The 497,858-nt window shown below is 38.3% G+C and overlaps 22 protein-coding genes across 70 annotated transcripts in view; 13 read left to right on the top strand and 9 right to left on the bottom strand.

Moving 5' to 3' along the window:
* Positions 1 to 11,973: 11,973 nt before the first annotated feature.
* On the bottom strand, positions 11,974 to 45,563 carry smad3a (SMAD family member 3a). The gene is made up of 9 exons (XM_084109294.1): positions 45,109 to 45,563; positions 25,228 to 25,421; positions 22,241 to 22,375; positions 20,784 to 20,858; positions 20,378 to 20,428; positions 18,897 to 19,109; positions 18,639 to 18,776; positions 18,346 to 18,490; positions 11,974 to 14,378 (listed from the first exon to the last, which is right to left on the bottom strand). The coding sequence occupies exons 1-9, from the start codon at positions 45,309 to 45,311 to the stop codon at positions 14,255 to 14,257; spliced, it is 1,278 nt and encodes a 425-aa protein (XP_083965420.1). The 5' UTR covers positions 45,312 to 45,563; the 3' UTR covers positions 11,974 to 14,254.
* A 13,374-nt stretch (positions 45,564 to 58,937) lies between these two features.
* smad6a (SMAD family member 6a) lies at positions 58,938 to 67,104 on the bottom strand. The gene is made up of 4 exons (XM_084110388.1): positions 65,681 to 67,104; positions 64,521 to 64,577; positions 64,305 to 64,382; positions 58,938 to 59,722 (listed from the first exon to the last, which is right to left on the bottom strand). The coding sequence occupies exons 1-4, from the start codon at positions 66,372 to 66,374 to the stop codon at positions 59,181 to 59,183; spliced, it is 1,371 nt and encodes a 456-aa protein (XP_083966514.1). The 5' UTR covers positions 66,375 to 67,104; the 3' UTR covers positions 58,938 to 59,180.
* Positions 67,105 to 86,960: 19,856 nt separating this feature from the next.
* Positions 86,961 to 89,305, bottom strand: crybgx (crystallin beta gamma X). Its single transcript, XM_084109687.1, has 6 exons — positions 89,199 to 89,305; positions 88,751 to 88,799; positions 87,934 to 88,055; positions 87,609 to 87,744; positions 87,333 to 87,472; positions 86,961 to 87,212 (listed from the first exon to the last, which is right to left on the bottom strand). Exons 1-6 carry the CDS (start codon positions 89,240 to 89,242, stop codon positions 87,080 to 87,082), a joined length of 624 nt encoding a protein of 207 aa, XP_083965813.1. The 5' UTR covers positions 89,243 to 89,305; the 3' UTR covers positions 86,961 to 87,079.
* Positions 89,306 to 90,273: 968 nt separating this feature from the next.
* lctla (lactase-like a) lies at positions 90,274 to 97,523 on the top strand. 4 transcript variants are annotated; one of them, XM_084110404.1, is made up of 15 exons: positions 90,275 to 90,440; positions 90,700 to 90,857; positions 90,995 to 91,161; positions 92,451 to 92,611; positions 92,699 to 92,786; positions 92,884 to 92,993; positions 93,475 to 93,603; positions 93,835 to 93,930; positions 94,498 to 94,552; positions 94,639 to 94,800; positions 94,917 to 95,191; positions 95,298 to 95,424; positions 96,167 to 96,366; positions 96,534 to 96,597; positions 96,962 to 97,523. In XM_084110404.1, the coding sequence occupies exons 3-15, from the start codon at positions 91,035 to 91,037 to the stop codon at positions 97,081 to 97,083; spliced, it is 1,716 nt and encodes a 571-aa protein (XP_083966530.1). In that variant the 5' UTR covers positions 90,275 to 90,440; positions 90,700 to 90,857; positions 90,995 to 91,034; the 3' UTR covers positions 97,084 to 97,523. The 4 variants fall into 4 exon arrangements, with proteins under 4 accessions (XP_083966531.1, XP_083966530.1, XP_083966532.1 ...); XM_084110406.1 differs by lacking the exon at positions 90,275 to 90,440 and adding an exon at positions 96,784 to 96,857 and having other exon boundaries at positions 90,463 to 90,857; XM_084110405.1 differs by lacking the exon at positions 90,700 to 90,857 and having other exon boundaries at positions 90,274 to 90,440.
* A 249-nt stretch (positions 97,524 to 97,772) lies between these two features.
* tipin (timeless interacting protein) lies at positions 97,773 to 102,233 on the top strand. The gene is made up of 8 exons (XM_084110483.1): positions 97,773 to 97,915; positions 98,839 to 98,975; positions 99,670 to 99,763; positions 99,889 to 99,964; positions 100,092 to 100,214; positions 100,857 to 100,911; positions 101,004 to 101,183; positions 101,392 to 102,233. Exons 2-8 carry the CDS (start codon positions 98,852 to 98,854, stop codon positions 101,610 to 101,612), a joined length of 873 nt encoding a protein of 290 aa, XP_083966609.1. The 5' UTR covers positions 97,773 to 97,915; positions 98,839 to 98,851; the 3' UTR covers positions 101,613 to 102,233.
* A 228-nt stretch (positions 102,234 to 102,461) lies between these two features.
* On the bottom strand, positions 102,462 to 113,719 carry dis3l (DIS3 like exosome 3'-5' exoribonuclease). Its single transcript, XM_084110482.1, has 17 exons — positions 113,489 to 113,719; positions 112,809 to 112,962; positions 112,494 to 112,622; positions 112,034 to 112,169; positions 111,446 to 111,613; positions 111,285 to 111,363; positions 110,985 to 111,164; positions 109,882 to 110,051; positions 109,121 to 109,282; positions 108,717 to 108,967; positions 106,849 to 106,941; positions 106,195 to 106,719; positions 105,525 to 105,679; positions 105,127 to 105,305; positions 104,876 to 105,021; positions 103,393 to 103,564; positions 102,462 to 103,269 (listed from the first exon to the last, which is right to left on the bottom strand). Exons 1-17 carry the CDS (start codon positions 113,631 to 113,633, stop codon positions 102,925 to 102,927), a joined length of 3,189 nt encoding a protein of 1,062 aa, XP_083966608.1. The 5' UTR covers positions 113,634 to 113,719; the 3' UTR covers positions 102,462 to 102,924.
* Positions 113,720 to 115,006: 1,287 nt separating this feature from the next.
* Positions 115,007 to 121,739, bottom strand: LOC311079965 (uncharacterized protein). Its single transcript, XM_084109691.1, has 5 exons — positions 121,569 to 121,739; positions 121,303 to 121,471; positions 118,595 to 119,405; positions 116,374 to 116,553; positions 115,007 to 116,230 (listed from the first exon to the last, which is right to left on the bottom strand). Exons 1-5 carry the CDS (start codon positions 121,682 to 121,684, stop codon positions 116,109 to 116,111), a joined length of 1,398 nt encoding a protein of 465 aa, XP_083965817.1. The 5' UTR covers positions 121,685 to 121,739; the 3' UTR covers positions 115,007 to 116,108.
* Positions 121,740 to 131,822: 10,083 nt separating this feature from the next.
* On the bottom strand, positions 131,823 to 135,753 carry LOC311080126 (uncharacterized protein). The gene is made up of 2 exons (XM_084109900.1): positions 135,317 to 135,753; positions 131,823 to 134,157 (listed from the first exon to the last, which is right to left on the bottom strand). The coding sequence occupies exons 1-2, from the start codon at positions 135,738 to 135,740 to the stop codon at positions 132,809 to 132,811; spliced, it is 1,773 nt and encodes a 590-aa protein (XP_083966026.1). The 5' UTR covers positions 135,741 to 135,753; the 3' UTR covers positions 131,823 to 132,808.
* Positions 135,754 to 145,785: 10,032 nt separating this feature from the next.
* On the top strand, positions 145,786 to 148,300 carry fibinb (fin bud initiation factor b). Its single transcript, XM_084108634.1, has one exon. It carries the CDS (start codon positions 146,082 to 146,084, stop codon positions 146,706 to 146,708), a length of 627 nt encoding a protein of 208 aa, XP_083964760.1. The 5' UTR covers positions 145,786 to 146,081; the 3' UTR covers positions 146,709 to 148,300.
* A 1,763-nt stretch (positions 148,301 to 150,063) lies between these two features.
* On the top strand, positions 150,064 to 171,653 carry bbox1 (butyrobetaine (gamma), 2-oxoglutarate dioxygenase (gamma-butyrobetaine hydroxylase) 1). Of its 4 annotated transcripts, none has more exons than XM_084107527.1 (9): positions 150,064 to 150,277; positions 150,705 to 150,753; positions 152,025 to 152,408; positions 154,013 to 154,127; positions 163,021 to 163,219; positions 167,811 to 167,916; positions 169,323 to 169,519; positions 169,907 to 170,073; positions 170,391 to 171,653. In XM_084107527.1, exons 3-9 carry the CDS (start codon positions 152,052 to 152,054, stop codon positions 170,549 to 170,551), a joined length of 1,302 nt encoding a protein of 433 aa, XP_083963653.1. In that variant the 5' UTR covers positions 150,064 to 150,277; positions 150,705 to 150,753; positions 152,025 to 152,051; the 3' UTR covers positions 170,552 to 171,653. The 4 variants fall into 4 exon arrangements, with proteins under 4 accessions (XP_083963653.1, XP_083963654.1, XP_083963652.1 ...); XM_084107528.1 differs by having other exon boundaries at positions 150,108 to 150,277; positions 150,705 to 150,804; XM_084107526.1 differs by having other exon boundaries at positions 150,108 to 150,277; positions 150,705 to 150,772.
* Positions 171,654 to 173,036: 1,383 nt separating this feature from the next.
* On the bottom strand, positions 173,037 to 229,721 carry madd (MAP-kinase activating death domain). Of its 24 annotated transcripts, none has more exons than XM_084107502.1 (38): positions 229,411 to 229,721; positions 218,245 to 218,457; positions 215,451 to 215,728; positions 214,978 to 215,302; positions 208,982 to 209,291; positions 206,968 to 207,099; positions 206,770 to 206,883; positions 206,573 to 206,653; positions 205,122 to 205,178; positions 203,535 to 203,707; positions 202,542 to 202,777; positions 201,971 to 202,130; positions 201,231 to 201,334; positions 200,894 to 201,090; positions 200,552 to 200,805; positions 200,234 to 200,373; positions 199,474 to 199,572; positions 197,311 to 197,340; positions 192,885 to 192,993; positions 190,400 to 190,586; positions 190,150 to 190,300; positions 189,607 to 189,810; positions 188,047 to 188,103; positions 186,458 to 186,558; positions 186,254 to 186,334; positions 185,575 to 185,733; positions 184,432 to 184,549; positions 183,856 to 183,918; positions 183,091 to 183,211; positions 182,598 to 182,703; positions 181,818 to 181,928; positions 181,604 to 181,711; positions 181,327 to 181,491; positions 181,102 to 181,174; positions 180,341 to 180,447; positions 177,600 to 177,669; positions 175,626 to 175,672; positions 173,037 to 174,728 (listed from the first exon to the last, which is right to left on the bottom strand). In XM_084107502.1, the coding sequence occupies exons 2-38, from the start codon at positions 218,301 to 218,303 to the stop codon at positions 174,615 to 174,617; spliced, it is 5,001 nt and encodes a 1,666-aa protein (XP_083963628.1). In that variant the 5' UTR covers positions 218,304 to 218,457; positions 229,411 to 229,721; the 3' UTR covers positions 173,037 to 174,614. The 24 variants fall into 24 exon arrangements, with proteins under 24 accessions (XP_083963628.1, XP_083963617.1, XP_083963635.1 ...); XM_084107491.1 differs by having other exon boundaries at positions 186,251 to 186,334; XM_084107509.1 differs by lacking the exon at positions 205,122 to 205,178 and having other exon boundaries at positions 186,251 to 186,334.
* A 1,431-nt stretch (positions 229,722 to 231,152) lies between these two features.
* nr1h3 (nuclear receptor subfamily 1, group H, member 3) lies at positions 231,153 to 256,372 on the bottom strand. 2 transcript variants are annotated; one of them, XM_084107524.1, is made up of 11 exons: positions 256,250 to 256,372; positions 252,903 to 253,052; positions 250,689 to 250,771; positions 248,522 to 248,683; positions 247,982 to 248,248; positions 247,036 to 247,238; positions 243,543 to 243,722; positions 243,211 to 243,310; positions 235,026 to 235,139; positions 234,789 to 234,883; positions 231,153 to 233,941 (listed from the first exon to the last, which is right to left on the bottom strand). In XM_084107524.1, the coding sequence occupies exons 3-11, from the start codon at positions 250,729 to 250,731 to the stop codon at positions 233,795 to 233,797; spliced, it is 1,311 nt and encodes a 436-aa protein (XP_083963650.1). In that variant the 5' UTR covers positions 250,732 to 250,771; positions 252,903 to 253,052; positions 256,250 to 256,372; the 3' UTR covers positions 231,153 to 233,794. The 2 variants fall into 2 exon arrangements, with proteins under 2 accessions (XP_083963650.1, XP_083963651.1); XM_084107525.1 differs by lacking the exons at positions 252,903 to 253,052; positions 256,250 to 256,372 and adding an exon at positions 250,909 to 251,063.
* Position 256,373: 1 nt separating this feature from the next.
* cln6a (CLN6 transmembrane ER protein a) lies at positions 256,374 to 260,195 on the top strand. 2 transcript variants are annotated; one of them, XM_084107532.1, is made up of 7 exons: positions 256,374 to 257,090; positions 257,293 to 257,407; positions 257,503 to 257,601; positions 257,745 to 257,933; positions 258,049 to 258,104; positions 258,206 to 258,325; positions 258,471 to 260,195. In XM_084107532.1, the coding sequence occupies exons 1-7, from the start codon at positions 257,044 to 257,046 to the stop codon at positions 258,736 to 258,738; spliced, it is 894 nt and encodes a 297-aa protein (XP_083963658.1). In that variant the 5' UTR covers positions 256,374 to 257,043; the 3' UTR covers positions 258,739 to 260,195. The 2 variants fall into 2 exon arrangements, with proteins under 2 accessions (XP_083963658.1, XP_083963657.1); XM_084107531.1 differs by having other exon boundaries at positions 256,903 to 257,090; positions 257,290 to 257,407.
* Positions 260,191 to 261,836, top strand: calml4a (calmodulin-like 4a). Its single transcript, XM_084107533.1, has 5 exons — positions 260,191 to 260,457; positions 260,542 to 260,572; positions 260,740 to 260,880; positions 261,205 to 261,393; positions 261,699 to 261,836. The coding sequence occupies exons 1-5, from the start codon at positions 260,296 to 260,298 to the stop codon at positions 261,794 to 261,796; spliced, it is 621 nt and encodes a 206-aa protein (XP_083963659.1). The 5' UTR covers positions 260,191 to 260,295; the 3' UTR covers positions 261,797 to 261,836.
* A 94-nt stretch (positions 261,837 to 261,930) lies between these two features.
* On the bottom strand, positions 261,931 to 265,485 carry tex9 (testis expressed 9). Its single transcript, XM_084107530.1, has 12 exons — positions 265,455 to 265,485; positions 265,114 to 265,238; positions 264,895 to 264,958; positions 264,652 to 264,731; positions 264,531 to 264,570; positions 264,362 to 264,438; positions 264,081 to 264,256; positions 263,912 to 263,994; positions 263,654 to 263,827; positions 262,607 to 262,741; positions 262,361 to 262,495; positions 261,931 to 262,232 (listed from the first exon to the last, which is right to left on the bottom strand). The coding sequence occupies exons 2-12, from the start codon at positions 265,143 to 265,145 to the stop codon at positions 262,146 to 262,148; spliced, it is 1,083 nt and encodes a 360-aa protein (XP_083963656.1). The 5' UTR covers positions 265,146 to 265,238; positions 265,455 to 265,485; the 3' UTR covers positions 261,931 to 262,145.
* An 821-nt stretch (positions 265,486 to 266,306) lies between these two features.
* Positions 266,307 to 297,123, top strand: rfx7a (regulatory factor X7a). Its single transcript, XM_084107518.1, has 9 exons — positions 266,307 to 266,702; positions 278,499 to 278,532; positions 287,206 to 287,291; positions 287,478 to 287,600; positions 287,789 to 287,905; positions 289,303 to 289,387; positions 289,573 to 289,780; positions 289,967 to 290,268; positions 290,429 to 297,123. Exons 1-9 carry the CDS (start codon positions 266,587 to 266,589, stop codon positions 293,855 to 293,857), a joined length of 4,500 nt encoding a protein of 1,499 aa, XP_083963644.1. The 5' UTR covers positions 266,307 to 266,586; the 3' UTR covers positions 293,858 to 297,123.
* Positions 297,124 to 297,946: 823 nt separating this feature from the next.
* fhod1 (formin homology 2 domain containing 1) lies at positions 297,947 to 346,690 on the top strand. Of its 12 annotated transcripts, XM_084107361.1 has the most exons (30): positions 297,947 to 298,238; positions 300,436 to 300,542; positions 308,710 to 308,774; positions 323,099 to 323,166; positions 324,055 to 324,160; positions 324,551 to 324,645; positions 325,499 to 325,610; positions 326,256 to 326,350; positions 326,451 to 326,594; positions 327,786 to 327,975; positions 328,141 to 328,312; positions 330,543 to 330,647; positions 330,789 to 330,815; positions 332,068 to 332,163; positions 332,871 to 332,894; positions 333,656 to 333,700; positions 334,717 to 334,874; positions 335,953 to 336,045; positions 337,130 to 338,025; positions 338,504 to 338,659; positions 338,778 to 338,960; positions 340,114 to 340,233; positions 341,023 to 341,184; positions 341,470 to 341,660; positions 341,858 to 342,050; positions 343,059 to 343,227; positions 343,619 to 343,681; positions 343,798 to 343,878; positions 344,206 to 344,379; positions 345,187 to 346,690. In XM_084107361.1, the coding sequence occupies exons 1-30, from the start codon at positions 298,074 to 298,076 to the stop codon at positions 345,264 to 345,266; spliced, it is 4,335 nt and encodes a 1,444-aa protein (XP_083963487.1). In that variant the 5' UTR covers positions 297,947 to 298,073; the 3' UTR covers positions 345,267 to 346,690. The 12 variants fall into 12 exon arrangements, with proteins under 12 accessions (XP_083963487.1, XP_083963491.1, XP_083963495.1 ...); XM_084107365.1 differs by lacking the exon at positions 330,789 to 330,815; XM_084107369.1 differs by lacking the exons at positions 343,619 to 343,681; positions 343,798 to 343,878.
* Positions 346,691 to 347,054: 364 nt separating this feature from the next.
* On the top strand, positions 347,055 to 370,009 carry slc9a5 (solute carrier family 9 member A5). Its single transcript, XM_084107373.1, has 16 exons — positions 347,055 to 347,521; positions 352,695 to 352,997; positions 354,123 to 354,286; positions 357,473 to 357,551; positions 357,666 to 357,843; positions 359,360 to 359,580; positions 359,903 to 360,105; positions 361,694 to 361,783; positions 362,584 to 362,654; positions 362,760 to 362,886; positions 364,675 to 364,766; positions 365,581 to 365,707; positions 365,838 to 365,987; positions 366,524 to 366,596; positions 366,705 to 366,836; positions 366,936 to 370,009. The coding sequence occupies exons 1-16, from the start codon at positions 347,179 to 347,181 to the stop codon at positions 367,490 to 367,492; spliced, it is 2,910 nt and encodes a 969-aa protein (XP_083963499.1). The 5' UTR covers positions 347,055 to 347,178; the 3' UTR covers positions 367,493 to 370,009.
* A 7,362-nt stretch (positions 370,010 to 377,371) lies between these two features.
* plekhg4 (pleckstrin homology domain containing, family G (with RhoGef domain) member 4) lies at positions 377,372 to 466,544 on the top strand. Of its 5 annotated transcripts, none has more exons than XM_084107376.1 (24): positions 377,372 to 377,688; positions 412,016 to 412,213; positions 416,083 to 419,062; positions 423,503 to 423,679; positions 423,761 to 423,884; positions 424,112 to 424,205; positions 426,469 to 426,555; positions 427,216 to 427,332; positions 428,511 to 428,609; positions 431,418 to 431,566; positions 434,444 to 434,582; positions 437,733 to 437,855; positions 438,177 to 438,368; positions 457,005 to 457,921; positions 460,344 to 460,593; positions 461,355 to 461,444; positions 461,573 to 461,797; positions 461,911 to 462,081; positions 462,673 to 462,853; positions 464,325 to 464,441; positions 464,571 to 464,819; positions 464,901 to 465,097; positions 465,314 to 465,372; positions 465,538 to 466,544. In XM_084107376.1, the coding sequence occupies exons 3-23, from the start codon at positions 416,320 to 416,322 to the stop codon at positions 465,350 to 465,352; spliced, it is 6,480 nt and encodes a 2,159-aa protein (XP_083963502.1). In that variant the 5' UTR covers positions 377,372 to 377,688; positions 412,016 to 412,213; positions 416,083 to 416,319; the 3' UTR covers positions 465,353 to 465,372; positions 465,538 to 466,544. The 5 variants fall into 5 exon arrangements, with proteins under 5 accessions (XP_083963502.1, XP_083963504.1, XP_083963500.1 ...); XM_084107374.1 differs by lacking the exon at positions 377,372 to 377,688 and adding an exon at positions 398,252 to 398,412; XM_084107377.1 differs by lacking the exon at positions 377,372 to 377,688 and adding an exon at positions 398,278 to 398,412 and having other exon boundaries at positions 416,083 to 417,025.
* Positions 466,545 to 481,293: 14,749 nt separating this feature from the next.
* Positions 481,294 to 482,687, top strand: LOC311079736 (leukotriene B4 receptor 1). The gene has a single exon (XM_084109394.1). It carries the CDS (start codon positions 481,391 to 481,393, stop codon positions 482,381 to 482,383), a length of 993 nt encoding a protein of 330 aa, XP_083965520.1. The 5' UTR covers positions 481,294 to 481,390; the 3' UTR covers positions 482,384 to 482,687.
* A 2,030-nt stretch (positions 482,688 to 484,717) lies between these two features.
* On the top strand, positions 484,718 to 486,192 carry LOC311078843 (leukotriene B4 receptor 1). The gene is made up of 2 exons (XM_084107861.1): positions 484,718 to 485,885; positions 486,059 to 486,192. The coding sequence occupies exon 1, from the start codon at positions 484,814 to 484,816 to the stop codon at positions 485,879 to 485,881; it is 1,068 nt and encodes a 355-aa protein (XP_083963987.1). The 5' UTR covers positions 484,718 to 484,813; the 3' UTR covers positions 485,882 to 485,885; positions 486,059 to 486,192.
* A 5,898-nt stretch (positions 486,193 to 492,090) lies between these two features.
* The window catches only part of esrp2 (epithelial splicing regulatory protein 2), a 24,154-nt gene continuing 18,386 nt past the window's right edge, over positions 492,091 to 497,858 (top strand). The window contains exons 1-3 of one of the 3 annotated variants that reach the window (XM_084107858.1): positions 492,091 to 492,257; positions 492,420 to 492,572; positions 493,093 to 493,221. In XM_084107858.1, coding sequence (XP_083963984.1) covers positions 492,441 to 492,572; positions 493,093 to 493,221 — 261 coding nt within the window. In that variant the 5' untranslated portion in view covers positions 492,091 to 492,257; positions 492,420 to 492,440. Of the gene's footprint in view, positions 492,573 to 493,092; positions 493,222 to 497,858 lie in introns of all 3 variants that reach the window. The other 2 variants (XM_084107860.1, XM_084107859.1) reach the window with 2 other exon arrangements.

Raw genomic sequence — 497,858 nt, forward strand, 5'->3', positions numbered from 1 at the left:
TATCTCCAGAGGTGAGGAGGAATTGTACGATCTGCAAATGATCGTACAAGATGATCTCCTGCATGAATAATAAAAAATAATTGCATTTAGAGGAGAGAGAGAGGAAGCTACTGCTGCTACTGAAATACAAATATACCATTTTTGTTATGCCAATAAAGCACATTGAGCAACAATCGAGAATGCTTGGATTTAAAGGAATAAATGTAATCAAATTATCAAATTAGCACTAATTAACATTAGGGTGCTGAGTCTAACTATTAAAGCTCACAAAAGACCAGAAAAAAACAGCTCAAGTCAACTTCTTAATTATTCTTGTGCATGCAGCATTTCCAAGACTCGTGCGCCCTAAGTGCAGATAAAGACACCATCTGCTGGTAATTAGAGCTAAATAATATCAGACATTATAGCTAATCATTTTGACTGCAAATTTGATTAAAACCTGTTTATAAATCTGGATGGTTTTTGTTTTTCTACACAAAGAGTCCATGTGCTGTGAAACCGTAGTCGGGGAAAAAGCAACACATTAAAACAGACTGATTATTCTTTTCCATAAACCTTGGGAAACATATAAACATAAAAGGAATAACACGCCCAGTCCTAATCTTTTATAGCTCATTTGCGTTAAATGAGAAGGAATTACTGTGTATCACTACGGCCTGCTACAACAGCAAGGCATTGGCCTTAATGGCTTTTTATTAGCTTAATCTCCAAATTAAATGGTGTTTGAAGCTGAAGACGCTCTCTTTTCCACACTGTTATTACCCCCATCATCATGAACCCATTTTCCTGCCGAGACCAATTTGAATAAGACGAGAAGGCTGCCTCAAATCTGTGATGGCTGTGTGTGTGCGTGTTTGTGTGATGGACCTGCAGGCGAGAGAGAGAAAAAGAGAGAGATCCATAATGAGGGATGCTGGGGAATTGCCCTCCTGGAAGACCTGATGTGTTTCCAGTTGGATGCCAGCTGCCAGAAATCAAGACAAACACTGATCATTGACAGGAGGATTAACACAGCTACGCACAGACATACACACCTCAACACGCCGGCGCACAGAGATCTTATAACGGGCAATGCTTAAAGCAAAATCTGCATTAATTAAATCAGTTACAGGCTTTCAAACATCTTCAACTCATATATTCAATTAGTCAGCAACATGGTGTAGCTAGCAGGGAAACATTATGGGAGTAATTAACAACGTATTAATGTGTAAATGAGACAAAGCTCTAGCACTCCCCCTTTTTTTGTAAGAAATTCACTTATATAAGAGTAAATAAATACATATTTGACTACACAAACATGTTTGCACCATATATTTGTATTATAGTGGGTGTTTCCTCAACTATGGGCACTTTTTGCTCTGTGAACTTAAATTCTCTTAAAACAAACTCTCTCTATGGTTTATTTAGTTTGTCTATTAACAGAAGAATTCTGTAATTGTTGTCATTCTGCCAGAGTGTCATTCCCAACTCATCTCAAATTATTTATATAGTTTGATAACAATTTGTGATGGAAAATGACATTTTAAATATATATGTATAGCTCAACAGAACCAGCTTGACACACGAGAACAAATCTCATTGGTTCTTGCGGAAACTCAGACTTGCTGCGTAACATACAAGAATGAACCTCATTGTTTCTCTCGTCAAGCAAACTTCCATTTACCACAACTGATGTGTGAGTTGATGAATGTTTATATGTAAATAAAAGCCTAAATTAAATCTATTCATCATATAAAGCGATGATGTCTCTTCAGAAATTTTGGACTAAACCACTCAATTCATAGATTAGTTTTACAATCTCTTTATGAAATTTCGAAGTGTCAAAGTGTCAATTGCGTAACTGAAATGGAGGGGCAGAAAGGTCTCAGATATCATCAAAAAGATCTTCATTTGTGTTTTGAAGATGAACGAAAGACTTGCGTGTTTGGAACGACATGAGGGCGAGTAATTATTGAAAGAATTTTCATTTTTGGTGAACTAACCCTTTAAGTTGACAGATAACGTTTATACCGAACGTTGTGAGCCCGCTGAAACTGATCTAAACCAGGTTGGATGGTTTTGTCAACCTATTTTGAAAGTTTGTTCAATAGCTTTATGCAACAGGCCTCAGATCTGAGAACCACAATGAAACATCCAACAAAGGACCACACCAGGGGCCTGTTTCAGAGTAGGTTTAGAGTTGACAAATCCATATAAAAATATAAATATTTGTCTTTACGGCCTTCCATACTAATGTGTCATGTGCAGCGAGCAGCCAATCACACAGAACAAAGATGGAGAGCGTTAGTTTGATTAACTTCTCGCAAGAGAGACAGCACAATTCACTTCTTTATTGGAGATAAAGAGATCATTTGAAAAATGTCATGAATTTAAATGCATTTTCCAAGGCAGAGATTAACACTGCTGCTGCAGCGAAAGTTTGGGAAGGCAGCTGAAATAACATATCTGCCTATATCAATGCATGTGAATCAACTGAATTTAAATCATTTATATGTGACCTTGGACCACAAAATCAGTCACATGGGTCAATTTTTTGAAATTGAGATTTATACATCAGCTGAACGTTGAATAAATAAGCTTTGTTAGGATAGGACAATATTTGGCTGAGATACAGTACAACAATTTGATAATCTGGAATCTGAGCGTGCAAAAAAATCGAAACATTGAGAAAATCCCCTTTAAAGTTGTCCATTTATGTTCGCGATTTTGCTGCATTCACTCACAAAAATATTTGTTTTATATATTTACAGTCGGAAATGTACAAAATATCTTCATGGAACATGATCTTTAGGCTAATTAATATCCTAATGATTTTTGGCATAGAAGAAAAATTTATCATTTTGACCCATACAATGTATTGTTGGCTATTGTTGCGACTTGTTATTGGTTTTGTGATCCAGGGTCACATATAGGTCCACAAAGAGTTCAAAAGAACACAAGTAAGCTTGGTCAGTTTAAATGCTTTATATTGGTCCAGTTTTGGTTTGCAAATCTCTAACCCTGAATAAAACCTGCTCCGGAGCATGTTCTTCGTGAAATGTAAATTACTGTGGCGAATGGCGATGACCACCACTAAAAACATCTCTGGTTACTCAACGTAACCTTGGTTCTCTGAGAGTAGGGAACGAGACATTGCATCATTGCTGATGCTATGGGAAACTCCCTTTCTTCTAGAATACTGAAGCCCTATTGAATGGCACCGTGCGCATTGAGCCGGCCAATGACGTTCAAGCGTAATAAAACAAAGGGCGGACGCTCCCGCTATATAAACGAGCTGGTCCTCACTGCAGAACACGAAATCCAGGGGGAGGAGTTGGATCCAGATCCAACTCCTCCCACCTTACATATACCTAAACCTACCCATCTCCACCCCCTGATCCCTAAACCCACCCCTAAACCTACCAATCTCCACCCCTTAGATCTGGATCCAACTCCGCCCCCTGGATCTTGTGTACTGCAGTGAGGTGCTACTGATATAAACCGCCACTGACGTCACTGCATTAGAATCTTTCTCCTTCATGACACCTGTCTACTTGAGCCTGTATTCACGTTAATCAACACCTCATCAAAGTAGATTATTTCCCTTTTGCGTTCTGGTGAACTTCAAGATGACATGAATCGGGTCATGCCCATGCAGAAACAGCGATGGAAGGGTCTGATTGCACCTACTGTGATAAGATATGAGACATTAGGACCCTTCACCTCTGTATTGCCATCATAAAATGCCAGTGAATATGCTTCCCCCCTCCGCCGATGTCAAGCCGTGGAGAAAGAAGCAGCGCCAGCTGGAGGGCGCTTACTCAGGAGACAAGCTCACAGCGGCCCAGCTCCCGCGTGCATCGCGCTCACCTGAGCCCGCTGTCACTTATGCCAAAGACTCCCTCCGCCCCTCTAAAGGAGCACGCGGATTGGTGTCTTTTGGCGCGTCGAAGGACGACGCCGACGCCATGTTGACTACAGCTTTAAAGAGAGAGGATTGGTCACAGAGTCCAGTCCCAGAACCGATGGCGTCCCATATCAAGGTGAGCAAGTGCCAGCCGCCAGGGACAACGAACTGCTGCACATTCTCACTAAAGCTTTGAAGCGGCAATGAAGCGGCACTCCTTCTTAAACCTAAACCTTCGTCTTGTTGTATTGTGTTAGTTTAGAAAAATCATCTGATGAACTCTATTTCATATAGATATTCATACATGCATCTAACTACGGTTACAGACACTCAGTCAACTTGCTCTCGAATGTTCACAGACCGGCTTTGACCATTTCAGTATGGCGGACGGCTTATGTATAGCGGCCCATTGAAATGGCTGCTAATGATGAATCTATGTATATATATCTATGGGTGTATGCAATGAGTAGTCATGGTAACAAATGAGGGTAACTGTGGAAACTAAAAAGGGACAAAGCAAACAGGAACTAAATACAGGAAGTGAACACAGACACAGTGGGAACAGAAAAACACTTTCATAAAACATAAAACACAAGACAGGGAAACACACAACCATAAATCATGGCACTGGTCTGGGATGGGGTAAAAATATAAAATATACACATAAAAGGCATTTGACAAATAGAAAATAAATAAATAAAAAATAAAATGTTTAAGCCAGTTATAATGTTTTAATAATAATAAAATAAAATAGTAAAAGTTTGAGACAGTTTTACTGTTTTTTTTTATGTTAATGGTTTTTGACGTTTTAATACAAATAACAGTCTGATATATTAAATATGAAAATGTGAGGAGAGAGTGAGAGGAAAAGAGAACGTCAGAGAGAGAGAATGAGATAAAAGCAGAGTTGCAATTAAATTTATTTCTCATCAATAGCACTCCATCCAAAACCCAAGAAACTGTTTTACTTCACGTTAAAAGGTTTCTCTAAAATCCAGAGATCCACCTGTTATGAGATTTGAGTTATTAAAAATCTTTTGTTATTGCACAACATAACCGATCAAAATTGTAAAAATTATCCGATCAATAATATTAATCATATTAAATGACACCAAATGGTCTGTTTTACTTCTTTTTGAACACTAGAACATAAAAACGTCTGTGATGCTGACAAGAGGACAACATGACATGACAGCACAACTAGAACAGCACAAGCTCCATTAGTATCCAGATGCTGCTCCTCTCCTCCCTGCAGCTAAACTGCTTTGACAGAGAGATACCACACAAATTTGGAATGAACAAATTGGCTTGAGACTTCGCTGTCAACATTTGGTAAGTTAATAACAGTGAAGAAATTATTTTGTGTTTCTCTCCACATCAACAACTGTTGCTTTGATTGAAATCCATCTGTCTACTCTACATTAAGTCTGCACATTACCATGACCCAAACAAAGACCTTCAAAACCGAAACCAGCCCTGAGATCAGACCCTACAGTATCCCTGACTGGATCTACCATTGATCTATTGATCCAATGCCAACAATCTTAAAGGGATTCTCCACCCAAAAATGAAACTTGTCTCATCATTTACTCACCCTCATGCCGTCCCAGATATGACTTTCTTTCTTCAGATGAACACAAAGAAAGATTTTTCGAAAAAAAAAAAAATTTCTTGAGGCATGAGGATGAGTAAATTATGAGAAAACTATAATTTTGGGGTGGAATATCAGTTTAAGCTGAAAAACTAAAACAATACTTTTAAACATGTTTAAAAAAAATATTGAATCCAGCACTGGAAATTTGTTTCTGTATATTTTAGCTACTAAGGTAATAATATCCAGCAGTACATAATAGTGTCAGCTCAGCTGGTATAAGAACTAAGGTCTGTTCAGTACTTCACATAGCTTAGTGTGCAGGCATTTGTGCAGTATTTATAGAATGATAGCAATTATGCATTTAAATATAATGGCAATGATTGGCCAAAACGATCAAGAAACATTTAAGATGTCTATTGTTGTATACATGTAGCCTAATGAGCAATCAAGTTTTTTTCTAGTATGTAAGGTATTGGATAACCTAACGCATTCTTAAATAATAAAAAGCCATGAGAATCTAAAGAGTCAAAGACCACAGGTCACTGCAAGACCTTATGAGAGCATTGATAGTGATATCTCTGGTCTTGAGACAAGACGTAAACAAGATCAAGACTTCAGTTCTACTACCATCAAACAGGGTATTGCAGTAAATGACCAAGGTAAGTGTACACAGTGCACATGAATGGTCAGACTGAAAGGTTAGATTATTAACATGATGCCCTGCCTCACATTTGGTTCTCACAGCCATCAACCAGTACAATAACCAGTGGTCTGAGCGCTCAATAGATTGCTGGAGTAGAATGTTATTAGTAATGGGTCGCCGTCTTGATTTCTGTCCCACTCAAATGGCTACTCTTCATTGGGCAGGGATTGAGCGGTCATTAATCAGGAGCTTGGCAACTGCTGGACTAAAACTAAAACTGTTAGATTTGCAGTCTGTGCAACAGGGAGGGGATTGCTTTCACAAGCATAGTCAATAGGCCTTTTCCACAGTCCATGTGACATCACATGGCATACTTGTCAATGGACCGTTAGTAGGTTTGATAAAACAATCAAACTTAGTTTAACTTTACAATAAACACATTTTAAACTGTTTTATAGCTCGTATAACAGTATCTGAAGGGGTAAACATTAGGTAATTATAAGGGCAAGTGTGCGTAAAGAAAGATGAGACATGCACATGTTCAGGTTATTGAAGTTCAAGCCCATGTATAACATTAGTGTTTTCTTTGCTTTCTTTCTGCAATCTCCAATTTATATTTCAATACATTTTCAGACACAGTGACATTTCAGTCTTAAATATTTTATAGTAATTATTTACACTGCATACAAATCAGTTGACCAAAACTAGCATGATATAACTCCACATTTAAGATATTTAAGCCAGTGGTTTCTGACTATTCAAACTCTGGACTGGAAAGATTTCTTCACTCAATTCATTTAAAATATGTACTGAATATGAACATGTAAGCAAAGCATAATGTAAGCTTCTGGGTAACTTTTCCTTGGTCTGAATCAATTTAAGATACTAAATACTGCTGACTATATATTGAATTTATACAATAGTAAGGCAGTGTGAATGGCTTATAGGTATACGCCAATAAAATGCCATAAAATGTCTCCTTACATTAATTTAATTAGTTAGTTTAATGTTTAGATAACATAAAATAATCTTTCATTTGTTGTCCCTGAAATGGTTGGACACTGGTGTTTAAATGAGCTGTTGGTGATGAACATCAAAACAATGCATGAAAATCATCATTCCACCCAATGTCATAACACTCCAATTGAAACTTCCCTACATGAACACTGAGGTGTGAAAAAGGCCTGTGTTGTGCTGTGAACTGTAACCACCAATTCGCAAAAATGCACTAATGCACTCAAAAGAGAACCCTGAAATTTTTTTCAGAGAATATGGACAAACTCAAAGCACTAATTCTGTGGATTTCGTGTGTTTATTGTCTGTGCGATCACAATCACATACTCGATTTAAAACAGCCATTCATTCACTTCGTATACCTGAAGCAGCAGATCAATTTAGCACCAGTCCTGTGAATTCCAATCAATTTTGGTGTGCGAAGCTCTTTTCTCTTAACAGTAAATATGCCATCTAACACGCGCTGATAGTCCTACAATCCTGATCATTTTGCTTTACGCTGAGTCTCATTTCTCTGGAGAACGAGCCGAGGTCTTAAACAGAACAGGTGTTCACGATTTTAAAGAGAAACAGCGAGTAGGCTATATCTTTGTCGCCGACAGAAGGCTTGAAGGGAGAACTGCTGGCCAGTAACACAGATACGCATCGCCCGTTGGGCAGAGTTCCAGCGCGCAGCAGTTGGAGACGAGCGGCCCTGTCTTCTCTTCTGTCCGGAGACAGCTGTGACGCAGCAGTGCGTAGCGCCGCAATCAGGTGTGTGTGAGTCACCTGAGAGGAATGCTGGTGGAGGGACAATCTGACGGAGAGAGAGATACAGACACACTACAGCAAACTGTGACCTTTAAGAAGATTAATTTGTTTACCAACAAAGGTAGTGGCTGTCACCGACGATCATGATGCTGTCAGCCTGATGAGAGAGAGGATGGTGTTCTTATCAACTGTCAGTCTTTATCAAAATCTGTAAGGACATCTTTCACAGTTCAGCAGGCCTAACGCTAAAGCACTATTAGCCTATACAGTAATAATAATAAAGACTTCCAGTCTGTATTATGCCTAGCCTACTTATGATTATAATAGGGTCCTTCTTCCTTTTAGTCTTTTTAATTGGGCTATTCATCTTATTTTAGTGCTATTAGATGCTATATGCAATTAGTTTACCCTCCACTTTTAACTGTTTTTGTTTTATTTATTTTGCACTAATGTTTATGTTTAATATTAGGCCTACTTCATTTGTTGTTAGTTGTTTTGTCATCTGATTTTAGCTTTATCATCACCTTTCTCAAACTAAATATTGTTTTTAGGTAGCCTATTGTTGGAAACAAATGTCTCATTTCCCCTATATTTAGTATGCAGGCCTATAGCCTACTTACCTTAGCCTATATAGTAGCAGATGATTAATTAATGTCCCATAAGACATGTCATAAAGTGAAAAATAATGTATTTGATAAAATAATGTATTTGTATTGTTAAATAAAATGTAGGGGGAGAACCGGGACGAAAGTAACAAAGCAATTTTCTCAGAGCCCTGACTATATTAGCATTTCAAGCTATGACAGCACGTTTAGTACGCAACCCTTGACAGAGCTGCCAAATATCACGCGATTTCGTCATCGTTTCCCGCGGTTAGGTCCGGTAAGCAGTTTTCGAGTGCGATAAGTAAATTACTGAAGCGGTACTTTTTTTCTAATTACAAGTTGTGTTTTTAGTTTCATGTCACACAGTAATGATCAATCTACAGGTTATTAAGTGCTGTAACACATCCTGAAGTTTGCCTTGTCAGAGTTTTTCAGTATAAAAGTAAATCGGGTTTAAATGTCCGGAGTTCCTGTCGGGACGAAAGTAACACTTGTTACTTTGGTCCCTCTATAGTGAAAACAAGTGTTTCTTTTGTCGCGCTGCTAATGTGGTGACTTTTTCTGTGTTGCAGCATTTATTAAAACATGTTTATGTCATATTATACTAACAGAATATGGCAAAAGTGAGGGTCAGTAAGACAGATAGAGGTCTGATTCAGCCAGATGTTTATGAGAGGGCGTTCACATTTAAATCAGCTGATTTCTGTGTCACCATTTTTTTTACACTCAATCTGTTTCCATTTACCCTAGTCACATTTAGGTTTTAGCCATACCTTATAGCTTTTCCACCTCCACCTATGGATTTGCAGGGTTTCCATCCTGATGTTTTTATGCAGATTTTAAATCTATGCATAAAAACAGCTTGATGGAAACATGCCTATTGTTACATTATGTTGAGAATTTATATTATGGTAATTTAATTTAATTGTCATATTGTTCATGTTGAAAACACATTTTATAAAATAGATTGACATTGCCAATAAAAAAAAGATTTTAAACAATTCAAGTTTGTACTGTTGGGTTATTTGAAACATTGATGAAACTGAAATTTAAAATGAAAATTTCAATTAACAATTTTTTGCTTATATAAAGGCCAAAATATGTTTGCAGTTACATGTTAACAAGGTCATATACTCAGGTATATTTAGGATAATAAAAAAAAAACAAAAAAAAAAAAACAAGAGTAACACAAAATCTAGCTTGTATATTGTTGTGTTACTTTTGACCCACCTGTGTGTTACTTTCGTCCCAACTGACGGGGTCGAAAGTAACATAAGCAGTCTTAAGTTCAAAGTGAAATTATACTGAAGTCCTTCTACATTTTTTCAAAATACCACCTGCTATTGATAGACCACACTTGTAAGTGCCTGACCACAGCAAAAATATATCTCTGTCTAAAATATCATCTTTTCAAATTAAGTTTTTCTGAAAAAATGGTACTTTCGCCCCTGCTCTCCCCCTAACAAATAACAAACCTCCTTATCTGCCTATAGATGAAGCCCAGAAACTCTATACGGTTTATTCCGCAATAGACCAGGTATGAAGTGTTTTGGTTGAATGAAAAAAATCAGAGGCATTTAAACGATGAGTGATGGTGATTCAACAGCGCAAACAACCTTTCCCCGTGTGACTGCTTCAGTCAACATACACTTGTGATTGCGAAATGTGGGGATGCGTTTCTCTCGTTTGCCAACAGAGAGCGCTAGCGCGAAGGAAATAATCCACCGGACTACTGTATGCATCTAACCTGAAATTTGGAATGGGAAAAAAAACCTAAGGGAACAAACACAGATGCCTCATGAACCTGAAACAAACCTTGACACAGTACCCTACACATTCGAGAAGCTGTGAATCATTCATGAGTGTTATAGGTTTTGACCCTCAAACCTGTTAATTTTTCAGCAGCAGAGCTGGGTTGAGAGTTTAAGCAGCTAAACTCCTTGTCTGGTGTCTGTCTGATCCATCAGTAAGGTATAGGTGTTTTTTGTGTGTGTGTGTTTTACCTTTAACCAGGATAATCTCTATTTAATTAAAAATCTCTTTCACAGGAGTGTCCTGGCCAAGAATGGGCAGCAGTTACAATCACAAACTTACAGATCAAAATAACAAATACAAAATGAAAACACTTAAAAACAATTGCACATCGAGTCTTCTTCAAGTGACCAAATAATAGATTTAAAATGTTCCATAGACACCAGAGTTTGTGATTTCAATTACATTTTTTGAGTAGATTCCATTCAAACGGAGCTGCATACATAAAAGCCCTTTTTCCCAGTTCAGTTCTTACAAATGGAACAGAAAGAGTATAACAATTTTGAGACCGGAGGGAATATTTCCCAACACTTTTCTGTTAAATAAGACAATACGAAGGCAACAACCCCAGAATAGTTTTATAAATAATTAGGTAACATTGCATTTTCCTTCTAATGGACAGAGAGGGCCAGGCTATTCAGTTATACAGTGCAATGATGAGTTAAAGGTTTACAATCTGATATAAATCTTAAAGCGCTATGATAAACGGCATCCAAAGAAGAGAGAAGATGAGAAGGAGCAAATTGATACACCACATCACCGTAATCAAGTACAGGCAAAAAAGTAACCTCTTTCTTACATTAAATGAAAAACAAAACTTGTTTCTAAAATAAAACCCAAGCTTTATTTAAAAAAAAATTCTTTAATTGAGTTATGTGAGAGCCAAAAGATAATGTCTCATCAACAATGATGCCAAGATATTTATACTCTTTTACTAACTCAATAACATAAGCTTGGTTTTACCAGCATTCAAAACAAGTTTTAGTGTATGAGCCGTGACTGAATGACATCAAAAGCCATTTGATTGCTGTTTAGAAGGTGCACCACAATACATGACAGTGTCATCTGCAAAAAAAGTGAAAATTTAATTTTGAAACCAGAAAATAACATGATTTGATAAACCAACACTCTCTAGTCTATGCAACAATATTTCATGATCCACTGTGTCGAAAGCCTTTGATAAATCAATAAAAAGTGAAGCGCAATAATCACCTTTATCCACTGATTCCACAATATCATTTAAAACTTCCAGAACGGCTGTTGTGGTACTGAAACCCTGATTGATTATTAGATAGAACTTTGTTTACATTCAAAAAACAGGTCAACTGGTCACTAATAAAACTTTCTAAAATTTTTGATAGGACACAAAGCTTTGAGATTGGCATAGCAGCATTTGCCTAAAATGATTTATGTAATCGCAGTTCAGAAGAATTCTAGCACCTCCCTGCCCTTAGGGTCCTTTGAACAAAGAGAGCTTTCATATTTCAGCAAGGAGAAGAAAAAAGTGCATTAGGTAACAGGCCAGGGTTGCCTCACCTGTCTCCGTATGCCAATGCACATTTTACAGCATTGTCATGATCAAATAATAAGCAGAACTTGACTGGAATGTAGAGAATGTTTGTAAAGACATTTTTGATCTAACAAATCAGATGAGACTTTTTTTTTTTTTTCATTTAAACATTTATTAAAAGTACAACAATAACAAACAATTATTTTTTTCTCCTGAAAAACTTTTAAAATGGAGAGAAATAATAAAGATTATATACTTATACAGAGAAAAAATCTAACATGTCAAGCACAACAATCACCACTAAGTCACAACGTCACTGAATGTGAAAGTTTAACACAAGCACAATAAATGCACATTACTTAAAATATGTTCAACAATTTGTTGAGAAAATGAGATTTGATTTTCTTCCTATCAAAGAAAACAATTAATGTTTGCTTAGATGGACAACAAATCATTTCCTGAATAATACAAGTACCTTCTATTTTGTCTTGCCGGATGACATCAAGAGATTTTAAATCCATTTCAAGGAATCCAAGTCATACAACACACTGACTTTATCAAAGTAAAGTCTTAGCGCATTTAAATCACACAACAGTCCTTATAAACATTTAAGCAAACAGATGTTACACATCTTTTCTCCTATTTATCTGTGAAGTACATGATGCACCTAAATGCCAACTTTCCTCCGTGATTCCTTTATAACACATTGGGAGACCAGAGATTTCAAAAAGCCTGCAAAGAGCTCGTCATTGCAAGCGCATCACACTGACCTGATGCTTGGCTTTCACAAAGCCCATTGTGACATTTCCCTTCTTCAAGCCCTTCTCCATATCCTATGAGTATCTGACGTATATAAAAATACAACCTTACAAAAACCTGTCAGCAGTACAGCCCCCTCCCCTTTCGACGGTTACAAACACAGAGGTAAGAGCATTTACTTTCCCGTCCCACTTCTGAAAAAATATTTGGTAGCAAAATAGAGTCTACAGTACAAATGGCATGATTTTCAGAAAATAGGCATGCATAATCAATTTATTAGACATATTTACAAGCTCAGCTGAGAACAGATCCCAACCCTGAGTGGTCCAACACTGGACAACCCACTTACTCAAAATGGATGAATGCCTGTGAAGAAGTCTCCAATTTACTATTTACAAACTCTGTTGTGAAAGTTGATGCGAAGGCACACTCACTCAGTTTCATTTCTAGAGGATGTGAGAACACAAGGTCTCACAGGTAAGTGTGCATATCCACAGATGTATACAGACACAACCAACGCTGTGAGATATGAAGCATGAAATACATAGTGCTCAAAAAATATGTAATGCCCAGTTTTCAAAATTTACCACAACATGAAGAGGAAATTTCTTTTCCTCACCAGACCTCACCAAACCTTGAACGGCTCCTCACCCACTCACTAAAGAATAACAAATAAAAGCGGGCACAACACATGCAGTTGTGAGTGGTGAATCCTATAAAACTCAATAATAATTCACATTCATTCCCACAGAACAGACAGCCGGCTCGCTGCAGACAAAGCTGAACTCAACTCCAGACCAGACACTATACAAAACACTCCCAGAGGATGCTGGAACAGGTAAAACACCCTCATGTAACCTCCACACACACACACACGCTTAGCATGGGTCCGTGATAAGAGATGAAAAACACTTCGATATTGTGAAGCATTGATAACACTTTCATAAGTGTTACATAAACTGTTATGTACACATATGAAGTTTGTTATATAGTATTCTGTTTAGTGAATTTTAAAAAGGTGAAGAGCTAATGTATGTTTCTTTTTAAAGTGCTGTCCAGCACATTTCACTGGCTAGGACAAAACAGGATATGGAAATGTAATGTTTTGGGGAAACCTGAAAAACAATATTAATTTGAGTTTTCAATGTCTGAACACACCGCTTAGTCAAAGACATCCTGTTTCTTTCTCACGAGGAAGGTCAAACCCTCTTGATACGTACTACAATCGCATTATGACACGGGCCAAGTTTCAGTTTGATCAAACCAAAAATAGATCAAAAATACAGTTTAACTGATATTTGAAAAACTTGATATTTTCACTTTACAAAAAAGCACTTTTTTCATGTCTCATAAAAAAAAACAAGCCTCTGTTATGGTAAAAATGTACCTAATATAACAGCATCATAACGGACACAACAGAGGAGAGATCTTACATACACATGCAACAGTATATAACAAAATATGTCATAAATGGCAATATTTGATATCAATAATGGCAATAAAAATGGCTACCAATAACATAAAAACGAGTATATACACATACTGTAATACACTCCTCCAACATGAAAGTGCTACCGAGTCTGTGGAACCCATTTAGTTGGCAGGTATGAAGGTCTTCAGCCTTCGACTCCTGAAGGAACTTTTTTCCCAGATCTGGTGGTTTGTATATGGAGCGTTTTTCCTATGACACACTCGAGCAGCGGATGGAGGGGGAGCCCATCTGAGTGAGCACTTTGTCCAGCCACTGCAGAGGACCGTTCAGGTGCAGTTCTATCCAGCAGGGGGTGCTAGTCACTGTCTGCCGCCTGACAGCGTTAAAGAGTGAGAAATAAAGAGAGAGGTCAGAAACCAGAAACACACAGTGGCCAGAAGTATTCACACACAATTTAGCTGCATCGGATCAGTGATTGCAACAAGCGATTTCAGTGATTAGCATATGAATATCATTGCACATTTTCATATTTGTTACATTCCTTTGTTTTGATCACAACCATTTTTTAGAAAGAAAAAAAAAACTCTTTTTGAAATATTTTGCTTATCTTTTTTGTAATAAATGCCACTTGGTTTGATATTTTATTATATTCTAATGCAATGAAATCGGAACATTAAGTGTGGCTTAAAGGCACACTTCACCCAAAAATGAAAATTATGTCATCGTTTACTCATTTAGTTCAAAAACCTGTATGAATTTTGTTCTTCCGTACAACACAAAAGAAAGATATTCTGAGAAATGTCTCATACAATGGAAGTCAGTGGTCACCAAAACCTTTTGTTCTGCAGAAGAAAGAAAGTTATACAGCTTTGAAATGACCTCAGGGTGGGTAAATCATGACAGAATTTTGATTTGATTTTTTTTATATACATGAATGTTCTTTTCAAACTAATAATATACAGATTTTATTCCAAGCATGAACGGATTGTTAATAAATCATCCACTAACATCATTTACTGTGAATGTGAATGACTGTCAAGAGATAATTCAGAGTTTGTCGGTTTGTCTGGATATAAACGGCGTGTAAACTCTGCTCTGCTGTTCTTTGCTTTGGTCCCTCATAGGGACGCACTTACTGCCAAACACACTTCTTTTACATTCCACAATGCTTACACAACACTCGTCTCCATTTCCAACGCTTGGGCTCACACACACACACACAAACACTCACACTGTTAATAACACCTCACACTGCTCACGTTCCATTCCTCACTGGGACTTCCTCTAATCCTTCCACTCACACTCACACACACACACACACGTGTCTCTCCTGAATCTCTGTCCCTCTCCTACTACATGACTTACAGTCACTTCAGCACTCAGAGAATGATTCAGAAAAGAATTATAGACAAGTGGATTTCATTTTAAAATGTAATCATTCTATACTAATCAATAATGAAAACAACCAGCAATAAATTTTATTATTGATTAGTCAAATCTTCACACTGTGCACAGAAAACTTAAGTGAGTAGTGAAAAATATTTTTATGGAAATTTGTTTTTTAAAATTGTACTGTTATACTCTATTATATGTTTATATTTTGAAAAATAAACCAGGTGTCCTGACATCAAGTAAACGTGCTATTAAACAGAGCTCAACAGAAAAGTTTTAAATAAATCCTAATTGAAAGTTACAAATCCTTCACTACCGTTCAAACGTTTTTGGTCGGTAAGATTATTTATCGTTTTTGAAAGAAGTCTCTTATGCTTAGCAGGTTGCATTTATTTGATTTATTTTCTCCAGTGTCACATGCTCCTTCAGAAACCAGTCTAATATGAAGATTTGGAGCTCAGGTAACATTTCTTATTATCAATGTTGAAAACAGAACGCTAAAATTAACCATCATTTTTGCGCAACATTTTATCAGGATTCTATGATGAATAGAAAGTTGTTTGACAGAGTAAAGACATTTATAATGTTACAAAAGATTGCTGTCACTTTTGATCAATATAAATCATCCTTTCTGAATAAAAGTATTCATTTCTTTAAAAAAAAAAATCTTACTTTTGAACAGTAGTGTATATATAACTCATGCAATGATATTTTTAAATAAAAGTAATACAAATAATTAAAAAGTAGCATGCTGAATGTGCGTTCCTGGAGAATGTGCGTTCTGCCTCTTAACAATTAACAGTTTTTAATTACTTTGGTTATTAAAATGGTTCTGTTGCTTTCACATTATGTAACCATTACATTTTAGACATATTCATTAGTTTCATCCAACAATGTGTCTACTGTCTACCCACTGTTTTTGTCTCCTAGCAGCTTCTTTTATTGATCGTTTGACTGTTTCTTGTTCTCAGTAAATCTATCAGCCATCTATGAACAAACCCCTGACTTTTTTTATAAGGCCAGTGCTGAAATACAGCATAAGCGGAGGTCGCAGCCTCCATTATTCTACAAAGTCAACTAAGAGTTAAAAAGAGATGGAGTAGTGGAAAGAAAGTAGGAGAGCAGGAGAAATGAAAGAGGAAAGCTCTTCCTAAATTCAGGAGTTTCGTCTTCCATGTAGATACTGCAAAATTATTACCACTTTTAATGTCAAGTTTTAGAAAAGATATTGGTAAATAAAAGCAAAAATGAGGAGAGGTGATATCTACTGTAGTCATCGACCAAGTAATCTGGGGCAGCTCAGGTGACAAACTGAGAGAATATGAAGGTGAATTCAGACAATGGCACTGTGCTGTTCTACGTCATGATATTCGCTGACGTGATGGTAAATACATGGTCCAACCATAAAGTGCTCAAATGGCATTTTTAAACTGCAACAGTGAGAGTTTGTCCGCACTTAAAGAGGTGGTACTGAAGGTGGGGAGAAGTGGAGGGGCGTGAGAGAGAGTGGGTGTCTGCTGAAACCTGACACAGCTCAGATTGTGTCTCCACACGCCAAGCTGTCTGGAAACCACAGTCTCACTCTTTCTCACACCAGTCTTACTCTTTCCCACTCTCTTCTCAAGCTTTCTCTACAGATGTCCATGGTCAAAACCCACAACTGCTTCTAATTAAGGTCTTGGTTCCATGGGCTCAAACAATGAAGTTACTCACAAGAGCAAGAGCAAGATGGGAAGAGAACAAAGAGAAACCAGGAAACTCTGAGACATTTTGAAGCACACCATATGTGAGTTTGTTTGGTGTGGAATGATTTGCAAGCGCAGACCTAACAGTTTATATGACGGACACGCTAGGCTGGTGGACACTGGGTTGCCTTACTACGTCAGAGCTCTTCACCAGAGCGAGCCAGACCGAGAAAAACAGTTACCGCAGCCTGTCAGACCCTGTCATGACCCCGCAGGACTGTCCATGCTAAAATAGCTGTAAAGCAACATTCCCTCCCATTGTCTTACGGAACAGTAAAATGGTTTGGGCTTCCTTTACAAACTTCTGTCATTACTAGTTATATCTGCTGATATAAGAGATTTCTTACTTTATCATTATCAATTGATGCTGGATATTAGGGATGAAAAATATTAAAGTGCCCCTATTATGGATTTTTGAAAATGACCTTTCATGTAGTGTGTAACATAGCTCTAAGTGAATGAAAACATCCTGCAAAGTTTTAAATCTGAAAGTGTACCGTATATAAAGTTATTGTCTTTCAAAAGTAACCAAGTTATTCGTTGTGACATCAAGACGAAACATATTGCCCGCTCACTTATTGCGCGCGCAGACACCAGGGAAAACATGGTGCATGCTCACCTCACCTATTTTTACATTTAGACACCTTTGCCATCATCTAACATTTACTTATTTTATCACTCATTTCAAATTTATTTTAATAACACTGTTAAATGTTCTTTAGCATCTGAATATTTAAATGAATATATATTTTTGAAACTGTACATTTTAAATTTGTGACACCTAAAGTTTTTTTTATTTTTTTATTTAGACAAAATAGAAAAGAATAATAATATCAGGATTTTATCAGTTATCAGCCATAACATGAGAGTTTTTGTTATTGGCCAGAATTTTTATATTTAACATCTCTATTCTTACGGTCCATTTAATTTAATTTAAATCAAGACAATGAATGTAAATGTAAAAGAAAATAAGCAGTAGTAGGTTACTAAGTCATTCAATATTCATAATACCGTTTCTATAAAAAACTGATTACGACAATCAAATTCAAAGAATTTAACAGGAAGCATGGGTGGCTTCTGTGGTTTAGGTAACACCACTTCACAAGTGATGCAAAAGACTTAGAGCAAGATAAATCAAAGCCACATTCCAGGAGTGGCAAGCATGTGGACAGATATAGAGTGAAGTGATGGCAGTAATCGTACCTGTACTCGGCTCCCCAGCCCTTCACGAAGCTCATGCGAATGGTGCACATGCGGGTGAGCTGGTACACGGCCTCAAAGCCCTGATTCACAGACTGGGCCAACAGAGCTGCAAACTCCTGGTTATTAAAGATCTTCAGATTACAGCCTGGATGGAAACAAAGCGGTTTGAAACAAGCTTTCAACTGTCAAAAAGGAAGCTTTGTTTCATCCTTTTCAGAACCGCAATTCAGTAACTTAACAGTTGAACTCTGTTGATGAGGGCTATTTGTTGAAGGTCTCTCGCTTTATCTTACCAGGTGGGATCTTGCAAACAGTGGCGGGGTGCCAGCCGTAACGTTGGTTACAGTTGGGACTCTGAACAAAGATGGCGCTGTCACTTAGACACTCTGCAAACACTTCACCACCAATGTAGTACAAACGCACACCTCGGCCTGCAAAAATAGAAGGTTGCCACATAAATAAAAAATACAATTATTTTATTCTAAAATAATAAAATAAAACAAAAATAATGTTGTCTTATGAATGAGTGATTGAAACAGATGTGTGCGTACCAATGTGCCTGCGCGTGAGCTCCACAGCTGCGTTGCGGTTCACATTGGACAGCAGGCCCAGGCAGAAGCGCTCAGAGTTGGACGGGTCTGTGAAGCCGTCTACCGTTAAAGAGGGCTGGGAGGCATGGAAAGTTTCACCGACTCTCTGGTTCAGCTCATAGTAGGAGATAGAGCACCAGAACGCTGGTTCACAGTATGTCACTGGCTGTAGATCTGAGAGAGAAAGAGAGAGAAAAAAACAATAAAAGGAGCGAATCCGACAGGCACAGACATACACAGAAAATGAAAAGAAATAGAAAAAAGAAAAAAAAGAGACAGGAAAAAGAAAACAAACAAATGGGTGGGGACACAGAATATCCGAAGAGAAAAAACACGGGGGCTGGGAACTGACGGCACTGTGATGTCAAGAGCAAATGTTACTTCCCAGAAATAAAGGCTGAATCGGGAAATACCATCATCACTTGGACACAAATCTATAGAAAATTACAGGCTCATGGCACTGGCCGTTCTCTCTGACACACACTCATACGCCACTGCTGTGGAGAGGAGAAATCGCTGTGGGATCTGAGCAGTGTCTGCAAAAGCACAATCTGATTCAAAAGGAATTGTGGGCACTCCCTTGCTAAGATAGTCACGGACAGGATGTTTAGAGTGGGAGGTTTTCTTCCAAGTTGTTTTGGGGACATCCAAATAATCCATTTCGCAATCCTTTTCCTCTAAAAGACTGAAAACACATTTCTACAAACACTCAGTTTGTGGAAATGTTCTAAATGTGTATTTTTAATTACAAACTGTCATTTAAACAATCAGTCAGTATTTGCACTGATTTAGATCTCACAAGCCCTTAAGCACATAACACAGTAACAGTTCGTGGTTCATTTAGAGCTGGATATGAGGAAGATAATGACTTGAATGAGTAAGAACTGCTTCGACTGACTCATTTAGCGAGTGAGTCATTAGACGGATTCAAACCGTGAGTTCATGCAGAAGAACTGTTAATGCAACTGGATGTCAGGAAGACTCTGAATCAAGACTAAGGGTGTCGCAATATGCCGGTACTGATGATAACTGTGATATTTAACAAGTGTGATTCATTAGCCAAAACAAGAGAAAACACAAAACAAAGTTAAAGATGAGTGAGGTTTGGAGACGCTATGAAGGGAGGCTGGGATCTTAAGCTTTCAAAGCTAGCTTGCTATTGCTAGCCTTTACGAAATTACCCACTTTAACTTTAATATCGAATTCTTTTGGCCACGATAATCTATAGTGAAAATCTGATATCGAGACAACCCTAATCAAAACCATTTGATTAAAAATTACTGCAAAAATGGCAAAGAAAAGTGAAGTTAGTTGTGTGAAAAGATTTAGCATCATATATTTTCAAATAACACTTAGTTTTGTAAATTGGTTTTTGCAATGCAATTCAATCATTTTGTGTCCAAAATGGTCCAAAATCTACACACACATGCAATCAGAGTTACCTAAGTTGTTGTGGGCAGGAGACACAGGGTTCGGTGACAGGTTTGGAGACCCTGAAAAGAAAAGGACAAATTAATAACTAATGGTATAAGAATGTACAGTAAACAGGACAAACACATTTTGATTAAAAAACTATTACATTTCCAATAATTCAAGAGTGCAAAGTCAATTATCATGTGTTTGTCTTCAGACATTTTTCAGGTTTTCGTCCCAAAATATTGGTGTGTGTAGACCTACTTTCATACACCACTGATTAAGTGTCAGAAAGAAACTTGGAAAAGTGATATGCAACTGAAATGTCACCAAAAAAACAAACCTGGAACTACTTCATAGCTGTGCAGTTATAGAAAATTCAATGTGTCAACCAATCAAAGAATGCAACAAATGCGGTGGCATAACTGGCGTCACCTGTGTCCATGCTGCGGTTCATCTGATGATCACTGGTCTCTCCATCCTCACTGATGTAGCCTGGAGGGGGCGTCTCTGTAACACACACAAACACACAAGGTTAGCCTGCATGAACACAAATTGTACACACCCGTAACACAGTGAGCCAGCTGATGGATGAAGGATTAGGCACATCAGCAAACACATCCGGCAAAATCTAGCAGGTGCAGCAGAGACAATGTCTCACAAGGGTTTTATTTTTCCCCTTCACATTAAGACACCCGATTTAGAAAGCTGGGGTCAGCTCAGTTTCAGCAGCAGGATATGAAACAACACACACCGCCCTATTACAGTAAAAGACTGCCTCTCTAAAGCAAATACCATTCAGATGAAACTAATCCCAGCTAAAGCCACTCCATACAGACTTCATGGGATAATCTTCCCCTTATGTAGACAAAAGCAGTCTTAAAATCACTTCAGCGTAAATTGTTCAATTGTAAAATGGTTAAACATATTTTATTATGTTTAACCATGTAGTCCTACAAATATAGGCTAATAAGTAACAGGAGGACTTTTGAATGGTAGTGTATATACAGGAGGTCAGAAACACATGTGACCACATTATCTGTATAGTGTAAATGCTGATGTATCCAGGTCAACAATGGCCACCTACTACTCACCTGTCAATCAACAACTCTGCTAAAACAAGGGATTTAAACTATGAAGTTTCAGAGCAGCTTAAATCAAAATAACCATCCGATCATAAAATTTGAAAGAGCACAAAGACAAAAATGCTAAACTTCTTCACTATGACTGATCTGTGGCACATCTGAAGTTCAGTTATAAATAAATACAGGCATAAATATCTAAAATAACTAAAGAATTCTGCTTGAAATATCATGTTTGTATTTAGATTAAAATTCAGATTTATTCTGGATGAACATGTTTTTTTTTCATGCATTTACTGTTCATTCTTTGTGCTTCATCAACACACTGTAACACGATGTAGTGATTGGACAGTACTGTTGCTTTATCTGTGTGTTTGGTTTCTTCTGCTCATCCTACACCTACACCCACTGCCCACTAGTTCCTGAACGATACTTTTTTCGATACTAATTTTATGAAATCATTTTAACAAGATTACATTACATATTACCTAAAAAAAGTTTAAAAAAAGAAAAAAAAGACTGTTGACTGTTTTTACAGACTCAAAGACATACAGTATAGGCCACTGGGGGGGCGGAAGCATCGAACTCGATACCCAGCCCTAGTGGGACTACAGCTACAGACTAAATTTACTCTAGTACACCTGGAAAACAATTGAGATTGTGCTGCTTTGTGGCAGCTGATGGAGATATATTCATTTAAAAGCCACTTGACATTTTTTGGTTTGGCTTTTCTGTTTTTATAACACTATGAAACTAATTAATAAGAGTCTTCTCCATTACTTCCTGTGCTAGAGTGTATTTGTCTTTTACCTGGTATGTAGTTGCTCTGGGGTTCGATGCCTGCAGGAAAAATTGTGTTTTCTGGGATGGAGTGACTGTAGTCATCTAGAGGAGGAAACTCACTGGGGATTTCAGTGTGACGAGGCACCAACACTGGAGGAAGAACTTCAGAGAGAGAGAGAGAGAAAGTTAACAAGAATGAAAAAAAAGAGAAAAAAACATGATACCTGAATAACCAAACAAAAAACATGTTTTGATTCACAACTTGCACAACAAATACTTGTGCATATACTACATATATTACTAATTACTAAGTATCATTTACTAATACTAATGTCAGGTAGAGCTGCATGATTAATCGTTAAAAGATCGCAAACACTCACGCAATCTCATTCCTAAATGATGATTTGCCTGTCAAAATCACACCGTTACATTCAAATCTGCGTTGGCGCTGCCGCTGAGCCAGAGAGAGCAGTATTCATGTTTAGGTATGAAACAGCTTCATAAACAGTCTTTTTAACCACACAGTGTTATTTCTGTGTTACAAATATTCATATTAATCACAAAAGAACTGGGATAAAAGTTTATAATTTGGATATAAACACTGACGTCTACGGAAGCAATTAAAATCACCTTTTGAAAGTAACATTGCGCTTCAAAAAACGATTGTATCATTACACCAAGTGGCGACAAGTGACTATTAAAAAATGTATTTGTCATTTATTTGTCACTGAATCATTCATTCAAGAGATTTCGTGCAAACGCGCGGTTTCATTTAACACACACGCAACGTTTGCAGTGTTTTCAGCCTCTACAGTCTCACTATATGAGGACATGAAAACATGAACTTCAACTCCAGAGCCGCTCTGAGTCATATCATCGCTTTGAGATCGTCAAATCATAAACACATAGAAACTTAAAGGTCTCCACGGCAACCCGTCAAAATAAAAATCACATCATATCCTGTCTGTTGCAGTGTAATTCATATTGAAATATTTTCATGAAAACCAATCAACCAATAATCAGCAGACCCCCTGCAGTACTATGACCGACCTCTTGATGAAGACCCCATGTCTAAACAAATGATACTGGCAGATATTGTGCTTGATGATTGTCTAATGGCTCGTTTCCACCGAGCGGTACAGTACAGTACAGTACGATTCTGGACGGTAAACCCTGATCCTGCTTGCGTTTCCACCGTCAACAGTACCCTTACTTGATAGGCGTGGTGTAGCCTATGCCGGAAAGAAGCGATTGACGTCATTTTCGCAAGAAGAAAGCGACATAGTAAACAACAATGGATGCCATACAGCAGATCTTGTTCTTGCCTCTCAGCATGTGGCTGTTTGTCACAAGAAGACAAGCGCTGACATTAGGCGTTTCTCAATGCCAAGTACGCAAAGTTCAGACTTCCCAAGTCCGACTCAGGAGAATGACTCAAGGACGCGAATCCGGTAATTCTGCAAATGGAACGCTAGCGTTCTTGAAAGCGTCACTCAGCGCGCTCTGCTACTCTGGTTATCTCTGTACGTACATTTTAGGCAACAAATAAAACTAAATATGTAATAAAACACCACTCTGCCTCTTTTCGTTTTCATTTAAAGAAATCTTAAACATTAGCCACACAAATGTGGTTCAGGCAACGCGTAGGCTATTGATTATATTCACTGCATGTATAACGTTAGCCTAGGGGTGTGCCATATCATACCGTCTGCGATAATACCGGTATAAATTTTTACATGATAAAAAAAGTGTCATATCGCGATATCAATGATATAGCGAAGCAATGACATATGGCGCATTTACGTTCCCTAGCGTGCACAACAACAACACCTGTCAGAGTAAGAGCATCATGTCAGCCTCCGATGACAATTTAGTACCTAAAAAGGGAGCTACTTCAATAGAATGGAAATGGTTTTGTTACAAGAGGTCAGACCAACACAATATTTTGCTAAATATGCAAGAAAACTGTTACCGCTAAAGGTGGAAACACAACAAACTTGTTTCACCACTTGAAGCAAAAACACACCTTCGAGTACAACCAGGCTATGAAGGTACGCGAGGAAGAGATACTAGCACAGGACTCGAATTTTGGCACGGGTTTAAATATTCAAGCGATTTTAAACTATCCAGTACTTGCGTGCTCTCTGAGAGATGTTTTTCTCTGCGTGCATACACACACTAAAGCCACCTCACAAACAGCTCACGAGTAACAAAAGTTATTTTATGCGCATTATATAGCTTTAATGGGGAAAAAAACATTCAAAATTGTGTCAAAATTCCGGTCTTGGTTAGTATACTCGTAAACACAGTCGGTTATGTGTAAAACGAATGTGACTGTGACAGACAGTATAATGAAAACAGTAATGGATCCGTGCACTAGCTCTAAAAGTGACAGCAGCCATGTGTCTGTCATTAATGTTGTCGTCAAAACAACAAAAGATAGCTTTAATTGTAAGGAATCAGAATTAATAGCATATGTATTTAATTTAGTCAGGACTAAAAGACTATCAGTGTTATTTTACATTTGATTACTTTATTCAGTTTCTGTAGTATTTCTGAATACTAGTGTTAGACCTACCCAAAAACTTTTCTCTTTAATCTTTATTATTTTGTATACATTTTTGCTACTTTTTTCAATTTAATTCAAAGATTGAAATCAAGCTTCCTTGTGTTGTGTAAACTCTTAAATCTACTCGTATTATATCTCATGTTTAACCACTACAGAGACGTCAGAGTCAGCGGCAAACGTCAGAACGACTAGCCGAGGAAAGGCTGTACCAGGCGGGGTACATGAGCGCCGAGCGCCCGGTGATCGCCTGGAATGGATCTCACAACCTGGATAAAAATTTTCATAAATCTTTATAAATAAACCACAGATTTGAGCTTTAAACATCTACATTCTCGCCTGAAAAACTCTTAAAACTTTTGACAGTGGAAGCGGAAATAATTGCGTACCGTACTGTACCGTACCGTCCCGTCCCGCTAAACGAGCCATAAATATCAGTGTGCATTACCTGGTGTCTCGACCCGCTGGTAGTGGTAGGGATTGACGCAGACCTCGTCCTTTTTCGTGTGAAAGGCAAACTCGCAGAGTTCAACGGCTCTGAGCTCATGATGTGACTGCAGGTCAGGCCAGCGCCACAGACGACAGTAGATCACATGAGGGAGTCCTTTTCTATGAGATACTTGTAACCGACCATCTAGTGATCTGAGAGAAAAAGAGAGAAAAAGGCAATGATGATGCTCACTGTAGCAGAAACAATTCCAGCAGCTCATTCTCTAAAATCCAAAGCAGAAATACAGCTGAAGTGTTATTATGGCTTAAGTCAGAAACATTGTGTAAAATCCTAAATTACCACAATATAAACACTCACTGCTCTAAGGCTTGCAGGGACAACGCCAAGGTATTATGTGAGACCGCAGATGAAGTAAAAGTGGCCCAATTTCCTGTTAATGTGGTGCTTTCGGTTACACATCACACGTGATGTGAATGAGGTGAAAAAAGAGGAAGAGGAAGTCCAAAAAAAAAAAAATTGTTTCAGAACAATGTGTGTGTGTTTAGGAGGTTGATTGTGCTCTAGTTTAACAACAGCTTCATCTCATAAAGCTATATGAAAGCAACAGTAGACTCCTCACACACATATGTAGTGCGGGCCAAATAATGCAAATCCCAAAAGCTCTTTAAAGCATGTCTGTCAGACCCCCCCTCCTCCCACTTTTACACCCACCAAGCCTGGCCCAGACAATGGCACGGGCCTGCCTGGCCAGCCCGAGGCTTCTGTGGCTCTCCCAGCACCTAAATATGCTTTAAATTTTTCATAGCAGAGCTTTCGCTCCACAGGCAGATTGCGTGAGGAAAAAAATAATGATGTGAAAACCAGACACCCCATGGAGAGAATGAAAAGAGAATCTATTAAGCAATAAAACCTAAAGAATAAACAAGAATATTTAGGCATAAACAATCCACTTTATGGTTGCAACACAGGCTCACACGGGCAGAGTACAGCAATAGAGTTGTAAACACAGAGTCACTTCCTTCAGTTCACAGTTCACACATGCACGCACGCCCAACCAGTCAAAGACACATTAAGGCTAATGGAGGCGAGAGAGGGAAGGAAGAGGAGAGATGAACTCGGACAGAACAACAACAAAAATATGTATTCCAGAGCACACTGTATTTTTTCCTGCTTCACTTTTTAACTGCAGGCAAATACAACTCAGACTTTTCTTTGGATGGCCCCATGTGGAAAAGGAAAAAGGCATAATCATTTCAGAATAATGCAGGGAAGGCCTTGAGCAATGTTGAAAAACCACACAGTGAACTTTTCATGTCTGAGGAGAGTTATTCACTGGTCCGGTCTCAGACAAAGATGACTTTTGCAGACACAATCGAGCACACCATCATATCAAAACACACAACCCCGCTTACAGTTCTTATCTTTACAGTCAAGGGCTGCGACCAAAACGTATTTTTATAATGCTTATCTGTGTAGCGGCCTCCTATAACGGCACACTCGCTGTCGAGATCAGATTAAATACGCCAACGTAATGCACGCACTAGGGGTGTAACGGTACGTGTATTCGTACCGGACCGTTTCGGTACAGGGCTTTCGATTCGGTGCACGTGTGTACCGAATGACCGAATGCAATATTTTGTGTGCGGAACATAGGTACATTTTCGTGTTTCCACACGAACATATTAAGTGGCGGAAGTCTCCGCGTTCAGCGCAAATCCCGCCCTGCAGCTGATTCTAAAGTTTTACCCGTCGTCACTGTAACCTAAACCAATTAAATCGACTGCAGGGCGAAAAAAAGCTTTTCCGCTCCGTGTGCGCCGCCGCACTCTCCGTTCTGCGTGTGTGTGTGTATGTGTGCGCACGCGCGCGCTGCGCTCTCTGCTCAATGTTCAATGTTCGACTCTGTGTTTGCGCTGCGCTTTCTGCTGATCTCTAATCGATTCCCAGCCTTAATTTTTAAATATGAGCAGGCCTACAAGCTGGGATTGGTAATGCTGCACTGTAATCATAGTTATTTATTTATATTTTTCATTAAATTTATTATGTGATATTGGTTTGAGACAGAGTATTTTATTTAGTGGAGAACTTTGCAGCAGTATTTTATTTCTTATTCTTTTTTTTATTTTATATATACAGTGAGGAAAATAAGTATTTGAACACCCTGCTATTTTGCAAGTTCTCCCACTTAGAAATCATGGAGGGGTCTGAAATTGTCATCGTAGGTGCATGTCCACTGTGAGAGACATAATCTAAAAAAAAAAATCCAGAAATCACAATGTATGATTTTTTAACTATTTATTTGTATGATACAGCTGCAAATAAGTATTTGAACACCTGAGAAAATCAATGTTAATATTTGGTACAGTAGCCTTTGTTTGCAATTACAGAGGTCAAACGTTTCCTGTAGTTTTTCACCAGGTTTGCACACACTGCAGGAGGGATTTTGGCCCACTCCTCCACACAGATCTTCTCTAGATCAGTCAGGTTTCTGGGCTGTCGCTGAGAAACACGGAGTTTGAGCTCCCTCCAAACATTCTCTATTGGGTTTAGGTCTGGAGACTGGCTAGGCCACGCCAGAACCTTGATATGCTTCTTACAGAGCCACTCCTTGGTTATCCTGGCTGTGTGCTTCGGGTCATTGTCATGTTGGAAGAAACAGCCTCAACCCATCTTCAATGCTCTAACTGAGGGAAGGAGGTTGTTCCCCAAAATCTCGCAATACATGGCCCCGGTCATCCTCTCCTTAATACAGTGTAGTCGCCCTGTCCCATGTGCAGAAAAACACCCCCATGCTTCACAGTAGGGATGGTGTTCTTGGGATGGTACTCATCATTCTTCTTCCTCCAAACATGTTTAGTGGAATTATGACCAAAAAGTTCTATTTTGGTCTCATCTGACCACATGACTTTCTCCCATGACTCCTCTGGATCATCCAAATGGTCATTGGCAAACTTAAGACGGGCCTTGACATGTGCTGGTTTAAGCAGGGGAACCTTCCTTGCCATGCATGATTTCAGACCATGACGTCTTAGTGTATTACCAACAGTAACCTTGGAAACGGTGGTCCCAGCTCTTTTCAGGTCATTGACCAGCTCCTCCCGTGTAGTTCTGGGCTGATTACTCACCTTTCTTAGGATCATTGAGACCCCACGAGGTGAGATCTTGCATGGAGCCCCAGTCCGAGGGAGACTGACAGTCATGTTTAGCTTCTTCCATTTTCTAATGATTGCTCCAACAGTGGACCTTTTTTCACCAAGCTGCTTGGCAATTTCCCCGTAGCCCTTTCCAGCCTTGTGGAGGTGTACAATTTTGTCTCTAGTGTCTTTGGACAGCTCTTTGGTCTTGGCCATGTTAGTAGTTGGATTCTTACTGATTGTATGGGGTGGACAGGTGTCTTTATGCAGCTAACGACCTCAAACAGGTGCATCTAATTTAGGATAATAAATGGAGTGGAGGTGGACATTTTAAAGGCAGACTAACAGGTCTTTGAGGGTCAGAATTCTAGCTGATAGACAGGTGTTCAAATACTTATTTGCAGCTGTATCATACAAATAAATAGTTAAAAAATCATACATTGTGATTTCTGGATTTTTTTTTTTAGATTATGTCTTTCACAGTGGACATGCACCTACGATGACAATTTCAGACCCCTCCATGATTTCCAAGTGGGAGAACTTGCAAAATAGCAGGGTGTTCAAATACTTATTTTCCTCACTATATTTTTTTTATTTTATTTTTTTAAAGTGTTTAAAAAAGTGTAAACAAATTGTTAAAAAAAAAGTTTATAGTAATAAACAACCTGCAGTTTAATGTTTGCATTTCTTTCCCTTACTGTACCGAAAATAAACCGAACCGTGACTTTAAAACCGAGGTACGTACCGAACCGTGATTTTTGCGTACCGTTACACCCCTAGCACACACTGCTATGGTGTGCTGAAACGGGGCCGTGCGGTGTGGCCCAAACCTCTCAGAGAACTCTATTATACATGACTGCTACATTGTGTGCTTGAAATATGCAACAGCAGCCAAAGTGCTGAGAGAGAGAGGAGGGCTGTGCACTAAATCAGCAACTCTTTGAGGAATCCAGGGCACAGATACCATTCATGACACTCTATTCATCCTTTATGCATACTACATAAAAGCAGAGACATGACAAGAAAGGAGGAAAGAGGTGTGAACTTTCCTTACCGGAGCCCTTTAAAATGGGTCATGTAATACATTTCACATCATTTTCTTTTTGTTCCTATCCTGCACTTGTGTTTTTGCCCAAATCAGGTCATTACACTGTTTTTTCATGATCATTCCCTCTCTCAACTTTTGAATTAAACTGGCCTTTTTTTTACTTGTGTCTTGAAGACTTCACTCTTCACAGGCTGCGTTCACTCAGTCAGTGTTAGACAGTAATAATAACAGGTTTGACTCTTCTTTTCAGCTTGTATAAAATATTTGAGCAGCTACTGTATGAATCAATAACCAAGGTCAAGCCCCTTTTTTTATTCTTGTGATAGTTGTGAAAAACACTCAGTGGTGTTTAGGAATAATATATGATATTGTCTATCATACTTCCTCCTTATGACCGCAATGTGACAATGTGGGCCATGGTGCGGTTACCAAATAGGTGTCATTGTGACAATGGCCATGTGTTATTGCATTCAGTTTTCTGAAGTCAGGAATGTAACTATTTTGAGAAACATTTTACAGTTCGGAATCTTTCGGTCCGTATTCATAGAACATTGAACCCTTTTATTTCAATCAAGGAAATTTTGCATTTTTACACTACCATTCAAAAGTTTAGGGTTGGTAATATTTTTCTGCATTTGTTTATGCAAAGAAATAAAGTAATATTGTCAAATATTATTACAATTAAAATAAATGTTTTCGATTTTAATATATTTGAAATTGTATTTATTCCTGTGATGTCAAAGCTGAATTTTCAGCATCATTACTGCAGTCTTCTGTGTCACATGATCCTACAGAAATCATTCTAATATGCAGATTTGGTGCTCAAGAAACATTTTAATGTTGAAAACAGTTGTGCTGCTTAATATTTGCAATATTTTTTTCTGGATTCTTTAATGAATAAAAAGTTTAAAAGAACAGCATTTATTGAAGTCTCATCAAACGGTCACTTTTGATCAATTTAATGCATCTTGCTGAATTAACTTATTCATATCTTTCATCAACAACAACAACAAAAAATTACTGACCTAAAGTCTAATTGAGACAAAAAGAAATACAACAGATAACAACAATTAGGATCATTTAAGAAATGGCAAAGTTTGCGATAAGATCATTCCGTGGGGTCTGGCATTCATGAACTGCATCAGTCTGATAATATTGTATCCACCATCAGTCCTTCACATTTCCATTACATTCCAGTGCTCAGCGGAGAGAGAGCCTGTGTTTGCTGCCGTGTGGGCAGACCTCATGTGAAAAGGAAGCACTGAATGACTATTGATTGAGCTTCAGAGGGCAAATTGGGTCAGCAGTAAGGCACATTCAACCAACATAAATGTAGACACACACACACACACACACACACACACAGCCTGGAGGGCGGGTCTAGCCTGCTCTCCCCCCCACCCGCATGCCGGCTGTCACTTGAGTAGAGAGCGGGGTGAGATTTGAACAGGGAGGGGGTGAGGAAGAGAAAGAGAGTTGAGGGGGTGAGCTGGAGGGATGGAGGGGTCTGACACAGGCTGAACCACGCTGGGCAGATTTAATCTAGAGGGTAAAAACACAGACGCCGTGGGCTGTAGTGGACAATTTCTGTATCAGCCCAGGCATCCTTGACTTGACCATGACACTTCCATTGAGAGCATTATCATACTCAACTCAATCAGGATCAGGTCGATTTCTTTAGATGTTTACATGCAACTCGACATGAACTTATACAAAGTTTTGCTTAACACAAATTTAGACAGAGCAACAAAAATATGCAAAGGCAAACTACAGCTGATGTGTAGTTTATTTGCACTAATACACTAAATTTAACATGATGCATTTTGTTTGACAGACAACAAGACAAACATCTTTCCTAAGTCATTTTCAACTTTTTTGTTTCACTTTTTCAAGCTGTGTTTAGCCTTCAATGTGTATGTTTTTAGAGCTGAACTTGCACGTCTCCGTTTGAAATCAGAGAGTCTGACAAAACACAAACTCTGTGAACTCTGATACATGCAAATTTAATGCAGAGGGAGAGAAGGACAAAAGCAACTTCGACGTCAGACCAGACCGTCTGCGGGACCATTTCACCCTGTGGAACATACCCCGACCCAGCCCCCCCCTAAAAAACACTTTTAAGACCATTGCTATTCCCCCATCCCCCCAGCCTAAACCCAGACAGCATGCAGCAGTACAACAGACCTAACACACGACACAGTGCAGTGATGATGGACACATACCTGATCGTACAGTTACTACTGATGATAATGTCTACTTTTATGTCTGAAGACACATTTACTCAACTTCGGATTGACTGGTCAAAATATTTGTATTGGAATAATAGCTGGAAGCTGATAAAATGTAAAATTCGACTAAAAGATACGGCATAAATATCTGGAAACCCAACTCATATGGAAACTCTTACAGTCTAATATTTTTTTCTAATTCAAGGCTTATATACCTGCTTATCCTTTATTTCATAATGTGAGAGTGGGGAAAATATCATGTTTAACTTGTATTATTTTTTGAAAGGTTTTGGTTTTCCTCCCTCTGCTAAAGTCATTAAGGCCTTCCTTAAGTAAACAGAGCCCTGCAGGGGTCTCATGTGCAGGTGGTTGGATGTGGTTACGGGGGCCCGTTCTCAGCAGGAGAGCAGGACTATAGCAGAAACACTACAACTATCATACAAATGCAGCAGGGGCCAAAAGTAACACTCTATTTAGCCACTTTTTTTAGTGCGAAATACTGCACGGGTCAAATCGCAATGTAAAAGAATGTAAAATGGGCTAATCAAATTACACAGATCGCTTCCTGAGAAAATGGTCAGTGACTGCCATGCATTGTATATTTTATAAGTATTATTTCAATAGACTGGCCTGTATATGATGCTGCTGCAAGTGACAATGTACCTGCTAAAAAAAGTATTTGGAAATGTATCTAATTTTTTTTAGCATTCAAAATCTTGTTTTATACCTTGTATAAACCTAAAACACGCTGTGTGATGAACACCACAATGTCAAACATACACATCACTGAACCTCAGGTTTCATAGCATAGCATTCTTCGGAGTAGATTTCATGCAATATTCTAAAGTTGGCATGAAATCAAAATTCATTCTATGCATTTTCTAAAAGCATGTTATTGATCTTATTGTGAACAATTGATCCATGCATATGTTTCCTTTTCAAAATTGTAATGAGAGCAGACTCATGCTGAAAACACATAGCTAAAGCAGGTTAGATACATCATGAGTTGTGTCATAGAAAACTAGGGCTGGACCCGAATATTTGAATATTAATTCGGTGGGTTGATATTCGATTTGAAAATTTGACATTTGAATATTCGGGGGGGGGGGGTGCACACCTGGCATCCCCCCCAAAACGGTTCTCATTCGCACTTGAATATGTTCAACACTATAAAATCTGACGAAATACAATACTCTTTTTTTACAATTATCTTATATAGCCTAGCCATTTTTAATAGGATGGACAGTTGAAGGAACCCAACCTTGTTATACTTAATAAATATATTTGCTTCTTCTTGGCCTACTAAAGTGTTCCTGCAACGGGAGTGTTCTCTGGCTAGAGCAGAACAGCGGAGTTTGTATGGACCGAAGTGCATGCCTGAGCTTGTATTTTGGGTTAAGCTGCGTTGCTTTGACATTGTGGAAAATAGAATAATAGAAACAAAATGTATTAAGCTTTTTACCCATTATTATCAATCTAAATTAATCTTGTTTTAAATTTAACTTAATTTCATTTTTCTTTATTTAAATTTCAATTTTTTCTTTATTTAAATTTCGTTTTTCTTTATTTAAATTTCATTTTTTTCTTTATTTAAATTTCGTTTTTTTCTTTATTTAAATTTCGTTTTTCTTTATTTAAATCTACCCTTTACTGTGTCAGTAATTTGTTAGTCAGAAAAATATTAGACTACCTTATTAAAAGTATTGCTTATGTTAACAGACCTGTGTGTGTGTGTTGCGTGCGAGTGTATTTACTTTGTGTTGTTCATGGGGAAGATGTGTTTAATATCACTAGTGCAGTGTTCATTCTCAGAGCAAAAGCCCTGCCTGTGTGAGGCGCGCCGCTTCCCACCCGCGTTGTTCTGTAGTTTATTAAAAGTGTATTAATTCTGAACGCGTCACGTCTCGCGTGTCTATCTACATTGCACCAAATGCGACACTGCACTCCCTTGTGAAGTCGATTGGATGAACGGTTCTCGGAATAATCAAAATGCAAACGGACATACAGACACATAGAGATTCCTGCCTTTATTAGAGAGAAGAATATGTTCAGCCCCCTCTCTCTGAAGCTTCGCATATTCGATGTTCATTACTACCGAAGCTTCGAAGCTCAAAAAATGGTATTCGGACCAGCCCTATAGAAAACAGGGAAGATGACTTTGAAAAAAGATCCAACAAAACATTGTTCACATTGTCATGAGCGGCACTGCATTTCAGGCACTTGGGCACAGTAATCTGAGATGCAGAATAAAACTAGCTTTGTAAAGTCCAATGTACACTTCAGTTTTACACACGCTAGGTTATGCATACAGTGCACAATGTAAATAGTATGCACATACTTTATGCACACAGCCAGAGTACTGAATATACTCTGTACCCCGCAACATGATGCGACAAAAGACAATAAAACCGATTATAATCAGTGATACTGTCTACACTGGATGCAGAAGTGCAATGCGACATGACAAATCCCCGACAGTAAACTGATGCCCCGTTCTATTTTTGATGTCTGACACGAAGGACAAATGGATTTGCAACAATCGCTTTGCTGTTTCCAGTGTGGACGGTGTGAGAAATAGTGCAGACAAGGATAAGATTTTATAGTATTTTGGTGCATGTGTCGACCATCTGTGTTCACGCACATCAAATATTGTATTGTAAACTTTGAAAGGCTATGCATTAGGGCTGAGGGATATGCACTCTAAAAAATAATTATCACAGGGGGTGTGACGAGATACTTATCTCACGAGACGAGACGCGAGATTGGGTTCAGGAGAACGAGACGAGATTTTTGCACAATATTTTATAGAAATCCTCAATGACAAAGTTCATGCATTTTGAAATGTTTTAACTAATAATCTTCTAATGAATGTCAATTCAACCCAAAATAACTGTATTTGAGGACAATCCCAGAAGATATGAAGAGCAATTTCATCAGGGGCACCAACCACAATATTCTTTTACCATTAAGGAAGGATATGCTTTACACATAGGCCTATTTGTTAGATCTTGAGAATGAATGTACTCATGAAAACTTGCTTGTTCACAATTAAAATCCACAGAGTAGCTACCTTTTAATTTAGGGAATGAAATCCTTTTTTTTCTTTTTTTTTCCCCGTGTTTTATGATTTAATAAAATTGATATAAACAAACAATTTAATCAAATGAAAATATGAAACACTGAAACAATTTTTCAAATGAAAATATAACAATTAATTTACAACAAAACTGCATTTTTATTTTTTTGTCAAACAAGATGCTGCACAACAGAACTGTACACATTTAAAACATGGATGAAAAAACATCTTGGTTGAATGATATTCCTGACATTATTATTACTTCGAGAAGTACATTTTAGTATACAGTAGTGATGTATTTCTGTCATAATTTCTTGATGTTAAACCAAACTTTTATTTTGACGGATTGTCATAAAGATCTTTCAGTTTTAGTTTCAAGTGTGTATTTGACGGTAGTTTTTTTCAAATGAAACTGTGAAAAGCTTGTGAAGTGACTCTCAAAGCAGCTCTAGAGCAGTGTGTGAGTTTATGTATCCGACAAAACAGCACCATTCTTTCACACAGAGACATGCAGAAGTCACTTATTAGCGACATGCATTGACTGGCTGTTGTCGTGTTTATTTCTGCTGTGTGATAGGCTGTTAGATTAATCTATTTCGAGTAAGAATGTCTAGAGCTTATCATCGTTATCGGCATAAATTTTAATCACAATCTCGATATGATATTGTTTAATCGCCCAGCCCTACTATGCATTCAGCTCTATGCGTTTGTGTCAAAACCGAAGTATTCTTTTTAAGCTTTAGTAGTCGTATACAGGAGGACACTTACCCCTGAACCTAGGGGGTTTTTACAACAGATTTTTCAGTGTACCTGGCTGCAATACTACTGAGCCACCTCAGATAAAACAGTCTTAAAATTAAAGACTACAGCGATTAACTTGGATCAGTGTCAGTGTACATTCATAGCAGACTTTAAAGCAAGTCTCTCAAAACTCTCAGACAAACTTCAAAACATCCTGCGCAAAGTCTACACTGGCACTCTTCTAAGGAACACACAAACACACACGGAGAGTTCGCGACTGAAGGACGGTTATTTTCTCAGGATGGTCAGAAGCAGTCTGAGGGTCAGCGGTAGGGTTAGTGATGACAGAGTGGCACAAAGCAGTCTTGTTGTCTGCTGTACAGAGTGTCTATTATTCCAGCAGATATGGAGGCGGCACAGAGCTTTTCTAAACCTTCAACCCCGGCAGGAGCCACAAACCCAGAAGCGGCCCACGCCCTCCCCTGGGCAGACAGAGCATTCCTGAAGCCTGACTAACCCCGCCTCGAAAACCCCCACACAGGAGAAGACGCACACGACACTAACGCTCAAATACCTGCTCTCAATGCACAGACTTTCTTAGACACAACATCAGTGTGTGTGTGTACACATACAATACACAATGAATGCACACACTTCCAGAACACAGGGACACCCAAACGCTTACTGTACACAAACTCACAGACAACAAACTGTGTCGCTAATCTCCACCACAACCACAGTCAGACTTGGCACACTTGGCCTTCTCCGTCACTTGGGTGTTACAACCCTTATAACACCCTCAGGAAATCCACAAACACCTACAGACACACTATCAGTCAAACAGGACACAAGTATGAACACAACTTTCATGCACACAGACAGGGATATGTTTTACACAGAAAAGGTAACAGCATTCAGTAGTTCTAAACCGCTCAAAGTTAGAGGTGCTGCATTAAACATCTGGTCTGGAAACTGAAAGGTTCTTGGGAGATTCAGGAACTGGGGTGGCGAGGGGGGTCATGCTAGTCAATTAGTCTTCCAACAATTAGCGAGGTTAAATAGTAGGGATGTGACGGTGAGGAAATTTTCCCACCGGTCAATCGACGTGTGACAACACAATACTGGAATGAACTGAAAACGCTCGCTCTGTGCCAGTGGACATGCACTGTTATAAACGCCTGTGCAGTCAAATTAGCGCCAATTCGGGGATAGCAACTGCTTGACTGGTGGGTTCATTATTATTCATAATGAAAAGATAAGCACAACTAATCCTTTGCTAAACACTAAAGGTACTCATTAAGTTTATTCATAAGTGAAAATTAGTTATTTTTGCATTTTTTAGAGCAATCTTCCGGTTTGAAAAGCAAAGTCGGAGCAACGTCACGGATTCTGACGTCAATGCGTAATACCGGCAAGATCCGGAGTGGTGATTGGCTGCCGGGGCTCCAGTAGGGGCTGGACGAACGAGCTGACGTCAGCCGGTTCTGAATGCTTTTGTGAGAAAGTGCTCGTTTCAATCCAATCACTGCGCCGTATTAATATGCATGAGAAGGAGATCTCATTACAGCGGAGAACTCAAATGTCAAGAAAGACCGGTTCAGCGCTGTTCATTCTCCTCTCTGCCTGTTCTGCTGTGGTGTTGTCCTTCAGCCATGTGTCATAATTTTATATTTCCTCAGTAACACAAAAGTGCAGTTAGCATTTCCCCCGCGATGCATTTAGAGCTGGAGTTTGACTGCAAATACATGGGAAATGTGATTAACAACAAGCGGCGCGTGCATGAGAGTGGTTTCTGCATGGAATGCCGCGATGAGTTTAACAATACTCGCAACGTGGATCATAGATCATATACGGACTGCAGCGAGCCTGTTTCAAGTTTTTATGGACATATTTCATATACTCATGAACCAGCACCGTGTATGCACACATATTTAATCATGTCTTCTTCAAATGAAATATATTGTGCAAATAAGTACAATGATACAGCCATACATCTGATCATGAATACGATAAATTATTATGATACATCCACAGAAGACAATTCAATAGACTAAGAATTCAAAGAAGAATGAACAAAAAGTTACTATGCCTTTATTCTTTTTGTGTTAAACTGACGTGTGTCGTTTGTTCAGAGACTGTAGTGCTCGTAAATGTAATGAAAATATTATTAGACCTTTTAAATGTTCTTCCGCGTTTCTCCCTCATTCTTGGGAGTTTGATGTCATATAAGGATTATATTTTTAAAATACATCAAGGTGCCCTCAACTCTGTTTTTTGAGTTTTTTCCCCCTCTGTGGTTATATATTAATATTCATGTCTCTGTATAATGCAGTGGTTCTCAATCCTGGTCCTGGGGAAACCACAGCTCTGCACATTTTATATGTCTCCTTTATCTGACACACCCAGTTCAGTTCAGAGCTCTTTCCTAACGAGCTGATGATCTGAATCAGGTGTGTTAAATGAGGGAGACATACAAACTGTGCAGAGCTGTGGGTCCCCAGGACCAGGATTGAGAACCACTGGTATAATGAGTGTGTTGCAGGTCTGTGTTTTATTGGTTGTTGTCTCCCCTCTTCCCACCCTCTACACTCCCACTTTTCCACAGCTTTACACTCCCACTTTTTGAGACTTTTTCAGCTCTGAGGTGTGAACGACCGGGTTAAAACAGGGACAACGAACTAAAACAGTTCATGACACTTTAAATCCCAAGAATCGATTGGTCTATCCTGTTTTCAGTTGATGAATGAACAGGAACATTGTAGCGTTCCTCCCATCCAATAAATCACAATAAGCTCTGTGCATTGTTACTTTTGATATGAAACAAAGTCTCAGATTTCAAATTCTGTCCATTAAAAAAAAAATACTGTTTTGCCGCTGTTTAATGTGGCGTGACAGACAGCTGAGCAGCACGTGAACTGATCATCTCCTCCGCTTTAATACCAGACCAGTTACAGTGCGAAATAAACATGAATTAACATTTGAAGGTAAGTTAAAAGGTACAACTTACCGAAATCCATATGTCTTATGTAACAGCTCAATCAGTGTTTCAACCGTGGAAATACGTCAATGAAACAGCTTGTAAACAAGTAACATCACATCACACAACATCACAAAACCATATTCAGTGACCATAACTCATTAGTCAGCTAGAAAAATAAATTCGAGGAGCATTTTGCTAAATATATGCACCACATTACATATTCATTATAATATTTTATATTCTTCAATATTTAATGCATGTTTGAATAAATCCGTCAAGTTTTTATGACAGCCTTCATTTATATGTTTTATATTTTATATAACTAATTGGAGTAGAAATATAACTATGTAATTGTAAAGTTAGTATTATAACTTTATTATTATAAAACATCCTTGAGTGTATTAAGTGTTTGTATACAAATCAGTTAATTTTAACCTTCAATATTAGTAATATAGTACCAACTGACTCTCATGTATAGTTTACAGCATTAGTTGAGAGATTATTTTCCCTTGAGAAAATTTGTCAGCCACAGTCTAATAGATTCCTCTTTAAGATTTAATATGAAACTGTTACTAAAGCAAAACAGTGAACATAATCATGCTGAGGGTGTGTAGTTTGAAAAGTTAATGTAATATTGTTGTAATATACAGTGTGTTGGTGCATGTCACCGATGTTATCTCTACTCGTCAGTGCTGTTTCTAATGCCGAGTCTGTTTAACTGTTTCTCCTTCTGATCTCCTCCATCGCTTTAAAATATAGCATTCTGTTTAGATTTTGAATGGGCCCGATACGTTTTCTGGTATGCGTCGACTCGCGTTGCGTTGACTCCACTCTGTGCTATCGTGTCTCTGGGACGGAGCAGACTGTGTGCACGCTGTGGCGGTTACGCAAAACCAGACTTCATTCGCCCCAATGGAAAGCACTGTCTGAATTGTTCCCTGTCCTTTAGTGCACTATGTACCATTCACCATATAGAAAATAGGAAATGTGTGAACAAGTGACTGATTTCCGCTGCAGCTTCAGCGTCTATTTATACACTTCAAATTCTAGAAATTCTAAATTCTTTTGATTTATGTCATCAAAATCGTTGATCCATATTAGCAGAAGGGAGAGACTGTGCGTTTTGAATGCTAATATCTTTTAAATGCGATTTTTGACGTTGTTTTGGAGCACACTAGCTTATAGATAATCTTAGGGCTAACATATTCACACTAAAAGCCAAAAAACATCAATTTTGATTTCATGGGGACTTTAAGGTGAGCATTTAAGGTATACATTTTATCAGTTCATGCATGCCCTGGGAGACAAAACCATGACCGTGGCATTGCTAGCACCACGTTTTACTGTTTGAGCTGCATGAATGCTATTTGAGCACTGTCGCTACAGCCATACACATTCAGACAGACATCTTTGGCCATTGCATTTTGCGTCTCAGAGAACCACCACGAGCGTTGCGTTTTTAAGACACAGTGAAGGTAAAAATTGTCCACATTTTTAAAAAGTGTGTCCGGTCTTCTGTTACATTCAGTTGCACTCTGCACCCTATGAAACATTCGACCGTGATCAGGTGAACCCAAAACCAGCCTAATGGGCCTCAGGTTTTCCTTGAGGCACATTAGACTACTATTTGTTCAGTCAACCCAAAACTAAACAACACAAAAAAACAAACAAAAAAAAATGTAGTTTTACATCCCCCTATGAATCATCACTATTACACCTAACTGCAGGACCGGACAGTCACAGTAATAAGTGCACAGTAAGGTGCTTTAGACAAAACTGTTAAAGGACTATGACAAGTCTGTGGCCAGCGGTGTCACATAGTGTTTTACTGTTCGTTTCAGCCATCACTTCAAAGGCTTGTGAAATTCTGTCATGCTGTCTTTCACTCTCTTTCCCTATCAGCTGCCACACAATTACTCTGAATCATCAGACAGATTCACTTCCCTCAGACGAGCGGCGCTTTGAAGGCATTACACTGGCTGAAACAAAACAACCCTCGACACATCAATTACAAGCCAATGACATCCAATCTCCACGTTTTATCAAAAGCACCTTTGAATCACTGTACACTGTATAGAATTTCAGGATGTCAGACTTAAAGCCAGACATCTCTTCAAGGCACAGACATTTTCAGTTTTAAATGCCAACAATAAACTCTATCGGCGTGGCATGGCACATACAATTTCTTAGCTGATAGACGACTTGTTTGAGAATTCAGTTGAATACGCCCACACAATGGACCACAGATATAATTCACAGTTCAGATGCCTTTGAAGTCATTGTGCAAAAAGTGCAAAAGCAAACAAAGACTGCGGGGTTGAGATATAGCAGGAATCTCAGACCACAGACAAGCTGTGGAACAGACATCCTCTCAGGAAGTCTATGTGGAGACTCCGATAGGGCTTCGACAGGTGTATGGCAGGCGAAGGAAGTGCGACTATGGTATAATTATGTTTTTCGTATCCTGTCTTGGACAATTTCAATCTGTCTTCCATCTCCTCTTTCTGCTGCTTCTTTTGAACTCGATGTCCTATTCCACTCAATTCTCAAATCTCTTTATCAGTCTTTCTCTGGATCTCCAGCAGGCCGGGACAGGTTTCCAGCATGAGCTGCGTGTGAGGGCAAGACAGGATTGTGTGGCCTGAGGTGAGTGGAGTGTGTCTGAGGAATCTGGATCCTCCAGCAGGGTGAGGCAGAGTGTTGTATCTCAGATGTGAAGGCTACCGTCTACAGATCTAGCCAAGAATAGAGCCTTGGACTGGATACTGTGCTGATTCAGGTTACACTTCTCTAACAACAAGGAAAAAAACTAACTGAAGTCTAAGCTAAAACTGTTTTTATGCAGTTAACTGACACAAACCAGAGTCAATCTGAGTTACACAAGAACCGGTACTCACATCCCAATAGTTGCAGTCCCCCCTTGTTATGGTTTCTGTCACCACCAAGCTCTACCAGAGAAGCACCAGTGGGTCACACCACAAAGCCACATGCAGGCTCAAACTCACTCTCCCTCTGGGGTGACTCAGCCTGATCTCTGGCTGGGAGCCCTGCTTTCACTGAGTGATCTGTTGTTTGGAAACAACAAGCAATACAACAGCGCTGCAGGCTTGGACCGCAGTTGCTCGGCACCACAAAATTATGCAAACTTCAAATTTGGAAAGAAATTCTCTAAGGGACTATAAATGTAAATGTTGTGACTATAAGGTTACAAAATCCTTCAAAGTGTCTTCTTTAATTCAATTCCGTAGGCCAACCCAATTTAGCAAATATATTAAATTTAGTCAAGCAACCCAAATGTGTCAAGACAATGACTTTGCATATAGCTCATGAATAAACTCTCTTATGAGGTTCTACAGCATAGCAATTCTGTAGAAACTCGTCCGGCTACGGGCAGCAACAGCTATAAGACTGAGGATTACAGAGAGGTGAGATTTTGTAGTCTTTACCTTTACAGTACTTTAGTGTGTGTAAATTGATTTAACTAGGTTATAGGTTACTCTCAGTAACCTTGTCGAATTAAAATCCAAACTAATTTACAAAATGTTCACTGGTAATACGATCAGAATACAATACAAATAATCATTATCTGTCAATTTGACTGACTAGGTTGTAGCCTAAATTTCCATCATGCAGATGAAAAATAATTATGTGACATTGGCACATCACAAGAACTTTTCTGTCAAGAGTTTGTTTAGTCTTACCTACTCTCTCTATGTGAAAAAGACAACAGACGCTGCGGTCCGGCATTTAATAAGCAAATAATCACTTTCTCAGACTCATATTATGCATCTTTCTCTTAGTTAACTTTTTGGTTCAACTTTTTTGATTGTTTGATTAATCTTATTACCTTTTCATCACTTCTTATTCCTATTAGCAAACCTTTACTCTGGGAATTCTTTAAAGTAGGGAAGTAGTACTTTATTTTTACTTCATCAGGATGGATACAATATGTACAGAGCATGATAACCACTGGCCAATATAATGTTGTTGATATAGACTAATGTTGATATACAATTTTTTATGTTTTTGAAACATGTCTCTTATGCTCAGCAATAATCATTTATTTGATCAAAAACACAATAAAACTTGTATTCCAAAACATTTATTCCTGTGATGGCAAAGCTGAATTTTCAGCATCATTACACCAGTCTTCAGTGTCACACAGTGGTGTAGTCTAGTTTTTTGTAGTGAGTATACTGTAATATTCTACTTCTGTAACATTTCTGTGTGTTTTAATAAACTATTATTATTATTATTATTATTATTATTATTAGGCCTACTTGAAGTATACTCTACTGTGCAATAGTAATATATTTCTGTTATAATTTCTTCAAGTTAACAGAACTTTTATTTTGACAGGTTGTCGTAAAGACATTACAGTTTCTATGTATATGAAACGAATGAATGACGATAGTTTTATCAAATGAAATGGTGAAATTCTCGTGGAGTGACTCTCATAGCAGCTCTGCGATGAAAGTGCACGTGTAGTAGCCTACATCATGTCTCAATACAGTGAAACGCTGAAAACACCACGAGCATGATCACGCGTGCTTCTGTGTGTGTGTGTGTGTGTGTGTGTGTGTGTGTGTGTGTGTAGTGGAGCACACATTGAGCGCTCATTCCCAGAGACGCGTAGAACAATTGCAGTCTCTTTTAACTTTAATATTCAAAGACACTAGTCCATATCGAGATTTGATTCATTGTACAGCCCTAATTTTGATTTATTTATTCAAAAATAGCCAAATTCAGTGACGTTCTGCTTAGCAAGCTCCATTTGTGACTGGATTCCGCGATTCGGTGTAGCTTCACAAACACAGACGGGGTGAATTTATGAATGAAACTGAAAGTTCTGACACAAAACGAAGTTGTTACGTATCCTCACGATTTTTTAAGTGGCTATACGGAAATCCTTGGCCTTTTCTAGTGGGTATACGGCGTATACCTGCGTATCACGTAGACTACACCACTGGTGTCACATGATCCTTCAGAAATCATTCTAATAGGCTATGCTGATTTGATGCTCAAGAAACATTTCTTATTATTATCAGTTGAAAACAGTTGTGCCGCATAGCCTAACCTTTTTGTGGAAACTTTTTTTTAGGATTCTTTGATGAATAGAATGTTCAAAAGAACCACATTTATTTGAAACAGACCAAATTAAATAGTTTGACATTATAAGTGTCACTATTGATCAATTTAATGCATCCTTTCTGAATTAAAGTATTAATCTTTCTAACGGTCGTGAATTTACATCATTTAATATAAAAGACAAGCAAATTAGCCTAGATGGACACAGCATTATTTAAATTACATAAATTATTATTTTATACAAGATTTACTTTCCCAAGGACAAGGCTGTCAGCAGATTTGGCAAAAAAACAAGGGAAGACGACACTACTGTAAATTGGCCAAGCAAGCATATACAGTGAGGAAAATAAGTATTTGAACACCCTGCTATTTTGCAAGTTCTCCCACTTAGAAATCATGGAGGGGTCTGAAATTGTCATCGTAGGTGCATCTCCACTGTGAGAGACATAATCTAAAATAAAAAAAAATCCAGAAATCACAATGTATGATTTTTTAACTATTTATTTGTATGATACAGCTGCAAATAAGTATTTTATAAGTAACACCTCAAATCTACCATCTGATCGTGGTCTGACCTGTAGCCTAGGCTATATATTAGTCTATATCAAAAAATTCAAGTGAACTTCTAGCTGACCTTCTGATCAATCTGTATAAACACAATACTTGAAAACAAATATACCTGTTTAAAGAACTTATCATATGGATATTACATAAACAAATAACCTTTATGTACTGTCCAAACCAAGTTCATCAATAAGAAAATGTCTTACAGCAACAACAAAAAAAGCATAATTTACAAAAACCTCTCTAAATAGGTCATTAATTCGCACAATGTTTGTATACATCAACAAAACAAGATAACAGAAGCAGTGCAAATGCCATGATTCTCTATATGTACTGAAGTGCAGAGACTGAAGATCTGCTGAGTGTAGGGGCTTGTAGGCAACCCTCAAGTTCTGTGAGCAGTTGGCCAGCATCGGACTGTGACATAACAAGATTAACCAGTCGTTGCAAAACTAAGAAAAAACAACTTCAGACCGCAACATCCTAAATCCATCGATGCACACACACTTATGAAGAATAAAAGAGCTGAACGTCCTGCGCCAAATATATCCGCCATCCAAAATATAAGCACGGGATTCCATACACGCCGTTTAGCCAGACACAGCAGTCACAGTCAGCCAGCGCTCCCCAGATTAAGGTCGGGTTATATAACCTCATCAGAGAGTAAATGACAACCCCAGGCAAGGCAAACGTGGGTTTATGAAAACCAAGAAGAGTATGAAGTCATAATAAATCAACAGGAGTGTCGGAATTTGATAATATATAAACAGATACGAGCTGCTGCACTCACTCATAGTATGAGATGCTGTTTGCTAAGTAGGAAACACACAGTCGATTCCTAAACAGAAGGGGTTCTGCTGCTTTCTTTAAACTTTACTGTGCTGTTTGAATGTGTTATAGCTTCAGTTTGAGACTATCTGGGCTGGCTCGGCAAAAATCACGACAGTAAAACAGCCCCACTTCACCACAATCCGATGTTTCCCCTCAGTAAAGTCGAGGATGTTTTTAACAGCACTCACCGTGGTATGGTGATGCACTTGGTGTTGACATTCTGAGTTGTGATGGCTTTCTCCAGCTCGTCCAGCTGTCCCGTCTTCTTCAGCTTCTTCACCAGACTCTTGACGGCCTTTTCGCACCATTTCTCCTCCTGTCCGTTCTGCTCTCCCTTCTTCCAGCCCAGCAACCTCTTCACGATCGGCGGAGTAAACGGTAAAATTGACATGTTGAATTGAATTCAACGTTCCTCTATTGCGCAGTCTCTCACGCAACTCGGGAGAGAAATTCTGGATACTTTTTAATCTTCAGTATAATCCGAAGGCGGTAAATCAAAATAAACAGCTTATAGCTTGATAATAGTATGGAGAAAAGTGAGAGGGACTTGAGGCGTGACTGAGACACGGTCTCAAGTTCAGCGCTCAGCTCAGCTCCGTCTATCCGTCTCTCTCGAGATCATCAGGCATAGCGCGCTGAGTCCACACACACCAATAACTGCGATTCATATCACTCCGCGCAGGAAAATAGTCCCCTCCATCCCGTCTGGACAGGTTGGAACTTGGAAGAGAAATAAAACAGATATATTTAATGAAATAATTCATTACCTCGTCTGTTTGTAATATAGCCTACGTTTTTGTGCACCGTTCAAAAAAATGAGGTTTACTCAAGTTTAAAGTCATCCGCTGTGCTGTGTATCCGCTGTGCTCTCTGTAATCTATTCATTGCGTCTGCATTTAAAGGTGCACTCAGTGATGTTTTCCTCATTAAAAAGTTTTACCCCTAAAGCAATTAGTACGTTTGGAAATATGTTTAAAATGATGTAGAATCACATGAGAGGAGGAGTTCAGTCATATCAGTATCTTAATAAAGCGTATCTTAATAAAGTTTCTTTATTTTTTTCTGGTATAGTCCATGAGGGCAGCATGTTGACATCACATGGTCAAAATACTCCCTTACAAACATAAAGACAATATGCCATAGACTTAGGCGCAATGTCATACATTTGGAGCAGTCCTACTGAGCAGTTTTATTGCTCCCTTCCTCTTGTGCTATTGTAAACGCTCATAAAACCCGCCCAATAACCACTATTAGACAGTGACACACAGGAAACAATTTATACAAGACCTTACTTATCATTCACAGTAAAAGCACAGTTTAATTCTCAAGAGAGAAAAGAGTGACATTCCCTTTTCCTTTACCTCTCCCACCCCCACTCTTTCTCTCACCATAGGACTGTCTGTGAGTGGGTTGTCCCACCAAACTGAGTAGGTCTATACAGGGTTTAATTCATCCGATACTGGGCATTGGCTGCTTTTTTTAGTGAGGGAGTGAATATTGCTGAGTATGCAGATGTCTTGCCTCAGCATGACAACAAAATGCAATCATACACACCCCTAATGCAGCCTATTAGTAAACTCGTATACACACTAACATTGTACAAGACTCATTAGGAGCACATAAACAAGTCTTAACAAACTGTTTATTTTGGGGGGATAGAAGATTGATGAGATTGTACTGCACTTTATTGTGTAAATGGTTAGCTAATTTATAGAGGAGATAAAAATTTACATGATCCACTTTTTAGTTCTTCTGTGGACTTGTGATGATATTTTATCATGATTATTTATGTTGTCTTGATTTTTGTTTTTACACTAACTTTTTAACCTGAATGGTTTTTGTTTGTGTTTGTTTTTATGTCATCATCACTGTCTTGGAACACACACACATACACACACATGAACATATGCCAGTGGGAGTTTAGGTCATAAGTGTCGAAAAGAAGTGTGTGCAACCAAGGGCCAGCTGTTACATTCAAAATGCAAACACAAGGGACTGTTCTAGTCAGATTTGATTTATCCTTATCAGATTGAGCCCTAGTTTTTTGTCCCTCTACACAAGACATTACACACGAAAGAAGCAATAAGTAAGACGTGTGCAGTTTTATGCCAATTTTCTTGATTTTCTCAGATGTAATGATAAAACATCAAGGCAATTTTCATGAATGTTTTAAAACAGAGTTTTACATTGGAGGTAATTAAACCCTGGCCACACACATTTAGTTCAATTTGTGTATGGCAACCTTTGGTACACGTTTAAAACAGTTCACTAGCTGTGCTAAAAATACCCAGCCTGAACCTCAGCTCAGCGTGGCACTGCTTCTTCCTTTTATCTATTTTAAAGAACGTCTGATGTATATTTTTTCATAGCAATTGCTTTCTTCTTGTCCTCCCACACGGTTATGGTCAATATATACTCAAAAATGTATAACAAGATTCTGTGCACAGCATGACACACCTCAGGAATACAGAAGATAAAAAACTGCACAGTGTAGTTTCTGCATCTTTCATATAAATTCACTATGATGAACAGAGATGTGCTCTAATTGGTTGAAATGTCATTTTCAGGTTTTCAAAAATTAATATTTCCTCAGAGGAAACTTTAACATGTTTGTGTATGAGTTTACGTAGTAGGGCCTACTTTAGGGATGCATTGTCAAAAGCTGCCTAAATATGAAAAAATGTACATCTAAACACTGCCATTCAACATTTTTATTCAGCAAAGGACTCATTAAATTGATTAAAAGTGACAATAAAGTAAAAAATAAATGCTGTTGTTTTGAACTTTTGTATTCATCAAATAATCCTGAAGAATCCACAATTTCCACAAAAATATTAATCAGCACTTTTTTCAACATTGATAATATAATAATAATAAATGTTTTTTGAGCACCAAATTAGCATATTAGAATGATTTCAGAAGGATCATGAAAATAATTACAGCAAAAATTACATTTAAAAAATAATTTAAACTTTAATAATATTTCACAACATTACTTTTATCAAATAACTGCAGCTTTGGTGAGCAGAGACTACTTTCAAAAATCTAAAAAATTCTTACTGACCCTAAACTTTTGAATGGTTACAAAGGTCTGTATAGTATATCCTCAGTTAGATAGCTAAACGTGTGTGTGTTTGTCATATGTGTGAAAGCGTGTGGCAGGATGGAGGCTGCGAGTGTTAAAATGTGCAGCTTGACTGACTGCAGTGGCCAGCACAAGCTCAGCACCTGTTTATTCCCTCAGGGGATTCAGCTCCCGGACAGCTGGTTTAGGAGTATAGGAAGGGATGAAGTCCAGGGCCTAGGGGGCTTGTAGTTTAGGATATGTGGGGGCAGGGGGCAGATGGGATCTAGAAGAGCGAAGTGGGGGGATTTGGGGATATATGTGTCTGTGTGTGTGCGTGCATGTGTTTGTCTGAAGAATTGCCTCACACAAAAGGCAAGGCAGCGTGAATGAGTAATGGCCTTATACAATCTGATGGCTGATGAGGGTATTGTGCATACTTTGACTCAAGAGACCCTGGGGAGCTACAAGGTGGTAAAGAGGGTCTGAGGGGGGCTGAACTATGTCCCAGTGGAGGACATGTGTTAGAGTGATAAGATGAAGCTTATGGCTAATCAACAGTGTTTAACACAATACTGGAACCAATGATAAAGGACAGGTGGGAGAATGATTTCAGCTTCATCTGTACACTCAGCAGAACTGAAAACAGCAGTAGAGCATCTCAGTAGGACGACAGCATCATTCTCAGACTATCTGATGAAGTTTAGTATGCAGAATTATATTACTGTATGTGACTATTTCTTTAGTTTAACATGTTTTGCTGTGTTGTATTTACTCAGTGTTCTCACGAGATAATTTTATGAGTAAGTCTACTGCTGAAGGAGATTTCTGGAAAGAAATGTTACTGAATCATTTTGGTAAACAGTTCTGACGTGATGACTTTGCGCCAGTATGTTCAAGTTGTGAGTGGCAGGTGCGGAGAGATAAACAAACATTTCTGCCAAGATCTCTGAGTAGCAGTGTTTGTGTGTGGCAGTATCTGTGTTTACATGCATCCATCCGTGTTTCGATTTTTGTGCTTTTATTCCAACGCATGTGTCTGGATATATGCATGTTTGTTTGAAGGGTAAGCATGCACACATTCATGTTTATGATAGCATCCCTGCTGAAAAAAATCCAGCATGAATTCCATGTTGGTCCAGGCTGGTTCAATTTAATGTGTCATGGCTAAATCAAGTATTACTGTAATTTCCTTCACACACACACAAAAAACTTACCCCAAACCTTAAAATAACAGTGTATTCATTTTTGTTTTGTTTTAATTAAGGGTTTCTGTTAAGTTTAGCATGTGGGGTTTGGGTTATTTATATAAAGAAAAGCTGTATACTGTATAAAGACCATAGAAATCTATTGTATGTCCCCATTTGTATTGCTTTTAGTTAAGTAAATGTGCGTGCGTGTGTGTGTGTGTGTGTGTGTGTGTGTGTGTGTGTGTACGTGTGTGTGCGTGTGTGTACGTGTGTGTGCGTGTGTGTGCGTGTGTGTGTGCGTGTGTGTGTGTGTGTACGTGTGTGTGCGTGTTTATGAGTGTACCTGATTAAGGCAAGCAGACTTAAATATGTTATGTTGAGAGCAGTCACACCACGACAGCATAAAGATTCCAGGCAGCAGAGCACAATAAAAAAAGTTTTTGCCCATCAAAATCCATCAATCTGTCCACATTCAAAACAGAACAACAGGCATGTGCAAACACACACATACACCTCCTCAGGCAGAAGTCACTTTCCAGTTACTGCCATAAACGCCCCATTCTCCGTAGACACATATTTTGAAGTCCCTGTGCACTGCACAAGAATGAAGGTCACTTTTTTATTTAAAAATGTCTACATTAATTGTAATGTCTACATCCAAAGCACAAATACAGCTATTTAAAGTCATAAATACCCAAACTATATATAATTATGTTACCTGATTGTCTGCAACAGCCTATCAACACCTCTTGCATATTAAAATAAAGCTTTTCCATCCTATTTCATGTAAACAATGAGGAAATGCTGTTCTGAAGCATTCTTCGTGAGTAAAATTCATCACTGGAATAAAAAGATAAACAAGAAAACCCAAAACATATGATCAGCTGAATTATTTTGCATGCTGTAGTCACTCATCATGTCGCTGATAAGCTCAGAGGGCTGTGATAAATCTGTTCACCACCACTCAGTCAACACCAGCCCACACTCCGGCGTTACATAATCTTACGCTCTGGATTTTTTTATTATTGAAGGAGTGTGCTGTGTTGCAAAACCAACAGTGACTCACCGTGTGTATGTTTCTGTTTTATTGTGAGTAACAGGGACTAAAAGAGTGCAGACCCAGCATGGAGGGCATATATTTTGTGGATGATATGGGCCCAAAGTACTACACACCCATGTGAGGATTACCATGATTCACGTGCTGATGCGTGTACAAGGCTGGAGATCTGACTCTATTGTGCTGAGTGTGATGCATACTGGTCTTAGCACCCATGAGTCAGAGCGAATAACCAACTGTGTGTTGGAAACACTGAGGGTAGAATGATATGGATCAGCAAGCGATGACTAAAATATCCAGTGTCATCTTGGCCTTTCATTTGAAGATCATCTAATTTGTTTATCTTGGGGGACGTTACCATACAATTAAAAGTCTTTATTTTTAGCTTGTCCCCCAATTGTTTTTTTCAACAACTCAGCTGGTCCTACAAAATGTATACTTAATTGGACAGATGGTATAGCGCCAGCTGTTCTTTTAGGATTCATACAAGCATGTCAGCGCCACCTGGTGGCGAAGATGTTCTATTGAAGTTGCTACTCAGAATGTATTTTTGGTTCAAACTGGAAAATCCAGCTTAAAGTTGTTAACTTGTGAAACATGGTACCTGCTTTCTTGCTGGTTGACAACAAACTTCAACAAACTGATATATGTATATCAGTAGCATGCAGAGGTGTTCTGAAATGAGGATGAAATAAATCAAATGTATCTTCATGTCCCAGTTACACTTAACATTGTCACATTTTCCTGGCTAAATAAGCATTACTTTACGTTACATCAAAAAAAGAAATTATATTTTGTATTTTTACATTAAAGCTGCAGTCCGTTTTTCCTCTTTGTCGCCATCTCTGTTCGAAATCTGCAATTGCAGTTATTCGCGGAATTATAAACTTTACGTGGGTTGTGCCTCGGCATGGCACAGCGCGGATGAATCCAATGTTTTGAGGAGAATGTGCGGCTGTCAGTCACCGTGCCGGTCTTTTGCGTTTTACAACGGGTGAATCTCCAGTTGTCACTGGTGATTGTCGTTTGAACCTTTCTGGATCCACCATCAAATTGATATGTTTAATTATATCAAGTGCTGTGAGAAAAGGCTATAAATCTCCACCACCAACATCCTCACACGCAATATAGCCTACTAGCCGGGACATCTTCTTTATGTGTACACATGTGACATAATGACGCAAAGACATGCTCGAATTTCCCGCGGAAATCCACCAGTACCACTGGAATTAAAAACATTATTACAAGATTAGAATCGAGCTAAGGCAAGCAAATAGTTTTGAACACTGGCTGGTTATGTACTTGTTAAAAAAATTATTTTGGATAATTTTTAACCCAAAAGAGTTGCGGACTGATTAATGTTCTACTTCTATTTAATAAAACCAAGTAGCCTATCAATCCCATCAAGTTACTGTTTTAAGCATTTTACATGTATTCCAAAATAATAAGTAAAGGCAGTAACAATTTAAACATTATATTTTATTTGTGAACTGATATTCAGCTGTTTTTTGTTTTTTAATAGTCAACATATTTTTGGCGGCATTAACCATCATACTGCGTTCACGCCATGTTGTAATTACCGTAGGCTCGAGATGTCAACACGTGACGTTCTATTCTGAACATAGACTGTGATTCTGAGCTGTTCACATCCTCAGACTTGGAATTATGCGTTTCTAGCACCACTATCAAGCCTAAATCAATCTGCAGCGGTCACGTGGAAAAAGTATGAGCTCTCAGAAGAGTCCCATTTTACAAGCTGTAATTATGAGCTCTATGAGGACGTGACAGTTTTTTACAAGTTGAAACCTCGAAATTACTGTAATTTCAACATGGGCATGGCGAATGCACCTTCAGTCATCATGCTCGGTAAACACTGGTCACAGACACAGAGATGCATCTTTAAATGGGTCCTTGATTATGATTTCACTTTTTAAACTTTAGTTAGTGTGTAATGTTGCTGTTCAGCATTAACAACATCTGCAAAGTTACGACGTTAAAAGTTCAATGCAAAGGGATATATTTTCTTTTACAGAAATCACTTTTTAATGACTACAACAAATGGCTGGGAGGGACTACAATGAGCCTCTTCCCAGGTTGGTGACATCACAAACCCTAATATGTACATAAATCCTGCCCCCTGGAAAGGTGCTCTAAGCGATGTTGGGTGATGTGACTTCTTGTTGACGTTCGAAGTATTGTCAAACAAAACGGAGGCTAGCTCGACTTCCTCATCCCGTCCCCTCCCCACCCCCAAATCAGTCTTATCAGTTATTGGCTGGAACACTGTTTGTTATGTTTCGTGGTCCAGGTTGGGCCAGTTTGTTTTTGTTGCCATTTGTGGAGCCTGGGCTGTCTACAGAGACCGTGTTTTTTTACAGTGTGTTCAGGGGACAGGCAGCTAGTGGATAGTGAGGAGATGTCTGCTGTATGTGACAAAAAATGTTTCGGCCTAACAAACACATGACATCGCTTAGAGCACCTTTAATTGTGTTAAATATTTTTAACACATTAAACTGAAAAAAATGTACATGTTAATTTTGACAGCCCCTATATATATATACAGTATATATATATATTTGAGACATTCCCTTTGCTGTCTACTTTTATCATCTAATAGTTCAGAGTGATGAACCAGCACATTAAACTGTCAGCAGTGTTGTGGGCTGGGCTGTCGGAGTGAGTTTAGTGTGAGTGGATGCAGGGCTTGGCTCAGGTCTGCTGTTGTTGGGTGAGTCTGAGAAGCAGGGGCTCCGAAGGGGCTTGAAGCAGCTTTACAAGTGCCCTTTAATCCATACTTAAATACTGTTGTGTGCACTGCAAATATTCTTAAGAGGAAATAACAGACTTTAAAAATATAACTTGAGCAAACATGGGGTCTGAACAGTCTAGTCTCTTTAGCTGTTGCCTCACACATGGAGAGGGATAAACACAACCCATTATACAACCCAGAGCTTGATCATGGGATACTCTTTAATTAAACACCAGCCTTTATTTAGAGTAGCAAAAGCCAGCATGCAATTAGCTCCTAAAACTTTCCACTTATTAGAATAATAATGTAGCCTACATTCACTTTAATTTAAGAAATGCACTCCATAACTCATAACAATTTGTAAGTTTATTACATACAGTGGACAAAATTATTGAATTTTCATTTAATTTAATTTGTTATATTTTGTTGTCTGTAGCCTATTATTGTGAAGAACAGACATCAAACTGTGACAAAACAAACACAAAACTGACCACCTTAAGCTGGTTTAATCAGCTGGTTGCAGTTTTGTTGGTGGTCCAAGATGGTCTACTAGGTTGGATCAGCTAATGACCAGTTCAGACCAGCTAGAAACCAGCACCTTGTCTAAAATACAGATACCATTTTTAAGCTGGATTTTCCCGCAAGCAAGGTAGACAAGAAAATTGCTGACAGACCATTTGATTAGACTATTATGAAAAGTTTAACATATCTCTCACATGTCTTAGGCAAAAGACTCCAGGCATGTGGGTTGAAAAAATTCATCATGGTTAGGCAGCATTTAGAAAACCATAGAAACATTTCCAGTGTCTGCTAGTATAATTTAGGAGATTAAACAATACAGAACAGTTATAAATCACTAACGGATCACACAGCTATTTGGGCTGAGCTCCAACTCCTCATGAATGGAAGCAGAACCGGCAAAGGAAAACATCTGAGGTTGCTTGGCTCCAGTGAGCATTCACATCTAATGTGTCTTCCAGGAAAATATTGACTAGCTGCATGGCCAGTAGCCAAAACATGATGCCAGAGGATTGTCTTGCTCCTTCCTTCCAAAAGGTTGTTACTGACATGTAGTTAGTTCAGGCGCCGCTAGGTGGCAGCAAGTGCAGACAATTGATGACAGAATGAATTTTTACACCCACCCCCATCCCCCCATCCCCTTTCCACAAATGGTGGGCTATATAGGCTACCTGAAAAAAAGAAAATAATCATTTAGGCTGAATCTATATGTTTTGTTATGTAATGCAGTATGAAAAATTTAATTAAAGACCTTATATTATTGTAATATTGAGATGTAAAAACCTCAATCATCTGTAGACACTTATTTAGGTAGTTAGGATACTTTATCCTTGAGAGACTTTATGACAGGCCTGAAATACTGCTTCAATAACACCACAGGATGAGACAGAGGAAGAGGGGGCCATTTTAAGAAGGAATGTCCCCCGCTCTGGTTTCACTGAGCGAGAGAGTGTGAGATGATTACGTAGCAATAAAAAAATTAAAAAAACCTTTTTATCAGGATTTGACAAAATAACACAGACAAACATATGCATTGTCTGTTACAGTGAATCTCATCCATAAGTCATAAAACCGGAGGACATTAATTCACAAGGAACAAAATAATTTTGTTTTATTAATGTTTATTAATTGTTTGTAGGCTATTTATTATTTATATAGAGTTTATGGGTGGTGGTAGCATGTGCCGGTCTGATACTCAATCATATCATCATAAATAGGAATTATGTGCATGGATAGATGCTTGTGTGTCTGCTTAAAAACATTTCTGTCATTATATTCTTGAATATCATCTTCGTATATATGCTGTATTTATAGGCCTATCCAATATATGTTCTAGATTACTTATAAGCTTGAGGAGAAACCCATATATAGATTAAGATAATGACACATGTGGTTTCTCATGTATGTGTGTGTATATGTGTGTCTACTCTATATGTGTGAGAATGTTTGCTAGCAACAAGCATGTTTAGCTGAGGCTAGGGAAAGTAAAACTGATGGGAAAATGTATGACTGTGTGTACGGATGCCCAGTCTAGTGTGGAGCCAGTCCGTCTGCCGGCCGACTGCCCTCCTGGAGACTTGAGAACATCCGATCCTCCTGTGGAGAGAGAGAGAGAGAGAGAGAGAGAGAGAGAGAGAGAGAGAGAGAGAGAGAGAGAGAGAGCAAAGGTGAGAAAATAGAGAGAGAAAAAGAGTGAGGGGAGTGGGAGAGAAGGCTGGCTAGGGTGGAGAACATCCTAACACTTTTTTGCAATGTCAAATTTGTCACATTATGTAAAAATTACATTAATATTTGCCCCCCTTCAGACATTCTGTTGACTAAAAGTTACATTGCACCTACATGTCAACTATTAGTGGACTGTTAGGGGTAGGGTTAGGGTTAGTAGAATAAGGGGTTAGGGTTAGTAAACTGTGTTGAGTAACTAAATGCGAGTTACGAAATCAGATTACTTTTTTCAAGCAACAAGTAATGCATTACTTTTAAATTTACAACAAAAATATCTGAGTTACTTTTTCAAATAAGTAGGCATAACACAAGTTCCCATTTACTGACTGACAGCTCTCCTGTCCCCATGTTGAGAGAAATCCAGAGTAAAGGTGCAGAGGCGTTGTGTGTGCTGTGTAAATATGATGATTATTGTAGTTCTAGACTAAACGTGAGCAGGCATTTATTCATCTCACTTGCACAAAAACAGATTCAGTACTCCTTAAAATCAATAAAAACAGTAAAAAGCAAACTCAGAATATGACGCAAATTCTGCAAACCTGCAATAATTAAATATGTAAAATAACAGAAATATAAGGGCCTGTCTTTTACCTGGAAAATATTTCCAATAAGACAAAGGTCAATGACAATAAGACAAAATTTTACTTAAAATACCTGTCAATTCTAAAAAATTTAAATATTTGGACATTGACATCTTTTGTTCTTTTTTGTAAACAAGCAGAGGAGACATTTGCACATTTGTTTTTTGGTTGCCCTATTTCCAAACAACTTTTTGTCTGTCACATATGATTCTGCCATTTCAGTTTTAAAAAAGACATGTATATGCATGACAGAAACTGATATTTAGTCAGACACCTTCTAACCCAACAATCCAGAATAGAATAGAAATAGCCTAAGTTTAACACTGAATTTTCATATATAACTATATATTAAAAAGTTCAGTTAGTTAATCAAATGAGAAAGTGTTAGCGATGAACGAAAAACTACAAAAATAGTTCTAAAAGATAATAGTCATCCACTGAGACACACACCAGTATGAGCCCATCAGGAATAAAATGAAGAATGGATTGTCTTCTTTATATATCACTGTGTGTCTGATAAACACTGGAGTTGAACAGCAGAACTGTGTCTGGCTCCATGGGGACCATATTGATTTCTCTGCTGCAGAGCTATTGACAGGAAATGCTGGACGGTCTACAGTAGCTCAGTCTTTCGTAAAGTACACAGTTTATGCTGGAAAAAAAAAATACCATGCAAGCCTATGAAAATATAATAATTCAAAATTATATGATAAAGCAAAGGCAAATATTTTTCCTCTGCAAGTAAAACCACCTCCATAATCAGATACTCATCCAACGGTTTGGGGGTAACCTAATTCAACCTGCGTTTGAGATTTAAAAGAGAGGGGGACATTTTCAAAACGAGGTGAAAGGGTAGGGAAATGGTTTTGGCTGCGTTTTGGGATCTGGGTCTAGCAGTGTTGTGTCTGAGGGATGTTTAAGGAGCGGGCCGTCCCGAGCCAGGCTTCCAGTCTCACTATAATTACTACAGTGGCTGACAGACATAGTGCTTAAAGAAACAAAACAGAGACAGGATTAGGAATAAACACCACGCCTACACGCAAATAAACTCTACACACATCACACACACAATACATACATACATGGACTTTAAATAATCTAAGAGTTATATGGACTGCTGAATGATTTAAATGAAGGGAAAAGGGTGAAAGAAAATAAAGGCTAAATATTATATTTAGATAATTACCTGATGACAGAATGATTTATGGAGCTGTCTACTCTAATTTCTATTCTTATTTATCCGTTTTGTTTTTGAGACTGTATGGGAATAAAGAGAAAGAAAGGGGGACATGTGGGAAATAAATTCAAATCAGCTAATATGTAATTAAATGTCTTATGTGACGTCATCATGGCGCCTCTCTGCATCTGCTTCTCTTCCTAAGGGCCTCGCAGCTCTATTGTGCTATTGAGATCCTTTCAAGCCTTAAAGGCTTATTCCACGAATTCAACAAGCAGTAACTTTACAGTGGTGATTTAACAAAAATGTATCATATGAAAAATTTGTGTTGTAATTAATTTATCTTCTTCAGCAATCTGCCTTGATATCCGAATGTATCTTCAGCTCAGAGCATAATATTGCCAATGCAAGATACACAATTTAATTACATGAGGCATCTAAAAAAAGGCAACAATGTACAGCATGTTGTAGTCAAACTGGGTGTATAGAACATTCTCTAGGAAAATCAACTCTGTTTATACAAAGGGCAAATATTTGAGTCGATTCTTTGCAAGTTGCACAAATAAATCCCAAACTGGTAAGATCTGGTGCAGTTGAAACCGAATTAGAGCAGCACTGGCTGAGCCAAAATCACCACGTTCACTCAGAAATCCAGTTCACTGTGAGGTCAGCCCACCGTGGAGTTAAAAACACCACGGCTAGAAACCAGAGCCATTCCGACAGAGATCCTGCTTCCAGAATATGACAAATGAGATCAATTAGAGATATAAAACTAAAAACACTGTGAGAAGAGAACAGACCATATTATCTGAGATGATTATGCTGTTTTATGCAGAAACACGTTAACCACTGAACCATGAGAAATGTGTGAGAAAGCAACAATGATTTAAAAAATCAAAATCCTCCATGAAAAGCAGCATAAACTCTTGAGAGGGCACACAAGCTGAATGCAAATGCCTTCATTCACATGCAGGGGCTGTTTCCAGAATGATTTTTTTTCTGTTTCCCTTCACAGATATAAATGTTCAAAGGTGCTAGTTTTTCTCTTCTGTCTCCACAGTCATAATATGGTGTTCACAGAGCTGAAGAATGCGTCTGGAACTGGGCGGCTGGGGCTTCATGGCGCAGGGATAATGTCTATGTTGCTTTCTGGGAGTCCTGTTTTAAAAGGGATGAGGTGGGGCCAGGCAGACTGCTGAGTAAGCTAGCCGCTACGCGGTCGCCCTCTAGAACAAACAACGGCACTAAAAGAAAGCTTCCCTGGACCCTGATGTATTGCAACATTGGAAATGGAAAGCTGTGACACTTATGTGATGTGTGAGCATAGTAAAGTTCACTTTGTACTTACATTTTTTTTTTAATGGAATTGCTTCATTCTCCAGAAACTATCAGCAATTTTTGAGCTCGTATGAAGAACACTATGCCCTGTTCTACTGAAAAATTAAGCACTTGAGCTTATTGGACATTTTCAAATTATCTCTAGACAGCAACCTTGACACATATTTTTGATATGCAATAACATTTATAGAGTTTTATTCATGAAAATTAAACCAAACATCAAATCTTTGTCAGCAAAGACTAAAGACCCAGTGATAAATTCATGAATGTAAGCTCAGCATTGATTATAAGGGTGAAATTAAATTAGAGGTTTAATAAAGCAGCCAGCAAAAACAGACAAAACACCTACACTGATATTAATCCTAGTAATAAAATATAATGAAAGTGCTACAAGTCTTTTTGTTTTTTTTGCCATCTATTGGTTTTTTAAATAAATATCATTTAAAGTTTTCATTAATAGTCCTATGTGTTTGTTTAAATCTGCAGCTACGTATTGCATCAACTGTGTGTACTGCCCTGGCTGGATCATGCTGAAAATCTGCATATAATTTATAGTATACAACAAGACTCAATGTAAATTCCAAAAATGGCACATTTCAACACACAGAAATCCAAAGTGCATTTCTTTTGTTTTTATTTTCTCTGTCCATCCATAAAGACATTGCACCATACATAAATAATTGTTGTAAAAATGACTCCGTATTTACAAGTATTCCATATAATACGTTTATATAAAACTTTATATTAAATTTAGATAGATTACATTTGGGATTGTGGCTGTGGGTGTCTGAGCATTTGCAGTGAGTGTGTGCAAGTATGTGGTAAGAATGTATATGTCTGCATTTGTTTGTGTGTATACATTATCTGTGGTTGTTGAGTAAAATCTCCAACCAACATGGACATGATGTAATGAACTGTCTGGAGTAGCATGGTCCCCAGCCCTTGGCAAAACTGATCCTCACACTGTTTGGGTCGTACGGCCCTTCCAGGTGCACCAAATCGCTGGGGGGTTGAATTTGGCACGACTTCTCATAGTCAAAAACCTTTATGGAGTAGCCTGGCATGACTCTCCTCACAGTCAAACTCAAGTAGGGGTGATGCTCCAGAGTTGGGGAATTCACAAAAATAGGGTGCTGACTGCGGTTGTAGGCCCAAACTCCATCTGGCTCTTTGCTGAGGAGGATGCCGTGTCCGATCTTGCCACGGGTGCGCTGGACGGAAGTGGAACGTGGAGAGAGGGGGAGCAGGCCCAAGCACAAGCCTGTACCCTGAGGTAGGTCATAGAAGATGCTAAGAGAGGCGTCGTGAACTGGGTACAGACGGCCCACGCGTGTGCGAAGCTCCCAGTATGCCACGTTACACCAGTGATTCTGTGCCAAGGTGGATGGAGACATACTGGCATCTGAGGGGTGAGAAAACAAATGTATGAAACACACAAAAATACACTAACCAAAGTACATAAAGCACAATATAAAACAGAATACAAACATTTTTTCACAGTTTTTTTAGAAAAGTGCTGTCTGCGGTAGCACAAAAAAAATTGTTTATGCTGATTAGGGAAAAAAAAGTATTATTTAATTGATTATTATTATTGTTGTTGTTGTTATTATTATTATATTATATATCTTCATACAATACTGGATATACCAACGATTATAGCAATATAATATATAGCTATATTGTGTATTTTTGTAGTTCTGAAAGCCACTAGTGTGCCAGCGGAGTGTTCCTTAGCATTACCACACTTATTTCTACTGTAATGTGCTGTCATGACAAGCAATGTCAATGTTTTGACCACTCTCATATCAGCTCCCTTATTCTTTTTGATGTTACACAGAGCATATTCATTCACTAAATCTCCAATCCTATCAGGAGAGCATTCGAAACTGAAGAAGCAACGACCCCCACTAACAGGCCCAAATCTGTCATCTCTGACTCTAACACCCCCCGCTTCTGCCTCAGCATTCCTCTCTCCCCGCGCGGGGCCGACTGGGGCCCCCTCTCCCCCTCCGAGGACCAGCATTCAGCTCTCTGACCACTCAGTGAAGGCTCGCGACCCCCTGACCCCCCAGCCGCCAGCCTATCCAGTCTGATTAAGTCAAACACAGACTGATGGCATTATTTTGCTTCACAGGCTCTATTGAGGGAGAAGATCTAAAGCCCTGGGCCTGTGCCCCCATTCTGCTCAGTCTCAACCCTCTCTGGCCCAAACAGACATCAGAGGACACACTGTTAATGAAGTAAGTTTTGTACGGAAGGGTACGGAAATGCACTGTCATTATCTTGGATTCTCTGGCCGCTGACTTAGTAGGCTATGTGCTTCCAAGTACATAAAAAACAGATATGCATGGAAAAGACCAAGAGAATTATGACAAAGAGAAATCAGAATTTCCATAGAGATTTGCATAAAATTACATTTCTTTCTTTTCTGGGTTTAAAATGGATACAAAGGGAAAACCAGGCAAAATACCTATCAGAAGTCACTGGAAAAGAATACAAACAATCTGCTTTTCAAAGAGTGCCTCATTAATGTTGAAGTTTAACTTTCTTAAATCTTACGCAAAGACATGGAAATTGAAATAAGGAAGAAACACATTTGCTGCCTAGTTTAATTCTGTAAGCAATGCTATTGTGTATGACAATGAGGTTTCAGGATCTCCTTTAAGTTTAAGTAAGATACTCATATGCACTGTTTTGCATGCACAGTTGTTAGTGCCTGCAAAAGCATTCTTGTGTGCCTAGCCTAAACCAACACCACAAAATGAGAGGGGGGAGGAGAGGATGGAGTCTTGTCTGTCCTGCTATGCCAAATATTAGATCACCCTCCACACATTAGACCCTTCCACCGAGCCAGTAAGTGGTGGGGGAGCTTAGAGGGGTGATAATGAAAATGCCACGACAAGAACCACCAGAGAACTCTATAACACTTCCAGTATTTTCACAGCTCTAGAATAATAGCCGCGGTCCAAATCGTTTGGCTCCAAAAGCAAGCTAACATCTTTCTTTCTGTGCATCTAAATCTATACTCTGAAATAACTCTTAAAGGGACAGTTCACCTGTACCTGCCCTCATTCCATTTCAAACCTGTATGACTTCCTTTCTTCTGTGGACCACAAACAAAGATATTCTGACTTTTTTTTTATCCATTAAATAAAAGTCAATGGGATCCAGTGTTATTTTGGAGCCCATATACTTCAGAATTTCATAAAAATATCACTCATTTGTGTTGTAAAGAAGAAAGTATGTCAAACTGGTTTGGAATAAGGGTGAGTAAATGATAACAGAATTCGTTTTTGGTCATTTTGCCTGTCAGTCTGGCATACATGCACAAATCCTTAAATTGGGGGACATATTTGTAGAATGTCTCTCTTTTGCAAGTCATTTTGCTGTTCATTCCTCTGGATGATGAATTTGTGGTAAGAGAATTGACTGCATATTGATCCCTATTTAAGATGAAACTAATAGCTTTTGTCAGGCTGAGAAAGCAAAATGATTTCTCCCTGTCACAATACTGAGGAGACACTGAGAGAAATATGCAGACAGACACACACAATCATGCATAAACATGATTACAATAAATCAGGCAAAAAACAAAACAAAACAAAAAAAGACTAGATCTAAAAAGCCTAAACATGTGTCCCTTAAAAAGCGGGGGCAAATCATTTTCCAACAATTGATAGAGTCATTCTTTGTCAACATCTGCAAAGAATCTCTGCAGAGACAGGCAGGATTTCATTAGTTAAATTGCGTGTTGGCCTGCGCTCTGTCAGGAAGAGGGGAAGCCACAGCGAGGCCTGTAATTTAAACCTTATTTTAAAATGCGACTGGCTGGCTATGCCAGGGCTTGCATTGCAAAACTCAGCAGGAAGCATCAACATGAAAATAATGTAGGAAAGAACGTATGCGACACACCAAAAGGATCTTGTTCCTTGTCTTCAGAGCTTTATATGCAGGGTAATAATCAGCGCAGGACTGTAAGACTCACAGCAGATAAGAGCTCAGGAGGCCCTGAGTCCCCCAGTCAGCATCCTGACAAGACTGCCCATTGTTGCTCATAATCTAATTTTGACTCAGTGCTGAAAAGCTGCTGGATGACGTCTTTTAGCTGTTTGCATAAAGCTCATCTAGATATCATATTCAAACTGGAGACAGTCAATATTGATGAATGAATATTCAGAGGAAGGTGTAACATGTTTTCATCATATTAAAAATATCTTTAAACACAGAAGCGATTAAATGGAGAGAACCACAAACCACATGGGTACATAATTGGACTGTAGGAAAAAGATAAAGAAGGAAAATGTCTGCACATAGACAACATGCTTCTCCTTCAAGAACCATATATATAAGAACCATAAGAACCTCCCCACGTAAAGTTTCTGTGCTTGTTATATATAACAAGCACAGAAACTTTACGTGGGGAGGTTATTATATGCACGATAGAGAGAGGAATGCTTAGCTGACCAGTGCTAACAAAAATAGCATGGATAAGCAAAGCCATTTGACATGTTATCCTAATTAGCAGCTCTGAAAACAGCAAGGGCCAAACCAAAGCATCACATTCAGCATACACTAACGTTCAAAAGTTTGTGCTTCTTCTCTTATCTCTTAAAACAGGAATAGTTTGAAATAATATTACAATATAAAATAACTTTCTTTATGTAATTGTGATGGCAAATCTGAATTTTCAGTCTACATACTACCAAATAATCCTTTAGTAATTGGATTGACGGCTCAATCGGACTGAAAAGCCTTCATGTAAACACCTTAATCGATCGGATTGAGCTCGATCCGAATGAAATTTCGATCGGATTTGAAGGGATGGTTTATTCCTTTTCTAATCTGATCGAGAGGACATGTAAACACTTAATCGGATTGAAAAACGAAACTGGAAACTGGCAAGTGAAATGACGCAGAAATGCCGTAATGACGTATGACGCGCGGAACGAGCTGCAGTTGTTGTTAAATAAAGTATTATAAATGACTTTTGTGTTATTCTAAAATTATCCTACCACTCATCGTCTGTGAAGTGGAGCAGAACTAAGTCCCATCAGTCCTTACTTCAAACTCTCATCCGCAGACACTTTATTTTGGGCATGGGAAGGGGTGTTTTTACTGATTGATAAATATAAGCAGTGGTCGACCGATATATCGCCAAGGCATTTTTGAAATATTGGCATCGATAAGTTTTTCTGATTGGCCGATGTGTTGGAAGCGGGACTTTTATTTTGACGGGCGGCGCTGAGAACACCAGCGCCAGAACAGAACGGCAACTCACATTCTCCGTCTTCATTAATTTATCTCTGTCAGTCATATCTAATACTTTGTTAGACAGAACTGGTAAACAAAGAAAGTAAATGGTATGCAAAGTAAGTAAAGTAAAGCGTTTGCTTTTATATTATTTGTAACAGAAAAGGCAAACAATCAGGCTAAAATACTTTCTCATTTACTGTCAACATTCAGCAAATGCGCATCTACGTCATTTAAACAAATCTCTGAATATCTAATAAACATTTAATTTCACAAACCTTGCAGATTTAATCGAATCCAGCTGTGATATCTTGTGAAGTGTGCATTACTGTCTGCAAGTGACGGTCGGTCCGTGCGAAGTGAGTGAATGCGAACAGAAGAAACACATTTGCTGCCTACTTTAATTCTGTAAGCAATGCTATTGTGTATGACAATGAGGTTTCAGGATCTACTTTGACAAACCAATTTGACATGTTGAAAACTTAACCATGTTAAATTCTCTTCATGTTTATTTGATGAATATAAAGTTCAAAAGAACAGCATTGATTCAAAATAAAAAAATATTTTGCAACATTTTAAATGTATTTTGAACTTTTGAATGGCAACCCAAACTTTTGAACAGTAGTGTAAATACACATCACTTGATTTTCAGGATCAACCAGAAAGTCTCAGTAATTATTGAATACTTTTCCCCCATTTAAATGCATTAATTTACTGAAGACTTGAACACCAACCTGAATAGTCCTGCGACATGCCACAGTGTGAACGCGTGGCTTCGGTTTCAATGTAAGGCAGCATTGGGAGGGAAGAATCTGCAAAATGACAAGACATAAAATTCAATCTTTTCTCCATTTGACTGCAGTTAAAAAACATAACAAACAGAGTTAAACATCATACTTTATTTCAAGGAATCTTTGCTTACTCGAACTGAAGAAAACTAAATTACTTACTCAGTGGCTTGTGTTCTGGTAAGGGGGAGAGATGGGAGTATGGAGGAGGTGGTGTGTCTGAAAATAGGGAGAACTGAGTTAAGAGTTTTCTTTTGATTGAGAATACCTCCAAAACTGAACACATCTCTGATGCCTATTTGACCAGACCTAGATCTAAAGATTTAACACTGCGAAAGTGTTTGGCACAGATTCTCCAGCACTTTTACAGCCAATGAGAATGTTACCAGCTGGTATGGAAATTACAGGTGAAGAAGAGCCATCCATCAAAAAGACAACGAATGTGTCACCATGAGCCAAGAATGCATGGAATCCAATTAAAAGTGATCAGTTCTGAATCTCATTAGTACAGAGGGTGGAAACACTTTTGCTGACACAGTGAATAAAAACTTCAGATGAAAAAATATGGAAAACACTTAATGCATCAGACTTTGCTTTAAAACTATTAATCACTTACATGACATCAGTGTTGGACTGTAGTGACCATTCGTATGCATGACTAGTTCTCATGTAGGACTAAAGCGCAAGTCATACTACTTTTATTTTTGATGTATGGTTTAGTTATTAAACCAGCATGCTACATTTTTACTCTATATTCTTTCTTGACCCTCCTCTAAGATTATTGTTCAATCAGTTCTGTTCTCAATCTGCAACTGTTCATACACAATGTTAGGGCAGTGTTTTTGTGAATAGGGAGGGAGCAGAGAAATTGAGAATCCCAGAGGGACTCTAGTTGGGAATTCCACTTCCTGAACAGGAGTATCACTGTCCAACTCCCCTCCCAATCATTCACCCAGGCTTCACAAAAAAAAAAAAAAAAAAAAAAGTGTTATATTAGTACAAAGGACTTCATTTTGTGTTTTGCCTCATTTGATACTAAAGAAACAATTAAACCAGTCTAAGATGATTTGCTGGTCTCAGCTAGCTTAAACTGGTCTTTAAGATGGTCTCCTGGCTTAAGTCAATTTTTACTTCCAAAAAGTGCCCATAACTCATCTAAAAGCATCAAACAGACCAGCCTGGATCAGTGGGAAGAAACAGCAAAGAAGTTCAGTTTTGTCAGCAGGGCTGAAATGAAATTGTTATTACAATTCAAAAGCATAGCAGTTTGAACAAGAAAGTCAATATTGCCTTGACTAAAAACATTCACAGGGTTTCCTTACCATCTTTGACTGGTCCACAGAGGCGGCTGTAGTGATGGGGGTTGCAGCAGAGGGTCTGGCTCTCCTCTGCCCTGAAGCTTTGACAGTGACAGAGCGGTTTGAGGAGAGAGGAGAGCCGCAGGTCTGGCCAGCGGAAAAGTCGACACAACAGGTACTGTGGAGACACCAGTTGACCTCCAATGCGCACTTCAGTCTGTGAAACCAGGACACAACTACTCGGCATCCCGCCTTGAGATTCCACAGCTTCCAATAAAACATCCAGAGACTTCTCTTTCAACTTTTTGAGAAACGCATAAGTGCACTTCTTGAGTTCTTGTTCGGTCACGGCACCATTTTTCAGTTCCCTGCCACTCAAACTGCTGTAGTTGTTGTGGTTCCTATGATCCACGCGACAAGCAAGTCGGTTTTTGCCTCTGGGGAGGTCTTTAAACAAACAGCATGTCACCGTCCTGTCCTCGCTCCCCTCGTCGAGGGGTCCATCCTGTTCAATAAGTACCCCCGGTTCCCCGCGTTCCTCTACGCGTTTGCTGCAAGAGCCCGCATTGTTTCCCAGTGCGTATTCCGTTCTGGGGACCTTCTCTGGGTTGCTGTCACTCCAGTCATCCGGACCTCCATCGCCCCCCTCTTTACCTGCAGTGACCAAACGGCTTCTCCAGAGTCGCCGAACCAGACCCGAGCGTCTCGTCCTGAACATACGACAATTTAAACAGTTTGCATCCGTTTTTTCTATGTTTGGTCAGAACCGCGGAGACTCCAAACGGTCGTGCGCTCGCTGTCCGACATCAATGATCTGTGCTCACATGCACAGCCGAGCAGAGCCTGAGCAAAGCCCAACATTAGACTCCACTGCTACAATATATCAACACTGTAGCAACGGGATGGCTGTAATCATAGTGCACTACGCGAGGAGCGGTGCATCCACTTTCTAAACATTCCCCGTCAACATGATAAACTTTATTATTGATAAACAACGCGAAATGCACGATATGCAGGAAAATAATTTCCGAAACAAACCTCCTTTTTCAAGAAAACCTCCTGCAGCAGTTTAATGACGCCGCGCACATGAATGGATCTCACTATAATCCTTATTGACGTTTAACGCGCTCCTCGCGGAAGAAAATGATCGTGTTGCGACGGCAAAGTGGTCGTTCCGGGTGGAAATGGACATGTAATGTCTTGAGGTTTCGTTCCGTGTTTCGTGCGAGATTAATGGGATTCTTCGATGGTTTCTTTCACCGTTTCACTCTCTTTCTTCTTCAGATACACACACACACGGGGCCCCTGAGGAGAGCAGTGGAGCCATTGGTTGATTCCCATCATGTGCTCGTCTAGACACTTTGGCGGCTGCGAGCCGCGCTGATTGTTGCGCAAACACAGTATCAAGTTTCCGAACTCTTAAAGGAGCAACATGTACCTCTGTGTGTGCGCGCGCTGTGCCTGCGACAGGAAACCAAAATGTTATGGCTGCAGTGATTGTGATTGTGCACGAAAAAACGTTATTGCAAGACACCAAAATGTTACTGCTGTAATGACTGTGATTGTGTAAGAAAAAGAAAACGTAGGCTATCACAAACTGCTAACTCTCAAAGTGGATTTATCGCTAGTAAGACAAGTAGTAGGCTACGACCCTCATATTTCAAAATAAATTATAAATAAAGTATTTTTGGGGAACAATAAAAATCTTTGCATCATTAGCCTAATTTTTATTTAGTTCATTTTTATAATATAAATTATATGTTTTATATAAATACTACTAGTAGGCTACTAATTATTCTTATAATAATTATTAATATAGAGACATTAACTTTTGAAATAACTGCAAGAATTCACTTCATTTAACTTTAATAGTTTATTCTACATCTTTTGTTTCACACACACACACACACACACGCACACACACACACACACACACATCATGTGGTTCACTGAAACAAACAATAAGTAAAATGTTCTTATTTTTTCTTTTGCACATTTTTTTGCACGCATATTTTTTCATAATTTTCATTTCACATATGTAATTAAGTAAACTATACTTAACTAAGTTAGGTATAATTAGCAAAGAAAATAAGTAATTTTAACTTGGCCATACAGTAAAAGGTTGAGTAATTTCTACTTAGTTGAAGTTTCCTAAATAATACTTTTTACTCAAACAATATAACACTGAATCAATGATAAAACAATGAAAATACAGCTGGAAAACAGCAAAAAATAACCTTATTAATTATTTAAGCCCCAGTGCATGCTGGGAGCACCAGTATCAGAAAAGCTGAATAGTTTCACTTAAATTTATAACGTTGATATTTACACTTTAAATCCTACAAGCTTAAATTGACTGCTAATATAGAATTTACTTTTGTCTTTTTATGTTATCCAAAATCCCTGTCCTTGTGGGGTCATTTTTTGGTCCCCATGAGAAAAACAATTTAAATCATGCTAAGTGATGTGTTTTTGAAAGTCTAAAAATGCAGAAAGTTTTATGTGATGGGTAGTTTTAGGGTTAGGGGGATAGAATACCGATCAGTATAAAAATCATTATGTCTATGGAAAGTCCCCATTCATGAAAACCCAACATATGTGTGTGTGTAGTCAGAAGTCTGGATAAACCTATATGATATTCTTTATTACTTTGAAAATTTGCAATTTGTATTAAGCATTATTTTTTTCTGCACTAGTGAATAATATTTAGCATAGATAACAGACATTCAGAATGATGAAGATTTTGCTCATTATGTAAATATTGCAAACTTTTGCAAATTGTCAACATCAAGAGCAAACTGCATTTGCTCTTACACTCCTACTTCAGTGGCAGAATCCTTAGGCTTTCTCCCTTCACTTATCTGAGGGAGTGATAACTGTTGTAGCCTGCATGGCGTCAGGCTAATAATTGCAGCTACTCCCATGAAGTCTCTTAGATAATCTATCAGCAGAGGTCTGGAGCAGAGACGGAGAGACCAGCACCAAACTACCACCCAAAATAACCCCAGTCCTTCCAGTCCAGACAGACATGGTCCTGTTGATGGGTTCTAGCAAGACCCAACAGGAATAGCATGTCAACAAGCCCCTTACTCCTAATGGACTTTAGGGAGAAAGGCAAGACAGTGGGAGACAGAAAGGACAGCACTCACATCCCCTCAAGGCCTTTCCTTGGGCCCATACTCCATACTAGATGGCACTGTTTGGATACTGCTCAAATTCTCCAGACTAGAGAGACAAAAACAATGTATATAAAAAAAAAACATTCAAAAGGGTGAGTATGGCTAATAAGTAAGTTGAGCTTAGATGGAATGAGTTTAAGAAAAAATCCTTACATTACACAATGTAAAGATGTTTTAGCAGTATTGTAAGTTGCTGATTTGTGACTGCTGGTGTGGTCTATGGTAGCATGAAAGTTGTAGCCACAGACAGACATTAGCAGTGCAATCTGTCTCCTGTGGAAGATTCTGGAAGTCAAAACAGAGTTTCGGCAAGGAAAACCTCATTTATGGTGAAGACAAGGAGACAGCCAGAGACTTAAATGAATGTCTGCTGTGTAGATGTGACAGATGTTTCTACGTGGCAGGAGTATGCGCATTAAAAAAAACCCAACTATGGAATATCCTTAACAAAAGCAGACTGTGAAGTTTTCTTCTGAAAATTGTAATATAATGGCAACTTGTACTGTTTGGAAACTTTTTATGTGTAGTTGCTGGTTGTTTTGATGAATATATTATTGTGTGCATTATAGCATCAAGGCATCAGTGTGTGGAGGTTGTGTGAGTTGCTGTGTCATTCATCTCACATCCACTGTGGCTGCTTCTCACTAAAACCAATGAAAAATTGATGGACAGTTTATGGTCACTTTGAAGACATAAAATCATATTAATAATATGTAATTTATTAACATTAATGTTCATAAAACATCAACATTAGAATTTGTAGCTCTGTATTTTAGATTTAAAAATGCTTGCACAAAATTTCAGAACCTGGCACACAACTAATTCAATGAGGTTCCTGCTGATATCTTGTAACACTGATGTCCATTTTGAGTTCTGAAACTCTGAAAGATCTTCAAAATAACTTTGAATATTTTCACTTATTAAGTTTATATTAGGTGAAAGTTGACGAGGCTACCATGAACATAAATCTGCATATAAAAGATTAAAAAGGGGCTTCCTCCTCCTCCTGTCTAGTTGGTTAGCTTGTCTTTTGAGATGCCTGAAGTTTTTTAATCAGATTAAGTTAGGGGTCATATCTTCATTGTGATTGGTTTATCAGAAACCAATCAGTGACCAGGCATCACTCATATTTTAAAAACATAAAATATTATTGGTTTAAATAAAAAAAACATGTGACGTCCATCCCAATGACTGCAGGGTCTGAAGGGGTTAAAGGAGGCACGCACATTTATGTGATGTTGCTTTTATATGACAATTGAAAAAACTAAAGTTATTATTGATTAACTTACCTTTTTTAATTCAATATTTTGTATGCTTTTGCTGCAAAAACTGTATCAAAGAAAGAAACCACAGAACCTTTGTTGCAACACACTGTTGTGGCATTTGATTCCTGAATTATTCAGTGTTTTTGAACAAATCAGTAGAGTTAATGATTCAATGACACATTGTGTTGTTCCAGAATTATTCCCTTTTTTTAAATGACTCTCTCATACAGTCACTTGCTTTGCTCCTCAATGAATTAGAGTTCCCATTCAGTCTGTTCACTCGGAACAACTCATGACTATGGGATATCGCTCTCTTGCGGCATCTTCTGAAGACACCTTTATTCACGCCTGAAAGGCCAATGGCGCATTACGACGTGGGTGAGGCCACCTGCCCACAGCATATAAATACAGTTGTATGCCGTGCTGTTAGAACACCATCACGCCACATTTTCGCAAAAAGAAAAGCCCACAGTGGTGATTTCTTGTAGAAACTAATGCAGAAAGAGCAAGCTTTTAGCAACAAGTTTAGCTTTGTTAACGAAGGGCTAATAAGTTTTTCTCAAGCAAAATGTTCAAACATGCCACATTCACTAGAAAACCCATGGTGGTGACACTTGTTTAAGGAAAAGGCATAAAAGAGAAGTTTTTAGCTCTAGTTTAACACAGCTAACAAATGGCTAATAAACCTTTTCACGAGACATATCGTCCCCTTGGAATTATAAGGTTCTATCTGCGTTCTGAGCAGTTTTGAGATATTGAGCTTTAAAGTTTTTGCATTCCATTCGACTGTGTAGAAAGAACCTTTTTATTTTCTAAATAAAAAGTTCCAAAATGTACACAACTTAAAAAACATCACATAATGTAAAGAAGTGGTCACAGAATAAGAATATGTGAATAACTAAATTTTGACAAAAATGTCAGATAGAACCTTATAATTCCAAGGGGATGATATCTAAACATAAGTTCTGTCCTATGGCATGTGGGTGTTTATGGTATACTCACAAGCACTGTCAGTGTCCAGTGTGTTTGGAATTGTCCGCGCTAGGCTGGATCTCTCCAACCCCCATGCATGTGTGCTGTGCACTGCCGGCAGCTCTATCGTTCCGCTCGAGCGGCGTGTAGCACGTGCTTAGCAGGGCAGTGGCTGAACACGGTCCGCTCCTGTTTTCGGGTGCTAATCCAAATGCAGTGATCGGCATTTTTGGAGGCCACGGAGAGTTGGGATGATCATGTGGAGGTCGAGAAGTGTTGGTGTAGTGTTCACAACATGTTTCCTCTAGCTACCCTGAGTCTGAGCGGAACAAAGACATGGTACGCCAGCATCATGATGTTGCTGTTAAGGACACTGTGGTGTTTTTCCCTATGCAGAGACCTGCTGTCCCAGGCAGGAGGCAGATTCTGCACCCTCGGCCGGAACGGTGGTCTCTAGGGGCCTATCTGTTGAGAAAGGGAGAATCTGATTGTAGCTACAATACATAGCGCTTGCATTCTGAAGTGTGTTGCGTTGTGTTAAAGCAGTGTTTATTTGAAGCTTGGTGCGGGCAAAAATCTGTATCGCTGTATCAGTACCCGATTGAGGGGATACTGTTATCTTTTCTGAAGGAAAGTCAGTCCCATTCCACGCTGGAAGGTTATTGGACAGCCATTTTGGCTTTTCATGAGGGTATTAATGGTGCCGCGCCAAAGCGCGCACCTGCTTGCCTTTCGGTTCCTTAAAGGCCCAGGTAAACTTAATTTTTCTATCCGTCTCGCACATAGTCGAGAGTGCAAGCCTTTCAAAGTATACTCATTTGGCCGCGTGGGTGTAAAGACGCTTTCGGCGCATGGGCACTTTGTGGATGTTGTTTTCAAGTGCTTTGGTTTTCAAGTGGTCTCTCTCCTCTCCACCTATAGCTGGTGTGTGTTGAGCTATATAAATAACTCTTCATTATCACTCGCACATGCACTGTTGTACCAGATATCCGCGGACTCTCCTGATGGTGATGATTACGTCACATGGACAGTGCGTGGGCCGTCGTGGAACTTCCGCGTTTTGCGCACAGTTGAGTTTGTGAGCATTTCAAAGTATACTACTTTGGCCATGAGCGTGAAAAGACACGTTTGCCGCGCAAGCACTTGCTAGTGGACTTTGTTCCAAAGCGATCAAGTCACTCATACATGCGCTGTTGTACACACACCGTGGACCCTCCTGTTGATCTAAATTACGTCACGTGGACGGTGTATACAGCTAAAGTATACTTTGGGCTTTAAGGGGCTCGGCGTATTTAGGCTCATTACAAGATTTAATAGTGCTGTCCTGACCTGATGGTAGGTCTGAAGGCTATGTGTGAACCTCCATTTGAGCCTTTATAATCCTTGAATAGAAGGACGCTGGCCTGTCGTTGGTACTGGCATCAGCAAAGCAAGATGGCGTTCTTCACGCGCTATCGGTGCATCCATTTTTCATCCAATTTGCAAATACACCTAAAGTCATGTCAAGAGTGTGCTCTTGTGTGAACTGCCCACCCTGTAAAATCTCTGACTCAGAGGAAGACAGGAGAATTGCTTCATGCCCTGTACAAGTTGTATGCAGGTACACTGGGCAGATGCAGGCTATCCGCTCGTCTGACCAGCCTTTTTGTCACGTTTTCCAACTCGGCCAGTGGAAAGCTGCTATCTTAAGCAACATATTTCGCATAGGATTGTAAAAAGCTATGTCTATATTTAAGGAGTTGGTTCTGCCTGGAGGGGTGTGTGCACTCTATGAGGGCATAGAAATGTCATGGGCAAGATTTTCGTGCGGATGCCAGCTGGTCGTCACTGCGTACGTTTGTCCGGTTAGATGTTACTGCAGCAACGGTAGCTCAGTCCGTGCTCACTGCAGGGTATTTTTAACCAGGGGCCGTCTTTCTCTTGAAAAAGGGATAAATGGCGGTGCAGGTCCCTTCCGTCTAGTTCAGTGACATGGCGGGGTGTGAATATATTTCCCATAGTCATGTGTTGTACCGAGTGAACCGACTGAATGGGAACGTTGAGTTATGCATTTAAGTATAACTACTGTTCCAAGAAGGAGGGAAACGAGGTACAACACCACTGAGCCCCACGCAGTCGGAGGCTCGGTGAAGAGCTGGCCTGAACAAAGGTAATGACGCATACTACTGAAATGGTGTGGGCAGGTGGCCCCGCCCACGTCGTCATGCGTCATTGGACTTTCAGGTGTTGATATTGGCAGTGGATTGCAACCATCAGTTTGAAGCTCAAAAAAGTGCATTCATCCATCATAAAAGAACTCCACACGGCTCCGGGGGGGTAATAAAGGCCTTCTGAAGCAAAGCAATGAGTTTGTATATGAAAAATATTCATATTTAAAACTTTATAAAGTACAATAACTAGCTTCCGGCCAAACGGCCATACGCAGTCTACTTGCGCAACTTACGCAACTTGTGAGGTCGGAATGGCGTAGTGTAAAAATCAGCAGTACGTCGCATGACTCGCATTAGTTGCGCTTTAGGCGCAAGTAGACTGCGTATGGCCGTTTGGCCAATGGCAAGAGCGTTAAGATTGTTTGCCCGTTAAGCAGATGGCACAAAAGCGCGATATCCCATAGCCATGTGTTGTACCTCGTTTCCCTCCTTCTGGGAACAGTAGTTATATTTATAACTCAACGTTTTTAAATGAATCAGTTTTGTGAATGATTTAAATGACACACTCCTAAAGACAGTCACTTGCTGCCACTTATTGGCATTACAATATAACCTGCAAGAAGAGTAACTGAAAAGCTAGACCAGGACGTGCTAGACCAGAAAGTGGCCATGAAAGAAAACTTGTCACTGCAGGTTGTCACTTTTATTTTACATAAGCCAGTGATTGAATTAAATGTATTTATGTATGTTTGTATGAAAACTTCTTTATTTCTAAAAAACCCTCAAAATCTAAATTCTTGTATAACTAAACAGCCTATCTGAGGAGCACGCAATTCAAAGATTTCCTCTTTGAATATACAACAGTCTCTGCATTGCAAAGCTGACTCCTTCCATTCATTTAGTGTGCTTTTAAAGCCTGTTGTTGCCTCTGTGAGGAAAAGAGAATATCTGAGAACCCGAGGAAGGAAGTAGGCTGAAAACAGAGGAAAGGGAGAGAAACTCAGCGAGATCAGGCCACTCTGTTGCTATAGCTGATTGTACTCTAGTCTAGTCTCAGAGCGCCTGGCGCCGACGGAGCAGGCCATAAACTTCTAGACGATAGAGAAAGATAGAGCTCATACTCTTACTTGTGCGAGTAAACAAAGAGTTTACTTCACTTAGCGTGCAATTCACTTCGCATTTGTGCAGCACAGTCGATGCAAATGAAGTTATCTTATGCCAAGTCATTTCAGAACTATTACAGTGGCACACAAGACTACATGATTACAATAACACCGGTAAAAACATGAACAACGATAGACCGCTGCTGAGATTGAAGTACGCTTCAGGGAAAAAAAAGAAAGAAAAACAGAGACAGAGATGTACAAACACAGACAGGCAGATATGAAGATTACAAGTTCATCAGTTTGCGTTCATCAGTAAACCTGCATAACAAGAGACAGGCGTGTCCCATCAGAAGTAATAGACTTTGGGTGCATCTGTGCCAATCAGTATTTACGTCAGTGGGTACAAAGACTACATCTAATCTACAGGAGAGAGAAAGAGAGAGAGAAAGAGGACAGAAAGGGAGAAGTCTAGTCCAGGGGCCAGCAGGACTCCTCGGGGTGAGCTGAATTAAGAGAGAGATCGAGAAAGAGAAATAGAGAAAGAGCAAGGGGTGGAGAGGCAGAGTGGAGAGACTAAATCAATGGAGGAGATTTGAGACAGGAAGAGTATGGCGTCAGTACAGGCTGGAGATAAGGGCTTCAGTTCCATACACAAACACACTTGTTCTCCCGGGCCGAGCAGCTTTGTCTCACTGTCAACTGACCAGACACCCACAGGGCCTCTCTGCTGGTGCTTTTCAACAGCACTCGTGCACTGCTATAGGGACCGTGTGACTGAGTTAATGCTCCCGGCGCTCATTGACTTCCCATGTAGAGATACCCCAGTGATTATGATTATGTTTAATTAAGATTCTTTTTTTTTTTCCTTTACTGAGAGGCTTTTTTTTTTTACATTGCTCAAAACAAAATGGATTCTGATGTCTTATTTTGCTCCTTTCATTTCTCTCATCTTAATGTAAAGTTGAACTTGGGTCAAAATGGTAACAATAGATTGGCTGAACTCGTCCTTGAATAAGCAAGATCCACAACACTAAGGTGAGGAAACACGGACCTGACTGAGAAACGTGTGAGTCTGTCCGGGGTCAGAAAAACTTTTCCTTAAAGATAAGCAAGAAAGACAGAGTAGAAAGAAGAGTAAGGGAAAAGCTACTTCTTTCAGGAAGAACCCTCTGCTTGTTGAGTATAAGTTTACCAAGAATCCATGTGTTTTCGTGTGTTTTTGGCTCTGATTTAGACTGACACAGGAGCAGGAAAAAAATTAGGAACTGAGCTCCTCAAAAGAAGAAAAAGAAAGAAAGATGACTTTTATTTCACTGCTCTCTTTCAGTTCTTTCTGTATTTTGTTCCTACTGTGACTTAAATGTTATTCAGTGATCTCTGTCAACTTCATTATGTTAGCTAAATTACTCAAAAATGACTTTCGAGGCTGCATTTTGAGGCATTGAGGTACTAAATGTTGCAGTGTCTTTGGACTGAACATTCATTGATCTGTGAGTAAACTGATCCCGTGTGGCTCTCTTTTTGTGCACTGTATCACAGCACACAACATGCTGAATGCTTCACAGAACAACACTGTCCTTACTTAGTTTAAATCATAGTGATACGATTATTACTGTGTATACCAAAAAAAAAACATTTTATTAATCATATTTTTGTCTTGTTTTCCAGTCAGACTTTCTAAACATCCTTAAAAACCAATTGTTTTCAAGTGTTCTCATTAGAAAAATGCTTTAAAGTTTTTATATAAAATGCTATAAAATAAATAAAAATATATAAAATATTTATATATAAAATATATAAAATGCTTTATATATATATATAATTTATTTATTTGCAGTGCAAAACAGTATTTTATTGATCAAAGGAAAACCAACAGGAATAAAATGCTAAACCCCTGACGTTCCTCAAAATTATACTGTACATATAATCTTTGAATGAAATAAACCCATTTGGCTTGATGTCCTTAGAGGTGGAACTTATAATGAAGTAATAAAAAGTGTAATATTTAATATCTGTAGAAGAAATGAAGGTGGATTTGGGGTTGTGAACTTGCCAAAGGAGTGATTGTCAGGATTAAATAAACATGGTCCGTCCTGGTGAATGTTCTTTGAGCGACACACATCACAATCATGTCAAAGTTACTATTTAGTAGAACACACATAAAACAACATTAAGCAAATCATCTTTATAAGGGTGGGCATGGAAAGAGGGAGAGAGAGAGAGAGAGAGACTTATTCTTCCTCTTCTCTGATTGTGTACTATAGTCATCTGGGGAATTCTTTGCATTCTTTCTCTCCTGAGGAAGTTTAGTTCTCCACTCCTTTACTTACCGGAATCAGACACTTTCTGGTTTTCAGAGAGACAAGAATGTTGGGCACAAAGGTGTGACAGTTTCATATTTCTAAAGAAGGCTAAAAGTAAAGACAAAGAGAAAGGTACTGAATGCATGTAGGAAATAACTATTATGGGTAATGAATTCATCAAATTTGTGTTTGTGTTTTTTCTGCATGTTTCTGGAGGGAATGGGTGGGATGTTTTTATAGTGCGATTCATTCAACTGTTTAAAAACCTCTCTCCCTGATTACTGTATATTGAATTCCCAGCATTTGGCGAGTCAACAACTCCCACTAGTTCCTAAAAAATATAAGCCCTCAGAGAAGGAGAGAGAGGGGATCTGTTTTTTGGAGAACGTGGTTTATATCGCAAGTAATTGCATGTGATTCTTCTCGCAACTTCAAAGGCGAGCGGTTCTGCAGTTTAGGGTTGGGAGGCCAGACCACTACCAGGTCGGCTCTCAATTTCCTGTCCCTGCCTGGCTCTGAGCAGAGAGAGAGGATCTGAGGCAGAAACGTGTGAAATACAGAAGAGAGATCTACAGGCAAAGGTTTTTTTTGTGTGTGTGTGTATCAAGTTTCAAAATCAAAAAGTTCAACATTTAACAAAGATGCACCTCATGTTCATTACATCTAAATGAATTATTTTTATTCAGGTCAAAGAGTGATTTATATTTCTGAATAGCCTTGGCCTGACACCAATGCAATACTTTTTAAAGGTCAAATCAGGCAGAAGTAGTTGGTTAGGGTAACAACTGCACGTTCATTATTTACAGTTCATTCTTTATCTTTGTATGAATAAAAATAACAAGCAAAATCCAATTATTTTTCAAGTTGCTGGATTTAAAACCTCACAAATCAACTAATAACAACAGAGAGACTGTCTTTTCTGTTTTCTGAAAAAAAGATAACTTTATTAATTTATGAATGAACAAACAAACAAATAAATAAAACGTTATTAATATTGGTGGGATGCCAATTAGTTATATTTCGTGGTCCCTCTCTAAAAAAGAAGACAAACTGAGGGTTTCTGTTCTGCTACATCCCACACAACTAATCAAATCTTCTCTATGAACACTTTTTTTCCTTTTCAAGCTTTTTATTTTTATTTTTTATTATAATTTTCCTTTGCCTGCATCCGTGACATAGAGCAGTAAGCCTATCATATAATTATTATCCATATGAGATAAGAAAAAGCATACATTGAGTGGCCCAGGGCGAAAGGCCAAAGCTTTTTCAGTAGGTTCTAGACCAGTTTTCATTTGAAATCCAAATATGAGCTATCTAAAAGAAATGACTCCAGACTGTCCGCTCTATTATGATAGTCTACAGTGCATGGTTTGGACCTTCACACATCCAGGGCAAAATATACAGACTTCAATTATGAAAGAACAATGTTCACATACATGAACTATGTTTCACTGTGTATTTTCCTCTCTCCTTCTCTTCTCAAATATGCACATATGCTTCTAAGCATCCTACATATGTTTGTACAAAAATTTTCTCTATGTTTCACTACAATGTTTTTATTTTTTATAAAGTTATGAAACACAAAATGTTTCATAAGATTGTGGCAGTGCCAAGTTAAGTCACTCCAAGTGCCTGAGATGAACTGCACTCGGTTTTACTCCCTGGGCCCGTGGCTGGAACACCACACACACACACACACACACACACACACACACACACACACACACACACACACACACACAAAGATTACTCTAGATTACAGCTTCATGGTCCCTCTCACAGTCCATAGCTGGGATTGGCAATGACATGTGAATGCAGACCAGCTCTAATTTAAGCATCCACGTTTATACGCCCATAATGGGGTCAGTATAAGCACTTTTGGAGCAGGCCAGAGATTGTCCAGAGCTCTCTTTCCAGAAGGCAACACGTGATTCCCAAAACCGCCCAAAGCACTCTTTCCAGAAGGAAGGCTATACGTTATTGCTAAATTTTATATAGGAAAATGAAGCATGGCTGCTAGAACTGTTGGTTTTTAAAATTAATTCATAACAAATAATCCAAAAACAAATGAATTAATTCAATAGATTTCATGCATGAATCAAATGAAATCTGAAACCATAATCTGTTTATTATCTTGGGGTTTTGTAACTGTGCATTGGAAAAATATTAAGCGCCATCTAAAAATGCAACTAATGCCAAACTTTGCTTTTGCAATTACACACACACACACACACACACACACAGTATGAAATCAGTATGGAGGGTTGAAAATGACCTGGTCATGCATATCTCTGCAGCCAGGCGGCTATGGCATGCCTGTGTTATTGAGTAAACCACTTTGGCCTGTGTTTGTGTTTGATAGGATCAGGGGCTCAGTGGGTGGCGCAGGACTCTGGTAACTGAGTACTGAGACTTTAAAAACTCCTTGCTGTTTTTTTGGCTGTTTCTTCGGCCCAGCCTCCAAGCAGCCTCCACACTGAAGGGAAGGACTGAAATGTAAACATCCAAACATGATCAGGCCCTTTTAAAAGGCTGTTTTCCAGCCTTCACTCTTAATTGGAAACAGACATTGGCCTTGTATGCAGAGGTGGGGTTAAAGCTCAGACACTACCCTGACAGGCTGCAAATCCCACTCAAAATCTTTGATGTGATGTCTCATTCGCTTTGAAACATTTTCAAGCAAATTAAATGTTATGCAGCTCATTATATGTATCAATGATACAATGAGTAGCCTATATGTTTCATAAGGGTGACATAGGTGTGGATATGAAAACTGAATTTTATGAAGCAATGCAAGTGCTTTGTTTGCGCAAAAAAATCATAATTTACCACTATATTTACAAAATAATATTATTCAAAGTGTTCATGGAACAATTTCCGGTCTTGAGTCAACACAACACGCATGCATAGTGGTGCTCCCCCTATTGGATTGCAGATCAATGTTTTTGTAAATACACTGAAAAAAATAACTTGTAGGATTTAAAAATCCTCATAACAATTTGCACTAACACATTTTAAGTAAATTTTACTGCAACTGCTCTGCACTTACCTGTTATTATCAAGTAAAGTCTACTTACTATTGAACTTAACATTCATTTGACATTTAATTGACACTTAACAATTATGCTAATTCAGTTAGTTAAGTAAATATTGCTTAATTATATTTAATTTAACATATAGAATTAAGTAACATCTACTTAACTAGGTAAAATAAATGTAACAAAACTAAGTTTTTATTCAAACAATGTAACACTGAATCAATCCACACTTTTAAAGCGTATGCTTAGAAACATCTAAGTAAATAATACATTAGACATTGTGTAGATTCCATCCTGTATATACATAAAAGATATAAGTAGTCACCTGAACACAGAGACCTCAATACTTGATGTTACACAATGACGGTAACAATCGATAGATCGTTTTTGAGTATGAATGTGTCATTTTGAGTAGAAAATGAATCCAGATGTCACAAAATTGCAAGTTACCAAACCTAACAACAAAAGCAACAGTGAAAAATCAACCTTATTAATTATTCATGCCCCAGTGCATGATGGGAGCACCCATATAAGAAACGTTGAGTAGATTTTACTTAATTGTATATTGTTGATATTTACACTTTAATTTCTACAAGCTTGAATTGAGTAGCCTACTAATTTGGGATTTATTTGCACTAACTTTTTCATGTAGAAATTACATTTGTTTTTCTGTAGCATTTACTTCACCACAGAATAATTTGTATCAGTGTAAAGTGGTAAATTATGTTTTTGTGTGTGTGTGTGTGTGTGTGTACAAAGCACTCGCGTCGCTTCATTAAATTGAGGTAATTACACTGGAGTCACATACTAGTATTTCCTATCCTTCTGGACCTTGAATGTGTAAATTGCGTTGCTCCCAATGGAGGGGCTGAAAGCTCTTGGATTTCATCCAAAAAATATCTTCATTGTGTTCCGAAGATGAACGAAAGTCTTACGGGTGTGGTGTGGTACGACATGAGGGTGAGTAATTAATGACAGAATTTTCATTTTTGGGTGAACTAACCCTTTAAGTCCTCTGTGGTCATTTTCACAACAATCGATAACTTGAGACACAAAGTGCCGCCAGTTGCATTATCATTTGTGAATCATTCAAGAAAGCACGAATCCGCAGTGGTATGACACATGGGCTGTGTCCGCAAGCTGAAAAAAATACTGAGGGAGATAGAGTTCACGTCCGAATCCAATGAACATGTCACATCTTGTATGTCTACTGAGATAGCCTACCTTCATCTGATGGATTTTTGAAGGCAGCATAAATGTTTCCTTCGCTATCCACCGATCCTGTGCGTTCCATTCCGTGACAGTTGAGCTAAAAAACATAAAATAGGCCTAAATATGGCGTCTTACAATTGTGGTTGGTGGTCAGTTTGTGTGCATTTTTGACCTACCTACTTTTCCCAACTTTTATGCCATTTTCTAGCGAGAAATTTACTATTGTAGTAATTAAATATTCACTTAGGCTTAGTTGTCACCAAAGCTCTCTCTATTTCTGTCTGAAATCAGTTTCGTGAGGTTGGCCTAACTCGGGGGTCGGCAACCCGCGGCTCTTAAGCGCCGCCCTAGTGGCTCCCTGGAGCTTTTTCAAAAATATGAAAATAGAAAAAATATTTTTTGTTTTAATATAATTTCTGTAGGAGGAAAAACATGACAAACATTCTAATCCTTTCGCACGTACGATCACACCGGTGTGATTAGAACGGTCAGTGCATGACCTGATCAACTGCTAAATTCAAATGTGCTCTCGCGCGTTGGCTGGCGCTGAGCCAGAGACAGGCGCGCTCAGAGCTGTCATATAGCACAACTTTTCAGTGTTTTCAACCACATAATGTTTATTTTAGGTTTCAGACATATAAGTACTAAAAAAACAATACATTTAGAGTTTGTAAAATACACACTGATGTTAAAGGAAGAGGCAATAATAATCCTTTACATTATAATTAGACACGTTTTATTCATATCAGATACACATTGTGTAAGTAACTTTAAAGTTTACTCTATTCTTCTCCCAGTTCACCAGCCACTTACTTTTATGTATTTTGGGAGAAGTGGATGAATTCACGTGTTGTAAATCCAACAGATCCGATTCTCTGAACTGCGTCTGCGGCACAAACTAAGATGGCGGCGCCCATCGCGCATACAGCTCAACTAATGCGATCGTTATAAAGGTGTTTAAACAACAAAACACTTCCACTTGCATATATTTGACAATCGGAATATCAGATATATCATGCCATATCTAACAAATTTGTGAATATTTTGAATACAAAAGGAAAAATGACATAAAAGCAGATCATCATTCATTCAGCTCTGTTGTTGCTGCGACGTGTCACGTGACACGCAATGACGCGTCACCATGGAAACCATAAAGTGACACATTGGGGTCAGTCAGAATATTTTAAACTTACGTGTGAAAGGGTTAAGTTTTTCAACGTTGTAAAAATAATACACGAATAAATAAAACGAAACATAATACATTAAAATTATAATGGAAGTTACGATCGTACAGCAGAGTAGTCACGTGGTGCGTCATTCTCTCCAGGATGCGCTGCAGGGAAAATAAACATTTAATCATGAATGCTCATTATGTATTTGTAGCCTACTTATCATTTTGATACTAGGGGGCTAATAAAGCTAATTATAAGCTAATAACAGCATGTGTTGCATTCATTATAAGGCTTATATAAGGCTTTTAATTTTTTGCGGCTCCAGACAGATGTTTTTTTTTTTTTTTTTTTTGTCCAATATGGCTCTTTCAACATTTTGGGTTGCCGACCCCTGGCCTAACTTCATGCGCAAACGCTTACGCTACCTGTGCAGTCTAAGCTTTTGGGTTCAGCCGGTGTTCTTTATCCGGGACCGTGTGGATTGATAAAGCAGTGCCTCTTCACATCTGGTTTAGAACGAGTAGGGTAAACTACTATAGAGATACTTTTTCAATTGAAAAATTAGAATAACCCATTAATGATGAAAGTATTATGCAATCATTTAAGACATTTCTTCTTATATAGACCCTTTTTAGCATAAAGGCTTCTTTAAAATTGAGTCAAGAACCCTATAGGGTTCAGTATTGAACCCCCACTGAATGTTTTTTCCCCCGAAGAGTGTACCTTACCAGCTGTGTTTACTAGTTTTTTGCAATTTAATGGCAGGATATACAACACAAACTAGAGTGTTAGAAATGTAAAAATATGAAAACATTAAAAAAAACTTTATGTGAGATTTAAAGGCACATTATGCAGTTTCTGTTTTTCTCAAACAGCGACCCCTAGAGTCGCTGTGGAGTACTTGTATTTAACGTTACTGTCATAAATACCTCTCACGCAGAGCCGTCTCTGCACTCTTCCGACCGCGCTTTCTTTGCTTTCTTCGTCGACTCTGTCATGATTCACGTCTGAAATGCGTGCTAGTGTCTTCCATAAAGGCTGTTTCATATGTTGTTGATGTATGTGACATCGTGCCGTAAAGCAAGTCATGGTTCTCGTGAGATTTGTCAGGGCGCCACCTCTCAAACTTTCATTGTTGGTTTTGCCAGCGGCGTGCCTGTGCTTTTTTTGCATAGTGTGCCTTTAACTACTGCTGAAATATAGCCTATCACTTTCTAAAATATCTGACCATTGAGTGCCACGATTGACCACTCAGAATCTAGTATTCCTGAAAGTAGTCTAATAAATCTTGACACGATTTTGAAGTACTGTCAATGTTTTTTTAAATCTGTATAGCAGGAAATGTGTTGTTTAGGTAATTACTTGGCAACCCTTTAAATACCTTTCAGCTCATACTCACACACACATTGCTCAAAGAGTCATTATTGATGAGTGAGAGGGAAGTGAGGGAGTCAGTCCTGGCATCACTGCAAAGCTGTTAGTGCTGGCTGAATGGAGGTGGGTGCACGGGATGCATAATTGGTCCAGTGTGCATGTGTGCGAGCATTGGTGATAATTGTGGTTCACAGGTGGCCACAGTGGTGGCCTGTCCAAGCTTTGAGTTCATACCAGGGCCTGGGACAAAAGACAAAAGATTCCAGGGCTCTTTGTTATTGACTGTGGTCAAAGCCTCTGGCCATTCCCGTGTCCACCTAAACATGAGTTCATGAGTCTCCTGAGAATTCAAACAAGAGTCTTGAAAAGAACCACTGCAAAGAACGCAGTATTGATGTTAAGATCTCATGGCAATATTTACATGCAGAATAGTAACAGTATCTGAAAATGATTTTTCTGAAACTACTAAGAGGTTTTCTACTTTTAAACAATTAAACAATAAACCATATATTTAATATAAAAATTATAAAGTGCATGAAAATAATGATAACTGCTGAGCAAAACTAGTTCTTGTAATTGTTCCAACCATCCAGTACAGCCACATACTGGTGTATGTAAGACTAGAATGTATTCACTGATTTGACATCACAGTGATCTAGGAAATTTTAGTGGCATTATAGCAAAAGTGCCCCAGTAAAACCTCTTTTGGCGCCTCCTATCAGATATTGTCATCAGATAATGCAGAAATTCCTTAGATATGCCATTAGCATTGAGCATGCAGTCTCCCCAGGCATTTCCCTTCTTTGTTGACTAAAAGTCCAAAAACAAGTTGAAACAAGACGCCACGCTGCCAAGTGGCATGTACCATCAAGATTTCCCTGATAATCATACTGAAATAGCTTGTCAGACATGAAAGAGTTTGCGTTTAAGCCTTGCAGGGTATTTTCTGGTGAGATCATCTTTCTGCAACATAGACCAAGCAAAAAGGCTGAGAGCGCAAGGAAGAACATTGTACATTGACAAAGTGATATCTATACATTGCAAATGAGTCAAAACAGACAGAATATATTAGGATACCTACAACATTGCATTATCTTCAATTAAGTAGTGCTTACCAAAAAAAGTATTTACCAAAATAGCTGCTACAGAAGATGGGGGAGAACACAGATTTTTTATTTTTTTATTTTAACAGACTATCCTGTTGTAGCCTACATTCTGTCTAATTCTCTTTAGTGTCTATACACTTTCTCTCTTGGGCCAAAATCAAGTAGGTGGAGTTTCCAAGATTCGATTGACAAAAACAATGTGACATTCATGTCTGTTACTGCCTCGCTTGAGAGAGTGGGAGTGAATGTAAGTTTTTACTGTGACATTCTGATGAAGATGCGTGTCAGAATTAGATAGAAGCCGTTTCATAGGGAAGTTCCCAAGTGTTTGTGTGTGAACGAAACCAAACCAGACTGAGATAATAACTGCCATTAAGGTGTGCTGTACTGTGAGGTGTGTGCTTGTTTGGGGACTCTGTCACGTAGTACTGTAATTATGTAACATGAGGACTGGTAATCTATGACGTTTGGCTTATGGATCACAGTAAAAGTCGACGCACAGAGAAAAAGAGCAAATAGAGAAGAGGTCAAACAGCTTATACAGAACAACCAATGTGTGGTATGTTTGTAAGTGCAAATTTGCATACATAAACACACTCAGAGACAGAGGGATTCAAAGTAGAATTGTTCAAACTTGACTGGCGGTTTGCTGTGTGGATGTAAATGGCCTAAATGTTTTTGTGTGTGTGGGACTGAAGCAAGAGGAATGTTGTGTATGGGTGGTCAATTAGTTTACCATTTCAGCTGTGACCAACTGGCTTACTGGAAAGTAACATAGGATCCTTCCCATTCAGCAGGCCTTACCACCTCCAAGGTCAGACTCTGACTGTTTGTTTGTGTGTGTGGTACAGAGGGAAGGAGTTTTGAGTTTTGTGATGGACTTCCTGCCCTGACCTCCAAAAAAAAAAAAAAAAAAAAAAAAAAAAAGGTACTGTTTAGGCATTAGTTTAAATCATGGGCATAAAACATAAGAGCAACACAGCTGTATTTGCCTATTATTTTCTATAGCGTGCACATACGCTTCTGTAAAAGTTTGGGGTCAGTAAGATTTTTAAAGAAGTCTCTTATGCTCACCAAGGCTGCGTTTATTTGATAAAAAATACAGTGGAAACTAATATTGTGAAATATTATTACATTTTCAATTTGGATACAATTATGCTGTTTATTTGCTTTATTGCAATTATGCTTGCTACAGTTATTTGGCGCTCAAGAAACATTTCTTATTATTATCAATGTTGAAAACAGTTATGCTGCTTAATATTTTTATGAAAACTGTGGGGGGGGGGGGGGATTCGTGGATGAATAAAAAGTTTATTTGAAATAGAAATCTTTTGTAACACCTAACATTTGAACAGTTGTTTGTATGGTTTGGCATTATGTTTCAAATCAGCAGATTCTCTGTGAAACATCAGATTGTTTTATGAATTGTAAATATTCACTATTCACTTATACAATAAATTAATTCATATTATAAACTTAATAATCTATATTATAGTATATTATCCACTAAACTCCTGTTTTACTCTAATTATTGGATTTTTGGATAGCTATTTAACCCTGTGGAATCATTTAGTCATACTACTAGTATAAGAGCAACAGTCTCTGCAGCAACAGCAGTGGTAACAGTAACATCTGCTCTAGTATTATATTGTAAATAAAGTGCCAGAACATTATAACATAATGGTTGTGCTAAACATTTGTTTATAATCAAATAACCTCTTTTCACTCTTGCCTCTCTCTCATTCCCTGTACATCCTTCTCTTTGAGACATAATCCTTAACCAATTTGCATTCTTTCTACCCCTCCGCTGTTTCTGCATGTAAAGGAGGCACTGGTGGGATACCTCCAGGCTGCTGTGGTGACCGTGAGAGATATGTAGCAGCACAATGTCATCGGCACAACCGGGCCACAGCAACTGCTATTCCCACGACCCACAGAAATACCTCACCGGCCTTTAGAGAGCACGGCAGCATGTGTCTGTCAGTCCAACACAGAGCTAAAGCCCGTGTGAATTCCTTAACGTATGCTCAAATATACACAGATGAGCTTCACAGCTGCTCTTTAAAGGATTCGGATCATAGAAGAGAGGGCAAAGTCGTGAGCTCACTGTTCCTATTAGCATCCCACGTCTAATGATGCGTCCCATCAGGGCAGTAGGACGAAACGGAGTACTGTAGCACCCTGGGAACAATCCTGGATCTGTGCTGTCTAAAGATGGTGGTGGCTCTGACATGCCAGGTAACAGTGTATAACAGACAGGCTGATATTGCAGAAACTCAAATGCGCATGATGTGCTTCACCAGCAGAGGGCGACACAACACGTTCTTGCACCCTAAAAGCTCTTGAGCTGTTGAAGAACTTTTCATCTTTATCATACCAGATGAATTATGTAATTACTGTTAGATAATGGAAGCACAAACAATAATATTTGTCTTTTTCATCAGTTTATTACTAAAATAGGTCTTCTGTAGGGTTTGTTTCACTTAGAGCTGGCATATTTTTGTATAAAGAGCTGACGGGTGTGGGTGTTTTTCATGGGATTTTGTTTAGCTGAAGCGGACGCGGCGAATTGAGCCAACGGTGCTGTTTTGAGCACCCCAGTCAGAGAAGTTATTGTAGTCCTTCTTTTCCAGGATGTAATGGGCTCCTCTGTAGTTTGGCTCCTGGTACGCCACCCAGCTGTGGTCAGGAAAGAGAGATTGGAAATATATATTTAAAAAAAGATGCACACAATACTGAATATATGAACAGAATAAATATCCAAGTAGGCTACTTTAACATCAGTGAACTTGTACTCACGTTCCACCCATTACTCTGATGGAGGACACCCTGTTAAGGCTGTAACGGCTCATCAGGTTGGGGATGTCATCATGGAGCTCTGTCTTCTTGCCTGAGTAACCTGCCCTCTCAAACAGCTGTGCACGGGCAGTGTTTGTGTCCTAGCCCACCAAATACACACAAACAAAAGGAAAACTCCAGGTTTATGTTTTTTTTTTGTTTTTTTTTTACATTGGCATTTGTGAGAATATTGTTTTTTAATTATTTTTGTACTATTGAATAAAATGTGTGTCTCACCTGTTTCACAGCACGAACCGAGGAGATGTGGTCACCCAGAGCACACCACTTATCAGTGCAATTGTACTCCCCCCGGTCAGACATGTCCCACAGGTACTGACGCCCTCGGAAGTTCTCATGTTCGTATCCCACCCATCTACACATGAACACATGTCACAAGTAAAATGCAAAAATAGCTGAGTGGGCTTGAATTGGCAAAATGTAATTACATTTAGATTAGAATCTTTTCAAAATATCGACTGAATCAAGATGTGAAGTAATCATTAATGTCAGATTTATAAAAGGTCAAACAAGGTCTTGTGATATAAAACTGCCATGTACTCACGCTCCACTCTCCACCTGGACAGAGTTGCATCTGTCGGGAAAGTTTTTTTCACTCAATTTCTGACAGTCAGAGGTCAGGTCCAGTCGCCGACCTGCAAAGTTCCTCTGCTCGAAAAGGGTCACCTGAAAAACACAACTAATGTTAAAAAACCCCACTTGAATATATACACATTCATTTAAGTATTTAAAAAGCACAACAGGATTTAAAAGAATTTTTGTAGCATATGTGACCCTGGACCACAAAACCAGTCACATGTCGCACACGTACAGTATGTGGCAATAGCCAACAATACATTGCATGGGTCAAAATGATCGATTTTTCTATTATGCCAAAAATCATTAGGATATTAAGTAAAGATCATGTTCCATGAAGATATTTTGTAAATTTCCTACCGTAAATATATAAAAAATATATTTTTGTGAGTGGATGCAGCAAAATCACGAACATAAATGGACAACTTTAAAGGCGATTTTCTCAATGATTACATTTTTTGCACCCTCAGATTCCAGATTTTCAAACAGTTGTATCTCAGCCAAAATATTGTCCTATCCTAACAAACCATACATCATCTGAAAGCTGAATAAATAACCATAGATGTATAAATCCCAATTTAAAAAAAAAAAGACCCTTGTGACTGGTTTTGTGGTTCAGGGTCACATATATGAAACTAGCAACTTTTTCAGCTAATTTTCCAAATGACTTTTCCTAAAAACACCACTAAAGCTGTATGAGAAGCGATAAAAAGAGTAAGACTGATATATTATTCATCAGCACCAAACTCAGTGCTGAGTCACTATGCAGGAAAGTAAACTCTTACCCTCCCACTGGACCCGTAGAAGGCACGTTGGAGCACAGACCCCAGCTTGCTAGGGGGAAAAAGTCCAGTACTCTTAGCATATTTTCCAACAGAGAACACATATACAACAACAATCAATAAAAATATGCCATGAAAGAAGCCAGTAGAAAATATAGCTTTTTGAACTGTTAACATGTAAATTAAAGTTACATTTGATTTGTTCCATGACAATGTATGCATGAAACAAATCAGTATGTTGTTTCAGGGCTTTCCTAACCGTATGGATGTGATCTGAACTACATATGTATTCTCTTCCACAAAACAGCAATGAGTCATGGATGTTGGTCTGACTTTTATATGCCTTTTTCTGCATTGATTAATACAGCCCTCTTGAGAGGTGCAGATCTGGTTGAAACTCAGTCCACAAAATTTGGTGTTGCTCTTGTTTCCAAATGCACCGCAAACATACCTGGTTTGTTGGGCTAGTCCGGGGACCTTAGTGAAGATGTTCATGTCAGCTCGTGGTGGCCACTAAGATGGTCCTTAAATACAGCAGGTACATAGGAACAGGGAGTGCTAGAATGCTCATACTCTTTCTGCTGCTCTCTCTGTAGTCGGTCTGTGTATTGATATGCTAAACACACAGTTTGCTATGTTTTGTCAAAGCCTTCAGCTATATGTGCATACAGAAACTCAAATGCACACATAGCTTAGACATGCAAATCAGTAGCCCATGCAAGACAACATGCATGTTCACATGATAAACCAACATACATTGAACACATTCTGCTTCATACACACTTAAACACACATACACAAACATACACATACAGTTAAAGAGTGCAGTGCCAACACTTTCTAAAACAATTCAGCATTCTTTTCACAGTTCATTTACATTGCATTTCGTGTTGAAACTGGAGCAGCTATATGCTGAAAAAAATCGAAACAACAAAAATAATGACATTTTCAAGTAGAAAGACTGAAATCGTATTTTCATATAAAATGTCCTCTAATAATCTTTGTCAGATGTTGTAAAAAATATTTTAATGCATAAAGCAATGACACAATGACAGCCACACATATGTATAGATCTGTTCAGTGGTAACCAACCATGATTTTATATAATATTGGTCTATATTGATTATCCTAGTTCAGTCAGAATTGGATTCGGGAAAATATTTTATATATTGAAATATTATTTTATATCATTTGTATATTATATTTTGCATTATAAAAGAACATTATACATTATTACTAAAGTATATGTAGTGCTCATTTACTCAATAGAAAATGATTCAGACATTGCTTATTTTTTTTATAGTCGCATTGGTTCAGAATTTGATTCAGAAATGCTGCTGATTAAAGTCAACCTTTTTTCATAGCATAAACTTGTATTTCTCCTTTGGGGGCCAAAATGCAAATGTATCACCAACATCAACTTGCTTACAGAGTCAAATGTTCAATTCTATAAAACATGTTAGGAGCAGCACTTTTCCCCTCTCAGCCCATTGAATTTGAACAGTGGGTATTTGGGCCTGTGTGTGGCTCCTGAATGGAGCTTGGATCTACTAGATGCTTCGCTACTGTTTTGTGCGTGCGGGCGCACAGGCACTGGGCAGCTTTGTGAGGGTGAATGAAGTTCAGAAGCTTAGGTAACCTTCTGGCACTTTGGAGTGGATTCCAGTCGGGACAAATGTGAGGCCTGGAGCAGGTAAACGTGTATATGTGCTTGAGTGTGAATCTAGATGGAGGGAGAGGGTGAGAGGAGGGAGAGAGAGAGACAAGAGACAGGGCAAAGCTGCTGGTTCCTGTGAAGAGAAGGGAGCGTTTTAATCATCTTCTCATCCTCTCTCCTTCAGATAGAAACTCACATCTCCTCTTTTCAGGATAAATACTTTTGAGATGTCTTTCATATTGGCAGCTCTTGACAAACTGACTTATTTTTTGTCTCTGATAGCCTTTTGTATCAGTTTGTCTTATAGCTGGCTGAAATGAGAGTTAATTCATCTGATCTGATCTGGGTTTGGAATTCTTTTTGACGTTTTGGGCGATTGCACGTGGATTGTGACAGCTTTTTAGTTTGGGATGCATCATTGATATGCCTCAGCTCCAGAACTGACCACTCTGAGTATGTTTTCTTATTTTTGAAATGAGGATAACTGATGTGAAGTTTCTCCATGTATACCTAATTTAAGAACAACTGCAAGAATAAAACATTTTCGAAGATGTGCCTGTAAGTAAAAGGAGTCTGTTTTATCTGTGCAGGTGTTACTAGTAAAAAACTAACTCCTATGAGAATAAGAGGATGCCACAACACAGTGTGCTGAGGATATGCCACATTCTGCTACTGGCACCCTGCATTTTTTCCAGCGAAGACTTTGACTGGACCAAGAACGAAAAGGGATCATTTCAGTATGGCACATTTCCTTCAGGTAAAGCATTACTCATAAAAGCAATTAAAACTTACAAATAACAGCAAATAGATGTATTTTCTCTTTAAGCTCAAATATTAAAATACATTTAAGTATGCAACTGGGTGAAAAAAATGTCTTTTACATTGTTTGCAGCACAGTAAAAATAAAGTGATAAAAGCAGGTAAATAAGATTAAAAACTATAATCATGTCTTGAAATAATAAAAAAATTCATAAAAATAAAAATGTTTTATATAAAATAACATTTTTATAAGATTAATTAATAGCAATTTAATCGCACATCAATTTCGGCTGAGAAATTACCCCCAAAAGATTATTTAAAGTCATTATTGTGTTAAATGAGAAAAGCATCAAATAGACATTACAAAAAGTAGTTTTAGAAATAAATATTTTATTTAATACACATAAACTTTAGGCTACAACGGCCATGACTTTTTTTTTTCAGAAGCTGCATCTGAATTGGTATTTAGATATATTTACAGACCAAAACAGTTTGGTTACCAACATTCTTCAAAATATCTTCTTTTATGTTCCACAAAAGAAAGTAAGTCATACATGTTTGAAACTACATGAGGGTGAGTAAATGGAAATAAACAGAATGTCTAAATGAGGATGTTATTGAGTCGTTCATTCATCTGATTCGTTCAAACGGCTGATTCATTCAGGGATGAAGTAAATGTCTCTCTTTATGAATGGGCCATGTGAGACTGCCGGCCTGGCGCTGCTGTCCTCAGGCTGCTGTGACGTATGGCTCTGCGGTTCTGCAGTTGGTTATTATTGGAGAGATTCGCTCAAAATGCGGACGCTTTAGAAATAAAACACCGCTGTGTTGCTCGGAGACGCACAGCACAGTTCTGGTTGTACAGGTAATATTTTCATTGGAAAAATTTGAGCAAAAACTGACAATATCGTGTCTGAAATAACACAATATTAACCTCCTACTTACTGTTTAAACAGCACTTGTGTGATATTTTGCACGTGTTACTTACTATAGCCTATCATATGATATAAATCAAAAACTTATAAACGGGCATCTCAAATTTTAGGGGTATTCTAACTGCATTCTATAGGCTCCATCACACAGTGAGTTGTCCAATCACCAATCAATCAACTATGAAATAAATGTAAAATGACATATGTAGGTCTGGGGCAGGTGCATTAAATAATTTTAATGAATTATTTCCCCATAACTAATTAATTAAATGAACGCATTAAATCGACAGCCCTAATATACAGTATATCCTTTTTTTATATATAAATGAGTATGTGTGTATGCATACATTTTCAGGATTCTCTTGGGGTGCTGGCAGTTCAGCATACCAAACAGAGGGAGCATGGGATAAAGATGGAAAAGGAAAGAGCATCTGGGATGTGTTCTCCCACAAGAGAGGGAAAACCCACCGGAATGACACCGGTGACTCATCCTGTGATGGCTATAATAAAATCAAGGTGCTATGATTAACTTTATCAGAAATGCACAATGACGTACAGTATGTAGACACTTTGGTTCTAAGAGTTTTTTAATGTATGTTTTAGGATGATATCTCACTGATGAAAGACTTGAAGCTGAACCACTATCTCTTTTCCATCTCCTGGCCAAGGATTCTGCCCAGTGGCATTAAGAGTAATTCAAATTAATGTTAAAATGAAGGGGAAAAAAAGTTTTCTTTTACACTATTTTACAAGAGTCATAACCAAACTTTTTTCTGATTGTCTTTTAGCTGACTACATCAATGAGAAAGGGATAGAGCACTATGATAACATGATTAATATGCTTCTGGAAAACAGAATCACACCGATTGTGACGCTCTACCACTGGGACTTACCTCAGGTAAATCAAAATCCTCACTGAGGAAGACAATAGCTGAAATCGCAAATTGTCTAGTAGGTACTACATTCAGTTTGAAACGTACTTTACAACCATTAAAAAGTATCTTCTATATAGTATGAATATGGGTAATATGAATGAAACTTTGGATGTCCTACATCTGCCATGTTGTCAGTTGCATCACTTCTCTGCCATTCACAAATCCTCTCCCGTGGCCTCATGGGATAGTAAAGGTATATCTGGGTACTTTTTGCTGTACTGTTTTATCCTGTGAATTCATATATACTACTCGTCTCCCAAATACTACTCTACTCGTTATCCACCTACAGCTCATAATACATGTAAAATTCGGACACAGGGAATGACCCTGAATTATCTTTCTAAAAAATATTTACAATTAGTATATCAGAGTACACATCTAAAGAGTATATATCAGAGTATACTTCAATTTGATTTAATTTTCAAAATACCTGTGCCTTTACAGGTTCTGGAGGAGAAATATGGAGGTTGGCAAAATGCAAGTATGATCAACTTCTTCAACGATTTTGCCAACCTGTGCTTTGAGAGATTTGGCAATCGAGTCAAATACTGGATCACCTTCAACAATCCTTGGGTAAGAACTGTAAAAATAGTGTCCACAATTATAATTCCAACTCATTACAAATTTAATAATCATAATTAATTTTTCATGCAAATTTCAAGTAACTTGGCCTTTCTCTAAAATTCCACAATATTAGTAAGTAATATCAAGTTGTTGTTTTTTAAATTAAATAAAAGCTAGCAACAATTCCTGTCAAGGATACTTTGACTTATATGAGAAAAAAGATTCCTCCCATGTTTCTAGTCTGTTGCAGTAGAGGGGTATGAGACTGGAGAACATGCTCCTGGTCTGAAGATGAGGGGTACTGGTGCCTATAATGCTGCCCACAACATCATTAAGGTGATCAAAATCCACCGCAGTTCACTGTAGTTTAATAACCCTAACAAGTGAGCAACATAATTCAGACGCCAAGTTATCAATGCAATCCACTTTGCTGTAGTATCCACCTTGTTTCAACATAAAAGTGGGTGCGGCTATTTGTAACTTCCGGTATTGGTATCGGTTCCAGTAATTTTAGCTGTACAAAAGCAGCTATTATGCTGCTTGATATTGCAATTTGGTTATCATAATCATAAACATAAAGTTTTACCGTTTACTACGCTTTGTTAATCTTCTAGTTATCTACCTATAGTGGCTATTGAATCTGAAGTCTTACGCATTTACAGAAAATAGCTTACTTAACTGCAAAATAAGGTGGATACTCTTAAACCAGAAATTGCGTATGGACAGCAGAGACAAAAATGCTAAATATAAATGATAAAACACAAATGATCATATAAGCATGCGTTTAGGGATAGCAAGCTATTCCAAAAAGACTTATCGACAACTATTAAAACCACTGTTCTTTTGAAACAAATTCAAATGTAGTGAACTAAAGCTCACTTTTACCATTTGCTGCACTGACAGGCTCATGCTAAGGTCTGGCACACATACGACGCCCAATGGCGAAACAAGCAGAAAGGTAGACAAATTTCAGATACTGAATTCAACTAATAACCTGTCAAGGCACAAAGGTCCAAACTAGTATAAGTGTTTCTGCCATTTCAGGTATGGTGGGCATCTCCCTGTCAGCAAACTGGGGAGAACCAGTGGATGTCACCAATCAGCGAGATATAGAAGCCGCTGAAAGATATGTTCAGTTCTACTTGGGATGGTTTGCCACGCCACTCTTTCATGGAGACTATCCTCAAATTATGAAAGACTATATTGGTAAGTGGCAAACCGCAAATAAATAGACAAACAAAAATGTATCTGCTTTTTTAGTAGGGGCTGGTGATAATTTACATATACGTATTTCATCAGCGTTTTCTGTTTTATTTCTGCAGTTAGGAAGAGTGCCCAGCAGGGCCTGAGTAGCTCTCGCCTGCCTACTTTCAGCCCTCACGAGAAAAGTTACATCAGAGGCACTTGTGACTTCCTGGGCATCAGCCACTTCACCACACGCTACATCACACAAAAGAACTTTCCCTCCAACCGTGGAAACAGCTACTTCACTGACCGTGACCTGGCTGAGCTGGTGGACCCACAGTGGCCTGACCCTGGATCAGAGTGGCTCTATGCTGTGCCATGGGGCTTCCGCCGTCTGCTCAGCTTTGTAAAGGTACATTTACACATCTCTGTAAACATCTTTGCAACAACTACTTCCAGACGGTAGGCAGTAGTCTGACTAGCACATTGGTGGCTCATATATCTTTTTGTATTCTTAGACACAGTATGGAGACCCCATGATTTACGTGACAGGAAATGGAGTATCAGAGAAGATGATGTGCACAGAACTGTGTGATGACTGGAGAATGCAGTACTTCACGGATTACATAAATGAAATGCTTAAAGGTCAGAATCAATAAATCTATGCCTTCTATAGTTAAATACTCTTAGACCAGTGGAGCTCAACAAAGGGGCCAGGGCCACAGTATGACTTTGTATTAAAAATTATTTAATTATTCTTTCCCCTCCCATTGTTCTCTACTGTTCTATCAAGATAAAGCCAAAATAATCCCATACATCCATCCATATATATATGTGTGTGTGTGTGTGTGTGTGTGTGTAATTATATTAACAAATAATTCAAACTAAAATAAAAAAACAAATGTAAACTGAAATCATATTTCTTTTTTCCTATTTGTAACTATATTTAAAAATTAGTTACCAAATTAGTTGAATCCTATAGAATTACAAAATTAATTATGTTAACTTAATTTAATATATCAGTGCTCCCAGTTTTTGTTAATAAAAGAGTTTTAAAACAAGCAGCATTGTCATAATTAAAGAGAAGAGAAAATCTCTTAACCATTAATGGGGCTTATGAATATTGTAAAATGGGGGACCTTCGAGTCAAAAAGGGTGAGAACCATCGTCTTAGACTAGATTTAATAAAATGACCCATTCAGAACATGCAAATCTAAATGTACAGAAACTTGATTACTGATTGACCATGTCACTGCTTTAGGTCTCTAAAAATTCGAAATGCTTTCAAACGTTTCTACAGATCTTCAAATCTCTTCATACACTGATAAATAAAACCCATTCAACCAGTGAAAGGAACCTTTTTGTTTTTTACTTCTATTTCATTCAGCGGTTAAAGATGGAGTTAATGTGAAAGGCTACACAGCTTGGTCACTGCTTGACAAGTTTGAGTGGGATGAGGGCTACTCTGAAAGATTTGGCCTGTACTATGTGGATTTTGGGAGCAAAAATAAGCCACGCTACCCAAAAGCATCAGTTCAGTACTACAAGCGCATCATCAGCTCGAATGGCTTCCCCAATCAGAGAGAGGTATGACGTCATCGGCAATTGACTTTAGCAATATAATATAATGCTAATTTAATGTTAGTTCGTCTTTTGAGTCAATGAGAGCTTTTTTTGTGCAATCTGTGTGATGAACTTATTATGTCTCAGTTCACATCTTATGCAGTTTTTAAGTTGGATCATGTTTACCACAGATTGAAAGCTGGAAAAGAAAGGCACTGGAAACATGCACCTCAAGTAACCAGCTCCTTGCGGCAGGTTAGTGTAACTGTTGCTGACTTCACTCCCCACTGGGCAGCACAACCGGCAGTGATCTAGCTGGGGCAAATAAAAGAAAATTCTGTCTCAAATTACATTTTCTATTTGTAACCAAGCACATTATACAGAGAAAGAAAAGTATAGTGTAATTTTCTAACAGGAATTTTCTTTTGTTTGCCCTTCCAGCTAGAAGAAAATCCAAGGAAAATAAGGAACATGCAGATATGCCAAAGGTTTGGCCTGTGCATGATGAAGTTTAGGTACAGGGCTGAAATATTGCTATTTTTGGAGGTTGGCCTGTTTCACGTGTTCTCTGGGCAGTGCTAGTGCTATTTATGACTTACCTGTGTGTGTTTTTTCCCAGATCCACTGATCAGACACATGGAGATGGTCACGGAGATTGTCGTCCCCACTGTGTGCACTCTCTGCATTCTCCTCAGTGCAGTTTTTCTCATGTTTCTGCTGAGAACACGGATATTAAACTGACTGCTTCACATTTACACAACTATATTTTTTTAACATTGCATGTGTCCCTGCAGCATTTCTCTTTTTGTATTGATTATTATGAATAATTATGAAATGCAGAGACTCGTTTACATGTACCTTGAAATAAAATGGTACACAAATGTACTTCTGTGTTCATGAATTGTTGGACCATCCGAACATCTCTCAACAAATTACCCAGAGGATAAGTTGAGGTTTGAGTGTTGAGTATGAGGTGATAAAGAGTTTCTGAAACTTTTTGAAAGCAATTTTGTATCTCTTTTGTGTGTGAAAAACAATCATACGATTAGCACTATGATAAAATGTGTCTGTAAAACTTTAAAATACTAAAATTCAGTGATTCAACCACCTATTGAAGCATACATTGCAGTGTAAGATCCACATGTAGCCTATAAGATTTGTGCTTTCAATAAAGTTTGAAACCCTGCATTATTATAGCTATATCTTTTTTAATATTACGATGTGTCTGTGTCTACATCGGTAATCTCTCGCAAAAACAACTACTAAGCGAATTCTTTAAACAAAAACAAGCCCAAAGTGGCGTATAATACGAGGATTTGTTTCAGTTTGACTTGTGAACGTCAGACTCGTCAGCGCTCCGAGCCGGTAGACGTCGCAGTTCTCATCAGTTACACGAGAAACGACGTAACAAAACCTTTGACGGTCGCCGTGTCAGAAATTTGATTGGCTGAGAGGGAAGGCGCCGGCAGAAACTTTGGTTCAGCAGCACTCAGACAGTGCACTGACTGTATCAATATCCTCGTGCTGCGGTCGGTGTTGAAGTTTCCTCCTTTGACAGGACAGCACATATTCAGTAAGTTCGACGGACCGCACTGATATTCAACTATGAAATTACAGTGACATCGGTTTGGCTTGATATCCAGTCATGGGCGAAACTAAGGGCGTCGTGCGTGTTGTTGAATCTTTATGGTGTCTGGCGCCAAATTGCCGGGACAGTAACAAAACAACTCTCTTCTACAACTTTTACATTTGTTCAATTCTACAGCTAAACTGTAATTGTGTCATGAGAACAACTCCCAATTACAGAATCGTGTGATATTGTTTTGTATTGTATGCTTCTTGCAGACGTTTAAACCTTTTTACAGTCTATGGTTTAAACCCAGGATGTTTCTTATTTCATAATGTATGAGCTATTGACAAAAAAACAAACAAAAAAAAAAACATTTGTTGCTGTCGGTCTTCTCAAACATACTGCAAAAATAAGGGTCTTTTCATCACTCCAATCATTGTTCAACATTTTTAAGTTTCATTCAGATAGCTACATGATTTTAACTACTGAGGAAGTTTATGATTGACTTTCTGTTTGTAAACAACTCGCTGCAACATTCTAGCATGGCTTACTGATACAATATTGTGGTGACGTGAGAGGTTGTTTCTAACAACTAGATTAAAATATTAACAAAGCTAAATAATAGACATTCAGAATTAGTTTGACATTTTAGCAATACATTTACATTTTTTAATTTATAAATTAATAGCATTTTAATTGGAATGTAATATGAAATTTGATATAAAATTAATATCTGACCATATTACCCCAGAAAACCCAGACTTTAGACAGTGATACTTACTGTTTGTTTATTGTTCATAAACACAAAAAAGATAAATAAAAAAAACCAGCTGATGTATCTGAACTTAATTTATGTGAACACTACTGAAGGTAAAATGAAGTTGTATTTATGTTCTAGAATTGATCATTCTCCTATTTCTCTACAGGATCTTGTGCACCATGATTGATCCGTTTGACATACCAGATTATGAGCACACAGAGGACGAGACTTTCCCTCCTTTTCCTCCTCCGTCATCGCCTGGTCGGCGGGACCTTGGGGAGGATGCTTTTGGCAATGGAGAGGGTCTGTTAGACTGTTTCTCATTCTTAACCATTTTAAAATGAACATTTCAGTGGGATTTCTTTTCCACTTGCTGCTTTGGTGATGTGAGCTGGTCAAATTCCCCATCCTGCCTTCCCATGCTACATAATTCCTGACAGTAGTTGTTCAATCCCTAAATACCTGTCAGCACCTGTCAACTGACCTCTCAGTGGCAGCTGGCAGTCTGGTTCTGGCAGGTCACGTGACCTGCCAGTGGCTGGCAGTCTGCCTCGGCAAGTTTCAGCAACATGATTTTTGGCAGATTTTGTGTGTCCTTCCTCTCTTGCTCCAGCGAATTATTACATTCATTTATTATTGTACATCTGTTCATATGATTCTGTTCTTTTAGAGGTTTTAAAATGTTTTATCACAATTAAAGCAGTCAAATATCTGTGATCCTGACTGGTTGGTTAAATATGGTTATTCATTTATTCAAAGTATATATTTTTAAACAATATACAGAAAATGGAACATTTTGAAAGTTTTGAAATTGAAAGTTTTATAATTAATCTGTTTTCATTCAGTAGTTGTCTTAAGTGAGGAGGCACGTCACGTGATCTGTCGGACCTCTTGCCAGCCAGCTGAATATTGAACCCCAACTTGATATTCATACTCTACATGGTAAAAATGTTTTGAGTTTAATCTGTAAATAAAACCCATTTTGTTGTGTGTTCAGGTGAGGAGGAAGGAGAAGTGTCAAAACTAGCAGAAGTGCCAGTGGCAAAAAGACGAACGGTGAAGAGGCCTCGGCCGAAACTGGATGCTAACAGGTACTGCACCAGATGGCAATTAATTGGTAATTAATGATAATTATTTGTTTATTTTAGCAGACAGAGTATGACTGACTTTCTCCACTGTTTACAGTTCTTCTCTTTCCCTCTCTTCTTTCTTTTAGGTTGATTTCTGAAAAGGGTCTTCCAGCTCTGCGTACTTTATATGATGATGTAAAGTTCAAAGGCAAAGGACATGAGGTAATGGCTTATCTTTCACTTAGACTTATAAATTCTGCTTATTCTTTGTCATATGATTACAGATGCTGTTGTTCTAGGATGTGTGAATACAGTTATCACTGCTCACTTTCATTCATTTCTGATTCAGGCAGAGAATCTGAAACTCCTCATGCAGAAAATGGAGAACTGGGCCCATCGCCTATATCCTAAAATGCAGTTTGAAGAGTTCATTGATAAAGTAGAGAGTCTGGGAGGCAAAAAAGAAGTTCAGGTAGGACTTCTGGCTTTACTATGCAAATGAAAAGAAAATAATTTTATCTGAAGGAAAAATCAAGATCACCTAGGAACTGTTCACACAGGATGTGTTCTTTCCATCTGTGCTTTTATTTTTTTATTATCTGTGTTTTTAAAAGTTTAAAAGCACAGATAAAAGTTTATTATCCATTTAAAAGCTATATTGTTGGCATTATGCCTTTATGACAAGACAGTAGAAGCTGTAACAGGAAGTGATAGGGTAGGAGAGAGGGAAGTGGAATTGGGAAAAGACCATGAGCCGGGACTTAAACTCGGCTGCCTGAAGCACTATTGTGCAAATCTATACTATCCGACCAATCTATGCACTTTTAACTGTTACTCTATGCACACATGCACTAAACAAGTGTCTTAGGTTGTTGAGCCACGTCTTCTGTCACACCATGACTGGCACATTTTTAATATCGAATGTGTGATTTAGCACACATTCAAGTTACAAGCAATTTCTGTTCAGTTAGCGTAAGAACATCCTGTTGTGAACACCTCCTCAGACAATAATTAATCCAGGAAGAGTTAAAAAAAAACATTAACGTGATATTTTACATCCTTAATAGATGTTGATTGCATCCTTTGTTAATGCTATACTTTGTTTCTACATTAGACATGTCTTAAACGAATTCGATTGGACATGCCAATAACACATGAGGACTTCGTTGGTAATGATACTTTTCAAATCTTGGCTGTCTTGCGCTACTATTGAAAGCAGTAGGTAAAACTGAAGTTTCACTGACTTCCTACTCTTCTCCAGAGGAGGCAGAGGTTCCAGTCCCAGAAGAGTCTGATCCAGCTGGAGAAGGAGTTTTCCCTGAAGATCCGTTCATCCATTCTACTCCTGCTCCGGCCTCTCTCACCGAGGAACAGCAGCGGCGCATAGAGCTCAACAAACGGCTCGCTCTGGAGAGGAGACTTGCGAAGCAGAAAGAGTTAGGTGTGTGGAGCCATTTGATATGATATGGCTTGATGTCAAGTTATGATCAGAATGCAAGCTCTCTCATTCGCCTCTAGTCCTGGGAAAAACCTGGGTCCACTGTGATTGCAATTATTAATTTTAAGATTCAGCTGCTTAAGTCCATGCTTTTGTTTCGCATTTTTTGACAATTTATTTTAAAAAAATATTTTTTTTATGATTTCCACAGAATCCTCTCAGAATTCCGTCCAGGGAGATGCAGATGAACCGTCCACCAGTTCTTCAGGACAGAACCCCATTCAAGAGAATCAGGACATTTTCGATCAGAGCATCTCAAACCAAACTCCACTCAAAGAAAAGCCAGCTGTACTTCAGAATTCCCCTTTAAATGATAATGAGGGTGCCAGCCCTGTTCCAAATGGCATAGTTGATGACGACGATAGCAATTGAACCAATCCTCCCTGTTTGTACAAAGAGGACTACAAATAAATTGAGGGTGTTTTGGGGAGTAGCAGCTAAATCAGTCGAGCTTTTTTTACATTTTAACCTTATAAAATCTTCCCAGTCATATGCCAGACATTTTCTGCACCTCATTTGCATGTTTTGTAATGTCAATCCAGGGATTGATCATCTCTAATGGTCTTTCACACACATTGATGTAGTTCAGCTTGCATTTTGTCATATTATCTTTTATCCTCTGTGAGGATTTTGAAATATTTTGCCTGTATTCAAAACTTTTTCCATAATCTCTTCCTCAGGTTCTTTGGGAATCACATTCCTTTTTTGCAGATAATCTTAATTATCACCATTTCATTTATTGTTAGCCAAAATTAATTTAAAAGTCCTAATATGCAAGCATGCAATAATGCAGGACTTAAGGGGGGGGGGGATCAAGTCAGTTTGTCATCACAAAACTGTTATTTTCAGTAATGCTGGTCAATTTTCAGTGTTTCAGTGTCGATTGTTTTGATTTTCGGAATAAATATGTTGATGTAGCACACCCTTTATGTATGATGTAATTAATGCAGTTCTATATTTTGAAGTGAGATTAAAGGCTGGAAAACATTACACAAATTTTAAAATCCAAAAAAATCACTATAAATAGTTAAAAGTGAAAAACTGACCACAGCGAACTCGTGCAGAAATGTCCATCTTGTTGGCATGACTAATGAAAACAATGTTTTCGAAAAGTCTGCGCACATCATACACTACATGATTTTCTGTGAGCTCTGTCAACTCTTGACTGACCAAAATCTGCAGACGGGCTCTGACTTTCGATTACTGGTGTCAACTCAAAAATACAAATACAAAAATACATTTTATTTCTAAAAATATTTAACATTTTTACATGATCAAAATAGAAAGCATTAATGAAAACATCTTGGAAGTCTATAAGCCTACTTCAAAAATATTGTAGGTTATTATTCTAATTTGCCTTAAACTGGTTTACAGAAAAAAGAGCCCATGTAAATCGCATGCTATCTGGGATCTTATTCTAGATGAATCATTTTGAGAAATCATCTCCAATCAAATTGTATTGGGAAACCCAATGTGTCCCCTTGTGAAATCAAGTATTGTACAATGCAAAGGAGCCAGGGTTCATAAATCCTGAGTAGGTATAACTCTTGTTTGTTAGTTCACATCTGGACACTTCAATGGAACTTCATGGCAGGCATAAATCTAGCAATTATTACAAAACCATCACTAAAGCTTTCTGTGTAGAGTGTTGTGTCTAGTCAATTTCAGTAACAGCAGTATAAAGCTAAGAAGATGCAGTACAAGTCTGTTCCTCTGTATTTCTGATTTGGCATAAAGACAGATCCAGCAGGGCAAGTTCACTGATCTCCTGTAACAGGACATAGAGGTTTGGTGTTCTGCTCTGTCTGAACTTCCTCTCCTCCCTGCTCAGTTTGGACTTCCTCCCCTGCTCTTCCTCTGCCTGGAGTGAGGCCTCTTCTGCCCAGCGCACCACTTCCTGAACCAGCTCAGACCGACCTCGACCAGCTGGCTGGGACTCGGGTTGCACGGCGCAATGAGGCTTGTTCCTGATAAGCTGCAGACACAAGCTGTCGGCATGGCAACGAGATGGTTCTACAGAGATACGAACCTGTGGAGGAAGACGGACACAAGAGGATGAAGAATAAAATGCATCAAGCAAGTATCTATGACAGTCCAAATAAAGGTACCACAAACAATGTGATTTTTTGTTGTTTGCTGGGAGTTTACTTACTGTAATGTGGTCGAAGAGGTAAAAGGTATGAGTTCCAGTGCTGGTGAAGGTGCTGATCCTGTCAGGGTATCTCTGCAATGTCCCAGCCTTCCACTCGCATCTTCCATCTTCATCGACACTGACCACCTGACCCTCTCGATCCTTAAGGTACACAGCTCCCTTCAAACCATACCTGTGTGAACAGGTTACATGATAAGTGTTACAGCAGCTTGACATCAAACATCATGTCCAACATACATTTCAGAGCTATTTTTGGTGTACACTGCCATTCAAAAGTTGGGGTCAGTAAGATTTTTGAATACATTTGTTCAGGATGCATTAAATTAATAACTTTTAAAAATGAACACTTTTACATTGTTACAAAAGATTTCTATTTCAAATAAATGCTGTTCTTTTAAACCTTCTATTCATCAAAGAATCCTGAAAAAAATGTATCACAGTTTCCACCAAAAAATATTAAGCAGCACAACTGTTTTAAACATTGATAATAAAAGGAAATGTGTCTCGAGCATCAAATCATCATATTAGAATGATTTCTGAAGGATCATGTGACGCTGAAGACTGGAGTAATGATGCTAAAATTTAGCTTTGCATCACAGTAATAAATTACATTTTAAAATATATTAAAATAGAAAACATTTACTTGAAATTGTAACAATACCATTGTGCTATTTTTGATCAAATGAATGTAGAAAGATTTGTGGACGCTCTGACATCGATCGAATACTTGGTCTTTTTTTAAACTTTATTTAAAGGGGCCGCAAAGCAAACGCGCATGTTGGTCGTTATTTGTGCAGACTGACCACAAGTAGGGTAGAAGTTAACCTCATGGAATCTTTTAAATGTGAAAGTAAGAAATTGATCGATGGAAAGAACTTAACAATTATAGTGACATGTTTTCTAATGAAATAAACCAATTAAAAGCCATTTGTGTGGTGTGGCTTTTGTGTTCATGGTAAAGTGCTAATTTGCATTCCCGCTGAAACAAGCGTTCTAGCATGAAAATGTTGCCTATAAATAGTGTTGCCCGCCATCTTATCAAATTCACATGATCAACCTCTCCTCCATTTTGCTTGGGAACTCATGTGGTCGGAACCAAAGTTTACAGGACTGCGTTCTCTGGAATCCTCTCAAGGTTAGGACTTCTACATTCCAATTGGTTGCCGCCGAACCGTGCCATAGCTCATTACCATAAAGTTGACCTGACTTCAACTCTCCTCGCCGCCCACACCGTACAAGACGCACCGCGCCGCCCCCTCGCCGGAGCTCGCCACAGGCTCACATTGAAAATCAATGACTTCCGGCCACTTTGATGCTCTCGCCGGCGGCGATGTGAACGCAGTTAGAGACTTATTTAAAAAATTAAAATAAAATAAAAATCTATCCATTCCAAACTTTAAATGGTAGTGTATCATTTTTTTTGTTTAAAATTTTGTTTACACCATGTTCAAAACAAAGAAATATTCCATAAGTGGGTCATTACTGTGGTACGAAGGCAAGAAAACCATTAGCTCGGACACCATAGATCACAGCATCAGCCACACAGCGCTCATCTGTGTTGGAGTCTTTATCTCTAAAGTAGAGGCACTGGAAGAGCTCTGTGGACTGCTTCTGTGCGTGCTGCGCTGCCTGTCACACAAACAGAGAGTTCGAGAAGTGTTGCTGTAATTTCCCAGAAAATCATTACTATTTTACTGTTAAAATATTGACACAAAAGCTAATGGCCCCACTTACTCTGTTTTTATTGTTGATTTGTTGAGCCAGCTCCTCAAGTTCTTTGTTACTGGCCAAAGCCTTGCTTAGTGATCCTTCCTTCTCCAGCTGAACGGCAGCCATGAGCAGCCGGTGAACTAACACATCAGCATAGCGTCTGATTGGAGAGGTAAAGTGAGTGTATCGATCCAGTGCAAGACCTGAAAACAACATGAACAGCAAAACATGATTTATAACGGTTTCAACCTTTTAGTTCTAGCAAGCAAACATACCAAAATTGTCACTGTGTCCATGCAGGTTTTAAATCACGGTAGAATTTTTATTCATACCATTTATTGCTATAAAAATGAAAACTCTGTTTAACATCTGTAATTTGTAATATTTATATCATAAATAATGAGAGAATGAAAAGCATTTACCATAGTGATAGTACTGTTCCTCTGGACAGGCTCCTGTAGAGAAGTAAAGGGCATTAGACATCGCCTGTGTGGCCATCATTTTCAGTAACCTGTTCACCAGGGGGTCCTGAGGATCCACAGCTCGCTCCAGAGAATCAGCCAGAGCCCTGTTTGACCTAGTTTAAACAATGCAGACAGACACATGAATATACATGCATGTATTGATTTATTTATACTTATTTCTATTTGTTCTATTTTTATTTATATATACACTACTGTTTAAAAGTTTGGGGTCAGTATTATTGAAAGAAATCATTTTCTTTTATTCATCAAGGATGCATTAAATCGATGAAAAGTGACAGTAAAGATCCATAATGTTACAAAAGATTTCTATTTTAAATAAATGCTGTTCTTTTGAACTTTCTATTCACCAATATTCATTGAGCAGCAAATCAACATATTAGAATGATTTCTGAAGGATCATGTGACGCTGTAGACTGAAAATTTAGGAATAAATTACATTTTAAAATATACTAAAATAGGAAACAGGTGTTTGGGTGATAATATTTTACAATATTACTGCTTTACTGTATTTTTCATCAAATAAATGTAGCCTTCATGAGCATAAGAGACTTCTTTCAAAAACTTTTGAAAGAAAAAACTTTACATTAACGTTTTTCATTAACTTTACCTTGTATCAATACTGAAGCCACGGGCTTTGGCACTGTCGATTAGCTGATTGAAGAACTCCTGTTTGGGTGGTGGGTGATGACGCAGAAGAGCTTGATGTGGAAAGCTCTCCTGTATCTTGCGTGCCACCCAGTGGTTGGCATAGATCATGCACTCTGCCACAGTCTCATGAACCTCCAGAGGCTGTTTGGGCACAAGGGCTGTAATGTTCTTCTCCTCATCCAGCTGAGCCCTAACCTCCACCCCCTCCAACTCCAGGGCACCACCCTTATCTCTCTGTGCTCGGAGGTGCCTGGCTACCCTCGTCAGAGTCTCCAGGGCCAGCAAGAGCTCAGCCAGTTTCTGGTCCCGCTGCAAACTCTTGAGCTGGCTTAGCTCAGGCACCTCGACCTCCTCGCCGTTCAGCAGGCTCTGGGCCAGCTCATAGTAAAGCTGATAGGAGGAGCGAATAAGAGTGCGACCGTACCAAACCGTACACAGATTCAGAGACTCCGCATCCAGCTCCCACAGCACACTCATGGCATATCTGGAACAAATTACAGAGCGATTCCTTTGTTATTTCTCATTAAAGTCACAGAATACAGACAGAAAATCCACAGATTCCAGCTGCATATTAGGGTGTCAAATAGCAGGGAAAGGTTTGTGTGTTACTCACCGGTCCACTCCTCCAAGGAGGGAGCACAGGTCAGCACTCAACACCGCTGGCAGCATGTCATACCTCCGGTCAGCAAGGTAGTAAGTGGTTGCCCTGTGTTTAGAAAAGAGAGCTGAATTCATTTCATTCAAGGCTGCATTTATTTGATCAAAAATACAGTAAGTTTGTGAAATTATATTTCAATTTAAAATAGCTGTTTTCTATTTTAGTGTATTTTGAAATGTAATTTATTGCTGTGAAGGCAAAGCTGAATTTTCAGCATCATTACTCCAGTCTTATAACATTTCTTATAATTATTTCTTATTATGCTGCTCATTTTTTTATGGAAACCGTGATCAATATTTTTAAGGATTCTTCAATGAATAGAGAGATCAAAATGTATTTGCATTAGAATAAAAAAAAATTACATTATTGTCTTTACAGTCAATTTAATGCATCCCTGCTGATTTATAAAAATAAAATAAAAATCATACTGACCCCAGTGTACAGTGTGGTAGTGTATGCAACTTATTTAATTGTTTGGACTAGTTACCATTATATTATATGCTATAAAAACATTTCAATATTTATAAATGTACATTCACCATAGACATTTGATAAACATATGAATCATTATTCCTCTTACAGTGTTTCTCAGTCGCTTTGGTGCATTTCTCACATCACTATTTACATTTGCACAACAGTTAGTTCAACCTCCACAACATTTAGTCATTTGTGCACATCATAGTAGCAGTTTCTCATTCCTTCCAACAAATTGCAAATGCTTTTGGACATCCATCAATTGCTTTCATACAACTCTCTGCTGTTTTATAACATTATCATTTGCTTATGTCATGTCAGTCAAAATGAACTATACTTGTGAATGCTGAATAGTCATTCCATATAAAACTAATAGTCCTCATTTCATTGCTTGAGTCATTACATACAAAAATGTTGAACTAGTTGTCAAAATCTGTCAAGCAAATTTTACACATTTTTTAAAATCTTTTTTTTTCCTTAAAATGTCTCCTAAATTGAACAATTTCTCTCAGGTGAATCTCAGCTTTCACTGATGAGGAATGTCTGGATGTGCATGAATGATTACAGTACTATGTATGCTGTATGTTCAGTTCCAATATGTACTGCAATATTGTTTACAGTTGTGCACAGCTCTACCCAAAGGGAGTTTATGTTTGTTGTAAATAAGGGTGTATTTTTTCTTTTGCACAATGCTGTGAACAAATTAGAATTGCAAAGAGCATATGCAGTAAAAATGTGAAACATACATATTCAGTGTCTTGTACTCAGTTACCTCAATAAATACAGTAATGTGTAACTTTACTGTATTTTTCAAATGGCTGTGCAAATACTGTAGTATATAGTGCTGTCTTGAGCATTATCAGGTAGTGTCACCAAGATCTGACTTTTTTGCATTGGAAAACATTTACAGAGTAAACTGTCATAATGAAAACATGACAAAGCCACTTGACTATCTTGTTCATAAACAATGGTGTCAGGACTTTTCATCTTGATGACACTGACACTTTCATTGACATGAATACTTGCTTTTGAGGAATGAGCTATCCATTTTGAGCAAGTGACACGCTTTTGCAGGTTATCAACTAGGTTTTGCAGTTTGTACTAATTGTTTTGAGAACTGCATTAACTGTTGTGCAAATGTAAATAGTGATGTGAGAAATGCACCAAAGCGACTGAGAAAAACTGTAATTAGTAAGTGTGACAAAAAACATTACATTATAAACAATTATATCAATGTGTCATATTAATTATATTAAACAATAATATACTCTCAAATATATATCAATAATATACTCTCAAATATATATCAATCCACCGCTAAATATTAAATAACTGGCAAATCTCCATACCTGGACCGTGCCTCTAGGTCTGTAAGAGAGCCCTCCTTGACAAAGTGAGTGACATCAGCAATGTGAACACCCAGCTCTAACCGTTTCCCTCCAGGCAAAGTCCGTACAGACAAGGTGTCATCCACGTCCTCACAGCCCTTAGGATCGATACTGAACACTAGATGTGTCTCTCTCAGGTCCCGTCGAGAGGACACCTCACTGCTGTCCATCTGCCACGGGTTCTCCTCTGTGTTAACTGGCATCTCTCGCAACTAAAGAGACATTCAAAAACAAAGATTTTATGGGAATACACCTTGTACCTTTCTGGAAGGTCTACTATTGGGGATTTACATTTTTAGTAGGTCAAAAATCACAGTTTATACATTTGAAATGACTCAACCCAGATGCTGACATTATGACCTCACCTGTGCCTCTGAGAATGGTGGCACATGGATGCAGTTCTCCACCAGAATGGTCTGAATCTCAGTCTCCAGCTCACCTGCTTTCCCCAGGACCCTCACACAATGACCATTTGGGTAGACAGAAGTACTCTCCCACGAATCCAGACGCACAATTACTCTTTGGTCCTACACAGAGAAGCGTGCCAGATGAACAAGACGCATACTACCATTCAAAAGTTTGGGTGAAGATTTTTAAAAAAGGCTGCATTTAAATGATAAAAAAATAAAATTAAAATAAAACAGTAATATTGTGAAATAATATTACAATTTAAAATAACTGTTTAATATTTTAGTATTTTTTAAATGCAATTTATTCCTGTGATGGCAACGCTGAATTTCCAGAATCATTACTCCAGTCTTCAGTGTCACAAAAACCAGTTATGCTGCTTAATATTTTTGTGGAAACCGTGATACATTTTTTCAGGATTCTTCAATGAAAAAGAGTTCAAAAGTACAGCATTTTTTTAGGAAAAAATCTTTTGTAGCATTATAATTATCTTTACTGTCACTTTCTTTGATCAATTTAATCCTTGCTAAATAAAAGTATTAATTTGTAGTTCTTCAGTCATTCATTTCTAATTTCAGGGGTGTACTAAGTAAGTCTACTAAAGGTTTGAGTGTTAACAAAGGGTGTAAACAACAATATAAACATTACTTTACACTTGCTGCAAAAACATCTGCTAATCTAGCCTTAATGCGCTTAAAATACTGAATTATATCTCCACCTGCAGTGCCTCAGCCTGCTGTGTGCTGATACGGATTTTAGGTATGCGGTAGTCCCATGGAATGACCAGAATCTTCTGTGAATTTCGGCTCTGGGACTGCACCTCCTCGAGAGGAGGAAATGTCACGACGTAGTCTCTCCAGTTCCTCTGCAGAATACCCACCACCCTGCCTACAGAAAATAGAGGACAGAGTTAAAAACAGCCACAACTTATACAGCTGTCAATCTGCAGTGAGGTTCAAAAATCTACTGAAACTTTGGGAATGTTCTCATTTGAACAAGACATTTTCTTCAATAAAAATGTTACTCAAACATACTAGAATTAGTGATTAAAAAATATATATTGATAGATTGTTATGATCTCTACATGTGTGTAGTTCTTTGTCATAAATGCAGTTTACATAATATGATGCAGGAGCACTTCATCACGGTTTCCCATCCACTGTAAAATTTGGGCTTATTTATTTATTTATTTTATGAAATTCCTTTTACCTAAATGGCATGAGACTGTGTGACTTTTCATACTCTTGTTATACTTCATACTTCAGTGCAGTAACATTACTGAAATTTGTTATAATATTCATTTTATAATAAATCCAAAATCAAAACACGCAAAACGAACTATAAAAGGGAGTGATGAATGGTCCTCTGCTTCTATCTACTGGTTATATTGGTAATTTCATGTCATTTTCAAGTGTGTTTGTTTTCCATCAGGTGACAGAAATCCTGGCATATTTTCCATGTTATCTCCATGAATGAAAATGAGAAATGTAGATCTTCTTTAAAGTGAATTTTTCTGCACAAATTGAAGAGTTTAAAAAAAATAAGTGTTGAAAAACGTGCGTTTTTGTTTTATTTTAATATTTTACATATTGCTAATCTAGACAATTACAGTAATATAAAGTTTGTCTATATTAATGAATATTAGCTGGTAATTTAAAATGATTAGAAATGAATTCAATATTCAGGGATTGACTTGATAGGTGTATAAATGTACTCCTTGTACAACTTTCACTTGTAATGGAGTAATATTTGACCACTAGTATCTGTACTTTCACTCAAGTGATAAAGTTGTTTACTTTGTCCACTTCTGCTTATGGTTACCTGTGGGCAAGGGCTGACTCTGGGTGTCCTCCTGTGCCCGCTCCTCCCCCTGACCTTCTGTAAGCGCCATAGTCCTGCCCTTCCACTCATTACGGGGCAACAGCTCTATGACAACCACATCTCCATGCACCGCCCGGTTACGATGCTTCGCTCCACTGATCAGCACATCACTGTTTAGCTCTAACAACACAGAATCACACAGGCAGGGTCAAAGGTAAAAGACCATAAAACCATCAATATCAATAAGTGTCAGTAATCAGAAAAATCTGAACGACTGATTAAAGTATGTTGATAACAAACCTGTATTTTTGCTGGCTGAACCCTCATAACGGACAAAGGCTTCATGCTGTGCTCGATGTTTGTTCACACTGAGGTTGCCCTTAAGGGGGAGAGAGCTGGTTGGAATGTATCCACCAAAAAAAGAGATCTGAAAAACAGGAGTATCTCTGAGAGGCACTTACCTGGATGTACCTTCCAGATTTTATACCAGCCTCCAGCACCTCCGCAGGCAGGTGTTCAGAGTACACCTTCTCTGCTCCCTCACTCTCTCGCTCTTGAAGGGTCTGAGCAATGGAGTTGTACAGATCATGGGCGGCCTGCAGGTCCGGACAGAAACTTAACAGGTACTCCTACAGAAGAGTTCACTGGTGTTACTAATGGACAAGTATGTTGATCTCATTTAATGCACTTAAAATCTGGATTACTTTGTGAAATGCAGAACAGTCGAAACCCAGCTCTTCACAATTTGTTACAAATTAAAAATATGTATGGTAAATGTATGATGATAAGCCAGTCATTATCATACATATATCACCATACATAATCCTAGATAAATAAATGGACATTATTTTTTATTATGTAAAAAAAAAAAAGAGAGATTGCAGTCACATGACAAACGTGAAACTAGCACAATGATTTAGGGAATTGGTTTCCTGGCTGAGACAAAAGTCAGTTATAAAATTTAGTGGTCATTAAACATATCTGACTCCAGAAAGATACTGAAAATCCAACACTACAGATTTGACAGAAAATAAAATAAAAGAACATACCCGAGTTGAGATGACATACACTCCGCTGTTTAAGGCACTATATTCTGAAATAGCGTCACTATCTTCTGTAATCATGACCACTGGCCGGAGTCCAGCCAGATGATTATAGTACCAAACTGCTGCATTGTACACTTTTCTGGAAGAATCAACATAATGTTCACAGATAAAAATGACTCTCCCATGAGTGATCAAATATTTTTCGGAAATATGCTTTCCTCTAATCCTGTGAAGTGCCTCGTGGAAGCAGCTTCACTTCTCAATAAGGTTTCATATAAAAATTGCACTGCATGCTTCCATTGTTTATTGAAAATCGAAGTGCATGACACATCAGAGGAGAGGAGGTTGACACAAATTAATACTCTATTTCTCTATAGTCTATTAATACTCTCAATACTCTTTTCTCAAAGTACACAATGCATAAAAGAAAGTGTAATACTGGATAGATCTAGTCAGGACTCACCTCGTTTGCCATTTGTCCTGAGACTCACCCTTGTCTCTGGGGCAGTAGGAATATTGCTGAAACTCATTTGCAAACATCACACAATCGTGGCGAGGGTCCTTCAGTAAAGCACGCAGTCTGTTATAGTGCCTGTACAAGACAAAACAAAATGCATCTATAAAAGCAACCTTTAAAAGCAACCCTTCTCATTTTTCTGAAGGAATTTTCCTTTTTTTATTCACAAACAACAACACTAGAAGTGTGTGAAAAATGCACAGTGTGTGACAGTAAAATAAAGTAAAACCGATGACAAAAAATAATATTTGAGAGGTCGACCTGCGTCCACGAGTGTGCTGAATAGTCTGGTAGGCTGTCTGGGTCAAAACGATCCCCTGCATCTCCCTGAACTCCAATATCTCCAGGAAATCCCGAACCACTCCCACATCCGGAACCACATAGTGGGTCACATCACTAGACAGCACCTTCCCAACTGTTGGACCACAAAATGGTCGATATCATATTGTAAACCATTACCGTCTTATCTAAATTGTAAATATGAAAATTCACACATAAAACAAATTAATTGCAGCATGAATTCCCGAACAAAAATATTTCTCACCAAAACATCAGAAAGTAAATCACTGCTCATTATCAGTGTAGAAGGGAGAAGAAGTGTTGCAAGGTTGCAACTTTCACAAACAAGATTTGTGACGTTTGCTTAATTACTACAAATCAACTTTAGTTTCGTGCTAAACTAGTAAAGATCTGACATTATTCCAGGGGGCGTGACGTACCGCATTTAGTCAATGAGAATTACTGTACAAAGTAAGATTTTCTGAATCAATGTAAGTTAACATTTCCTTTAGCTATAGTTCAGTGTAGAAGGTAGAAATGTCTTATTTTAAGATGACCTCTTGTTAGTATACTGATGCGTTCACTATAAAAAAAAAAAAACTACACATTTCATGTAGTTTTTATTGTTTGGCTGTCTCATCATGTCAAGCTCCTCTTCTTACCGTTGTGACAGTTCGCTTGACAGAAGGAGCTTCCACACGGCACCTGCTCCCTCACATAATGCTCCCGAACCACACGGACCTTTCTACCCTTTGAGCTGTTCAAATGTAAAACCTTCTCGGTTTTAATCATGGCCGGATTATGCATAATAATCTACAGTTAGAGGTAACAGTAGCATTCAAAAACATCAGTCAGGAGCCTTCTTCTTCTTCTTCTTCTTATTCTAATGGAGGCTTATGGCGGTTGGCAAACCAACTTTCGGTGCATTACCGCCACCAACTGGACTGGAGTGTGAAGCACTAATAAGCGTTTAGAAATTAACAATTTAAACGGAGTGGAGGAGAATAGAAAAAAAAAAAAAAAAAAAAAATCCCAAACCCAAGGAAAGGATATATATATTTAAATGTTATATTATTTTAAACCAATTACTTTAAATTCTCCAGTATACTCCTATTGCTTTAATATATTTCATAATAACACTATATATTTTATCTTGTTCTGCATGCATTTTCAATAGGCTTTCCATATTAAATGATACAACCCCCAATTTTCTTCCTTCCTTCATAAGTTCTAACCTTTCTTTTACATATTTTATACATTTTATTAAAACATGTTCAATTGTTTCTGCCTGATCACAATAATTACATTTACCCGTTTTATGTTTTCCTATTTTGAACAACGAATGATTTAGTCTAGTGTGCCCTATTCGAATGCGAGAAATAATTGTATCTTCTTTTCTATTCCTAAAAACACTTCTTCCATTTCCTACTTGTTTCTGTATACTATAACATATGTCTAGCCTTGTTATCACTATTCCATTCTTCTTGCCATTTATTGTTTATGAATTCTTTAATTTTACTTTCAACCTCTTTTTTGCTCAGAGTCACTTGAATATTTATCTCGTTATGTTTTACAGCTTGCTTAGCTAGTTTATCAACCACTTCATTGGCCTCCACTCCCACATGAGCAGGAACCCACAAGAACACTATTAAGCTTACACTACTTATTCTTAACAAACCTGCAAGAATCTCATATATAATGTCTTGTCTTGATGCTTTATTTCCACTTACGAGGCTTGTGATTGCTGCATAAGAATCAGAACATATTACTACTAATCTTCATGGCAACTAATTCTGCTGCAAACACAGATATATGATCAGTTATTCTTTTCTTAATACTTGTTTGAAACTTAGGAATATATACAGCAGCTGCTGTTCTTCCAGAGATCCTTAGAACCATCAATATATATATGCAACCATGATGAATAAATCTGATCTAAATACTGCTGTGCAATAATGTTCTTTGGGGTATCTCTCTCATTCTTAATTTTCATTTGAATTTGTAAGTCAATTATTGGCATTGGAAATATCCACTGTGGTATACTGGATAATATCAGTCAGGAGCCTCAATTCTTCTTTGCCGTTTATCATCAAGATGAGTTTCTCATTTTCGAAATGAATCTGCGCCATCTACAGGACTGGAAGACGAGTGATCAATCAGTCACGGAGACACATTTATTTGAAATCATTTTTATTATTTATAATAAACTGAGAACCTACTGTCATGTTAATCCTCTATTAAATTTTTGTAAACTATAAAAATCCTTTATAGGCTCAGAAGAAAGGTATCAGAAAATTCTTCCCCCAGTTAACTGACATAATCTTGATCATCTAGACAAAAACATAGTGTGCATAAAGAAGTTGTGTCGTAATGCTGGTCACTTCACACCATCTTGCATTTAGCAACATGAACATTCAGAAATGAAGTTTGGTTTTGATATGATACAATAACTATTAGTCAAGTAAACAATCTTGTTGACTATTAGAAAAAAGCAGACATACAATCCAATACTTTCCAATTTCAACAAAACTGCCCAGTATATACATTTTCTTCAGAGGGCGTATTACAGAAACCTTCTATCTTAAGTTTTAAGATAAGATCTGTCAAGACAAGTTAATTTAGAATTTTCCCAAATTCGTATTACAGAAGCAAATCTTAACTTGATTTAGGATTCTTATCCTATCTTACAAACTCTCATCTTATCTGTAGTTAAGAAATCTTTGTCATCAAAGTGCAGCACATCATTTGGGTGTTCAACAAGTCTTTCCACCATCAAACATCGCTGTTCTTCTTCTTGTATCATTAATAAATGTGACACCATTCTCAGACAGGACTATTGTAATGGGATTGGCTTTCAAATGAGTTGGCTTTCAAATAATTCTGAAGTTAGGACATCAGTGGGGTTATTCTGAAGTGAAGACAGTTTTTAGGGTTTTTTGTCGAGTTAGAATGCTTCTGTAATACCCTTTTCCTAACCGTAGTTAAGATAAGATTATGCACAAGAAATATAATTCTGCAGCTTTTATCCTAAATGGGGTTCTAACTGATTTGTTACCAAACAGAGATCTTTCTGTAATATGCCCCCACATTTTGGTTCCTTAAAACATCCAAACAAAAGACACTACTTAAAATTAAAAACGTTTTTGATTGTTCGGTTATGTAAAATTGCCTTGAGATTGATTTGGCAAATCACTTTAAAATGACAATTATTTCTTAATTATCCTTTTGTCTTCACATGCGTGCAACATTAAATAAAGAGTCTTTGGCATCAGAGATTTGTTCTTATTGTGACCGTCCCTGTGGAAAGTTGGTCATCTGGATGCTGTCTCCTTGTAGTCCTGGATTGTAGTAGCCAAGTCCATCAAACCTCAGGTCTAGTGGCTCACTGTTATCCAGTCGGAGAACTTTGAAAGGATGAGACAAAACAATTTAAATAACATCATGGAGGAAAAACGATTCTGTATTATGTTCATAGAAGCCCTCACAGGTATTCGAATGGATCTCGGTTCAAAGTGATGCAAATACTGACAGGAGAGTTTTATATTACCTGGATCAGGTGACGTCTCATCCACCAGTTTTCTGTGTGAAAAGTCTCTTCTATTCCTTCGATTCAGGATGATAAATGCTGCCAAGGCAATGATCCCCACTACAATCCCAACGGCTAGGACGATAGCCCATGCCTGCCCTTTCTTGTTTTCAGTAGCATCTGTAATATCTGAGGATAAACCTGTAAAGACATATTGCATGTTTATTGTAACAAAGACACTAACTTCTTCATCCAAAGATGTTCTCATAAAAGACCAAATTATTGACCAAATTAGAGAACAGAATGGTTTGTGGTTGCCTCTAATATGGAGTTCCTTGTTTAAAAAATGTGAATGGAATCAAAACCATTAGACGGGTTAAAATGGTTGCTTTCTAAAAGCTTTTTATAAGCTAATTATTCTTCAACAGGCCAAACACACAAAATCTAAATATATATAATTATTCTGTATATGTAAATAGCCTATAACCTGTTCTTTTAAAGGTGCTCTAAGCGATGTCACGCGTTTTTTAGGCCAAAACATTTTTTGTCACATCCAGCAAACATCTCCTCACTATCCGCTAGCTGCCTGTCCCCTGAACACACTGTAAAAAAACGCGGTCTCCGTAGACAGCCCAGGCTCCACAAACGGCAAGAAAAACAAACTGGCCCAGCCTGGACCACGAAACATAACATACAGTGTTCCAGCCAATAACCGACAAGAATGATTTGGGGGTGGGGGTTGGGGGGTTAGTGCGCGTGCACATGAAGGGGGGTGTGAGGAGTGGAGGAGAGAGAAGCATGAAGATGGAAGTTAGCTAGAGGAGAGATGTCCTAGACAACAACAACGACTAACGTTAAAATTGTATATTCTTGAGAATATTGATATGGCCGACACACGACCAAAGAGATGACGTTCCGATGAACAAATAACAAAGAATAGGGAATGCGCGAAGTCCCGAATTTACATCAGAAAAGCGTTCAAAAGGTGGCGAGAACTCCGCCGGCAGAAGGGCTTCCAATCCGACATTCAGGTGGCTCTGTTTTTGCTGGACAGGTGGGTAAATCCAGTGTGGTTTTCTAAATGGTTCATGACTGTTTCAGGAAGCACGGAAGGGAGGGGGAGGGGACGGGATGAGGAGGAGGGATGGTTGAGCTAGCCGCCGTTTTGTTTGACAATACTTCGAACGTCAACAAGAAGTGACGTCACCCAACATCGCTTAGAGCACCTGTAAGTTTAGGATGCAGTTTGGACACAAATTGGTCAGAGTTACACAAAGAGATAATGGGATTTGTTCTTCAATGTCAGGTATTCTGTCACATTGGTCCACACCTGACCTCGAAAGGAGCCTCTCCCAATATCTGTGGGGTGAACACCACTCTTATTGTGAGGGAAGGTGAGGTGTCAGTAACTAGACACTCTGGCCCAGAGCAGAGGACAAACAAAGCCCGAAACCCAATCCAACACAGAAGAACAGCAAATATGGCTTTTATGACTGAATTGAGAATCTGAGAATAAAGGTTAGCTTGAGGGATGAAATTAAAAGATTTGTGATCTTTGTGAACTATGGAAACGAAGAGAGAAATAATGCTTATAAAAGGTCAAAACACTATCAGTGTCCCAGATTTGTAGTGTGCTTTGTATTTACGGTTTAACTCAAATATTTTTGCCATATACACTACTGTTCAAAGGGATTGGGTCAGTAAGATGTTGTTGAATGAAGTCTCCTAAGGCTGCATTTATTTGATCCAAAATAAAAACAGTAAAGTATAAAAAGAAATATTGTAAAATATTATTAGAATTTAAAATATTTGAATATATTTTAAAAAGTAATTTATGATGCAAAGCTGAATTTTCAGCATCATTACTCCAGTCTTCAGCGTCACATGATCCTCCAGAAATCATTCTAATATGCTGATTTGCTGCTCAAGAAACATTTCTTATTATCAGTGTTGAAAAGTTTTTTTGGGGGGGGTTGTTTTTTTCGGATTAGACTTTTTTTTTTAACATTATAAAGGACATTACTGTCACTTCTGATCAATTTAAATTGTCCTTAATGAATAAAGGTATTAATTTCTTTTAAAAAAAAGAAAAAAAGATCTTACTGACCCCAAACTTTTTAAATGGTAGTGCAATTACAAATATCTCATGACAAAACTCTTCGGTCGGCCATCAAATGAAGCTTGCTCTTTGGTATAAACACTGATTATTAATGCTTGATTGATGCTGATTTGTGAGTCTAACCTCTTTCAGAATTATCTTTGTTTTCAAAAGGTCCGGTCAGGTTTGCTCCTGTGCCCTCACTGTATGAGGCATGTGTTGTGATGTCCTCAGGGATGGCAGGTGGAATCACTGGTGTTGTTGTTCCGTTTACTGGTGGTTCAGTTGGACTCACTGTAGTTTCGTACTGGACGCTCCCATCTTTTGTTGTGGTGGCCGGACTCTTAGTAGTGCTGTTGGTGGGTGCATCGTCTGAGGGCGAATATCCAGAACCCGTTTCGTCAAGGCTGCTCTCTGTTGTGGTAGTCTCGGGTTTTGGACTGGTATATGTGTCATTAAGAGCAGATTGATTTGTGTGCCCCGGCTCTGGTGTGGAGGTATTTGTGGCTGTCTCCTGGGTCTGTGTTTCATTGGATTCCGCTGAAGAGTCCGCTGAAGTATCTGAGAGATCAGAACTTGAATTAAGTGTAATCATAGGAGGTGGTGTTGTAGAAATGGGTCCGCCAGAACTGGCTTCCTCTGTGTCATTGTCCCTGTGATCAGGGATTTGATACAGTTCTGTGGAATTCTGCTTTTGTTCGTCTCCTCCAGTAATAAAAAATGAGCCAACTGATTGTGCTTCATCATCTGAACTGCTCTCCATACTATCCTCCATTGGAACAGATGGTTGAACAGGTGGTTTCTCACTAGATGACTGTGTTTCGTTGTTGTCCACTGCCCCATTATCTCGTTTCCAATCATCAGGTATCTCAGTGGATACGTGTTGGAATGTCTGAAGTATCAAGAGGAGTGTAAGTATGATGCCCAGTGACAATTTCATGTTGGGTTCTTCTACCTGCCAAAATGAGACACATTACTTGTGTGTAGAGTGAATGGCATATGACAGAAAACACTTTGGTCTCACTTAGGATAAATTCTCAAGACCAACAGCGGAAAAAAGAGCAACAATGTTTCACTTTTTTAAACGTGACAAAAGTTTTATTAAATATACATTGCCACTATAAATGCTGGCATCAATCAAAAGGCGAATTCTCATAAAATAATCAACATTTGGGGAAAAAAGCAAATCCTAAGATGTCTCTCCTCTACAAAATGAAAGTGCTCTTCAGTCTTTATTTCTCAGAACCCTCTGTTTAGCTGCCCTTTGTTCCTCTCCCATGAGTCATTTTCACTGAAGTGTATCTAAGCCCTCTTGATGCAAGTGTAATGTACACCATTCAACCATTTCACTGCATTGTAATAACAGGAGGTGAGCACACAATATTCTGTGTCTGGTATACAAATCACACACCCAAACTATATTTAGATACACATTTTGAGTGAGATTATAACAAAACAAAAAAGGACAAAGTGACTCTCACACAAATACTTGTATAAATGATACTTTTTTTGTATATTGATGAGATATAGAAGTGGCATAATGTCGATAATTGATATCTATATTTAATTTTAATGTGTGGTTGAACAGACACACCCACACTTAGCATATGACTAACTGGGTAACTATTTCCATCACGTTGTGACATCATAGCTATTCCTGTTTGGCCAGTTTATGCCAACCACCAACAAAACGCAATTAGCAGTGATACTATTACAGAAATGAAATGGAAAGAGTATTTGGGGTTCACATTAGTGACCTTTTTGTGTGTATTTATTATATAGAAGGTAACACTTTATTTTACAGTGTCCTTGTTACATATGTTACATGTACTAAATTATGCATAATTACATGCAATTAACCCTCAACCAAAACCTAATCCTACCCTAACCCTATAGTAAGTACATGTTGTTAATTATTATTACTCAGTACTTAAATATATAATTACACTGTAACAATGACACCTTAAAATAAAGTGTAACCAAACATTTAATCTGCCATGTCATATCTGAACCAGATGCTGATTGCTAGTGGCATAATTATTTTTCTTATTTACAAATATAATAAAGTTGTTGTAACAATTATTTATAACATTTCTTTGTTCTTACTTTTATGGGCAATATATGAGGTTTTCTACATTGTCAGTTATTCTTTTATTTTATGTTTGCTTGGCAATATATCGGAGGCAATATGAAGTCAATATGAATAATTTTGTATTTTAAATATAAATATCTGTCAATTCTGCCCTCCCACTCCCCTCCCAAAATAATAATAAAAATTAAAGTACATGTCCATTAAATTAGAAATGTAAAATAACACAATTTTAGACTTCTCTTTCCCTCCTTAAAACATCCTGGAGAAAATTTTTTATTTATAATAATATTTTTGGAATGTGCCAAAACAGGTTTGCCAGTACTGAGTATGTGGCATCTCTTATGTTGAAGTTTGATGCAGATTATAGAATAGTCAATAACGCAATGTACCGAGAAGAAATGTATTAGGCAAATGTGTTAATCTATAATATGATATATATTCCATAGGTTTGTTCAAAGAATACATTTTTGGTTCATTTATTATTAGAGGTTCATCAGCGCATTCAGAAAAACTCATACTAATATGTCTAATTTTACTAATGGTTTTCAGGTGTTATATGTCAAACCTCCCAATGGTAATTTATTATTAGTTACTTAATCCTAATGATTTCCTTTGATGGATCAGAATTTCAATAGCCTTCATACCACTGACATCTAATACCTATTCTCCATTTTACACCAAACTAGCCCAGTCGAATGTGAAAGCAGCACAATTCCTCAATAGATTTATATGTTTTTAAAATTAAAACTGTGTACCTTACCTGAGTGCTGCCTGCTGGGCTCGGGTGAGATGATCGAGGTTGAAATAGAATCGTTTGAGAGTTCAGAGACTGTGCATCCAGAGACAAATGGCAAGGGGAGGGATCTGTCTCACTTGTGGCTATCAGGAAACTGGCCTTTCCTGAATTTTCACCTGTAAACCACACCTTCCTGCATGCAAACAGACAAATAAAGCATTGATGTGCGTCAGCTGTAACAACGATTTAAGCTGAACGTCAGTTTCCATTCATACGTCAGGTATACATACCTCATCACTATGCACACTATATCCTGGAGGTGAGTTTTGAAGACATTGAGCAAGTGAAATTCCCTGGAGGGAGGAGCACCTGACACGCTGGCTGGGCCTCTGAGCATTCCTCCCATGCCCTGTGTCCATGGCAACCCATAGGTTGCTCAGATCTGCTTTCATCTGCCCCATACCTTTACAACATTAAACATTTTGTCCATGACAAAAGACACATGCTATTTTTACATGACCGATGACCTTGTCATACATAAGGGTGGTAGTAGTGGGGTCAAATTCTGCATTTTTACAATGTCATACTGATGGTGAAACCTTTAGGCATGTCTTTATGTGGGATAGTAGGGGGATGTTTCCAGTGCTTAATCATGGGCCTGTGAACAACCTGTGAAATATCATTGGCTGGAATGAAAGTGAACAAACTGGCCAGATGATTTGTACTTCCCATATTTGCCCAGCAGAGGGTGTATTATAACTTCTTTTCAGCCCATTACATGATTTTTCTTGCATTAAATGTGGTCATTTCAGTTGCTACTTATTGTAGTAAGTCACTACAGTTATAAGGCCAGCAAAATAGCAGATGACCTTACTTTAATAAAGCATATTATGTGTTTTTTTATATATAATATTTGTTGACTAGGCTACTTTTTGTTATGTTTAATAATGAGTTGTCTGTCAAACTATGATCCTTCACTTGCTCCCGTTTAAGCAGCTGCTGCAAATGTTACAAGGCTAAATAATAAGCTTTAGTTTGTCATAAACTTCAGTAAAATGGTTAAATAGAGACGAGTATGTGTGACATACTCTGATTCATATTATGAATCAAAAATGCTTCTCAAACTCTCTTACTCTCTTTGTATTTTGTACTACAAGTCCAGTTTTAATTCAACAAAGCAGCCTAGGCCTCTCCGTACATCACTCGAGTCACACAAGCTGTGTCCCGCTTCATCCTCCGAAGGCCGTATTTGAAGGCTGATTGATGCGTCACAGCGGCGCGACGAAGGCTGTCCCAATACGAAGGATCCTTCTAGTTGTTTCCGCAGTAAACATTTTTTCCGCGGGTTGATTTCCACCCCTGCAAGTACGATTTCGGCACTCCAACACCGCCAAAACATCCCTAAGTCGCACAAATCTAGTGAAGAATTCGGCCTTGTGCTACTTCTGTTACACAGACCTGGCAACCCTGCCTACCGTTCTTCTTTCCCCGGGCCGCAAAGGATAGAACAAGGAACCAGCAGCAGCCAAGAGAAACGAGACCGAGAGGATGAGCTGATCGAGCCTGTTCGGGAGGACATGAAGTTTCAGAGAGAGACAGGAGAGGAGATCACAGGAGATGAGGTGGAGAATGAACAGATTGTTTTCTGTTCTTGACAGATTAAATAAACTTTTGCTTATGTGAATTAAAATTTGTAAATTAAACAGTCGTATACATTATTTTTATGTGAGTTATAGTTTGTAAATGAAACAAAAAATAATTTCTGTGCATTGTTTAATGCAAGTTAAGAAATCATTCTGTAATTTTCTTGTCAGTGCATTTGTACATTTGATACAAAATAAATTGTTCTATACATTTTTACTTACAGTACATTTTACAACTATTTGCAAGTTACGTTTAAAATACGAAAAACAAAATAAAAGTTTAAATTAACACTAACAGATTGTAAGAAAATTTTTCTGTAGACTTTTATTTGAGCTGAACAGGAGATCCTGGATGGGCTGCACAATAGAGACGCTGGTAAAGCCTCAGCCGGAGGGACATCATCTGGGATCAGTGCATATTTCCACTGTCCACCAACAGGTTTGCAGGGCTGACTCAGTCGACGGCTGCCAGTCACTGAGACGTTCTTAGAAAGAATAGACGTTCTTAGAAAGAGGAGGAATAAATGAAATTAACTCACATACTCAAAAATCAAACCATAAAATATTTCAACATGCAAAACTGTCTTATGAGCTAAACTCTGCAGGACAGCGGCCCTCCAGGACCGATCCCTGATCTATATGACATATTTTTAGTGTTGCTATTAAATACTGTTCATATTTTTTAAACAATATCTAATATCATACCTAATATCATAATCTAATATCCATGTGTAAAAAGTCAGTTTTTCATAAAAAGTACAATATTTGCCTCTGAGATGAAGTGGAGTTGAATGACAATCTAAAGTACTTCAAAATTATACTTTAATCCAGAGTAAATGCATGTCGTTACATTCCACCACTGGTTATTTGGAAAATTAAACTAACAAAATGAGACACCAGACACCAACGTCTCCGGAACGTACACCAACGACTCTGGCACGGACACCACCGTCTCCGGCACGGACACCAATGTCTCCGGAACAGACACCACCGTCTCCGGCAAGGACACCATCTTCTCCGGCATGGACACCAACGTCTCCAGCATGGACACCAACACTTCCGGCACAGACACCACCGTCTCAGGAAAGGACACTACTGTCTCCGGCACGGACACCAACATCTCCGGAACGGACACCACCGTCTCCGGCACGGACACCAACGTCTCCGGAATGGACACCACCGTCTCCGGCACGGACACCAATGTCTCCGGAACGGACACCACCGGCACGGACACCAATGTCTCTGGAACGGACACCACCGTCTCCGGCACGGACACCATCTTCTCCGGCACGGAAACCAACGTCTCCGGAACGGACACCACCGTCTCCGGCACGGACACCAATGTCTCTGTAACGGACACCACCGTCTCCGGCACGGACACCATCTTCTCCGGCACGGAAACCAACGTCTCCGGCACGGACACCACCGTCTCAGGAAAGGACGCCAACGTCTCCGGCACAGACACCACCGTCTCAGGAACAGACACCACCGTCTCCGGCAAGGACACCACCATCTCCGGAACAGACACCACCGTCTCCGGCAAGGACACCACCTTCTCCGGCACGGACACCAATGTCTCCGGAACAGACACCACCGTCTCCGGCAAGGACACCATCTTCTCCGGCATGGACACCAACGTCTCCAGCATGGACACCAACACTTCCGGCACAGACACCACCGTCTCAGGAAAGGACACTACTGTCTCCGGCACGGACACCAACATCTCCGGAACGGACACCACCGTCTCCGGCACGGACACCAACGTCTCCGGAATGGACACCACCGTCTCCGGCACGGACACCAATGTCTCCGGAACGGACACCACCGGCACGGACACCAATGTCTCTGGAACGGACACCACCGTCTCCGGCACGGACACCATCTTCTCCGGCACGGAAACCAACGTCTCCGGAACGGACACCACCGTCTCCGGCACGGACACCAATGTCTCTGTAACGGACACCACCGTCTCCGGCACGGACACCATCTTCTCCGGCACGGAAACCAACGTCTCCGGCACGGACACCACCGTCTCAGGAAAGGACGCCAACGTCTCCGGCACAGACACCACCGTCTCAGGAACAGACACCACCGTCTCCGGCAAGGACACCACCATCTCCGGAACAGACACCACCGTCTCCGGCAAGGACACCACCTTCTCCGGAACGGACACCACCTTCTCTGGAATGGACACCAAAGTCTCCAACACAGACACCAACGTCTCCGGCACGGACACCAACGTCTCCGGAACGGACACCAACTCCAACACCGCCAAAACATCCCTAAGTCGCACAAATCTAGTGAAGAATTCGGCCTTGTGCTACTTCTGTTACACAGACCTGGCAACCCTGCCTACCGTTCTTCTTTCCCCGGGCCGCAAAGGATAGAACAAGGAACCAGCAGCAGCCAAGAGAAACGAGACCGAGAGGATGAGCTGATCGAGCCTGTTCGGGAGGACATGAAGTTTCAGAGAGAGACAGGAGAGGAGATCACAGGAGATGAGGTGGAGAATGAACAGATTGTTTTCTGTTCTTGACAGATTAAATAAACTTTTGCTTATGTGAATTAAAATTTGTAAATTAAACAGTCGTATACATTATTTTTATGTGAGTTATAGTTTGTAAATGAAACAAAAAATAATTTCTGTGCATTGTTTAATGCAAGTTAAGAAATCATTCTGTAATTTTCTTGTCAGTGCATTTGTACATTTGATACAAAATAAATTGTTCTATACATTTTTACTTACAGTACATTTTACAACTATTTGCAAGTTACGTTTAAAATACGAAAAACAAAATAAAAGTTTAAATTAACACTAACAGATTGTAAGAAAATTTTTCTGTAGACTTTTATTTGAGCTGAACAGGAGATCCTGGATGGGCTGCACAATAGAGACGCTGGTAAAGCCTCAGCCGGAGGGACATCATCTGGGATCAGTGCATATTTCCACTGTCCACCAACAGGTTTGCAGGGCTGACTCAGTCGACGGCTGCCAGTCACTGAGACGTTCTTAGAAAGAATAGACGTTCTTAGAAAGAGGAGGAATAAATGAAATTAACTCACATACTCAAAAATCAAACCATAAAATATTTCAACATGCAAAACTGTCTTATGAGCTAAACTCTGCAGGACAGCGGCCCTCCAGGACCGATCCCTGATCTATATGACATATTTTTAGTGTTGCTATTAAATACTGTTCATATTTTTTAAACAATATCTAATATCATACCTAATATCATAATCTAATATCCATGTGTAAAAAGTCAGTTTTTCATAAAAAGTACAATATTTGCCTCTGAGATGAAGTGGAGTTGAATGACAATCTAAAGTACTTCAAAATTATACTTTAATCCAGAGTAAATGCATGTCGTTACATTCCACCACTGGTTATTTGGAAAATTAAACTAACAAAATGAGACACCAGACACCAACGTCTCCGGAACGTACACCAACGACTCTGGCACGGACACCACCGTCTCCGGCACGGACACCAATGTCTCCGGAACAGACACCACCGTCTCCGGCAAGGACACCATCTTCTCCGGCATGGACACCAACGTCTCCAGCATGGACACCAACACTTCCGGCACAGACACCACCGTCTCAGGAAAGGACACTACTGTCTCCGGCACGGACACCAACATCTCCGGAACGGACACCACCGTCTCCGGCACGGACACCAACGTCTCCGGAATGGACACCACCGTCTCCGGCACGGACACCAATGTCTCCGGAACGGACACCACCGGCACGGACACCAATGTCTCTGGAACGGACACCACCGTCTCCGGCACGGACACCATCTTCTCCGGCACGGAAACCAACGTCTCCGGAACGGACACCACCGTCTCCGGCACGGACACCAATGTCTCTGTAACGGACACCACCGTCTCCGGCACGGACACCATCTTCTCCGGCACGGAAACCAACGTCTCCGGCACGGACACCACCGTCTCAGGAAAGGACGCCAACGTCTCCGGCACGGACACCACCGTCTCAGGAACAGACACCACCGTCTCCGGCAAGGACACCACCATCTCCGGAACAGACACCACCGTCTCCGGCAAGGACACCACCTTCTCCGGCACGGACACCAATGTCTCCGGAACAGACACCACCGTCTCCGGCAAGGACACCATCTTCTCCGGCATGGACACCAACGTCTCCAGCATGGACACCAACACTTCCGGCACAGACACCACCGTCTCAGGAAAGGACACTACTGTCTCCGGCACGGACACCAACATCTCTGGCACGGACACCGGCACGGACACCAGTGTCTCCAGCACGGACGCCACCGTCAAAGCCTTTTCAATTTAACATTTTGGGCACTGGAAAATGTTTTTTGCCGAAGGTTCCTATTCAAATGAATTAAATGAAATTGAGCCATAAACTGCCCCTGGAGAACAAAAGCCTGATGCCCACAGGCCAGACTATTAAACATGGCTTCATATCATAAAGCTACAGCACACTAGTTGTCAAGCTCTGACTTCACAGAAAGCACTGTATTTATGGAAAACTGAATAAAACTAAATAAAATATAAATTGATCATTGCCATGACAACATGGTCAAATGCTTATCCAAGGAAACTTTTAGATCAGCAAAAGCTTAGAAGTTTTATTTTTTACAATTTATTTGGGGCCTCCTGAAATGTAAGACCTCATGGAGGAGCGGTGAACTGTATTTGACTGGAGGAACCTAATGGATGGTGAGGTAACAGACTTATGCAGTGACAGTGTTAAATGTGAATAATTACAATACTACATGAAATATGATTAGCAGCTGGACACTGAGAAAGCATGAACATCATGTCCTTGCAACCTGAGTAATGTTTCATTATACTGGAAGAACCAAGCCAAATAATAAAGCCATCATTCCCTTAAGGTTTTTAATGGTTTACCAGAAGTTTTACTCAAACATTTTTTATATTAATGGAAGCCAAAAGAAGATGTTAGGCAATATTTCTTGAGCATTGGTAGAATGTTTTGTTCTATTAGATTTTTCTGAGTTAACAAGCCTCTGGGATATCTTGCAGTTTTCAGAATTGATGAGATTAGATAAGAGTGAATTTTGATGTTGCCGAACCAACCAGTCTCGTTAATTTGTAACTTTTTTTGTGACACTGTCTTAGATTCAGACAGTGAAGGGAATGTTTAATGTTAGTATAATTTCTTATACCAGCCAAACGGTTATGAAATGAGCAATTATATTAATAAACCTCTGCAGGCAAGTTAATGCAACCCTATATGACTTTTTCTTTACAACCCAAAATAGCCTATAAGTTTTAACTCTAGTATGTTCCATATATTGAAAGCAGATGTACACCAACGCTCATTTAAAATAAAATAAAAACACACACATGACAAATACAATTTTAAAAATATAAATGAAAATCAGGTGATTATTCCCTGAAAATCCATGTAACAGTCATGGTCACCAATCACGTGCATGTTTGATATTTCAAACAACAGCATAATTGCAACTGTGATTTATACAACAGTTCAAAAAACAAGATGGTAATATTGAGTAACTTACATTTTTGACACAATGTTGCCAGTTATTTTGTCTGTTTTTGCACCAACAATAAAAGCAGTTATAGCCAATGCCGCGTCTCTGAGTAGGCTACACACAACCGGTGATTCCTTCCCAAATGAATCAGCATATTTTGAACAAATCGGTTTAGTGAATGATTAAATGACTTACTTACCTGTTTCGTTCCTGAATGAATTCGTACAATTGTTGAACGAATCGGTTTAGTGAATGATTCACTCATGAACACAGTCACCTACTGCTGTAACATGTTTAATGACTTCTTTTGTGTTTCTTGGTCATAAATCTTTGAAAGGCATGTTACATAAGGGTGAATACATTATGTCAGATTTTTTTTTTGGGGGGGTGCTCTTTAATATGTAAATGTTTACTGTTACGTCCCGTAGATCTTAGGAATTTTTGATTAGGGGTGTGTGGGGATATAACATTAAAATAAATGTGTGTGGGTCTCAAAATGGAAGTGTGGCTGTGAAAGAGGAGGATATAGACAGTTCAATTCAGTTCAATTTTTTTTTCAAGTGCATAGTGCCAAATGAAAAGAGTGAGAACAAAGAAAGAAGAACAATACAATGACAAGGCAAGGAGGGAAGGAGAAAGCTTCGGTGAACCTATGTTTTAAACAGTATTTATGAATCCATGCACTACAATACGTGGAGATATTATAAAGCTACAAACTGGCTAACATATTTGTAGGGTTGAGACAAAATACACTCTCTGCTGCCCAACATGTGATTAAAGGAGAACAGACATACATTGATATATAAAGGTGTGTTACAGCTGGAATCTTCTTGGCCAACCATAAAGCTTGGCGAACCCAAACTCAATGACCACAAATATTTCCTTTTTTCCTCCTCTTCTCTACAGGTTTTTTTTTCTCCCCACTTTTTTCAACATTTTCAGCAGCTGCTTTTCCGTTTATCACACTATTACATAAACCCTGGAAAAATGTGGGAGTGGAGCTTAACTTCCCAGTCAAAGATCATCTTAGATAAAGAATTATAATGATTAATATCCACATAGTGGTTCAAAGTAAGAGGTTTTTATCTTCCTGTAGACATTTTGTGCATCAAAGAACATCACAGATGTTTAGAAATCAGATAATTTATTCTGATATTAATGCTTGTACTGAAGGCTCTTTTTTTAACAGTTAAATTGAATAGATAAAGCACTGACCTACATAACATAACCACCTGGTACAAATAATTCAACAGCAATTTTTGATTTGCAGTTCTGGCAGCGATATTAACCTTAGATATGGTGAACACATGGAGATGGTTTCAAAACAGTCTCTGCTAGAACAAAACAAACTGTGCAAACACTTAAGGGCATCTGGTGTGTGACTCAGAATAAGATCAGAGTTTAGAGCTACTCTTTTCCTGCTGACAATTGAGGATCGTTCACCTCCTGGGCACTGGGCACATGTGACTTGGCCAGCACACAGAGAGACAGCGAGAGCAGAAATGGACGAAGAAAAGAGAGGGAGAGAGAGAATCCAGACCTAAAATGCTTCCAGATTTGGAGGAAAGACAGATAGAGATAATAAGAGAGAGTCTTTCCTCAGACATGAGCTCAGCATCCTGCTTCACTGATGATTCACTGCTGATTGATGCCCCGAGGAGGCCAGAAACTGTTATGTTGAGGACTTGAAAGAGTAAACTTGGAGAACCACTGCAGCTTAGATGTAGGGAATGTGAGATAAAACATTCCTTTGTGGAGATTTTTTGTGGAGATCTAACCCTTTATCCATAAAAACACATCTCAAAAAACTAGGTCACTTGGACACATTTTTTTTTCCCCAGCTGGATTCTGTCAGTTACAGAATACACCACCCAAACCATACAGTGACATAAAACTTCATATTACACTAATCATTGACAATTATTTAAAATGATTGATTATTTAAATTGTTTAAAATGATGGTGATATATCAGTGCTCACAGCCACACAAACACACACAGATGTATATGAGCATATGCATGAAAAGATGCATCTGGAGAATTGAAGTACTTGCAGATTTTCTAATTCACAATGGGTTTTATATGCTGGGCCAGAAAATCTTGGTGTCTTTTCCATCTTTATTTCATTCAACCCCTCATCCATCATTCTGTCTCATGGTCCTAAATCACATACTTTTAGTGCAGAATGTATATGATGATTATGCAAATGTAATTAGTAAGATGTGATTCTTAGACTATAGTATATAGCCTACTACTGATTTTCCTCCACTACAGCAGATTCATATTTGGAACTTATTATCTGTAGATCTGTCAGCTCCTTTCAGTTGTAAGGGGATTTACAGTCAAAGACCCAGAACCAGATATGAGGAATGAAGACCCGGAGTCAAGAGTGCAGTCAATTGAAGTGCTTTCAATACTGATGATAGTTTGCCGTTTCATCAGCAGAAGTCAGCTTCAAGACTCACAAGGAGTTCGTAGGTCGCCCCACTTACAGTTACAAAGACCACTGTACACCAAGGTCTAAGCTACGTCCTTGCTTCAGGTTAAATGATTCTCATTGGCTAAGAAATAGATAAACATAGTAATTTTTCCGCACATGGACAGATAGACTAAGGCATATCTCCATCAATTATGCAGCTGACACTCGGACCATGAAGTTAATCTCCAATAATGCCAGTTGTTCCTTAACCACCAAGAATACTAACACACACACCGACACACAGCTTCTTCAAGGTTGGATTTGGCCGGGCTCTAACTATAAACAGGAGAGTCTTCTCAAAACATCAAGATAATACGTTCTTTCTCTCAAGGAGAGGACACTTTTAATGTAACAGTAAAGTAAAGACTTTAAAGGGGCTATATGCTTTTTTCTGAAATTTAAACTCGCGACTGACACCTGTGGCCAAAAAACGGAACTGCTCTTACTTTCTGCTCGCTCTCGTACGTGCACACTTCACAAGTCATCCGCTGCAAAGAAGTCAACATTATGTTTACAGAGGTAAGAACAGTCAAATACATATATTGTTTGAGAAACTAAGTTTGTTTGCTGACTAGCGGTGGTGGCAGAGTGATCTGAAACGTTTAACATGAACGCGCTTGACGTCACATCCGCAGACAATGCGCGAAAAATCCGACCCGACAGAAAATAGGAAAAATAGGATACAGGCTTATAGGTGCACCCACTGTGAGCTGACAAGGTGTCAGTATGCTCATCAGGAGATGTTTGAGTCATACATGGTCAAATAAAAAGGCTATTGTTACGTTTATTTTGGGGAAACAGTTGCATATAGCCCCTTTAATGAAGAAATGGTCACTTAAACTGTTGGTTCCAATGACCCTTGTGACCTATAGTCGTCATGGTGAGCTAGAAGAACACACATATACTGTATATATATGAAGAGTTTGGTTCCAAAACGCAATAAATCCATTTTGATTAATTTGAGTAAAACTGTGATTTCTTTACCAAGAAAATGGCAAGATGAAAACCACTATTTTCTATTTCAAACTTTCACATAGCATCTTTAAGTTATAAATACATAAAAAATTAAAATCCTGATTTTAATTTTCAAAGATTTATTATAAAAAATAAAAAAAAAATCCCCCAAAAAAGCAATAAATCCATGAAACTTTTTTTTTTTTTTCAAAATGTAATTCATTGAATCATTGAAAAAAAGTATTAACAAAAACATTAATGGCATTAATAAAAACTCATACTTTGTCATGTTAGGAACACTGTAAAGAAGAAAGATTCACATCAATTTTATATCACTTGTAGGTCTAAAAGATTTTTTTAAAGATTTTATTCAACCCATAGCCCTGTTGAGCAAGGTCACCATGAGCTATTGATAGGTAAAGGAATAGCTATAAATAGCTCACAGTGACCTTGCTCAACAGGGCTATGGGTTGAATAATGCCTGAGTTTTGCTTCCAGATGTAAACTATAAATAAAAATCACATTCATTTTTAACACACTGTCCTATGCATACTATAAATCCATAACATTAATATAATATCTGTGTAGAACTGAAATAGAATAAAATAATAGAACTGTAAAGAAGATTAAAAACTGATTTGCACATAACAATTGAAATTACATTCATATTTAATTAATATATATAATTATAATAATTATATTGCATTAATATAACAATTGTGGCGAGCAGGACGAGGCTGAGGGCCGTGAGAGAACGGCGCGAGGCCGGTGGCGTGATTGATGATGAGCGACACCAGTGTGACACACCGGTCTCGTATCTCTCACGGAGGAGCGGAAGCATAAAGGATGAGCGACGACGGTGCAGGACGAAAGAGGACAGACCTGTGTTTGTGTTTGTTTGTGTATCAGTGAATGGTCACTCTCAAAAGGCTGACACAATGGGCAGCTACTCTTCATGACTGTCACAGTCAACATCGTTCGTCTGTGACTGAGTGAGTGCATTATCATAGAAGGCACGCACATTGGCACTCACACCAATTTCAGAGAGCAAGTTCAGCACATCCTTCCTTTTTTCTTCTTTCACTGTGCTTTCATTGGGAAGCTGATTTGGCTTGAAGTTTGCCCACTTCTTTCCTCTCTTCAGTAATGAGTGATAGCAGTATTCACTGCTATACACAGCCTTAAATCCCAGTTTGTCATTCCTCAATTCCAGCATTCTTGCATCACTTAGCTTAAATGACCTCTGTGCCTTTACAAAAACTTGTGTTTCCGCCTTGAAATCATAAGCCTTCCAGTGTTGCCCGTAGATGTGAACATTTCCATGGTTGCGCAAAATTTCGTAATATTCCTCCGGCATAAGAATGGTATCCTTCTTTCGAACCTGTTGCTCAATCCTTCCAAATACACGGTCCACAGGAAGAAAACTGTGCCCCCTTATAGGGAACACATACTCCACACTAATCATAGGAAATGCCTCCTTCATCCAGGCAAACAGCATGGACAGAAGATTTATATTTTTGTTTTGACCGAAACAAGAATCACTGAACAATCGCAGCCTTTGAGCGCGGTGAACATCACCACTCAACTGTTGACGTAAACAGTGGTCCAGAGCTGAAGCAGTCATGTTACTACCTTTTCTATTCTCGTGCTCCATCCATGTGTACAGATGAACATCGTCCACTGTTTGTTTACTGCCCTTCCCATGGTGAATAACAACACCAAAGACATACATGTGCAGCTGTCTGGAATAGTATGCCTGACCAATGGGGGTTCTAGGGAGTATTAAATTCTGCATCATGTCAAAGCAAAGAGTCACTGCATCATGATCTACCTTCCCCAGCAAATCATAGAACGCCCGTGCTCGTCTCCTGTGTAAATTGTAGGATGTGGACTCACTGCGTTTCTCTTCTTCAGTTAAGCTGGGGTCCTTAACTCTCAGTTGAAACTTGGCACATGAAGAACAGGCATCTGTGGCAGGATGCCCAAATCCAAGGTTGAAGTGCTGTCGAAAAACAGTGTAATACAGGGAGTAGATGACTAAATCATGATTTTGCTGGTCGAATAGCTTGTGCATTCTCATCACGCTGAGGTCACTGGGTAGGTATTTCCGGCCAGGTGCTCCCCTTCTTCCATAATGGCTAGCCCTACACGTAAATGTTTGGATGTGATCCATCACAAGCTGCTTCTTGGCCTCATTTTCAGCCACCTTACGAGCACCACCCCTGCGTTCTGGTCTGGCTGTAGCGTTGAGTGCATAATACTTTGCCACTCGAGACACACGTTCCTTGCCGATACCTACAATAAAAAAATAAAAAAATACATTTATTTGTTTATGCATGTATGTATGTATGTATGTATGTATGTATTTATTTATTTAACTTGTAGTAGGGCTATTTATCAGATGCTTTTTGACCAACCAGGACATTTTTGCCCAAGTGGCAAGCAAACAAACAACGCTTTTAAAACATTAAAGATTCAATAGAAAAGTGTATCATCATGCAGGGCTGATGGCCAGCATAGGCGCTACATTTTCACAATATAATGTTACTAAGATGACAACTAAGAGCAGGATGGGATAGTAGGCTATGTTTCTATTTATAGTTTTCAGTGAGGGGCACGTGAGGGAACACCCCCTTTCGCTGATCCTCAAAAGTAATAATAAGCCAGAGGCTCCGTGCCAGTTCACGGCACAATCATAATTGTGATTTGATTTAATTTAATATTGACTCATTTGGATAAATATAAGGTAGGCTACACAAGATAGGCATTTATTTTTCTCAAATAAAAAACAACTCACCTAATGATGTAAACATACAGAGAGCCCTATCAGCTGGCAGTATTATTTAAGGTTAAAAATAACTCAAATTAAGTAACTTATGCGTATAATGCGTTTTTTTTTAATTATAATAACTTTATTTAATGATATGAGTAAAAATATAATAAATATGTAATATAGTAGGCTACACATATTTAGCTCTTTTTTTCTAGCCAACTAATGTGCTATAGCCTATGTTCATTAAATGGCTTTCCTGAGGTAAATATGTGAATCATTTTCTCCAGCTGTTTTATTGACCCCTTTGATTGATTGATTGGTCGATATTAAGTATGAGGAATATACATTTCGGTAAGTTGTACTGTATCTTTCAACTGTGTTCATTCGTGTTTATTTATTAGCAGAGATGATCGTTCACGTGCCGCTAGGGATCTGTCGCGTCACATTTACAAGCGCCAAAACGGTATTTATTGTTTGAATTTCGTAATAAAAGTGACAGAATCTGAGAGCTGAGATTTTTTTATATCATAAGTAACCTGCTCTGATTTTTCTGTGCTGGATGTGTGGCGTGAGAGCGTGTGAAAAGTGTTAATTGCGTGTGTCTCACGGTGAATGCGTGAGAGTTGGCAGCTATGCAGTCCTCTATGAATAGTATAATTAATAAATCAAAAATAACCTTACCCAATACGCTGCAAAAGGTGGTCTTGCAGACAGGCATCTTTGTCGGATGATCTTCAGTCAGCAAATGGTATTCGTTTGTGACCTCCCTATTCTTCTGTATCTCGCTGTTGTCAACCTTGGGACGTCGCCGCTGAACTTTTTTGACGGCGATAAGCTGTAAAATGGCTTGGTCCTGCTCGTTTTTCGTTGTCTTCGAGTAAAATAATTGAAAATTTTTCAAGAGATCCCCTGGGGTCAATGTGTCAGCGTGACAGAAATGTGATGTTGTCGCCGTGTGTTTACAGGCAATAGCCGGCATTTTTCCTCCTCCCGAGTGCCTCATCTTTTTAATCTTCTCGCGTAGATGATTCGATTTAGATGGCTTACGTTTCTTCCCCACCACAGAAACCACCACAGGTTCATCAATGCCGTCAAAATTATTCATTTTTGTTTTTGTTTCTTAAACACAAAATACTTATATATAAGAAAAACTAGAATGCCGGATGTATTTAAAGCGCCGCCTTTACTGTTTACAGTGCGTGGAATGGTGCGCTGTGATTGGTTGAGCGGATGTATTGCGTTCTGCAGATAAAGTAGACTGGCGTTTGACGCGGTTTGGAAACAAAGGGAGTAAACATGACAGAATAACACGCCGGATATAGCATTTTACGTAAAATTAAATATTGATTTATCAATATCGACCAGATACAATACTGATTTTTGCAGAAACTCATTTTTTTTAAAAATGGCGTTTATTGCGTTTTGGAACCAAACTCTTCATATTAATGCGTTGAAGACCTTTCTCAAACAAAACGAGTCCATATTTCATTTCTGGAAGCCGGGCTAAATGAGCAAGCACTGTTACTGTATTCCTGGCATTTGAGCCAGACCCTTCAGTCACCTCTCAAATATAAAATACAGACATTAGAGAATACATGAAAAGAACATTTTCGATAATCACACTGGTAACTTCTATAACTAAGTAAGATCTCATAAGCCCAGAGAAGTCATTCACTCATGTGATATTTAGAAGGAAAAATATTGATTAATACCTTGATTATAATCACTCATTAGATTGAAGCAGCATGTGGATTCCAGAATCCACCCCTTCACAGTCAACACTTTTGCACTGTTTGAACAAATGGTTTGGAAGTGCAAAAAAATTGTTGGCTTTTTGTAGCAACGTACTAACAAAAACACTTCTTCTGCTCCAACAATCATGGATTGTTCCTAGAAACTATAAAATAGAGACAAGTCTGATCCCTGAGAGAATTTTAGTTTTAGTTTATAGCAATAGGCACAAGACTCACAGCCATCTGTTTATATATACTATTATAATATTTCCATCTGAGCATACTAAATATTTCTGTTAAGTATGTTATTGACCAAAGAGTACAGCTGTGATAGATATGTGTCATTTTTGGTACTATATATCAGCATGTGCAAAGCACCTTGAAGTAAAATAAAAGTCAAATACAGTGGCAAAAACACAGGGCTACAAATTGACTTTACTTACAAAGTATTTTATTAAATGTGACAGATATTTTTAAAAGCCCAGAATGACCTTGGCACTTTCCCTCTCAAGCCTTTTGGGAGGAATGTGGAGTTTAATTAGAAAGAACTCAGCTTGGTTGAGTTCAGCGCAATCGTCCACATCTATCTATCTATCTATCTATCTATCTATCTATCTATCTATCTATCTATCTATCTATCTATCTATCTATCTATCTATCTATCTATCTATCTATCTATCTATCTATCTATCTATCTATCTATCTATCTATATTTAACTTAAAATGACTTCTTTTTTTCAATCTTATGATACATTTTTTTCTGCAACAATCTTACATTGACATCTCAAACTGTTCATTCCACTTGACACCAGACCTAATTTTCCCTGCAACTTAATTGACTAGCCCTAGACTAACATTGTGCAAACATTTGCCTTTTTTCATCAGCTTCCTATTCTGGGAATATGGCTATTTTCTGTCGCAGTGTGGTAGGACATGGTATGGCGTGATTTGCCTGACTCTGTCAGTGTCTTGGGCACAATGAGGGCATTTATAGACCTCAGACGTAGTGAGACAGAACTGCTTCAGCGGCAGCGTTCCTGGCAGATGCACGGAGGTTTAACACCACCGCAGCTATTCCTGTTGAGCACGCTCCAACCATTACTGCACCAGAGAAAGACCAGTGTAGGTCCACTGTTGGCCTAGCGTGGGTCTCTTCCAACTGCTTCAGTGCTCCCAACACTTACTGCATATGGAAAGCATGTGTGATCCTCCTCCCTGCGTTAAATAAGGACCTAGATGCTCTAGTCTAAACATTTCCACTGTTTGAATATTTTGCACACCTTAGGAGTGTGCCGCAACACTCAGTTATAATGAAAATTGAAGCGTGTTTATGTATGTGTTCTCTGACTCTCCTTATAGCCTTTATCCTACTTTTATGTATGATGGTGTTTAACAGCCATTGGAAAGACCAACGGCTCTCTGTGCCCAAGCCAGTTAAAATGGACTTGCCTCTTTTAAACACTTTGTAATTCTGACATCACTGTTCTAGTCAGCAGGAGATCCTTGACTGGATCAAGAGTGACTCAATACTTATAAGCCTCTTAAAAATGTGATACATTAAATGGCCTTTCACCAAAATTCTGCTTACTGTAAAGCATAAACTCTGATATATGCTGTGTGAAGTAACACGTTTTTATGTGACACATTAATGGTAAACTCATATTGTCAGTTAGAGCAAACTTCTAACTTCTAAAAGTGATATATACTGTTACAACACTTTTCAGAATTAGCCCGCGCATTTCACCACAGACCATACTTCAAAGCTCCTGCTACATAATATTTACACAATGTTTATCTTTTAGGAATCTTTTCAGTATAACACATGATTTTTCCCGGCAAAACCAATGAATACTGATAAACATTTAATTAAATCGAACCAGGTTTTTTTTTTTTTTTATTAAATATTTTTTTGGTAAATTTAGTGTTTTGTAATGTTCTGTTTAATTTATCTTACTCCCTGTGTTTTTATTTCAAAGCTTTTTTTTCCACTTCCTTATCCTTTCTCTCACATCTCTCTCTCTCTCTCTCTCTCTCTCTCTCTGTGTGTGTGTGTATGTGTGTTTGAAGCTCATAGAGAAATTTATGAATTGTATTAAAGTTATTAAATGATGGATTTGATCCATCTAAATAGCAATAAATAAATAAATAAATAAATAAATACAATTGATTTGTCTCTCTTTTATACAGACACAGAAACACAGAAACATGATCATATTGGTGAAATGTGAAATATACATCAGTACCAGTTGTTGAACATCACAATTTTACTGAAATTTGTATTTATTTGTTTGTTTTATTTATTTGTTTGCTGTTTAAAAACACTTTAAAAGAACACACTATAGTAAAAGAAGCACAAATGCTATTAAATGTATAATAACTGAATAAAAAGGCTTTTGTTATGAATTGCTCCATTTTTTGATGTGTCCCCTTTTTTATAGTCCAGGGTGATGAATTGAGCACAGAGGGCCCTCTTGTGTGCAAAAAACATGGAAAATGTCCTTCCTGCCAGACAGATCATCATTTATAGTCTTATCCATATTTGTGTTGGTAGCTGTTGCTCTGTCTCTCTCATTTTTCTCTCTCTGTCAGATTTACCCTTATTGCTTGTTATTTTCTAATTTCTTTGAGATGTCACGCTATAGACTGGCCAACAGGGAACAGGGAGAATCTCTCTCTCTCCAGACTGTCCTTGAGCACTCATTTTTTCCACTCATTGACAGAGCAGTATACATACTAAATCCTCCAGTGCCTGCCTGCAGAGTCAGTGTACAGATGACTGCAGTCTTTGGCTGCTACTCCTGCTGTGCTCCTCAATGATTAATAACTTAAAAACCTGCACAACCACTTAGTTTAATCCTACACAAACACCAAAGTATTTACAGGGAAGCTTTAAAACTAAATTTAAGCCAGCATAACCCATTTAATACTTAGGTTTATTTAACATAAGGTGCAATATTAGTAATGCATCACCTGAGTGGGGAAGAACTCTTACGCTGATATAAAAAAACACCCTCATCATGAAGAGAACAGACATCATTTTGAGGGGGAGGGGACCCAGCAAGCAATTTTGCGTTTAAAGACGTCTAATAGCCGTCCGAACACAGCCCTGACATCTTGGCTAAAACAAGGCAAAATTTGGGCTGTCAGTGAAAATTGTAAAAGGCTAACCATAGCCCAAGAATAGACGCACAGGCTACGCATATGTGGTAGATTTTTTCTTGTGCACCTGACTCCTAATTACCTGGGGCATCTCCAATCGACACCCAAGCGTCTACAGTCAACCCTTAATAACCTTTATACTCTAACACTGCGTCTACAATCGACAAATGACTTTGAGTTGGACGACATCTCGTCCCTTTTACTATAACACTATCAAAGTGTCTAGTAAGCTTCCCTAACTAACTTGCTGCGCAGCATTAAATAGACAGACTCCAGACAATGCCTTCGAATATGCTTTAATCACGGCCGGAGGATCTCAGACAAATTTCAGAGAGAATCCCACCGGCAAAAACAATACAACAGTTTTTATAGAATAGGAGCATGGCAAAAATGACATGAAACATTACATAATTTCCCTACAATTTGATTGGTTCTTCATATGCAAACCCTTCTGTTACTAGGTAGAAGCAACTTAGATCTCAAATCATTCAAAAAATGGAAAAGGTTAGAAGTTCAGTTGATTCAGTTGAATGTGTCATGAGACTATTCTAGACTGTTATATTTTTGATATTGTCTTGCCAGCATCTCAGAATTTTCCACTGGTTTCGACACAATCTTCAGAGTACATTTTGTTCAAGTGGTAGTGTTAGGCCTAAAGGAGAAGTAAGGTTAGACGTTAGAATTATGATTAGTTTGATATACAAACTATCACACATACAACATGTCAAAGACATCAAACCAAACATCTTGTAATCACTGTTGACTTTGCTTACATGATGTAACATCTTGCAAGGTTATTTTGGCTAGAAGTGGGTTACTCATAGCCGGACTATGTCGGGTCTAGTAAAACTAGACGGTGCAATGACAGCTATTGCTTGCTGGGGAGGTTCAAGTTTTTGATTAAAGATTTTGAACAAAGACGCTTTAAGCCAAGGTTAGCAAAAAAGCGTAATGCTGTGGTGAGCAAGGAAGGAGACAGGAGGGCGTTTTTATCTTTTTTTATTATTTTTTTAATGGATGTCAATGGAGGAGAGGCTTCACTATGCTGAATAAACTTCTTTTGTGTGAAAACAGCTTATCTTTTAATGAAGCGACAACCTATCGGCTAATCTTCAACATGATTGCCATTAAATATTTGTTTTGGATTGATCTATTTTTAGAGTTTACCCTGAAAAAAATGCTCTTTTATAAGAGAAGTCACTGACAATTTTGCGGCAGGTGTGATTCAGTTTACGGCACTTCTCATAAATTTCTATGGTATCCGCCAACAGCGATTGACTGTCGTACAACTCTGAAAGAAATACAATGACGTCAAGGCCATTATGTGATGTGTTATCAAGGCAGATGTGATCCAAGTTAGCCATTATGCTTTCTCCAATGGTAGAGCAGCCTCGACTATGTCCAGATACCTTCAGATGAACAAATCATGCTGCAGTACCACAACCATAAAATACTGTTCAAAGTTCAGGGTTTAAAGCAGGCCTACTTGTGTTTCAAATGCTCTGCATGACATTTCAAGCAGAGAGGAGCAAACAAAGGGAGCTATATACATGTGTTTTGGAAGTTTCGATGACTTCTTACAAGCAACCCAATAAATCATCATGGATTAATGAATGGGGGGAAAAAGGACCAGCATAGAGCCTTTCCACATGTGTAGCTCATTAGAGTCCGTGGTTCTTTCTAAACATAAACATCCTCTGATCTCACTAATATGTACTAGCACTTTGGGAATTTACCAAATTACACAACAGGGAAAAGGGGGCAATTGTTTATTTCTTTATTTTATTGTTTATGCATTTCTTGTTTGGCCCTTCTTGCTCACTGCAGAGGTTTGTTTCTATTTGTGATCAGTGAGTAATAATCATAGCATAATCATTTTGGCATAGCTTAAATGGAGACTGATGCACTCAGACTCTGGAAGATAATAATGGAAGAAAAAATGCCCCCCACTGTTGCTTTGTGCTATGTGGATACCCTGAGTAGACAACAGAAGAAGAGTGTCATTCTGAAGTTATGCCAGGAAAGACTGACGAGTGGAAGATGAGGCATCCCTACGCATAAAGAGGTGCCTATAGTACAACTGGCACTGATTATAGGACTGATTTAAATTCTGATCTGACCTTTCACATACTTTTGCATACACTGAGCACATTTAACACCTAACCTAGATTACCATACCTGGTAAATATTGGGCCAATTAGAGTTCAGATTCTGTCTTTCTTGAGGAATGAGGCTAAATGCAGGACTGTAATATGCATGTATGTACATTCATCTCAGAATATTTCCATATGGAAAATGTATAAATGAATAAAGGGGTTTTTAGGGGAGCAGTTGACCACAAAACAGCTGGAAAAATCTCTTCAGCACTTCTTCAACAAACAACTCCAATTCCTTCGATTCTCCCTGTGGAGATTTACCCCAAGTTCCATCCCTCCCTCTGCTTCTGCAGTCTGGTTGCTGTGGACCTTTATGTATGGTGAGGCAGATCTGTATCTATAATGGCAGGTTTATATATTAAATATATTATTAAATATATCATTTCTGCTGAGTATGATTCAGTAGTTATACAGCGACGGGCCTGCTTTCGGTCTCTTTCAGCTCATTTTATGCATTTATTCTTTAACTCACGTTTAAAACTTTCTTGTAGTTGTCCCTGGGTTGTTGTTTAGTTACATCATTTTTTAATGGATCTGGTTTGTTTTTAGTCTCTGAGTGTATTATTTAGTTTGCACTGATTCATTTGAATGCGGAGCTATGTAATTATGCTTTCTTCCAGGGATCATCACGGCTCCTAGAATTGCGTCATGAAGCTTTTTAAACTTAATGGACTTGTAAATCCAGAGGTTTACAGAACTGGGCAGCAGAGCAGCTATCAGAGAGGCTGTTGTTAGGTCACCATTGGACTGATTTCCTGGAACATGTGTGTGTGATAAAGGAAAAACTCAAAGGGACCAAATCTTCATTAGCCATCTGACGCATCAGGGAGCTTGTAACCAAAAGGGATTTGTAAGTCTTCATGCTTGTCGTATTCCATGTGTTTGAGTGTATTCCATGTCATTAATGGGTTCCACCCAATTCCCCCCCCCCCCCCCCCACACACACACACCCCCCATGAGCATCAAAATAGTATTATAAAAGTTGTCCATGTTCCAAGTCTTCTAAAGCAACAAGACTGTATTGTTTGAGAAACAGACCCAAATTCAAGCTGTATAAATGAACAAAAAAAATGTACAAAATTTTTTTTGTTAGATCTTTTCAATTAATCACGTGATACAGTTCACAAAACAGGTCTGTTAGATTCATTCATGAGTTCAACTCACTGACTCATTCAACCAGTCACAGCAATTCACAGCTGACTGAAAGGAAATTAAGTTGCAGTCTGTTCTACTCACATAGATACTGTATGATTTCAGAGCACTTAAATTAGCTACTTTTATGACATATTTATGGTACTTTTGTGTCTTTTTTTAAGCTTAAAATATTCGGTCCTCATTCATCATAATTATAGCACAATGTCTTTAGAATTTCACCATTTGAGGATGAAAGTCAAGTTTGGAATGTCATGAGGGTGAGTAAATGACATGAATTTTTGCTTTAAGTTGATTTTTTGTATGAAGTACGTGTACAAAAAGTAGTGCATGCGTGCCTGTCCTCTCTGAGGTCTTCAAATAGGTTCTGTAGAACATGATGCCGGTGTATTCTGTTTCATGGCCCCACTGGCCGTGTTCCTCCAGCATCTGTATCTTTTATGAGCGTCTTGCTCAAAAGCTTCAGTAATTGAGTTTTATTGCCAAGCGGAAAATAGCATGGATTAATGATGAAACAACTGGTCTCTCATAATTCTTCCCTAAAAAGATTAGAACTGGCCCAGAGTTCTAGTTCATGCAAGGTTCATGGCATTTAAGTTGGTGCCCATTTTATCCTTGCCAATCTGATGGCATGAATTCAGTCTAACCACAAAGAAACCGTGTGCATTTACTTAAGAGGCCCGCCCAAGGGCGACGTGATGACTTCAGAAGTATTTATGATGCACCCTCTCAGTGAAAAGTCTGGTGGAGGTGTGCAACTCATAGCATAATTCTAAGACACAGTCTGGGAAGTAGCATATGATCATTTAATGTGAGCTTAACCTGAACATTTGAAAACTATGAAAAATCTAGAAAGCTAACAATACAATACAGCGACCCCTGTTATTAAGATCATTAGCAGGGAAACAGTGGGGGAAGTTCTCCAGGAGCTGGCATTGTTCCATCCTCTGGGGTTTAAGAGACCGGCTGAGTGTGGAGAGAGAGAGAGTGTGTGTGTGTGTGTGTGTGAGAGAGAGAGAGAGAGAGAGAGAGAGAGAGAGAGAGAGAGAGAGAGAGAGAGAAAGAGAGAGAGAGAGAGAGAGAGAGACGGCCCCCTTGTAGTGGATATCTGTAGGAGGAACATTGGGGGAACCAGGTTCAAAGGGGTACAGGGAGTCTGAGAAGAAGTACTGAAGACCATAAAATTAGAGCACTCTATAAAGAGTGGAACAACTTCCAGTGTAGTGGGAAACAAGACTCTTTTTCTTTCTCTCACTTACACATACTCTGATTTTCTTCCTACTTTTCTCCACCCCAGCTCATGTTCTGTTCTGGTCTGGATCTGTGGTGAATTCTTTTTTTCTTTTTTTTACACTGGGGTTTGAGGGAGAGCTAATATTCTACAGGAACTTTGCTTCTTGGCATCAATGAGATGGTAGGGCACACATCCGTGCCCTAATGAAGATACATCAGTGCGGTATTCCCTTATTACCTCATGTTCACAGACAAATACCAGACTGAGAGACTATTTGCCAGGGATTTAATGTTGTCAATAACACATGTGAGCATCTTGAAAGCTTTGTGTTGTGTGGGGTGGAGTGCTCGTCTGTCTGTATTTTGTGGGTATATGTGTTTGCTTAAGAGCCATATGGTGAAATTAAAGCGTGCTGGCAGTGTCTGTACAATGTCTGTAAAAATGATGAAAGAAGGTTGTAAATCCAACAAGGCCAAGCAAACAAGGCTTTCCGAGGCTTTGAGAATCCATCTTCATTCATCAGATATGACATCACCAGTTTTCCACAAAATGTTTGCCGTTTGTTTTTCATGGAATGTATGGTTCATTAATGCCTTGGGCTTTATGAAAGTGGACAGAGTATGTAAGTGTGAGCTCACTGCTGTTCACCCACTGTCTCTCTACAGGGGCCTTCACAGGAAAGAGAACGAGTAGCACATCCTGATGCCGAAGCAGAACAGCTCCCGCTCTGCCTCACGCTCTGTCACAACCTTTCGGCATCACTCAGACATCCTCTTTAGGTAATCGGCATATGGAGCTGAGACCTGTCTCTGAGAATTAAGACCTCCAAAGCACCCTCTTTCCAGACACACCTCCAAGACAAATTGAAGAGAGAAGAGTGCAGGGTGGCCATCTGCAGTGTCTGCTTTTGTCTAAAGTGAGGACGGCCCCATTTTGGTTTTTGCACTCTGGCATAACATGTATTTTGAACATTAAACTGACACAAGTGTGCCATTGCAAAAGAGAGAAAAATATAAGCATTTCTATACAAGTGACCAATAAAAGCACACTGAAAATTATACAAATAAATAAATATATATATATACAAAAAATCTTTGTTTCCATCCATTTCATTTGTCACAATAATAATGGTATTTATTCTACATTCTAGATTTAATGGGATTCCATAGTTTCAACTCTGCAAATAAACTTAAGTTTTTAATATTTTATTGGCTTGAATGATTTTGTTTTTACAGTGCAAAGGATCAGATTTCCATTTATTCTATTTTCAGCATCTTTGTGGCAGTGTTTAAATGTTGCACTTGATTTTTCTCTTGTTTTGAACACACACAACTGGATAAACTATTCCATTACTGTGCAATGATTATAGCCAGTTGTTTTTTAATAAAAAGAGAGTAGCCTACATACATAATGTTATAATAAAATTATCCATAATTTAGAAGTTTTCATTGTTGTTTTTAATACCATAATGTTTGTCTTCATCTACTTGATATGTTTAATACATGTAATAAATTGTCTTGTGTCATTCTGTCATTTTTATTAGATTTATATGAGTTTGGCCTGGTCCAGTCTAATTCTAATGTGTGTTTTGTAGCTTTCAGGGGCTTTTAAAACTAATGCAAACTCGAGTCCTTTTAATGACAGCCCCTGTAATGTGTGCTGCCTTTTAAGTGCAGGAGTGACGGGCTTGTAATTTGAGAGTCTGACCGGGGGTATTATTACCTAAACCAGCACAGAGTCTGAACGGTCCAGATGTTGAAACAGACACAAGGAAGGACACGGCGAGGGTTTATGTGGCTCACGCCAGTTGATTTCGCCAAAGACCACAGAAAGGGCACTGGAAAGTTGCATTCCCAAAGTGTGATTTGTGTGATTGGGCTGTTTTCGTGTCGGGATTACTCGGCATTTCACGCTCTGGACATGCGTGGGGCTGGAGCAGGGGGGCTTGTGTGAAGTTTGAAGAGCTGAGCTGAAGGTAGGCTACTATTGACTGTGATAAGGCAGAGGTGGGTATGATGGCTTCCCCTCTGTTCATACTGATAGCTTGCCTGGTCTCATTGCGTCTCGGAGGAGCTTTCTTTGCGGGACCCCTCCACCCGGAGATGTCCAACGGCACTTTTCATCATTATTTCGTGCCGGACGGTTTTTATGAAGATAACGACGATCCCGAGAAATGCCAGATGCTGTTCAAAATGACCGACAATCGCAAATGCACCCTGGACGGGGACCAGGACTCAGTGATCCGGGACGATTTCACCATCATCAAGCGTCACATCGAGGACGCGGCGCGTGTGCTCGAGGGCATCGGGAAGAGCATCTCCTTCGACCTGGATGGAGAAGACAGCTATGGGAAATATCTGAGACGGGAGACGACACAGATCACCGAGGCGTTTTCCAACTCCGAGAAGTCTCTGCTGGAGCTGGAGGTGAAATTCAAACAGAGTCAGGAAAGCGAATTGAAAGAGGAGCACAAGATCAGCGACGACTTCCTCAACATGATCGTGCACACGCGCGACGTGTTGAAGGAGACACTGGACATCTCGCTGGGACTGAAGGACAAGCACGAGCTGTTGTCACTCATCATCCGGAGTCACGGGACCCGGTTAAGCCGCCTGAAGAACGACTATATGAAGGTGTAGAGGACTGTTTGTCTGCCTTCAGTAAGCAGGCAAATATCAAATCTCAGTCTCTATGGCAAGGAGTTTTAACATTCATTTCTTAAAATTAACTAGTACTGTATGTTACTTGTACTTATTTTTAGTTGGCTAAATTACTAATCCCACCAACTGTTATCTTTTTAGTTTGCATAGAAACCATTCATTATAGGTATATAGGTTATTAAAAAGTCTCATACTGTAACTATCGAAATAGTCCTGCTTTATTGTAGCCTACTGTATTTATTCACGGCAAATAGCCTACCTATTTACACTATCTCAGTTGTTAACAAGTAATATTTACAATCTCACAAGTTACAGAGCATACACTGGTCTAATAAATAGGTCACCGTTTGTATTTAATTATTAGCATATGAAACTAGAATATAGGCTATATTTCAGTAGTTACAAGAACAAAAGGAATAGTTACTATTAAAACTATAGGTAGTACAGCAAAAAAAAAAAAAAAAAGGAACACATAGGCTACTAGTCAGAAGTGAAAAGTTGATGTCCACAGAACCACAGATCCCTGGAGAATTCACTGCAGGAAAAATAGGAAAATATTCAGAATAGTCACTATCACGATAGTGAGTAGCAGAAAATAATTAATAGATGTACAATTTATTAGTAACTAAAAATAAGTACTAGTAACAAAAATATAGGCTACTACTCATTTTTAAGGAATACATTTTTTTTTTTTCTGTTGCTACTTGGCAAAAATGATGCAGCTATTTTGTGCAATAAATGAAAGCCAGTATTCACTTAATAGCAGCAATCAAACATGATGGACAGGCATTAAATGCTTTAAACTTGGCAATATTACTGCCATTGAGTCTTTAATGACATTTGCAGCTCATTGTAATACGACTGGAATCTCAGTCTAACCAATATGGAGGTTTTACCTCTAAGAGGAGACATACAAAACACTGAGTTAGATTCAGTGTTAGGTTTCTCATTATTTTCTCTGATAATTATGGCTGTGTTTGTTGAAACATTTGCTCATTTGCATTGGCATTACTTGAATGTTTCAGAGAAAATTCATGTTGGCTAAACAGAAGGAATATAGTTTTCATTGTACAAATGTTAGCTGTCATAATCATATTTACATTCTTATAAGAGCATGTACATGGAATAGTTTTTTAAACATTCAGTCTGACAATCCTCCAAAAGATATATGGCATGAACATATTAAAAACATAAATTTTATTATTATTGCTTTCTATGATATATTAGGAGGAACACATTTGCTCTTCCTTGTAGGCCTACATGTTATGTTTTGTGTGCCCTAAGAAATCTCTATATTTTATAACAAGCTTTTATAATATTAAACTGTGAGTGTTTATATTTATGAAAAAAGCTTAACAGTATTCATTTTATGAAACTGTGCGCATTGCATCAAGTATTCTTGTAATCCTCTGAGAAGTAATGGGAAAAGAACCATCTGGGATGACATATTCCAGACAAACCAAGATGACTGCGGGCAGGAATATTGGACATAAAGCGTTCTACCATGTGTAGTTCCATTCCTGAGATATATGTTGTGTATATTCCTTTTTGTAATAAAAATCTTCAAGGTAGTTTGTGTGTGTGTGTGTTGGGAAACACATCATTTTAAAAAACATAACAGGTCAAAAAAGATTTGAAGAAATTGTTCACAGAAAATAGAAAATTCAGTTACTCACCTTTATGTTGTTCCAAATCTGTGACTTCTTTCATATTATTTATGAACGGATCTTTCTTTCTGATTCACAAAAATGATTCATTCTCAAATTGGACTGATCTGGTTTTCAAGACTGACATGATCCAGTTAAAGGCTTACTGGAGAGGGAGATTGTCAGTAAATTATGAATTTTGGTCTGTTTTGCAAATCTATATTTGTGTGTACCATATTAATGATACATTTATGGTGCTTTTGAGTTTAATTTAAATCTTTGAAGCTTTCCAAATTAATTCCAACATTTATGTCAACACTATTCAGAGTCCTTAAAACTATGAATTTGCAATTTGTCAATTAACAATAATATTATTATATTGAGATGAATTAGACAATATTCATAAATACAACTCTTTTTTTTTGCCATAAACTACTTTGTGATAGGCTAAATGAATTTGAATGCACCGTTTAATGCAGAACTGTTAAGGAATTAGCAGTAGGCATGCAGGTCTCACTTTGCCATATGTTAAAACAGCTGTTGCAGGACACCAACCTTCCAGATACAATGGGAGTTCTCCTCATAAACATGCATTACAAGACAGCCAGAGATTGGAAACTGTTGCTGTAGTGGGTGATCTCTCTCTCTCTCTCTCTGTGTGTGTGTGTGTGTGTGTGTGTGTGTGTGTGTGTGTGTGTGTGCTTGTACAACTGTCTTTGTGAGGACCATGCAATTTGAGTTTTAGACCAGTGGAGTGAGGACAAAGAGAGCAAAGTGAGGACATTTTGGCCAGTCCTCACTTTCTGAGACCCCTTTAAAGGCCTGTTTGAGGGTCAAGACTTGGTTTTAGGGATAAGGCTATAGGTTAAGGGTAGGTTTAGGGTAAGGGTTCGGGTTAGGCACTTAGTTGTGATGGGTAAGGTTAGGGTAAGCGGCTAGAGATTGCATTGTGTCATTGAATGTCCTCATAAAGACAGATATACAAGAATATGTGTGTGTGTGTGTGTGTGTGTGTGTGTGTGTGTGTGTGTGTGTGTGTGTGTGTGTGTGTGTAAATTTGTGAGTGAATGAAAGTGAATGAATTCGGAAATAGCCTACTGAGACCTATCTGTAGACCTTCTAAATTGTTAATTGGTACGTTGTGTACTAACCTTAACTGGAAATCAATCATTAAAGCTATAAAGATGTGCTAATCCAATAATCTTCAAAAAAGAGACCTGGGCTAAAATCCAGTATTCAGGCATCACAGCCGCACAGCATGTCTGTTTGTGACTTGTTTAGTGGATATAAAAATGTTATGCTGTTAGTTTTTTCTCTGAATATCAGTTTGGTTTTCAGAGGTATTGCAGAGGTTGTAAAAGGTGCAAAAGTTCTGATATGATTTATATTTGTTAATTTTTTTTTACATAAAAAAAGTTGATTCAACATTATTGTGTAATCAAAAACGAAATCATTACTGCTGGTCTTCAAATAACCTTAGGCTACTTACTGTAGCCTAGTATAGCCTAGCCTAATGCAGTTTAATATATTTATGTTTACAAATGTGTGGGTAGGCCTAGCCTACATATTCCTTTAAATATGTATAATAGCCAAACCCACATGCCAGCTCCAATAAAATGCAGTTACAAAAACAAGCATTGAAAAGAACAGTTGTCGAGCAAAGCCGCGCGTAATTTTGGCCAAGAGTCAGATCCAGTGCAGCACACACACACACACACACACACACACACACACACACACACATTATGATGATCCAGTGAGTGTGTGTGCAGCAGCAGCAACAGCAGCAGCAGCGCTATAGTGCATGTGAACCTTCACCTACTTCCAGCACATTGAGTTCTCACGCTTCTCAGCACTATATAAGGCTGAAATAACCGCGGCTACATTACCCACGTCTTCACGGTAAGTGCCTGCTTGTATTTCTCTCTCATTTCTCATCAAATTTAAATAACGAAAATGAAATATGGTAGCTGAATTCTATGTAATAAATGGAAGTTCGCGTGTATCATGTTTGACTAATGAAAGAAAGATCGATATCGTTGTTGTGTTTATTAGGTTACGCTTCAAATTGCCCGTGTAATATTTGATGCCCTGTGGGTAGACCTTCTGTCAGTTGCTTCACTGTTTATTTACTAAAGAGCGCTAGAAAGAGTGCTAAAATACCCGGAAATAACAAAGGCAGATACATATTTAGCTATCAAGTCCAAATAAAGACAATACATTTTGAAGTTGGTTTGATTTCTGTTCCATGACAACTATAATGTGTGTGTGTGTGTGTGTGTGTGTGTACGTGCTGTCGTAACGCTGGAGGCAATGTGTTTGTTTGCAGGGGGAATGGAGTGGTGATCTTTCACCTACTTCCGTGTTCCCTGAGACATGTAGGTCACATGAGCTAAGGTGCTTGCACATTACATAACCAATGCTCAAAGGTCTGTTTACGATACACTGAACATATTGTTTATTATATTTATTTTATCATGGACCCACAAATGTGATTATTGCATTGCTGCCTGATAGACAAGCTAGGTCTATGTATTTTCATGTATAAAAACCCATTCGTAGCCTAATCTGTGTGAGGAAAATGGTAAGCGTTATAAAGATAACATGGTATCTGTAAAGCCAAAAATACTTACTTTGTATTGAAATGACTGTGTATTTTTATACATTATTAGAATAATGGAATGTTAGGTGTATAAATCTCACAAGAAACCACAGCTATCAACAGAATAAAATAATTTGGGATTAATGGATTAACAACACTCATAATTTGACATTCTAAAATTTACATAAAACAATTTATTGTTTTTATTATTGTTTGGGTTATGAAACGCAGAACAAAGGTATAGCCTTGAGTGTTTCTTTGAAGTGTTCCACATGAAAGAGTCAAATTCTTCTTACTAGTGCAAGTAAAGGTGAAGTGCAGAGTTCAGTAAGTCATAGTTTGATTAGTGTGGCAGTGCTAAAGTCATCAAGTCACCTTAGCTCGCTTTAATCTTGGTTTCTTTGATGTAAGACTGTGTATTTATATTGTATTTAGTGTTGTCAAAGATAAGCGCCCTGACAGTCATTCAGATAAATCAGATCTGGATGATGTAATTGCAGTAATCATTCATCAAGAGCTGGCTCAGCTTTTGGACGGTCAGACCAACAGCACAATAAACTGCCAGTCACTTGCATTCTGTTTACATTTATTTTTCTATTTAATTACTGTTCATATGTTTTGGGCCAGTAAGATGTTTACTTTAAAGAAATTAATACTTTTATTTAACAAGGATGCATTAAAATGATCAAAAGTGACAGTAAATACATTTATAATGTTACAACAAAATACATTTTTACATAATTGCTGTTGTTTTACTTTCTATTAATGAAAAAAAACCTGAAAAAAGTAATAATAATAATAATAATAAAAGTAATATGTCACAAAAATACTGTATATTTGATCAAATAAATGTAGCCTTGATGAACTTCAGAGACTGCTTTCAAAATATGATTCTTAAGACACACCTTTGACACACCTGTGCATCAGTCATATTTATTGTTTACAACAGTACATTCTGCTGTGGTGAATCATTATTGGGTACAAGAGGATGTGAAGGGGAGTGGATGTTATATGAACACAATAACCTCATACTTTCTGTGTCCTCAGACTAGCAGCAGCAACTCACGGATCAGGATGTTGTCCTCTCTTACTCGCTGGGTGTCCAGAGGTGCTTTCCAGGCTCTTAAAGGGACACGCAGTCGTCCTCAACTGATCAAGACGCCTCATACTGGGAATCAGACACTGGCAGCGGCTCCTCTGCCCTTCACTGGGGGGAGTCTCGGAGTGAGGCAGGCCCGGGCACTGGATCAGGAGAGACTACTGCAGATCGATTGGGATGATGGGAGTTGTAGTTTGTATCCGTTCACCTGGCTGAGGGATAACTGCCAGTGTCCTCTCTGCACGCTGCAGTCAGCGCAAGCACGCAGGCTGCTGATGTCAGATCTGGACGTGCACACCGGAATGGACCAAGTCCAGCTGATGGACAATAAGGTTGGTCTTCTTGGTGAGCAAAGCTTAAAGGGATAGTTCATCCTAAATAGAAATTTGTTATCATTTAGTAATCATGTAATTTCAAATGGGAATAAAGATGTTCTGCTGAATGTTCTGTAAAAAGATGATGTGCAGAATGTCCACACTGCTCTTTTGAATATAATGAAAGTAGATGGGGACTAAAGCGGCTGCATTCCATAAGCATAAAATAAAGGTAGTCCTTATTTGTGCTGTTTTTCAGGTTTATTCACTGCTAATCTTCCCATCAACTGAAGTTTTTATGTCATTTTTGAAGCTTGATATTCATTTAAGTATGAAACGAAATGAGCGTGAGTAAATGAGAACATTGCCCAAATAGAAAAAATTTGTGTAAAAATTTTACACAAGAAAAAATGGTTATTTTAAGAACTGATCACTGAAAGATTCTTTCAGGAACCCAAAATGGTTCTTCTGTGGCATACCTGCGAAAGCCCCCTTATGGAACCTTTATTTTTGCGAATGCTTTTCAGTCAAGTTTAAAGGGGTCATATAATGTCATTTTTGTACAAGCTAATATGATTCTTTAGGGTCTAAATTAAAAGTTTGTAATATACTTTAATTAAAAATTCTCATTAGTATTGTAAGAAAACACTCATTTTACCTGGTCAAAAACAGCTCTGTTTTCAGCACGCCGTTTCAGTGCATGTGTCTTTAAATGATAATGAGCTTTGCTCACCCCGCCCCTCTGTTCTGTGCGTACACCGTTTAAAATAATAATACAAAAACCATTACGCGTTGTTCATTATAAACGTGGGATTATGAATTATATTGAGAACGTCGTACATAGAAAACATGCCATAATGTACCCTGAATGTAAAAATAGCCACATTCATCGTGAAGCGTGCAAGCTATTTGCAAAGATTAATATAAAGATTAATATAAAGGTCAATAAAACGTTACACCCACTTGTTCTTCTGGAGGTGCAGCAGGAACACGAATAGTTGGTACTGATCCTTTTTTCTGGAGCAGCTTCTTAGCAAAACCAGCTTTATACTGACCCTCGTTTGTAAAGCAGTCTGGTGAAATGATTCGCGCAAACATGACAGCATTGACGTTGATCGTGGGGAATATTCCCTTCGAAAACAAACTCAGCCACTGCGTCTTCAGCTGTACGGATTTAGAAACATCATCAATATGACTGCTGTGTTCGTTATTACACCCAAGAACAGAACACCACAATCGTTAGACGCCATTCTACTCAGCACTCCAGCTATCAACAATGAACGCTATGATTGACATGCTATGATTGACAGCTCGCTCACGAGGGCGCGAGGGCAGGTCTGTGTTTGAAACGCTGCTGTCAATCAACCATCGTGGGAGGGGCGTCGATATTGTGACGTCACAATATCGAACAGCTTGATTTGAGACAGGAGGAAACATATAAGAAGATTAAAAAAAAAACACTGGATGGATTTTTATCATTTTATGATGGTTGTGTACAGGCACTGCCAACACACATTTCAGTACAATCAACTTGTAAAAGTGCATGTACCATTATATGACCCCTTTAAATATAAGTCATAGTCCAATAATCCTTAAACCTGTTTTCATAAAACTCATTATAGGTGTCCATAACTTGGCCTGATCAGCACAGTAGTGAGTTTGATCCTGACTGGCTGAAGAAACGGTGTTTTTCCTCTGAGGCAAGACAGGCTCTGCAAGAGGAGCTCTTCCTTAATGGTGAGTTCACCATGATCTATTTGTCTTTGTTGCCTTAATCTTTGTATTAGCCATCTCTATTCACCTACAGTACAGTATATACATCTCTAATATTTCTATGGTTTATAATGTATGGCCATTCAATTTTTTTCATATACCATATTGAAGTTTATTTATATAAAATAATAAACTTATAAAATAATAACTGTATACTTTTCTGATTAACAATACTAGCATTTAATTAATTCATTTATATTAATGAATTAATATAAAGTTGAAATGCACTCATGTAGGCTAATATTTGTGCATTATTTGAATTAATCTGTTGCATGTGTGGTCTGGACCACAGTTACTTTTGTAGTGTGCAGGCATGTCTCCCCAGAATCACCCCTGAGTGGAAAGACTTTTTCCACTTCCTGCCACATGGAATAGAGATTTAAGGCCATTTGAGAAGAGTGAGCTGTTGTGCTTATACACCGCTCTTGAGGGATGCTGTGGTTGAAGCAGCCTGAGCAATGTGTCTGCCAGAACAAGCATCCTGCACATATTTGCGTGTCTTGAGATTTTAAGATTAGATTTTCTAAATGAATGCATGTCATCGGGGCTTTGAAACAGATTCTGCTCACCACAAATGTTCTTTAGTTTTACAGATCTTACTGTTGTTTTCAACCTTGTGATTTTCTCTCTAAAGTTTAGGAAATGATGCTGCTGTTTAGTTTAAAGGCACAAAAGGCATCCCCTCGTGCCCCCTAAAACAGTGAAAGACAACCAATAAATGTCCACGGTTTAAAGCATAGACTACACATCGCAAGTGTCTGCTTCCAGCTGAGGTGTAAAACACACAAGGTTTGCATGTGTTTAACAAAGCTCCTTAACTGGCACATAATATGACGGTTCTGCCACTTGTTTTAAGACCTCCCATATAAACTTGCTTCAGTCTGCCTGAAAGAGGTCTGTAAAGCACACACCTTGCAATAATATGTCTGTCTTGGGCAGTAATCTGGCATTAGCCATTTCCTGACTGGTTAGCACCAGTTGTAGACAACTAATGTGTCCTCCATGGTGTTTCTTGAGCATGAAATCAGCACATTAGAATGATTTCTGAAGTATCATGTGACACTGAAGACTGATGATGCTGAAAATTCAGCTTTGCCATCACAGGAAAATTACACTTTAAAATCTTCAAATGGAAAACAGCTATTTTAAATGATAATAATGTATATATTTGGTAACACTTTACTTGAAGGGGTGTGCATAAGACTGACATGACAGCTTCATAATCATGACAAGACACGTCATGAATATGAAGGAGGTTTTATGCATGTTAATGACAACTGTCATTAAGTGTCATTCGCTCAATAATGTCATTTTTAATGCAAAGATGACATTGTTTGAGATGTCTTTATGACAACTTGACATAAACCAACACATCATAACCTGTCAGTGTCTTTTTCATGACAACTTGACATTACCAAGACAACATAACCTGTCATAAATATGTCATAAACATGACATAGAAGATTAATCATCAAACTTAAGAAACTACTTAGCTTTATGGGTTAACATTACATTATATTACTGACCACTTTTTTTCCAGTGGTACAAGTTGAATGTGTCATTAAAGTGTCATTAAGTGTTAATACTCTGTCAAATAATTTTATAACAGTGTCATGAATATTTGTCTTGACCTCAACTACAGTGATATGAATTTAATTTGTCATTAAAATGTCATTAAGTGTTAATACTGTCAAATTATTTTATAACTAATACTGGAATACTGGAAAAAAAGTGGTCAGAAATATATTCATGACACAGTTATAATGGCCTCATGACAGCCAATGTCAAAACCAACCACATGACAGTTGAATGTAATGTTAACCCATAAAGCTAAGTAGTTTTTTAAGTTTGATAATTAATCTGCTATGTCATGTTTATGACACATTTATGACAGGTTATGATGTATTGGTTTATGTCAAGTTGTCATAAAGACATCTCAAACAATGTCATCTTTGCATAAAAAATGTCATAATTGAGAAAATGACACTTAATGACAGTTGTCATAAACATGCATACAACCTCCTTCATATTCATGACATGTGTCATGCCATGATTATGAAGCTGTCATGTCAGTCTTATGCACACCCCTTCAAGTAAAGTGTTACCGTTGTATATACAGTATATAAGAGGTTGAGGGAAGATATATATATATGAGAGAATAGGTAATTAGGCTCATTAATTATGTCATTATGATAAAGCCTTTTGATTATTGTTTCTAGCTTTTATACATTTTTTTTTTTTTTTCTTGAAAGTATACAGCTCACAGTAGGATTTTTATGCCTCAGTGAACTGAATTACTTAAAGGAGTTTTCTAGTGTTGATGTTTAGTGTCCCATTTACAAGAAGGCACAGTGTGCTTTACTGCGGTTACAATATGTCCTGGTTCAGATGACATCATGTATGCCATGACATCATGATCCTTCAGAGCACCAAGACCACATTGTTCTCATCTAAATTCAAAATAGCCAAACAGTCACATTGCTGCATTAGATGAAAAACAGTTCACCCTTCCCACACAGAAAAAGACCACACTGACACAGACCGAAGATTAAGATGACTTAAATAACAGTTGAAGTAGTTTAAAACCTTATTTTTCCAAATGTTTTATGGAAAACTAATCGCTTGACTCAAATGGGGTGTCTTACTTAATTTATTTGAGAAGCGCATAGGAACTGAAGCGCATAGGATGCTGCGCATATGTAATTTGAGCTATTCAAATCATTTAAATCCATTTTCCAAACCCCGAAAATGATTGCTGTAAGTGGTTGAGAGCTTCTGTCTGTCCTGTTCCTAGTGAACTCTGCTCTGTGCTGAGCTCTCAGTAGGGACTCTGTTGACAGAGTTTGACTGGACATAACGGTCTGCCAACAGCAGCCACAGCTTCACATTACCATAGCTGGAAAACTCACAGAGGCAATGCTGATGGAAACTGTTCAGACACACATAAGCTGACACCTTTCTTTTCCTGCTTGCCTTTGTGTGCATAAATGTGTTTCCGTCTGTTTTAGAGATTGAAAGGGTCATTGAAAAATAATGTCAATTTTTATTAAAGTGTCTCAGAGGCACCAGCTGGATAGAATGATAACATGATATTAATCTCGGCTGGCTCTGAAGTCGACATCAGCCCTGCCAGGAAATCATAGTATGTCAGTGAGACAGAGATTATTGAGCATTACACGCTTATAAGAGCTGAACATTACTGACCTGGACCGACTGAACCACTTCACCCTGGGCCCAGTGCCCAGCTCTCTCGCACTCTCTCTCTCTCTCTCTCTCTCTCTCTCTCTCTCTCTCTCTCTCTCTCTCTCTCTCTCTCTCTCTCTCTCTCTCTCTCTCAGATCATTTTGGTTTTGTTTGCATTAGCTTGATTGCATGTTTATATGATTGCATATTCTATTCATACTTCTGTCAGTGTATACCATGACGTTTTTAGCATTTTCCTCTCTCTGCATTTTGTCATTTTAAAACTACACATTTTATTATAACTATGGGGTTGTATTAACAGAATAGTATTTTAGTTAGTCAGCTGGGTGGCCAAGCTTCTTAAGCTGAACTCATAAAAAAAAAAACTCAACAAAAAAAAAGTTGAGGACATTTTTCAGGCTAGTCCAGCTAATGTGTATTCGATAGTAAACAAATGGCCGATGCCTCTATGAAAAAGGAAATTTGTAACAACAAGGTAGAACAATAGCTGCCAGATTGAGAAGGGCAGCATTTATCTGATCAAAAATGTATATCAAACTGTAAAATTGTAAAATATATTTTAATTCATTCCAGTAATGGCAACTATTACTCCATTCTTCAGTGTCACATGATCCTTCAGAAATCAATCTAATATGCTGCTTTGGTGCTCAATAAACATTCTTTTTATTATCAATGTTGAAAACAGTTTTGATGCTTAATGTTTTTGTGGAAACATTTATCAATTTATCAATGTTACTATATGTATGATAAGTTTATGAATAGAAAGTTCAAATTAACAGTATTTCTCATGTAACATTGTAAATGTTGTCACTGATCAATTTAATGCATTTTTGCTGAACAAAAGTATTTCTTTCTTTTTTTTTAACTTGTACTATCCCCAAACTTGTGAATGTGAGTTCTTTAATTGGGGAAAATTACTTAATTGGTGGGGAGTACTTTTCTTTTAGTTGTTGGTCCTAAACTATATTGTCTCTGAAGTCTCTACTGTGACCATGTATCCAGTGGAATAGTTTTCTAAATTGAGAGAATCTGAAAAGGAGGTTGTTGTAAAGTTTTCTTTCATCGAAGCAGAGACCAGGAGACAGTTGGGATCGCGTTCAACGGAAGTTATTCTTTATTGAGAACTCCGCTGTACGTTGCTGTAGTACTTCCAACATGATCTGACTGAGGGAACTTTAAATGGTATCTTATAGGCAATTCAGTGGGCTGTCCTTAAAGGTGTTGAACTTACACACAGCCTTAGAGATGACTACTGAATCTAATCATCTAAAGACAATAGAGGCAATTACCCCCAACTGAGATAATGGTACCCCCCAAATTGTATAAACAACACATGGTCACGAGAACTAAGACTAGGTAAACATTCACACATAGTTCAACTCTTAGTAGAAAGATCAAAGACTAACAAAACCCCTTTGTTTAGATTTAACAGGAAACTGTTAAATCTAATCAGTAAATGGATGCCCTTCACATTGTTCACCTTGAATGCCCAATACAGTATAGTTCACCTTAGTTTTTTATGTGATGTTATGTAAGGAAATAGGATAAGCAGATCTAAAACATATTTGAAAAAGATTCTTAAATTTGTAACCCTTCAGTCCCCCGTTTGAGAGTTCTTAAAAACTCTCACAAAAAATACAAATTTAGACACTTAAAAGTTCATTCTTGTAACTTGAAAAAGTTATAGGCACAAGCATGATCTGTGTTGTTCATCTGTAATTGCATGCTGACACAGAAACAAAACATGCAATTTAGGGTCCGTGGATTTTCTGCGTTGTGTATTTTTCATTTTCTTTTGTGATAGTTTGTTCAGCAGTGGGTCTGGTTGTCTTCTTGAGGTTGGGGCTTCATACGCAGATGAGACGGTCGTTGCATATGGATCTCGGAAAAGCCATCAAGTTTTATCTGCACACTGTAAGACAGAAAACAGAAAAACAGAGAGCAGTATTTCTTCAAACACTAGAGTTGTATGTTTTTTTTTTTGTTTTTTTTTAGAGTCTGCTGTTGTTGTTTCATTCTTTCCCTATTTCTTAATTGATTTGACACCTATGGACCAGTGAGGTGAGGATAAGAGGGGGATGAGGAAATCTTCACCACATGGCTGACCCCCGAGGCCTGTTGCACTTCGGTTCTTCCATGGGCTCCGCACTGGTCTATGTGTCCTATTCTGTCCCTGTTGTGTGCACACTGTAGAGTGTGTGAGAAAATTGGCACATTTCCATTCTCCAGTGAAACATCAGTCCTAATAAACATCATTAACAGAGGATGGTGTCTGATTGCAATATTCTGTGGTATAACATTTAAGGCTGTGAGTATACTGAATGTCCCCCAAACAAAGGCTGTGACAATCAATAAGTCTTTCATCTTTGTTGTAAGTTACTGGGGAGATTAAGCAATCACAGCCCAAATGGTTAACACCTCAAAAAGCTTACCCACGAGTCCAATGACGAGGGGAGGGGTTGCTTCAAAGTAGCAAACAAATGTAGTAAAAGCTGCATAACATTGTTAACTTGTCTTAAGTTATTTTTGTTTTTTCTACATTCTTTTCCAAAATGTCCGTGCTTGCCACAGTAAGAACAACTGGCTTCTCTAGGACATTTGCGTTTCTTTTTCTTCTCTGAGTTGACCATAACAGAAACTGCTGCAATTCTTACTCTCTCTTTGACATCAGAATCTCTTTCCCAAATAGCTAAACTGTCCAAGTTGTCTTGCAGGGTTCTCGTACACCATGTGATGTTTAAGTAAGGCAACGCCTTTCTGTGTTCTGGCAAAAGACAATGAAACCATGTGCGAACCAAAGGGCCATTATCACCTAACACCTTCTCTGGCGTGTCTGCAATTCCACTGTACACTGCAGCTGACTGACAGAATCGTTCTGTGTACTCACAAACAGTTTCACCCTTCTTTTGTACACAATTAGTAATTTTCGACCAATTGATTTTGGGTCCTAAGATATTCTTTAGGATTTTCAAAACACCTTCTCTCAAATCGCCTTTACTGACATGTTGCAGTTCGGAAGTAACAGCAGACTCAAAACTGTTAAATTCAGATTCAGTTAGAATTTGTGATATCAGCTGTGTAACTTCTGCCAACGACATGTCATAAAGACGCATTTTACTGATCAATGCTTTCCTAAATTCAGAAAAATTTGTGCGTGCTGAGGGTAAGCTCTGGGATAGTCTCTCTACATCTTTAGGACCTAAAGATGTTTTGGCAACAGTTTGTATTTGGACAACAGAAGAGTTGGGAGTAACACTTTCAGTTCCCTGAGATCTTCTCCTAGCCCCACAAACCTGCACTGAATCTACAGGCTCATCAGTTACTGATTGGACGGCTACATCTGTTTCAAAGAAAGCTTTTAAGTCAGGATAATTGTTATCAGGCTGACTAACTTCTTCCACATCAGTTTTTTCTGCATCTTTGTTGCGGTTTACTTTCTTAGTCACAGAAGATAATCTAGTACGGAGCTTGATCTGTTTCTCTAGCTCTGAGTTGCGCTTAGACTGTTCTGTAGCTAGTGTTAAACCAAATTCTCTGTGACAACAGATAATGGCTTTCACATTGTTCTTGCGAATACTTTCTCCTAGTACCTTCTTACAATCTTCAATTGACCATACTTTGTCTGGATCAATGCCAAATTTCTTTGTTAAATTCAATCTGACTGGCTCAGTCACGATGGAGTCCATGTGCTCTGATAACAAAGACTTGAATTCACTATCTGTCCAAAAAGGTGTAATCTGTCTAGTACTTTTCCTAAACATTTTGTGAATTTCTGTTACCACAAACAAACACTAAAAAAACCCTTCTCTCTACTGTCTTACAAACAGAGGGTACAATCTTATTAGCACATGACGCTAAATTTCTCTAGCTTACAGATAGGTCTTCTCTAGCAAGAGCATACACACAATATTAACATGTAACTGTTAATCTTCCCTGGCAGCAACAGAGGATAAATTTCATCTCTAAAAGAAAAACTTTTTTAGAGGCTTATCTTTAGTTAACCAAACTCTACAGCTGTTTGTTAACTTCTTCTCTGAACGGCGCAGAGGAAAAACAAATTTGTACTGGTCTGCATTGGTTCTTTGAATGGAGTGAAACTCACCGAATCGTTGGTTGTACAGAAAAATTTCATCTGGAAAAAGTTCTTTGAGTTTCCTTTTTCTCCATCTGGGTCACGGCACCATATGTTGTAAAGTTTTCTTTCATCGACGCAAAACCAGGAGACAGTTGGGATCGCGTTCAACAGAAGTTATTCTTTATTGAGAACTCCGCTGTACGTTGCTGTAGTACTTCCAACATGATCTGACTGAAGGAACTTTAAATGGTATCTTATAGGCAATTCAGTGGGCTGTCCTTAAAGGTGTTGAACTTACACACAGCCTTAGAGATGACTACTGAATCTAATCATCTTAAGACAATAGAGGCAATTACCCCCAACTGAGATAATGGTACCCCCCAAATTGTATAAACAACACATGGTCACGAGAACTAAGACTAGGTAAACATTCACACATAGTTCAACTCTTAGTAGAAAGATCAAAGACTAACAAAACCCCTTCAAAGGAAACTGTTAAATCTAATCAGTAAATGGATGCCCTCATGTTCACCTTGAATGCCCAATACAGTATAGTTCACCTTAGTTTTTTATGTGATGTTATGTAAGGAAATAGGATAAGCAGATCTAAAACATATTTGAAATAGATTCTTAAATTTGTAACCCTTCAAAGTGCAGGGCTGAAAGATGCTTCCACTGCATAAAGGTCCAAGCAGTGAATTACAGGCATAATGTGCTTGCAATGCTCACACATGCACACTTATCTAGAGGTCGTCTGTGGAAGTAGACATAAGAACCAGAGTTTTCCAGCAGTATTCCTTCACAGTCAAACATGCAGGCCCTCACACAGTGTTCTGACCAATGTGTTCTGGCCTCAACCCTGACATGCACACACACTCACAATCCTTCATTATGTGAAGAAAGGCATTAGTGATGGTTATACAGTAAGTGAGAAGTTTCTATCATGTGTTTATTTGCATTGTAAATCAGGGTGCTAGGAGAACGAGTAACAGAGATAAGAAAGATAGAGAGAAACATGTTTAGCTTGGAAAAGATTTTAGCTACTTTTTGAGTAATGATGACATCATTCCCACATACTAATGTAGACTTTAGTCATTGTTGACTGCTTTGTAATTTGCCACTGGACCTTCCAATGCAGAATTTCCCAAATGGAGGTTCGTGGGGGAACTGTAGGAGGTTTGTGAGTTGATGAAAAGCAAATAATTAATCAAATCATAAAAATATAAAATTACGAAAATAAAAAATAATTTTATGTTTATATTTATTTACCTGCATGTCATGTGACTATTAACCGACTTTGAGCATGCAATTGTGTTTTTACATTATTGAAATTTATCTTACCCGTTTTAAACATTTTAGTTAATGGGCTTGGCTAACAAAACACGTTTGGGAATTCTTGTTATGGTGTAATGATTGTAGTTCAGGACCTCGGTTTTCCAGGAGTGGAAAACTTTCAGCTAGTTCAGTCTAAGAGGCTGGTTTCCATGAAAGAACGTTGAATTAAACGAAAGTAAATTAAAGGGTCATTCTAGACGCTAAGTTATGTAATTGCTTTGTGATGTTGTATCTGTGTTTCAGAGCGTGAGTATTGGGATTCTGGTCTGCAGATCCCCACAGCCGACTTCCAGGAGGTTCTACATGATGACAAGGCTGCTCTGGCCTGGCTGGAGGCTCTGCGGCGCATTGGCATCGTCTACCTGAGGGGGGCTCCAGCGGAGAAGGGCCAGGTGGCCAGGCTGAGCCAGAGAATCGGCTATCTACGCCTCACCTTTTACGGGTATGGTCTGTAGCTTCGACTGTTCTCTAAGGAAAGCAGTGCAATGTCTATATTTAGATTGATTTAACAATTGGATTATTGAGCAAAGACACAAACAGAAGTTGCAAATAAAGTAATTTTAATAATGCAGACATTTTAGAGAAATATTATAGTAATAGGAGTCATTCTTATACTGCTGACATTAGTACTTACCTCATGATCAAGAACAAAATCTTCTTGGTGGTTCTTTGACTGCCTATTTGTATAGTGCAAATGTATGTAATCTGTCACTGGAAACTATATGAAAAATAATTATGCCATTCCAAACAGTGGTCGCAGGCAGTACAGTTAGTTTCTCAAAAATACCATTTCAGAAATTGCTAAACTGATTTTGAACATCTGCGACTCTGTGTTTACATCAAAAACTAGGCAAAACTGCCAATTATGCCAGAACTGTCATTCTCACTCCAAGATCTACAAAGACAAATAACCTGCTGCAAAGGGCACAAACCCATCAGTCATGGAAAACGGAATATGGTGTGATTAGTAATGTGGTCTGATCTTTCACCTTAATGCTTTACATCTGGACAGGTTTATAATTGAAGGAAATGAAAAAGTCCCTCAACCCACAATGTCTGTTGAAAACATGGTAGGGGGTCTGTAGTGGTATGGGCACCCGTCTCATTAGGTCTGAGGATTCTTTCCAACGGCCAAGGAATACAAGGCCATTTAAAGGACCTGGGCTGCGTCCCAAATCCCATACTCTCTTGAGTAGGTACTTATTTTGAATAAGTAATTATTTCACGACAGCTAAAAAAAGTATGTTCTGTATAGTTTGAATGTGTGTAGTATGAATGTAATCTGGACGTGTTACATTCGCCAGGTTCGCCATTCACAAATCCTCTCCCGTAGCCTCATGGGATAGTAAAGTGTCCATCAAATGCACACTTCAGAATCTCGCCAAAAGTAGCAGGTCATCCGGGTACTTTTTGCCTACTCTTTTACTGTATAAGTATTGTGAATTCGGACAAATTACTACTTTTGTCACATACTGTTTTTTCGCCTACTATATAGTACGGAAGTATGCGATTTCGGATGCAGCCCTGGTGTTTTGGGGGTTGGTAGTTTGTGGAAATTAAATAATAATTAAAATATAATTACAATGTAAAATAATAATTTTCTATTTTAATATAATGTATATTAAAATGTAATTTAATCCTGTGATTGCAAAGCTGTCACATGACCCTTCAAAAATCATTCTAGTATGCTGATTTGGTGCTCAAGAAATATTTATTATTATCAATGTTGAAAACGTTTGTGCTGATAAATATTTTTGTGGTAACCATGATGCATTCCATTCATAATTCTTGATGAACAGAAAGTTCAAAAGAACATCATTTATTTGAAAAAGTATCTTTTCTAATATTAAATGTCTTTACTGTCACTTTTGATTAACTTAATGCATCCCCTTGTTGAATAAAAATCTTACTGCGTCTAAGCTATACATACGGGTATATACAGTATAAGCTAGCTTTCTTGAACACCAAAACTTTTACAGCATTTTAAGAAAGACTAAAAGCTATTTTAAAGGCAAGGCTAAAAACTATTTTTTCAGTTAGACACCAATAAATAAATGGTTGATATGACTTAAACTAGACTACAGATAAAGGTAAAATATGTCTGTTTCTGCCACACACATCTTGGCTTTTGACCTGGGAGTGAAGTAGTGTGTCAAATTGGTAACGCAACCATAGAGCCGGTCCGTAAGGCTGTTCCGTAAAAGATTACCATGGATATCACGGAATGAGTCATCTGTCTACCATCATTTGAAAGCTTTTGGCCAACAATCAGAACAATATTCCGTTTTCAGAAAACTGCCTCTGAGAGCATGTAAATGAGAGATGATGTGAAAGAGCCTTGCTTTACAGTCAATTAAACTTGTTCCATTTGCTCTAGATTTACTGGAAGATTATTAGTGAGCCCAAAGTCAAACCATTTTAAACCAATACAATTCTGATTTATTTTTCTTGCCAGACAACAAAGCCTTTCATTAGAACATACAGAGAAAAATAAAAAATTCAGGGAAGGATGAGTGTATTGAAATCACAGCCTGGGACTGACAGATAGAGGATCTGGAGAGAAGAGAGAACAGAAACAGGCACAACGTGAGCTTCTGGCTGTAAGCACAAAGTCCTGCATGTGAGCTCCCTCTCAGCTGACACCTGTTAAGTGACAGGCTAAGTGATTTAACACCATGCTAGTCCCAGGAGCTCAGTCAAACTGGCCAAAAATTAGCTTCACCTGACCCAGACTGGAACAAAAAGCATTGCATCTGCCAAATCAAGACTTCATTGGCTAGGGATCTTCTGGTTGAAAGAGGAGACCGTGGTGTGTCTCTCATGGAGGATTCTGGTCTAATACTGTCTTAACTATCTTACTGAGACCACTAATCTGCCTCATTTCAGTTTAAAAAAGCCACATTTACTGTACCCCTCTTCCATGATTCCCGTTCCTTTCTGTTGTTTTCAGTTTGATAACAGGAGGAAATTGGTCTTTTATGTAGGTCCTATATTTCTCTATAGGTTTGTGCTAACACGCCTGCCTTTTTTGGGCACAGAGTCAAACAGTCAAATTTCAAATAGTGTCTCATTAGGAACTGAATCATTATGTTAGTTCATCTAGCTCTGGATAAGCAAACCTGATACAATAACTACTGTAACATCATTTCATAATCTAAATTTGCTTTATATTATTAAACAGATACTTTAACAAACTGCAGTAAAATACTGTTTTCCAGTAAAAAGAGGAGAAGCAAAATTGTGTAAGACTTGTGTTATGTCTCATATGGCGCATTATTTATTTATTTTTATTTGTTTATTTAATCAGGGACAACACACATTAATAATACATGACAATATGTAAAATGTGACAGAGTTAGCCATATGTAGCCAAAAACGATATACTATGCACTTACATTATACTGCAGTATACTGCACTTCTAAGGTTGTTTTGTCATCCAGCTTCACAGTCTGATAACCCCTCCCTTTCTGCTACATAATTAAAGCTGAAACAGTTGAGTCAATGAAGTGTCCAACATTCCACACTTCATTTTTTTATTAAACTTTTCAGTTAAAGGCACACTGTGGAGAAATTTTAAATTAAATTTAAATTTAAATCCGATCTTCAATTCTCGCGCTATATGCAGATTTAATGGAGTGCACGTCACCGAAAGCAACAGATATGAACTGCATTTTATTGATCATCAGCATTTTATTGATCATCAGCTAAAATTCAAATTCAAAGACTGCAATAAGAGAGAGCAGTAACAGCCCTGGTAAGATCACTTCATTTCTTTACTTTTAATGATGATGATTGTGTGATAAGCGTCTGCGACTTAATTTCACTTTGATTTGCGATAGTTTGCACGTTGTCTTGATGAATATGCTCAGTTGCTCATCTGTGGTGATGCGTGTTCCAGTAGCGTCGTCATATCTGGCAATAACATATAGCCTATAACACGCTCTCACACGGTTTTCTTTTTTTTTTTTTGGGAGGAGTACAATTCACATATGTGGTTTCAACAACCAGATGCATTTACACTTGTCCAGTTTCGTCTGGAATGCGGCACAGACCTCCTCCTGAAGTGGTTTGAGCGATCGGATTCAAATCCGTCTCGAATGCGTTTCGGAGGGCATTTACACCTGGTCTTTTCACGATCGGATAGCTATTCCATCTGAGAAAACGCATGAAGTGGCCAGGTGTAAACAGCCCCATGACAAAAACATACGCACGAAAGCCGAAAACAAACGCTGGTTGGCCTCTCACGTCCAAATTTGAGGAAGTGGTGGGGGAAGTGACGTATGCCGTAAAGCAGTCGAATTTTGTAGTTCTTTTTGTGCTTGGGTTACTACCCGAACTCCGAAGTTACGCAGTGCCAGTAAAAGCGATACAGACCCCGTCAGGCTATGGCAGACATGTCATTCAACCTATTGTAAGTCGATGTACCATCACAAGGGTCTTGGAAATATATCATGAAGGTTGAAAAGATACATAGTGTTCCTTTAAATGAGTGCATCATCCGGGTATAGAATATAAAAAAAATATTCTTCATACCTCATTGAACTTTTTTAAAGCATAAATCCAACAATTTAGGCTTAGAACAAGAAAAAAACTTGTCATTGGGGAAATAGGAGAAATAATTATGATATATATAAATATTAGATTTATTTTATGAAAACAAGTTTTATTATCTTACACAGTTTTGCTTCTGTAAGTAAATGTTTTTATTAAAAAACAGATGCTGATTTAATACAATTGTTACATTTATTTTACTTATTTATTATTTTTTTTTTTTTTGCAGTGAGCAGGTTCATCAAGAATTCACCACCAAAAAATCACTTCGTTCTCGCAGTGTTGCCATAACAAAAGTGTCTGCTTTGTACATTGCAGTGATTCCTTAGTCTTTAAATTTACTCTCAAGATGGTACTAAATCAAGAAAGCATTTTACAGCTGTGGTTTCCTACAATAAATACATGGAGAGAAGCAGTAAAACTTTACAAAGCCATGGTCACCTGTTCTGATCCACTGTCCCCGCACCCTGTGCTTTCACAGACACACGTGGCAAGTGCAGGACAAGCCCAAGGCTAACAATGTTGCGTACACTTCTGGAGAGCTGAGCCTGCACACAGATTACCCTGCTCTGCACCATCCACCTGGGGTGAGTGTACATGCGCGCACACACACTAACACGCAGACACACGCTCACACACGCTCACACACACACACACACACACACGCACACACACACACACACACACACACACACACACACACACACACACAAAATATATATATATATATATATATAAAAAATTGGGACACTTTTTGGTAAACTGTGTTTTAAATACAAATAAATTATTCTACCTACACTATTAATGTTTTAAACAAATGCTCAATGTCTCTTGTATCTCCAACTGTTTTTTTGAAGGAATATGGGTGTTTTTTTGTTTTGTTTTTTTTAATATACAGAGATTCAAACATGATAAGAACCCATTTTTATTCTACAGCCGTTTTCATGTAAATTGGGACAATGCAATCGATGATGATGTTTCATGCACAACTAGTAAAAACAGTAATAACCTGCTTTGTTGTTTTGTTCAGAAAACCATTTAATTCCATTAGCTTTTGCATATTTAAAAGCTTTTTTTTTTTTTTTTGCACATCTTTGCAAAAGAAGCTTTAACATGTTTGCTATAGTTCCTTCTCAGACGACTATGACACAATTGTTTTTCTGCCAGTGGCATGACTACATCCACTCACAACACCTTTCACTCTTTTCTCAAGGGTGGATTTTTTGGGTGGACACACCATGCCCTGGCCAAATAAAAAGACATTTAGTTTCCTGGCCTGCCTCCAGTCTTACCATGTACTCATTGTTCGTCCCTTTCATTCTTTCTTCACTCCACTGATACCTCTCCTGTTTAGCTGACATGTTTTTCCCCCCATTTTTTTCCTTTCTGCCTATAGCTTTGTTACATTTTCTGTAAAAAAATAAATACAACTTTTCACATTAAGCAATTTATTATCTTTTATTTTATAGGATGTCCCACTTTAGCTGAATGCTACTGTTCCATTTTATCTAACACATTAAGGTAAATTGGGACGGTAACAAAAAAATAATAATAGAACGAAGAAACTTGCACATCATTGCATAAAATGTAATTATCATATGAACAAATGTAATAAAAATGTATATAGTATATTTAAATACTGTTTGCATTAGAAATTAAACCTTAACAATTTTATTAGACTTAAACAATTTGATTAGACTTAAACTATGTATGGGTACCTAACATGTGCTTTCTCAGACATTCCAGCACTTGAGTAGGAACACCCGCATGCTGTATGGCTTATATTTGACCAATCAAATGTAGATTTTTAAATGAAGTACTGTTATGACATTTCAAGACCACCCACCATTATCACACTTTTTTTTTTTTTTAAGAACTACACCAAAGAGCTTATTTGTCCCAATTTAGCTGATGTCCCACTTTGGCTGACTTCACCCTGCATGAGTGTGTCTGTTTATATATACATATATGTATATGTATATGTATATTGTAGGTGCAGTTCCTGCATTGCGTCTGTCAGGCTGAACAGGGTGGTGAGAGTGAAGTGGTTGATGGGTTTCACATGGCGGAGCAGCTCCGGAGAGAAGATCCTGAAGCGTTTAACATCCTCTCCTCTCTCAGGGTCGATTTCACAGACAGCGGATCTGACTACTGTGACTTCAGCGTGCAGTCCAAAAACCACATTATAGAGTAAGACAGACTGTGACGCATACACACTCACTCATCCCTCATCCACTCACATAATCATGCATAGCTAATGCAATGGATTAGCTTTGTCACTTGTAATCATCATCATCATTGACTATACGTCATTAATGTACTAAACGGCACCATCTCATGGCCAGTTGTGCAACTGAGCCTCGCAAGTGCAAAATATTTACAAATGAACGTTTAAAGGGATAGTCCATTACAAAAATCATCCTATTTTCCATCCTAATGTTGATCCACACCTGTATGAGTTGCTTTCTACAGTGCAACACAGAATTGTACAGGTTGCTTTTATAAACGACAACAAGACACTGTAAAGTTCTCATAAATCCTGATAGTTTTTAATACAAAAATGTCTGTAATGTGCAGTGTGGACTCTGATGGTCGGGTTGTGAGGATCAACTATAACAACGCCACACGAGACTCTGTGCTGGATCTGCCTCTGCATCAGGTTCAGCTTTTCTACTCGTCTCTAAAGGCCTTTGTGGAGCTGCTCAGCAGGCCTGAGAATGTGTTCACATACAGAATGGAACCAGGTCAGTACATCCGTTTACCTATTTCAGATTAAGATTGTTTTAACTCACATTTGTACTATAGTTGACAGTAGACAAAGATTAAGGTTTTCTCTACATTAGAAGGCTTTTGTATTTGGGACTAGGCTCAGTCTTTCAAAAACATTTACTAGAATTATTCCAAATTCGAATCCTTAAAGCTTCCCCATTGCCGCTATACTTGTTACTAAACCAAATATGACAACATTAGAATTTAGAAACTTTTTTTGCACATCTATTTAGATTAAGGGACTTTATCCATTAAGGGACTGACGCTGGTTGTTCATTTGATCTCTGCGCAGGTGACTTGGTGACCTTTGATAACTGGCGTCTGCTGCATGGCCGAAAGAGCTACCTGTCGCGAGGTCAGAACGCAAGACATCTAGAAGGAGCATATCTGGACTGGGATGAGGTCATGTCCCGTCTCAGGATCCTCCGGAAGACTGTCCGTGGAGACAGCTAGACATCTGTTCATCCTCCACACTACAGTCATTAGTGTTGGGTCATCAGTAACTTTAAAAACAACTCAAGAAAGCCTTAAAAAGGTTTGGATCCTATGCGTATTTTCTGTTGGGCATTTCAATTTTGCCAAGTAGATATTTGGGCTTCTGTAGTTAATATATTCTATTATTGTGGCCTTTTACTGAGAGGCTCTTTGAGTCTCCAGCAATTTCTTGCACTTACAGTACTTGGAAAGCGCAGTAATTATTTATTCTTTTGGCTTGACTTGAAATTTTGTTAAGAACTAAATATTTCGCTTCTGTGTGGACAACTGCCTGAAGTATCGTACTAGATTAAACCAATAGTGTGTTTATTGGTCTAATCCACCAAAGTTTTTGTCATTCATATGGTCCATGCTATAAAAAGTGACAACTCTAAGTCCAAGATGGCACACTTTGTGTCAACAGAGCTAAAAAAAGAAAGTTTTATCCAACCTCTGATGTCTTACATTTTGCCTTATTGCTCTAACGGTCAGTACTTTTCCCTTTTCTCCACATAAATATTGTTCTAAGACTATGATACCATCATGATTTATGGTACTGTTTAAATGCAGTCATTTTAATATACATCGATTTTTACCAATATTGTTTATATTCTTCCTGTTTTGCACTTAATTTTACTGTAGATTAACGAACCATTTAATTTTTATTTTCTTGTATTGTATTGTATTGTAAATAGTAGTTTGGACAATGATGGGCCATTGACCTTTGCAGAGAAAAACATGTTTTCAATTGGCACAAAAACATTTATAAGCTGATGTCTAAAACAAAGTATCTCTGTTTTGATATATGGAGATTGGATAGTTCATTAAATTATGATCAGTACTTGTGTATACTGATTGCCATGTGCAGTAGACATTAAGCTATACTTGAAAAGCCTCAAATATGACGTTTTTAAAGAAAATGGCCAATTTGTATAAATGCAGCAACAATGCAAATATAGCTCATGCAGCTATTAGTTTATAACAATGTTGGAGCTGAAGTGTTACTTGTAATGTTTTGGCAACTCTGACAGATTTATTTTTGTTCTTTTTCAAAATGACAATAAAACGCATTTATAATATACCCAGACATATTTCTGTCATTCATGTACTTATACAAACACTCAAATACTATGGCTATAAATCTTCTGATTATACCAGAGGTCAGTTTTTGAATGTTGCTAATGAAGAGGTTTTTGATGATGTAAGCCCGACTCAATCGGCCCAATGGAGGCATCCGGTCAGCGGGGAAGGTTTCTGCGCGTTACCGTCTTTCCTCGTGGCAAAGCCATTTGATTAAATGAAATACATTTTTTTCATATGTATTACCTCGTTATTTCATCTGACTCCATAAATGAAAAGGTTTTATTGATATCTGTGCATCACTAAATGTGAGCGAATGTTTGACTATTCTTTTTAACTCTATACTGAAAATAATGTCAGTCAGTTAGAATAAAATCAAATGTTTACAATTTATTTTGTCAGGGAAATGTATCATGCCAATTACATAATCAGTTCAAAAGATAATAAATACAAAACATCAAATGCTCTGGAATAAAGAGAAAAGATGCGAACCTGACACATTAGAAAGTACATGATGCTGAGCCTCGGCCACACTCCGTATCACAGGCTGATCTGAGTTACAGAATTGCCCTGAGCCTCTTGTTGCATTTCATTATATAGACAGAAACTTCTTTCACATGGAAACACTTGCTAACAATGGGAATTCGCATTGAGTTTACACCTTTAGGAGCAGGATGCCATTTGCCTGGAAGACACCCTCCTCTGAGTGCGAGATATCTCTAAACTCTTAAATACCTTATTACCTTTTGGTTTACTTCTTTGGGAATGAGACCTTTGTACCAGTCGCACTGAGACATTTCAAATGATACCAAACATGTATAATACTGTATGATGATTGTTCACATTAAACCACTAGATTATTGGATGAATTTCAGGTGATCTCAGCATGAGAGAGAGAGAGGGAACAGGGGAATGGGGGGGGTCAAGGGAAAAAGATGTAGATTAGGATTGCTTAGGTGAGACTTGCGTCTCGAATGGTGGTGCTAGTTTCACAAGAGAGAGTTCAAATGTTAATTTCTAGAAATGTCCTGCAGTCTTCTCAGGGAGTGATCGTTCCTCAACTAGACTGCCCGGCATTTTCTAATTTCTCAAGACTTACAATGAAAAAAAAATTAATAAATTGAAACTGAACTCCAAAATCTAAAACAGTGATTCAATTATGATTCTATAAGTATTTATTTTATAACATTACATTTGTGTTGTGATGTTGATTTTCTAGTTAGTCAATTGAAGTATTTGACATGAATAGAAATTTAAATGCTCCTGAAAATCAATTCTAGGAGGCAAATAGCCATTAATATAAAAAAATAAATAAGTATGTGATGCTGTTGATAGCTTGTATAATAACTATAATTCACATAGTAAAATTACTTTCAGTCACAGATTTGGGTTGGACATCTTTTATTTTCATATTGCGAAAGCTGTACAGGTTCTATAAATATTTTTAAATGCTGAAATATTTACATCCATGTATCTATTCTTTCCTGACCCTCTGGTTCTAAACGATACAGACTGAAATGAAAGCCCAAATAATGTGCAACTGTATCTCTCACTCACACTTTCAAACAACAGACCTGATACACCGTCCACCTCAAAACATCCGTTTTGGGAGACTTGGACTCTGGGAAATCAGTTTTGTGCTATTTACATCTCTAAATCATTAGTGAGTGGACTTTTCAATGCCATTTACAGTCTGCATACAACAACGGAACTGATTGGAGTCGCAAAAGAACAGCTTTTTTTGTGTGCACATTCATACATGTAAATTATTAAAAATGTGAGCAAAACATAAAATAATATTAAAATATGTGAAAGTGACAGCTGTACTGCCCAATCTAGTAGTCAAGAAGAGATGATCAGAGAAAATTTGCACCTCTAAGAACACACACACTCTCTTTGTCATCTGTGTTTCTAACACAAACACACACACACAAGCAGAAAGAGGACACTTCAAACAAGACATTTTGGACAAGACTTTTTCAAACAATCTCCAAATGTCTTCTAGATCAATAATGCCATTTTCATTGCTGTGTCAAAAAACGGCAACAAACAAACAGAAAACAGAAGCGATGCCTGTCACCTCATTATGGACACTAAAGGACAGTGGATGAACTCTATAAGGACGTGACTGGACTTGTTCTTGGTACGCACTAGTGATAGTATTGCACATCTAGAAAACAAACTACAGTTTTTCATAAACATTTCCATTGCTTTTTCAGCATTGCTTCAGGGATGTACAGATTTCTTCCTCTTTTAAATATTCATTATTTTCAAATGACATGCATTTTAACACAGCAGTTCACAGACAGGGAACTTTACAGCAGAAATAGCACAGTAGTTTGAGCCTCACGTGGCAAGAGCTAAAGAGATACACTTACAGCAGGTAAAGGAGGGCGAAACGAACATTTAGGAAAGGGACGGAGGGTTAAGGCAAACCCCTCATACGTGGCAGCGCAAGATTGCAAAGACTTGAACATTTCACCCACAACAGACAGAACAGACTGGAATTTACAGTACAACTTTGCACATAAATATTAAATACACAGCCTGTTGACTGATATCAGAGGAGGTTGAAGAGCCTGATCTCGGCATGCCAGTGCGCATGGGACGTGCATTCAACCAAATGCCTCCGATTGCAATAAATAAAAGTGTATAAATGGGAGGGCGCCAACCAATAGTATTCATAGTCTATTCTTGTTCTGGTTGGTACATACTATGAGAATGAAACACCAGCATTTTAGTGTCGGACTGGAATACTATATCGGGTAGGTGATAATATCTATTAAATGAATGGGTCGTTTCTTTTAGGACAAATGTGTTGAATATGTGAATACATCTAGATGTGAATTGGTACAGGAGCAGAGGTCCTTAAAAGGAGCTTGGCAAGAGTGTCAGCTTGTATTGAACAGGAGTATTGCAGGAGTTCAGGAGCGGGCTGAAGTAAACGTAGGAGAGAAATGTGCTAGCTCGGTAGTGGACGAGGGGACAGCATCTTGGGCTTGCCCTCTGACTCTTTCCCTTTGACCGCCGCCATGTAGGAGAAGAGGCAGAGCACCGAGTAACAGATCTGATTTGCCTGTTTGAGACAGAAGAGTTAACACAGAGTTATTTACGTGAAAAAGGGGGAAAAAGTATATCACTCTATACCGTACTGTAGGGCTAGGCAAAAACACGGATTTCCCTGTTCTTTTTAGTGAACCTTGAGGGAAACCAGTCACCTGATGGAGTTTGGGTTCCTTGTCACTGTCGCTTTTGGCTTGCATAGTTGGGGTTTAAAAGACACTTAATAATCAGTAATATTATCAATTTGACTGCACTGACTAACTTGAACTGAATTGAGCTGGATGATGACAACAGAGCTGCTTTATAGCGGATTCGACTTTGTTTCATAATTCACGAATTTTGCAACATTATTGAATTGAGCTGAATAACAAGATCATTGTCTTCTGTAGAACTGCTTATAGCTGAATTAAACTCGTTTCATAATTGATGAACTTTACAGTTATTGAACTGAACTGAATCAACACTGAAGTAACTTGAGCTGGATAATGATGACACGGTTGTCTTCTGTAGAGCTGCTTTACAGTAGAATTTGAATTTGTCTCATACTGTATTTGATATATCATCACAGTGAAGATGCTTTGAAACAATCTGTACTGTATAATGTGCTATACAAATGAAGGTGACTTGACTACTCATGAAAAATGACTCTTAAGAGCTTGCCCTATTAACGAATCATTCAAAAATATAAAAGTTTTTTTTTTATTTGAATGATAAAAAAAAAAAAAAAAAGTATCCGTTTGAATCAGTACCAAGGTAGAAGGTCTAGTTTGCTATGCAACCAAAATAGGCCAAAATATACATAAAATGATTCGGAATTGAATTAAGAGCTTGTGAATCGGATTGAATCTGAAAATCTGTATCGATACCCAGCCCTACTGTGTATAGTATTGTATGAATACTGAAATCTTACCATAGGAGTCTTGTATTTATGGATCACCACTTCTTTAGTTTCAGGAACTGCAAATCCCGTGCAAGACACAAAATAAAAAGTTCAACAGCAGTGGAATAACAAATTTTAATTATTCAAGGGCAAGGGGCGGAAACAGAGAGAAAGAAAGAGTGATAGAGAGAGAGAGAGAGAGAGAGAGAGAGAGAGAGAGAGAGAGAGAGAGAGAGAGAGAGAAGAGGGGAGGCATACATACGGCCCATGACAAATGATTATTAATAATCTATATCTGGCCCTGCCATATTTCAGACAGAGCAAGAGAGCTCTGAATCTTGCAGCAGAAGAGCAGCACTCATAAAGTTCATATGACTGAACAGGATTTATCATCAGCTGAGAAACTCTTATGCAATGGGGAACTGAATCAAGGCACAGGAGGAGGAGAAAGTAAGAGTAAGAGAGGTGGAGGATAGATGGAGAAATCCGAGAGAGAGAGAGAGAGAGAGAGAGAGAGAGAGAGAGAGAGAGAGAGAGAGAGAGAGAGAGAGAGAGAGAGAGAGAGAGAGAGAGAAAGAGAGGGAATTTCATTGCAAGTTGAAGTTGGAAGGAAATCCGAGGTCTGCTGGGTTTTTCCATCACTGGCATGACTTTTACTACAGGCATGAGTGTATGAACTCGAGTTTAGGAGAAGCGACATCTGACATGAAGGCAGTGCAGTGCAGATGAGGGTTCGACAGCCATTAGTGGTGAAAGAGGGTGTATGAGAGATGATGACAGATGGAGAGTTAAATGAGGAGGACAGGTGAGGGAAGAGAAGAAGAAAAGATAAAGGTGACAGCACTTTACCTGCTGGAGAATGAAGGTTTTCATAGCAGCAAAGATGAGGGGCGGATTACAAAAAGGAAGCACAAAGACACAGCACTAACCCAGTCTAGAGCCGACCCTACGACTACAGAAGAGATTTCATACACTGCAACTCCCTTCATACAGATCTCCAAAAGAACCAGTTGAATGATCTTTGCACGGTTTAGTTATTATCTAAACTCTATGACAAACGTTAAAGCCATATTCTTGATTTAAACTGTGACTCCTTCCAAAAGATGCATCTGAGGAAACAGCTGCAATCTAAATCTAAGCAGCTCAATGAATTATTCACAGAACAACTTGAACGGTGGCTTATTTCTCAAAGCTGCTGCTGCTGTCGTTCAAGATCTTTGCAGAATCCTTTACCCCTTCCTCCAGGCCTGATAAAATCAGTGTGTTGATATCTTGTTTTAGCTAATAAATAGAGCATTAGTTAACAGGTTAGCGCTAGGCTAAATAAAGGGAAATGTTTTTAGCTTTGGTAACAGTGTTGTATGTGAATAATACATAGGGATTTTGACAGATAGTAATACTTGTTTTCTTGTTAAAACCGATAACTAGATGTTATTAAAATGATATAGTATTTGTTCAAATAAATGAAAATTTACACTACATGATAATGTAGTAATCCCGAAAATTATTGATTTTAGTTTTTAGAGTATGAAAAAGAGGAAATGAACAACAACAATTAAACTGACAAATAAATAATGATAATAAAAAAACTAATATTGGCTAATAACAGATATGGTACTGGTATGTTGTGCATCGCTATAAGTAGTTAAAAAACAGAAATGAACATATTTTCATGATTGATAATTAATGGCCTGAATAGAGCGCCCATAAAAAAAAAAATGGTTTTGGGTCCAAGGGGGACAGGATTATGCGGGCTGATAGGATCTTGCTCCTTTTAGGTATCACATTTTATGTAACATTTCATCCCCAGAAGGTGCATTAATGAAGCAACAGCTAAAACTATGGTCCTACTTCTGTCTTCTATAAGCTCTGCTCCTGAAGCTCATACATGTCGTTCTGACCGCAACATCTAACAGTACTGAACGTGATAACTTCTCTGCTCTGCATGTGACTGAGTTACTGCTGTGTCGCGTACAGGCCTAGAATCAAAATGGGGGTAATTACCAAACTCCTCCAGGACAAAGACTCCTTTCACTGTATTGCACTTTTTAATGTGACTCAGCTCTATGAAAACCTAAAAACAAACAAAAAACAAACAAAAAAACAACAGGACACACTGTTACCAACTCAATCACACACTTGTGAGAAAACAAAACAAAAAGTATTTTTTGAAGAGATGACAATCTGGACAGTTAGTAACTGTAAAATAGGGAGAAACGGAGAAAGAACATGATAAGCAAGCTGTTAAAAAAACTATCAAAACTAAAATATGACTGCACAGAAAGAGAAATTTCCATGTTGACAGGATTACATGGGCCAGTGACGCAAATGGAGAGAGCTGTGAAAGTTTCAACGCCTGAGCAGCATTTATGGGTCTCTATATGCTAGATTTATATAAGCCCAGATGCATTTTTTTTTTTTTTTTTTTTTAAATTGTATTAATCAAGTCAACAGCCTAAGTATTCAGAGTCTCGCTTTAAAGAGAATCACTTCGTATTTACAATCCTTGTCTACAATATTTAGTTTAACGTGTTCTTGAGGCACTGGAGACTTGTATAACAAATGTATTTTTGAAGCACTAAAGAGCTAATATGAACCTGCAGCTGTGAACATTCGCAGCAAAAGTGGGAACGAAATCATGGCACTGATCCCCTACGTGCTGAAAGGGCCCATGCAAAGACATCCATGGAAAATTCCATCATCAGAAAAAAAAAAAAAAAAGGACATGACAGACCAAAAAGGAACCAAAAAGAGAGAGAAAATAATACAAAAGACATAAAAAAAAGCTGCCAGAAAAGCTACAGAACAAGGAAAAGAATGAAAAAGTAAATGACAATGTTACGCTAAAAAGCAGACTGCAGAGGTTGTGTACCTTCCGCTCCTTGCAGGGGGAGAGAGCATGGGAGAGAAACGGTTTGGATTATTATTGGACAAAAAGAGCAGAAAACACCCTCTGGTGCTACGAGCCCACTCTTACAGGATTAAACTACAACCACTGATTCCATCCAGAAAGAACAGTCATATTGCATTAACTGTTAATATCTGCCATTATGTTTACGTTAGTTTTGAAGCCCTGATGTGTTCCCACCCCATTACCCTCCATGCCTCCTCCACCAGCAACGAAGACCCGCTCCCTCACACATGCCTACAGCCAAAACAGAATAGTGCCAAAACCATTACAACACACAACTACACTACATAGAGGATTCTTAAAGTTTTCAACAATGCTGGACTCTTGTTAGCACTCTGTAATCAAGTAACTGACTAGTGACCATAGAGAGGCACCAATGTATCATAACGATATATTAAAGGGATAGTTCAGCCAACAATTACAATTCTGTCATCATTTACTCACCCTCATATCATTCCAAATCTGTATGCATTCCTTTTTCTGAAGAACATACAAAAAACTGTTTGGGTTTTCATCGACCTCCATTGTACGGTCAATGGGAACCGAAACTTAGGTTACAAACATTCATCAAAATATCTTCTTTCATGTAGCACAGAAGAAAGCAAGTCATAAAGGTTTGGAATGACATGAGGGTGAGAAAATGATGTCAGAATTTTCATTTTTTTGGAGAACTATACCTTTAGGTAATTACAGCAACTGAAGACTATGACCTAGGAAAACAGTTTAAAAAAAAGTTAGTATGTTAGATAGAACAAAAGGTTTAAGGTTTACATAGTTTGCTAATCATTCCAGTCTTTTCTAGAGTATCAGCGTTATGTAACTACTGCTTTTCGCCTTAAGGGAGCTCACTATTGGTATATCCGTTTTTTCTAATCAAAAAAAAACTTTTGTTTTTTAGAAATACATTCAGTGCATGTCAGTTTCCCTCCTCTTTGAAATGTCTTTACATATGTGCTTTATGAAAAGCAGCGTATCAAGTGTCAAATTAACCGGGTTAAATGGTCCCAGAACAGTGGTATTAGGTCACAGAAGGAGGCCATATGGTCTTAATCACAAGTGGCATCTATAAAATCAGGTTTATTAAGAACTATTACATGATTGTCTCCCATTAGAACCAATTTAAAGCTTTTTAAAAAAATACTTGGTCAAGTATACAACTAAACCTCCCTAAAGTGGTTTTAAATAAGAAATGTATTTTTTAAACCTCCCCAGCAATGTATTTTGTACATGACCACTTTGAATATGTTTTGCACAAGGTTCTACGTCTTACCTCTGGCACACCACAACAAACCGACATCACACCAAAACTCACAAACCGTAAGGACCAGAGCCGGGCGCTGTGACCATTAACACGTCATACTCACACACACAGCGGGTGGAATGTTCTGACATTTGAAAAAGTAAATCTCTGCTTGTGATTAAGCAACCCAAAAACAAACATCCAGCAAATAAAGCCAAAAAACAACGACGACAACAACAACAGCTATTCCTCTAAAGAGATTCTTCAGGAACAAAGCTTCCAGACATTTTTAAAAAGCTTCCAGCTTTTCATTTATTTTAGAGTTTAGATTTGACTGTGTATTTAATTATTCAGCCCATTTTTTTTGTTACTTTGTGAGTTGTTCCAAAAAAACTTCTCAGAGGAAGGAAGGCACAAATAGAAAGAAAGAGTGAGAGGAAGGAGAAGAGCTATGGAGAGGTGATGAGATGAGTTTAGACAAGGTGTGGCAGAAAAGAGAAACAGGGGAATGAATGGATTGAGAATGAGAGGAAGGGTTGGTGCTGAATTTGGCAAGCACTTTGTCGTGATTACGATAAAGGCGACACCTCTTACCTGGCTGTGCATAAATTTGAGGTTGATGCCTTCCAGCGTGACCTGAAGGAGACCACCCTCCCCTGTCTTCATGTCCTGAACCGGAAACTCGCCTCCCAGCTCTGGACCTACACACAGACACACACACAAAAAACAGAGAGACTAATTTCAGGAAAAAAAAATTCGAACAAGATTTTATATTTTAAAAAAACAAAAGGGTGAATTCAGGTAAATTAGGCCACTTTTATTGAGATGATTGTCAAAAAGTGGCCCATTTTACCTAAATTTACCCTACAGGGTAAATATATCTACACTACCAGTGCAAAAAAATTTGGGGTCAGTAAGATTTGTTTAAATAAAATTAATACTTTTTATTCAGCAAAGACATTAAATTGATCAAAAATAACAGTAAAGGCATGTATAATGTTACAAAAGATTTATAGTTTAAAGAAATGCTTTTCTTTTGAACTTTACATTCATCAAAGAATCGTGAAAACAATGTATTACGGTTTCCACAAAGAAATATTAAGCAGCACAAATTACATCATATTATCATATTATATTTCTTAAGGATCATGTGACACTGAAGACTGAAGTAATGGCTCCTGAATATTCAGTTTTGCCATTACAGAAAACAGTTTTTATGTAACAAATCGCAGTATTTCACAATATACAGTATACTGTTTTTACTGTACTTTTTATTTTTATGAAACCGAAAAGACTTTTTATATCTTACCAAGCCCAAACCTTTTGAAGTGTAGTGTACAAAAAACACAATGTACCTGGTTTGATGCTTTGTTGTCGTGCAGCAGCACGCTCCATGCTGTCTTTAACACAGTAGTACAGTTCCCGACACTTAACACAAAAAACACAGAAAGAGAGGTGAAGTGCAGTAATTGAGACTTAATTACACTAGAAACAATACTGAAACGATGCATAATCTGTGAATTGAGAGTGAGAGGGGATGTGCGTACTACAGTATGCCTTTGCATTGATGTTCGTCTCACCTTCTTGGTGTAGAACTTGTTAAGCTGTGTCTCTTGGCCGTTCCTCCTCCACAGACACAAAACTTTGGTCTTGGGACAGTAGGTCATATTAATGAGCTTCTCATACCACCAGCGCTCATAGACTGTGCCAATGTTACTGCGCAAGACGATGCAGTCGTCACACACCTAAACACACACGAGGAAGAGGAAAGGACTGAATGCTCATTTACAATATATTTTCATGCAGACAAGTTAAATAGAATAAAAAAGGAGGCATGCAGACACACAAAACTCCTACCTCCATGAAAAATATGTCACCAGTTGTATCAGTCCCAGCATGCACAACAAATGTCTGCTTCTTAATGTGCCGGCTTCCACTTGGCCTGAGGGAAAGCTCTCGGCCACTCTGCAGCAAAACACACAATCTGTCAATCACTCATAACCTGATCATAATATGTTCGGCTACCGGCTTACATGCAACAGCTGCAACTTTTCATCTGACCGGCTCTTACCAAATTTGCAAGGCGGTCCAGGACTTCATTGACCTCCTGACTGTGTGTGAGGCCGATGTGAGATTTGCCCATAAGACGCCGTACCTTCTTCCTGATGTCATTTTTACTGACCTAGATAAATGGAGCAGAAAAAGTTCGAGTACATGACCGAACAAAAGTTTGGGGTCAGCAAGCTATTTCATGGTTTTGAAACATGTCTCTTATGCCCACCAAGGCTGCATTTATTTGATCAAAAATACAGTAAAAACAGTAATATTGTGAAATACTATTACAATTCAAAATGCATTTTATTCCTATGATGGCAAAGCAGAATTTTCAGCAGCCATTACTCCAGTCTTCAATGTCACACGATTATACATTTATATTAAACGATTACACGATTATACGATTATAAATCATTGCTGATTTGAAACTTATTTTTTATTAATGTTGAAAACAATTATGCTGCTTGATATTTTAGTAGAAATCATGTACTCTTTGTTCAGGATTCTTTGATGAAAAGAAAGAAGAAAAAAAAAACGAAAAAAATGTATTTACATTTCTTTACAGGGACTTTTGATCAAATTAATGCGTCCTTGGTGAATACAAGTTTTTATTTCTTTACAACAAAAAAAATCTATTAACCTCTACATACATTGTTAAAACGGTATCAAAACTACAATAAAAATTTGATTCAAATTCGGTTGGATAAAAGCATTGATTTCTTACCCCAAACTGTTCACTAATATCCGTATTGATTCAAGTATAATCGAAGGAATGAGAGTGAGTGTTTGTGTATACCTTCATCATAAGCATGTAGGCGATCATGTTGTGCAGGAGAGTGGACAGTAATCTGTCCTCATCGTCTTCCAGTCTCTTGCGGTCATGATCTCCCAGAGACAGATATCTGATAGACCACAGCACAGTCATGTTTGGACAGCGCAATCAAAATACAACAGCACAGTTTACATCTGAATCCTAGCATGACCAAAAAGCTTATAGCTTAAAGCTAATTCAAACCATTGCAAAATGTTGTCATTTTATAGAGTGGAAAAAATGAAAAACATTCAAGCAGTGTCAGATGGGTGTAATTAGCTTGAAAGCATGTGAACAACCAGCATGCATTGTGCTTTCATTGAGATACTGTATGTATACTTTTCAAATCAGACAATTCTGAATGCTGAAATTCATGTTGGGCTAGCTTTTATACCTATTAAATACCTATTTTGTGTTGTTTTTATTGCTTTCGAATCAGTGTGAACACTTACAGTAACTTGTAACTTAGTACACTAACCTGTCAATCATTTCTTGTGGTCCCTGATCCATCCCCATTCCTTCTCGTTCCAACATTACGGCATCCAAGTAGGCATCCTCCCAGAACTGCACCTGATCCCACAGAGTAGAGCGCTCCTTACCTACACATACACACACATTTTAACTCTTAACTTGAATAAAACAATATTTCAACTTAATTCAACATGCCAGCATGAACATTTATTAAGGTGAACGTCAGATGTTCAAAACCATAAAGTCATAAAACTAAAATGATTTGGATATTACACTAAAAACCCTACAAAAATGAACACGCAGATAGTTCAAGCAAAGCCAAAGCAACTACACAGCATGCTGTAATAAATAGAGCTTGCTATCAAACCTTATCAAATTAATTTTAACACAGAGTTAACACACGCCTCCATACATCTGCTTATTGTTTCAGCCTTCACATACTCTCAAGCAGCTTTTATCACCCCTCAATTTCACACAAACACATTCAATTACAAAATAAATTTGGCTTATCTGATCTGTCTGGTTTTAATTATCTTATCAAATTTCAGGTACAAGCTCCATAAATGGACCATACATTCATGCAAAATTGCAAATAATACCATGCACACACCAATACATTCAAATATTTATAATAAAACAAACACCCTACATGCTCCATACAAGGCTTAAACACACAGTCATAGTATGGATGTGAGGGAAGGCACGTAGTGTCTAATACTACAATCCCAAAATACACACATCCAAAATGTCAAAGGTCACATTTTATCCATACTCAGAGAAAAGGTTTCCATGGCAGCATCCTCCAGTTGGTCCCAAACTGAGCTTTTATCTCGCCCTTCGTGGCATTAAATGGAGGAGAAAAAAGAAAAAGAGGAGAGAGAGGGAAAAAGAGGAGGCCGCAGTACAGGAGGCAAAGAAAGTGTTAGAGTATTAGAAGCAAAGCTGTGTGCTGTAAGGGATATTCAAACCAATAATACATCACATGCTGGTTAATACGAGGACTTATTAGGACTTATTAACAAATTAACAGAGAAGCTGTAGTGGTCAGTATAGCATGGTTTACAGAATTAACTGTTGCAAACAGAATCTAGACAGAAATAAAGGATTGTTCTGTGCAGCGGACATGTTTTTACAATTTTTAAACATTAAGATTATGGAAAGCAAACAGACACATTTTGGAAATACCTCATAATTCTGAATTAACATGGACATTGGAAAATACACCAGAGCTGATTACTAAAGCAGTGAGTAAGGACATGGAAGAAGAAAAGAAAAAAGTGCGAGAACAAACAAAATGAATGAAAGGAAATGAATGCTGAATGGATTAAGGAGGAAGATTAACTCTTACCCAGCAGCCCCTCACACAGGTAGATCCTCATGCTAACATCCTCAAGAGGCGGTGCTGGTGCTCCCTTATTGACACTAACAGGTCCCTTCACTCCTGGCTTCAGCATATGGGTCTTGCCCTATATGAGAAACAACCGTTTAAATGTTTGGGTAAGAAATTCATGCTTTTATTCAGCAAAGACACATTTATTTGATCAGCCATTGGACAGCAGTTTTTTTTAACAAATATTCAAATATGAATTTCACATATTCATTATTTTATTTGTTGCCACATGGTCAGTCGAAATTTTTTGGTCTTTAAAGGTACACAATGTTAGACCCACATCTAGATGTTGGGTCTGGGAACACACCATTGGCAGGGCTCAATCCGAGGGGCGGGATAAACGGTTGTCTTTCAAATTCCCTCTGCACGCAATAGGATAGCGCTACAACCAACCAGAGCGTTTTCCCACCAGCGGAGCTAGCTGATAGATTAAATTTTTGCCGTATCCGGTCAGCAAAACTCCGAACACATCTTCCTTTTTTAAGAATGACTTCAGTGCCGTTCTTTGTTCTTTTCTCAAAGAAAAGCTTAAGTTTTCCAGAGTCGTGGCCAAAGCCGATTCGAAAGACCGCTGTTCGCCAGCAGCAGCAGCCATCTTCTTTGTTTTCAAGTAGCAGGGAATTCACGCTGAACCGTCACAACTCTGTCGTCATTATGTTAAGCCCGCCCACTGGCTATGACTGGCCTGACTAGAGTTTGGTTTTTCCAGCTCGCAAGCCAACGGAGAGTTGCTAGACGACACTGGCTGTAAAATAAAATTTGCTGCCGCTAGGGTGCGTCTAGATTTCTAGGCTAACACAATGTACCGGTAACTTGTTTTGGGCAAAATATAAAAAATGTATATAATAACCGAGTACATCATGAATCCATCTTCCAAACCGTGTTTTTGCCTTATCATAAATGACTACAGTATGCCTATATTTTACACCAGCAGGACGACAACCGCAGCGGAGTAACCCAGTACCTGTGTGACTCGTCATATCCATAAACAGAGAGAAGTAGTTCCGGCTACAACGTTCTTCCACAAGACTCATGCAGTTTTGACATAGTGAGGATGACTGCAACTAAGCCTGTGGATATGGATTTGAAAGAGATGCTCACAAACACAGAGCTGGTCGCAGGGTTGGTCTCAATCTCGCTGTCGGACAGTGTGCCACGGGACAGGTTGAGATGTTGAGCATGTCTTCCCGTCTGGCCGTCTCCAGCTGTGCTGCTAAGGTCGCTGTCCGCACCCAGTGTTTCACCAGAGCTGTTACTCACCTACAGATCCAAAGTCAGAGATCAGCAATAGTACAGCAAACAAGAGAGATTTTATGACCTCTTAAAGGGGGAAAAAACTACTATATGTACAGTATATATATATATATATATATATATATATATATATATATATATATATATATATATATATATATATATATATATATAAATAAAATCTGTATGATTTTTTTTCTGTGAAACAAAATAAATTAAAATTTCTTTTTTTACACTACTGTTCCAATGTTTTGGGTTTGTATGATTTTTTTTTTTTTTAAATAAGTCTCTTGCGCTCACCAGGGCTGCATTTATTTGAGTAAATGATGACACATTTTTAAGTGAACTATCCATGAGCACAAAGAGAAAGTAACAAACTTGTCTAGAACGCAAGAAAGAAAGAAAGAAAGAAAGAAAGAAAGAACAAGACTGTAAAAGCTGTAAGAGAACTGTCAGTGGGAACTACATATAATTTGGATATACAGATTGAGTTTTGGCCGTCTCAGTATTGGCCGTGCCCTACCACTGTGCTAGCCTCTGAGTCCTGACTGTTGCTTCTCGTCAGAGCAGGAGGCTCGGAGCTCGCCAGGGACTCTGTATCACTCTTCTGGAGAAGGGATAAGCATGAAGAACATACATGAAATAGTATGCACAGGTATATTTCCATGCATTCAACTTCAAAATAAAATAAAACAGTCGATTTATATTGTGATATTAGGCTAACACCAACCTGTGAACCAGACGTCACACTGAGGCCACTGTCAGCACTGATCTGTGATTTCTTTTCATCAGTGTCTCCACCTTCTAGACGCTGTTTTGCTCCATCGGCCCCTGTAGGAAACATACAATCAGCTTTTCCATCCATTAACTCTCTGCTCTGCATTCTGGGACATCACATGACTAACAGTGAGCTGAAGCCATCTCTGTTCTACAGAGCGACATGAAAGTTATAGGTTTCATCATGGGGAATAATGCCATTTCAGCCAGCTGCCACTCATTAGACTATGCTGAGCAGACAGACAGACACAAATAATGCTCGGGGTCATATTGGGGAAACTCACAGAAGCACATCAGCTGACAGTGGGCCAGATCAGTTCACACACAGTAATGCTAGACAAAAGCAGTCACACATGCAGGCAAACACAGTCAACTAATCGAACAGGAGGAAGCTTCAGATGCTACTAGCGCACTCACTGCTTCTTAAATGAAGAAACCTATATTGTGCTTGCAAACCCCAACTTGGTTACAACTGATTACGCTGTACGAGGCATCAAGACCAAAACAATAATACTTGAGCTGTACTCCAAATCTTCCACTGTAAAATTAGCCAAGTGAAACAGAATGCATGTGATCTTTGAAACTCTTTTAATACTCAACTGAAACAAGTAACTGAAATCTGACATGATTGTAGTTTATCTCACATCTCATACTTGCATCAAAATATAGTAAGTATAAGTAAAATTAGGTGGAAAACCAAAGAGAATTTATGCCTGTGTTCAGTGTCAAACATTGAGAAGTAACTGTAAAAAAAAAAAAAACTAATCTCCTCGAAAATAACCTGATTATCATTTATTTATACCACCTGATAAGAATTAAAAATAAACAAGTACATGTGAGATAAATCTACTCAATCATAGTTGAAAAATATGAATGCTTTAAAGAAATGACAAGTTGCCAAGTAAAACACAGAGCAAACCAGTCAAGAGTAGGAATGGGCATGAGTACCTGAGTACTGGGAAGTGATAGCATTGATTAATAATTATTTTGTGATTGGTTAAAACAGAATATCAGGTGGTACTTTGCAGTGTGATTGCTTTGATTGGAAGGCACCTATACACAGAGTCTTGACTTTCAGTCCGCGTGAGCAACGGCGCTTAGAACACTGTATTCACAGGAACGCATTCTAGCCCAGGGGTCAAGAACTATTTTAAACGAGTAAAAATAATAAAAAATTACTCAAATCATAAAAACACTGAGTGAGACGTTAAAAAAATTTTGCACACTTAGAAATATTGGCCCAAATACTGATTCCATTTCAATATGTACAGGGCTTATTTTATACCTCAAAATTGACTTTGGATGGATCGTCATTTTAACTATATACCTATGTACCGTATATATACCTTCCTTGACAAAATGTTTGGGCTACATGTCTAAATGGGCTTGAGAAGTAGTTGAGTATTTGGGGGCAGATTCTGTTTCTACCCACAATAGAAAGTGGTTTAAGGGAAGAGGACTGGTGCAGGTAGAAGGACAGATTCCCTGTTTTGCAGTTCTGCAAAGGAAAGTCTAATTGGGTGCTTAGGGAAGTGATCTTACTCTGTTCTTTTTCCAAAGCTTTTTGCTTTCTGTTATCCTGGTGCTTGCTCCACAATTCTACCCAAGATGCATTGCAAGCAAGGAGAGAAAGACAGAGAGAGAATCAGAGAGCCGGTTGAATTGTCAGATATGGAGGATGAGCTGTTTTTAAGAGAAAAATAATAATAATAAAAAAAACAATAAATAAAACTGATCAAGTGCAAAGTCTCATTTTCAAAATGTAAGGATGTTTTGCAATGTCCGCATAGCAATATGCAATCTAAATGAAGGATCTGATGTCTTGTAAATCCATCCAATCATTTAAATCTAGTGGGGTCCCATTACGGGTCCCATTACAAAACATCCTAAGCTATGCAACCCTGTTCCTGAAGAGCCAAAATGATGGATTTCACAAAAAATCAGCCTCATGTCTTGGTTTTCTTTCCCCATTCTTGTCATCCATAATGGGCAATGGCTCTCCAAGGTGAGGGTGGATGGTCTGGGAGGTGCAAAAAGCGTGAGATGAGAACGACAAATCAGCCTCACAGCTGGTGAGTGAAATGAGGTGTAGCAAAAGCAGGGCGTGCAGTCTCAAAGACATTCCGTAGAATTGCAGGTGCATTATTACCGAAGGACAGACAAGGCAAGGTAATGAGGGTTGGGGTTTGGAGAGGGGGTGGTGGACGATCCCCTGTACACAGACCCAGATATGACCGCCAATCAGAGGCCTGGGCCTAAAAATCCACAAGCCACTCCAGGTGTTTCAAATGGAAGCAGGTGTCTGCGGTTAGCTTTAGGGATCATCATAGGACTGTTAACAGGGGAAACAACAGCTCAGGACCCTTTTATAGAGAGTAGTGGTACAGTCCAAGACCCACTATTTCACTCTCGGCTACATAGAGTCTTTCACTAACATGCATCTAATGGATTTAAGGTGAGTCAGGACTGGCAAACAGGATTTGAAAAAACACACGCTGAACATTCCGGAAGTTGTCTACGTAAATTAGGTTCGTATGCATCACAATATTCCAGTAATGTGTCTACACCAACCAGTGCCCCCTTAAAATATTTGCTGGCTCCAAAAGCTACAGAACTGCAGAAGTTGTCAATGTTTTTGGAAGGATCACTCATACTATAATGTATGAGTTCATTCATAAATGAAATTCTGTCATTATTTACTTACCCTCAAGTCGTTGCAAATCTGTGTGACTTTATTTCTTCTGTGGAACAGAAAAGTCGATTTTTTTTTTTTTGTCTATACATTAAAAGGTCAGTTGGGTCAATGTTTTGGACACCACTGACTTTTAAAACATCTTTTTTTTTTGTTCTGCAGAAGAAAGTCAGTCATACAGGTTTGGATTGGCATGAGGATGAGTAACTGATGACAGAATTAACATTTTCAGGTGAGGGAACACTTGAGCCATTGTAGTTCTTAAGTTTTGGCACAAAGTCAGTGTAGACAGTTAATGAAATAGAGGAAGCGGCCCTAAGGGACACGTGGCCCCCAGAGAGCTCAGGGAACATAACAAGCAGCGAGAAGGGGGGGGGGGGGACATGCAATGAGGACTGCTGTTTACACACCAATAGAGGCAATAAAATTCTCTTCGTTCAGACTCCGTGTATCAAACTGCCGTGGCGATTTCCCAGAGGAGGGTGGTGGCAATTGTATACGGGGTACCAGGAGTACGCCTGCCGCCCTGGCGCTCTCCATTCGGCCTGATGGGCTCTCCTTACTGCCTGGGCTGTTAATCCCCTCTGTGGGGCTCCGTTTCCGCTTGTCTAGGTCTGTGAGCCACAAGCGGGCACAGAGGAAATAGAGCATGGAAATAGAAAGAAGAGGAAATAGCAAAGACACATGGAGACAAAGGGATAGAAGTAAAATTTAAATGTAGGTTACAGGTGATTTCTCTAAACAAATATGGAAAAAAGGCTGAAACCCAAGATTATGTAAACAGTTTGTAGAGTGACTGCCACCAAGCTGCACAAGACAAGAACCAAGAACCTTCTAGAAAGTGGAAACTCTTTGTGTTGTTATATATCTATTGGTCTGACTGCAGGCAGAAACCACATTTAATGCTAAACATTAAGATTTTTTCTTAATTTTGACATTCAAATGAAGGTTACCTTTGGTTTGGTAGTGGGTGCGCGCTATCTCTAGCAGACTGAAAACGCTGGCCATGCCTCCTAGGCCAGCATTAGTGTAAGAGTGCTCCAAACTGGACACTGTGCACTTTAATAGGTCCAACATGCCTTTGTACACTTTCCTGCTTATCTCCTATACGTATAGGTACACAAAAATATATAATAAACAAAACATGCTTTAGTTTTGCTTTAGCTCAGCATCAACTTGTTTGACTCGTCATTTCTAACTCACCACATCTCTTATAACTTCCTGCTGAGCATCTTCCTCTGATTGGACAGCACGGTTGAGTTTACTCAGCACAAAGACACGCAGCTGTTCGTTCTCTAGCAGGCGGCGTACCTTCTTCATGTTGAGCCAGCCCACACCCTGCCCGTCGAGCACGCTCTGGACCACTTCCTTAAGAAACTGCTGGTTCTCACTGCACAGCATAAAAGACCAGGTTTAATGGAGCAAGAGCCACATATTCACTTCATAGGCACTCAAAAGAAACTGCTCATATCCTGGGATTTTCACGCACAACCATTTCTAGGGTTGGTCCAAAAATAGAGAAAATATCCAGTGAGTGGCAAGTATGGTTGATCTCAATCCAATAGAGCAACTCTGGGATGGGGTGGATTGGGAGATTCGCATCATGGATGTGCAGCCGATAAATCTGCAGCAACTGCGTGATGCTATCATGTCAATATGGACCAAAATCTCTGAGTAATGTTTCCAGCACCTGGTTGAATCTATGCCACGAAGATTTAAAGGTATAGTGGAGGATTTTCCTGAATTTTAGAAAAGAACCGCCCTCTCCACTTTTTGAAAAAATGCACATGCGCAACACTCTACCTGCTCCCGAGAGGGAACGTCTATTAAACGTGTGCACGAGAGAGCATGCAGAGCTCTGTTTACAAGTTGCTGTCGGCATGGCTCATACAAGCCTACTTTCCAAAAGAAGATTTGCACTTTTTCCACTATGTCAGACTCGCCACCGGTAAGTGAAAATCTAGAAAGCAGAAAGCGAAAACTACCTAGGGATGAGCACGTACGACGGCCTTACGTAAACACATCACCAGAATGATTGACAACTAGGAGGACCAATAGTCTTGATGATCCACCCGGAAAAAGAAAATCCTCCAATATACCTTTAAGAAAGTTCTGAAGGTATACCTAATAAAGTGGCATGTGAGTGTACATACACTACTTGATCAAAAGTGTCAATGATGTTTATGATGTAAAAAATATTTCTATTTCAAATAAATTATGTTCTTTTGAACTTACGGTCACACTTTAGATTAGGGTCCAGTTCTCACTATGACCTTCCCTTCAATAAACTCCTAATTACTAGAGATGCACCGATTGATCGGCTGGTGACCGGAATTGGCCGATTTTCACGTGATCGGCCGTGACCGGCGACCGGCCGGTCAGTCTGACGAATGCCGATTTTATGCCGATCAAATGCACTCGGGCGCCGCATGATTAACATCGCGCAAGATCAGAATCACACGTGCACACGGAACACACATGTAGGAAACCTCGTGAATTACATCCGTTCAGACCAGCGTGCATGTTAATCGATGAGTGCTTTCACAACGGGAGCGGGAGCAGCGCGTGAGCGTCAAGCAGGAGCGTTGCGAGCAGTGAAGCGCGTGTTTCGGCGCCGAGTCCATTTGCTGCACTGCTCACGCTCAATTAAAGGGAAAGCACACTTTTGATGGACAAAATAGCCTAAATAGGGTTTCGCAAAAAAGTGGCCAAAATGCACTGAATTTGCGTGTTTTAACAAGAACTGGAGTAGGCTATGTCAGAAAAGAAAACGAAGACTAATATGTATAGAAAATGTACCCATTTAAACTTGTTTTATTATTCAGTTTGTACAAGTGATTGCAATAGGCCTGTGTGTGAGTGCTTTGAGAAATATCTTTATACTGCAAGGCTATTTATTTTTTATTTATATATTATTTTATTGCCATTCCCTGTTTTCATACAGACGTTTAGTTTGCTAAATACATATATAAAAAATTATTGGATATTGAATGTGAAAAGGAAATGGTTCTTCCATAACACTGCACTTTAGATGTTTGAATTACCCACACCTGGAGTAATTTATATAAGTCTATTTTATAGCGTTTATCTGTTCAAAAAAATATGTACTATGCAAATTGTAAAATGTTCTATTACAGAAAAGATATAAAATAAATATTTGTGTGTGCTGTAAAGTGGTTAGAAAAAGTGAAATCGGAATCGGCTAAAATCGGTATCGGCAGGTCAAACTTAATGAAAAATCGGAAATCGGAATCGGCCCAGAAAATTGTAATCGGTGCATCTCTACTAATTACTGCTTATTAATACTTAGTAAGGTAGTTGTCAAGTTTTTATGTATTGGGTAGGATTAAGGGATGTAGAATAAGGTCATGCAGAATAAGGTCATGCAGAATAAGGCATTAATAAGTGCTTTATGTACTAATATACAGCCAATATCCTAGTTATATGAATGCTAATAAGCAACTAGTTAAGAGTGTTGAATTGTAAAAACTAAACTAAACTAAAGTGTTAACGAACTTTCTATTCATCAAAGAATCCTGAAAAAACGTTTATCATAATTACCCCTACCATAAGTATGGTAGCACTACTCTTACAACTTTTTTCATTTGGATTAATCACATCTGCTTGCATTTGTCTAATTTGCAAGATGTTTTGGATAATAGCGCATAAATGAAGAAATATGCAGTACCTGGTGTTGTTGGCTCTGCCCTGAGGAGATGGAGACTCTCTCTTGACGGTGGGGCTGTGCTTAATAACAGAGGATTTCTGATCTACCAGCGCTCTGGGAGCTCGTGCCCCTATAACAGAACATTCACTTTGTCAGACTGGATATAGACCTTACATGTATGTATGTATGCCTGTCACATGGAACCTGCTACCATGTGTCAATACCAACCCATCCACCAACCCACCCCCCTACACACACACACACACACACACACACACACACACACACACACACAAAAGAGTGAATTCATTTGAAATCTTTAGTTACAAATTCACATTTCACTTGAAAACACACATCTAATCACCACAGCAGAAACACAGTGACTACAGCATTAAGACACACAATGCAGTCTAAGGCCCCCACACAGATGTTTTAATCTTGTGTCTGGTAATAGTATAGAATCAATATAAGTAAATGACAACACACACACAGCTTTTAACTTGAAACTTGCAGATATTCCTTTGCACCTCAGTATTTTGGACACTGCAGTATGGGGGGTATTACATGACTAGTAATGACGCTAACGTTGACAGCGGGCGACTCAAGGACTGGAGCAGTAAGGAGAGCTACAGTACAGGAGCAATGACGCTGGTTGGTGCAAACACACACATACAGGCAAAGAACAGAGTGAGAAAAATGAGTGGAAGAATGTGTGAGTGAGAAACAGACTGGATGGCAACAAGAAACAACAACAAAAATAATGAAATAAGCCCTCTCAGTTTAGATGATCATACAACACACACTTCCTATAGCTGTGAGTGTACGGCAACAGCACATACAGTAACACACACAAAGCAATTCAGTGTGTGTGTCTATCCAGCCTCTGTGCATAGATCTAAAGATTCACATGCATAAAGCACAGCCAGTGCATTGATGGCTTGTGCTATAAGGGCATTAAAAGACGGCCATGTTCACACACATTTCACACTGCGTGGCAGATTACATGTTAGATTGGGCCAGGAAATATTTTTAGACAAGACTTACATGCCACACAATGAAGTATGAATAACTATATGCTATTACAAACTTGCCAAAGATGCATTTTGAAACAATTTATAGGAGTAAAACCAAATGCATGAATTATGTATTGAAGCCTGCTAGGAGGATCAGTCATTTAAAACAGAGAATACCATTGTTATTAAATGAGATAAAGTATCTATGCTGAATATCCAGTAGACAGCTAATCATTCACGTGGCTCAGTGCACTGCGGCTCTACTGTGATAAGCTGCATTACACCTCATAATATACCATATAACTAGTATATGTCCTTTATATATATTCTACGGTTCAAAAGTTTGAGGCCAGCAAGGATGCATTAAATTAATCAAATGTAACCGTAAACCACATTTATAATGTTATAAAATAAATGTCTTTCTTTCTTCCTTTCTTCTCATCAAAATATCCTGAAAATGCCGAACAGTTTCCACAAAAATATTAATCAGCGTTTTCAAAGTGTTTTCAACAATGACAATAAAAAATATTTGAGTTTCCTGAATGATTTCTGAAAGATCTAAAATGAAGATTTCTGAAGGAATTTCTGAAAATTCATCTTTGCCATCACAGGAATTAATTACATAAAAAAAAAAAAACAGTAACTCTAAATTGTAATAAGTTTTGGGTAACACTTTATTTTAGTGTCCTTGTTACATTTTACATGTAGTTTCTATAGTAATTACTACACATTATGCATAATTACATGCAACTAACCCTAAACCAAACCTTATCCAAACCCTAGTAATTACATGTAGTTAATTAATATTACGCAGTATTTAAATGTATAATTACACTGTAACAAGGACACCTTAAGATAAACTAACCATTTTTGTAATAAGCTGTAATATTAAATTGTAATCTTATAGTAATTATTACTAACTTGCAATAAGTTACTCTAAATTGAAATATTTCACAATATTACTATATTTACTGTATTTAAATATACTGTATTTATTGTATTTTTGATTAAATAAATACAGCCTTGGTAAGCATAAGAGACTTACAAACCCCAAACTATAATGTACAGTCAATAGGTTATTATCGTGCGATAAAGACCAGTTTTTCATCAAATCAGCACATTCATTTTCAAATAAATAAAATACGGTCAAAGTAGCCATTTTCTGCTTATTCTGCATAGATTACAGATCTGCACATTCTGGACATTCCCTCAACAAACATCATGAGATACTTTTTAAGCAGTATCACAGCAGTATCGTGAATACTTTTTGGCTTTTCCTTCACTATCTGGTCATATACTGTATATATGATCCTATAGTCTGATCCTAAGTATCACAGACATCATCAGTCTCTCTATATGACATAACAGCAGTCCTATTCTACAGGCCCAGTCCATCAACAGAAGACATGATGCATGTGAACAAAAGAGTCAAACGGTTACAATCACAGTGACTGACAAAAGGTGACAGTCGTAGGTGAGGAATGAGGAAGCAATGGTGGAACAGGATGCTGGGAGATGTAGCTGACTGGCTTTGGAGAAGCATGCAGCTCACGCAGCAAAGGGCGGAACCCACCTTCTCCGCTCCCCGGGCCGATCTCTGTTACAATCTCCATAAGAGAATTTAGCCCAAATACTGGACACAGAAGCCAGAATTAGTGCAGGGGGTCAAAGAGGGGACAGAGAACAAAACCGGCCCAGACAGAACCAGTCCAAACATCAACCCACAACCACAAGCGTCGAACACATGTACATATAACAACAGAGAAAACCAGCAGAGAGCATGGAATATGAAAGAGAGAGAGATAAATAAGAGAAAGGCAGAATTCAGAAAAAGATAAGTATTTTAGTTGAGCATTCCAGACTTACATTTAGTCAGAATATCTTGTGATTTGGAAGGTCTTGTTTAACTATGATTACATGTGATTAATGAAAGAATGAAGCAGTTCTACAAAACTCCATTCATAAAACGAGCAAAAACTATTGGATATAAAAAATAGAATTATTAACATTAGATATTAATATTAGAATTTAATAATATGATGTTTCAGCCATAAATAACTGCTTAGTGCTTTTAAAAACAGGTAAATTTAATAAATAATTATAATTATGCATGTTCTACATATTACAATGAATAAATAATTTATGCCTATGTTTCTTTTTTTCCCTTTTTTGACCTCATCATGTTTAATCAAAAATGTCATAACCTGATCTTTCTGTGTAAACAACATCTCTCTAATCATTTAGTCCACTTAAACCGCTCCCCTCCACAATAAACTGCAAGCTTGCATTCATCAAGTGCAATGTCCATACCTCCAAAAAGTTGAAGGAAAAAAAGGCCAAGAGCACATTCTTCAAATTGGCACGATGTAAATAATAGAGGGATTGTTTGTTCAATAGAGACACTAGAGATGGCCATTTGTTGTTCCTCTGTTTTGACAGTGAAAAGGGGTATGTGTGTGTTCACTGAACATAAAAAAATAAATAAAAAATCATTACCAGTCGACATGCTAGCTGGAATGCAGTGTGGTTTAGTCTCCTGCAGGGCTCTATTGGTTTTCTCCTGTACCCGGCTCTAAAAGCAGCATTACTATTCTCTGCTGTAAGCTGCACACTTTCTGTGCATACAAGCTACACTCCTTGACATACCATCGATTTATTTTAAAACACCACAACCACCAGACTTCAAAGTCTCCTTTACCGAGACTTTGGTGGAAATTCACCATCCAAGTTTAGTGGAAACTACATTTCAGTTCTGTACCTGACCAGAGCTTGAAATGTACTGAGTGACTGCACTTCTCCCATTGTGGTTTTGTTATCTTCAATTCACCCAGGGAGCTCAGGTGGAATTGAAATGGAACAGACCTCAACTCTGTCTCCAATTGAGGTGACACACATATAAAGGAAAGATCACTTCAAAAACACACCACACACAACACAAGGAGCAGTCAAAAATCGTATAATTGCGATGCTACAGAAAAATCTTTTCTGTATAGAAAGAAAAATGTTTTGAAATGCAACCATGAGCTGGCTGTTGTCTACTAAAAAGTGTGCCACCATTAAAATGTTCATTACTAACAATCACAGAGTAGGAACGGAGGAAAGGAGGAAAGGAATAGCGGATATATGTGAGCACATATATATCCCCCATCTTAGAGGTTCCAAACTCCTGTCCCATGAGATTTTATTTTCCAACCCTGAAATAGCAGACATTATCAGTTCATGACAAGTGCTGTTTGGTGTTTAGTTCAGATTCAAGGGTGTAAAAGGAAGCATCAAGGACAGGAGTTAGAAACCAATGCAAGTCTGTCAGTCAGGTTCAGAGTGAGAAAAGTGGGCAGAGTTTCTCATTCTCTCAGGACTCTATATTAGGGTCTATATTACTATAAACAGCAATTTGTTTTCTCATTAGGGCAAACTACAGATATGAAACATACCAGGACTTTCAGGACTGTCATCACCATCGTCTGAGCAACACAAACATCATCCAAAATAATAAACAAACAGAAAATAAAGTCAACAATAACAACAAGATCAATAAAAAAGAATCTTGGTTGCTAGCTTAGAAAGTGACTTTATGTCTACGCTAGCTATGGCTGGAACAATGCGTCAACGTAATTAACGTTGATTAATTTACGTTGATTACGTAAATTAGTCGATTTGCGTGGAATGCGACGATTTGTTGCGCTGTTTATGTTCCTCAATGATAGCAGCTGCTAGTCTGGACATGCTGAAAATCAGCCGTTATTACTAAAATATCGAAAGTGAAGGATTTTTTAAAACAGAGACCAAATAAATTCTGTAAAATTGAAATGGCCAACCACAGCAGCACAACTTTTATGCAGGAGCATCTGAAAAGAAAACATCCCGGGGCTCTCCTACCTGCTGCCAGTTCCATTTTTTGTGCTTTATACGGCTGCGTTTACACAGCATTCAGTTTTATACAAATAGTGTGAGACGTGCGGCTCAAACGTAGCCTACTCTCTGCAACCGGTTACAAAGCATTTAACGCTATTATTGTTTATTTAAAGCTACACTGTGTACTTTTTTAAGCTGATTCTTAGCAAAAAACACTTTGTTCTTTCAAAATGATATGTGCTCATTAATGTGTAATTACTTCTACCAACTAATCAAGTATTCTCGTAAGCGTAGAATCTGCCATTCAGAATACATACGAGCGAGTCGCTCGAATGGCGGCAGCCATGTTGCGCCTCCATCTTGAAAATACATTAGCCAAAGAGGGACATACCTGGAAATTCAAGCTTCGCCTTTCGCGTTTTTACACTCAGTGGCACCGTGACGAATGCGAGGGGGAGATTACTCGCGACTGCCGGCAGATTTGAAATAATACGGCCACCGAAGGAGTTAAACGCGGAATGAGAGGGGCTAGAAAGTAATATTCAGTTGGTAGTCATAAACAATTTCACCGCTAGATGGGAGAAAATCCTACACAGTGTAGCTTTAAAATATGTAATGGATGAACTCGCGCCTCGATTGGACTCGTTTAATTTATTAACGTGCTGTCAATCGTTGTAAAACTTGGCGGTTTTATGGACACCGCCATGCTTGATACTGGTGCTATGGTTACCGCTATGGTACTCTGGATGCGACAAAGCAGCCATTGCAAATCCATTTGTCCTTCCTATGAGAAGAAGTATCACAAGTGCTTGAAGTACGTCATAAATAGAACGATCAGTTTACTGTTGTGTCGCGTTGCGTCGCCAACATCACTGATTATAATCTACTATCTTTTGTCGCGGCGCATCGCACCCGGTGTAGAATGCGGTTGTGACTTCAGCTGTTTGATCATACAGCTAAATGAACATTTTCAAGCAGCTAAGTTACTTTTATCTCCTGAATGAAACACCTTTCCTAATTAGGCCTAAACCTTTTTTAATAAATAGTACCATTAAGTAAATCAATAGATTGATCGACTGAAAAATAATCGCTAGTTCCAGCCCTAGTCTACTCCACCATTTTCCACTTATTCAGTTTCTTTTCGGAGGAAAGAGGCGGCAAGATACTCGTCACTTTCAGGGCAGCAACACTGGATAACACTTGGGTTGGGGAAAATAAATCAGGTAACATTCCCACAAACCTTCATCTGTGTCCTCTGTTAAATCTAAATTAAAATATTCTTTAAATGAAATACATAAAACAAATTATAAAGGAAGAAGAGAACAAAAGTGGAAAAATGAAAACTAGTCAACTTAAGTAAATAAGTATTTCCTTACTTTTTAACACCTGAGGTTGGAGTCTTTCTATACCTAATGTCTGTACTAAACACTTATCTTGTTCACAAAAAACTCTTTAAAGTACAGATTTTTTAAATGAATTATTATTGTATAATTCTACAACTACTTTGACGTACTTATTTGACCCTTATTTGACTCATAAATAACTTCAGTGGAGTTAATATACAAGTTCAGACTAATTGGAGTGATTCAAGCATTAGTTACACTGCCTTAGAAAAGACAAAAGCGTTTGGAGAGAAAAAGAGGAAGAAGATAACTGGACTAGACTGGAGGAATGAGACAGGGCGAGCATATGGGTGGATGAACGGGAAGGTCACATGGAGAGATCCGAGGGGATGTGTGTACCTTTGAGGCTGGGGAACGGTGTGTTCTTCTCTCGAGCTTTATTAGGCAGAGCCAGACTGGAGAGACTGAAACTGGTGCCGTGGTTTTTATACAGGTTACCTGCACATACGCGATTCAGGAGAAATGTACAACAGGGAATCACACGTTTGTGTGTAATCGAGTTGTAAAAATAGCAGAAATTTAGTCCAGTATCCTAGTTAGTCTTCAGTAAAAGCCAATATGCTACTGAAGATACTCTTTATTATAAATATAAATTTTCATTACTGTTCAAAGGTTTGGGATTGGTAAGATGTTTTCATGTTTATGAAAGAAGGCTCATAAACTAATCAAATCTGCATTTATTTGTATACAGTATATTAATACAACGTAAAATACCTGTTTTCTATTTGAATATTTTTAAATGTAATTTAGTCCTATGATGACAAAGCTGAATTTTCAGCAACCATTACTCCAGTTTTCAGTGTCACATGATCCTTCAGTAATCACGTCATAAAATACTGAATAAAAGTATACATTTCTTTTATATGAAAGAAATCGTACAGATACCACACTTTTGAACAGTAGGATGCCATGTAACCTTCACATATATCTCAATAATTTTAACGTTTGTTTAAGTTCTTCTTTTAAGACAAAAGTCAAGCAAATATCTTCAAAAAACATTTATGTTCATTTGCGTTTTAAGTATTTTTATGTCCAATTTTGCAACGGGAGCATGAGCTACTAAGGAATGAATAGAGGTGATGTTAAGCTGGCCACTCACTGGCGAAGGACATGAGTCCCCCGAAGCCATCATTACTATTGTTGGAGATGGTGGAGTTCGGAGAGCTATTTCTGGAGTCTCCCTCCCCGTCAGATTCACCCGGAAGCTTCAGGCTGCTGGGTCTCAATGGACGTGATGGCCTAACACACACACACACACACACACACACACACACACACACACACACACACACACACACACACACACACACACACACACACACACACACACACACACAATTTAGGATTTTGAGTGCTGGTCTGTGCAACTGAGATATCAATTCTGTGTGTTTGTGTAGGACTATTAACAAATACATACTTGTTGCCATTAAGATTCTGATTGAATCGTGGTGTGTAACTCTCCTCCTGCTCATCTGCTTCTGCATCTTCTTCTGTAGGGAAGCCGTACTGGGGTTCAAAATAGGGATTATCATACTCGCGCTTCTTATTGCCTGGGTCAACAGGTACCGGATCAAGGGTGGGTCTTGTAAAAGGTGGAGCACCCAATCCTGGGACAGAGTTCTGGATGGGCACACTTGTTGCCACCTCTACATCAACAGGTTCCTTCTGCTCCTGCACAAAGAAACACACACATTTTAGGTATCACACCATATGAGGCTTTGCGCTAGATTCAGATAACACATGTAGTTTAAGCACTGACATGGTTGACTCCCTGTATGACTGTACTGGGGCTGGAACTGGCCGTGGTGCTGGAGCTGGACCGCAGCGGCTGGCTGTCCGCTGCCTCTAGGGGACCCTCTGGCTCTGGGTCACCGCTCTCCCCCTTAAACTCCTGGACGTCATGGATCTCTACCTCATTTGCATCTCCCAGTGCAGCATGGGTCAGGGGGTCAACATCTAAAGAGCAAATAGAACAATTATGAGGAAGAACTTCTCAACAGTTCTGAGTTTAATCAAGATTTAGCTCTATAAAGTGATAAAAAAGGTAAGATAAAGAGTCTATGGTTAGGAAAGAGACTAATAATGGAGAAGCTAACTTGGTGTGTCCCCCTGTATGTCCCCTTTGATCATCTCGTTCACAAAATCTCCAAGAGATGAGTAGGAAGAGCTGGAGTCATCATATGCTTCACTGTCACTACCACTGAAATAAATAGTAAACAATAACAAATAAATCAAATTTTAAAAAGTCAAAAACATTTTGAACACAAAAATCTATTTATGTAAATATACATTACCGTAAAGTTTGGGTTTGGTACGATTTTTTTATGTTTTGATAGAGGTCTCTTATGATCAGCAAAGCTGCATTTATTTGATCAAAAATATAGTAAAAACAGTAATATTGTGTATTATTATTATAAATTAAAATAACAATTTTCCATTTTAAAATGTAATTCCTGTGATGGCAGAGATGAATTTTCAGTCTTCAGCTTCACATCTCTCAAAAATCATTCCAATACGCTGATTTGCTGCTCAAGTAGGAACTCTTATTATTATTATTAATGTTGAAAAAAGTTGTGCTGCTTAATTTTTTTTGGCAAAATTGTTTACGAATTTGATGAATAAAAAGTTTAAAAGAACTTAAGAAAAACTTTTTGTAACACTTCATTACTATAGTCTGTACTTTTATTTTTGATCAATTTAAATACACCCTTGCTGAATAAAAGTATTCATTTCTACAAATTCAAACATTCTAACCTCAAACTTTCGAATGGTGTATAAAGCTGCACGTTCACAAAAACTAATAGACAAGTATAAGTGTGTATTTGGTGTTTTCAACCTGTCATCTGTTGGGTCTGAATCATTGGTCTCATCCTGCAGGGGTCCACTCAATGCCTCTGCCAGACGAGAGTTTCCATCGTACACACGGTAGAATACTGGCTGTAACTGATGGGCGTACCACTTAGGCTTATCGCCTATTAGAGAAGGGTCGTACACATCTGAAATACACACAGTAATACTGACTACACACATAGTGGGAAACACATAATGGACAGTCTTTACAGTGAAACTGTACATGCGGTTAAGTTTAAAGCTGCCTTTACACTGCTTAGGAGAAGTTACAACTGAAGATGGGGCTGCGTGGAGTTGTCACCCTCTGCAGATGTAAGATTGGATTTGATTTTTTGCAAAGATGAGAATCATCAATCATTTCTAACTTTATGATAAAGACCCGTTACATCTAGAATGGGCAGATATGAATAAAGTCAGTTATAATTATTTACATTATTTAACATTTACACTGTTTAACATTTGCCACAAGGGGGCAAAGTGTGACAGTCAAATCTGGAGGTCAAAGAAAAGGCAGCTTAAGGATGAAGGATCAGGTCTATATCATCTATGTCTCTTACTGTTATGAATCCTTTGGAAAGCCAGGTTGGTGGGGTTGAGAGCCCACTCTCCATAGTACTCCACCGCTTGGGTGTGGGAGAGCTTTTCGGTGAATCCACTCCGCCGCGGGCGAGAGGCTAGGAAAGACGTGGCCTGGAACGCCACCACAGGACGGGGGAAAAGGCGCAGAGTGCGTGTGTGCATCTGGAACCCTTGTAGAACATTTGGAGAGTTGAAGAATCTCACCATCGCCACCCTAATGGCAAGATCAAAATAATGTACATTATGGGGCAGAACAGAACAAATATTTTATGAGAATTTTTTTTTGGCTTGTTTTAAATGTATTTTTATGCAACAAAAACAATGGGTTTTATTCACTAATAACTGCATTGATTATCTGTATAATACACACAGGAGATATTCTCTACAAAAAAATCTGATTCACAACGCATGTAAGTGCACATCAATTTTTTCAAAGCATCATTGTAATGTTAATGAATTTGGAGTACTCTAAATGAGGGACAGCATGCCTACGTTTAGTCATTAACATAAAATGCGGCTAAATCACTTCCATTTAAGGAGTTTCCGCACAAACACGCTCTCGCCTGACAGGACACGTAGCAAGATCCTCAAGCAATGCCAAGTGTGCTGTCCTCAAAGAATTCCATCTTAACATGTTTATAAGGCCACCAAGGGTATATGATTTTGCGCATGTGTGCTTTCAGTTGTTTGAACATTTTACATAAATTCAGGATACATTTTAGCACGAAAGCTATTGATAAATCATAATTTAAATTCAAGCATACAAACAGTTAGTGAATGAGACTGACTGTATACGAATATTTGAAATTCTAAATACATGTTATGGCTTTTGGACCTTTATATGTTAGGAAACAACTCATTTTCTAGATCCATTTGGTACCTCAAATGGCACTAAAATTACACAGTATTAACATAAAAATGCCAGTCAATCTCATCCCGTTAGATAGAGTAGGCTATACAATAATTCATACCTTGTGGCAACATCAACTGAGTCTACATCATTGCCGTAGATGAGCGGGTTGAACTCAGTGGAGGAGGGGGAGGCTTTGTCACGACCAGGGGGCAACAAAGACATCTCCTGTCCATCCTGAAACTTCTCCAGATTCAGTATAGGCTGTGTGTTCAGACTCATGCTAGCCAGAGCCTGTATGGAGGAATTGATGACAGAGCAAGAGAGAGAGGGGGAGGAGGAATATGGATACAGGAGAGATCAATTTAACAATGAATCCTAACAGGGAAGATTGAAGTAAGAGCACTATCGCCTCAGGCAATCATGCCTAACATTGCAGGCCTACATTTATTATCTCCTGAATGGCAAAGGTGAAACCAAAGTCAATGTTTTTATTTAAATAAGATTATACAAAATTAGATTAAAGGGATAGTTCACCCAAAAATTTAAATTCTGTCATCATTTACACACTTCCAAACCCAGTATCTTCTAATATATATTTAATTTAGGCTGTTATTTACATATATACACTGATAAACGCACATACATAGAGCACATCATATGGTGCTTGAAACATAAAAACAAACCTCACTGGTTCTTACAGAAGCTCAAATGTGCTTGCATGACACACAAGAAAAAACCTCATTGGTTCTCACGTCAAACAAGCACATTTGAGCTTAGGTTTACCATATTTGGTGTGCTGTATGTATGTGCATTGATCAATGTTTATATGTGAGTAAAAGCCTAAATGAAATCTTTTCATTATATAAAAATCGATCGTGTCTCTTCTGAATATTCATATGGATTACTTTTCCAACGTCTTTATGAAACTGAAGCATCAATGTTTTGGTGGAATTAATGCAGGGGCAGAATTCTCTCATATTTCATTGAAAATTTCTTTATTTGTGTTTTGAATATGGATGAAAGTCTTTTATGTTTGCAATGACATGAGAGTAACTGATGACAGAACTTTCATTTTTGGGTGAACTTATCCTTTAAAGTTCTGAAAATGTTACAGAGGGATGAGAGAGAAAGCAATTGCCTGAAACGACTGTGCTGCATAAAAAATGTAATCAAATAGTCAAAATGTTAGAGGGAAGGGTGCGGTCATCACATAGAGCCATTAACAAAGCACTCTGGGAATTCTGCCATTGCTCACTCAATGCCTCTCAGCTGGCATTCCATCAGACCCTGCGTTTGCCACGCCATTTGACCAAACCAATCGCATCAACTGCTCCTGCTACTTACAAAGATTTTTTGCTTTGGGTTAATGAGCATAATGTAAGTGAGAAGTTGCATTGGAACATGCTCAAGCCAAACATAGTGCTATGAGAAACGGGGGCTTCTGTATCAGACCTTCATCACACAGAGAGAAGTGGAGGAAGAGTGCAGAGAGTTAGAGGCTATGGAGGCAAACACAGTCACGCAAAAGTGTGTGAGTTTCTGAGTGTGTTTATTCAAAGGGTGTGGAATAAAGAAGTATCTGTATGGCTTCAATATTTGTTAAGGTTACTGAGAGTGTATGCGTATAGGTCTACGACTGTTGATGACAGGGGGAGACACAGGAGTTATTTTTCCGTGCACATTCAAAATGCAAAGATTTGTGAACCTTGGAATCGGAGGCGAAGATCTGCTTTTGGGTGATCACAGTCAACCTTACCAGACACTGAAGGACACAAGAAAACATGGAGGCAATGTCACATGACTACCTGTCACTGAGAAAGTTTAGGAAATCATGTGACCAAAGGTGAGCGGAGACAATTCAAGGAAGGAGATAAAACACAGAGACAAATAGAGAAAAATTGAAGACAAAACACACCATTAACTGGACAGTATGAGTGTACACAGAAAACCAGTGGGTTATGAAGTGGAATGGGAAGCAGATCTCAAACAAACTTGTCAATGGAGAATGTGTACAAAACTTAAATCATATTTGGTAGGTGCTAGTCAAGATAAAATGGTATTCTCAACCTATTTTACTTTTACTTCATTAATGTGATGAAGGTTTTTTTTTTTTAGGAGTGAAACAGGATTTTCAATGAACAAAAAGCAAAACAGGATACTCTTTTTGGTGATGTCACCCCAACCCCAAGTGAACAGAGTGAATTTTGAAATAGAAATAGAACCGAATGACAGTGACAAGAAAAATATAAATTTCCATATTGGCTCATGGAGTTCTTGAACCACTGTGTGTCTCCATTTTTTTTTTTCTCCATGACAGGGCACTACTGTACGTCTCTTAAAAAAAGGTTTTAAAACCATCATGATCTGAAAATGAGGATCTGATTAATGGTGATTCATAATGGCGAATGAAGAGTCATGACTCACGATCTGTGAGACGCAACTGATGATTCAGTGTATTGACTATTTTGGCTTGAGATATTACAATGACAGCATGATAATTATGTTTGATGCAAGATGAAACAAAATGGTAAATCAATTTGGCTGAGAAATTCTGCTGCAGACTAACAAACACAAAGACAACAGATTGTGGTCAAATTAAATGCGTCTCTATTAAAGAGACATGAGGAAGGACAGAGTTTGTCAGTGTATCACAATGATCGATGACAAAACAGTGAAATGTTAATGGGGTTTGATTAAGCTCAGAGGTGCCCAGAATCAGGTCAGAAGCTCTAGATAAGGGTCTATGTGGGATTGTAAAGGGTTAAGCGAGAGAACTAGAACCATTATCGAGTCTATAGATGGGGAAACTCAAAACTTATTACCTCCAAGAGCTGGAACAAAAAAAGGGGGAGAATATACAGTCATTAAAATACATAAGTGATCAACTAAAAGATGAACTGGTAAACAAACTTTAGGAACATCAGAAAATGTCTAATTATGTCTGCATTTGGCTTCAAATGATAGTTTAAAAATATCTGTGCATTGTCAGCCTTCTCTTTGGTTTAATTGCACTATTATAATTAGTCATGTTTACAGCAGCTGCTAGATGACAGTATAATTACTATGCATTGCTTCTAGAATCTAGTTAGTGTTCACTTCAGATTCACAGTTAATGGTAGGGCTCCTTAGAGAGATGAGAACATCTGGTTCATTTACCTGCTTCAAGTGTTTCTTCAGCTCAGAGGCCTCGGGTTCAGGAAGGGGAGGGAGCAATTCAGCATTGCTTGGAGCAATGACCTGCAGGGATAAAGATATACAACCCACATAAGACCGTTATATACACAATTTACAACATGTTAGAATCCACAAACCCCTGTCTGGGTAGTTCCAGATCGTGTAAATAGTCAATATACCTTGTTGCAGTCCAGATCCACTAACCAAACGTCATCAGGCATCTTAAAATCAGTCTTGTACAGGAAGAAACTGGCAGGCACACCAATGACATATGGAGTGGGTGCTAGCAGGAGCTAGAAAAAAAGAGATGCGTTTGACATATATAAAGAGAGCTTCATTGTTTATACACCAACTGCACAAAAAAGATGTCATGTTACCTGTTCTGCGGAGGCCATGCAGGTGGGTAACAGTGGAATGACAGGAAACATGTACTCAAGGGGGTAAATCATTGCAACAAACGCCATGACGCTCATTGAGAGGGCGTTATAATCTCGGGACTGCAGTACCACCTACAGACAGCAGAGGGTGAGAGGAAGTCCCCTTGTCACTATCAGGTGACCCACATAGACAAAATGAAGACTAGCTCCGCATGAAACAGCAGATCTACAGACAACCATTAACCTAATCAATGACACAGCAATAGTGTATATTTCTGTATATTTCTGTAAAAGCTGTATTTTATAAATGGTGTTGCTCTTAAGTGTCAGCCTGTCCAGAAAATTCAGAATTACACTACTCCTATACGAGTTTAAAATAGCAATGCACTGTGAAAATTCAGTTCAATACCGTGATCAAAGTCGGTAATCATACTAATTTTGTATTAAAATAAAATTAATGAAAATACATTTCAACTGCTACAAATGAATTTATATTAATTATATATATGCCAGTATTGTATAGATCAGTGGTTCCCAAACTTGCATGTACCCCCTGAGGCATTTAACATCCTTCTGCGTACCCCCATCCAAGTGTGTTGAGGTGCTCGGTCCAATCCACTTTCAACAGTGTTTTTCAAAATGCGCATACTGCACCTTTAAATTAATTTTCCAGTGCATTGCTACCTTTACAAATACCCTTATAAAATAAAGAATGTTTTATATAAAAAAAATGTTTAATAGAGAGATATGCAATGATGGTAAAAACAAAGCGATACATTTAAATATTAAACTTAAACCACCAGTAGGTGGCATAAGTCACTGTCTTGATGAGTGAGTCATCATGGAGTCATTCATTCATTCAGTAAGGAAGCAAGTGGCTGTATTTATAAATGGGTCACTGAACCATTGACTCTCACGATTCGTTCAAAGCCACTGATTCTTTCATGAAACACCGCTGTTCGCTTCAATTCTGCTGTGGCTTTCGTTGGAACTACTATTTTGTTGCAAAATAGAGCAAACAATACTGACTGTTTAAAATGTACATAACTTAATATTACCCTTCTGTTTGTTGAACTGCTGTATAAAATCAATGTCACATTTGCAATCGTGTGGATATTCAGAAAAAAAAATTTGCATTCTGCTCATATAATATACTATCAACATTAAAAACAAGAACTCACACAAGGTATGTTTTTACATCGAAGAGAGTTTGAGTCTTAAATTTATCTCTATGCACAGCCTGTGTCTATATTTGTTTCTTATGCTAGTAAGTGCTAAAACCCCACTTATACAAAGGTGCTTTGTCGAGAATGGCAGTAATGCAGTGCGATTTGCTAAGGCAGCATTCTCTGCATCATATGCGCACTGCTTGTGTGGATGCAGTCAGTTTTGACAGCAAAAGATGAGGTAATTTGATTGGATGTCATGTATTTGACCTTTTACGGCATTTTGCCTGTTAGAAATACATGCTTGGTTTTAATGTTATTTTAAGGTGGGGGTAGAATTATACCGCTAGGGATACACATACCCCAGTTTGGGAACCACTGGAATATATTAGGATCTGGCTAATAATCATTTTCATGCTATGATAAGATATAATATAAATGGTCAATATTTAAATCAGTAGAATTTTATGTAAAAATGTTATAAAATAAAATATTATTATGTCTAGATAAACTGAAAATTCATTTTGAGTAGTATAATAATATTACATAATAATATGAATATAAATGTCTTATATTTAAGTGTTATTCAATTACTAGTGCAAAGGTAATCTAAATGTAAAAATAGGGGAATGAGCATAAACAATTAAATATCCAACATTGACTGATGCTGATATATTAAATAAAACTAATATCGGCCAATAACTGATAAGGTACTGCTATATGGTAAATGCGTTAAGTACCATGGTATTTCTGGACATTTACCATGGTGGTACCATGTTCTTTGATGTATCTTAGAGTACCATGAAAATAGTACACAAATATGGTAATCTTCCTCTGGCCATCCATACCTTGTGTTCCAGCAGAATGCAGGCCAAGACCAGCAGACAAGCATCGACTCCCAGCAGCTCCAGGGGCAGATGGAGAGGGAAGTCTACAATGCTGAAGCGGGATGGGTCTGGAAGGGCAAAGGTCAGTCCAGGCTGCAGCTCGTGGGGAAGCACTTCCACGTCAACACGTCGCTGACCGGCGACAGGCACTGGGGAATGCAGGAGCCGATATACCCATGACTCGATCTCCCTCAGGTCCTGTAGCACCTGACTGCCCTTCTCCTTTTCCTCAACGGACAGAGCGCCTGTGAACACACGCCACATTGTGTCCCTGGAAGAAAGAAATACACACATATTTACATTTTTCTATAAGGATCAGGGCTTGGGTTCAAAAGTACAATTAAGAATAAGTATGACAAGCTCTCTTCCCCTTTCATTTATCTTTGTTCATACTGCTGCACGTTTCTATTTCATTCCTTGAATTTTTTTACTTTTAATTGTTGTTCATTAATTGGTTTTCAAACTGTCCAGTACATTAAGGTATTGTCTTGATTCAGTGGTCTATTCTAGAGTCTGGAGGACAGAAATAGCACAAAAACAGTGGCAGCTGGCATCTACGGTTCAGGATTAAACTACTAGCCTAATCACTTTAAGTAAAATGATGATACCACAGTGATCAGGCACAAAGTTCAAAAGCTCTACAAGCACTAGATAACACCATAACATACAAAGTGTATGTTAACTACACAAACCATGATGCCCAGAAAAACTAAAAAAAAGTATGCTTTCTTCTCTGAGGTGAATACCTACAGACTAGAACTCCGGTTTCCAGATGACAGTCAGATGAAAAAGTTGATGACGTGAATGCACAAACTCGCTTGCTGTTGTTACAAACGGAACACAAGAGATACATTCACCACAGAGAAGAAAGTATATGGATAATTACTTGGGTTTTTTGTTTTGTGTCAAGATTGTTTATTCAAAATGGTGCACTTATGGGTTTTCCTGGGTAAGTCAAAGTAAACTGCAGCACAAATACTGTATAGTCTCGTGTCCAGCAAACCAACAACCAAGGTCAAATTTTTCAATAAATAACTAATAAAATTCCAAACCCTATGCATGTTTCTGCATGTCTGAAAAGAATGACTTCATTTTTTATTTGTGGGTGAACTATTTCTTTAATACCAACTGAGCATCATTGGAATGGCACCCAAGAATTATTGCTGACCATGTCCAATCCAGATTTATTAAAATGCGTACAGTGCCCTCCAAAAGTTAAGAAACGCCCCCAGGCAAAGAGGGGTTTGAATAATGTCAGCATGTATCCTTACGTTTTCTTGCAGAGCCGGGGCCCACTAGAGGGCCTCATCAAACTTCCAAGGGGGCCACATGATGACTTAAAAGTATTTAAATGTATAATTATTACTATATTAAAATAATCTAAATGCTAAAACAAACATAAAAGCAAGATGTAAACAAGTCATATTTTACATCTTGAATATTGCGTTGGAAAACGGAGAGCCTTCAAGTCAAAAAGGTTGAGAACAACTGCATCAAGAGTAACTTGCAATTATCATTGGAGACCAGCAAATATGATTTTCTTTTTGCCTGTAATACTGGTTTTAGTTTGCCAAGGCTTTTCTGGTCCATCATGTATCTCTACAGTGTCTTCTTTTAAAGATCCAGACAGGCCAGACTATGGTTGTGTGGGCTGAGTGGAGGTACTGCAGTAAGTCATAATTGGTTCATCTGAGAACTCCCACTTCTCACAGCTGCTCTCTGAGAACAGTCAGTGGCCTCAATCTGTCACACAGCCTGTCTCCACCAGCTCCACACACTCTCTAGCTCTTAACATGTTCTGTTCTCTCACTCTACCCGTCGTTATCTTTCCCCTCCACTGTCAATTTGCGGTGTCAAAACCACTGAGACGACATTATTAATCTGTGGTGTAGCTGCATATAGTTAAACTGTTGCAAATTAAGACAGGCCTGTTTAGGGACTGAATGCTAATAAATACTGACTCTCTAGCCAACCACAGTTCTGCAATGAAATATGATGCTAATATAATATGCAAAATACTTATTGCACCTGCACCTTTTGACTAATGAAGTTACATACTTTTACTGTCATTTAACTAAAAAACAACAACCATTTTCTACAGATTCCACTCAAAAAAAGAGCAACAATCTACCCAATTAAGTATTTTAGAGCTGGCCATAAATAAAAACATACACTACCATCCAAGTTTGCGGGCCAGTAAGATTTTTTTTAAATGTTTTTGAAAGAAGTCTCTTATGCTTAACAAGGCTGCATTTGTTTGATTAAAAATATGTACAGTAAAACAATAATATTAGACAGTTACCTCTGTTAACAGATCACTCTAAATTGTAATGTGGACAACGTATATTCTGTAAAGCTGCTATTTTCTGTAAAGCTGCTTTGAAACGATGTGTATTGTGAAAAGCACTATACAAATAAATATGAATTGAATTGAATATTGTGTAATTTATTCCTGTGATGGCAAATTGTGAATTTTCTTATTTTTTTAGAATGATCCTTCAAAAATCATTCTAATATGCTGATTTGTTGCTCAAGTAACATTTCGTATTATTCTTAATGCTGAAAACCATTGTGCTGCTTAATATTTTTGTAGAAACCGAGATGCATCTTTTCAGGATTCTTTGATGAATAGTTCAAAAGATAAGCATTTAGTATTTACTGGCTCTTTTGATCAATCTAATGTGTCCTTGCTAAATAAAAGTTAAAAAAATTTTTTTTTTTTATTCTTACTGACTCAAATTTTGAACAGTTGTGTATTTTCAGATTATTCGTATATGAAATGTGGACTTTTCCAGGCCTGGACATTACAATTTTAAAATTCCCCTTATACTTCCTGGATTTCCATAACCGCAGATTCCCTGTGTTTCATTAATAGAGAACAACAATAGTGAAACTGAGTTGTTTTAGTGGTTTAAGTCTGCTGATAAAGTGAAAACTGATTTCTGGTTTGTTGATTAGGCAACTGGACTGGCATATGGCTATTCTCACACAGAGTAGCCCAGTGGAGAACAGTATGACGCATGGTGTGTTTTGTCATTACAAGGTTGAGTCGTGCATACTGAAAGGCTACAAATGTGGGTAAAGCCAAGGTCACTGCAGTACTGAGAGAACATAACACACTCACTGCAAAGTCACTATAGTGGCACATATACACACAGTAAACTCTTGATGGTGTCTGAGTCATTTCTATTTGAAATTTTCACTGCAATGTGATATAAGGCCATGTTTGAGACTGCCAAGTAGGTAGGCACTCTGATTAAAACAATAAATGAGGGTGCAGGCCTACTTAGGCACAACGCAAGAATAAACTAAGCTTTCACCAAGTAATATAGTCCATTCGCCAAACTGTCGGCTGTTTACGATTGTCAAGAATACGATTATGCGCTAACATTTCCAACAGCTTTAAGTTTGATTAATTTTTCTAAACAAACAGATTCATGCTTTACATCTGTTTTCATGACTGAGATGAGTCTAAGGGCTGTGACACACAAAGCCGACAGCAAAGAACTAGCGGCGACGAAGCCTGTGTTGTCGCCTCGCGTCTGCTGTGTCTGGGACAAAAAGCTGTAGGCTACTTGAGCACACCGCAAAGACTCCTGCCAACCAGCACGTACGTTCTGCCTGTAAGTAATAACTGTATTATCAGCAGCTCTCTATATTTGTCATTTAAAAACTGAAACTTAAACTAGGACTGCAGTTAGGCCTATACAAACCGTAAACAAAGCAGCGCTTGCTTAGCATTTTGAACATAAATCATGTTGAACACTTTCTTCATTCCAGGCAGCTAATGTATGAAAGTATTCGCATATTGGAATGCTCAGGTAAGATGACGTAAGATGACTTCTTTGCTTGCTTTCATTACTTTCATTTTTATTCTCACGCATTGACTCTCTCGCTATGCTGAATCGGCCGAACTGTCATCGACGGGGGCCTGACAAAAAAAAAAACTAGCCCAGACAGACGCTCATCGACGGCCCTACATTGGCCGACCGTCAGCTTGGTGTGTCACAACTTTAAACACAGGAGGAATCTGATTCTGTATCATTACTTTTAAGCCTCCATCAAAGGAAAACCACAAAAAACAACAACTGTGAAGATGGTTATTGGTGCACCTATTCATTTTATGGCCCATTCACACTAGGCCACAACTATAATGATAATGTCCAATAATGTTGGATGTCAATATTGTTACAACTGTGGACTTCCCGATTCTGATATAATTAGAACGATTATTAAAACTTTATAGTTATTGTCCTGTGTGTGAACGAGTCTTTATAGTATGATTACTGACAAACACAAACTACCACTAACTATGTACAAACACTTAGCAATGTAAATGTAGCATCAGGCAAAAGCTAAAGTCACAGATGCCATTGTAGAAATACTCCATTTCCAGTCAGCCATGAATAATTCATTCCGCAAGCAAAAGTGTCCTATAACTGAGGGTTTCTGAAAAAGTGAGTCACGTGATCTTGACATATTCAAGATTACGTGACTCTACCCACTGTATAATAAAACAACTTCTCATATGACTGGAGTCTTCATCTCATCTCAGATGTTTTTCCATTCATACCTTTATTTGCACAAAAAAAAAAAAAAACATAAAACCCTAAATGCTTAATAAACATTTCAATTTGAAGTGCAGATGATCAAAATTCAACTGAATGAGCAAGAAAAAGATAAAAATGGAATATACGAACTACTTCACTACAGCTGAACACTCAACACAGGCTGCTGTACTGGTGAAATTATTCTCCACACTTGCAAGCTAATAAAAGGGGGTTTGGCAGGACAATTCAACTGCAAACAAATTGAGGCCTGCGAGCGTGACTGTGGCTCATGGTGGATGTGGTTGCTAGGTTACGCAAGAATAGACTTTGCTGAGGAAATCACAGAGATAAAAATCCTTCCACTCGATGCTTATTGATCTGCAGCAGAGTGCTATCGTGCAGATTGTTTACCAATAGACGCTCAAGGATTTAGTTACCGTTACCACTGTGATATGTGAATGAGATCTTGTTAAAACCACTCCTGTGTGGAGAATAACGCTGCAAAGCTGCTTGCACATTGCACAACCCTTCAGGAGGAAAAAAGCAGCCCCTCTCTCCCTCACATGATCCCAGCCCGTCACACCAACACTCATCTTCATACTCGTTTCCTCTCACTCGTCCCTCTCTCTGAGTCATAAGGGCTGTCATACATCCTTCCGCTTGTGATTTCCTTTTATAAAATCATCGGCAACTTGTTACTCATCATTCTAATCAGTCACAACACTATACAGGATCTAACAACGTAGAGCCCTTATGGCATTCCCAGCATAATGTATTTTGTAATGCAACCCAAAAAACGTTATTCTTTCATCGTCAACTCATATTCATGAGACAAGTTCTTTGTTGGTTAAAGTGCAATACCAAGATATAAGGACAAGAAGAAACCTTAATGGGTTCTCTCATGTATCACGATTAGACAGATTTGAAAAAGTGCCAAAGATGAGTGAGTTTTGAGAGAATTTTTTTTTTAAGCATATATGATACTGTAAAATCAAATGAGGTAAGTTAGTGTAATCATGTAATTTACTAATATTAAAACAGTAACAAAACTGATAAAGTGTTTCAGATTTCAACCTAGATTTCAGATTTCGATTTCATTTCATCACTAGAATTAAAGTGATTTTTTGTGTGAACTCAAAAAGAGTAAATCAAAATGGAATGCATGCAGATAGTAACAGGATTTGTAGACAGAGAGGCAGAATGTTGCCAGTTGTTATGTTGTGAGGCAGAGATAGCATCTTCTGGCAGAACCACAGTATTTGCCACTCACACATCTACAGTAAGATATTGCAAAACATTGCGGTTATTAGGCGTCGTTTCTGTGCTTAAGTATTATCTTGCTGAATCTCAGGGTGAAGTTACATAACTACATAATCCACAGAAAAGAACAAAGAAGGCTGTTCTTACCGCTGTGTGGACTTGGCAGCACCGGGTCTCTGGTTGAGCCGCTGGCTACAGCAGTCCACCATGCGTTTGAGGATGTACAGACACTCTCTGAACGTAGAAAAGAAAGGGTAGTGGCTAATAATACACAGAGACATTAACGTGCTGTTCCGGTTCTGTGGTGCCAGTCGGCCACTGCGTTTGGCTCGTGGAGACTTTCCGGCGCTGCCCGGCTCAAAAGCCCCATCTCCTGCAGGGGGCACTGTAGATTCCCCTGGAAGTGTCAATGAAGAGGGGTCAGACTTCTCTGTGGCCTCCACTGCAGAGTCTATATGAGGGGCCCTTTCTCCTGTACAAAGTAAAATATTAAGGACAAATTATGTAGTGACTGCACCCTTACAGCCATATGTGATGTTCAAGATGGGTTACAAATGGTTAGTTTCCAAAACCAGGATGATAAAATGGTTACGCCTCATAGAACTGCTATAACCTCTGACCTTTTCCTTCAGCTCGTGGGCGGTGGTGGCCCTTCTGGAAAGAGCGGTAAAAGTTGAGGCAGATTCCATAGCGGGTGATGCCCGAGTCTTTGTCGGTGAGAGCGAAGACAAAAGAAGTGTCGTCGCGGAGGCTGACCCGGCGCTGACGGATGCTCAGGCAGCCCTCAGGCTGGCAGAAGAAGACGACGTCAGGGGGCAGAGGAAAGTCATTGTGGTCCTCCAGCGGATAGCGCCTCAGCAGCTGAGGTGTTTGTGCCACACTATCGCTGCTGGGTTGCCTGATTAGGAAAAGGTAAAAAAACTGAAGTGAGAGACAGGAAGACAGATCTCTGGCTTTTCTCAGCCCCAGTGCTTGTTCTTTTATGCACTTTGTACAATTGCTATACACTGCCATCTAAATGTTTGGGGTCAGTAAGATTTGTTTTGTTTTGTTTTTTGGAAATAAATTTATTTATTTAGCAAGGATGCATTAAAGGCACACTATGCAAGATTTGTACCTTAATATAACAGCTTGGAAATCATTTCAATGGTAAAAAAACTTGTAGTAGGGCGAATCAGCAATGCAAGTTTGAGAGGTGGTGCCCCGACAAATCTTACGAGAATCACAACTTGCTTTACGGCACAACGTCACATACATCAACAACATGAAGCAGCCTCTATGGAAGACACTAGCACGCATTTCAGACGTGAATCATGGCAGAGTTGACGAAGAAAATGAAGAAAGCGCGGACGTAAAAAGTGCAGAGACGGCTCTGCATGAGTGGTATTTAAAGACAGTAACGTTAAAAACAAGTACTCCACAGCGACTCTAGGGGTCGCTGTTTGAGAAAAACAGAAACTGCATAGTGTGCCTTTAAATTGATCAAAAGTGACAGTAAAGACTTTTAAATTATTACAAAAGATTTCCATTTAAAAACTGTGTTCTTTTGAACTAATTATCAAAGAATCCTGAAAAAACAAATGTATCATGGTTTCCACAAACATATTAAGCAGTACAAATGTTTTCAACATTGATAATAATAAGAAATGTTTCTTAAACATCAAATCCGCAGAATGATTTCTGAAGGATCATGTGACACTGAAGACATAAGTAATGATGCTGAAAATTCAGCTGTGACATCACAGGAATAAATTACATTTTCGAAAAGATTTTTTAAAAAAAAACCTTATAGACCCCAAACATTTAAACGGCAGTGGTACATCTATACACAGTATATGCATACATAATAAAAATACTTTTACAACAGGCTGGAATAAAGGCTGGAAGTTTGAGAAGGACAGGAGCTGCTCCACAAACCTCAAGGCTCCTGATCCATCATATTGTGACCAGCTGTCAAAACTACAGCTGATCACAATAACAAACAACCACATTTAAAGGTTTTAATTTTAAGTGATTTGTTCCAGAATTTATTTGTTGTTATGCTGGTTGAAAGTCTCTTCACATCCTGATAGCAATCACTAAGTTAAGTGGTCTAAATGTATTTATATGTATATATATATATATATATATATATATATATATATATATATATATATATATATATATATATATATATATATATCGTCTGTGGAAGGCGTAGGACCATAACGATTATGTCCTACCAGCACTGCTCAACCAGATCACAAGTCATCAGCACGTTTCATGCTACAGTCGTGCTCAAAAGTTTACATACACCTTGCAGAATCTGCAGAATTTTTCTGAATCATACAGTCACTGCTGGAAAGGGTTCAATTATGCAAAAGAAGGTGGAAAACTGAAGAATTTGCAGGACCTGAAGGATTTTTCTGAAGAACATTAGGCAGTTTGACTGCTCAGGACAAACAAGGGACTCAAGAACAACCATCACACACACACAAAAAACAGTCATGGATCATCCAGGTATCAACACAGTATTAAGAATCAAGGGTATGCATTTTTTGTCTTGTAGACTATATGTAGACATCTTTTATGTAAAATACAGTACTAGATAAAAAATAACATGCATTTTGTATGATCTCTCTTATTTTGTTAAAACAATTAACATTTAGCAGATTCTGCAAGGTGTATGTTAACATTTGAGCATGACAGTATGCAGAGTTAGACAGTCACCGAGCACGCAAACTAAAACGGCAGCCATGTTTTACAGTTGCTCCAGAACCAAAACAACAAGCTTATGCTGCGTTCATGCCATAACTACTGTAATCCGTAGGAGATGGAAACCCGTGATGTTATGCTCGGAGCAGTTCGTGACTTGAATTTATGCTTTCAATGGCAACAAATATCAATGCCAAAATGAATCTGCAGCAGTCAGGTAGTACAGGTCAGTGCTCTTTAAGCGGTTTATGTTCATTATTATTGTAATGATATGTGCTTTAAGACATGAGGTAGTTTTAGCACCATCTCTCGTGATGCTTTTGTTTGCTTCCTACTGTTCATGTGCTTTGGGTGAGGCGTGGCTTTGGAGACGCTCTGAAGGGAGGGTGGGATCTTATGCTTTCAAATCTAGTTGCCTCTTTGAAAATTGCCTAGCCTACCTTTAACATTAAGCTATTAAATAGCACTAAGTAATAGTGTTTTTGTATTGTGTTATTTTGTCATTTTACTATTTGTTTAATGTGATGCAGTGGCTGAACAAATTTCCCTCTGGGACAATAAAGTGTACCTTAACCTGTCACCTGGAACACACCTGCACAGGCCATGTACTAACAAAACACACAATCAGTTCACCTGTGATTCATCTCTTTTGTAATTTACTTGAGCACCTATAGAAGCACACACAAACACACCCACACACCACTGAACAATCTTCCTTACCTGGCTCCAACTACCACCAGGTAGTCCAGGAGGCGGGGACACGGTTTCTTTTTCTCCATCTCTGTATCAGGAATGTTTCTAAGTCATGGCAACTGTAGCAACGATCAGCTCTCAGGCAGGCAGTCGTTCAACCAGGTGCAGCAGAACTAGGAGTTGGACGATCGAGGAAGGCAGTGGCCAATCATTGCGGTCTGTGGTGTGCACGAATGGGGTCTGGAGAAGAGTAAGAGCGAACATTATAGAAGTAATCCATCACACAACAACTGCTCTGCAGTGACACTAAAGCCTTTAGCACTACTGCAAGCTTCCTCACGATATTTTAGCCGAACATAATTTTACAAATTGCTACTCGAGCATAATTCTGGGCAATGGCTTAAGTGCGCCCACACTGCTGACATATTTATCTGTTGTAGCTTATTACGGTGAGCTCTCTCGGCATCCATGTTGTGTGCACAAAATATTCACTGTTTTGTCAGATAAGTGCTAATTAAACATCACTGTTTCAGTCAATGACTGCAGCCCAACAAAACTATTTTGCTCAAAAGTTTTTTTTTTTGTTTTTTTTTTGCTGTTTCAGACAAATATTTGCCAAAATTTTGGTGCATAATTTCACTGATCTATATAAAATGTCATTATATAGATCAGTGCATAATTCCCTTAAAATATCATTTTTATTCCAAAACTGTTTTGTGTCTGGCAGTACCATTCATATATTTCTAACAGCAAACTATACGGTCAAAACAAAGCACACTGCCAAGCCTGCAGTCTTCTCTAACACATCTTGACAGAAGGCTCAGCAGCAAATGTAAACACACACACAATGATAAGCTAAAGGGATTGGAGCCCAGCTGTGTCCTCACCACATGGATTTGCCATTTGTGTTCCTCATGTGTTAATGCCCATGCATTAGCACCTGCCTCAATGTAAATACAAACGAAAGCAAGCTCAGTCAGAGAAACACACTTTGCTCAATATCCGGTTTGAATGATATCATTTCAACATTTCAACCTGTTAAAAGTCAATAAAATAGCTGTATTGTCTATGTCAACATGCAATTTACTCAAGCAGGACATGCTTCTGGTTCAATGTACTTTGTTAACTAAAGCAAACATTAAGACACTCATCATGTGAAAGGTTGTAAACAGAACAATAATTATGAAATGAGAGCCAGATGCCGTTTCAGAAGCAGATTCTTCTGCCTTACTGCAGTCTCAGTTTTTTCAGTATTGACCCAGAAGTGGGCCAGTGCTTATCTGAAGTTCTGGCTACTCTGCTCTGCAGAGAGTTCTCCATCACGCTCTCACACACAGAAAGACACCTATAATGGTTGGAAGTAATTTCTTGACATCACAGCTCAGAATTAAAGAGCCTATATTACGCTTATTTACAAGTTCATAATTTTATTTTTGGGGTGTGCTAGAATATATTTGCATGATTCAAAGTTAAAAAAACACATTATTTTTCACATACTGTACACTGATGCAGCACCTCTTTTCACCCTCTGCCTGAAACACTCTGTTTTAGTTCATGTCAGCCCGGCTTTCCAAAATGCCCAGTCTCTACTGATTGGTAAGCTGGCCCAGTCAGTCTGTTGTGACTGGTCAACTGCTTTGAACACATTTTTGACATGCAACGCCTATTACCATAACCATGTTTCAGCTTCCGAGGCTTCATGAGCAGCCGTAACAGTCTTATATCTATCGTAACTATGGCGTCGGTATTGGAAGTCCATACAAGTGAGAAAAAAAAAAAAACAGCATCACCTCAGCATAGTGAAACCACTTAGTCAACTGTTCTTCCAGGGCCGAAGTGTGAAACATGGTGACGTAGCTAAGTCACGGCAGGATAGCAGGACTACAAAGCGTGAATTTTATGCTTTGTAGCTTTGCAGATCGTTTACATGCACAAACAGCTATATTACACACTAAAGGAAAGGTAAAATAAAAAAGCATAATAGGTGCTCTTTAAAGCTGCAGTCCGTAGTTTTTCCTCTTTGTCGCCATCTCTGTTCGAAATCTGCAATTGCAATTATTCGCAGAATTATCAACTTTACGTGGGTTGTGCCTCGGCACAGCACAGTGCGGATTAATTAATGTTTTGAGGAGAATGTGCGTCTGTCAGACACCGCGCCGGTGTGGATAGTGTCATTCGGAATCATAGATTCTACTTTTTGGAAGTATGACCAACATTAGAATTTTCACCGGAAAATGTCATCTGAACAAGTGAGTAACATCCACTTTTGTTCTGACCAACTAAGGGGAAAAAAGCATTGCAGTAAATCGCGCTGATTAAATCTAATCTGTGCAAATTATACTTTGTTCTCAAATTGTTAAAGGAGAACTCCGGTCAATTTTAACATTGAGCTCATTTTTTTGTAAATTTGGAGTGCTGTCAATACAGAGAACAACGACAAAAATCGGTGTTGCCTACACCGTGTTATCCTCTTTTAAAAAAATTTGCACCCTGTTGACTTCAATGGGTGAATAAAAAGTGATGAATAAAAGTGATGTTATTTCAGCCAGCGCTCATACCTGTATTTACATCCTGTTTTCGGTCGAAGTACATAGTAATCGATTGTCGAGTTCACGCGCATAGGTTTAGTTACCTATGATCACGCGCGTGAACTCGACAATCGATTACTATGGACTTCGACCGAAAACAGGAAAGAAATACAGGTATGAGCGCTGGCCGAATTAACTTCATTTTTATTCATATCTTTCACATCTACTGCAGTCAGATTCACCCGTGTTCACTCTGAAGGAATCACTCACATGGCTGTGCACTTGTAATGACACATCAAGGATGTTAAGAGGCTAAAAGCAGGTTTAAAACTTGCCCCATTGAAGTCAACAGGGTGCAAATTTTAAAAAGAGGATAACACGGTGTAGGCAACACCGATTTTTGTCGTTGTTCTCTGTATTGACAGCACTCCGAATTTACAAAAAAATTAGCTCAATGTTAAAATTGATCGGAGTTCTCCTTTAATGTTAACAACATCAGCATTGCATGACTACATTTAATGCCCTTCCGATATTATCCTTGTTTTCGCATGGGCCCGTTGCAGTCTCTTTTTTTCTGTAGCCACTCCGAAGTCTTTTACATTTTTCAACGGGTGAATCTCCAGTTGTCACTGGTGATTGTCGTTTGAACCTTTCTGGATCCGCCATCAAATTGATAAGTTTAATCATATCAATTGCTGTGAGAAAAGGCTATAAATCTCCACCTCCAACATCCTCACGTGCAATATAGCCTACTAGCCGAGACACCTTCTTTATGTGTACAGATGTGACGTAATGATGCGAAGACATGCTTGAATTTCCTGCGGAAATCCACCAGTACCACTGGAATTAAAAACATTATTACAAGCTTACCGTTTAGAATAGAGCTAAGGAAAGCAGATAGTTTTGAACACTGGCTGGTTATGTACTTGCTCAAAAAATTATTCTGGATAATTTTGAACGCAAAAAAGTTACAGACTGCAGCTTTAAATAAAACTCATGTGGCCCCAAAAGCAGAACCCTTCATAGCAATGATGGTATTATGCAATATTATGTAACTACATATGGCTCACGAAACAAGGACTTCTGCATTCAGCAGCATATCCTCAGGGTCAACACTGAGCAGGTACTCACTCTATAGTAGACATTCAAGTTCATTTGTCAAGATTTGTGCACCACAGCTAAATATATTTTGTGTTTATTGAAGTCCTCGTGAACTAGAAGTTGCAAACGACTTCAGTTCAGTGTTGTGATTTATCTCAAAGTGAAACAGAATATTGAATAGTGGGCGGGGTTTTATTTTAGCGCACCTCCTCTCCATCCCTCGCTCATAGCAGACTGACGGTTGGAGGAGTGGTTAAGGATATTCAACCCAAGCTGTCAAACTGACGTCATCAGAGAGGAAACGCCTTTCCAGCATGGAAGCAGATTTTCAGATTTTTTTCTGTGTATTAACTTGCACGGGTTAATTGTTCAATTGTAATATGCGTTAAAGTAAATAGTGTCAATTTTGATTTCATGGCGACTTTAAAAGAAACAGAGAGAGAGAGAGAGAGAGAGAGAGAGGTGCTCTGCAATGTGGCTCTGTAAATGTGCAAAGAAACTAACATTACTTAACTAACTAACTAACTAACTAACTAACTATTCTCTGTTGTGGCTGGTCACAGTTAATGCAGGTTATGTATCTTGTTCAAGGGTGAACAATTGAAGGCATAATATTTATAAGCATATAATAACTTTTTAAAAAATGAAAATGAGCGGTCTTTTCTTTTTACTTGATTGTTACTTAATAGTTTCTGATTGCAGTATACATAATCATGTCAAACCTAATTTATACGATTTATTTAAATATCTTTTTCTCAAAACATGAAGGAAAATACTATCCTCTGCAAGACTCCCTCAAAACATATTACACTTAGCCACGTCCACTGGAAGACTGGACCTATTTTATTTTAGATAGAACTGAAATCAATCTATCTTGAAACTTGACTCAAACTGCTTTTGAATGACTAGCCCAGTTAGCAAGTTTGACATTGTCCAATAGGATGTATTAATGTGAGAGGAGCCAATGGGTTCACACTGTGATTAGTAGCCTCTTCTTTCTGCTGGAGTGGCACTTTCTGCTCATCCTCCGTCACTCTCAACAGCTCAGATGGGAAGAGGTGGTGGAAGGGAGGAGAGAAGATAGATGGTTTGTGACTAACAGATCAATAACGCCTCTATTTCTTCCTCTAAGCATCACCCAGCTCATTTGACACCAGGACCTCTGTGTTGTTCTTTTCTTAAATCACAGCTCTCACAACTGACTCGACATGAATCACTTGCACTTGCAGCGGAGGCTTCTAGGAGCTTTGGGATGCCTAAAAACAGACATTTAAAGTAGGGCAGGGGTGTAAAGTATATGAGTAATTATACTTCATTTATTTAGAGTCATTTGTACTTTACCAGAGGAATACTTAAATGGAATACTTATACTCTTACTAAGTTACATTTCCAAAGGTAAAGATTATGCGTTTTACTCCTCGTAAATTTACGTAATATTTTTGCAGAAAATCGTAACTTAAATCTTCTTACTAATCTTACAAGACAATCAAATTACAATCCTGGCTGAATTTTAAAAGCCAATGACATACACTTCGCTGTAAACTGTATTGGGCCACAACTGCAGGGTTTTTTTCTCTCGATAAGAGACGTTTCTGAAGATGCATGATCTTGACTTAAAGGATTATTCACTTTCAAAAAAAATTTTGCTGATAATTTACTCACCCCGATGTCATCCAAGATATCCATGTCTTTCTTTCTTCAGTCAAAAATAAATGAATTTTTTTGAGGAAAACATTCCAGGATTTTTCTACACAGAATGGACTTCAATGGCAACCAACTATTCCAATGTTCAAAGAAGGTTCAAATGTCCGTCTCAATGCAGTTTCAAAGTCTCTACACGATCCCAGTCGAGAAATAAGGGTCTTATCTAGCGAAACGATTGGTCATTTTCTAAAAAAAACAACAAAAAACAACAAAAAAATATATATATTATATATATATATATATATATATATATATATATATATATATATACTTTAACCACAAATGCTCGTCGTGTACCATCTGCAAGCAAGCTCATAAAAATGTAAAAAAATTATGATTTTTTTTTACAAATTAATTAGCAACATTATAATATAGACCTTTGTGTTTCTTTTTTTTTTTTTTTATCTCCCAAAGCTGCACACACAACAGAAACACTTTTACTTTAGCTTTTGTTATAACTTTCCTGAAGCATAGAACATATTTAATCCAAAGCCAATAACGGGCAGCTGTAAAGTAATGACGCACTCAATGTGCCCTCTATTTTACTAAACTACCCGGTTAATTAGGTAGCGTAAAACAAATCCCAGACCTTATCACCTCCAGGAAACATATATATGTGCATGAGTCTATTGGAAACGTGACATGATCTCGTCCTCTGTCAATCATAGTGTGGCTGCCTCATGGCTACAATACGCCTTGGGTAATGAGATTCCACACGGTCGCCGTGGAAACCAATATGGTCTCTTTTCATGAGCACAGCTGTGCCAGCTATTTTAAACAGACAATACACTGTCCCAATCACCATACACATAAAGACAATGAACAGCCTTTGGCCAATAAAACGAGCATGAGCAAAACGAAAATGAGCAAGGCTAATTGCTTCTTTCCATTCAGAGAAATTAACAAACAAATGCCTTAGCAAATCATAAATCAGCTATTGCATTCAGTTCTCCACAGTAAAGCCTTTCATCATCTGTAATGGATCTGACTGAAGTTTAGGGCTTTTCATGTGTTTCCGAAAGTCGAAAAAATGTCTTAAATGATCAGAACTCAACTGGTCTGTTAGTATGACTGCAAATAAAGAACAAAGAGAAAGATGTTACATTAGAGTGAACCATAGCTGAACAACCAGGAAATTGCTGAAAATTATCACACTTGGTCACTACGAGGAGAATCAATGCGCACCTCAAGAGGACGTCAAACACTGAGCATGTTTTTCCTCTTGGATGAGTAAGTGAAGACACTACTTTTAAAGGGACGTGCCTCTAAAAGCTTTCTCTGAAGCCTGAGGCTGTATGCTGCTTCTGTCAAAATGGCCATCTTTGTGAGTAAGTGAATGTAAACAGTTGGGAGAAAATGTGTCAATACATTGGATCTGTGCATTAGGTCTTAAAGTGCCAGCAATATAATAATACCTGCTGCTGTGAATTCTCTTCACAGATAACAAACAGTGTAACCAGCTTCATCCTGAGATGTCTATCGCTCTTCATGCTTGGTTATGGTATACCTTTCATCATGCTGGTATGTGTAATTGGAAAAGTATTTGTCTTCTAGGCGGGGGAATACTCTCTTTAATGTGTATTCATTAAACAATGAATACTATGAAACTCTGGAAAGTCTAAATCTAAACATGACATTTTACTTTGACCTATGAGCATGTTCTTTTTCTTAGCATCAAATGCTTCCACGTCTCAACAATTCACATAAAGACTGCAGATTATATCGCATGGTTCAGTAGGGTTAACATCACCCTGAGGCTTTTTCAAAAAATCCTAAGACTAAGGTTTTGTACCTCCACTTTTCACAGCTGGTTTGCAAAAGGCCTTTTTTCGAAGTAGCAAAGAACTATGATCTTAATCCTTAAGGAGCCACTTAAAATGGATTAGCACTGACAAAACATTTGATGTGATGTGGTCAATAGTCAACTTACTGGCTACAAAGGCAACAAAAGATGCACAAAGGCGAATATGGTCCACAGTCCACACACACTAGAGCTGCACGTAAAAAAAAAAAACAAACAAAAAAAAACACCCTTGATTCAAAAACCCACACGATCTCATTCCTAAATGACCACAATTCAAAATCACACTCAAACTATGAACAACATTTTAAATAGACTGCAGCAATTAAACATTTTGTCAGGACCTCTGGTAAATCACATTATTTTGTTGTCTGTTCAGAATCGTGGGAGAATCATGATCTCTGTTTGAAACAAAAAAAATCGTGATTCTCAATTTATCCAGAGTCATGCAGCAACACAACAAACAATATAAAACAAGTTTTTTCACACATCCATCTGTGACGCATAAGAGGCATGTATTTATTTTGCAGCCCATATTCATTCTACCTAGATGAGCATCATCACTGAGATTAACTTTTAAGCCTATTTCTCACTAGCACCCCCACACACCACATTGAGAATGCACAATAAACCTACTTATAAACACAAGCTTTTGCAATACAGGCAAATATGAAGCAGAATAAAAGAGTGACCTACTACATTGTTCAAAATTGTTACAAAATATGCCCATTGGGCTTGATTCAATTTAAACATGCTACAGTATGACAGAAAACAAACCTGAAAAAAAAAAAACTATTTAAAATTTGTTTTTGTTAAATGAAATAAATCTGAAATTAAATACAATATAAATATCAGATGAAAACTCAAATTCCAAAATGTTTAAAATTGAAATATATAAAAAAACTAATAAATATGAGAAAGAAAGAAAAAACACCTAAATGTAGCACATAATATATAATGGTATATAAATAATAACATGCGATGGTCACAATCCTCAAACTATTTTAGAATTTATTGCTGTTACTAGAAGAAATACTCGCTACATAAATCACTTTCAGTTATTTTCTGAAATTAGTCTAATTTTTGACGGGTTTAGTGTTACACTGAAATTAAAGAAACCCCCTCAACTGTTAAAAAAGCTTTAATTTCTGTTTGTGTCAGAATACAGTTAAAGTAAAAAAAAAAAAAAAAAAGCACTCAGCTCACTCAGTCCAGCTGTTTCATGAAACACAAGCAGCCTAAAAGTATAGTTTTGTATCCCTAATATTCTTATGCATTTATTCTAACAAGGCGCTACACAAATCCATGGTCATGCCTATTAATGAGTTTGCACAATTTGCCATGAGATGTAATATTTGACTGTAATTTCCCCAAAACCCCAGTTTTGGAGAAATACAGTGTAAACTGTTAAAGCCAGTAGCGATGCATTACTCAGACTTTTTGATGTGGAGGAAGAGAGGCTGATCGCCAAAAGCCATCCCACCCGTTGGCAGCACACATGCTCACAGCACACCCCTTAAGCTACTGCTGTGCTCAAGATAAAATAAGCATTTTGACTGGCCAATCAATAACAGAGAAACTAATTATATGGTAATCTCACTGGTTTTCTCATAAATCTATAACTAAAACAACCTCTGAGTCTTGGAGTTGAATTTCTCACAGGCAGTTGCTACTGAATATTTATGAGACTAGTGAAATATCCCTATAATGTTGAGTCATATGCGACAACTTGCTTAGGGGGACCTGATAAAGATCTCCATCTTTTATGTTTGAGGATAGACAGCAACCACACCCAAGAAGGAGAAATGACTGTGCAATTGCATTCAAACCTCTAAAATTAGCTTCACGGCAAATGATCTGTAATTGTGGATCATGTACATTTAATCTGAACTCTGTCAGGGAGGGAAAACTAACAGTGACAGATGAAATGTTTAAGATAGGACATAAACATCAAAACATCAGTCATTCATTCAGTTTTGCATTTTAACTAATTCTTCACTAGCCTATATATTTATTTGTTTAAATACTGAAATCACGATTATTTAACACGATTATTGGTGGGTGATATGATCAAAGTCTTATTTCATGATACGAGTACTTTTAAATGTCAGTGAAACTTCACAATTATCACTTCAGCAAAAACTAATATGTTAATTATCGTAACTAAAAGTCACTTTAAGAGCTGCACGGATCCAATAAAATTTCACTTTTCTAACTTTAGTTAGTGTGCAATGTTGGGTTTGAGCATAAACAACGTCTGCAAAGTTACAACGCTCAAAGTTCAAAGCAAAGTAAGATATTTGCTTTTAAAGAAATCGTTTTTAAGGACAACAGATTATTATAAGCAGCAGCTTATTTGCATTTAAAGTGATACACACGTGTTTTACTGACCCTCAAAAAGGGACAATTTTAACATGCTGTAAAAAATGATGAGCTAAAACTTCACATACACACTCTGGGGACAACAGAGACTTATTTTACACATTGTAAAAAGGGGCATTATACCACCCCTTTCATATAAAGCACGTCCTGCTTTATCAACAGTAGATTGCATTTTACATCACTCAGTTATTCGGCTCAATAATTGTTTTACCTTGATTATCTTGTTTTCATAATCGTTGGAAGCAAAAATCGAAATATGATTAATCGCACAGCCCAAACCTTACCACACCGCCACCTACTTAATCTCTGTGTCTCTGTGGGGTAGCTGACAAAACTAACATTTTAACCCTTCCAGTCTAATTTAGCACTGCAAACATAAATGATACTAGCTTTAACATGTCAATGCTGGCAAATGACCATGGTATAAGCGGGATAATCCACGGCTAGCGGTGCATTAAGCGATTTGAATACACTCCGTTCATTTCTGACATTTATCCCATATTCCTCATTCAAAATACAGCATGAACTATTCACTTACAGCATGGACTGAGAATCACTCATTCACACAGATTTCATCTGTCATTATAAAAATGAAACTTTTCAAAGGGAGAGACACAGAGTGGGAGACAAATTCCAGAATTAACGTATACTGACACATCTACTTACCCTCATCTGACCCATTAATATACGAGAGATGAAAGTCTATTGCTGTGAATATAATTATGCCTTTCATCCAGAATTAATCCTGTACAGGGATTTTAACATATTATTTGATTTTAACACACTTCGCCTTTTGACACAGAGTGATGAACTATATCAAAGACAGCATCAAGTAGTAAACTGATTTGTACTTCTACACCCAAATTAGTGCTCATAATATATTTGTGATTTTATAAGCTCAATCGAATGGATTCTTCCACTGAATAAAAAGAATACTTTGCAAACGGAGACAGGAAACAGGCTGAACTGACAAAGGCAAAAAGCTGTCTCACATTTCACCCAAGAGAGTAACACCACCACCCAATTCATCTTATACACGGCCTGATGTCGCAGCTATTTCAAAACAAAAAAGGTTTACAAAGTCAGAGAGGTGACACTGCATGATACAGCCAAGCTTTTCCTGTCACTTCATCATCATCATCATCATCATCATCATGACAACATGATGACATGACTACAGCACTACATCCTAACCCCCTCTGGAGAGGAAACCTGTGTCCTTATGACCTCTGGTCCGGAGGACAAAAAGGCGGAGGATTTTGCAAGAATCAAAAGAATGGGTGCAGATCTGGAAACGGGTGTGATGTTAAACTACTGTTTATAACATTCAGCCTCATCAAATGCACTGAGTACGAGGGCATCGATTAATGATGAGAGTTCTGCCTATCGACAGCCTTGTTATTAGGCTCTCCTAACATTTAAGAGTCTTCGGTCATATATTATGAGCAGAGATACTGCGTAACACACGTTTATACAGTGAAAAACAACGATCAGCTGCTAGCAGCAGCTAACAGGATCAAATAGCTAGCTGTCAAAGCTGCTTACACAAGCAGCTGCGTACATTTCTACACCGTTATAACGAAGCCACCTTCTATATAAACACTGCACCACTGATCCAGAGCAAACCATCATATATCGGTTACAATAAGTGAGAATGGGAACGAAAGAGATACTGACCTCCAGGAGCTAACGTTAACGCCACTGCCACTCGCTTCAGCGGTGTATCTCTGGCCCTGCTGCGGCGAAACAGCGTCTCAACACACATTCATCGTTACAGACGATGACGAACGCATGATGTGACAGTGGCACGACGCGACGATTGCACATCCGTGTCTTGCGGTAGCGGGTCAGTCAGTGATGCGCTGATGATTGCGCCTGTAGATAAGCGTCGGTCGTCGTCGTCGTCCTCCTCCTCCTCTCTCTCTCTCTGCTTGCAAACTGACTGTATGATGATAGCGACGTCCGATTCGTGATGGAATCGTTCGTTTGAGTCGGTTCTTTTCAATGAATCAGTTTTATTTGGTTCTCAACGATTTGTTCACAGATCAGTCTGAATCGGTTTTGTTTGGATTGTTTGAATACTCAAAAAAGAATACATTACAAATATTACATAATTAATTTATGTTTCCTTCTAGCTAAATTTCACATGCATGCATCTGTTTTAATGTGTTGTCTTGTTATTTATGTAAAAAAAGAAAAAAGAAAAAAAAAAGATCAGTCTGTGAATCGGTCGAGCGGTTCTTGAGTCACCAACTCACAGAACAGAGAACTGCCTCTTTCGGACAAGTATTAGTAATGATTTGGGTTAGTAATGATTTGGGAATCGATGTTTTAATTGATAGGAAGAGAATTTGGAGGGAAGGGAACTGATAGGGCGAAAAAGAAGTTATTTATTATTATTATTATTATTATAAGAATAATAAACGTAAATGATCACTAGATTCCTTATGACTTTACACTGAATTATAAATTAAATGAGAAATTGAGTGCTTCTACGTCATCACGCGGTACACAACAAACCAGTTTATAAAAAAAAAAAAAAAAAAAAATATATATATATATATATATATATATATATATATATATATATATATATATTGATATATATATCAATTTATTGGTAAGTGTCCTTGGTGTAATTCTTTATTTTTTCGGTTTGTTGTGTAGGCCTACCACATGTTGACATAGAACCACTCCAGTGGATTTCTGAGCCTGTTCTTTCTTAAAGAAAGATATTGATGTATATTTGAATTGATTTAAGAACTTTAATAATTAATTAGACTCTTCTATGGTGTATGATTTAGTTCATTTCAGAATTTCCGTTTTTTTATTTCGCTTTTTGCTAGTAAATGTTATATTATTTGTTGCAATAAAATCACTGCACTGATAGATTGCATTGTCGGAGAAAAACATAATAAATAAAGAAGAAAATTAAAAAGAACCGGTTTATTAAAAGGATGTGTTCAAAAGTACCGATTCTCTGAAAAGAATCACTCCCATCACTACTGTACTACAAACCGAGCGTGAGTTCCGCATACAGCCGGAGGCTGGGCCGTACCATTCATGCATCTAGAGGGGACATGCCTTCTTCACGTTTACGCTTATGCTTACACGTGAACTAGCGGGTTTTGTGGCGTTTATTCGTTTAATTAACAATGACAAGTTGGCACGAGGTTAAAAATGAAAACGTTCCTTGTGTGCTACAGACTGGATATCTTCCAATGATAAGTCTATTTTCTGAAGCGCTGATGTCTAATGACGTAGGCGTCTCGTTATTTGCATATCGCTCAGAGTGGGTGGGTTTGATAAAGTACACAAACACAATCCTGCTTCCGTCGGAAGCTCATATTACTTACTTTAGGATGCAGAGAGATGCTTACATAACACAAGTGCTAATAGACAGATCACTGACACCAATGTTGTAAGCTCAGATTCAGTATTTATTTACAGGTTCAACCCCTGATCTATTAAAAAACAGCATAATAATAAGACAGAAACAATACGGAGGTTCCCTGTTTTAGGTAAATGTATTTCTGTATAAAGAATAGGCTGAGTCATCTATTTTTTTTTCAGCATTTTCATCAGATAAATATATACTCTCACAAAACAATAAATTTAGTCTACTTTTAATTTATACATATAAAGCAGTATACCAAGGACTTAAGGCGTTAAAACGTAAGGTTGCATTTCTATTTCATTCTTCCATGACTCTCTGTTGAAGACTACGTTAATTCGAATAATGAGGTCCACTGAGCTGAGAGGGTACAAATAAATTAGAACTAAAATCAACTTTGCATTACACTCTGCCTCATGTAGTAACATTCTGTTAGATCATTTTATCATTTCAGTTTGGAGAAAAAGCTAATTACGCTCATTACAGTAATGACTAGAATTCATCTAAGCCTTCACAACTCCCATGTGCACAAACAGATGATAAGCAATGACAGATAAACAGGAAGATCATAGATCAACAATACATGTCTTTCAGTAGATTTTAGACCACGTTTCAGTCAGTGAACTGTGAGTTTGGCTGCTCAGCCAACTGTGATGTTCCTGAAATCTGAACGGATAGAAGGTAAAACACCTGCATCAATTCACCTGTGTTATCAAGCCATTGTGAAAGATTAGAATCTATTGTTATGATAAAACGAGCTTGGAAATAAAATCAGAAAGCAAAAAGAGCTTGAGGAAAACGATGTGCATTAGCAATTTATCTAGCTGACAGAAAAAAGAAAAAAAAGAAAAAAAAACATACACATGGATTATGAATTAAGTCAGCAAACAAATCTCAATATGCACAGTCAGGGCAAATAATGCCACAGCAAACCAACTGTTTTAGTCAATCGTAGAAATGTAGCTTTCTGTTCATTTTTTTGCATGTTAGTTTCCATGTTAAATTGATTCACAACAACCCATCAATTCATAAAAGTGGTTTTTAAAATCAGTAAAACCTGAATCGTACATGGTCACACTAGATTTTTGTATTGTCACGGAGCATAGTAGACATTACAAAGTGCTCTCACTCGCCAAGTCCCTTATTTCAGAGCTACTGCTGTGATATGGTTGTTTCACATACATTGCCAATCTCTCTTGATGAGGACGGGACAGGTTTTACTCTAAGTGCATTCAGACTGTCTGAATATTATCCTAATGTATAAGTGAGGTACAACAATAGTGTGTTAAAACAGACTATGCTAGATAATTGCAAATCACATAAAAATGAATATTAAAGATTGAAATAATTTAGTATGTGAAAATAAAAGTTGACAAAACTATCTTTATAGATGACTGGGTGTATATAAAGCTAAATATAACAATGTTATTATGAAAAAAAATCTCAACCACTGATTTTGGAGGATATATATTACTGTACTGTTAATTTGTTACTTGAGTTCGATTCTGGGGGCAAAAACAAAAACACAGTAATCAAGACATCTTAGGCAACAAACTGAGATATATTTTGTGCATTTATGTTAATGTTTTAAGAACGAACTGTCAAACAATATCAGCCCTCCACCAAGAAGAACTGATGAGTAAAAAAAAAGAAAGAAAAAAAAGAAAAACGACATCAGAGGTATATGTATCTCAGTAGTCGCTGTGAGTTGAGCAGCACACTGATTCTGATCCAGTGACTCTTAGCGATCCCCGTCAACCATATTCTACACTGATAAGCACTTTCAACCACTCCGAAACATCGGGCAGTACATTCGACCTCATAAAATCAGGCCATTTGGCTTTTTTTTTTCTTTTTCTTTTCTGAATATTCCAACCAGCAGAAAACAGAATTCCTTGTGAACGTTGTGATGTGCTGGATCAGTGTAACATGGGGTCTGAATCAATGTGGCCGGCACTGGTAAAGCACTGATTGATTTTTGTTATAAAAACCTTTGGGTGTTAACAAAAGATTGCATTTTAACATGAATCACAAGACTAAAAGCATGTCAAACATCATAATAAAAATGAGCGAATTAGCCTGTACTACTACTAACAGAAGACTTCCTCAATTCTGTGCGTGATCTATGCAAATTCAAAATAGCAGAATGCTGTCAGCCAAACAATCAGCCAGAGTGGAACCACAAAACACTGAATAAACATTTCTGTAATGAACAACCTCAGAGACAACCTCTTCTGTGAATTAGAGAGTAGAAACCATTGCCAAAAACCTGCTCAAAGCTTTTGGTACTGGAAACATTTAGTACAACATGAAAATAAAAAAAACAAAAACATGACCACATTGTTTGTGGTCACTCACTCTAGCAAGCAAGTCTCTGAATCCAAACCCATCCGGAACCCCAAGCTCAAAAGATCCACTACCTGTTTTGATCAGTCCCTGAGCTACTTCTGGCCATACAGTCTATCAAAAGCACATTCGAAGGAAGCAGCTCACTGACCACTGGGTCCAAAATATAGAAGTCAAGGAAGAGAATGATAAAACCAGGCTCCTTGTTACTCCGGGAGACATTTCAGCCCTTAAGGACCATGTGTTCGGTCTGTAGACGACTCTTGCCCACCCAGGTTTCCCTGACAATGGCTCATTCTGTCCTGAAGGCGGAGGTCTGGCTCACTCATGCACGTCCCAAATTTCAGAAAGTAGAGGCGGGAGTTTCTTGTCTTGGAGGCGCAGAGCAAAGACTTGCTCTGAGTGGACGCTGCTCAGTGTGCGGAGACTGACCAGCTTCATCAGCATTCGGGGAAACATCAGATGATCCTTTGATGGAAATTAAAGAGTAGTGGATGATTAGGAATACATAGTAATAGCAAAACCTCATCCGTTACACAGTGTTTTTATTGGTAAAAATATTACAAATATTTACGTTAATTCAAATAAAGCTAAAATAAAATATAACTCATATTAGATGAAAAACTAAATAAAACAAGTTTAAGTTGAAGCATTAAAATTACTAAAACTGAAATAAAAATAAATTAAAGCTAAATAGCAATATTTAAAAAGGAATAAAAATTACAAGAACAGTGCAAAATAAATTAAAATCTGAAAACATAAAATAAAGCTAATTGAAAATATCAACAAATACTATAATAGTATTTTAATAATACTAAAATAACACTGGTTATAGACGATTGTTATTGTATGTTATTGTTGCAAGTGTGGAATCACCAGTGCCACCTACTGGACGTAAAAGGACACAACAGACAAACTATATAGTGGTCCTCTGACAAACTAATCTCGATACATTACTGTTCTGTTGGGGTCAGTAAAAAATTTCTGTTTTAAAGAAATCATTAATTTTATTCAGGGAGGATGCATTACATTGATCAAAAGTGACAGTAAAAACATTTAGAATGTTACAAAATATTTCTATTTCAAATACATGCTGTTCTTTTGAACATTTTATTCGTTAAATAATCTTGAAAAAACGTATTACGGGTTTCCAAAATATTTCTTGAGCAGCAAATCAGCATTTTACAATGATTTCTGAAGGATCACGTGACACTGAAGACTGGAGTAACGACTGCTAAAAAAATCAGCTTTGCATTACAGGAATAAATTACATTTTAAAATAATGGGTATTTTAAAAGAGGTAAATCATACTCACGTTGGGTCGTTTTATTCTGATGTAGGAGTGCAGGGCGTCCACATATGGCTGCTGTAGTCTTTCCACTAACTCATGATCCTGCACGTTCGGTCGGTCTGACCCCCCACACACACACACAAACACAGTGTGATTGACGCAAATGAATAATGCTGCATTTCATTAGTTTTGTGAGAAATTGCCTGATAAGACTCACCAGAAGACAAACAACATAATGTTGGTTTTGTGTGTCAAACTGACCTGCTGAGAAAATGTTGATCGCGATGAGCAAAGCGTACTCTGCCTCGTCCAGGTTGAGGTCGTTCATGCCTTTCGAAAACTCAAAGATGGGGTTGATGAACTCAACCTGCAGCCCTACAGGTGAGTCAGAGAGGACAGAGATCATATCAGGGCATGAACAACAAAAATAGGTCTCAAATTAAGCCACACTAGAAAAAAACTTGTGAAGTTTAGGTTCGGGTGGGTTAAACAGCTTGCAGCTTTGTCCGGTTAGAACAGTGATGTCTCAAACTAAGAATCGTTAAAATGATCCTTTATTGAGCAGTGTAGTCTTACAAGGTCAGATTCCCAGGAAGATTAAAACAAACAAATTAAACAGAGCTATAAAGTATCCAAACAGCGGATCCATGCATTCAGTCTCACAGCACGTAGCAATCCGGTAGAAGAGTTCTCTTGTGAATGACGTCTGATGGAACAACAATGGAACAGGCTGGAAACACTACACAATGTGGTTTAATTCAGCCTTATTACACGGCTCTGTGGAATACTTGATTCTGATTGGTCAATAGCGCCATCCAGCGGTATGTTATTCCCAGATAACAACCGCTCAAAACAGTTAACGCAGGCTCATCCGGGTCACAGAAGTCAGAAGCGCTAGGAACGGTTTTTCTTTGTGGAAGTTTTGCATTTGGTGAGCTAATAAAGTACTAAAACTCAGTCGAATCAATATTTTGTGTACAGATATTTAACTATCATTTTAACTATTTAACAAGTATCGTGGACTCACTCTCTCTTGTTTCATACAAACGCAGCTGCTGCCATTTTCTGACGATTGTTTTGCCCACTGTTGGATTATAAAATACAAACAGGTACGATTTTAAGATTTTCAATATCTCTTATCTCCATAATTATTTATGAGGTGAAATGCTGTGTAATAAGTGGTATGACCTAGTAACTGCTATCTCCGCGGAAGCTTTGCGTTTAAACACCTAATAAAATATTTAAACTCCGATCAATATTGCGTGTCTAATTATTTACTTATGTGGCAAGTAGCCGTGTTATTACATGGCTACCTACCAAATAAATCAATAATTTGACACAAAATATTGATTTAAAAAGGAGTTTATTGGTTTAAAAACGATTGTATTGCTTCCGCTAAAGAAAATAGTCCGTTCCGTCTCTACGGTTAGAATCCTGCGTCCATAGCAACGCTCTGTTTTTCATGGCAACGGGGTGTGTTATACCAAAGTCCTTTTCTGGTTATACTTAGCAGCGGTCTGTTATCAAGAAATAACAGACCGCATTCTACGTTAGAATTCAACCAAGTCTCTCAACCATGAGAGAACCGGCTGGATGTATATTATCCCTTACATATATGTTTGAACCAGAAACTGATTCAGAAGAAGAAAAGGAAGCACGATTTGACCCTTCGCTAAGCCCCGCCCTCCTTAGTTACTGTTGCTATGCCTGTCAAGCTTTTGCGCCTGGCACGTCTATTACAGTATGTATGCACCGGTGTCAGACATTCCCAAGGAGATAATTAGTCATTTTTGGCGAACAGGTGAAAATCTGAGAAAACAAGACAAAAGGGACTGCAGTCGAGGGATATATCCACGACATAATATGCAACCGATTACAGAATAATTTAATCAAAATTGAAGCTAAAGGCTATACTGTAGGTCCCAGCGCAAGCAGCAGCCGCCTCATACGCTGACCATTCAAATGGGAAACACACGAATTGAGGAACAGCTATGGTAAGTGAAATTTGAAAATAATCTAATGATTATAAATCAAACAGCTTATCCATAAATCTTGTGGAATAAACACAAGACATTAGCCTGACTAGACCACTTTGCAATGATAACATTCTCCCGCTTATATTTTTAGCGCGCCAGGCTAACGTTACTGCTCACACGTCGTGGGTCACATTAGTATGAAGGTAAATCAGTAGCAAAACTCGAGAGCACGTAAATGTGAATTTGAGAACTTGTACAATAAATATTCGTACTTGTACATGAACATTTACACTCACAGCTCCAATGTGAAAACCTGTCAAATAAAAATCTGAAGTTGAATGTTGAAATTTGCACTCGCATACAATAGTCACAAACCTGTATTCTGAATCTGAAGCTGCAGACAAGTAGACACAAATGTGTAAAATGCCATTCACAGAAATACAACGACAGACACAAACTTGTAATATATATTTTGCGTTTAATCTTACGTTCACATTCGCAGTACTACCTCAAATAGGCACTTGCAACTTCTTAAAGGCAGGGTAGGTAGGACTATATAAAAATAAAAGATCCAAATTTGTTAAAACTTTCTATATATATCAATACATAATTAAAATGTAAGTACTCTGAAAAAAAGAGTATAAAAATCAAGTGACTCTAGACCGTTTAATCTGTATTAAACACAGCTCATTATTTCGATTCGGGACGAATCAAAGGATTGGCTTAGGCGACTGTCACTCTCTCTCGCAACCATGGCAACCACCCTTTTGCCACGGGATCTGCCCTCTTGCGCGCGCACGTTTGATTTGAGGAATTCGAGAGGCACGGAACCTAGGAATAGCAAAACAATGGCAGACAAAGAGCAATCAAAATTCACATTACCGGCATGCAGTTAGTGAAGGCAAACAAGGCAAAAAAAGAAGACAGTTCTAGAAAAGGCAATGAACAAAAAGTCTTTGGATAAACAAAGAAATAAAACGCGTGTCAATATCATCGTGGCTTTCCAGCGACCACCCCGTCCTCAGCCTCTACTTCCTCGGACCCTAGTTGCACGCCACGGCCTCTTGCACGACCTCCTCTGCTTCGCCCTAAAATTATTTTTATTTTACAAAAGGACATTTTACAAACCTACATTTTGCGCATGTGCTCCTGCATGCACTTTTCCAGTCACAACACAGCAATCAAAGGAGGACGCGCTGAAAACTGTAATGCTGTTCTCTTCCATCATAACTCGTACTGAGAAGGTTTGAGTTGCAAAGGAATTTGTGACTGTTTCAGCTGTTCAACCACATCAAAGTTTCGTAATTAGTAAGTCCGTGCTTTTTCTCTTTTTGTTCTTATGTGCTGAAGGGCTGCTGTGCCTTGGTGAAACGGTGTTTGTACGTACGTGAAGAGCTCTTTTCCAAAACGCCATAAACCTAAAAAGCTGCCTCAAAGAACCAGCAAAAGTAATGATTATGAATGTGTAAAATATTGCAATAAGACATTTTAATTGTTTATTAATTTCTGTGTCGGCTGCAAAGATGAAGTTGACGATATTTGACTCGCGATCTTCGCAGTAGGCTAGTGAACGCATGCACCGGAGAAATGCACATTTAGGCTACATAGTTTTATTTTGTTTTGGATGGTTTTGTTTAGAACCAGATTTCTGTAAATATATTCCACATTTTTTAGGCCTGTGAGGCGAGGCTACGGTTCGGTTCACGATGATATAATCTCCAGTTCAAGCACCTTATGTTGTGATTGATAGCCTATATTTACTTTATGTATTTAATCCAGGAATGAAAATATTAATGAATTAATGAAAAAAAAAAATATTAAAATTAAGATACAATTAATACAAAACGAAATTCGTTTTAAAGAAAGGCTTTGTGCTTTCTGTTTTGAGGTCTCTGTTAAAGTTTGAAAGTCTTAGTGCAGCTTTCAGAGCGCTCGCGTCCATAATGGAGAACTGTCAAGTAATATTGTTTTTTCCTCATAAATGCAAACACGAAAAATAAAAGACAAAAACTTTTTTTAAAAGACAAACCATAAATTTAGAAGAAAAAAAAAAAGATGGATTTATAGCGTTTTGGGGGAAAAATGAATGGATTTATACTGTTTTGAAAATGTTATTTTTTTTTTACTTTGAATTGATCATCAACAATATTGTTGTTTGATTTAATAATCACTGTTGCAAGAAGTGCCTAGTTAAGTTTTTTTTTTTTTTTTTTTTTTTTTGTAAGTGGAAAAAGTAGGGGCTGCCACAGATTCTGTTTAGTTAGCTCCTTTATTGTTTTTTTCTATAGCCTAGAATAATATAGGTCAAATGCAGCAAGTCAAAAGACCAACTGGACCTTTTTTGCCAGTTTGCTCACATTTCTTTGAAGGATGGCAAAAATATCGCCTGAATATCGATATCTAGATATTGGAAAAAAATATCGAGATATTCATTTTTGTCAATATCTCCCACCCCTACATGCAGAACACCATATATGTTATGAATCTTACACGAAATTCATCTTCAGCACAATATAACTGATGGTAATGTAAAAAAGTGTATCAATGCAACCTGTTTTTAGCTTATATAACTAGCTCGTTAACGAATCAAAAAATATATATATTTTAAATTTACCAATATCAATATGCTAGCTTGATAGTGAGTACTAAAATACATCTTATTTGTTTATATTCATAAGCAATTAGCGTTAGATTTTTTTATTACATGTGATTCTGACATGATGTCACTACATGCACTGTGCTCCTTCCTCTCTGCTTCTCTCAGGTAAATAATGCGTCTTCAGCTCAGCGGTTGGAGTCGCGCGTTCATGTGTTTTGGGGGCGTGGCTTTGGAAGGAGCCCAGAAGGGAGGGGGTGGAGTGAATGGAAATAATGAACTGTCTTTAAAACAGTCCTGAGAGGTCTACAGACACTCGATTTTTATACTTTCTTTTTCAGAGTACTTACATTTTAATTATGTATTGATATGTACATAAAGTTTAAACAAATTTGAAAAAGAAGTTTTTTAGACCATTCCTACCTACCCTGCCTTTAAATCTGTCACTGCAATTTCAAATTTCGCGCCTTGACTTTTGCTACTCTTTTCGCGATATATCAGGTGCAAAACTAACTTGTGCACTTGAAACTGAGAGGCGGCGAGAGAGAAAGGGGGGCGGGAGCTGGGGTGTTCAAAGGAGCCGTTTTATTGGTTGGCAGCTAGCCAATGAAATGGGACTTCGATGATATCACGAAACCCGTGTGCACTGAAATGCATTAGACTGATATTAAAAGAAATAAACGATATTATCAAACTCAGTAAACACAATGCTTATAATGCATACTACAGAAAAGCAGATGAGCACAGAATATGAACACAACGCGTTTAATTGAGACAGTGGTATTAAAAGACCAAACTCAGGAAACACCATACAAATAAAGCAAAGCAATTGAGCTCTGAATATGGATGCAACGGGTTTAATTGTACGTTTTCCTCCCATAGAAAACCAAGAAAACGCTTAATAAGACTTAATGGACCAACAGTTATAAAATAAATAAATAAAAAAAACAAAAAAAACACATAATTTGTTAAATTATTAATAAAACACAGGCAGCAAGTTTATTTGCACTGAACACACATTTGCTTTCTTTCGTCATATTCTGTGCTCATCTGCTTTTCTGTAGTATGCATTATAAGCATTGTGTTTACTGAGTTTGATAATATCGTTTATTTCTTTTAATATCAGTCTAATGCATTTCAGTGCACACGGGTTTCGTGACATCATCGAAGTCCCATTTCATTGGCTAGCTGCCAACCAATAAAACGGCTCCTTTGAACACCCCAGCTCCCGCCCCCCTTTCTCTCTCGCCGCCTCTCAGTTTCAAGTGCACAAGTTAGTTTTGCACCTGATATATCGCGAAAAGAGTAGCAAAAGTCAAGGCGCGAAATTTGAAATTGCAGTGACAGATTTGAGAAGTTGCAAGTGCCTATTTGAGGTAGTACTGCGAATGTGAACGTAAGATTAAACGCAAAATATATATTACAAGTTTGTGTCTGTCGTTGTATTTCTGTGAATGGCATTTTACACATTTGTGTCTACTTGTCTGCAGCTTCAGATTCAGAATACAGGTTTGTGACTATTGTATGCGAGTGCAAATTTCAACATTCAACTTCAGATTTTTATTTGACAGGTTTTCACATTGGAGCTGTGAGTGTAAATGTTCATGTACAAGTACGAATATTTATTGTACAAGTTCTCAAATTCACATTTACGTGCTCTCGAGTTTTGCTACTGATTTACCTTCATACATTAGTGACTACTGTTATGAACTGATTAAGTTTGCATAACAACCTTTTCCTTAGAGATCTCCGGCAAGCCCCCTGATGTTCCCTCCTTTTACTAACTACCGTTTTTTTTTTACTAGAACTAACACCGGGAGAGTCGCGATCGGATTGGGGTAAGTTACTAGTTAGGCCGTCGATTAACAAAATGCTGAAATATATAAGTAAGTTATGTCAGTGAGCCTCCGACTTGCCTTTAATCACACTGCTTGATCCACGAGCTGGACAATAACTTTATTCTAGAGCTGCTATAAAGCCAAAACACTTTACTTTTAATTTCCTATTATCAATGTAAAGCTGCTTTGGAACAATCTACATTGTTAAAAGCGCTATATAAATGACGATGACGCCCGGCATTTCTTCCCTTGGGTTTTAGGTTTCGGGAAGGGAAAAAAATCCACCACCCCGTCCAAACTTTTAGGATACCGGGTATTAGATTTGCACAATCCATACGCACAACGCTTCGGCATGTTTCCCTCGCTCGAAAGCTTGCCAGACCTCCCGCGCCTAGTTACGGTTGCTAAGCCACGATTGGCCTGTGGCGGTTTTCGGGCGTGGCTTAGCGAAGGGTCAAACTGATATGATCAGCCATTGGCTTGACTACGTTATCAAACAGCTAATAATGTGTTGCCAATGTTGTACAAACCATGTTCCTGTTCGCCATCTCAGAGACAAACAGCTGCCTTCTAACAATCAGTATCCTTACAAACGCTTTGAACATCATAGAACGTCAGTGGAGAAAGGCATAGTTCATCATAACATCGTAATATACATCACAATTCACTCGCTACATTGCTAAAATGTACCCGATTTTTCCTGTCCCTTCTTTAAAGGTGTTCTTGTGCTCACTGCAGAAAAGCCCCGCCCCACACTTTGACAGGATTGGTTACACTAGTGCAAAATGCCCGTGCAAAATAAGTTTTTAAGTGTGTTTTTAGTAATTGTTGGTTTGGTGTGTTTGAGTGCACATTGTTACAATTGCACAGCAAAAGTTCAGTGACAATTTTATTTGTGCATGGTAGAAAGCACACAGTGAACTCTGAGAAAACGCTATGCTTGAGCAAACAGTTTGTGAATAGGCAACTACAAATGATGCCCGTGAAAGAGACTGTGAACGCATTGAAAAGGATATGTTTAGTTGGTGAATAGCATTTACACAGTAGCGATAACGTTAAGCACACCAGAATGAAATATAATATTCAGAAGTAAACAGCATAGCTGACTTATAGATTCAGTTTACATCCACAAATGAATAAGCGCGTCGATTCAGGGAGCAGTGCAAAGTGCCCGTGCAAAATCAGTTTTTGTGAGCTGATCGCTGAACAAAAAAGTTCAGGAGATATTTCTTAGCGATGGCTGATTTCAACAGTTTCAATATGATAAAAAATAACTTTTATATTGATTCAATGGATTAATTGCATTTTGGAAAAAAAAAGTGTCATGAATTTATTGCATTTTTGGGGAAAAATAATCCGTTTTTATAATAAATCTTTGAAAATCAAAATCTGGATTTGCATTTTTTATGTTATTATAACCTAAAGATGCTATGTGAAAGTTTGAAACAGAAAATAGTGGTTTTCATCTTGCCACTTTCTTGGTAAAGAAAACACATTTTTACTCAAATTAATCAAAATGGATTTATCACGTTCTGGAACCAAACTATAATATTCAGAAGTAAACAGTGTAGCTGACTGAGTGTTTATGTCAGAATGTTTATTTTTAAACCACAACCTTCTTGGGGCTTCTTTGACCGATACAACCCTCTAATGTCAGAAAAGCCCCACCCCACACTTTGACAGGATTGGTTACATGTAAGTGACGGTAGGAAACAGGGGTGATTTCAAACCGCGTTTTTGAGACTGTCTTTGGTTCACTGCAGTTTTAAGGAGAAAATACTCAGCAATGGTGTTGACTAATGAATTTGCACATGGTTCGACAACATATAAACACGAACAATTTTAAAACTTGACTTAATTTTCACTTTCACATGAATTTAGGTGAAATTAACATTAAACTAAAAGTATTAAATGCTTTAGGAGTAGTTTTCATCATTAGTTGTAGTTGCCTAATGTTAACAAATAATATTCTTCTTTATTTTATCCATCAGGCAAGTTTAAATCGAGCACCCATACAACAACATTTCAAACAGTACCTGCTTTGGCGAAATCCTCCTTATTGTAGCTGAAGTCTTTGAGGAAGGTGATGCTGTCTATTGCTGGGTTATAACGTCTGGAAGTCTCTAGCAGCATGATCTACAGGGGAAAAGAAAGTTTAGCAGGTATGTAAAACAAGCGGTATCGGCTGCGCTTGGTTTTTCACGAGAAACAAAATTTGACACCGGGTGGCATTTTTTTCTAAAGCACTTCCAGTTACAAAACAACAGCAGAGACAAGTCTGCCAAACAAGAGTGTTCCATCTGTGCACACAAAAACAGTAACAGAGCATGACTGAAAACAATGTGTGTTAAGGGTCAGTCAGGCTGACCTCAATAGTTGAGGTCTTCAGCAAGGCGATCTGGTCCTCACGGGTGAGCTCCAGGAAGCCAGGCAGCTGTTTAGCAAAGTCTACAATCTCCTGCACAGACATGATGGCCAGCTCAGTGAAATGAGCAAACCGCTGTTGTCGAACCTCTCGGTTTAATGGGTCCTGATTCTGTGGCCATGGCTGAAAAACAACAAATCTTGATGTAAACATTTAGGATCAATGCATCAGAGATTCAGAAAGATGGCACAATGCGTAACTGGATATTTGAAGGATTAAACACACGTCTTTCGAAGCAAGGGCACAATGGAGACGCCAATTCATAGTTTTCAGTCACATGACTGGTACGGAGGAGACCTGGAAGGCAAAACACTGATAGAACTGAAGCACAGGCAGTACTCTAATGTATCAAGACACTGATATTAAAAGATCAAAATCAATATACACCTTATTGATGATGCATACTATATACACGCAAGCAGATGTGAAAATGAATGCAACACCCTAAATTGCACGTTAAGCCTTTAAAAAAAGAAGTTATTTTTCACTTTTTTCTGGCTTCATCTGCTTGCCTATAGATAATATTTAATTAATAGGGGGTATGGTGAATTTGGTCTTAATGCATTAAGCCACATTAAGCATTTTCTTTATAGTGGTTAGAGTCAGATTTACTAAACAGGGCAAATTAGCATGCGAGCGCAATTCCAAAATAGCGCCGATGGGAGTGGAAAGTTCTAGCCTGGATGCCAGCCGAACTTAGCCCCGCCCACGACATTTTTAGGTCGGGAGGTTCGGTCTGGACTTGATCCGTTGTGGAGCTATTATGCCAGAAGCTGTTCGGACCAATCAAATTGTCAGGGCGGGCTTTATACGATGATGGACAAGATGATCAACAGTAACGTAATCATCCACGTCACCAACAAGCGCTTGGGTTGAATTCGTTTACAACAAAGATGACTGCCGCTGGAGAATTGAGATTTCACACTTACAAACAAGTCAGATAGAATAAATGCATATTTGGCGTACTGTCTGAGGAGAGGCTCCGGGCTCGAACCCAAAGTACTCCCCCCGTATTCCAGGCTGTGGAAGAACAAGCCGAGAGTGAGTGGAGGGATGCTGAAAACTGTCAAGGAATGTTAGGTGAGTTGACAGAGTGAATAAATATATGCCTATTATGCTGATAGGGTAGACATGGTAATCGTTTGATGACAAGTTGATTGGATTGATTATTTGAACGTGCTCCTCCTGAACTTTGTTTATGAAACATCATGTGTAGATTCCGCCATCGCGTCTGTTATAGAAGATATCGACAGCGCATTCATTTTAAAAGAGGAACAGAGAACCGCGATCAAGGCATTTGTCGATCGGAAAGATGAATGAAGAACATACATCACTTACTCCGTTGCTCTGATTGGTTGTAGGTCTATCCAATAGAGACAGAGCGCAACGCGTCATAATCTGAAGACCACGCCCACCGGGGGGGAAAACAATCCAACCGACTCCATTGACTTTGCATTGCGAGAGGCTGCCTCCTTGTCATTTCTGACTTATAACAAAAGACAGAAAAATGCCTAAAAGCTGCTGTGTGACAAGGTGTACAGCAAACAAGCTAAAAAAAAGAGAAATAAGTTTTTATAATCTGTCGACCCCAAAAAAACTAGCGTTTAAGGACACAAAAGTGGGTACAGGCTGGAACGAATGGGTAAATTGTGGGATCCTGACACTCAGTATGCACAAAAAAATGCAGTAAACATTTTGTCACTGGTAAGTCAAATATCCAAATGTCAGTTTTATATATTAGCCTATATTTCTGTAAGCTAAGCTATACTGTCGCCGATTACGTTCCCTGCTCCAGTGGACGTAGCCTTGTTCTCAGTGTAATATGACACCTTGCGCTCTGTTTCAATTGCCTGTATCCACTTTTGTGTCCTTAAATGCTCGTTTTTTGGGGTCGACAGATTATAAAAAGTTATTTCTGTGTTATTTAGCTTGTTTGCTGTACACTTTTGTCACATAGCAGCTTTTAGACATTGTTTTGTTTTTTGTTATAAGTCAGAAATGACAAGGAGGCAGCCTCTCGCAATGCAAAGTCAATGGAGACGGTTGGATTGTTTTCCCCCCCGGTGTGGGCGTGGCCTAAATACGCTCTGTCTCTATTGAGTGCAGAGGCATTTTCCTTCCTGGTTCGGTTGAAACACGCCCCATAATCACAGCCCAATGGAGCAGTATCAGACTCACATTCTGACTAGAATCTGAGTATGACGACGTCAGGCTAGGAAAGTTCTAGATCACACGCAAATTAAAGAACACAGACGCAGCCGAATCATTTCCGTAATGACCAACGCAATCTACCGAGAGCAGTGCAAATTAGCATCAGGTTTAAGACATCCTTTTTTGGGGGGTAAATAATAGAGCAAATACCAGTAAATTGATGAGAGCAAACCTTAGTATTTAAAGGCCCCCTGAAATGGATCACAGATTTTTATGACATCACCGCAGACTTTAGCTTCTCATCACATCTTCTGTCCAATCAAATGCTCTCTAGAATCTAAAGCGTCCCGCGACTTCCGCCCCCTATACCACCTGGCCAAAGCGACCGTTGACACGTCACGTAGCAATATGGGTTGGAAATGTGTGTTCGGTTGCTCAGACGCTCTAGTTTTATTCTATTTTCCAACTGTACGTTGGTTAAGAATGAAATGGCTAGAATTTATTCACACCTCTACTATTGAATCCAACTTATCATCAGCGCTCGGATTCACTTCCATGGTGCTGTCAAGTACGACTTGCAGTCTGTGAGGTAAACTAAACGCTATTGGCTATTTGAAAACGGGGACATGCGTCAACGCATCATACAAAGCTGAGCGTTCGAAGTCACTTCAGTGGGCCTTTAAATACTCTCCCCTCCCATAAATTTTGCCTCTGAAAGGGAAACTCCCACAAATGCATATGCAATATGCTCAGCCGCAAAATAACCCTGTCCACACCTTTTCAGTGCTAATTTTTCACTTTCACTCAGGATTTTAAATCCTGATAGTAGTTTTTTAACACCAAAAGAGGGTTTGTGCTGCTGCAAGCTGTTAGTAAATCTGGCCCTAAACATGCAATTTAGCATGTTGCGTTCATATTCTGGGCACTTGTGTTCACCTGTATATAGAATGCATCATCAGTAAGTTGTATACTGAATTTGATGTTTTAATATCACTGTCTTTGTACATTAGTACTTAGTACAAACCTGGTAAAAAATAACTGGCTTAGACTTGTTTTGCCCTCCAGGTGGGCGTTTCTATAAGGGTGTGACATCATGTGAAAACTATGAATTGTAGTTTGATAAACATGTGACAAAGCAAAGCTACAGTCGTATTATCTAGGTCTGTTAGTCCGATTTCACAAAAAACAGATGGTACGATTTCAGTAATACAATTACATTTTAAAATGATGAATTACTGTTTTAGTCTGCTTGAAAAACTCTTACAGTGCACATAAATGCACTTACAGTGACTTTGGGCCGATCAAGAAAAGAGCGTTTGTTGCACTGCTTCTGCATGGACACCAGCTTTTCGATCATCTCCTGCTGTTCAGGAGCCAGAGGTGGCATCTCAGGGGCAGGGCTGGGTGTTGCCACTGTAGAGGTTCGTGCCGTCTCTTCTTCCTGTTTTTTCATCTTCTTCAGTCGGATCTGCTCTTCTGACAGCACACCTATAAGAGATATACAGATAAAGCTGCTAACAGAATGATAAGCACACGATCACAATGTCATATGGACATATCATAATAGATAAGATAAGAGTTTTGACGACAGCTGCATGGACTACCTGAGACATCCATGCTTAATGAAAAAAGCCAGACATGGGTGAAAAAGAAAGATACGCTGCCATTCAAAAATTTTATCGTTGGTTTAATAAATATAAATTAATATTTTTATTCAGTAAGGATGCATTAAATTGATCAAAAGTGACAGTAAAGACATTTATAAAGTTACAAAACATTTCTATTTCAAACAAATGCTGTTCTTTGAACTTTCTATTCATCAAAGAATCCTGAAAATCAGCTTCCACAAAAATATTAAGCAGCACAACTGTTTTTAACATTGATACAAATAAGAAATGTTTCTTAAGCATCAAATCAGCATAAAGCCTATTATAATGATTTCTGAAGGATCATGTGACACTGAAGACTGGAGTAATGATGCTGAAAATTCATCTTTGCCATCACAGGAATAAAAAAACTTTAAAAAATATCTCTATTCACATAGAAATAGTTATTTTAAACTGTAATAATATTTCACAATATTAGTGTTTTTACAGTATGTTTGATCAAATAAATGAAGCCTTGATGAGCATGAGAGACTTCTTTTTCTTTTCAAAAACATTTGAAAATCAGACCAACCCCAAACCTTTGAATGGCAGTGTAGATGTTGATGGTTAAAGAGCGTCACTCACATTGCTCTAGCATGCCCGCCTCCCTGCACTTGCGCAGACGGCACTGCTGACACTTGCGGCGCATGTACATGTCCATCTCGCAACGGCCGGAGTTCTTGCAGTTGTACTGAGCTCCTTTGATCACGCTGCGTCTGAAGAAACCTTTACAGCCCTCACAGCTCAGCACATTATAATGAAAGCCAGATGCTTTGTCTCCACATACGCTACACACCTCATTCCCCATCATCTTGGGAGCAGGGCCCTTCTTTCTCTTCGCTGGCTGACCCCCTGCACAAACACACACAGGACAGAGACACTAACGTATGAGCTTTGCAAATCCAAAGCAACATACACAAATAAATTAACTAACTAATGCATTATTATTTACTTAAATTAAGGCAGTTCATCCACACATATTGTATACACATACTGACATGCATGTCCCACATTATGTAACAGGTAAAGTTCAACTCTGCATTATCATTTTAAGCACTATAACCAATGTGAAGTATATGATCTATGACATGAGTCCAGATGTATCCTCCAGATGTTCAAGCTCACCTGGTGCAGGGGTGTCGTCTGAGGGGTACATCTTGATGTCGCTGGGCTCCATGAGCTCATTGTGCGAGGTGCTGTATGGGGCCGTTTGACTGAGAGTCTCCTGTTTCACTTCTGCTGTCAGTGCTGAAGGGCCCTCTTCACTGGCACAGCACAGTGAGTCCCCTGTACATAACGACAACACATTCCTTTCTTTTAGGGCTGGGTCTGATGATCAACCAGGTGTCCAATTAGTGAGAACAACTTGATTTTCTTTCTTTAGATATTTTTTAATATGGCGCTGCATACACATGCATACGGATGACGTTTGGTCATGTAACATGCTGTGTTTTTCACACTGATTTTATTTTACAGGGAGTTCTTAAGACTAGTCATTGAAGCAAGAATCCAACTAGATTTGAAAATGTATTGTTTTATACTTCTCTAGTTCTAATGGATGACAAATCACTGTGACTATAACACACCACACAACCAACAACATGCATTAAGGGGTTAGTTCACCCAAACATTTTTATTCTGTCATCATTTACTCACCCTTAATTTGTTACAAACCTGCATAAATGTCTTTGTTCTGCTGAACACAAAGGAAGATATTTTGGAAAAATGTTGGTAACCAGACAGTTGACGGTAGCCATTGACTTCCATAGTATTTTTTATTTTTTTTTCATTACTATGGAAGTCAATGGTGCCCCACAACTATTTGGTTATCCATATTCCTCAAAATATCTTCTTTTGTGTTCAACAGAAGAAAGAAACTCATACAGGTTTGGAACAACTTGAGAATTTTCTTTTTCGTGTGAATATCCCTTTAATATAACACACTGATATAACCTATTTTTATGTATTACAAACATTAACACACCTAGGTCAAGAATGCATAAATTTATGGAAAATTCCATCACATTAAAGCTTATGGTAGATGGTTAGCACTCTACCCATATGTTAATTTTTGGAAAGTATGGACAGTGCCCAACATTTTTAAATAATAAAATGATCATCATTATTAGCCGTGCATTAAAGATTTAGGTAAATTTATCTTAAGCGTTTTACCACTGGGCTCCTTCTGCCAAAAGGAGGAAGAATATCTCTCTTTTTTTCTGTTCTTACACCAAACATTTTTGGCTGCAAACTTTAGCATTCTTATTTCTTGTGTTTTTACATATGTGTAATATTTCTGTCATTAAGGTTATTGTTCACTGTGATGTTTATGGCAACGAGGAGCTAGATGATGTCTTAAACTTCATTTGCATGATGGGTAAATACCACTTTCACAAGGCAAGATACCTTAAATTTAAATCCAAAAAGTATTTGTTTCAGATTTACATTTACTATTATCATCACCTAAAAAAGTTCCACCAATAAAAAAAACATTTCGCATTATAGAAAAATTATCAAATAAATTGTATTTTTCCCTCTGCATTCCCCCACTTATTCTTTTTCTAATGTTGTATTTTTTGTTGAAATTTAAGTTTTGCAAATAATGAAAAATTTTAAAAAAAGTTTTATATTAGTTACCCACACCTCTATATAAAAACATATTAACACAAATAAATCACACGTTAGCATATTAATCATGCAAAACACCTTGAAATGTAACTACATAAATTCAACTGTACACTGCCAGTTTGGGCAAACAGTTTTGGTTACCACTGACTTCCGCTGTACTGACGATGAAAAAATTATTTACTATTAATTTTTAATTAATTACTATTAATTTACCCAGATATTTACTAAAATATCTCTTCTTTTAGTTTCTACAGAATAAAGTCATAGTTTTGGAATAAGATAAGTGAGTAAATGATGGCACTAACACAATATCTAGCATCACTTGGTTTGATATTTTGTTATTAACACAATAAAAAAACATGCATTACTCATAACACAATTACTTTTAAATAACTGGTGTCAAGGTGATTTTAGTGGATATATGGAGTCACTTTTTCAGTTCACAAAACCTTTGGTAAAATGTTTTGCTTAAAATAAACTTGTGTTATTTTTCTTAGAAATAAACGCCACTTGGTTTGATATTTTATTATCAAACGCAATGACATTCATACATTTATAGGTGTGACTAAAGTGTTCAACTATGTTCTGGCAGCTTCTGATTTGTATCTACCCTTTGTATGTGAACATTTTCACATTCTAGTGAAAGAAAAACAAAGAGTCTTACCATGACCAACATCAGTGATATCAGTCGTAGAAAGGGTGGACATCTTCCACACAGCCACTTGTCATAACGAACCAGCACTGCACCTGCAGAGCACAATGAAAGGCAAAGTTGAAGTCTTGAAAAACTGCCTGTTTCTGTTTTTAATATTCAGTCACAAGAACTGCCTCAAACTAACACTGACTTTGAATATACAGTTCGATACTAAATCAAAACCACCTACAGAGTAGAACAGCAAGCAGCAGAGTGTGTTCAAATCAAAAGGAGAATCAAAGCAACAATGACACACACACACACACACAAGCCAGTCACATATTATGGGCAGTAGAGGTCTGCCACTCTCACTGACAATAAGTGCACGCAAAGCTGATCTATACTAATGACTCTCAGTACAGTTCCTTAAGTAGTCACACTTCTGTATGGAAAGCTCACAAAAACTACACAGTCACCCTTTCACATCATGGGAATTTTTTCTTAAGCTAAACTGTGCAAAGCAAAAAAAGAAAAATTGAGAAATATTCATTGAATTGAGTGCATGTTTTCGCCAACTAAGCATGCTGTTTGAACAGCCTACTTGAGAATAGGAATTGAAAGTGCAAAAAAATCATGGGTGTTGTTTTGAGAGTTTTAGGAAATGAGATGGACATCCGATTTGGGGACGAATGCTTTGGGTAAAGGCTTGATCACATTAACCCTGACATGACATACAATTTACCTAAAGGAATTTTCCTGATGGACTTCCAATGGTGGATACATTTCACAAAGCAAATTTCACATCAGTTAAAGTTTGGTGATGCAAAAACCGCAGCACTAACCAAATAGCAAGTTACTTGTTCTGGCAGTGACCTCTGTATGGGCAGTTCACAACCACACGCGGGTCCTGCCTACTTTGCCAGTGAAACTTTGTTGTGCAAGAGTAAATGTGACCATGCAAAAAAATGCTGATACAATTCTACAAAATGACCTTATCAGCTAAAAAAAAAAGAACCATGACTCACAAAAATAAAATACTACTAGAAAAAAAGGAGGGGAAAAAAAACAAGGCATTCTAAGGGGAACTTCTTTAAATGACAATGTTGTTAACTGACAGGCCAAATGTATTCCAGGCCTTCCTAAAATTATATTGAAAAAGATATGCAGTAAACAGCGTTTCGGACCAAACACAAACAACTTGTCATAAAATACCCTACTATTCATTAAAATCCATTAGTTATAACTGTCTGACTAGAGTCTAGGGTATCATTTTGACATGCTTTCTTGTGATTAGAACTGTGATTTATTGCATTTATCATCTAAAGTGGATGCGCCGGAGCCCATATAGGTCACTATATCACATTTAGTTTTAGTAGTACGATTATTCAATGCATTTTAGATGGTTTATTCTTATATAGTGCATTAATAGAGGGAGAGGCGGGACATAGCGAGTGCCGAAAGAGTCTGTGTCTGTGCGTGCAGCTTGTCTGTGTAGGAGATCCAACGAATTCCTGCACTGAAAGCACGAGTGCTGCATGAGAAAAATGAAAGCTTAGGGAGTTTCAGTGACATTACTACATTAAACTACTATATATAATGTTGAATATAATGTATAATAAATGCAATGTGGGGATATTTGTGGGTTCTGATAATAATATTATTATTCTTTTGATAATAATAAAGTAATATTAATAATAAAAACCTCTCTTCTTTATTTTGGCTTAAAATATCAAGATAGTATCGTATTGTGAGTTCCGTATTGCGATTTGTATCGAATCATGACATGAGGGTCTATTATTATGATCACTTTTTCTCTAAATCAAACGGTATTCCTAAATTCAGTTGTAGCATACAAACTATTTATTTTAGTTTTTAGTATGTTTTAATTTATCTTAAATTTTAATAGATTTATAATACTGGCCATAACATGAAAATCACCAAGAATTTTATTCTGGTGAATTTTTACGCCGATATACCAATAAGATTAGTTAAATAATTCATGAATTAGACTGTTACACAAAAAGTTTACACACGCAAACATCTGGACCATTAGCATGACACAATTAAAACACATATAACTATGAATACAGAGTTGTAGATTTGAACATTAAGGTGAAATGAACAAAAAAAAAAGGTCAAATCTTTTCAGCATCCAATAAAACACTCCAAATGTATTGATATATTATGTAAAGTGTGTGTATATGGGCACTGAAGCATGTTAATGTGAGTGAGAGCCCCACTTACCCCTAGAATGATGATTTGTTATTGTCCATCCATGTTGTTCTCTGCGTCACTAACAGCACATCACATTTTTTCTCTCCAATAGTAAGGATGCCATCAGAGGAAACTTCTCTCCTATAATAGACTCTTCACTTCAGTGTCACAGTTTTCTGACTGACAGAAAAACAAAGAGAGGAAAAACTAGAGTGACTTCTGTTTTGGAGGTCGTATAGCTCCAAAGCTGAGCTGTTCGGAAGGATTATATAAAAACAAGAAAGCAAGAGAGAAAACAAGTCAATGGATAGAATGACAGAAGAGAAGGTAAATGAGTGAGTAAAAGAGAGAAGAGAGAAGGAAAAAGGAGGGAGAAAAAGAGAGCAAGAGGGCACATGAGAGGTTACTAGCGGTCATTCACATGGCTGTGAAATCCCCACAGAGGCCTGAGCTCAAACCTCCACCTTTTGTAAGTGTCTCCCAAAGCACATCTTGGAATTTAATGCAGAAAGATATGGAGTCGCTGAACAGATGCACAAAGAACATCTCAGAACATCTCCTGGATATGAGTTATGGGTTTATTGAATTGAAATGTCATAAAATGTTTGTGCTTTAACAGTCAGAATAATTTCAACCAGGATACGACCCTTATGTCGTGTCATTCCACTGTTACACTTAAACCAGGAACAGACCAAAGTCCAGGTTATGTCACCAGTCGTACAAAACTTAGAATTTAAAACAAATAAAATGGCAACTGCAAAACCATAACAGGTTAGAAACTCTTAGCAGCCCCAAATAATGAACAATAATACACTTTCTGCACAACCATTTCTTATATACAAGCTGGAAAGTAAGATGTACTTCTAAAGAAACTCATTTTGTTCATAAATTGCATGATAATCAGCACACATTATATCAGCTGTAAGAAAAGACAATGGATCCGTTGTAAAATGGAGAAAGAATCCTGTCATTGTCTTAAATCCCCTTTGTTCAAGGGCTCGATGAATTGTGTAGCTCTAATTTGAATTAAACATTAAAATGACATTGACCATGAGTCATGACCTGATGTAAACCAATGGAAGGCTTCTTTCAATGTCCAATGTTCTGTACTTATCAGTGTGCCGTAACCTTTGTCCTGTAAACCAGTGTGCTCTACATCTGCCAGATCAAGAGTCAGATCATCTGCTGGCAGACATGATAGCTGGATAATAGTGACAATGAACAACTGAAACAAGAATAACAGGCCATCATTCCGACCACTTCATTTCAGTAGAAATATTTAATTTGCTCTTGCCTGTACAAGTTGTGTTTTTCGCAAAATTCTGCCTAAAAGTTTCAAGCCCGAAAATATGTTGAAGTTTGGATTTAGCTTATTTCAGGAAGTGGTGTTTTCCAATTCTGTACAAGCTTCCTCTAATTTTTCATGAGAATTAAGAGGAAGAAACCCCTACTATTCATAGGATGCAGATTCATAATGCGAAATGGTAGCATTCGATTTAGTCTAAAAGTACTGTTGGGTTAGACTCTCAACACAGAACTACTTCTTAAATTCTAAAATTAACCAAATTGCTGAAAAAACAGATACTAAAACGGAGAAGATGCGTAGGCTGGTTTCCACCCTGAAACAGACTACGCCTATTGCCACATATTGGTCTTTCATAGAAAATGCCCACAAAACTATGTAGCCTACCACTTCACCCACCTTTTTTCATGCAGAGTACTCAATTGTGGGAGCGAGGTAAATTAAGCATGAACTGTGTATCATACTACGACAGCTAAAAACTGCTCTTTTACAAGCATACAGATGGCATTGACTGTACACCAACTTTTAATGTCTCAACATATTTGAAAAATAAAAAAGAACGACTGCTAAAATTTCACTGAATTGACTAAATATACAGCACTCGTCGCTGGTAAGTGTGCTCATTTACAGTGAGTGACATGTTGAAGGTAGGGTACATTAGGTTGCATATAATCATACACATGCTGATTTTAATAACACAACAGAAGTAACAGATATTTTCCTCTGTATTGTGATGTACATTTGAGTGTAATGGATTTTCGAAAAGAAAAAAAATGTAAGATGGGGACTTGCTTCTATGCATTAATTGTTAATTAGATTTTGAGATGTGAATGTTGCTCTCAAAAGTGGGAAAAACTGAACAAGCTTGCAGGGCCGGCGGGGTTTAAGCGGACTAAATGATTGGAGAAATCCGGCATACATCACCAGCGAGAAGTCTGTCATTTCCACCAGAAGGTCCAGTTACGACATTTTGAATAATTAAAAATTACGAGGTGAAAAAAAGAAAAGAGACATCGACATGGATGAATCGTTCGCAATAAGATCTATAACATGCACTTAGAAAATAGATGTGATGAATTTTCATTTCATGCCGATTTTAAGAATACCAACACAACTGCAAACGTGATTATTGATTTTATAACAGTTATGTTGCAACAAGGAAAATTGTTCTAAAAGAATCAATCATCGAGCTAATTGGAATAACTAACAAAAACCAAAAGCCTGTCTGGAGCTGAAGCCACTCCTCGTCTCAAACCTTCTGCAATCCCATTCCGAGACGCCACTCCGTGTTTTCCATTTCTCGCTCCCTGCTCCTCAACTAAAGAGAGAAAACCGATGAGAGCGATCGTGGAAACACACACAGACCTTCTTCTGAATTTCATAACTTAACCTCTCATCGCTGCAGCGATTCGCGAGTGAGAACAAATTAAAAACATTAAAAAAAAACAATAATAATAAAAACAGTCACATGGCTGTCATACTAATAATTATCAGCACAACTGTTAGCTCACTCGACCTGTCAAATTGGAATTGTATAAACAGCTCAAGATAACTTCATAGCTGCTCTTTCACACACATTTCTGTGAAGGATTCAATTCGGAGTACTCTAACGGCTTTAGTCTGTACTTCACCCCAAATACTGTAACTCTGAGGATTAGCCTCTAATTAACTCAGGACATGATCAACAGGACAGATCACGGATTATAAAACTAGCTATACTGAACAGCAGTGTTAGTGGTAGCACTCATCAGCTAGCCAAAACACCCTGTTAGCCTTTGCACCTTAAAACAACCACGGTGTAATAAATTCAACAATCCCAGCAACTAACCCACCATCTAATCACTGACAGATTAAAACTGACAACCTTACGGTAAGCGAGTTAGACAACTGTCGTTTGATCCGGGGTGTTTACAAGCGTTATATGAAGCACTGACAGACATGTCTCCCATCATGACAGCTACAGGAGCTAACATTTATACCTCATTACACAGCCCTTGTACCGCGTAAACACTCATGTAACTCCCTCAAGAGATGGCGTGGTCATATGAGAATAACGCTCATTTTCTAGTAATACCTCGCTTTGCTGCTGATGACGAGATCTTTAATCCTACACGGTGAACTTTACACTGGCGATGTGAAGAGAGAAACGCCTAGGTAGGCCGTGGAGAGAGAGAGAGATCTCTAAGATGGCTACATACAATCACAGGACTGTTTTTTTATTGTGCCTTCAAAATAAAAGTGCCTTAGTGACAACGGCATCTCTCCAATAGTTGAGGAAGTGGTGTTATAAACATCTCTATTTATCCGTTTTTTAAATAAATAATTGTTGAAAATTGATAATTAAAAAAAAATAACCAGTCAAAAACATTGTAAACATGAATGTACTGAGAAGACAGCCTTGAACGGCGCCTTACTTACTTTCTTTCAATACTCGTTACTTTAATTAAATGATTATTGTCAATGCTGAGGGCCGAATTCGCAATATTGTACTACTGCCATATTAAGATATAAAAAGCCGGAGGATCTTGTAGGCTGGATAGACAATATTAATAAAGTCCGGCAGATGGCAGTAAGTGTGCTATTATGTTGTTTTGAAGCCGTAACTGAAGAAGAACCTGTCTAAACCTCACGTGATTCAAACAAACACAAATATCAGCATCTTAAGAAATAAGTATATATTTGACTGTATCAGTGAACTGAAACTGCGTTAGATATAAGTTGTAGAAATTACGTAAGTAATGATGGATTCAGACTTTTACAGTTTCGATGTATGACCTGGAATGTGATTGATGAATGAATTAACACCTGGCGTAGAGTTGCAAAGAATACAAAGTAACCTGATAACGTAACAAAACAAATCGATTAACCATGCGGAGAAGACCACAGTCTGCAGCTTTGGCTCCGGCATATTTGAGGTCAGATTTTAATGCTAAAATGTTATCTAATATCACCGTTTAATTGTGCACATTTTTAACTGTTTAACCGTTTAATTTTCAAAATTGTATTTTGTCTGGCAGCTCAAAAGCATGCCATGCGATTAAAATGACCTTTTTTCCTAATGTACAGACTATTCGATTAGCATTTATAATGACAATGCTGTACTTTGTTTAAAAGCAGGGCTAGGACTGAGAAAACTGTTTCTGCAGCAGCACAGTCCCAGTTTCACACAGATCTCTGGCTCTGTTTCACTGTGCAGAACTGGATACTAGACTTTGGGAGGCCAATTGCTATGGTAAGTTACAAGTTAAAACAAGGTGTGATCTGTGCATTGAGATGTCCTTTTCTCCTCTTCAATATCAATAACAATTTTGTATGTTCTTCATCTAGATCGTAATGCCTCTAGAATGGTTTCCTCTAAATAAGCCAAGTGTTGGAGATTATTTTCACATGGCATATAATGTCATTACACCATTCTTATTACTGAAGGTACACAATTTCTTCTACGACTTAAAGTAAAAGCAAAAGGATGGTGTTCCCCATTTCTAACCCTTATGTTTTGAACATGCTTTTGTTTGAGAAGCATCAGTAAAAGTAAAGTGTTGGTTTGGTCTGTCTGTAACCTTTTTCAGCTGATTGAGCGGAGTCCCACGGCCCTTCCTCGCTCAGCTGTTTATCTCAGCATCATCACCTTTGTCATGGGAGCCAGCATACACCTAGTGGGAGACTCCATCAACCATCGTCTCATCCTCAGTGGATACCAGCTTCATCTTTCTGTCAGAGAAAACCCCATTATCAAGGATCTGAAGCCTACCTCACTGGTACAGTAGTTCGATTTACAGACCAAACAAATGATGTGCTCTGAAGAAACTTTTTCGGAATAAGTTGGGTTTGTTTTCGATGGTAATGGTAATAAATGCTTTATGTGGTTTTCAGATTGATTCCTTTGAGCTTTTGTATTACTATGATGAGCACTTAGGGCATTGCATGTGGTAAGTATATTTTCCATTCTCACATTTAATCTGTAATTTGTAATCCGCAAAGTTTACATATAGAGTTTAAAACGTCCCCTCCTCCACCGTTATCATCATAGGTATGTCCCGTTCTTCCTCATCCTCTTCTTGTATTTCACTGGCTGCTTTACACAAGTTAAAGATGAGAAGATGCCTTACTCAGGTTGGCTGCTACTTGGCCCTAGTGCAGTGTACTATTGGTAAGTAAATGATTCAAGTCAATTTTCAAGCATTTTCCGAGATGTAGAATCAAGTTGAAGCAACACTCTCAAAGAGAAAAAAATTATTTAACAGTACATCAGCATGTTAATGTTGTTCAAACGTTAATGAGGTCTATTTCTTCAGGTATCTGATTACTGAGGGCCAGATCTTTGTTCTCTATGTCTTCACCTTTTTTGCCATGGTTGCCACTGTCATGCGCCAGAGGCGGATGGGCTTCATGCTTGACAGCAATGGCCGTTTCCTCTTCTACAACTTCATCATTACTCTGGGATTAGTTCTGGTTTGGGTCGCATATCTGTGGAATGACAAAGTTTTGCGCAAAAAGTATCCCGGTATCATCTATGTCCCCGAGCCTTGGTCCTTTTATACCTTACACATCAAAGGCAGTTAAATACTAACAGCAAATCCGAACTGCATTTCACTGATATTTCTTCAATAAAAAGACTTTAAATACGAGTTTAACCAAGTTTAATGACACTTTGAGTGAAACTGAAAATAGTTGCTCTTGAATACTGGTTAGGGATGTATTTAAAGGGGTCATGAATTGAGAAATCAATATTTTGACATACAAGAGGTCATTGTACTATAAAAATATCCTGTAAGTTTCAGAACTCAAAACTTCCTCTTTAGTTCAAAAACCGTTTTTATTGAAACCAAGTTGCCAAAACGACTTTTGGCACAGTAATTAGGTCATAATGCGATGAAAGACTGCCTCTGCAGAAGAAGATCAACGTAAATATGAGAGAGAAGCAAACACTGGGTTACTCCAGCAACAAAACGATAGCGATGCCTCTGAGGATTAATGTGGGAGATTCCTGGAAATGGAAGAGAGAACGTAGAGAAACTGATTTTGTTGTTGTTTTGATCTAAGCCATTCACTGTAATCCTGAATAAAAGCTTCAGTGAGCGACATCATCTGTTTTATCATCAGAAAGACATAACACGTTTCATATTAGTATACATTTTTCACTTTATTGAAAAGGATGAATGATGAATAGCCTATAAGAACAACAGTGCAACAAGCGATGGTACATTCATTCATAATTCTGTTTACACGATACACACAAAAGGTTATCATTTGTCAACTATGACTGTGGTAACTCCAAGTACATCTCAAACACTTCAAACAAATGTTGCCATCGGGAAGGAGATTAAGAATGCCAAGGTGTAGATTTAACCGGTTTAAAAATTTGTTTATTACTTCTGCAACTAAGTTATAAAATAACACCTCTCTCTCTTTAATGTGTGCTATTGTGTTATTTTTTATTTTATTTTTCTGTTTTATGTGATGCAGTGGCTGTACTTTTGAGGCCAATACAAATTTCCCTCTGGGACAATAAAGTATCTTACCTTACCTACCTACCTTACTTAAACTTTAACTTGATACAACCAAGTCTTATAAAGCATATGTAATACGCATAAATGTTCAACATTGTTGGCAAATGTTTCAACTATGTAACAAGATATTTTTCAGCATCAGAAGTCTTCAAAACAATTCCACATGTGTAATGGCGGGGACGTTGAAAATTATTTTAATATGTAAAACTGTTACCCAATCATAGCAGTGGGCCTTTGCTACCAAGTCTTGAATGCGGCACGCCCATCAAAACTGTGTGATCGAAAGAGAGGGTCAAAAACATAAGGAAAAATTGCCTATTACTTCTAAATTAGGATGTCTTTTGATGTAAAAATCTTGATATCATTATAAGTGGACCTCAGAGAACATTATACAATTTTTTTTTTTTTTTTAAATGCAGTTCATGACCCCTTTAAGTTCCAGTGTTTTTCCTTGTGCCTGCCCAAGGCAAACTATACAATGTATATTGAATAATAAAGACATTTCATCATTGTGGCTTACTGTAATTTTTTTTTACTTTATGTCCTTGTTTTATAAAAATAAAGGTTGTTCTCCCTAAATATACCTTTTTATGAGTCAGTGAGTGAGATCATGAGCTGCACCTACTGTAATAGACAGTATAACATGATAGTTGGATCCTATATCAATGTTCCTATGACAACGAGGCTATCAGTTACGTCAAAACTGCAGTGGACTTTAGTTCCTACAGGTAATCCAGAGGGAGTGACTCTTTCCCTGAACAGACGAAACATGGTGAGTTTGATGCTGTTTTTCTCTTTAATGTTATTTTCATTCAATTACTGTTGATTTTTCAACATCTTTTTTAAACCTTTACAGGCAAAATTCTTAACACAAACTCAGATTGATGGTAAGCTGTGTTACACAGAAAGAAATTGTGCGATGTAAATTCATGAATATAGTAAAATAAACTAGTTATTTTTTTTAAATGACAAGTAGCCTACAGTACATTTATGAGTAATGAGAATTTTTTTAGTGGAATTGTTTTTCACTGTGGTTTTGCATGTTCTCATGTAGAGTTCAAAGAATGTTTCTCGCTTTATGACAAGAAGCGAAAGGGGAAGATTGAAGCCAAAGACCTTATTACTGTCATGCGCTGTTTGGGTACAAGTCCCACATTTAATGAAGTGGATAGACATCTGCAAGTCCACAAAATAGGTAACATTTTGTTAGACCTCATGATTAACATTCCATTGAATTGTGAATGTCTTCCTTGTCGACTCTTTCAGCTTCCTTATGCTACCTGTGGCTAATGTCAAATATAGTGCTAATGACAACACACACACACACACAACTTTAATTAACATCAGATATTTAGTTATGCCATATTTGATTTTATAGCCAGTGTAAGAGCATGTTGAGGCACTGGAATCAAACTAAAGCTAAAGTAAAACATCCATTATTTAATTGTGTTTGAATGAATTCTTTGCTTTGTTTAATGTTAGTAGTTCATAAATCTTTTCTGCTGTATCCCCACCACAGATAAGACAGGGGAGCTGGACTTTTCTACATTTCTAACCATGATGCACAGACAGATGCAACAGGAGGATCCTAAGAATGAAATTCTGGAGGCTATGCGTATGACAGACAAACACAAGAAGGGCTACATTCTGGCTTCTGAGTTAAGGGCTAAACTCACTGGCTTGGGAGAAAAGCTCACTGAAAAAGAAGGTATAAATCATCTCAGATCCTTCTGGTTTTATGTTGATTTATTCAAAGATCAGAGCTAATCAAAACAAGTTTTTTTTATTTATTTATAAATGTCAGGGTCTGGACTGATTTAAATATTAACCCCATTAAATTATATTATAATATGAAACCCCATTTTTTTAGAGATGTATCTTGTTTGAGGAATTTAGAAAAACATTTTATTTTTTGATTTTCTAAAACAATTTGCCCAGTCAGATCCCAGTATGTTAGCACTATTAGAGAGAATGAATGTGTTGTTTAACTGTTAACTGTGCATTGTTTTTCAGTGGATGAGCTTTTTAAAGAGGCTAATGTTGGACGTGATGGACTCGTTCATTATGAGGAGTTCACCAGAATGGTCACACTTCCTTCAGTGGACTACTAATGAAGAAGAGTGTGTTTGGCTGATACCCTGAATAAAGCAGTTATTTACTAGCAGGAATACAATATTTTTGTTCTGTGTATACATTGTATATAATAATAACAACAACAACAAATGATTAAAAGTTCAAATGAAAAGCCAAATTTGCATAGATGTTGTGATTTCAGTATTTACCACTAGATGGCAATGATGTAATTAATTAAATTATTGTGGCAGGGTTGATAAACACTGACTGTCATGATATTCAGCATATTATTATTTATTGAAGTTTGAAGATTGTTAAACAGTGAATGAGATCTTGAAATGCAAACTGTTTGCAGTCATCTATATTTACAAAGTACAAAATAGAAACCTATGAGACTCCATCCTTTCCCCAATCCAAAGCTTTCATGAACTCCTCTTCAGTGAAGGACAACAGCTTGGCCGCTTCAAAATGCATCTTTCAAAAATACAGCATAAATATAAAATGCTTGTTATGTTTTCTAGTGAGGTTAGTTAGTGTGATATGATAAGACTGTATTTTGGAAATGACAGTTTCAAGTAATTGCAAAGATACTGATGTCTTACCTTCTGTCTTTTTAAAATATCTATTAGCTTAAGTTGCTTTTTAAAACCCATGATAAGCTCAGCATTTTGTCTTTCCAGCTTTCTGTTCTCAGCTTGTAAGGTTTCAACCTTCTGGTGCTCCTGACTGGTTGAATCCTTCGGTAGGGTAAAAAAAAAAAAAAACATAAGAGAAGAAGTTAAATTAACAAAAATGCCATCTAAATTTGAAATGCTTATTTCATGCTGGTTTACCTGAGTTCACATTACCTTACTGCTCTGTTTGAGTTTGTTGAGCTGAGTTTTAGTCTTCTCAACCTCCTCTAGAGCTCTATTCAACCGCACCTCTGTTGCACTGTGTGTATTGGCTGCCTGTTTATGGGTTCTCTTCATGCTTTCCAACTCCTAGATTGTACAGACACAGGCATTTACATATAACCGAAGAAAGCATACTGTGCAGATTGTGTTTGCAGATGCAGATGTCCCAATGATATGCATATTAAAGGGTTAATTCACCCAAAAATTCTGTGTCTCTTCAGAAAATTTGGACTACACCGCTAATTTCGTATGGAATAGTTTTACAATCTCTCTATGAACTTTTTGAAGCATCAAAGTGGTAGTTGCGTAGCTGTCAACACAGTGACAGAAAGCTCTCAGATTTCATTAAAAATATCTTCATTTGGGTTTCGATGAACGAAAGTCTTACGGATTTTTTGGAAGTAATGAAAGTCTTTTGGAATGACATGAAGGCGAGTAAATGATGGAATTTTCTTTTTTGGGCTTTGGATCTTTGTAAGGGCTAAGGAAAGCTTTTAACCCCAACCTACCCAAACATCATGCACATGCGATAAGTCTAAAGTAAGATGACAGTGAATGGATGTTTTTTTAAGCAATATGGCCCATTCTGATAGGAATTTCTATCTGGTTATACAGTTATTCTCTATCATCATTAAGTTTCCATGACCCTATCATAAGGGAAAGGGTGAGTTCCAAAGATATCTGTCCCAGAAGCCCAAGTGCAGTGTGCTCTGCACTCTGAGCAGCTGTGGCACAGTCTCACTTTACACACAGAGGACTAATCAGGTTAAAGGGTCCATGCCAAGGATTCCACGGCTCTGGATCCTGGCACATCTTTGATTTACAGGAATTATGACAGATATGTTATACTTTCCTTTAGGAATTGAGTTGCAGTGAGGTTAAATTATTATTATTTGTCAGAAACCTTTGTTCTGTCAGAAAGTATCTTCAATAAGTTTCAGTAGATTGTGGATTGTTTCAGTAGAATTGTGAATAATATTTTGCCAACAATTCAAGTACCTTTTGCAGTGCAGCCACTTGCTGTTGCAGACCTTCACACTTCCGACTGGATTCTTCAGCTAAAGCTCTTTGCTTCTCAACCTGAGTCTGTTGGACATTTGTAGTCCTCTGCAATCTTGCCCTTTCCTCCTCCACATCCTTCAGTTTGCTGCACAAAGTGCTGTTTTCATCATCCTTCGCAAAAGGGATTTTGAGCAAGAGTAAGTTGACCTGACTGAATAGATTAACCAACCTTGAACACATCTCAAAACTGCTTACCTTCTTGTTGCATTCATATGAGAGCCTGTTTAATTCTTCCTGCATTACTCGAAGTTTAGCCTTCAAAAATCTGATCTGAGCTTCTGTAAAAATGAAATTAATGTATAAGTCAAAATGCAAATAGCACAACAAATTCAATATTTGAACATATTTGGTCTTTTTAACCAACCTGCGCCCATCTCATCTCCAGCACTGGGCATGATGTCATCCTGCAAGTGTTCCTCAGTGAGGTCATCACTAACCCTGTTCTCGATAATGCTGATTGTCTTAGCAAGTGAGAATTCCCCAAAGTCTTCAGGAATAGCAACATCATCAACTACAGTGTGTGGTGCTTTTCTGTTGACACTACCACAAAGACCCAAAATCATTCGGATTCATAGCATTTCATGATATACAATAAAAGTTTTTATTATTATTTTATAATAATAAAAACTTTGAGAAAACACTTACTGAGGATTCTTTCTATTTCCTGAACCTGGCTTGTTTGGCTTTGAAGATTTTACAGAGAAGTTCTTGTTTTTCATGATCTACATAACACAACAGAAATGGGTTCTTGTCAGTAATGGGGTCTTGTATGTAATCCACATTTGCACTGATTCATTTGATATGTGTGTTGTACCGTAGTGGGCTGCTTAGATGTTGTTTCTTTTGTTATAGTCCTAATAAGACAAACAAAATGTTATGCTCGCAAACAGCTAATGATGTTGCTTATGAGCATGTCAAATTGTGAGAGCCATTACCCAGAAACCTCAAAATGACAGTCAGTATCAATGGAGAGGTGGGAGGAGATTGGTTTAGAGAGTACTTCATTTTGATCCCTCTGTAAACCACAATCACAAACATACAGTGTCAATGTCTGGGTTTGTTGCAACATCATACATATGACATAGGCTACTATAAGCTATAGCCTACACATTAAAAGTACAGACCATATTCTCTCAGATCTTTCAAAATCATTTGCTATTTTTCACATTCACACTTACCATAACTTTCTCTGCTTCCCGAACAAGTTCTGCTGTTTTTGCCTCTAGTTCTGCATTGAGACGCCTGAAGAGTATGAGTTGCAAGCAGTTAGATATTAACGATACTATGTTCTCATCTCTTTTTTATGGCACGGGTTATGCAGTCACTGGGTATAAAATACATACAAAACAGCGTATTATGTAAACTAATGTGCATTTAAGTAATAAACCCATAAATACTTGTATTCCTCCTCTTTGGCCAAGAGGTCCATTTGTGGTGGTTTCTTTGAAGGAGCAGATGAAGACCTGCTCTGAGGTCTGGGTCTGGAAGGCCTTTCTGAGTAAGACGTTTGAGGCTTTTTTAACTGAGTAGACAGAAAGTATCAGTATTATTGAGATTTGCGATTATTAATATTTCTCCGCCCTCAAAATACCACTTTATTTCTTACTTCTTGCGGCTTTTCTTAATTTAAAATGGAAAACGTATTATTTAATACACAACAGCGTATTTTAGGAAAAACTGCAATTAATACGTCATAACTCGAAAAGAGAATTAAAGAGTTGTATTTCGTTAGACTTACAGGAGGTAACGTTAACGTTAGCGCGGGTCTGGGTGTGCGGTCTGCCATTTTTGTTAGTGGCGAGACGCCGTTGCTAAGCAACAGTGTCTACATTAGCTTTTCATCCGAGGCATTTAAAGGGATAGTTCACACACACACACACACACACAAATTCTGTCATCACTTACTCACCCTCATGTTTTTCCAAACCTGTCTGAGTTTCTTTCTTGTGTTGAACACAAAAGACGATGGAGTGAAGAATTTTAGTAATTTAACAGTAATTGTAGTGCTCCAGAATGTCGGTAATTAAACAGTTGATTGACTTCCATTGTAGGACGAACTATCTTCTTTTGTGTTCAACAGAAAAAAAATAATTTAATACAGGTTTGGAACAACATTAGGGTGAGTAAATGCTGACCGATTTTTTGGGTGAACTATCCCTTTCATTTCATTTTTTATGTATACATGCTTCTTTCAACCCCTATTTCTTAAATAAAAACGTCATCGTTCAATGACTACGTAATTACGTGGCAATAAATAAAAGATAAAATAAGTATAATGTGTATTTCAAATCATTTGATATTGTATTTATTCATTTATTTATGGCAATACATGACAGGAAATTTCAACACAACCTCCAGGCCAGATTGAATTCTTTATGTGAGTGATAAAAAGACAACAAACAATCGATTATGACGGGAATTTTGTAAAACAACGAGAGGGATATTATCAATCCTTACTGACAGCTAGTTATGCTTCCGAACATGAGTGATTAGACACTACTGAACTAGATGAACTCGCTGCAGCACCCTCGTGTGGGTTTCCGCTGGTGGCGCAGTGCGCATGCGCGGTCCCAGCAGCAGCAGCTTCCCCAGTGGTCGCCAGTGAGCTACTAGGTAGGTAGTGTCTGACTTTGAACCTGCTGCAGCTCGAAGTGTTTCTTTGCTCCTGATGCACGCGCAGGGATAGTGACCTCAGCTGCAACCACAAACCATGACTTACCAACGTGATGTATTAAAGCCGAGTCCGATTTGTCAGTGAAATCAACAGGCAGTGATCGTGATGTACTATTTACGGAGGAAAGTTACGTTCTCCAGGTTCAGGTTAAGGCCTACTTGTTAGATCCCCATCATCTCAATAGAGTCGCATCGTGATGGCTGATGACCAGCAGCAGTCTGGTCCTGGGGTCGGACCTTTACCTTCCGCGGTTCAAGGATTGCAAGGGCCTGAGGCGAATGCGTTGCAGCTAAAAATAAAGAACTCAATCTGGTAAGTCTGTCTGTCTGATATAATGGCCAGTAAGTGAGTGCTGCTGGATATGTGGGGGTTAATGGGATCGAAGGCTCTCCATCCTAATTAGCTCTATTCTAGATGCTCCCTCGTTTCCACTTGACAGTGAGTCATGGCTACAGGAACTATGTGTGTGTATTTAACTAATCTCGCCGTTGCTTTCCTTATTGTGATGATAACGATAAGATAACTTATCAAAGTTGTGTGTTTTGGACTGAGCAGATCGATGTTAAAATCTGAGGTTGGTTACTCGTCTTGGCTGTTGTGGACAGCCACTGTCAATTATTACACTGTTATTAATTGTGTAATAATACACTATTAGTTATTTATCGGCAAAGAGCTTTTTTGTCTTCTCGTGAAAGTGTGAAGAAATTGAAATGTCTGTGTCTTGGAATGGGCGAAAGATTTCCGGCGACCACGCGCTCTTAGCGGATTTAGTGGGCGCGCTAGTGATGGTAAACAACTCGCGTGCAGGAGCAGCAGCCGCCGGGTACAGCCGCGCGCATTTAAACGGCCAGTGTGCGTAGACACGCTTTCCTTGCAGTCACCACTGCATCCGATATAGACCTATTGTGCTCTTCACATTATAGTTGTGTCGCGGTTATCCAAAATGTGTACTAATTCATCGGGTACGCGCTTAGTTACTGTTATTAAAGATGAAGACATCGTGAAACATGCAGCCATGGCTTAAGGTGTTATAGCGTAGCAGCGCATGCGTTCTACATGCATTTGTATTACTCAGTATATATTTGTGAGGAAAATATATAGCTTCTGTGTGCATAGTCACTCAACCCAGTCCTGTCTTAGGTCAGTAGTTTTACCTAGAATTGATCATTGTTGGTGCACATTGCTTGTGGCAGCGAAAATAAAAAAACGCTGACACGATTATTTTGCAGTCTCCATCCCCCTCACCACCACCCTTGTTTTTTGCATGTTGAGACATGCTCTCAACGACATGCATCTGCTGCAGCGGCTACTGTACGTCCAGTGTGGGGCGTAGATTAGTTTACCTTTACGTGCAATAATATATATATATTATTTGTGTTTCTGAGTATTTTGGCGTGAGATTGGAGAGTCATGGACATTTCTATAGCAAATATACTTTTTTTTTTTTTTTTTTTTACCTCTGTAATGTGTTAGCTACTATGTATGTTATCTTTAAAATTTTTATCCAGTACTCATAAGCAACTATAATAATAATAAAAAAAAGGAAATTAATTTGTAAAAAGGGGTGGGAACCCTCAATGTAGCATAGGCCTATTCCTTGTTGCTCCGTTGTTTACTGTATTATCCTTTAATCAGTTCATACAACTAATGGTGGAGTGAAACCATGTTGATATTATGACCTTTATTGACTTTTCCTAGGAATCTGAGACTATTTTAGGAGGACAAATAGCTATTAATCCAATCAGTGTTTAGTACTTTTCTTTTTGAATGCAGTTTTGTTTGGATATAGTTGCACTTGGTGGGCTCAGCTGTTGTTATCAGTGGATTCGGAATAGATTAATGCAGTTATTTTGGACATAACTGACAGTTATTTTACCAATTCATTTAATCTTAACCAAATAATAACAACGGAATACACACAAAATACTTCTCAATATTAGTTTAGTTTCCAGGACCGAGCATTGGACACATGATCCACAGATGGATTTTTATTTTTTTTATTTTTCTGTTGTAAATTTAACTTAATTTTAACTTGAAGCTGTTTGTCGTTCACACTCGAATTCTGCTGTTCATTATAGCTCTAAGTACTATTAAATGGATTGACTGTTTACGCAGACATCCATATGATGAGTGGACCGTCTCAGTCTGTGCTCCTTGCCCTTCACTCTGAGCAGAGCTCTAAAGGTTAGGCCTGTCGTGCCGATGTGATAGCTGATACCCCTGAGCTGCATTTGGCATGCTGGTTGGCACATGGTACTGTCTCTGTGGAAAAGAACAGGGTATTTGGCATTGGTGCTGGCGAGCCTTGTGGAAAAGAGATTGTGATTTGCCTATAGCGACTAGTTTGTCACTAATGGTAATATCTTGTAATTTATACATTGATGATGGAGATTATTGATACATAAATAGGCCTACTGCCTGTAAACTGAAAATAATTAGCAGACAAATCTCTAGAATCTCACCTTGTAAGGGAAAAAACAAAACAATTTATTTTTGCCAACAGACCAGCAGAGGGGGTTGTTTAAGAATGAGCTTTACTTTCTGTGTAATTCTGTGATTTAGCTCTTCAAGCTTATTTTAGAGATGTTGTCACTTGGTTTACACCAAATCTGGCAGGTAATTTTAGATTAACCGCTGGCTTTAAGTTACACACAAAGCTGAGTTTGAAAGGGGTGAATTTGGTCCCTTATTTTGACATGCCTGTGTTCATGTGTATGTACATCCACATCAGTGTGTGTGAATCTTTCTTCATCTACATATGAAGGGAAATAAGATGGAATTGGGAGGAGGGGCAGAGATCCAAACACAATGGTGGTAATCACCTTCAAAGAGAAATGAAAATGAGCTATAGCACCGCTGGCAAAAAGCCCAGCTGTTTTTGCCAAGCTGCAGTCTCTCAGAATGGCTCGCAACTGCTGCTTTGGTGCTGTTAGATGATTCTGTTTTGGTTTAGCCCAAACAATGGAAGGATCTATGTCTGTGGTTTTGCTGCATAAACATTCTATTAGGTCTGCAAAATACTCTCAGTCCCAATGAAAGTTACAGTTTTCTCAGAAGTCTAGTTGTGTATCATAGCATTTCCTCTCTGTCTTTCTGCGATTTACTTAGAAGGTGTGAGATTTTGGTTTGCATGTCATTTTATATTTGCACACAGATGAATATTGCATGCACTTTGATAATATTTCTTGTCTCCCAAAACACGTGTACACAAAAAGTAGTGTCATACACAAATACACTACTGTTTTTTTAAAAGCAATTAATAGTTTTTTTCATCTTGGATGCCCTTAATCGATCAAAAGTGACAGTAAAGACATTTCTAGTGTCACAAAATATGTCAATTTCAAATAAATGCTGTTCTTTTGAACAATATATTCAAAGAATCCTGACCAAAAATGTATTGCGGTTTTCATAATAAAGAGAACTGTTTTCAGTAATAATAATAAATGTTTCTTGGGCACCAAATCAACATGGACTAAATACATCTAAACAATCCAAAAAAAAACAGGACATGACGTCACAAGATGCAACCCTAAAAAGTACAGATTGCTCAAGCAATACCTAGTTTTTTCGTCATAGGAGCGGTGTTGCCCATTACAGTTTAGTGCCGGCGTCAGAACGAGCACACAACATTGTTTTGGATGTTGGGTAAGTTCCGTTGAATATCTTACATCTTTTGGTTTGAATGCTAAGCGAACCAGGACAAAATGATTCTTTTTCTTTTTTGGTCTGGACCAAAGGAATGAAGGGAACCAAACTGCAATTGTGAACACACCCTAAGATATCAGTGGTTTACCAGGCATGTGTACCAGACCTTAGATGGCCCCGCTGCTCACAGCAGTCTGGGAAGCCGACAGTTCCTCTTAGATGAGCAGCTGGACTGAAGCCAGCCATACCTTTTTTTTTATATTAGCTGCTATCTAAGTGCTAATAGATTTACTTGTGCTTAAGATATCTGTACATGTGTTTAAAATGAAGCCATGCTTTGAAAAAAAAAAGAATTGTAGCTTTGCTGTATGTAATAGCAGTTGGATACAGTGTGTGCGTGTGTGTTAAGGCCCTGATATACTTAGGATCTTTGCTTTGGGGTAAAAAAAAATTTAGAAATACCTTTGCGGCAGAATACTGTTAGTAAACAGCCCTACTCTGCCCACACTGCTGAGAGTGCGTTTAGATCAATATTTTTTTAGGTTTTCCTCTCAAAAACAAAATAAACGCACAACAAAAATGACAGTGATGAGAATATAGCAGTTAAGAAAGCATCTGATCATAGCATATGTTTGCACAAGCCCTGCAATTTGGCACTCTTAGTCAAGTCATGTCACATTTATCATATAGCACTGCAATAGATTGCTTTAAAGCAAGCAGCTTTACAGTATTAAACATGAAAAAAGTGGCAGTGTTGCTCTCAAATAAAAGTTCCAACTTCAATGTTTTTTCTCGTGTCTGACTTCAACGGACTGAATGAAGAAATTAACCAGAGAAGATTTCCTTGTCAAAAGAAGGCGGAGCCCCAGAGCCAAACCTTGGTCCATTACACAACCACCACAGACCAATAGTAGTTCAAAGGTGTTTACCAACCAGTGCGAACTTTTCCAGAAAGTTCTGGAAACTCACTCTAAACCAACAAACTCTAAACGAACTTCATTTTGGCTTGATTTTGTTCGAAATTACATCAATTGAAATCAAAGCATGGGCGTCGGAAGCAAAAAAAAAGTGGGTGGGTCCTCCCCCAGAAAAATGTTACTAATAAAATTTCATGTATTCTGATGCCTTTTAATTAAACAAGTAAACTAAACTCGCCACCACATTGTGCATTAAATGCACAGCTATCCGTGGATTAACCTGCTGATACCATGGTCATTTGCCAGCATTGACAACTTAAAGCGATGTTTGCAATATTTGACTGGAAGGGTACAACGGGCGTTTTTTTCGTCAGTTGCGGCTCGTTGAGAAATATAATGTAGCTATTTTAGCGGAAATGGAGTTTAATTCATTAGGGCATTCCTCAAGTGGAATGGATTTGACTGACGACGCTCTGAAAAGTGAACAGACATATGCGCTGAATGTAAAAGTGAGTGGGTCCAATATCATGGTCTTAAAAAGTGGGTGGGTCTTGTCCCACCCACATACAATGGTTCCGATGCCCATGAATCAAAGAACGAACTGGTGTGAAGTATATCAGGCCTTTAGTGCACACAAGAGGTTATGAGATGCAGCACAGTAGTAGCTGAGTTCATCAGGTTCAGTGGTGTTTTCTGTCTGTCGGTGAGAGAGCGACAGAGAGAGAGAGAGCTTCCTCATCCCTAATCTCTCTTGCACACACACTAGCCCCTTTCACACAGAGATTCCGGAAAATACACGGATAATGTGTCCCGGGATCGTTTGATTTTGGTTCATTCACACTGCCAGTGATTTTCCGGAATCTGTGAGTGTGTTCATATATGTGATAACTCCTGTCAGAAGTCAGTTCTGCTGAAAACTCCTCTTCGTCATTTCTACACGAAGACGAGTTCATACTCCCCAGTAGCATCACTGGGTTTGCCAAGAGGCTCGTTCCCCATATGCTGTTGCATAGGTTGTAGAAAGGCCCGTGTGTCATCACTACGACATACCCCTTACCCTTACGGCATTGGTCATGGCTTTTGTTCACACAGGGCGCGTTCCGGGTTACTAGATCCCCATCCCGGCATCGATCCCGGCATCAATCCCAGGACGTGTTTGTGTTCACACAGAATTTTACGCTAGCAATTTTACGGCAATTTCCCGGGATCAACGCGCTGTGTGAAAGGGGCTACTGACTCACAAATATCACACATGTAGGTCATGCTGACTAGCAGTAGTGTTATTCTCTGTTGTGATGTCTGGCTGCTCTCAGTCAGCACTCTGCTCATGTGGAATTAGCCGTGAAGCTCACAGGCCTCTGCCGTCTTCCCAGGACAACCTTTTTGAGAGTAAAAGATAGAGATGTTCATGCTATCCATTCTAACCAGTGACACAGTGACCCTTCACCTCTCCCCTCCCCCCACCACCCGGCTCGCTCTCTCCCTCCCTCGCACTGTCTATCTGTCTCTCTCTCTCAGGCGGTTGTTTACGTTCCTGTTATGATCAGAGCACATGCGGCCAGCTGGAGGAGGGGATCTTAGGGGGAGGGGCAGTGACCGACAGGATAAAAGTCTGTGGCTTAAATCAGGCCACTGTTTACAGGAATAAACAAACCTTGAATGTCTATTGTAATGATATAATTAAATAAATAAATAAATACATATATATATATATATATATATATATATATATATACATACATATACATATACATACATATATACATATATATATATATATACACACACACACACACACACACACACACACACACACATACATACATATAGGCCTGTAATCTCCTAGTCGATTATTTGGTCGATACGTTCTGGCTCGACCAAAATTCTGATTGGTCGATTTTTTGCCGCGTTCATTTCATCAGTTTTGCCCATAGACTGTAAAAAATTGGTTTTGCCGCATTCATTTCATCAGGTGGAAAGCACTAATTGCTAATGGGGGTGTTTTCAGAGCACCCCTGTTTCACAGGTAACAGTCTGTCTTCAGAACACCCCCCTTGCTTTCACTTCTTTTGGATTAGCCCGACCCACCGGAGAAGAGAGACAGATTGAAGAAAGTAGGCTACTAGAAGGTTTGCTGAATATTATTTATTTAATTGTGAGAGCATTTAATTCATAGTCAGTCAGTCCTCTTCTACCATGTCAACAAAGACATCGGCAGTGTGGCAGCATTTTTTTAAAAGTTAATAGTCTATTCGTGTCTCAGCCGCGAAGCTGAGCTGCACAGAGTGGCTGAAATGATAACGTTAGTGTCTCAGTTAATATAATACATATGACAAAAACAATTGTTTTAATTATGTTGCATATTCCTCAAAAGTGCTTGTGATGATATCACTATTTTCGTAAATCTAGGCTCTGATATTGCGCAGGTGCACGTGATGCAACGCTGTCAAAGCCGTCAGACTCGCGTGTCAGACTCATTTCAGTGCAAAATAATAAAAGGTCAAAAACGATTTAATATACTGCAAATAGCCTACTAGTTTTTTATGTTTATTTATAATTCATTTAGGCGGACAACAAGGCTACCAAGTACTGCGCACAGTGCGCAGCTAATTAATTTAACGGTTTTTTTTACTAACGTCATTTTTAGTCGATTTTTTTAGTCGAAAATTTCAGGTCTTCAGTCGACCAAGATTTTCTTTGGTTGATTAACGTTACAGCCCTACATACATACATGCATACATACATACATACAAGAGTTGGACAATGAAACCAAAACACCTGGTTTTAGACCACAATAATTTATCTTAATAATTTATTGTCTGGTCCAATAAATCCCGTTTTCCTTTATATCATGTGGACAGCTGTGTACTTTTATGCTGTTTACCTGGGAAGTGGTGTGGGGCCTCCTTTTGCGGCCAATACAGCATACGTTTATTTTGGAAATTACATAAAGTCATTGTGTCCAGAGGGCTTTTGAACCATTCCTCTTCCAGAACAGTGGCCAGGTCTCTATGTGATGCTGGTGGAGGAAAATATTTTCTGACTTGCTCTTCCAAAATACCCCAAAGTGGCTAAAAAATATATAGATCTGGTGACTGTGCTGGCTTATGGGAAATGTTCAACTTCACTTTCATGTTCATCATTCAAACCATTCTGTCACAAGTCTTGCTGTGTGTTTGGTGCATTATCAAGCTTATACACGGCACACCCTTCAGGGGACAATTTTTTAACTATTAGGTGCACATGGTCCTCCAGAGTGGTTTGGTAGTCCTTGGCACAGACGCCCATCAAGCACAGTAGGGAATGCCATGATATTGCAGCCCAAACCATGACTTATCCACCCTTGTGCTTCACAGTCCTGGTGTTAAGCCTCTTTGGGGGTTCTCCACACCGCTCCCACTGAGGTTTACAACAAAGCATTTTCATCAAATAAATCGTGCACAACAGAAGTTTTAATAAATTATTATTACTATTTCTATTATTATTATCGTTATTTATTACTATTATTATTACTTTGAGATGTACATTTTGCTTTACAGTATTAATATATTTCTGTCAATTTCTTCAAGTTAAACCATACTTATATTTTGATGGTTTGTTGTGAAGATCTTTGAGTTTCTGTTCATATTTGGCAATCATTTTTACCAAATTAAATGTAGTGTAGTGAACTCTCATGTTGAGTGTCCTCATATAGTGACAAAACTGTTCTGGTCAAGCGATTGGGTCAGAGTATCTCTGAAATGGCAAGGCTTGTGGGATGCTCTTGGTCAGCAGTGGTGAATACCTAACAAATCGGTGATGGCTTTGGGCGACGAAGGTTATCCTGTCTGGTCCGAACCGATAGAAGGTCTATTGTGGCACAAGTCACGGAAAATGTTAATGATAGTTCTGAGAGGAATATGTAACAACATTACACCCTGCTGCTTATGTGGCCCATGATAACCCCTGTCCACCGTTGCATTTTCAAAGCATCAGAACTGGACATTGGATCAGTGGAAGAAGGTTGTCTGGTCCAATGAATCCCGTTTTCCTTGATGTTATGTGGATGTATGCCATTTACCTGGGGAGATGATGACACCATGCAACGTGGGACAACGATTCCCCTTTATTGCAATGGTAATCCCAGATGGCAGTGACCTCTTTCAGCAGGATAATGCACCCTGCCGCACTGCACACATTGTTCAGAAATGGTTAGAGAAACATCATAAAGAGTTCAAGGTGTTGCTTTTTCCTCCAAATTCCCCAGATCTCAATCCAGCTGATCATCTGTGGGATGTGCTTGACAAACAATCCAATCCACAGGACACCTTCGGGGGTCTTGTATAGAGTCCACGCCGGATGACCAACAGAATATTAGGCAGGTGGCCTTAATGTTTTGCCTCTCAGTCTTTTGCGGTTTAATAGTCACAGACACTAGACCATTTCACGATTTAAATTAGTTGTACAGCCCTAAACTAGATTTATTAATCCAGAATTTGCTAAATTCTGTGATGATCCATTTTATACATTGAATTACGTTATAATGACTGGAATAGCAATTCCGTCCCTGTTTTCCCGCATTGTGTAAACTAGGACCCTAAATATAAAAAGAATTCCAGCATAAAGTAGTTAGGACACAAATAGTGTATTTATTTTGTCTTCTAATGTTTTGCAGTTCATTTACACTACCAACTTCTTATGAATGGGCCACGTTTCACATATAGCATTGCAGTGCATTTAAGACGCACTGCTCTCTAAATTAGGGCCCATTATCTGTGTATCATGTGAACACAGGGCTAATAGTGTTAAACTTTGCTGTTGATGATTGCATGTTTAGCTCATTAAGTAAGTCTCAATCAGGTGTCTGCTTGAAACAGTCTGATAATAAGATGTGTTGCCACAGGAAATGACATTAACGGGAACTACTGTTTATACTGGCTGCCTTGACAACAGTGGTGCGAACCTTTACCTGCTTCAAGACTACCTAGAAACAGTTTAATGAGTTTTACCTGGCCTGAAGCCACATGAGAACAAACGACAACTCGCCTAGTAACAGTTCATTAGTTCCCTGACCTCTCCCTCGCTCATAGGGACAGTCATATGACTGACTCTCTAAGAACACACATGCTATTTGGCCTTGGCCTGTGGCATAAGCCTGAAAGGTTTTATATGGGATTAAAAAGTCGGAATGTTGAAACGCGCTGCCTGATTGGATGTCCTGTAATTTAAAGCCATTGTGTGGTGTAGCTTTGGTGATTAGCAAATCAGAGCTTGACAGTAAGGATGGCCTGATGGCTCAGGGCCAGTGCCAGAGAAATTTGGGCCGTAAATTTGGGTCTGCGTGGGATGGATTTTTAAATCCCACTCCCGCAAGATTATTTACTGTTCCGGCAAAAATATGTTAGATTTTATTCGGCTCCCGTCCGTTAACTTGCACGTTTTGTCTCGTTCCCGCCAGCAAAAGCCGGAGCCGATCTGGTGGCAGAAAGTAACAGTTCTGCAGTAGTAGTCTATGGAAGCCATGGAATAAAAGTATAAAAAAGGTGATTTCTAGGGCTGAAAATAACAAATATTTTGTTCAGTTGATTAATCTATCAATATTTTTTTGATTAATCGAATAATCTAACGATTATTTAGCAGCAATTGCTTACAAGTGTGAATCTTGAAATGTTTTGTTCATTCAGGAGATTAAAGTAGCTGCTTGAATATGTTCATTCAGCTGTATGATAGGGGTGGGCGGATCGATTCTGAAGTATCAATTTCGATACTGACATGGTATCGAAAAGGATCGATCCTCACATAAAAATATCGATCCAAATGTTTTTTTTGTTTTTTTTTACCAGTAATTTTTATTAATTTATCACGCAATTCAGTGTGTAAAATAAGCTTCTAAGTGGAAAAATAAGCGAATGTTAGCGAAGAATTGTGTAGGATAGAACTATTTCTCCTAGTCATCTGGATACAAGGCTAAACTAATCAATCACAGAGCGTTCAATGCTGGTGCTTCGCTGAGTTCACAGGCCCACAGTGCGTTTGGGAAACGAAGCCTTGCTTAGATGACAGAGAAACAATCGGGAGTTATTTCGCAATGAACAAACTAAAAGTAATATTTTTATTCAACAAGGATCGATGCATTAAGTTGATCAAAAGTGACAGTCAAGGGTTTTACACTGTTAAAAATAAATATATTTCATATAAATGCTGTTCTTTCAACTTTGTTCTTCAAATAATTCTGCATAAAATGTATCATGGTTTCCACAAAAAGATGAAACTGTTTTTAACATTGATAATAATAAGAAATGTTTCTTGAGCAGCAAATAAGAATATTCAAATTAATTCTCATCATGAAGACTGGAGTAATGATGCTGAAAATTCAGCTTTGATCATAAATTACAGTTTACTATAACATAGAAAACAACAACAAACAGCTGAAGTAACAACCGCATTCTAACTAACTAAAACAGTAACCATAGCAAAAGTGTCAAACATGGTGGTGTCCATAAAACTGTCAAGTTTTACCATGATTGACAGCACGTAATTAAATAATTTGAGTCCAATTTGAGTTCATCCATTAGATATTTTAAATTACAAACAGCCGTGTTAAATGCTTCGCAACCGGTGGGCTACGTTTGAGCCGCACGTCTCCCACCAACGGCAGCTCATGCAAAACTGAATGCTGTGTGAACGCAGCCGTATTAAGCACAAAATATGGGACAGACAACCCTATTGTAATGCTGTGTAAAATTTACTATAATAGTCCAAACACTTGCGCAAGTTGTGCTGCTGTGGTAGGCCTGTGCCAGCGTGACAATTCGACGCATTCCACGCAAATCGACTAATTTACGTAATCTATTACTTCGACGCATCGTTCCAGACCTAGTAATTTCGAGTTTATTATATCTTACAATTCTGACTTTTTCCTTGCAATTTTGAGTTTATATTTTACAATTCTGATTCTGAATTCTGAATTCAAAGTGCCCTGTTCTCTCTTGTCCTTGCACCGTCTTGTTGTACAGCCACTGTGTGGCCTGATGTGAGATTTCTTGTGAAGTTGAAGGAAATGGAAGAGAACATGTTTCTGGTTAGTTGAGAAATGTGTGTGTGCATTTGTTTAATTCTCACCTTTAATGCAGATTGACCTGTGACTGTACCCAGAATATAGTATCCTTTAAATGTTCAATTTATTCTATAGCCATCACAAGGAAAGTATCTTTACATTTCTCTGAATGCAAATTTGATCCTCTCTACTGTTCCATACCTGTAAATAGATTCAATACTGGTTCATTCCAGTTCCTGATGGTCAAAACATTCAGATTGGCAGGAATATTTATAGACCTCCAGGTTGATGGAACATTAAAGCAAGATACTTTTTTTTTTTATTTTTTTTTTTTTTTGTGCATAAGCACGTGTTCCTGAGGATATATTGGTCTGAGCCGGACGGGGCCGACGGGTTAGAGGATGGAAAGATGTTTTGAATGCCACTGATTTATTAATAAAGCCAGCTTTATGAATGTTTCTCAAGTTACCCTTGTGTCATGCTGATTATTTCTCTTGTCTTTTTTTGCAGCAAAACTGTACAATCAAAGGTGGATTGCATTTTGGTGAGTATTTGATATCAATGAAAAATTTTGTTTCACTGGAAATACATTTTAAATAAATGAATAGGAGTTAAATAAGAATACTGTAGTACTTGACATTTGTAACATAAACATAATTTATAAATACAAAACAACATCAACTGAGCTTTATCTAACATCATGGTAAAAATGTTAAAACATAAATTGAATTATTTGGTTAATTTTAAGATATTGACATGGTGAATCGAATAATAAGGTTGGACAACTACAAGTAAGAAGTATTTTTTTATTGTTTGTTAATAAAGTAGACTGCTGCAAATATTACATAAGGTGTGATAAACACAAACTGAAAGTTAAGGCAGTCCCTTCCTCCTCTGGAGAAAACAGAAAATGATTTGTTATGGAGCTATTATTTTTGTAAGTTACAACAGGACTGGCCATTGAGTGATAGATGGAGGATGATGGAGTCATATACTGCTTTTGCTATCAAATATAACAATACTAAAATGCTTGTAACAAATTCTAAATATATCCTCTCATGTATGGTGAAGAAGAAATCCAAATGGTTTACTAAAGATCAGTGACTGTGCCTTTTCTTAAAAAGTTTTTTTTTTTTTTTTTTTTTTTAACTCCTAAATTACTTGTGGCAGCATATTGAAATGGAATGAGAGACAATCCTAATAAAGTGTGTGGTTATACAGTGCATTTGTGCCATCTTGGGAAATGCCCAGAGAGAGGTCATTAAAGGGGGCTTATTATGAAAATCTGACTTATTCCATTTTTTGAGTGTTATAATCGGCCTTTCTCTGCAAGCATGTCAAAAAATAAGCCGATCAGATTTCGCTCCCCTTCTGACGTAGGAAGGGGATCTTATTATAATATTACCGCCCCTTAATCTGCACGTTTCCACCCACGGTGCCGCCATTTGGTTTTCGCAAGTGACAACAGTGTAACCAGTTCTAACGCAATGGCAAAAGTTTGAGCAAAGCATGTAAACGGTTCTGTCGTTGGCTGCACAGACGAGCACTGAACACTATTTGACCAAAAAAATGTCACAGCTGTCTTATAAAGACCTCAGTGAACTGTGTCAACTTGTGTAAAAGTTAAACATGACAGTACATGCAAGTCGATGAAATGAATCAATGTAACTCCACAGCAACTACATAAATGTATCCACTAACCACTCAGAAACGTCCAGGTGCAGTCTAAAAGTTGCAACCTCTTCCTGAGTCTCTCTGTAAGGCTGCACTCCACTACTTATTTCTGAAATTTGACTGAAATTCGCGTTGTGTTATTGTATCCGAAGCTCATGTAAAGGATAGGCCATCTTCTGAACGGGTGCGGTGAGCAGCAGCTCATTTGCTTTTAAAGGGACACACACAAAAACGGCGTGTTTTTGCTCACACCCAAAAAGGGGCAACTTTGACAAGCTATAATAAATAATCTGGGGGGTATTTTGAGCTGAAATTTCACAGACACATTCTGGGGACACCATAGATTTATATTACATCTTGTGAAAAGGGGCATAATATGTCACCTTTAATACTGACTGACTTTGCTTTGACTTCCTTATGGTGGTGTTTACCGTTCAGGAAGGGTTTGGCCGGTCCAGCACTGTCATCAGTAGATTTCAGTTCAGTCTTTTAGAGCACTTACTCTATTGTGGTGAAAACAATGACGAAGTTGATGATATTAACACCGTCTATTATGGGGTAAGCTTATCCAAAGTAGAAACACAATGTGGGACACATTGAAGATACATTAATTTAATAATGTTGGATTATGTAAATATTGATTTACATTAGTTGGAAAGCCTATTTGCAGTGAGGTTGAATGATAAAATGCTTTAAAATGCCGGATAAACTTTTTATCTGATAAGAAAACGTGCATAAACTACGATGGAAACACATTTACTGAATAAATTCCTCGATGCGCACCAAAAAAGACATCTGACTTTGCAATGAGAGGGCATAACTGGACTAACCAGCGGACCAATCTCGTTGCACAGCATCTGAAATGCTGTTTTGGTCATTCTGAAATGCCTAAGCAAAGTCTGTCCTCAAACTGGTTCAGTAACAGCAGGCATCCGCCTCTGTAAGCAAGATAAATTCATTGCGTTTCGTCTGCGCACTCTAAGGCTTAAGTAATTTGTTGTATACAAAATTATTTTAAACAATGCCTTCTCATACTGCAGCAACTTCCTTTTTTCTTAGTGATATAATTTATCAGTGCCAGTTTATCAGGAAGTGACGATTTTGTTCTCTTCTGCTCACTGGATGGAAACTGTGCTTTATTCGCAAATGTTTTAAGCGATATTCCAATTTTGCACATAAGTTATGTGTAAAATTGTTAGCAACTATAAGTTAGCAACTTTGGATGGAAACGTCATAGCTATTGAATCATTCGCTCAAGAGATTTGATCAAAAAAACGCTGTCATCCAGTATTCAAATATATCAATTCATCCAGTAGTGAAACAAGTAAAGTATTTAGAGTCATTGAATCATTCATTCAAACTCAACTCAACTCAACTTTTAAACCAAATATTTTTAAATATAATTCATTCAGATTAATTAAACAACTGAAATATACGGCAGCAATTAACATTTTGTCAGAACCTCTAGTAAATTACATGGTATTTTGTTTAGTTGTCTGCTCAGAATTGTGGGAGAATCATGAGCTGTTTTTAAAAAAAAAAAAAATCATGATTCTTAATTAATCCGGAATCTTGCAGCTCTAGGTGAGTGATACACTGAAATTGAAATGGGACAATGCTGATATGAATCACAAATAGCTTTGATCATAACCCTGTGAATTAGGCCGTTATATACTACTGTTATAAGAATGAGTCCTTTTCAAGTACTTCACAACTTTTTCCAGCTCTTCAAAGCTCAAAAGTCTGAATATTTTCCAACTGAAATGTTATTTTTAATGTGATGGCCAAAAACATTTGTTGTTCATCCTTCAAAGATTGTCCCCATTTGTGAAACTAAGTTTCATGATGTAGGAAAACCAAAACTTGCTGAAAAACAAAATATACTTATACTAATACCTTATACTTTAAAATTATAATAAGACATTAAATAACCACTAAAACCAGTAGATGGCTGCAGAGGAGCACTTATTAGCTCAGCCATTTCCACTCCCTATTATAGTTTTTTCAGACATTTTGCTTTTGAATTTATTTTTTATACATTGTCAAATCACTATTATAACATTTAATAAATCTATTTTTGTATCTTTTTTGTAGTATATAATTGTTGGAAAAGTCACAAAGCCTCATGAAAACAAACTTTTCTTCAAAATTGTAAATGAAAGTACAAAGACAATGAGTAAAGTGTGCCTCCTTTATAATCTCTGAGCTGTCAATCAGTTCAGCACAAACTCATTGAGTGCGACAACTCCCATTTTAATCAATGAATCTGACTAAACTGTACAATGAATCTTTTATTTATCATGTCTCCTCTTTGTTTGTTATATTGAGCGGATTTGTGGGCGTGTAGAACTTCGTAAACTTGCGCTAAATAAACTCATTCAGTGTTTTGAGAGATATTGAGCAGATTCCTCATTACTGGTATCTTAAACGCTTCTGATTGATTGGTCTGATATTTCGAAATTTCTGTGATTGGCTACAATACTCAACGCTGCAAAATCACATTGTAAACAGACACATTTGCAGCGCCATTGAACTCGCGTGACACAAATATAACAACCAGATCTCTTTAATTTACTTGCTTTTCCTTTTTATTAATTATAACAAATTACATGTTACACATAGCAATATAACTCCGTTTAGTCCTGCAGTAAAAATATATTACTTAGCATTGACCTAACCAGGCAGTCAAGGTATGACATTTTTGGGAATGTCCCACAAATCTCACCTAAGTGTGCATGTCAGTGTAATTTGTGCTAATGTTTGTAATATGGATGTTTCTGCATGGCTGAGAAATTGAAGACAGTTCACATCAGTTGAAGTAGGGCTGCAACCATTCAATGTTTTGAGTTGTGTGTGGTGACGTATGAGGGGAAACAAATTGACAGCGGTCTGTGTGGCCCCTCAAGGTAAAAGTAACATGAAATCCTCTCCAGATATTAGACAGCGTTTCCTGTGTTCGCTGCTAACCTCCTCTGTCCTTATCCGCCCCCTCCTCCTCTAGTCTGCCACTGTTGACCTCTGTAGGATGTTGCCAGCCCTCGCTGAGTCTTGCATCAGCCTCCTCTCGTGAAACTTTCATTCCATAGTAGTATGCCACAAAGCCCTGCTGTTTAACTTATCTCATTTACATGTTACTAACAGTGTCAATCAAAAAATAAATAAATAAAATAATAATACTTAAAATTGTTCATAATATTTCAGTTTTTCTGACAATATTTGTAAATTAGAAATTCAGAGCACACTTTGTGTTTAAGGTTTCTTTATAACAAACAGGTTTACAGGTTTGATTTGTTTAAATTGTTAATGTTCCAAACTGGTGCATGGAACATAGAGGAAGATATTTGGAACCGCTTTTGTTCTTACAATGTAAGTCAGTGGGGTCCAAAACAACTTTGTTCTTTAATATAATTGAGGAAAAAAAACAACAAAAAAAACTGAGATGTTCTTCTAAATATCTTCTTTTGTATTCCACATTAGATACAAAGTCATACAGGTTTGGAATGACATAATGGTGAGTTAATGATGCAGAATATATTTTGGGTGAACTATCCCTTTAAGCGTTTAATGTAAAACATGCTGGATATTGTACAATAATTCAATTCATTATGTTCACTCACTGTTACTGAATCATCACTTTGTCCCAGTATTGAATTGGTCTGGCATCCGGCCTGGAAGAATTTGCTTGTGATAAACTTCTGTAGGCTTGTCAGAAAGAACTGGGTGACGTGGGTTCAGTCCTTCTGAAAAATGATGCATGAGTTATTCATGAATGTCTAGCAGACTCAGTATTGCTGAGTAAGGGCCCTTCACACTCCCCAGGGGACATTACACCTGCATGAATGAGCTATAGTGATGATGAGTTACAGGATCTCCCTAACATTGTCATGACCTGTTTGCCAATTTCTGTTCCATCTCAGTGTTGAGAGACTGATGAATGAATGATAAGATTGAAAACGCTTTCGAAAAAGCTATTGTAAAAATCAGCATAAGTACATTGTCTTTCAGTTTGGCTTACTTAAAGTTTGAGTAAAATACAGATCAAAAGTTTCATTATGATTAAAAAAAAGAAAAAGAAATGAATACTTTTATTCAGCAAGGATGCACTAAATTTATTAACAGTGACAGTAAAAACATTTATAATAAAATATTTCTATTTCAAATAAATGCTTTTAACTTTCTATCCATCAAAGAATAAAAAAAAAAAATGTATCATGGTTTCCACAAAAATATGAAACCGTTTTAACATTTATACCAAGAAATGTTTCTTAAGCAACAAATCATAGAATGATTTCTGAAGGATCATGTGACACTGAAGACTGGAGTAATGACGCTGAAATTTTGGCTTTACCATCACAGGAATAAATTACATTTTAAAGTATATTAAAATAGAACACCGTCATTTTAAATAGCAATAATATTTAACAGTATTAGTTTTGTATGTATTTTATCAAATGTATTTTTGATAAAATAAATCCCGATTTGGTGAGCATAAGAGTCTTTCAAAAACATTAGAACAGTCTTCAGACGCCAAACCTTTAAACGGTAGCGTATGTGTGCTGTTTTTGTTTTCCACATGGTTATGTTATGTTTGTCCACCCTTAAAAAGTCATGCCAAGTCCTCTCTTAAATAGGGTTGTCCACTTGGCTCCGAGACGTCTGCATTCTCGTGCCATTTTTACTTACTTTTCTTACCCCTCTCCAATGTTAACGCTAACGGCGCTCAGTGGTTGATAACTTTAGCTATTTACTAGCCATCAACCCTTAGCAACGAAGAGACGAATGGAAAAGACAGAGAGAGACACAACTATTCTTAGAATTCAATGGAAAGGGGAGGGTGAGAGAATCAGCAGAGTTTGATGATGCCATCACTGATGAAGAGATGTTTAAGTGACAGGTGCATTTCCCAAGTTTCATAGGCTGTGTGTTGTTGGTATTGTTTATTTTCACATGGCCTTTGGTAATTTGGACACATGGTTGATGTAGTGGTTTGGTGTTGTGGGACTTTTGAAGATCCCCACTTCCATTTCTCCCACAGGCAGACACCATGAAAACAAAGGCTTGTTTATACAGGCTTAACCGACTGCTCTGATCGCTGAGGGATTAGGTATTCTTCGGGATTATTTTGACCTTGGATGACTTCCTGTTTGAGGTTATGCCTTACAATCCTATTGAAGTCTGTTTAATTTAATTCGCTGCTCACAGCTCTGCAGGCCTCAGCCCATCTTGTTGAGTAAAGGCACTAAATTTCAAAAACCACTACAATATCTCTATCCAATGTTTATAGATTGTTTGAGGGTTTAAGCGTATGTTTGCGAGTGAGAAAGAGCCGGCAAGTGAAAATGGGTAGCAGCGCCTGGAGGGAGAGACTTGTGTCTGCTGCTCTCTACTCGGGCAGAATTTAAATCAGCTCGGCCCCACCCTAACATCTTACACATTCTCTTTGAAGAGCTGTTCAGTGCCTGCGTGCTACACTAACATTTAGGAACAGCTCAGCTGTAAGAGAAATACAGAGACCTGACGATCAGAATAAGATCTTTTTTAATGCACACATCTGTCTGTATGATTATGTTGTAAAAAGAGAGTAAATTTGCATTTATTTACTACTTTATTGTTAAATAGTCAGCGGATCATTTTGATTGGATAGGATGGGTCCCTGATGCAGGCCCGTCGCAACAAGGCAAGCAAACCAAGCAATTGCTTGGGGCCCCGAGCTGGCCAGGGGCCCCAAGACAACGACTGGTTAAGAATAAAATGCAACGACAAACTGTGTGAGCGCCCCTTTGATAGTCAATGCAGTAAAGTGCAATGACACTGTTATCGGGTTCCCCCTCAAGGGGGCCCCTCTCAGTAGTCGCTGACAGCAGCCAGCCAACCACGTGATCTCTGCTGCCGGCAAAATATAAAAATACGACTCGCAGTCACTCGTCTCGCACGCGTGACGCATCACACCTGCTGTGCGTGCTGTACTATTCTGTAGCTTAAGTGCAACATGGAGCTTGAAGAAGCAAAGAAAAAAAAAATTAAAACAGGAGAATTAACTTTGAGCAAGTTTGGGCTCAATGCACGTCAGATTAATTTTAACAGTTTGTGCTTGTTATTATTAGACATGTAAGGCGCGTCAAGTTTATTTGTAAAGCGGGTGATTTTTATTTTCGCGTTCTCTGGCAGCGCAATATCAAACATAGCTTAAATGTCTTGCCCTTGTGGAAAACATGAAGATATCAGAAAATAGATCGATGGTCTCTTTCCTCCTCGTGTCCCACATCCCTCTCAAAGCGCAGAGCGGTATGGCTTCATGTGGAACACCCCTTTGTGTGGAATTTATTAAACAAACTTTTTTTTTTAATAGATTTAACTTTATTATATTATTTAAGTTTCCAATATTTACTGATATTTATTTCAATGCTTTACAGGCTTTAGTGTGTTGCTTCTTTGATGGAATTGCTCAAATAAACACTTTTTTGCTCAAATAAACACTACATTTTTATTTCAGTTTTCAAAACAACCCCCCAACCACCGCAGGTAGTTGGTCCATTACCACCACAGTGGTAAAAAACTGCCACCGTCACAGCCCTATAACCCGAAAGTAAAACAGATCATTTTATAATTAGCCTAATAGATCCATTGCCGCTGAGTAGCTGACGGATGTATTCCGTCAAAATGGCTGACACGCGGCTAGGGGTCACGTGACTGGGAGATCCCTATATACTACTGCTCAAAAGTTTGGTGTCAGTAAGATTTTTTTTATCATCATTATTATTCTTTAAATATAATTTTATTCTGGAATAATGCATAAACTCGATCAAAAGTGACAGTAAATGCATTTGGAATGTTACAAAATATTTTAATTTCAAATAAAATAAATTCAAACTATCTATTCTATTCATCAAAGAATCGTGTAAAAAGGTTTACACACATTCAACAGCAACTGTTTACAACATTGATAATAATAAGAAAAGTTTCTTGATCATCAAATCAGCATTATTAGAATTATAAATGGATTTCTGAAGGATCATGTGACACTAAAGACTGGAAGTAGCCTAATGATGCTGAAGGTTCAGCTTTGCCATCATAGGATACATTTTAAAATATGTTAAAATAGAAAAGTTATTTTAAATTGTAATGTTTCACAGTATTACTGTTTTCATTTTTGATCAAATAAATGCAGCTTTGGTGAGCATAGGAGACTTCTTTGAAAACATAAAAAAATTGTACCAACCCCAAACTTTTGAGTTGTGTATATTCTGTAAAAGAAAAGTTTTTGGTCCATTATTTGGTCCAGCTGATCAAACTTGTACTTTTAATTTAATTTTGTGATTCTAAAGATACCTTTTCCCTATATTCAGAAGCTTGTTTTCAGTGTGACCAGGAAGTAAAATGCTGTCATGTCACTATACTTTTATTTCATGATTATCTAATTTCCTTAGGCTTCTTCTGTACTTGATGCTAAGTCTTCTGTACTTGACATTTCAAACTCTTGAAACATGGCATTATAACGGCTTTATATTGAGCACACATCGTCTGTGTTTCTGTTGCTTTGCAGCAAGATGTGGAGAAGCTTACAGACATTGAAAAACTCTACCTCTATCTCAAGTTGCCTTCTGGACCAAGCAGTGGCATTGAGAAAAAGTGAGTGATCTTATGGGTTCTACTAAACTACATCCGAATCGAATGCAAAATGAGGGCAATGGAACTTTTCACTAATGCTTTTATCATCTTTTTCCATATTATGTTTTGCTAATGGTAGGAGAAAAACACCAGCAAAATAGTATAGCAAATTAGTTCCAATTTTATTGTTTAATTCTTTTCTCTCAGTGAGCAGAGTGCCATGTCATCGAGTCGTTCCCAGCAGATGCACGCATTTAGCTGGATTCGGAACCATCTTGAGGAGCACCCTGAAACATCACTGCCTAAACAAGAAGTCTATGATGAGTACAAGTAAGCCAGGAATCCTGGGCCATCTTACTTTCAGCCAGAGTTGGTTCCTAGTTGGTTGAGGTTTAAGTTTATGGAGAATGTACTTCAGCAAGTATTTTTGCACAGAGCTTGATATGGTTTTGTTTTGTTTTCTGTGAGTGGTCTCTGTGCAAATTGTAATTGATTTCTTTTACATGTGTGCTTCTCAGGAGTTACTGTGATAGCCTGGGCTATCACGCTCTCAGTGCTGCAGACTTTGGAAAGATCATGAAGAACGTCTTTCCCACCATGAAAGCGCGGCGACTTGGCATGCGAGGCAAATCCAAATATCCTTCAATGGAACTTTTTGTAACAATCCCATCCTCCCTTTTCCCAGTCCCCCAAAGCAGACACACATACACGTTCCTGTCCCTGAACTCTGTGTACTAAAGCATCTGTTGCTGTAATTCATGTAGCTGCTAAATATAGATCAAAAATCGAATCAAAATAAACTTCGAGTCCTTGAACAGTTTTGCTGTATAGGAAACCTGTTTACTATCGGCTGCCAAATGCTGATCTTCAAAAGACATTCAGCCAAAGTGTCCATTAATTTCTTTACAGCCTTGTTTTACAGTGGAGATCATTTCTCTTTTGTGCTCTGTTAGGAAGTACAGGCTATAGTATTACTACTTTATAACTTAATTTTGAAACGGAAAAAGAAAAAAGAAAACGAATTTAAATTTGACTGTTATTTTGAGGTTTTTAATAGGTGATATGAATCTAAATTAATCTTTTTATTTTAGTGTTTTGTTAAAAGATACCATAATAGTAAGCGACATAACAACAACATGTCTTTAGCTGTTATGTCAGATCTCAGAAATTATGTTGTTGTATAACTGTGGTCATTGTTATTTTGGTGTTAGGTAAAGCAGGATTGAAAGTGCATTTGTGAGCCTGAATATTATTTTTAATTTCAGAGTGGTGCGTCACTGAAATAAACCATGCTTGTTGTTGACGGTTGCTACTGCAACGGAAATCCAATCCTCACCAACTCTAAAGCCCAAGAAAGCAACGCTTTCATTCCAGTAAAGGACATCTTGTATTTTCTTATGCACAAGAATTGAATCTAAGCTTTTTGGTGATTGATTTTCCCAAACAATAATGTAGTTGCCATACTTTAAGGTTTTTGAAGGTCATGTTTGATGTAATAACATACACGGTGTACATCTAGGAACAAAAACTGGAAAATATATCAGCTTTCATTCTAAGCTGTGTGACATGTTCTTTAAAGGTACAATTAGAGTTCATGAGATCGAAAACCCACTGTTGACCTATATACTGTCTCTTTTCTCACCCAAACTTTTCATACAGAAGAGTGTAGATGCATAAACAGTCAACTAATGTGTTGTACATTTTGTTTGGTGTGAAAGCTCTACAATTAGTCTATTTGTGACCAACATCTCTGCCCCGCATGGGCTGTTAGCCTCACTAGTGATTTTTTTTTTATTATATATATATATATATATATATATATATATATATATATATATATTGACATAGATTAAACAAAATTAATTTAGTTTTAATTCCAGTGTTGACAAACATTTATCAATTAACAAATAATTTATCTTCAGTATGTTATTTGCTTCACACCAAAGTGATTTAATACCTTTTTTGATATGTGAAAATCCAAGCACCTTTTCTTTGTATAATGGACAGATGTATTTCCTTGACGTCTGTGAACATATTGCTATAGTGGACTTAGGAAGAAGGCTTGTGTACACATGCCATCTCTTCCCAACCTAGATCTTCACAAATCAGGTGATGGGGTGAGTTACTACTTTTTTTTTTTTTTTTTCATTTATTTATTTCTTTACTCATCTTTTCTTGTCTTGTCTCTGATTCGCTGCAATTTTATCACTCTTACCATTATAATAATATTAAACATCTCTCAAATAACTAAAAATTGCATGTGTGAAAGCCTAGAAAATGTGTGCTGATTTTTCATTGTCAGTGTGAAGTGTTTGAAGCTACTGGTCAACTGTCAAGTGCAGAAGATGAGGTGCGCATTGCCGCATGTGGGTTGGTGTGCGAGTGGGCACAGAAAGTGCTGAGTCGGCAGTTTGACAGCGTTGACGATCTGGCTCGGTTTCTTTTGAACAGCCACTACATTGGAACTAAGTCTGTGGCTGCTCTTACTGTGATGACCGGTTCCCCCTCAGGTACAGTAAACTTGTAACAGCCCAGCACTTCACTCCATGTACCTACACTTGGAAATGTCTCCACCTTGTGGCTAGCAAACACAAGACAAACCTAAAAATAAGTGCATATGTTTCTTGGAAAATTTAATTTAATTTATTTTTTAATGTCGTCATAATTCTACAACTGATTCTCTTTTTTCCCCACAGGAGCAAAGATGTCCATTCAGTCGTCTGCATTCGCTCCCACAGCCGATGCACACTCATTCCAGCCTCAGGTTAAAACCCTGGTCTCACCCTCAGTAGATGCCAAGCAGCAGCTACAAAGGAAGATACAGAAGAAGCAGCAGGAACAGAAACTACATTCTCCACTCCCTGGTGAAGCTCAGGCCAGGAGGGTAGATGGGGGCTTAACTCCCGGGGCAGGGACAGGCATACCTTGTGGAAGTCCTGCTCTTCTTTCGCCTCAACCTATTGGGATTGTGGTTGCAGCTGTTTCCAGCCCCATCACGGTAAACTAAGATTTTTACACAAAATTACAAAAATATCAAACAATGTCACATTTGAATTTATTTTATAGTAGTTTTATAAATAATTTAATATTAACACCTATTTATCTAATATTTATTTAACTAATGTTTCTCTTTTTTTTCCTTTTTGTATTTCATGTAGGTTCAGAGGAGTAAGCAGTTAACGTCTCCTAGCCCTCTCCCCATGGCAGCTGCAGACAGCAAAGTTCTTCCTGTAAACTTTCAAGTGGTTACCCAGTCAGTGCAGTCTGTTAAGCAGTGCCCCAAGACACCTCATAACATCCCAGCTAGTCCAGTAAGTGACCGGTCAGCCCGACAACGATATGCCCAAATCCTGCCCAAACCATCTGCCTCAAGTGGCATCACCCTGCGCTCGCCAACCCTGCTCATCACCAACAGCCCCATCAAGACGGTAATGTCAACTCCGCACGTCAGTTCGGTCAATGTTGTCAAAATGACAACCATATCTCTGGGCTCCAATGGCAATGGTACCAACACACCAGCAGATACCCCTACCAGCAACAAAGTCAGACCTTCATCTGCTGGAGTTGCCAGCCTCAGTGATGATCCACAGCCAGTTACGCGTGTTCGCAGTGGGTCTATAGCTGCAATGTCATCTGTTTTGGCAAGATCCGGACGTTCAACCACAATGCCTGTCATCGACACTAAAACAAATATCGAAGCCATAATTGGAGGTGGTCAAGAGCAGGGTGGCACTAGTAAGCTGGCAACCACTTCAGACTCCGTTAGTGGTGTACAACGGTCAGGAATTCTTAAACCCAGAGCGACTAGCGTACCTGCTCCTCTTGACAAGGGCTCTCTGGGATTGTACATAGGGACCAAATGCAATGGGAGGACACTCCTTAGTGCCAATACTCTGGCTGCTGGCAGTAATAATACATTTAACACTAATGAAAGCACTTTGTACCAGAACACAAGCAGCACTCAGTCAATCAGCAGTAATGCGGTTGTGACGTCACCCAAAGATGTTGTGTTGGCATCCAAGAGCCCTCACAAGAGACCTGGCTTATGCACTGATTTGAGCCCAACACCTGCTAAAAAAGCCCACATCTCTGTACTATCAGCCAGTGGATCCGATGAACATAAGTCTGAAATGATGAAGCAATTTCCAAGATCATGTACTCCAATCAGGCCAGAAAGTGCACCCACAGCCATAGGCAAAGCTACTGCAGCTCCGGTCAGGAATACTGGTTTCCAGACAATTCGCAGGCCACAAAGCACCTCCCAAGGAAGATGGGAAGGAGCTTCATCAGTTGTGGATTATAGAGTTCCTGTCCCCTCTACATCAAGTCAGGATACATCAGTAGGGAACACCATGTTTCAGACTGTTAGCAGGCCGCGAAGTATCTCCCAAGGGAGATGGGAAGGATCTTCAACAGGAGTTGAAGGTAGAGCTGAGGTCACCCGTACTGTTAGTGCTCCAGGTCAAGCATTGCTACAACAAGTAACAAAAAACTCACAGAATTTGCTTATAGATCAATCCGACGACTCCTCAGTATATGAACTGAAGAGTGTGTTTTGGGATAGTGAGCCACAAGATGGCACTCAACAACATCAAGAAGTCTATGGTCCGCAAATGGTGTCTGAGCCAAAGCAAATGTCCACCCCAGTGATGGAGCATCTTCCTGCGATTGCTCAACCCTCTCCTGCCAACCAACAGGCTCAGATGATTGACTATGGAACTCAGGCCAACGTTGGCTACTATCCCTTTAATGATGATGACATGACCCAGGATAGCATCGTCGAGGAACTTGTACAAATGGAAGAGCAGATGAAAATTAACAATAGCATACAAAGTTTCAGCAACTGTGTGGATGTTTCACTGCAAGGCCAGCATCAAACCATGCAGACTACCATAATGTCTACCTTCCAGACTAACACTCTGTACTACAGCTCTGCTCATAGCAGCAGGACCCCAATCCAAACACCCACTCCGACACCTACTCCCACTTCGGAGATAATGGGAAACGGACAGGGATTGATGCACGAAAGCCCCTGTTTGCGCCTAGTCCCCACCACTCCGGTCGACAGTGCCCTTGGAAGTAGTCGACAAACTCCTATTGGCACGCCACACTCCAACTGCAGCAGTAGTGTCCCACCCAGCCCAGTGGAATGCAGGAACCCTTTTGCATTTACTCCGATTAACTCCAGCATCACTGGATACCACGACGGAAGTACGGTCTCCTCGAGCCCTGTCAAGCCCATGCAAAGACCAATGGCAACGCATCCAGATAAGACTAAACTGGAGTGGATGAACAGTGGGTACAATAACAGTGGTGGGAACTCTAACAATTGCATTAGCATTCTGCCCAGCTACCAAGACCTGGTAGATGACCACTTTCGAAAGCCTCACGCCTTTGCCATCCCGGGCCAGACCTGTCAACCGCAAAGCAGACATCATGACACTCATATCAGCCGCTTGACACCCATTTCACCTGTCCAGCAGCAAGTGGCAAGCATGGCTAGCCTCAACAAGAAAGAGGGTTTTGCTGTCCCAGCACCCCTTGATAACAAAGCCAGCACCACCTCAGGGTCTGGAACATTTCGTTGCCGCAGCGTTAGCCCGGCAGTCAGGCAGCGCAACTTGAGTGGGACTCAAGCTCCCAGTGTTCCCCACTCTGTGGTCTCTCCTTTCAACTCACCTGTAACACCTGAAGTGCTAAACATCTTTTCTAACTTTGACCCTGATGTAAGTGTCAGCAGCATGGCACAGAGGAGTCAGTCCGTTCCAGTGACCGTGATGATGCAGTCTGAGGTTCTACCCATGCAATCAGGCCAGCAGATTAATACCAAAAATATCACCAATGTCCTCATCAGCAAAATGGATGTCGATGGAGATGACTCTGTACGTGGCCTCGGAATCAACAACATGCCGTCCAACTACACTGCCCGCATGAATCTCACACAGATTCTGGAGACCACCACAGTGCCCAGCTTCCCTGGTAGTGCCAGTCACCAAGCTCTGATCTCACCTTGTTCATCAGCCTTTGAGTCCCAAAAGCCTGGTTACCTCATGAAAAATGCCAGGGAGGAGCCGACGAGTTTCTCTGTAGACGAAAGCCAAGCACAATCAGCCTCAGGGGAGCACCAGCCGTCACAACAGCAACAGCACTTAGGCAGACGGCAGCTCCTTGGGCAGGAACAGCAGAGTCAGGCCATGCTGTTGCCTCTACAGCAAAACCTCCAACAACATCAGCACCAGCAACCATTGGATTTAGACCGAACTGTTAAAGATCTTTTAAATGAGGAAAGCTTGAATGCTAGCTCACAGCTTGTGGGTCAAGGATCAAAGCTCAGTGCTGGGGGTTCAGAGTTTCCCAGCGATATGCGCCTAACCTCTGAGCTCACCGGTGGCATAAATGACTTAAATACATTGGACACCAACCTTCTTTTTGACCCTTGTCAACAGCCAGGACAATATGAGGACTCAACACTGGAGGAACTGAAGAATGACCCACTTTTTCAACAGATTTGCAGCGAGACTGTGAATTCTGCTGGCTTTGACTGGTTGGAGAGTAAAGACCAGGCAACAGTGGAAATGTTGGGTTAATTTGTGCTTTTGTGTTGTTTTTATATTTGTATAGGTTTCTATGTATGCATTTTTGAAATCGCATTGATGTATGTATTCACCTCATTGTTGTGCACCACCTACTATAGTAAGCCCCTGGACATCGTGATACAGGTCCATATTGAAGTGCCAGGCTGAACAGAAATTATTGCGCTTTCGAAATTGTTGGGTTTTTGTCTCAATGGTTAGTGCAACATAGTCTAACCGGGGAGTGCTGTCACATTTTGCCTCCCCTTTCCCACCAGTTTTGTAAAGAAAACCCACATCAGAGCTTTACATAAGGAGTCATCAGAAAGCTTTTTTATGCCTCAACGCTGTTTCATGCATTAATTTACGCAACTTTTTTATAATCCTTTGAACATTTTGCAGTCAAAGGGCATTGTATTGAAAATTGGAAAAGAAGAATTTCCTTTTAACCCTTTATCTTAAAGAAAGATATTTGTATTTTGAGGTTAACACCAGCTGTATGGGGTACTTTACCTCATCTAATTAGCTTTTTTCACTCTGTTAAGAAAATCGGTGCTTCCATTTGCAGTAAACCATAATAAGTGACAACTTTGAACATATTACTGTAACATCTGTATTGTCTTCAGTAAACAAAGAATAAGGGAAGATCGCATCAGCTTTGTTAAGCTTACAGGTTATGTTTAATATTGAAATATTTAAACTTATACCAGCAGCAGCTGTTCAAAAAGTAATAACTTGCTGGCTCACATTACAAATTCTATTTGTGTGCAATAAGATAAGTGATATTTGCAGATTCATTCTTATTGCCACTGTCAATTGGGATGTATGCAGCACAAAAGTTTTTTGGTTTTTTTTAACGTTAGATGGCTGGTGATTTATGTTCAAAGTGAATAAATGAGTGCACTTTTACTATTTAATGTTATACAGGTATATGCTAATATTTAACTACATTTTTTTTTTTTTTTTTTTTTGCAATATGCTGTCCTGAGCTGCATCCCAGGTTTCCCCCAGTCTCTAGATTTAAAGAGATCATTTAGATTTTATCCCACAGAACAGGGTGGGATTTTTTTTTTTTTTTTTTTTATACACAATCATTACATAATAATGGCACTGGTTATTGCACTAGCTGGCACCTTTATATTGCATTTGCAATTTGAATATGGCTGAGAAAAGGTCACATTTTAAATGGAAGAATTAGAAGGAAAAATGGGGAAGGATTAATAGTAACTGGTGAAACAAAAATGCCAAAGTGGATTATAGTTGTGGAAAAAAGATTATAGGACAGTTGTCAAAACTATCTCAAATGTTTGTTTTATTGTCAACTATGCATTAATGAGGCTAAGAAAAAGTTGATTAGCCACATTTTGACTTCATATGAATTTCCCCCCAATTGATGCTTGTCATTTAGCAGTTTGCATAAATGATATTCATTGACGTATATATGCTCTCATGCACATGCCTCGTTTTGGCATTTTCAATGACTGTTTTCTACTTGAGCGATTCATTCAGGAACTTATTTATAACATGCACTATTAAAGAGCCTTTACCCCTTAATCAAAAGATCGTACCAGCTGTAAAAACCCAGATCACATTACTAATAAACAAACTCAGTGCTAATTTCAAAGCTGGAATGAAGACATTTAATTAAAATGGCCGTTACTGTACCATGCTGTACTGACGCACTTGATTAGTAGATTGCTTTCAGAATATCAGAGCATACACTTTGTTTGTGAGTGTGGTAGTTATTAAAGTCCATCTTAGCCTTACTTCCATACCAAAGACAAGTTTTGGAATTACTGAGAAAAATGTTGAAGTAATTCTACCTTTTTAGTATCACCACTTTCAAATTTAATTATTACCCCAGCTTTTAAGGTGCATGTTTTAAAATGAATTTGTGGAAATATCACCCAGGTTGAAATGGGGCCAAGATTGTGGGGTTGAAAAGGGAATTTGTTTTGTGAATACGTAGTGGCATTTGCATAAGACCACTGTATCACTTGAATTTTATTTACTGATCATGTCAGACTTCGTACTTCTGGTATTTGTAGCAGGACGAATCTTAAGGGATGAAAAAGTGGACTATTGAACTTCTGTTTGTGACGCGCTGTAAATAAGCTCCATTTATAAAAGGGAAAAAAATGACAATGTATTACCAGTTTGACTAACATTCATATTGACAATATGACCATGATAATAGTCATCAGTGGTCCTTGACAGTTTTTTTTGTTTTGTTTTTAATTGTTACAATTAATAGTTTACACAACTAGACATCTCTTGTATAGATATAGATGTGTGAGTTTTAATTTTCAAGCATTGTTTTCTATTTATTATTAATTGGTTTCCAGTTTTTTTTTTATTGCATTTTTTTCTTTTTTCTTTTTGCAGAAGAGTGCTTTTGTGTGGGAATATAGCATGGATTTTAAAATATGTATTGTGGTTTTATATTACAAGATTGCATATCTTTTTCTCTTTTTTTTTTTTTTTTTTTTTGATAAACAGGGATCTAGCAGTTAACACTGGAAATGTAACAACTGGAAATTCGCAAAGTTCTAGTGGTTCCTTTTATTGCACTAATTTCTTCAATGAGCTTTGAGAATTTCAGTGCAGTACATGAAGCCTCAGTAGACTGTTTTGAAGAGCTACTTTTTGGAAAAAGATTCAAGTAAAAAAAAGAGTCCTATGAGGATCTTGGTGAGAAGTACTTGCATGTAAATAAGTGAAAGCAATTAAAATGTTTAATTAAATAATTTGAACGTTTAATAATCGAACGTTCATTACATTATCAAAATCGTAAATATGCATTTGTTCAGAATCACTGTACATAAATGTCATGGCTCTTTATAGTAACAAGTATTTCTGTTCAACAGAAGAAAGTTCACTTGTTGACTTGTTTTGAAATAACTCAGATAATGTCTGGTGTTCATTTTTTTTATACATTTATTTTAAGTCTTCATGCACTATTTCCTTCTGCTTAAAGTATGTATGTGAACATTTGTTTTTGAACAAGCACTACTATTTCTACTTTAATGAAGAGGCAGGCCAGAATTGTTACTGTATTATTCACTGACTTGGTAAAACTTACCGTTCCCCGTGTCTTTCTTTCTTACCTTTGCTATTCCCTATGTTGTTATTGTTTATGTACAGACTCTTTATGGTAGTTTGATCAATTTAAGACATTTCTGCAAGATTTTCTTCATTCTTTTGTATTATACGTGCTGACTGATGTTGGGATTTTTTTTTTAAAAAGTGGTTTTAAAAACCAATAAACATTTTGTAAAGTATTGCAAATATTCTGTTCTGTCTGTAGATTAAGTTACTTATATCTAAAACTGTTCCAGGCAATCTGAAAGGCCTGGTTGGCTTGTGTAAAAAAAAGAATCATTTAAATTATTCTATGTAAAGAATACCAACAGTTGTCCTGGTCATAGGTCAAAAACAAACAAACGTCCTGACAGCCTTATTTGTATAACACAGCCAACCAGATCAAGCTGAATTTTGAGCATGATGAATCAGATCAGCTGGTCTTCACCAGCTTAACCAAGGTGGTCTATGAACCCTAACCAGGGGTGAGTTTCCCAAAAGCATCGTTACTTAATTATGAAACGTAGCCCAGGTTGACCTTGGCCATGTAAAACCTATCCATTGAAATCCATGAGAATTATTTAACACATACATAAATGAATATACGGGGAAATAGTGTTTATAGATGGGCTGTGTGTTTCAAAGGAAGTAATTGAGAGATTATCCTTTGGCTGGTGATGAGTCATTTGCTTTGCATGAAATTTGAACTCGACATACAAACAGACTCATCACAAATAGGTCAAACTTTATCTGACCAGCAGATGGAGCCATAACACATTTTTTTTACAGTTCAGTACGCTGCATCTGCTCACATTGAATACTTTTGCCATAAATTAACATGTGAGGTTGTCAAGAAACATACCCTATAACGTGCTATGGAGTCTCATTTTAAAATGTTTTATTATTGCTTCTGTAATTGTGTGGAGTGACATCATACATGTGAGCTGCTGCTGAAGTTCATTCGGCCTGTTTCCTGATGACGTCATTGCTCTGCTCTTTAATTTGACTACAGCCCCGAGTTTCACTTCAGTGTTGACAGTGGCGCGTGATGGGTCAGTCGCTTTTCTCCTTTATATGACTTGTTATAACAAACAGAAATCTGTGGTGGAAAGCGAGTTTAACTTTTAGACTTTGTGACCACGGATGAACAATGGCTACAATAACGTGTCGAGTGCAATATCTGGAGGATTCAGACCCATTTGTGTGCGCAAATTTCCCCGAGCCCCGCAGACCTCCGCAGTATGACTTGAACGAGCATTTGCCGTTGAACGAACAGATCGCCGGTGTTCACAAACTGCTCGAAGCGCCTTTGAAGGTCAGTGAACCTCATTTGCCTCATAAAGGGGTGCTGCTGCTTACCTGCGCCGAATGACTGATAAGTGTCAGCGTGTAAAGTTGACTATTTTAGGCATTAAAGCTCTGTGTAACGCCAAACTAATGTAATGTGACTAATGTTTGTATTCATAATCAGTTGGAAAGGGCTCGGTTCATTATGTGAATGAATAGTCCATAGATCAACCTCCTGGTACTGTGTGAGAGTTTATGGTGTAATAGTGGGAGGAGGGTCGGAGTGCACACATCTGAGTGCTTTTGAGGAAAAATGCTGTTCGTCAACATTAAGGTCAAACTAAATATGATTTTTACTTTTAATTTACATGGAGGTTTGCTTCTTTTACTGTTACCATAATTTAAGATGTTTTCCTGGTATCAGGGTTGCGCGCAAAATGTGAATGTTAAATACTAGGCTTTTGTTTATTGAAGTTAGTTAAATTTGTCACATAAGTTTATTAAACACTATTAATTATCATCAGCACAACAAAAAACGTGGTATTTGTGCCTCTGATACTTGGAAAAAAGATGAAGAAAAAAGTCGTGGAACACCAAAGTGTTGTGTATTCATGCGTGGAATATGCCCATATTGTAGAACAATGTTTCAATGTCATTACATTGTCAATGTCCTGTCCTCATTTAAGGACATCTCTAGGCTAGGTGAGTCCTCATTCACCTGCCTTTGTTCATGGATACTGGATCAACTTTTTAACCATTGCTAGGAAAGTAGAACAGTGACAATGTGTATATCATCGTTAAAATAGTGTACAAAATAGATCCATGCTGATCCAATGCACATTAAACCACTTCACAGAGATCTGTGTTTCCAAGTGTGTTTGTATCAGGGGCGTTTCCTCCAAGGAGGCAAGGGAGGCAGTCTCTCATAAAAAAAAAAAACCTGGATGAGGGAAGAATCGGTTGCCTATTACAAATAAAGCAACGCAAATTAGGGCTGGGCGATTTAAATCGTGAGATTGTTATGCGCATCTCGTCAGTAAAGCCGGTTCCTTGATTAGTAGTAAATCGCCATCACCAGCTTTCAGATGGAGCGGCATTTACTACAAAGAGCCGTAGTTCACTGACAAGCTGAGCCATATCGCATTAAAATCGCGGATGTATCGCTCTTTGTTAACCGTTAACTACGGCTCTTTGTAGTAAATGCCGCTCCATCTGAAAGCAGGTGATGGCGATTTACTACTAATCAAGGAACCGGCTTTACTGACGAGATGCGCATAACAATCTCACGATTTAAATCGCCCAGCCCTAACGCAAATATTACAGAATGTGACATTAAAAAGTGTAAAAGTCACTCGTTTTTCTAAAGCAACACTGTCCAACAGCGACACCCACAGGTAAAGTTACAGCGGGATACCACGTCTCTCTTGCCTCCCCTGAGCCCATTGAGTTTTAACAGACCCCCCCTAAAGCGTGTGGTGGGTTTAGTGGGGGATAATTGAGAATGAATGGGGGAAAGTGACTTAAGAGGAGGCAATGCCTCCATCGCACTGTGATTGGATATGATCGGTTATGATTGGTGAATCCCGCATCTTGTATTCGTGCTCATTCACAAATCGGCCTGAATGAAGATGATGATGGCATTAATGGGAAGACTTATTAAAAAAATAAGTAAACAATTCAGCCACTTAGATATTAGATAGAAATGGCCAGAACACATGATGATTATATATTAGTGAATGTAAGCAAGCAACTCTTCGAGAGAGTCTCCAATGCTTGAGCTCCAGAAATGCCTGCAGCTGGAAAGTGAGTTGATGCTTGCGGAAAGGGTGGGATCTGTAAACAGAAGATAAGCTCAGCTCCTCAATCAACCCATTACTACAGCACAGCTTCAGATGTGACTCTGCATCAAACACTGCCATATGAGAACAATAACCTCTCTTTTGCAGTAGCTGACTGATAATAATGGCTGATTGTTGTGAATGAGTGCATTTTCATAAGCTTATAATGTGAATGTGTTTCCAGGGTTACATGCTTGAGATTGGATTTTCACTTTTATTTTGTACTTGTGGTGTAGTTTGCATCTTGTCAGATCAAAATATGTGAAAAAGGACTCATCTTCCAGTTGCACGTTCAAAAAGCATGAGTCTAATATGAAGCAGCCATCTGTTCGTGTTGTGTGTCATGAAACCATGTTAGGCAGTGATGTTCATCTGTCTCTTTCTCAGTTAGAGGAGTGTGCACTGCAACTGGCTTCTAATGGCAACTATCTGGATCTGGATTCATCACTTGCGGAACAGAGAGATGATCTGGAGCAGCTCTATGAAGATGTGGAGTAAGAATGACTTTACATTTTGCCATCCAATCATCTTTCTCTCTTAATTTTTCTTTCTTACTTTGTTTCTCTCTTACTTAGTTTGACTTTTCCCAGAGATGGAAACTTGCATATAAAACAAAAAAATAAAATAAAAAATAAAAATAACCTGAGACTTAACTTGCCTGACTGGCCTTCAACTTCAAAATAGAGACTTATGAAGCAGTCTTTTTGTCTACAAAAACATTTTCTCAAAAAATTGTTTAGATAAAAGGGAGCCTAGGGTTGTTCCATAAAAGACGCTTAGAAAAGCGGGGATTAAACTCCAAAACCGGACTTGAATGAGCCTAACAAATAAATTGGGGCTAAAGTGGTTCCATAAAAGGTAATTGAAGTTCACGCAATCTCACTAATTTGATCCAGGTTTATCAAGTCTAGATAATTGCGAGTGCACGCGTTTCTGAAGCAGCCCAAGAGGTCGATCATGGATCAAATCGATCCACCATCAAACAGCGTATATTTTGTGCTGTTTTATGCGTTTGTGACATGTTGTTTTTTTTTTTTTCTCAGTGCAAAACTTACATTTTACAGTTATATTCTCCATCTGTAAATGTTAGAAAGTCATGCAAATGTATCCATTTTGCTGCTAATCTTCATATTGAACGAGCGCTGCTGCGCGCATGCGCGCCAAATAGGAGCGCAATAATTCTGACTAAAATATACATTTTGCTTGGAAAATTAATATGCGATATTTTATAACACTAGAAATATCTTCTAATTATAATAATTTATCTTTAGGATGTTGGATAAGTTGCAGTGAACTTCTAGCGAACAGAAGTACTTCAGTGAACAGAAGTAGCCTAATTCAGGGAAGTTTATTTTAAGAAACTAAATGTATAAAGATACAAAATATAGTTTTGGGTATATGACCTATGCTACTTAATAAAGATGATGTATACTTATTTAGAATGCTGAGAATTACAGCTTTTAATGCAGTATTTTTTTGGAGAAAGCAAGAATTCCCAGTTTTAAATGAGTGGTTAGATTTAGTTTCTAAAGTACATTATGGAGAGGATAACATGAAATTAAGAGCAAATGTATACATTTTGAAAAGATATGTGCAACTCTAAAATCAAAGAATATTCCATAAAATAAAGGAATATATATTAGCCTACATTAACTACATTTTTATATAACCCTCCCTCCCTTTTATTTCTAGGCTAGTTATTTGTTATTTTATTTATTTGCTTATTTAATATTGAATATATGATATTTAAATAATATTACTATTAGGAATTATCTGTCATTATAAGAGTTTGATATAAATATGTGAATGTTAAATTTTTATTAATATTTATTTATTGTTTTTTGTCTTTTCCCCCTTAAATCATATGTAAAAGTGTCTAACTATGTACTTTTTGGTTATTGTTCTAATCATGTGTGTTGGTGGGTATTATCACAAAAGAAAAAAAGTAGAAGGAAAAATAAGGAATATTTATTGGGGGAAAATATGATGTCTTTAAAGGAACTGTCAATTTGTATAATTGTGTTAAATGTGTTTGAATTGAAAGACATAATAAAGTACTTTTTTTTATATATATATATATATATATATACATACATACATACATACATACATACATACATACATATGCATATATATATATGCATATATGCTAAAATATTTGTTATTTGGACATTAGATGTGCCTTATTTAGAATTTTAAACCTACAAGTGTATTTTTATAATAGCAATAACTGTAAAGGAACTATTGTAATGGGGTAAATCAAATGTAGGCTAATATACTGTCAATTACTAAACTCAGATTTCATCTTACCAGTTAAAATTCATACTGTGCTTTTGTAATTATTTATTTTTCATTTTGTGATTTTTAACTTCTGCTTTACAAAGCTTTTTTTTTAGATTGTGTTCTAATGTTCTTCTAATAATCATAAACATGTACTACAGCTGCCAAACAAAACCAGAGAGAAATGTATTCATAAATCTTTAAAACAATCTAATTAAATCTTGGGCACAAAACATTCAGCCAGTAAAAAAAGAAAACCTGTAGTGTGTGTGTGTGTGTGTGTGTGTGTGTGTGTGTGTGTGTGTGTGTGTGTGTGTGTGTGTGTGTGTATGTGTGTGTGTGTGTATGTGTATGTGTATGTGTATGTGTATGTGTATGTGTATGTGTATGTGTATGTGTATGTGTATGTGTATGTGTATGTGTATGTGTATGTGTATGTGTATATTGTCTAATTTATCATTGTAGCCTTATTTAAGTTGATTTTCTGTATACTGTGTATTTATTTTTGGACTAATAATGGTTAATAAAGTCCAATAATGCTGAGAGAGTGTCAGTGGTAATGTCGGTCAGTGTTAGAGGATCTGTGTAACAGCTGAGGCTTAGCCTGACAGTTAGCCTGCCCTGGACCAGGATAGTTTCCCAGCATAAGTTGCCAGGGTAACTGAGTTTGAACTATTTTAAGTTTGCTTTATGAAACAGAAATCACCGACAATAAGTCTGACTAACCAAAATAAGCCTGGCTTGTATTCTAATCTTGTTTTATGGAACAACCATCCTGTCATTCACTCTGTCATGAAAACAAAAATAAATGTAGTGGCATTTACAGAAAGAAAAAAAGTTGACAAATTTTTTTTTTTCTAAATTCCCTCCCTTGCTGACTAATGAATAAACTGTTCATTTTAAAAAATAATAATGCCTATATGTTGATTCAGGGAAGAATTAATTATAATCAAGGAAATACTTGGAAACAAGTATTGTTCAGCAACAGAGTTTATAAAACTAACTAGCAACCTATTAAAAAAATAACGAAAGGTATATGAGTCTTGACTCTGTCTCAAATCTTAGTCTTTTGTCACAAATCTAAGCCTAGACTTGCAAGACTTTAGACATGGCTTACACTCTACGTCAAAGACTTAAACATGTTTGCCTCCTTTTCACCCTTAGTTTTAAAGGGGTGGTTGATTGTGATTTAACTTTTCTAACTTTAGTTAGTGTGTAATGTTGCTGTTTGAGCATAAACAACATCTGCAGTCACGACGCTCAAAGTTTAAAGCAAAGGGAGATATTTTCTTTTAAAGAAATTGCTTTTTAAGGACTACAACAAACGGCTGGTAGGGACTACACAACATTCCTCTCGGGTTAGTGACATCACTAACCCTAAAATTTACATAAACCCCACCCCTGGAAACAGAGATCATGACAGAATATGCTAATCAATGACTAGAAGATAACTACACATAAGCTACATAAATTCAACTAACCATTCAATAAGGTTGTCTACATGTTGTCACTTCTTCATGAGTCTCTCCATCTTTGTCTGACTCCGGTTTGAACATAAAAAAATTTCAAGACACAAGCCATTGTAGCTCCGCCCCCTGTGCCAGGAGCAGCAGCTCATTTGCATTTAAAGGAACAGACACAAAAACGGTGCGTTTTTGCTCAGCCTCAAAAAGTGACAATTTTAACATGCTATATAAAAATATCTGTTGGGTATTTTGAGCTAAAACTTCACATACACACTCTGGGGACATCAAAGACTTATTTTACATCTTGTGAAAAGGGCATTATACCACCCCTTTAATGAATAGGAAATACAGCGTAAAAGTGAAGGAATATTTCCATTCTTGGGTCAGTCAGAGTTCTTAGTCACATTCAAGAACCAAATTTGGGAGAATTGTTCATAACGTGAATGTTACTTACTCACACACAGATATTCTTAGTGAGGCCAGAGGGACAACATTAGTCAGAGACGCTGGGAACGTGGCTACATAATGATGGAGCGTTTAGAAGAGAGAGTGGATAAGAAAAGCTTGCAACACTCCACTGATTAACCTATTTTTTTGGGGATGTGCAACAATGTAAATGTTAATCCAATTTTGACCTCTGAGGACTTTATATCATTGATACGTTTATCATCAAGCGATGTTTTCAGCACTGCCCTCTCTAATGCTATATTTAGTCGTCTTTTTATTACATGGTGGTGTCATTAGACTATAATCATGACATTGCATTCTCAAGTATCTTGATGGTCATGTCCTGTAGAACATTTGTATGCTGGCTTTGTAGATCTGATATTAAAGCTTTAATATTTGAGATTATAAGTGAATTCTTAATAACATGGTCCATAGAATAAGTTAGAAACTTGTCTGTTTGTGAAAGTACAGCTGCTAAAATTCACACCCTTTGGGATACATGACTTAAGAAAGAGAATGGGTTTCAGCCAACACACTCATGGCTGTTCGTAACTGTTTTCCGTTTTGGCGAATTTGTGGCTAATTCGTAGAGTCTCATTTGCCAGTTTTTGTACATTCTGTTTGCGCCCCAATGATGGTTAGGTTTAGTGGTGGACCTTCATGCTTACTTTCTTTCAAAAATCACATTGTACATATTTGCTATACAAAATCACCACCTCGTAAAATACTCTCAGCACAAAAGTGTACTTTTAGTCTAATTTAGTCTGTGCGTGAGAAAGGGGCGTTCAGTTTATTTTGTTTCATACTAATTAGACTATTGTTTAGCTCCCAAGATTCATTTACATTTTCCTTCAGCTGATTCAGGAGACTGATTGAAATTCAGTTTTTAGTTCATACAACTGTATCCAATTCACTTAATCTTTAATTCTTCTGAGGTGAATTAGAGGTTGTTTTTATATAAATAAGCAGTGTGCACTGCTGTAAGTTGTTGTGAGTAACAGAGACACACTGATTAATTTTCTTCTCTTGCTCCCTTTCTACCTCCGGCTCGGTCTTTGTCTCTAGTGTAGGTGAAATGCTCAACTTTCCTCAGCTAAAGGACAGATTGTTCAGTTTGTAGTTTGTTTTTGTATATTTTTAATCCAACCTTATTTCAGTATTAGACGTAAAACATTATTTTAGCCTGCCATTGTTAAGGATGTGCGTCTGGCAGAACAAAGTAAAATCAACACATCCATCCATTTGTTCCTCTGACCGGAAGGAACAGATTTGAAACCTCGCTGCTGATTCTGTTGTAGTCAGGAAATGCACCGATAACTCTATTCTCTGTGTTTGTGTTTAGTCTTTGGTAGTATAGCTGAGGAATTCCCCCATTTTGTGTTTTGTAACAATGACTAATTTTACCATGAATTTTCATCTGATAGCAGATAAATGTCTGTTTGATGTCCATAAGATCATAACAACTTTTGAATAAGTATTTGATGTCTCATTAAGGATACGCTTTTCTGACATTGTTAAATGCTCAATCATGCTCAAAATGCTGATGAAATCAAATCTACACAGGTGTACACCGTGTAACAGTTTTTGGGATGTACCATGACACTTAAGAAAGAGGGATGGCGCTACTGGTACTGTGACAGTACAGCTTGAAGAAAATGGCCCTAGCGTGGTTTACACGTTGATGTTTAAGACGACATTTAATATATACATAACAGGCTAATTTATAAAGATGTTTGACTTTGTTTGGACATGCTTGAATAAATGTGTGTATTGGCTTAACCACAAACAATGGCTGGACTAAAAGCACTAATTTGATATTAAAGATTTTTGACTGTTTAAACCGTGCCAAGCTCTTATGTAGAACATCCGTGACCCCCCCTGAATGTTCGGCCTTACCTAATTATGACAGGTATCAGTTTCACTAAATCATTTACTAGCGTTGCTTGGTAACACACAGTCATGTGACACACCAAAGGCATGAGTGATTTCACACAGGCAGAGCCAGCATTGCAGTGAGTGTGCAGACCACAGCTTAGACTGGCCGTCTCAGAATACACTGAATAGAGCAAAAACACTAAACCGCAGATCAAGAACTCTGAGTCAGCTCAAACTGAAGTATTGCATAACTTTGGCACTGTAATACTTATTGCAGATTTTTTTCCAGATTTGTTCAATCTTGCTATGGAGAACCAGTTTAAAACCAGTATTTTTAAAGAGTGATGTGAAGTAAATGTAAAAGCATGTACACTCCATTCCACTCAAAAGCTTGGGGTCAGTTTTTTGGAAAGACATTTTTATTCAGTCATTAAAGACATTATTTTATTTAGTACTTTTATTCAGCAACGATGCATTCAATTGATCAAAAGTGACCGTAAAGACATTTATAATGTTAAAAATATATATAAATAAAAATAAATAAATGTTTCTATTCCTCAAAAAATCCTGAAAAAAAATCTTTGGTTACACTTTATTTAAATGTGTCCTTGTTACAGTGTAGTTATACATTTTAAGTAGTTAGTAATATTAGCATCAACAACATGTATTTTTACTATTGCATGTAATTATGCATAATTTACTGTTTTTACATGTAATGACACTGTAAGATTAAGTGTTACCAAATGTTTTATGGTTTCCACAAATGTATTAAGCAGCACAACTGTTTTTAATATTCATAATAATAATAATGAATGTGTCTTGAGCAGAAAATCATCCTATTAGAATGATTTCTGAAGGATCATGTGACACTGAAGACTGGAGTAATGATGCTGAAAAAAATTCAGCTTTGACATCACAGGAAATATTAATAGAAAAATTTTTTTATTTTGTAATATTTATCTTACTGAACTCAAACTTTTGAACATTATTGTATTTTATCAAGAACTGATTCAGCATGAGTTAAGATTTTTTTTAAAGCTACACTGTAATTTTTTAAGTTGATTCTTAGTAAAAAACTCTTTGTTCTTTCAAAATGATATGTGCTCATTCATGTGTAATTACTTCTACCAACTAATCAAATATTCTCGTAAGCGCAGATTCTGCCATTCAGAATACATACGAGCGAGTCACTCGAATGGCGGCAGCCATGTTGCGCCTCCATCTTGAAAATACATTAGCCAAAGAGGGACATACCTGGAAATTCAAGCTTCGCCTTTCACGCTTTTACACTCAGTGGCACCGTGACGAATGCGAGGGGGAGATTACTCATGACTGCCGGCAGATTTGAAATAATACGGCCACCAAAGGAGTTAAACGCCCTCGGAATGGGAGAGGCTAGAAAGTAATATTCAGTTGGTAGTCATAAACAATTTCACTTCTAGATGGGAGAAAATCTTACACAGTGTAGCTTTAAGCTTGAGACCACTGCTAAATCTGTTAAAATCATGTTCAACTCTGTCATGCACTCAAACTCAAGAGATGTAGCCAGTATGTCACTCACCTACACCTCTTAAGTCTAAGGGATACAGTTTTTGGGATACAGTATTTTTTTACTTTTACTCATTGCCTTTCTTTCTTCTGCCATGGACTTTTTATTCCTACTGACTTGATATTTTGGTCATGTAGAATTAAGTATGCATTGATATAATGGTACCTACTGTACACTTTTCAGAGAAGGCCAAATGTATTGTAGCATTATTATCAACACAATGTCACTAATGTAATTACAAATATAGATATTTTGCATAACAATATTAATTCGGTATTGTGATACAAAATATTGCCATACTCTGCAATGTCTTTTTTTCTACAGAATGCAAAAGTAAAAGTAGTTGACCATGTTACAGGATGAAAAATACTGCAAAAAGCGACTTGTTGAAGGAGGACTAGTAGCTGCTCCAAGCCAGTGAAAATGCCATCAGTATTTTTAATTGGGTGGTTATATTTTTTCTAAATTGTACAGTGTTTGCATTTGTGGGTGCATGTGTTTAAAGCATACACGGTGTGTATGTATTTGTAAGCTGGCAAAATTGTACCCAGAGCTCCTTCAGGTTCACTGAAACTGACAACAGGAATCGCGTCATTTGAAGCAGCAGCACTTGGAAAATAGAAGACAAAACTGGAGTGTGTGTTCATGTTTAAGTGTCTTTGTGACTGGGCGTATGAACCACACAGAACATTGTGCAGAAAACGTAAGACTTGGAGCAGTCCATTTTTAGCCACGAACACCCTTGATGCATAGTTTCCATGCCTGTTTACTCTCTCTTTCCATACCTTAATCCCTTCTGACCCATATTCTCTCTTTCTGACTCTGTCTCCAGTCAACCTTCAGTAAAGTGTATGTGTCTGCAACTGGAATAATGACCAATTCAGAATAAGGTTTAAATGTACTTTGCTCCATCTGCATTATTATTCAAGTAGTGAAATAATTCAGGTGAATAGAACTTGCCTAGAATGCTGATGAGAAGTATAAACTGGTTGTTTATGTAAATTAAAGTTATTGAAGTTAGCTTAATTTTTCTTCTTTCTACAGAAAAGGCAAAAAGCCCATCTTGATTCTCCGTACGCAGCTGTCAGTGCGGGTTCATTCCATCCTAGGTAAGAGTATATGCACAATAATACGCCTTGATGAACGTGATAGATTATTTGCGCGCTCATTTCAGCGTTTGTATGTGTTTTGCTGAGGTGGCAAGTACGTCATCCCTGGCTTTCCACTCTGGCTGTTGGTTTAGTTTGTCTTGGAGAAGGAAAAAATGGGCTACGTTCTCCAGAAATGCTGAAATGATATTATCCCTGTTCGGTTATCCCCTCAGTTGGGATCATTCCAACTATATCCTCAAATTCTTCAATGACACCTTCAGCGAGCTTTAGCTTCTCATTGTAACATGGATCTATTAAAGTAATGAACATAAGAGTGCTACACTTAAAGGGTTAGTTCACCCAAAAATTATAATTCTGTCATCATTTATTCACCCTTATGTTGTTCCAAATCTGTACAACTTTAGTTCATCTTCGAAAACAAAAATTAAGGTATTTTAATGAAATCTGAGATTTCTATCCGTTAATTGACAGTTTACATAACTACCACTTTGACGCTTCAAAAAGTTCGTTAAGAGATCCTAAAATCCATATGAAGTGAGTGGTTTAGTCCAAATTTTCTCTAGAGACACAATTGCTCTTAGGCTTTTATTCACATATAAACGTTCATCTACACCTATCGGTTGTGGTAAACGGAAGTTCAGGCATGTTCACTTGACATTCGAGAACCAGTGAGGTTCATACTCGTGTTACGCAGCCCGTTTGAGCTTCAGTAAGAGGTTTGTTCTCACGTGTCAAGCAGGTTTGATTGAGCTTCTGTATGTTCACTGATCAATGTTAATATGCAAATAAAAGCCTAAATTATATCTGTTCATCATATAAAGTGATCTCTTCAGAAAATTTGGAGCACACTACATGACTTTTGCCCAGATTTTTGTCCCAATTTTCAGTTTGGACGAGTCAACACTAGATGCCAAATATCAGAGCCAGTCTGGGAGAAGAAATGTTGTGAAATTTTTGCTTCAGACTAGAATGCATTGTTTTCATTGGCATGCATCTCCTAGAAACATGCTGCATGTCTCTGCATTAGTTTTTTTTTTTTTTCTGTGTGTGTGTGTTCGGAATGTCTTGAGTCTGGTAGTGTGTGATTCGCATTAAGTGTATGACAAAGTTGGCAAGTGTATGATGCCTAGTGTTCAGATTTTAAAAGTTGTGTACTTGTATTCCAGCTAACATTACCATAGCATATGTTAAACAGCACTTGTGCATCTACTCTGACCATTAAATAGTAAATACAATGGACATAAATTGTATTTTATGTGTTCATTTGTTCATGGGGTACAATGGTTTATGATAACAGCAAAGGCAGTCTTGATATTCTTCGCACTTTCATGTAGTTTTTGGTTTAGTAAAGAGCTTGGGGACAAAACATGGCATATCTGCTCTCATTAAAGACTAACAGGAGCTTGACTAATTCTGTTAACATCAGAGACTGTATTACAAAAAACACCCTCAGAATTGTATCCTATCTGTTTAGTAATCATGGTAATTTCAATGAGGAAATAGACAGTAATACAACCTGAAATAGACCTTTTCAGTTTCAGTAGTACAGACCCAGGTGTGAACTGATAAGTTGGAATCTAAATTCTGATGTCCAGGATGTAGTTAAATAAATACCATTGTGAGTGTTCCCTCTCCAGAGATGCTTAGAAATTGCAGAATGAATGACAGCCAATCAGTGTGACCAAACCAGAACAATCCAGTTATAATCAACATAGCGTTGATTAAACTTGCACTGCGAGTTGGCAAGTTTCATATGACGGTGTAAACTTTCCTTTGCTAAATTTTTTTCTTATTTATGTAAGTGATAGTTTTTTGTTTGTTTTTGTTTTTTTGAGGCAGAAAATATTTGAGGTGATTAAAAAAGCATTTGAGGCTTTAGGCCAGTAGCCATGGCATATAGTCACACCCCTGCTCTTAACTATCCACTTTCATTAGTATTGTGTGACATAAGGTGAACAGAAGAATAGGCTCAAACAAGGAAACACCCGTCTCCCCTCTTTCTGTCTAAATGCATGTCGTGTCTTGTATGAAATTATCCTGATTTATTTTTCTACTGAAGGGATGTGTGTGTGTGTGCGCTTTGTGTGTGCGCTTTGTGTGTGCGCTTTGTGTGTGCGCTTTGTGTGTGCGCTTTGTGTGTGTGTGTGTGTGTGTGTGTGTGTGTGTGTGTTTGAGTGACTCAAAGAGAGTAACATACCTCAAGACAGGACAGACCAGTCAAGCCCTGGGGTTTTTGGGTCACTGTATGCTACACACTACACAACACTCTCAACTGGCTCTGATGGTGTGCTGGGTGTTATCCATTAATCTGTGGAATTGCTTTTGTGATTGCTTACATGATAGATTTATATTTCTAATCTACAACTGTGTTGTAATAATTGAGGTAATGCTGAGTCCTTGCAGCTTAATTGTGTTGTTAGGAATGTCATGTGGAATGTTTAGGAATTTAGTCACATTGCCTGATTGTTTTGATAGTGTCTCTGCATGAAGTGTTTTTCTTTCCAGATCTGTTTTTCCGTTCCATGTTATATTGACTGCTTAAATGTAAAAAATCAGAAATTCTTTGAAATGTTCAGTTTTTTGTTTTTTTTAAACAACCTTTTAAACTGAAAAAGTTATAATAACATTTGGATCAGTTTTAAATCAAAGAGAACTTCATTCCACTCAGTCCAACCACCACAGAGCAGTTGTAGTGTCTGGCATACTTTCAGTTTGATTAATTGAGTCAAACTGTGCTCGTACTTTAGCTCATTTGTTACAAACAAATGGCCAGGCTTTGTTCCAGTGCTCGCTGTGACTGCATGGTCACATGACTTTGGCTCTTGATTTGCTCTATTGATGCTTTCAGTGCCAGCTGGCCCAGCCAATCAGGTAAGAGTAAAAATAGTGGCTGATTTTACTGAGATCCAGCATTTTAATGAAGCCATTACTATTATTATTAGTCATGGCTGTTTTTTATTTTTTTTGTTGGAACTGGAAATGGCTTGTCACTTTTCTAGTAATGTCTAGAGAAATGTTTCTTTGTCTTCAAAGCAATGCTTGATCTTTAACAAAACTATGCATATGAATGGGTCTTGTATGCAATAGGTTGCATGTGCTGCTCCTCTTCCAGTGATGTTTTTGAATGATGATTCGCTGAATCATGGCTTGCTTTTCCACTTTTACGTAATTAACTTTTTTTTTAAGTGTGAATTTGGCTTTTTTATCACCGTATGTTTTTCATACTCCTCCTGATCTCCAGCAAGTTCTCTCTTTTTCTGTGTCAGAACACTGTGTTCCTTTCCATTCAGTATCAGATGTGTCCTCTGTTGCTCTCTGGTGCAGACATAATTTATGGAAACAAAATAATCTGTTGAGTTACTTCCCGGGTATCTGAAGGAGTGTGTTAAATATTCATTCAGATTTATAACTCCACAGAGGCTCATTACTATCTAATGTGCTCATTGTGGCTCAAATAAGTGCTTCTGCTCCTTTATTAAACCGACTCAGAGATTATGGGGGGGGTGGTGGGGGGGGGGGGGGTGGTGACCTTTATCTCCCTCTGTTTTCCTGTTGGTTTAGAAATAAGCTGATGCTGCATCCTGCATCCTGCATATAATAGTCATGTTTGAATCATGAAATGCTTCCCTCTAAAGAGGAATTCAAATGTTGTAAGTGGAAAGAAAGAAATGGCACTTTGCACAGGTTCTCACTCACAAAACAAAACAATTTTTTATTATAATTTTTTTTTTCTGTCTGCTAGTAAAAGTTCAAAGCTTTTCTCAGAACCCTCAGCTTTCAGGTTCTTGCCATATTTAAACTTTCTGCAGCTGGACAAATTAAAATATTGTATGCCGTACATCAAGTTTTGTCATTTTTAAAGACTGAAGGGATTCAGTTTTGAGCTGGAGAGTACTGTAATGGTCACAGTTTGCACACTTTTGTACAAATTGTATAACAAAAAAAATTAATCTGCATTAGCTTTGGGGTCAGTGGTTCTCAACTTGTTAAAAAAAAGGGAAAAAAAAGGGAAAAAAAACGGGACAAACTTTTAAGGTGGCCTGAAGATTAATTACAATGATTTAAAATGGGACTAAATGAGCATTAAAATTGAGCCAAAACAACAAAAAAATCTATACATTTCTCATGTTAATTCACCATTACAACTGTTTTTTTGTTTTTTGTTTTCTTTGAAAAATCGGATTCTCACTGTATTGAAATACCTGGATATTTAAGTGTGATATCTAGACCTCGGAAAGTCATGTAAATTAAGTCTTATACCTCAGTGGGCATTTTATATTGATTTTTTTTTTCTTTTTTTTTTCAGTTATGCCATCTTTAAAATATTTTATCGAGTAGAAGTTGTGAGTAAATAGTATTTAAAAAAACATTATAAATGTATTCTTAATCCTTATCAATCATGGGGGAAAAAAAATGGAAAAGTCATAGGGCCTTATTATATTGCTGTGGATAATGGGGGTAAAAAAAAAAGAAAAAAGGTTGGTACTGCTTTAAATAGCCCTTTTTGGATTTCTGGTTTCAGACAAAATATGCAGATATATGTAATACATGCAGTTTGTTTAGTGCTTGATAAACTGCATGTGTAATATTAAAGCAACAATACATTGCCAAATAATAGACTGTGATGTCCATCCAAATAAAAACAACAATTAGTTTCGTGTGCTTTACTTTTAATTTAATTCAAATCATTAAGAATAATGTCTTTTGATAAAGCTCCTGTATAGCCGTAAGCTCAGAAAAGGGCTGTGGTGTTTTTTAAGTGTTTCCCCAAGTAATCGTCTGTAGGAGGAACAGTGTCATTTAAATTGGGCAACAGGAAATGCCATGCTGCAGATAGGTCATCCCTAAGGCCTCAGGCTTCTATTTCTTACTCTGTTTATGTGAGGCTGGTCAGAAGCACATGCTGTTCAAATTTTAGCAAAGCCAACCATACGTCCGTCATTAGCATTCATTCTCAAACACCTCTACAGGCCCCTCTCCCTTGCACAGACACGTGAACATGACCCACAGGTCATGTTCATATTCAAGTAAACATTTTATTTAATCACTTCAAGTGCTGTTTCAAACCTTGACATGTACTACATTGTGCCAAAACAGGACAGCTGTGTTTACTTTTAATTTGATGCCACCCTGCACTCTCTTAACCCACTTAAATACCTATAAAATCTTGTTTTGTGTGAGCTGGAGAGAGTTAAATATTTAAGCTGTAGATGGAAGTAGCACAGTGACTTCTGGATCTAACTAAACCGTTGTTGCTTCAAATCCCTGTTTCTCCATACTGCAGGCTTCCCACAGTCATGGGAAACCTGGAATTATCATGGACATCCCAGGCCTGGACAGGTCATGGAAACTAGTTAAATCTTTATGGAATCGACACATTTTTAGTGCACTTAAAAGGAGTAGTGAACCCAAAAAAGTCAGTGGGGTCCATTTTTGTGCTGGACGCAATGGATATTAAATGGATTAAAAATGGTTGAAACATTCTTTCAAATATCTTTTAAAGAATGAGGACGAATAAATGATTTTTGTCAAAAGGTGTGTGGGAACCCTGATATCAAAGGCAAACTGTAAGCCTGTCTCTGATTTCTGCATGTGAGCTCCTCTTGTTCAGACTTGTTGGCTCTCATATTGTGTGCTCTGAAAGAAAAGGTTATAATCTGGAGCTCTTATAAGTTTCATTGACATCTATTCCAAATGTCCTTTCCATTGAACTCACTTCACTGTAACAGTTCATAAATGGATATATTTACTTTTTTCAACTAATGACTAATGTATGTAGTTACAATTGGATGAGAAAAATAATCTTTTTTGGGGGGGTTAAATTGAAATGTTATTCACCCCAGACTCTTACACCCCCACCTCCTCCATTGCTCTGAACTGGTTTTCTAAGCATGGCTGGCAATTGTTTGGTCCACCGGGATATGAGGGTGGTTTAGCCGGACCCGCAGGCATCCTTTTGGAGTCTGTTTATAAAATGTTTCTGTGTAGAGATGCAATACTGTATGCCTGCAAGTACTCCATGTTCCAGATTCAGTTTTTTTTTTTTTTCAGTCTAATCAGAAGCTAATGTGCCAATACATGTACTGTGGTGGGTTACCTAAGTCTGCAAAACTCTGGAACATTTTTCCACGATACTGCAAATCCAATTTTAGCTCCCCATCTCCCCCCCCCCCCCCCCCCTCTGTTTATGACCATTAAAGCTTGATCTTTCTCTGTGACATATTTTCTTGTCTTGTGTTCCTCATCCTATTGATAGTCTCTATCTAAAGCATCACACTCACCCCTGAAGCTTTTCACATTACTGTGTTGGCATCTCTCTGGGGACTCCTCATACCCTTGGTGACTCATTTAGATCACAAGCTTCATACCTAGTGAAATTCTTCCATAATACTGGTGTCATGATATTTTTTTGCGAGCCGGTGCTGGTGTCAAATCTGGATCAGGATTTGGCAGGAGTCCGGTGGATGTACTATGAGTCATTAGCCCAGGAAATCCTGCATCTGTGTATGTCAGAGTTTACATGTATTTGTCCAATGGTACCAGGGAAACTTGTTGTCAGCGCTCTTTGACCTAAAATATTTACCCCATGAGATTTTAAGTTAATATTTAATTTAATATCACATTCACATGTTCAGTTTTCTAATGTTGGTTCATGGTTATATGACATGCAAGTAAAATATTTAATCTTTTGTATTTTTAATTTTGTCTTTATTTAAAAATGATTTATTCATTTAAGTTGTAAATTTTTATGATGTAATTACTAGCTTTTTATCAAGTCACAAACCCAAGTTTTTGGAATCCCTGATCTATGAATATTGAATATTTCACAATATTTATTCGTTTCTTTGTTTGATTGTTTATTGGTTGGTTGGTTTGAATAATTGACTTAAGATAACGTGAAACGATGTGAATTTACAGCTGTTAATATGCACTTGAGGGAGATCTCCTAAATTGTCATGGAGCTACAATTTTCCTCCATCACGTCTTTGATGTGATGAAACACATGCCCAAAGGGTCAAAACAGTGTTTTTGCAGAAAGAGTCTTTCTATTATATGCAGATACTGACTTATGTGAAACTTCAGAACATCCACCTCAGGCTAGCACATGTTTATGCAGATGTAGAGAGTTTATGTGCATATCATGCATTTCCATTTAGACATTATGGATACACAGCAAGTATATGTAATTCACAGTTTTGTGGATATTTCAATGAATATTTATCTTTGTTTGTGAAAAATGAATTGTAGATGTAGGTAGCAAAACACCAAGATAAATGGTTAGATTGCCAGGGAAACTGCCTAAAGCTGAAGCAAGTCGCTTTGGATAAAATGTCTGCCAAATGCATAAATTAATGTAAATGTAAACTGTTATGTTTGCATGCTAAGTAAAAAAACATGGAACCATTAAGCAAATCATGTCAAACTGAAAAACATTTAACAGTGTTTAAGCTTATCTTCAGTCAGTATAAGGATATTTGTGCCTTTTCTTTCCACCCTCTCGCTTTGTGTAAGGTGCCAGGCACACTTGGCTGTTGTCACAAGTTCATTAATGGGGTCAATCCTTATCACCAACTTAATGTATTGGCAGCAGTGACAGAATTATTTCATGCTGTGGTGCTCTTGGCTCAACATTCACAGCAGCCCTTTGACCAAATAAGTTCTGTAAATAGGGCTTTTTATTAGTAGAACATGTGCCGTGTTATTTTAAAGAGATGAGAACATTATGGACGCAACGAAATATTTAGTCCCCAGACTATCCCTCTCTCTCTATATACTAGTTAGTGGTTACACTCATGACCTTTCTTGTGTGTTTTTATGTCTGATCACACCTGGCGTCAGTTTTAAGTCATTAGCGTTTCATCCACTGGATTTAGGGCATGCACGTTGTTGCTCTTATAACCGAGGCCAAGATCCCTACTGCAATAAGTGGGTTTTGAAGTCACAGAAGGCAGTGAGTGATAAAGATCTGTTCATGTGAACTTAAGTGGACACAGATACCCAACAACAGCACAGTTCTTTGGCTGGTGGACAAAAAGGGCATTGCGCAAAATACTTATTTACAGAGCTCTAAGCTTAACACATGATGTTGATAATGTGACGGTTGAATCAGCTGGGTAAAAGTATCATTTAGCATGCCAGTCACATTTTAATAATGGTAAACTTTCACAGTTTAGGAATCATTGTAATAGTCAGGGATCAGTAACTGTTAAGCACTAAATTTTAAAGTTTAATGAATTTAGGTTGTACTGTAGCAGATGTCTCTTGTTAAACTAAGCATAATTTGCTTTTGTGGTCTCATTTACTGGTGATAATGTCTTGAACATGGTCGTAGATTCTGGGAATAATTTAGATTGCTCTTTTTGGCAATGTGCTCTGCATGTTTTCTATTGATGCAGATCAGAAAAGAGAAAGTGTTTTTCTGGTTTGCCCTTATAAGGCTGTACAGGTTCTGTCTTTTAAATGGATTGCGATCAGGTAACCAAAAGCTATTAAGGGTACGTTTACACGACAAGGATGTGCTAAAAACGGAAACGTTTTTTCTTTGTACAGATGACAACGTTATCAAAACGATCCCCGTTCACACGGATCTGCATTATGCATGTCAGACAAGTAGTTGGCGCTGTCACTTTGGAAAGTACTGTAAAACTACGCGCACATACGCACTCTTTTATTACAGACTTTTGTCTTCTGGGTAAATTTCATCTTCACAAAGCCAGAACACTGTAATCCCAATTTTAGAATGATATAAAGTCCCTTCTTAATTCCTTTAAGAAAATGACAAATTCTTTGAACACACAGTCTTCAAAAACATATCATTCTTGAATCTTTTGTAAGGAAGCTTTAATTTTTCATGAAGACAGAATGTATCGTGTTGATTTTGTGTAATTCTTATAATCACTTGTGATGTCCGTATGCCCCCCCCCCCCCAAACTAAACACGTAATACGTATGCATGACGTCACCGTTTTCACAGATTCACGTTTTCGTAGTTTACACGGAGATTTCAAAAACTTGCACTTTGATGCCCGTTTTCAAAAGTTAGCGTTTTCAGGCCACCAAAACGCTGTAGTCGAGTAAATGAACGACTTTTTTAGTTGAAAACAGCGTCGTGTAAACAGCCCCTAAATGTCTAACCTACGACCTTTTGTTGTGGCACTGCTAAAAGGGACTCTAACTGGTCTTCACGGGCTCATTGAACTCTCCATTGGAAACCTTCACCCCTGTCATTTTTTTAGTCAATTCTTTTGTCCATATGGACATGCAGCAGAAGTTTATTTGGTTAACTGCAGTCAGGATGGCATGTGTAAACCGGTCAAACAGAGAGTTTCTGTACTGCCATTGTTTTGATCTGCAGTGTTAACCTTTGACCTGCCCTGGGATGGAAGCCTTTTCAGTTGTTCAGGTTTAGTTTACACTCCCACTGATGTTATAAAACATAATCTTCACGGCAACTAAGACTGAATATGTGGCATCTTTGTGTCTGTTGCTTTAAAAACATCCTGTTTGGATGCCTAAATCTCTTTCTATTCTGGAATAGAGCAGTATAAGGAACCACCGCTCACAACATATCAACTTTCAGAGGAGCAGGCCCTGAGAAAACATATGAATGGGGGTTAACTGAGGTAGAAGATTATTTCCATAGTCTTGCAATACTGCCACTGAGAATAGCACTGGTGTGTTTGGCAAGAAATGCTGCAGTGGTTTGTCTTCATTTAAATGTCAGGCCTTCAGTAACCTGTTGGGAACATTTTGTTATGCTACATTCATATTATTGAGGTTGATCTTCGTGTTTAACAAGTGCTTAGCCTGATTTGAAAATATAATTAGTATAGCAAAACTATAATGCTGAAGAAGGCGCTTCTGTGGAAGCCAACGTGGTCCATATGATGTATTTACATGAAGCGCTCCCTATCTGATTGCCCAATCGAGGGAACCAAAACGTGCATGCTTGTTTAGTAGTGTTTATGTAATATGGTGGTTTTTATTTTTGGAAAAATAAGTCTCTTATGCTCACCAAGGCTGCATTTATGTTGATCAAAATACAGTAAAAACAGTAATATTTACAAACTAATTTCTAAAAAAAGAATATATTCCTGTGATGGCAAAAACAGTGTCACATGATCCTTCAGAAATCATTCTAATAAGTTGAATTGGTGCTCAAAAAAAATTCTGAAAACAGTTGTGCTGCTTATTTTTCTCTTTTTAAGGATTCATTTTTTATGAATATAAAGTTCAAAAGAACAGAATTTATTTGAAATGTAAATCTTTTGTTACATTTATAAATGTCTTTACTGTTTACATTTGATCAATCAATGTGTCCTTGCTCAAGTGTTAATTTCTTAAATCATACTGACCTCTAACTTTTGAATGGTACACATTTTATTTGCAAATGTTCTATTTTGTTTAACTTTATTTGTTAGGAAAAACGTGCTGAAAATGGTTTCTTGCTCTTCTAAAATACTAAGGCAATTTGTACAAGGAATTTTCATTGTAAAATAAAGTAGGAAAAAATGAAAAACCTCTTTTGCTTTTATCTAGCCTCGATTTCCAGCTGATTGGACCATTATTGAGGATCTAATATTGAGGTGACGTGCAGCATTAGTGCTTTCAGTCAAGTCAAGTCATCTTCATTTATATAGCGCTTTTAACAATGTAGATTGTTTCAAAGCAGCTTTACAGAGATAAGCGTATAATTTAAGGTAACAGAGAATGTTTTGGCTTTAGAGCGGTTCTTTAATAAAGTTATTTTCCAGCTAAAGTTAGTTTTGATTGTTTCGCTTCCATCGCAACGATCATTTGTTATTAAATTAGGGGCCGCCAAGACGACACCATTCTCTCTACACAGACTTTAAACGCGAAAACCTGTGCTAAACGCTGATGGCGGTGTAGACACTGGCCCTGTCCCAAATGGCACACTTATGCGCTTTCAGTCTTGTGGACTTGTGGAATGGCTGCTGTGTGCGCGTGTCCGTTAAGTCCATGAGACCGTAGGGTTTCCCAGGGTGCCGAGTCTGCCGACAGTCATGAAAGTGCGGACTTGTAGAAAGACCGCGAGTGTTTAGGGTGCCATTTGGGACAGGGCCACTGTGAATGATGATCAGTTTATGTCATTGTCTTTGTAAATGTCTGATCCCACTGGCCTAAATTAGTAGTGCTTCGTGTTTTCCGGCTGTTGTGATGTCTGTTGTCTTCCCTTGTCACTCTTCTCACATTTCCGTTTCCGGCCCATAATGGCTTCCTGTGCTGAAACCCTCATACAATGGGCTTGACTCCTGGAGCACCCTTTGTCACAGTGCTGCAGGACAGACAGCCTGACTAATACAACATATCTGGAGGAATTCTTCCCATAATGCTGATCTCATATCTTTGACTCAGGGTAAAGGATGGCCTTTAACAGTTATTGTCTTGATATGTTGGGCTGTATGGTATCACTGTAATATCTTAATCCCAAAGCCCCTGTCTAAATGGTGTTCTTGAACTGATTCTGCTGTGTGAAGATCAGTTATACTAAATCACTACATTTTTGTCTTAAAGTTTAATGTTAGAGACATTGCAAATATCTTGTACTTATTGTCTTGAGTTGGGACAGTCCTGTTAATGCAGAAAAAGAGGTAGAGGCCTTGAGAGAATAATCTCATTCAGTGTGACATGAAGAATGTGCCAAATCACAGTTTCTCTCAAGGATTCTGTGTCCTCTGTCACATTTGGTTTTGTCACTCGCTTATCCTCAGACGAACCTAGAATGATCCGTCCTTGAACCAATAGTGTACAAATTACAAATTATAGATTACTGTTCATCTTGATTAAGGAACACACAGATCCTTTGGTGGTATGTTTGTGTCATTTTATTTTCAGAATATCCCTGTTTTATATATTTCTTAATATTTTGCCCATCTACCCTCACTTATTTTCTTGTGTCATTCTTCATCTCTCTCATGAACACAACTGTGGGAATCTACTGTGATATTCAGCCTCATTGATGTACAGTTTTAGACTGGGAAGTTTATGGTACCACATTTGCTGACAGTGAAATTTTTGGCAGATCTATTACCCTGTATAATAAGAGGTTGAAAATAGTTTATTGAAAGGATATATGCTTGCATGTGAAGAATGTGCAAAGTATATGTTTTTCTTAGTGAGATGTTGAGAAGAGAATATGTGTGCCACAATTTCTCCGTAAAACCATGCTTTCTTCTCTTTTTTGTGTGTGTGTGGCATATGACTTCCTGGCTGCTTGTTGTGACATCCATCCAAGCAGCAGCATCACATTTACATGTGTTCTTCATAAATGCCATATATAAGTGAACAGTTTGTGTTGTGTGAGCAGATGTGTGTTTGGGGACCATCTGTAATGTCTGTGTTCTTTTGACACTGAACTGTGTGTGTGACGTTATCAGTAGCAAGCAGCTGTCAGCGATGGACTGCATCATTCTCCATGCTGTCATGGACTTTACCACTGAGCTCAGATGCCTGGCTCAACACACACACACACACACACACACACACACACACACACACACACACACACACACACACACACACACACACACACACACACACACACACACACACACACACACACACACACACACACACACACACACACACACACACACACACACACACACACACACACACACACACACACACAGTAACTACAACAGAACACATCATAGTGACAGACTTTTGGTCTTTTCGTTGTCAAAACAGATCCTCAAAACATTATTCGAAACCCATGCTTTTGCTAAAAGCCAGAAGCTCTTCATCTGACGTGCTTCATGACATTACATCAAAGGTTCAAGTGGCCAGTAATATTTTATTCTCGTGGGACATTAACTTGGGCACAAAATGTACAAATATTCACTGTTCATGACCAGTCTGTGAATCAAGATGGTATCAATGTTCTCTTGAAACCACTTTTCATGGCTATACCAGACATCTGCCAAGTTGAGAGTTTTATACATTTAATATGAATTTAAAGCTGCTTTACACAACATAGAGCCGCAAGACACTGTTTGTTTGCTGAGTCTTGGACCCTTTTTGAACTGTGAGTTTCAAAAGTTGTGCTGCTTTAGAAAACATTACAAACACTTGTTTACAAATTATGCTATTCCCAGGCATTGAGGAATGACTGTTTATAAAACGTGTCTGCAAATTTTCCAAATGAATAATTGGTGTAGATGGTGAATCAGCAGGTCAATTTATGAAAGGCTGTTTGTAGCATGCGTTGTTTGTGCATCAGCTTGCGTTTGCTATTGAGGAAGATCATGTGTCTGCTGTGCCAATTTCTTTCAGTTCTCACATGCTAACCAATATAAAAACTCTAAAAATTTAATTCCACCTTTCCACCTTTTTGATGGACAAGTTAACCCACATAACGCATTGCTTATGAAGCTGGCTGGAAAAATGTAGAAGGCAAAAGATGACAGCTTTTAAAGAAAATTTATTATAAAATTGTTTTTGATTTACTTTACATTCTATTTGTGATATTTCACCGTTTTGATTACTATACTTTTGCTTCAAAATGTGTAAAATGGTAATAATAAAGAATGAGTTGGTGTGTCAGGGAGTGGACAACAATTTTAAATGCTTATCAAGAAGGCAAATGTTCAGAGTGTTTAATTGTTTTAGTTGAATGTCTATTTTTGTGTCATGACTAACCTGTCAATCCAGTGATATTGTTGTGAAAGGCATTTATATGACTGGAATGACTGTTTACAGGCAGTCAGGGACACCACCTCTCATTTCCTCCTAAATTCCTCAAAATGACTTGCTAATGATATAATTCCTAAGATCTGATGCTTAATAATGACTAGATATAATGACAGACTAGATGAGTGAGATAAGTGCCAGCTGTTGACACTAATGCCTCAGTCATACTGTAGACTTTAATCTTTATGTCAGTAGGTAGGCTAAATGAAGTACAGTAGGTGGCCATTTTCATTGCTGATCCTCAGGTGTGTTAAAGTGCTCCTTGAGAATGTGTCACTGCAATAACAATCTTTGCCTCTTAGGTACAGGTTGTTGCCTTTGTTGATTGACTTATATTATCTCTCTCTCTCTCTCTCTCTCTCTCTCTCTCTCTCTCTCTCTCTCTCTCTCCTCTCTCTCTCTCTCTCTCTCTCTCTCCTCTCCTCTCTCTCTCTCCTCTCTCTCTCTCCCTCTCTCTCTCTCTCTCCTCTCTCTCTCTCTCTCTCTCCTCTCTCTCTCTCTCTCTCTCTCTCTCTCTCTCTCTCCTCTCCCTCTCTCTCTCTCTCTCTCTCTCTCTCTCTCTCTCTCTCTCTCTCTCTCTCTCTCTCTCTCCTCTCCTCTCTCTCATAGAGAAGTTGTATAACTCCCATGGCCCTGAGCTCCGGCGATCCTTGTTTTCTTTAAAGCAACTCTTCCAGGTGAGATCATGTAACATGCACACAACGTGAGAAAAAGTGATATGTGAATGAGTTGGATTAGGCTTGGACAGACTAAAAGAGTGAACTGAATAACTTGATCTCAACCACATATATGTATTAAAGTGGACTTTATGCGTGATCACTTCCGCATTTAGCTGAAAACTGAGCAGAAAATATGATCCTGAGGAAGTATCCCATAACAGGACGACGCAGTATTAATTTATATAATATAAATTAATTATTTAATTTATATAATAGACTAAATGATATGTTTACTTTGGAGGCAGTCATATTTAAACACATTTGCCCGTGTAACGTCACAAGTCCCCCCATATCCAAACGAGCCATTTTTGGAGCTTTGTTAAATAAAATCTTTGTTTATAATTAGGGCAACGTTTTGAGAAATGAAATTTGCAGGATTTTTTAAGGGTACAAAGACATTTTTATATGTCAAAAGATCAAGGCAAATTTGATTTCTCATGTGATGACCCCTTTAACAATACCACAAAGTACTTATAAAGGGCATCTAATGATTTTATGTAATTTAAGAGCATTCTGTCCTCTTTATTATTAGTTATGCAGTTCATAACCTTTAAACACATGATCATGGTTGTAAACAGACAAACATACCATTGTCAAAGCACGTTTATGCAAACATAAATACATCTCTTTTCATCACCAAGGTTACATTTTATTTGATCGAAAATACAGTAAAACATTAACATTGTGAAATATTATTATGTAAATATTATCACATTAATGCATCCTTGCTAAATAAAATGATTAATTTTGTTTAAAAAAAATCTTACTGACCCCACACTTTTTGAATGGTAGTGTATATCATAGTTGTACACAGAAGCAGATTTAATTCTGTTTTATATTGCACAGGATGACAAGGACTTGGTTCCAGAGTTTGTGCTCTCCGAGGGTCTGACATGTTTCATTAAAGTGGGTGCTGAGGCAGATCATAACTACCAGAACTACATCCTCAGAGGTTTGTTCTCATATTACCATTGCTACAAAATACTTCATGCATGTCTGATTAAAAATGTTAGCAGGGTTATTGATGGTTCTGTCACTAGATGTGTGTATGTATTACGGTCCAGAGTTTCTAAAAGAAGCAGCCTATTGTAGAATATGATGTATTGTATTTATTATGCTTGTACACCACGCATAATAAATACAATACATAATAAATACACTTCATCTTCTTGCATGAAGACTTCAAATAGCACAAAGGACTTTTTGGCTAAATAGGCCATCTGTTACAGGAAGTTTATACTGGCTGGAATTAGACCAGCAAACAGGAAAGCTTTAGGACAAATCACTAGATCCTTAAGGGCATGCCGGCGCTGTATGCTAAAATCTGCTGTCCTGTTCCCAGCTCTCAGTCAGATCATGCTGTTTGTGGATGGAATGAACGGTGTTGTAAACCACAACGAGACGGTACAGTGGCTGTACACATTGAGTGGCAGCCTGGTGAGTGATGGCAACACAAACATGCATACCACAGCATCTGTAAATAGATACTGACCACAATACAGTATTAGTTACATTAGGGCTTTATGCATATAAATGCAGCTTGACTCTTTAATACCACAACATGTCAGTCAATTAATAATCAATAGATTAATGTGCAGATGTTGATGATAATCATTTGATTCCTGATCATTGGATTACTTATTGAGCAGATGCTTATCTGCTAAATGATCCAACACAAATTACAAATACATTTCTATAGCTCAAACAGTGCAGCAGTACAACAAGCTCATGGGTTTGTTTCCTAGTTGCTTTGTATTAAAGAGTCCAAATGTGTAAACCAAAAAGGAATGCGCAACAGTCAATTCATCCTAAGGCAATGTAATAATAGCAAAAAATATAAGGTTGGACAAAAATGTACAAGTTAGTGCAGAGATGTAGGTGTGAATCTGGACCAAAATCAAGTTATTCAATCTTCACTTCACTTCACTTCACAATTTCAGGTTTAGGCATGTTTAGAGTTCCCATCATTAAAGTTAAAGTAAAGTACACTTTTGTTTACCGTAATGGATTCAGTCATCTTGAACATCAGTTTGAGGTTATGTCCTTCTATGTGATATCAAAGAGGAAGTGAAAATGAGATGAGAATCACTGAGTAATCTGAAATAAAGCCTGAAACAGACAAACACTAGAGATAAATAACTCAATTAATGTTGGAGATGCAGATGTATTTCATGCTTACACACTATTGTGTGCAGTACTTGGTTGCATTAAACAGATTGATGTTTGATACTGCCATCTTCTGTATGAGGACTGTAAGTGCTGCCTGTTTATAGCCTCTCTGTCTCTTTAGTCTCGGCTGGTTGTGAAGACTGCTCTGAAGTTGCTGATAGTGTTTGTGGAATACACTGAGTCCAACAGTCCACTCCTCATTCAAGCTGTCAACATTGTGGATGGAAAGAGAGGTTAAACATTTAAATCTTCTCTCATAATACTGATTCTCTGAATCCATCATGGGCCATTAAATCCTTTTTCATGTGTGTTATCATAGACTTTTTCTTTCTTTTTATTTTGCTGCTGGCCAAACTTGCAGTAGCAGATTTTACCCTGGCCTGCTAACATTTTCACTGGCTTTGTATTTCAGTAGGTGACTGAAAAAAAATCATTAGACATTAAGTTTCTTTAGAAAAAAATTCAATTCATAACAACTATGATTTCATATACATACTTTTGTGGGAAAACAAAGTCACATAGTACAAAACCATTTTCAGATTTTTTTTTTTTTGTGTGCCAATTTCAACTTAAACTTCCAAGACTATCTCAGGACATTTTATTTGCAAAGTCCTCATCTGTGTTACCAGCTAGATAATTCAACATATTTTGGTCCACATAATTTTTTTCAATGTATCAGAAAAATACAGATGTTTTTGTCTGTGAGACAAAAAGTAAGATGTAATGAATATAGGAAGACCACAATACTGGCCTGTTTGATTGTCAGCTTGCTGAAATGCTCTCACATTGTCCCTTGGCCATCCTTATTGCTGAGCCATTATTACTATTTTGATATAAACTACAGTGTAATATATAATGGCATAATTTGTCTCTTTCAGGTGTGAAGCCTTGGACGTACCTAACAGATATCCTGTCTGCGAAGAATGGATCAGACACAGAGCTGCTCATCTACACCATGACCCTCATCAACAAAGTACTACAACATGGATATACTCATATATATATCAATCTACATCAGTTACAATGCTGCACCTCAATGCTCTTGATGTGAATGTATTAATCTGTCCTCTCAGACTCTGGCAGCGCTTCCAGATCAGGACTCATTTTATGATGTGACCGACTGTTTGGAGCAGCTAGGAATGGAAGGCATCATCCAGAAACACATGGCTAGCAGTGGCACAGAGGGTGACCTTAAACAGCAGTTCAACATTTATGAAGTAAACTCTCAATGCACCTCATACGCTTCATATGGAGACATATACACTACTGTTTTTTTTTTTTTTAAGAGAAAATATTTTTTATTCAGCAAGGAGACATTAAAATGATCAAAAGTGACAGTAAAGTATAATGTTACAAAATAATTCCATTCCAAATGAATGTTGTTCTTTTGAACTTTCTATTCATCAAAGATTCCTAAAAAATTAATAAGAAATGTTTCTTGAGCAGCAAATCATCATATTAGAATGATTTCTGAAGGATCATGTGACACTGAAGACAGGAATAAATAACATTTTAAAAGTTATTAAAATAAAAAACAGTTATTTTAAATTGTAATTCTATTGCACAATATTTCTGTTATTTCTGTGTTTTGATCATCAATGCTGTCTTGGTGAGCAGAAGTATGGAAGCTTGTTTCCGCCACAGAATAAAACATTTTAAAAGATAATTGCGACTTTTTATCTCACAATTGCGAGTTTACATCTCGCAATTCTGACTTTATTTCTCAGAATTGCGAGATATAAAGTCAGAACTGCGAGATATAAAGTCGCAATTGCGTCTTATAAAGTCAGAATTCTGACTTTTTTTCTCGCAATTGCGACTTTATATCACGCAATTCTGACTTTATAACACATAATTGCGAGTTTATATCACGCAATTCTGACATCTTTTCTCAGAATTGTGAGATATAAAAGTAAAGTCCAATAAGGGGAAAAAAGACGGACTTTTTTTTTTTTTTTTTTTTTTTACCTCAGAATAGTTTATATCTCACAATTCTGACTTTATAACACGCAATTGTGACTTTATATCATGCAATTCTGACTTTATATCTCCCAATTGCGTGTTATAAAGTCAGAATTGCGAGATATAAAGTCAGAATTGCGTGATATAGGCTAAAGTCGCAATTGTGAGAAAAAAAGTCAGAATTCTGATTTTATAAGACGCAATTGCGACTTTATTTCACGCAATTCTGACTTTATTTCTTGCAATTCTGACTTTATATCTCACAATTCTGTGAGATGTAAACTCTAACTAAATAAAAAGTCGCAATTATCTTTTAAAATGTTTTATTCTGTGGCGGAAACAAGCTTCCATACATAAGAGACTTCTTTCAAAAACGTTAAAAACTTTTGATCGAGATTGTAACTCTAAAAATACTGAATGTTTTCTGTGTTTTGTATATTTTGTAGAATGCCCTCAGGAATGAAGATGACGAGATGGATGATGCAGCACCTAACATCCGTAGAGACAGAAGGAAACTGACCCCCAGCGAGCAGGAGGGCAGGAGGAGCCGGCGGTCCTCTTCGCACAGTCTTCCAGATAATTCCTTTCGACCCGCTTCCCCAACCGTATCCGTTTCCTCTAATAGCCCAACACTAGGTATCTTCAATTCAGTCTCTCTCTCCGTCCCCGTTCTTGTACCTTCTGCTGTCCACTGAAGGTGTTTGGCTTGTTTCACACATCCAGTGTCTGTACATCACTGTTTCGGATCCTATATTAACAGATTAGAGCATTAACACTTCACTTGCATTATCGGTGTTTCAGAGGTGATGCGCACAGCCTCCCCTCAGCAGTCAGATTCCTCTAATTCTCCTGTTCCTGGCAGTCCTGTGTTGACCAGCCCCTCTTCTACAACATCTGGCTCCCCAACTCCACCCCTCGCTCAGGTGACTAACGGAGCCGAGACTGTTGCCACCTCTGAGCAGGAAAATAACTTGTGAGTATTAACAGTGTGATGTGTGTTTATGCATTATTACGCATTCATAAACAAATCAATATATGTTTAGTTATACAACACCTTTCAGTAACCAAAAGAGAAAAACAACAGTAAATATGCTCCCAGTGCATAATAATGTTTGTCCACTTTGGGGTAGTATAAGCTAAGCAGACTTGATTTCATCTCTGGCACTTTAGGAAAGAAAAGGTTTAATGAAGGATGATAATAAGGTTTGATTTTTAGTTACACTATTGTCTCAGATGTGAATCCAGTCTGAGAAGGATTGTCCAAAGAAGGCAAAGGTGTGTCTCCCATGGTCTCTCACCCTATAATGCCAATAATTCAAAAACAAACAAAAACATTTCCTTTTTTTTCTTTTTTCTTTTTTCTTTTTTTTTTTGCATGGGTTCATCAAATTGATTAAATTCATGTTCATACTGCAGGAAAAAAGTAGCTTGTGTATCGACTAGTAAATCAATCAGTAACAGCTTTACTATTTTGTATAATTGACAAAAAATAATTTCCACACATACCCACAGCAGTGTTATTTTAGTATTATATACTTAGTATATCATAGTATTTATTGGCTATTTTTATTTTTTCAGTTTTATTTTTAGTAAAACCTGACCCACAGGAATCAAACACTCACATACCTTGTTATTTGACTGACAGAAGGGAATTTTACTGACCAAACCAAACATTCCTTCCATATTTGTTTATTCTTTGGCTGTGTTGGATGGCTGTGTGATCGAGATAAACACACATTCCTGCACTCTTCTGCTCTCTTCTTTATGTAGACATAAAGCTATTAATCACACTCTAATGGTAATACTTGCACAGTTTTTTTTAATGTAATGGTTGTCACACATGATGGAACACTTCATGAGTAAAACCTACCTACTTCATCTACTGTTTGCAGCTTTACTGCACAGGCATTATCAGAGTCTAAAAAGATTTTACACATAGATTGGTCAGTGGTTGATGCAGAACATGGAACATTAGTGGTAAATCAAATATTAATTCTCCAGACTGTGCTGGTAAAGTAAGTCCTTACACAGATTACCTAATTACCTGGATTCATAAGTAGATGCTCATTTTATTTTCTATGTTCTATGAGTCTTATTTAATTACCATGTGCACCCAAGATGCAGCACAAATTAAGTACAGCCACTCAAACAATCCACCATTCTCATTCTTTATAAGACATTTATGTAAACACAATTATTTGTGCATAGAAAATATACTGTTTTGCTTATCCAGACTGATTGGAGCAAAAAAGAAAAGAAAAGTATTTCCATTTGATTGGTAACACAGACCTGCATCATACATGAGTGAACGGCATTACTTTCGCTTAAGAACTTGTACATTTAATTTAACATTTTCATATTGTCAGGTGTTCCATGCAGGGTTTAATAGATGGGGTATGTGAGAAGTTTTGGTTGGCTGCTTTTTTTTTTTCTTCCAGTTTACCCAAGTCACAATAAGACATTTCACTTTGGCCAAATGCAACACTTGAAATAGCACATTGAGTCAACAGTCCTTCCTTGCACATATATGTGGAAAGGGAATGTTTTATTTGGGAAGCTTTCTTCTCTGCGTAGGGCTACAGGAATGTTTTGTAAGGTTGGACAGGATGTGTTTGGTCTTTAAGGTCCTGAACTGGGCACAATTGTTGACTGCCTATCAGCTCTCTTCATCTGAGCTTGTTTTCCTCAAAATGTTTTGCCAGTTTGATGTGTTGTCACTAAGGAACATGGCTAGTCACAAGCACAGTTATTAAATCCAATAACAAAATTTAATTTTAATTTCTTAGATCTTTTTAATGACGTATGCATGTTTTTATATGCATAGTGATGGATAACTAAATTGCATAATGTATAAATAATTATATACAATACATAAAGTTTGCATTATTTCTGAAACATCCATGTGTCATAACTAATCCTTTAGAGTAAGTGTTGGAAACGTTTGTTTAACACTGGTGACCGATCGCTTTTGGTATCCTTAATTTTAACCATTTCTATTCATATGCCGTTTTCCTCCTCTTCTAATTCAGTGCTGCGTTATTTCTCTATGACTCTGGGTGGTGACTGGGACTGTTTTTCTTGCTGATGTTTTGGTCCTGTCAACATATTAACCCTCTGTTTGTCCATGTAACCACCATCACTGTTCCACCTCTTTCTCTCTATTTCTTTTTCTTCCCTCCCACAAATCCTTGGTCATTCACTAGGGGGCGCTCTTTTATGAGTCAGTACATAGCTCACATGGGGATTTCTAGACGGAGGTTAAAAAAGGAGAGGTCAATAACTGAGGAAACCTCAAGCATCTCCAACAGGTCTGTATCACATTTTACATCTCTTCTGCTTTTGAGCCTTTGACTAATTATTTGGTGTTTGTTGAGCTTGTCCTGGCTACTGATCTGATGCCAGTTTAGAGTTCATGTTATACATGAAATAATCTGGATTTTTGATTATAGATCCAGGTGTTCGGTCAGCGGGCCAAGGTAACTTCAACAAATTCATCTCATTTCAAACTTTTCTTAACTAACAATTACATTTTACACCTTTTTTTTTGACAGTTTTTGTCTCACTAGCATTAATATCTGACATTAGACAAGGTACAACACAAACACAAAAAGGTGATCAAGTCGCTACATATAACAATAATACAGAAACGGAGTATGAATATTACATAATAGTACTCTGAACAAATGGAGACGGGGAGGTTTTTGGCAGTGGCAGAAGTGGATTATTGTAGCACACTAGTCCTGAAAGCTGCTCTCTTGAGCAGAACCGCAGAAGAAGCCTCTCACAGTTTTCTGCTCACTGCAGCAATGTTGTCAGCTCGTCTGCGAAATGATAAATAAAGGTTCAATGTGATCCATCTGAAGAAACATCACATGTTAGATTAGCATACTGGTGTTACAGCTGCCCAGTACTGATCGTCATTTATCAGTTTATGAAGTGATACTGATATAATATACAATTATATGAATTAAAAGCATTTGTCAACTTTATTAATAATAATAGTTATAGATGAAGAATTTTTTACAGTACAGCAAGGTTGTTGTTACTTGGTTTATTCATTGATGTCGTCTACTAAAAAAATATATTGTTTACTAGGTTAATGTTAATTTATAAATATACTGTTACCATACACTACCATTCAAAAGTTGTTTTTTTTGGAAGGAAATTAATATTTCTTCAGCAAGTATGCATTAAATTGATCAAAAGGGACCATAAAGACTTTTACATTGTTAAAAAAGTCAAATAAATGCTGCTCTTCTGAACTTTCTATTCATCAGAGAATCCTGTAAAACAAATTAGCACGCTTTACCGAAAATTATTATGCAGTTTTCGATAATATTAAGAAATGTTTTTGAGCGTCATATCAGCATATTAGAATGATTTCTGAAGGATCATGTGACACTGAAGACTGGAGTAACGATGCTGAAAATTCAGCTTTGCATCACAGGAATTCTTTTTTATTAAAATATATTAAAATAGAAGTTATCTGAAATTATGATAATATTTCACAATGTTACTGTTTTAAATGTATTTTTTTTATCAGATAAATGCAAAATAAGAATGTTATTTGTCCCTTCAAATGTGTATTTTGGAGTGAATGGAGAGAGAGAGACGTTTTCTGGCATGCACATTCTTTTTGTGTTTGTGTATGTGTGGACCTGATTCACATGAAACTGCCCGTACAGTGCTATAGCCTTGAGCTTGCTCTGACTGACTGTCTCTCCGCAGACCGTCTTTCACAGAAACGGACTCTCCTCAGGAGATCCCTGCCCAGTCAGCCGCAGAGCAACCCAGCCGGACAGAGGGAAAGAAGAGAGTCTTCAAGTAAGTAAACAACTGATGCTCTTATAGGAGGAATGAGGGGGAAAGGCTGAGGAAAGAGATGTGAAAGGAGCTGTAGGTATTAGAGGCGGCAGGGCGTGGGAATATTTTGGGAACAACTCGAAGGTCTTGAATGAGTTGAAGGATAGTGAACAATGTGAGCTGTGATAAACATTTCATATGAGGAACCTGCTGCAATAACTGCAGTTATAGGTAAGTTTTCACTTTTTGATGTCTCAAAAAATATTGAAATTGGTGTTTTAGTCTTCAGCCTTTTAGTTAAATGCTGTTAACTTGTAAAAACGTCTAAACTGAGGATTAGTCCTCTTGTTCGAATAAGATCAGGTGCATTTCTTGCTTTGAGCTTTCTTCTTTTACTCAAATATTCTTTGCTTGTATTTTTACTTTTTCAGAACAGATTTGCTTTCTTCAGTATATTCTTTGCCTGTTTTTGTTCTACTTTTCTTTCTGTTTTTGCCAATTACCTGATTGTTTTTTTCTCTGTCTCTCTTTGCGTGTATTCTCTCTCTCTCTCTCTCTCTCTCTCTCTCTCTCTCTCTCTCTCTCTCTCTCTCTCTCTCTCTCTCTCTCTCTCTCCTCTTACTCCTCTTCTCTTTTCCCTCATAATATTTGGCACTTCTCCTAATCTCTCTCTCTACTTCTGTGGCGCCCAACATTCCTGTACTTTGCTTCTCTCTCTCCTTTTACAGACAGCACCAGGCAGACAGTTTTTGGTGAGTAGCTGCAGTGTGGCCAAAGAATGTGGCTTTTGGAGGTGCTAGCACTTTAAATCATTGTGATGCTTAGTCATTTTGGGGAGACAAAGTCATAAGGAGGGAGGGTTGGAGGAAACAACTACTGGCTGGAAATTTGAGAATAAATTGGATCGATTTGTTAAATCCGCTAACGTGATGAGTAACAATTTTTTTTAATAAAAATAATTTTACGTTTGTTATTCTCTTCATATGTGTATTATTTTTTATATTTCAGACAGAACATTGGTGCAGAATTTTAAAAAAATACCTTTTTATTGTCATGAATGGACAATAATTCTTTCCTGTCTGACTCTCTCCCCCCCTCATCGTCATTCTTTATTCTCTGTCTTATCATGGGAAAAGTAAAGTTCTTCTTTCATCTAAAGTTGTTACTGAAAGATGACTATCTCTTGTTTTTGTGGGCTGCAATCATATCTCCATATTCATGGAAAAATTTGCTATTGTTGAAATTGCCAGAAAAATCTTTCTTCTTTTCAAAGCTTTAAAAGCTCAAATGATTAAAAAGTAGTTAAAAGTTTGTAAAGGGTCAAATATATATATATATATAGATATATATAGATATATAGATATGTATATGTGTGTGTCTTAAAGGAAAAACACTGGTGGAATGTGCACAGTTTCTTCTTAAGGCATTTACTAAATATTGAATGAGACTTGTGCAGTGAAGCTAACAGGAATTGATATGGACATTGTGTGTAAACTGAAGTGTTTCTCTTCAGTCCAGAGAATGTGAATAGAGACTTGCCGGTTCTGAGGAATTTAGAGTAAGTATACTGTGTTTACAGGCTCTCTTTCTGCATATATCAGCATGCGGCCAGGTGTTTGGGGACTAATTCAGCTGCTATGCTCAGAAACTGAGGCTGTGTGGGTTTGTGTGCTGTATGTGAATGTTAACCTTTAATTTAGCTTTTTAAATTATTTTTATTTTTAATTTCATATAGTGTCATTCTTGTAATATTAATGATTCTATTATGGTGACAAACTTAAATGAACAAGTTTCAATGCAGTGGAATTGGGTTTAAAAATTATATTCTTGTATAATTTGCTGCCTTTGTCAGCAAGTTTTAAGACAAACAAAAAGATTTCAAAAGATTTCATGACGAGTATGTCATTCATGTGAAGCGTTTCATTCTTTTACACAAGCCTCGGTGTAACTGAGCTTTTACCACAACTCTTCTGATGGATCACTGTGGGGAGAGTTAATGCTTGACTCTAAGTTAATCAAACCTGATCAGCTTTGTGGTAATTGAAACAAGAACGAATCATGCAGTGTTTTCTACATTATCTACAGGGAAATATAGTGGTGGCTTGTGGTTTTGGGGTTGTAAGGGACAAGCGGCTTTAGTGGTGGTGGTCTTTGTCAGACACTGGGCAGTATTTCTGTGGTGGGATGCAATAGATTTGTAAAATGTATGTATTTATTATGCAACATTGCCTTTTAGTGTCTTTTGTATTTGTCTGATCCATTGATCTATTGTCTCTCTGAAATATAACTGCACATTATCAGGAAAGTGTGTATTAACCTTTGAAATAATCTCTTTTTTGTTGTTTATTGTACTAAAAGGAAGAAAAGTGTGGACAAACCAAAAGGGTCCATAAGGCTTAAATTTAGTGTATGCCTTTATAATTTGAACTATTTGACCATTTCACTGTATTCTGCAACCACTCATTTCAGAGCTGGTCTACTATACAACTTATTCTCAGAATCAGAACATTTATTGCACCCAACCCTCCATTTACAGCTCAGTAAATGAGTGCTTCTTCTCCGATGGCTTTATAGAGACAAGTTCTTGCGTTCTCTGGCTGAGTCCCAGTGGGAGAAGAAAAAGAAGTCATTTGGCGTACATGAGAAACCTTCTCTAAGGGAGAGTGTGGAGTCTACAGAAGCAGAGACGTCTACTGAAGCCGAGCAGCCGGTCTCCAGCTCAGACACCACAGGTGCTGATTCCTTACACTGTCATATTTTCAAATATGTATCCTGATTTCTTTCTTTTGAACCTGCTGCGTTCTATCCCTCCACTTCTCTTTTTGTCCTGTTGTTACGCTCCTTCTCTTCCTCGGCTCGTCTTTCTTTAAATCGTCAAGGTTCCAGTCATTATTCAACGTCTTAATCTCTCTGCTTTCCCCTTGATCAATGAAGCTTTACTAAAGCAGAATGCATATGAGTGTGTGTGAGACTATTTGTGGTCATTTATTAGTCTGTTTGCTTGTGTGAACTGTTTCTTGAGCTTGTCTACACTTTGTATGTCATCTCCTCGAGGTTTTTGCACATACTGTTAATTGCCAAGTCTGGAATGTGCTCTGATTGGTCTAGAGCAAGTTTGCCACGATTATGTAATGTGTCCTGCTGAGATGCATACCCTTTTAGCAGCATTCCAACTGTGATGGTTTGACTGCTTATTGAAACTGCACACTTTTAGTTACTGCTTTTGTCATCTGGTTTGTGTCAAGCATAGATAGGAAGTTGCTTAACTTGATTGATGCTGTATGGTTGAGATGATTTTGTGTGTGTGTGTGTGTTCTTCCTCTGGAATCATAGGTCTTGCAGGGTTGACAGTTTATAATTTAGTGTGAGGTGATTTTTTTTGTTTGTTATGGAAGCAGAAATTATAGTTGGACAACACGTATGTAACCACTAGTCCACATCACTGCTGCATTTGTCATTCATCAACAGTAAAACAAACAAACAAAAAATATATATATATAAATAAATTGTTGTATGCAGGCAAATATCTTGTGAGAGATTTAAAGGGATGATTCACCCAAAAATGAAAATCGTCATCATGTACTCACCCTCATGTTGTTTCAAACATGTATGACTTCCTTTCTTCCGTGGAACACAAAATATGTTCTGAAGAATGTTTTGGTGGTCATTGGCTTCCATTATATGGACAAAAACACTGACACATTTCTCAAAATCTGTTCTTTTGTGTTCCTCAGAAGAAAGTAAGTCGTACAGGTTTGGTTTCTTTGTGAGATTTTTTTTTTTTTTTTTAAATGTGTGTGTGTCTTGCAGGATCTATTAGTGGTCAGGAGTCTCAGGGGGTAAACTTGACCAGGCACACCCTGGAGCAGCAAGAGGACACAACGACAGCCCATAATGAAGCAGGCAAGAGATTTATTCATTTATTCAGATTCATGAACATGCAGTTAATCATCAACATCCCTGGAGTCACTCTTAAACATGAGCTCAGTTGTATTTTCAAGCAACAAACTAGAGCAGACATAGCTTTTTGAGACAGATTGTGTACAATTAATTTAACATTTTTCCTCCACTTGACATTTATTGACCTGTAGATTTCTTTAACTAGCTTCCTGCTCAATAAAATTCTCACACACAGAGCAATAGTCAGGCTATTACTTCTGTGTGAGGGCTTCTTTGGGAAGTCAAGAGCTTCATTTCAAACAAAAATCTCCAAAGTGGAAATATTTGAGAGCGATTCCATCTCTTCCTCTAGTGGCCGTGATCCAAATGAGACAGCCACTAACGGGCCTTTCGTCCAGGGAGAGTAAATTAGCTGAAGCAGAGGGCAGATATAAACTATTTAGATTTCGAGATGGGAATCTCCCCTGACCAGTTTCCGTATTGCTTACTGAGGATTTAGGCAGTTAGCTCTGATGGTTACAGTGCTGTTAGAGCTGAGAAGAGTAACTGCTTTTAGTGTGCACTGGGTTACTGAAGCAGAGGATGGTAGCGTGTGGGAACAACATGATCTGTGCTTGCACTGGGCATTTTGAAGGTAGGATGTCTCTTTAGCATGCTGCTATTATACTTCATCCTGTATATGGATCTGGAATGAAGATTACTGCTTGATTATAAATCCTAAATTCTTATGTGAAGTGTTATTTTTTTTTTAGATATATATTATCAGGAAACATTCCCAATCCCCCCCAAAACGATGCATTTAGTTGGCAAAACTTGCGAGACAATTTTCTATGCGCGTCATCTGATCGGCCTTTATAGAGGCCACAAATCAAACTATATAAAGCTATTATCGGCCGATAACGATCTGCGCCCGATCAATCTGAGCACCCTTTATATATATACCTTTATATATCTCAACCGATACTGATATATAATAATCATAAATTTCTTTTTTTATATATTGGCCAGTAAGCTATATGGTACTGATATATTGTGCATCGCTAATATTTTCCCTTCAGCACTGAATGATTTGTTCACGTTCCTCTAGAGGGTGGTTTGCAGCGTCAGGGCAGTACAGCGGAACAGCACAGCACCCTCTCTAATGACAGGAAGTTCATGTTGGACATGCTCTACTCCAAAAACAACATCTCCTCTGGAGATCTAAAAAGGCCAAGTCTAGAAAGTGCACTAGAGGATCATGGGATCACCAGTATGGCCGGACGGCTCTCCAGACTGCAGTCGTGCTCTTCTCAGCCCACAGAGGACACGTCCAGACAGGCAGAGCTGGAGAGCCTCGGAGGTACTGCTCAGGCCGCCCGCGCCAGGCTGGCAGAGGAACAGAAGCTGCGTCCACAGTACAGTATCGAAGCAGAGACTCATTCACAGAGTTTGGAGAAGACGATGATGACACCATTGTCCAGGGGTCATCAGGATGCCTGGGAGAAGCTGCAGCCCAGTTCCAGACCTCTGCGGATTAAAGATCTTGACTTCTCTGATCTGATGGAGGAGGAGGATATCGATGTGCTGGATGTAGACACTTTTGACACCGCTTTGCCTAATGGAGTACTGTCACCCCCTCCTCCAGTGCCAGGACAGGGTTCTGCCCCCCCACCACCTCCTCCTCCACCTCCTCCTCCTGGATGTGCTTCTCTGGCTCCACCCCCACCCCCTCCTCCTCCTCCTCCTCCTCCTGGAGGTTTGAGTGTGCCCCCTCCTCCTCCAGGACTCCTTCCTCCATCCCCGTCTCAGGGGATTGATCCGGCATTTCTAAAGAAACGGAAAACGGTCAAGCTGTTTTGGAAGGAGCTTAAGCAGCCCGACAGCCCCAGGAAGTGCAAGTTTGGGCGGGGCACAGTGTGGGCTTCGCTTGATAAGGTTGCAGTTGATACAGCTAAGCTGGAGCACCTGTTTGAGTCCAAGGGCAAGGAACTTCCAGTAGTAAAGGTGCGATGGGCGAACCTGTTTATTTTTTAGTGATCAGTGTTTTATTCATTTATTTTATTCATTTATTTCCTCTTTTTTATATATATATAAATTTGTATACAGATTGTAATCTTATACAGCAAAGGTACTGTATGCAGTCTTATGGATCTTACACATACAGATCAAGAAATACAAATAGAGCATATGTAACATGAAAAACAAAAATTATGCCAAACAACCCAAACTGGCAAACCTGTTTATGAATAAACCATTTTGGGTTTACACAAAAATAGCAATTTCTTAATGTACTAAAGCTATTTAAACTCTTTTAAATTAATTATTAAAGCTGTTGTATTACCCATAGATCAATGGTTGCCTTTGAATGTATAGATGAGTTAATGTTAAAGCTACATCTTTTTTTTACAGTAAGTGTGAGTGCATGCTGTAAATGATTTAGGTTTGTTTCTGTAAATTGCATTTATTTCTCCTTTTCATACAGAAATGTGCTGAGGCCAAGAAAGCAGCAATTTCAGTGCTTGATCCTAAGAGAAGCAATGCCATCAACATCGGCATGACTGTTTTGCCTGCTGTACATGTCATCAAGAGTGCCATCCTCACATTTGATGAGTTTGCCATCAGTAAAGAGGGCATTGAGGTAATGTAGCACTAGCATCCAACAGGGGGCAGTAGTAGCTCACACATTTAGCATTCATTTTTTTTTTGTATTGAGAATAAATATTTTTTTACATTTTTCTTCTTCCCTCTGCCTGTAGAAAATCCTGACCATGACTCCGACAGATGAAGAGAAACAGAAGATTCAGGAGGCACAGCTGGCCAACCCTGACGTACCGCTGGGTACAGCAGAGCAGTTCCTGCTCACTCTGTCTTCCATCAGTGGCCTTTCAGCCAGATTACAGCTTTGGGCCTTTAAACTGAACTATGAGACCCTGGAGAAGGTCAGAACATTTTCCTAATTTTATACTCAATTTTTATTAAGAATGGAAATCCTGTTTGCTCCAATAGCTTGATCATAATAAAATGATTATTCAGATAAGCAGTAACTACTGTATCCTAGACTAGTATTAATCTAGGTTATATCACACCATGCATAGGTGATCATGTGGTAAAACTTTTGAGTCTTTTGAGTTTTTAAAAAAAAAGTCTCATACTCACCAAGACTATATTCATTTGAACAAAAATAAGTACAAACAGTAATGCTGTGAAATATGATTACAATTTAAAATAACCATTTTCTATTTTCATATATTTTAAAATGTAATTCATTGTGATGCAAAGCTGAATTTTCAGCATCATTACTCCAGTCTTCAGTGTCACATTATCCTTCAGAAATCATTCTAATATGCTAATTTGCTCCAGAAACATTATTATTATCAATGTTGAAAACAGCTTAATATTTTTGTGGAAATCTGCAAGATTCTTTGTTGAATATAAAGTTCAAAAGAACAGCATTTATTTGACATGGAAATCTTTTGTAACATTATAAAACTATCACTTTTTTTAATCAAATGAATGCATTTTTGCTGAATAAAAGTATTAGTAGTAATAAAAGTTAAAAATAAAAAAAATAAAAAATCTTATTGACCCCAAACTTTCAAAGGTAGTATATATTTGTGAGCATTTTATATTTATATATATATATATATATATATATATACAAGCTGCATTTGAAGCAGTTGTAAAATGCTGATAAACACATTTGATGCTGCGTTGCTTGGTGAACTTAAAGATCTACAGTTAATTGGTTATATTATTAGTTGAAGCATTGTTTATACCTATTATTATGATTAATAAATGTAACTATAGAACACGTGCCTTTTGTCATATTGCCGGTATGACCATGTTGAGATTCTATTTATTGTTTTGACTTTCTTTATCCAATTTCAGACTTATTCACAGTCCTGTTTCAGTATTGCATTCTGACTGGTCGTTGAAAGAAACATTAACGGAATTTAGTAATTTAGGCTTTTTAAATTCAGTTATGTTGACCTGATTGGTAATGAATGTAGTGCGTTACCAATGAGACGTTCATTTCCAAACATTCTTTCTCAGTCTGTCTCTTTTTCTATCCCTCACATATGAATGTTGCAGGAGATTGCAGAGCCTCTTTTTGACCTCAAACTGGGTATGGAACAACTTGCCAAGAACAAAACCTTCAAGCATATCCTCGCAACACTACTGGCCATTGGAAACTTCCTCAATAGCTCCAATGTAAGTGTTCCATCTCCTCTGCAGTCCTAGGAGCAGAGTTACATTTAAAGCACTAAGTACTAAGGGCAGGTGCACTGGTCTGAAGCTTGATGGTCACATGTGATTAGTCAGAGCAGCCCTGTGATGATGCCTTAAATCCTTTGCTGTTGCCTGTGGGAGATAAGATATGATTAAGACCCTGCATGACACATTTTCTATGCTGTAGTATGTGACGACCTCTTGAACTCTACAAACATGTGTATATTGTATTTAGGCTATACTACTATGCGTAGAACCAGGGCAGTCAAAATATATTTTCAATTTTACGGAATAGTTTACCCTCAAATTTGAAACTTCTTTCATCAATTCAGACTCCTGTAAAGGTACCATGAAATCAAAATGGACAAATCTTTTTTTTTTTTTTATGGAATATTGCAGTATATATTTTAAATGATGTATCGCTACACATCATTATTTATTTATTTTTTTAATTCATGTACCCTCATAATCTTTAATAAAAAATAACTTCCCCTCCCATTTGCAGCAACATTTGTTTTTTGATGACGTTTACTGGTGTGAGAGCGGGACAACCTGTCACTCACATGAGATCACAGCAAACCACGACGATCCAATCAATTCCCAATGGACAAAGTTATAACTGTTCAGAACATGATGTACTTTAATTTGTGCCACTCTATTTAATGAGTAGCCATCTTAATATGCTTTTCCTCACAAATTGCCAACAAAGCCAATGTAGTAGTTCACTGAACATCACATGACTTTAATTAGCACTTCTCATCTCTCTTGCAGGCTAAGGGCTTTGAGCTCAGTTATTTGGAGAAGGTAACTGAGGTAAAGGACACAGTACACAGGCAGTCTCTGCTTCATCATACTTGCAATTTTGTGGTGGAAAATTACCCAGATACGACAGACCTTTACTCAGAGATCCCTGCTATTACACGCTCTGCTAAAGTATGTGCCTCAGACAATTCTTTATATTAATTTTTTATGTGATTTCTTTGTCCTGTTTGTTTTCCATCTTCATTAAATTATTATACATTATATTATTCATTTGTACAGAAATGTTCAATGCTATCCCCCTTTTAAGCTTTTATAGTAGTTTTTTCTTGTAAAGGTTTTATTTCAGTGCACATGAGTTTCTTTTCTATTCTTTTTCTCCCATTGATGGTGACTATCCAAATAACCCTTTAGGATTCACTGTCATCATTTATCACTCCCTCCTTTCCTTTCCCACAGGTAGAGTTTGAGCAGTTGTCTGAAAACCTGATTCAGTTGGAGAGAAAATGCAAAGCCTCCTGGGACAACCTGAAAGTAGTGGCCAAACATGAAACGAAACCTAACTTGAAAAACAAAATGACAGAATTCCTGAAAGACTGTACTGAAAGGATCATCATCCTAAAAGTAGTGCACAGACGCATTATTAACAGGTAACACACACACACACACACACACACACACAAAAACCCACTGTAATCATTTTAACATGTTAAATAAAAAGATTCCAAATTAATTTGAATGCCGCCCTGTAAGTTGACGAGCTTGAATGATGACTGTGCCTCACTTTTTAATTAGGATGAACTTGAGCATACAATATATTAAGTTCTACTTCCTCCACTTCCTGCAGGTTTCATTCCTTTCTCTTATACTTGGGCCAGCCCTCATACTCAGTGCGGGACACTAAAGTAACTCATTTCTGTAAGATCATCAGTGAGTTTGCCCTGGAGTACCGCACCACTCGAGAGAGAGTCCTCACCCAGAAACGCAAACGTGCCGTCTACCGGGAGCGCACCAAAACCCGGGGCAAGATGATCACAGAGGTGTGGAATGAAAGCTCTTGAGAAGTATCATACATTTAAAGCATACTTTGCTACAGATATCCTTTTGATTCTGTTCTACTACTCTTATTCCATCATGTATAAAGTTTAAACTGTGCGGTCATATGTTTAAACATACCTTGCAGAATCTGTACAATTTTAGCTAGGATCATAAAAATTGCATATCGTTTTTTATTTTTTTTATTTAGTACTGCCCTGACTTAGCTATTTTATATATTGGATGTTTACATATTCCTTATTCTGCGTGTCTTGTTTTTATGGGATAGTTGTTCATGATTCCCCCTGAGATTCCCCATTGTTCTTCAGAAAAATATTCCCTGTCCTGCGCATTCTTTGGTTTTCCAGCATCTTCTGCACAGTTGAACCCTTTCCAGTAGTGACTATGATTTCAAGATCCATCTTTTCATATTGAGGACAGTTGAGGGACTGTACATAACTATTACAAAAGGTGCAAACATTCACCAATGCTTAAAGAGGAAACACGATGCATTAAAAGCAGAGGGGTTGAAAACTTTTTTTTTTTTTTTTTAATACAATGATCAGGGTAAATTGTACTTGCATGGTTCCCAGAAGACAAAATAAATACCTTTTATATAGCTTTTAAATGGCAGTATTAAATTAAAATATATGATATTAAAAATAAATGTAAAAAATCATCCTTTCAGTGGATGAAAATTTTTCATTGCTAGAATTCCCAAGACCCAGATGGAGGTTCACCTCCAAACACTCAGCAGTATTAAGTATAAAGCATTTAGCCAGCTCATCTCCGACACAGGGCCATGGACAATTTTCTCAGTTGTCCTCCCTCTTACGACGGCCCTTATCGACATTATGCCACAAATGTTATCAATAGAGCTTAACTGTTATTGAACCCAGATCATGGCTATTTCATGGCCCTGTCCACAACCCCACTGTATCACCCTCAGTCGTCAAGTAGATTGAGACAAACCATTACCAGTAACTAATTATACTCTCTGAATCTTTTCACAGACAGAGAAGTTTTCTGGAGCAGTTCCAGAGCTGTCTCTGGAGGACAGCCTATCCCCAGTTTCTTCAACAATAGAATCAGAGCCAGCCCAAGAGGAGCATGAGAACATGAAAAACCTGCTAATCACCAACAACGACAACAGCATGCTGCGCAGGAGCCGTGCTGTACGAAGTAAGAGAACACAATGCTGCATATCCAGGGAATAAGATAGAGTTAGCTGTTTAGACCAGTGACAGCCCTGCTGTTGCCCAACCTTCCTGTGGAATTTAGTTCCATCCCTCCTCTAACACACCTGCTTTAGAAACGTTCATTAGCTGATCTCCAGAAGCAGAACTGAGGAATCACAATAAGTTTAGTTGCCCAACACAGATGATGCTCGGTGTCTTAACATTTTCTTTTTTTTTGTTTGTTTAAAATTGAAATAAAAACCTCATTTTTATTTTATTTACATTTTTACATAGTCCAGCCCAGACTAAAGGACAATTTGATTTAATGAATTAATTTGTTGTTATAATTATTATTAATTAATTAATTAATTATTTTTTGGGGGGGTCCTTTATAGAGATTCTTACCACTGGTGGTGACACTCCTCCAATTTCACCAACCCTTCAGTGGAGTGATGAAGGTATAGAGTTTGGAGCATGGATGTGTGCAAAGATAAAGCACTTGTGCAGCTTTCAATCTATGATAAAGCTTTTGTAATTAATGAAAGCATTAAGGTTGGCTCATTTGATCTCACAGAGGGGCCTTGTGACTCTGACTGCTCTCCTACTTCACCAGTAGAGAGCCAATCAGCACAGGATGATGATGATGATGATGAAGGTAGAGCTACTGCACAGGCTGCATGGAGTGGGTTAGCTCAACTAACAGATTTATTATGGACTAAATAGTAGCCTAAATAATTATGCATTTTTGAAGTGATTGTAGAGGGCTAACTGTCAAGACAGACATGAGGATTCCAACTTCACACCCAACACTGTATTTGCCTGAATATCTATTAACTTTTTACAAATGATTGATTTTCATCAGCTTGCCAAGAAGTAGTACCACTGCCTCACTCATTTTAACGCTTCCCTTGAAGGATCTTGGACCTGTTTCTATTGTAATTAAGCAAAGATCTGATTGATCTGTTGTACTATTTCTACGCAGGTTTAGGCAGGGTTAGCACATCCATGTCTGTAGCCAAAGAGGACAGCGCCAGCTCACAGGATGATGCCACAGATGAGATCATGGATCGTCTGTTTAAGTCTGTCACCCAGAATCCCACAGAGAGGCCGTCTAGTCCAAAAACACGGAAACGTTCGCGGCTTAACCGAAAGTCATGTGAGTACATTTTAACTGTCAACGCATTTTTTTTATTTGTTTTTTTGACCACTGAACTTCATAACCAGTCCTGAAGGTTGTTTTATCCCTAAACCTGGGGGATGAGATTAAGGATTTAGTCACTGTTTGCATTCAACACTATCTGTATCCAAAACACAATGTAATCTGGCTTCTACCATTGCTTGGCTTTCAAAAGCCCCTAAATCTCCCAGTCAGATCCATATCGTGCCACCTCTTTACTTCTGCTTGTACCGGATTGAACTGCTAGACATCTCAGAATTTGTACACCACAAAGAGCCTTTTGTAGGGCACATTCTTGCAACTGTGCTTTTAAAAAAGGAGAGCGAAATCACACAAACCTCCAAACCTGAAAAGCCTTTTAGGTTTATTTATATTATTCTGAAGTGCTTTACAGTATGTCTTAATGTGCAGTCACATTTATATAGCTGTTCAGCGAATCTTCACGTGTAAAATCCAGTAATTTCAGTAAAAATCCATGTGGTCATTTTACATAAAGGCAAGGGCGAAAGATTTTAACTTCACAACGGTTTCAAGTGAATTTGCTATGTTGACCAAAAGAAAGCTGCTTGGTTTGAAAGTGACTTCTGTGTGAGCGGTGCTTCATACATCGCTACATTATTGACAATAGACAGTGGACCATTTTTTGCAAATTCGCTAACGTGTTCACACCTTCCAGATCATTATTTCCAGTCTTTATACGTGTGCAAGTGGCATTATATGGATTGTCTGACATTGAGTTGCATGTTTTATTTTACAGTATAACGTAATGTGCATTGTGTGTTGCAGTGCGGAGGACTCTAAAGAGTGGGCTAAGTGTGGATGTGGTGCAGGCCCTTGGCCTCGGCAGTCGTAACGGGAAGGTCTGAAGCTGTAGGCTTTTGGCTGTGGAAAACTCTTGCAAGGCCAGAGCCAAGGAGAGCTGTATTCGTGATGGGAAGAACTGCGATAACAAAGGGATCTTCACTGAAGACAGTTTGTGGGATGCCTGCATCTAATTCTGTCTGCCAATCTGAACAATTCAGTGGATGAATCATGTGCTTCCAGTTGAAACAAACAGCTGCGTTACTGTACAAATACCTGAAATGTGTGCATGATATCCATTAGACATATTATGATTTGATTGGTACAAACTTTATTTGCATAGTATTAAATACCAGCCTACGTTTACTGATGAAGAATAAATGTAAATGTAAAGTGCGAAATATTTTTAGCAGATGGACATATATTATTTTGTATAGAGACTTTTGCATAGATTGGAGAACAATTTATCAGTCAAAGACATGTATTTAAGGGTTTGAAAGGTTTTAAGTTAAAACTGCATTTTTAAAGACAATTCTTATACTTTTGTCATATCTGTTGTGATGGCTCAGCTCAAAGTTAGGATTGTGGAAGCCAGTAATTGAGATCAGTGCAATAGGGTAACTCAAACACACTGGTTTCCTGGGCCCATTAATGAAGCCGGATCCTGGATTAAACTGCACTGTTAGTAATGATTGGCCATTAAAAACTCCTTAGTCTTGGACAAGGTTTAATTTGTGTCTGGAAAGCTGAACCATGTGTACCTGGATAGTGTTCAACTGAATATCCTGACTACCAAGGAGATCTTGATTAGAGAGGACATAAACTAGGTCACATGTTCGTTTATCTTTTATTTATCACAGCGCTTTCTTGATAGGTTTGTGGATTCTACAACACAGTCGTGTATTCTCTGCTGTATCACATTTCTGTCCTGATATTTATTAATGTGCTCCTAGTCGAGAGAAAGATTATGTTTTCAACCATTATTTCACACTTTAAGTTTTCGACGTGTTAGTTTCACCCTTGTAGTTATTCCATTGTTATGGTATTTTCAAATATGTGCATGGACCACTCTCTCTTGTTAAAGAGAAATGTTGCGTTAAAAATTTACTTTACTTTTATTACTTTACGTTTATTACTGTTACAAGCACATATTTTAAGGATTTTCTTGGTATTGCTGTTTTTGCACAGGGGTTTATGCTGTAAGAATTTAGAGTCACTATGAGTCACTCTGTTGTTTTATGTATGACCTTATTACCTGTCTGCATGAGTGCATGTGTTCTTCACTCTGAATGTATCACTATTAGCGTGTCCCCGTCACTACTCTCGACACCTGCACAAATAAAGTTTGTTTGCAAAGAAATTGCAAGTACAATTGCAACTAAAGTTAGACATTGTATTCTGATTCAGAATTGTTTTACAAAGACATGTTGGCCTTGAAACCCAACACATGCAGTGCTCTGTTTAAAATTAAAATAAATGTTTTATTAGACTTTATGTTTTTATTCTTTATTTGCTTAGTGCCACAGTCAAACCATCTAGGACAGATGTTTTGACCTCCTGGGGGCGCATCTGTCAATTCAATTGACGGCTTCTTTTAGTGATCAATTAATTTGAATATAGGCTACTGCTTAAATAACTAAATCGACTTGTTGATTATTCTGACATAACTAGCAATTTATTTCTCATTTATGTCCTTTTTCATTGCATGGCACATAAAAATAGGCTGATAACACGAGTTTTGGGTGCACACTGTCTGTTTTGATGAGGATGATGAGTTACGGCTCTTTAATAAGAACCTCCTCGTGCACGAACGAATCACGTGTCCCTATACGCCAGCTGCACCTTCGCGAGTTACCGGCGAGTGGAGTGTGTGTTGATGTTGTAAACCGGTAACGGGGCGTCCCGTGGAGGGCTTACCATCGCAACAGGAGTGTATAAAAGAAATGAAGATGACACGCCGTTGAACACGCCGAAAAGATGCGGTGCTTGAGATTGCTTCTGTTCATAAAGGTGGCTAGTGATGCAGCGACTGACCTTTACGTGACAGGAGCGTCGCTCTCGCCAGAGCCGGGGGTAAGCGCCGCACCTGCCGTCACATCCCCCGTCGCCTCTCGCTATGCTCCAGCCCAGGAAGAGTACAGGCATCCCGGGATTGCGCTCGCCCGGTCTGCGGAGGAGCCGTCGGCGCCGAGCACGGAGGACGGAGAGTCGTCTCACCACCACGGAGGAGGGTTCAAGATAGTGCAGTGGGAATGGAGCTACGTGCAGACACCTTACATTATAGCCAGCTGGCTTTTGGTGGCCAGTGTGGCGAAAATACGTAAGTTCTGTAATGCAAGATGTACGTTTTCGCTTACTCAACGAGCTTTGTTTTGGATGTAATATATAGTAGTGTTTAAAATAAGCTTCCGAACAGCTGGACTGTTACGCGTAAAGTGTTGGAAGGATTATGTTGAGGACGTGAATGTGTAGTGCGTTTTATTAAAGTGGGCCTTCGGTGCTGTGTGTGTTGGTCAGATGGCTGTAAAAGCGGTGCGTAAAAAGCGCGAGCCACCTGCGCTTCCCTTCCACATCCACTGTCATTAATTGACAGACGCGGGTGGTTGCCATGGCAATAAAGCCCATACATTTCCTCTGGGACATTTTCACACAATAATAAAATGGGCTTTTAGCTTTACTGGAGATAAGTGAACAGCGTTTACAAAGACAGTCACAGCAGTGCACGTTACGGTTATCTTTTTGTACCTGTAATTTTCGTGACTTTTTGCAATCCGTGCTGTATAACGCCCCGCGAGATATTTCTGTGGACTGTGAGCTCACCGTGTTCCCGCCGATCCGGAGTCTCCGCGGAGTAGCGGCGAGCTATGATTGGCTATGACTCATCATCTTTCCATCATCATTCTCACGCTTTGGCTGTGGTGGTGGGAAGTTCGATTCATGTCCGCGAATCGGTTCTTTCGAATAGTTTACTACAAAGAACAGGTTCAGAAAGCTATTCGGTTATTCTTGTCCGTCACCTGCTATCATGTGGTTTGATTAATAATGCTGTTTATATGCTATTAATAATGCTGTTTATATGCTTCATATTTTCCCAATTTCAGCTTGTTGCAGGCTTTGTTTTTTATAAACCGAATCATGCCTGCGAACTAAGTCATTTTGAGCCTAAATATAATTTGCATTTACAGTGCTAAAATTAATTTATATTTATTGGCTTAAACGATTTTTAATAAAACGTGCATGAATAAAACTCTCATAACATCAAGTTGTAACAGTTTCCAGTAGGCTCCCAGACAGCAACAGTGTCGCCCAGATCCGGCCCACATGTGGCCCGGATCTGGGCCAACACTATGTTGCTATCTGGGCTACTTTAAATTATTATTAACGTTTCTGTGTCTGTTAAGTAACTTTTTGTCAAATGCATCAGTCAAATTCTCGGTTCTTTAAGGGTTCACTCGAGAAACGCTCGATTTGTCCTATTTGTGAACGATTTTTAACGTATTTTCATTCACTGAAAGATGCGAATCATGAGAATGATTTCTTCACGTGAGAGCTGAGAGGTCTATATTTTGTTCTTCTGCACTGTAGCAAAGCAAAAGCTCACAGTGATAGTGCCATACGTACAATCGTGCTCCAAAGTTTACATACCCCTTGCAGAATCTGCTAAATGTTAATTATTTTAGCAAAATAAGAGGGATCATACAAAATGCATGTTATTTTTTAGTTAGTACTGTCCTGAAAAAGATATTTTACATAAAAGATGTGTACATAAAGTCCACAAGACAAAAAAATAGCAAAATTTATAAAAAAAAAATACCCCGTTCTTTTTGAGATTTTGAGTTAATTTGTCTTCAGGGAAACATGTAAGTATCTTCTGTTGCTTCCGAAGTGCAGTACTAAATGAAAAAAAATATATATATGTTCAAAAGTTTTCACCCCAGGCTCTTAATGCATAATGTTTCCTTCTGGAGTATCAGTGAATGTTCAAACCTTTTTTAATAGTTGTGTTTGAGTCCCTCAATTGTCCTCAGTGTGAAAAGATGGATCTCAAAATCACATACAGTCACTGCTGGAAAACTTTTGAATAGGGTAATTTTTATAAATTCAGCTATTTTTTGTCTTGTGGACTATATGTTATTATATATCTTATTCAGGACAGTACTAAATAAAAAACAACATGCATTTTTTATGATTCCTCTTATTTGGTTAAAATAATTAAAAATGTTCAGATTCTGCAAGGGGTATGTAAACTTTTTAGCATGACTGTACATTATAAAGATATCTTCAGGAGGACACAAGTGCAATATCAGTTGGAAATGAAAAACATGGCATGATGTTGTGCAATAATCAGCTCAGATTGATTATTGAAGAATTAGGATTTGAGAGCAAAATGTTTAACAGAGAAACTGGTTGTATGTTTTGCGGTGTAGTTCACGAAAAATACATATACAGTACAAACACAAAATGCTCTACCTCCTATATTTGCATGTGTGGGTGTCTCTCAGGCGTCCCTCCAGCTTGTATTTTTGGCCAAGACATGCAGTTACATCAGATCATTTAGCTCAATCATCTGTTTCTCCATGATTCAATTGCCACGGTAACGCCATAAAATTTCATTTTGAATATTTGTCTTGCATCCGGAGAAAGTAGCATTATCTGAAGCACCTGCGCACAGTTTTCAGCTGACTTGAAGTGCTGAGTACACACAGCCGGAACAGGTGAAGGCAATACAACATTTTGTTGTGTTACAGGTAAAGTGTATAAAGTAAATATCCTTAACCCATAGCATCATTATAGTACTGCCATAACATTGCATCCGTACAATAGATAGATAGATAGACAGATAGATACACTATATTGCCAAAAGTATTGGGACACTCCTCCAAATCATTGAATTCAGGTGTTCCATGGCCACAGTTGTATAAAATCAAGCACCTAGGCATGCGGACTGCTTCTACAAACATTTGTGAAAGAATGGGTCGCTCTCAGGAGCTCAGTGAATTCAAGCGTGGAGAGCTTCATGGAATGGGTTTCCATGGCCGAGCAGCTGCATCCAAGCCTTACATCACCAAGTGCAATGCAAAGCGTCGGATGCTGTGGTGTAAAGCACGCCGCCACTGGACTCTAGAGCAGTGGAGACGTGTTCTCTGGAGTGACGAATCGCACTTCTCTGTCTGGCAATCCGATGGACGAGTCTGGGTTTGGCGCTTGCAAGGAGAACGGTACTTGCCTGACTGCATTGTGTGGTGGAGGGGGGATTGTGGTGTGGGGATGTTTTTCAGGGGTTGAGCTTGGCCCCTTAGTTCCAGTGAAAGGAACTCTTAATGCCAAGAATTTTGGACAATTTCATGCTGCCAATTTGTGGGAACAGTTTGGGGATGTTCCTGTTCCAACATGACTGGGCACCATTGCACAAAACAAGGTCCATACAGACATGAGCGAGTTTGGTGTGGAGGAACTTGACTGGCCTGCACGGAGTCCTGACCTCAACCCAATAGAACACCTTTGGGATGAATTAGAGGGAGACTGTGAGCCAGGCCTTCTCATCCAACATCAGTGCCTGACCTCACAAATGTGTTTCTAGAAGACTCCTAAACCTTGTGGAAAGCCTTCCCAGAAGAACTGAAGCTGTTATAGCTGCAAAGGGTGGGCCAACTCCATATTAAACCCTCCGGATCAGGAATGGGATGTCATTAAACTTCATGTGCAGGTAAAGGCAGACGTCCCAAAACTTTTGTCAATATAGTGTAGATAGAGATAGGAGTACTAACTGACAGTTATGTTAATTTGAAAAAAAATGACACTGCCCATTAGTTCAGTTACTGACAAAATAAATAAATTCATATACTTATGTAGCGATGATTATGACCTGCCCTGTTACTTAAACACTCTCATTTACCAGAGGATTGCATTCAGAATACACTCTTCTCAAACATCTAAACTCGCTGAGTTTGAGTCATGGGAGTGATACAAAGCAACATCCCATTCTATACTACACACAGTTTAACTTAATGATCAACCTGTTTATAAAAGATTATCATAATGGGATGGCAATCCACTCTATGTTCTCAATTAACTATCCCAAGTTCTGTCTCTGTCAGTCCCTGAAAATGAAAGGTGTCGGATTAATTGGATTTAATAATCTTTCATTATGGCTGTAATTATATGTGGACTGTTGTTGGAAAGCTTAGGGCAAGTAATGATTTAAAAGCAGGAGATCTTGAGATAGAAATGAATCACACATATGAAGGTCTTCTCTATTGTGAGGTTGGAGTGGCACACAGGTATCAGTATGCATAAATGAATGGAATTAATCTCTAGCACTCATTACATATTTGCCTGTGTGTATTTTTATGTATCTAGGCATATGCCTCAGATTTTTTTTCTTCTTTTTTTGTTATTTAGTGTTTGTGTGTGTGTACACATGCATGTGTTTGTGCAGATGTCTAGTATGCTTTTTGGGTGTATGTCAGTGTTTTTCTGTCCTTGTGTGAATGACTCATGGTGAGCGGTGATTGTTATGCTTCTTGATTTTCCCTCCTCCACAGAATTACTCTGATCATGGAAACCAGATCATGCCATTAGAATCTCTCATTAGGCCATAATGTGTTGTGCTTGCCTTTCACACATTTCATGAGGAATGCTTTTATAAATGGAGGCCAGTCTGTGCCTTGATTAGCTTTTTTAATTAGCCTTATTAATCAACATCATTTTCACTAATATATCCCCACTGAAACATCTTATGATCTATCAAATCCCCCTTTTCCCATATAAACACTACTTGGTTTCTGCACCTCCTGATCCAGTGCAGGGACACTGAGCATGTGGTTTTTGCGGTGTGATTGTTCCTCGTCTTATAATGCTTTGTACAGTCATTTGATATGTCTGACTTGTGAATGGACACTGGTCATACTGCATTTCCCAGTGGAAATATTGTGATGAATTCTAGCAGATGCTCCATTAAACCACTGTAAAGTCCTGCATTGTATTGGTGAATTTAGTATGCAGTCACCTTGTTCAGTTATTGGCCATTTGTGAATTTAATAGTCCTTTCTTAAAGCTGCAGTATGAGATGATGTTTTACTGTGACTCAGTATTTGTCACTGGGAGTGACTGACGTTAGAATGGTGTTGTGTAACATTTTATCTGAAACCATGGTATGGAATTACAGCACCTGTAACTTATAAACTACTCTTTAAATGAGGTTGGTTGGCTGCCGTGGGCCATGAAGCTACATATGCTGCTTATATGCATTGTTTAGTTTGTTTTATTTTATGCATTTGGTTGTCTCTGGCACGTGCATCTTACTGCAATTAACTCAATAAAAAGTGACATTTCATAAAGCTTTAGTGAAATTACAATGAAGAACATTTACTATGTTTGCATTCCCACTTTTTTATGATAGTGCATGGCTAGATAATATCTCTCATCTCATGCTCAATCCATGTTAACCTTTTTTTCTCTGTTGTCTCTTTTCTCTGCTCTGCAATCTTCAGTATTCCACTTCTCTCAGCGTTTTACCACAGCGGTCCCAGAGAGCTGTATGCTGATTCTGCTGGGTCTGGTTCTGGGTGGAGTGGTTCTTATCGCCAGCAAAAAGCAGCCGTACCAACTGGACCCAGGGCTATTTTTCCTCTTTCTTCTGCCAACTATAGTGGGGGATGCTGGGTATTTCATGCCAGCACGGCTCTTCTTCGACAACCTGGGTGCCATTTTGATGTACGCTGTAGTAGGCACATTGTGGAATGCCTTCTGCACTGGATTCTGTCTTTACGGAGTCAAGATGGCAGGGGTCATAGGTGAGTTATTATGGGGTGTCAGTTCAAACAAATGAAACCAAAAATGAATTCTTAAATGATCATGGATCATACAGTGCTTCTTCAGCCATGTTGGTGGAATATTTCCTCTGGTACGTCTGATGTACTGATGACAAAGCTGCTTGTTTTCAAACTTTTTATTAATATAAATTAGGAGTGTGTCAGTCTATTAAAACAATAAACTTGATAATCCTTCAATAAAACAAGCACTGTTGAGGAGACAAATTAAAATATGAAATATTATGTGAGTTTATGCATTTTTAAAATGCTTTTAGCTTCTTAATTAAGATTCTTAAACCGTCCTTGGAAGTTCACTGATGCCCCCTAGTGGGTCCTGACCCCTGGTTGAGAACCACTGCTTTTAGTAAAGCAATAAGCCATTTGAGGCCTTGTGTTACTGTGATTTTCATTTTCATTCCTTAATGCTTTCATATAATATATTGACAACTGCAATATTATAAAAGACAGGAATATTTAATAAATAATTACATGTATTTTTATCACTAAAATTTTTTTTGCCAAGTTATTTAGTTCATTCTGTAAGCCTAAATAGAGGTTATGCTGTATAAATATTGCATTGACTCAATTATTAATTTGTATATTGTTTATGCATAGTGTTTATATATATTATAATTTAGATATATTTATATCTATTATAATTAATTGCATCTTACATAAAAAAATGTGTTGATATGATATATTTGTATGCGTATATACACACATTTTATAGATGCGATTAATCATGACTTGTCTAATCACAAATTTATTTTATGAGAATTTTTATTTAGGGGGAGTCATCGCTGCCTGAAATTTTTTAGTATTGCATAAGACTTAGATGTGGTGTAAATTTTGTTTTAGACCCAAGAAAGGGTAGGGCACTTTCATCCAAGGCAACATGCAGTACACTTATCACAGGGAAAATCCCACTGGAGCATCCTGGGTTAAAGAGCCTGGCCCAAGTGCACAAGGCAGCTTATGAATCGACCAGATTTGAATTACCATTCCAGATCTTTAACCACTGTCTGTACTACACCACTAGGGCTGCATGTGATTTGATCAATTTGGTTGTAATTATTGACTGCTGCTTGTTTGCGTGTCTGTGTGCAGATGAAAAAGTAGATGCAGGTTTGATGGACTTCTTGTTGTTTGGAGCTCTGATCTCGGCTGTGGATCCGGTAGCAGTGATCGCTGTTTTTGAAGAAGTCCATGTGAATGAGACACTCTTCATCATTGTCTTTGGCGAGTCACTGGTCAATGATGCTGTCACTGTGGTGAGTCCGGACTTTGTTAATCATCAAAATGAATTGTTTTTACTATTTAAAGGGTTAGTTCACCCAAAAATGAAAATTCTGTCAGTAATTACTCACCCTCATGTTGTTCCAACCCCGTAAGACTTTCGTTCATATTCGGAACACAAATTAAGATATATTTGATGAAATCTGAGAGCTGGCTCACTCCTTCATAGGCTGCTAGGTAATTGCATCTGCCGGCCCAGAAAAGTTAGTAAAGACATCGTTAAAATAGTCCAAGTGACTACAGTGGCTCAACCTTAAGTTTATCAAGTGATGAGAATACTTTTTGTGCGCAAAAAAAACAAACAAAAATGACGACTTTATTCAACTATTCCTTTTCTTCTGTGTGAATATTTTCATTAATATTCATATTTCACATCCGAATATTTTTGGGTGAACTAACCCTTTAAGTTTGTCTACATGGCTAACACGCTACTAGCAGAGTGTAATGGTCAGTGCTGTGAGTGAGGAAATGCACTACCCTTCAAAATTTTCAGGTCGGTAAGTTTAAAAAAAAAGGTTTTAGAAAGAAGTCTCTTATGCTCACCCAGGCTGCATTTATTTGATTAAAAACACAGTAAAAATAGTCATTTTGTGAAATATTATTACAATTTAAATCAATGTAATGTTTTCTGTTGTAATATTTTTTATATGAAATATGTTCCTTCAGAAATCAGTCTAATTTGCTGATTTACTACTCAAGAAACATTTATTATTAGACATGTTGAAAGCAGTTGTGCTGTTTAACGTGTTTGTGGAAATCATGATACATTTACATGAATAGAAATTTAAAAAAGAAATAGAAAATAATAATCTTGAAATACTATTCTTTTGTAAAAATGCAAAAGCCTTTACTGTCTAATATGTTCAGTCGCATATCTGTTGTTATGGTAACCTTACACCAGAACAGTCTGCTTTAGTGCTGACATGATTATGTTATAAGACATACCCAAAAGTCATTTACAGTACCTGCTCTGGAGAAGCAAATCGATAGTAAATGACTTAGGCTAAGGCATTGCCACTGAATTATCCAAACCATTTCCCTTTTTCCCCTCGTATTTTTATATAACTATACTCTAGGGTCAAACAGTAGCTTCTGGTTAGAGATAGGCTGATTTAGTGTTAATTGTTTATACTACATTACATAATGTTGTTGGGATTAGATCTAATCCTCAGAAATATAATTTTCGTGCTTGAGCAAAGTTTGGATTGTGTTGACTTGACTGTATGTTCACTGGTATAGCAGGTCAGTACGATTTATTTGTAGATGTGTCACTTGTTGACCCATGTGTAGAAGATTACGCCCAATGACCAACCATCACTAATACATTCCCCACCTACTTCTACACATTCTCCCACCCTACAACATTTCAACAGTACCAACATTATTCAACATACATCTGTGAAAGCATGGACATAGCCATCTCTGCCATAATGTCATTCATCAGATTATTCCTCAGGTTTATGCTCCAATTCACTTTTTCCAGTTTTTTTCACACAGAAAGTTATTGTAATGCATAAAAAAAAAAAAAAAAAGGGATAGGCCACTTTCTTCTGAGGGACAGTGTTTTGTTCACTGGAAGTCATTATAACCAAAACTGTTTGGTTAAAAAACACTCTTCAATATGTCTTCTTTTGTGTCTCACAGAGGAAAGAAAGTCATATAGGGTTGGAACGACATGAGGCTAAGGAAATTATGTCTGTGTTTTCATTTTTGGGTGAACTGTACAGTGGTTATCAACCTTTTTGACTCTGAGCCCCCATTTTTCTAAGACAATATTCAAAGATCCTCCTATCTAAGCTGATGTGTGTGTACATCTGTTGTAATATAAATAAACAATGTACACATTACAAACACTTTTTTGCATTTTAATTACGATTGTTAATATACCTACTTAAAAATAAATTGACATTGGTGCCCCCTGGAAGTTTGCTGAGTCTCCCTAGTGGGCCCCGTCCCCTGGTCTAAAAAGTATGTTTACATTCTGCATGTGTACATTTTATTTTTAATTCTATTTGCCCTAGGCATGTTTCAGTAAGTAAGTTTTTATTAAGCTCAATCATTGTCTTTTGTTCTCTTTATGTTACAAGCTTTTTGAGCCAGGTTATTACAAGATTTTTAGCTTAAATCTCCTTTTTATGCATCAGATTAGGTGTAAAGTTACCACAGTCACATTCTAGGGATTCTGAACTCTTGAGCAGGTTCCCACCAGGCTTCAGTGTAGAAGTGGCTGCGGATTATAGTGTGATTGTGTGTGTGTGTTTACTGGAAGGTCAGCTAGCACTTGAGGTCGGGTTATTCAGAGTAAGACTGTGATCACTCTCTGAATATATACCGATAAATGTGTGAACAGGGGGAAGCCTCTTCTTTTTGCATTTATTATCAAAGCTACTGGATAACATTGTTCATTTAGTTATGTTCATAGAGGAGTGAAACGTAAGGCTCAGTCTCTTGTGCCACTGGTCTAATGGCCATATCGTAAGACAGGTTCATTATTCAAACCAATCATGAGAGCCTTCAGATGGACAATGCTCTTCACAAAATTGCACATCTTCAGTTTTGCTGCTGAGCTGCATATTAATTCATCTGATGTACACAATAGGAAATCTACTGTTGATATTATGGGGAACAATTGGAGATGCACTTTCAGTCTGTCCAAGCTCTTTCGCCATAGCTTTAAATGTAATTTTAACTCACTTTGAATACATTAATACTTTTTAGGATGCATTAAATTGATCAAAAGTACTTTGAACTTTCTATTCATCAAAGAATCCTGAAGAAAAATGTATCACAGTTTCCACAAAATTATTAAGCAGCACAACTGTTTTCATCAGTGATAATAAAAAGAAATAAGAAATGTTTTTTGAGCACCAAATTAGATCATGTGACACTGAAGATTGGAGAAATGGCTGCTAAAAATTCAGCTTTGCCATCACAGGAATGAATTGAATTTTAAAATGTATTAAAATACAAAACAGTTATTTTTAATTGCAATATTTCACAATGCTACTGTGTTTAATAAATGCAGCCGTGGTGATCGTTTTTGAAAGACACTTCTTTCAAAAACTTTTAAAAAATCTTGCCGACCACAACATTTTATTTATTGTATTTTTATCTTTCAGATTTTTAGTATAGGAGAGATGCATTAATAATTGTCTCAACAGGTCTTATATAAAGTGTACATATCCTTTGTGGAAGTGGGACCAGGGAATGTTTACACCGCAGACTATTTTAAAGGAATTGGTAAGTACAAAATGTGTCAGTTGTTTCTTTAACACCATATTGTTGAGTATAATATTTAAATGAGTTAATATTTACATGAAACATATACTTTTTTCATTCCTGCAATCATTCCAGTCTCCTTCCTCATTGTCAGCATTGGAGGGACTTTGGTTGGTCTCATCTTTGCTGTTATTCTGGCCTTTGTCACTCGTTTTACAAAGAAGGTGCGCATCATAGAGCCGCTGTTCATCTTCCTGTTGGTTTACCTGGCCTACCTGACGGCAGAACTCTTCTCTCTGTCCGCCATTCTTTCGTGAGTTTTGCCACTGCCAGCATACTCATCTTAATAATTTGAATTTATTTGAAATTGAGTCTCTGCGTATTTGTACACAAACTCAAAATGAATTCAAAAATATGAGTGGAATTGTGAAATGCAGAAAGATTTGTGTGAGTATAAGGAATAGAAATATCATTACCTTAATATATAAAATCAGAAATCAATGGAATGTCCTCATCATGATAGAAAAAGATGTGTGTGTCTGTGCAGCTCTGTGACAAACACTGTGGTGGCTGACATTTAAAACGATGAGAAGTTAAATGGCAGGGTTAATGCTGAGAGGGGAAATGATTCATGCCTTAAGAGCACTACAGTGAAAAATAGAGAGAAACATTTGAGCATAATAGAGAAAGAAGAATGGACACATCAGGGTCAGGGATAAATGATTCAGTGAATGAGAACTGGTGAGTGTGTTTGTGTGAGCTGTGTATCTGTGCACATGACGCTGAAAACATGTTGTTTATGAATATTTCCGTGGCCAATTTGAAGAATTTTTCAGATTGTTTTCAAAACATGTGTGCAGAGCTGTAAATCTCAGTAGTTTTTGTGGCGGTCATAAATCACATAATGAGATTATGAGCAGAGGAATTAGATTATTAACCCGTTTTAGTATTGCTTAGCACAGCAAAAGAACAGATTTCAAGATGCAGAGTCATGCTTGGATACAAATCAGGAATCAGTACTACTAGATATAAAGGAATGAACTCACATATGAATTAAAGTAAAAATGCATGTTTGTCTGCTTATTTTGTAAGCATATACTAATGCAGCACTTGGAGCGCCCCCTCATGGCTCTTCATCACACTTACTGCACAAGGTGGTATGGAGTTAGAAATGAAATAAGCCACAATAGGATTTAAAGATAAGGAGAAAAGGTCACTAGAGACTGGATTATATGAATACAATCTCATCAATATAATTCTGCACTTTTCATTTTTTCTGGTCTGTTCAATGAGTACTGCAAAGTGACTCATATATAACACAATGAGCAAAGCGTAATTCCTGTCTAAAGCTAACTTATGTATATAGAATGTAAATATAGGGATATCTCATATCTCTGTCTAAATATAGACATCAATCCAAAGGTACAAAGGTCAGAAACAATTCATAAGGACAATAACAACCTACTTATTAAACTCTAAACTATTATATTTATGATTTTTGAAAAAAAAAAAATGTATAAAATACATCTATTGCATTCTATTATTCTATCATCATTATATATGTTATTGTTGATTCTTTATGAGTAAAGTCTTTATGAGTGAGTCATTCCCTCAACCGATTTGTTTGAAAACAGTTGCTGAATTTGGAACCGCACACTACTATTACTTTTTCTACCATAGAACAATATGGTAAAAAAAGGTAGTACTTAAGTACAATTAAATGTGGATGCTTTTTAACTTTCTCTAGTATTTTTTATTTTATTTTTTTAAGCTAGGGTATTAGCTATTATTCTATCATCATTATATATGTTATTGTTGATTCATGGCAGGATGACTTTCTGTGGCATTGGCTGCAAGAAGTATGTGGAAGCAAATATATCACAGAAGTCCCGGACCACCGTGAAGTACACCATGAAAACCCTGGCCAGCATTGCAGAGACGATCATCTTCATCTTTTTGGGTATCTCAGCTGTGGACAAGTCCAAATGGGCCTGGGACACTGGCCTTGTTGTCAGCACACTCATATTTATCTTAGTCTTCAGGGCCATAGGTAAGAGAGAGTTCTGTTCTATTCTATTCTATTCAGAAAACATGGTAGTTACATTGTATTTTTTGGTACTTTTTGGTTACCGAAGTTAAAAATGAAAAGAGAACTCTCACTAAAATTTCTTCACTCACATGGCTACATACATCAAATAGTTTTCTTAACCATGTGAGCTGAAAATGTACCATGTATTTTCATTTGATATTCATTTGATTACTTTTGTCATTTATAATGGGTTTAGATGCAGACTTGCACTGTACATTTACAATGTTTAATAGCCTCGGCTCTAACACTCAGCATATGTATTTGCTCAACATGTTATTTGCAGGTGTAGTAGGGCAGACTTGGTTCCTGAACTGGTTTAGACTGGTTCCACTTGACAAGATTGATCAAGTGGTGATGTCATATGGCGGTCTCAGAGGAGCTGTGGCCTTTGCTCTGGTGGTTCTTTTAGACAAAAAACATGTGAAGGCTAAAGACTACTTTGTGGCAACAACCATAGTTGTGGTTTTCTTCACAGTCATGTTTCAGGTAACTCTTTTAGAAATTTCTGTATTCCTTCCTATTTGTGTTTTCCCTCCCCTTCACGTTTACAGAATAATTTTGTTTTGATAGAAGTGTTCTTTCTTTTCTTTCTGTTTCATCTTTCCTCAGGCTGTGATTATTATCATTACTTGTATGTGTGTGGGTAGCGGACAGCTAATAGCCTTGCAGGGATGACATTTCCCCTCCGCTGTGTTAAATTGCTGTTACTTCCAAAGCTATTCTGAAACAGAGATGCTAATTATGATGAATGGAGTAATTTTGATGTTACTGCCTATGTGTGTGTGTGTGTGTGTGTGTGTGTGCCCATCTGGCCAGTGCCAGCCTTTTTACCCTATTCCAATTTCATCTATTATTCATGGCCACAGAATCTCTATAGAGTGTGTTGTCAAAGTCATGTTAGTGTATCCAACATGTCACAGAATATCTGACTGCTGAAATCATCAGTATATACTGCCAAGCTTTGGTTAGGAACTTTTCTTTCCACAGATGCTACAAATATGCACGCTTGTTAGACAAGTATGCATTGTTGTTTTTTCTGTAACAGGTAGCTGTGGATAAACTGTATTGAGTTTTTTAAATTGAGTATAGCTTTTAAAACCTTTAAAACATTAAATACATAGACATAAAAAACTATATAAATAATATACTTTTTGACACTGTCAGTCTGTGTTAGTAGTGGGGATTTTTCAGATAATCTTTCTACAGCTTGCATTGATACGCCAGTAGGTGGCAACAAGTGACTGTCTTTACGAGTGAGTCACTGAATCATTCATTTAGCTGATTCATTTAAAAACACTGATTCATTAAGGAAGGAAAGAAGCGACTGGCTGAATTCTGAATTGCATGTTAGCATACTACTCATACTATTTCTATCATATACATATATGCGATTCAGAATTTAGCCACTGTCTTTATGAGTGAGTCATTTGAATCATTCCCTCAACCGATTTGTTTGAAAACAGTTGCTGAATTTGGAACCGCACACTACTATTACTTTTTCTACCATAGAACAATTTGGTAAAAAAAAGGTAAGAGTAGCACTTAAGTACAATTAAATGTGGAAATTAAATTAAATTGCTCAAAAACAGTGATTTATTCAGGTACGAAACACCCCTAATGTGTCTCTGCGATGCGTAACAATTTGATTATGCTTGTGCTTCATTTAAAACTTCTTTCACTGGTGGAGCAAAAATACACAAAATATCTGGCAATATTGTGTCTTAAATGAACATTTCTCAGGATTAACTTCTTGTTTAGTGAACAAGCTTGTTTTGTTGCAAATATCACACTCAATATTAATACTCAATATCACAAATGTACAATATTAATTCTCAGTATCACACTCACGATCACGCTGTTGGTCTAAATGCTGGTGTAAACAATTACAGCTGTGCTGATATTTGTAAAACAGCATTTTTATTTTCTAGTGTGATATTGCTTAATTAGGTAAAAGTTTATTTAAAAGACCAATTATATTGCTGCTACTAGAAAAGTGAGCTGTGATGTTTAGTTGAAAGATTTGGATGGTGCCCTCTCTCTGTTTTGTTGACATTTCCCAAATCTTCCCTCCCAGGGTTTAACCATCAAGCCTTTAGTGAAATGGTTGAAAGTGCCACGCAGCACAAACAGAAAACCTACCATCAACGAAGAGATCCATGAGCGTGTGAGTCAATATCGCTTCCAGCACTCTCACTTCTCTTCTGTCTGTTTCTTATCACCTGTCTCCCTCTATATCCCTGCCTGACTGCCTGTGGTGAAATGTGTGAGTGATGATGTTGACCTTGCTATCTGTGCTGTGCTTGTGATCTGATGACTGAAACAGCAGTATTGCCACAGACAGACTGACATTAGACTCTTCCCTCCAATGAATTAATCATCAGAGCTCTTTTTTTTTTTTTTGCCTTTCCACAAATAGATGTGCACACATAGGCAGAGGTCACACAGCGCCTTGTCATTTACCTCATCCTCTTTCTGAAGGCCTTACATATCCTGCTGCTCTATGCACACTTGGGGACTCAGGTCTACCTACTGAGCTCTCGAAAACCTGGGCTAAAGATAGGCTGTAGTGTAGCTGAGCTGACAGAATAGATTTGAAATAATGTAGGAGAGATTCTGAGAAAATAAAGGAGGATAGAAGAGATATTCTCTTGGAAAGCAGCAGTTTCCCAAAGTTGTGTAGACCAAACAGATTTTAACACCACACAATTTAAGATAGAATAGTGTTGCATACTTTAGACTGAACTGCTCACCAATTGCCGATGTCTAGTTTATTTACAAAGAAATATTTGGAAAAAATCCCATGGATTTTTTTTTAAATGTCTGCAAAAGATGTAGGATTTGATCTCAAGTGCACTTAAAAATAGCCATGGATGCTAATAAAATAAATGTGAATAAATAATTCAAATAAAATGGCCATAAATAATTTATAGAAGCACTGAACTTTGTCTGTCTTTCTGTTTTCAGGCCTTTGACCACATTCTGACAGCTGTGGAGGACATTGCTGGTCTGAATGGCTACCATCACTGGAGGGACAAGTGAGTGGCACTTAGCTGTCTATTCTCATGATGAGAGATGTACTTGTCAATTTAAAAGAGCTAAACGAATGCAATATTGTGTTATTAAGTCTCATTGTTTTTTAGGTGGGAGCAATTTGACAAGAACTATTTGAGTAAGTTGCTGTTGAGAAAGTCTGTGTACCATAAGAGTGAACTGTGGGAGGCCTATCAGAAAATCAACATCAGAGATGCCATCAGTGTCATTGATCAGGTAAAAGGCTAATGCTGCCATATATCAGGTACACAGTTTGTTAGCATTATTTTTATAAGGAAAGTTGCTGGAAAGTTTGCTCAGGGTGAAACTGGGTTAAGGTTTTCCTAGGATTTGCTTTTCCTGTCATTAACAAAGGTAATACACATTTTTTAGACATTGTGCCATGGTAGTACCATGGTATTTTTTTGGAATGTAATGCACCATCATACTTGGTGTACCATGGTGTATACCATACTGGTGTGATGCCATCTACCATTTTTGTAAGTGGTTCCATCAGTATTATTGTTGTATTAAAATTATTGACCACTAGATGGTGCCCACACACCAAAAAAATCAGTACTAGGTAAAATCAGCACTGCTGTGCAATGCAACAATCAATCTGCTTTAAAACCACTATTAAAACTACTTTTATTTTCAGCTGCTTCTACTTTCTAAAGTGTTTCCTTATTCAGACTCACTCACACCTATGGATTTTAGAAATGAAAATTCATTGAAAACCTTGGCTAAACTTTTGAATGAACATAAATCATTGTAGTAATGTTAGTTAATTTTCTTAATAAAAGTTATACTACAGTTTTAATACTGTGGGTTGACTGAGAGTCTGGTTGGGGGTCCCTGGGCCTTTAAAGAGTGAAAGCCCCAGGATTATAGCATTGAGCAGAGGAAGCATTGAGATCTGTTCTGAGGCTCAAGAGAGTCGTTTGAGAAGAGCAGAGTATAATTCCTCCCTTTGTTAGTTACCCTGACGCCACGGTGTCTCTGCCAATACTGGTCCTTTGTAGGCATCTGATACCTGTCAGCTGCAACATCAAACATATCTACAAAAATACTGGCTGGAGATGGCATCATACAGAGAGAGTTAAAGAGGAAAGAGAAAGAAGGGCCTCCAGTAGATATTTTAATATGAATGTATAGACATGCACATCATAATTGTTACACACCGCCCACTTGATTCTTTTTTTAGTTGGTTTGTTTGTTAATAGTAATAATGTTTTTTTTTCTCATGTTAGATTCGTCTTTCAAATAATTTCTCTCCTCTTCACGTCTCCAAAGAAACAATGTGCTTGATCTGAAAATGTTTATAACACCTGGAATTTTAGTCATGCATGACTTTTGTCTTCCAGCAAGTTCATTTCCTGTACCCTTGAGTTTCATAGAGCTCGGCTTCCTGAGAGTAGTTATCAAGCTAATATTAGCACAAGATTGAGAGATAGAGAAACCTCTGTTCTCTTTCAGACCACCCAGTGAAAGAGGCACAGGATTATTCATTTCATTTGAGAAGGGAAAAAACTAATTTATCAGCTATAATAATTAAAAAATAGTTTTTTCTCTATATTAGTCACATTTCTGCATGTCTTTCTCATGGTTTTGTACTTTGTATATATTTTCAATGTCCTGTGAAATAGGGCAAAATGGACTGTTTAAAACATTATGCTTAATTTCTTATGTATATCAAGAAAGATTAGTCATTAGCCATATGCCAGAGATATTTGTAGTAAGAGAAACCATCTATATGGAGAATGAAGAGCGGAGAGCTGGGTTACATTCACACTGGGACTGCTGAATTATTGAATATAAATGTGCACTTTGCATTGTGTCTGTAATACCACCTGAGCATTAAATTACAGTAATGGAAGGGTTTGGAGATGATAGGTGATACTAAACTGTAGCTACTTACATAGCTGGGCATTTAAGGAACATCAATCAATAGCTTGATACTTTATGTATTAGCCAATCAGAATCAAGTTTAATATTTGATGCTATTTCTCTGTCTCTCTCTCTCAGGGTGGGAATGTGTTGACTTCTGCTAGACTCTCTCTGCCTTCCATGGCCAGCAGAACCTCTTTCCCAGAGGTCACAAATGTTACCAACTACCTGTGAGTATTTTGTGTTTGTGAACATCACGTTAAAAAATAAAAAAATAAAATCTTAATCAGCAATTTTATCTTGTTGCCCAGTAAAAACTCCTTAATAATGTCATTAAAAAAAGATAAATATAAACCACCAAATATAGACTACGATTCAAAGGTAGTGTCTAAGATTTTTTTTAAATGTTTTTGAAAAAAGTCTCTTATGCTTACCAAGGCTGCATTTATTTAATCAGAAATACAGTAAAAGCAGTCATTTTGTGTGTACAATTTAAATAACTGTTGTTGTATTTTATTCATGTGAAGGTAAAGCTGAATTATGATGAATAGAAAGTTCAAAAGAGCAACATTTATTTGAAATAGAAATCTTTTTTAACATTATAAAATGTATTTAGTCACTTTTGATCAATTTAATGCATCCTCGCTGAACAGAAGTATTAATTTCTTTAAAAAATACTGACCCCAACATTTTGAATGGTATCATGACCCCTTTGGCAAATAGTTTTTTATTATCTTGTTTTAAGTGCTAAATAAATTAATAGAGATTTGTGCTCAAAACAATATACAACTATTTGAAACGTATATACACATGTTATATAAACTTAATACAGAATACCAAGGACATTTTTTTTAAAGAATGTTTAGACAAAGCAATATAAAATACTGATAAAAGATAAACTGTTTAGCATTTTTTATTTTCATAGGACATTTTTTGAATGTGTGTGCAGACATGTTTTTGTGTATATCTGTGGCGTAAGTGTACATGCGTTTCCATGCATGTTGGTTCTTGTAACTCCCTGTGTCTCTGTATGTGATCTCTCAGGAGAGAGAACGGCAGTGGGGTGTGTCTAGACCTCCAGGTGATTGACACAGTGCCAGGAGCCAAGATAGAGGAAGAGCTAGAGACACATCATGTGCTTGCTGGAAACCTCTACAAACCCAGGAGACGGGTACAGAATGTGCCACACTCACACCCTCTCACTATAAAGTGCTCTGAAGCATGATATTGCATCAGTAAAATGGGTGATACTTTGTATGATGTGTTTGCTTCAGTTGACATCCCTTTCTCTGTACCTGCAGTACCAGTCCCACTACAGTCGCCACTTCATGACAGTGGGTGAAAAAGAGAGACAGGACAGGGAGGTGTTCCAGAGGAATATGCGCAACCGTCTGGAGTCCTTTAAATCCACTCGCTACAAGCGTCACAAGAAAGACCGCAGTCAGAAAAAGGCAAGGGCTTTAATTGAGTTAACTGGACCTGAGGGAGGCCATGGTAGTCTATGACTGACAAGTATCCATGTATGTAAGGTCAATGTAGAGACAAGGTTAATGTTTGTAGTTACTGATATGTATCATGACTCACGAGTGATGGCTTGCTACTGTATGTGTGAGAGCAGATTCTTGAGCAGATAATAATGTTTCTTGAGCAGCAAATCAGCATATTAGAAAGATTTCTGAAGGATCATGTGACACTGAAAACTGGAGTAATGATGCTGAAAGTTCAGCTTTGCCATCACAAGAATACATTACATTTTATAGTATTAAAATATATTAAAATAGAATTGTAATATATTTTATTTGATATTTAAATAATATTTCAAAATATTACTGTTTTTTTCAAATAAATGCAGCCTTGGTGAGCAAAAGAGACATCATTAAAACAAAATCTTACAGAGATACTGTATGTATATGTATTTAACTTGTTCCTCTGATACATTTACTTTGTTTTCCCAAAAGTTTTAAATATTGATACTATCGTATTACAGCGGAAAGGGTCAGATGCGAAAGAGCAAGACGCCAATGAAAAACCCAGACGAAATGTCAGCTGGCAGGACAAAGGTTGGTCACTGGATCTGCTTGGTGATGATTATCTTTTAATGAAACTATTTTCTGATACTTAAAGTTCCCAGTGCATTGTGTAACATGTTTTTGCACATATGTCTGTAGACCCAGTTGTGGTTCCAATGGCACATGAGGAGGATATACATGATCCTTCTGAACCAGATAAAGATGATGATGTGGGCATTACTTTTGTGGCTCGCAAAGCTCCAGAAACACCAAAGGAGAGACCAAAATCAGGTGAGAAATGAACACGATTGTGGTAAGAAAAAGTGAGAACTGATTGCTACCCATCTCCAACATTTCTATATCTTCTTGTGTTTCTTTTTATTCTCTCAGTACCAGCTGCCCTGGATGTTTGTCAGAGCCCGGTTGCCGCCCCTCCCTCACTGACATGTGGAGAGAAAACCCTGCCATGGAAAAATGGTGTGGGTTCTCTCCCTCCCTGTGTGTCTGTGGAGGCCACTAAAATTATCCCAATAGACCTGCAGCAGGCTTGGAACCAGAGCATCTCCTCTCTGGAGAGCCTGGCTTCTCCTCCAGAGCCTCTGCATCCACGTATTAGCGCCCTCTCGAGGCTGGGAGGACCCCTGCGGACCCCTGCAAAGGGAAAAAGTGGTGCTGGTGCAGGATCAGGAAGTAATACAGGTTCCCCAAGTTCAGGGCCATTCAAGTTCCCTGCAGGGAAGGAGGAAGAGGAGGAAGGCACCCTCTCTCAGCAACAGCAAGAAATGCAGCCGCTAATGTCGTCTTTGAGGCCACCGCCACCACCTCCTCCGCCACCTGCTGCGCAATCCGCCGGAAAGAGAAGGAATCCTTGTGTATATCTTAGGAGTCTGGTGACAGTGCCATCTTCTGGCGGGGAGCCACATAGCAGGAAGCCAACCCAACTGTAGAATCGCTTCCTTTAATCATCTTACTGCTGGCATTTACTTCCTCGGGCCAGAGTTTATTTTTAAGTCAGTAAATTCATTTCTAAGAGACTATTAATTTGGTTTTCTTTTTTAGCGCTAATAGGATACATGGGTTTAGAAAAGGTTGGTAGTTTGCTGATGATCCAGTTATTTTTGTGTACAGAGCAGTTCCTTTCACACAGGAAAACCGGTCCACTTTCCATGTTTTCTTTTTGTTTAGTTTGAAGTGATCTGCCCAGTATTATGTACCCCTGTATATGTGATTGTCAAAATGTACAACTACCGAACATATATAAGGCTAAACTACATTCCAAGGAGCCACTGGGTATGTCTGTTAAACAGTGTTTTATTCAACTTTCCTCCCTCACTCACACAAAAGAACAGCAAATCATTTCATTTTTACTCTCACAGTTTTAATCTTTAAATGACTCAATCCATCTTAAAACAAGAATGAATACTGTAGTACTGAGGTCTTCCCTTTTCAGACTGGGGTGACAAAGTAACACTTTTTCTTACAGCACATCACAGAAAGCGCATGAGGTTAGGGCCACACATCTTCAATCACAGCCATTATCTCTCAGTGGGCTTGAAATATGCATAACAAATCCACAAACACTACATTGGATGACATATAATCCATGATGATTGTCAGGAGCATTTATGATGTGTACAGGATACATAAGCTTCTATGCTGCACATTACCTGTTCTCTGTTGTGTTTGGCAAAAAAGCAAGGTCTGTTAATTTATTTTCTATTTATGTATCAACTTCATGCCTTTTATTCTTTTGCTTTCCAAATAACAGAGTTTTGTTAATCTGTATTTTAATCTACAAAGCTACAGCTGGTTTAATAACCAAAGTGTTTAATGTTAATGTTTAATATTGAATTTTTTGTCCGTCTTTACTTAATTTTATGACACTATATTTATAATCATGAATAATTAATTACGGATCATTAGAATTTGATGTGCTTTATCAGTAGTAGGGGGCTGGAACTGTCACAGTGTAAATCTAATTCGTAATAATACTGTAGGCCACAGACTCATCAATGTAATCTAATGCACTTTCTAATGCAGTTTCTAAAATTGCTTTCAATTTGTCTGACAATGACAAACATATAGCATACTGTACATCTCATGTCTACTCCAAGTCTTCAGATGTCTTCATCCTTTAAGGTTCTTACTATACCATAAAAGGGTATCGTATACAGAATTTGGGTTTTGCACTTAAAATTAAAAGCCATTTAGGCCACTGTACCTGTGGTGTTCTTGAAGCTGCTGGCCCATTGTTTTGTATTGCTGTGCAATTCTATGTATGTCCTGAGGATTGTCGTGCCTTGAGAGGGACGGTGTTAAATGTTGAGAAAGAGGCCTTGTTGATCTCTATTGTGCCTGTGAACAGTATGGAGTGGGTCAGCATTGTCTTACTTGAACTTGTCGTGTTAGCAAAAATGTTGCCCCAATCATTTGGCCCCATTGAATTCAAATTGGAATTAAATTATCCTATTATATTAAAATGGAATTTTCAGATCTTTTCTCCCATGTGTTTTTTTTATAGGTAACTTTATGTGGTGTTTATGTGCCACATAGTGAATTTGAACAACTGCAGGAATAAGGTTAACAAAAGAGAGGACAGAGCTTTTGAAGGGCAGTGTTTGTCTCATCATTGCATGTTAATTTAACTTTTTAATGTTAGATGAAAGCAAATTCTTTATATGTTTTATTCTGTCATATTTAGCTGGTCTCAGCTGGTACTGTATTTCATCCGTAGGTAGATCCTCAGGGGGCTCGATGAAGGAAACCTTTGGTGAATAATTAAGTTATTTTCCCCCTTCAACCCAGGAGTCCCTGTGGTTTAGGCAGGGCTTCCCTAGACTGCCCTCCAAAGACTACAGCGCATTTATGTGCTAATGTGCCATTTTCCCTTCCTCAAGCCCTGAAACAGATCCCAACCAGCAATGAAGTCATTGGCGAGAGAACAAAAGTTGGATTTGAATGTGGAGACTTTAAACTGATTCCACCAAGTGATTTTCCCACCTGACTAAATATCAGGGTTTGTTGTTGTTGCTGCCCCTCTTTAGTAATCTTGAGATTTCACAGGCCATGTTCATAAAGAACCGTTTTTATAGGCACTTTTGGCACGAGTTTCGAAATTTAACTTGAAATTTAATACAAATGTAATTTAGCGTCCAACAGTATATATCATTTTTGTTAAGTCTTTCTCCCCCCACCCCCGACTTGTCATTTTCCTGAATCAACCAATGTCATTTCCATATCAGATTATGTATTGAGCATCTTTACAACGTTCTTCAATGTACGTTGAGTGGTGGATATAAAAATGTCCAACTTTGTTTTGTACTTTGTTTTGTTAAGGCTATTCATAGCTAGCATTTTATATATCCTACACACAATTAAATAATATGTTCATACTTTTTTGCAGTAATTTGGCAAACCCGCGGGTTTATTTTGGAAATAACACACAATAAATATATTTTGTTCACAAACTATTTACCATGATCTTTCATTATTTTCTTCACATAATGTGTCATATATTTCATCTCAATATGCTCTTTACTAACAATGTCAGACACAGCTATGTATGTAGGCTAGGCTACTAATAACCTATTGGGGGAGGGGGAAATGGCAAATTTCTCCATTTAGCTTATACTTTTTTTAATTTATTTTGTTTGTAGCCTATTTATTACATTTTAAAACAACATTTTATTTTTTACAATCCTATCGGTCTTGTAAAAAACTGCATTTACTGTTAATGATCCGCATATAAATTCTTCCGCCAAGTAAGTTAACGTTAATATAGGTCGCTGTTTAGTGTTTCACAGCTAACTTACATCGCGCATTCATATTGCGACAACGGCTTCAGAGTTTCGACGAAGATCATCGGAATGTAAGTATAAATATTAATTACCGATTAAAGATAAACATGTAACGTATTAGACAACAACCTACAATGTTTTAGGCATTAACTAGCAATGTAGATATTTAGGAATACAGAAGGTGTACTTGTTTTGGATTTCTGTCAACGTGTGAACTTCTGTTTTACCGCAGATCGCCTCAGGTAACATAGCAATTATCGCTTTGTCACGCTTTCAAATCCACAAAAAAATGTTTTACGATAGTTCATGATAGTGTAAGTGAATAAGCAGGCATATCCAACCTGCAAAGTCTGTAAGCTAAACTCATTAAATTTAAATGGTGAAAGTGTGTTTTACAACTGGTCGCAGGTCTGAAAGGGAAGTTGTTTACCAGTAAAAATGGTGAAATCTGAAAATCAGGTTGCATTAGCTCTGGTAACTAACTGGAAATGTGGTTGAAGCCACAACCTCCTTGGGACTTAACTCTTGTAAAGGTGTGGAAAAGGCCCAGAGAAAATGTTGGGACTAGTATGCTAACTGTGCCAGGAGAACCAGACAAAAGAGCCCCAGGGCCATTAAGGTCATTATATGAAACCGCTTGAAATATGCCTGATATGTGATTTAGAAGAATGTAAATGGAGGACATTTAGAACAAAAGACACAAGCTCAATCAGGAGCCTTTTTTCTTAGACCACAGAGACCTGTTATAGGTGGATTAACTTGTACATATGTAAAAAAAAAAATCCATTTGCTGGTAGTGCATTGTCCTCCACCCCTGTGTAATGACAGTTGCTTGCTGCACACCAGGTTTGTCTTGTTATAAGATATGCAACAATAGCTATATCAACTGTTTTTGCCCTAGTGAACATGTTCTTTTATAATACAGTCATAGACAGCACAAATATGACTTGCAGTGCAATTTCAGGGGTGTGTCTTCCGAGGAGGCAAGGGAGGTAGTGCCTCCACAAAAAATTGGATGAGAAGATAATCATATTACAAAATAAAACAATGCAAATATTACCATATTTGACATTAAAAAGTGTATAAATCACAAATTTTTCTAAAGAAACACTGTCCAACAGCGACACCAGCAGGTAAAGTTGCAGCATCTCTCTTGCCTCCCCTAGGCCCATTGACATATGGCGCGTGACAGAGTTTTAACAGACCAAGGCTGTGTCCGAAAACTTAGGTAGCTGACTTGTTGCCTCACTGCCTTATCCGGCAATGACTTCGTAGGCAGCATTTGCGCTCGACGAAGGTACCTCACAAAACTGATTTCGGACAGACTTCTGAGGCAGCGTAACGGTTTAATGATCTACAGAAAAATAGAGCAAGCTTTGGAGATAACTAAGAAAGTATTTAGGCTAATTATTACAATAGTAATTTCTCGCTTGAAATAACATCAGAAGTGGAAAACGTTGGTCAAAAACGTACTACAAAGTAGTTGAGAATGAATGGGGGTAAGTCATGTGAGAGGAAGCAATGCGTCCATAGCATTATGATTGGTTATGATTGAATAGAATGTGATTGGTTAGTGCGATAAATCCCGCCTCTTGTTTTTCAAATTTATGAACTGAGTTATGAAAAAAAAAATTGTAAGGACTGGAGGGTGTACCAATTTTCATATTACCTTGTACTTCATGGTTTAATTGATGTAATTAACCTGCCTGGCAGGTTAACTGCAGTTGGCAGGTACCTGTATAAATCACTCACTAATTAAAGGGTGTGAACATATGCACTTTCATATGTGTGTAAAGTACAGAAAAAAGGACACAAATGTGTAAATTACATTTCCAGAGTTATTTTGATGCAACGTTTTATGCAGATTATATATCAAATATTTAATAAAACAATATAATACATCATTTTAATTTTTTTCCAGAATGGCGGTTTGTGATTGATAAATGTACTGCATCACAGACTCAGTACTAGGAATAACAAAGAAATTGTCACTAAATCAAGCAATGAATCCCAAAACTTTCAGAGCACTTCCATTGGTAGATGCTGTGTTCCTGGTGCACATTAAAATGATAAAAGCTGCACAGTAGCTGCCATCCCTTGTGGAGAAGTCCAAGAACGACGCTATTCTTTCAGGGCTTAATTGTGGGGCTGTCCGGGGTAGATTAGAAGGCAGTGTTCATACTGCTCTCTCTTTATTGGCTGGGTGAAAATTGTTCCCCCGGGTGGAAAACCTGCTCACATTCTTAAAAGACACTTTGCATTGTCACTGTGCAGCAGATCATCCGATATCTGGCTGATCTGTCAGTGGGACCTCCAAACCGAGAACAGGAATTTTCCATGTCAGGCTGGAGCACCGGCTGATTAGAGCTCCACGAGTTCTGTGTATGGGCCCCTTCTGGGTAATACTATAATCATGTGTGTTTTTCCTGAATAGTGTGTCATATCACGTACAGACTTTTTATTAATGGCTAATATACCAAAGCAAATGACATCAGATGAGGTTTTGCCACCCTGTCTTTTCCATTGATGAAACATTCATGGGTGTCTGTGCCAAAACATTCACAATTACTCGATATGTCAGTCTTGTACAAATGTGTGAAAAGAAAATGATTCTCAAAACGAAGTAGAGCTATTATAAAATGTGTTCCGTGATTTTAAAAAGGACAGCCTCTGGCCATTTTTGACATGACATAATCACTCTTTTTTTTTTTTTTTTCAGATTATTTTCCAGCATGTGTGTACTTGCTGGATAGGAGCATTTTGTAGATTGCACAACTGTCTGCTGCTCATCCCCCAAACCTTTCAAAGAAGAGGTGGAGATGGAGCATTTTTGATTCAAAAGAGGTGTACTAAAACATTTGAAAGTGCCCTGGTCAAAGAGAGTCGCGTTAAACCAAAACTTATGCTAATGCAGAGCCCTTGGTGGGATCTCTCTGCTCACAAATGTCAAGTAGAAATGACTATCTATCTATCTATCTGTCTATCTGTCTATCTATCTATCTATCTGTCTGTCTGTCTGTCTATCTATCTATCTGTCTATGTCTGTCTTAGTATCTGTCTGTCTGTCTATCTGTATCTGTATCTGTATCTGTATCTGTATCTGTCTGTCTGTCTGTCTATCTGTATCTGTCTGTCTGTCTGTCTATCTATCTATCTGTCTATCTGTCTGTCTGTCTGTCTGTCTATCTATCTGTCTTAGTATCTGTCTGTCTGTCTGTCTGTCTGTCTGTCTATCTGTATCTGTATCTGTCTGTCTGTCTGTCTGTCTGTCTATCTGTATCTGTATCTGTATCTGTCTGTCTGTCTGTCTGTCTGTCTGTCTGTCTATCTGTATCTGTCTGTCTGTCTGTCTGTCTGTCTATCTGTCTATCTGTCTATCTATCTGTCTATCTGTCTGTCTATCTGTCTGTCTATCTGTCTGTCTGTCTGTCTATCTATCTGTCTATCTGTCTGTGTCTGTCTGTCTGTGTCTGTCTGTCTGTCTGTCTGAATATTTACTTAGGAACAGATTCTCAGTAGACTGTATAGCAGTTATGTGTGTGTGCGGTTAAATGGGTTCTGTGGAAATGTTGTTTTTTATTTTCAATTGAATCAGAATAACAGAATCTAGCATTTCCACAAGAACACTGGATTAGATCAAAAGTAAATTGTCAGTCGAGAAGGAGAAGGAACTGTGTGTTACATTTCATACATTTGGGCTGATGATGTGGTGAATTAAGATTTGTTGTTTTGGCAATTGGCATATAAATACACATTTTGAAATGAAAGTGATTGGCGGATGGTTGGAAACAGGTTGGTTGACTTGTCACTGTAAAATATAGTTAATGTGAATGTTAATTGTGGTTGGGTTTTTTATGCTCTTTTGAAAGCTCAGGCACATAACGTGTGATTGTAGAATATGGCTTTAAATAATGGTTCTGTCCACTGGTGTGTGTCTGTCATAAGCCCTCATATGTCCTTCAGAATGTTTCAAGCTGAACTTTACACTGTTAGTAAACATCTGAAGTCTTAACACAACGGACCAAAAATGCTTGTTATACACGTTTAGTTTGATGTTAGTTAAGTATTTTATGGCGGTCAGATTGTAATCAGCCAGATCTCTTGCACCAGAACTATGTTGAGAATGTGTTTGTTTTCTTCTTTCAAAAGTGTCTGATTTCATAACTGTGCAACAACTGTGTTGAAGGCTGTTCGTGCATTCTAGAGATTTAAATATAGGTGTATGAGTCACAAAAAGAGTAAAGCATTTTTGTTGTGTTAGTGTACAATGTTTGATGTTTCTTAATCTGCTGTGGACCGGACAAAATTTGTGCGGTCACAGTAGCGAAAATTCAGTTAATAATTTGGGCAAAGTAGGTCTATTGTAAATATCCGTAAACCAACAAATTTGCGTGTTAAAAGTTTAACAAACTTAAATCCAATGAATCCATGTGGTGAATTTATTTTTCTCGTGAAATTCCTGATTACTTGGATTCCTATTGTTCTGACTTCTCTGTCCTTGTTGGTTATTATTCGTTTTTTAAATTTTTTTAACGTGTGAAACTTTAAAATTGTGGTGAGAATAAATGTGACCCTGGACCACAAAACCAGTCACATGGGTCCATTTTTTGAAATTGACATTTATATAAATAAGATTTAAATTAGCTTTCCATTGATGCTATGGTTTGTTAGGATAGGACAATATTTGTCCGAGATACAACTATTTGAAAATCTGGAATCTGAGGGTGCAAATTATGCAAATTGCCTTTAAAGTTGTGCATTTATGTTCGCGATTTTGCTGCATTCACTCACAAAAATAAATGTTTTATATATTTACGGTACGAAATTTACAAAATATCTTCATGGAACATGATCTTTACTTAATATCCTAATGATTTTTTGGCAAAAAAGAAAAATCGATAATTTTGACCCAAACAATGTATTGTTGGCTATTGCCACAAATATACCCGTGCGACTTATGACTGGTTTTGTGATCCAGGGTCACAAATGAATAACACAGAGAAAACTGGAGCCGTCAGCATGTCTATACATACCCCAGACAGGAAGCACACTTGACACTAGATCATGACAGTGAATCTCTCATAAGGTAAAGATGACATTCTGATGAGTGCTCTGAGTGTTGTAGCGGATCCGGAGTAAAGGGGGAAAGCAGGACACACTTTGTGCCACAGGAGACCTCTTGTCTTAAGTCCAGACAGCCCAGTTGTCAGCACCATCCGCCATGATGAGTGTCCTGAGTATTCTAGCGTTTTACAGAGTGAGAAACTGAGAAGATTTAATATGTGTTATGTGTTTTCCAGACCAGCTTGTGCCATCACTCTAGTTTCCCTTCAGTTGAAAGAATAAACATATTCGTGTTCAAAATAGGGATGTCAGTTAATATAAATTCCCATAATCGATCGTTGTTTAAATTAACGATCAATTAATCGATTAATCAATAACCTTAACCTCTTAAATCCGAAGCGGGGGAGCTACTATATTATCACATTACTTAACCACTTGCTTGACCAGCACTAAATAGGTGTCGTTTTAAAGCTTAGAAGCTTTGCTTTACGGTGAACATAGGGAATACAACCATCACTTATCAAGTACTTTTTAATTTGCTGACATATTAGAAGTGCTCTATTTTCATAGTGTAAAAAAATAACTGCATTACATGAAAATGTGATCTGTAAAATCATCGTACATTACAGACTTGTCATATATTGTTGAAAAGGTCTCCACTAGCAGAATACATCAAGCATATTTGTTTGTTGGAGACCAAACTATACCAAGTGTTTGTATAAAACGCACTGCCGATGTATGTGTATAAGTAGTACTCATTATGTCTTTGCGCCACGTTTTTTGCTTGTAACTTTGTGAAACAATAGTAAACCATAGTAGCTTGCATATCCTTATTTAGAGCACATGATCTTGAACGAGGCCAAACACAACATAAGATAACGCGTAGATCATGGAGTGACATGACATGCTTGGCTAAAGCTATAGGACTTCCGGGATCCGATCACGTCGCGATCATGACACAGTGTTTTCCAATGAAAGTTCAACCAATGGAAACTGGATCTCGGGTATGGTGGGTTGGGATGATGTGTAGAGACCGGTCGGACACTCTCTTACTGCTGGAGTGCGCTTGGATTGGTTCTATCGGCAAAAGGACGTCTGGACTCCAGGCTGATATTTCCTGCCTGTATTCTGTTCTGTTGACCTTTAGCAGAAGGATTTATGTGACATGTCTGGTTTAAGTCAGTGTTTAAGCAAGCTTCAACAGATCTGAGAAAAAGGCTTTGTTACTTATTCTTTGTCTCTGTGTCACATCCACACCTCTCATGGGCAATTTCTGTTGACATAAAGAGGTGGGTCAACCTGTTCTGTCAGAGTTCGAAACCGTTCCATCCGTTTTGTGATCCATCAAGTGCACGTCTTAGTGTTGTTTACATCATAAGCTAAAGGGAGATCTATTTTGAGCATCATCAGACTGTCTCTGTTTGTAATGGCTTGGGTTGTTTCTCTGACATGATGAAGCTTCAGCATGATAAATGCATTGCAAAAGGATTCTGTAGAAATACAGGAAGTGGCTATGGAAAAATTGATGCTGAAGTCATTTCCACCAAAAGTCATTTTTCAAAAACTTTCAAAGATACAAAGTTCAATGTTAAATAACATTCTGTTCTTTTTTATTTTCCTTCATTACCATTTATTTTCATTTGGCACAGTTTCCATCCTGCAGCCTAGTGGATTTCTTGTGTGAAGGCAAGTATACTTTAGGGCTGTTTTGTTAAGGGTTGTATATCAAGATGTCTTGTGCCTGTGAACTTTCCAAAGACCACAAATTGTATGGCGTAATTTGAATATGAGTATGTTCCCCTGGTTTCAGTGCACGTTTTTTGGCTTAGATGTATGTGTGTGAGTGGCTGGTTGTGAAGGCAGTGCCGTGTGTGTTTGTGTCTATGAAGTAACTCTTATTGTAATGACGAAGTCTTCACTACTCATACTGTTTTAGATAGGAAAGTCTCACATGCTCCAACTGGCAGATTTGGGAACAGTGTAGAAAGGAGTTTACTCTCTTTGAGAGAAAAAGAGAGAGAGAGAGAGAGAGAGAAGGGAAGGGAAAGAAGGGAAAGGGGAGGAGTTTTCCCCGGCTGAGTTTCCACAGTGACAGACAATCTCAGTGTGTGTATGAGTATCTCACAGGGTGTTTTGTTTTTTTCTCTCTCACATGCTGTCAGCATTACCACGGAGGGTCTTCAGAAACTGGCTGTTTTCTGATTAGTGTGATCTTGTAGGACTGAAGACTTTGGATTAGTGGAGAGCTGCTGTATTCGTCGTAGTGCAGAATCTACTTGGGGGTAAGTGACTCTCAGATTAAACATTCTGTCTGTCTGTTTCTCTGTCTCTCTCTCCACCTGTCTCTGGAATTCTGCCTGTCCATTTACTCAGCCTGCAGTCACAGCTCTCCATGGCCAAGCAAGTCATCCTGATAGTTTCTTTCCCCAACTTCTGCGTGCCTTCACTGTGTCCTCCCCTCCTTTCATCTCTGAACTAATATTTTTCTTGCTCTCTGAATTTGGAATGTTGATACTGTAAATAACATGCTCTTTTTTTATTAGATTTTTGATCAGAATGTGCAGTATATGGATATATAATGAAAAATGTGTACCTAGGTGTTGTAACTGACCAAGATATCTTTTTAGTATATATATATATATATATATATATATATATATATATATATATATATATATATATATATATATATATATATATTATTATTATTATTATTATTATTATTATTATTATTATTATTATTTTTTTATTTTTTTTGTTACAAAATATTTGAGACTGTAGCCTAATTAGCTTTTTAATAAATGACTCATAATACTCTGCTCCTAGATCAGTGGTCTCAACCTTTTTAACTCCAAGGCCCCACATTGTGCACAATAATATTCGAAGGACTCCTTTTTTTCTTTTTCAAAATTTATTTTAATCTATGGGAAGTTGGGAACTCATAGTTCATGTACATTAAAGTAGCTGCAGAAATTAAAATTCTTGAAATTTCAGGATTTCAAGTTTTAGGAGCTAATTAAATTTGTGATTTACTGGATAAGGATTAAATATATATATTTTTTTGTAGTCACAATTTATATCTGATATAATATAGAAACTAGAAATGTATATCCATTATAAAATGGCCCAAGGAGTTTTAGTAATTTACATGACTTTTACAGGTCTAGAAATCACACTTTTAAAATGAGACCATATTATATATATCCAGGGTTTTCAAGAACGTGAGAACCCTGGTTCCTCAAAAGAAAAAACGGTGGATGGAGGGCAAAATTTATTTATTTATTTCAGTGGTTTTAGCTTAATTTAATGCCTGTTTTGTCTTATATTAGAACATTTTAAATCACCTTGGTGCCCCATTGGAAGTTTGTTGAAGCTCCTAGTGGGCCCTCTGGTAAAGAACCACTTCTCTAGATCATATCGATACCTCATACATTTGTTATTCTATTTATATTTTTAATGTTGGGCCATTCTAATACTTTAAAAGTGTTTGTTCGGTACTAATATAAACCTTTTTTTACTTACACATGTATGTACAGAGAGTGATAGGTGGCGTTAGTGTTGTGCTTGTGTGTGTGTGTATGTGTGTGTGCGCACTGACAGATGCCTGCACGGCTCAGTATTTTTTTTAAATAGCCCTGTTAAGACTTTGTGTGCCGTGACTGCATTGAGTTCACACACCATTAACCTTGCACATAAAGAAGACCGTTCTTACATCAGCTAGGTCAATGAGGAGTCCAGATGAATGCCTGTTGAACTTTTGGGCTGGCAGGATGAATGTGACTGTTGATTTAATAGTGCTGCAGCCCGTTTGACACCTCAGTCCAAACGCACTTTAAATTTACACCGGCCTTGCACTCATAACAAAGTGTAAGAGGACTGAACTGAACAAATTCTTCAATTTTTGGATTCTCATCATCATCTGTCTGTTATGTATGCAGCACAGAGTAGGATGTAATAGTAAATACAAACTCCTGACTGCCTTACATGTCACAAGAATAGCCACTCAAACCTGAACTGACAAACATAGTGCCCCCACCAGATCCCTGTTACCCTGGACTGAACCCCTTTGAGTTGCTGCACGTTTGATTGCTGATTTATTCTTGAAGATGATCCTTTGGATCAAATCATTAAGATGGCCAATTGGTGAAGGTTTATTACTCTGAATTATATTGAGACCCCTTTGTGAACCCTGTTCTAGTGTGTGTACAGTGCGGTGCCGTCACGGCTGGGTGCTTCTACACACTACAGCTGGACCTGAAGGTACAATGTCTGACCCAGAGGGCACTGAAAGTGTGGGAAACATCCCCACACTATTGCTCTGTCCTGCAGACTTCTTATCATCACTCCGAAATGAGGAATTGATCTTATGTGTAGCAGTGAAAATATTTAGGAAAGACATGCTTCATGGATAAGTCTTACCAAGTGAAAAGTATGTTTTATGATATGAACTTTGTTGCAGAGAGATTGTGGAGGCACATGAATGTATTTATGTAATTTGAAGGCATGTGTTGTACTGCCAGCACCAATTGAAGTAATCACAGATTGGCCTCAAAGTAGATGTGTAAGACCCCTTGACATTTTTATCAGTGTCATGTGGGTAAAATAAGCACTGCCTGGTAGAGCTGTCACTAAAATTCACAGGCCCAGGAAAAACTGTTTATGGGTGGGCCCCCTCTCTACCATAGAGGACCCACCTCACAGGGCCCCAGACAACTGCTGCATGGTATTATGGGTGATTATGAGTCCGTTTTTTGCTTGAACAGAAAAGAACAGAGAGGGGAAGAACCAGGGACAGGATATTGCAGAATGTCTCTAGCAGAAAATAGTGAACATTGCCTTAAAATTCAATTTCCTCTGTTGAAGCTCCAACCATCTGCCTTCTCCCATCTTTATCCCTAATACTTATGTGCTCATGCTTTGCTTACACGTAGATATGAGAAAGAAACTGAAAAACATTGGCGGTTAACTATGTGATGTGATGAAATGAAGCACTAGGTTAGGGAAGGTTTTCTCTGACACTTAGCCCTGGCTCTGGATTCTCTGATTTTCATAACATCATGATCATTTCTATTCAAATCAAAAGCATATCCTATCTCTCTCTCAGACACACATTGTTTCTTTCTCTCTGAATATCATGTGTTTCATGTTAAATTAGACAAACAGTCTGGTGACTTCCCCAATGATGGTATCTAGGTCTCGTTCGATTTGCTCAACAGGGAAGATAGAGTGGGTCCAGAACAGAGTTAGCATTAGCACTCCACTCAATTTGGATTTAATGTTGAAATCAGGGAATGATTCTTTCACAATGTCTATTACATTTATTTCAGTAGTGTTTCATTTAGTTCCTTGAACATGATTACAAGAGGTTTTGACATGCAGTCCTTGGCCTTTTTAAATTAATTCAGAATGGTGATGCTTGGATGAAAAAAAAGAAGATCTTAAGCGGTCTTTACACATTTATTTATTTATTTGTCATTGTGGGATGGCTGTTGGATAGGAGGAATATTTTGACATATTTTCTTGGTGGTCAGACTGTAATATTTTGCAGAAAACCTTAAAGGACAAATCCAGTGAAAAATGAACCTAGGGGTAGTGCTGTAGCGGTGCGTCGACGCGTCGACGTCAAAATTACGTCGACGTCATATTTTTTGCGTCGACGCTTCTTTATTTATTTTTTTTTTTTGTACCATTCCCGGAGGTACAGCTCGCCACACACACACCGCCCGCCGTGTTATTCTGTCATGTTTTCTCCCTTTCTTTCCAAACCGCGACAAACGCCTGTCTCCTTTCTCTGCAGAATGTGATAAATCCGCTCAACCAATCACAGCGCACCATTCCACGCATTGTAAACAGTAACGGTGGCGCTTTGAATACACCCGGCATCCTAGTTTTCCTTATCTACTTTGCACTTTTTGATCAACAAACAAACAAAAAAATGAATACATTTGACGGCATTGATGGACCTGTGGTGGATTCTGCCGTAGGGAAGAAACGTAAGCTATCGAAATCTAATCATTTACGTGAGGAGATTAACAAGATGAGGCACGCGGGAGGAAGAGAAATGCCGACTGTTGCTTGTTCTCACACTGCGTCAAACTTCTGTCGAATGCTGACACGTGAACCCCAGGGGATCTTTTAAAAAAATTCTTGTACTCAGTCAACGAAAACCGAGCAGGACCAAGCCATTTTACAGCTGATCGCCGTCAAAAAATTTCAGAAGGTATTTCTTAGCGATGGCTGATTGAATGTAGCCTATGTTTAGTCCAGTACGTGCTAAATATAAGATTAGTATTGACCGAGTTCAGAGGCTGTCATGTGGATCAACTTACTTTGTTGTGTATTTTCAACAGTTTCAATATGAAAAATAACTTTTATATTGATTCAATGGATTAATTGCATTTAAAAAAAAAAAACGTGTCATGAATTTATTGCATTTTTGGGAAAAAAATAATCTAAAAAATAATCAAAATCTGGATTTGAATTATTTATGTTATTATAACCTAAAGATGCTATGTGAAAGTTTGAAACAGAAAATAGTGGTTTTAATCTTGCCACTTTCTTGGTAAAGAAAATCAATTTTTTACTCAAATTAATCAAAATGGATTTATCACGTTTATACTATATTATTCAGAAGTAAACATTGTAGCTGACAGTGTGTTTGTCAGAATGTTTATTTTTTAAACCACAACCTTCTAAGTGCTTCTTTTACTGATATATTTAACAATATCTTTTGCATTTCTCATCCAAACAACGTCAAACTTGGCACTGCACTTACTCGTGCCCAGACAGCTGTCGAGTTTGAAATCCATCGGAGTAACGGTTCGAGAGATATGCGAATAACAGACAGGATAATTAATTCAAATTAGTCGTTAGATTAGTCGACTAATCGATAAAATAATCGCCCGACTAATCGTTTAATAAATAATCGTTTACCCCAGCCCTACCTAGGGGTAATTAACACATGGTTACCGAGTCGATCGTTCCCTGCGATGCGTTTTCATGAAAATCGAATGTAAAGAGTTTTATCTTTAAAAACAGATTAGCTCATAACACTAGTATATTGGGCACAGAGTAAGTAAAAGTAAATCGCTAGTTAATACCACTAACAAGGCTCAAAATAGCCTCACACTAACACGGTAGCATAATGAGGGTCCCTACATGCAAACCGAAGCATTGAGAACTTTGTAAGTGTACAGACAGTTTAATAAGAAGAGACTTTATAAAGACAGTACATTACGCGTTTACAGGCAGGCGTCATCTTGGAAAACAGTCTCGACTAGTCGAGTCACGAACGCCGCGCTACGTTAGATTTCACTATGTGTAATTCCTATCGACCAGCTCACTTAGCACGGCGTTCGTGACTCGATTAGTCGAGACTGTTTTCCAAGATGGATCCTGTCTGTTTACGTCCACATGTTGTTCAGTTTCTCCACATTGTTTATGAATGGGATATCTGATAAGAACTAGCAGAGTGTTAAAACAAAAACAGATGCTCATAAAACCCAGATCTGGTTCAAATCTCTCCTGCATTGCAACGAAGCCCTGTTGTTTCCTGTTGTCTCCTGTTCATTTAGTGAACCGCCTAAGGATCTGTCTGTCTCAATCTTTCTGCCTAAATAATGTTTTAGATAACAAAATAAAGATAGCGGGTAGAGGTGAAGAGAGAGCTGTCTAGAGAATAACACTGAACTTAGTGACTAAAGCCACATATATTTAATGCTCAGTTGGGCTTGGGTGGACCTGCTCAATCCTGCAGTGATGTAACACTGAGTCTCTCTCTGCTGACTCAACATCCCTTCATCCCTGTCACCCAGTGGTTAAGAGGTTAGAGGAGTCATACTCCTGTTTTGTCAATTTGTTTTCTTTTTAGTTGTCAGAAAGTTTTCACTGTGACTAATTTGGAGATTGGTGTATGCATGTATAATTCTATCACAAAGACCCATATTCTAAATGGTTCCTCTCTTTTAATTCACTAAAGAATAATGTCTTGAAATCATTGTTAAGGTGTGAGAGGCCCGGCTGGGATAATAACATGAACGCTTGCTGTCTAGGGCAGTTGTTCTCAACCAGAGGGGGGCATCAGAAAATGAAGAAAACTTAAAATATTTTAAGTAATACATTTTTCTAGTTTTGTCAAGCTTTAAAATATTTTATCAGGTAGAAATTGTGAGTGAGAAATATTTTTTTTTAATTAAACAAAATGTTGAAGACAATGAGTCAAAAAGGTTGAGGGTTGAAGTGTATGCATGTGTCTGTGTTTGTCAGATTGGAGATGCCCAGGGAGAGTTCCCATTTTAGGTGAACTTGTGTTCACACTGTAAGGCCTAGGGTGTGTCTCAATCAATCAGCGCACTAATCACCAAGTTACCAAGTAATCAAGTTGCGGAAAACCTGAGTCATCTGTGATCCAGTTACTTGGATCAAGGTCCTTGCATTGCCCAAATTTGGGGTATAAAAAGGAATGGGGACAGTGTTTCCCACAGATTGGCTGTGGTTCAAAATAATTCCTTCGTTAATAATTCGTTACACATAACTTTATTATATTAAATATTAATAAAAAATGCTTCACATCTTCACAAAATTCACACACCCAACCCAAAATCCACACATTTAACACCCTATAAATGACATAACAGCTTATATAGTGTTATAGTTTTGACCTCTACAACCCAACTGCATTTTACTGCAAACTTGCGACTAACATTAGTTAACTCACTAAAGAAGGCGCAATCGCTTGTTTGCTAAGGGTTGGGACTCCAATATTAACACACTGAAATCATTGTATTCACAATAAAAAATACTTTTTGATCTCGTTGATCTCGGATGATCTCGTTTTCATGGAGACAGACGCGGTGTGCACGGAGGGGAGGGGCTGTGTGTGTGTGTGTGTGTGTGTGTGTGTGTGTGTGTGTGTGTGTGTGTGTATGTATGTGAGAGAGATGCGTGAGTGACAGAGAGACGGAGGGAGAGCAGGGAAAGGAAATGCAGCTAAACGAATATGCTGCGTGTTTTAAATAGCATTAAAAAAAAATCTGTGGCGCACCGCCACGAATTAGTCTATGTGTGGCTCGTTAGGCTGTTTAATCCGGCCCGTCGAGTATTTAAAAAATTGTCTTAAGATCGCACTCATTTTGCCTTTTTCTTGTAATACTTTGCGTTATATATATTGCGTTGCATATATTTGACAATCGGAATATCAGATATTTCATGCCATAGCTAACAAATGTAAAAAAGGAAAAATGACATAAAAGCAGATCATCATTCATTCAGCGCTGTTGTGGCTGCGGTGTGTCACGTAACAAGCTAGACGCGTCACCTTGGAAACCAAACAGACAGCAACTTAAGCGCATAGACTTGGTGCACGTTAATGTTTTTTCCTTTTTTGAAAACTCACAGAGAAAAAAATGTTTGGTAACCGCTTGCACACATGTTTAGTTTTTCCTTTGATTTGTCTGCTATTTAGTTTTGTTACTCTGGATTTGTGGATGTATCCTCCTGACTGATTCCGTTTACCGACCTTTATCGCCCGGCTTTCGACTAACGTTACGCTCCCCTGTCTGCCATGTACAGAACCTGGTTTTGTTCATTAAATGTTCTGATCTGCCTTTGCTTTTTATGTTTTATTTTATTATACTTAAAATAAATTTGTATATTCGTTTATTTCGTTTTTTTCCACAAATGTATGACTTTTGGAAGTGCAAATTGATTGCCATGCAGTTTTAATAAAGTTGAATTAACGTAACCTTAACTCATTTTTACTCTTCTAAGTGTACACTTAGGTGTTTTGTTTCTAATTTACGGTTAGGCCCATTAAATAATAATAAGGATAAACAATATTTAAAAAGTATAGGCTATAATTATCGAACATCTGACTAATTAAAAATTAACCTCAAAACATAACATGCTAAATGGGGGATATCTAGCATAAAAAATTTATTGTCAGAATGTCGTCTCTCAGTTGTTGAATTTCGCGCAGACGTTGCCACAACGTAAATGTGTTTGCTCAGTCCGATCTCATGAAAGTGCGAATACCACGAATTGTATTTGTAGTTCTTATGAAACGCAGTTTTCGCGTGCATATGATACGCACTTAAAGGGATAGTTTGCCCAAAAATGAAAATTCTGTCATCATTTACTCACCCTCAAGTTGTTTCAAACCTGTATGAATTTCTTTTTTCTGCTGAACACAAAAGAAGATATTTTGAAAAATGTCGGTAACCAAACAGTTGATGGACCTGATTGACTTCCATAGTATTTTTTTTTCCTACTATGGAAGTCAATCAGGTCCATCAACTGTTTGGTTACCGACATTTTTCAAAATATCTTCCTTTGTGTTCAGCAGAAAAAAGAAATTCATACAGGTTTGAAACAACTTGAGGGTGAGTAAATGATGACAGAATTTTCATTTTTGGGCAAACTATCCCTTTAATGGCGTGTAATAGGCACGCACTAACCAAGGGGTTTAGTGCGCAGCATATGCACGAAAAAAAAAAAAAAATGTGCCATATAAATGGCATGAGAAATAAAATTTGTGGTATAGAATAATTTGTGGCTTTCATGAGATCGTGTTTCATAATCTGCTACTGGGCCGGCCCTCTGTCAAATTTTAAAACCCAGTGTGGCCCTTGAGCCAAAAAGTTTGCCCACCCCTGGTCTAGGACATGGTGAAGCAGCATGCAAAAGCACCCTTCTGATTAGTCAAAGGTGAGTGAAGTCATCAGGGCTCCACCTGTTAGTGAATTTCTATCCCTAAATCTCATTACTAATACACTTCCTAACAATAATGTTCAGCCCTTTAATGATACATAATTTGTCTTTGGCTGCATCCAAAATTGCATACTCTCTGAGTAGGTACTTCTTTTTAATACAATGTACTTTGCGACAGATAAAAGTATGTTCTATATAGTATGAATGTGTGTAGTAGGGGTGTCGCGATATATCGGTATTGATGATAAACGTGATATTTAAAAAATGAAATATCGTTATTATGTTAATTAGGGGTGTCTCAATGTACCGGTATTGGCGATAACTGTAATATTTCAAATGAATAGTACAAATATGAATGAATGAATGAGGCATTTATATATAGCCTATATTTACATGACTTTTACAGGTCTAGAAAAGACTGAACTGCTGTGCAAGCGCTTTACAATCATATTAGGGGAGTCTCTCCTCAACCACCTCCAGTGTGCAGCATCCACTTGCAATATGATGCAAGTCAGTTCTTTGCGTTCTTGGAATTGAGAAACCGCGATATTGTGTGAAATGGTGAAATATTGGGGTGCAGTTGTTGACTGTGGCTGTATGTGAAGTAAGTGAAATGTATGTTGGTCACTATCACGGTGGCGTTTCCTCCCACAGTGGCTTGTGTCCCATCCAGGCCCATCATTCAAATAGACATGATAATAAATGTACATGGTGCAGGTATATTGATATTTATGAAGGAAACTCATTTTCTTTGAAGACTGGATCATTTATTCTGTGAAGCTGAGGTTAGGGGTTAATAATGTTGGTGAGTCTTAATAGCTTTTCGGCTGAACTGACTGAAACACTAATGTGTACAAATAGTCATTTTCAGTATTTTACACATTTTACATGCTTTGGTGACACAAGCATGTGTCATGGAAAGGTCCTTGCCCATGTGTGCACAAACAGTAACCCAGAAGAATCGATTAGTCATCCTGTTTTCATCCAATAAATCACAATAATCTTTGTGCTTTGTTATTATTGATATGAAACGAAGTCTCAGATTTCAAATTATGTCCATTTTCTTACGAAATTCAAAAACATAATTACCGTTTTGGCGCTGTGGTGTGAGATCGCTCTGGCTCAGCTCAAGAGAAGCAGCAGAGCACATGATCTTCTCTTCCGCCTTAATAATACCAGTTACAGCGCGAAATAAACACGAATGAGCATCTGAAAGTGTGTTAAAAGATAGAGTACAACTTATCGAAGTCCGTATCATGTCACATGGAATCGCTCAATCAGTGTTTCAACCGTGGAAAGACGTTAGTAAACAATGTCATGTAACGTCACATTTACCTCAGAAAAAAATATCCAGTGACCATAAACTCGTTAGTCTGCTAGAAAAATTAACTCTAGAGAGGAGCATTTTGTTAAATATATGCACCATATTACATATTCATTATAATTTTTTATGTTCTTCAATATTTAATGCATGTTTGAATAAATCTGGAAAGTTTTTTATGACAGCCACCATTTACATTTTTATATAATTTCATATAACTTTATTATTATAAAAATAAATAAAAGTGTATTTTAAGTGTTTGTATACAAATCAGTTAATTTTTACCTTCAATATTATAGTAGGCTAATGAAGCCTATAGGTTACACTGACTCCCATAGTTTAGAATAATAGTTAAAGCTGCAGTAGGGAACTTTTAGAAAACGTTGACTTAGCCTGAAAATTTGAACAAGCACAGCTTACAGGTCACTCCCCCTCGCTCTCTGCTGCGCTACAGCCCTCCCTCCACAGCTCCTCCCCCACAACTCGCAGGCTAGTAAACATGCAGGGCCACTGATGACGGCGGATAAACAGTTATCGCACATTCACTGGTAGGGACGAAACATCAACAATATGCTTTACATTGACTATGGCCTGCCCATACTTTGACTACTAACTTGGTCCTCAAATCATTACGTATTTTGCAATACATGTAATGTAACTTAATAACGTTGCACTCTTTCTATAAGTTATAAATAGCTAGCAATATAATATAATGGTAACGTTACAGTATCTAAGTAATTATTCTAGCGATGTGTAATGCTAAATAAGGTTTGCTAGTACATTATTTCAACAACATGACAAGCCAGTGAATTAGCAGGTTTCAATTGTTGCTTTGCACACTGCGTGACATTTTATCTGTATGTTATGCGGCTAGAGGTTTGAGTCAATGGGCTCCGACGGGCTTGTTTATCGTCACCGTTTTTTTTCCGTTTACCTGTCTTTGTTGTTTGAGCAGGTGCCACTCGAGAAATTGGCAGTTTTGGTTGTTTGTCCGAGGCCATTATCACAGCTGCGGCACACCGGCAGTCTTGATTTTGAACGACGGTACGCGCTGTGCGAGAGGGGTGTGATCAGCGCGTAAACGAGCTTGATTGACATTGCTAAGACACTCCTCCTGGCTCTGATTGGTTGTTTCTTACCGGGAGCGGTGTATTTCTGCAAATGGCAATAGGACCACTGGGAGGAGCCTGAGGAGCTTGATTTTTTCACAGATTATCTGTCTCATATTCTACTGTCAGGACATAATGACAGTTTTAACAAATATGTAAAAAATTAATTTTTACAATAGTTACCAACTGCAGCTTTAAGAGATTTGTTTTCCTTAAGAAAATTTGCAATGTAGCCTATTGTACCTGATATCCAAAATAATCGATATTGAATCGAATCGAATCGTAATCGAAATCGAATCGAATTGTAAGCTTGTGAATCTAAATCGAATCGAATTGTGAAATTTGTGTCAATACCCAGCCCTAATATTTACTAGTAAATTCATCAATAAATCATTATTATTATTATTTGTATTGTCATTATTATTATTGTGCGTAATAATTTTTACTTGGCCGAAGCCAACTATTTTTGTTATATTGCCTAAAACAGTGATAATTTATTTATTAATTTATTTATAAAGTATTATAATAGGAAAGCTATTTAGTGACATTGTTATAAAGAATTCAGAAACATTTTGAAATATTTTACATTTACTTCTGACAATTTTCCTTATGTTTTAAAAGAGAACTGATTTTTTCAGCCTGAATTTGTTGTTTCTAAAGTAAAAACTCCACATCATTCTGTATAATGAACACTTCAGTTCACTGCCTTCACAAAAGGTTTCATTTAACCCGCAAACCGCTCATGTGTTTCCCAGACTGATTTGAAAATGTGTTCAGGGTGTGTTTACTCATGTCAAACATAAAAACACTGATGTTGACTCAATAGGTGACCGGCAGAGCACCTAAAGACATCTCGCATCATTTTTTACCTTACCTTAGCTTGGTGTAAAAGAAGCATTGTTAAGTGTTTTATTAGACTTGTATGCTCTGGTTTTGTTTAACTATTCAGACTACAGGTGCACTTATGAGCATGTGTGGACTTTCTCGTGCTTATGTCCACAAAAGGATGTCTAGCTGTGGTTAACCGTCCATTCATTAAACACTTAGTGGCACAAACAGATTAAAAAAGATGGCGCTGAAGCTGAACTACTCTTATGTAAGGAGATTTGGTAGTAAGTCGTTATTTAGCAGATGCGACTGCACTTGTTAAAGGCACAGTTGCCTCTAGAGCAGTCTGGTAGACCCACAAAAAATATGGAGGATTTGTATTCCATTTTAATTGACTGAATTCAACTAGTAAAAAATTGTAGAAGCATTAGATTGCTGTTGATTTGACTTCACTTCGCAGTGTAACTGTTAATAAAATCCGTCTGTCTTATGTGATGCTGGTAGAATGATTATGATAGCACATTTTTAATCTAGTCTTTGTTGAGGCTGTAGCCGACAGGCATACAGAGCGGCAGTGATTTACAAAGCTAAACGTCAATATTAAAGACTGGTGTAATGCCATCAGACAGTCACAGTTTTATCTGGGGGAAATCCTCTCTCACAATAGACTGAAACAGGTTTTACTTTTAGACAAGTTGTAGGAGTCGAACCGAAAAGCATCAACCTTACGCTGATGAAGAATAAATGTATTTGTGTCAAATCCTCCTGCAAGAGGTTTTACACTTCTGAATGTGTGTGTGTGTGTGTGTGCGTGCTTGGGGTGTGTGGCGGTCCTGTCCTTCTGCTGACCTTAATTCTTAAGGTTCAGAATTTGGGTGAATAATTACACTGTAAAAAATGATCGTAATTTTAACGGTAAAAGACTGTAAAAATGCTACAGTGAAAAACTGTTAATTGGTTAACAGAAAGTTTCCGTACTATATACGGTAAATAACTGTGATAGATCTAACGGTACATTTAATGTAATTTTACTGTAACATACCGTTAAATTTACAGTTTTTGAAAGTGAAAAAACAACTCATTGTATAATTTACAGTGAAAAACCGTAAATTGACATTCCCACAATTCCCTGTGACACTTCACATTTGATGTATTTTTGTTGAAATAACTATGTTTGTTTCTTCATAGTTTTCTTCGTTTTTTCTAATCAGTTATGTACATTAGGGGTTTATGTTACATTTAATGTTGTTAAATTAATGTTTATTGCATTTTTAAAATTTCATGTGTTACCATGATGGTGTTTAATGTTTGTGTGAATGACACTGTGCAGCTTCTATATATATTAGTATTAACTTTCTTGTGGAAGAACTGCTTGTGTTGAGCTTTGATTGATCATGTGACTCTCATCACTGCTGTGATTGGTGGTTATCAGTGTACAAAACAGATATTAATACTTCAATAGGACGGTAAATTAACTTGATATCATATTACTGAAATTTACTGTTATATTTACTGGATTATACTGTAAAATTGACATGTTGTTCAGAATAGCACGTACATTTTACAGTTTAAACCAGTAAATATAACAGAACTCCAGTGTGTTATATGCTGGTTTAAACTGTAAAATGTACATGTTATTCGGTAAAAGCAATTACTGTTTTGTTGTATATTTTACGGAATTGTTCTGGTAACCCCAGCTGCCAATTTTTTTCCGTAAAAACTACGGGATTTTTTTTACAGTGTAGAACAGAACTTTTATAGCATCTCTTGTGATTCAGCACAAATCACTCGCATTAATGTGATACATGTTAACTTTTAACATGTTAAGTTTAGTTTCTAAATTATCATATTCATTGCCATTAAACATTTAACATTTATTCCACCTTATATTTAACCTGACCAATAAATGTAACTGGTAACTGATAAGACAAGTTATTCAGTGGGGACTTCAACCTGAATGCGCAATGGGGACCATGGGGACCCAAATTGAGGACCCAATGAGGAAACAAGCTTATAAATCATACAGAATGAGTTTTTTCGAAAATGTAACAATGCTCATTCTCCAGTCATAATTTTTCTCCTTCTCTTTCCGTCCGTCCATTTGTCCCAGTGGAAGTGTTGCAGCATGAATCTGGAGGTATTTTGATGCCAGAAAATCAGAAAGTCTTTCAAGAAAAAACACTTTTCTCTCTCTGTCAGAATTGCTGTAGGCATCTCTTTCTACATTCTTGGTAGATAAATTTGACTATAGTAATTCACAACAAAGTGCATATTTTAGCACACCTGGATTTGTAGATATGTGGTTTAACTGTTGAGATCTATGATGGTTCTCTCTTTGTTTTCTTCTTGAGAAGGAAAACAGACGACGCTCTTTCTTCATTGACGCTCATTCTCTCTCAGCTTTTTTCAGTGCATGAAAACACATGGCATATTCATTCAGAGAACCTCACATGTGTTTGTCATTCATCTGTTTAATCTTTGTTGTCGTTGCTGATATGGGTGTAGCTCAGATTGTCTATTCTGTCTCTCTATATCTCTGTTGGGTTTAGCTGATAATGTTCTCCTCCTGCGACAGAAATTGGCACAAACTGATGTAATTGTTATGAGAAAACAAGAGTGTTTATTCCAGCAGTCTCTGCGCCAGTTTGTCTTGTTTTCTTCTCATTTAAGGTTCTATCAGTGTTACTGCTTTCTGTCCATCCATATTATATAATGATAAGCATGTCCTGTTTTGATCAGTCACATGTTATTCTCTCTCTCTCTCTCTCTCTCTCTCTCTCTCTCTCTCTCTCTCTCTCTCTCTCTCTCTCTCTCTCTCTCTCTCTCTCATTCTCTCTCATTCTCTTGTTCTCTTTATATAAACTGTGTAATCTAATAAATCTAAAAATAAATCAGTTTCTCTGTCCCTTGAGCCCCTCAGAAGGCAGAGAGGGCTTCAGGTTAACTGGTATCAGCAGTGCATCAGTCAGTCCTGCCAGACAAACTGCATGTCTTTTCATGTTTAATCACTTAATCAGATTGAGTTTTGGAGAAACAGAGCAGGACAGACAGTCTTGTTTTTCCATCATCTATGTTTGTAAATCTTGAGAGTCTGTGTGTGGAAGCAAACAATAAATGCCAGTAATAAGTCATTGTAAAGGTGCACTAAGTAATGTCATGTTTTCAGCAATCATTGTGTTCACTGACTCTGGATGCTGTTTTTTATGTTTAGTGGAATTGCAAAGATAATGGCTATATTCAGAAGGGCACTCTATCATACTACTTTTGCTGTTTCTGCCATATAAAGATATTAATTTCTTAGTGACTTTTTTTTTTTTGGCATACTGTAAGTGTAAAGTAGTCATTGGGAGATACATGGTCAAAATTTGACCAATGTATAGCTTAAAGAAGGATCTGTATTTGGTCCTTACTGGTTGGTATTATTAGTTGGTGAGTAAAAACCATTTGTGAGACTATTTGGGTTCATAAAACACAATGTTGGAGATTTGCAGCTTACATTAACATGCACAGAGAGAGAGAGAGAGAGTGAAATATTTAGTCAATGAGTACAGTACTTCAGGGATCTAGGTGTTTATGTGTTGCACCATTAAGGCCCGGGTATACTTAATTTTCCGTGTCCCTCTCCGTCTCGCCTCGTTCAGCGCATGTGCACTATCTAGAGGACTTTGTTTTCAAGTGCTCAAGACACTCGCATATGCGCTGTTGTACGTGCACTGTCCGTGCGTACACAAAAATTTGGCTGCATGTGACAGAAAATGACATCACATGCACAGTGTGTGGACCGTCGCGGAATGCGGATGACAGAAGTGTACTTTAATATTTAGCCTCCAGCTCCACGGTTTATTTCTCATTTGCTGGTTGCCTGAGGCCTGGGCCTGTTGTGCTGCTATTTTCAACACATAAACACTGATTCTTATCTCCGGTATGTCTGGAGAGGTTTGTAGTCTTCCTTATTTATGGCCTCTTTTACCATTAAAGGTAAGAAAACAGCTGCAGGGATCATTTGTCCCCATTCCCTTCCTTCTTTCTGTTGTTTGAAAGCTGTTATTCTGATCAGTCGTTATGTTATCAGACCTCTACATCACAAGACATCAAGCACACACACACTCACTCTGGCCTGTAGAGGTAGTCCTTCCCCTTGCCAGATACTCTGGATGTTGTGTGTGTAAAACCTGCTGTAAAGATGTATGAGCTTCTGACTGAGATTTCCTCTGGACATAAATCCTCCCGCCTCAGACTGATCCAGTTGCATGCGAATTTTCTTGTTGTTCTCAGTTTAATTAATTCTGAAATAACGGGTAGCTGAATACATTCAGTATAAGAGCTCCTTCTCACTTTTACATGGACTGATTTCTACAGACTTGAAGCCAGAGCATCTCTGTAGATGTTCTCTCTCTTCTTTTACCTCAAACTCTGTAGCCTGTAATAAAGTGTGCTACACACACACACACACACACACACACACACACACACACACACACACACACACACACACAGGAACTGAGCATTACTCCTGATGACAGCCTTGGATGAAGGACCATGTCATATAATGAGCCATTAACAAAGGGTGCAACACAAGAACTGCTTTTTTGCCCCATGGCTGAATATCCACTCTGAAATAGTGTTTTCCTCTTCCTGCTGTACATTGACTGTGTGAACTTTATGAGATCATTTTTGTGTCTATTTACAAGGTAACATATCAGTGTCAAAAATGGTTAAAGTCTTACAGGGGTAGACGGAATGCACAAAATACACACACACACATCCAGGAATTGTATATTATTATATTATGTTAAGTTAAACATATACAACACACATTTTAAACTTTCATGAACAATGAAATAGGCTACTACCTTTCTTATTAGGAAAACACAATGGCTGTCATTAGTTGCCACTTTTTGACTATTTCATTTGTATGCAACTAAGTTGTAAATGCTTTTGGAAATATGAATGTACAAATATATAAAGATACAATGTACATATATTTGTCATGCCAATAAAGTTCATTAAAAATGAATCTATTTGAATTTTAATGTTTCTGGCATGGCAGTGAGTTGATCCTGTTTTTTGAGGAATCTTTCCTACATGGCTTCCTGCTGTTACAGTGTGCAGCTGGAATGCGAGTATTCATGTTCCAGTCACTGCAGAGTGCTTTGGCTCCCCCTGGTCCGCCTGCATTTAACTCCTTCCCTCAAGCCCAGCTCTCCACAAATCTTTAGTGAGAGAGATTCAGACAGCAGAATTCTGTATTTTCACCACAAGGTACCTGTAAGAGGTTTATTATTGCACCTCATCTCCTCAAATAATCTGAAAATGAAGTGTGTAAGTTCTGTGCCCTGTGATTGATACCAATCAGAATTGTTTTCTCAAATACTCCTGCTTCTTCCACTCCGCCCACCGCAGGGTCCGAAATTAACACCCGCCAAACGCCAAATGCGGGTAGATTTTCCGTTTGGCGAGTAAATCTCAAAAGGCTATCCGCCACACTGGCGGGTGAATGTTCATACCAAAATATGAAATATTCAGCGCGCACGCGCTCTTCTGCCTCTTAACGCTCTCATCTGTTGACGGCACTGAGAAAAAAGGATATGTGAAGCTCCCGCCACTGGAAGAAGCGGTCGCTGCCCATTTGTGTCCTCTCACTGCTGGCAAAGGAGAGCAAAGGCCGCGCAAAGCCGTGTAGAACGCCTTCAGCACTCGCGGATCGTGCATACTCCGCCGCTGGCCAGGCTGCTTCTGCTTTACACACCATGACCGTTATTTTCTCGAGAAAAGGAGTTTTCCCATAGCGTTTGCAACGCAATTCTTGTTCCCTTATCTCTCAGGGAACCAAGGTTACGTAAGTAACCGAGTACTTTCTGCCTTCCCTTCCACATGAGTCAGGTAACAAAACTGACAAAAAATGTTTTTATTTCACCCCAATGATAGTAATATTTCATACATTTCTCTCATTTTGATTAATATATAGATTTTTTTTTATTATACATTTCAAATTTTGCTCTGGACAATTTTTATGTTTGTATTCAACATAATACCTTATTAGCTCAATTAAATGTACTGAAATGAATGTATATGTGACAAAAAAAGGCTGTTTATTATTTTGTCCGGTAAAAAATATGCTTGGCTGGTGGATTTTTTCATCTACCAGTCCCCGTGGCAGGTGAGCCAAAAAGTTAATTTCGGACCCTGGCCCACCGTCTTTCATTAAGAATTAAGTATTATGAATAAAGTATCCATGGCAGTACTGCAGGGGATCTGCCAGTTATTGTTTTATGTTGTATTATGTTGAAAAATAAATAAAAATACATTGTTTAATTAACTTCACTCAAAAGTTACAGAAGCTAAAGTGATTTCTTTAAATGGTTTTTTAAAAATGTTTTAAGAGTATGAGGTAAAATGTACAACTATATGACTTTTAAAAAAATGTTTTTGCAATGTAAGCATCATAACAAAGTATATAAATACATTAATATGGTACTATACCAATGCTATTTGGCCAACGTCGGCTGTCCGTGAGAGTCTGTCAGGCCAGTTTTTGCGGTGTGTTCTACACGTCGGCTCTAGTCGGACTCACGTCGGCAGCAATTGCCCGATTCTGCATGTAGTCTTTGTGGTGTTTTCAAGAGCAGCTTTTTGTCCCAGAACGCAGCCGACGCAAGGCTAGTTCTTTGATGTCGGCTTGGTGTGTTACGGCCTTAAAATGCAGCACTTATTTATACACTACAGGGGTCCCTGGTCCATTTCTCTATACATCAATTTAACCTTGGCCTGTAAATGGTTGAAGACCTCTGGACTAGAGCCAAAGGAACATGTGTTTTTACAATGCCTGGTTAAAAGTAAATATATTTTAATTTAGGAATGGTCACATGCTTGACATTGAGAGTTTTAGTGAGGCACGGTCGTACACTGCACAGACTCTATTTATACTGAACCCCTATATAAATAGACAGACCTAACCTAGTGATGAAAACCTTAAACACAGAGACCCACATATGTGGATTCAAATTAGTATGACCTTAACTCAGTGTTCAGGTTTATGTGCAGCTTGGTACTAAGCTGAGAAATCTCCTTTGTGTTCTGGCAGGTCAGGCTCACATAAAAGCTAGATGTTTGAGTTTGAGGGCTTCTCATGCTGTTTCCAGCAGGGGAAATATATACCAGTGGATGTATTTGTTGACTTTTCCAAAATGATTTATATACTTTATGTGGTTTAATTATTGATTTAAGGGTCCTGTCAATGTTACTTAAGAAAATCAATATCCAAGATGACATTAAAAGGAACTGGTTAAAAATTTACTTAAACACTGAGTTGCATTTGTTTGCCCAGTACGAGAGCTTCTTGAGCAGCAAATCAGCATATTATAATATATCTATACAATGATTTCTGAAAGATCATGTGACACAGAAGACTGGAGTAATGGCAGCTGAATATTCAGCTTTGGAATAAATTGCATATTTATATATATATAAAGTAGCCTCAGTGAGAATAATAAACTTCTTTCAAAAAAACAAAAAACCTCATAAACAGTAGTATATGTAAATTCACCCACTGCACTTCTTCAAATCTTCTAGCACATGGCTGCAGTCTTATATTGAAATGTATGTTGTTTAAAAGCTTAGCTGATGCTAGTTCGCCCAAAAAGGATAATTCTGTCATCAATGTTGGATCTTTATTTAATGTATAATATGCAGTTAATGGTCCAAAAAAAAAAAAAAAAAACTGCAGATGGAAAGAGGCATTCAGACTTCTAAAGAGAGAAAAAAGGATTCTGAGGTACAAATAATAAATTAATTATTTAATTATAACTGTGATTCAAATTAAGTTAGAGGTGCTTTAATGCAGCTTAGACCAGCTGTGCATTTGACTGAGGCACTGACCCCCTCTGCCCCATGTTCACCTCACCCCTCACGGTCTGTCTTTCTCCTTGTTGATCCCTTCTCAGCTTTTAGACAGTGACAAGCAGATCAAGTGTCGATCACTCATCTTGGACAGCATTTCTCCTCCCATTAGAGCTCTGTGTCCATTCACTATGCCAGCATGGAGTCAGTCTCTGGGTGTATGTAGTTGTCTCAGTGAAAATCCTGGTTACCGCTGTTTCCTTTAAAAACCCTTTGCTGTAAATTTCCCTGACTCATTTCTGTTCTTACAAGTAACATACATTTGACTGAATTATGTATTTTGGTAAATGTATTGAATTCAAAAGCATTGTTTTTCCACTAATAACATAAAAAATTACAGATTTAAAAAAAATATATAATTTATATAATATATATTAAATATTATAATTATATAATAAATTGTATATATATTTTATAATAGCAACACTGGATGATTTGAGCTGATTTTTTATTTTTTTTATGTATGATGTGAAAAATACATAATACATTACGGAGAGGATAGTTTACCCAAAAATGTAAATTCATAATTTACTCACCCTCATGAATTTCTTTCTTCTGTGGAACATAAAAGTAGATATTTTGAAAAATGTAGTACCCATTGACAAAAAACAACAACACATTTTTAAAAATATCTTCTTATGTGTTCCACAGAAGAAAGACAGTCATACAGGTTTAGAACTACACAAAGGTGAGCAAAGGTTTTCATTATTTGGGTAAACTTATCCCTTTAATCCTTTCTTTTAATTGTAAGACACTGCATATTTAATATGTAGTTTGCATGTTTGTGTTGACAATTTTTCCCCCTTGTGTATGTTTTGCTCCAGCAGCTTGTGTAGAGTGTGATGGGGAGGGGCTTTTGAGCTGTGGGTGTGTCCATAACTTTCTGAGTGACAGGCAGCCAGGCAGTGTGAGAGGGGAGGGGCAGAGTGTGTGAGGGCGGTCTCTACCTCGTGAGTTGCTGCAGTGTGTGGGGAGTGTGTCAGTGTGTCTGAGACCTGCAGTTTGGAAGGGTTTGCAACACACACAAACTTGCCCACTCAGCACACATGCACGCACACCCACACGCAACCGCGGCACGGGACGCCGCCGGACTCACTGGAAAATGAATCTAATGAAGGGAAGGACAATCCGCCTGCAGCATGGTGAGTACAGACAGCGGTGGAGTTTAGAGGTGCTAATGGCTTTACCTTACGGGGGTTGAGACGGGGGAGGGGTGGGAGAGAGGGGGATACTGTTACTGTTTTTACTGAGTTTTACTGTACTGCTGCTGATTACATGTATCAACAGTGTGAGATTGAGTATACTAGAAGAGAAGGGTGTAGCTAAGCGGGGACATATTTATAGTGTTGCTGGTTATTCAAGGTTTATGTGAACAGAACCTCTAGTCGTTGTGTGTTTTTAATGAATAAGTGGTCAGAGTGTGTGTTGGTGGTCTTGTACTGTCCTTGACACAGGTAAAGCAGCCGAGGGGAGCGAAACTGTGGATTCAGCACTTCACTGAGAGCTGACTGCATTCTGCTGCTTTTCTGTAGGTTTCATAGAGCCGGCTTGAATGTGTCTGTGTGTGACATATCTTCATGACTATCGGGGTGTAGCTTATGTGTGTGTGTGTGCTTAGGCCTGTCACGCCAGCTGTTCTCTGCATTACACTCGTCTCCTTTACATCTCAGCGAGCCTATAAAGAGGTCAGCCATGCAGAGAGGAAGGGAAGTGTGTATGTGTGCGCAACACTCTTGGCCTTTCGCTCTCTTAAAGGTGACTGCTGCCCTGAAGGTGAGGATTGAAGGCAATATGTTTCATCTGAAACCATATTTTTTGATTGTTTGAAAACACTGACATGTGTGGATTGAATTTAGCCCTGTCTTCTGCGTTTGGGGTTGATATTGAAAATGGACCCAGATGGAAAGAATGTAAGATGGAAAGAGGGGCAAAATGAAGTGTTTAGAGTAGAAGTATGTTGCTATTAGTACACTCATATGCTCATTCATCAGTCCAAACCACAATTACGCTCCGAGCAGGTTGCGCCGCGCTGCATCTGCTCGTTGAACCTCAAACATTCATAGTTCTAACTCTTTATGAGGCACTTCCTCTGACCTGAAGTGTATCTTCTCTAAGAGCGCTGCTGGGCTTGTCCTGTGAACAATCGCTTTGTCCTTGTAATTGAGTGAGCTGGGTACAATTTACAAAGTCAATCTAAACATCCAATCCCCCAAACTGCATATGGTTCAGTTTTTCAGGAAACACTGCAGCTCAGTGATCTTTAGCTTACAATAGCTGTCGAGGTAACTGGAAACAAATGCGTTTAAAAGCTAAATAGCCTCCCGCTCATTCATTCACGTCCTACTCTGCTTGTCTAGATGCCAGAGCCTTAAATTAGGCCCATTTATTGTCCTTCATTGCTTTTTTTGTGTGTCTCTGGGCAATTTGGCAGTGAGGCGATCTTTAATTCAGCCCACCTCACTGTAGAGACATTTGTCCAAGGGTCACTGGGTTATCTAGTAACTGTGTTTGAAGAGCAGGTTTACTCAGATGCTTTAGAGAGGTCTGAGGTTTGTCTGGAGCTGTGTTCAGGTAGAGGGCTTTTCCTGAGCCTGCCCTGATGTGTTAAACTTTAACTCTTCAGAGAAAAGCTGCATGCTTAGAAGATTTCATGACTCTTGACTGAAGAATTTTGCCTTGCCGTTCCGTTCTTCAGGGGCTTCGTGAGGAAGGCAGCTGCAGGGTTTTTGATAAATAGGGGGTCTCAACAGTAATAACAAACACCTTGTCTACAGTATTTAATGTATAGGCATGTGTTTGTAAATGTGTGGCTTCATTTTGCTAGTGGGCATATGTCTGATGTGTGTGTGTGTCTGAGGGTTTACTTAACTTTAAGGAAGTCCCAAGAACTAAGATAAATCTGCCAATGTGGCCCTTTTGGGTTATATATATTTAAACATTCACTACCGTTCAAATGTTTTGAGTCGGTATGGTTTTTGTAATGCTGCAATTATTTGATCACACATACAATAAAATATTTTTAGTATTAATGTTATTGTGATTTAAATTAGCTGTTTTCTACTTTATTATATTTTAAAATGTAACTTATCCATGTCACATGATCCTTCAGAAATCATTCTAATAAGCTGATTTTGTGCTCAAGAAGCGAGAAGACCAAAATCATGATATGAATCATTTTATGTCATGATAACGATATATATCACAATATAGTTATTTTTGCTCTAAATAAGGTTTTTATGATTTCAAAATTTGTGTTCATTTGAAATTTCATCATTTTTGTCACCAATTTGAATATCACAAAAAATAATACTAGCCTAAGTAAAAAAGAAAAACTCAAGCTGACTGAAGACAAGTAAACAGTGATAAAATAAGGACATAGAAACTAATTACAAGCATATAGGAAAACAAACTACAATAGAACAAAGACACAAATGAAGTGGACCTACCTGAAAAACTTCAAGCACCAGAAATAAGAAATACTACATAAATAAACGGAGCAATTCCAATAGGGTCCTCACAACATCTGTGCTCGGGCCCTAATTAAATTGTATAAAATAATCAAATGTATAAAAACACTGCATAGTCTTCACTGTGCAAAATAAAATTTGCATTTATTCTGATTAAAGTTACAAAAGTGATTCAGTCAAGAGCAATGAGAGATGTTTTTTTTTTTTTTTTTTTTTTTTTGATTAACATTAATGACACAGACGACAGCAGGTATATTTTGATGCTTTAAGACCGAATGCCTTGATCACATGTGTTTTCTTTCTATGGATATTGTTCCATACCTGGAAGAATTTTTTTCTCTCTCCATACAGTGAAAATCAGTGGGGTCCCATGTTGTATTGAGGCCAAATGATTTTCATTGTTTGGGTAAAAACAGCTGAAACATTCTTCAAATCTTTTTTGAGTTTTAATTTTTTTAAGCCACCTTTGGATTTGACGGAGTTGTGCTGAGAGGTTATATTCTAAATAACATGAATAGAACTGCATTATGAATCAGTGTATTGCTATGGAACTTGTTTTGGTGGCTCTTGTTGCTTCAAGAATGCTGTCACACCCTTTGGGTGTCTTTCCTTTAACGTGGTAATCCCAACGCACTAGGCAGGAAAGAAAACCGTTCTGTGTGGAGCATTTGAGGAGGAAATTAATGGTCCACTTGTAGAGGAAAAGATGATTAGGATAAATAAATAGGAGACATAAATGTGCACACATTTTAGTGAGATGTAAACACTCATATTTAGGTGAATTCTCACTGCCCTTTTACACCCTGTGACATATTTTAGCAGATGCCAAAAGAGTTGCATCCAAATTCACTTGTGATAACAAAGGCTACTTCTGAAAGACTATGTCAGACATCAAGTTGGGAAAGTTTAGACCGTACACCATTAGACAGAAACTTGCTCATGTTATTCACGCTGACCTGTTAGCTTACTCAGAATGTTATTATACACAATTGCCCTCAGAAACACAAATCCAGGTTCAGTTGAAATCTACATTTAAAGGATTGGCAAAGGGTAACTGTCCTAGAATGGCTATACTTAGTTATCATGTGTTCTTCTGAATTGTTTATCTTCACAGTTGGTGCCCATTGCTTGTGCCAAATGAAAACATAGGGACCCCCCCCAAAATTTATGTAACCCCTTCCACATGACCTTACTCTGTCACATCCTGCTGAGTTCAGCCCCAGACAGTGTCTCCACACAATCCAGTTCTCAGCCAATGGAGTCTCGCTTCACAATAGAAGAGATGAGGACTCAATCCATCAGTGGCAGAGGGCCAAAAGTCAATGTTTTTTTTGTGTGTGTTTGGCTCATGAATAGGCTTTGATCTCAATGCAGCCACTCTGAAGTTGTACACCGTTCTGGAGATTAACCCCAAAGACCCAAGGACTCAAGATTTTAAGTTGTATATTTGACTGATTATGTGCCAGTGGTATTAGATGGAGTCCCATCTACAGGTTTGAATTTCAGGGAAAGACTGATTAAAATTAGTTGGGATTTATTTTAGGAGACACTTGAAGCTAAAAGCTGCCGGCCCCTTAATGAGTGTGTATCAGTTAGCAACTGCCACTCAATCGTCTTAAACCACATTCACTCATTCAGGATTCATTGAAGTAGTAGAGACATAGAGTTGACATAGAAGTAGAGACTTATAGAGATAAACTATGATAGAAACTCTGTTGAGCTGGAATCGATGTGTTGGAGTAATATTCATTTTGCATCTTGTCACCCTATATATTTGTTTATTAAAGTGGCATGAAATTAAAATTCACCCTGTCTATTTTGTAAATGCATGTTGTAGATCTTGTTGTGAACAATTCATCCATGTATGTTTCTTTTTTGTTTTATTTGACCTCGTAATACTTAATCTAGATATCATAACTAATCATAAAATTATTTTTGTGAAAACAAAAGGCTTCTCTCAGGTGACCTATGCTGGACTTCTCCAGTCATTGAGTTCACTTAAACCCACCCCTGCACAATCGACTTCAAGCTCGCATACATTTTTAAGTTAAACGCCACATCTCAAAATCCAATCAGCAGCTGGTGCAGAGAGCTAAGTCCCCTCCCTACATTTTTTCATTGCAACTTAAATGATTGCTATGTTCTCATACCATATCCTGGGCCATGTGACCTGAGGGACCCACTGAGGAACTCTTGAGTATTTCCTACTCATTGGATTTAAGCAATGGCCCCTGTACCGTGAAATGAATTTGATATACCAAGGTACTTCAAAGAACACACACACGCATGACGCATCCATTGGTCACACTCTACAAAGCCTTCAAGAATGACTGTAGGGCCCAAATAGTGTTAATGATGGACATTTGATTGTTTTGAGTAGACAGCTGTAGATGGACAGAGCCTCTTATGAGTCTTGGCTTCTCCAGGCACACTGTTTACAGCCTGACGCCTGCCCAGTGGCAGTATGAATCAGAGCGCTAGCCTGACGCCTCTGGGTCAGCATGTGGGCCGTCTGAAAGACTGACACTCTTCAAGCATTCAGAGAACTCGGATGGGATACTCTATATTGCTGTCACCATCTGAGGGTTGTTTTTCAATACTCCTATATCTGTACATCAGCACAACACACAGTTTTATGTAAAATAATACAGGGATTCAGAATTGAAGATAATTCATTTGAATTTGAATTTCCTATGTCTATATAACCGTATAAACATCCGATGTATTCTGATAGGCGCATCATTTCATTTTTCCGTTTTGACCAACAAATCAGTTATCGCTGGAAACTTACCGTATTGTGTCTGGTTAGGACACTATGCAAATCATGCAAAAATGCACATGGGGAGGGTTTGTTGATGTCTTTGAGGGCTGTTTGAACAGTTATGACTTGTGTGAGCATCAGTTTGTTTCCCTGTGGAATGTCAGACAGCTCTCATTTTCTGCCTTGCTCACTCCAGGAATGTGATGAACTCTGTTTAGCGCTTGGCATATTTTTTTTTTCCGATTTTGCGTAACTTATGGCTTTTGTAACTCAATCTTAGTGATAATTTTTTTTTTTCAGAATTTACTCACCCTCATGGCGCTCCAAACCTCTATGACTTTTCTTCTCTGGAACACAAAAGACATTTTGAAAAATATCTCTATGCTTTTGTTTGTTTGTTTGTACACTGACAACCAGTTGTTTGGACCATAAACTATTGTGTTCCACTGAAGACAGAAAATCACACAGGTTTGGAACAACATGAGGGTGAGTAAATGATGACCACATTTTAATTTCTCTTTAATGCAAATGTTTTATAAATAAGTGATTTATGATTCATGCCAAAATATCAACCCTGTCAACAGTTATAAATTAAATGTTGCTGACAGCCACAGTTGAACATAGTTCCATATTTAGACTCTACTAATTTCAGTCCTTTCCTGTTCTCTTAAGCAAAATTGCTTCTCTAGGGATCCATTTTGTTGGAAAAATGTCTATCCAGGTACCATTTGCGTAGTGAGCTAGTGGATAAATATTTCCTGAATGTGTTTTTCTTCTAGTGAGCTATATTGAGCATTGGAAGGTGTTTCAGGTTGATGTGACCTCATCAGTGATCTGTGAGTGAGGTCAGCAGCATTGGACAGTTGTTTGATGTGATGATTGGGAGGTGTCATGGTGCAACAGCTGCTTCACCTCTTCAGGAAGTCGATAGATGCTACATGTTCACATGTCTAGAACCTTATTCTTATCAGCCTGCTGATAATGAAGCAGGGAAATATATAAATAGTGGTTTGGGGGAGAGAAAGAGAGAGAGGTTTATTTGCCTCTTTTGTGTTCACAATTCTCCATTGATGTACTGCCATCACATTGTGCCCTACCAGAGTTTCCGCCCTCTAAACCTCTGTGCCACCCTCATGCACAATTGCCTGGTCACCTGATCAGCTGGGACAGGACAAACACTGGAAATGGAATTATTTGTCCACTCTTTTGTGTAGCTTACGCCTCTCTCTTTCTGTTACTCTTTTCTCTTTCACTGTGTCACTCTAATGGACAGCTGGTTCATTCTGTCACTTGTGCTGGGGTGAAAGGTCAGGCCCCCAGTGCTCTGCCCTGCCATACACTGTCTCTGAGTCTCTGTGTGTGTGTGTGTGTGTGTGTGTGTGTGTGTGTGTGTGTGTGTGTGTGTGTGTGTGTGTGTGTGTGTGTGTGTGTGTGTGTGTGCGCATATTTGATGCGTGTCTTATTACCTTACACATCTGTTAGAGCTCAGCTGCAGTTTTACGCAACCACACTTCAAAGAACAAGGTCTCTCTTATTCTTCTCATTTAAATTGACCCACCTTTTTAATGGATTATACTATCTCTCTAGTTATGTTATTCCATTTTGGGCTTCTAGTGTTCTTTGTCAGACGGCAGTTTTTAAGAACAAGTCTGAACATCTCACATTCCTATCGTCTATCCAACCACTAACCTATGCAGTACTTCCTTAGTGTACATAAGCACAGTATGTATGTTTAAATGTGCTTTAAAGTTTGATTGCAGTCAGACTAAAGCAATAATTCATCTTTTAAAAATGTTTTAGTCTGACTTGAATCTTGCCAGTCAAATTTTGCGAAGTCGGCCAAACAGATATAGATAATGTTGTCCTAGGCGTTATGCTCTGAAAGACAGAGAATAACGTGTGACGTGTATTTCATTCTTCAATTAGTTAGCATTGCGTCATCTGTACTTGGACATACAGATGTAGACTGTAGCTTAACTACACAAAAATAATATGCAAAAAGTATAACTGCACATGTGAACATAGTTTATGTTCCACTACACTGCTTTTCAAACATATTTGTTCTGTCTTTTCCTTAAAATGATGTCCTGTAAGGGTTAAACAGTCAACAGAGGGATTCCTTGTTCCCTGGAGACAGATGCAATTGATTTGATTATACACCAGTAAGAGTGTGACCCATAGAGATGCTTTATATAAGTAATCTAATATTGTCCAGCCAAAGGCCAAGCTGCCATCTTAAAAGGGGACAGGCTTGATTTAACAATGCCGGATGCCATGCACTCTCACGTCATGATTATCATTAGTGAAAAGAGCCCATGCCGTAAATAACACTCCTCCTAACGACATCTCTAGACACAGTCAACCGCCATTAGACGGTTTGTCACATTCAGGGAAATGGTTAAATTCAACATGTATGCCAAGATTTAATATTGTTTTCAAAAAACAAAAGCAACATAAAGGAACTTTGAATTATTTATTTTTTTGTGTGTGCAGTCAAGCCACAGTCTTCATCTGTCTGTGCAATTACAAATGTCAACAACAATGTATAATTTAATATTTGAAGGATTAAATGCACATCCCGTGGCTTTTGGAGCAAGCGCACAATGCCAAGACAAGATGTAGTCTGATTAACACGTTGGCATGCTGGATGAAGCCGAGCTACAATCGCATTTATCTAGATCTGTTGGTTCAACTTCAAGACAACAGAATGGTACAGTTTCAGTCAGGCTAAAGCGTTTGTGACATTTTAAAAAAGTTCAACAGAATTCTAACTTTTAAAAGTGCATAAACATACTTAAAATGTTCACTTAGCCTATGAAACATTTTAGCAAACAATACTTTTAGCTGTCAGTAATAGGGTCTTAACCAGGCATGATGTAACAATTCCAACTACAATTAATTTGTGCACCAAGTGAAAATTGGGCGACACAATCAAGTCATCGGAATAGTTTCTTTTCCTTTTGCACTACCTCGCAATTTATTCCTGTGATGCAAAACTGAATTTTCAGCATCATTACTCCAGTCTTTAGTGTCACATGATCCTTCAGAAATCATTCTATGCTGATATGGTGTTCAAGAAACATTTCTTCTTGTAATCAGTATTGAAAACACTGAGCTGCTTAAAATTTTTGAGGAAACCATGACACATTTTTTAAAGATGCTTTTACGAATAGAAAGCTCAAAATAACAGCATTGAAATAGTAACCGTTTGTAACCTAAATTTAATGCATCCTTGCTGGATTTTTTTTTTTATCTTAATGACCCCAAAACTTTTGAGTGGCAGTGTATGTTGAAACCCATTCCACTGAATTCAGCCAGTTCTGTCCTAAAATCACTGCAGAATATGCTAAGTAACTTTCCTTCAGATTCTGCTCGGGCATGTCTATGAGGACTCAGTATAATGAAGAACAAGTCCAACCACAAACACTCAGAAAACCACAGACTGTCCCTCTGATAAAGTGTGGTACAATGCACTCACACAAATTCATGAGGCACAGTGTTTATCCTGTAGGCATGATTATGGAGCTTTGCAGAATGATACCATTGTAGACCCAAATCTCTCCAACTTGTCTCACTAATGCCCTAGAGAAAAGACCAAGATGAGTGATAAAAAGCGGGAGAGGGATGAGCAGCTTGTGTGGCCATTTAGATCTGGAGGAAATTAAACCATCTGCTGTAGACTAACAGTAAATCCCTCTCCTCTCTCAAACTGAGCCCTTCTAGGGTCTCCCATTCAGCTCACTGACAGAGCTTAAGCTGCGGTTTCTTACCTTTAAAAGGTAAAAATGGAGAAGGAATGTGGAATATTTGACTTTCTCTGGGAAATGTGTGCTTTTACACTATTTGAGACAGGAAGTCTGCATTGAATCCTCTTCTTTCCTGGGTCAACACACTACAGGCAGTCAGACTCATGACTGAGCATTAGCCATGATAAGTAGATGAAACCACAGCCTGCTCTAATCAACATCTTTTTCGCATGCCGTGACACTCTTTGACTCGGTTTGACTTGGTTTAGCTGGAGTGATGGCTCTTGGGAAAATGGTATTGCTTTTGCTTATGGTGATGGGTGGTGTGTGTTACTGCACGGGTTTAAATGGGGGTCCTAATTATGTAATGCATTATTCAGTGGAGAGAGTCTGCAGGATTTCTGTGGGTCTCAAGAGAGTTTTTCCCCAAGCTCCAGAGCCTGCTCTTTGATTGATGCCTTCTTGGCACCTCGGTCGGAACTGTTTGAGAGGAAAACCCCTCTCTCTCCTGCTTTTGAAGGCCGTCCTGCAGATTAAAAAATGGCCTTCAATCATCTAAAAATGTTGATGGAAATAATTGGAACTCCTCGGTTCTTGAGGCTAGACGTGATCTAAAGACGCATCACAAACCCATTTTCTCTGGAGGAGAAACCTGGAGAGAGACTAGATGGATGGATGTGTGTTCTCAAAGGTCCATATGGATTAATGTATGAGACCAGCATACGATAATCGCACTGATCTGAGCTTCAAGATGAGAGTCAAAGAAAGATCACACTTCCACACTTTGTCTGTTATTTCAGATGGTCGAGATGTATGTGGGGGAATCTCAGTTCCCAGGATGACTGAGTTACTGCACTGATAACAGTATGGTACAGCACATTCGTCCTAAGTGAAGACAGACAGACAGACAGACACACACGCACACACTGCAGCAGTTAGGTTGAAAAGCATGATGCCCTTACTTCCCCTTAGTCTTCCCTTTATAATGAGAAAATTATTATTTGTCTTTGATTGACTCTATCAGTCACTAACTTTTGTGGATTCTTCAAACTTTAGACATTAGTAATCTTCACCTGCCAAAAAATACCTGTATGTGAGCATCACACTATGAGGGCTGTGTGTTTGTACTGTTAGTTTACCGTTAGCCTGACCTTTTACTTTCAAAATAAAGTGTAGTTGGTTTTTCTGTCAATAATTTCTGTTCATTGAAATGTAATTTCTCAATTTAAAATGTAACAATGAGTTTTTGTTGCCTTAGTGCCTTTCATTGTGTGTGTCCCAGTCACCTCTTGAATCTTGTGGCTGGGTCCACATCCCCCTTTTGGAAACCTCTCTGGTACTTTGTTTTCTTGTAACTGTTAGTGTTTTGGGTGCAAGAAGGTCTTTCTCAGTCCTCCTACATCTTTAATCTCTCATACCCTCTTTAATGCTGGACCCACAGTGCACCTGTGCGTCTGCTTTGCTCGCAGCTGTGCCAAGTTGTTTTCCAGTTTGTTCGTTCTCATGTTCTTTATCTTTCTTTCTCTCATAACAACCCTCTACAATGCGAGTAAATCACTCGCATATGGGACTAAATCTTCACTCTGGGCTACTGAATAGTGTCTATCATTAGCCATTGGCTTATACATTCTTAGATTTTACTCGCCAGTGTGTGTTAAAGGCTAAGTATAAGTTTAGCATAGATATATTTCACATGCTGAACACTGACTTAGCACTTGAGAGTTTCGCTCTCCATTATACAGTCTGTAGATTCTGTACTATTTCAATGCAGCTCAATGGATGTGCTGGGTACCTGTATTTACATAACATAAACTGTATTTACATACCATAAACGTAAAAGCGCACGACTCGCTGTCGCTTTGCTGAGAGAACTAGAGTCTTACATTACACGCAGAATCGACGCGCTACATGTAACCAACATTCTTTGTTGTATTTTCCTGTCAAAATTTCATTTTTGAAAAGTTAATATGGAATTATTCAGCTTTTAAGAACAAGCTTGAGATATGCCGGTTTTTCCAGTAGTGGGTGGAACTAATGCGCAAACAGCAATCTCATTGCCTGGCGTTCATCTATTTCCGTCCCTGTTTTGATTTCAGCAAATCAGTTCGAGTGAACACTGATCACGTGATTAATATTCATGGACCCAGCAGCTCATCAATCCTTAGTGGGTTGCATATTGTTATTAGTATTATTATTATCTTTTTATAATAATTACTATTATCTATATATTGTGATCTATTCATCTTCACACTTCACCGACAAAACTTATGGATAACTTTACAATCTTCCTGGGGCTTTCAGACAGCAGGCTTCGCAAGCCGCAGCACATATCTCTCTCTCTGATCTTAGCGAGTGCACCCATGCAGCGTCCCCATAACAACAAACTATAAGTTCCACATGGAACAAAAAATAAGTTCCCTCCTTTTAACAAAAAGAAATAAACATGAAATTATTATTTATTGGCCATGAGACATTATTTATTTCAATCATATGATTTTTAACCTTATATATATTTATATTTTAACTGCAAACCATATTTAACTGAAATATATGAGTTGCCTTTGACGGCAGCTACAATATGAATATTCTATTTAATTTTTTATAAGGAGCTGTTTTTGTTTTATATACTGCTAAGAAGACACTCCAGAAGATTGGTCAAGTATAGCTCCTCCATCATTGTTCAAAGTAAAAAAAGATAATACTTTATGATGTTAGTGTTAATAAATAAACAAAAATTAAAAATCAAGGAAATTTCTCTGGCAAAAACGTACTGAACCATGACACCACTGTGTCGTGTCGAACCGAACTGTGAGTTTTGTGAACCATTACACCCCTAATATATATAGTGTATCAGTTTGGCGAGTGGACTAGCCAATGGTGATTCTATTGCCAAGGTGTGTATAGAGGGTTGCATGATCTTCACTTTAACTCTCGGTCTGCTATTGTTCCCATATGTTATATTGGTACAATCTTATCCCTAAATGACAATCTACACATGTGCATACGCATACAGTTTATGCAACTGCTTGCGATATCTGAATGATTTTAATAGGCTACTTAAAGTTGCGGAAAGTCAAAGTTTAGGTTGACGCATATAGCACAGAATAGACTGGGCAGGCAACTGTTACTTACATGTGACGTGTTTGATGTTAAAAAGAGTAAAAAGCACAATAAGCTGCGGAAAACAACTCATTTCGGTTCTCACGCTGTCTGACACACACAAAGCTTTGTGCACAGAAAGCCAACTCTCAAAATGAATTCGATCCTGAATACATTACCAAGTTAAGCAAAGAGTTGTTGGTATTTAATTAAAAATGTTTTTGTTGTTGTTTACATTAAAGTTAATTTGACATTGTCAGATTTGTGATATGTAATGCTAAAACTTTTTATGTAATGCTAGAACGCTGCTGTTCACTTTCAGAAGTTGATGCTTTCTTTTCCCAGAAAGAATGTGAAACGTTTTATATTTTTTATATCATTTTCCATTTTTAAATATATTTAATATAATTTCAATTGATTTTACACACTTAAAGCATTATCGTATCACATATCGAATATTGCATTATTTAACAATATATCGTATTATTCTTCAAAATCGTGCAGCCCTACAGAGTAGTGTTTTGAGGTCATAAGTGGTACTGTTAGTACTACATCATGAGAAAGCTGGTTTAGTAGAGCTGCTTTCAGGGCGGTTGTGTGGTTTGGATGATATTTGGCCAGTGAGTTTTTTGATAATATACTCAAAAAGGATGATTGTGGAAATAATTCAATAATGCTGACATTATTGGGCCACATGGTGAAAGTTACTAGAAAAGTTATTATATTCGTAGTGTGTGCTGTGTCTTTTATAAGAGACTTGATGACTGTAAACAAGACAGATGCACTAGTGACGCCAAGTCCACATTGGTCACAGTAAGATTTCAGTTGAACTTACCTGCATGTTAGCCCAGCAAGCACTGACATGATTGTTGGTTGAGATTGACGGTAGACTATTATAGTATTTGCAGTGAACGTAATCTTTATTTACAAAGAAATGCTTCAACACCGATTACGTTGAGCCCGCTTCATTTTTTCAAGAAAGTTAGTGGTGCACGTTTCTGTTGCAGACATGATGTGACATGCAGTGAACAAGATGGATGGGCTCTACAAACATTTTCACCATTTCTTTGCAGGATTAATTAATGCATTTATTACCCAAGCTCAACCTCAAATATGTGAATGGCAGAGGAAGAGATCATGCTTATGAAGAGCAAATAGACAGTAAAGTTAGACTAGAGGCCTTTTTCCTTAAGTGTGGCTGGAGCAGCTGATATTTTTAGCAGCATTTTAGTCACTCCCTGCACTGGCTTTAAGAATCAGGTTTCACCGTCGACCACTGTTCTTCTCCGAACTTCTCAGAGTGAAAGGCTCTTGATGGAGACCACCAGGGATTGTGATCAGCTGCTTTCAGGACACGTGTGGACGCTGCAGAAAGAAAGCTGGGTCTGTCTGTTGACAGACTACACCAGGCTTGGGTGATTCACTTCCTAAGAGTGTGTCAATCAATGTGTCTGTGTAGGACTTAATACCATCTTGCTGTTTGATGGGCAGCATATTGTGTTTCATGCCATTAGGATGTTCTGTAGCCCAATTGAGGTCATCTAGCATTCTCATCATTTGTATTAGTAACAAAAAATGTAATAGTATTTAGGTCATACTGTTGAGATAGGCTAGTTAAAATGTAAAGAAGGTTTTTAGTGCTTCCTCTGAGTGTTTGTTTGTTTCTCTGCAGGACTCTGAATCTCTGGACAGCTGTATCCAGAGCACGCTCTCTGCTCTCTACCCTCCATTTGAAGCCACTGCGGCCACCGTGCTATGCCAGGTGTTGGACGTGGTCGAGACAACATACCGTGGGGACGGGCTGCGCTACATCATTGACTTCCTGGTGCCTGCTAAACACATCCTTCAGAGCATTCAACAAGATGCATGCGTGAGTCTTGAAGTTCCCTTTCATTCATTCATTCATTAGCTCTAACCCTGATAAAACTCACCTGAACACTCTGATCAAGGTCTTCAGGATTACTACAAATTTTCAAGCAGGTGTGTTTTATCAGGATTGACGCTAAACTCTCCATAACAGTGAACCTCCAGGAAGTTGCCTATCCCTGATCTAATCTAATGAAAACCCTAAATTCAGACTAATACAATTTAGAGATTGACAGATATTGAATTTTACCGATAACGATAACTAAGTTGCGCAGTACCTGCCAATAACCGATTAATTACCAGATAGTTTATAAATTGCATTTTTAAATTAAATCAAATGCGTTCCTGTTTTTTTTATAAGTTCCTCTCAGCTGCATGAACATATTAATTGGCATTCTCACATTACTAGATTTAAATATGCAACAGCTAGCTAGGGAATGCATACACGTGCTTAGTTGGATATAAACTATGGGCTGGGACACATGACTTCGGGTCGTCGGCGAGCGTGCAGTGTGTTCCACACATTAGCCCTCTTCAGAATCACGTCGGCCTGAATCAGCATGTCGGGGCCGCCGATGAGAGTGGGAACACTGACTGGATGTTCAATTTAGTGAACGAGTCGTTGCACGAGAATTAAAGCTAAAGTGATGAAAGAGAGCAAGTCAAGACGGCACAGAAAGAAGGCTGATCCAATGTTATGTTATCCTACCCGAGCATTCCAAAATATGAATAATTTAATAAGCCGCTTAAACATTAACATGAGCCGCTTAAAATTAAGAAAGTTATCAACATAATTGATATTCAAAATGGCAAGCAAGCGCTGCTTTTTTCATGTTTCGTATATCTCGTATATCCTTGTTTCGGTTTCTCCTTTTGAATGACGAATATTAACTATTGATACCTGCTGTAGTCTGTGCTGTGTGTTCAAGTGCAGCTTTTTGGTCCAGACGCAGCCAATGCGAGGCAACAACACCGTTGTTTTTTTGGCGCCGCTAGTTCTTTAACGTCGGCTTGGTGTGTCCAGGGCTTAATGCAATTAGACTGTAACAATCATGACATTTAAACATTTGTTTCAGATTTGCATGTATTTTTGTCACACTTGTTCTAATCGTTTGAGGCAGCCTACTAATGTTAACGTCCTCTCAGCCTTGTCGGCACTGTTCTCTACTAATGCAGCATCTAGTCAACAAATTCATCATTTTAAAATATGACTCCGTGTTCTGTAGACAGAGTAGTGTGTACCTAACTTTTCATTGTCGAGGCTTTAAATACGCATCTGATGTATTCTGCTCAGTGCTGAGTGTAGCGTCACATGTCAAAACAAACACCACGAGGCGTCAGTGATAGTTTTTATTTCACCTCTGGAGGCTGCTCTCGTACTGTGTAATGACAGCAGACCCTTCTCAGCTGCTCCCACCACAAACAGGAAATCGGGAACCGGGAAATTGGTGTGGATTATTACCGATAACCGATATAACCAGATAACCAGAAAACGGTTATCGGTGCAGATGAGTCTGTATAAATTATATTTAGTCACCCTCTAATACATTTCATAGACATGCTTTCACATGCATTCAACAGAGAATGAATGTGTGAATGACACATTTCCCCTTTATTCTTTTTTTGTCTCTTACTCACTGCTTTAATCATTCTGCCATTTTATCTCAGCCTAACATTTGCAGCCATATTTTGTTTGTTTCTTTGTTGGCCTCTTGTTGGGTTTTGTCATGTCCTCTTGCGTGTCATGTTTTGTTAGCTGAGCCCCCACTTATCATTAGTCATTATGAGGGTGTACCCAGAACACACATACACATGTATGCTAAAACAAAAGGCTCGGCAAGCCTGTTGGCCTGAATGTTTGTGTTATTGGTTCTTGTTTTGGTTATTTGAGAAGAAGCCCCCAGAAGTTCTGATCCTTCGCAGCCAGATCAGCAAAGATAGGCACACTCACATGCTCTACACATCTGTCTACACACACATGTTCTTTACACTCGACTTCAGCCTCTTGTTCCTTAGTTACAGTTTTCTTTGTGACACCCCCATATGCTACACGCACGGCATTCTTGACTTTGAGTGACAAGGAGAGACAGGAAATAATGGGGAGATGGCTATCGGGAAATAACAAAAGCCGGACTCAATCTCATGTTGCTGAAAATATCTGCTTAGACTAGATGAATTTCCAGACTAATTTATGCACACATGCTGTAATAATCGAGCTGCAGCGGGGTTTTTTTTTGTGTGTGTGTGTAGTCAAGCTACAGTCGTAGATCATTTAAGCCTGTTAGTCCGCTTCAACAAAAATGAGACTTTTAGGATTTTGGTTGATGATGTCTTTATATGACACTTTAAAAAGGTGAATTGTGGTTTTAGTATGACTGAAATCAAAAATTTAAAGTGCATATAAACTCGCTTTATGACTTGTCTGTTGTTTCTGACAACAGAGTCCTCACAATTATAACCAAAATGATCAGGCCTGCTCTGCACACTCACACAAAGGAATATTGGTGGAATTTCATGACTGAAAGCCAGCCCCAATGGAGAACGGGTCTTTTTTCAGGTGCACAACTGGAAAAAAGACCCTTTAACAGAACCCCTACCAGTATACCCCCTTTTAGTGTCTTGTTTTTTGTAGTTTGTGTGTGTGTCAATATGTGCATTTATGCTCTTGTGAACCCTGTGGGAACAGCGGCTGCTCGCTGCACCTGGGGTCAGTGGAGTATCTCCAGGTCTGTCTATTTCTCCGTGTAGGTGGGGGCTGCAGCTTGAAGGTGAATGAGAATATAATAATGGGAAACAGAAGCTTAAACTGAGAGGTCTGTGAATAAAAAGCCCTTTCACCCCCCCACCCCTACCCTCGGCGCAAGGACATTCAACCCTCCTTCCTCCCTTGCCCTGCTCTTCCTTTCAAAGGAAGCGGGTCATTTTCAGCAGACCGTAGTAAACTTGAGCAGAATATTCATTTCATCACTGGTATATCCAAAAGCACATTTGCATCAAGTTACACAGAGCCAGTCAGTATTACAGTCTGTGTGACATGACTGTCAAAGCATATAGGAAGAAACACTGAACCGTGGAGTTGTTTCGGGACTCCAAGGCTATTTTCTCCTCCTTTAGTGTCCCTGTACACTTCCTTTGTAAAATTCATTCAAATGAATGAAACGGGGCACAGAGAGACTGCAGGGCCTTCTCTCTAAAATTGAATTACAATAAAGGGGCTTATTGTCCAAACTGTCTTAGTGAATCATCTAGAAGCATCCGGATTCAACAAGAAAGAAAATCTTATAATCCCTGTCCACTTTAAATCCCTGTGATCTTATTATCTGTATTATTCACTGTTGTGTTAATTAAGTGGCATTTTAAAAACATAGTGAAAGTGGCAGATTGTTGACATGGTTTTTTATGAATCTTTAATTGTATTAGTTTATCATTAGTTAATAAAAATTTATTGCATGCATTTTATTTTTTGCAATGCATGTTTTCCCTTAAAATCCCCAATGAGCAAACCATTGATACATGCATACAAACTCAGATGTTCTGAGACTATATACATTTTCTTATTGTCTTGAGGAAAAATGTGCACTTAGAATGGGGAAAAATGGAAAACATTGTGCCACTTTGTCTTTTCTTCATGTTTTAAAGTCCTGAAAATTATATGTGGCAAATATAATAATTTAGCTGGATGACCCATTGACAGAATCCTGCCTCTAGCTCTCTGTTTTGTTAGATTTTTATTGCAGTATATTGAAATTTGGAATGCATTTCTTTCTAGGAAAACTGAAATGTGTCCTGCAAGTCTTTCTATATAACTGATAACAGTTCAATTAGCATTGATTGATTGCCTGACTGGTTGTTCCCTCTCTCCTCTCTCTACAGTTTCCATACTGTGGTTACCTTTTTCGTCATGAAGGCTGGCCACTGTGTGTTCATGAGAAGGTCATAATCCAGCTCTCCTCTTTGGACTGGCGTGTGTTACGGCCCAGCGACTTCTACTTGCAGGTGACACCAACACACAAAAGCCCCCCGCGCATCACAGTGAAGTGTCTGGCAGTTAGTGGGCAGCATGTGGAGGAGCTTACCGTACCGGAGCTAGCATACACCTCTCTATTCACCATGGACTGGCTGGAGTCCATCAACCGGGAGAGGACTGTGGTCAGAAGAGCCGCCCTGGAACACTGTCTTTTATCAGCGGATAATGACATTTTTAGGGTACCTTGGGAGGATATTGTTCACCCAGAGTTTATCAGCAGACCTTCCAAAGTTACAGAACAAGGCGGAAGTAGAGGAATGGCCAAGGAAGTTTCAGACACAGAGGGGAGGGACTCTGACGTAGATCAAGAAGACAACCCTGAGGACATACAATGTAGGATTTTTATTGACACTTCGACAGACCAATCAGGGGAGATGGACTGTCAGAGCAAGGGGGTTAAGCTCCTCCCTGCTCTCAGTGAGATCAATAAAGATAGCTGTGGGCGGAGCTCTAGCAGCACAGCGGAGGATTCAGAGGGGGAGTATGTGGAGCTAGCCGATATCTCCTTACCACGCTTTTCCCCACAGAAGGGTTCTCTCACTCAAGCCATTAGTATGAACTACAGAAATCTACATAAACCGCAGACTGCTGGTTCTACTCAGCCTAGAGCCAAACCAGAGGAGAGTCTTTTGAAGAATGGTGCATGCTCACAAAGCATGGTGTGTGCCATGCTGATTGAGGAAAACCTGAGTGATGCCTACCAATCTGTGATCTTAACCCCCACTGCTCTTGCAGAGGCAGAGCGTCCGCTCCAGCAGGTGGACGAGTCTAAGCCCACATCTGCTGCAGGTACAACCGCCTGTGACCGTGTGTCTGAGCATGATTCTGAGAGAGAGATGTCCGATTGTGATACTGCTCCAATATCTGATATGTCAACACAAACAGACAGTAAACCAGTCGTCATGTCACTAGACAACAGTGTCATCAGCACATCACAACCTGACAACAAACTAGACAGCACATCACAACTAGTCAGTGAGCCAATCAAGACATCACAACCTGACAGCAAGCTAGACAGCACATCACAACTAGTCAGTGAGCCAATCAAGACATCACAACCAGACATTGAACCAGTAAGCATACCTCAACCAGACCTTAAACCGCTATGCATATCACAACTTGAGAGCAAACTAGTCAGCACATCACAACCAGACAGCAGACTAGTCAACACGTCACATTTAGTCAATGAGCCAGTCAAGACATCACAATCAGAAGTTGAACCAGTAAACATATGTCAGCTAGACAGTAATTTAGCCAGCACATCACAACCAGACGGCAAACCAGTCAGCATGTCACAATTAGTCATTGAGCCAGTCAAGACATCACAACCAGATGGTAAACCAGTAAGCACAACACAGCTAGACAAACTAGTCAGCATGTCAAAACCAGACAGCAAACTAGTCAGCATGTCACTAATAGTTAATGAGCCAGTCAAGACATTACAACCAGACCTTAAACCAGTAAGCATATCTCAACTAGACAGCAAACTAGTTAGCACATCACAACCAGATAACCAACGATTTGACTCATCGCAACTGGAATGTGAACTAGCTTGCATATCTCCACCAGATAGCAAACCACTCAACACATCACATCTATACAAAACGCCACTAAGAACATCACAACCAAACAGCAAAACAGTCGACATGGCGCAACCACACAGTGAAGTAACTAGTACATCACAGCCAGAGAATGAAATGTTATCTGGTAATTTAGAGAGTAAAAACTCAGAACAAGTTTCTCTGGATAATATTGAACTCTTTGTGTCTGATCCTGCTGCAGAAGCAGAAGTCAGATCTAAATCTGAGCAGATGAGAGGTGATTGTGGCCTGGAAGGTAGTTGTGATCTGCAGAACAGTGGAGTGTCGGTCTCTGAGCCTCAAGCTATCAGTGTGTCTTTACAGAATCAGACTGAGCAAACAGATCACAGCCCATGTCAGATACACACACACATTCATACACCACCTGAGAAAGTGCATGATCGTATTGCCGTAAAAGAGGACCATAAGACTTTAAGTAACAGTAGCCATGACAAAAATGAATCTGATGGTGATTATAGTCCCAGTGCAGAGGAAGAAGGTGGGCTTGTTTCGGCTTCTTCGCAAAACGACCAGGTAGCCTTGGCCTCTGTCACCACAGTGCCTGGGGAGGATCCGGTTACGCTCATTTCAGAAGGTCAGGTGAGGACAGAATCCTGTGAGGACAGAAACAACGAGACAGAGGTGGAACTCCAGACAAAGGAAGAACGTGCAGAAAGAGATGTAGCGGGAAATTTGCCTTGTAAGGAGGCAAAAACAGTAGAAAAGAAAAGCATTCGAGTGTTGGAAAGCAAGACGGAGAATGAATTAGAAGCAGTTTGTAGGGCAGAGGAAGTTGAGACTGCTCAAACAGGTCTGGTAGATACCACGCCCAAGTCTGACTCCGACGTTCGAATTCAGGAGGAGGGCAGCTTCTCTGTAGGAACAGATGAGATTGAGAAGAAACAAACCAATGTTAAAGAGCAAGGGGTGGAGGAAGAGGAGACCAAGGCCAATACTGTGAGTGAGCAGGAGGCTATAGTGACCAACTATTCTGAAAATAGAGTCCAGTCAGCATGCACTCAAGTCCTTGATCTAGCCTCAGATATGCCAAACACAAATGGACATATGCACACTCAGGACACACCTACCACCGAACGAGAAGGGCAAAAAACAAAGGAGGAGGAGAGAAAGGGGGGAAAGGAGGAGAGGCAAGAGGATGAGGTTACTTCCTCTCTGAATGGCTCTCCAGCAGAGCATCAGCAGCAAGCAGACATGGAGTCCCATTACCATCAGCAGGAAGAGCAAGGTAGAGTCATCTTTGAAAAGTCCATCCCGCTCACCTTTACTTTATCTACATGCCTTCTTTCCCTTTAAACTCCTCCCACTTTCCCCTTCCATTCATTTTTCATCCCCGTTTATTCATCTTTACAGATGCATCTAAGCTCTGAACTGTTTCAGATGTGTCTAAAGACTTCTTCCACTGCCTCAGCTGATGAAGAACCTACTTCTCTCCCTTCTCCTCTTTATTCACTCCATTCATTCACTTTCACAGTTTCATCCTCTTCCTCATATTTTATCACTTTTGTAACTATATTTGAATTCTGTTCACTTATAATCCCCTCTATTATTCACTTTTAGCTTCTTTTAATGGTGTTTCATGTATGAATTATGTTCTACTTCACAAACGGTCTCCATGGTTTGTAGCAGTTGTTCACTATAGTGACTTGTGAGTCATTTTTTTCATCATTCATTCATTGCCGTGTCCACCTAGTATATTTACTCTAGATTAGCAGACTAGCTCCGGCGTTTCGACATTCAGGCCTCTGACAAGTTACAAATGGCTCTCAAATGGCCCATGCTACGACCTGATAGAGCTGCTTTTCTCTTCAGGCTGAAAGAAAAGCATGCGAGGCTCTGGTTTTACTTAGACTGGGCACTTTACAAGGATTTGCTTTGTAGCAGGTCATATTCCGGCCTCTAGACAGTTTGTTTTCAAATTTAGACACACATTAATTCCACTGAACACTGTCCAAGATAGACAGCATTTCACATCTGAACTGCTAAAGGAAACAGCTGAAGAGAGGCCTGGGTTATGTGCTGGATTTCTGCTTTGTGTACTTTAGTAACTCAATCCTGCATTCGGTTGGATTAAACTATTTTAGGACATCTGTTGCAGTGAATAAAGCTGATATCAGATGAAGTGTGTTTTGTGTGTGATCAGGAGCTGCTTGTCAGCACATTAATATATATTTTATTTTTTATTTTTCCAAAAAGTTGTTTTGAACAATCATTGCCATATTGTTTATTAGTCCTTCACATCAACAGGTTGTTGTCAGTGTCCCACCTCCTCTTCCTCTTCATCCAGAGGATTTGGTTGCTTTGGATGTGTTCACCTGGCCCAGGTGTGGTACAGGTGTGAAGAAAGATAGATGAGATGAGGTGATGTGGGTGGGCCTGAACACAATCCCTGCTGTGGGACCTCTAAAATTGCAGGGGGTAAGCAGAGGGGGATGTTTTAGTGTGTGTTCGATGGTAATAGATGGAGTGTTTAAGTAATGGAGAACGGGTGGGTGGGGGGAGAGGGTGCACTGCTTTGAAGATAGGAACAGCAGAAAGAAGAAATGATGGTGTGTTTGTTGTGGTAGTTTGACTATGATAGATCTGATTCTTTCTCTCTTAGTGGGTGGTTCACAAACCCTAAACATTTTGAGTTTCAGTACTACAGCAAGGCTACTATGGCTATTACCTCTATACACGCTAAAAGTAAGCTTATCTGCTTATCTTTGTTTTCATTTTTTCTTTTCGTCATTTTTCCATTTTTCAGAGGATTTCAGGTGTTTATACTACTCTTAATCCACTGTTTCAAGTGAATAAGATTCAGTCTGCTCTTCGGTTTTGTAATGACTAAAATTTAAAAAGTAAAACCTCAAATCTTCAGTGTCAGCAGTTTGCTGGGTGTATTTTTAGTTTTTAAAGGAAAATGACCTTTGGACAATGATTCTCTAAGACCTATAAAACCTCTTGAAAAGCAGTAGAGACTTTGATGAGAATTCAGTCTGTGAAAGAGAGCTGATGAGCTGGGCAGATGGAAGACTAAAGACTAGATGATAGTATGGATAAGTTTCTCATAAGTTTCTACAAGTGAGCAACATTTCATTTGTGACTGATTGGCCAGACCATTGCATTTAGCGATGTATGATCTTTACAGCAGACACACATACAGTATATACTAGGGCTGGTCCGAATACCATTTTTTGAGCTTCGAAGCTTCGGTAGTAATGAACATCGAATATTCGAATATTCGGAGAGAGGGTGCTGAACATATTCTTCTCTCTAATAAAGGCAGGAATCTCTATGTGTCTGTATGTCCATTTGCATTTTTATTATTTCGAGAACCGTTCATCCAACCGACTTCACAGGAAGTGCAGTGTCGCATTTGGTGCAATATAGACGGACACGCGAGACGCGACACATTCAGAATTAATGAACTTTTAGTAAGCTACAGAACAGCGCGAGCGGGAAGCGGCACACCTCACGCGGGCAGGGCTAATATGCTCCGAGAATGGACACTGCACTAGTGATATAAAACGCACACACACAGGTCTGTTAAATTAAGCAATACTTTTAAGGTAGTCTAATATTTTTCTGACTAATAAATTACTGACACAGTAAAGGGTAGATTTAAATAAAGAAAAAACGAAATTTAAATAAAGAAAAACGAAATTTAAATAAAGAAAAAACGATTTAAATAAAGAAAAACGAAACTTAAATAAAGAAAAAACGAAATTTGAATAAAGAAAAGCAAAACTTAAAGAAAAACGAAATTTAAATAAAGAAAAAACGAAATTTAAATAAAGAAAAACGAAATTTAAATAAAGAAAAACGAAATTAAGTTAAATTAAAAACGAGATTAATTTAGATTGATAATAACGGGTAAAAAGGCTAATACATTTTGTTTCTATTATTCTATTTTCCACAATGTCAAAGCAATGCAGCTTAACCCAAAACACAAGCTCAGGCATGCACTTCGGTCAATACAAACTCTGCTGTTCTGCTCTAGCCAGAGAACACTCCCGTTGCAGTTAGGCGTCGGTTCTATTTCTAGCATGCACGCATTTTCCGCGTGTCTCACGCAGGCAGTGTGCAAACTCCAACCTGTTAACATGGGAGCCGAAATAAAACAGCTGAGACGCTCACGCCACGCAGCCAGTGTGTCGCCGGCCTTATTCAAGCGCGAGTGAGAACCGTTTCGCGGGGGATCCCAGGTGTGCAAAAAAAATAAATAAAAAAAAATATTCGAATGTCAAATTTTCAAATCGAATACCAACCCACCGAACGAATATTCGAATATTCGGGTCCAGCCCTAGTATATACACACATATATATGATGGCACAAAATCACAGACATTCTATTACAATAAAAATAATAAATGTGTCTGCTATATGGAAATATATTCTGTTTAAATAGCATGTTTTAGAGGTGTCCCTAATGGTCTGACTATTCAGGGTCCAGTGTTACATCAGAAAGAAAAGATAATTAGATAGAAAGGAGAAGAAATGCATGAAGAATAATTACTGAAGGGTATGGGCCATGGCCAGACTGAACTCCAGACTGTGGTGAGAGAGTGTGAAGCCAAGACCCTCTGCTTTGCCCTGTCTGGGGTAGCACTCAGCTCAGCTCGAGGGGGCTCATATAGTCTACTTCCTCAATGTGAGCATTCTCTGGCGAGGAGAATGTTGGGTAGACAAGGAGACAGAGAGAAAGCAAAGAGAAAGTAGGGGTAAAAAAACAATTCTTGTCTTATTTGTCAAATTTATCGTAGCTTATCTATCGTACCTAACTGAAGAAGAGCATTCCATTGTGTTTATATTTCTTTCCTCAGAAGCTAACCTCTTCTGTTCCAGCTCAAATCCCTTCTGAAATATAGCAATCTCAGCCAGATTATGCTTCAGAGCAATTTATACATGTTTTTCTTGTCCTTGTGCAAGCTGTTTTACGAGTGCTGGAATTCCCAGGACTCCATCTCATCTGTTTTTGATCTCAGTATCTATTCTCTGCACAGCAGCAGCAGTGCGTGGCAGTGCAGCGAAGCAAAACTTTAGTTTTATGACTGTCGGAAGCTGATCTCTGGTTATCTCTGAGCCCTATCAATGTCTGGTATATGGGGCACAGATCCAAGCCACCCTATGGAACAACGCACAGGATGATACCTGGAATGCTTTAAATTAGCTAGGAGTGTGCTTGTTTGAGCTGCATAATGGTACAGATTGGGTAAATGCTTACGCTCAGTTCAACCGTTTCTACATTACTGTTTGTTAGTGGGGGATTCAGAGAATGTGGGTCTGCTGGCTTTGTTCAGAGTCTGAATAGATTTGTGTTTCATGACCCAGAGATTTAGCTTTTTTTCCTTTTTTTTTTTTTTTTGAGGTTTAGAGCCAAATGTAGTTATCAAGTCAGTCATCTGTAAGCTGTGCTGTATATCTTCAGCGAGTAAGAATCTCAGTGAAATCAGTTTTGATACTGAGTGATCAAACATTGTAGTAAACACTCACTTCAACTGATCATATCATCGTTATCTGTGAACTTTTTATAGACTGAAGTGATGCATTATTGTCTTTAATGATAAGACAGATTGACTTGTCAGTGTTGTAAACTGAACTGTTTCTTTGTGTACATTTAGGTTTTTGTTTGTGTGTGCCAGTGTTGTGTGTGTTGAAATAACTCCAACCGATTTTCATATTCCAGCATCCAGTCAGGAAGTAGACCACATTGTTTGCCACCTGTCTGCTAAAACCCAGAGTGAAGACACCTCAGCAGTTCATCCACCACTGCCGCCCATCTCCCAGAGGACACAGCCTGTCCAGAGTGAGGCGCATGACATCAATTCTGATGTCCTGAACTCAGGAGTGCTCTGCCTACCTGGTGAGGGACTGCTTCTAATGCCCTTAATATGGTCCTGCCATCAATATGATCCAAAAGCTCAACTTTTAAAATGAATTTTAGGAACAAGAGATAAATCAGGCCATGCCCTTGTGACCGTGACAATGAGAAACACTATCTGGTTGAATCCAAACTGCAACAGTGGAGAGCTGGTGCGGATCATGGTCTACTTCTTCAGTACACTCAGGTACACACACTGCCATTTAAAAGTTTTGAATCAATAAGTTTTGTTAAAAATTCTAAAAGAAGTCTCTTATGCTTACCAAGGCTATATATACTTGATCAAAAATACAGAAAAAAACTGTAATATTGTTATTATAATCTAAGATTCATTCATTTAGAACAATAAACCATTGATATGTTATTTTATTTACCTTTCCTTCATCAAACACATGACCTTGATTTGACTCTCAGGAAGGAAGTTAGTGCTTTGGGACTGACTGTCCTGGTGGATGCCCGCAAGTGTTCTCCTGTCCCCGCCCTCTTTAAAGCCTTCAACATCCTCCAGGTATGAACACCATGACCATATAATTTGTAGTAACACACATATACAGTCTACCATTTGTTCATATCCTACACAGATAGAACTGTCACATGCAGTTCACATCCTCTAGGCGTTTCCTGTCTCATACTTTCTTCAAAACTGAACGGTAATGCAAACTTGCCATAAATCTTGATATTTAAATCTAACTTCCAACCAGACATCTGCTACTGAGGAATTCAGAAGAGCTGACTAAACTAAAGTAAACCTTTGAGAAGGGTTTTCATCGACAGAATCAGTCATTATTGGCTAAACAAGGCAAAAAGCAGCACATCATAAATATAATGTGATTTCCCAGCTGTGGAAATAAATAGTTGCATTCACACACAATTACACAATAGGACATGCTCACACGAGATTAGTAGAGAGAGGGCGATATCTTTGGATTTCTTTTCCTCATCTGGGATTGGTTATTTTGCAGAATGCATCAACTTCTGACATGATTGTTGCTTGTTAGTAGTTATTTACTATTATTGAGATCTTATCTCAATTGTTAAAGGTTACTATTTTACAAGAGTGGCCTGACCAAGGTGGCAGTAGAGAACACAGGCGTCATATCCAGTCAGATTTCATTATATACATTTTTCTTTTAGTGTTTATGGAGAGTAGATGGCTTATCTCATCCTTAGAAGAATCACCTCACCAGTCATTTACATGAGTGATGTGAGGAAACCAGTAAGTAATGCTCAGAGTAACTGCAGGAACATGATCCCTGAGCACATTTAATGGAAGTGACTCCAGACTGAGTTTGTGTTCTAGACCTTAATGCAGATTAATGCCGCTTTCTTCTTCTGCCAAAAACCTGCCCTACTTTGACAGACTGAGAATGTGCCAATGCTGACTTCACCATTTAAACATCCTGAGGGAGATAGAGAGAGATAAATATGAGCAATATAAAAGTAAAATTGATGAATGCTTTTAATGACAATGTTGTTTTGAGTAGCACAGGGCCTCTGCGAGAGCTTTTCATTGTCTTTATGAACTCATCTGAGGTTTAAAACAGCTGCAGAAATTCTCCACATGACCTTTGCCTGGTTTATTTTTTCTCATTTCTTTGATCTCCCATCTGTATCTGTAATCCATGATAGATAGCGTACAAGTGCTTTCTTGTGGAAAAGGTGGCTTTACTGAAAGTATAAGAGATTCTTGATGATGTACTGCTAAACTGTGTGAATGTCACGTGTTTGAATGCCCTTCAGTGTATTCAGGGTCAGTGCTAACACTGACAGATGAGGTCTTTCTGAATGAATGCAGTAGCTTAGTGACCAGTCCTGAGGGAACAGACACAGGCTCTTCTCCCTCCACTGATACTATCATTCCATTATAGATGTCCTTTTGAGCTGACAATTACACTTTTCCATCAGGCCTCTGTATTCAAAAACATAAGTTTGAACCATGGCCAACCAAGGAATTTATTTTTTTCATAAACTAATTCACACAACAATATAGTAACACCTTGGTTAAGACACACTTTTAATTCACAACAACACAAAACCAGACCCAGTCTCACCATATATTCATGATTTTAATACACACAAAATGCAAAGTGAAAAATAAAACTGCAGTGTTTCAGTAAGTAGGCAATAAATATCAGCAGTAAATAGTCTCAGCCCTGAAGCGGTTGTTTATGTTTCTGGAACATTCCTCAGTAAATATGCTATTGTTTCATTCCAGCAGAGATTTTCTTTTCCTTCTGTTCTGATGTGGCTATGATGGCACGATAATGTGTGCATGATCAGTATGCATGATGACGTACAAGGAAACAGACTAAAACAGCTCTCAAAGGCATAATAGACTTCTCTGGTCTGTTTGTACAGAGTGTTGTTTTTCAGCTCTTTTGTTGTGGTACATTCACTGACAGAAGGCTTTTATTGTGGTTTTTGGGGCACATGACAGAAAAGTGTCTGCTAGGTTATGTAACCTTTAAAAACTTTTGTTCAATGACATAAATGCATAGTTAAATGAAGCGTTAGGTGTTATTGATCTTATTGTAAAAGATTGATCCAGACACATTTCTACATCTTACTTTTTTTTTCACCTCATCATGAAATGACAGGCTTCTCTCTTGTGTACAGGCTCGCATTCAGTAATTGTAATTACTTTTTCAGTAATCATAAATGACTATAAAATAATTGTATTAGTCAATAGGACTAGGAATTCTGGGTTAGTCTGTGAAATGTGTGTAATTCATGGTGCTGTTTGTGATTTATAGTCTATTCAATCTCTGTAGGAAGCTATGCCGGGATGCATCCATACAGTACTGCTGCTGGCCGACAGAGATTTGGCTCTGCGATTGGAGAAAACCTCTTCTATACAGGTAATGCACAAAAATGACCCATCACCTGTAACTTGGCATGACTTTACAGCCACAGTAACACTCAAACAATAACTACAGATGACAAGATCTGCATGATGTGCCACATGTGATATTGTGGCGTGTGACTTGCATTTAATGAGGGCAGGAAGGATTAGAAACAAACGTAAATCCATATTTTACTCTATATAGGAGGAAATGGAGGTAATTTGTTCATCTTTAGGTCCTGGAGAACAATGTGAGTTTACTGAAGGTTTCTAGTTAATGTTAAGGGAAATCCTCTAACATCCTCTAGTAAAATATAGCCCCCTTTATAAAAATAAACAGCATCTACCAGCACTGACAAGATTCTGGCTTTCACCTAGTTACTCTGCTCTCTTTGAGAAATAAATGGCTATTTTAAAACACAAGTGTCTGTACTGAGACGCCGCTTGTGCCTGACACAAATCAGACTGCCAGAGATAGACTCTTGTAGCTACGTAGGAAAGTGCTTCAGTTGAGAATTTCACAACAGCTGGACTGATAGTGTAGCCTAGACATCTATCTAAGCTATTAGAATAGTTGAAGTGTTTATGATTGCACTGCAATACATATTTATCCCCTTTAATGCTGAAGCTAAGACCTGACGACTGTTGTGTTCTGTGTTCTTTTTGCATCTGTCAGGTGGAGTTGTTGACATCTTTGAAGTCTCTCTATAAGCATGCTGACATCGCTCAACTCCCCATTGAGTTTGAAGGCACTTTCCCTTATTCCCACAGCAGCTGGGTCTGTTTCAGAATGGTGAGAAATCATCACCATTCCTAGGACTAAGGCTGGAATAAACTACATGAGTTTTTAAACCAGTTTGTAGTCAGAAAGTCTGAGTCTTCACAGATTCACAGATTTTGCCAAAAATCGCATGGTGTATTATGGGCACGGGTTTAAAGCAGTAAGCCACAAGATTAATACAGTAATAAGCCACTGCTGTGTGTATTAATAATGATCACAATAAAAAATTCCTCTACCAATTAGCATATACACTACCAGTCAAAAGTTTTGAATCGGTAAGATTTTTAATGTTTTTAAAAGAAGTCTCTTCTGCTCACCAAGGCTGCATTTATTTGATAAAAAAACAGTAGTAAAACAGCTGTTTTCTATGTGAATATATAGTAAAGTGTAATTTATTCATTTGATCAAAGCTGAATTTTCAGCATCATTACTGATTCTTCAGAAATCATTCTAATATGATGATTTGATGCTCAAGAAACAGGATTTTTCAGGATTCTTTGATGATTAGAAAGTTTAAAAGAACAGCATTTATCTGAAATTGAAAGCTTTTGTAACATTAAACACTACCGTTCAAAAGTTTGGGGTCAGTAATAATTGTTATTTTATTTTTGAGGGAAAGAAATAAGAGAAATCAATACTTTTATTCATTAAGGATTGATTAAATTGATCTAAAGTTACAGTAAAGCCATTTATAATGTTACAAAAGATTCTATTTCAAATAAAATATGTTCTTTTGAACTTTCTATTCATCAAAGACTTCCAAAAAAAAATTGTACACAACTGTTTTCAACATTGATAATAATAATGAATGTTTTTTGAGCATCAAATCCGCATATTAGGAAGAATGTTTGGAAGGATCATGTGACACTGAAGATTGGAGTAATGATGCTGAAAATTCAGCTTTGATCACAGGAATAAATTACATTTTAAAATGTATTAAAATAGAAAACAGTTATTTTGAATTTTCATAATATTTAACAATATTTATTTTCTTTTTTTAAAATCAAATAAATGCAGCCTTGGTGAGCAGAAGAGACTTTAAAAAACATAAAAAATGTATTTCATGTGCAGTGAGATATATGCGTACATTACATGATTTACAACATCTGACAACTGTTTATTTAGTAAACTGGATTTTTTTTTCCCCTAATGGGTTCCTAACCTAAACATTTCTTTTTGTTATATCTCAGAGGTTGGAGCAGCTGACCAGCCATTGTGAGGATGCTGTGAACCTTCTTCAGAACTCCATCAGCATACTGGAGTCTGCAGTGCTGCCACCTACAGCAGAGGTACTGCAACAGTCAATAAAATACTTTCTAAAAGCAGCTCTATCGAAAGCAGTCCCACAAAAAATGCTTTGTCCAAGCCCTGTCAGGAATGAGAGAGCTGTATATATTTAATGATTTTGGCAGACACTTATCCAAAGTGACTTACTTTGTATTCAAGTATAAATTTTGATCAGTTCTTGCATTCCCTAGTAATTAAACCCATGACCTTGGTGTTAACATGCTCTATTGTTTGAGCTACAGGAATATATATTGCAGATAGTTTGCGTGTGAACCAGTTGAGCCCCTAAACTCTTAGTTCTAGTTATGTTTACTGAGACTGCAGTCCAAGGACTCATTATGACCTTATGACAGTGAACTCTGCTCAGGAGGGCATCACATGGCACTGAAGTCTTCTATTCAGAGGGACTTTTATTCTGTGTCCATGAAGTACAGCAGTGGCACTGGTGTCCGGTTACATTGATTTTAAAGACTGTTCTATTTAGAAGACAAGTTCTGAAAAATAGACTTCAGTATGTGTGTGGTTAGTGTGTCAAGGCTTTGACCGAGTTGACCTCTGGCTGTCAGTGGAGGTCACGAAGGACCTTTTATCCACAGGCTTCTGGGGGAAAATAGGGCCTCAGGAGAAGTAATGATCTCCCAGAGGAGTGTTTATCTGCAGCCATCTTCAAAATCACTTACCTAGGGTTTATATAAAGAGTTGAAAGGAGAAGCAAAGAAAGAGTCTGGTGGATGAGGGTATGGATTTCTGCTTACTGAATGCTAAAACAGCCCCTCCTGTGGATGAAGTGATGCTTAGATGTTAAATGAATAGAAAACCAGAATAAGTATTGGCCTGTCCGCTCATCTCTCTGCCGTTTCTTCTGTCTCCCTCTGTTAATCTAAATGTGTCCCCTCTTTTCTCCCCGTTTTTTTTCACCACAGTCCTGGATTACTTTTTTAATTTTCTCCTTGTATTAAGAACCTCACATGCTGTATCTTCATTCTCCGCCGTTTAATATAGTGTCTATGAAGAGTTTTAAAGCAGTTCTGTAAACAAAACTCCAAATAGGCTTTAAAACTCATAGAAACATCCACTGACATTTGTAATTCATGTAATTGCTCTACAGTTTTATCCCACTTCACACACGCATGCTAATTAGGGTGTAGACGTATGACAGTAATTATGAGATTTTTATTTCTTTAAGTACTTTTTCAAAATCACTTTAAGAAGGCTTTTGTTGAGGTTCCTGAGGTTATTCGATATTATATAACCTTTTGTTGTTAGCTCCGCGCAATGTGGTCAGACCACAATCTGCATCATCGGGTCGGTATTATGGATGCTTTTCTGGGTGGTACACACACACCCTAAAAAAGTATTACACTCCAAATGCTACCCTTACAGATTATAGATAGATTTTAATTAAGATGGTAGTTTTACTACCATCTAGCGTTTGATTAAGATGGTGTTTTACTAATTTATTAACCTTGTTTACTAGTAAGAACCATTCTCAGAAGTGGTTTCAATAAATTTATTAATAAATTGTCAATAATGTAAACGTATAAGTAATTTGAAACATTTTTAATGTTTAACCATTTTACACCTGAAATGAGGTAAAAATAAAATAAAATGGATAAAAACTTGTGATAAAAATATGTTTAAAATCATGCAACTACTGGTTCAAAGTTTGGGGTAAGTTGTTTTGTTTGTTTTTTTCTTTAGGTAAAAAAGTTACTTTTTATTCAGCAAGGACGAATTAAATTAAATTGATCAAAAGTGAAAGAAACTTTTATATTTTTAGAGAAAGATTTCTCTTTCAAAAAATACTGTTCTTTAAAATTTTCTGTTCATCAAAGAATGCTGAAAAATGTACCTTGATTTCCACAAAAATTCAACATTGATAATAATAAGAAATGTTTCTTGAGCTGCAAATCAGCATATTATAATGATTTCTGAAGGATCGTGTGACACTGAAGACTGGAATAATGATGCCGAAAATAGAGCTTTGCAGCATTTTAAAATATATTAAAATAGAAAAGTTATTTTAAATTGTAATAATGTTTTGCAATATTGCTGTTTTGCTGCATTTTGAGCAAATAAATCCAGCTTTGATGAACATACAGGAAACACAATCTTTTTGAATAGTAGTGTAGACTCACATAGGATGACTCCAGTCATATCAGTGGCCTAGAAAGCTGATTTGTTGTACATCTGTGTGCATTTCTGCAGTGGATTTGGTAACTTTTGTTTTGTCATTATGCTGCATCCACACCAAAAGGGTTCAGTATATAAAGTGCAAGACAAGTGTTCTACTGTTGTTAAGAAATATCCATAAAAGCCAGTTTTAAGTACAACAGCACAAGTACAAACACACACCTGAAGGTTTGGCAGTTACGCGTATTAAACTGTACTGTAGCTTAAGTTCATTTGATCATTTAATGAGTACAAACGTGAGCTGGTATTAAATGAAGGAGGTGTAGATACAATTTTAATGAATAATAATGAATGCCTGTGTGCGTGAGAGTGTGTACAGGTAATGTGTGCTGCTACAGGTATTACTCTATCTGTCAGTGGAGTTTGGAAGATAATTATGGGGTGTATGTTTGTTTATGCTGGAGATAGGACAGATATTACTCAGTGAGAGAACAGTAGATATGATGTGTATTTGTAATAATAAGGTGTGTGGGAATGTGTGCAGCTGTAGAGGAGTGTTTGTGTTTTATAGTAATACGTGTGTGTGTGTGTGTGTGTGTGTGTGTGTGTGTGTGTGTGTGTGTGTGTGTGTGTGTGTGTGTGTGTGTGTGTGTGTGTGTGTGTGTGTGTGTTTGCAGGAGGCACAGATCTTATTGTGTAAGTACAGAGAGCTGATGAGGACTGTTCTGGAGGACAGCAGGCTGGTGCGGCTACAGTTGGAGGGAGGAGCCGCTCTGTCCCGTTTACGAAAAGAAGAGACCAGCGTCAGTCTGACAGAGGACTACAGGTGAGACAAGATTATACAGATTTTAACCCTCTGCACACATCACAAATAACCAAATAAGCTCAAAAAAGTGACTTTTTACATAAAGTTTGTATGTGAAATGCATATTAATGCACAAGTTGAAATCAGCTGTGAGTTGAGTCTCCTGTGTGCTTCATGTGAGTTCCTGCCCATGTAGAACATTACAAATGAGCCACTAATGAAGTTTAATTTCAGTAAGGATGCTGCGTAAATAGTCAGTAGGTAACGAGGCAGCTCGCTCGTTTTAGAATTTAATTATAGAATTATGAAAGATGTAAAGAGAGTTTGAGAGTGCCAGACAAGAGAGGAATAATGAAAGAGAGAGAGAGAAAAAGTGTTAAGAGCGTGGGAGAGCATGTTCAGGCCTCTGATGATCAGGGCTGGGTTCAGCTGGAGGTTGAGGGAGTGTGAATGTTATTTCCCACAGCTGAGCCAAGAGAAATGTCTTTATCTGCACACAGTCATTTCATCCTGAAACATACACACAATCTCAGAGCTAAACAGACACCAAATGCGCATGTGTCTGTCTCTGATAACATGGTATGGTTTGGATGCAGCAGGGCTCTAGTGCTGCTTCCTGTTTGACTTGGGTTAAAACACAGTGGCATGTCTGTGCTGGCTTACTCAAAAGCAATTTCAAAGCCTCCTGCTCAGACACAAACACTCGAGCCCGGTGTTTGCGACAGATTACGGTGATAAGGACCCAGTGGGTTGCTCATTAAGACTGATGGCTTGGTTTTTGCTTTTTCCAAAGGCTTCATCTAATAAATGAATATGCAATGAATATGATTCTAAGCCAGCCTCTCTGGTTCTGTGGCTTGATTGATTGTCCGCCTTGTCATCTCCATCCCTTTTGTGCCTTTCATATTAGGTGAAATTAGAGTTTAAAGGCTGTGCAAGTTGCTCATTTGTTGCTTAGCAAATGCCAAAATGAAACCTAAGCTGTCTGAGCTGCTCCCACACAAGCACTTCACCTGGGTGCTGACAGACACACAAAGGGCTCAATCTCACAGGTGTGACTGAGTCTTAAGTGCTCAACAATAGTGAATGAATCCGGCTCTTTTTTCTGCATTTTTCTGTTTATTAAACTGACTTCTTCCCTCACACATAATCTTTCAAGACTGTCTTTTTAACAATTCCATTGGATCCTCAAGGTGAACTATGACCCTTGCTTTTTTACTGAATAGAATGATTGTGCTTTTACTCACTGGTGGTCTTTGCTAATTTTTGTTTCAAATGTACATAAACAGGAAATTGGATCTCCTTTTCATCTCTTTTCTATAGTCCTTGTAAAACAGTGTAATAATAATCATAAATATAAATAATTGTCAGCAAAAATCACTAATAAAAATACAGCCAGCTACATATTAATAAATTAAATGTTATTATTATTAATCTTAATCTTATTATTATTAGAGACACCAAGTGTATATATATATATATATATAGAGAGAGAGAGAGAGAGATCTCTATAGCAATACTGTATATATATAAAAACAATCAAGTTCATTCATCTTCTGTCTACCAAACACAATTAATCAACAATACTATGTCTGAATGCTTCATTGAGCTGGTAATGAAGGCTTCTGATTTTTCATACATCCGTCTTAGACTCTTATCTCTCTCATTCACTCTTTTGTTGTTCTCTCTTGCTGGAATGTCTTTGATATTCCCTGCGTGCTGTGATAAGTCGTGTTTGCTCTGGGTGTGTGCTGTGAATAATTGGTGAGTTTTGGTCTCTTGGACTCTGAGGTCCCTGATTTGCCCCTCATGCCTCTCATTGTGTGTAACACACATATTCTTCCCAACACTGAACTTAAATCAGCCAATACCTTAAAGGGATATGAGCCAAATTAAAATTCAGTTACCATTTTCTGAACCTGTGTGACTGTAGAACTCTGTGACAGCTCTATTTCACATTGTAAGTGAATAGGGCTGTCAAGCTCAAAAACAAGCAAGTGGAAAGAGTCTAGGTAACTTTATTGAAAATCTTTTAAACCCATGTGAATATGTGTTTGCATCTGTGTATGAAACAGCAGGGGGCACAATTTTTTGGCTGTGTTGTTATGCATGTGCCACATGTCTGTCTGCATTAATAAGTCTTTGCATGCTTTGATAAGTCTTTTGGCAGTCAAAATGGGAATGTAGCACTCCTTTTGACATTGACATTGATGTTGTGTATGGATCAGAGAGTGGATAACTCTTTGGCTGAGTAAGTTGGCATATCGTTGAGGGGAAATGTTGTATAAATGTTTGACTAGAGCACAATACATTATTGTGTAAGTGAACTACAGCGGTGAAGTCATCCAGTAGACATCAACCTCTTCTGTTGTGCACAGTGTGCTCTGTCACTGTGTATCACAGCACTGGACATTCACATACAGATACACAAAAATGCACCATTACTCACATTTTCTCACAATTATGCTTTAAAATAAATATTTTCTTGACATACTTACATGCACATGTATACAGTACAGTCAATTACTCACTTTGTTTCTCTCATGTATGCTCTTTTTCTTTCTTATACAATCCACACACACTGGTTTCTCTCTCTCTCTCTCTCTCTCTCTCTCTCTCTCTCTCTCTCTCTCTCTCTCTCTCTCCCTCCCTCCAGCACTTCTCCATACCCTGTCTCCCATTGCCAGATCACAATTTGCACATCCAATTACATTCAAAGCCTCGTCCAATCAATATATTCTATAAGACTGTCTCAGCCAATGAGATGTGAGTCCTGCAGTCAGTGTTTTCTCCACAGCTCAGATGCCTGGAGTTTCTCTCAGGGAATAGAAACAAAGTCAAGACAATATGTAGACTAAATTTAATATGCTACAGAAATCTTCTTGGTGTGTGTTTTAGAGATGCCATCGAGAATGCAGGACATCTGTATAACCAAGTGGACGAGCTGGTTCATAGACTGGTGATGCTGTCCAACAAATGCACACAGGAACTGGAATTCATTATGGAGTTTAAGACCCTGGAGGAGGGATTCAGAGAGGTGAGGACTGAGGTTTTGCACTTGCTTTTATGAACTCGATTCATGACAGATGACAACAGCTGTGTGTGAGACTTAGCAAATGGTACTATATGTTTTCTCTTTAATTAAAACATTCCATGTTATGTCATGTTAATGTGACAACTTATCATAATTTAAACCTGAAAATAAACAAAGTTTTATTATTAAACTAAGAAAAAGTGAATTAATTTACATAGGAAATGCATCATTAAATAAATTAAAGTATAAAACCATTAATGCAAGTCAGAGACTGAGTTCTACTGAAAAATACTGAAATTACTGTACATTTAATTCAACTTTTCACTTAAATTGTTTTTGCTGATAATGACAAATTTCTTGAAGAAATACATTTTTATATTAGAAAAGACTGCAAAAGGGAAGCATTTGCACGAATAGTCTCAGACTTTTGAGCTCCACTACACATCTGGGCAGTTTGTGTCTTCAAGGCTTATTCTTAGTTTTGAGTTTACCTATTACACTTGAAAAATAGTGAATACCAGGGCCGTGCACAGGGGGGTGGCCCGGTGGCTAGAGCCACTGCCCTTCTGCCCTCATCAGCTGAGGTGCCCCTCTCGCCCCCCTCCCTAACCCTCCAGAAGATTCCCATAAAAACGTTATGTTATCGCTCCGCTAAAGATCCACTGATTCCGCTAATCCGCTCCGTGTTTTCCTGCTCGCTCCGCAGCGTCACTCGTAGACAAGCATGTGCCCGCTCTCCGACGACAGTTTCAGAATAGAATTTCGTCCCATTCACAGGTCGATTACAAATTACAATCCACATTACAGACAGTAGTCGATCCACAAAATTAGTATTTTGGTAATATGTTTTTGTATTTCTGTCGCAAAATGTTTTGCTCCTGGTCTTCAAATAGTGCTAACAAGTTACAACTCGTGCAACATCCATGTTCTTGGAAGAAAAGCAAATGTGTTTTGTGCCGTTAGCCACCTTGTAACCTACTATACTAAGGTACTATTCATTTAGATTAGAACACATTTAGATAATATATAGTATATTACCTTTTTATTATGTATAAAGTTAATATGGTCTCATTAAAATATTATAAATATGATGTATGTTATAGATAGATACTATATCAACTAAGGCAACTGATTATAATGGGAAATATATTTACAGGAGTTAAAGTGTGAAAAACTGTCTGCTAAATATTCTATACATAATGATTTACCCTCTGGCTTTCTAGAACTTTGATTCAATTTTTGCCATGTTGAATAGGCTTTGTCTTTGCTCTTTCTCACTCTGTTCTTTTAATTTTGTGAAGGCATTGTTTTTTTGTCTACAAAATCTGCAAACAACAGAAAATGTTATTTATTTATACGTGATTTATTTATTAGTGTTATTTATATTAGATTAGATCAGGTTAAATAATTTGATTGAACAAGAATTCTAATTTTCACTACTCCCAGTGTATGATTGCAGAACAATGTTTGAAAATGTATGGAGCAACAGATTTTGTGTGAAAATAAATCAGAAAGGTGGTTTGTTTAAAAATCTTATTAATGTACGAGGTGGCAAGGAGGTACACACGGGGTAAAACCAGCATGGTAAGACACACAGTATTGATAAAAATACTTAAGCTAAATGAATATGCTTTTAATAATGTCTAAGTTGATACTTGTTCAAACCAATCACTTTAGTAAAGTTTATAACAATTTTGGAGTTATTTTGATAAATTAAATAATAAATGTTTGTTCAATAAATATAGGCTATCTGTCATAATTTTCATTTTAAAAATACAGAAACAAGATTCTTGAGATCTTTGTATTTAAATTGCTACATAAGTCTAAAACATTAAAAAATATATATAAAATAGTAGATTAAATTAGCACAGAATCAACTTTGATCAAGTCAATGATCAGCCAAATTTCCAAGTCCATCATCAAAAGCGTTTATGAAAAAAAGTGCTGAGCAGAATTTGTGCCATTGAGTGGTATAAAAGAGAATTAAGTCAAATGCGCATTTTACCCCGGTGTGACTTTATAACTGTTGTAACCTGTATATCATTTCAATTTATACTTTAAGTGCATAATATTAAATTAAATGTCTATACTACTTCCATAGGATGAGGCAGCTCAGAGAGTGAGAGCCCACTGAGCATCAGACAGTTAAACTGGCATTGACATTGAATTATTTAATTGGAAGAGTAATTATAACAACATAACTTGATTTTGCACTAAATCCTAATTGTAATCTTATTGCCCATATAAAAGAGTTGTTTTTAATTTTCTGTATTAAGATGATACTGCCTCATTCAAACTCCTTATAGTGCCCCCTTTTTTGGTTTAAGCCACTGCCCCTCAAAATGTCTGTGCACGGCCCTGGTGAATACTGTACTGAAGTGCTGCAAACACACACACACACACACACACACACACACACACGCACACACACACTCACTCACTCACAAACAGCCTTACTAAGCTACACACTGCCTTGGTGATTTATTCATCTGATAGTCTTAATGGATGATTGTGCCTAGCAGGCAGAAAGAGGGGGGAAAATCCTGTTGGCATGGATATAGTGGAAGTTGTTGAAACAGATTAGCAAAGCACACACACACATTCATGCACATCATGAGAAAATGTAAACTAGCACCATAGCATCTGTATCAGATGACACACATGTGATTGATGTGTTTGTGTGCTCATGTTTCATTCTACTGCCAAAGTCTACTGTCACAGAGAACAAGAAGCAAAAATATGTTACGAATAACAGAGTAAATGCCCATTCACAACAAAAACAATAACTATAATGAAAACTATAAAGTTAAACATTCTAATTCTATGAGAATAGAGAAGTCCACAACACAACTATAATGATACAGAGGAACGATATCATTGAAATAGCATTCAGAAAAATCTTTTTTCTAACTGATGAACGATAAAAACATTTACAGCCGATCAGAATCCATCCTGTTTTAAAGAGCTTGAGTGTTTCATGCGGCAGATGACATAACTTCAGTGTGTGCTTATAATAAACAGAATGTTATCGTGCATTGGTGTTGACACTAATATCGTTTTAGTTGTCGTTATAATTGGCGTTCTTGGTGTGAACGGGTCTTAAAGCTGGAAAGTAGCAGGGTTAATTGATTGTATGTATATGTTGTCTCTTAGGTGAGTCAGTGGATAGAGGAGGTGGGAGAGTCTCGTCTGCAGACGCTGAGTGAGCTGGAAGATTCCTTGGAGCAGTTACGTCATAAACAGACTGTCTTCAGAGAATTTTACGCAGCTGCATATGTATGTCAACTCTTATTAAACATGTTTTACACAGCACTTTAAACCCTTCCCCACAGCATCTGCATTTGGGGTTGGGGTTGTCCTCATATTTTGTCAACAAATGCCTCATGACATTTTTATTTGGACCGAGAGATAATATTTTACTGCAGGAGTCAAACATTTGCTTAATTGTGTAAACATGAGTTTCAAGAGCGTTTGTCAATGTTTAAATGTAGTCACCTCAGTCGCACCACCCTTTGCTTTCATACCATTCCACTATGTAATACTGTGTGTGTGTGTCTGTGTGTGTGTGTGTGTGTGTGTGTGTGTGTGTGTGTTCAGGAGCACTGTAAGAGCGGTGAAGCTCTCCTTAAGCGCTTAGAGAAGTGGGAAGACATCTCCTCTGCAGAGCTGCAGGTATACGAGGTGAAAGTACGCTCATTCTGGGTCCATCTACATGATTTCTCCCAGCGAGTGGAGGACACCAAGGATAAAATTGACAAGACTGTCCGACTCTACGAGTTCTTTGACAAGGTAAGTGGTCAGTAGTTGCTTTTGATGTAAACTCACCTGACTGTTCTCTGTATTTCTGTTTTTACTTTTACTACTAAGGCTCCCTTTATAAAATGTTCATTTGGTATTGAGCTGTATTGTAGTGCGTGCAACACAGTGAAACGTTGTGAGAAGTTTTAGAAGACTTTATGATATGTTAGAAGCGTTGTCTGTTATCTGATTTCTGAATGGTTTTGTAAAGGAATAAGTTACCCAAAATGAGAATTCTGTCATAATGTCTCTACACTCACGTCATTCCAAACCTGTATAATTTTATTTTTACTGTGGAACACAATAGAAGAACAGTGGGTTTTTTTCTTCATACAATAAAAAACAAATGAGGTGCAATATTGTTTGGACCCCATTTAGTTTTAAAACATACAGGTTTAGAATGACATACAGGTTTGGAATGACATGAGGGTGAGTAAATGATGACAGAATTTCTTTTTAGATTAGCTATCCCTTTAATTATATGTAATGGATTGTTTGAGGCTTTACTTGATTGAAATATTTAAATAGGTTTGGTGGATAATGGGAGATTACCTACTTGTACTGCTTTTTAATTATAAGGTGTTTCAATTGCTCAGAATAATTACCTTGATACATTAATCCATTAATATGTAATCTGTTCAATTCAGATTAGATGTGCATTAGCTGTGTCCATCCTTCAGTAGGTTTTTGTTCAACCAATCATAGTCTTTGTAGTGTATTATTTCACTTAAAGTTTTGCTCTTTTTTTCTTTTTGTTTTTCGGTGTTTCTCTAACTTTATTTTTCTAGTATTGTTGCAGTATTTTTATAATAAAAAAAATTAGGAAACCCCTTTTTTCGAGTCATATGCTTCATGGGTTGTTCATGCAGGACATGTTCTTCCATTCTGTTTAATTTTGGTTAGTTTCAAAATTAGTTAAGTCTAAATGTAGTTTCCCTATAATCAAGTAGGCTTTTCGACCCCCTAAGTACCTCTGGCGACCTCTGGTGGGGGTCACGACCCCCAGGTTGTGAAACCCTATTTTATTGAACACTTAAAGCCTGGAACACACCAAGCCGACGGTCGGCCGTCGGGCAGTTTTTGTGCGTTGGCCGACTAAGTTTTCTCAGTGTGTTCCACACGGTTCCGCACCGTCGGCAGAAATTGGTCCTCGTCTGTTTTTTTTCCGGCGGATTCGACATGTTGAATCGGCGTCAGGCCGTCGGTGAGAGAGAGAACTCTGATTGGCTGTTCAGCTTAGTGAAGAGTCAGTGCACGAGAATAATAGCAAAACAACAAGCAAAAAAGTCAGAACGGTACAGATAGAAGGCTGTTCTAATGTTACGTCATCTTACCTGAGTGTTCCTTGGCAAATATTTCAATATTAACACGAGCGGAGTGGAATAAAGAAAGTGTTTAACAGGATTGATATTCAAAACGGTAAGCACACACTGCTTTATTCATGGTTTGTGTATCTGCAGCCTGCAACATCGGTTTCCTTTTTGAATGACGAATATATCTGCAGAAATAGACAGTTGTCTCATTTACACGCAGACGAAGAACGCACATTCTAGCTGACAGTCGGCTGTAGTTCTCTCGGTGTGTTCAAGTGCAGCTTTTTACCCCAACGCGAGGCGACAACACAGTCGGCTTTCATCAGCGCTAGTTCGTCGGCGTCGGCTGTGTTCCAGGCTTAAAGTGGCGCTGAGCAGACCGGTCAGTGTATGAAATAAGTCATACACTGATCGGTCTGCGCAGCGCCACTTTAATATGTCTTTGGTGTTTAATTGACCTCGGTTGGATGTTGAAACAGCCACTGATCAAAAACTGTTATCTTCCTTTAGTCAGAAGAGATAACCCTTATAGTCAGATAGACTTTTAGTCAAATAAATCCTGTCCCATCTTTCTTATTTTTTCCAGTTTTCTTTAATAATGATAAAAACTTTAGAATTAGCAGATACTTAACTTAAAACAGATATAATTATAGGTCTTGATATAGTGTTAAGTGATAGTAATGGAGCACAATTTCATTCATTTCCATATCCATCAGACAAGAGTTCCTCTGAAAAGCATACAGTGTTTCTAAAGCACCAGCTATTACGGAAATCCCTGACTGGCAATGATGTCAGGCAAACAAACACACACACACACACACAATTGTCTTTGTGATCAGACCATTGTGTTTTTCCTCTGTGGCACTGAGTGAGTGTTGAACGCTTCGGTCTGTCTTCAGTGTTTCCCCCCGAGCCCCAGCAGGGACAGATGGTCTCGTTGGCTGACCGCTATCAGATTTTATCATTAGCATAATCATAGTGCTCTTTCCTGACTCATCAGATCATCCATGCATCCAGAGCCCTTGCCCTGTTGGCATGGTGAACTCATCCGAGCTCTCTCCTGCCATCTGTTGGCATATTGACAAAAGTTGTCTGTATATGTGTGTAATAATCAAAGCTATTGATTGTGTATTAATCAAAAGCTGGCTTCATTTACATACAACTGCCTGTTCCTAGATCAGTCTCTGACATATCACACATTTATCCTTTTCAGTATTCAGCACTGCAGATAGAGTCTTTGTGTCGTTGTGTTAAGGTGCGCGATGACACTTTGTGTCATCTGACTGGCGTACATGAATGCTTATTCAAACCACCTGTCCTTTCACACCCATTCCTATGCATGAGTTTTCATGCTTTTGATTAGACTCAACACTGATGGTTTTGTAGTCAGTGTATAACAGTGTACAGATGTGTATTAGTCTTGTGTGAGCATTGTATCTGTGTGTGTCTGTGTGTGATTGAGACAGTACAGAACCTCTGTCTTGTTTTTTTTTGTGCGTTGTGAGTGACCACATGCTGGACTCCAGTGCTTGATTTGTCTTCAATGACAGACCAGCTCATCCCAGATTTAGAAAGTCACTGTTTGAGTGCATTGCCTAGCAACCGGTCCAAGCACGGCTGATGAACTGGCCAATGTGGATTGTGGTCATCAAACACGTCATTTGTGCTATGACAGCTGAGGTTGAACACGAGGACACGAGATTCTATTCATAGTACAACAGGACACCATGAATTTATGTATGCATGTACAGTGGTGGCCGAAATTATTAGAATGGTAAGATTTTTTTAATGTTTTAAAAGAAGTCTCTTCTGCTCACTAAGGCTTAATTTATTTCATCCAAAATACAGCAATAACTAGCCTGGTTAAAACCAGACCCTTCTCAGTTGAAACTGAGTGTAGGGTCTGGCGAAGCTATGTAGACAAATCATTTCCAAAGGGGCGTCACCAACCGACGTAGCTCAAATTCCTCTGGGCGCAATTGGATAGTCTTAAAACCAATCAGATCGATGAAGGAGATGACGTATGCAGAGCGACGGAGAAACATCTGTTGTTCTTTGCTCCGGTTTTAACGAAAACGGTAAGTTTAAATCACTCAAAACAGACGCGATAACTGATTCGAACGAGTGATGTTCCACGGCGGCATCCATCTTTGTAATGAAATCTCCTTCAGCGTCGCTGCGCTGTCGTCATCATGTAAATCCCTCCCCCAACGTTTCTGATTGGTGCCGCGATTTCGGCGGCACAAGAAATGAGTTTGAATGGGCTCTTCTCCAGACTATCCTGGAGAGAGAATTAAAATTCGCCGGAAGTAGTCTGGGTTTTCCCAGGCTAGCAATAACAGTAATATTGTGAAATATTTCTTTTCAGGATTCTTTGATGAATAGAAAGTTAAATAATAAATGTCTATACTGTCACTTTTGATCAGTTGAATGCATCCTTGCTGAATAAAATTTAATTTAATTTAAAATTAATTCATTTAATTTCTTTCCAAAAAAACAAACAAAAAAAGCTTACTGACCCCAAACTTTTGAACAGTAGTGATAATGTTACAAAAGCTTTCTATTTGAGATAAATTCTGTTCTTTTGAACTTCCTTTTCATCAAATAATCCTGAAAGAAAATTGTACACAACTGTTTTCAACATTGATAATAATAATAATGGCGACTTCTGGTTTGGCTGCAGACCAAAATGGCAGGTTGAGCACTTAGCTCTCGCAAGTCGGCGTTATATTTACCCCCGTGTAATTATTTTTGATTCAAAAAAGTGATTTTTCTTCATTGATATGACGGGGGGGAAGAAAGGCAGAGGTAAAGGGACGCAAAGTACAACGAATAACTATCCGCACCGTGCAGAGCAAGACGAAGTGGACGACATGCGGGGAGAAGAGATCCGACAACATGGAGACGAAACAACATCGGAGAATGTGTACACGGGGCTTGAAACTATAAGCAAGCAGATCAGCGAACTCAAGTCGGAACTTAAAGAAGATTTAAAAACATTCAAAGACGAAATTAAACATGATATGAGAGAAGAGTTCCTTGAGTTCAAACAAGAAGTTAACCAACAACTATCAACAAACATGCTAGCCATGCAAGAACACAGTAAGAAAATCAACGAGATGGAGACGCGGATCGACGACACTGAAACATGGAGTGCGGAGGCCAACGCCGCCCTTCAACAGGCTATAAAGGATCAGCAGAAACTAGAGGACAGACTGAACGATATTGAGTCGAGGGCTCGACGAAACAATATCAGGTTCCACGGTGTGCCAGAGAACGCTGAACAAGGCTCGGTGATGGAATTTGTCGAAAAACTGCTTCGCTCCGAATTTGAGCTTGGCAATGTGGACTTGCAAATACAACGTGCACACAGAGCCCTGGCGCCCAGACCGGGCCCAAAGTCGCGTCCGAGGTCCATTATAGTAAATTTCCAGCAGTACAGCACCAAGGAGATGGTTATCCAAAAAGCCTGGCGAAAGAAAATCATGATAGATGAGAAACCGCTGTATTTCGACCATGACTATACAGCTGCCGTTCTTCATCAGCGTAAGGCGTACAACAATATCAAAAAGGCTCTCAAAGAAAAGGGCATCCGTTTCCAGACGCCTTTCAATCGGATACGCATTTATTGGGAGGACGGTGTGCAGGTGTACGGCAGTGCCTGGGAGGCAGCGCAGGATCTGCATCGGCGAGGATACAACGTGGAGGTGCCCGAGAGACCGCCCGGTAAGAGCCACCTGTTGGATCTACATCGTGGGCTCTACATTTGGGGCTCTGCATCTACATTGGGGCTACATCGTGGCAGCGAGTGGGATCAACCACAAGTAAAGAACGCCTACGGGAATTTGAACATGGACACAGCAGTGTTTAAAAACCTATGTTATAGCGACCCTTTACATAAAGATGTTCAGTGTATATGGCGCCGGCTGGAGGGATGAAGAGGTCAGCTGTGCCATCGGACACACGTAAGTGAATTGCGATACGATCTGTAGCGGACTTATTGTGGTGGGGGCCCTTTCCCGGAGAGAGGTTTTCCCCCACCTCAGCTGAAAACTGGAGAATGCTCTTCAGACTTTGGAAGTCCGTATACTTTTCTGTTATAATGCTTGTTCTAAGCAGTTCCTGGCTTGTTACCGTGTTACAGTTTATTTTTTTATTTAAGGTTAGCCTGTGGAAACATAGTGGTGTAAGAATGACTCGTTTTGATGGTGGCACAGTCTACTGAGGTTAAACTAATGTCCTTAAACGTGATTTTTTTTTGCTTTGTTTTGTTTTAGTTATTTGCCTGTTATTGAAATGGCTCATCATGTCTGACTCAAATTAGCCTTTTCTTCTATTTGGAAAGTTGTATTTGATTGTAAACAGTTGTGACATACTAAAAATACAATAAAAATTAAAGTGAAAAAAAAGAAAGAAAAGATAATAATAATAATAAATGTTTCTTGAGCATCAAATCAGCATATTAGAATGATTTCTGAAGGATCATGTGACACTGAGGACTGGAGCAATGATGCTGAAATTCAGCTTTGCCATCACAGAAATAAATTGCATTTTAAAATATATTCAAATAGAAAACAGTTATTTTAAATTGTAAAAATATTTCACAATATTACTGTTTTTTCTGTATTTTGGGTCAAAAAATGAAGCCTTGGTGAGCAGAAGAGACTTCTTTTAAAACATTAAAAAATCTTACCGTTCTAATAATTTTGGCCACCACTGTTTGTATGTATATATGTACTTGTATGTATGTTTCTAATGTCATAGAAGACCTGAAAAAAATCATGTTTTTATAAAATTGTGATTTTCATCCAATAGAAAATCATAAAAAGTCATGGAAATATCTATAGTAAATATAAAACGTTTCTGTAGTTAATGTTAATCTTCCGTTCAAAAGTTTGGGGTTGGTAAGATTTTTAAATGTTTCTATATTAATATCTTTTTTCATGAATGTGATTTATTCCTGTGATGTCAAAGCTGAATTTTCAGCATCATTACTCCAGTCTTCAGTGTCACATGATCCTTCAAAAATCATTCTAATGTGCTGATTTGGTGCTCAAGAAACATTTCTTCTAATTATCAGTGTTGAAAGCAGTTCTGCTTAATATTTTTGTAGAAAGTGTGATACCATTTTTCCAGATTCAAAAGAACAGCTTTAATTTGAAATTTAACCACACTTTTTGTACTCCACACGTTTTTTCAAAATCAGCAAGAAGTTCAACCAAAGAAAGTATCCTGTAGTAGAATTAGTGTTTTCACTTCTGTGTGACCTGTGTTTCCCTTCAAAGTAAACATTCAGTCAGTAAGCGTGTGTTAAATGAATGAATTTACTCTGACCTTACTGGGCGCTGTGTAAGCTCACTGACACACATTGGGTGACAAACATAATATTGACAATGTATTGTCTGGATCAGAGCCCTGCAGGCAATCACAGCTGCCAGCAGTGCAGAAAGTGACAGCAGAGCTGTGAGCATCAGCCCAGTGATGCAGCCTGAGGCACAGCAGACAGTACAGCCCAGTGTGTGAGACCGAGTCCTTTCTGCTCCAGATGGTCTTCGTGTGTAAGAGTGCAGAGAGTGAGGAATCACTGAGATTGTGTTTGATGGAAGGATGAGGGAAAAGTCACAGTCTCACAGGATGTATTGACCTGTAATGCTCATCTATGCAATGGGACTAGTTTATTGTCAGAAAAGATTTCATTTGCCCCCTGCATTATATTGTAAATTCATTCAAACCCTCATACAATCTCTGTAATGTTACGAGGAAAGTCATTTCCTCTTTTGTTTTACATGGTTTTAAGCCTAAACACATACAGTCAGACATTGCAAGTCAAAGGAAATGGCACCTCCATGTTGTTATTATAATGACAATACTTAAACCACAGGCTTTTCACTAAAGAGCTGAATTACTGCACTGCAGGCTTCTGCTCAGAGAGGATGAGCATATTTATGCCCTCTCACAGTGAATGTAAATTTGTGAATCTAACAAAGACATGTCCAAGTCACATTTCACCCCAAAAATGTTTTCATCTAAATGTTTCTGTTTTAGTAATTTTGGGTTTTGTTTTTGACATTTCTATTAGTTTTTTAATGTTTCTATTTAGCGTAATTTTTTTCTTCTCGTTTTTAGTTTTATTAATTTTAGTACTTAAACTTGTTTTATTTTAGTTAGTAGTTCATTTAGCATTTTTAAGTTTGTTTGTTTTTCATGTAATATTTAATATTATTTTATTTCAATTACCAAAAACATTTTTTAATAGTTTTAGTTAAAAATATAACATATATTCTGATAACTCTTATTCCATATTTGTCATATTTTTGGTGTATTACAAAAAACTAATTGTATTCAGCATAAGTTATTTCAGCAAATCCTACTATGATGTATTCATACTATACAATACTTTACAAATGTAATAATATATTATTATTTTTTTTCAATAGATTAACTAGAATGAAAAACAAAAAAATATTCTTTAAGCAAAATATGCTGGCGCTTTCTTTTTGCACATGAAGGAAATATATTTTATCTTCATTAAAAAATTACTTGAAATGTAATTATATACTATAATTATATTTCAAGAGAGTATAATTTATCATTTAAGCAAATCCAGCAGTGACACAAACAGCAGTTGTTGTATTGGAAGAATGTGTGTGTATGTGTACAACATACTGCGAGCGGTTGGTTATTGATCAGGTTATTGATACTTCAATGTCTCCAAGGAATTAATTCTTTCCCACATGCCTTCTGCTGCTGTTTTTCCTCTAATCTAACTCTAGCTGAATATTGATCAAGATTATAACTTACTCAGCCACACAAGCGTTATAAATTCAGAATCGGTAACACGCATATAGTTTTGACCCAGTCAGAACTCGCATGATTATATTATGTCATAATACACCATTTCCTGCAGTCACATCATACATGTGTGTATCTGTGTGTTTACAAATCAGCTAGGCCTCATTTTACCCTTCCAAAGTTCCCATCAATGTTTTGGATTTCTCACTCCGCCTGCATATGGGTTCACAAGGTCTAGTTAGCACCAGCATGCCAAGTTTCAGCAATCGCTCTGCCGTCTTTCCTTTGCCCTTTCTGGTGAGGAGCTTTGTAGTTTTGTTGACAGACACCCTCCTGTCCCATCCCCCCTTCCCTCTCTGCCCTCTACCCCCTCCGCCCCTCTAGTGAAGTTGCTGGGGCAGACCCATCTGGTATTTAGACTTGCATTTGCCTGTGAATAGCAGGGAGGTGGGGAGAGGAGGGGAGTGGGCGCCACTGGCTTCTCTCTCAGTTACTTTGTCAGTCTGGGAGAGAGAGAGAAAAGGATGACTGCCGCCGCTCCGTGCTCCGGTCATGGGACCACCAGCGTCTTAGCCGAGCAGGAAAACGGATATAGTCATGGAGAGGTAGGAGTTTAGAGGAGCATTGTGGTGATTAAATCAGGAGCATTTGACTGATATGTGGTACATTATCTGTGCACAGAAAGTTTTTGTTTTTTAATCTTTGAAGACTTGTCAAGGCTTAACAGACTGCAACTGTACAATAAGAGATGTTTTCATGAGAGGCCACTCTAATTGAAGGGACAACTGAAATGTTGCTCAAAACACTTTTGAATGGAGCTCTTCGGTTGTCTGTGGAGATTTCCTTACTCCTCACTTAATCTCCACCCCCTACTTTCTGGCTCTCTTCAATCTCCTGTTCATTCATGCGCTGGTAAAGTGTGTATGTGAGGCAAGCACAGGCTGTAAGTGTGTGAACTGCAGTGTTTTTAATAGAGTTTCCTCTCTGCATGTGGTATTGACCAACATTTCTCACACAGCTTAGATTGGAGTTTGGTGCCCTGGGCAAATGGCCACATCAGGGGGTTTATGCCATCCATTATCTCAGTGTAACTCCACACCTTGTTAGTCAGATCATTATGGAAGTGGATTACTTTACAACGGCTTTGCCCCAGGAGCATGTTTTTTTGCTCATCTTAGTTCTAGAGATGACATGAGTGATCGTGACATCATTGTGTGTTTACTCACTTTCCAGCCCACAGGACGTTTCTGCTGTTGTGTGTTTCTGCTGTTGTAGTGTGATGTGATGTTATACTGTGAAAGTGATATATGTGAAAGTCAGTGGTAATTGCTTAAAGACTACACTGGAAGTACAACTTCCCACAGTAAGGTTTTTATATTTAGAATATTAGAATATAGTCAGCATATTAGAATGTTAATTTAAATCGTTATAATATTTCACAATATATATATATATTTTTTTTAAATCGACCACACACTTTTGAACGGTAGTGTATATTTCCTGTCCCTCTTGGTACATTTCAATAATTTAGCTAAATCTAATGTAAAATATCACACAGGTCATTCAGTTACCATTTGCTTTAGTCTCAAATTAAAGTGCCTTCAGAAGTCTCATAGCATATGGAACCCTATTGATACCTGTACACTCAGTTAATAGGACAAAGTTGCTGCAGTAGTAGCCTATCATGAGTTTGTCTGATTTTTTTATAGTTTACAAGGCTTTCATTAATGTATTTTTGTCCTGACCAGAAGCTGACTTCTCTGCATGTTGACTGGGAGAGCTTTGGTTAGGGTTAGGGCTTGTCTCTCAGATTTAACCCTCAATTAACCATTAAATGAAATGGTGATATACTTTTACTGAAAGTGATTAAAATGTAAAACATATTGCTGTTGTTCACGTATTATACGCAGAGTGCTCTGTGATACTGATCAACGGTGTCACTGTCAAGTGTTGGCTGTTCGTCATGGCCCCATTAACTCCTGCTAGTAGATGTGGTAACTACACCACTTGGTCCTTTCTTTCTTCACTCAAAATTTGCTGTGTATTCTGTTTTTTTTGTGTGTGTGTGTGCATTCTAATATTAATGCTGGATGTTTAGTTGATTTCTGTTGTCTGTTTAGTAGTGGTTTAATGGTTTACCACTTAAGCCCAAACCATACTTGGGTTTTGATGGGAACGCTTAGCACGTGCGTACAGCCGAACGCTATAGCCTTTTAAAATATAGTGTGTCTGCACTATTCTACTCCAGAAGTTATGGCCAATAAAATGTCTTTGTACTCAAACTAGAGTTTTGGGTATCTCTTAACCTCCTCAAACAAATGCTTGTCACCACAGGTGTCTGTTGTTGTTGCGTCTCCACTAGTTGTTTGTTATTATTGTTGTTCCTTCTCATCCGTTTCTTTTTCAGTGAGTTGATTTTGGACTTGTGGTCTTGGGTTTGGCAGTGAGGAGGTCAGTAAAGCACAGTAGGGGCTTCAGAGGGAGCCCTGTTTAATTGCTTAAGAGAATGTAGGTGACTGCTTTGACATTGTCAGACCCCTGCGTAGAAAACTCATCATTCAGTCACCTCTGGCATATGCCAATCCCAATGAGCGTGTGTGTGCATTTATGACCCTACTTACCGAACAGCACCTCCTTGTCTCTTTTCTCCTCATCATCCGTGTGTCTCTTCTCTAACATTTAGACTGGTGTGTCTTCTTTCTCATCATGCTGCTTGACTGAGCTTGAGGCATGTACCGCTCTATGCAGACTCCCATTTCTGGACCGTTTCCCCAAAAAACTCTAGACCCCTCTCTACACCTCATTGCCCCGCAAACCCCCAACGAACAACAGGAGACAACACTCTGAGGAAAAAAGCAGGCCCCATGCACTATTAATTAGGTGTGTCTGTCTTTTGTGGCGGCCTGACTGTGGCCTCCTGTCTCTCAGTCCTTGTGTCCTACTCTGTTGTGGCAGAACCTGGGGTTAGCACCTGTGGATACAAAACATTGACCCCCACACCCGTTCACTGACAAGAAATGAAAGATGATAAACGTGTATGATGGTTGACCTCCCATGTTGCCCTTAAAGAGTTGTGTAAAGAATAGGAGGAGGAAGGGACAAAGTAAAAGGGCTGTCAGTTTTCTGTTCACAGCTTGTTAATGACATGTTGACTAATCTCTGTTGAGTTTGCACCTTGCACTCATTAGCCACCTGGATAGCATGTGCTGAAACAGTGCTGAGAGCTGATTTTTATTGCGCTTGGTCCAAAAATAGACAACAATTTTAGAAAACTTTAATAATGAAAACTTTGTTTTAATTAAGATATTGAATTTGATTTATTTTCATTTGTTAGTTATTTTTTAAATTATTAAATATATTTTTTTATATATTTATTATCTTTATTTGTCTTTTTTTGTTGTTTTCTTTTTTTCTTTTTAGTTTTTTTTTAATGGTAAGTGCATCCAAAACAAGTAAGACAGTTGTGAATTCTGGGAAGACTATTTTCATCATTTTTGGCTTAACAATTCCTTTCAATTTAGGGAAAGTAAAAACAGAGCCAGCAGACCACTTTGGTCTTACTTAAAATTTTCGTTCAGCCTTGATTGTCATTTTACATTTTGGGTTGGCTAATGTGTATTCCCTTAGGGCATGAGAGTGTTTGCTTGACCTCATAAGCTTTTCCAGTGCTGCACAGTGCGAGGCGTTTAAGTAGCCACTCAGTCTGATCAGAGTTGTGATCGGGTCTGATTAATGCCACTTTGATGGTTCAAATGCAGCGTGATTGGCTCGCTATGCAGGACCCTTTTTCCCCAGCCCCCTCCTAGGCACAGTTCAATCAAATTAACTCACTCAAACAGAACAACATGCAACACACTGCTGTGATTTTTGTGCACACACATTAGCATTAGCATATGGTGCCAACCAATGACCATCCTTTCAACAATTCAAGGAATTGGAGATACCACTTTCTTTTCGATCCGATACCAAGTACCATCAAGACGAATATTGCTGGTGTCAGTACCAATACCACTTTCCAGGAATAAAATTCCATTAATTAGACATTATAAATATTAAAAAGGCCTAAATTGTCAGTTTTAGACGTTTTTAATTTATAATCACAATAATCTATTTAACGTTAATGTTACATTTATTACTTTTGTTTTTCTTTATTATAAAACAACTGGTAACTGCTTGCACTTTTTAATATTTCTGCTTGTGTTTAGATGAACTGAAGGTTTTTTGCAAAGTATTTGCAAACAAAGTTCATTGTTTCACTTTAAAACGTGGTACACATTCACTTTTATGTTAAGGAATTAAATCTCTATTCTTAAAATACTTAAATTCAATATTTTTATGTGGGAATTTATTCAAAGTTTGTAAAAAAAAAATAAACTAGTCTCTTTTTCGCTTGAACGGTCTCACACTTGTGTTCAAAAAGCCCATGCTAGACATGCTCTCCGGCAAGCAGTATTATTTCCTGTTTGACTCATAAAATTGGACTAATGGGCAGACAGTGGCAACTTTATAGTCCTCATGTGTGCTTGCTGCCAACCAGGCCAGGGCAAAAATCAGAAGTCCCACGGTTCTCTCAGCTCCTATTTACAAACAGTCATTACCCCCAATAAAGCCAGCCAACCCCTTACTATATCAGAAACAGACCCTGCGCTCTGCAGTCCAACAATTTGTTTGACATCTGTTCTGTATAGACACACTTCTTGTGCCTTTTGAAGTATCAAGCAGTATTATGCAGCAGTATGTGCATAATTAAGAGTATTTTCCTGCATTTGAATTGAACTGCAGAAGCAGGAAATTAAGCTCTCGCAAAGGCCCAGTGCTTCCAACAGGCCTTTAGTGGGCATGTTTAGTGTTTCATGGTCTCTATTGCTATGAAGCAGCTGGCGTGTATGTGCTTCACATTACTCTACATATGCAACACGTTTGTCTCTCAGCATACTCTACATATTAAACCAGAGAGAGAAGACTGCAATCACATCTGTCACGGGCTGCGTGTTCCCTCCTCTCTATGTGTGTGTGCGCATGCCATCGCTGAACTCTCCTTTCTTGAGCCTAATTCTTTAGGCTTTGACATTCATGAAGCTTCGTAGGAAACACGGAGACGTTCCCCCAGCAGTAGACACGTGCATACTTGCATGCGTCACCACTGACACGCACAACAAAAGAACAAAAACTAAACTGCTGAAACGTTCCTCATCAATCACACAACAGCATCAGGCATTAATTGATTGGTTTATGATTAATGACCTTTACTGAGTTTTAGGTTTGGTGAATTTAATGCACCATTATTCTGTTTAAAAACCACTATTAGATTGAATTAGCCAAAATCACAAGGGGCTAGTTATCATACAGGTGCTGTCTCTCTCGTGTTCTCCATCTCTCTTCATCATCCTTTACTATTCATTTCATTCGATTTGCATTCCTTTAGATTAAGCTTTCAGATAGCATATGGTGTCTGACATGCTGCCATTGAATAGAAAATTAACCTTATTTATATTATTTATGACAGATGTTATTAATATATAGGCTATATTTTTTGTACATTAATAATAGTTATTGTTTCTGTTGAGTTATAAAAATAAATTAAATGTATATTATTTGTTATAAATTATTACAAAATGAAAGATTTTTAATCATTTAGTTGTATTTTATTTTAACCATGAAGAGTACGGTAAATATTTGTGCTATTTTAGATTGTGTTGCTAATGTGTGAATGTATTTTTTTGTGGTCTGGTCCCGGTTGGTCTTCCTACACTCCACAGGGTGTCTTCATTAAAATAAATGGGTCTTTTCCATCTCTCGCTCTCATTTCCTGCAGCCTATAGCAAATCAGCTTTCCCCTCTGTCCCCCTTTTCTCTCTTATTTTTTTTCTTTTTATTTGTTTCCATCTCTTTCTTTTCATTCTCTTTTGCCAGAATCACTCATCCAAATCCTGCTTTTTGGCTCAGGATGGTCCACAGTTCATTCTTCAAAAATTTTACCTCATTTTGACATTCCTCCTTTATTAGGGTAACCAGATTTCTCATGGTGGAATACGGGACAGGATGGACAGCCCCCCCGAGCTGTTTAAGTTCACTTAAGCCATAACCAACAGTATTTACGTGAGATACTCCACATGATGGGCATGGTTTTGGAATTTTGTTCTCCAAAATATACTATGATGAGATTGGGCACCTTTGATTAGGCTATTCTCGCGTAACAGAAGTTTTTTATACGATCACGCCTAACGGGACGTCTGGTCACTCTACCTTTATTGTCAGCGGCTTAGAGAGAAAGTGGGTAATTTCAACCAAAATGACAGAGATGTATGCCGGGGTCTTGTGTCGAGGGTTAAGCGGCCCTGTCTTGAGATTGGTACGGTGAGTTACAGAGCAATAACTGTCAGAGGAATTTAAGCCTGTGCCTCCTAAAAACACAGTGTGCATAATACCCCACTCGCATTTTGACACTCGCTATCCTTTTAAGAAAAGAAGAAAAAAAAACATTCTTGGCATGGCTCAGACATGAGATCAGAGACCGGCTGATGTCATGAAAACCTTTTCTCCTTTTTGTGGATTTCTTTTTGGGGAAATAATAAAAGATGGTTTCTTTCAAGTTTAAAATGCTCCTCTTGACCCATATAGACTGCTAAGAGATTCATTTATGGGAGTGTACAAAAGCTTAGTCCAAGACTGGATCTGTCTCACTCCCACTGCTCTGTTTTAGCACATCTAACACTCTCTCTCCATTTCCCTGTGTTTCTCTCTTGCTCTTTGTGCAGGGTTGAATAGTGGGGCCTTTAGAGGAGCCTCCCTCAGGCAAACTAATTCTGCTCTCACCAATCAGAGCCCCACCACACACATACTATTCACACTTCAAAGAACCTTGCACGCTAACCAACCTAACGATGATGTCATCCCCTGCCCACAGTATTATGAGCATCATCAGATAGAGTGAGGAACTATATTGGGCTATAGATCAAAGTGTCTGCTTTATTTCACTAAGGGGAATGCGAAGGGCGGGGGGTATTTTTTCCACGAGGGGAGTCTCTGACCCCAGGTTCTCTGCAGAACCCGTGGCAGACTTTATCACCGTCAACCGTTGGTGCTGTTTTACTACAGGAACAGAGCTCTTTACTTCTGTTTGTGTTTCCCGTGTCTGTTTCGCACATCACTTTAGCAGAACAGGGAGAGGTACTGGAGAATTAACAGGATTTCTGAAGTCACTTACTGTAATTCTAGAGAAACAATTATCAATATATTATTGTTAAATGCAACCTAAGCTTTTTTGACAGAGACTCTAAAATGCTGTCAGTTGCCACAGAACACAATTTAGACATTGCCTCAGTTTGTAAAAGTAACACATTTGGGGAGTTAGCCATTAATACAGGCTCCTGCATGTGTTTTGGGAAATTGAGGGATTGGGTATCGATTATCCTTTTTTTTTTTTTTTTTGGCTAAATATTTGTTTACATATTTATATTATTTTATATTAATACTTAATATTATACTTTAAAATGTACAAGAAAGTGTATATTTTAAGTGCTGTTTTAGTGCCATTTTAAATATTTTTTGCACTTCCTTTAAATGGTGCTGTTGCGTGACAAATGCAAGTACAAATATTTACATGTGTTGTCCAGTAAATAATGTCGAAACTTGATCTTTTGGTGACATATGCCTGATTTCTCTAATCATTTAGTCCACTTTAAACCCGGCCTTCCACAATTGACTACAAGCTCACATTCAGATCTGCCTCCAACCAATCAACAACCAATAAAACTCCGGCCTGCATTTATTTTTCACTCAGATGTATGTCACAATCAAAAAATATCTGATGGTACTTCCATTACAGCACAACTTTAATTAGGGATGCACCGATATGAAAATTTTGGTCGAATTTTTCTTTATGTTTTAAATCCGATAACCGATATATTAGCCAATATATCTGAATCTAGATCCAAATTTGTATATAATTTTTGAGAGCCTGATTACAAAAACAAAAGTCTCATTTAAAGCCCTGTCCAAAACACTTCACAATAAATCAAACATATACAGTACAGTAGCTTAGTTTGAGCCAGTTTAAGTTTTAAAATTAATTTTACACTCCTATGACCAACTTTCTTTATATATATAAAAAAAGAAAATCTATTGCCTTACAAATAAATAACATAATGCCTAAATAATTAAAACAAGTCATTGGACAACATTACTTGCGTATAAATAATTAAAATGCATGTGCCATTGATAAATAAAATGGAATATCATCCGCACGGACAAGAATGAAATGATTTTATTTAAACCATATTGTTACTAAAATAATATTTAAAAAAATGCTAGTTATTATTCATAATGCATCAATATTTTTGAAAAATATATATTTTTAATTAATATTACTGTTTCAAATAATAGCATTGCTGTTTGAGCTGCGTGCGCTGAAGCTGAATGAACACCGGGAAACTGAAGCGCTTTGTTAGTTGGTTCATTAACTAAACCATATGCATCCTATATGAGATTAATCAGATATTTATACAAAAACATAATATTACAACTTCACAAAATGACGCAAATGCAAAAGTGTTGTTTGCATCTTGAACTTACGTGCTAGTCAGAATGTGTAACTCCTGTTGTGGATGCGCTCTTCCCGTAACAACGCGCTGAAACACAGCAACTAAACCCTAAGAATTCACAACGTTTTATTACAATAGTGTTCTCTTTATAATGTTATGTAAAATGACAGTCCCAATCATAGTTGTTCAAGTCGTCTATTGCTGTTTGAGCTGTGTGCACTGAAGCTAAAGATGATCACCAGTAAACTGAAGCACTTTACTACCACGTTAACCAAATACATCCTTTGTGAGATAATATCAGATATATACAAAACATAAGGCTGCGAATGCACAAACGTGACTGTGCTAGTCATGAAGGTGTATATCCTTTGTGGATGCAGTTATCCTGTAATAATGCACTTAAACACAAAAATAATTCACAACATTCTTTTACAGTAATGTTCTCATTATAATTTTATGTAGCCTATATGACAGACTTGTGCTGCATATTTTGCACTTAACCATATTTTCCTTTTCTAAGTGATTCCAATCATATTTCAAGCAATTCAAAACCGTCATGGCAAACAGTGCTCATCTGAAGGAAATAATCCATTATTTATCGGCTTTAATATATCGGCAAAATTTTCTTATTGGGCCAATAATGATAACATTAAAAATTAACACTTTCAATTAAGACTTTCCATCTCAAATATTAAGTTGGGGATGAACAATATATCGGCCACCAAATCGGCAATCACCGATTTATGTTAATTGAATTTTTTTTAAAAGTGGTTTTCTGTTTTCGAAGAGCTTAAGTTGTATTTAACCCTAAATATTGCTTTAAAGAAATTAAACCACAAAAAATGTGGACACATTTTTGCATCTCTATTTACAAGGGCCTTAAAATTCAGTGTCGCCATTTGGTTCTTACTCATCAATTATGTACCATTTGCATCTTTTTGTGTCTTCTGTGTGTGTGTCTCTCTCTCCTCTATCTGTTCTGTCACTTCTTAGCCGTGTGTATTGTTAGTGTGGGCAGCTGACCTCTGACCCCTGCTTTTGTGAGAGACTTTAGTATCTGGGTGCCGAAGGCCCATACGCTGGCATGTGGCCTTTGTGTCACCCTAACCTGAGTGAGAGACAGAGCCTAGGGGCTTGGGGAGCAAAGCAATGTCACCATGTCACATAGCAGCCAAAGTAGAGTGTGGAGGTTTTGTGTATGCACAGAATGAGAGAGAAGAGGGGGAGTTTTGCTCCTTTCTCAGGAATGTCTAAATACAAGCCTGTGTTTGCAGCCAGCACTGAAGTGTGTGTGTGTGGGGTGGAAGGTGGTTGTGTTTGATCTGTGTTAATCCCCTCTGAAGTTTAACCACTCATTTTCCAGCATGGAGAGCACTCGTATCCTCAGGAGCAGTCACTATAGAAACCTTCCTGCCAGGTTGTTAATGAAAAAAGGTCTAAAAACAAGAGTGCCTCCCAGTTGATGTAACAGCATCTTGGAGTGTGAGAAGGGGCCATCAGGTTTTCTCTTAAATGGAGAGACAGCTAGTAAAGCGGTTGGCATGTGTCTTTGTGGTAGGGTGCTGTCACACATAGTTGAAACTATAGGCTCTCCTGCTGCTGAGCTGCATGTTAAAGCCTTCTTACCCAGACCTCCCAGTTCCTGGCTAAAAACCTCTTTATTTCACATGAAAGAAGTGCTTGGAGGTTTCTCACTCACTCTATCCTAGCCTCATTCCCATTCACAGAGTATTTGTAGTTGTTTTCCATAAAAAGTCTCCTTTATACTCTTGTCTCTTCTCAGATATGCATAAAAACATCTTATTGTGACATATTGCCTTCGTTCTCCATCTCTTTTTTTTGTCAAAAGCTGCCGTTCTACCCATTGTTGTTATTGTTAACTAAAAATAAACTATTAAAATGACTATTAAATATTTGGTTTTAACATTGTTTTTCAGTGGTTGTCACATCGGCTGACTTTTTTTCCCTCTCTTTTTCAGGCGTATGAATGGGCGCTAGAGGGCATGCGTCATTTGGCGTGTGTTAGTATGGAGGAGTGTGGCATGTCTGAGAAATGTCAGGGCGTGATCACATGTTTGGAGACCTATCGCACACAGCACCCACCGATCCAAGACGCACACTTCCAGGAGATGAAGGACCTCGCTGGGGAGCTGAAGAGTGAGCAGGGACTCAAGCAGTGGAAGTTCGCCTGGTCCAAGTGTCAGGAGACAAAGCAGATGTTTGAGAAGAAGCTGGAGATGGCCCTGCGCTCCCGCCGTGAGAGCGACTCCAAATCAGCAAGGGGTGACTCTTCTCGGCGGAACTCGGACAGTAGCGCTAAACCTCAGGAGCGTAGCAGTAGCATCTCCTTCTCATGTCGGAAAGCGTTCGGTGGTGGCTGGGGCCGGGATAGACTTTCCTCACAGTCCAGCACGTCTTCAACTCCCAGCAGCCCTTTAGGTATACGCCTGGACGCTCGTGACTCTGTCCGAACCCCGACAGGGAGTCTATATAGCATTGAGCACAGAATTCCTCACAACACCCCTGTCAGATCCCACAGGCTAACACGTAGCATCTCCACAGACGAGTCTCCTCAGCAGCCGCATCTGGAGGGGCTGGCATGTGCTACGAGCCCGAGCCTCACCTCTATTGAACCCAATCGCAGGGTTTTGCGAAAGACCCAGAGCTTCGATACTGCCGGTAGCGGTTCTGTGTCACGGTATGGGACCTGCCAGAGAACTTTGAGTGAGCCTGCACGGAGAGGAAACACAGGGGTGTTCATTAAAGGTCTGGAGGTGAGCAGCACTGAAGTGATCGATCGGCCATACAGCCCGCGACTGCCGCCCATGCATGGATGGTCTTCTCTAGACACTCACTGCAGTGGGAGTCCTGCTCCTGAAACACGCAGCAAGGGCAGGTGGGTACACTCAGCGCACCCTTGCAAGTGCTAACCCACACTCACTTACTATAACAAAAACAATCAACCAGGGAGGTCCGCAGGTCATCAACTCAACAAAAAGGTTTTAAAAAAACTCTCAGGCAACAAGACAATATTATCTGCTAAGCTACTTGTAATTTATTGTTATTTAAATAATGATATATAAATAGATAAAATAATTATGTAAATATACTATGTAAATAATTATATAATTTATAATAAATAAATATTATATATCAATTATGAATTTATACTGTATTAATCATTGGGTCCCACTTTATATTAAGTGGCTTTAAGTACTATGTACTTACATTGAAATTAATAATTTGATACATTGGACATGTTTTTACATTGTACTTATATTTTGAAAATGCCTGCATGTATTTACACTGTTGACCCTTCCCTTACTTTTTAACCCACCCTTAAACCAACCCATACCACCACACCTGTCCCTAACCTTACCCGTATCACACCTCAATAGCAGCAAAAGTGTTTTACAATACAACATGAACACAAGGACTTTGTACTTCTTTTTCGATGTAAGTACATAGTACTTAAAGCCACTTAATATAAATTGGGACCAATAATTTTGAATTGGATTGGAAATAGTTCTCTTCAGGTTTATAAATTTAACAGTACAAATATATAGTTTTTTCTGATAATTTTTTCAATTTAATTCATGAACAATCTAAAAGCTAATTTATTTTTCAAACAACATGTCTTTGATTTAATATATACAATCATACTTACTATTTTAAATGGGTCTTTATATATAAAAATATACAATGTAGCTGTCTTTAAAGGGATAGTCCACCCAAAAATGTCAAATTCTGTCATCATTTTCTCAACCTCATTTCATTCCACACCTGTATCCATTTCTTTCTTCTGCAGAACACAAAAGAAATTCTGAAGAATGTTGGTAACTAAAGAGTTTTAGTTCCTATTAAATTCCATTTGATTTTTTTTACATACAGTTGAAGTCAGTGAAGTCAAAACTGTTTGGTTACCAACATTCTACAAAATAACTTCTTTAATAACTTAGGAAAGGGGGGTATTTTGCATATCTGGCCATTGATGGCATCAAAATGTTTGAAAACTCCTCTATATCTGTACTCCAGGGAAAAAAACTTTTTTCCAGCTGAAACACATATGGACTGAATCTCTTTAGTCTTGCCTCAATCTCTACATGAAGGAACTCAATATGTCTCCTATTAGACGGTCACAGCACTTTAATCCTCTGAATCTCCATGGATGTCTTTTCCAGCTGTGGTCCTACTGGTCACCCCTTAACCCCCTTGGGAAAGGGCCTGAGATGCAGATCACTTTCCCAGGTGGCTGCTGGTCCTCTGGGCTTTGAAGTAGTGGGGGACATGTTTGTGTTCTGCTTTTCCACACAGAAGAGATGGATAGTTATCTGATTATATAGACATCTTAAGGAGGTCTTTACATCTGTGCGTCTTCCTTTCAAAACACATTATTTAGCTTTGCTCTCCAAGATTGCAGTGCAGATGTGATGTTGACAATATTTTCAGACAGAAATAACTCAAAACAAGGCATTTGGCTCTGTGTGGTCTAGTTATTGCAAATATTTTAGGCAGATGAAAACATTCTGATAAGAACCCAATTTGAGATTAATGTGAATACTAAAACATCATCTAATTTTTCTCGGTACTGGACACAGACACCATGTGTAGTTGTGTGGTGAGAAGGATAGTATAGATGAGTATGTAAATATGTCCTGCACGCTTTCCTCTTAATAACAAAATAAACACAACACACAACAAAATTGAGGAAACATAATTAAGAAAAGCATCTTATCATAGCCAGGAAAGTCACGTCATGTTTATTTATAGCACTTTATACAATAGATTGCTTAAATTCAAGCAGCTTTACCTTATTAAACATGAAAAACAGTGTCAGTGTCCATTTCATCAGAAGTCCAACTTCATTTTCTACTATAAAGCAGCTCTCCAGTGTGTTCATGTTTTCACTCGCGGACGTCTGACCTCGACGGACTCAACAGGAGAAATGGTGTTTACCGGCCGTATCGAACTTTTCCGTAAAGTTTGTTTTAGCAAGCTGTTTCGAACTCCCAAAACAAACTTTGTTCCGGCCTTTTGTTCGAAATAACGTCACATCAGTTCGTTCCTCGATTTTGCTTAAAGTATATTGGGGTCTTAAAGGATCTGCAAGACAATCAGAAGACAGGTGCTCTATGCCTATCAGACATGTTGAGCATTCAGACTTGCTGTCATCAGTTTAACATGTCTATGGATGGAGGATTTTTTTTGGAGAGTTGAAATGAAGAGTTAAACTTCTTGTTCAATGTGCTCTAAAAGTTTTATCTCTTAAAATGTAAGCATTTGAAGTATGTTAACTGTTCACTCTCTCTGTCATTCAGTAAACTACGCCACATTGTAGATGAGATGGTCACAACCGAGCGGGAATATGTACGCTCTCTGCGGTACATCATTGACAACTATTTCCCTGAGATGGAGCGCGCTGACCTGCCACAGGATCTGCGGGGGAAACGCAGCGTCATCTTCGGCAACCTAGAGAAACTAGTGGACTTCCACAGTCAGTATTTCCTCAAAGAGCTGGAAAGCTGCTGCAACCATCCATTACGTGTCAGCCACTGCTTCCTACGACATGTAAGAGAAGTCCCTTTACAGTCTTTTCACAGTAACTTTCATCAAACTGCATGGTCTGTTTTTTGCAATTCTGCAGTCTATAAATTCTTATTGTTCTGATGTTTGCTGGACTTTTCTAATAGTTTTAATAGTGATCATTCATGGATCCTGAATTACATTTTCATTGGAGATGAAACAAAGGGGCTTAATTTGTCAGTGTTTTGTCTGTTCCCAGTCCATGACTGGCTCATTTTTGACTAAGCACAAGTCTAAAACCATCCAGAATGAACTTATTCTGTGTATTCTTTCTCTCTTTCATTCACCCTCCATGAATATGGGAATCAAACTGAGCCGCAAGTAATGATTCTGAGGTCTTTAAATGAGTGCAAGACCACCAGCCTACATTCTTTGTAGTTGTGGTCAACTTATAGTGCTGGCTCCCCTTAAAAGCTTTGCTATATGAAACTTTCACAGAGAAGACACAGAGGCAGGCCGCTTGGCCTACAGCAGTGTATGAACTAGGCCGAAATCTTTTTTAACATGTTTCTGGCACAGCAAAACCTGCACTGAAATTACGGCACACTCTATTTGAACCTGAAAGTCTTATATTAATTTACCCAAACACAAAAAAGTCTTTCCAAACAAAACTCAACCTGGAAATAAATGTGAAAAATGAAACAAAGGGAAGAGAGAAGTTCTCAACAAGAGAAGTGGATCTGGGAATTTGGATGATAACACTTAAAATATTGTTCTTTTGTGCTTTTTTCTATGTGAACATATAGCAAGACCAGTTTAGCCTGTATGCTTTATACAGCAAGAACAAGCCAAAGTCAGACACACTCCTGGCCAGCCATGGAAACAGCTTCTTCAGGGTGAGCAACTGGAGCCATACTACACTCTAGACCACCTATGATAAACTTTTAGTTCGGCATCTTTTAATCTCATTCATTTCATCTCACCTCAGCCTGAGATTGTAAAATCAGAGTCTCTCTCATTCCAGCATAAGCAGCTGGAGTTGGGGGATAAGATGGACCTGGCGTCGTACCTGCTGAAGCCCATCCAGCGCATGAGTAAGTACGCCCTGCTGCTGAAAGACCTGATCAAAGAAGTGACTGAGGTCCAGGAGCAGGAGCTAACGTACCTACGTGCCGCCACCGAGATGGTCAAATTCCAGCTTCGCCATGGCAACGATCTGCTCGCCATGGACGCCATCAGAGACTGTGATGTAAGTGTGTATGGCACAGCAGATATGTGCTACACTTAACGTGGAGAAACATAGGAAAGCATATATCTTCTCTTCTAAACTGCCATTTCATCATTTTTCATACCCTCTTCCAGGTGAATCTGAAGGAACAGGGACAATTAGTTCGCCAAGATGAGTTCACGATTTTGTATGGCAGGAAGAAGTGCCAAAGACATGTGTTCCTGTTTGAGGATCTGGTGCTATTCAGCAAACCCAAACGCATTGAGGGTGGCCTAGATGTTTACATATACAAGCACTCTTTTAAGGTAAGCACCTAAAAGACATCAGAAGTTCTGAGGAACAAGAAACATCTCCAGAAATGAAAACACAGCTGTAACACACTTTGCTGCATGCATTATGACTTAAGGCCCATTCACACCAAGAAGGATTACTAACATGATAACTATATTAGCGTCCACACCATCTGTTTATTATAAGCAGGCACTGTTGTCTGCTGCTTGAAATGCTCAATTCTGATTGGCTTGCAATGTTTTTATCATTCATCAGCTAGAAAAAGCGTTCTGAAAGTGATTCCAATGATATTGTTTCTCTTTCACTGTTATTGTTATAGTTGTGGTATGGACTCTGCTATTCTTTTAAATCTAGAATGATTATAGTTCTAGTTATTGTCCTTGGTGTGAAAGGATCTTTACACTACTTTCTTTTACTAATACACTCACATTCTTTTATTATATTTCCTCTGACCAATGTTAATATAAACAGAAGGCTTTAGTTTAAAGATCTGAGAATCAGGTTGGTCTCCTGCAAGCCATGATAACAACAAAATGCCATTAGCCCTCAATATTGATTGTGATTAAATGTTGAATATCCTCTTTACTCTATCATTCTCTATGTAGACGGCTGATGTGGGTATGACAGAGACATCAGGTGAAAACGTTCTGAGGTTTGAGGTTTGGTTCCGGAGGAGAACTTCAAAGAACCAGACCTACGTTCTCCAGGCCAGCAATGCAGACGTCAAACACGCCTGGACCTGTGACATCGCACGGATACTATGGCAGCAGGCCACACGGAATAAAGGTAGGAAAGAAAGAACTGAAGTGGCTGAGCTTGAACAAGTTCTTTGAATTTGTTTTGTTCATCTAGCTGGAAAGAACAAATGAGAATGATAGGATAATTGCAGATAATATCTCCTGTCACATACCATCTTAGCATATTTAAAGATTTCTTCAGCAGTTCATCTGTGAAGGCCTCAGGCAGATATTTAAAACACTTTTGAGTCACACCAGTATTGTATTTCTACAGTTTGATTTCGAGTTTGAGAGAACGATGCAGATCTGAGGCATCATGTAACCTGTTTTTGCACATATTTACTCAAAAACACTTTTTACGCTTTCTATGCGTTTCTTCATCTTGATGTCAACATGTTTGTGTTTATTCTGAATTTAGGGCTGTCACATTATAAATTTTTTACTACATGTCACTTTTGAGAAAAATCTAATTCGAACAGGTATCAAATATCAAGCAATGTATTCGAATATCTATCCCCCCCCCCCCCCCCCCAAAAAAAAACAACAACACCGTAACGGAGATTCAATCACAAGTTTATTAACAGTCTGACAGTCATAAACAGGACTCAAGCCATAGCCTGTCTGAAAAATTATTTTTGACGTAATGTTTGAAACAGCAGGTTATCAACTTAATCTATATGAAGTGCCACTAGCACTATGCATAGCCAATCACAAAATTAGGCTAACGTTACATGGAAAAAAAGGTGCCGACCGGTTGTGCAGGAAAGCTGTGTCTCCGCTGCCTCATTTGGATGGTAACTTGACAGGTGAGCGCGAAGCCGAGGATTGGATGTCGAGGATGCGTAAGTAAACCGTTTTTTGCAAATTCGGCAAACTTTAACGGTTACTTTACCATCTACGGTGTATAACCCAAAATATTTCCAGACACTAATTTTTAGATGAGTTGGGGTCGTAATTGTCCGCTCAGGCTGGCTGTTCTGTGCGTTATCTTCCATTTTCAAATCAGGGTGGCTATTATTAGCTTGATTTGGTCATGGGCCTACGCTACAATACGTTTAGAGCGCCCGCTATTGGATGAGATGGCAAACAATAAAATAAAAAACAAACGGTCTAATCATAGACTGTAAAAAATGCGCTACACATGGCACTTTAAAAACCGAATAGTTTATTTATAGTTCGGTTACGGATATTTCACGTCATGTTCGAATGCATATTCGAATATCGAATAAAAAGTGACAGCCCTACTACATGATCATTGTGCTAAAAAGAATTCACAATAACAATAGTATTGCAATATCTAAAATAATTTTGAAATAAATAAACAATACTATCAGTCAAATTAATCTTTAACTTTATTTAGTATTTTCTCTTTTGTATTTTGGCGAATGAATCACACTCAATATACCACATTAAATACACATTTTAAATATCACATTATCGCCAATGCCAGTATATTGCGACGCTCCTTTTCTGATACATGTCATGGCAGCATTTTTAAACGTTTATATGTGTGTATGCAGAAATTCGAATGCAGGAGATGGTCTCTATGGGGGTGGGCAATAAACCCTTTCTGGACATTAAACCCAGCGATGCTGCTATCAACGACAGAGCCATAGACTACATTATGAAAGGCAGAGGTGAGCCTGTTTAACATGAAATAATCATCAGAATAACTTGCTATAACTTATATAATAACTTTTTTAAATAAGCAGCAAATGATTCTCTTGGTGGATTTTACTAGCATCGTGCTCTCTCTTCTGTTACAGGGGCCAGGACGAGAGCATCCATTGCCGTCTCGCTGTTTGACCACTCAAACCCGTTTAAACGAGCTGCAGTAAACGCTCCTGTTAGCGGCCCCCCGGTGGCTGGTGGCCCCTCCTCTTCCACACTGCTGGGACCCTTAAATCTGCATATGTATAGCAGCCAAAGCATGTTAACAGGGGAGAGACCTCTCATCAGCCCCTGCATCGAGGAAGACGAGCTGGAACATGAGACCAGCAGTCAGCCGTCTATGAGTATGTATTATAACATGTTTGAAAGTGTGAACGTCTTCTCAGAAGCCTCATATAACGTGTGACGTGCGTGTGTGTTTGCAGCTACAGAGAGTTCGGGTTCGTCGTCTCACTGTCTGTCTGGTAGTGGCTCGAGCGGGTCAGACAGCGGATGTGTGTCCAGTCACCTTCCCGAGGCTTTGTCCGAGGAGCCCAGCTCACCATGTGACTCCTCCTGTTACTCCTCCATCACCTCTCCCACCCAAGAGAAAGCCTGCTTTAACAGCCAGTACATCTCAGCGGTTAGTATTACATGTGTCCATTTCAAATGGCCAATACTTTGATCGCACATCCTCAGGTCCGCATCAAATGTCACTGATGCAGAAACGTGTCGTAACACCCATGCTTATGCTAGCACTAATGCACACGCTCCAGAAGACACTGATCAACTGATGATCAAGTGAGAGCCTCCCCTTTAACCTGTGATAACCCCTGCGCCCATGTCCTTCTCGTCACAGGGGGAATCTCAGGTGATTGGTCCCTCTACTATAGTGTGAGCTCAGTAACCACTGCTGCAGTAAGTTTGGCTTTCGCTCTATGACATCACACTTCCACAGCTATGTGCATGTGCATTAATACACTCATCTCAGCATATTGAAAATATAATTTGTGCTTTAACTAGGAGCTTTTACACATATGCTTGTACGTAATGCATGTTATTCTGTCCTGCTTTGTCCTGTAGGTTTAAGACCTGTCTGCTTCAGATTGAGAAGACAACGTTGCCACACCGAAGAGGAGTACAGAGCTAGTATTTATTGTTCCTACTGAGTGCAAGCAAATCTCTTACAGAGTTTAAAAAGCACTCGAAATAGCACTGTTTCTCTTTTCTTTTTTAAGCCACTTTTAGCTTCAATAGCTTTTATATAAATTTAAAAATTATCTATAAAAGTGAATAAATATTCTTGTATTTATCTTCTTTTCAAATGTTAAGATACAGTAGTGTTCTCAGATGTATTATTAACTGTAAATACTGTAGTAGTGTACAAAACACTTCTGAACTCTTGCGGTTATTCAGTTCCCACTCTTTTTTGTTGTTGTTGTTGTTGCCCACTTTGCTGCAGACTTAAGCTGGTTTGATTTAGAAAAATGCCTGAATGTTAAAAGGCATGTTCTGAGCATCAGTTACACTAAAGGTGTTAAGCAATGTTTAAAGCATTTGTTGTAGAGTTTCTGCTCTTTCTAGTGTTTCCATAGTCTGTGGGCCTGTGGTCAGTGTGCGGTGGAAACAGTTTTTGATAGCTGGCTTGATCCAGAATAAGAGAGCATTAATTCAGATCGTACGACTGACCTCAGGTCAGCTCTGCCCAGCACTGCTGCTCCTGGCTGCTGGGTATTTCTGCTACCTGTTTGGAAATGGGAGAGTTTTCATTTCAGTTCTCTTATTTACATTAATAAGTATAACAAAAAAACAACATGTAAATTGTAAATAGTTGCGCCAGTGGTGCTTTAAGGACATAGCATTTAGAAAGTAATCTTTATACATGTATTAACCAGTCAACATGGGAATCACTTAAGTGCCATTCTTTGTTGCCAATTTAATTTGGAAGTGTACAAACAAAAGATAATTCAAAAAAGAGCATTGCAAGATCCACTTCTAGCTGGAGCATGAGTATGTACTCAAGCGTTTCATTTTTCAATCTTAACAAGTTCACACAGAAGTAATAAAGACGGATTGCTTTGTACCGATAACGGAAGTGTGTTTTATTTATTGTCTTTAATCTTCCATGATTGACATTAAATAGAGAGACGCATCTCACAAACCCTGAAGGCTGGTATTCAATTTCTGCACACCGACTGAGCTAACAAACAGAGTCATTGTTACTAATGATAAACTCTGCCTTGGGGCCAAGCAGTATGTGGTTTAAATATGTCTAAACTCAAGCAGTGTGAGAAATAACGCTCAATTAAGTTTTCTGTACCGTTTTAGCCTTAGGAACATTGCCACCAATAGCTTTTTCACAGTAACTCTGTGAATGACTTGTGGACAACTGTACTGTACTCTGTTGGCCATACATTTTTTATTTACATATAGGCCTATGAGATGAGCAACAGACATGTAGTGTGCTTAAACAGGCTAATGTGTCAGGAAATACTGTGCTAACTGTTTACTGTGGCTCTGAAATTACCTAGTTCTGGCATGAAACTCTATGGTGCAGGCTGATAGGTCTAACTTGGTAGCGATCACATCATTATCTACATAGCACAGCTGATTGGTTGTTATTGCATCAGCGGCCAATGAGCTGCGGCTCAACATTCAAACAAATTCCGGTAGTGTTGCTGTTAGCAGTCTGCAGCGCGCTTTCAGAAACCCTCCACCTTCCCCAGCTCCACCGGTATAGGTCTGCTACGGCGGTTATTTCATGTATGTTATATATGCAGCAGCAGCAGCATGTCTTACATGCTCACTGCTATGTCTGTGAATATATTGGCAGTAGCGAGTCGCTCTGCAGTAGCATCAGCGTGGCAGATCTATTCCGCCTAGACCAAACACATTAACACTGCCATATCCATTACCATGCCAATCTATTACCATACCAATCTCCCTAGAGTTATCATGACAGAATTATAGTTACCTTCAACCACAATTTACTTTTTTGTGGTCTTTCTGATTTCTCTGCAAAAATGTAACGAGGAAATACATTGATCTTTCATTAATCATTTTAATCTTAATCTAAAAACAGATCAGAATGGGCTTCCAGATATTACATTTTTCATTCAAATTCTTTTAAAACCTCAACTGGAGGAAATAGACTAGATTTGCTACAAACCCTCAAGTCCACTCTGGTGGAGTCAGGCATCCCCATCAGGAAAGCATGGCATTCGCTGGCCATCATCATCTCCTTGTGAGAAAAACTAAAGTATGCTAAGGCCACATCTAGGCAGGGAGATACAAAGTTAAATCGTTTTGCATGTAGGAAATGCCACAGAAATTTTCCAGCGTTTTTTTGTCCACACACGGATGGAAACCACAAACCCAAGAGTGGAGTGAAAGTCAATGAAGCATAATTGGTTGAATCATTCACAGCGTGTGCATGTCAGTATGATGAGGTTTGAGTGCTCCAGTGAGGCTGCATGTGTTGGTTTATTTGTCTCTCTCACCTAGAATATTTTGCACCATCAACCTTTAATGATACTACAGCCAAATCTAAACTTGAAGAAGTGGGAAAAGCTGGATATTAACAATGGAAACATTACTGATTCATGTCAAATTTAGTACATCCAGGATGTCATGAAATTCCTCGATATCTGTCCAGTACACACACACACACACACACACACACACACACATATATATATATATATATATATATATATATTCATAATTCATAAAACAGAATCCTATTCCTAAACCCACACCTAGCCTAACTCAAAACCTAAACCTAACACATGCCACAATTAAGGTTACCATGGTGTGGAATAAAAAGTTTATCTCTGCGTCATATTATTTATATTGTTATATTTGTGATGCAGTCTCTTTTCTTTCCCTTGATCTTGTGCCAAGAATGAAAGCTGTGACATTTATCTGCTAATCTGTTTTCCAAGTTTTATGGAGCACTGGAGGATGATCAACCCGTACTACAAATCCACCAGCAGGTGGCGCACAGACATCCATCTCTGCCTCATCTGTTGTGTTTTTATACATTAGCCTATGATACACTGGAAACAACATAAGTCATAAAACTTCTATACATATCCTAATCTGGGGGTTCACATCGTTTTAATAAATATTAACAATTTGAAGATTTAAAGTTAATACCCACACTGAAATTGGTTTATGTATATGCAGGTTAATACGTTTAACATTCAGTTTACATCAAATCAGTGTCATGGTTTTGACGTCAAATTGATATCATATGGACATCACATAATACCCACACTGAAATTGGTTTAATGTATGATTAGTTTAAATAGCATTTTTTCTTAACTGAGGCATCAAAACTCATCCATTTGCACATTTTGAACTGTGTGTAGCCGTTGTGCATGTGCCCAACTGTAAAATTGCTGTGGGTGGACTTTAACTTAAAACTTAAAAAAAAAATTAGTGGACTGGTTTCTAATTTTATTTACTCTGAAATGGAAGCAGTGAAGTGATTATTACATTTACTAAAAATGATACTGATTTGTTGATTAACAACATTGAACTGTAATTCATTACAAACAGCATTTTTGCTGTACCCCCACAAAGTATTGTGTATTATTCTTTTTTTATTTTTTTATTTATAGTGATACCATTATAACTACAACACATTTGATGTAATTACAATATAACGTTGGAATCAAATACTCATATGGTTGAGAGCATTAGCCTGATGAACAAAGGTTCATTGTTCGATACCAGGTTCTGGCAAGTGATGTGAGTGTTAAGGTGATGATACACAGGGCAACTTTTTGAGCAATGCTGCTGGGCAATCTTGCCGAGCGGTTGTTGCTTGGGCACTTTCCCATTGAAAATAAATTTATATCTGGATAATTTAGATCGGTCGTGAGCCCTGTGTCTCATCTGGTTGCCCAAAAAGTTGCCCTGTGTATCATCACCTTTAGTGTATGTGAGAACCGCTGAGCGGTATAAGGCGGCAGACTCAAGTTTTGTCAAGTTTTGACATCAATTTGATGTCTTTTTTTTTAACATCAATTGCCCGCTGGGCAAGCTTATACACACACACACACACATCTGTTATTTCCATTATATTCTTTCTGAGGACTTTAAAAGTACCATGGCATATGAATATGGTAATCATCTAGTATTAGGTAAATATTAAAATACCATGGTTTTACCATTTGATACCATTGCCATTGTGCCACACCAATGCTTTCTTTGGCATATGGCACCTCCGAATGCTGTTTGCCTTATTTCAACCAAGTTTCCACTGGTCTGTGCTGCTGGAATGTAGGAGCTTCTGTCATGCTGACACTGCTGAGTGATTGTCCCGGATTTCTGGGCGTCTGCATTACTTTCCAGGTGCCATAGTATATCTCTTTGCATTGTAAATGGTCTGTGTCGTTGCGCTGTATTAGTTCTGCCTGCATCCGGGTTCTGCAGGTGTCCACTCATCATCTGTCTGTTGATGGAGATGGCATTCATCACCACTGAAGCCTTTGCTCAATCTGACAGTCCTGTCCTCAAGCCGCCCACCCTGGCTTCAAATATAGCCATCCTGTCCAACGGAGTCATCTGGGAAAAACAGACTCATATGTCTGCTCATCTCCCACATTATATTCATCATGGGGGGCATTTCTCTACTCCAGCAGTTCTCTAATGCACTGAGTAACAGGTGACAGACTGCTGTTGCATATCAGGTTCTCCAAAGGAAATCTGGAGCAGGTGGCTGAGGCGCAGTGCTGGGCCAATCTAGAGAGCAACAAGTTATTAGTGGCTGTTGCCTGTTGGATATGTGCATGGTTCCCAGGTGATGCTTTGGACGCCTCATCTGTTCAATCTCTGTCAGGTGCCACCATCTTTTCACACTTACAGCATGTGTAAGAAAAATCAAACAGAGAACGTGGAAAACCAACATATGCTGTTGCTCTGAGTGTGTGTTAGAGGTCTCAGTGGAGAGGAGAGCACTGTCTGGACTCCCTATGAAATTACATGGTTGTTCACTTCCAATTAGATTAAATGTTTCATATTTAAATCACTGGATTATGAAAATAGGCATTATCAAATGGTTTTAAAATATAAAATAAGTTTTTTTTTGCAAAAAGAACGAATTATTGACATTGATGTAGCCTACATCGTTATTGATATAAACATAAATAAGGAATTATGCATAATTATATGAATAAATAATGATTTTGTGATGATAAACAAATGAAACAAAAAGTTTATATTGTGAAATGTTAAAATTTGGGTACACTATTGCTATTTTCTATTATTATTATTATTATTGCTAGTCTATTTTATATCACTGCTTAACAGTTCATCTATGAAATTAACCACTATTAAAACATTAAAAATGTATATTCTCTCATAATTTACTCACCCTCAAGTTGTTTCAGACCTGTATGAGTTACTTTCTTCTGCTGAACACAAAAAGAAGATATTTTGATGAAACTAAACAGCAGATGGACCCCATTGACTTAAATAGTAGGATATTTATTTTTAGTCAATGGGGCCCATCAAATGTTTGGCAACCCATATTTGTTTGTGTGTATTTTTTGGGTGAACTATACCTTCAAGCTTAACAAAGCAAGCTAGTCTTGCGTTGACATAAAATAGCGTCATGCAAGGTTGGAAATGCCACCAAACTGCATAAAAATGCCCCCAAAATTCAAGATATGAATTGCCCTTGTATGTGTTCTTATATTTTGTGTTTATAACATAATATAGTTAAGCAATATTGTCACAGTGTCTGGTTTGAGTTCCCTGGGTCACCACTAGATGTCCTCCTTCCCCACGGTGTCTGTCACATTCTGAACTACATTCCCCACAATCCTTGTTCTTGATTGCACTCAGCTGTCCCTTGTCACTAATCATTGCACTCAGCCAATTCACCATTAGCATTGTCATTTCCCTGTGTATATAACCCTGTCTGTTTTAGTATGTGTCACGGAGTCCTTGTAATTATCATGCCACTTCTGAGTTCTGTTTCTAAGTCTGTTATTGACCGTTGGTTTGTTTGTTTATGTTTGATTGCTACTAGGGTTGGGCGATGTCCCCTAAATTGGCAGTTGACGATGTTTACAGTAAAACATCGCGATGGACGATGATATCGTCAGGGGGGAGGGGATGCTGACGATCACTAAGAGAGAGAGTGCACATTGTAGCTACTTACATCTACCGTGTTTACGCCACGGGAATACTCGGCTTGGCATTTTGAAATGTTTATTTGGCCGTTCAGGCGCGCAACCGAAGACAAAGACTACTTGACCATGTTGCGCTCGGCGCGCGCGCGCAGCATCCTGTCAGTAGAATTCAATTCTCTTTCGTGACTTATCGTGCTTTTAATATTCCTTTTCTATAGAGCTCGGGATCGTTGCGTCACGCCGCAATGCATTGTGGGAATCACGGTACGGAAGTAGATGTACTGTATAGTAGCGTATAGTAGGCAGTAGGTAATGTTGATCATTTGGTCATTAATTTAGGTTATTTTTTGGAAAATGGTTCAGTATTGCTGTATTGTGAACTGCTGTAATCGGTCTCATGATCGACAGGGCAAACGCCTCATAAATCATATTAGTTTTCCCTATATGGCTTGGGTCGCCGCTGGTCGTCAACCGGACGAAAACAGTGGATTATTGCACGTATAATAAATAACTCCTGAAGTGTAACAAACCCACATAGACAAGCTTCGTAGCTCACAGAATCTGACAAGTGTGTGTGTGTGTGTGTGTCACCACTGATGCTTGGTTCACGGTGCGAACGATTGTTTTCTCCGCGTTTACTTTGTAGATCTGCAGATCTTGCACTCATCCATTTGTGAACTGCAAGTGAGCCTCCAGTGACAGGTTCTACTTTTCTAAAAGTGTCTACTTTTAAACAAACAATTCAAAACGAAAGAAAACAGACAGCTCTCTGCTTATGTAAATTAATCCGTATGCAATTTGCATTTCTCTCTGGCGCGTTCACTTAACTTACAGCGAAGATCGCCAATCAGCATCGTCAACCTCATCTTTGCAGCCGACTGTGACAAAAAAACCCCATTTGTTTGTTAAACAATTAAAATGTGTGTGTGAATGTTGTTGCCGAGGGCACAGGAAATTGTAAATCCGGCTCTGGATCGGAGGTGTAAGCGCTCACTCCACAGACCAGGTAGGAAAATATCAGGGAAACTGAGGCTTGGTATTAGCCTACTCCAGACTTTATTCATAGGGATCGATTCGCCTATAATCTAATTTGTTTTTAAAGTAGCGTTGTTTGGCTTCATTATTAAGTTTGTAAGTATACGGTGTAGCCAACTTTTTTTGTCACGGCCTATAACTTTTTCTCTTTCTTTCTCGGTGCCGGTGGAGACCGGTCGGCTACGCTATTACTTTATTCCGAACGCTTCTGCGTTGCCTCTAAAATGGCCGCCGTTACCCACAATGCATCATTCCATAACGTCTACGCCCGAGCTCTATAGCACATCCTGCTCTTTTCTTTCTCATTCATGTTTTGTTATTGATTTTACATAATCGTCAACTGAAATCTGCGCGGATTATCAACAATACGATGCATTTATAGGACATAAAGGGTCTCTGCGGCAAAAGTGAAAGTACCAGCGGCAAACGTGTGAAATGTTTCTCTTTGATATATCAAAGTTTATAAAGCCTACTTTTACATTTTCATTGCTGTTTTAAACTGAATTTCGCCATCACCTTAAACAAGATGCTCTGCTTGAATCCCAGTGCAGGAGCTGTAACTGTTAGGTTACCATAGAAACGTAAGCGTTTGGTTGATTGCTGTGGTGACTCGTGACACTCGCGAACAGCACTGGACACACACGTCTTCATTTTTGTTATCGTTTGTTGGTAAAGGGTGAGAGACCTTGCGAGCCACACGAGCCATAGGTTCCCAACCACTGGTGTACACACGAAAACGAACTGCCGTGAGACTGGGCTGGTCTGACAAGGTGGGGGGCGTGGCATCACGATGGTGGCTCTCCATCGTGATGTCGGTCAGCCATCACGATGGACGATGATATCGTCCATCGGCACAACCCTAATTGCTACCCTGGTTATGACCTCTGCCTGGACTGGATTTTGAGTAATGGATTTCCCTCATTAAAGATACTTACTGCATTTGGATCTTCTCCTGTGTTTCCTAGTGTGGATTGTGACAGAAGGACTCCGTCACACACAAAGATCCAGCGGTATGTTCGCCAACTTCTCTGCCCCAGCCACCGAGCGGGAGAGGAGAGAGCGTTTTGAGGGAACCTGTCTGGTAATTTTTCGTGGGACCCGGGGAGGTCGCAGAGGAGTGGTTGGTCGAGAGGGAATCCAACACCACTCTCCACCATGGCCCCCCTTCGACTCTGGGCTGGTGAGGGACGGGTCGGAGCCACCGTCTCGCCGTCGTAGACGGAGAGGGGGTAGGAGACGCAAGTCTGCCAGTCCGGAGACTGATCCCACCCCAGAGGTCATGCCTGTGCAGCCCGCTATCATCCCAGAGGCCGTCCCCGTGCAGCACGCTGTCGTCCCGGAGGTCGTCCTGGAGCAGCCCACCATCAGTCCTGCCACGACCAAGAGAGCTGTCTTCCTGTTCCACGCATTGGCAGTTCTGCATGCATGGAGGAAGCATGTCGTCCCGGAGGCCTTGCCAGAGCAGTCCGCTGTCGTCCCGGAGGCAGTGCCCGAGCAGCCCACTGTCGTCCCGGAGGTCGTCCTGGAGCAGCCCACCATCAGTCCTGCCACGGCCAGGAGAGCTGTCTTTGGGTTTTACGCATTGGCGGTTCTGCGCGCTTGGAGGAAGCACTTGAGTTCCGCCCAGCCAGAGACTGTTCCTGAGCCTGTGTCTTCGGACAAGATGGCCGCCACAGAGCCTGTTCACGTCACGTCTGCCGAGCCTGTTCACGTCACGTCTGCCGAGCCTGTTCACGTCACGTCTGCCGAGCCTGTTCACGTCACGTCTGCCGAGCCTGTTCACGTCACGTCTGCCGAGCCTGTTCACGTCACGTCTGCCGAGCCTGGGTCTTCGGACAAGATGGCCGCCGCCGAGCCTGTTCACGTCACGCCTGCCGAGCCTGGGTCTTCGGACAAGATGGCCGCCGCCGAGCCTGTTCACGTCACGCCTGCCGAGCCTGTGTCTTCGGACAAGATGGCCGCCGCCGAGCCTGTTCACGTCACGCCTGCCGAGCCTGTGTCTTCGGACAAGATGGCCGCCGCCGAGCCTGTTCACGTCACGCCTGCCGAGCCTGGGTCTTCGGACAAGATGGCCGCCGCCGAGCCTGTTCACGTCACGCCTGCTGAGCCTGGGTCTTCGGACAAGATGGCCGCCGCCGAGCCTGTTCACGTCACGTCTGCCGAGCCAGTGTCTTCGGAGAAGATGACCGCCGCCGAACCTGTGTCTTCAGACAACATGGCCGCCGCCGAGCCGGTGGTCTCTGTTCCTGAGCCGGTGGTGTCTGTTCCAGTTCCCGAGTCGGTGTCTGTTCCAGTGCCCTGGCCGCCTGCACGACGTCTGGTAGCCGCTCCGTAGAGGGGGGGGGGTTATGTCACAGTGTCTGGTTTGAGTTCCCTGGGTCACCACTAGATGTCCTCCTTCCCCACAGTGTCTGTCACATTCTGAACTACATTCCCCACGATCCTTGTTCTTGATTGCATTCAGCTGTCCCTTGTCACTAATCATTGCACTCAGCCAATTCACCATTAGCATTGTCATTTCCCTGTGTATATAACCCTGTCTGTTTTAGAATGTGTCACGGAGTCCTTGTAATTATCACGCCACTTCTGAGTTCTGTTTCTAAGTCTGTTATTGCCCGTTGTTTTGTTTGTTTATGTTTGATTGCTACCCTGGTTATGACCTCTGCCTGGACTGGATTTTGAGTAATGGATTTCCCTCATTAAAGATAATTACTGCATTTGGATCTTCTCCTGTGTTTCCTAGTGTGGATTGTGACAAATATTACACGAGCAAGAGTGCTGTTTTCTCTAATATCAGCACGATTGCAAATGTGATTGATCTTCAGTTCAATAAACAATAAGTTGATTATATTGTGGCGCTGACACTGTTTATTCTCTGTTATAAATATGCTTAGGCTACTTGATTCACCTGCAGTTGGGGGGAGGTGTCCGGGAAGGAAATAATTAAGGGAGGGGCTAAAGACGGAAGGGCGGAAAGAGGGGGGACTGTGAGCGGGGGCAAAGGCCCAGCAAACACATTTACGTTGTGGCAACTTCTGTGGCACGTTGCATTTCTTCTATGGCAACATCGCTGTCTACGTGCTCGCAACATTGTAACAACGTAGAATTGTAAGAGGCGACAGGGCTGTAGCAAGGTTGTTGCGCGACATTCAGCAACTGAGAGATGACGTTCTGACAATTTTTTTGTTTTTATGCTAGATAGGCCTATAGATATCCCCCATTTAGCATTTTATGTTTTAAGGTTAATTATTAATTAGTCAGATGTTAGATAATTATATAGTTTTATTAAATATTGTTTATCCTTATTATTAGGCTATTTAAATGGGGATATCAGTAAATTAGCCTAATTATAATCAACACCTGCAAGTGTTCACTTTGAAAAGTAAAAATTACAGAACTAACTGCATATATGGTAATCAAATTGCACTTGTGAAAAAGTCATTTGTGAAAAAAGAAAAAAACTAAATAAATTAATATACAAATTTATTTTAAGTATAATAAATAAAACATAAAAAGCAAAGATCAGAACATTTAATGGACAAAACCGGTTCTGTACATGGCAGACAGTAGTCGAAAGCCGGACGATAAAGTTCGGTAAACGGAATCATCTCTGGGAAAGTACCCTAATCCAGAGTTCTCCAAGAGCACAAGTTGAATTTGCTCAGCGAGTTACTCTGGTGTTGAGTAATGATGCTCATTAAATATGCCCCTCGATCTGAGCTGCACCAATCACATCGGGTTATCTGATATAGGCGGGCCAGAGGCGAGCTAAACAGATGACGACAGCGCTGTGACGTTGAAGTCATTAGTAAACATTGCAAGATGGCTATGGATGAACACCAGGGGCTCGTTCTTCGTACGTTGCTTATTACATCCGAGATCAAATGACACATCCAAGATGATATCATCGTGCTAATCATGATCCGGCTAATTGGGTTCTTCGAACACACCTGTTGTTTATGATTAGTATCGCTGGATTGAGTTATCTGAGATAACTGCGCGTTCATGCGCTGGTTTAAAAGGGGATATGTATCGATAGTAGAAACATTGATCAGCAACGCTGCTATTGGCTGTTCAGCGTGGCCAAAGAGCGCGCACAGTTTTTCTCCTCAGCAGAGCAAGAACTAATAGTCGAAGTTTATTCGGAATTTTAATGTTTAATCAAAACGCCAGGGAACACCTCAAAGTCTGCAAAAGCCAGGAGAGAGGGCTGGCAAAAAGTAGCAGACAATTTAAATCCGTTAGAAGTGGCCATGTTAGATGTTTTTATCACTTATTAGCCTTATTTGTATTTTAATAATTGCATAATTACTTTGTTCATTGTAATGTCAGAGTCACCACACTAGAACATGGGAACAAATAAAAGTGAAGAACAAAAATATTCTACATAATGGTAATTTTTAGTTAAATTATAGTCTCTTCTCTTCTATAAAAGGCACTGTTAAATAAACGGTTGTCTGTTTATAAAAGCAACCAAGAAAAAGGCTGAGAAAAAAAGAAAGAAAAGATCTTAGACACTGTAAAATAATTTTTGCTGCATTAAATTAAGGCCTTATAGTCATTTCAACTGTTAAATCTTGAGTAATGATGAATTGCTTTGACTTGTGAAAGTGAAAACTGATAAACTTATGTTAATGTAAAAATATTTTGCCATGAGTTATTGATCACATGTTTCACAAGTGTAGTTCATTGTAATGACATTGTGTTTTCCTCTTTTGTGCAATTTTACATAATACACCAACACTTGTATCTGTTCCCAAGAAAGTGGCTGAAATATGTGCAGTAAGTGGACATTTTCTAACTTTCCAAAAGAAAGAAAGTATAAGACTCTGTAATGTCCATTTGTTTCCATTGCACTGGACAGTGAATAAACCCTCTCAGATAACTGTCATATGGAGGAACTAGCCTACCTGCAAGTGCATAAATAACTTTACTTAATTTATACTTGTATGCTTTATGGCTGCAATATAAGTTGCAGGATTCCACATCTACAGAAAGGCCTACAGAAGAGTCTGCACAGACAGATGAGACATAGGCCTACAGGTGGGCAGTATATAGCCAACTTTTCCTTTTTATTTGTTGAATGAGGCATGTGTCTAATATCTCTTGTTGCAGGCACTTGACCACTGGCTTTTCTTTACAAAGAACAATTGAAATAAAACTCAAGGAACTAAGCATATTTGTCTTTTATTAAACATTTAATGAAAAGTGTTTTTTTTTTTTTTTTTGGCAGTGTTGTGTAATATGGCACATGCAACAATGTCACAGGCCCTGTCAGGTGTGCAACCCTCAGACTTTTCACACTGAAATCTTCCCTTTAGTTAGCCAAAGTTCATTTCATTGTGTGCCCTTGTTCAATGAGCTAGAGCTGCATTGTAACTGGTTTGGGTCAGGGAATGGGGTCATAAAACACCTGTCTGCAGGCTGGAACATGTCATAATCACCTATATGAAAAAATGCAGTTCTGTTAGGATCAGCATAAGTGTATGTAATACAGTGAGCTTGATATTTAATTGTGGAACTTTCCTTACCACTTTCAAATAATGTGCATAAATGTGAATCTCTGAAAATTCTTAAGTCATGCACAGATCCTGGCCATTTTGCTTTCACATTTGTGATATGGAAGATTTGTCAACTGCCTTTTTTTTAATTTGATATATTATTAATCTGGAATATTAAGAATCACAATAGTAACTGGGCTGCACATTTACATTGTGAACCCCCTTTCTGTTCACATAATCCCCTTCATTGAGGCCTTGATGGCAGTCTGGTCTAGCCTATAAGCCTGAGTGACATATATACTGTAATCAGCATGGTCATGATTGCATGATCTTCATAAAAAAATATGATAGCCTAAAAAAAAAAAAAAAAAAAAAACTGCTTAAAAAAAACTGCTTTACAACATTGGGTCTTAAGTGGCTTGGAAATGCCACAAAAAAAAAACTAAAAGAAAAAATTAAAACTGTTTTTTAAACCTAAATCGCCAGGTAAACTCCGAATGACACGACAGACAGCACTTTCCATAAAGTTCTCCACATCTCCAATAGTGTAAAGGAAAGAGCCACTCGCAAATAATCTTAGGGTAGCCTACAGTTTGTGCTGTAGCCTAGTTAAAGCCCGACTCCGACAAGTCGAAAATAAATGTGCGTTTCCAACAAATTAATAATGTAAACGACAATCTCACGAGTCACGAGAAAAAAATATATCTCTCAGAAAGTGCACTACCGCGCTTCCCGTATCAGCTCCGTTTATGAAGCCGGGATCTAATCTTGTTTACATGAAATAAGCCTGCTCCCGAGCAGGTTTAAGCTTGCGCACCTGTTGCTATGACAGCAAGTCCAGGATGAGCTTCGAAGAACCAAAGAATCCAAGATCATGCCAAATCGTCAACAATCAAATCCAGCTAACTGAGTTAGCGATGTACGAAGAACGGGCCCCAGTTGTTTGAAACGGGTTTGGCCGCTACAATGAATGAGTTAGACTTGTTTTTTTTATCTAAAAGAGGAACAGAAGACGCCGCTCGAATCGTTCCTTTGCAAGAAGGACGTTTTTGCTGTTTTGCCGACTGGATACGGTAAGAGTATAATAATCTACCAGTTAGCTCCGCTGATAGCTAAGTATGGAGCTTATTGTTGTGATTGGTCGTAGTGTTATCCAATTGCGTGCAGTGAGATTTTCAAATGCATGCTTGGTGCTGCCCCTCGAGCTGGGCGATTTTCATTAGTCGACGCCAGACCATTAATCTTTTAGATTTAGGTCTGGATTTCCAGGCTACTGGGAAAGTGCACGACGTCATAATATGAACTGACAATTTTTTAGACATATTGTCACTTTTGACTGTTTTTGCTCTATTTTGACAATGAAAATAGTTCCAAACAAAGCAGAAAAGTTGCTTGATTCTACGACTTTCCTCCTACTAGCCTACTGGCATTTTTTTTATTTAATATAACCTATAATCGTATTTTCCCAAACATTTATAGTCTATTCAAAATGTTATAAGACCATAAATATCATTACATTATTTACGTGATTGTAATTGCAGTATCTTGATAACTGGCACAAATAGCCTGCTGAATATTACATTATGCTTGTCTTTAAAACGTCATAAAACGTATGTCTTACGTTGTGATACGTTGATGTGCAGCTGGCTTAGGGAGGATCACAACACATAACATAGGCTACAGACACTGCACAGGTGTATCCATCTAAATTTGCATTTGGATTTTTGTTGGGCTTGACTGGGTGAAAACCTGCAGTGTTGAATGCAATAACAGGTACAGGAGCTCTTGTGCATTGCTTTAATAAGTAAAAGAAATAATGTATTTGTATCATGGTGAGGTATGATGTTAACATATTCACATATTTATATAAAATGTAAGTAAAATAACAAAATCTATAATAAATGATTCATCATTTGTATAAAACTATTAGGCTCAAATCTGTCAGCTCCTGCAGTCCCTGTATCAAGTTGATCAAACCAGCTGTTTTTGCCATTACACATAGACACGGGAGTGGTCCTGGATCAGGAAGTACTTCCTCATCTGAAGAAAATTAGCAGGAATGAATAAAAACGTATGTCTAAACAAAAACATAATGTCTAAATCCATCAGTCAAAAGCGTCAACAAATGATATGGCTATATAAGGGAAAATTGAAGTCTTCCACAATCGAAACAAATGCATTGAGGTTTGGCTGGTGGTGTATGTATGAAGTATGACCAGCAGATGGCGCTACTGTCACATTCACCTGCACACAGACTTCATGCTGTTGTTTTGACGGTTCCAGTTGTTGAGTTGACTTCTCTGTGCGTAAGAAATGTTTTTCTGACTTAAGATTTTCCAGATTTTTCGCTTTTCTCTAAAAATATTTGATTGGATATTTATGGTTCACCAAAGTAACTCCTTAAAACATCCCATATGTTCATTGTTAGTAGACCTATTAATGACCATATACAATGAAAAAATAAAATAAAAATATTACAAAGTAGGCCTATGTGCCTCAAACTTTAAGTATTCAATGTTTGTCTGCTATGAATTGAGGTTGTTTAGAAATCTATTATTAATTCCTAAACTGTATGAATTATAGTCAAATAAAAAGAGTGCTGTTGTTGCAACCTACTACCACTGCTAGAATGTAACATTATAGAACTTAAAATTGTGCAATGAATCAAATAATTAACATTAGTATTTTAAATGTTTTAATTATATCAAAATAAGAGACCTTTAAAAATTAAATTATGCTAGTTTTGTCATTTAACACATTACATGACTTCAGATTTAATTTGTAACTAAGACAGACATGAAATGATATATTCTTGACTCCTTTTTTCCTGTAAATGAACGATTTTACAGAGAAACCACTGTCACCTCAGGAGGGTGGTGCTGTTATAGTGATAGTGACACCTCCGTAACTCATTTCAAGTGAATTTAACAGACAGTGTGTGGCAATGCTCCCTGGGATCCCCCTTTTTGCTTTTGGTTTTAATTTGTAGTTAGTTAGCTAAAGGTTCTCACACTTCTCAATCTATATTCTGCTTATTCATATTTCAGTTTCATATTGACAGATTCAACTTCAAATACCGAAAGTACAGCACAACACAAAGAAAGTAATGATTACTGTACTATAGGGCAAGGCATCTGATTTGTCTCCTCCTTTTCTGTGAAATGGAAGGCTGGTTTGCCTTGTAAGCTAAACCATACGGAACAAAAAGCAGTGAGTTTCAGTCAGAACTCTGATTCACTGAAACCAGAGACAAATATGAACAGCTCCTCTCTCCATATTGACAATGACACGGCACTGGAAGACTGGTCATCTGCAGGGACCTCCGCAGCCTGTGTGATCCTAGGCGTGTGCTTCCTGGTGGGTACACCTGGGAACCTGCTGGTGGTGTGGACCATCTTTAAGTATGTGAAACAGCACTCTCACATGGTGCTGCTCATCCTCCACCTGGCAGCCGCAGACCTTCTGGTGCTGATCACTCTGCCGCTGTGGATCTACTCGCTGGCCCGTTCCTGGGTGTTCGGAGAGGTCGCCTGCAAAACCATGGTGTACATCATCAATGCCTGCATGTACAGCAGCGTCTTCATCATCACCATCATGAGTGTCGAGCGCTTCCTGGCTGTCAGGTACCCTTTGAAGATGCTGTATTGGCAAAATAAGACATCCATGTACAAAATACTGGCAGTGACCTGGATCCTGTCATTCATTTTGGGGATTCCTGTCATCCTGACTCAGTCTCTAGATGATGATGGCGATGGATTGAAACACTGCTTGTACCGGGACTACAGCTCTGTGTCTCTTGTATTTTGTACTTGTTTGGAGACTCTTCTTGGCTTTATCATTCCATTTTTCACACTTGCGATCTGTTACTGTCAAGTGGCCACACAGCTCCGCAAGGTGCGCTTTAAGATAAAGCAGAAATCCATCTTCCTCATTGGTGGAGTGGTCGTGGCCTTCATTTTGTGTTGGTTACCCCACCACGTCCTCAATATCGTAGAGATGGTGGTTCTTCTAGTAGATGAACAGTCTCCTATCCCAAATAGTGCTGTCTTCATTTCTGGAGCTCTGGCTTTTATCAGTAGCTCAGTGAACCCTGTGCTTTATGCGTTTGCTTCCAGAAACGTCCATGGAAATCTAAAAAATTCTAGGATAGTAAAGCTGTTTCAAGACTTAGCAACACAAACACCCCAAACGAAAGAAGGCATCTTACAGGATTCTGAACTGCAGAATGGAAATATCCTGGAAGAATAAACTAATGGTGAAAAGAGGGAACTCGTGGATCTCTGAGTAACGGCTAGACTCATTAGAAGTTTAGATATTTTTAATTGTCAAATTTATTTAAATGCCATAATGCCCCTTTTTCTTTTTTTCTTTTTTCTATTTTGCAGTAGTTTTTAAAATGTCATAATATTCCCGTTTAAAAGAAATTAAACATTTATGAAAGTTGTTTTAAATGTATTGTTTTTTTATTGATCAGAGTTGTTCAAATTCCTTTTGTGGTCAAAATTGTTTTAATGCCATAATAGTTATGTAAGACTTAATAAAGAGGTAAAAACTACTGAAAAAGTACTGTATATGGGCTTCTCTATAAAAACACAACTGTTTTGGGAAACAGTCATGACTAGCTATTTGATTTCTTCAACGATAAATGGTAGTTCAGCAGCGAGTTACGTCGTTGTATGGGAAACGCACCCCTGGATGTCATTCTCCCAGAAATGTTCTTAAAGCAACACTAAGGAACTTTTCCTCTTCGGTCCCCCTACAGGTTGGAAGCAGAATTGTCCATTACCGCTATCCTACCGCTGTTTATCTAGCAACGGCTTTGGAATGAACGATGTCCACAGACAAGGTAGAGTAAGTTGCATGATTTTATTAAAGGTGCTATAAGCGATCTCACGCGTTTTTTAGGCCAAAACATTTTTTTTCACATACCGCAAACATCTCCTCACTATCCGCTAGCTGCCTGTCCCCTGAACACACTGTAAAAAAACACGGTCTCTGAGGACAGCCCAGGCTCCACAAACTGCAGCAAAAACAAACTGAGCAACAAACAGAGCGACCCGCAGCACGAAACATAACAAACTGTTCCAGCCAATAACCGACAAGAATGATGTGGGGGTGGGGTTCGGGGGTTAGTGCGCGGATGAGGAGGAGGGAGGGTCTAGCTAGCCTCCGTTTTGTTTGATAATAATTCAAACATCAACAAGAGGTTACGCCAACCGAAATCGCTTATAGCACCTTTAAAGCATGATGTACTGCGACATCAGAAACGAAGAAAAACTAAATAATGACTATTGTAACACTTGACGTAAAGCAAGTCAAATTGTAGTTTTCTTATGTCTCATTCGAACTACAGAAACGCGACCCGGTTTGGCAAACTTGCATAGTGTGGTTATAGCAGATATAGGTCTGCAAAGCGAATCCAGAAGTGCCGTTCACCCTGTTACGACTTGATGAACCACTGAAACCATTTTGGAAACATTATTTTAAGGTAAAAAATGTTACTTAGTGTTGCTTTAAGAGTTACAGTATATACATTTTGTGTCACTCACTATACCACTGATCAGTGTTGGGAAGAGTTACTTTTAAAAGTCATGCATTACAATATTGCGTTACTCCCTAAAAACGCAACTAACTGAAGTAATGTAACGTTACTTTTTAGTTACTTTTTCTCATCTGGGCTGGGCTTGCTTGTTTGTTTTTAATGAAAAAAAAGTTCTATTTTTGGCAAATGTAAATGCCCTTTCACACCTAAAGTGAAAGTAATAATCCTGAAACTGAATAAAATGCAAATTCACACTTGTTCAGTAGAGAGCGCAGCTCAAACAAACCTTTCAGCTGTGCTGCCATTCTGGATCGCAGAAGAATAGGACACAGGAGAAGAAAGTTAAACACTCACTTAAGCACTTAGGCAAATTTAATTATTGCAGGTTTGCTTAATATTCTTAGTTTGCATTTCACTGATTTGATTAATTTTGAGGAATACCTAATCATTTTGTGCAAGAGAGATGAGTAAATGCCTGCTCACATTTCGTCTAGAAGTACAATAACTGTCATGTTTACACAGCGCACACAACGCCTCTGCACCTCACTCACGATTTCCCTCAACATACGGACAGAAAAGGTTTCAATCAATAATGGGAAAACAAAGTAACTTGCGTTAGTTATTTTAAAAAGTAACTCAGATATTTTGTTGTATATTTAAAAGTAATGCATTACTTTACCAGTTAGCCTACTTAAAAAAGTAATCTGATCATACGTTGCTTGTAATGCGTTACCCCCAAACTGCCACTGATGATGTAGGGTAACATTTTAAAATACATTTTCTTTCTTTTTAAATGACTTTGCATTTCAATAATTGTATCCGGGAAAAAGAGATTCCATGAGACACATTAATAATCTGGAGCAAGTCTAAACTTGACCAAATTCTTAGAAATGCATGAGTTTTGTGAACTGAAATTTCATCTTGAAATCCCCTATAGATGCTCCTCCCATTCTCACACACATTTTGGTTGTCTTTTTTTTATTAGACAACCACTGTTTTTTTTGTTTTTTTTCTGTGTTTGAGAGTTCTGTTTTCCTCAGTTTTCACATAAGGGAAGTGAGATTTGCTGAGGCAGACTGGTTTTCTAGCTCAGTGGTTAGACTTGTAGCAGACTCGAACGGATCCGAGAGGCAATCATGAACGCAACGGCTTATCTTCAGGGAGATGAGGAGACCGAACTGGGCGTGGTGGGGGCCTGTGTGATCCTGGGCGTGTGCTTCCTGGTGGGTACACCTGGGAACCTGCTGGTGGTGTGGACCATCTTGAAGTATGTGAAACAGCGCTCTCACACGGTGCTGCTCATCCTCCACCTGGCAGCCGCAGACCTTCTGGTGCTGATCACTCTGCCGCTGTGGATCTACTCGCTGGCCCGTTCCTGGGTGTTCGGAGAGGTCGCCTGCAAAACCATGGTGTACATCATCCATGCCTGCATGTACAGCAGCGTCTTCATCATCACCATCATGAGTGTGGGGCGCTTCCTGGCTGTCAGGTACCCTTTCACCTCACTCCGCTGGAGGAAACAAGCACTGAACAGGATACTTCTAATGATATGGATAGCCTCATTTCTCCTCAGTATTCCCGTCATTGTAACTCACACTTTGGGAGAAGGTCACGGACAACAACAGTGTACTTTCAGGGAGTACAAGTCTGACATCCAAGAGGCTGTGTTGCTCATTTTAGAAACTCTTATAGGCTTCATCATCCCCTTTTTCACTATGTTGGTCTGTTACGGCTGCCTCTTTAGTCGCATAGCGCAGATGAACTTCAAGTCCAAGCGTAAATCGACAGTTCTCATCTGCAGTGTGGTTGTGATGTTCGCGCTCTGTTGGATACCTCATCATGTGGGGAACCTCCTTTCCCTCATCTCACTTGCTCTCAAGCATTCAAACCCAAACATGGCAGAAAGTTTGGAGGACGTCTGCAGCACAATGACCATTATAGCAGGAGCCCTGGTGTTCATCAGTAGCTCAATCAATCCAGTGCTTTATGTGTTTGCCGCACGTACCTTCCGCAGCTCGCTCCGGGAAACTGGAATACAGAAGCTGTTCCAACATCTGTCAAGTTCAGCATCTGGTGAAGGGAATAAAGAGTTATCATTCGTGTCCAAAAGACAAAGTTCACACAGCACCAACTCACAGTGTCTCATAGACTCAAAACTGCCTGAAGATGTGGCTGTGGAATCATACATCAGTGTCTCAGATTGACCCTGTAAGAAGCTTTATATAACATTATCAAAATTAACCATTATAACTGTTGTCTCTCATGAAAGAGTGCATGAAACTTTAAATGTAATTTTGTATTTCAGAATTGTATTGAAATGTAAACAAACTGAAATCATTTTTAGTCAAATATTTGCTTGTGCCTTGTTTTTTGCGTTTTAGGTATACTCACTGAGACGTTTCTTAAATTGCAACTGCAGATTCTACAATGAAAACACTTTTACATTTGTGATTGAGGCACTCAAGTGCCTTTATAAGTGTCTATTTGGGATTAAATGCATTATGATTTCAACATGTTCCTTTTTCTCATATTGCAACGTGTGTGTTTGTGTGCCTCTTTTAACGGTGTGAAAGAGGAAGCAGGAATTAAAAGGAACAGAGGTCAGTCTGGAAGAATATACCATCTGTGCCACTGAAATGTCATTATTTTCTATAATTCTCCTTTCATGTTAGAATTAAACATCAGTTATTTTTCAAAACCCAAACATTTACATATCTTGCATAGGCCCGCTTTTCAAATCAGAAGAAAAACTCACCAGGCTGTTTTTTCTGTGAAATCGTTACTTGACACATTTTAGTGACAGACCTTTATTGGTATTGAAAAGTATAACATTTTAATATATTGCATTTTTGTGAAAGGCAAAAATTGTAGCCTATCTATCTGAGTAAGAGTGAGAGATGCTCGTCTTGACCTGTGTTTCTACATTTCTCTCTCTTTTACAACACAAATATAATGACTGAAAGAATCAGCTGACCGTTGCTCAAGATGAAACCAGAGAGAGAAGGAGGGAGATGCTTGACTATCTGAGTCTAGAAGGCATAGAATCTTCACTTATGTTTGCCACGCAATGGAAAAGTGAGAGGACTGGTAGACAAACATTCTCTGTCTGGCTTTTTTTGTCCAATTAAATTACTGACACAGGCACACAAGAGCACTGAATAATAGAAACAAAACTCAGATCTCAACGCAGTTGCTTCTGTATATAGAAAATGTATGTAGGAGCCAAGAATAGGTTTGATCTCCCAAATTAGCTATTAGGCTATTTATTAACTGATTTTTTCTGTGCCATTCAAAAACGTACTGTCGTACTGTCAATTTTTTTTTGTCTTTCATTTTGGTATCATTTACCAAATTTGACATTAAAACTGTTTCTTTTTCTTTTGTCCTATTGTGATTTCTTTGTCATCCTACATAGCCGATAATTGTTTGTTTTTTCTTTAGAGAGAAGCTGAATGGATTAAACACTCAAAAGCATTAGGCCAACATATTCAAGAAAAAACAGGCTATATTAAGAAGCAAATTCAAAATTTTACATTAATTGCTTTGACTAAAAATAAAATAAAAATAAAATAAAAAACCAACAACAACTAGGCTATGTCCTAGTAGGTCTGTTGATTTACGATGTTTCTGGCATCGAATCCTTCCGGCAGATTGTAGTTGCAAGGTGCAATGAGTAAGACCCGCCCCTAAACGTCATATAAAATAAGTGAAGTGTGATTGGTGGTTCAATGTGCCAGTCAAACTTCCCCTTCATAACTGCAAAAGCGAATGCATAACCAGAATAAACTAACGCAGCACAATTCATGTCGATAGTGTAAAACCTTGTCTTGTGAGATTATCAGCCTATTGATTTGTCTAGTAGTGAGAGTGGCAGAGGAGAGTATTGGCAGATTGTGTTTATGAAAGCGCACTGCATGGCCATATCTAAAATAAAACTTTTAATAATTAAAGACTTTATTTAGGCAACTGATATGGCGGGCGAGTGTTCACATCAGGTACAATCATGAACACTCGTGTTTTAAACATAGGCTATATTTCAAAGCTACTGTTTATTTCTTCAAACGTAAAACTTAGTTAAAACATTGAGTGCATTTTTTTTAAACGTAGGCTACGTATTAAAATAACATAAGATAAAGTAGGCTAGGCTGGCTAAGCAGCACAGCTATAGGTGTGTGTAGCAGCAAAGCAGGACAACGTGAATTCTCATCTTATCTCCCACTTCCTAGAGCATATAAGGGTATTTCCCAGAATTCGGGCCTATTTCTGTCCACAGGGTGTAATTCTATTAAAAACTAATTAAATCTAATATATTTTAGCACCACTAATTAGTATAAACAAAAACAAGCCTAGACTTTTTTAATGGCTGCTCTTACTAATTATTTTAACACATTTTATTGGTGTTTTGTGGTACATTATCTGTGTTCTGGTGTAGTCCGCCACCAGAGTTTTCTCATGTCGTGCCATATCTCAAACATTATTTATCACAAATTAATAAAAAAAAATATGTATATGAATTAAATGTTACCTGAACTAATAAACTACATAAACAGATTAAGCATATATATGCATTTTGTACTTTATGTTGCTTAATTTCTACCTGTCCCATGGTTTAGCCGTCATTACCAACACGCTCTGCATAAAGGCACTTTCCTACTTTTTTTTCATCAAAAGTTTATTTGGTAGCCATGGTAACCTAATATCATAGTGGAGCACATGGATTTCAAGCTGCAAGACAGATGCCTTGATGTTCAGAAAAGTAAGTAAATCTACTCTTTATTTTTTGTGTTGGGCATGTACACTTATTATGCGTCATTACCATATGTGTTGTATTTCTGTAATTTTAAACATTTTTAGATTATTTTTATCACTTTAATAGTTAAAATGGTGTACATTACATGTAGAAAGCTAGCTACACTTGTTTAGTCATCATCTTTGCTAGTAAGGCTAGTTTTTTGACAAAAATGTCATTACCAGCACAGTCATTACCAGCACATTACAGCTTGTGCTGGTAATGACAGGTTGTGGTGGTGATGACGGCAGATACATTAAACATACTGTTCTTTAAAGAATTTATGTTGAATACGTTATCTTAAATGAATTAATATACATTTACCAATCAAAAGTCACTATATTTTAAATTAAGTAATGCTTTTGTTTTTAAAATACTAAATTAATTCATTATAATTGTTGTGTTTAGGTGTGACATGGATCCAAAAGCAGCTGCCCAAAGGTCCAAATCATACAGAAAATGTCTAAAAGATAAGGGAGCTGGTGGGAGAGGAGACCAGGGTGGAGCCGGAGAGCCGATGAGACAGGGCAATGCAGAGGATCTGGAGGGACTTGGCAACGCAGATGGCTCTGGCGACTGAAGCGCAGGCGGGGATCCAGAAGGCCACGGTGGAGCCAGAGGGACCGAGGACCAAGGTGGAGCTGGAGGGAGAGAGGAGCTCAACGGAGCCAGAGGGACGAATGGACGAGGCAAAGCCAGAGGAGGGTAGTCCCGAGGCGAGGGCAGGACAAGGAACGACCAAGGTGGAACTGGGGGGACGAGGGAGCCCGGCGGAGCTTGTGGACTGATGGGCCACAGCGGAGATGAGGGAGACAGGAGCCACGGCGGAGCCAATGGTCCGATAGGCCGCAATGGAGTCCGGGTCGAGGAGGTCGGAGGCGGAGACCGGGGATCCACCGACCCTGATGGAGTGGATGACAGGCAGACCCACGGCGACTCCACCTCCCCGAAGGTTGTTAGAGGAGCAGAGGGGCTGACTGGCAGTGGTGGAAGAAGGGTTGAGAGGAGGCAGATGGGAGGAGGTGGGAGAGGGAGGCTGGGTGGGAATTCAGATTCAGGCTCGGGAACAGAAGATTCAGACTCAACCGGACTGACGTGAAGCGTCTTTGGCTCGGCGGGCACGATGTGAACAGTCTCTGGCTCGGCAGGCTCGACGTGAAGATCAGGCTGGTCAGGCATGACGTGAAGATTCTCAGGCTCGGTAGACATGATGTGAAGATTCTCAGGCTCGGCAGGACTGGCCTCTGGAAGACGAGATCCAGGAAGGGCGGTCTCGGCGGGACGAGACTCTGGACTGGGCGTGGCCGCGGCCATCTTGGCTGAGGGCTCAGATGGTGAGGCGGTGGCCTTCTTGGCTGAGGGTTCAGGCAGCGAGGTGGCGGCCATCTTGGCTGAGGGTTCAGGTGGCGAGGCGGCGGCCATCTTGGTTGAGGGCTCAGACGGTGAGGCGATGGCCTTCTTGGCGGAGGGCTCAGGCAGCGAGGCGGCGGCCATCTTGGCTGAGGGCTCAGGCGGCGAGGCGGCGGCCATCTTGGCTGAGGGCTCAGACGGTGAGGCGATGGCCTTCTTAGCTGAGGGCACAGACGGTGAGGCGTGAGGATTCCCTGGCTCTGGCTGTGTTCCTGATCGAAGCCCGACACTTTTCAGACACCGGAGGACAGTTTCCCTCCAGTTCAGTCCCGTGGTGTCGGGGAGATCAATGGGACGGTTGAAAGTGGCCCCAATCAGGAACAAGGTCCTCAGGGTCTCATCGTCAAGCAGGCTGGAAAATTTAAGACGACAGAAGTTCATTGTGAAACTCAAAAAATCAGTGCTCTCCTGAGCCACCGAAATAAACTGAGCTCCATCATCCATTTTGGAGGTCCGTAGTTCTATCACGGTGTGGTGCAGGCAGAAGATGAGGAGACAAAAGTTCCAATACAAACTTTTCCTTATAATAATATCCAACGGGTACAGACAGGCAGAAGGTTACACACACCAAAATAGGACTAATAGGACTAACACAAACAGAACACAACTGTGACAACCTGTTCTAAACTGCCCTCCTGTTTCATGTTTTTTTTTTTATTCAACATGGCTATGAAATGATTAAATAGTCTGTTTAGACTATAATTATACTGAACCAATCCTGTTCACAAGGAACACAGTTCATGTTTGATCTTCCATAATCAGATTAAACTATGTTTTGATGTTTAAACAGATTACTAGCTGTTTATTTATTATTTTTTTTGTTGGTCTGAAGTCACTTAGGCTCTTAAAGGGATACTCCACTTTTTTTGGAAATATGCTCATTTTACAACTCCCCCAGAGTTAAACAGTTGAGTTTTACCGTTTTCGAATCCATTCAGCCAATCTCCGGGTCTGGCGGTACCACTTTTAGCATAGCTTAGCATAGATAATTGAATATCTCTCATTCCTGCGTAATAATCAAGAAACGTTGCTGTCGTACCATGGGTCCAGCAGGCGTAATGACGCAGCGCCTGAAAATAGTCGATCCTAGTATAGTCTATCGAGCTGGGGACTATTTTCAGGCGCTGCGTCATATCATTACGCCTGCTGGACCCATGGTACGAAAGCAAAGTTTCTTGATTATTACGCAGGAATGAGAGTATAGTTCCTAGTCAATTCAGCCTAGAAAATCGCAACTTTTAATTGTCCGTCGGTCTTAGTACACGATGTAACTACAGAAGAGTCAAATTTTAAAAAGGAAAAATATCGAAACTCTTTGGTCATTTTTTGAGATAGATGCTAATGGTCTTGTCCGATTCAATGATCTATGCTAAGCTATGCTAAAAGTGGTACCGCCAGACCCGGAGTTCGGCTGAATGGATTCGAAAATGGTAAAACTCAACTGTTTAACTCTGGGGGAGTTGTAAAATGAGCCTATTTCCAAAAAAGTGGAGTATCCCTTTAAATTACAATAGCTTATGATCAGTGATTTGTCATCACCGCAACAAACTGTCATTACCAGAACTGCAGTGTCATCACCATCACCATACATATTTTTGCCAATAAATTATGTATAAATTACAAAAACATCCTACAATTATATGTTTCTGACAATGTTGGACAGTCTAAATGATCACTGTATTAAAAAGTTTTGATATATGGCATTCACTTAAAATAAGCTTATATTCCAAGCCAGGGTAGATTGATGAATCAGAAATTTAGATACTTAAATGACTATAATTCATCTTGCAAGTAAAAATCAACAATCCCATTAAGTTCAAGATAAAATAGATTGTTATGTGAAACCACAAAATGTTTTAAAAGCACTGATTTATCATTTAAGTTTTATTTTTTACATATATTCGATGATGTGATGGTAATGACACATTTACTTGACATAGTTAAGAAAATGGCAAAAAATCATAAATTCCCTTATCTTATGGTCTCAACCAAGCTCATAACATCGCTCCTGACTTAAGGACTGATAATTTGATGTATACCAATTAGTCACATTTGGAATTTTAATTTTCAAAATTGCAGCAACCCAATTTGGCCCTTAATCTGAGAAATGCCCATAAACCAATCCGAGCGGGTTACATAGGTTCCGTGGCAATACGCCCCGCCCTCACCTTTACAAACCAACCAATCAAAGCGCTCCCCCAGGAGATTGACTCCAAACAGGGAGGCCGAACCAAAACCAGGTAACCAAGAAAAAACGAGACAGCGAGAAAAGCCTTCAGGGCTTGTTATGGGGTAGCGTGAGACGAACCAGGACTTTTTTCTGCCTTCTTTACCAGTCAAACCAGTAACTCTGGATAGAGAGCACACAAGTACAGCAACAGGTAGAGTCTCGTGCCGCACTCTCTCTCGTGTCCTTCTCTTGGAGTAATCTTCTGTCCTTCCTCGTGTACTTCAATTGAATTTCCATTTCTTTTGTTTGCTTCTCTTGGAGAAAGGTGAACCCTCGTGTTACTGTTTTATTTGATCTTTGCTCTTAATTGTAGTTTTTACCCTTGTGGTCCCTGATGGCTTCGCACAGTGATACTCTGGTGGTGTTCTTTGGGGCAACAGCTGGTGCAAATGGGGGTAAACTGGGGTCGGATGAAAGGGAATTAATTCTCTTGGTGTGGCAAATTGTGGATCTACATGAGAATAAGGTACGGACCTTTTGACCCTGATGTAAGGTCTCTAACTTTAAACTACCCACAATGTGCTAGTATTAGAAACCACATTGACAGCTGACATTCACCAACAAGGTGCGCTTTCAGATAGTTAAATGCGCTACATTGTGATTTACATTATATTCAACAGCTGTTTAATTTGACGATCTATTTGACAACTTGATTAGAGCATTAGCCTATAATGCGTTTTTTTTTCGAGCCACGAGATACGAAAGCGTGCTTTTTTTGGTGCATGTCATCGCCTGTAGGTCAGTAACCCTGCCGTGTCTGCTTTGCATTTACACAAACACACTGCCGAGAATGATATCAACATCTTTGCTATAGTAACTCGGTGTCAAAGCCACTGAGCTGCTTACTTAGACCAGCATTGGTGCGTGGAGAACATTTAACATTTGTTTCTGTGTTCTCGACGGCCAGGTGTGTAAGGGCGCGCCAATGACAAAACCCGCTAGAGTTGCATTGCGAGGCCGTTTGAAAGAGATGATGTTGTTAACAGGTGGGCAAGCTTCAGCGGATTCTAGTACAGCCGGACAGTGTGGATCTGTCGGAGCAGTGCAAGGAGGAGACCGGGCTCACGGCGGAGGAGCTTTGCAAGGCCGAGCCGCTGGAGAGCGTCCTGCAGCAGGTGAGAGAGAGAGAGAGAGCGAGAGAGAGACGCCTTCATGCAGTCTGTCGGTCTGTGTCTTTATACAGTGTTTGTGTATCTTATGACCCATGCTTATGAATGTTTTAGACATTTTAGTCTGTAATATCTTAAACTCAAGCATGTCACATTATACAGTGGCTCTTATGTCAGCATAAGGTAAGAAGTCTTTGGCATTGCACACTTGGATTGATTTTTAAATGGCTTGCTCTGTGGTTTGGGTGTGGGAAGGAAGGCACAGACGCTCTGCTTTAAGCGAGTGTGCAGGTCTAGTCTTGTTGTTGACTGGTGTGTTCAGCAGACATCTGGAAGACGGAATGTTTACTTGCGAGTGCACCCACCTGAGACCCATTGAGTTGAGAGTGAGCAAGAGTGATACGAATACAGGGGGATGATGAACAGAATAACAGAGAGGGAATACAATGAAAATAATTCTTTCTTTAGTAGAATTAATAGTCTTTCTTTTCATCTGCTGTCCATGTTAAGCTCATTTATCGAGCTGGATCTGGATAGTTAAGGGTTGCTCCTGAGTTTTGCACGTATGTTTTGACAAAAGGCGGATGTCGCCAAACGTGTTTCTCAACTGTGACGCAGAGAGATTTATTTGTACTCTGTAAACCTGTTCCCACCCCCCACTGTTTCATAATGGACACCTTCTCATTACTATCCCACAGAAAAGTATTTAGAGCTCAGAGTCTAAGCTCAGTTGTGGGACTAGGTGTTTGTTGGAATTTACATATTTCTTTAAAAAATGTTTACGTACAAATGAGGGACCTAAATGCTATAATTTTCTCACATTTGTATTGCATACCTTTGTTACATTCAGGTGGTGGCATTTGCAGGTTATCTTGATTTAGTTGTAGCCTATCCCCAAGGGGCTCTGTAAATATTAACTAGTGAAATCAATTTCTCCCTGCCAGAGAGAGAAAGACAGACACTATCAAACCATTGGTTCAGTTCAGTTTCTCCTGTTGTGTTTGACCTTCTGGTTTAGCTGGATAGGCATGTTTCAGTTTAGTTTGCGCCAACCCTTGGTTTTTAGCGGTGTTCAACGCCATAGTAACTTGTGCTCCACGGCTAAGGTTATGGTCTGGGTAAGAGATCTCAAACCAAAATCAGACCAATCAGCTGTGAGCAAAGTGACACATCTCTGACGCAATAGTCACTACCCCAGTTTTTTTCTTTCTCCATATTAAAGGCCACTACATAGTAAAATATTTTTAAATAAAACTCTTTCTGGCTTTTAGTGATGAATTATGATTATTTATTATAATTATTTGATCTATCTAAACATATACAGATAATATGTAATATAAATAAGATTTGGAATTTGTAGATAAAGCTTTAAAAAGGATCTATCCATCCATCATCTATCAATCTATCATGCATTTATGTAGTTCATATTATTCAATCTGTTAATCTTCGTCAGAAGAAAGAAAAGAATCTTGCTGATTCCCTCACGAGAATTGAATCACAGTTTCTCTGTTTCAAGGCATGTTATTGGCTGTCCGCTACTGATGTGTTTTGTTTTTATAAACAATAGGTTAAATACAATATATGAAAGATACAAGTGAAATAAAGAGTGCTCGAAGTTTTTCAGGTACAGTAGCATTCAAGGAAGAAATTGAATAATCAAATGTAAAAAACTCCATTCATTGAATGAATTAAATATACACTGATTGTTATTAAAACCACAAATTAGAGCACAGCCTTAAGTTCTTTTCGTTAACTCTTTTTAACATCAAGTATGTGCTTTTTTAATTCTTAACTGTTTCTTTATTGCTCCAACATGTCAATAACTTTAAGCAGGTCTCTGCTGCACAAATATATTTACATACTGCGATTTACACCATATAGGAAAATCTCTATCACTATACACTTTATATTGTCACCACAATAATATATTTAACGCCATACCCAGCCCTATAATGAACAGTGAGGAGTTTGGAGGAAGGGCTGACAGAGTCTCACTCTGGTACGGCGGTCCGATGAGGACCTTGTCCTGTTGTCTTCAGTGAAAGATTCTTTCAAGAAAGATCCCATATTTATTGAATTGTAACACAACTTAACATCCATTTTCTCACTGTTGTGACTCACTGGACTGGTTGATAAAATAGGTTCTCACCCGTGTGTCTGGGTTAGGAAACAGGTATTTGGAAGGCTTTTAATGTGGCTCATTCTGTCTTACTAACAGACTTGAGTCAAAGTCAAACCTGTTTTTCTGAGCTTTAGTGGCTGATCCGTGCTGTGCATTCATAGCTGCTGGCACTCTCTGGATGACTCGCTTTGGCTTTGCACCTGCCTTTAGACGCTAACGCTGTGGGAATGGTGTGGTGTTAACACATCTGTGTGGGTGTGAGGGAGAAAAGACTTTAAGCAGAATAAAATTGTTACTATGAGCTCAAGAGTGTGTTTGTGGGAGAAAAGGATCTTGGGTGTGTTTAAGAGACAGCGGGTGTGTTAGAGAAAGTATGTGTGTGTTGTCCTCTGAGTTTGCTGAGAAAGCACATCAGGCTGGCAGGAGCATGTCAGTACCTGTGTGATGAGCAGAGAGCTTTATTACCCTACAGACTGTCAATGGTCATGGAGGATTCTAAGAAATGCCTCTATGAAAGGATGAGTGACACATTCATCCATTCTTTCATTCAGCCTTAAAGCGGAAAGCACAGACTTCCCATCAGTGAAATGGTCATTTATAGACATGAATTAGATGGGTTTTGAGTCTCATTTACAGCATTGTATAAAGTAAGTACAGAATGGATGGATTAAGTGAAAACCGGTTGCATGTGATTGTTGCTTAAACATCCTGGTAGTTCCCCGGTACATCCTGTTACCTTATCTTACAACACTCCCACTTTACTTTATCCTGCACACTCCGGGTGAGTTTCACTCAAAAGTAAGCATCACTATATGTCCTACAAACTTTGAAGGGCAGAATAACTAAAGTGAGTACAGGGCATTACTGTGTCTCTAACGATCTCATAATTTGTTACACCCTTCACAAAAAAAAAAAAAAAAAATTCACTAACATTTTATTTTGATTCCTAATATTACTTTAATTACATGTCAGAACATTTCATGTTTATAGCCATTAAGATTGTTTGATGCAAACCTTTGCATCTAATATTGCTTCTCTATATCTTCATTTCAAAATTATTTAATCAGATTCAAATTATTTTATTAAATTGCATGCTCAGTGTTTGATAAACATGAAATTATACCACCCCTCAAAAGTTTGGGGTCAGTTATCCTGAAAAAAGTATTCTAAATGATAAATTATCATTTTTCACAAAACATGTTTAGGCAGCACAATGGTTTTCAATATTTATGATGATAAGAAATGTTTATTGAGCAGCAAATCAGTCTATTAGAATGATTTCTGAAGGATCATGTGACACTGAAGACTGGAGTAACGATGCTGAAAATTCAGCTTTGCCATCACAGGAATAAATTGCATTTTATAATTTACTAAAATAGAAAAAAGTTATTTTAAACTGTTATAACATTTCAGAAAATTACAGCTTTTACTTTTTTGATTAAATAAATGTAGCCTTGGTGAGCAGAAGATACTTCTTTCAAAAGCATTTAAAAAAAAATCTTACTGATGCCAAAACCTTTGAACAGTTGTGTATGTAAGAAATATTTTCTGCTGATCGCCCTTGTGTGTACGCGAGCGATTGATGGATTTAAAAATCCACAGGTTTCAAAATCATGTGGTCATAAGTGGCAAAATTTCCGTAAATGACCATCATAAGTGCACTTTACTAATAGTCTTAAGGAACAACCTTTCATAGAGGGATTTTGCTGGTCACTTGCTTTTTGATCGACCTTAAATAGGACCATTTGGCGTCTTTATACATGCGTACACACACACACACACACACACACACACACACACACACACACACACACACACACACACACACACACACACACACACACACACACACACACACACACACACACACACACACACACACACACACACACACACACACACACACACACACACACACACACACACACACACACACACAGAGCAAACATGGCTTAACAGGACAACCCGATTGATTGTCATGCTAAAGATCACATTTATTTCTCACTCTCAATGACATCATGGTAGAGGAGAATGTGAAACTGAAACTCAGATCAAGTTTAACTACCTTTTTTTTATCACATTTTAATCACACAAACACTTTTTTTCTCAGTACTAGACAGGCTAGTTTGCTCATTCTGTCTTTTTGCTTAAAGCTACACTGTGTAGGATTTTCTTCCATCTAGCGGTGAAATTGTTTATGACTACCAACTGAATATTACTCCTTCGGTGGCCGTATTATTTCAAATCTGCCGGCAGTCGCGAGTAATCTCCCCCTCGCATTCGTCACGGTGCCACTGAGTGTAAAAACGCGAAAGGCGAAGCTTGAATTTCCAGGTATGTCCCCTCTTTGGCTAATGTATTTTCAAGATGGAGGCGCAACATGGCTGCCGCCATTCGAGCGACTCGCTTGAATGTATTCTGAATGGCAGATTCTACGCTTACGAGAATACTTGATTAGTTGGTAGAAGTAATTACACATTAATGAGCACATATCATTTTGAAAGAAAAGTGTTTTTTGCTA

This window comes from Abramis brama (genome assembly GCF_963993115.1).
Source record: "Abramis brama genome assembly, chromosome: 3".
Classification (NCBI taxonomy): Eukaryota; Metazoa; Chordata; class Actinopteri; order Cypriniformes; family Leuciscidae; genus Abramis; species Abramis brama.

What these genes read in the sequence shown, in the direction of transcription:
- LOC311078843 (XM_084107861.1), top strand. Translation starts at nt 484,814, where the DNA reads ATGAACGCAACGGCTTATCTTCAGGGAGATGAGGAGACCGAACTGGGC.
- plekhg4 (XM_084107374.1), top strand. An exon ending in GAAACACGCAGCAAGGGCAG is followed by an intron (nt 457,922 to 460,343) that starts GTGGGTACACTC and finishes TCTGTCATTCAG; the next exon opens with TAAACTACGCCACATTGTAG. An exon ending in CAGCAGTCAGCCGTCTATGA is followed by an intron (nt 464,820 to 464,900) that starts GTATGTATTATA and finishes GTGTGTTTGCAG; the next exon opens with CTACAGAGAGTTCGGGTTCG.
- calml4a (XM_084107533.1), top strand. Translation starts at nt 260,296, where the DNA reads ATGAGCTGCACCTACTGTAATAGACAGTATAACATGATAGTTGGATCC. An exon ending in TCTGCAAGTCCACAAAATAG is followed by an intron (nt 260,881 to 261,204) that starts GTAACATTTTGT and finishes TCCCCACCACAG; the next exon opens with ATAAGACAGGGGAGCTGGAC. An exon ending in AAAGCTCACTGAAAAAGAAG is followed by an intron (nt 261,394 to 261,698) that starts GTATAAATCATC and finishes ATTGTTTTTCAG; the next exon opens with TGGATGAGCTTTTTAAAGAG.
- smad3a (XM_084109294.1), bottom strand. Translation starts at nt 45,311, where the DNA reads ATGTCAATTTTACCGTTTACTCCGCCGATCGTGAAGAGGTTGCTGGGC. An exon ending in CCAGCGGGTCGAGACACCAG is followed by an intron (nt 22,376 to 25,227) that starts GTAATGCACACT and finishes CTCTCTCTGAAG; the next exon opens with TTCTTCCTCCAGTGTTGGTG. An exon ending in TCCTGCCCACAACAACTTAG is followed by an intron (nt 19,110 to 20,377) that starts GTAACTCTGATT and finishes TTTCTCTCTCAG; the next exon opens with ATCTACAGCCAGTGACATAC.
- LOC311079965 (XM_084109691.1), bottom strand. Translation starts at nt 121,684, where the DNA reads ATGGGAGGAATGCTCAGAGGCCCAGCCAGCGTGTCAGGTGCTCCTCCC. An exon ending in GCCCAGCAGGCAGCACTCAG is followed by an intron (nt 119,406 to 121,302) that starts GTAAGGTACACA and finishes TCATTTTGGCAG; the next exon opens with GTAGAAGAACCCAACATGAA. An exon ending in TGAGACGTCACCTGATCCAG is followed by an intron (nt 116,231 to 116,373) that starts GTAATATAAAAC and finishes ATCCTTTCAAAG; the next exon opens with TTCTCCGACTGGATAACAGT.
- dis3l (XM_084110482.1), bottom strand. Translation starts at nt 113,633, where the DNA reads ATGCATAATCCGGCCATGATTAAAACCGAGAAGGTTTTACATTTGAAC. An exon ending in CAGGACAAATGGCAAACGAG is followed by an intron (nt 112,170 to 112,493) that starts GTGAGTCCTGAC and finishes TGATTCTTCCAG; the next exon opens with AAAAGTGTACAATGCAGCAG. An exon ending in GAGTCAGCCCTTGCCCACAG is followed by an intron (nt 110,052 to 110,984) that starts GTAACCATAAGC and finishes TATTTTCTGTAG; the next exon opens with GCAGGGTGGTGGGTATTCTG.
- LOC311080126 (XM_084109900.1), bottom strand. Translation starts at nt 135,740, where the DNA reads ATGAATAATTTTGACGGCATTGATGAACCTGTGGTGGTTTCTGTGGTG. An exon ending in CACCTTTTGCAGCGTATTGG is followed by an intron (nt 134,158 to 135,316) that starts GTAAGGTTATTT and finishes TTTTTATTGTAG; the next exon opens with GTATCGGCAAGGAACGTGTG.
- cln6a (XM_084107531.1), top strand. Translation starts at nt 257,044, where the DNA reads ATGCGGAGAAGACCACAGTCTGCAGCTTTGGCTCCGGCATATTTGAG. An exon ending in CACCATTCTTATTACTGAAG is followed by an intron (nt 257,602 to 257,744) that starts GTACACAATTTC and finishes AACCTTTTTCAG; the next exon opens with CTGATTGAGCGGAGTCCCAC. An exon ending in CACTTAGGGCATTGCATGTG is followed by an intron (nt 258,105 to 258,205) that starts GTAAGTATATTT and finishes TTATCATCATAG; the next exon opens with GTATGTCCCGTTCTTCCTCA.
- lctla (XM_084110405.1), top strand. Translation starts at nt 91,035, where the DNA reads ATGCCACAACACAGTGTGCTGAGGATATGCCACATTCTGCTACTGGCA. An exon ending in AATTATGAAAGACTATATTG is followed by an intron (nt 94,801 to 94,916) that starts GTAAGTGGCAAA and finishes TTATTTCTGCAG; the next exon opens with TTAGGAAGAGTGCCCAGCAG. An exon ending in GTCTGCTCAGCTTTGTAAAG is followed by an intron (nt 95,192 to 95,297) that starts GTACATTTACAC and finishes TTGTATTCTTAG; the next exon opens with ACACAGTATGGAGACCCCAT.
- slc9a5 (XM_084107373.1), top strand. Translation starts at nt 347,179, where the DNA reads ATGCGGTGCTTGAGATTGCTTCTGTTCATAAAGGTGGCTAGTGATGCA. An exon ending in AGACTATTTTAAAGGAATTG is followed by an intron (nt 357,552 to 357,665) that starts GTAAGTACAAAA and finishes CAATCATTCCAG; the next exon opens with TCTCCTTCCTCATTGTCAGC. An exon ending in AAAGGAGAGACCAAAATCAG is followed by an intron (nt 366,837 to 366,935) that starts GTGAGAAATGAA and finishes TTATTCTCTCAG; the next exon opens with TACCAGCTGCCCTGGATGTT.
- tipin (XM_084110483.1), top strand. Translation starts at nt 98,852, where the DNA reads ATGATTGATCCGTTTGACATACCAGATTATGAGCACACAGAGGACGAG. An exon ending in AACACATGAGGACTTCGTTG is followed by an intron (nt 100,912 to 101,003) that starts GTAATGATACTT and finishes ACTCTTCTCCAG; the next exon opens with AGGAGGCAGAGGTTCCAGTC. An exon ending in TGCGAAGCAGAAAGAGTTAG is followed by an intron (nt 101,184 to 101,391) that starts GTGTGTGGAGCC and finishes TGATTTCCACAG; the next exon opens with AATCCTCTCAGAATTCCGTC.
- crybgx (XM_084109687.1), bottom strand. Translation starts at nt 89,242, where the DNA reads ATGAACATCTTCACTAAGGTCCCCGGACTAGCCCAACAAACCAG. An exon ending in GTCCAGGTGGAGAGTGGAGC is followed by an intron (nt 87,745 to 87,933) that starts GTGAGTACATGG and finishes GTTCATGTGTAG; the next exon opens with ATGGGTGGGATACGAACATG. An exon ending in ATCAGAGTAATGGGTGGAAC is followed by an intron (nt 87,213 to 87,332) that starts GTGAGTACAAGT and finishes TCCTGACCACAG; the next exon opens with CTGGGTGGCGTACCAGGAGC.
- tex9 (XM_084107530.1), bottom strand. Translation starts at nt 265,145, where the DNA reads ATGGACCTCTTGGCCAAAGAGGAGGAATACAA. An exon ending in GCCAAAGAGGAGGAATACAA is followed by an intron (nt 264,959 to 265,113) that starts GTATTTATGGGT and finishes CATACTCTTCAG; the next exon opens with GCGTCTCAATGCAGAACTAG. An exon ending in AACTCAAACAGAGCAGTAAG is followed by an intron (nt 262,496 to 262,606) that starts GTAATGTGAACT and finishes ACCCTACCGAAG; the next exon opens with GATTCAACCAGTCAGGAGCA.
- rfx7a (XM_084107518.1), top strand. Translation starts at nt 266,587, where the DNA reads ATGGCTGATGACCAGCAGCAGTCTGGTCCTGGGGTCGGACCTTTACCT. An exon ending in CAAAGGTGGATTGCATTTTG is followed by an intron (nt 278,533 to 287,205) that starts GTGAGTATTTGA and finishes GTTGCTTTGCAG; the next exon opens with CAAGATGTGGAGAAGCTTAC. An exon ending in GAAGTCTATGATGAGTACAA is followed by an intron (nt 287,601 to 287,788) that starts GTAAGCCAGGAA and finishes TGTGCTTCTCAG; the next exon opens with GAGTTACTGTGATAGCCTGG.
- fibinb (XM_084108634.1), top strand. Translation starts at nt 146,082, where the DNA reads ATGATGGCTTCCCCTCTGTTCATACTGATAGCTTGCCTGGTCTCATTG.
- LOC311079736 (XM_084109394.1), top strand. Translation starts at nt 481,391, where the DNA reads ATGAACAGCTCCTCTCTCCATATTGACAATGACACGGCACTGGAAGAC.
- smad6a (XM_084110388.1), bottom strand. Translation starts at nt 66,374, where the DNA reads ATGTTCAGGACGAGACGCTCGGGTCTGGTTCGGCGACTCTGGAGAAGC. An exon ending in CTGTGGACCAGTCAAAGATG is followed by an intron (nt 64,578 to 65,680) that starts GTAAGGAAACCC and finishes CCCTATTTTCAG; the next exon opens with ACACACCACCTCCTCCATAC. An exon ending in CATGTCGCAGGACTATTCAG is followed by an intron (nt 59,723 to 64,304) that starts GTTGGTGTTCAA and finishes CTCACCCCTCAG; the next exon opens with ATGCCAGTATGTCTCCATCC.
- fhod1 (XM_084107361.1), top strand. Translation starts at nt 298,074, where the DNA reads ATGGCTACAATAACGTGTCGAGTGCAATATCTGGAGGATTCAGACCCA. An exon ending in ACACATTGAGTGGCAGCCTG is followed by an intron (nt 324,646 to 325,498) that starts GTGAGTGATGGC and finishes CTGTCTCTTTAG; the next exon opens with TCTCGGCTGGTTGTGAAGAC. An exon ending in ACTTCCTCAATAGCTCCAAT is followed by an intron (nt 340,234 to 341,022) that starts GTAAGTGTTCCA and finishes TCTCTCTTGCAG; the next exon opens with GCTAAGGGCTTTGAGCTCAG.
- madd (XM_084107491.1), bottom strand. Translation starts at nt 218,303, where the DNA reads ATGGAGAAAAAGAAACCGTGTCCCCGCCTCCTGGACTACCTGGTGGTA. An exon ending in GCATTCTGCTGGAACACAAG is followed by an intron (nt 207,100 to 208,981) that starts GTATGGATGGCC and finishes TGCTGTCTGTAG; the next exon opens with GTGGTACTGCAGTCCCGAGA. An exon ending in GGCAGAGCCAACAACACCAG is followed by an intron (nt 190,587 to 192,884) that starts GTACTGCATATT and finishes TATGCTGTGCAG; the next exon opens with TGAGAACCAGCAGTTTCTTA.
- nr1h3 (XM_084107524.1), bottom strand. Translation starts at nt 250,731, where the DNA reads ATGTCCACCCTTTCTACGACTGATATCACTGATGTTGGTCATG. An exon ending in TATCACTGATGTTGGTCATG is followed by an intron (nt 248,684 to 250,688) that starts GTAAGACTCTTT and finishes CGTTATGTACAG; the next exon opens with GGGACTCACTGTGCTGTGCC. An exon ending in TGAAGACCTCAACTATTGAG is followed by an intron (nt 243,311 to 243,542) that starts GTCAGCCTGACT and finishes TTTCCCCTGTAG; the next exon opens with ATCATGCTGCTAGAGACTTC.
- bbox1 (XM_084107527.1), top strand. Translation starts at nt 152,052, where the DNA reads ATGTTGTCCTCTCTTACTCGCTGGGTGTCCAGAGGTGCTTTCCAGGCT. An exon ending in AGAGGAGCTCTTCCTTAATG is followed by an intron (nt 154,128 to 163,020) that starts GTGAGTTCACCA and finishes TCTGTGTTTCAG; the next exon opens with AGCGTGAGTATTGGGATTCT. An exon ending in CTCTGCACCATCCACCTGGG is followed by an intron (nt 167,917 to 169,322) that starts GTGAGTGTACAT and finishes TGTATATTGTAG; the next exon opens with GTGCAGTTCCTGCATTGCGT.